The sequence below is a fragment of the Pseudorca crassidens genome, chromosome 12, assembly GCF_039906515.1.
Source record: "Pseudorca crassidens isolate mPseCra1 chromosome 12, mPseCra1.hap1, whole genome shotgun sequence".
Taxonomy (NCBI): Eukaryota; Metazoa; Chordata; class Mammalia; order Artiodactyla; family Delphinidae; genus Pseudorca; species Pseudorca crassidens.
The window spans coordinates 6,904,568-7,481,283 of record NC_090307.1 but is presented as its reverse complement, the minus strand read 5'-3'; the positions used below and the strand labels follow the sequence as shown (position 1 = coordinate 7,481,283).

Below are 576,716 nucleotides of genomic sequence, written 5' to 3'. Positions count from 1 at the left end.
GGAAGTGGTGTTGCTTCACCAGTACTCTTTGTCGTGGTGGGTGCTGATGGCAGGTCGTATCAGCTGCTGTGATGTTACCTGCCTCCCAGCAGTTCCTCTGCTCAGACAGGAACTGCCACCCACAGGAGGCTGGCTCATCTCCTACCCCAGCGAACATCAGCCCGTGACTTGCTGTCACAGGGGGCAGAAGAACAGCCCCCCACCTCGAGGGGGCCAGCACCACAGTACCAAATGGGCACTGGGCTTCCTTCCCCTTGGGGGAGATGAAGCCAGTCCCAGGCTGAATCCATTCTTGTTCCTTCCTCCAGCTCTGCACGCTTCCTTCCCTCCCCTCAGCGTGAGAATACGCCCTCAGCAAACCTTCTGTGACCCAACCTAAGAGGGTTGGAAACAGACTCCAGGACAGGGGTCTCAGCAGCTGGACCACAATGAGGACGTCCTCCTGTGGTCACTGGCTGGGGCTGGAGGTGGAGCAGGGTGTACTCACTGGCACAGTATCTCTGCATTTCAGAAAGATGGGAAGTGGTGAGCCAAGGACAGTGGAGTTGGCGGCTGCAGCTAAGAGCCGTTGATTCATCAAGAGACAAAATGACAAACCTAGTGACCAGCCGTAAATCAAAGTAGAAGTCACTAATCACCAGGACAAAGCAAATCAAAACCGTCATGAAATATCGCCTCACACCTGTTAGGATGGTCATTATGAAAAACAAAGCAAAACAAAAGATAAGTGTTGTCGAGGATGTGGAGAAATTGAAACCCTTGTACATTGTTGGTGGGAATGTAAATTGGTGCAGCCACTACGGAAAACAGTATGGAGGTTCTGCGAAAAATTAGAAATAGAACTGCCGTATGATCCAGCAATCCCACTTCTGGGTATTTATCCAAAAGGATTGAAATCAAGAGCTTGAAAAGATATCTGCAGTCCCACATTCACTGCAACATTATTCACAATAGCCATGATATGGGAACAACCAAAGTATTTATTGAGGGGTTAATCAATAAGCAAAATGGGGTTTATACATAGAATAGAATATTATTCAGCCAGAAAAAAAGAAGGAAATCCTGGGGCTTCCCTGGTGGCACAGTGGTTGAGAATCCGCATGCCAATGCAGGGGACACGGGTTCCAGCCCTGGTCCGGGAAGATCTCATACGTGGTGGAGCAACTATGCCCATGTGCCACAACTACTGAGCCTGCGCTCTAGAGCCTGCGAGCCACAACTACTGAAGCCCGTGTGCTGCAGCTACTGAAACCTGCTCACCTAGAGCCCATGCTCTGCAACAAGAGAAGCCACCGCAATGAGAAGCCCGCGCACTGCAACCAAGAGTAGCCCCCGCTCGCCACAACTGGAGAAAGCCCGTGCGCAGCAACAGAAACTCAGTGCAGCCAAAAATAAAATAAATAAACGTTTAAAAAAAAAAAGAAGGAAATCCTGCTACGTGAAACAACATGGATAAACCTGGAGGACATGTATGCTAAGTGAAGTAAACCAGACACAGAAGGATAAATACTGCCTGATTCTACTTAGATGAAGTGTCTAAAATAGTCGAACATATAGAAGCGGAGAGGAGAGTATAGGTGGCTGCCAGGGGCTGGGGTAGGGAGGAGTTGCTGTTCAGTGGGTTTAAAGTTTCAATTAAGCAAGGTACTTGAATTCTAAAGATTTGCTGTACAGCATCATGGCTGTAGTTAACAATACTGTGTTGTGCACTTAAAAAAATGTGCATCCCATTTTCCTCTTGGGGCCAGTGGCCGACCCAAGACATACTCTTTTCCCGCTGATAGCAGAAGGGCAAGAGTATAAATTCAACCACACAAACGTGTTTTAAACCTCCTCCTAAAAAATCACACTGGCCAAAACAATTGCACGTAGGGCCAAACGTCAAGGGGGGGAATACACTCCCTCCATGAGGGTATGGGGAAGGGAGTGTGCAATTTAAACAGCAACTTAATCTACCCCCTCGTCTATTGTCCCACTTATTTCAATATTGTATTTTTCATACATAATATTTCTGTTTGGCTCTCGCATTTTTTTCTTCTTTTATGTTGGTAACCTCCTTTCACAGCCATCTAATATGTATATTATGCAAATTAGAGTTCTTGGTTCATCTATTATAATCTTGTTGTCTGTTGGAATCTGTATTTCTGGTTTGTTATTTTCCTCAGGGATGGTTGGGTCCCTAGAATGTTATGTTATTTTGTTTTGTGGCTGAACCCCATTTATGTCAGCTCCAAGAGGCTTTGTCAGTAGGGGTGAAGGAACTTCCGGTTGGTGACCTCCAAGCAGAGAAAACAGAGCCAGTCATTCCTTAGACTGTAGTTGTCTAGCCCTGAGGGTTTGAAGGAGGGAAAGGGGAGAGAGAAGTGATTTATTAGTTCCCCCCTGCACTCACCGGGCTGTCCTGCTCCGATTTTACTCCTGATGATTTAAGTGATGAAGCAGAGGGTGTCCACCCAGATCACACCTGTGTACAGTCAGAGGTGAACCACTGCCTGGAGATTCTCTGCAACTTCTGCCTTGGAATGCTGCTGGCCTCCCTTTTCTACTTGCTTCTGCTCTGAGAGGCCTGTGTTGTGCCCATAACGACCTTAAGTTGGATCTTGGGTATTCAAGGACTTAAGGCAAATAACTCTTAAAAAATATGATTCAATTAAAAAGCATGTACTTTTTCTACGTCACTGATTTCTTATTTGTATGTAAAATGGCCCCTCTTCCAGTGGCATCCCATGAAATAGGAATGAATAGCACAGACTGAGATGTGGTTTAATGGGACGTGTTAAATACACACATTTGAGAACCATTTAGAGTCAAGTGTAGATTTGTGTGTTTAGGAGACGAACAGTGGACTTCATCTTTGTACCACAGGTCCACATCCTACTGCAGTCGGTGATGATTTATAGTGACTCCTATGAACATGATAAATCTGTTCAGTCTCAAAATGTAAGGAATCCGTCGGGTAGTGGAGGGAAACTTTTTAATGTTTCTTTTTCCAGCTCTTTCATTCTAATACCAAATGTCATTGTAAAACAAATGCAGTGCCATTCTAAAATATTTATTAGATTCTTACAGTGAAATACCGGTTGTGCTTCAGAAAGAAGTTTCATAAAATCTTTTAAACCCCACTAAAATGATCCTACCTTCTTGTGCTTTCTGACAATGTAAACCTTGTCTTCACCCTGAAGCATTAACTATATGTATAAAATTATTTGCAGAATTCACATTTGTGGCAGAAATACTGCATATTCAAATCAGAGGCCGTCCAGGCTCTGAGCCTTCAGCCCTTTGGGAGGACGGGCTGTCCCGGACTCCCCTCCTCTGAGGGCCTGGACTCAGTACCCAACTGAGGGAGGGGCTCAGCACACCCTGGCTGCTTCTACGAACAGGTGGGAAATTGAAGTTGTTTATCCTGAGGTTTCTCTTCGCCGGATGTGGGCGCACGGCTTTCCGTACCAGTTGGTTTATTCACCCATCCGTTCAGTACTGTTAACTGAGCATGAGACGCGCGCGGAAGAAGCACCGATGAACATGCAGACCAGGTACCTGTCCTCAGGCAGGTTATGGTCACAGCAACCCGACAGGGTGCTCCTCGTTTTCCTGGGCACGTGACAGCCCACTGACCACCAGCAAAGTTCCCTGCAGGTGGCAACGTTCTGACTGGCCTTCCACCCACTACGGTCAGTGCGCCCACCTTGTGAATCTGTACTGCAGCTTACTATTTCAGTTTTAGAATCACCTGCAGCTCTGTATGTGCTGTGGCTGTAAGAAGTGAGTTGTTTTCTTCTTTTTTTTAAGTTAGCCCACTATAGAAGTTCTTTGGTTCTCTGACTATATCTTGAACTGAGTTTCAACCCCTGAGCTTGTCATTTTCTCTCTTCATCTCTCCCGTGCATTCAGAAACCACTAGCCCACCCTGCAGTCTTCAAATCATCATCGCTACAAGTTACAGTTAAATGAAGGAGCCACTTGGTTTCCCAAAGCCTTTTCTTTGATAGAATTTTTATCTCAAGCTACCACAGGTGATTAAGTTATGACAATGCCATTTCAAGCCCTAGTTTACTAGGTATCCATTTCCCCTGCTAATAAGGAGATCACTTTGTTCAAGCTCAAACAGGGCAGCAGATCAAAACGAGACTGGCTTAGAGTGAGTGTTTCTTGGGACCACTACTGGTACTGTTATATGTCAGGGTCCTTTAAGGGAAATAACCTAGATATTCTGCAACGAGGGGACTTCATCCAGGGAATAACTTCTTAAAATGTTGGAAAGACCAGAATGGAGGTAGCAAGATAACTCAGAACTTGCTGGTTGAATCTGCTACTGACCACGGATCTCCGAGAGCACAAGTGCCAAGGGAGCAGGGCACATGGGTGCTGAAACTTACAGGGAAGGGTCGCCTGACCACGGCTGGGATTGGTGAGGGGAATCGTTTGAGGGTGAGGAAAGCTGGAAGGGGGGCGCCTTAGCCAGTGCTGGTGCCAGGGAGGAGGGGGACCACAGGGGACAAATAAGGCAACATCCAGAAACCCTGCCAGGTAAGAAGGAGGGGAAAGGGAAGGGAAGGAGGGTGGGGGAGGAAAGGATAAAGACTTCACTCACCCTCCAGCCTTCCCTTCTGCTTCTGCAGCCTAGGAATAATCACTAACGGGAAGTCCAGTGATGAGGTAGCCAGGGAAAGAGTGTGTGGACACCTAGCTCCAGCCTTACTGAGCGAGAAATGATGGGTAGGTGTGGGTGAAGTGGCAAGGAAATAATTGGTACAAAGGGATTTAGACTGACAAGCAAACAAACGAATTAAAAAAAAAAAGGTACGAACTTATCTCTCTGTTGCCACCATAGCTGGGAACATCCATTTTTGGTATTCTGACCCCCAAATGATTTCTTGGATGCATTTTTTGATAGAATTATAATAATATACAAAATACAGGGGAACAATAATTCAAAGATATACAACTACAACAGCTGCAAAGGGCCAGTTCCCAAATGATCATGTTTCCTGATATTTGAATGCCCATTGCCTTGGCCATAAGGACTGAAGGACTGGGCACTCTTCTACGTAACTTTTGTTATCTCTTGACCGTTATGCTTCAACTTGCCAGGAAGTGTGGAAGGATCCTCTACAGTAGACCTTCTATGGCTTTAAGAACCTGTTCAGTACTCTCTGGTCATATTCTGCTACTGGTATGATTAGAAGTTAGATAATGATGAGGAAAAGAAGTCTATAGAAGGAAATAGTGTGCACTTAGCCCACACAGTATAATGACATTGGAGACTGATGGGACCTAGCAAGTCAGGGTAGACAGTGCTAATGACCAAAGATGTATATGTGTGTGTGTGTGTGTGTGTATTTTTTTTCTTTTGGAAAACACTTAAAGATAACGAGGAGGTCCCTTCACGAAAGGGGTCCCCCTACATGGCTTTTGAAGTGAGAAAATCATCTAGCATTGAAGCAGCGTGGAGACTCCAATTCTGGAGACAGTAATCCCAAATCGGTCCACGGAAGAATCTACTTTGGAGATAATATAAACTGTACGTGTATATAGATCTTTCCAGATTGCAAATCGTTGCCACTCACATCATATGTGTCAAGCCTTAAGGCAGTCTTGCAGTGTACATGTTACCAGCTTCCTTTCACAGGACTGGAGCTCTTACAGAGATGACCTTCGTGCCCCACCTCTCAGAGCGAGAGGATTGGTCCGACTCAGGCCCCTGGTGCCCGTGTCTGTTCTGTTGACCCTTCCCCCCACCAAGCCTTCGCCCGCCGTCCTTGGCTGTAAACCCCTCGGGCCGGCTGCCCTCCAGACTTGCTGTGGCTGCTGAGATAGCTCCCAATGCGTCTCTCCACCTCCAGCTGTGACCCCCGTCCTCAGATTGTGGAGGAATGATCTGCTCACATTATTTCTATTTGCTTGAGTCCTGTTACCCCCAGAAAAAGGGCACCCAGTCTTTGGCAAGGCTCACGGTGGTGCGTGCCCTGTCCTTCTACACTGCTGACGGGGTCCAGGCGGTTAGCTGTGCGCTTTCTTACCTCCTTGTGTGGCACACCTGCGCCCTCTACTCTGTCTTTCCCATCTGCCTGGAACGTTGAGCTCATTTCATCAGTCTGTCCTGGGGTTCTTCCTCTTTGTCAAGGGAGGTTGTTGTATCTCAGCATCACAGCACATCTCAGAATACCTTACTTTTTGCTCCTGGGATTGAATCCCGTTCCAACTTTTACTGACTTTAGAAAGACACCAGGAAATAACGGTGACCATGAGAATGAACGTTTACTGAGTGTGGATCCTGTGCCAGGCGCTGTTCTGTCATATGTGTATCAATTCGTTGAATTCTCCCAAGGGCCTCACGAGGTAGATAATATTACTCCTTGCATTTTCTGAGTTGACTCATTTCATCCTCAGAATTGTCCTATTTCCCTGAAAGCCATTATTAGCCACGTTTTGCAGAAGAGAAATCCCGGGCACAGAGAGGTCAACTACCTTGCCCAAAGTGACACAGCTACTGAGTTGTGGAGCCCGGTTTGGAACTCCTCCCAAAGAATCTTGACCTGCAGGGGTTTCGTCGTTGGGTCCCCAGCACCTACTCAGTCAATGTTTGCTGATTTGAATTCAATGTAAATTAGAGGGAGTATTTGTGATAACTGTGGAAATTGTTTCCTGATTTAAGATTGGAGAGGTAAGAAATGTCTGTGAAGAAAAACATGCTTTCAGACTCCCTAGAATCTGTTTTAGCACATTAACGAGCTCAACTTTCAAATCCTGGGGATAGAAAGACGGGTTATAGGAGATCAGGTCTGATTTTTTTCACAAATGGAGGAACAGCAGCTCATACTGTATTCTTTGAAGTGCTGTCTCTCATTTATGATCGAATTAGAATGCTTTTTCATTAAGGCCCCCTCTGAACTCAGTGCCCCCTACGAAAGACCAGATTTTGAGACAATTCTTGATTTCAAGGTCAGAGAGAGGAATTTTAGGGCATATAGCCCCTCTATAAAATTTCATACACACTGGAATGGTTATTCCACCTATGAACCTTAATGATTTTGATTACAAAATAGCTATACTGAATGCTAAGAAAAATACAGCCTAGTCACTAATGGAACTGGTATTTCATTGCTTCAGTTTTGACTAATTTTCCAGTCATGACTCTGTTCCTGGAGGGCCACAGCAAGATAATGCACTGGGGAAGCTAATTATTTGGGGATGTAGTTTGGTTAAAAATGACAACCCCATTCTTTTTTTTTTCTAGAAAATTTATGTGATAGAATGATAAAGATACAGTCCTAGAATTGGATGAAAAATGAGTTGTCAAGAAAGATTTGATTTTCAAATACACAGAGGTGGAAATGGAGACTAAATCAAAGATGGATTTTCTTAGCGGCATGACAGAGAGTGGTCGCTCAGTGATTGCTTTGGGGGGAAGGTGCACAGGTGGAGACTTGGAAAGGGCGTGAGGTCAGGGTACATGCGGGGGAGGAAGCAGCTGTACTTTTAGAGGCAGGAAGACCGAGTTAGTGCATTACCGTAAAGCCCAAAGGAAGCCTTTCAGCAAGGAGGGAGTGGTAAAGAGTTTGATGTGTCAGAAAATGTCAAGGAGAATGGAAGTTGAAAAAAAGATCATTTGATTTGGGGAGAAGCCGGTCGTTCCCTTAGTTCCCGGGGCATTGCGGTGGTAAGGTTTGTTTCCTGCCCTCTCCAGGTAAGTGCTGATGGTCATTGATGATATAACCTGAATTTTCCAAGATACCTTTATTTCTGTTTGTTTATTTATTTATTTATTATTGGTTCTCTTCCATGTGCTTTATTTTTTAACATCTTTATTGGGGTATAATTGCTTTACAGTGTTGTGTTAGTTTCTGCTGTATAACAAAGTGAATCAGCTATACGTATACATACATCCCCATATCCCCTCCCTCTTGCATCTCCCTCCCACCCTCCCTATCCCACCCCTCTAGGTGGTCACAAAGCATCGAGCTGATCTCCCTGTGCTATGTGGCTGCTTCCCACTAGCTGTCTATTTTACATTTGGTAGTGTATATATGTCCATGCCACTCTCTCACTTCGTCCCAGCTTACCCTTCCCCCTCCCCGTGTCCTCAAGTCCATTCTCTATGTCTGCGTCTTTATTCCTGTCCTGCCCCTAGGTTCTTCAGAACCTTTTTTTAGATTCCATATATATGTGTTAGCATGTGGTATTTGTTTTTCTCTTTCTGACTTAGCAAGATACCTTTAAAAAGAGAAAACATGTGATTCATCAAGGGCCTGCAATGAATCATGAAGTGGATAAGCGTGGTATAATCAGTGTAGTATCCTTTTTTTTTAAAATTAATTAATTAATTTATTTTATCTTTGGCTGCGTTTGGGTCTTCGCTGCTGCACACGGGCTTTCTCTAGTTGCGGCGAGCGGGGGCTACTCTTCATTGCGGTGCATGGGCTTCTCATTGCGGTGGCTTCTCTTGTTGTGGAGCATGGGCTCCAGAGGCGCAGGCTTCAGTAGTTGTGGCATGTGGGCTCAGTAACTGTGGCGTGCGGGCTCTAGAGCGCAGGCTCAGTAGTTGTGGCACACGGGCTTAGTTGCTCCGCAGCACGTGGGATCTTCCCGGACCAGGGCTCGAACCTGTGTCCCCTGCGTTGGCAGGCGGCTTCTTAACCACTGCGCCACCAGGGAAGCCCAGTGTGGTATCCTTGTGCTTTTATGTTAGAGATTCAATGCTTTTCTCATCTAAAGAAGAGGTGAAAATGAACCAAACCAGGAAAGTCACTTTTACATATGTGTAAATAACCCCATTAAAAGAGAAGGATGAGAGACAAATATGGTGGCCCTAGTTAAATTTTGGAGATAGAGAAAAGTCACCAACTATCTTTATCCATTGGTTATACTTGCAGATAGAAGAGGGCCAGGCATATAATGGAGAATTTTGCTGTGAAAACACACACACTCAGAAAAACCCATCAGACTGTCTTGTTCCCAAAGTTACAAGTAGCTTGTATTTTATTTTTCTTATTTTTTATTTATTTGAATTTTTTAATTGAAGTATAGTTGATTTACAATGTTGTATTAATTTCTGCTGTACAGCAAAGTGATTCAGTTATACAAATATATGTACATTTTTTTTAATATTCTGTTCCATTATGGTTTATCATAGGATACTGAATAGAGTTCTCTGTGCTATACAGTAGGGCCTTGTTATTTATAGTAGCTTGAATTTTTTAAAAAAACTTTTAATGAATCAGTGTGTCCAGTATGCATCACGTTAAGAACCATATTTTTCCTCCTTTAAAGTAATAATGAAAGAAGCAACTCCTGTGTTCCTGTGGAGTTTTCACAGCTAATGAGCAGCTGGACGCCTTGCTGGAATTTAATCAACTCCTTTTCGTGGAGGTTGTTTGTGCCGCTCTTCATCGTGGCTGACACAGGCCTTGAGATGTGAATCGTTCACCCTGTGTCCGTGTTGCTAGAAATCCCTTATCCTGTGGCCTTACCTGTATCCTCTAATTTCCAGTTATATCCAGTTGATTTGACTCTTATTGTCTGTACCAGAATTAAAGCTAGAAACACTCCCCATTTTTACTTGTTAAAGTGATTGTTATTAATAATGATGAATAATTTAATTCTACAAGTCAGAATCACCTTCATGAGTGCCACATGCAGCAATAAAAAGTGACGAGATATTTTCTCAAATAGACAAACTTGATCATCCTATGGAAGATTTTTTTTTAAGAAATAATTGGAATACATCTGAATAGCAAATAATTGTCCTATTAGGAAGCACAGCTGGCTAGAGACAAAAAAGAAAACAATATAAGGGATTCATGTGAAAATTAACAGTGGATATTGAATTTCCTGAATTTTATTTCCAAGCTGCCTGACATGCTGTTTTCTTTTGGTCTCCTCATTTCCCACCTGGGGTTAGTCTTTTCACTGTGGAGGCCCGTTTTCTCTTAATCTTGCAGTTAATCAGTTCTGTGGCAGTTTGGATTTTGTGATTATTACGGAGTAGCACAAAATTCAAAAGTAGGCCAAGAATGAGTCTTTCTAATTAAAAAAATTGTTTACCATAGTCTCTTCTTGCCCCAAGAACTGTATGTTCTCCCGACCCACTCCGGCCGTACCAGGATCCAGTGGAAGCCACTGGCCTGGTGCCCTTTGCTGTGGCATCCTGAGTTCTGAAAGTCGACGAGTGAGCTGTTCGCTGTAAACCCTTACCTGTCTGGTCCTGCTTTGCTAAGTGATAGCGAGTCAATACCTTTTGATGTGGTCTGGTATGAATTGTACCAGGTCACACACATGTACCCATTTTAGGGAGTGACACCTTATCTTAAAATAATGATTCTAGAGGGATCTCAGATCTCTTGGCCACGGGAGTAATGGAATCTTATCCCATACTTCAGGTCACAGCACTTCACATTATTTGCAGTGGCTCCCATACTTGGAAACCATTTGTGGACATATGGGGAATTTGTGTTAGATGGTTTGCTTACCTTTTATCATTTTGCGACCCCTAACTGGATTATAATAGCCTTTGGGCTCATATTACTGGCAAAACAGTAAATGTTTTCCCCAGGAAGATGACCATTCTAATGATAAACATTCCAGCGTTTGAATTATAAATCGGTGCTCTGCCTGGCTCGGTAGATAGATAATGCCAGCCGGCTTCTCTTGAGCCTGTGACATTTGATTGTCTTTTGCTTTCCTTTGAAGGAGTTCTCTCTCAGCTGTCTGTCTTATAAAGTGAAAGTGGGTAGCGGCAGTTCAATCTTGCATTACGATGTGTTGTTTTTCTCAGTCAGCAAGTTATCCAGAAACTCGTGAATCACTTAAGGACACACATGGCGTTCAACACAGGGTGTCATTGTCTGATAGGATCTTTAAGATATTAAAACTCAAGGGTGATTTACTGAGGCAGAATTGTCCACTGTGTTAATGTTTCGTTTTTCAGAGCCTTAAATATCTTCTTGGCTAACAAGTGAAGTGGTTTCTGTCCTTTGCACCTGAATTTTCCTCCGTGGCCCTAGAGCTTGCTTTGAGGGAGGAAGAGCCCTGTGTAGATAGAGGAAGATGAATTGCAAGGCGAGTGTGGACGTTCTTATGGGCAATTTCATCACTATGCTTGTTTACTTGTCTCTGTACAGTTGCTCTTACTAAGGATGGAATGAAAGTGCATTCCTGTGTCAGATAACCATGCTGGAGCTTCATGTTTAAGGCAGGAAGCAAAGGATATATGTCCCTGAAATCAGCCCAATGTGATTATTTGCTACGTTTTCATGAATACTAACAGGAGAAGGTCGGCTAACATAAAAAATGTAATGTACTGGTTCCCTCAGGGGCTGGGCACTGGTACAGTCTGCATTATTGATTTTTGATCTTCCATTTATCCTTTTCTAAGTATGAATAAAATATACTTTGAGATGTAGTTTCAAATTAAGGAAAATTAATGATCCCCTTTGAAATTCAGACCCTCTTATGTTATTAGTCTTTAAGAAAGTTAAGAAATCTTTCAAAATTTAATTAGGAGTCCACAGTTTTTTCCTCTGTTTTTCACTCTTAAAGTGTTGTTTGGATCTTTCAAGGGGAAAAACACCCTGATGTCGCTCAGCTGTTGAGTTTCCAGTAGATGCTCTATAGATCAAGGCTGCTGGGTGGCGGTAGAGCTAGACAGGTGAATTTCATTTCTCTAATTTTATACGGAGGGTTGACCTTGCTGTGTGGGCCGTCCAAGGCCAAAACTCAGATAAGAAAGGATCTAATGTATGCTGGGTGAATATTTCAGAAATTTGAGGTTGTTTAATCATTTTGCAAAATAGTAGCAACACGAATGGCTCTTTAACCACTATTTCCGTGAACAGTTGCATATTGAAACGTGCAAAAAAATGAAGTCTTTTGTATGTGTACGAGATCAGAACTGAGCAGATTGCTAGGCAGACATATGCTTACATTTGCATCTTCAGGTATTTAAAAAACTCTACTGATTTTGTCAGGGAGACTTGCCCTTCCCTGAGATGGTGGAGAATTATGGCTGGCGATCCAGCCTCTTGCGAAGAATGTTATGACTGTGCCATGTAATTGATCAGGGAGAAGGGCATCCAGCCAGAGTGGAGTATAACCGTCAAGCCAGGTATTCTAATACTTTTACTTAGTTGCCTGTACGGTAGATGAGGATGATTATCTCGGCTCTGCATTAGAGTCACGGGATATGTCAGCTAGGGAAGAACCTGCAGAAAAGAACGATGTGATCTCATCAGCTAACGCTAAACCAGTCTGGAGTCTTCACTGGGGATCGTGAAATTGGAGGATAGAGCATTTGTGGTGTCCAAGGGCCAGGTGTAAAAATCTTGCCTCTCACATTTATGACAGGGTGACCAAAGATGTCACTTAATCTCCAATTTTTTCATTAGTAGAGATACTGTTTTGTGCCTCACCTAGGTCTAAACGTGACACCAAAGTTTGGTGATTGTGAGGATGAAACGACAAGCATGTGAGATACTGGAGAGCACTGTATGAAGGTGGTTACTTTAATTAATTAGTCAGTAATACCACTGACATGGAGATGGGAGTGGTGTTTCTCTCTCCTGGTTCGTTTGTGCATGTTGGCACCGATGGATGGGATAAAACTTGCTATGGATAAGGTCTTCACGCTTTCTCACCTGGATTTTGAAGACTCTGAATTACAGACACGTTGTTTAGAAACAATGCACATTTCCTTTGGGTCTAATAAGTTCCCTGAAATGAGTATACTTAAGTCACTGGAGGGAAGGGATTCTCAGTCCTGAATATTCTAGAAAGAAGATCAGTAAAACTCAGTGATTAAGAAAGTTTAGAAAAACCTTTCCTCTTGGTCAAATTGGATCTCTCACTGATTCTAAAATATAACACATACATGCCGTTGCTGTTTCCAGAATTTAGAAACAATGTTTTTTTAGAACCCTGTCAAAAATAGTCATTACTCATGGTCACTGTCTATCCTCTCCTCTCTCATTATAAGTCTTCTCTTTATTTTAGACCCCAATTAAGTGCCCCTTGTTATAAAAGAAATCTTCCTTGATTACCTCAGCTACACAGTAAACAGGATCCTCAGAAGGCCTTTGATGGATGTGGAATTTACGGGCTTGTATTGTTACTGTTATAGGTACCATGTGCGTATGACTTAGCTCCTGGGATGGATTGTAAGTTCCTTGTAGAAAGGTATATTCATTATACTTCAACTGTTAGAAAATGTTACAGGGGATTTATGATGTCAAGGACGCTTAGACAAGTAAGAAGCGCTGCTCTGGTAGGAACTATTTGAGAGTTTAAAAAGTTAATTGATCAGAAAAAGAAAAGAGTTCAAAAAACCATTTATTTGATGGAAAAAAGTTTTGAAAATCAATTTAAAGTCTGGTGAATTTGAGATGAAGGAGGCCAAGTATTGACTGGAAACCATTGATGTATGACCAAGGGTTTTTAGAGGAAGAAGAAATTTGTTTCATATTTAGAAAAAGAAAAATTGAGGGTGAAATTAGACCCATTAAAAGGTATCTGGTGGGCCTATTTTAGTTGCCTTGCCATCTGTGTTCAATGCAACATAACTTCTGTATTTTTCACATAGAAGAACAACTATAGAATCTGTCTCTTGCAAACCACATAGCGATCTTGAGGGCTGCATCAAGTGACTGGCATGAAAGGAATGCAGGATGGTTGCATTATTTTATTTCACATTTAAATGGGTAGTTTCCTTCTTATTTTCTTACCTCTTTTGACCAGAGTCTAAATACTGCAGACTTTAAAAAGAATAGATACTGTTAGGATTATTCGCACCTATTTTGAATACCCTTAACGGGGCTAACTCTCGTTTAGACTGACTCTGTCCTTTTATTCTTCTAAAGTTTTCAGACAATACTAAGATAATTTCCTTTTTCATGCTATAGAGATGCGTTACATAAAAATGAAATTTCTGGCATTGTCTTGTCCCTTCTCTATTCTTCAATATTGTTTTCCTGTTTTAGGCTGTCTTATGACTCTCTTTTTCTGTGGAATTTTCCACTCTACTGGATTTTTAGAAAGAGTATGTTTCTTAGGAGCCCAGTCAGAAATGGTCACTGCTCCTGGCCCCTTGGCTTCAGGCCACAGAAGGTGTGCAGGTTCACTTCACGGGCCGTGAAACAATATTCACTCACACTGGCTCTTGTAGGCGCACCTTCTCAAGAATTATTAACAAAATTGATTATAGGAAAGAGTTCTTTAGAGTCTTCATCTCCTGCATTGTCCACATCTCACCTTCATTCATAATTGAAGTGCACAGATCCAGAAAGCAGGCTTTCAAACATCTGAATGTCATTCTTAAAGCTGCTAAGAACAGAGGCTGTTTCTAGTGTCTCTACTTTATGTGTAAGTTTGGATGTACAGTTAGCTCTGTTGTACAATTTTCTTCCCATCTTTGCAGAAAAATTAAGTACTTATAGCTAAAGTTTCTCTGAGAATAACTGTAATATTTACAGGGTTTTGGGTATAAAACAGACCAGTAAAAAGGCAGAGAAGGAGGAAAATGGTAAGCGAGAAGTTTATATTCCAGTGGTAATTAAAGTGTTGGTCGTACTTGGGATGTGTCATTAGTTGCTGAATTATGTCAGTCAAATTATTTTCTATACATTAATTCATATTTCACAGTAAAATCGAAATATTCTATGAAGAGAGAAGACAGTAGTGACCACGTTTATTCTGGTTCACCTTTGTATACTTAGCATCCAGCCCAGCACCAGGCACATAGTAGGTGATTAATAAATACTTCTTAATTAAATGAATGGAAAAAAATGGAATGAAGATATCATTCTACAAATAATTTTAAAAATAATTTAAAGAATAAGGTTGGTTAACTGAATTCTTGAAGAGGAGGCTAATTCAAATGCTTAGTCATTTCTGCTGTTGCCTAAAGCAGCAAAAAGCACAAAACAGCATCTAAACTAGCACCCAGGGAAAAAGTCTAAGTAGACTTACAGAAGAGGTGATGCTGCCCTGTGTCCAGGAGCTGTATGTTCCTCACGCCTTGCTTTGACTCTGTGGTGATGCTGCCGTGTGTCCAGGAGCTGTGTATTCCTCACGCCTTGCTTTGACTCTGTGGTGATGCTGCCGTGTGTCCAGGAGCTGTGTATTCCTCGCGCCTTGTTTTGACTCTGTGCTCCATGTGCCATTTTATTTTCCTGGCAGCAGTTTAACTAAAGACACAGAGACAAACTCACTGTCCAAAGAGCCCTTCTCTGAGCTTGATGGAAGCATGTTAATTAGCCAGATGACGGAAGCGTCTAGGAATTTAGATGCTTTCCAGCTCCTGCACAGTCTAGACCTAAAGGTGAAGATACAGATGTTTTGCCCAGTTGTGCTCACAGTGATTATGGCAGCTTCATTCAGAACTGCAGAGTGGATCCCTTACCTTCATTTCATCATGCTTTAACGTAACACATACCATTTTCCTGGTCTGTAAAACATAGTTTCCTCTGTTGGTCCTTCTTCTAGATCAATGCTGTCCAGTCGATCTTTGTGTGCTACTGGAATGTTCTGTGTCTCTGCTGTCCAATATGGCGGCCACACGCCCCGTGTGGCTTTTGAGCCCTAGTGCAACTGAGGAACTGGATTTTAAATTAATTTAACTTAGAATTTGAACTTAAATAGCCTCATTGGCTAGTGTCTATCATGTTGGACAGTATAGTTCTAGATTATAGCCCCCATTGGCTAGTGTCTATCATGTTGGACAGTATAGTTCTAGATTATAGCCCCCATTGGCTAGTGTCTATCATGTTGGACAGTATAGTTCTAGATTATAGCCCTCATTGGCTAGTGTCTATCATGTTGGACAGTATAGTTCTAGATTATAGCCCCCATTGGCTAGTGTCTATCATGTTGGACAGTATAGTTCTAGATTATAGCCCTCATTGGCTAGTGTCTATCATGTTGGACAGTATAGTTCTAGATTATAGCCCCCATTGGCTAGTGTCTATCATGTTGGACAGTGTAGTTCTAGATTATAGCCCCCAGTGTTCAGTAGTGGAAAGAGCACAGGTTTGGGGTCAGATAGAGTCAGAATTTGAACCCAGTCTTACTCTTTTGCTCTTTACAGGTAACGTGAGCTTTGCCAAATCAATGGAGTTAATAATAGTACTTTAGGGGAGTATGAGAATTAACCAGTATATTGATATCATTTATATATATATTTATATATATTCTCTCATTCTCTCTAGATAGATAGATATTTGTTCTAGAAGAGTGATTGATGTATAATATTAGGCCAACAATGATCATTAAAGTTCTTTCAGTTTCTGGATCTTTTGTAGATAAATATAATTACAATTTTTAAAGGAATTTACTTTGTGCTGTACATTGTATATTCTGTAAGGGTAAATAAAGTGACCAGGGTAATACGTAATGAAGCCTGGATTTGAGCCCAAGGCTGAATCCCTGCATGTTTGTCAATCTGATGCATATATTTATTTCCTTACCCCAACTTTGCCTTTTAGCCCCTTGAGTCTGGAAAGACCCTTCTGTTCAGTCTCCCTCAGTCGAGAACCTTGACCTTGATAGGCACTCAGCAGGTGTGTGTTTGTCATGTGATTGGCTGTGTCGTGCAGAAGGTTTTCATAAGTAATGGGAGACAGCGTGTGAGGGGCAGCAAAGTTACTCCCCAGAAATTCAGTGTAAAGTGTCTCATTCTTGCTTCCAAAGCTCATGTTTTTAGGGGAAGGTGCTGGAAGATTGGCATCCAGACCTCCAAATCTTCTGCAATGGTTCACAGCACCTTGGCCAGACATCAGTGTGTGGACCTTATCCAGGAAAGGGCTCAAGGCCTAGTTCAGGGTATCAAGTTGCAAAAAAAACATTTCTGAATTCCAGTATCACTGCCTGCTGTCTTTGGCTACAAAAGTTTATTGTCATTTTGTAAAAAAACACATAGATTTTTGGCTATTTTCCTTGTTGTCTTTAATGTGATAACAGGGACCCTGAATCAGGGACTGAGGCCAAAAGATGGACACTTGCGGCAGATGGAAGCATGGGTCCCCCTCACTCAGAAGGAGCAAATGATGCTTTTCTGCTTCATAGGACATTGGAGGCTTGGACGTAGTTTTATGCTAGGCTCGGGCAGAGGTAGGCAGAGAACCCACATGGACCCCGGTTCTGTCTGGGCTGCCCGAGGGGAGTGGATGTTGACTCTGCCTCTACTTGGGTTCCCTGTTAAGTGGAGATACCAGTATCTACACAGCACACAGAGTGTGAGGACATCTGTCCTAAGACAGATGGGACTAGTCCTTTTAGACGGTAGATAATTGCCACCTGCCTCTGGCCCTCTGCTCCAGTCTTAACTCCATCATCAGGAGAGGAATAGGCTCGGCTGTAAGGACTCATTATAGAGGCCCTTTTGGGCCCTTGACTGATGTTTCGGTCCCTGTAGAAACCTCCTCAAGCATCTAGCTGAGTAAGAACATTCTCTTCGATAAGAACAATTTCAAAAGGGGGCAGATGAAACCATATTTGGCCTCCCTTCTTTTTTAATCTTATTTCTCAATGACATGAAGCTTCTCTGGATGCTGGATGCCCTCTTGCTGTGGAGAATAAAAAGGGAGACAAGGCATTACTGTCAAAAACTGGACATGGCCTCAACTGGAAGTGGTCCTACTCTCAGGAAGAATGGCTTAAGATCAATTACGCTGAAAACCTAGTCATTATTTTTGGCAGACCTTCTCCAAATATAATTGGCTCCTAGCAAAAATCCTATTCAACTCATTTAGTTACATGGGATTAAATTTTTATCCAGTTTATCTTGGCTGTATACCAAGAAGTTACCTTCATGAAAATTAGATGTCCTTTGGGTGCAATATTGAAAAACTTTTAAATGATTTAAATGAGTAATTTGCAACGCCTGCTTTAAAAATTCTCCGGGATAAAATGCTTATTTATAGGCTGTGTAGTGTAGAACTTTGAGACCTTTGCTTTGAGCGGGCCAGTGCACTGTTTGCTGAGAACACTTGACCATTTGTGCCAACCTCCCTTTGCTCATCTCCGTGTATAAATCTCAGAGCTTTCTATCCAAGCATAAATCCTTAACTTTTATTAGGGGATTAAACCCTAATCTTTTCCTTTGTTTATGCACAAAATAAATCATTCTGTCCTTAATTGGCAGCATAGGTTTATTTACAAATTCTTCCCAAAGAGCTGTAACTCATGCTATAGGAGCTCAGCCTAGATGTCAGCCTAGAACATCTCTTCAGGGTGACTTGAAGCAGATGCAATGATCTATTCTTGCTGTTCTCAGTTTTAGTCTTGGATCAAGTCAGACCACCAGAGAACCACTTATTTAGACCATCAGACTTTGGCCTTTAAAAAAACTACATTCTCATTTACAGTTTTCCCCTGGATTTAGCACATGCTCACGTGAAGGGATGTCGTCAGAGACATGTATCAGGGCGTCTATTGTGGGCCGACGTGGTGGATGTGCTCTCCACCGACGCAGTCTGACCTTCCTGGGAGCACGCAGCACCGATGTCTCCTAGGTCTCAGTACAGGAGAATAATGCAACTTCTCCTGAACATTTTATTTCCTCTGGATCATTGTTAGTTTTTGGTTTTTTTTTTTTTTGCGGTACGCGGGGCTCTCACTGTTGTGGCCTCTCCCATTGCGGAGCACAGGCTCCGGACGCACAGGCTCAGTGGCCATGGCTCACGGGCGCATCCGCTCCGCGGCATGTGGGATCCTCCCGGACCGGGGCACGAACCCGTGTCCCCTGCATCGGCAGGCGGACTCTCAGCCACTGCGCCACCAGGGAAGCCCTCATTGTTAGTTTTTAAAGTCATTATTTCCCAAACCGTATTCTGCAGAACGCTTTTTATTGCAAAGCCAGTAAGGAAAAGCGTTCTATGCTTCCCACCATATCGGTCTCAGTATGTTAGCACGCTGCTGTCCGTGTGTAGCCTTCAGTTGAGAAGAAACCAGCATTAGCTCTGTTTTAATCCTGCATTTGCCAGTTTTTCTTACACTGGAAAGAGAGAGAGAGAGAGAGTCACATTTTCAATTAGATCCGGCAGAAGAGCGTTCAGCAGATACCAGTTTGAGGAATGCTGTTGCAATTTCATGGTTGATTTCTTTACCTTGTTTTGGCTGTCAAGAGGCTCAGAGGGAAATTTACGTGTCTTAACCTAAATTCCCCCATCTCTGGACTGGACAAGGTGTCCGTAGACGTCTTGGTAAAGCTTCAAGTACTGCTTGGTCCCGCTCACCTTGTGAGCCGTTGCTGAGCTCTTCCGGCTTCTGCCGGGCTCCCTGACCCCTTTAGCACTGGGAAATTTGTAGGCTCTCTTTCTCCACAGCATGACATCAGGCTCTGCCTTATTTTTCTCATTTATTTTAGCTGCTCAGCTCGTTCTATCGGCGTTTAGCTGACTTACACTTTACTTTCAATTCACTTCTTCCAAAGACCCATAGTGAAGGCATGTCCGTAGCCTAATCAATCAGCCTCACATTTTCTCTTGTTTCTATAGCTCTAACGACCAGTCTTCTCGGATTTATACAGGGAACCCTAAACATCTGGTCATCAGCACAGACTATGATATTCTAGCATGCATCTTTTTATGACCTTTATTCCAGTCATCTTATTTTCTATTCCTCATTTCTCTTTGCTTCAAACTCCCAACTTATTTATTTATGATCCTGTTTTCTTGTACCTAGCTCTGAAAGCTGTCTCAAATCTTTTATGCAATGTGACGATGGTATAAATGACTGATTATTTTTAGTAATTAAAAATAAATAGATTACTCTCTAATATCTGAGGAATATAGACAGAAGTGGGGATGATTGTCATTGATGGGATATGAGTAGGGGTGTTGGTGAGTCATCTTGGAGAATGGGAGAGGTTGGGCAAAGCTGGGTAAACACACACCTCTTTGAGGTGCTTGATGTGACGGAATAAAAAAGTTCTTCTTGGCCTGAAGGACCTCAGTGGAAATCTCAGCTGTGCCCCTGACTGGCTGGGCCATCTGGGTCCGAGTCATGGGAGAGACCTCCGCCATGCTGCCTTTGGTCTCTTGTGTAAATTATCAGCGCCTCCTAAAACATGTGGATTTGGAATCCTGATCTGCAGAACTGTGCAGCCCATGAAGCTCCCTTCCCAGCACCTGCCTGCCTGTGCCCCTGTGGCTGTCCTTCCCCTGGTCCCAGCTGTGCTCACAGCACTGATTCCAGCTACACTGCGACATTTTGGGCGGAATTCTGTGTGTGCTTACTTCACTGATCAGTCCTTCCGATTAAAATCAAATGACCTCTGTCATCTTTCCTGCTTCCTGGATATTCCAGAATGATACAATAAAACCATGCACTGAGAACAAATGTTTAATTATTGAACAGGGCCCTGCCTCTGAACAAACAGATTCTTTTAATCTGTTTAATCAAACATTAAAAGAAACACCGGCACAATTCCAGCCCTGATGCCGCATCCTTTCTTTTATGCCTTGATTTGTCAACATTCATTTGTCTCTTTCAAAGCTGAAATAGAGAATTTCATAAAAGTTTTATTTGTCTTGAGTCAGAATGAACACACCTCGTGGAACTGATTGAGGTCAGCTCCTGCTGCATCCCGGATTCATCCTCATATCACTACCCATTTAAATTTCTGAAACATCGCTTTCATTACAGCAAAAAACCCTTCCATGATTCCTGTGACCTACAGGTGAAAATCTAAACACCTTGTGTTTTGGGGCTTCTAGGCCTCCACAGTTCAGATCCCATTTCCACTTTAAGCCGTGTTTTGTATTACTACTCCATTTCACAAACCATTTGCTTCAGTCAACTTTTTAAGTTTCTGTTTTAGGATTTTGCTTTGAGTGTGTTCTAATATCGTTCCCAATATACTACGTCATCACCACCATCAACATTATCACCACCATCATCATCATCACCAAGGTCACCAGAGTGACAGCAGTAGTGGTAGTGGTATTAGAAGTAGTGAAAATAATGGTAACCACACTGAAGTGTTTGAATCATGTGCCTTTTTTATTTTCCAAATCTTTGTCTTTTGTCTTCTTTTCACACCTATCCTAACATCATTTCAAGGCCCACTCAGATCCCTCCTCTCTGTTAAGCCTTCAGAACCACTGTGGCTAGAAATAGGCTCTCTCACCGTCCAACTTTTGCAACTCCTGCGACTAGCTACTGTTTTTTGTGTTCCGGAAGTTCTCCTAGGAGTGACTTACATACGTTACTTACCTGTGAATAACACCTGCTTCAAATCCTCTATGGGATGTAGTGGATTATATGTAGAAAATGAAATACTGGTGTACTCAGACACACATGCATACGTGCCACACACACACACGTCAATAAATAGGAACAATAAACTAGAGCAGCAGAAACACTTGTAAGCAAATGGCAAGTGATGATTCTTCACCTGCTGAACTGAAGCCACTGGGTGTTATGCTCCCTCCTCCTCTCTCCCTTCTCTTCCAGGCAGGTCTCCAAGGCGATGCACTGTCCTGACCAGGGGAGGGGGACTGTGAACTGAGTTGTACTAATACAGTTCTAATTGAAAATTGTCCCAGTTTAGCATTTAATTTATTGTGTCATCTTAACTTACAATTTGTGTTGATGAATTGAGTGAGTTTAAAACGTTTTTTGATTAGATACGTAATCTTATGCTTCCTTGATATGTTCTGATACAGTCCAGCAAGCGTGACGCTGGTAACAGTAAGGTCAGTGGTGATGAAAAGGGATGCACACATGAAGACTTTAATCTACACAGACAATTTGATAATTTACATTCAAATTGCAATACAATGAAGAGAAATTCAGTGTCTTCTAATTGTAAATAATTGCATGGCTTGTACAAGATCTTTTTTCCAAGGGCAGCTGGGGCTGTCTGGGAGTGGTGTGGAAGACTACTTGGCATGGGGCGAGGTGCGGACCTCCGGGGGGCCTGGCTGCCTCAGCAGGATGCCCTCCCCCTCAGGCTGCAGCCACACCTGGGCAGCATCAATTTAGGAGAAATATGGATCTCGGGATATAACCTACTTTTGGTTTATGGAAAATATCCAAATGGAATTGTTAAAGTAAGTGTTACCTAATTATAACAACATGTTGATTTTCCTTGACCATCTTTGGGTTTGCCTTCTTTTTATCTTTAAAAATTTTATACTTAGGGAAGCTTGATTGGCTGTTTACGTGCCTTGTGTGGTGCGTGTGTGCCACACTCACTGAGCTAGAGAGTATCTGCATGTGCCCACAGGCCATCGATGAAGTGAGAGCAGCGTAGAAACTGACCAGTCAAGGCTTTGCAAGGATCCCTTTTGCTCTAGTCAGAGAGGATGGGTGGATCAGTGTCCGTGATGCCCTGGCGTTTTTCTGAACTTTACTCCGCCATCTGTGGCCTGCTCTGTCCTCCTGAAAACCCTTCAGGAGCAGTAGTTTCTGCGTGTGATGTTCTGCACCCTGGATTCGTGCTGTGCCGTTTACTTTCTTTCAAGGGAGGACAGATCAGTGGGGTCGAGACATAGGTCCGGTCTAGCCCCGGAAAGTGGAGGAAAGAGCTGGAAGAGAATGCGCGTACCGTCTCTGCTCTGTATTATTTTCTAACTGTGTAATTATTACTCTTTTTCATTTAAGTCATTCATTAAGTCCATTTTATGGAGGTTGCTTTGAAGGTGCTGAGTATTTGGGGCTTTGAAACCCTGAGAGCTCTTCTTTAGTAGGTGGACAATTTTTTTCTTTTTCCTTTTCTTTTTTTTGGCTTCCTGGTTAGCCTCAGCGTAATCGAGGAGAAGCCGATTCCAGAATTCTTGAAATGACTACGAGGAGAATAGACACAAGATCGGTGGGATATCTCCATCTTTTTAAGATTCCATAGTGACTCTTTTATTATTTTTCTCCTTTGTGAGTCCGTATTGCACATACACACACCCCACACAAGGCATATAAACAGCCGGTCACCCTTCCCTAAATAATAATTTTTTTTTTAAAAAGAAGGCAAAACCAAAGATAGCCAAGGAAAATAAATGTGGTGTTATAATTAGTTTTCTTTAGATTCCTGAATAGACTCACTTTTTAAAAGGGAAACTTAACTTTCAGACTTGTAGTATGAAATCTAGTGTGTGGGATGTTGATAATAATTACAAGAAGAAATTAGGAATAAGAAAACGAAGGAGATAATGTAAATTGTTGCATAGAACACACACACACACACATATGCCGCATACACACTTATGCACATATGCCCATCACCTATAGAGATTACTTGTGAATCTTACTTTGGGGCTATTTCTTGTTAAATTATCTGGGACACACATGCTTTCTAAGGACAGCAGGCTTGAATTTTTTATTTCTCTTTACAAGCATTGTTAAGAATATATTTATTTTGCACTGCTTAAAGAATCATATTTATAAACCACCAGCATTTTTTGAATTGTACTTGACAGGTTACACCACTTGCTTCATGATCCAAATATAGTCTGTTTAGTGGGTGGCAGTGTCTTACACAGTCACTATTTAGTCCTGGGCCGGAGGGAAGAATGGCTGGTGGGAAGTGGCGTCTCTACCAGTAAAGAAAAAGCTGGGACACAACCGCTGATTTCCTACTTGCCAGTAGAATCATGAATTTTTTAAAGGATTGAGACTCAAAATCCAAGTTATCTTTTACCAGTTTACATTCGTGAATACAGGATGTCATAGCTAGATACAGGTAAATATAGATCTTTAGAATATCTTCATCTAAAATGATTATTAGCCAGTAACACACCTATCATTCAAGTTCGTGTTAGAGAAATCTGGGTGGTGGCTTAAGAAAGGATTCCAGTCACTCATGACAAATTTGCTTTCGTCATGCTGCCTTTTTATTCAATTTTGAAAATACATGGTAAGGCAGAGATTTCCTACTTGAATGTTAAGTGGAACAAGGAAATAATGGCCTTTAAGTGGTTGAGGAACAGGAGGGATTCAGGAGGGTTAAACTCAAGATGCTAGAGGGAGCCCACAGGCTTGGAGAAAAAAGCCAGGCTGTGCTTATGCTGCTTATAATTAGATCATATAGTTCGATAACTGTGAAAAGTAATGTTCAGTTTTGTGGTAAAGTAGAGAAAATAAATAAAATTTACTCAGTGTGTTCCTCCTAGATGGAAGGCCAGTGCTCTATATTCCTCTTTTTATCGCCAGAGATAAACACAGTGCATGGCACGATAATTACCTCCGTTCTCAAAGGGCTCATGTGCTCTGGGTACTCCGGTGAACAGGCACCTGGGAAGCATTGGCTAATTGAATTCTCACAACCACCTGGTGTGACAGGGCATGTGTTTACCCTGGTTTTTTAAATGAAAGAGAAAGAAAGGTATTCAAAAATACATTTGAAATCATCATCTCCCCAATAGAAAGAAACTTTATTAAACATTTTGCTGTGTTAGATCTCTTGACATTTGGGAAGAAAATTTCACAAGGATTTGGGAAACCCCCAAATTGGTACCTGTATCTTCCCACAAAGTATAAGCACAGGGGTCTTCAGAGAAGGTGGAGCTCATGGGAGGCGTGGTCTGGGGGTGGGCTTGGCTCAGCCCATAAATGCCCCCCACCCCCAAGTTCACATACCCGCACGGACCCCGGGCAGGGAAGGCATCAGAAATGTGACAAGTCGGGGTCCTTGCTGGGGGCTTGTGGACAGCCGAGATTATGCATATTAAACTTAAGCATACCCTCGTATTCCTAAAAGGCCCTTTCTATACTTGCTTTTATGTATTTGAATAAGGGACAGACTTGTATATTGCTTTTCCCCTTAACATTATCATAAGCATTTACCATGTCATTAGAAGAATTAAAATTCCTCATGACTTGACTAGATATTTGATTATGTTAAGGAATTATTATTAACTTTTTAAATGTAATAATGATGTTGCGATGATGTTTTAAAAGTCCTTACCTTGGAAGAACCCATACTGAAGATTTTATGGAAGAAATGATATGAGTGTGAGGGCTTTGTTTTGAAGTATGTGTTTGAGAGGGGTGAAGTAGATGGGACTAGAAATGAAGTGGGTTTGGTAATGTGTGGATCTTTGTTGCAGCCAGGTGATGGGAACTTCGGAATTCATTATACCATTTTCTGTGCTTTGCATGTTTAAACATTTCCGTGATAAAAAGTTAAAATTCTTTACAGATTTAGTTTCTAGTGTTCTTATGATATTCACAATATGGATACTTTTTTTTCCTCGCCCTGCACCCCTGCCACTTTCCCCCCTTGGTGTCCATACGTTTGTTCTCTATATCTGTGTCTCTTTCTGCCTTGCCAACCAGTTCATCTGTACCATTTTTCTAGGTTCCACATATATGCGTTAATATACGATATTTGTTTTTCTCTTTCTGACGTACTTCACTCTGTATAACAGTCTTTAGATTCATCCATGTCTCTACAAATGACTCAATTTCGTTCCTTTTTATGGCTGAGTAATATTCCATTGTATATATGTACCACTCTTCTTTATCCATTCATCTGTTGATGGGAATTTAGGTTGCTTCCATGACCTGGCTATTGTAAATAGTGCTGCAGTGAACATTGGGGTGCATGTGTCTTTCTGAATTATGGTTTTCTCTGGGTATATGCCCAGTAGTGGGATTGCTGGGCCATATGGTAATTCTATTTTTAGTTTTTTAAGGAACCTCCATACTGTTCTCCATAGTGGCTGTATCAATTTACATTCCCAACAACAGTGCAAGAGGGTTCCCGTTTCTCCACACCCTCTCCAGCATTTACTGTTTGTAGATTTTCTGATGATGCCTATTCTAACTGGTGTGAGGTGATACCTCATTGTAGTTTTGATTTGCATTTCTCTGATAATTAGTGATGTTGAGCAGCTTTTCATGTGCTTCTTGGCCATCTGTATGTCTTCTTTGGAGAAATGTCTATTTAGGTCTTCTGTCCATTTTTGGATTTGGTTGTTTCTTTTTTTAATATTGAGCTGCATGAGCTGTTTATATATTTTGGAAATTAATCCTTTGTCTGTTGATTTGTTTGCAAATGTTTTCTCCCATTCTGAGGGTTGTCTTTTCGTCTTGTTTGTAGTTTCCTTTGCTGTGCAAAAGCTTTTAAGTTTCACTAGGTCCCATTTGTTTATTTTTGTTTTTATTTCCATTACTCTAGGTGGTGGATCAAAAAAGATCCTGCTGTGATTTATGTCAAAGAGTGCTCTTCCTATGTTTTCCTCTAAGAGTTTTATAGTGCCTGGTCTTACATTTAGGTCTCTAATCCATTTTGGGTTTATTTTTGTGTATGATGTTAAGGATTATTCTAATTTCATTCTTTTCCATGTAGCTGTCCAGTTTTCCCAGCACCACTTATTGAAGAGACTGTCTTTTCTCCATTGTTTCTCCTTGCCTCCTTTGTCATAGATTAGTTGACCATAGGTACGTTGGTCTCTGGGCTTTCTATCTTGTTCCATTGATCTATATTTCTGTTTTTGTGTCAGTACCATATTGTCTTGATTACTGAAGTTTTGTAGTATAGTCTAAAGTCAGGGAGTCTTATTCCTCCAGGTCTGTTTTTCTCCCTCAAGACTGCTTTGGCTACTCGGGGTCTTTTGTGTCTCCATAGAAATTTTAAGATTTTTTGTTCTAGTTCTGTAAAAAATGCCATTGGTAATTTGATAGATATTGCACTGAATCTATAGATTGCTTTGGGTAGCATAGTCATTTTCACAATGTTGATTCTTCCAATCAAAGAACATGGTATATCTCTCCATCTGTTTGTATCATCTTTAATTTATTTCATCACTGTCTTATAGTTTTCTGCATACAGGTCTTTTGTCTCCCTAGGTAGGTTTAGTCCTAGGTATTTTATTCTTTTTGTTGCAATGGTACATGAGAGTGTTTCCTTAATTTCTCTTCCAGATTTTTCATCATTAGTGTATAGGAATGCAGGAGATTTCTGTGCATTAATTTTGTATCCTGCAACTTTACCAAATTCATTGATTAGCTCTAGTAATTTTCTGGTGATATCGCTAGGATTCTCTATATATAGTATCATGTCATCTGCAAACAATGACCGTTTTACTTCTTCTTTTCCAATTTGTATTCCTTTTATTTCTTTTTCTTCTCTGATTGCCGTGGCTGAGACTTCCAAAACTAAGTTGAATAATAGTGGAGAGAGTGGACATCCTTGTCTTGTTTCTGATCTTAGAGGAAATACTATCAGTTTTTCACTATTGAGAATGATGTTTGCTGTGGGTTTGTCATCTATGGCCTTTATTTTGTTGAGGTAGGTTCCCTCTATGCCCACTTTCTGGAGAGCTTTTATCATAAATTGGTGTTGAATTTCGTCAAAAGCTTTTTCTGCATCTATTGAGATGATCATATAGTTTTTCTTCTTCAATTTGTTAATGTGGTATATCACATTGATTGATTTGCGTATATTGAAGAATCCTTGCATCTCTGGGATAAATCCCACTTGATCGTGGTGTATGAGCCTTTTAATGTGTTGTTGGATTCTTTTTGCTAGTATTTTGTTGAGGATTTTTGCATCTATATTCATCAGTGATATTGGCCTGCAATTTTCTTTTTTTGTAGCATCTTTGTCTGGTTTTGGTATCAGGGTGATGGTGACCTCATAGAATGATTTTGAAATTGTTCCTTCCTCTGCAATTTTTGTGATGAGTTTGCAAAGGATGGGTGTTAGCTCTTCTCTAAATGTTTGATAGAATTCACCTTGAAGCCTTCTGGTCCTGGGCTTTTGTTTGTTGGAAGATTTTTAATCACAGTTTCAATTTCATTACTTGTGATTGGTCTGTTCATATTTTCTATTTCTTCCTGGTTCAGTCTCCGAAGGTTGTGCTTTTCTAAGAACTTGTCCATTCCTTCCAGGTTGTCCATTTTATTGGCATAGAGTTGCTTATAGTAGTCTCTTAGGATGCTTTGTATTTCTGCGGTGTCTGTTGTAACTTCTCGTTTTTAATTTCTAATTTTATTGATTTGAGTCCTCTCCCTCTTTTTCTTGATGAATCTGGCTAGTGGTTTATCAATTTTGTTTACCTTCTCAAAGAACCAGCTTTTAGTTTTATTGATCTTTGCTATTGTTTTCTTTGTTTCTATTTCATTTGTATCTGCTCTGATCTTTCTGATTTTTTTCCTTCTGCTAACTTTGGGTTTTGTTTGTCTCCTCTAGTTCCTTTAGGTGTAAGGTTAGATGATTTATTTGAGATTTTTCTTCTTTCTTGAGGTAGGCTTGTATTGCTATAAACTTCCCTCTTAGAACTGCTTTTGCTGCATCCCATAGGATTTGGGTTGTCATGTTTTCATTGTCATTTGTCTCTAGGTATTTTTTTATTTCCTCTTTGATTTCTTCAGTGATCTCCTGGTTATTTAATAACGTATTGTTTAACCTCCATATATTTCTGTTTTTTATGTTTCTTTCCCTGTAATTGATCTCTAATCTCATAGCATTGTGGTCAGAAAAGATGCTGGATATTATTTCAACTTTCTTAAATTTACTGAGGCTTGATTTGTGACCCAAGATGTGGTCTATCCTGGAGAATGTTCCGTGCGCACTTGAGGAGAAAGGGTAATCTGCTGTTTTTGGATGGAATGTACTGTAAATATCAATTAAATCTATCTGGTCTATTGTGTCATTTAAAGCTTGTGTTTCCTTATCAATTTTCTGTTTGGATAATCTGTCCATTAGTGTAAGTGAGGTGTTAGAGTCCCCCACTATTATTGTATTATGTCGATTTCCTCTTTTAGAGCTGTAAGCAGTTGCCTTATGTATTGAGGTGCTCCTATGTTGGGTACATATATATTTATAATTGTTATATCTTCTTCATGGATTGAATCCTTGATCATTATGTAGTGTCCTTCCTTGTCTCATAACATTCTTTACTTTAAATTCTATTTTATCTGATATGAGTATTGCTATTCCAGCTTTCTTTTGATTTCTATTTGCATGGAATATCTTTTTCCATCCCCTCACTTTCACTCTGTATGTGTCCCTAGGTCTGAAGTGGGTCTCTTGTAGACAGCATATATGTGGGTCTTGTTTTTGTATCCGTTCAGCAAGCCTCTGTCTTTTGGTTGGAGCATTTAATCCATTCACATTTAAGGTAATCATCGATATGTATGTTCCTATTACCATTTTCTTAATTTTGGGGGATATGTTTTTGTAGGTCCTTTTCTTCTCTTGTGTTTCCCACTTAGAGAAGTTCCTTTAGCATTTGTTGTAGAGCTGGTTTGGTGGTGCTGAATTCTCTTAGCTTTTGTTTGTCTCTAAAGCTTTTGATTTCTCCATCAAATCTGAATGAGATCCTTGCTGGGTAGAGTAATCCTGGTTGTAAGTTCTTCCCTTTCATCACTTTAAGTATGTCATGCTGCTCCCTTCTGGCTTATATAGTTTCTGCTGAGAAATCAGCTGTTAACCTTATGGGAGTTCCCTTGTGTGCTATTTGTCCTTTTCCCCTTGTTGCTTTCAATAATTTTTCTTTGTCTTTAGTTTTTGCCACTTTGATTACTATGTGTCTTGGCGTGTTTCTCCTTGGGTTTATCCTGTATGGGACTCTCTGCGCTTCCTGGACTTGAGTGGCTATTTCCTTTTCCATGTTAGGGAAGTTTTTGACTACAGTCTCTTCAAATATTTCCTCGTGTCCTTTCTCTCTCTCTTCTCCTTCTGAGACCCCTATAATGAGAATGTTTTTACATTTATTGTTGTCCCAGAGGTCTCTTAGGCTGTCTTAATTTCTTTTCATTCTTTTTTCTTTATTCTGTGCCACAGCAATGAATTCCATGATTCTGTCTTCCAGGTCACTTATCCGTTCTTCTGCCTCAGTTATTCTGCTATTGATTCCTTCTAGTGTATTTTCATTTCAGTTATTGTATTGTTCATCTCTGTTTGTTCTTTAATTCTTCTAGGTCTTGGTTAAACATTTCTTGCATCTTCTCGATCTTTGCCTCCATTCTTTTTCCTAGGTCCTGATTCATCTTGACTATCATTATTCTGAATTCTTTTTCTGGAAGGTTGCCTATCTCCACTTCATTTAGTTGTTTATATGGGGTTCTGTCTTGTTCCTTTTTCTGGCATATAGCCCTCTGCGTTTTCATCTTATCTATCTTTCTGTGAATGTGGGTTTTGTTCCACAGGCTGCAGGATAGTAGTTCTTCTTTCCTCTGCTCTCTGCTCTCTGGTCTGGATACTTTTCAATTCCTTAATCATTCACTGTTTTGGGACATTTTCTAATTTTTCATGATCATATATGAAATAGAATCAATATTTTTTCTCCAACATTTCTTTGTGCATGAAATGTCATCCACATTTGAAACGTTTTCCTTGGGAGAGATTTGGAAGTGTAATGTTACTGCACCAATGAGTGCGATCATTTAAATGTGATGTGCCATTTGTTTTCCAGGAAGATTGAATGTATTTGCCGTTCTTATGGGAATGACAGAGTCACCGCATACTATCAGCATTGCACACGATCTTTTAAAAATGTGTCTTAAACTGATATATCATTTCATTTAAAATATTAGGAGAATATATATTTCTTGAAAGACAAGACGTTTATGATGATGGTAGAAAATTTGGAAAGTACAAAACAGTCACAACTCTAAAAGAAAATCTCTGTTGAGATGCGGATGTTCCAAAACAATCTTTTTTCAAAGTATTTTGAACTATTCTCTGCTGTTCAGTTATCATGATAGCTTGAGGCTTTATACAACTTTATGTTGTAACACTGTTTTTCAGTACAGATGTGAAAAGTTTCATGTCTGTTATTTACTGCACTGTCAACTAAAGTTAGTTAGAGAGGAGTTCCAGAAGAAAAGATAAATTTGAAAAAGCCTGTGGTCACTGAGATGGAAAGTACCATAAGGAAATCTCTCCCCATTGCAGCAGTTAGAAAGGAAGTGTGGCGTCAGGTATCTAAGTCGGCTGACAAATGCATGTCCTCACTTTCTCTTCATTAAAACCAAGTGAAGATCTTACCTGAAATTTACAGATAGGGAAACCAAGGCCTGGGTGTACAAGATTCTTCGGAAAATGGCCTTAACTTCCTAGTTTCCCTCCAGGGCTAGACCCTTCCTCTTCCCACCTTGGGATCTGGCTGCCCTGGGAGTGTACCTGGTCCCTTTGTATCTTGCACTTTCCTAAGTGATTACTGTGAAACCTGTTGAATCCTCTTCTTGACATACTCTTGTCTTCCATTTTACAAACTTATAAAGATATTAAATGCTTTTTAAAAAAAATTCAAAAGAGCCCCAAAGTGTATAGAAACAGAATTTATACACAGTTTTTTTAAAATTCAATTTTACCTTAGTATTGTACTGTACACAAATTTTCTACATGATTAAATTGTTTTAAAATTTTTAATTGAAGTGTCATTGATTTACAATATTCTGTTAGTTTCAGGTATACAGCAAAGTGACTTGGTTGTGTCTGTATATATATTCTTTTTTTTGATTCTTTTTCATTATAGGTTTTTACAAGATATTGAATATAGCTCCCTGTGCTATACAGTAAATCCTTGTTGTTTATCTATTTTATATATGGTAGCGTATATCTGTTAATCCTGTACTCCCAATTTATCCCTCCCCTCACCCCTTCCCCTTTGGTAACCATAAGTTTGTTTTCTGTCTGTGAGTCTGTTTCTGTTTTGTAAATAAGTTCATTTGTACTATTTTTTAGATTCCGCATGTAAGTGATATCTTATAATATTTGTCTTTCTCTTTCTGACTTACTTTGGTCAGAGTGATAATCTTAGGTCCATCCATGTTCCTGCAGATGACATTATTTCATTCTTTTTTATAGCTGAGTAGTATTCCATTGTGTATACATATGTATATATACAGATATACACACACCACATCTTCTTTATCCATTCACCTGTTGGTGGACACTTAGGTGGCTTCCATGTCTTGGCTATTGTGAATAGTGCCATTAAAATTGTTTTAAATAGCACTGTTGTGGTGGCAAGCGGTACAGCCACATCCCAGGAACGTGTCACCATGGATGTAATGTCCCGCTATGTTGTCCATCTAGGCTGACCCCCTGCTGCCTGGAGCGAGTGGCTAAAAAGGCCAGACTCTCCTCCTTGGTGGCCTCCTAAGTCTTACCCAGAGTCCATTTTTTCCAATCACTTTGGGACTTGGATACAATGGTACAAAATGGGTTGGGGTCTGGCTTCCCAAATAATTAAGTTGGAAGTTACAATCTGGAACCAGCAGTTTTCCCACTCCTGGTGGGAAAACTTTTTGACCAATGAGAAAAAAAAGACCTTGGAGACAGATGGGCGGACCCATTGCCTCTCCTCCCTCCCATGGGCTGTTCTAAGGCCTGAGCGGCCTGTCCGAGATGTCCCTGTGGCCAGTGGGTGCACCCACCAAAGTTCCCACCTCATGGAGCTCTGGCTGGGGTGGTCATAGGACACTTGACTCTGCTTCTCACCCTGCCTTCCCTCGCTCTCTCCCTCCTGCCCTGGGACAGCATCACCTACTTCAAGCATCAGCCTGTAGTCGTGGCCTCATGACTGGCTTTCTCAATAACCTGAGCTCAAGGAGAGAGTTATCTGGGTGAAGAGGGAGGTAACGTGTTCCAGGGGGAGACACAGAGTGTACCAAAGCTTGGAGAGTGGGGGAGCAGGGTAGATTAAAAATAAATGGCAAATATGGTGGAGAAAGAAAGGGGGGTGGTGCCTGGTGTAAACCCGCTGGAGAACAGCATCGGCAAAGGTGGTGGAGACCACAGGAAGCAGTGTGTCTTGATTCTAAGAGAAAAGCATCCACGTAGGGCTTTAGGGAGGGTGGAGGTGGGACGGGGATGGAGTAGTGAAATCAGGTTTCATTTTGAAAAGACCACTTCAGCTGTAGTGGGCGGGGTAGTCAGATGTGGGAAGAAGGGTTGCAGTGTGGACGTTGGTTGATCAGTGGAGAAGCGAGTGCGTGTTACAGGAGGATGGTGACCTTGGCTCAGACTACAGTGGTGATAACGGGGATGGAGAAAAATGGGCATGTTTGAGAGATGCTTAGGAGGCCAGAAGGACAAGGTTGATGACAGCTGGCATGTGTAACCTGGGGCGGTAGGTGATGCCTACAGGTCTAGATGAGCTAGTTTGGGGCGCTGGTGGCATCCATGGACATGGGAAACACTGGTAGAAGGGGAGGTTGGGAGGATCTAACGTCCAGTTTGGGAAATACCGTGTCCTGTGAACAGAGTGATATTCAAGCCTGACCTCAGAGGACAGGTCTGGCCTGGGGACAGACATTTGTGAGACATCTGGCCTCACTGCTCCCCGAAGCCTTTGCTCAGTACCTCTGTGTAAGGGGAGCACCCCTGTCTCAAGTCTGAAGCTGAGCTACGTGCTGGTGAGTACACGACAGACCCGAATCCTGTCTGGGATGCGTTTGTACAGGGGCCTTCTGGACTGGGATTCACTCTTCTCTGATTATTACTGGGATCTTTTATTTTTCAAATAATTCAAGACATGCTGCAGTTTTCCCACTGAAACCCCAAGCACCGGGACTGGGTGTCTCTGTCCTCAGTCACACTGATTTATGAAAGAATCCAATCACAAGGCTTAATCTCCTATACTTTTTGCACTGCTGTCTTTGAGAGGCTGCAGTCACAAACATTTAGAAAAATGGGCAGCACATAATTCTGACGTCTCAGGAAAGAGTACCCGTACTGTGGTTAAGAGGGTGGAGTGTGGGAGGGGGAACGGGGAATGGATGGGGTCAAACATTTTCCTGTAGGTCACAGACGCCATGTTTCTGAGCTAGATTTAGTTATACCACCTTCTAAGAAGATGGCAGTTCAGAGAACAAACTGGGTATAGCTCAGTGATTATGTTTAGAATGGAAGCATTGTTTTTTCTGTAGTTAGGAGAAATTCTCTGAGGCCCTTGCAGGTTGTTTGTGGAAACCTTGTTTTGCAAAGGGATTCGGAGTTTGTCTATACAGTGTGTTGACTGGAAGTGGGACATGGCCTATTGTAACAGGTGTATTACTGTGAGGTTGTCATAAAGCTTCATTCTCAGTAACTTCTGTTTTTTGTATTCTGCGTGGTGATGCCATCAGTATCATTTAATATCCAGAAAGTAACTTAGCTGAAGTAGACATCCACAACTGTACATTATTAGTGCATTCTTTCAGTTTGAAGAATCTTGAATCAGCAGAATATGCGTGATTATCACTGACTTGGAAATCATTTTCAGCCTCCTTACCCGGTAGCATTTGGTCTCTTGCTTTAAGTGCTTTTAGGAGCAAAGGGTCATGTGGACAGTGACAGGTCTGTCACATCACTCCCTTGGTGGAGTGTTTTATTCCCTTTCTAACTGGCTTTTGGCCCCCAGTTCCCCCATACATCTGTCATTAACCTTTTGCCATTTCTCACTTTAAATCCTCAGATGGCATCCTATTAGGGTACATTCTAAACGAATGATTCTTTACCTGGCGTGGAGAGGGCGTGTCTGAATAAAGGTGTGGGGTGGTTTGAGAAATTTCACTGAACTGGATAAATTTATATTTGACACATGTAAAACCTTACATGATTTCACAATGCAAATTAAAAAAATAATAAATACTAAATAAAATCAGAAGAAGTAACCCTTGGCAGAATTTTCATGGCAAATGGAGATAAGCTGCCTATAGAATGAGAAAGCACTTGATATAAACAGTGCTGTCACAAAGAGCGCGGCATGTTTGTTAATTATGCATAATGTTCACACGCATATGCGATACAATAAATGTCTCCTGATGTAGGTAGACAGAGGCTGTTGGCTTGGGAGCTGCCCACCCAGTGTTTATGCTTCTATTTTTTCTTGCTAACAAAACTCCAGTTTTGTTAAGATGGCAAAGTGTTTAGCTTTGGTGGACAAATCATGGTTGGTCTCAGTATCATAGCAATTCTGGGTCCTGGAGAAGGTGAATGTTCTAGGGGACCATGTGACCCAGTTCTGGGAAGTGGTGTCTGAAAGGAGGTCTGATGGACTTCTCTGGGAAGAACTTCCTTCTTGTTAAAAGAGAACTATAGTGAGAAAATCCCTTATTTATTTATTTTTTTGGCTGCTCCTTTACTTCTTGTGTTGGAAATGACGCCTGGCGCTATGGCAGTCATCTTGTGACAATGAAGATTGAATCCTGAGGACAAAGCCAAGACCTTGAAACCCAGCTGAAGAAGCCTGGACTTGATAGCCTCCTTGAACCATTGAATCAACTCTGTGACTCCTATCAAATGACTTCTTTTTTAGCAAATCATATATCCTTATGCACATAGCCACTATTAATCAAGTTTTTGATTATTTCTGTTAAAATTTAATTTTTGTACTCTAATTTGGTACACAAAAAGCATCTTTGAACCCTGTATCTTACTCTGTCTTCCTCAGGAGTTAGATTTCATTTTGACTTTACCAGCTAAGTATCAAAAGAACATCAATGTCTAATAATTTTTGTTTAATTGTGGATGTCACCAATTCAGTCTAGTGATATCACAGTCTAGTGATAGACTGTGGATACAGGTGTATACTGAAAATATGCAAAAAGTTCTTTTTTCATGACTCAGGAAAGAGTATGTACTCGGAAGACTTTCACCAATTACTGTTAACAGCTAGCTCTGTTTCTTTCTCTGCAAGAGTGAGCAGTCACTACTTTTTTCTTGTCTTTTAGCTAGCTGATGACAGAAATATAAAATTGAAAAATTTACAAAACTTATTTCAAAAAGAACAGGATTGCATTTTGGGGTAGAATATTTCATGTCTAAAAATTCTAAGCAATAATAACATGTGTCCCTCTTGATACTTGAAAAATATTCAAGTCAAATACTTAAGCAAACTATACCAAAAAGGTAGAGTCTGAGAACTTACACTTCTAATTACAAATATTTTTTTTTCTCAATGTCATATCTTTGAGGAAACCTGATGAAAAAGTTCATTATAAGGGCTTCCAAATTTTACTTGGAATGGAAACTGAGAAAAAAATTCCGGAACGTGAACTTGTCCAGATGCACAGTTATATTAGTCAGGGTTCTCCAGAAACAGAACCAATAGAATGTATGTGTGTGTGTGTGTGTGTCTGTGTGTGTATGTAGGTGTATATGCAAATATTTTTTTTAAATATAAAAAATTAAAATATTTTAAAAACGTTTAAAGGAATTAGCTCACGGGGTTGTAGAAGCTGACAAGTCCTATATCTGCAGGGAAGGCCAGCAGGCTAGAGACCCAAGGAAGTGTTGATGCTGCAGTTTGAGTCACAAGGCTGTCTTCTGCTGGCAGAATTCCTTCCTCTTAGTTTTCCTTAGTCAGTCTTTGTCTATTAAGACCTTCAACTGATTGGATGAGGCCCACCCACATTATGGCGGCATTCCGCTTTACTCAAAGTCTGCTGATTTGTTGTTGTTTTTTTTAACGTCTTTATTGGAGTATAATTGCTTTACAATGGTGCGTTAGTTTCTGCTGTATCACAAAGTGAATCAGCTATACATATACATATATCCCTATATCCCCTCCCTCTTGCATCTCCCTCCCACCCTCCCTATCCCACCCCTCTAGGCGGTCACAAAGCACAGAGCTGATCTCCCTGTGCTATGTGGCTGCTTCCCAAAGTCTGCTGATTTAAATGTTAATGTCATCTAAACAATGCCTCCACAGAAACCCCTTAGATAGTGTTTCACAAATATCTGGGCACCGAAACCCAGTGAAATTGACACATAAAATTAACTATCACCATAGTCAAGCACCAAATTAATAATTTAGCATATCAAACTATTAAATATCTCAAGAATGATGTCATTCCTTTTATGTTATTCATTGTGATGAATTTTACAGCAAAGCAGTTTCCCCAAACTTCTGGTTTATGCATATGAGGCTAAAAAAAAGACTGAAAAAAATCCCAATTTGTCTCAAGCACTGAACATCACAATAAAGCTGATGATATGATAGTTTCACAGCTGAATGCAATTCTTTGAGGTAATGAATTAATTTAGGAAAAAAAATGATTGGAGCATTAACTGATGAAATGCCAGCTATACTGGCTTTGTAATAGGGATTTTCAGTAGAAAGTCAAAGGAAAGACCAAGGTTTTTTTTCTGGAACGTGTTAGATTGTTCACCATGGAATGTTAGCTTTGAAAACCCTGTCTAGTGATCCAAAGGAAGAGTTCATTCTTGCCATCAACGTGGTTAATTACAAACATATTGAATAGTAGATTGTTCAAGATGCAGTTGTGAAGATTCTAAGTGATAAACAGAATTTGCTTATTTTCCATAACGACATCATTTGAAAATCTATCAGGATTTTAAACATTCAGAGTATGAGTATCTTCCCATTAGACTTGAAATTTAAAAAGGTGAAACTATTTTCTCCCTGTGTACAGGAATTTTTTCTGAAGATGCTTTTACTATTCCAAGAAGGGAAAAAATAAAACCAAGGGTTGACTCATTTCTTAGAGTTGACGTGATGAATGTATTTTGCCCCAGTGTATTAACAATCAAAAGATAAGTTTGTAAGAAGAATATTCTGAGTTATTTAGCCCTTCTTTATAAGTAAGATAAAAGTTCATCCAAAGACACTTAGAACCTCTGTACTCTGCCAGGGTTTTAGAAGAAAATCATCAATGCAATTGATAACTTCTTTCTGGCTACTTTAATGGCTTGGTGAGAATCTGGTTTTATTTTTCTTAGATAGGCAAAAACAACAGGCACTATTAAAAAATAAAAAAACTGTCACTTTGCCACATTCTACTGTGGTTAATGCAATAATTTGCTCCTCAGTGAGACAAAACACCCAGCCCCCAGACTTGCTTGTGGTTGATAAGATGGTGTCTGCACAGTTGAGCCCTGTTCCAGGAGTCATCAATACAGACTCTCCAGAAGCACAGACTCCTCATAAGCCCCTGTCTATGGATTGGACAATGGGGGAATCAGGTGATAGACACCGTTCCAAAATCTTTCCTTTTTGTCCATCCATCCAATGCACTGGCTTCTTTTGTTAACATCCAGTGTTAAAGGGAAAAAAATATTTAATTTGGTGAACCATGAACGTTGGCTCAGGAGACCTGGCATACGCTGCTTATAAATTATTGAAATTAGCTCGTAGAAAACATGCTGCAATCATGCTTGCCCAGATTTACAACCTGAAGTTGCTCTGGTTTTGGAACACGAAGGAAAGATACCAAGTGCTTCCAACTTCTCAAAATGACAATTTTCAAAAGAGTTTAGCATATTCGGCGAATACAATTGGACTTGGAATATGCTGAACCTGAAACTGAGGGGAAAAACCTACAGCATCTAGAGGTAAGCTCCAGCCACAGATAAAAACATTGTGGTGCCAATGCCTTCTCCTTTAATGAAGGTCTCCAAGGGCACTGGTTTTGACAGTGATTGAAAGGAAGAGAAGCACAGCTCATCTGGGGGAGAACGAATCCAGAGAACAAGTCTACAGCTGCCCATGCCGTGGCTGAGAAGGAAGCCTGTGCAAAACCCTGGTCAGAGATGGTCATTTCTGTCAAATGTCCCCAAAATTTAATTTTTAAACATTAATGTTTGATTAATTTGGCATAGTTAACTTCTAGAAAATCTCTTTTAGGATTTGATTATGAGATAAACTGGTGTTCTCCTGCTGGCTTTGGGTATTATCTCATTTTTCTTTTTATCTGTATGTAATCAGGAAGCTGATTTATTTGTATTGTGGGCTATGGAAATAAAGCAGTATAAACAGGTCAGTACTGAATGTGAGATATGTTTTCTGTCTTTCTTTCATGATTCATAGAATAGAAAACTTGTAGCCAGGAAGCAGATTGTATGATTAAATTATATGTGTGTTTGTGATTCTAAAGCTGTTATTTCTTTGTTTCTTTTTTAGTTGCAATATTTAATTTATTTTTGAAATTTCAATTAACATTAAAGGAGGGCAGGAGGTATTTCTGTTTATCTAAGGGTCATGGGTTAAAATTTGGTAATCCTGAATCTAAGCTCTTTAGTCTTGCAGGCAAGCCTCTTACAAATACAACCACCTTTTTCTTCCACCATTCCCCCTGTCTGCACACACTTTCTCCCTGTTAATCACACCAAAATGTGAGCTCATCATATTTTGTCCCATATCTTTGTCCTTGCACACTCTGTTACTTCTCTCTTGATATGCCCCCACCCTCGCATTTGTAATCAGAGAATTCCTATTTATCCTTAGACAAAATTCAAATGACGTCTCCTCTGAGATGGCTTCCATGATTACACACATTTAACATTTCCTTCATCTGTGCCAATACAAATTTTTACACATCACTATTAGAGTACTTGCATTATTGTAAAGGTTTTGAAAAATACATGAAATTTGCAAAAATGCATCTTATAAAATTTGAAGTCTTATAGATGAAGGTAAATGCTCTTTAACCATTACCTCAATTCCTCCTTCTCACATTCCTTAGATGGAAACCCTATTCTCAGTGTGGGGAATGTATTATTAGGCCATTTCTATTGATATATGCATGTATATGTCACTATGTAAAATAGACAGTATTATCTTGTGTGTGAGTTACAAAGATGGCATAACAATACATGTGTTGAGGGACCTTCAAGATGGCAGAGGAGTAAGACATGGAGATCACCTTCCTCCCCACAAATACATCAGAAATACATCTACATGTGGAACAACTCCTACAGAACACCTACTGAACGCTGTCAGAAGACCTCAGACTTCCCAAAAGGCAAGAAACTCCCCACGTACCTGGCCATGTGGCTGACAGGGTCTTGGTGCTCTGGCTGGGTGTCAGGCCTGAGCCTCTGAGAGGGAGAGTCGAGATCAGGACATTGGTCAACCAGAGACCTCCCAGCTCCACATAATATCAAATGGCAAAAGCTCTCCCAGAGATCTCCATCTCAACACTAAGACCCAACTCCACTCAACAAACTGCAAGCTACAGTTCTGGACACCCTATGCCAAACAACTAGCAAGACAGGAACACAACCCCACACATTAGCAGAGAGGCTACCTAAAATCATAATAAGGTCACAGACACACCAAAACACATCACCGGATGCAGTCCTACCCACCAGAAAGACAAGATCCAGCCTCATCCACCAGAACACAGGCACCAGTCCCCTCCACCAGGAAGCCCACACAACCCACTGAACCAACCTTACCCACTGCGGGCAGACACCAAAAATGACGGGAACTACGAACCTGCAGCCTGAGAAAAGAGACCCCAAACACAGTAAGTTAAGCAAAACGAGAAGACAGAGAAATACACAGCAGATGAAGGAGCAAGGTAAACAACCACCAGACCAAACAAATGAAGAGGAAATAGGCAGTCTACCTGAAAAAGAATTCAGAGTAATGATAGTAAAGATGATCTGAAATCTTGGGGATAGAATGGAGAAAATACAAGAAACGTTTAACAAGGACCTAGAAGAACTAAAGAGTAAACAAACAATGATGAACAACACAGTAACTGAAATTTAAAAATCTCTAGAAGGAATCAATAGCAGAATAACTGAGGCAGAAGAATGGACAAGTGACCTGGAAGATAAAATAGTGGAAATAACTACCGCAGAGCAGAATAAAGAAAAAAGAATGAAAAGAATTGAGGACAGTATCAGAGACTTCTGGGACAACATTAAATGCACCAACATTCAAATTACAGGGGTCCCAGTGGAAGAAAAGAAATAAAAGGGACTGAGAAAATATTTGAAGAGATTATAGTTGAAAACTTCCCTAATATGGGAAAGGAAATAGTCAATCAAGTCCAGGAAGTGCAGAGAGTCCCATACAGGATAAATCCAAGGAGAAACATGCCAAGACACATATTAATCAAACTATCAAAACTTAAAAACAAAGAAAAAATATTATAAGCAACAAGTAACATACAAGGGAATCCCCAAAAGGTTAACAGTTGATCTTTCACCAGAAACTCTGCAAGCCAGAAGGGAGTGGCACGACATATTTAAAGTGATGAAAGGGAAAAACCTACAACCAAGATTACTCTACCCAGCAAGGATCTCATTCAGATTCGACGGAGAAATTGCAACCTTTACACACAAGCAAAAGCTAAGAGCATTCAGCACCACCAAACCAGCTTTACAACAAATGCTAAAGGAACTTCTCTAGGCAGGAAACACAAGAGAAGGAAAAGACCTACAGTAAAAAACCCAAAACAATTAAGGAAATGATAAGAGGAACATACATATCAATAGCTACCTTAAATGTAATGGATTAATGGTCCAACCAAAAGACATAGACTGGCTGAATGGATACAAAAACAAGACCCGTACATATGCTGTCTGTAAGAGACCACTTCAGACCCTGGGACACATACAAACTGAAAGTGAGGGAATGGAAAAATATATTCCATGCAAATGGAAATCAAAAGAAAGCTGGAGTAGCAATTCTCATATCAGACAAAATAGACTTTAAAATAAAGACTATTACAAGAGACAAAGAAGGACACTACATAATGATCAAGGGATCAATCCAAGAAGAAGATATAACAATTGTAAATACTTATGCACCCAACATAGGAGCACCTCAATACATAAGGCAAATGTTAACAGCCATAAAACGGGAAACCGACACTGACACAATCATAGTAGGGGACTTTAACACCCCACTTTCACCAACGGGCAGATCATCCAAAATGAAAATAAATAAGGAAACACAAGCTTTAAATGATACATTAAACAAGATGAACTTCATTGATATTTATAGGACATTGCATCCAAAAACAACAGAATACACTTTCAAGTGCTCATGGAACATTCTCCAGGATAGATCATATCCTGGGTCACAAATTAAGCCTTGGTAAATTTAAGAAAATTGAAATCATATCAAGTATCTTTTCTGACCACAATGCTATGAGACTAGATATCAATTACAGGAAAAAATCTGTAAAAAATACAAACACAAGGAGGCTAAACAATAGCCTACTTAATAACCAAGAGATCACTGAAGAAATCAAAGAGGAAATCAAAAATACCTAGAAACAAATGACAATGAAAACACGATGACCCAAAACCTATGGGATGCAGCAAAAGCAGTTCTAAGAGGGAAGTTTATAGCAATACAATCCTACCTCAAGAAACAAGAAACATCTCAAATAAACAACCTAACCTTACACCTAAAGCAGTTAGAGACAGAAGAACAAAAACCCCCAAAGTTAGCAGAAAAAAAGAAATCATAAAGATCAGGTCAGAAATAAATGCAAAAGAAATGAAGGAAATGATAGCAAAGATCAATAAAACTAAAAGCTGGTTCTTTGAGAAGATAAACAAAATTGATAAACCATTAGCCAGACTCATCAAGAAAAAAAGAGAGAAAACGCAAATCAATAGAATTAGAAATGAAGAAGGAGAAGTAACAGCTGACACTGCAGAAATACAAAGGATCATGAGAGATTACTACAAGCAACTATATGCCAATAAAATGGACAAACTGGAAGAAATGGACAAATTCTTAGAAAAGCACAACCTTCTGAGACTGAACCAGGAAGAAATAGAAAATATGAACAGACCAATCACCAGCACTGAAATTGAAACTGTGATTCAAAGTCTTCCAACAAAGAAAAGCCCAGGACCAGAAGGCTTCACAGGCAAATTCTATCAAACATTTAGAGAAGAGCTAACACCCATCCTTCTCAAACTCTTCCAAAATATATCAGAGGGAGGAACACTCCCAAACTCATTCTACGAGGCCACCATCACTCTGATAGCAAAACCAGACAAAGATGTCACAAGAAAAGAAAACTACAGGCCAATATCACTGATGAGAATAGATGCAAAAATCCTCAGCAAAATATTAGCAAACAGAATCCAACAGCACATTAAAAGGATCATACACCATGATCAAGTGGGGTTTATCCCAGGAACGCAAGGATTCTTCAATACACGCAAATCAATCAATGTGATACACCATCTTAACACATTGAAGGAGAAAAACCATATGATCATCTCAATAGATGCACAAAAAGCTTTTCACAAAACTCAACATGCATTTATGATTAAAAACTCTCCAGAAAGTGGGCATAGAGGGAACCTACCTCAACATAATAAAGGCCATATATGACAAACCCACAGCCAACATTGCTCTCAATGGTGAAAAACTGAAACCATTTCCACTAAGATCAGGAACAAGACAAGTTTGCCCACTCTCACCACTATTATTCAACATAGTTTTGGAAGTTTTAGCCACAGCAATCAGAGAAGAAAAAGAAATAAAAGGAATCCAAATTGGAAAAGAAGAAGTAAAACTGTTCCTGTTTGCAGTTGACATGATACTGTGCATAGAGAATCCTAAAGATGCTTCAAGAAAACTACTAGAGCTAATCAATGAGTTTTGTAAAGTAGCAGGATACAAAAGTAATGCACAGAAATCTCTTGCATTCCTATACACTAATGATGAAAAATCTGCAAGAGAAATTAAGGAAACACTCCCATTTACCATGGCAACGAAAAGCATAAAACACCTAGGAATTAACCTACCTAAGGAGACAAAAGACCTGTATGCAGAAAACTATAAGACACTGGTGAAAGAAATTAAAGATGATACAAACAGATGGAGAAATATACCATGTTCTTGGATTGGAAGAATCAATATTGTGAAAATGACTATACTACCCAAAGCAATCTACATGTTCAGCAGAATCCCTATCAAATTACCAATGGCATTTTTCACAGAAGTAGAGGAAAAATTTTACAATTTGTATGGAAACACAAAAGATCCCGAATAGCAAAAGCAATCTTGAGATTGAAAAATGGAGCTGGAGGAATTAGGCTCCCTGACTTCAGACTATACTACAAAGCAACAGTAATCAAGACAGTATGGTAGTGGCACAAAAAAAGAAATATAGATAAATGAAACGGGATAGAAAGCCCAGAGATAAACTCACACACTTATGGTCACCTTATCTTTGATAAAGGAGGCAAGAAGATACAGTGGAGAAAAGACAGCCTCTTCAATAATTGGTGCTGGGAAAACTGGACAGCTACATGGAAAAGAATGAAATTAGAACACTCCATAACAGCATACACAAAAATAAGCTCACAATGGATTAAAGACCTAAATGTAAGGCCAGATACTCTAAACCTCTTAGAGGAAAACATAGGCAGAACACTCTATGACATAAATCACAACAAGATCCTTTTTGACCCACCTCCTAGACAAATGGAAATAAAACCAAAAATAAAAAAATGGGACCTAATGAAACTTAAAAGCTTTTGCACAGCAAAGGGAACCATAAACAAGACGTAAAGACAGCCGTCAGAATTGGAGAAAATATTTGCATATGAAGCATCTGACAAAGGATTAATCTCCAAAATATACAAGCAGCTCATGCAGCTCAATATCAAAAAAACAAACAACCCAATCCAAAAATGGGCAGAAGACCTAAATAGACATTTCTCCAAAGAAGATACACAAATTGCCAACAAACACATGGAAAGCTGCTCAACATCACTAATCATTAGAGAAATGCAAATCAAAACTACAATGAGGTATCATCTCACACCAGTCAGAATGGGCATCATCAAAAATTCTACAAACAATAAATGCTGGAGAGGGTGTGGAGAAAAGGGAACACTCTTGCACTGTTGGTGGGAATGTAAATTGATACAGCCACTATGGAGAACAGTATGGAAGTTCCTCAAAAAACTAAAGATTGAACTACCATATGTCCCAGCAATCCCACTACTGGGCATATACCCTGAGAAAACCGTAATTCAAAAAGACTCATGTACCACAATGTTCATTGCAGCTGTATTTACAATAGCGAGGACATGGAAGCAACCCCTAAGTGTCCATCGACAGATGAATGGATAAAGATGTGGCACGTATATACAATGGAATATTACTCAGCCATAAAAAGAAATGAAATTGAGTTATTTGTAGTGAGATGGATGGGCCTAGAGGTTGTCATACAGAGTGAAGTAACTCAGAAAGAGAAAAACATATACTGTATGCTAACAGACACATATGGAAACTAAAAAAAAAAAAAAAAAAAAAAAGGTTCTGAAGAATCTAGGCACATGACAGAAATAAAGATGCAGATGTAGAGAATGGACTTGAGGACAAGGGGAGGGGGAAGGGTAAGCTGTGATGAAGTGAGAGAGTGGCATGGACATATATACACTACCAAATGTAAAATAGATAGCTAGTGGGAAGCAGCCGCATAGCACAGGGAGATCAGCTTGGTGCTTTGTGACCACCTAGAGGGGTGGGATAGGGAGGTTGAGAGGGAGACGCAAGAGGGAAGGGATATGGGGATATATGTATATGTATAGCTGATTCACTTTGTTACAAAGCAGAAACTAACACACCACTGTAAAGGAATTATGCTCCCATAAAGATGTTAAAAAAGAGAAAGAAATTTGGACAAAGATAAACTCCAATGGAAATATATGATCTCAGCCCTCAGCCATGTTGTACTTCATTATTACTGAATGGTTATGTGCCTTTTAACTCATCCATAAAAGCGGAGACCACGAAATTGAAAATCAGAATAAGTGGAACATGGGGCCAACAAGGCTCCTTTGAACTTATGATGCTCCCCAGTCATGGGTGGCAGCTGAATCTTCAGAGACACTAGGAGTTGTGCCTCACCAGTTTCACTGTACTTTGCAAGTATCCCGGCTACCATTTGCATCAAGCCAGAAGAATCTGACCTCCATCCATAGCCTGGCTGTTATCAGACTAAGTTCAAACCTTATTATTTGACTAACTACTTATTCTTTGGTTTCTCCTTCCCTCTTAGATGTTTGCTGAAGAACAAAGATAAATAAATAAATAATTGCAGCTTGTCTTAAAAAAAAAACAATGCATGTGTTGTTCTGCAAACTGGTGATTTCTTTGCATATTTGTCTTAACTACTAACTTGCAGGAGAGTTCCACCCATCCCATCAGATGGTGACAACTTTTGGTCCAAAGATGATCTCTGTGTGTGTGTGTGTGTGTGTTTGTGTGTTCATACATGTGTGTTTCATTTTATCCCTTGCACCTGTTTGTCCACTCCTCCCAACAGTGCTTAGATGATGACCATTGCATAGTTAATAGTTTAATATATGTCTTTACTTATTAAGTATTATGTACCCATGTTGCTCCTTCATTTCTACAGAAAGACATAAAGCAAACTAAAATTTAAGACTGAGTAATGACAAGTAACATATTTAACGTGTGTAATTCCTAGGCAAATGACATATATGCACTGGAATTTCAGTCGGCAGTCCTCTTCATAAGTTAGAGTAGAAAGAAGTTTCCACAGTGATACTTCCATCACAATTACTACAAAATACCAATTATATTCATTTTCCTTCAGGATAGTTTCCTAATTAATATTATATGAACTGTCTGGAGGCTCCTCAAAAAATTAAAAATAGATGTATCATATGCTCCATCAATTCCACTTCTGGGTGTATACCCAAAGGAAAAGAAAACAGGGTATTGAGGAGATAGATGCATCTGAATGTTCATAGCAATACTATTCACAATAGCCAAGATATGGAAATAACCTAAGTGCCAATCAGTAGATGAATGGATAAAAAAGATGTGAGATACATATATCTCACTGGAATTTTATTCATATATACATATACATACACACTGGAACATTATTCACTGGCAACATTGGCCTTCAGCACATTATGCTAAGTGAGATAAGTCAGACGGAGAAAGACAAATACCGTATGATATCACTTACATGTGGAATCTAAAAAAGCCAAACTCAAAAAAAAAAAAAAAAACCCAAAGAAACCCAGAGTGAAATGGCGGTTACCAGGAGATGGCCAGTGGGAGGAAAAGAATAGATGTTTAAGGGTGTAAATTTTCAAAGGGTGGTATTTAAGCCTTGGAGACCTAATGCATAGCATAGTGAATATAGACAACAATATTGCATTATAATCGTCAAACTTTCTAAGAGACTAGAAGTTAATTATTCCAGCCACCAAACACAAATGATGATTATGTATTGTGATAGAGGTGCTAATTATCACTACAGTGGCAATCACATTACATAAATAAATATGTCAAATTACATATTGTATGTGTTAAATTTACACAATTTTATATGTCAAATATATTTCAGTAAAAAATTAAAAAAGATTATATGGACTCATCACAAGTGATGAACAAGTCCATTTCATATGAGTGTTTTCCTTAAGATAAGGAGCATATGGGAAATTATCTTTCCTTTTGGGAATTGTTGGACTATTGAAGGAGGTTAATGGAAGAGAAGTTTATTGAGGCCAAACCCAAAACTTGGTGACATGTATTTTTTTTATCTGAGTTTTACAAAGCACATTGCTAGTTATCCTCTAAAAATTAGCTCAAATTGTCTTGGGGCAGATAGTAGCAGACAACTGAGCATAAATATTAACCACTCTAGTATTATATAAATGACAATCTCTTCTCTCAAGTGGCGGAAATGCCTCTGGCAAAGAGAAAAAAATGCCTGGGTGGCAGATTTTCTTCCTGTATGTGTGTCTTCAATAGATTAAAAGGAAAAGGAAAAACAAACTCTGAATGACTAGTCCTGTTCTTCATGTTATTTAAAGAATTTCTTGGATACCCAAGTCTCAAGGACCTTCAGCTGTTTCTAATATAGATGCAAATAGAGTTGATGAAAATCTAATCTTCCTTACTAGGGCTACATCTTGGGCCAGTGGGAAATCAAACAGCTTCTCACATATTGCCAGGGGTGAGGGCTTCCTACTGGAAAAGCATATGATTTGAAATCAAGAGACCTTATTTCAAATGCCAGTTCTGCCACTTGCCAGCTGAATGAATTTTGGCAATTTACTTACACTTCCTGCGCCTCGGTGTTCTCACCTGTAATATTGGGATGATCATGTCTATGCAGAACACAGAGCACGATGTTAATGTCAGGTTAGGTGAAGTGTCACTTGGCCATGTTTCCGTGTTCACATCTCGGTCATTCCTGGCCGTGTTTCTGTTGTTCTCCTTACACCTTTCCCAAACCTGTTCTAGGGGAGAGTCTCCGACTGTCTCCTGCTCTTGCTGAGGGTTGTCCTGGATATTTTCCAGTTGCTCCTTGCAGTGTCCTGTCAGAGTCTGACCTTCATTGGCTGCATCAAGTGATGCTATTGTCCTCTGGCTTCTGGTCCTTCTTGGCCAGTGGGTGGCGTCGGCAGAGCTGGGAGCATGAGAGTGAGGTCAGAGGACTCCTCCATGCCAGCAACAGGAGGGGCAGCGCCTGGGCTCCTGGCCACAGCTCTCCCTCAAGAGCCTGGTGATACAGTATTTTAATGTATGTCTGTTGCCTAATAAGTATTATGTATCCATGTTGCTCCTTCATGACTATAGGAAGACAGTAGAATCAAACCAAAATTTAAGATTGTGTGATGACCAACAAGATATTCAACTTGTGTAATTCCTAGGCAAATTTATACATGTACATGACTTTCAGTAGGTAATCTTCCCCATAGGTTAGAGTGGAAAGAAGTTTCCACGGTGGTGCTTCCATCAAAATTACTACAAAATACCAATTATGTTCATTTCCCTTCAGAATAGTTTCCAACTTGACTGTATAGACTGATCAAAAAGGGTTGGACAAGTCCATTTCATATGAGAGTTTTCCTTAGGTAAAGAACCTAAGGGATCCCTCCCTCACAGCCTTACCTCTTCCTGGTAACAGATGCCCCATTCTTGCTTGCCGGGTCCCCCTACTATATAAACACTCCCTTTCTGGAACTCTCCTGTGAAGGTGTCTTGTCTTTCCGACAGACCCTGATCTATTGAGAGCAAGTGTGTGGGGCCCCTGTACCTCTCTTGTCAGACTCCCCAGGCATCACAACTACGGAAAATCTGTGCTGATAACTGTTCCAAATTCTCAGATTTAGTACAGAGTCTAACAGCCTAGAACTGCAGAGGAATCTGTTTTCTGAGATTCCAGTGCAGTTGGATAGATTTATTTCTAGAAAATTTGTCTAGAAATCTAATGAGAACTCTCTGTAACATTTCATGAGCAAGAAGTCAGTTACTTTTTATTTTTTGTTGAAGTACAGTTGATGTATAATGTTATATTAGTTTCAGGTGTGCTACATAGTGATTCAATATTTTTATAAATTATACTCCATTTGAAGGTTATTATAAAGGTTGGTATAGTCCCTGTGCTGTACATTATATCCTTGTATCTTTTTTATTTTATACCTAGTAGTTTGTTCCTAAGGATTCAGTTATTAAAAGCAAAAACAGGGGCTTCCCTGGTGGCGCAGTGGTTGAGAGTCCGCCTGCCGATGCAGGGGACGCGGGTTCGTGCCCCGGTCCGGGAAGATCCCACATGCCGCGGAGTGGCTGGGCCCGTGAGCCATGGCCGCTGAGCCTGTGCGCCCGGTGCCTGTGCTCCACAACGGGAGAGGCCACAATGGTGAGAGTGTACCGCAAAAAAGAAAAAAAAAAAAGCAGAAACAACCCAAAACCAAAACTGGTAGAAAAATGGAATGCTCTGATAATTTTTGTATGTACAGTTTTTAGTGTTGATGGCAATGACTTCAACATCTTTTAGTATATTCTAGTCCTTTTTTCCCTAAATATTTTCTCTTAATTATCTTCTATTACTTCTATTAAGCTTTTTCTGTATACTTTCTCAAATATATGATAGTGTCTGTAAGAAAATGCGAAATCTCTTGCAAGTTTAGTAACTAGTTTTCAGAATTTTTAAAAATACGTATTTTGAAGTAATGGCATAATGAAAAGATAAGGTTTCAAGTGAGACAAATTTGAGTTAGAATTTTTAAATCTACCTTTTACTAGGTTTGTGACTTGGGGACAATTAGTTGTTCATTTATAGCTTTGCTTATCTCAAGATATATTTTAAGAATTAAATAAAAGTGTGTCAGTAAAACCCTTGGCATGGGGCCTGGCATGCAGGAAGCATTCATTTACATGTCTTCATGTCTGCAGTGACCCGTCTACTAGATGTCTATCTGAGACAGTGAATACCTTCATTGATGGAACTTTAACAAATATTGTTTTTTATCCCTAAGTTGGAATGCATTCAAACTTCACTGTTCCATTAATTGCCCTTGAAAGATGCCCAGAAGTTAAGGCTTTGTTGTCTCTGTTGCTCTGAAAAGGAAATAGGATGGAAATAATGATCTCGTTGGAACCAGAGCTAAGAAGAACCTCTGTCCCTACATTACTTGCAACGCGGCGTTCACAGTGCTGTTTATGAAGACAGAGGACAAGCAAGATCAAGGCCATGGCTAAAGTCAGCAGTCACACTCCCAGAGCTCCAACCATGGAGGGAATTTTATGTGATAGAAAGAACACCTTCAGTATAGCACTCCTCTACTCCCTGTGCCAGGGAGAGCCTCTTCCTGGATGAGTATTCGAGAAGCACAGATTTGAATGACAGAGAAACCTTAAAACAGCACCATGAATTTAAAGTGACAGATGCTTTCAACACAGTCCCCAGGTGAACGATGCCCATGTCCCTTGCTCTTCAGCTGAACCAGGGAGAGGAGTGTTTCTAACCCCGCCTGGAGCCTAGCCTAGTCAGGTGCCAAAGGCCTCAGCTACATCGATGACTGTGAGTCTTCCAGATACCATCTTAAACTACCAGGCACAATTCTATTTATTTACAAATGAACAGTGTGGTTCACATTGTTAAAGGACTTCCCCATATTAGTCTGACTGCTCTGGGATTAGATCCAGGTCATGGCTGAATCTGCTGGATCTACCCTGGCTTCTAACTCCTAGGTGTTACATTCAGACCCTGTCCAAACTCATGGAGCAATTCCTAGAGCATTTATAACATTTTCATCCAAGAAGTCCTCTTCCAGCCTTCGCTAGTTCATTGCTTCACTAGATTTCAAAAATCCTAAATTTCAAATAGTGATCTGGAGGACGTGACGCTTCTCAAATCTGCCCCTGAATCCTGAACTTTGTAGTTCTTCCTGGCAGGTAAGATAAAGTGGACAACAACATAAATTTCAAGCTGTGATATTCCCCGTTGTGTTCCTTCTCCAATTTAAAATGATGTGATGGGGCTTCCCCGGTGGCGCAGTGGTTGAGAGTCCGCCTGCCGATGCAGGGGACACGGGTTCGTGCCCCGGTCCAGGAAGATCCCACATGCCGCGGAGCGGCTGGGCCCGTGAGCCATGGCCGCTGAGCCTGCGCGTCGGGAGCCTGTGCTCCGCAACGGGAGAGGCCACAACAGTGAGAGGCCCGCGTACCGCAAAACAAAAAATAAAAATAATAAATAAATAAAATGATTTGATGTGTGAGAGAAAGGAGAGGTAGCATTTCATTTATGCCTTTCTCAGATTACAGAGTAGATACAGAAAGAACATCCTCAGAAGAATATCTATGAGAATGAAGCTGACTTATTTTTTGAAATCGTACAGAAAGATTGAATGTTCCAGGCAAACAGGGAGCCAGAAAAAGACAGTGAGGTTTTGAAAAAATAAATCAATGGGCTGGAAAAAGATATAAACAAAAACAGTGAAATATTCACTCAGCTTCTTCACCTTTACATGGAGTGAGAATGTTGAACCAGCTCCTCTGTCTAATGGTTTATAATTTTACACTTCTCAGCTCCCCAGCAACGATATAGACTGTAAAACCGTCCAGTGGAGAGGTGGGTAGGAGAACCACCACAAGGAAGATGGAGAACTTTAGGTTTACCCACCATGAATTCAATAGTAACTGTCAAAAGCTATACACAGGTGATCCCTTTCATGAAGTGAGAATTGGGGATTGCTCTGGATGAAAGTTTTTGCGTGTCTCTGTGGCCTCAGGGTTCTGTGCCCCTGGATCAAAGGACATTCTGACTTTACCTAATGCCACAGCAGTGCCTTTAGAGAAGGCGAAATCTATTTACAATAAGCCCTCTGCAAATAGCACAACCTGCATTTTCTACCTGAGGGCTGTCACACAGGTGTGACTGGGTCGCATATTCCGTACCACAGCAGAAAAGCCCAGCACCTGGGCAGCATGCACCTCAGTGTACCTGAACCTTAATAAGACGTGAGCCACCGCAGCCAGACGTGCAAGGTCAAGGACGGCACGGCCCCTCCAGGCGAGGCTCCCAGCAGCCGCGGAGGGCAGGGCAGCTGTGACTAAGCGGACGGCAACTGCGGTGAGGGTGGTCATCCCTGCTCTAACAGTTGGTTTGACATAAGGGATTGTTCTTGGGAAGGGTCACCTTCTGTTTCAACTTAAAAATCGCAACTGGCATCACTAAGTTTGATGTAAGGCTATTTTCAGCTTCTGCCACTATACCACACAACAATCAGAGGCAGTCACACAGTACAGAAGCATTGAATCAAGATAGGGCTGGGTTTCAGAAGGGCCATCTCCCAAGTATATGCATGTTTTTTTAAAAGAGAAGCCGTAAAATGGAATTCTAGTTGTTCACAATGATCTCTGTCAAGGGTGACGCTCACGGCAGAGCCTCTGATCGCTGTCTCTTCAGTAATAACAATAAAGGTGCCTGGCTGTGACCTCCTGCCAGAGCTGCATTTCCCATTCCTCCTGACGCTGTGTCTCTGGAAGGGAGACGTGGGTCTTCTCAGGTTTTGGCATTAAGTTAGGTGCAGAGGCTGCTGCGGGAGCCCAGACGTAGGACAGCAGTGGGGGCCTTGGGACAGCACAGGGGGTGTAGCCGAAGCGAACTTTTCATTTTCCAAGCACGAAGCTCCAATCAGATGACTGTTGTGCGTGTCCATGAAAATCATAATTTATAATTCTGGCCACCTCTGAGCTGAATCCTGTAGAAGATGTTTATTCATTCCCCCTCCCCCTTCACCACCCTTCAGACATTGCCATGGCTACCAAGGAAGGTACTGGGAAAAAAGAAGGTTGGGAAAACCAGAGTGAGAAAACTCACATGTTGAGGTTGCCTTCATGAAGCCCCAGGAACCCTTGGAGAGAATAAATTCAGCTCATTTGTGATTTGGAGACATGTCAGTAGCAAACTGAAGTTTTAAATTTTTCAGTGGAATATTTGGGGTCATGTGAACAGTGACTACTGTGGGACAAATAAAATTAAAGCCCCCTTTTGCTTTATGTTCTGTTTGATGTTATGTCATCCTTCAGAGATCTGCTCCAGTATACAGAAGCAGGTTGTAGGTAGGACTGTGCTATCTGAGCTTTTTATCCTCTACTTTCTACAAAAAGGACTTATGCTACATCATTGATCTTCAGTGATTCCTAATTTCTTACTGCTTTTCTTAGAATACAAACCATAGTTTCATCTAATGGGGTCTTCTGCTCTTTCCTTTTTGCATTCTCTTCCTTGGAGATTGTACTCACTCTTATTGTAACTATGGTACCAGAATCCATGCCTGGGCTCACTCCCTCCCCCTCCAGGCCTGCGTTCCATCAGAGCCCTTCCGTGGACCCGTCACATCCACCTGCGCTTAATCCATCACTCTTAACATCTCTCGGCCTGTGTTCACAGCGCTCCCTTAGTCTACAGTGTCGCGTCCTGGCTCCTGCTTTCTTAGAAACTCAGCCTATCTTTAGGCACAATGGTGTTATAGAACCCTATCCCCAGGTTCAGGTGACATTCAAAACGTGTATTAGTCAGTGTGGCATGGGCGTCTGTCACGAGGCAGAGCTAACATGAGCCTGGGTGCTGCGGGCAGCACTGTTGGGCGGCAGCTCTGAGCATCACACTCTCTGACATTTATGTTTACAGATCTGTCAACACCATCACACACGTCGCGCTGAAAGTTCTCTGATGTCTCGGCCCTGTTCACACTTTGAATCCCAGTCATGTTCAGAGTGCACGGGTGCCTAAAATGCTCATTGAATTTGAGTGAATGAATCATCTTTCTTTAAAAAAATTTTTTGTTTGTTTTTAAAGAACAACTCTATTGAGGTAAAGTGGACACACATTAAACTGTAGATAGTTAAAGTAAAGCATTTAAGTTTTGACATATATGTATATGCCCATGAAATCCTTGCCAACATCAGGGTAATGGACATACCTGTGATCTCTCAAAGTTTATCATTCCCTTTTGTAATCTCTATTGAATCATCTTTCTTGATTTCAGTGCTTCGTTTCCACGAACCTAGCCTTATTTCACGTTTGCTATTTGGGTATCATACTCCTCTGTTGACTTGTGTTGGCCCTTTCCATATGGACTGTTGTCAACTTTGTCTCTCCCTCTATTTCAGGAGCTTAATGTTACAAATTTCAAGCTGTTATTCTAAATTAAAATAATCATCTGACCAATTAACTACTGCTCTGAAATCTATGTTACACTGAAATTTTAGAAATGAATATCCTTTTATATCTCTATGTTAAATAAGAAAAGCCAAGGGTGGAACTTTGAGATATTTTAGAAACACTTCTCCCATTTAAAAAATTTCTGCATCAGCCCATTGACCAAGATATTTTATGATAGGATGTCTACCCAACTATGTGTATATGTAATCACATTGTTTTCTAGTCTGTATTTATCAATACATCTCCAAAGACATCTTGTCTTTTAAAAAAAGTGTCCTGTTGGAATCAAGATACAGTATATCTATAATACTGTATGTTCAAATCTTGCACCTATAGGTTTAGTTATCATAAAGATATTAAAAGAGGAGTCTGGGATAATGGGCCCTGGAAGACACATCTTTCCTCCTTGGGGGACCAGGAACCATCTCTCGTTTACATCTAGAGCGTATCACTGTGGGCCCTTTAGATATAAGACCACTGGCTCCAAATGTCACTGTGGTAGACATTTGAAAATGTCAACTGCCCAAGTAGAAAACATGTACCAAAACATGTAAGGCTTAAGGATTAATAAGAGGTAAACACAAGGAGTCCGTGAGCCACAGCCAGAAAAGCAGGGGTGGGAGGGAGAGCAGGTCTTTTTGAGGCAGAAAATGTATTTATAAGTAGATCATGCGAGCAGCCATCTCCTTGCCATTTCACTGCCGTCAGGATGTGCGCCGTGCGTAGCCGTGACCTAACCTTTCTTTGATGTACAAGCTATTATGATCCATTATCCATTTGGGCTGCAACTGAACATCTGCACATTCTCTTTGAAATGGCTTCTCCATTAGAATCACGAAGTCCTTTCAATTCCTCGACATCTTTTCACCCAGATAGTGAAAATGATGCCTGTGTAGCAAGCTCAGCTCCGGGTTCCCCAGAGTCCCCCTGCACCAATCTTCTGGCCCATTCTTGCCTTCCAGGGCACCACACTGTTTTTCCTCACCTTTCACGGGAGTTATGGGATGTGGAAGCTAACCCTGTGTAGTAAGTTCTAACGTGTGGCACAGAGTTTTCAGTTAGGTCTGCTGTGTTTGATTTTATTCTCGATGCTAAAAAAGAACTTTAAACATGACCCTTAAAAAGTGCCTTCAGGATTTCCCTGGTGGCGCAGTGATTAAGAATCCACCTGCCAGTGCAGGGGACACTGGTTCGAGCCCTGGTCCGGGAAGATCCCACATGCCGCAGAGCAGCTAAGCTCGTGAGCCACAACTACTGAGCCCGCGAGCCACAACTACTGAAGCCCCTGCACCTACAGCCCGTGCTCCACAACAAGAGACACCACCGCAATGAGAAGCCCGCGCATCACAGAGAAGAGTAGCCCCCGCTCGCCGCAACTAGAGAAAAGCCCGCACACAGCAACAAAGACCCAACACAGCCAAGAAAAAAAAAAAAAGAGAAAAACAGAAGTGCCTTCACTTTTGGAAAAGACGTCTAGAAGCAGAGGACGTGAAGGCGCCCATGGCTTCCCCTTGAGCAATGGCAGAGGCCTGAACTATGAAAATTCTGACGTCTAGAAGCAGAGGACGTGAAGGCGCCCATGGCTTCCCCTTGAGCAATGGCAGAGACCTGAACTATGAAAATTCTGACGTCTAGAAGCAGAGGACATGAAGGCGTCCATGGCTTCCCCTTGAGCAATGGCAGAGGCCTGAACTATGAAAATTCTGACATCTAGAAGCAGAGGACGTGAAGGCGTCCATGGCTTCCCCTTGAGCAATGGCAGAGGCCTGAACTATGAAAATCCTGACAGCTCTTCCTGGTTTCCGTGGTGAGAAGTGGGCTTCTTGTGGATGGACCGCTCACGGGATGCTTCTGTTCCTGAAGGTTTTGAATTAGTTGTTTGGTGCACGTCTCCCTCCTCCCCATGTGTGACTGTATTGAACCAGGGCATCAACCTTACTTGAGGACCAGTGGGCTGATTCTTTAAGATGAGCGATGATTCTCCTTCCCATCTCTAAATTCTGTGTGTAGAAGAAACGTGCCAGGCATCGTTATTCTATCTCGAGTGTATGTTTGCAGGCACCTCCGACCACCTGCAATATTTCCTTGTAAAATAATACGTATCCTGTGGCCTGACTTGCAGTACAAAACTGTAGACTTAATGCCACCCGACTGCGGAAGCCTTGCGTGTAATGAACAGGGCACTTAGAGTTGATGTACCTTGCACCTTCATTTCAAAGCAGTGCTTTCATACCATAAAACACACTTACTATGCAAAACTCATTTTTACATCCTGATTTTTCATTGCTATGTGGGATGGCCTCTGAACATTGAACAATTCCTAGCTTTCTTTTTTCTCAGCTGCTTATAATTATTTCACTTTCTCTCCCCAAAGTCAATGCTAATATCTTTTGAACAAGCGGTCTCTCTGTGATATCACCTTTGTATGAGTACATGAAAAAACTCTCAACCGTATCCCGCACTAATTTCTTTTCCTTTATTCTTATCCGGTGTTAAACGCAAAGTAATGAGAAGGCATTCATAATAATGACAGGATTGAAATGAGTAGAGCCAATCGTGCTACGATTATGTTGTTATCACACAAGTGCGTTTCTTCTGTTTTCCCATGGAGACATATATAACGATTTGTAGAGGCAAGGAAGATAAAACTTCTATGGAATTTTCGGGTGTCTGTTATAATCTCTGGATCCCAAAGACTGGGATTACTCACCATGTGATGTTCTACTCAGTTAATGAGAAAAATATAGAGAGTCTGCACCTCCTGGGAGTGCTTGGGCGGTTGGTTTAGATGCGTAGCAGAGTTCAGCTTCAATAGAAGCTATTGGCTGGTGATTAAAGGAGATTTAACTGCAAAACCTTATCTTAATGTACGGTTCTTAACAACTAATGACCTGTCCTGTAACCGAGGATAAACTTCTGTGTATCAGGTGAAATACCTTATAATTTCAATCAGGGTCTTAATAGCCAAACACCTGGTGAATTGTGTTGAGACGATGAGGAAACTCTGCTGAGTTACTCATTGTCCCAATAACTTTTCTCATTTTTCCTATAATTGTACAACTTCTGGGTCTTAGCAGCCAAGAATAAGAATGATATTTTCTGTACTCTTATTGCAAAGAAGTGTAGCCATGTTCTGGCCAGGCGGGATTTGAGTGGAGGGTATGAGGCCATCCCCCTTTTTTCTTCTTACCGGCAGGATCGCAGGTGTGAGTGAGTCCTCTTAGACCCCGAGGATGAAGCAACCCTCTTGGGATGGCAGAACAACCAGGCCGAGGAAGCTGCCCATGTTACCAGACCCCAGGAGCCGCCCTACAAGCCCTGGACAACTTTTACCCAGACTACTGGATGAGTGAGAAAAAGGTCAATTATATTTAAGCTACCATTATCATTCTCTGTTGTAGCAGCCAACTGTAGCCTTAACCAACACAGAAAGTTGTAAGAAATCCAGGCCAAAAAATAAAATAGCAGAAGCATCATGAAGTGGTCAGTTAGACCACAGGGGTTGATGTTCAGGGAAGAAAAAACATTTGGTGAAAGGAAAACGAGGTGTGTTTTTCAGCTGTTTCCACAATGTCAAAGGCAGAAGCTGGTGGAAAGCAGGTGCTCGAACGATGTTTGCTGAAGCTTCTGTTAAGGGAAACCCTGGGCAGGGGTGGGGCAGGAAGATCTTAATAACCAACAGAGTGGAAATAAAGAGGGATCAAAAGGGCCTCTTGCTCCAAAAGTTCCTGTAGGAATACTGTTCTTAGTATTTTAAGAAAAAATAACAAGCTTTCTTGGGATGTTCTCATTGTTATTCAGACAACTTAACTCCAAAATTTGGACATTATAACAGTAACAGCAGCAGCAGAGGCAACTGGAAATAACATAAGTTAGCCAAACAAATGAAGAAGGGTAGAGACTGAATTTGTTTCCCTGGAGAAATTGAGTAAAAAGATTTCCTCATGGAATAGAAAGTGCAGCAGGATTGTTAATCTTGATCATCTGCTCAAGGGAAACTAGTCTTTAGAGACTAATATTTCAAACTAAGGGAAAACAGGCTGCTAGAAACAAAGGCACAGGAAATCCCTCAACATGATATTCAGTTGTGAGCAATTTATGTAAAATATCTTAAGATGGGTATGGTGTTTGAGATACGGTGGGTACATTTTAATTGGAGATGGAGCAGTTAATGTATCGTAGAGTCTATTGATTATAATTATCTACTAAGATATCAAAGAAATAATTTAGTGTAACAAATAGTTATTGAACACTCTGCTAAGATTTATGGAAGATGCAAATGAGGCCACATATCGTCTCTGCTCTTAGGTGACTTTCTTTCTAAAGAAAAAGCCTAGCTGTACTTGCAAATGCAGTTCCTAAAAGAAACAGAAATTGAACTAAACAGGAAAGCTAGTTATTGTTATTTCTGTGTGAATTTAGGACCTCTTCCAAATGGAGAAATATTCAATTATATTGAGTACTGTTTGGGTAAGTATGAACTATAGGAATCACTGATGCCTTGCTAATACCTGAAACACATGTGTTACGACTTTCTCCATTGCCTGACTTAGAAAATTAACTCAAACTTCCCAAGGCGGAAAGGATATGTACATATTGATTGCTGAACATGAAATATCTACATTATTTTCACAGCTTGCCGTTTTCAAGCAAACCAAGGATCTTCTTTACTTTTCTTTTTTCTTTTCTCTTTTCTTTCTTTTTCTTTTGACCGTAAAACCTCCAGGGATAACTCTGTCTGTTTTGCTTTGTGTCATGTGTACAACCCCAATCCAAGGAAGGTGGAATACTTTAGTCTGACTCATTCCTGGGCAGGGTTGGCCCCAACCAAACCTAATAGACTGAGAAGTATTTTTTTCATGTGAGAGAAAGGAGATTCGCCAAAGGATGTCATTCTAGGTACACACACGTGTCTTCTTAAGTTCACCAAGTTTAGATGACTACTCAGGAGAAAGAGATGGAAAAAACTGGTGGGTTTTTTTTGTTTTGTTTTGTTTTGTTTTTTAACTAAGTAGAAGATGGGATGAACAGAAAACAAGGTAATATTTTAATTTCTTCTTAGGGATCGAAGGTCATAACACTAAAGAGATAGGACAGGACAAAGTGAACTGAGTATCTGATTATAGAGATGATTTTAAGGAATAGGGTTTAAAAATTTATTTATAGTAGGTATATGGCTTAGGACAGCAATTCCTAAGTATGTTTCCTGTGTGTATATAGTGAAAGGTTTCCATGAGCTAATATATATGGCAGACATTGTGTGTTATATCCTTCTCTTCAAACTTTTCAATACACGTTAGTGTACAAAAGACTGAAGTGACCTAGGATAAATAAAACACCATTTATTCTATTTGACTAAAGATTTATAAAACTTACAAAATATAAAAATTCCAAACAGTGGTTTAGGAATGAAGAACCACCATCCCTATGAAGAGAGCTTGAAATGGAAATTTTTGCAGGAATGAGAAAATGTTAAAACTACTATGTAAAACCAGGCATCACGAAGTACGGAAGGTATAATTTAGAGAAATTATGAACTATCAGGAAATGGCAATGAGGAATCAAAAGGCACACTGTCTTCACTATCTTTGGAAACTGTCAGATGTTTCTACACCAACAAATAGAATATGAATAATAATCAAACATGGAGCTGTAAATATGATCTTAAGCATACTATTAAACAGGATTTGTTACTTATTGAAAAAGATATAACCACTCTTAGGCATGTTGGAGCTAAATAAGTACTAATTACTCCAAATGAGACTTATGTCCTATATAGATCAATAAACTCTTGTAAACATTGTATATCTGGATTTCAGTAAGGCGTATGTTATGGACTGAATTGTCTCTCCCCCCAAAACGATATGTTGAAGTCTTAACTCCTAGAACATCAGAATGTGACCTTTTTTGAAAATAGAATCTTTATAGAGGTTATCAAGTTAAAATGAGGTCATTAGGGAGGGCCTGCATCCAGTATGATTGGTGTCCTTATACACAGGGGAAATTTAGACACAGAGACAGGCGTGAACACAGAGAAGATGAAATAAAGGCACACAGGGAGAAGACGGCCATGTGACTGGAGTGATGTGTCTACAAGCTAAGGAACGCCAAGGACTGTCAACAAGCACCAGACACTAGAAGAGGCAAAGAAGGTTCTTCCGTAGAGCTGCCAGAGGGAGCATGCCCTTCCCGATACCTTCATTTTGGACTTCTAATCTCCAGAACCGTGAGAGAATACGTTTTGGTGTTTTAAGCTACTCTCTTGTTGGTGTTTTGTTATGGTAGCTCTAGGAAACTGACACAGCATACAGCAAGGTCATGACATCAGAGGCTTTGACCCCCTTGTTACATGGCAATCTTACTTTATTTGCAGCCCTCCCATCCCAACTACCTACAGACGATAATTAGCACTCGCAGCACCCGGAAACTTGTTTCAGTGTTTGTGTTCATGACAGTCTCAGAGTCCTCTGTACTTAATCAGCCCCCAGTCAGTACCTCTTGGTTCCTGGGGTCATACTTTAACACAAGCGTGCCTCCTGAGTGCCCTTGGCTTGTCCGACTGATAGAAGAACAAGTGCATATCACCCATATCACCTTCACAAATGAGCTCATGCCAATTTGTTAGGTAATTCATTAAGAATCTTCAACAAACACTCAACGGGCTGAGAGATCATCCAAAACAGATGATGTGAAATCGAATAGGGAAGAATATGAAAAACTACAACTGGATTCCAAAGGAAAGTTCCAGGAGCCCCACCTCAAATGTAATTTCATTTCCTTGGGTTTCTGCTGGGAAATCCAACTTGCCTTTGAGGTCACCCAGCTTTCGCCTTTGTCCCCTGTAGGGCTGTCGCTGATGCATAGGAGGGCTGTGCTCCGCACACAAGTCTGCTGGAACGATTATCCTCCTGTCCACGTGTGTCTGTCTTTTCACCAGGCTGTGCACATGCCTTATCTTTCCAAAGCACCACACCTGGGATCCAAGTGGGCACATTCTACACATTTTTGAAATGTTGAACTAAAGTCATTTTAGTGAAGACAGAGAAATTTTGGCAGCATAAATAGTTTTGCTAGGTATATTTCAAGAAGTTTGAAAAACTCTATTCAAAGAATAGTGGAACACTTAATGGACAAGGAATGAGGATAATTATTATAATGGGATAGCAAGAAAAGCAGTCAGTATCTTAGATGAACCATACTGATTCCTCAAGGACCAATGTTTGACAGCAGCCTGTAAGTTTTTAGATCTTTTTTTAAAATTGAAGTATAGTTGATTTGCAGTGTTGTTAGTTTCAGGTGTACAGCAAAGTGATTCAGTTATGCTCCAGTATTTAAATAGCATTCTGCTGATTCTTTCCATTCTTGTTCAATTCTGCTTTGGTGAGTGCTACTGAATATTGTTATGTACAGGAAGCATCTTTTATTAACAACAAATGTTAGTATACTACTTCTACTTCCCAGAAAGAGTTCTCTTTTTGTTATCAGATAGCCTTCTATGTTTTAGACTATTATTTACGGAACACCTGCTAAATGCAAATCGCTAGAGATACAAATGTATGATTCATCCATTTGAGGATATTTCCATTTAGAATGGGAATTATCACATATATTAGTTTAAAGTACAAGGTAGTATATAAAATATATGTCATGGTTGGTACAGATGGTAAATACTATGATGTCCTAATGAGGAGCAATTGTTGTATATGGTCTCAGCTGGGGAATGTTTTCAGCTGGATCCTGAAAAAAGAACAGTTTTTGTATAAGTGGAGAAAAAGTGCCAGATTATCAGCAATTCATTATTATTATTACCTGATAAAGTCTGTCATTAACTTTGTAAAGTAGTTTTAATACGAAATAGCACAGAAAAATAAAGAGATTTAGAGAATTACATATTATCTGGGTACCCATCATCCAAATAAGACCTAAAATATTACAGATACAATGGAAGTTCCCTGTGTTACCTTCCTCAACTTCATTCCTCTTCCTGCCCCTCCCTCCAGCAACTACTATTATTTTTTATTTTTTTTACATCTTTATTGGAGTATAATTGCTTTACAATGGTGTGTTAGTTTCTGCTTTATAACAAAGTGAGTCAGTTGTACATATACATATATCCCCATATCTCCTCCCTCTTGCGTCTCCCTCCCACCCTCCCTATCCCACCCCTCCAGGCGGTCAGTCACAAAGCACAGAGCTGATCTCCCTGTGCTATGCGGCTGCTTCCCACTAGCTATCTACCTTACGTTTGGTAGTGTATATATGTCCATGCCTCTCTCTCGCTTTGTCCCAGCTTACCCTTCCCCCTCCGCATATCCTCAAGTCCATTCTCTAGTAGGTCTGTGTCTTTATTCCTGTCTCACCCCTAGGTTCTTCATGACATTTTTTTTTCTTAAATTCCGTATATACGTGTTAGCATACGGTATTTGTCTTTCTCTTTCTGACTTACTTCACTCTGTATGACAGACTCTAGGTCTGTCCACCTCATTACAAATAGCTCAGTTTTGTTTCTTTTTATGGCTGAGTAATATTCCATTGTATATACGTGCCACATCTTCTTTATCCATTCATCCGATGATGGACATTTAGGTTGTTTCCATCTCCGGGCTATTGTAAATAGAGCTGCAATGAACATTTTGGTACATGACTCTTTTTGAATTATGGTTTTCTCAGGGTATATGCCCAGTAGTGGGATTGCTGGGTCGTATGGTAGTTCTATTTGTAGTTTTTTAAGGAACCTCCATACTGTTCTCCATAGTGGCTGTATCAATTTACATTCCCACCAACAGTGCAAGAGTGTTCCCTTTTCTCCACACCCTCTCCGGCATTTATTGTTTCTAGATTTTTTGATGATGGCCATTCTGACCAGTGTGAGATGATGTCTCATTGTAGTTTTGATTTGCATTTCTCTAATGATTAATGATGTTGAGCATTCTTTCATGTGTTTGTTGGCAATCTGTATATCTTCTTTGGAGAAATGTCTATTTAGGTCTTCTGCCCATTTTTGGATTGGGTTGTTTGCTTTTTTGTTATTGAGCTGCGTGAGCTGCTTATAAATTTTGGAGATTAATCCTTTGTCAGTTGCTTCATTTGCAAATATTTTCTCCCATTCTGAGGGTTGTCTTTTGGTCTTGTTTATGGTTTCCTTTGCTGTGCAAAAGCTTTGAAGTTTCATTAGGTCCCATTTGTTTATTTTTGTTTTTATTTCCATTTCTCTAGGAGGTGGGTCAAAAAGGATCTTGCTGTGATTTATGTCATAGAGTGTTCTGCCTATGTTTCCCTCTAAGAGTTTGATAGTTTCTGGCATTACATTTTTAATTCACAGAAAATTTTTATATTTAAGCAACAGTTCCAGGGAAAGCTCCAGAGATTCCAAGACTTACTGAAAAGTTACAGTAATCAAGATAGTGTAATCAGCATAAAAGTAGACCTACAAATCAATAGAACAGAGTAGAGAATACAGAGATATACCCAGAAATATAGTTAATTAATTTTTGACAAACTTGCCAAGGTAACTCAAGTAGGAAATTATAATCACTTCTACAAATGATGTTATAACAGCTAATTATGTATGGGACAAATAAACATCAGCCCGTACCTCACACAATAGACAAGTTTTAACTTGAAACAGATATAGATCTAAGCATAAATGCTAAAACTATAAAACATATTCTAGAAAACAGAAGATAAAATCTTTCCAAACTCAGATTAGGTAAAAATTTCTTAGAAAGCACACTTAAAGTACTTAACATAAAAGAAAAGAAATGATAAGTAAGTGTGGTGGACAACATAATGCTCCCTTCCCCCAAACTGGTCCATATCTTAACCTCCAGAACCTGTAAATATGTTAGACTGAATACCAAAAAGGACTTTGCAGATGTAATTATGTTAAGAATTTGGAGATGGGAGAAGGTTACCTTGGATTATCAGGGTGGGCTCAATCTAACCATGGGAATCCATCAAAGCAGAGAGAGACATGACTAAGGAAGAACTGCCAGAGATAGGCACTGTTCCTGGTTTGAACATGCAGGTAGGAGAACATGAGCCTAGGAATGTGGGCCGATTCTGGAATCTGGGCAACGTGAGAAAAGGCATCCTTTGCTAGAGCCTCCAAAAACAAATGAAAGAGCTGGGTTGATTCAACAGAAATACATTGTTTATAGAGAGAATAATTTTTCATCCTCCCCCAGAATGAATGTTTTGAAAATAAGCTGTGATGTGGAAATCGTAATGATTCATTATAGAGGTTGGTAATCACAGATGATATGACACCCACAACTAACAAAGGCTGTCACAACCAGCCCTGCCTTGGAACTTGATAAATTTCTTTCTACATGGCTTTTCAGCTATTCTAATGGCCCAGCCCAATTCATCAATCCTAGAGTTCATATTTGAATGGATGGTAGTTGTAATGGTTTAAGGCACGTACAAAATACTAATGAGAGGTTTCTTCATTTACCTCTCCAGAACAAAGAACACATAGTGTCTTAATTTACAAAACAATCAGCTACTTCAAGCTTTCTGCACTTGTATTGAATGTCCAACCTCATAGCATCTTTCCTCACTCTGAAGAGATGGCTTGGCTTTGAGAAAAGCCTGGAAATACCAGTTTTCTGCCACTCAGTCTATGGATTGAATTGTGTGTCCATGCTTCCTCCATGCCTTGTGCTCCAGTGCAGACGTGGGTTTCTTCTCCTGTCTCAGTCGACTGGTTCTTCCGTGCTTATCATTGTGTCACCCTGTCCCTGTAGAGAACTTGTTTGCAATGATTACCCCTTTATCTCTTTTTCTCATTATCCCTCTTCAACTTGCTCTTCCCAAACAGTATTTAAACCTGCTCAGATTTTTTTCATTCCTTAACTTACCTCCCAGGATTGTCTGCACTAGCTTTTCACAAACCAAGCTGTACGTCAGCACCATCTGGGAAGACTCTTCAAAATGCATTTATGCTCTGTTATGAGAAACGCAGATTCCGTAGGTATTCTGTATTAGTAACTTGCCTTTTATTTTATTTCCTTAACTAGTTACTTTATTTTTAGCGAGCAAGTAAATTCCGTGCAAATATCAAAGTCTCATTTTTCATTTATGCTGTACATTGTGCCACACTCTGCTGTTGGACGAAACGGTCAAAGAAATGAAAAATTACATGTTTTATGACATAAAATACTGTTAGTAGAGACCTTATGAGTTCAAATCACATTACGTCTGTTTGAAAATCCTTTACTGGCTAAGGGAATAGTCATAATATATAGAATATATATATAATATACTTAAAATACCAGCTTTCACTATCTCTGCTTTTTTTTTTCATAAATTTATTTATTTATTTATTTTTGGCTGCACTGGATCCTCGTTGCTGCGCGTGGGCTTTCTGTTTTTAGTTGCAGCGAGCGGGGGCTACTCTTCGTTGCGGTGCGCAGGCTTCTCATTGCAGTGGCTTCTCTTGTTGCAGAGCACCGGCTCTAGGCGCACGGGCTTCAGTAGTTGTGGCGCATGGGCTTGGTGGTTGTGGCTCACGGGCTCTAGAGTACAGGCTCAGTAGTTGTGGCACACGGGCTTAGTTGCTCCGTGGCATGTGGGATTTTCCCAGACCAGGGCTCAAACCTGTGTCCCCTGCATTGGCAGGCAGATTCTTAACCACTGTGCCACCAGGGAAGCCCCACTATCTCTGCTTTTCAATTCCCATTCATTCCTTGGCTCACCTGCTCAATACTACTTGTGTCTCTCTTTAGGAATTAAGCAGCTTTCCTGAGACAATAAACAGGGGATTTTTTTAGCCATTTATCACATTATTCGGCACACTAAAAACATATTAACATATGAAAACTTGGAAATATTAACATGTAGAAAAGATGGATATTTGGAAGACTTTGAAGTAGCCAAAAGAATAGAGCCACACAGAAATGCTTACTAAACTTTCTGTCACTTAACTACTCTAGAAAAAGAACTTTAAAAGGCTATTGGAGACTTTAATGGCATACTCAAACAGCTGTAGATTTGGAAATTTTAGCTATTTATACATTAAAATCACACTGTGACAAAACCCTCTGCAAGCCAGACCTATAGCTGCAAGTCCCAGATTGTGATTTGCAACAATGAAAGACAGAGCTGGTTCTTAATAGAGCAAAGCTGTCTTTCTGTAGAGCTTCCATTACAGGTCCAAATGTTGGGCTAATATCTTTTCAAGCTGGGATTCTCTTATTTTCGAGGACTTTATTCCGAGGTGAATCACGTGGTGTTTCTAAAAGAAGTGGCTTCAGTGGCTGAACGAGCAGAAGGCCTGTCTGCTTTAGCTTTCTTGTCTACACTGTTGGAGTGAGTGGGTAATTGTTGCCGGGTACTACACTTCTCATACTGTCTTTGACAGCTGGCTTCTAGGTAGGTAAATACATCTAAATTCTTAGATATATCTAGCCAGCATTTGAGTTTGTTACTCTCTTTAATGCTAACATAAAGACTTCACAAATGAGCAGACTAACATTTCCCTTCTTATTGTTGACCAGATGTCTGGTGGGCTTCCCTGAAGTCTTGACTGGCCCAGTTCACTGCCACTGTTTATGTTGAATGTTCCTCACGCAGACATGATTCCGTTGGTGCTTATATTTCTTCATTTGTACATTGAACAGATGTTGGTTGAGTTCTGGGGATTCAGCAGTGAACCAAATATGTCTTCATATACTTTACATTTGATTTGGTGGCTGCTCTGGTTATCCTCAAAAACTTTTAGCCTTTGTACACACGACATGATTTAACCAATTCAGAAACTCTCTACATTTTTAGGGTTACTGTTGCATGACTTGGTATTGAACTCCATATTTATTTTCAGTCTTATTTGTAATCGAAACTCCTCTGAGAGCATCTTTTGGGTCTTATATTCATAGTTAACAATCCTTTTATTTATTGCTAATAATAACAAACGTATAGTGCTCACTATCTACCAGAAATTGTTCTTTATATTATATATATATTGATGCTTTGTATAAATTAGCTCATTTAATCTTCACAACCATCATATGAGACAGATAGCATTGTTATTCCTCTTTTACAGACAAGGAAATTGGTGCACAGACAGGTCTATGAACTTGCCCAAAGTTAGCTAGTAAGTGGCAGAACAGGTGTTCAAACCTAAACCATCTGGCTCTGGAGACTGTGCTTGTAACTGCTACCAGGAATGTTCATTTTGTAAGTGCCTTTTAATACTGTTTGTGCATATAATTTTACTAGTTTAATATAGAACATATAAAAAGACATATAGGAGTATTAGTATTGCAAAACCAACGTTAACCGGATATAAAAACACTTTTCTCAGACAATCACTATTAATTTATGATGTCTGTCACCCACAGAGTCTTCTACCTTTCTGCCTAAATGCACTTACCTCGGGCATCGTTGGGCACCTACGTTTACATCTCTAGCCACCCAAGGTTTTCACAGCTCTTGTATAATTTTCTTTTGAAGATAAAAGAAGTGATGGATGGAGAGATAAGAAGCGCTGTGGACAGAATTGTGTCTCCCCCCCACCCAAGTTCATATACTGAAGCCTTAATCTTCAATGTGGTGGTATTTGTAGATCGGGCCTTTGGGAGGTAATTAGGGTTAGTTGAGGCCATGAGGGTGGGACCCCTACGATGGGATTAGTGGCCTTATAAGAAGAAGAAAAGAGAGAGCCCACTCTCTCTGCCATGTTAGGACACAGAGAAAAAGTGACCGCCTGCTGGCCAGGAAGAGAACTCTCACCAGGAGCGGAATGTGCTGGAGCCTTGATCTTGGACTTTCCAGCCTCAGAACTGTGGGAAATAAATGTGTGCTGTTTAAGCCACTTGGTCTATCACATTTTTTTAAAGCTATCTGAGCAGACAAATACAAGAAGGAAGAAAAAAAAGGAGTGACAGATGGAGTTCTTATGGGAATTGTAATCTGACTTTAACCAGGTCTCAAACCTATTTGTTTCTTTGTTTTGGTTACAAAATGCCTAATAACTGTGACTAAAGGTTGAAAGTTTTATATACACCTAGTTATATATACTCAGTTACATAAACATATGCTTAGCTATATAAATATGTACTTTAAATACTTAGTTATATATGTATATGTATATACAAGTGAATACACTTTTGTTGAACTTTCCAGTTTCATGAGTTGTTAAATACTTTAAAATTTATTAATGTAGAATACTTGAAGCATTAAAAATTTTTTGTCAGCATCATTCTTTGTGTTTAACGATTATTTCCTGGCATGTATCGCCATCCAATGACATTCTGTTATTTCTTAACATGTGTATTATTTGCTTGTATTTGTTGATTTGTTGAATTGCATGAACAGATATGATGCAACCTGGCTGTGAGATCCATAGCTCCCTTAAGAACTCAGTGTAATATGTAATTACACTTTTTATTTAAAAGCTCTTCTAGACCCAACAACTAGAATTAGAGGAGTATATTTGCTTTGAGGTTGGTATTCATATAACCACAATATTTAGATTTTTCCCATATTGATCTAGCACTGAGTAGCAGACCTGAAAGATGTTTACTAAAAACACAGTGAATACCAAATAAATAACCAACGCAAATATGGAAATCTGAAGAAATCACAGCCACCTTGTGGTCAAAAGACTGTCAGCTTCTAGAAGTGTCAACTTCTAGGATGACACATTGTTTCAGAGAGCTGTATAAGAGAGCAAAAAAAGAAAAGTTTCTGGAACTGAGCCACATCTTGGGTAAATGCTGGATTTGTGGATGTAACCTGTGAGCCACTTAAAATTTTAATTTTTAAAATTTCTTTATGCCAACTATAATGTCTAGGAGAATAGATCAAGTTACATGACCAAAAGAACATTTGTATACTTGTTGTACTCTACATTTTTCTATACCAAAAACATCCCTATCATTTAAAGATATCTTTCTAATATTACTGAATTATTTAGGGCAAGATATGTGGACTAGAATCAGTATTACTTTTTTTTTTTTTTTTTTTGCGGTACGCTGGCCTCTCACTGCTGCGGCCTCTCCCACTGCGGAGCACAGGCTCCGGACGTGCAGGCTTAGTGGCCATGGCTCACGGGCCCAGCCGCTCCGCGGCATGTGGGATCTTCCCGGACCGGGGCACGAACCCATGTCCCCTGCATCGGCAGGCGGACTCTCAACCACTGCGCCACCAGGGAAGCCCCCAGTATTACTCTTAGTGGGACTCTCAAGTTATATTTCTATCAGCTTTGAAAGATTCGGCCAGGACCTGTTAGCAAAGCATAAAATATTGTGTATGTGTTTGCTTATATGTTTGTATATCTGCATAACTGTGTTTAGGAATGGAGAGTTTGCATAGAGAAGTATATGACAAGAAAGTAGCTTTAAAAATACAAAGCGATTGTTAACAGGATATAGATTGATATTATTAAAAATGTCCCCTCTCAGCTTTCAACGTAATATCATAATGATATATACAGACATATTAAGGAAACACTTGAAAAGATAAAGTTAATAAATGTTTTTTAAAAAATTTTAAGCTAAATTCTAAATGGCTTTAATGATGACTAACTAAAATGGAATTGGGAGTTTCATAGCAGGGGGAATTAAAACCATTTTTGTTTTCTACTAGACTTGAGGCCATTTAGCTGTTATCCTCTGTTTTTACCGACTAGCTTCCTGAGGGTGGTCCTGTGTTGCTCTTTGCTCACAGAGGTGGTTTTGTTTATTTCACATTTTTTATCTTTTATATACAGTTCTCCACATAATCACGAAAATCTGCCTGTAAGCCTCAAAGCACTTAGACGTGCTTTGAATTAAGGATCCAAAACAGAGTAATAATCTACCCTCAGAAGTTCATAATATACACTCAGCACTGGGAGGGTCCTATTTGGACAGCAGGCTGGTTTTGTTTTCCAAGTGTTTTGAACTCAAAGGGAAAAAAATGTTAACTTCTTAAATAAAACAGCAGTCATCAACTGCTGTTCTCATTTGAACATAGTTTGTCTTAATTTAACAGACTTTATGATGATGGGTTTAGAATATTTTTTATTTAATGATTTTTAAAGGCAGAATATTCAGGTCACAGATGCTGTATCTTTAGAATAAGGCAAAATGAAGTAGTATCAAGCTCTGTCTTAGTAAAGCGTATTATTTTGATCATTCAGAGAAGACAGGACAATAAAATATTGTGTAAAACTGTTGAGACCTTTACTTTAAAAGCTGTATCTGCTGATGCTTTTTTCCAAGGATGACGTGGAAAGACAGCAACACCTCCTTCATGGTGGTTCTCTCTTACTCACCGACTTTAGCTGCCTCTGGTCCTGTGGGTGCCCTCCGGGGAGACTTCATGGTGGTGGCAAAGCAGCCTGTCCCACTCCTGAGTCTTTAAGCCTTTCTTTCGTAGAGTAACTTACTGCCCTAGATTTCAGTCTCATGGCAATGGCAATACTTCCTGTCGGTACCTGGTGTCAGGGAACTGTGTGAAGCTGCCTATCGTGATAACTTGCTGGACCCTGTGATGGCGTCATGGTAGCTGATGCTTGTACACCTGGTGGTCTCTCACTCCTTGAACAGGTCCAGTCCTGCTGAGCTATGTCATCATGGCATGCTTCAAGGAGGAGGTGGCACAGCTGTGGAGTCATAAGTAAACAGGCTTCTTATCACTTACTTTTCAATGGCTTCTGTACAAGGAGCCCCGCTACAGCTTCACCTACCACCCATATGATGACCATTTACAGATCTTGCTCTGGTGCTCCAGACAAACTTCTCCAAGTGGCATTTCTGTGAGGATAACCAGTTGTGCCTTATTCTCAAAACATTCAAAACTGAAATCGGCTCTACCATGACCCCCACTAAACCTGCTGGGTCTTCCAAATCCCATGTTTACCTTTTCCCCCAGTCTACAAAGAGCTGTCTGGGAGTCACCCCAGACTTTTTCTCTCTGGCCTTCTCCTTCCGTTTCTCATTGACCTTTATCATGTCTGTGGCGTTCTTCCGGCCCCCTATCATTTGGCATGGAACCACTATGGTAGTTTTGAGTTTGATCTCTCTGCTTTCAAGTTCATAGTCCTACAATCTGTCCCTGTTCTTTTTAAAGAAAAGAGAATGAGATATAATTTATACTCACATTACTCTTGCCAGAGTTATTTTTCTAAAAAGAAAATCAGAATATGTGGTTCTCCAGTGTGAGTTAATGAAATACCTCCCACTGACTGTAGTTTCTTTATCTATAAAATAGATAAGGAAACTTATCTAGCAGTAGAAGCTGTCCTACCAATTCATTGTGGGCATTATATTAGATGATGGATAGAATGCCTGTCCTGTAATAAAAGTTTATTGTTATTAATGTAGCAAAGCCCCCAACCCCTTGCCCTCAGGTCTTTGCCACACTGATCTGCAGAGACAGCACTGGTTCCCCTACTGCTCCCTGCAGGCTGGGTTTCAGTATTTTTCCTCTTCGAAGCTTCTCATGGCAAAACCCTCCCTCACTCCTGAATATGAACTCCTTGGAGGTCAAAAGGCTGTCTTGTTAATTTCTGAAATAATATGTGTGAAGCACTTAGCACTGAGCCTGATTCTAGGAAGAAACGTCTTTCATTGGTTAAATGCTGTGTCTGCACCTACATCTGCATGTACACCTACACCTATGTGTATCTATACTATACCTGCATCTGTTTATACCTACACCTGTATCTATCTCTATCCATATCTAAATCCCTATCTATATCCAGTCATCTACACCATTAGGAGAATGATCCTGTTAAAATAATATAACATGGAGACCAGGCTTAGCAATCTCCCAAGCAGACAGAACCATTGAAGCCACATAAACAAAACTGAATCTAGCTTATTTCACGAACATAAGCGAAACTTAGCTTGTTTCTTGTAAATACCTCCGGCAATGGTAAAAGAAACTTAAGTCCTCTTCCTGAAAACGGTATAAGATAATCACTTTTAACCAGTTCCCTGCTGTGTGGAAATCCTCTTTTAATAACCAATCAGTGTTAAGGTTAAACAATCCTTATTTTCACTTTATAAGCCATCCTGGAATGTTAGCCTCTGAGCTTCATGTCAGTTGTGCATGTCAAAGCTCCCCGTTCTAGAACTATCCTTATCTGCACAATAAACTCTTACTTATTATTAATATTTTTAATAGACCTTTATTGGAGTTTAATTGCTTCACAATACCGTGTTAGTTTCTGTTGCACAACAAAGCGAATCAGCCATATGCATACACATGCCCCCATATCCCCTCCCCCTTGAGTCTCCCTCCCACCCTCCCTATCCCACCCCTCTAGGTCATCGCAAGGCACTGAGCCCATCTCCCTGTGCTATGCGGTTGCTTCCCACCAGCCAGCTGTTTTACATTCGGTTGTGTATATATGTTGATGCTACTCTTGCTTCGCCCCAGCTTCGCCCTCCCACCCCATGTCCTCAAGTCCATTTTCTACGTCTACTTCTTTATTCCTGCCCTGCAACTAGGTTCATCAGTACCTTTTTTTTTTTTAGATTCCATATATATGTGTTAGCATATGGTATTTGTTTTTCTCTTTCTGACTTACTTCATTCTGTATGACAGCCTCTAGGTCCATCCACCTCACTACAAATAACTCAATTTCGTTTCTTTTTATGGCTGAGTAATATTCCATTGTATATATGTGCCACATCTTCTCTATCCATTCATCTGTCGATGGACACTTAGGTGGCTTCCATGTCCTGGCTATTGTAAATAGAGCTGCCATGAGCATTGTGGTACATGACTCTGTTTGAATTCTGGTTTTCTCAGGGTATATGCCCAGGATCTGGTGGGTTTAATTTTGCTATTTCTGGGTTTTTGACACTCGTTTAAAATGTACATTTCACTATGACACTTCTCTGATTTAAAACACTCTAGTATCTCTTCAGAGTCTAGAAGATAGAATCCAGAAGGCTTGGAGTGTCTGGAGTGTCCTGGAGTGTCTGAGAAGCTCCCTGGATGTACATCTGTGATCTGGACATGTGTCATTGACAATATCTGTTTACCTGTTCTGGAAGAAATCCAGGTATCAGCTTTGAGAAGTAGCTTCTAAGCACTTAATCTTCATTGTCTCATTTCATCCTCATCGCTACTGGTTGGGATGATTATGACTATAATTCCTAGCTTGTTATTGGGGAGACACAGGCACAGAAGTTTAAAACTTGCCTGTGGTCATAGGGCGTTCCATCTCCACTAGAGCTGAAATTTTGAAGACAGAGACAGTGTCCTGTTCAAGTTTAATAATTAAGAAGTGTAGCTCTAATGTTTGCTGGGGAAATGAAAAGTTTACCCATAACATGTTATCTGATAGCGGCTTCACCCTCACAACTTTCTGTAAAGTCAGTGAGCATTGCTACTGTGACAACTTCACACCTGACTTTCTATAAAGTCAGTGAGCATTGCTACTGTGACAACTTCACACCTGATTTTACCAGAATGTGTCATGCCTCCAAAGAACCTTCTGCCCTTCCTCGTTTGGTCTGCTGTGGTGCTGATTTGTGAATCTAAACATGGCATAAGCACCCAGATAGTGTCAGGTTTCAGCTCTGAATTTCCAACCATAGGGGCTGGCTGTAAGGCGTGACACTGTTCTGAGACCCTGTATTACCATCTACCAGGCAGATCTAAGTTCCTCCTGCAGTAGCTACACACAGTTTTGGGTGAGATTCAATGAGAACTAGTAAAGGACAACCAAGCTAGTCCTGGGATTTGGACATCAGCAAGGGTAGGAAGAAACATTCAGTGACACCCAACTCTCCACTCACTGAATGATTAACTTGTCCAATGGCCAAATCACCAAATTTACGAAATGTACTGACTTGCCAAAAGGTTATTTTTAATAGGTTTGACAAGATTGTTACCAACTTAAAAACAAGGTTGTAACAACTTTAGTAAGAATTTTTGATTTATTTACTAAATATTGAATATATGTCTATATGTTCTTGGCAAATCAGTAAATTGGTGAATTCAGCAAATTAGTCCTACTGCTGAGAAAACTCCTGTAACACCAGTGTGTTTATGAATTTAAGCTCCAGGAGGACATGGAACATGGGTATCTCGTTTAATGTTGTTTTCTTAATGCTCAGCAGTGCACCTAGGATGTAATTAATTGAATAAATCATTGCTGAATAAATAAATGTGTCTCTATATGAGATTGTGGTTGACTCTTGTACAGAAACACATTAAAATGAGCATAGCCTATGCCAATGTTCAGGCGTGTGAACATTTTGGTTAGTATTATCATTTTGTTATATTATTTGTAAGGTTGCATTAAACATACTTGAATTGGTGAGCTATGGCTCCTTGTAAAAATACAAGAAAATATAAACATGGGTTTCTAAGCTTAAGTAAGTCTAGTGATGACAACTCATCTATTATTTTAATAGATGTTTCTATTCAGCAATAGCATTTACCCAGAAAACCAGTTGTAATGATTCTGAAATTAAAGAAAAATCATAAACGTCATTATATATATTTAATGCATTCTCTCAGGCAGCATAATGGTTTAATCAGTAGATGGTTGGAAGTTAGGAAGACAAAACAAATTTTGTTAATGTGTTACATAATTTGTCTCATTTTCATGTGAAAGACTGAATTGTCGCCCAGACTTAGAATCACCATATTCAAACAATATGATTGTGATTGACTACGCAATTAGATTTATTACTGAGACAAACTGTGATCTTCTGGTAAAGTGCTTTATTTGGGATTATACAGGGTTATTTCAGCCTAAAGGAAGGAGTTGAGCAAGGGAATGCCAAGTTGACTTATTTTATGTAAGATCTAACTGAACTAGTCATGAAACATGAGAATATCATTTCCTATTTTTCAACCTCTGGTAAAGTCAGATATACTATATCAAATTGCCTGGTTTAGGCAATAAGATAATTCATTATGACAACTAAGAATAGATGCTTGGCTGTCTTAACTATTCTTAGATTCAGGTCTTAAGACTTAAATCAAACCCGGTCTCTGATTATTCAACCTGTATGATGTGTCAGGAACAATTATGCATTTCATTGAAGATCGAGATAAGCCAAAATCCAGGAAAGACAGTATGTTCAGACTATGAGTGAGGGATACAATGATGAAAAATAGAAGCTCCAGGATGAGAAACACCGGGAGAAAGCACATGTATATTCATTGCCATATATTCATCTGCTCTGGTTTTCTTCATCAATTTTAAAATGCGGATCCAGTTTTGAAATATTCATTGAAAAAAACCTTTTTTCTAGACACAAGTAACAGTGTCTAAAAAATCCATTGAACTTATGCCAACTATAGGAGGTTAACCATTGTGTTTTTAGCACATCTTTACCACTCATGCACTGAGAATGTATGTGTATACTTATAGATTTAATTATATAAACATATTAATAATCGTTAGATAATATATTATACATTATGTGTAATTTACTTTTCTAATATATATGTTTGTATATGTTTAAAACCCCATAAAACAAATTCAACCCACAGTCACCAGGGGCCCAGTTTGCTCCTTACCGTCTGGGAACTTCATGAACTACAAACCCTCTTGCCAGCCACCGAGTTCTCTACCTTTTAGTCCTTCCTCTGAGTCTGTACTTCCTGATTCCAGCTCTAGATCATTCCAACCCACTTCCTTCCACGCTCCTATTTTTCTCCACTTTAGAAAATCACAAATTTGTGGCCTCCAATCACCAACGGGGTGTCACGTTTCTAGCCCATCCTTCAGTGTTTCTCTAAGACAGCTGCTTTTCTTATTTATGTAACTACTGTTTCAAGACTGCATCATCCTCTCAGGCTGCTACTTCCCCCTGAAACACCACATTCCCAGAAAATACTGCCATTCATACTCTTCCTCTTTCTAATACGAAACAAATCATACCAATAGCAACAATAATAATAATAATGAGAATCATCAACATCTGTGAGATTACTTAGCATGCGCTAAAGTACAATTTTACTGAATTACATGTATTCTTTAGTTTAATTTTCACCATCAACCTATGAGGTAGGTACTATTATTATTTCTTTTTACAAAAAAGGAAGTTGAAGAACAGAAAGGGCTTCTTCCTCATGGAGTCTATTATTACTGTCACTATAAATATACCATCATCTCCGGCCACTGTTGCCTTAGTTTTTTCCCTTGGTTGTGGCAGTGGTTACATGGGTATATGCATATGTCCAAACTCGTCACCTTGTATACATTAACTATGTGCAGTTTTTCGTATACCAACTATACCTCCATAAAGGACTTCTGTTTTATTGCCTGATGCCCTTCCCTGTTTATAGCTAATTCCTCCCTCTGTGTTCTGTATCCCAGCTCCTCTGTCATTTTCGAAGGCATGGTCCCTCTCTTCTTTTCTCCTTCCCATCTCTAGACACCCCATTTCTATGTATATTTATCTCTCTCTCTCTCTCTCTCTCTCTCTGGCCACCCTGTGCAGCATGTGGGATCTTAGCCACCAACCAGGGATTGAACCTGCGCTCCCTGCATTGGAAGCGTGGAGTCTTAACCACTGGACCACCAGGGAAATCCCTGTATATTTATTTTTAGAACGAAGCTTTTGCCAATTGTGTTTCCTGGGTTGAATTTCTAACTAAATCACTTTCTCATCTGGATTTTTTTTTCTTTCACGTTTCCATTGGACTACTCATCCCAAGTTTGCCTGTCATCTTCCAATGGCTATATCTAATGGATGCCTTTTTTTCTTATCTTTCAGAGCATTTGATGCTGCTGGAATCTCTTTTTTGAATCACTTCCTCCAGTGGCTCATAGGTCAACACCGTTTCCAGCTGCATTTCCCTTATTTCTGTCAGTATCTTCTCTTTGGTTCATGGACCCCCTTCTTCAGATCACTCTTCACGTGATGTTCCCTGGAATTACTGTGCTGGTTCTCCCTTCTTTAACACGATGTGTATCCCTGAAAGACCTCACCTACAGATGATGTGAAAGTCAGTATTTAACCATGGGTTTATTTTCTTATTTCAAATGTATCGCACTGCTAGACAGCTCCATGAAGATACCCTGCGCGTGCCTTTAACTAGAACTCCTCATCTGCCCGTATTCTCTGCCAGATCTGTCCCTGCCCTTGTGGTAAATGATGCTGCTGTCCTCCTAGTCACCATGTCGGCGACAGATATTAACAGGTGCCTTAGCTCCAATAAGATCAGTTCTGAAGCTCTGTCAACTCTCTACTTTCTGTCCACCCCCGTTGCGTTTACCCAGTTCAGGATATCTGGTCCTTATGTGATGATCTTTGACCATCTCGGTAAACCTATTTCCTACCACGTAGTTCCATGCACACTGTGTCCCAGCTAAGCTCACTAATGTCCAGTTTTCTGAGCATCTTTCCATATAACTATGCATTTAACTGTCATATGTTTCCCCTCTACTGTTCCTGATTACATCTGTTCATCTTATGAGATAGTTCATGTTTCCTCCTGTAAGCAGCTTTCCCTCATTCCTATGTTGAGTTCAATGCTCATCTCCTGTGTTACACATCTTCTGAGATACCCCTAAAATAGAAGTTATCACGCTGACTACAATTCAGTGCAGCTTTTGGTTTACTTGCTTCTTGTTCCCCCTGAGCTCTGAGACACAGCAGGGCTCTCTGTTGTTTATTTCTTTGCCTCCAGCTCATCCTGCAATGTCATGTCAGAGTAAATGTTCCATAAATGCTGTTTGACCAGTTGAACGAATTTCAAGTGACCACTTAACCAAAGAGAAAATAACAGATTAAACTCATTTTCACTACAACTATAGAGTGTGAAGTAGCAGTGCTTAGAATAAATTTTCTCAGCTATGAACCAGTGTTTGTATAAATATCTTGTAGATGTGCATTCTGTGTCATGATGAGACGGATTTTTTTCACCCTTATTTAGTTCTGAGTTGGAATTTGCATACACCTAGTGTGGTGAAATGATACAGAAATTGGAGTTGAAAAAGAATGAGAAGCTTTCACATTCCCTAGTAACCTTTCTATAGCTTCAGGAGATTTTTGCTGTCTGCCTATAAGCCAGGTAATCATAGTCACTGAATCAAAGTTGGAAGATGCTTTGGGAATCACCTATTCCAACACCATTATTTTTATATATGAGGAAACTGAGCCCCACTGGACTAGTTTCCTAGGGCTGCCATAACAAATGACCACAAACTTGATGGCTTACAACAACAGAAACTTATTCTCTCAGTTCTAGAGTTTCCAAGATCAAGATCAAGATGTTGGCAGGGCCAAGCTCCCTCTTAAGATTCTAGCAGAGAATGCTTCTGCGTCTCTTCCGGGTTCTCATAGCTCCAGCCTTTCCTTGGATTATGGCATCATCACTCCAATCTGTCTGCATCTTCCATGGCCTTTGTCCCCATGTTTTTTCCCCCTCTGTCTCTAATAAGGATACATGTTATTGGCTTTAAGACTGACTCTAAGTCCAGGATGATCTCACTATGAGATCCTTAATTGCATCTGTAAAGACCCTTTTTCCAAATAAGGGCGCATTTTGAGGTTCCTGATAGACATACTTTTGGGGTCCACCATTCAACCCGCTACGAGTAATGGCAGAACCGCAGCCAGATCTCATTCCCTGTCCCTGAATTGAGCACGGCTGCAGTCATCCTGCACACTCAGCAAAGGGGAGAAATGAAATTGATCTCGTATGGGCCAGATCTCATCCATGATTCATTTTCTCCATTCCATTATATGTGTTCTGAAACACACAAGATTGGAAAAAAAGACGTGCGTAATGAAAATCGTTGAGGTTCTGTTCTGAGTGGTGCCCCTAATTCTTTTCTACACTATTTGGCTGAATTATCTTTGTAGATATATTGCCCTCCAGGAAAGAATCAATAGGTGCTCTATCCTATTTCAGTTTCTTCGCATATTAGTTGTATGTTTTCCTTCTACATATAAAAAATAAGGTTGGGTTTTCTAAATTTTTTTTTCATCAGAATCAGTTTTTCTACTCCATAGACACAACTCAGTTGGCATTCACAGGCATGTGCAAGCATTCAGAAGTAGCGCTAGTACCACTTAATGCTGAAAGCATGGTAAAGATGCCAGCATGTGTGAAGAGTGGCTGTTACGTGTAAGTAAGGACTTTTCCCATATGTTCCTCCCAGCCATCCAGGTGAGGAACTGAAATTCAGAGGGTTAATTGAGCAAATCAGTGTCTGGTCGAAGATTTGGATGCTGTACTGTGTGTGGCCAAAGCATATATTCTTTTCTAAATGTCTGTCAGTCTCTCTTGATTTGGTGTAGTAACAACGACACAAGCAGAACTAACAGAACAACAGATATGTATTTGGTGGCAGCCAAAATCCATCAGAGCTGTCAAAGTCATCATATCATCTTTGATACTGGAGCTGCACCTGTGGGTACGTGGTGCGGGGAGATCAGAGGCTTAGAGTCACAGGAAAGGATGCAGCCAAGTTCTACACCAGTCTCTCTAGTAACCAGTCTTAGCTAAGCGTTCACCAGCACTCATGAGAGGAGGAATGCGGAGTTAACCACACAGCGCGTGGATTTATATTGGGTTCTTTTCTATGCATTTGCCTACTTGACTGAATAGCTAGTAAATAGAATATAACCTTTCTGTAGGTTTCAGTTCTTCTAAATAACCATAGTTTTGGATTTATAAATACCTAAGCCATAAGAATTTGCTATTAAAAGGGGAAGGCAATCAAAATCTCTGTTACTAGCCTGGAGCACTGAATGCCTGATGAGATGCAAGGTTTCAGAGGCAACTGTTCTACCAAGGATCTCACTTGTACTCTATTCTATTTCATTGTTAAAACAGTTAAGAGCAGTGTTTTGTTTGTCTCATTCATCAAAATTACATAAGCCTTTAAATATACAGTTTATAAATGCCTATGACCAAATTCAGCTATACATCTTAGGCCTATAGTAATTATTTGATGCATTTATTGTCATTCTATTGCTATAAAAGATATATGGAAAAATAGCAGGTACTGTAATTATGTTGAATTATTATGAGGATTATGTCCTAATACTGCCTAACTTTGTCTGTATCCAAATTATGTGATGAAACGGTTGAGTGCTTTTAGGCGATTGTAAACTATTTGAGAACTATCAAGTTTTCTTGAAGAGCTTTGATCCCATTAGATAGGACTTCAGTGATCATATGTTGAATTAATGTTATAGTGAGTGGGAAGATGTGTTTTCTTACGTTAATGACATGTTGATATTGTCTCTTCCAAAGAGGAATTGTAATGAACAATTGCACATATCGGCTGGTACTTGCCAGAATGTGTGTTAAACCGATTTGCCCAGGTCTGACGTCTCCTATCTCCATATCTGGCCCTCCTACTCTTGCCTGCTGTCTAAGTGTCACATGTGGCTTTGAAGTCAGCCCCTAGTCACTAGCTCAGTATTTCAGGTCAGAAGAGCTCAGCTCTAAGTTCTTTTTTTATTTAGTCAACATATATTAGTTAAGATGCTCGGGATACCAAACAAGTACAGTTCCTCTTCTCATGGAATGTCTAACCAGGTGAGCAAGGCCAGACATCGAATATGTAATAAGGATGCCAAGTGTTATAAAAGTGGACATGCAGGACGCCATGGAGGTAGATTACAACAGGAGCTCGTCTTACCTGAAGCTTCGGGGAAGCCATCCCAAGGGAAATGGCATTCCAGAAATCTGAGGGGTATGGAAACAGCAGAGTGAAGAGAAGGGCCAGAGTGCTTTAGCTGCAGCAGTGCATGTTAGAGGAACTTTCTGGAAGAACAGAGGAAGACAAGCATGATTGAAGGGCAGAGACAAGGGAGGCACGGGGTAGAGGGTTTATAACTCAGAACAAGGTTTTTGACTTGGCCATGGGAAGTCATTGAATGCTTTTAAGAGGAGAGCACAGTCAGTGAGGCAGCACTGCCCCCTTGCCTGCCCTAAGTTCACGTGCAGCTCTCTGTGTTGGAGAGTTCCCAGGCTCCCTGGTGCACCCTCTCAATGGGCTCTCCTCCCTGGGAACTTCTTTGGTAGCACAGTGTGTGTTCAGCTGGTATATGAGTCAGCAAAGCATTGGGCGTTTCATGCCATGACCATCAATTCTCAGCAAAGGAGAGAGAGCGGAGTTTTTCATCCTTCAGAGGGAAGATACTGAGGAATCACTCTCCGATACTTTAAAAAGCCCTAAAGGGACTGAGCTCCAGTTACTCCTCTGAGTAACCTACTTACTAGATTTCTCCATTCTCTACTGCTTCACTTGTATTTCCAGAGTCACATCCTAAATAAACTGCATGCAGGAAAGTCCTTATCTCAGTGTTTTCTATTTAGGGAACTCAAATGAGGGTTAGTACTGAAGTTACAATGAAAAGCAGACTCTAAGAATAGGGTTCTGGAAACTGGACCTTTCACGGGTGATGTTTACCATTTCTGACAGTAGTAAATGGAATAGTGATAATCCCCGGAATGTTGTATCATCATAATTACCCCGTCACCCCTGCGCATTGGTTGAGGTAAGGCTGAAGCGGAACCAGTAACTTATGCAGTGACCTCTGTATCTGAGTCCAGTACGGGGCAATGGTAATTACGTGGATTGTAGAGTTGTCTTCTATTTGTTAACATCCCTTGAAGCCTAAAGAAAGAAAATAACAGGCTCAGATCAACAGCTGTCCTTTACGGAGCATTCTGAAAAGTGGAATACTACAGCCACAGGACAGGTTGTATTACAGATCTGATGGGAGATGAAAATCTGAAGGAAACGCAACGCACAGCCTGGTAGTTCTCTCATGTAAAAGTCAGGGTCCTAATAATAAAGTAATAGGACGCTGAGACATGGGATGGGGACTTTTGGGTGGAGTCATGATAACCCTGAACCCCCAAATTCTCACTTGAACAGTTCACCTGTAGTGGAATGAACCCTAAGCCTAACCCTAACCCAGTCATGTTGACAGTTTCCGAGCTGTCGCATCCTCATCTCTCTTATTTCTACCTGGCAGCTGCCGTCAGTGACACGAAAGCTCACCACAGCCATGGATAGACTTGGAAATGGTTGATATTTAATGTCCACTGGAGTAACTATCAACAAATGCTGGCTCTCCCATCCCTCACTGGGACGTTCTCTGCTTCAGATGTGCTCTGTGATTCTGAGATGTGCTCCGTTGGGTTGCTCAGAAGCGCCCACCGGTTGCCCTTTGTAGTCGTCTACTCAGGGCTCATTGCCATTTGCTGTCTCCTTTCCCCACTCCTTCACCTGTGCTTCTGGTGGTCACCTCCCAGACAGCTTACCTAGACCCAAGTCCTTGTTTCAGGGTCTAGTTGAGGAATCTATCCTAACACAGAATTTTAAAAGTTCATTCTGGTTGCAATATGGGATGTGGCTGGAGCGGGTCGACGGAACCAGAGAGAATGTGGAGAGACCAATAAGGAAAGTATTAGTCATCCAGGAGAAAGATGCAGTGGTTTAGGCAAGCATTGTGGCTGGGCATGGGCAAATTCTAGAGATGGAATCTACAGTACAAAATTGATTGCATATTGAGTGGGGAAATATTTAGATTAATTTCCTGCCTGTAATAGTTGCCCCTTTTGCTACCTTGGGACCCATGTCTGCTACCACAATGGCTCTTAGCACTGGCTTTTCCAACATTTGCGGGGGAAGGACATTTTGCGTCTGAGCACAGGTCCACTTCTGGGATTTTGCTCTTTATTTCCATACATATCCTCAAGTTAACTACCACGTATACTTGAATCTCCACATACCATCACCCATCAGATTTCAATTATGTTTCACGCGCCTTTTAACTACCTTCCAGTTGCTTCCTGGTTGGCCCATCCTCCTGTTTAACTCTAGTGGTTCTTTCTTGCTTCTCAGTCTGACTCTTCATCATCAGGCATCCCTGATCTAAATGAATCCTTGCTCGGGATAAGGAACAGATAATCATCAGTTATGTTCCTACCAGTCTAAACAAATATCCCCATCCAGTTGCCTCAACTCACGCAACTCTTCAGAACCGCTTACACGTTACCGGTATCATGTAAGGATACATCCTTTTTCTTAAAAATGGATGCTTTTGATGGGTATTGAGTGTTATTTTTTCTATGCGTGAGAGAGATCTCAAGGGCAATTCTGTCTACCTCTTCCCTTAAATTCCACCTCTTTGCTGGAGTGGGCAAGCCTCCTGTTTGGCTGAGAACGCAGATCTCTCTATTCAACTTTCACAACGTCATGGCAACTCCATCTCCTTACATCTGGTGCATAAAGGGTACAGTTCTGGCTCTTTACCACATCTCAGAATATCTGTACTTAAAAGCCCCTGTTAGTGAATCAGTAGGGATTGACAACAAGCCAGGACCTGGCAAAATCCTACCTAAGATCTTTCATATTTGTAAAGATCTGTGTTTTTAAGTCAACAAGCCATGGAAAATGTTAAGTCCCAAAAATGGTATAACTAGTAATTAAAGCAGAAATGTTGCATGTATCTGAAGAAGCATCATTACACTATTTCTGAGGCAGAGAAACCTAGCTGTTTATAAAAGCCCATACCTTCTTCTCTCTGGCCACACGGCTAGACTACACTTTGTAGCTTCCCATGAGGCTAGGAATGGCGTGTGACTGAGTTCACAACTGCAGCGAAATTGTAAGTATATACGATGTCCCTTTACCTAAAATTCTGGCGAGGTCTCCTCTTAGTGCTGTCGCTTTCTGGTGGGCTAGAAGGGAGACCACCACCAAGGTCACCTTGGAGAAGATTCACTGAAACCCTTTGTCTTCCTGGTCAATGAATCACAGTGCTGAGATGGCCTGTCCCCACCTGTGTCTGGTCTGTTCCCTGAGCAAGCAACAAACTTTCCATTAGAACTGTTGCAGCTGATAGCTTACCTGGTTGATACAGTACCACAGTAAGAGTTTAATTCAGGCTGGATATTCTAAAGTACACTTTATGGAAGATGTGGATTTTAACTGGATCTTGAAAGACAGGGTAGGCTATGAATTGGCTGACGTAGGGGTGGATATTCAAGATATATGATAATACAAAACGAAAATCAAGGAGAACGTTTTGTGCAAATAGGTTTGGAAGGGCTACAAACAAATCAGTTTGGGCAAAGTAAAAAGATTTTAAGAGTAGTTCAAAGCATGGATAATAGGATTGAGCCAGGTTTTGGGAGACCTTTAATAGCTGGATAAATATTTTGATTTCATAAGGTTGGCTATATATATATATATATATATATATAGACATATATACATATATATATATGAAAATGTAAAAAAATATATATGAAAAAAACGAGGGCTTCCCTGGTGGCGCAGTGGTTGAGAGTTCGCCTGCTGATGCAGGGGACACGGGTTCGTGCCCTGGTCCGGGAAGATCCCACGTGCCGCGGAGCGGCTGGGCCCGTGAGCCATGGCCGCTGAGCCTGCGCGTCCGGAGCCTGTGCTCCGCAACGGGAGAGGCCACAACAGTGAGAGGCCCGCGTACCGCAAAAAAAAAAAAGAATGTTAAGAAAGTAGATATGGCTGTTCTAGCTATGAAGAGAACTCTTGTCTTCCCATAGTCAAATTTAAATTCTGAGGATTTTCTTCTGTTTTGTAAATAAAAATTAAAAGGCAGAAACAATTAGTTTGAACTGCCTCTCTGCGTACCAAGAAACTGCCTAATTATTTTTATGAAATGGTAGACATGTATTCTTTAGAACTGAGGTTGCTTGACCAGCATTTGTAATGGTCTTTTTACTCACTGTGCTCTCAGTCTGTTGAGAAAGACAGATATTCAAGAGCAATTACATAATTACAGTTGGGTCTAAGCGCTTACAAGGAGGGTTATAGACATGACTGTGTAGCGTGGATCCTAATGTCACAGAGGGGGGACAAGCTGGCATTCAGGACGCTTTCCGGAGCAGTGGCAGTTATGGTCAGTATGGGACATGGGTCCTCCCAAGGATCATCAATTAATTTATAAGATCGAATAGGGCTGGGGGTGGAGAGTATCAAAGGGGCAGTTGGTACACTATGTAGGAAACACGAAAGCACAGATAACTCAGGAGGAAATGAGCAATAACTACTTGGCTTATTGAACGTTCTTTAGTGAGGAGGAGAATGTAATGTAAAGGGGAGTGAAGGTAGGACCAGAAACCATAAAACTTAAGTTTCAGGTACACCGATTTAAATCCATTAGAGCTTCCCTACTTGGGAAACTGCTCAGACAGTGGTTAGAGAAATGGGATAGCTAGCACCAGTATCCTCAGTGATATACTTAGAGTCGTTTAAAATGTTTATTGTCAGGCTGCCTTTAAATTTACCAGGAAAAAAAAAAACCCACCTAAAACTCTTGTACCAGACTAATGCATTTTACCTTAATTTCCTTTTAAATCTCCTTCTCTGTGTTTAGCTTAAGACTCCAGTTCCTCAGTTTAATTCTCACATCACTCATAGTTGCTTCTCCTTAAAATAGGTGGTTTTTTTAGCCTGATCATCTGGGAACAACTTAAACAAAATCCTTCATACATAAGCTCAGCTTTCTGATTTCCAGAGACTTTCAAATTGATTCATGTTGACTAGTTACGTATCACCCTGGTCAATAAGAACAAGTAAAGACACTAGAAAAGCAAACATCAAACTCTCGTTCTGAGGCCAAGGAAGGAGAGTCTGTATTCCCGCAGCCCTCCACTCCCCTCCAGCAATCCAGAAGCTCAGTTATATGCCTTGTGATTTATGCTTACGCTTTCCTTTAGTGTAATTCATTGATTCCCTGGGTCTAGGCTATGCTTTAAGGAATAAAGAGTGAGAAAGCCTTAGGATGTATGATTTGCCATACTTATTAAATCACTTAATCATTAACAGTTTTTTGAGTGCCTACTTTGTGTCAGGGGGTGAGGATGGTCTTTGGTTAACCCCAGTGTGAATATAACCATCGTCCCTTTACTCGTAAAGTTGCGTTAGAGTGAGGAAACAGACGCTAAAGTCATTATAATGAACTGGGGTGCGTGTTCTAATGGGGGCATGCAGGGTGGTAAGCAGGCCTCCACGAGGCATCTGTGCTAATCAATGGGCCGGAAACATTCTCCCTGAGAAACTGATGCTTAAGTTGAGATGTTGAGGAGCAGTGGAATTAGCCAGAAGAAGGTTTTAGGGAAAAAAATGTTCTTGGCAGAAAGAAGATCATTGGCAAAGAACACGGACAGCTTAGTGAGATAGAGGAAGCGAAAGAATTTCAGTACATTTTGGGAATAAAATATGTGCTAGGATATCCAGAGTTGAATCTGGAGAGGAATCTGGAGGCGTAGGCCATGCAGTAAACCCAGGAGCTTATGTTGGATTTTGTCTTAAGAGCACGGAAAATCCATTGAAGGGTTTCAGGTAGGAAGAGGCACGATGTTATAGGGTGGAGGTAGTTAGACTGGGAGGCCTGGCAGTTATCGCACTAGTACCTGTGAGAGAGGATGGGCGTCTGCACGAGTGTGGCAATGGCTGTAAAGGAGCAAAGGTGCTACACCTGTAACCACGGCACGTGCTGGCTTACTGGTGGCAGCACTACAGCTCTGTTCTATAGACTCCTAATCTCTGATGCTGTGACTGATTCTTGGTGTGCTGTTGTTCATCCATCAGTCTTCAGCGTTTTAAAGATGTGTGTGTCACTGTGATACTGGTCTATTGGCATACAAGTCTAGGCCATGAAGTGAAGAGGTTTTACGTCAGGTGAATCGCTAAGAGTACTCACTGCCCTAGGCACTATTATCAACAACACCCGAAAATCACTTTCGGGTCTTTTAAGGATGTAAGAATACGCCTATAGAAGTTGAAGTGAACTAGCAGGTGAGAATGACAATATTTCAGATTTTTATGTAGCTTGTCACATTTTCCCCTGGGGCAGACCGCACTGAAGGCAATTTTAGAAAAATAGAATAGAACATAATATTCCTCAGATGTGAATTTATTAGCATCTCTCCGGGGGTCAAGAGACACCCACAAAGCAGCTCTTTTATGTTGTGGCCTAAGTTTTCCACTAGTTTTTGGTATAGAAATATACATATCTTTTATTTTTCCAGAAGGAACTTACTGACCAGGGTATTCAGAAGGCCCAATTCTTTGTGGTATTAAAAATATTTATTCAGGGCTTCCCTGGTGGCGCAGTGGTAGAGAGTCCGCCTGCCGATGCAGGGGACACAGGTTCGTGCCCGGGTCTGGGAAGACCCCACATGCCGCGGAGCGGCTGGGCCCGTGAGCCATGGCCGCTGAGCCTGCGCGTCTGGAGCCTGTGCTCCGCAACGGGAGAGGCCACGACAGTGAGAGGCCCGCGTACCGCAAAAAATAAATAAATAAATAAAATTAAAAAACATACCCACCGCCTCCCCCCTAAAAAAAGAAAAGAAAAAAAAAGGTAGGAGCTTTTCTCTTACTTAAGTAAAATTCCAGCTTTCAATATTGTGACTTCACAGTATCCAACAATATTACTGCATAAACGCCTGCACATGCATTATTAAACATGCAGACCCTATCTCACTCATGCCTCCAACATGGAGTCTTTCACAAAAGACTAACTGCTGTTAAATTTATGGCCTCCTCTAAATAGTTTACTTGGTGTCCACGTCCATATGATACTTGGAAAAGGTCTAATTTCTTCTGTTTACTGGGTGTGCCAGATGTTTTATGACAAATAGACCCAGTTTTTGGAATTACCCGCTAAGTGTGATATTTAGCAACTAGACAGTGACCCCAATTTGTAACATACGATGCTTGTAGTGGACAAGTTATGTTAATAATTGCAATGCTTTTTCGAGTTGTTGGTTTTCAGTTTTGATTTTCTCAGTACTCTTTCTACACATCCACTGGAATTTTCAGTCATCTGGTTTTGTCAATCGTTTGTATGAATTACATATTTTAATCATTGGCTCTAAAAACACTGACGAAACAGCTGCACAGATAGTTCAGTATTCACTTGTAGGCAAGGATAAGTTTCTGAGGAAATACTTGAGGTTATTTGCCTATGCTTACATTTACAAATGTTAACACGGAAATGCCACATCACCCTGATATTCCTCTGTTGTGCAAGGATTCCTACCGACCTCTCTGAGAAGTGTGAAGGCCATCAGGCAGGATTCCATTGTTTCCCCTCCCTTATCATCCATGCTGCCACCCCGCCCCCTTCTGCTGTTCTTGATTTCTTGGCCATCGAAATTCAACATACCTCGAGGGCATCTGGCCATCTGCTGGGAGCAGCTGGTCCCCTGGCTGCACCTCTTCCCTCTGTCCTAGCAGAAATGAGACAGCTGGCTCTCTGAGGAAGGGCCTGCCTGGGTGACAGCGGAGGAACTGGGTGGCTCGGGCATCTTCCCTTGTCCTCTCCATGCTGGAATGTCACTGAGTTCAAGCTCGTACTGCTCAGTGCATGACAGGCTAATAAATCGAGAGGCAAGCTGTTGGGTTAAGGAACAGAGACTTTATTCGGACCGTCGGCAGACCGAGAAGATGGTGAACTTATGCCCCAAAGACCCATCTTGCCTGAGTTAGAATTCAGCCTTCTTTTATACTAAAAGGGGAGGGAGGGAGTAAAGTCAAACATTTCCTGGCTCCCATCAGCCTCTGGAGGGCACGTGTCAATTTCTTCCTCCCTGCAGTTATTCACAGGTGGCCCTGGGCAGGATGTTTCCGGTGAGCTAAACAAAGGTATTTTAGCTTAATGCTCATTGCCTGGGAGGCAGGGTTCCCAGAGATGGGCCATTATGTATAATTTAAGCTTCTAGGCAACATCCCTTTAGTGATTAACTTGTAATAGAAGACAAAAGATTCTTCCCTATTACAAGAGGATGTCTCATTTGCACACTCAGGGGGTGGGGGTCAGGAGATCTGACTCTAAATTTACGTTTCTTAGTCTATGGTTTTACTCTGTGGAAACTCAAATTTGGACTAATTCGGCATTGCTAATATTAGGAGAAATTTTTTTCTTCTGGAAGCGTACCAGCTCAGTGGAAAGAACAGGGGTTCTGCACCCCGAGAGGCCAGCTCCTTGTTAGGTACACAGACACCAAGGGCAAGGGCTTAACATCCAGGTTTCAGTTTCCTGAGAGCTGGGAAGGTTGAATGGCCTGTTCGTTATCTGTCCACCTCACCAGAGAAGACTCCTCATCTGGATCATGTCCTGAGCCCCTGAGGTACACATTCGAGACATATTTACACCAAGTGAAAACACTGACTTACATTCGGTACTAAACAGAGTTATGACAATGGCGAGAGAGGCTCTACCTCTGTTATCGCTTTAGGGTTAAACTGATTTGTCTGTATACTGCCTAATCGTTTTAAAATCTCCAAAGGAGAAAAATGCAGCAACTGTGAAAGCAAACAAAACAAAGAACTTTTCATATGCTGCACTCAGATAGTCATTTATTCAAGCAGATGTACTGAGGTAGGTAAATGGAACTGAGAGGCAGTTTGGCGTAGTTAGAAGTGCATGTACGTTGGAACCAGATACACCCAGTATTGAGAACCAGTTCTGATTCACGGTAGCTGACGAAGTGAGTATTCCACTTGACATCTCTGAGCACTGGTTCTCATCTGTAAAATGGAGACAATAATAGATTAGATTCGATCTTTGTAAGGCACCCAGCACAGCATTTGACCCGTGGAAGGGAATAAAAATATAGTAACCGTTAGTTTAATAGCATTGTTCTGTTAGGATGACTGAACTTTCTTATATTGTCAAATATTCATTACACAAATTTTGATTATAGAAAACTGTTTATGTGTCGAGTGAGAGCAAAAGCTAAAATAGATTCAACTGCATTCATTGCTTATCAGAACAGATGAGTTTTGGGAGGAGATGGGAAGGAACTTTGCCATGTTGGATGTGAGTAGTTTAAGAGGTAATTTGTAGGCTGGATGCTTAAATGTCTTTTCCCCCCTTTAAAAAAAGACTTTCAAGAGTTCTCATGGACTACAGTGAACTAGATTGCCTGTTCCTGAATTCCTTAAACGATGTGTTATATAATTTTTTTAAATGCCGTCTTGACCCAGCTTTGAGACCCTGGATAGAGGCTGGTTAGTGCCCCTTCTTTTTTTTTCTTTTCCTTGAACTTCTTGAAACGATAATATTTTTAATATATTGGGTTAAAGTATATCATTAACATTAATTTTACCTGTTTTTAAAATTTCAATTGGAGTACAGTTCATTTACAATGTTGTGTTAGTTTCTGCTGTACAGCAAAGTGGATCAGTTATACATACACCTACATCCACTCTTTTTTAGATTCTTTTCCTGTATAGGTCATTACAGGGTATTAAGTAGAGTTCCCTGTGCTATACAGTAGGTCCTAATTAGTTATCTATTTCAGTGCCCCTTCTTGACAGCCGATTAAGTCCATCCCAGGAAGGTCTCTTATGGGGCTGTCACACCCCAGGCTCGATGGCCCTGCCCAGATCACCCCAGGGCCAGGCGCCAGACAAGCAGGGACAGCCTCTTGGTTCAGAGCCCGCTGACTGTGTTCATGCCAGCCAATTCTCAGCCTGCTCACTCCACCTCTCCTGTCCCTCCCAGTGGAGACCGCTGTAAAGACTTGTTCCCATAGCTCCCCCTTACCCCCTGCCCCCAGCCTCGTGTCTTACCCCAGCGATCCCCTGTGTGGCTCCTTCTGGAGTGACATGGACTCCCTCTCACAGGAATATAAATTATCTTTTTTCCCCAGTTTTATTGAGGTATACTTGGCAAGTAAAAACTCCATAGATTTAAAGTGTACAATGTGATGTTTATATATATATATATATATATAAACATGTTTATATACAGTGAAATGATCACCACAATCTTGCTAATTAACATATCTATCACCTCCCATGGTTACTATTTTTTTTTTTTTTGGTGTGATGAGAATGCTTGAGATCTACTCTCTTAGCAAAGTTGAAGTATGTGGTCCATTATTATTAACTATAGTCACCATACTGTACATTACGTCTTCAGAAACTATTCATCTTTCTTATATATATATATTTTTTTTAATTGAAGTATAGTTAATCTACAATGTTGTATTAGTTTCAGGTGTATAGCAAAGTTGTTTTTTGTTTTTGTTTTTTTTTTGCCGTACGTGGGCCTCTCCCGTTGCGGAGCACAGGCTCCGGACGCGCAGGCTCAGCGGCCATGGCTCACGGGCCCAGCCACTCTGCGGCATGTGGGATCTTCCTGGACCGGGACCTGAACCCGCGTCCCCTGCATCGGCAGGTGGACTCTCAACCACTGCGCCACCAGGGAAGCCCTACATTTTTTAATTGAAATATAGTTAATCTACAATGTTGTGTTAGTTTCAGGTGTATAGCAAAGTATTTTTTTTCAGATTCAGATTTTCATTGTAGGTTATTACAAGGTATTGAATATAGTTCCCTGTGCTATACAGTAAGTCCCTGTTGTTTATCTATTTTGTACATGGTAGTGCGTATCTGTTAATCCCAAACTTCTAATTTATCCCTCCCCCTTCCCTTTTCCTCTGTGGTAACCGTGAGTTTGTTTTCTGTGTCTGTGAGTCTGTTTCGTAAGTTCATTTGTGTCGTATTTTAGATTCCACATAAAAGTGATATCATATGATATTTGTCTTTCTCTGTCTGACTTACTTAATATGATAATCTCTAGGTCCAGAAACTGTTCATCTTATAACTGAAAGTTTGTGCCCTTTGACCAACATCTCCTCACTTCCCCCCATCCCCCATCCCCCAGTCACCACCATTCCACCCTCTGTTACTGTGAGTTTGACTTTTTAAAACTCCACATATGAGTGAGAGCATGCAGTGTTTGTCTTTCTGTGTCTGGCTTATTTCACTGAGCATAATGTCCTCCAGGTTCATCCATGTGGTCATATAGGGCAGGATTTCCTTCTTTTTTAAGACAGAATAATCCATCACATACATACGACATTTTCGTAATCCATTCATGTCAATGGACACCTCGGTTGCTTCCACATCTTGGCTGCTGTGAATGGTGCTGCAATGCAGTGGGAGAGCCGATAGCGCTGGGAAACAGGGATTTTATTTCCTTTGGATTTACACCCAGAAGCGGCGTGCCGGATCATGTCCTTGTCTGGTTTTGGTATCAGGGTAATGCTGGCCTTGTACAATGAGTTTGGAAGTCAGATATTTGGAAGAGTTTAAGGAGGATTGGCTTTAATTCTTTAAGTGTTCGGTAGCATTCACCCTTGAAACCATCAGGTCCCGGGCATTTGCAAGGGCTCCTGGGGTCTTGGGTGGCACAGGCTGCTGGGACCCTCCTGTTCTCTCTTCCCCGCAGGGGAACTTGTGGCTGAAGGGATTCCCTTTGATGCTAGGTCAGGCTCATGGTGCTGGTAGCACTGGTGTCTGACAGGTGGATGACCATGAAGTGGCCGCGAGTCTGGGTCTGATGGGTGGGTGCACGCACCTCTACCGCAACATTGCTAATCGTTGTGAGGCACAGGCACTCTGGGGGGTAGCCACGGCTCTAGGGTCTGGGTGTACAGAGGTTAGGGGAGCATGGAGGCCACCCGCGGTCCTGGAGCGATGCAGCAGCGACTCCTTCTTGGGGTGGTGCAGCAGCATGTCCCCTTGTGGGGGGTCTGCAGCAGCCATGGCTGTTGGTTGCCTCTGGCAACCAGAGGTGCCTCAGGCACTGTGGTCCATGCCAACGAACACTAGGGGCATCTGCCGTGAAAGCCGCTGGGAGCTGTGGCTGTCATACAGGCTGTGGAGGTCCTAGGCAGCAAAGGCTGTCCCGCCCTCTCTCTGCAAACAGGACCCTGAGGACCACAGTAGTAGCTGCCGCATGGTTGATACTGATGCCCGAGCTTCTTCTTGTCCTCAGCCATCTCCAGTCATCTCAGCCAAGCCCACCTTCCCTGCAATTTTTTCTGTGCAGCTAGTCTCCAATTTTTGTCCCACCATGTTGGTACAAGTTCTTAATTAGACTCTTGAACCCTTCCAGGGCTGTTTTCCTCTGTGGATCGCTGTCTCATTGCTGTTTTTCTGTTGGGGGTTGAAGGCTGGTGTCTCCTATTTGGCCATCTTGCTGACATCACCCCTCAGTAACCTCTGCAATGGCCATTGTCTGCTGAGCTGCTGGCCTTACTCTATCTGAGTAATAAAAACTTATTAAAAGGGCTTCCCTGGTGGCGCAGTGGTTAAGAATCTGTCTGCCAATGCAGCGGACACGGGTTCGAGCCCTGGCCCGGGAGGATCTCACGTGCCACAGAGTGGCTGAGCCCATGTGCTGCAACTGCTGAGCCTGCGCTCTAGAGCCTGTGCTCTGCAATGGGGGAAGCCATGACAATGAGAAGCCCGTGTACCACAACGAAGAGTAGCCCCTGCTTGCCTCAACTGGAGAAATCCCACGCGTGGCAACGAAGACCCAACACAACCAAAAATAAAAACAAATAGATAAATTTTTAAAAACCCCAAAACTTATTAAAATACCCTGGTCTTATAGAAGCCATGCTAAAGGCAGTCTTTTCATAGCATTTTGATACAAAAATATTTTTTGCTGTGTACATAGATGTGGACAGTTGAACACATATAGGAGCATATATATGCACAACGTATGCACATTCTGGCCCCTTGAGTGGGGATAGACCAAGCTCTAGCATTGAGTTTTACTCTTTATTTCATAGTGCTGTTGTTAGAGACCAAAATTTACTTTGAAGCAAAAATGACAATTGGAAAAAAAAAAGGATCCTGGAGGCTCCCTCGTTTCCCCCCTCTGCCATTCTCTCTTTATAATAACTGTTATATCACATCAAGCGTTGTTCCAACACCCCTGAGAAATCTGTGCTCACCTGAAATGCCATGTGTATGTGAAGGGACCTAAATTACTATTTCCAGGGGGAGGAAGTACAACCTTGAGTCTTCTCTTCTGGCCAAGTTTAAAATTTCAATTTTAATATGACAGTAAAATGAGTTGATATATCTGCTTTGGATGAACAGAGAACCAATTCTGGGGATGAAAATCCTCCACATTTGGGGCCACTGACACAGTGACTTTCTGTTTCCATGGCTAAGAAAGATTCCCCAGAACCAGAGCTAGCTAGCTTTCTGACATTTCCATTTTTCCTTTAAAGATTTGGAATAGAAATATTTCATAACCTGACTATTAGTACTCCTTATCATGGTAGTAGGTTTTAAATTTGATATTTTCTCTGATATCAGCAACTAGTTTCTTCCTCAAGGTTGTTTCTTAAAGTTAAGGTCTAATGATATGTTTATGTTACTCTATGTACAAATTCATTTTTGTGTTTAAAAATGTCCAAAAAGTTTGGATAATTGAAAGCTTTTTGGAATTTTAATGCAATTCTTATCAGAAAAGTTGCATTTATTTTCCTGGGAATGATGGTTTATCATCATATTAAATGTCTTAAGGTTCTCTGGTTTTCTTTGCAGCTAGTGGGAACAGGTGGCTGTATTGATAGTTCATTTACAAGGGGACATTTTTAGCATGGCAGTGCCCAAGGCACCAGGGCAGTAGAGGTAACCAGGAATGATAATGATTAGTAGTGAGACACCTAGGGTCATATTGCTTAGGTTTTAATACTGGGTCTAGATCTAACTAGCTATGTGACCTTAGGCAAGGTGCTAAACTATACTTCAATCCACTCAATAGATGTTGAAAACACAATGTATGTTTGCTACACTTGTTATTTTTCTATAATCACGCAGTGTCATAGAAAACTTGGTATTTTCTCACTAGGGGAAATTATGCTAATCTAGTATTACTTCACATACTATTTAATGATTTCAGTTATGAAGTTATGAAATTTGAAGCCTACTGAAAATTTCTCTCACTTATTTTCTTTGCAGTATTTGTCCTTATTGCATAAGGTAGAGAGACCCTTATTTTTAAAGGAAAATGTCAGAACAAGATTACATCGAAGTAAATGTATGCAACATACTAAAAGTGAAATATACTAATATCCTATTTAAAATAAAAGCCAGCATATAATATAAAAAGAAGAACCATAGGTCAGATTCACTGGCCAGGCCTCACTCTCAGCACAGTTTACACCTGATCTCATTTGATCACCACACCAACTAACCAAACCAGACACCGGTAATTGGTCCATTTTACAGAGGTGGAAACCGAAGCACAGAGAGGTAGGTAAATTTCCCAGGCCACACACAGAGTAGCTGATTGTACCAGGTTTTAAATAGGTAAATTTCCCAGGCCACACACAGAGTAGCTGATTGTACCAGGTTTTAAACCCAGGTTAAATCCATCTCTGACCCACTTGAGAACTAAACATCAAATATAAGTCAATTCAGCAAATGTTTATTGATGATGTTTTTTGTTTTTTTTTTTTATGTTTCAAAATCTTTTTATTTTTTATTAAAATCTTTATTGGAGCATAATTGCTTTACAATGGTATGTTAGTTTCAGCTTCACAACAAAATGAATCAGTTATATATATACATATGTTCCCATATCTCTTCCCGCTTGCGTCACCCTCCCTCCCACCCTCCCTATCCCACCCCTCCAGGCGGTCACACAGCACCGAGCTGATCTCCCTGTGCTATGCGGCTGCTTCCCACTAGCTATCTACCTTACGTTTGGTAGTGTATACATGTCCATGCCTCTTTATTGCTTTGTCACCGTTTACCCTTCCCCCTCCCCATAGCCTCAAGTCCATTCTCTAGTAAGTCTGTGTCTTTATTCCTGTTTCACCCCTAGGTTTTTCATGACATTTTTTTTTTCTTAAATTCCATATATATGTGTTAGCATACGGTATTTGTCTCTCTCTTTCTGACTTACTTCACTCTGTATGACAGACTCTAGGTCTATCCACCTCATTACAAATAGCTCAATTTCGTCTCTTTTTATGGCTGAGTAATACTCCATTGTATATATGTGCCACATCTTCTTTATCCATTCATCCGATGATGGACACTTAGGTTGTTTCCATCTCTGGGCTATTGTAAATAGAGCTGCAATGAACATTTTGGTACATGACTCTTTTTGAATTATGGTTTTCTCAGGGTATATGCCCAGTAGTGGGATTGCTGGGTCATATGGTAGTTCTATTTGTAGCTTTTTAAGGAACCTCCATACTGTTCTCCACAGTGGCTGTATCAATTTACATTCCCACCAACAGTGTAAGAGGGTTCCCTTTTCTCCACACCCTCTCCAGCATTTATTGTTTCTAGATTTTTTGATGATGGCCATTCTGATTGGTGTGAGATGATATCTCATTGTAGTTTTGATTTGCATTTCTCTAATGATTAGTGATGTTGAGCATTCTTTCATGTGTTTGTTGGCAATCTGTATATCTTCTTTGGAGAGATGTCTATTTAGGTCTTCTGCCCATTTTTGGATTGGGTTGTTTGTTCTTTTGTTATTAAGCTGCATGAGCTGCTTATAAATTTTGGAGATTAATCCTTTGTCAGTTGCTTCATTTGCAAATATTTTCTCCCATTCTGAGGGTTGTCTTTTGGTCTTCTTTATGGTTTCCTTTGCTGCGCAAAAGCTTTTAAGTTTCATTAGGTCCCATTTGTTTACTTTTGTTTTTATTTCCATTTCTCTAGGAGGTGGGTCAAAAAGGACCTTGCTGTGATTTATGTCATAGAGTGTTCTGCCTATGTTTTCCTCTAAGAGTTTGATAGTTTCTGGCCTTACATTTAGGTCTTTAATCCATTTTGAGCTTATTTTTGTGTATGGTGTTAGGGAGTGATCTAATCTCATAATTTTACATGTAGCTGTCCAGTTTTCCCAGCACCACTTATTGAATAGGCTGTCCTTTCTCCACTGTACATTTCTGCCTCCTTTGTCAAAGATAAGGTGACCATATGTGCGTGGGTTTATCTCTGGGCTTTCTATCCTGTTCCATTGATCTATATTTCTGTTTTTGTGCCAGTACCATACTGTCTTGATTACTGTAGCTTTGTAGTATAGTCTGAAGTCAGGAAGCCTGATTCCTCCAGCTCCATTTTTCGTTCTCAAAATTGCTTTGGCTATTCGGGGTCTTTTGTGTTTCCATACAAATTGTGAGATTTTTTGTTCTAGTTCTGTGAAAAATGCCAGTGGTAGTTTGATAGGGATTGCATTGAATCTGTAGATTGCTTTGGGTAGTAGAGTCATTTTCACAATGTTGATTCTTCCAATCCAAGAACATGGTATATCTCTCCATCTATTTGTATCATTTTTAATTTCTTTCATCAGTGTCTTATAATTTTCTGCATACAGGTCTTTTGTCTCCTTAGGTAGGTTTATTCCTAGGTATTTTATTCTTTTTGTTGCAATGGTAAACGGGAGTGTTTTCTTGATTTCACTTTCAGATTTTTCATCCTTAGTGTATAGGAATGCCAGAGATTTCTGTGCATTAATTTTGTATCCTGCTACTTTACCAAATTCATTGATTAGCTCTAGTAGTTTTCTGGTAGCATCTTTAGGATTCTCTATGTATAGGATCATGTCATCTGCAAACAGTGACAGCTTTACTTCTTCTTTTCCGATTTGGATTCCTTTTATTTCCTTTTCTTCTCTGATTGCTGTGGCTAAAACTTCCAAAACTATGTTGAATAAGAGTGGTGAGAGTGGGCAACCTTGTCTTGTTCCTGATCTTAGTGGAAATGCTTTCAGTTTTTCACCATTGATGATGATGTTTTCCTCAAGGTTCTAGACAATTCCATTATGCTCTCAGATAAGGGGGGGGGTAATGAAAGAGAATTTAATATATGGATTTACCTTTAAGTTTCTTAAAGACTGTAGGATCTGACATATATAATATCATTTTGCATTAAATTAATGAGATAATACATGCATTTCCTGTATAACTTTGCAAGACATGATCTCCTCTGATGGACTGATGGTCAGTACATGATAATAATATTCGTGTATCTCATCATCGAGGCAGTCATTACCCACCAATATCACTTAACTTGGAATGGTAAATTCAGATCGACTAAGCTGTTACTTAAATGGATTACCTGTTTAGATTTTGAGTTAAATTGTAAAGAGAGACATCAATGGACATTTTGACGGCTAGGGAAGAACGTTGGTGTTTTCGGTTGGTTGGGACCAGTGTATTTATACTCTGGGAGACGCTAAGCATTTGAGAGCATAAGAGAGTGAGAGGCACCCAAGCAGGTATTTATCAATACTTTGGCTGGCAAAATTCCTTTACTTTTTTCAAAGCGTTTTCTAGGGCACTTCTTCTGATTTAGATATTACAGAGTGAGAGTACAGGGTAGTTAAAATGGAGAGACAACTTAAAAATGTTGAAATTCTTAAATAACTCCTGCTTAATTCTTACTATAAATTTGTTATTGGTGGATTTTGTACCCTTTGCAGTTAATGTTGGTTGAAATTAATTGTTGAAATTGTGCAACCACCTAAGCCAGAGGCTGCGATGTTTTCTAGGAGAAGCAAAAAGCAGCTATTATCCAAATATTAGGTTTGCCAAATAGTAGCAGATTTTTCTCATTTTCTCTTCCCTATATCCTAGTGAGGATTAATAGTGATAAATATATAATTTAAGCTCTTTTAGCAGAAAACAAGTTTGGCATTGAAGAGTGCTAACATAAAAACTTTTCAGTAAATAAATCATTATTTTTATTATACTCCAGATTTCCTGATGAGAGCACCATTACTGGAAAATATTCAGTGTGTTAAAAGGAGTGAAAATTATTGTTTTGAGCATTTCATTAGATTCTCAATTTCCTGATGGTATCACTGTTCTTGAGAGAATACCATCCGTAAGAAGAACAGTGTGATTTCAAAGATTTATCAAAACCTTTGTTCCAGAGAGAGTCAAATGATTTTCTTGTCAAGTAAATACTTCATGACATAGTTAAAAATAACTGTAGGAAAATACTGACTAATACAGGGATTGGGATGCAAATGACACCCAAAGCCATCACTGACAGGGCTTGGCTTTCCGGGTGTTATTTCATCGGATTTTTCATTTCCATCTATGAGATGCCATTCCCCGTGCGGTTTCCGTATTACAGCCGTTCTCTGCAGCTGTGACAGAACACCGTGTCGGACTCATCTGATAATCTCCAAGTCCCTGTGGACCACGCTGGTGCACAAACAGGAAAGACATATATTTTTGTGTCAGAGGAGGTAATGAACATCTTTCTTTCCACCTGCAATTTTCACTGCAGTTCTGTGTTTGCCTGTTGATCCCAAACAATTCTTCCCACATGACATTCTGTCTCACCAGGCCCTTTCTTCTTCCCCTACCTTGCAACACAGGATGACTATGGAAATTTGAAAAGAACATGAAATAGAACTCTGACTTGGTGACATAGAAAAATAAAGATGAAGGTAAATGATGAGCCCAGTTGTGATATATTATTTAGAAATCTTGCCTTGCTTCCATGAGGCTGTTCTCCTGAGGACCAACAAGAAGTGACAACAGGAGATGCGGTGATGGGCACATGGAAGAGAATCATGTTAAAGATGCTTTTTTTCTCATTTGCCTTTGTGTACTTGCCCAGGGGTCAAGAAAGGAAAAAAAACCCTTCACCAGCATGACTTACAGTCATGACACTGCTCCAGATAATTGGACCTTGTTGATAGTCGGTCATTAATTATTTGTCTATTTGTCAAGAATCATCTGCTACGTGCTTGTTGTTTCTTTGCCTTCTTTGTATGAATGGTGTTCTATTTTATCTCATTAATAATGCTCATATGTGCTTTAACACAGGGGACTTAGAAACAAGGATGCATGTTTATACATCAGGCAGGTCTGGCTTTTACTGCTAAGGTAGCAAATAATGCACAGGGGGCTTCCCTGGTGGCGCAGTGGTTGAGAGTCCGCCTGCCAATGCAGGGGACACGGGTTCGTGCCCCGGTCCGGGAAGATCCCACATGCCGCGGAGCGGCTAGGCCCGTGAGCCATGGCCGCTGAGCCTGCACGTCCGGAGCCTGTGCTCCGCAGCGGGAGAAGCCACAACAGTGAGAGGCCCGCGTATCGCAAAAAAAAAAAAAAAAATGCACAGGGATTTTTTTAAAGCAAGAAACCATCTTTGCTTATATGGTGTCAAAAAGGTAAGAATACATTCATTTTGCCTGTAGAAACCCTAGGTAATTCTGCAGTATAATTAGAACCTTTTCACGAAGATTCTATTGTGTTTATACAGCCATATCATTTACGTAGAACCTGTAAAAATGGATTTTTTTTTTTTTTTTTTTTTTTTTTTTTTGCGGTATGCGGGCCTCTCACTGCTGTGGCCTCTCCCCTTGCGGAGCACAGGCTCCGGATGCGCAGGCTCAGCGGCCATGGCTCACGGGCCCAGCCGCTCTGCAGCATGTGGGATCCTCCCGGACCAGGACATGAACCCGTGTCCCCTGCATCGGCAGGCGGACTCCCAACCACTACGCCACCAGGGAAGCCCTGGATGTTTTTAATTAAACAATGGAAACAGGTTATCCCTAGGTTAACGGTCTCCAACTTCATTACCACTCTACTAGTTTTGCATTACCCTCGTTCTCCTTTATAAAAAAAATTAGTCAATGACTCATTTTCTCAAGAATTTGCTCTGGGAAATTGAGGATTCCTCCTACCTAGGTTTTGGTAGCTAAAGTTTCAAGTGCCCTATTCCATAAATGCCCACATCCGGGATCTGAAGGGATGAGTGGCCTCGTTTGTTTTGAATTTACATGTGGGATGTTAGGTCTGTAAATGAGGCTGGAGACTATTTCAAACGGGGGAACAGACTCTGCTTTGCGGAGCGGTGTGAGTGACAGTCATCAGAGCGACCCCTTACCAGGTGCTGGCGGGCAGGATTATCTTTAACACCAAATAATAAAATTAGGTGATAAAGGTGGAAATATTAAAGACAGCACTTGGGGAATGATGGAAGAGCAATCCAGATGAGCTAAGACCCTCGCTAAAGGTTAACCTGACCAATTGATGAAGAAAAATTAGGACAAGGATAACCACGAGACAGGGCAAGGGTGCCATTATGCACAAATGGAGTGTTTAGGGGAAGACATAAATTGGGAGGAAGGAAGGTCCTTCCTAAGGGCTGTGTTGAGAGGTATCCTTCAGAATATTTTAATATCACTTATAGTGATAACTATAACCCGTGATGCATCCAATCAGAGACTAAGAAGTAACTTACAATGGCTGCTAGTGATTTTATTTACTCAACAAGGTTGAGATTCTGCGTAATATGGAGACGGAAAAGGAAAACACGAAGTGTGCTGGCATTCTGCCTTTCGTTTTTTTGGTAGAAAACAGTAAGCATAAGAGACAAAAGCTACTGTCCATCTCTCTCCCAATTGTGTTCACATCCTACACTAAAAGCTGGGAATGCTCATGTAGGAAGTTATGAAATAGGGGGCGTATCTCCTGGTTGAGGAGACCTGTGGGTACTGCTCCCTGGGAGGACTGAAAGAGGGCATGTCTTTTGAGGGTAAGCTTCTGCTTGGCCAAAGGGTTATTGGTCATCATAACCCATACATCTAAGACAGAAAGCCTTAGCCAGCTTGTTACAGAGACTGACTCAGGTGCCTTTACTCTCAAAGCGTAGAGAAACAGCTGGGAACCCTACAGCTTGGTCCCTGACCTAAGTTGGTTTCATTCCCAGGCTCCTAGTTTCCTTCCTTGGAAGCCTAAAATCAGCCTGATAATCAGTATGACAAAAAGACTCAGACGCATCCTATAAGCTAGAGGTTCTAAGATCTTGAGCGCTTAATTGTTGCAACCAGCCTATTCACGTTTTAAGTTTTGCTTGTAAAACAATTATGTACTATAAACTGATGCTAGTGATTTTGAAACTATGGATTGATATGCTTGTAGGAAAATATGAATATAAGTGAATAGATCTATGTATGTTTTAGAAGCTGCAAAGTTTAATTTTATTTACTTCTCTAGATTTTGAGGCATAATCCTTGCGGTAATATTTGTTTGTTTCTTCAAGAAATACTACATTAGGACTTTTCTTTCTAATTTGTTTTACCCGCTGTGGTGATGGCACTAATGGTGCGAGGGCTTTTACAATTGGAATTCATTCATTCGTTCCTTTAATGTCCATTTATGGAGCGTCTGCCAATGCCACTGTTTTCGGGACTGAGGGTTAAAGATGAAGGCAACAGGGACTTCCCTGGTGGCGCAGTGGTTAAGAATCTACTTGCCAAATGCAGGGGACAAGGGTTCGATCCCTCCTTTGGAAAGATCCCACATGCTGCGGAGCAACTAAGCCCGTGCGCCACAACTACTGAGCCTGCACTCTAGAGCCCGTGAGCCACGAATACTGAACCCAAGAGCCACAGCTACTGAAGCTGGTGCACCTAGAGCCTGTGCTCCGCAACAAGAGAAGCCACTGCAACGAGAAGCCCGCGCACCACAACGAAGAGTAGCCCCGTTCGCCGCAGGTTAGCGCAGCAACGAAGAAACAACGCAGCCAAAAAAAAAAGAAAAAAAGGGTGAATACAACAGACCAAGCCCTTATGGAGCTTGCATTCTAGTGAGAGAGAGAAACAGTCAGAAAGCAAATAGATATGTGATGTAAAGTCAGGTAATAATCAGAGCTAGGAGGAAAATGCAGAGTCTAGAGAGTGTTGAGGAGAGGCGTTATGTTTGATCCCATCTTCAGGACAGGCTTCTCTGGTGTTGAAACACGGAACTGGCGGGAGGGAAGGAATGTTTTGCGAAGATCCGGGAATGAATCTTCTCAGAAGATTAGCTTCACGAGGCTTCACCTGAAAGCTCACAACCGTACCCTACCTCTATGTTCTTTCCCTACTTTCTCATGAGTCTGTATTTTGTGCTTCTATGAATCAGTTTGGGGACCTCTACTGTTAGCTTATATTATGTTGATAATAAATTCCTTGGATTGCCACGTGAAGATTTCTCTCTGGTTTTGATGGTGGGTTATGTTCACTCTTGTTGTAACGTCTGTGATTTCATTTTCTGGGAGGATGGCTTGCCATGAAAGGTAGGAACGGGCACTGTGGTGGGCAGATGTGTAAGGTGGAAAAGGCGTGTGCTCACATCACAGAGCTTTTAATTTATTTCCAAATCGGAATTAATCACAAAGCCAGATATGGATTAATGATTGGTTTTGCAGAAGCGGCAATGGGTTAAAAGCGCTGAGAAACAATGTTATAGTCCCCCTCGGACAGATCATCATTCTCTTAGTTTTATTTCATGAAAAAATCCTAGACCAGTGAGCACCCCCTTGAATGAATTATACTGTTGGAGACATTAGTATTTTCTTGCAACTGTGTAAATTCTTTAAGTTCCTCTGTAGCAGCCAACCCAGCCCGGCGCAGTGCTGAATTACTTGGAGAAAAATTGATATATTTTCATGGTATGCATAAAGTAATCTGTATTTTCAGGAAAAGAGACTCATAGTGGCCTACCTTATTTGGGAGTTTGCTCTAGAAGCCTTTTGTTGGAATTTGTTAAAAGCTTGGGGAAAATAGCCCAACTCTTACTTAGTTGGAAGATAGATCCAAAAAATGGAGTATGTTGTATTTTGTGGATAATCCATGCGTACAAGGTGCCCAAGGTGTGAACGACCCATGAGGAAGCCTTGTGATACGAGATCTTTTCATCTTTAACCAAGTATTGCTCGGCTCTTATGACTCTTGTGGTGATGTACAAATTTCAAAAGTCAGATTGATGTCAAAGTTGAGGAACTTTTCATAGTCCTGTTATCGGACAATTTAAAAGGTACATCTGTTAGCCTCTGCAGTTCTGTCCCATTGCATGTGATCACTAAAATTAAAAATGAACTTCTCATGGAAATAGAATCCCAGCACAGAAGTTGAACTTAGTACCTTTGAAATTTAAGGCAGTCACTTCATCAAACAGATTACTTTCTCCGGTTACGGCCGATGGGAATTCACAGGTGTTAAATCAGCTTCGGAAGGACCCTCCTATTGTTTCTTAACGGAAAACTAGAACATATGGAGACTTGCACATGGAAAATACGCATAAATTAAGTAAGTGTAAGACTTACTGAGCGTCGTCTGAGCATTCGTCTTTAGTGTTCTGGGCATGCAGGATCTGTTGCCTACTGAGCTGTGTGATGTGGTTTGCTGTTTCATTTCAAAATAATAATGCAACAGTTTCAACATTTTAGCTTTAATCTTCTCTGTAACTAGAGGAACTGTTCAAATGCTTTTGATGTGATTGTAGAGTGATTCTGTCTTTTGAGAATGACAATCAGTGCCTTTGTGATTTCACGGTGTAAACTGTTTGAAGGGTGGAAATGAGGCAGCGAGGAGCCTGTGATGGTACCGAATCATTTGGGTGTGTTTCTGAACAGTTAGGGACAGAGAGGAAGTACAAAGCCAGACTAGAAAGAGTTCTTTTTACCCCAGGAATTTTTAGACTTTCTGGGTGCATATGGATTTTAGAAAAAAAATTTATTTGGATTTGATTTGGCCTTTGACCTTGATATAGAGTGAAGTATAGTTTTCCTGTCTTCCTGTAGCAGATTTGGGGCATTACATGTTCATGTTCACACACTGTTTACAGATACCAAATGTGATGAGGTATTTGTAGACCACTGGCTCAGTAAAAGTCCTGGTAAGCCTTTCTAATCTATTGTTACTCCATAGAGGCAAACTGCCTGACCTGAAATCATAGCATAGATTTATGTTGTCAGTAGGGTTAAGAGAGTAAAATGGGCTTGTTTGGGTCCTATTGTTTCAAAAACTTATTTCAGCATCTGCCTATATTTGCACATGCAAAGAATAGCTGCAAATCTCATTGCCTTTTGAGCATTAAAAAGTGGCAGTCATTCAAGAATACCATCCTTGGGGCTTCCCTGGTGGCGCAGTGGTTGAGAGTCCGCCTGCCGATGCAGGGGATAGGGTTCGTGCCCCGGTCCGGGAGGATCCCACGTGCCGTGGAGCGGCTGGGCCCGTGAGCCATGGCCACTGGGCCTGCGCGTCCGGAGCCTGTGCTCCGCAGCGGGAGAGGCCACAGCAGTGAGAGGCCCGCATAACGCAAAAAATATATATATATACCTCTCCTGGAAGAAGACCAGAGAGGAGGCTGTCATAGAAGTACCCCGAAGAATGACAGTGGCCTGATGTAGAATGTTGGTGATGTACTTGGGGTGAGGTGCTTGGATTCCGTGTATACGCAGAGGTAGAGATGGCAGGATTTGCTGATGGTGCGGATGTGAGGTAGGGGCGCGCGCGCGTTTCTGTGGTTAAAAACAAAGATGAATAAAAAGGAAACTCAAAGACGAGTGAGATAATAATGGCTTTTCAAATAGAATAGCTAATTTAGTTTGTGTTTTAAAAAATCGAATAAACATCTTTGAACAGTGGACATTTAAAACTATTATTATTAAAATGTGTCCCAAAGTTCCAAGATTATTTAAAAATACGAAATAAAAGACAAAATAAAAATATACCTCTCCTGAAAATTTTAGCGACTTATTACAAAATTAAATCACTTGTTTATTTTATAGTAATTGGTTCTCCTGCTAATTGGCCCTCTTGTGTCCTTTAGCGGTGGTGGTGTCATCATTCTGACCCATCACCACTTTGCATCCAACTGCTTTATGGAAAGATACTGCTCGTGGTCTGCCTTAGGGGAAACAAATCAATCAGCCGCAGCCCTCAAACAGATAGGAAACATTTGTACGTGCTAGGGAGGCTACCACCTCTGCTTCTCATTTGTAACAGCCCGAGGTTTCTCCAGGAAAAAAACAGTGTCTGTAGCGAGTAAGCCATGGGTTGAATTCAAATTTAAGACTTCCTGTCTTTCTAAATTCTTGTTCAGTTTATTGTGTCTTGCCTCCTGCTGTATAAGATACAGATGAAGAGATCATGGTTTTCCTGGGGGTTTGAAACTCAGATTAAACCGACATCAGAAGGGAATTCTCAAATGAATTTTCAGTAAGTGTGTTGACAGTCTAAGAAATTTCAGCTCTAGCAAACACAACGTTCTTTTTCAATTAATGTCAAAACATCAGGGAGCTTGCAGTTTGTTATACTAACATGGTATCTATATTCTGTGGTTTTCAGCCTGGCCCTGTAGGAGGTGAGGATTAATTGTAGCCAGTTTCTTTGACTACCCATTGAATCATTTCAGAAATAGTTTTTACCTTTTTAATTGCCCTGAGGTTATTCTGATAAGAAACCTTCTCTCCTTGGTTTGCAATATGCTGTGACTCCATCCGAAGTTGACTCAGTAAGAAGTTTAGAAAATCTTTCCTGAGGTATAGAAGGTTTTCATTCATTTGCTGGGAGTTTGATGACAAAATATACATATGTGTTCTTTGCAGGAAAAACAGTTGGAAATTGTTTACTTCTGATATGTCTGATGTGCTTCTTAGTATAGCCTAGTTTACATCATTTGTAGAGGCTATAGGCCTATCAATGGTGAACTGTTGGTGGGAAAAGACTCAGAAGTAGTTGCTCCTTCTGTGTTTTCAATAGTTACGTGCTATCAGCTTTATGGGCTCTCGATATTCAAGGATCATTTTACATTTTATTTTGTACAGGTTAATTTGAATTTGCATAAGCTAATTAGGTTGTATGTCATCTTTCTGCACTTGTTAGAGTACGTTTGATGATTCAGTTAAGAATGGCCTTAGGGCTTCCCTGGTGGTGCAGTGGTTGAGAATCCTCCTGCCGATGGGGGGGATACGGGTTCGTGCCCCCGTCCGGGAAGATCCCACATGCCGCGGAGCGGCTGGGCCCGTGAGCCATGGCCGCTGAGCCTGCGCGTCCGGAGCCTGTGCTCCGCAACGGGAGAGGCCACAACAGTAAGAGGCCCACGTACCGCAAAAAAAAAAAAAAAAGAATGGCCTTAGCTGATGCCTTCTGAATCCTCCATCACATTCACGTCAAGTCCATGTTTCCTACCGGCTGCTCCAAGCCAGTGACTAAGTATGGCAGAAAGACTGAGACAGGTGGGAGGCAGGGCTTATCCTGAGGTTGCCTTTGACTTGAGGAGTGCCCGTCAACTTGGCCGAACATTCTTGAGTCGCTCTGCGGTCCAGCAGTGCTTCTCTTCAATGCTCCTTCCTCTCTGTCTCCTTCTGCAGGTAGCAGACTTGCCCCGTGATCTGAATCACCTTCTTGCTTTCTCCTGCCTCCTCCTTCAATGTATTTCTTGAATATCTCATCTCATCGTGGTGTCTGCTTCTTGGCAGACTCAAAGTAATGCAGATGGTACCAAGAATGGTCCAAAAGCCTGGCAGAAGATGGAGGTTTGGGGTTGGCTCACTCACCGCACAGTGGGTGAAGAACACGTTATCCTGAGCGGCGGATGGGGCCTGGGTTATTCCTGGGACTCGGTGGCAGGCACCCTGCCGTGGTGCCTCGCAGGTGCCATGAGTCAGGCATTTGCAAGGCAGGGGTGGAGGGGGAGACTAAGTGCTTCAAGGACAGCAGAGACCACAGGTTCAGGATGTCTTGGGTGGACACGCCCTGCAGAGGCATAATAAAGACTCACAGGCTGTTGAGTAGCAGGTAAAGACTTGTTACTTCCTGAGAGCCTCCAAGGTGACTTACAACAAAGCTGTTCCTCCTGCAGTGGAAGAAGAGATGACTAAAGAATTTATAGTTAGAATCCCAGAGCTTCAGACATGTTTGAATGCTCAGCCAGCATTAAGTCTGTAACACTAGGGTGAGGTGCATAATTGGGAAAATGTGGGACCTTGAAATACGGGGTGGGGCTATCTGGATGGACGCCTCTGAAGGTCTGGCTCTATAGATACCGTGAACCTCAGAGCTTTCAGGGGGCTCATCCTTCCCTGTTAAGACCTGTGGGGAGATGCTGCAGATGCCTCTCCCCGTAAGGAAATCAGTGTCTACCTCAGGAGCTGTCCTTACCGCCTCTCACGAGTGCCTGCGTGAGCCATGCTTCTGACTCCCGTAACCTTCATGCTTTAGCATGTGCTCTACGTGCATAAGTTAAATACACCTTCTTCTGGTCACCTGCCTTGGCTTCCAGCCTCCCTCATCTTCCCCCTCTCTACCCCTTAGGAGGAGTCCTTTTCTCATACCAACCGAGCAGTCCAGCACCACAGTCGCCACCACCTTCTCTACGGGGCTCTCACGCCCAGGGCCACTATCCACCTGCCCTAATCCCTCCACGGCCAGGTACCAGACCACTAGGGAGAGCCCCTCAGCCCCAGAGCCCCCTGAAATGATTCAAAGCAGCATGTCCTTACCCTGCTCTGCCTGTTCCTTCCTGGAGGAACCACAATAAAAGCTCTTGCCCACAATCCCTCCCTCTCCTCCGCCGCATGAGCGACCCTAGAGCTTCCCCGTGTGCACTTCCCCGTCACCCCCAATGTGAGGGCGTGTCCCCTCCTCTTGGCAATATGAGTAATAATCTGTCTTTTCAATGGCAATCGTTTCCTGATCTGTTAGCCTTACTATACCTCAAATTTTCTACTAATAGGAAATTTGTATTTTAAATCAGTGTCTGGCCAGTGGCTAAGGTGAATCACAGCATGACCAGCTGGAGAGGTACAGAGTCTGAAAAGGGAGACAGGAGACTCTGCACCACAGGAGCTGTGAGAACGAGCTCAGCTGGTGGTATTGCAGAAGCCGGGGGAGCAGCCTGGGCTTGGGTCCTGAGGCCGTTTGATCCAGGGGCTCGAATGCAACGTTGAACGAGCAAAACTTCATCGACTTAAGGGCACATCCTCAAGCCTTGGCATTTAACACCCTGGCAAGGAAGCCAGGCCATGGGATGAAATTATTGCTGGAATAGCTCTTAGAATGCTGGAAAAAAGTGACGGCCAGTCCCCAAGGAAGGGGAAATGCCTGAGTTCCTCCGGCAGACAGCAGAGGAAGGGCTAAGGAGGCTGAGGGGGCGTGGACAGCAGTCACGGATGTTTTAGGTAAGGAGACCCCCAAGAGGGCCGGGGGGCACAGCATTCAGGAAGGCACTGATGACTCACTGGCAGTAGGGGTCCAGCAGCACCAAGGTCAGTGGTGGTCCTCCTCTGCAGACCCGTAGAAGTGGGTCAGTACCACCCACAGGGATGCTGGTGCTCGGGAGCCGTGGAAGCCGGGCGGTGAGTCTGTTGTGATGAGATTTCCTTGTGAATGGGGCTCTCTTACTACATGTGCACCAGATGGAGTGTTTCTGGAACTCTAGAAGCAGAAGAGTCCCTGCTTACAACCTGGAAATGCCATAGCTTGATCACCACCCCCGATGCCTCTTGCGTGGACATCCCAGACTTTGTTTTGTTTCTTTTTTTTAAAATTTAATTAATTAATTAACGTATACATTCTGTTAAAAATATTCTTTTCCATTATGTTTTATCATAGGATATTGAATATAGCTCCCTGTATTTACAGTAGGACCTTGCTGTTTATCCATTCTCTGTATAATAGTTTGCATCTGCTAATCCCAACCTCCCCATCTATCCCTCCCCCAAACCCCTCCCCCTTGGCAACCACAAGTCTCTTCTCTATGTCTGTGAGTCTGTTTCTGTTTCGTAGATAGGCTCATTTGGGACATCCCAGACTTTGAATGTGTCCTTGACCAAAAATGGTTCAGATGCAGGACACATAAAGGAAGCGGAACCTGTAAATATTTCAATAAATCTAGCTATGTTTTTGCTGAAACTGCCTGATAGCTATGGAGAAAAAGGAGTCTATTGCAGGACGATGGCCCATTATATCCATGTGCCTCCAGGAAGGGCTTATTATCCCTGTGCTGGCCCTTGTAATACCCCTGTTCTTTCCATCACAGAGACAAATGGGCACGGGTGCCACTCTGTACAAGATTTAAGGGCCGTTAGTGAGGTTTTACTTCCCTGCTTCTCTCGGTGTCTTCACTTCTAACAGCATCCTGTCCTCAGTCCTGTAGACTGCTGCTTACTCCTCCACAGCCATAGACCTACACTCAGCATTCTTTAGTATATCCTTCCTTTCAGACTCACTGTATCTACTATTTGCATCCACTTGGGAAAATCAATAATACATATGGACAGTTGTGCCCAAGCGTTTACAGGAGCATCCTCTTACTTCTTGCAAATGCTCAACTATACCTGAATCATTAGCGACGTCCAGTTCCCTGAGGACTACACGTCTATACAATATACGGCTGATCTGCTTGCTCTCCAGATTGAGAGTCTTGCAGAATTGATGTCTTCCACTTGCTGACACTATTAGTGTACAGGGACACAAAGTCTCTAAGGACAGACTCCAATTTTACCAGAACCAAGTGTATTTTCTTGGCCATGACATCAAACAAAACCTAGGAGTCCCTTTCCCCTTAAAGACTGGAACCTACCCATGCCTTTCCCGGCCAGTTAACAGGAGACGACTTAGAGGATTACCTTGGTCCCATAGGGTATTGTAGACATTGGATTCCTGACTTTTCTGGACCAGCTGCTCCTTCCTAGAAGCTAATGAAAGCTGACACCCCTGAGCCCTTGCCTTACAGAGACTCACTAAAGAATGATTTTTACAGCTTAAAGGACTCTCCAGTGATCATAAATCTTTCTTTCTATTTGTACATTGAGACAAGTTTTGCGGATTCTACCTTAACAAGACACCGGATATCTGAGACCCATGGCTATTATAGCTTCACGTTGATTTCATGACAAAAGCCTGCCCTTCTTGTTTGCACACAGTGGCAGCAGCTCAAGGTCAACAGAGGGTCCTGCTGACTTAGTCTTAGGATCTCCACTTAACCCCTGGCCCCTCGCACCATTCAGAGCTGCCTTTTGATAGAAAACACAGGGCCTTTTCCGCTTTCTAGACTGACTTCCTTTGTAATCCTTTATCTCTTACCTGCATGTATTTCTACCATTGCTGAAGCACCCTAAAACCTGCCACTCTTCTCACAGAAGGAGCAAGAAACTCATGATTGCCACGAATTTCTTCGGGAGTTTCCTTTGGTTTTGTCTGACCTCCTTGAACCCCCTTTCGACAACCCTGATTGTGAATTACTTGTGGGTGAGTCCTGTTTGAGAACAGAACAAGGAAGCTATCAACCTGGATATGCAGTCAGAACCCCCTAAGACTTGTTCAAATCCAACCCTCTCCGTGACATGAAATCCGTACAAGTTGCCAAAACTGTAGCCCTTACTAAGGCCTGCCAGTTAGCTAGAGAAAAGAGAGCAAATGTCTATACAGAAATGCTTCTGGAGTGGTTCAAGATTTCAGTTTGCTTTGGAAGAAAAAGCACTTCTTAACTGTAGCTGGTCTACTCCAATTAGACAAGGCATCATACAAAAGCAGTTTCAGGAAGCAAAGGTTCACCTTTTAACAGACTCATATACTGAACAAGCTGTGTGAACGCATCCAGGCTGCCCACCATGTCCAAGATTCAAAGCCAAGATGCACTCCTGACTATTGGCTCAGGCCTTCAGCCAGTTCCAGAATCCGGCACCCGATTCTGAAATAGCACATTCGTAAAGATCAGCTTGTTTGCTCCACCCAGATGACATCTGGTGGTGCCGAGATATTTGGTCTGCATGGAGATTCTGAAATAGAGTGTCTCAAAAAGGAGCTATAACTGTCCAGAGAAAAGAAAATTTAAAAATATCCTAACTAAGTATTAACAGGGAAATCTCAGTGAGATGACACGTCTTTGGTGCAGGTTCCAGCTGTCAAACCCCAAATTGTTTTGAAAACTGTGCAGGTGGGCCAAGGCCATGAGCCCAAACTTTTAGACCGTTTAAAACAAATCTATTAATATCAAATCCATCTGCAAGTGGATTTCATTCAGTTGCTCCCAACGTGATTACGAATACATTCTTAATCACAGAATGTTGTCTATTTTCTGGTTACCTGGAATCGTTTCCTTTCCACAAAGTAACTTTTCTGACAGTATCAAAGCAACTTCGGGATTCTGTGTTTCCCACTGGAGTAATACTCATCTACAGCCATGTAACCAGAACAGTAATTAAGAGACTCTAAGGCTTTGCCCCTCGCCTGGAAGCCTCATTGGTCCTACTACCACCAGTCCTTAGGGAAATCAGGAGCAACAAACGACCCATTGAAAGGGAAACTTGCAAAACTCTCTGTTGCTCTGGTCAAAGCTTTTACTCTTCGCTCCTTTGGCTATTAGGCCCATTGTCACAGGAACTTAGTATCCCCATGTGGTTGGATGCCTGTGCATATGGGGATATCACCTCCATCCTTGACTGTGCTCGTTCACAGGCCACTGCAGCCAAATGTTGTAGAACCTTAAGGACAGGCTTATTTCCATGAAGCCCACATGGCTTTACCCAAAGAGACATCATGTGCAGCACTGCATGGTGTTCAGCTGGAAGACCTCTTCTACTAAAAATGCGACCCATGAAGTTTGCTCTTAAACTCTTAATGAAAAACACTGCAGTGAAACTCCTAGGAACTGCCCTTGAATTCATGTCTCTGTCAGAAAGGCAGCATACACCCACCTCCCAGACATCCATGCCAACGTAAGCTCAAATGCTGAGAATCTCTTGGGCTTCTCCAGAAGCAAATGGCATTGTAAAGCAGATGTCTTTCTCGAGAACTTCAGATCAAAACCCATTAATGCTGGGAGCAGTTGATGGCCATCTCCTTCTCATCTCTTTTCCCCTTCTTTTCTATTCGTAACTCTCATTTTCCTTCTCTGTTGGTTTAAGGATTTTGACTGTAAAAGTGAGATTCTTTAACTTTATACCCCTATTTGTGCCATTTTGGGTAAATCAGTATCCCAGTTCAAAAAGGATCTTGGTTAAAAGGCAATGTCCAAGGCTTACTGGTAACCTTATGTTAATGTCCCTCTCTGGGAGATTGGGATTGACATATATACACTAATATGGATAACTAATGAAAACTTGCTGTATAAAAAAGTAAATAAAATGAAATTTAAAAATTCAAAATAAGATCATAAAAAAAAGAAATTTAAGATCTTGTAGCAATGGGGCTGAGATAAGCTAAAGGAGTGTGAGATCAGATCTGTGACATCAATTTAAGTTGGAATTGGATGTACATTCACAAAGCTCTACAAAAAAATGAATTCTAAGACTTGCAAAAGCGCCTGCTAGGAGGAAGAAATGGACCCACCCCATCTTCCCACCTGAACCACACACAGCTTGCCCTCAGGCACCAGCAGGAGGTACCTGATGAGTACCTTGTGGTGAAAATGTAATTAACTTTGTTTATTTCTTTCTCAAGTCATCACAACCAATGAGATTGTTTCCCATCCAGGCTCCCAGCTGAATGAAATCAATGGATTATAAGCTTAAATCAGTATTTTGGTTTAAACTTTCTGGTTCTCAGCCCATAAGATATCTCAGGGCTTGGACCTCATCCCGGGGATGGAGAGGTTTTTTTTCTTTTAAATTAATTGATTGGATGTAGGTTGAAGGACCGTGTGAACAGATCTCTTCATGTAAAATAATGAAAGCGATACTGACCCTGCCTCTGAGGTTGTTGAAGAATGTTAACAGGAGGTGATTACAAAAGCCCAAAGGCACAGGGGCCTCATACGAATTCTAAGAGGCCTCTTTTACCCACAAAACAGCAGGAAAATATTTTAATCTTCCTGAGTGCAAAACAGAGATCTGATTTTATCTCCTCAAGGCAAAAATAATCTCATATGGCCATAAATATGCAAAATGACTTTCCTTTTGCTCCAGCTAATTGCTGTGGAATAGATGAGCTATTTCTTACATGGATGGAAAGGTAGAATGAATTGTATAAAAAAGCGCTAGTTAAAAAAAAAAAAAGTCCCTCTCTATCCTCATTGCTCTGTTTTCTGCAGCTTTAATGCTTTTGTGCAACCACTCACTCAGCAAATAATTGGAATTCAACTGCAAAGAAAAAGTCATAAGAAGCCCTGTTGGCCGTCAGCAGCAAAGAGGTCAAGACTGCTGTTGACCAGTGGTGTAGATCAGGAATCCCGGGAGAAAAACTAAACAACACAGATACAGAGAATAAACTAGCGGTTGGGAGAGTGTGGGAGGTGGGTGAAATAGGTGAAACAGATCAAGAGGTACAAACTATCAGTTATATAATAAATGAGCCACAGGGATGTAACGGACAGCACAAGGAATATAGTCAATTATATTATAGCTTTGTATGGTGGGTAAAGTATAAAAATATTGAATCACTATATTGTACACCTGAAACATAATTTCATAAGTCAACTATACTTCATTAAAAAAAACCCAAAAGCCAAAAAACAAGGTATGGTCAAATGTTGGGACTCGGAATCCTCCTGGACCCAGAAGGGAAGCTGTGAGAAACCTTGAAGGTCTGAAAGCTTCCACTTTGACCCTTGTATGACTTTAGTCCCCACAACAACTCCTTCTCTCTTTTTTGTCAGTCCTCACATGAACTTAGTGCCCAGGCATGTTGATAAACCTAAATTGCTCCATCAAAATCTCTCAAACTACAAAGATAATTACTTTCTCTTTTGGGTCCCATCTTCGATGAACCATTCCTGAAACAAACTGAAATTCTGTGGTCCCCTCTTTCTAAAGTTTTATCTCTCTTTCTTCCTTCTTCAAAGCAGCACATGCACACGCACACACACACCCCTCCCAGAACCTCAGGGTCTGCCTGGAAGGCTCTCTTGGTTGCCTCCGCTCTGCCTTGCTGAATTAACTCCTACTCATTCTTCAGTTCTCAGGATGGAAAAGGTCACATCCTTAGAAAAGCCACCTCCCTGATCCGCCATCATGTGCTCTTTTCCTTATGACACATATGCTAATTTCCCCTTGCCTTTCAGTGTGATTATTTGATTATTATCTTTCTTCTCTAACAAACTATAAGATTCCCAAGGGCGAGGACTGGATTGGATTTGCAACCATTTTCTCTCCTGCCGCTAACCACGGTTCTTGGTGTGTTGTAGCCTCTTGGTAAAGGGTTTCTTGAAAGATTAAGAGAATGAAATGGACAAAGTAATAGGAATTAATTCGTTCATAAAAGTAGGCAGGGATGATTTCACCGATGGGACCAGAAGATTTCAAATATCTAAACTCCACGTTTCTGCATTCTCTCTAGGAGAAGCAGAAGTGTCCTCACACTGGGTGATGGAACTTACTGGGTATTTCAGGTCGCCCTCATATGGAAGCATTTTCCTTTTAGGTTTGTGAAGGCATATAATCAGGTAACCCTCGGATCTTGATGCTCTGAGGTCTCAGACTATTTCGTTAGTGAAGGAGAAGGCAGAGGAGGAAGCAGCTTTCATAATGAGAAATATTTACAGCAGGACAAATTTTATTTCCTTACTGTAGTATTGTGGAGGTAGTTCAACTTTGTTTCGTTATACATCTAGAGTTATTATAAGCTCTAGTTTGGCTGAAAGATCTGATTTTTGCCTAATTAGGCAGGGCCTCCATTAGTGTGTGATGTGTTTTTCATGCCCTTTTAGAGGGAAGATTGTGAACTGTCGAAACATGGCTCTAAATGGAAAGATAATGTCAAAACTTCTTATAAAACACTGTAGGATATTTCAATTCTCTTAGCAAGAAAGAGCACAAATTTAATTATGGATCAAAATGCCTTCTGCATCAAGTGGAGAGAGGCGGGTATTGGAAATCCTGTGGTGCTCCTTATTTTTCAATATGACAAAAACTAGAAACGTAAATATCCAAGGAATCCAATTTGTATTTGTTCCCATGGTTTCTAATACGTAGGAATGCTTCACACAGTTCTATCTGAAAACGAAAAGGTTAATGAATTTCCTGACAGTATGCTAATATATTTAAGCCTATTCTTATGGCCTCAGGTAACCCTCACAGACACACACGTTTGTAACCCATGGGGTGCTGGTAATTTACTGCCAATACCACACTTACTAGCAGTGAGGTAACACACTGTTACATGTCACTTGATTATGTCATGCCTGGCGTTTCAACCGTCTGGAAATAGATCCTTCCATAATAGCATCACATGCTAAGCCCAGAGGTGGGAAAACCAATATCAGGACAGAGAATCTGGCCTTCACTTGTTGTCAGTGAATGTCCAAATCTGTCGAATAAAACCTAATCACAGCATTGCTACCGTCCACTAGTTTCCTGTGGATAACCTTTAATGAATGGAAGCTAGTTCTGCTGCTTTTAACACTTGCTTAGGTTACCAAGAAAAATGGCATGAGTCCATTCTCACATTAATCAGTGTGAACTAATCTATCATGTGACCAAGTCATGGGGTCATGATGGATGACTGAAACCCTATCAGCTTCAGGAATGTGGCTCATGGTACATTCTACCTCCTTCATTGGAGGGTAATCATTTCTATAGACAGCTCATGAGGAATTTTTTGAGTTTAGTGAGTGAAAATGTTCCCAAAGCAAGATTGTTGGCTTTACTTATGTTTTGTTTTTCTTTTTCTCAAGACCCAGAATGCTTGAGACTATGTATCTGAAAAATATTGTATTATGGAAATATTCTTATACCTAATTTTTCAACTCTGAAAGAAATTTCACTTAGTAGCTTGACCCAATAACTATGTTTGTCGTAAGCAGAATGGTTTGTCAAAGATGTCTACAACCTAATGTCCAGAACATATGAATATGTTATGTTACATGGCAAAAGGGACTTTACAGGTACAATAAAGTTTATGGACCTTAAAATAGGGAAATTTTCTTGGACTGTTTGGGTGGGCCCAATCTAATCCCACGACCTCCTAAAAGCACAGTGTTTTCTCTTCCTGGAATCAAACGACAGATGTGGCAGAAGGAGAGGGTGGTAAGGTGTGGAGGGGAAATTTGAAGTACGGGAAGTACTGGACCCCACCGTTGCTGCTTTAAAAATGAGGGAGCAGCATGTCAAGGGATGTAGGAGAGACTCCTGGTAGACAGCCAGCCATGAAACGAGGAACTTAGCGCTAGAGCTTCTAGAAACTAAATTCTGCCAACACCCTGCATCAGCTCGAATCAACTCTTAAAATCTTTAAGATCTTCCCCAGAGCCTCAGAGAGAACACAACCCTGACCACACCTTGACTTTGGCCTTGAGAGACTCCAGCAGAGGACCGCGCTGGACCAGGAATTATTGCTGATGAAACTTGGAGATAAAACCAGATGCTGTTTTACGCCACTGAATTTGTGGCAATTAGGGTGGCAATAGAAAGCCAGTGCACGTTACAAGATAAACTGAGGTGTATTCAAGATTTTAAGAGTTTATTTGAGCACAAATAGATTGGAATAAGGCCGTGCAAAAGCGGACAGGAGCCAGGGGAAAGACTTCTATAGAGAAAGTGCAGAAACAAAGTAATGAAGTTGTTGACCGGCTGGAGCTTAAAGCTTAGCTGGCTGGCTGTGATTAGGTGTCCTTCGCATTTTGATTTTGCGACCTTGAGCCATTTACAGGCTTAGATTTTTGTTTCCTTACACAGGCCACCCCGACATTAGAGCCACCTGAGCCCAAGGGCCTCCTTGATTAATTAAAAACACAGTATTCTTGCCATTTTAAGATTTAATGGATTAGGTGTCTGATTCAATGTATCGATGTATAAAATATTTTATGGAAAACATCCATCCACATATCTTGTTGTTTCCAGGGTTCATTTTCCACAAAATGTTGTAATCTCTCAGTGGAAAAAAAAAACAAACCAAAAAACAGAATCTTAGAAACTAAACGCTTTGAACTCCGTTGAAAATCGTGAAGAAATATATTCCGAGACAGTTTTAAACTTGGCAAGACGTGTCCTTCCATCTTTGCCTTTACTCTCTTGCCTAACCAGGCAGAAAAACCCTCCCTGGAAAATTGGGAGCCATAGGTAACCCTGTCATGCTTCCATTCATTTAACACCTGCTGCTGCACCGGTCCTGTGCTCTTATTATCTCTGCGACAGGTTTTGCCCTTGAATATTTTGTTCAGTGGAAGTATAACAAGAGGCAGGCTGTTGACAAAAAAGATTACTGTTTTTCTGAATCGGTCCTTTTTATTTAAAACAGAGCTCCAGGGAAGAGAGGGATTCTTTGGCCAGATTTCCTTGCAATCCCACGGGGCGAACAGAGCTATCTTTAAGATTAGGTGCACGTGACCCATGAGTGCCCCTACTTCTTATTGTACTTTGAATTCGCAGTGCTCAGTAAAAGTTTGTAGAATGAAAGAATCATGACAGTCATTATATTGTAAGTTTGGGGGGCTATGTCACTGACTGCTGAAGTCCAATTTTTATGCAAAAATTTCCCCATAAACTTGCGGCAGCCCGCAAGTTCATATAATAGCTAGTGTCATTCGGAGTACCTTATCTGTACATCACAGGAGGGCTGCGGTCCTGTATTTCCTACCCTTAGAAACCCGCTTCTGCTCCGGCTCTGCAAACAATACACAGACCTCTGAAGTGCAGGATTTATTCTACAGCCGAGGGACCAGTGAATCTTTGAGCAGCCGTTTCCCAGGTTGTGGAGAGGTACAGTGATTTGCCACCGCGGGGAGACTTGCACTGCGATTGTGCTCTCAGGACATCTAACTCATAAGCTGTGCCCCGAGACAACCAGGGCGATAGATCTGTAAAACCAAAGAATCCTGCCAGCTCAAGAGCTAGCAAGGATGCACAATGCATTTCTTTGCACAGGAATAATTTAATTCTGGAACGTACACATCATGTTAGGGTTTCCTGATATTAAGGAAATAGATATTTCTTTTGGAAAAATTTGAAGCCAGAGTTCTAATATTCTGGGAAGAATAAACTGCGAAATTGGGCTTTTTGATTTTACCAGAGTAGCTTTCTTCAAGGAGTAAAGGACGGACTCCCTTGGACGGTTAGATAAGAATTATCTTCTGTCTTCTATATTCTTTATTTATGGTTCTTTCTCATTCTAACCCAGAAAGCTTAAGAATATGTATCTTAAAAGAATTACATTATGAAAATATTTAACCTAATTTTTTAAATTTGAAAGAAATATCATTTATCAATCTATTATGGACCTACTGTAAAAACTTTTTGTTATGGGCTGAACTGTGTCTCCCTCAAAAATTACATGTGGAAGTTCTAACCTCCCAATACCTCAAAAAGTGACCTTATGTGGAAAAAGGGTCATTGCAAATATAATTAGTTAAGATGAGGTCACCGTGGAGTGGAGTGGGCCCTTAATTCAGTATGACTGGTGTCGTCATAAGACGGGGAGTTTTAGACACAGGCACACATGCAGGGAGACAGTGCCTTGTGAACATGAAGACAGCCTGGAATGGCTCCTGTCCTCACATCCCTCAGAAGGAACCAACCCTGCAATACCTTGATGTGGACTTCTAGCCTCCAAAACTTTGACATTTCTGTTGTTTAAGCCACCGTTTGTGGTGCTTTGTTGTGGCGGCCCTAGGAAACCAATACACAATTTTTTAAAATCTCTTTTCAAGTTGCTGCCGTAACTATATGTGTGTTAGGCAGGATGGCCTTTAAATTATCAGGTGCTCTGTCTTCTATATCATCTGCGACTGAAAATCCAGGAGGCCTAGGGAACCCCTGGATATTATGGGGTTTGAAGTAGATATCTGCCAAAGTCCAAATGAGAATTTTATCTTCTATTATTACCATTATTTATGTGGATTAAAAAGCAACATTAATTTTATTTGATATTTCAAAGCATATTGAGGACAGTGCAAGATTTTTATATTGGTCAATTATGGGTCAAAAAAAAGAAAAAGAGAACCGCTTCTTAGGGTTAATTTTTCATGTTTTTAAAAGGACTAGATCGATAGAAAAACAACGCCACTGTTTTAGGTTGCATTTATAGGAAATCAAATTACATATAGGTAGAGACCTATATGTTTATAAGATTGAACAGTATTTGTGAAGTTTTTTGTTTTTAATTTATTTGTTTAGAGGCTTTTCAGAGCGACATGTTTTTTCTTAATACCTGCACCTTGTTTATTTTTCCACATTGATTTTTAAATGCTTCTAACATTTTACATTTTCTGCCTTGTATTCTAAGCCCAGTAATTTCCCGTTTTTCCTCTTCTCTCTCTGTCAAATTGGCTGTTATTTTCAAGTCACTGACCCACACACTTACACACGACCCTTTTACATTTCCTCCATGCCTAAATGTATTTTTCTCTTACCATAAACCCGAGACACATCTTTTGAAGCACATAGAACGTCTTTTATGTCAGGAAGCCAGTTCCATGCCCCCATCTTTGACATTATAGAATGCTAATAAGGATCCCTCCGTGTGTGCGCTTGTGCGTGGCTGGGTGTGTGTGGACCAGTGTTGCGCTTTAAGAGCATATTCTTTTAGTGACATCTGATTTCAGTACTTTGCCTTTTATGAGAAGTGACTGAACACAGTCCTTTTAAGCTGTATTGGTTCCTGACTTCTTTCAAATCTCAAGTTGTGTCAAAATCATTACAGAGATGGGCTTCCCTGGTGGCACAGTGGTTGAGGGTCCACCTGCCGATGCTAGGGGACGCGGGTTCGTGCCCCGGTCCAGGAAGATCCCACATGTCCCACACGCCGCGGAGTGGCTGGGCCCGTGAGCCGTGGCCGCTGAGCCTGCCCGGAGCCTGTGCTCTGCAACGGGAGGGGCCACACCAGTGAGAGGCCCGCGAAGCCCAAAAAAAAAAAAAAAAATCGTTTCGGAGAAACTGCATTACTTTTCGAAAAAAAGAATCCATGTCTGTATACTTGTTTTTCCACCATTTTCTGAGTTTGCAAAGTTATGAATTTATATTTATCTTTTTTTTGTCAAGCTGAAGACTGGTGTTGGAGAGCTGTGGAGACATGCCCTCAAGTCCAGCCTCCAGGTTACGAGGTACCTGGACGATAATTCTTCCGCGCTGCGTGCAATCTCCTCGTACACAGCTCCCTGCAGGGTTTTATGGAAGGCTCTAGAGGTCAAGGCTGCTGAGCAGGGAAGCAGAGAGCTCTCTTTGCCTTGCCATGCTGTGGTAAATTAATACTTTGGGAGTTATATAAAGGAAGTTTTGTGGACATCCCACTGATAGGAGAATTAATTCATTACTTGCAGGTTATTAATACATGCTCAGCAAATAGGTTTTTAAGATTGTTAAGAAGAGGAAAGTATAGTGGCTAATTAAACTTCCCATTTACTTTGTAGATTTCAGTTTGTAATTTTCAAAAAAAGTGTGTGATGTGGCCAAAAAGGTCTCTTTTTTTAAAAAAAAAAAGATTTAAAAATTGAGAATTTTATAGAATAAAATCACTCTATGAGCCTCATTGTTTTAGTGCCAGAGAAGAGACGGAAGAGCAGATTTCAATTTTCATGGTGCTGTCGCAAACTGAAGATGTCTAAAAAAGAATTGACCCAATTCCTCAGGTTTTGTGAATGTCTCTTTTAAAATTCTGAGATCTCATTGTACATGGGAAAGAAAAGATATTATTCATATGCAAAATAAAGAGAAGAAATAGTTGATATAAATTTAGTCAGTCTGATTAGAGACCCACTTTATCTTTTAGCTGCATTTAGGATTTGAGCCTTTAGTTCCCCTCGCTGTCATTTATTCCCCTGAGACTCCAGCAAGACTGTAGGTCCATGGCTGGTCTTTAGGACATCTTTGAATAAATTAGAACAGGCTCCCCCTCTGGGTGGATGCGGGTACAGCGCTTGAGGCCTTTGTGAGAAGAAAGCATCCCTAGAGCAGCATCCTTCAGCTGAATGGCTTTGCCGCCAGTTTCTTAGCCCCCGGTGGAGTCCACTTGTGCATGGGGGCCTTTGGGTTATGCCTGGCCGGCCAGTCATACCATGAGTTTGCATGTTGGCTATACTACTGTTAGGCCCATTCTCCTATGTTGTCGCTAACCTGCTTATTCTTAAGAAAAACGTGTGACAGATCTACAGCTTGGGAATCAGAGCTCCCGTTCGAATCCTCTCTCAGGAGAAAGAGCTCAAGTGGAAACAGACCTATTTACAAATCAACAGAGGAGGTCCATGTCAGACCTCAAGGATCGTCAAGCACACTAGGGAAACCAAGAACATGAAAGAGAAAACTGAAGATAAATGAGCAACAGAGCTGATACCGGGGAGATGGAAATAATATAGAGAATGAAAGACGGCTCAAATAAAACAAACCGACTTAAACATTTCTTTCACTGACATATCCAGGGAGATGTAAGAAGGTACCACAACGAATGTAAAAAGGACAGAATGGTATGGAACATGAATAATTCAAGAACTTCAGTTCAAAGAAATTAAAAAAATTAAATTTGAGTAATTTCCCAGAATGTAGGGCAACAAGATAAAAAATGAAGCTATCAGACCATTGTGCAGTGCAGATGTGGAATGGAATTTATTGAGGGGAATTTTACCATGTGAGAAGTAGCAGAGGGCGTGCATCCCCCTACCTCTCATTGTCCACACCTAGGCCAGGTGTAGGTGGTCTGCATTATGGTGATCAGGAATCTGGCGAGAGGGGCTGTCCCCTAACACCCCATGCATTTATGGGTGCAGCAAGGGGACATCTGGGTGACTTCGTAACGGGGGGATCTCCCTGGTCATGTAAGGGGTCTCGCTAGGAACGAGGGTCCTCAGGAGACCACTGGCTGTTGTCATCCTGTTTCTCTGTGGAACTAACTCTGACGTCCTGAGCCTGTTCTCTGCAAAGCTATCAGGGCAGAGGAAGTAGGCCTCCAGGGTCATTTAGGTGTCTCTCCTCAGAGACATTGATGATCAGGAAGTGCAGAACATCTGACTACAAGAATTCCAAAATGATAGGGAAGAGAACATGGATAAGAGCACATTCACAAAGGCATTAGAAATAACAATGATTTCTTAGTGCCGGAGATGGATTCAAATCTTCATACTGAGAGTCTAAAGAAGGAAGAAAGTGAATGTAAGCCCCGACTAAGCATGTCCTCAAGGATTTTAGAATAACAAGGATGAAGAGAAGTTTCTGAAATCTTACGAAGAAAAAACAAACAAAACAAATCAGATTACCTAGAGAAATTAGAATCAGACTGATAGCACACTTTTACCTCCAAAATGCAGTGCTAGAAGATAATAGAGGAATACCTTCAGAATTCTGAGGAGAAATGCTTTGGAACCCAGATTCCAAATGGAGATAAATTATCAATCAAGTGTGAGGCCAGAGAAAACATAATTTCAGACGTTTGAGTATTCAATACATTTATTCCCCCCATGCTTTTGCTTAGAATGTTAATTAAGTACTCCAGCAAAATGAGATATAAATCAAGATGTGGGCCTGGGATCTAGGAAAGAATGGATTCATCCCAGATGAGTTAGTGAGGTAGTTTCCAGAATGATCGCACATAGCAGTAACTGGGTTCCAGATTGGAGCAAGAAGATGGGGCCTCCAGGGAGAAAGGACAGAGAACTCCACTCAAGAAATGATATGATTGAGGGTCAGAAAAATTAGAGCCACACAAAACTCCAGGAAAAAATAAAGGGCAAACCAAAAGCTGTGGTCCAAGTACAAAGCAAACTAAAACGTGTCACAGTAATAACTCCCTGATGGTGGCTAGCAAAAGAATAATTCATCTGACATTTTCACTAGGAACTTTGTCTTTCAAGTGTCCCAGGGTCATGACATTGGAATGTAGAGAAGGAAGTGGCGTCCTCACATACTAAGTGACCTGAAGAGTGAATAGTCACACAGTCATAATAATGTAATTCTGTTTATTGGCCTTTCAACTTTTAGAATCCACCTATAAAGAAGGCACAGAGAGCTTGATCATGGTTAAAGAACAAGATATCCATGTCTTCAGCTCTGAAAGTCTGAAAGTCCAGCTCTGCAGCGAGCAGATGTGAGAAGTTGTATGGATGGTGGAAAGTACGGTGAGGGTGCTAATAGTCTCACCTTACAGAGTGAAAGTTGACCGATATTGTCAAAAATTGATGAACGAGAAATATTTAAATATATTATTCAAAACTACTCAGGTAATTAATAGAAAATTTTATATAATTATAACTTTACAACTGTATAAAAAAGAGAGCTGAGTCAATATAATGAGCAGTATACTTACTTTTATAATGGGATATCAAAAATATTGTTAAGATTGGGAAACGATGGTGTAAATATATTCCTTCATTTTTTTGTACTATTAGAAGATTTGAAACAGAAAGAGTTAAGAGTTTGTCTCTGATGAGTGTTGGGATGGTGAGCTTTGGGAAAAGATGGGGGAAAGGAATACTACTTTTCATCATGAATCCTTCACTACCACTTATTATTATGAACATATATTTCTTGATAGAACATGAAAAATCACTTGAAAATACTTGGAGTATAAATAATTCTATAAACGTGAAAACAATTTGGTTTTTTTTAGAAATGTGTCTTACTGAGTTTATATTTTTTAATATTATTTAGCATATTATTATATCAATACACAACTCCTCAATTACTCTGAAATATTCAACCATATTGATGAAATAAAAGTTCCTCTTAACTCTCATCCAATCCTGTTCATCACACTGGTAATATTCTGTCATCAGTCCTTTGAGACCATTTTATACACACTTATATTACACATATATGTATGTAGGGGAGCTCCTATGATTTTGTTTTATTTTAACATAAATAGACCTCTAAATATTGATATGCAACTTCCTTTTAACCTTGCTGTATGTCTCAGAGAGATTTTCATATGTATGTTTTCTATTTCTGTTTTGTATATAAGTTCGTTTGCATCTTTTTTTTTTTTTTAGATTCCACATATAAGAGATATCATATATTAGTCATTCTCTTTCTGGCTTACTTCACTTAGTATGATGATACTAAGATAATACCACCTCTGGAACTTGAGGGCTCTGAGGTGTGAACATATAAATAGCTTTTATTACATAGACCAGCAGGGAATTTGTGCTAATAGAGAAAAGTTCTATTTCATTTAAGGAAAGGGGTTAGAGAGAAATGTTATTGGAGAAATTTAGGATTTTTGGAAATATCTGAGATTCAGAAACTTACAGGGTAGTTATGAATACACATATTATTAGAAAATTTCAATTCAGGTTTTTAAAGATAGTGACATGGAAATGCTGTGTTTGAATAAAAAAGCAATTTGACCTCTCTCTGTTTTTTTTTTTTTTTTGATCTCTCTCTTTTGATATTTATTGTGTTGACTTTTTGTAATTGTCAGGGGGTACAACAGACATCTCTGACCATTTCAGTCCTAACTTTGCCCTCTTCTCTAAGCCTTTTCCCATCCAGGAATATAACAATTGAGGTATATTGGGTTGAAGTGTGGGATGAGATATAGGTGTCTTGATATATACATTTACAAGGTAATGAGTTGTTTTTTTTTAAGGGCTAAGGGTTTACAATAAAAAAAAAAAGATTGTGTGAAGATATCCGCTCTCCCAATGTGAACAGCTCTGTGAATATAGTCACATCAAAACAGCTCTGGCAAAATTTCAAGCATTCCTGTTGGAATATAAGGTAGGGTCAGTGGACAGGAATGAGTTACATCAGCTGGCTTACTATCTTTATTCACACTTTTTCTACAGTGGGGTTGGATGCTGGTGGAAAAAGAACAAAGAAAGAAAGAAAAGACAGATGACTTTGTCAATATGATAACTGGACTTCCTGGGAAATATAATAGATCAATGATATTTACTAGAATATCCTTACCTGTGGAATGTTCTTAACAGAATGTCTCTATTTAAAGACTGCTTAAAGTAAATAAGTTCCTAGGAATAATATCATGTAAGCTGGGGTATAAAATGGATACGTTGCATAAACTAAACAACCCCACTGTGAGGAAACAACTTCTAAGTACCTTGCTTACTTTGGGACATAGGACACTTGTTTGTGGCAGGAAGACCTTGGGAACTACCCTTAAAGCCCCAGATGTTTTACTTAATCCTCTTGATTATCTGTATCTTTGAAATTATTAAGTAATACCTGTTAACGAATAAGGTCTTTGGTTCACTTGAGTCTGAAATGACAATATTATCCTGTGTTTGCTCAGGCACTTGTGTGAGTCTGTGGTTTCAGAAGAGGCGTTTTTGAAGAGTTGAGTCTAAAAGCTGAGCAAAGGTTATTACCAGGAGGGCACAGGTGGATAAAAGGAGCATGGGGCTTCCCTGGTGGCGCAGTGGTTGAGAGCCCGCCTGCCAATGCAGGGGACACGGGTCCGGAAGATCCCACATGCCGCGGAGCGGCTGGGCCCGTGAGCCATGGCCGCTGAGCCTGCGCGTCCGGAGCCTGTGCTCCGCAACGGGAGAGGCCACGGCAGTGAGAGGCCCACGTACCGCAAAAAACAAAACAAAACAAAACAAAAAACTGTGGAAGTCAATGAAGGAATCCACCAGGAAGGAGTAGAATAACATGGGCAAAGCACTCCTAGTTTACTGTCTGATTTGTATGGTCTGTGTATCGCTGGATTCTTCAGGACTCAATTAAGTTTAACTTATTTTGATCCTCCTGTTTAAAGCATACATAGAATGAACTTCCTGGGTTCCTTTGAAGATCAGCATATCAGTAGTAAAATGTGATGACGTCTAGTTTCCATAAGAGAATACGTGTCATGTGCGATGATGGTATAATTTCCTTTATTCTCATTGTTCTAATGAATAGGAAGTCCTGCTGCATGCAGTGAAGGTGATGAGAAAGCCTCGCAGGAGGTACCGTTTTAGGCGGTTTATCTACGCCGAAGATTTTATGGCAGGAACCAAATCACATCTATATATTATTATACCTTATCATTGTGTACTCAATAATTGTTTGTTATACAGAGGCAGCTGTGCCTATGTGAAATCCTTTATTTTCTTTTTAGAAAGGGGGATATATATGCTAAACATGAGCTAAACCCTTTTAGTGTTATTATTAATAATATCAAGGAACATAAATATCTTAGCTTCCAGAAAATTGTTATTGCATATGAGTAGCTAAAAACTATTGTACAATATAGTGCCATTTCATCATTTTATGAGATTCCTTTATTGTGAAGTTGAGGTGACTGCTAGCTTTATTCAAGTCAGTGCAGTATTGGATTTTCATTACAGATTTTCATTTTCATGGGTAATCATGTTTTTTCACAATGCAACACTGTTCATTTATTACTTAATTTTCATTTTTGAGCTTTTGTTGTCATACATATTCTAAAGTGAATAAGTTTAAAGCAAGCCTCTTGTGACTAAAAATTTCTTATACTTCAACCTTTTGAAAGCTTACATAAACATTACATGTCATCGCGTTATGATATTGGTGCGTGGGGCACTTTTGCTTTCCTTTCCTTTCTATATTTTTTGTTAGACATGATGAGAATTTGACACACAAACTAAAATTCATAGCATGGAGAGAAATGAGTAACAGAATGAACTAAACAAGGACAGACTGCTGGAATTAAGGTATTACACATGGCAGAGCATTTTAATTATAGTGTACTTTTCTTAAAATTTTTCCTGGGCTTCCCTGGTGGTGCAGTGGTTGGGAGTCTGCCTGCCGATGCAGGGGACATGGGTTCGTGCCCCGGTCCGGGAAGATTCCACATGCCGCGGAGCGGGTGGGCCCATGAGCCATGGCCGCTGAGCCTGCGCGTCCGGAGCCTGTGGGAGACGCCACAACAGTGAGAGGCCCGCATAAGGCAAAAAAAAAAAAAAAAAAATTCCTACCTTAGCAATTGCTTTTTTATTTTTGTGTCTCTGATGACCTTGATGTTTCCTTGGCTGGTATTTATTGTTTTATGTTGTATCCTTGCTTTACCTGGAGATGTTTATGGTGTAGTTCTCAATGGTTTCCCCATTATTGAGAACTTTTTCACTGGGAATAAAATTTCATTTCATTTAAAAACCAGTCGGTTTAATGCAGTCTTATAATGACTCATCACTCAACAGCAGCGTTTTGGAGAAAATGTTAATTATATCATGAAACTTCAATTATCATAATGGTGGTAACACTTGAATTTTCATTTTTAATCCCTTCAGTGAGTTAACTCTTTCTGTTATGACTCTGTGGGGTAAGGTGGTTGGCCTGCGAATTACAAAACAGGCCTGGTTTTAACAGAAATTAGCCCCATGATTTTAGATTCATCTTGGAAACTGTCTCACCTAGGTTTGTTCAACTGTCTGTGGAAGGAATTTAACTTCCCTCGAGCTCAAGATTTCTGACACTAATTTTCATGTTTGCTTTGTTTTCTTTTTTGTCTCCTCTGTCCCCTATTTCCCACTCTTTTCCTTTACCATTTTCCATGGTCCAGTCCAAGAGCTCACCCTGAAGGCAGCACTTTCTCTGCAGACATTAAGAATTAACAACCATGGTACAGTTTGATATCACTCTCTCAATTGTTCCTTTGGGGATTTACAAAGACAGCCCTCTTTGCGTGAGCTGTAAAAAGAAGTGCTAAACTAGTAACCCTAAAAATATATGCTAAAAGCCTAGAGTGAAAATATTGTTTAGAATTTTAAATATCAAAAATGCTCTGGATTTATTGTGCCTTTGAGGCTGAGTGAGATTTGTGCAGCCTGATTTTATATGTGACGGTGCTATTTTTGTCAGTTGACACAACATGATAACATCTTTTGATGGAGGTCCATGAAAATGTGGGTTGGAAGCCTTTAGGGGGTCACTGAAAGAATTACAGTCCCTTAAATGTCAACAAAAATGAAAGGACACTGTCGTTTTCTATTGGTATTTATATATCTACCTGCACTTGGGGGAGAGTTTCTTTGCTAAGCCCTCTCACCCTTCCTCAAGAAATTTCTGCAAAAATAAGCAAATACTTTCTCAGTATGAGGAGCATGTTTGTAGATCTCTTTGTACAATGTGAATGTAAATACTGGAAATGAGAGCAAATGCCAGAAATATAAAAGCATTTAAAATATAGGTGGGGAAAAACTAGCTATTAATATAAAGAAAGAAATACAAAGAAGAAAATCTGTACTGATGGGTCAGTGCTGGCAGGAGACAGCTGCCTGTCTATTAACTTTATATTGAAAGAAAAAAAATTGAAATATGAAAAACTTTTTGGAAAACTACATTCCATTTGTAGTTGGAGAACAGAATTTCTAACCTCTTTTGCTTGTGAGGATCCAGAGAGATTCAGTGTCATGTAAAGAATTTGGTCTGCATATCTTGATTCAGTGAAAATTTCGTCACATGCTGGCTGCAATGATAGGCAAGATACTAACTCAAAGACAAACCTTAGTTTATTAGCTGTGAAACTGTATAATTCGGGGATTAAGAGAAGCATTGGAATGGAGTCATAAATCTAAAAGTATCCAAGAACTACGTAAATACAGTAATACATCAGTATTTTATAGACAAATCATGTTTGCAACTCCAACCTTATATGTTTCTGTACCAATTTACCTCTATTTATGCACTGCTTTGTATCATAAATAAATTCTTGGTGGTTTAGAAGAAAATGGCAAAATGTGAATTTGAATAAAATTAGAATTTAGAAAAAAATGAATTAAAATAGGAAGTAGATTTCAGGGGAAAAGTGAATCCCAATTTGCTGGCCACATGTGCTTAATAATGGTTATAGCTGAGGCATCAATTTGGTTCAGAGTTTCATTGCAGACGTAACAAAAAAGGGAGATACTCATTTATATAGATCTTACTATTTAATAAGGTACACATTGCTTATTTGCATATGTGATATGAGTGGCTTTTTCTGACATCTCCAAAATAAAAAATTCACTTGGGGCTTTATAGAGAGGCACTAAGCAACTTAGAGATAATGGCCTCAAAAAACACAAAAACCAAAACCGCTAATGAGGAGGGGGCTATTCTTTCATTGCTACTCCATAAAAACTAAGTGTATAATAATGTATTGCCATTCAGGTACAACAAGGTAATACAGTCTAAATAGGCATTATTCTGATAATTTTGGTGGATACTAAGCTAAAATATGGATTATTAAAAGTTTTGTACACTACGTTGGAGCAATATTTCATGAAGAAACAAATTCATTTCTTAAATATTAATTGAGCATCTACTATGTGCAAAATATGGTAGTCCTGGTTGTGGCGTGTCCATTTACAGAGATCATTTAATGTTGGTCTCTGTTAGGGGCCTTTTTCATATCTTCTCTCTACTCAAATCTCTATCAGCACCACTGTCATCCTCATTCTAAGATGTTGACCTTGTTTCTTCCTCCCCAGAGAAAATAGAAGCAGTCAAGAGGCATTTCCCCATTTATCATCTCCAATCTCCTGACCTCCATGCATCTACACCCTATACTCTGACATTCCTCCTCCAGTGTATGAGCTATCGCTGAGCCATCCAAAGCCATATATACTCAAGGACATTATTTCAACAACTGTCCTTCAGTCTTCTTGTCAGCATGCTAGTTTGATGTCATGTCCCATCAAAAATATCTTTTCCTCGACACTGCATCTCAGTTCCTATCCAATTTCTCTGCTTTATTTATAACAAGAATCCTTGAAAGATTTTTAAAAATATTCATTTTCTCCCATTTTTGTTTATTAAACATACTCTGATCAAATGTTGTCCCCATCAGTCTACTAAGACTGCTTTTGTAGAGGTTACCAGCGTCCTCTATTTTGCTAAATTTCTTGGTCAATTCTCAGTCCTTACATTCCTGACCTGTCATTCGCCCTGAGTGGCCACCTCCTCCTCCTTGCAAGACATCTTTCGTTTGGCTACAGGGACCCGGTTTTCCTGGAACACCTTTGTGGTCTCTTCTCAGCACCGGTGACTGTTTCCTTATCTCTCCAACCTCCCTAAATGCTGGAGTGTCTTCTCTCTTTCCTATCTGTAATCAATAATCAATCTCTTGATGATCTCATTTAGCCTCATGGTTTAAACATCATTTAGACCAGTAATTGTCAATCCTCACTCCATGTTCATTACTGCCTATTAGTCCTCGTTACATCTTAACCCAGGAGGCTTTTGTAAAGACTGCCAGGGACTACAGATATTTTGATATACCTGGTTTGTGATGAATGGCCCCTTTGTGACCCTCTCCAGTTGATTCCAGTGTGCAGCCAGACTTAAGAAGAGGCACACATATTAGGTAAAGACTAAACTCAGTTCTGAACAGAAAGAAGAAAAGACCTGTTCCTTTCCCTGCACACCCCATCAGCCACTTATCAGTCCTAAATATCTCTTAAATAAGTTTCTCCACTTCCATTCTTGTCATTTATGCTTTATTGGGCCAACTGAATGAGATTCATAAATATAACTAAGAGATTGAATAGAACGATGAAAAAGCGATCAGCATTTTCTCGTTTTCTTCACCATCCCTTGCTTTAAATTTCTTGCCCTTAGAAAGACATGTTATTATTTCATAACTGTTTTCCTAATGCTTGTATTCTAGAATAATCATAAATTAAAAGACAGAATTTTAGAACAATGTAGATTGTAACACAGCATGTAATATGGTTCAATATTTAGCTCTGTGTGTGTAGGGTATCTGTAGGTGGGAGGTCTATAGATGGTTTATTTTCTTTGTGCTGGTTCTATTTTTATTAAATAGGGTTTAGAATCATCAAATATAATAAATGACAATTTAGAGATACATCTTATTTTAAGAACAAAACCTCACAACATATTACCATGTATGTATTCTACATACTTATAAATACCTGACATATTTTTATTTTACATATTTTTTCATATATTATTTTATACATTTTGACGTATTTGTTCAAATACTTTACGTACTTTTGGTTCTTAGTGACAGTAGTGTTTGCCTAACTACTCTGTATATTAGAAAATGACACAAAGAAAGAAATATGAAGATTCCGTGGATTAAAACTCTAATTCGGTAACACAAATTAAAAGATACAAAATTGTCTATGTAAAGTGGTAATTTCCTTTGCTTTTTTTATACAGTCAGACTTCCTCTGGTATTCGCATCCAGCAACCCTATACTAGTTTTTACTAGCTATCATCACTTTTTAAAGAAAAGGCATTTTTTTCTACACAGATTAAAATGAAAATGCTTATGTAATTAAACCGGAAGATCCTAACTTTTAAAAATGCAGATAGGCTGCACTTTTCATTCTCAATTTTGACCTTGTGTTAATAACACATTTCTCCTGCTAGGCTAAACATCTTTGCAGCTTATTGTAGGATAATTTAAGGGTTAATTGCTCCTGGAATCAAGACTAGGCAAGTTATTTTATTGTAATGAAATCAAAGCACATCTTGTTAGCAGCTCTGTCCACAGTGCAATCACCGTTAGCAGAATCATGCAGTTTGGTGGTACTTGGCTTGAAAAAAAGAAAAATAAGAATGACTGAATCTTGCTCTTTATTTTCAAATAATGCTACTACCCCCCTTTAAAAAAATCTCACGTGTTTCTCCAGAATGTCCTAGTTGCTAGTGCTTTGCTATGATGCAGAATGCTGGAGTTGGAGTCTGGTGTAGGGCACTTTTTGCTCTCTGCATCCCCAAACCATGCCAGGACCTTGTTTCCAGATTATTCACACAGAGCTTGTCACGGTACTTTTAAGACAGCTTCCAAAGAGCAGGACATTGCATTAGTTGGACAGTAAGCATAGAACAGAGAAACCCATCCAATGCAGGGGATAGATACAGAATAAATATCGCGTTGTCTATAAGTGAATACTGTTTTTGATTATAGAATTTACTCATTTTCTTACAACTTACCAAAATTTAGCTCTGTGGTTTGCCTTCGTATATGCACTCAAGATTGTGCTTACCATGTGCCTCCTTTAGCAATTTAGACTTCTCGATCTTCAGGGTGGCTTTGCCTGCTGTTTGGGATTTCTGACTCTAGATGGCGATGTAGTGCACATAATCCATAGCTCTGTTCAGGCTGGTTTTGAGCCCGTGCTCTCAAAGACTCTGATCAACGATGTACTGGATTTCAGAGGTATTTTCAACTCTGTGTGTTATATAAAACAGAGATTATTTATCCATACTGCTTAACTTACCTATTCATGGCATGCCGCTTCATGCACTAAGTCATGTAATGCTGGTGTCTTTTAGTGGTTGAAAATTAAGGAATTGTTTGTGTGTGGACAAAATAGAATATGACATAGACCCCAAGAAAGACCGCTTCTATTGTTTTTGTTGCAACAACTTAAAGATTTTGGGGTTTAATTTTCCACTAATGCCTGCTTTCTGGTGGACGCTGAAGATAAGGTGATGCTCATGAAAGAGGGAGATGTCTGGTAATTAAAATATTATACCCTGTGATTCACCCTCAATATGCACAATAAGACTCCGTTTTGTGGGCAGTTCCACTTGAAAGCAGTGACACAAAGTTACCTTAATTATCCCTAAAATTTCCTATTTCATATATTTCCCTTTCCCTAATTTTAAGGTAGGAAGGGGAGTCATGTTTCCTCCCGGAGTTATACACCGCCCGAACTTTAAAATGATAACGCCTGTCCCCGAGCAGAAAGTGTTTCCTAGCTGCGCGTCTGAACCTCTTTTCCACCAGCTCATGACCCTGAGCGGTTCCTTCTCTGACATCTTTCTCTTCCTTCTTTCTTCCCTTCTTCCCCTTTCCTTCCTTATCTTCCTTCTCCCTCTCTTCCTTCCGTCCTCACTTTCTCTCTCCCCTCCTTCCTTCCCTCCCTCCCCTCTTCTTTCCTTCTTTTGACCTAAAACAATACAACAGCCAGTTACCAGCAAAAGGCGTTTATTCGGGAACACCGAAGATTTGCACTTACGAACCTGCCATCCATAGCGAACCACAGGCAAGCCTGGAGAAGGAAAGAGAGGACCTTCTTTTATAGAGGAGAATGGGGGGGGGGGTTGGGACGGGCTGTTATAAATAAAGAGCCCATTGGAGGAAACTGAGAGTTCCAAGTGTAGTGGCTTTTCATTGGCTGACTTGTGGTGGTCTCTCATTGGCTGGGCTGTTGCTAAGCTGAGCCAGGGGAAATTCTTCCTTCCTCCGGCTTGGTAGTAAAGTAGTAACCTTCTTCCTGTTGGAGATGCAAAGGCACATCTCCTGCTGGGTCAGCAGTTGATGGCAAGTGGTAGGGCTGAGAGTGCCCCCTTGTGGCCCCCTGACTCCATTTTAAATGAGGTTTCTGATCATTTTCACATTTCTTTCCTTCCTTCCTTCCTTTTTTTTTTTTCTTCACTGGAGTGTATTGAAATCAGTACAGCCTTGGAGATTTGTTGTGAGTTGAATTTTCCTGAAACCTCATGCATGTTGAGTAGCCTTGGAAAAGCGACTTAACTTCTTTGAATATTATTTTTCTCATCTGTAACATAAGACTAACTAATAACGCTTTTCTCATACAGCTGAGAAGGGGGACAAATGAGTGAATGTGGTACGTCAGTGGGCACATAGTATCACACCCAAGAGCGCCTAATTCTGTCTTTACAGTAGGAGCCGAATGAATGGCAGCTATTACTATGTGAACATGCTTTACATATTTTAGTGTAATTTTTTTCATAGAACGTGATTATGCTATTTAAAAAATATATTACTTACAATTCCTCAGGAATTTAGGGTCACTTCAGTCGGAGATTTCACCTTCCTGATGAAGGTCATCTTGGGTCAGAAGCTCCCCTGCGCACATGGGCACAGTCCTAGAGCCAGGCTGGACTAAGCATCCCGAGACCCGCTTTGGGCTCTGCCATTAACTAGCCCTGGGCCCTGTATTGAATCTTTTCTTTGGTGGGAGAGGGCCATTCATTCTTCTGCGGGATTTAAAGGAGATTATATTATCTATCTTCCCTGGGCTGCTCTCAGTTTGGGCCATGTCCAGATGGGAAGCCAATAGACAGGAATGGGGGTGTGATCAATTTATTGTTTCTTCTCTATTCTCTTTCATGTATTTCTCTTCTTACCATCTAGCTCCCTGTGCTCTGGGATCTAAAGGAGGGAGGAACGTTTGATGGTGGAAATGAGAGGAAGGGATGGGGAAGGCTGTTAATTACTTTCATTGCAAGTTTGAGGCTTCCTTAGACATCTGTCTTCCTGATGCTGAGACCTTGCACCAGAAATGTCCTGGATCCTACAAAATGTATCTTCTCTGGCTTGCTTTTGAGTTTTCCCTTGACCCCTGGGGTCTTGCCTCTCCCTCAGCTGGTCCTCTTAGCCACTCCCAGACCAGCATCATCTGGTCCAGGGGAAAAGTGGACATTGGCCTACTGCTGAAGATCTGTTGGCATGTGGGATGGGCTTAACTGCACATTGATCCTTCTTAATAAGCCCTTTCTCTAGTCTCTAACTTCTTTCATAGGCAGGGAGTTTGTGGTCTTAGAAGAACAGTATAACTGGCTTCTGCCCCCTTACCTGCAAGTCTCACCTCAATGGTCTGGCTCTTCTTTTTGGGATGTGAAATGTTAGCATTTGTTGTTCTGATCTAAGTCTTTGGGCCCCCAGTGAAAATGAAACAATAAACTCCCATTTTATGTCCTATTCCATCCAGATAGGTCAGTCACACCAGCTTTGTCATTTGTGTAGTTTTGGGCACTGTTTCATAAAAAGTGAAAAATATATATTAAAAAAAAAGCCCTAAAGGTCCTATGTAGCTTCTCTTCTCACTCCATGTATTAAATGTCCCTATTTGTAATTCATTATTTCTGTTTAAGTTTTAAATTATAAGTATTAGTTGACTTTCTAATGGATTGCATTTGATTGTTTGATTGGTGATTGATTCTAAAGGATTTATTTTGTATCCATCCTTAACACTTACAGCTTTTGAGGTAAGGAGATGAGCAAAAACCTCCATCTGAGAGCGACATTTGAAGAGCCAAGTGTCCTTAGCTGACACATGAAGCTGACCATTCAGCTCTGCTGTTTTCTGGCGAGCCAGCAAACCGTGCTGATAACATGCCCTTTGCTTCATCGTTTGTGACATAATTCCTGAACTTCTGAACACTAGAATAAATTCAGCAATGATGGCTAGAGTGGCCAAGATGACTGAGAACTAATTGAGAACTATTGAGAAAGGAAGTGTTTGCTCCACAGCCCAGAGCCACAGAGAGCTATGAGATCCTAAGAGAGAGAACAAAATAACCTCTAAATTAATAAATAGGAAGTCTTTCTCAAAGGCCATGTCTCATATACCCTTTTGACCATTTTCTCTTATAAATATCAATATAGTCATTAAGATTTAATTTAAAAGGTTTTGAAATGTAGTTCTCAGGAGTAGACAGTGACCTTAAAATTGGACTATACAAATAAATCACAGCCCACTGGCAAAGGATGATGCAAAATAAATTAGTGAACTTTAAAAGGCTAATAAATTATATTGTACTTCATTGTGATATATTTTAATCACAATGAAATTGATATATTACAGTTAAGTTTTTCAAGCGTGTTGAATAGGAAATTATGTTTTCTCTTCAACTCCTTCATATACTGAACATAGAAGGTCTGGATATGAAATTCACCCAGTGTCAGAGAATACAGGAAACTCTCCTGATGTGAAGAAACACCTTTGAAGGTTCAGGAATATTTTATAAAGTATAAAATCCAAGAAGGATGACCACTGCTTTTACCTCACTCTGGATGTTCTCAGCTGGGCTTTTGTTGAAGCTTATGGAGTTGATTTAAAGAGAAAATGCTGCTTCTGATTCTGCAATAACCCTCTGCTTTGACTCTAGAATATCAGTCTATTCTGGAAGCTAGAATGACAACTGGGAGTGTACTTTGAAAAATGGGAGGAGTTAATGAGGTCTTTTGTTAGATGATTATGTTCTCTACTTTCCCATATAATTTGCTATAAGGTAATTCAACCTGTATTCTCCCATCTGTTAATGAGGATGAATAGCTACACAGCCTGTTTTCCGGACTTTAATTGCTTGCTAGACATTGCAGATCTTTTCTAAGAGTGCTTATGATGCTTGAGAGAATGTTTCCATTCTTGGAGGGATTCTGCTAATCGGACTTTTGGAATAAGCTCTGATGGTAAAACTGTTGAGAAGACCATTATGAGGATGCTATCAAAGTCTTGGAAGTGAATTATAGGCAGCGGGAGAGTCCTAAGGGTGGGGAAGGAGGGAGGGGGAGCCGGCGAGAGCTCTGACCAGATCTTTCCTGTTCTTAACTATAATGAAGTAGAGTTGTTTCTTTTTAAAATTGCTCTCATTAAAAGCAAGGAGTAAACTACTAAATCTTCATCTCATGACAATTTTGTGATCTCTGTATGGAACGTAGCATTCATTTCCTCCATCTGGCTTAATGGTTTGTAGGATATTTCCTTGATAAACTGTCTACTTGCCTCCCCTTTTATAATTTTCCTTATGGTAATCAGAAACCTCCTGCCCAAGAAAAGTGTACCTCGAAAGTCTGCCTGTCTATCTATCTGTCTGTCTATCCATCCATCCATCCATCCATCCATCCATCCATCCATCCATCTATCCATCCATAATAAATGAGGTATTCCCTACAAGTTGCTATTAGCTACCAGGAATGTGCCTAGCGCTGATTATGAAGCATGCTGGGAGACACAAAGAAATAATGTAAGAGGAAGAAGTGGTTAATGTAGAGAAATGTGGAAAAGAGGAGGAATAGAGATCAGCTGGACCAAAAAAGGAATATGAAAAATCTGAGCTCTGAGATAAGACCAAACAGGAATGTGAACAATCGCACCAATGTCTTTCCCTGGAGCCCATGACTCTGAACAGTGGAAGGATATTCTGAAAATTGATGATGGAGTGGATTTGAGGTTGGTTCCAGGAGCCCTGCAGATACCGTAGGATAGTTGAACAATGATCAGGAAAGGGCAATCTTATACTCAATGGTAGTTAGCAATAAGGCTGAAAGTTCTCTGTATATTCTCTTTGCAATTAAAAAATAAAACAAGGAGGGGATATGGGGATATATGTATACGTATAGCTGATTCACTTTGTTATACAGCAGAAACTAACACACCATTGTAAAGCAATTATACTCCAATAAAGATGTTAAAAAAAATAAAAAATAAATAAAACAAGTAGAAAGGTCCAGTTTGAGTTTTTGGCAGTGGGTAAAGCTAGGAAGTTCCTGCCTTCCTTCTTGAAGAAGGGGTGCAGTCAAGGGCAGGATTAGTCATGGGGCCACAGTGAGGGGGAAGGGTGCGTGGTGTGCGAGGGAAAGTGCTCATACTTCATCGTGCTTAATGTCCCACTAGCTAGCTATTTTACGCATGGTGGTGTATATATGTCCATCTTAATCTCCCAATTCGTCCCACTCTCCCCTTCGCCCGCTGTGTCCACATGTCTGTTCTCTACGTCTACGTCTCTATTCGTGCCCTGCAAGTAGGTTCATCTGTACCATTTTTCTAGATTCCACATACATGCGTTAATATATGATATTTGCGTCTCTCTTTCTGACTTACTTCACTCTGTATGACAGACTCTAGGTCCATCCACCTCACTACAAATAACGCAATTTCGTTTCTTTTGATGGCTGAGTGATATTCCATTGTATATATGTGCCACATCTTCTTTCTGCAGGCCATTTGACTGGTGTATTAGCGTGTGTGTGTACACAAGTGCGTGTCTGTGGAATTGGCTTACACAAGGATGACGCATGGTTAAGTGGTCCTTTGGGCTCTGTCTCAGCGTCTGGAGCTTGAAGTTCAGGGCAGACAGTGGGAAAGGGAGGAGAATGAGGATGCTGCGATCCCACGAGGGCACACTGACACTCATTACCGTTCCTGCTGCCTCTGCCTCTGACCTTGCTGACGGGGGTATCCAGCAGCTGCCAGGGCCCTTCTTTTTTTTTTTTTTTTTTTCAGTACACGGGCCTCTCACTGTTGTGGCCTCTCCCGTTGCGGAGCACAGGCTCCGGACGCACAGGCTCAGCGACCATGGCTCACGGGCCCAGCCGCTCCGCGGCATGTGGGATCTTCCCGGACCGGGGCATGAACCCGTGTCCCCTGCATCGGCAGGCGGACTCTCAACCACTGCGCCACCAGGCAAGCCCCCAGGGCCCTTCTTGATGGTGCTGAGACACACACCTGGCCCCGGGGCTCCTGTATACTGATGGGGTGATTCAGCAGATCAGCGACAGTGTCCATGTGCTTCAAAGTGGCTGCTACCTCTCTTCCAACCTCCAGAAGCTCCCCGAATCTCCCCTGTGGCCCATCCTAACCAGACACACACAAGAAAGGGAGTTCTGGGGACTGTCCTTCCACCTGGGCACTTTGGCACACTGCAAGGGAACCATGCTAGTAAAATCTGTGATGGCTGTGGTGGTGGTGGTGGCGGTAGTGACATTGACATCAGCTGACATGTATTGAATGAATGATTTCCGTTTATTAGACGCTGGGCTAAGCTCTTCTTACGATTATTTCACCAGATCGTAACCACAATCCTATGAAGTAGGTTTTTTTATCTCCCTCTCAGATAAAGAACCGGAAGCACAGAGACTCCGTAATTGCAACAGCTAACACGATTGGAACCCAGGTGGTTCTTAAACAACTGTTTTCAAAATATCACCTCCACAGCATAAGTTTATTTGTACAAATGGTTACATTTCTCAGTGGTTAAAATGTCACCTCTGTGTTGAAGGAAGCATGTGTGTGTGTGTGTTTAAACTTCAACTGGGAAGAGTGTCCATATAGCCACTTGTCTTCACAAACAAGATTAGTAAATTCGGAACACTGAACTTTGACAACTAGTTAGATAATTTATCCCAAGATAACCAGTGCACCTCTGATACAAAAGGGTTTCATGGTCGTTTCCCATCTCACTACAGATGTTGTAATGACCCTAATATGCTTTAAATGTGCCGTTTATGTAAAAGTTGCCACATCCAGGACATCCTGTGACACATTGTGCATTTTGCTGCATTTGCTTCCTTATGAATAACGCAGTGAAGAAATTCACTTGCTCATTGATTCACTCTGGAATTCTCTCTTTGTTTCAGCTGGAGCAGCTGCTCCAGCAATGGTTGTTTACACAATTTTTCCATAAAACATTGTTTTCTATCTAAGAACTAATTTAGCATTGAGACCATATCTTTCCCGATATTTCTTTCTATTGGCTTACAGAAAGTAGCTTTTCAGTGTGTTTCATTGTTGAAAGAGAATCTATAATGTACCAAAATACTATAAGCTTCATACATTAGCAACATCTGTATTTTCAGGCAACTGTGTAACAGTTTCCCCACTCTACATATTTTTTTCTAACATTGTTTTTTCAATTTTTCAGCTATGTTTTCCATGTCTTCTAACGGTATTTGCAGACAAAGGAATGCATTTTGCTTTGCTATTATGGTGTCCTTCATGTATGTATTATTTCAGCCATTTTTAATACATCTGAAAGAACAAGTGTTTTCCAAATTTATGGGTTTTTGTTTTCTATTTTTGAGCGAGAAACCTCAAAAAAGCCTCAGCATTTGAAATTCTGTAAGGTACTCTATTATCATTTGCTGAAAAATTGAGGTGTTTTCATGTTCTTGATACTTAATTTTAAAATGCATTACTGATTATTAGCTAATATTTCACAATATACATTTAAAGAGAAGCATATTGCAAGTGATAAGCAGTTTTCTTATACAATTTTTTGATCTTTTATCAGAACTAATTACTACACCATCATTGCTTTTATTTTTTAATTTTTTCAAAGCACTTTATTTATTTATTTATTTATTTAGGCCACTCCGTGCAGCATGTGGGATCTTAGTTCCCTGACCAGGGATCAAACCCACGCCCCCTGCAGTGAAAATGCAGAATCTTAGCCACTGGACCTCCAGGGAAGCCCCACCATCGTTGTTTTTAAACTCATAAAAACAAAGAGCTTGGACTAGGACAATATGATGGTCACATTGAATATTTTTTGCTGTTTGATTGTGCTTGCATTATTAATATTATCTTCAATTTTGATTTCTTTGCAGACATCTTTTAGAACCAGCCTCCCATTTTGTGGTTTTTAATTAAAAGCTAGGAAATATAATCTATAACTCCACAAATTTGAACCAGTGCAAATGGTTATATATTCATGACAGACTTTGTCTGGGCGAACATCCGTTTTCAATCCACATGGTAAACATTAGTAGAATTGATTTTTTCCCCATAATTTTTAGATAAAAATAGCTATAATTGGAAGTTCTAACATCCTGTTTTGGAGGAAGTTTTGGGTACTAGGAGAGGACTGGAGATTAGAATACTATCTAGACCTAGGAGAAGGGGCCCAGGAGGCTGCTAAGCCCACCTCACTCCTCAACCTTTAGACTTCACAGAGGTTATCAGTGATGATCAGAGGACATATTGGTAACTTGAGGCAAAAGCTTCGTGAGGGTCAACAGGATGTAACTTTGCCCAGCCTCCCTGGGCATTTAGTTCTCTGAATTCTCATGGAACAATAGAGTAAGTAAGTTTCAATGGAATCACTGTGTGAAAACATGCAGCTTTTGTATATTTTCATCAAGGTATATGGCTTCTATACATTTGACTTAATTCAGTAGTATTCCTTAATTTTTTCTATATTTCTATAAAAGGGATACTATAGTACCAATGTCAAATAATTTAAGGGACAACTAGTAATGATTATAGTCTCAAAATTCCCCTCCTTTTATGTATTGTGTTTGTTATTGACACGAAATTGTGGTGAGTTACTAACACATACTGAAAAGGAGTCTGTGGAAGAAAAATAGAGAATTAATATTGTTTGGGGACATATTTGCTATGAAAACAGTCACTCCTGAATATTTCTGTTAGTTCTGTCTATAGCCTTATTTCGTAGTGACATCCTGTACAATATATACTTTGCTACCCAATTACGACATGTAAAAAGTGAGCTGAAAAAAGACCTTAAGATTTTGACTCAGGATAGCGAATGTTACCGCACTGGTATCAGTGAAGTTGTATAGAAAGGAATTCAGGATTAAAGATGGTGATTCCCTCAACTTACGGAATTACTGTTTGCCAGGGTCTGTCCTAAGTCCTTGAGATTCAACCACAAAGAAAGCTTATACATTGTACAATGAAAGCTGGGAAGGAGAAGGCAGTGTAATCTTATGCATCAAAAATATCTACACTGCACAGAAAATTGCAGAGATCAGTGAACATTTCAGGTGGCTAAATAGAGACATTAAAGCAAGTGTTATTCTAGGAAAGTGATTGAACTATGTAGCCAGATGGACAAACTGATAACATGAATGACAGGTGCAGAAGAGATGCAGGCAAGCTCTCAGTGTCTGCTCTCTGGGCATCGGCCGGATCACTTCTTGGGCTAAATGTAGAGAATCAGGGAACATCCTGATGGATCTTTCTGAGAATTTTATTTCTTGCAAGGTAGAACATTGTTTCTCAAAATGTGAATATGCAACACCCACACTAAAAATCTTACAGTAGATATTTTATAATTCAGACTCTTGGGCATTCCAAGGATTCAATAAATTCTGCTGTGGGACCAAAGTTTCTGATTCTTAAAACCAGGCATCCTCGATGATACTTGGTGATACTTACATACACACAGAGTTTGAGAACTGCAAAGACATGGGAAACAATTGACTGAACTGATTCTCTGAACGCAGTCTAACAGGAGTTGGTGAGGGAACTTAAGGAAATGTGACTATTTTAGCCAAGGGTGTATTATCGTCAAGGAAGGAGAAATTGAAAATAACCAGACTGCTTTGCTCTCCTCTATGATAGCAGATTTCAAAAGCTTAAGTGAAATGTCAGCTTCATTTCAAAGCACAAGTCTCTGGAAAAGAAATCGCTTGAGAGAGTTGAGTTCCTCTTGGAATTCAATCCAATGTGCAATTATTTAACTTCCCTGTGATGAACAGGGTGCAGTATCTAAAGATGCCAATCTGGTTGTTTGTGTAGGAGCTTCTTAGTTCCCATTTCTGAAAGGATGTGGACAAGACAGAGAAGAATTGATGGGGCTCCCTACTCAAGAGCGAATAGCAAGTGTTGGCACAGAGCTGTAGGGTGTAAGGAAGGCTGTGTCCTGAAATGAGCAGACGCCAAAATGCTAGCAACACAGGTCTATTCATTTATTTATTTAATCTCATTAGTTTTTCATTTTACAAAGATCAGAAGAGGAAGGTTTTGCTATTAGAGTTTATTGTGAAATGATAAGTGTTGACCTTTTAAACCGCTACTCTATTTCTATCTTCTAAGTTATTTTCACACACACAAAAAAAGTGTGAAAAAAGTATAGATAAAAACCAAAAGAGGACTGTTTTTCCCCAAATGGACATATATCGGAACTTGGCATTGTCACTAGTTCTTGCACTTTAGGAAATTTCTTGCTTCTTCGAGCATCATTCTTCTATCCTTCTTATCTTAAAAATGGGGAAAAAGTATCTGACTCATAGATTTATTATGGATAATAAAAAAATAATAATATAAAACTCTTGTGCAGATACACAAAATGTTATTTTTCAAAATAGTCAAGTGTTGGGCTCAAATTTCTTCCTACCCTCCCAAAGGCATTTGCAAATGAAATTGGAAATTGCTGAATCAGGTGGGTCATTTTTGATGCATGTGGAAAACGGGAGAAATGTCAAGACAATGTCATTCTGATTTTTAAACTGGAGACAATGTCATTTAGAAAAGTAGAGATTCGTGTGCTTAACCTTGATCTCTGGCAGGATTTTTATTCATACGATTCAAAGAATGGAATGTTTGCGTGTAGACCTAAGACACACCAGGCGCAGACAGCAGTTTGCTATGAGCAAATCACATCAGATTCACTGAGTTTCTTTCGTTGATGAGGCGCCATCCATCAGGGAACCTTGTTGGCAGAAGTGTATGAATAATTGCAAAGCATCTGTTTCGTTGTGTTTAAAAATTAAATGGCTATAGCTATGATTGTTGGATTAGGAACTGACTGAGTGTTGATAGTGTTTTTCATGTGTTAAAAGATAAACTGAGGCATATGAAACATTTTAACAATTCATTTGAGCAAAAGTCCATTCGAGTTGGGCAGCATCCAATCTAGCAGGTAGAAAGGAACTCCAAAGAGCTGCACAAAATGAGAGTTTTACAGGCAGAGTGGAGTGGGAACAAGGAAGTTATACTTTGCAAAAAGAGCAGGTTGGTTATTGCAAAGTTACTTTCCTTTAGGGGACGGCAGGGGCGTCTCAGGCAGGTTACGTAACTACTGCTGATCAGCTGATTCCTGACTGACTGGTTTAAGATCCCATTTCTCGGAGAGCCGAAACTGTAATCAAGTTTGTCCTGGTTTGGCTACATGTAGCTTAGCGTAAGTGACTCCATTTTGGGCCTGCTGTCTTGTATTTAACACATTCTATTCATTTTCCTCAGAAACTCGGTGATCACCCCTTACAGCCTGTTACCGTGAAGAATTAGGTTGATGGATATAAGCTGGCTTGGGTGGTTTTCCTTTGCTGCTGTGGACGCGTTTTCCTAACAGTCCGTTCCTTTTAATGGAAGGACCCATAGGGTGGCTTTGGGAAGTGGGCCTGGGTGTGGGTAGAACACAGAGGGAGCCAGGCTGCAGATCCCCCCCAAATGCCAACATAAAGTCTCCGAATCTCCAGGGACAACACTTGCATTTATTCCCGCGTAAAGCTGCCTTCGACGTTTTTGTTACACATGCGATTTCTTTCTTTTCTTTTTTTTTTTTCCAGCATCTGATACAAAGCCCAGAGTTTCCTCAAGCTTTGCTCTTTCACTTGGGCTTGAGCTCCCAGTGGCTGCCTAGACAAACCACTTTTTTTGGAGAGTGGTTCTCAAGTTTTATTCAAGAAGTTAAAGCTTTTTTCCACCCGGCAGAACCCAGGAATGGGGAGAAGCAGCAGCCATGTGACCAGCTCTCAGGAATTGACCTTGTTAGTGGTTAAGCAGCCCTGGGCCCGAGGAACGGGGAGAGGCAGCACCCACTGGCCAGCTGTCGGCAATTAAGGTTGTCAGTGGTTACCCTGCCCGTGGGCGGGAGGTGCACACCTGCTTCTTATACAGGTTGCTTCTCGGCTTCAGTTTGCTCAGAGCTCTTCTGGGAAGGACCACGCTTTCCTCTGCTCTCTTGGGTGAGTGTTTCCCCTGGCTTTTATGTTTTCCATCCGTCTGTTTTTCAGCATCTCGGAGTGTAGGTTTTCCACGTCATGCTTTCCAACCTTGTTATGATTTTCTGCTTCCCTTTTTGTTTTCTTTTTGCTCTTTATGTGGCCCTTGAGAGATACACAAGGTTAGTAGACCTACTGGTTGTTTTCTTTGGTTCACAATGTTTATATAGTTGTTTTTTGAGGGGAAAAACCAAACCAAAGCAAGAGAAACTTTTCATTAGTCATGCTCACACAGTTTTGCAAAGTGCTGACATGGTGGTTTAGACCTCTGGAGAAATATTTAGTTACTGGAACCTTGTAAAATAAGCGTCCTTACCGCAGGTTTAGAGATGAGGAAACTAAAACTTAAAATAGTTCAGTTACTTGGCCTCAACTAGCAAGTGGACGAGCTGGGAGCTGGCCCAAGTCTCATGACTCCAAAGGCAAAAATTTATAATAAATGTAAAAGCATTACAGTATATTGGGTGAATTGAAAATATATTTTCTAAATGCACTAAAAATCCAAGCTGGTGTAATGAGAATATGCGTTTGTTATCATTGGTTTTCCATCCAGAGTTTTGTGTTTTTACATAATTGTGTCAAAAGTTCAGAAATAGCAGAGGTGAAACCACTGAATCACTGAGGTAAGTAATTAGTAAAAATTTATTGTGCACACACACAAAGTTGGTGAACCGGGAGCCCTGAAACCAAACATGGACTGAGCCTCAGAGGCGTGTTATAAAGGAGGCTATACAGTAAGGAGGCAGCGACTGTGTATTCCTCACAGTGGTTATAATATTAGCGTTTTTTTGATGGTAAGGAATTGGTTAGCGTCTATCAACTTGGGGGAAAAATTTAAGTTTCGCTTATGATTTTCAGAGGCATTAACAAGAGGTGTAGGAGGTTAAGTCTCACTTGTCTTGCAAAATAAGCTAAATAAAGCGTTGCTTGTATGAGTAAAGTGGTTTTGTCTGCTCAGGAAGTTTCCAAGTCTGGTCTCCATTTGTGTTTGATTTTAACAATTGTAATTATTATAGTGGTTTCCCATTTAAAAAACTACTTATGTTTCACTTTCACCAAAAAAATCAATTTTAAAAATACTGCCGTTCCATACATCTTTATGCATTTGCTCTCAATATTTCCTGAGGACAGGCTCACCAAAATGGAAATTTCAATTCAGAAATTAAGTGGTCTAAACACTTTCATGTTTCCTATTACATATACTGACAAGTATATTTTCAAATGTTTTGTTCCAGTTAACCTCAGTCTTACAGCAAACTCTGTTGCTTTGTAGCCGTCTCGTTATTATTTACCTTTACAAAGAATACTGCCTGAGCTGGCTTTTACTATCAGTGTATCTTAAGGTATAGAGTGTGGGAGATGAGGCTTAGCAACTACTAACATTAAAAAGGCAAAAAACCTTTGTTAATTTCAAGCGTTATGTGAGGAAAGGTGCATTAAAACTAGCAGAAATGTAATATATTAGGCTTCTAATAAAAATAAGACTTAAGTCTGGTAGGCTGAATCCTTTTTTTTTTTTCTTTTTAATATACGGTACGCGGGCCTCTCACTGTTGTGGCCTCTCCCGTTGTGGAGCACAGGCTCCGGACGCGCAGGCTCAGCGGCCATGGCTCACGGGCCCAGCTGCTCCGCGTCACGTGGGATCTTCCCAGACCAGGCACGAACCCGCGTCCCCTGCATCGGCAGGCGGACTCTCAACCACTGCGGCACCAGGGAAGCCCTGAATCCTTAATTTTTTAAACTGTACCCAGAGCATCAAGGCCAGGGCATGGTTTATAGTAGTTACTCATAATGTGAAGAGAAAATCAAGTACTTTCAGTTCTCAACGGCACGGTTTTAAATATGTGATTTTTTCTCTAGGTGAATGAAATGGACGGGAAAAGGCTTAAAACTTTGGCATGTTAAGAGCAGTTTAAAAAAAAAAAACTTGTTGGAAGAGAGGAAAATAAGAGAACATGATACTCTTAAAAAATAAGATGCACTGTTGAGTCCCAAGTGATAGAATTAGAAACCACACAGATTGAAATTTAAGTGATTTGAGGTCAGTGTGAGGAAGAACTTTCTAACAAATCAGGCCAAGTATAAAATGTGCGGTGAGAGCTAACGAATTTTTGCCCACTTTCTGGGAAAGTCTGGAGTTTCTGATGAGGGGTTGAATTTGGTAAGCTTAATAACGTGTAGAACTGTGCTGCTCTGTAATAGTTCCCACTGCAGGTTCTGGGACTCTAATCCGTAGAATTGATCAGAGGCCGGAGGAGGCATTCAGGCGAGGCTTTTCGGGCCTCTTGCCGCAGCACGAGGGGGCGGCAACGAGTACCAGGTGCCCTTGCTGCTCCCTGAGTGGGGCGGGCTGATGCCTTAAATGGGATGCGGGTGGGAGCGGATTGTTGGGTCGGGCTGGAGGGGGTCTTAGGTGGTCCGCCCACCCCCTTGGCGATGCTGTGTGTCGGCATCATGCGCAGGACCCTGCTTTTGCTCCCAGCACCTCAGAAATGGCTTTTTGGCCTTTTTGTGTCTTGCTATTCATAATTTGCCCCAATTGCGCGTGCTGGCGGTCATTTCTAGTCCCTTAGAGTTTCTGTGTATCTGTTGCTCGTGGAGACGTTTGTCCAGGTGCAAGCCCTGCAGTCAGGGTCCCAGGTCCCAGCCTGTTTCAATATCTCTTAAAAGCATGTTCGGTATAACCCAAAAGCTAGTCCAGATTGGAATCTCATGTCTGTAAGCAACATAAATGAGAACCGGTTGAATAAAGGTGATAAAAACAAGAATATTGTCTTTTAAAGTTATATTTTCAATAATTTATCAGTGGATTTGTCTCTGAATTAAAATGGAAGGACTTAACTTTAATTGTGTTATTTTAAAAAAGTAAGCTAAGAGATTGGCATTTGTTTTGAATTTTCTATAACCAGAAAAATGAAAAATGGTGTTTGGGGAAGAGATTTATTGTATTTCTTGTTAATTTGTCCTAAAGACATATTTTCATATAGTTGGTTAATTGTCTCAATAAATGTAATTTGATTTAAAGTTAAACACACATTACTTGTTTGAGACATCCTAATGACTTTTTATTCAGTCATGATTTCAAGACAGTGTTCTAAAAATCTATTGTTTCCACAAAAAATCATTTGTCATAATATAGCAAGTCTATTTTAGGTTGCTTAAAAGTGGTAGTTACTATTAAGACCACTCACATCATTTATTTTGGTGGTAGATTTTCTATTCACATGGAAAATGAATTAAACTAGAAAACCAGTAAAAGGTGCATATAGTTAAAAATCCTAGGTAGGAAAGGAGAAAGTGGGATTGATGTTTCTTTAGTAGGCAGGCCAGAGGCAGGGGAGCTAAGTATTATTAACACCTGTTCTAAAGTGTATTGTCCTTTGAATAGCTGACTGATAAATGCCTCTCAGGGGCTTGGAGTGTGTCATGTGCTAGGCAGATGTGGTTATGAAGGCACAGGTGGGAAGTTCAAGGTACTTACCAGGAAGAGAGCAAATTCCATTCTAGTGGCCCTAGAAATCACATAAATCAAAGTGATGGGTTTATTTTTGTCATGAATTCCTTTCTAGTAAGCGAGTGGTTCCATTTCCCCATAATCCTTTAGGCATGTAAACTGGAAAGTCATAAACAAGTGGAATAGAGCACACAAGGAAGCAACCTACCTAATTACATAGTTATCTCAAACTTGGGGGTCTCCAGTAGATTCCTAAGGCAGTGGCTAACCAAGAACAGCGTAGGTGGGAACAGATTTTTTATGGCAATAACAATAGTTTCCTCAAATCTTTTCCCTAGAGGTATGGCGAATCCCTCTTCGCATAACCTAAGGTTGCCAACAACAGGATGGTAACTTCTTAGGATTGTCAGCTCTGTCCTTAGTACAATCATAATTTTCATTTCTCCATGAACCAATGTTTTTAAAGACTTTACCTTGTCAGGTGATTTTTATTGTTGAAAGCCTCCAAATTCTTAATCTTGAACCAGCTGGGGTAATGCAAGAGCCTTTCTTCCAAAAGAGGAGAGGAAACAAGGTGAACGACACAGTGCCCCCCACCCCCACCAAAACCCAATTCTGTCCTCACAGACCAGTGAGATTCTCTGGAATTTTAAAGGGGATGGATTCGTTATAAAATGGAGGTAGCCCCCAGCCAGTTTTAAAATGGGGACTTTAAAAGGGGAAAAAAAAAAGAACGGGAACAAAACAAGGGCCTCTTCAATGACTCCCAAAGGCTTTATTTTTTAGTTTCAAATATGTTCTCTGGGTTCATAGCAGAGTATTTCTTATAAGTGAAATGTATATCTATATGTAAGTCTGAGATGGGGATGCTGTGAGGTATTAGTTATTGGCCAAAGAAATAAAGAGACTGAAGTCCAATAAGTCTCTTTATTAAAGTAACTAACAGCATCAGGGACAAATTTTTGGAGGTTGGAGAGTCACATAATCAGTTGATTGTGTAATCTTCTAGATTTTCAAAACAGCTTAGAATGACCATGGAACTCTCTGGACTAGCTGAGTAGATTTTACTAGCTACACCTGTTTCTCCCCTTCATAAAATCCTTCTGTAGCTTTCGATCTCATACCAAATGACATCCACATGTTTGACTTCGTGGTTCTCAGGATTTAGCCTGCATCAGAGTCACCTGGAGGGCTTTAAAATAGTTAATCCTTAAACAACATGGGTTTGAGCTGCGTGGGTCCACTTATATACAGATATTTTTCAGTAGTAAATACTATAGAATACTACACAATCCCTAGTTCGTTGACTCCTTGGATGGGGAACTGCAGAGACTGAGGAACATCGGGTAGAGAGGAACCCTGTATATGGAGGGCATATTACACGCAGCTTTTCAACTGTTCGGAGGGTCAGCCTCCCTGACCCCCACCCCCACGACCCTTGTTCAAGGGTCGGCTGTGTGGATGCTGAAACTGAGGATGGAGCCCGAGAACTTGCGTATCTACAGTTCCCAGGTGATGCCGCTGCTGCTGGCTGAGGGACCACGCTTGGAGAACCACGAGCGCAGAATGTTCTCCCTGATCGGATCCAGGCTCGCCTAATCTTGGACCATCTTCTCACACTCAGGCGGGTTTGTCCAACTACTCGCGCTTCCCAAATACGAGTGCTCCTTTGTGCCCCTCTGCTCCGCCTCCTGCCTTTAAGGGTCTTTTAGATGAAGTCTTGTCTGAAGTCTGATCCCCCAAGATCTCCTTTACGTCTCCTTTGCTGTTCCAGCCCTTTAACACAGTTCGTTAGTTGATAGATTTTGAGGCTCCTAATCTTACTTGGTTCATTTTTGTTTCCTTAGTTTCTGCCACTGAGTTTTGGGTTCTCTGGGAAGAACTGTAATCACTTGTCAGATTCATAAGTTTCACCTTAGTTTTATCTGCTCTGATGCAATGGTTATGAGCAGGTATCTCAGAACCAGATGGTCTGGGTTCAAATGTCAGTTCTTTGAGAACCTTTCTGTCTCTAACTATGGCAAGTACCTTAGTCTCTAGGAGCCAGAGTTCTCACATCTGTGTGAGGATGATACTAATGACCTCCTTTCCTTGTAGTTTTGTGAGTGTTAACACATGTGAAGAATTTAGAGCAATACGTGGCAATTCTGTGAGCAATACATGAATGTATGATACTGTTATCATTAGAAGGTGCTGCCCACAAGGCCAGTGACTTACGATTAAATAATTTACCGTAAGTGATTGAAGAGGCTTGGGGATGGCCTCAGTAACTTGGATTGAAAGATGAGAACATTTGCAGTTGGAAGATTATGTCAGCAAGAACTGTATCGACATGGTAATGCTTTTCATGTTGAATATGCAGTGTTTACATTTTAAAAAATAGCCTTTACTCTTAAAGCAGTCTTATGCTCATAGAAAAATTGAGCAGAATTCTCATTTTCCCCCTCGGGACACAATTTCCCCTATTAACATCTTGTATTTTGGTATAATTATATAATATTTTATAATATATTGAACTAATATTAATACATAATTATCTAAAGTCTATAGTTTACATTAGGGCTCACTCTGTACAGTTTTGTGTTGGGAAATTCATGTCATGTATCCACTGTTACAGTGTCATACAGAATAGTCTCACCACCCTAAAAATGACCTGTGCTCTACCTCATCACCTCCCTCTGAAACCGTGGCGGCCACTAATCCTTATAATTTCTCTTTAAGTTCGCCTTTTCCAGAATTTCAGTTAGAATCATACAGTATGTAGTCTTCACAGATGGGCTTCTTTCACTCAGCAGTGTATACTGAAGGTTCCTCCATCTTTTCATGGCTTGATACAGTTCATTTTTTATCACTGAATAATAATCTGTTATTTGGGTGTATCATAGTTTATTGACTCACCTATTGAAGGACATCTTGGTTACTACCAGTTTTTGACAGTTATGAATAAAGCTGCTATCAACATTCATGTACAGGTTTTTGTGTGAACAAAAGTTAACTTACTTGGGTAAATACGTAGGAGTATGATTGCTGGATCGGATGATAAGCCTCTGTTTGGCTTTGTAAGAACCTGACAAACTGTCTTCCAATGCGGCTGGGCCATTCTGCATGCCCACCAGCAGTGAACGAGAGTTCCTGTTGCTCCACATCTCCTCCAGAATTTGGTACTGTTATGTTATGGATTTTAGCCATAATGATAGATACTTGTGTTTACATTTTTTTAAAACGTCCTACCAATAAAGTTTCCTCTTGATTCATTATTGGTCATGTGCTTGTATGGTAGGTTGATGTTGACTGGAAGGTCCAGTGCTGAACTTTTCCTGGGTTTCCAACCAGAAGTTAAACTTGAGAGAAATTTGCATAAAGCGAGCTGTGCAGCATCACTGACATGAGTCACGCGAGGAACTCGCTAATTAATATTGGAAATAGGGCAGCACAGGCATAAACCGATCTTCGCCCTAATCTTTTAGATGGTACAGGGTTTCATAATACCAGTCCTCATAACAGCACAGAGAAGAAGGAGAACTGGGAACCAGGCGCCTTGGGTTAACGTAGCTGACGTTCCACTGGTTAATCCGGTGGCCCTCAAGCAAGTCGCTTAACCTGTAGATCCCACAGAGAGTTGTCCTACAGGGTTTGTAAGATTCCTTGAAGCACCACAATTCTGATTCTAAAATCAACCTTGGCATGACTGTTCCGGCACAGACCAAGGGAGAGAGGCCGCCCAGCCCTCCTTTGAGGCACACGTGAGTTCGTCAAGCAGCAAACCCTCTTGAGTGGATGTCAGTCTCTGAAGCGGCTGAGACGTGTGACAGGGTGGCCTAAGGTAAATTGTTGGGGGGGAGATGCTGAAAACTTCAAAAAGGGGATCTTGTGTGTTGACAACCCCAGCAAGGGGATCGTAGGAAGTGGGCATCTCTGACTGGGTCGGGGGATTGGTGGTTTGCAGCAGCTGCCGCAGCAAGGATTATGCAAACGGAGTGAAACAGACCCGTTTTAAGCGCTCTGGGGTACAGCGATGCTGTCTTGCTGAGAGCTTTTATTTTTTCGTTTATAGGCGAGGTTAGAGGGATTGTATGACAAGCAAATTAAAAACTGAATGGGGTGAAGAGGGACACGGGAAAGAGCTTGGGAGTGACAGAAAAGCCATTGTCACACAGCGTGATTCTGCATCACGGTTCCTGGGGCTCAGTGCGGTTTCTAGGGGCCAATGAAATCACCTCTCTCCCTCTGAGACTGAATGGGTGGCGTGATATTGCTGGGAACAAAAAGGGACATTTAACTTTAAGGAAATGAAAGGTATCGCTCACATTTTTCTCCCGTGCTTGCATCTTTGTCTCCAGTTACGTTTCCCACAGAACTAATTGGGCTTTCTGAAAAGCCACTGGGGTGCGGGAAGCCAAATGGTTGTAAGTGAAGCCGGATGATTTCTACCCACCCCCCAGGGTCAGAGTTGTCCTTAACAATAATCGTTGGTGTTAATAACTGTCCTTTATGGTAGCAGAGGAGCAGGGTACTGCTCATCCATTAGGCTGTTTTAATCTTTCTGAAATGACCCCCCTGAGCATTTCTCAATTTCTTTACTGCATTATCATCCCTGACTACCTGTGCCGGAGGCCGAACAGGTGAGGCCTCATCACAAAGGAAGGGAAGCTGCAATGGGATGGGCAAGCTTCGCACTCACATCAAAGCGCAGGGGCAGGCGGCGCCTCAGGAGGTCCTGCTGTTCTAGGTGTGTCTGTTAGTGACTAGATCCAATAAGAAACCGGCCCCCAAGTGATTAATGGCTCAGACACAATAGAAACTAAAATACCGGAGGGTTGTCTAGGCCAGCAGGGCAGCCCCTTCACACAGACGTCCTGGCGCTGGTGGGAGGGTCTTCAGCACCTTCAACAAATGGCTTCTAAGCCCCCCTGGGTGGGGGAGGAGCTGTTCTAGCAGAGGGAGAAGCACAGGGCAGTGCAGGGGTGGGCGTTTCAGGGGCCAGACCAGGAAGTGCCTCGGGTCACTTTCATCTGCAGGAGCCAGTCACGTGGTCCTACGTGGTGGCAGAATCTAGCTTCTGAGAAGCTGCTGCCCAGTGCGATTCTCTGAACAACAGAAGAGACACGTTGGCAAGACATTGACCATAAGAGTGTCTGAATCAAGGTAATTGTGGCTCGTGCTGTGCTAGGGATCGGGCATCCTAGAAGATCTTTGTTCCAGAAAGAAGATGCCTGTGGAAAGAGGAACGATGCTTAGGAGAAGTGTCTTTACCTGGTGTTAGGGAAGGTGCTCGAGGGGTGATCCATCCCCTTCCTTGGTTAACGGTAAGAAATGCAGGCAGGCTGACTCTGGTCTCCCCTCAGCTGATTCTTAACATGCAAGACTGCGTTTCTCAGTGAAATTCTGACCCACCTCCCTGTGGAATCAGGGAGCCTGGGAGTTGGGGAGGGGTCTGTGTCTTCTCACTTACCCTTGTCGTGGGCATGTCCTCGGCACTGATGTCTCTCTCTTTTTTTTTCCTTTTTTTTTTTTTGCTGGTTCTACAGATAGAAAGGAATGGCCCATTGTGGTCAAACCCAGCTCCAAGGTGGTTTCCTATACTTGACATATTTCCTTTTAGCCAAGTTTTGACTGAGAAATTTGTAAAAATGAAACCTTCTTATAGCAGCATGTTTTCTACCCATTGCTGGTCATCCTTGGCTGATGGAAGCCTCTGGTAGAGCCTGAGTTTTCCTAACTCACTCCCAAATGATACGGTTCAATCCTCCAAAATCCTTCTTTACCTTCTCCTTCAAAGCTCCCATTCCCTTAGCAATTGGAGGAAAGCATTTTTACTAAAATAGCTAACAGGCAGGTGTGAGGGATGAGATATACTTCAGTGTGTGATCCTGCTTATCTTACAAGTTACCAGATTAGCCCGAAGGATTGCATCTCTAGACATCTAACCAAGCGTTTATCACTGGACCCTCTTCCTGGCCGGGGCCTCCTCGGTGTGCCTACTTGGTCACTTCTGCATTCGCTTCTGTGAGCTGGTGCAGCCGTCGGGAGCTGACGGGGAAGGAGGGGTGGTGTAGTGAAGTAGTCTCAGTACAAAGCATCTGTGTCATTGTCATGAGGCCCGGGCCCCCTTTCTGCGTCCTGCGCTGCATCCATGGAAAACAGTCAAGGCATTGAGTGCTGGGTTTCCTGCTTTCTCTGAAACCTGTGAGCAGGTGTTGCAGGTTTGCTCCAGTTTCCCCCGTTGTGGGGGGGACTTGCATTTTCCCTTGCTTTCCAGGAAGCAATTGCAACCGCCTATTACTTTTCTAGACAGTTTTCCTTCCAAGAACTACTCACTCTGCCCTTCCTCTCCATCACCTCCACATTGTCTTGTGGGGTGTGATAATCTTGATCTAACACAAGTGGATTATTATCTTGGCGATTTAAAAAATGTGAGAGTTTTTATAACCAGGAAAATTTTAGTAACTTAAGATTTCACCTTCGAAAATGACTTTTTTTTTTTCTTTTGCGGTACGCGGGCCTCTCACTGTTGTGGCCTCTCCCGTTGCGGAGCACAGGCTCTGGACGCACAGGCTTAGCGGCCTGGCTCACGGGCCCAGCCGCTCCGCGGCATGTGGGATCTTCCCGGACCGGGGCACGAACCCATTTCCCCTGCATCGGCAGGCGGACTCTCAACCACTGCGCCACCAGGGAAACCCTAAAATGACTTTTTATGAGGTTACCAAGGACTGTGATCGGACCTATTTCGAATGTGGAACGTGTTCATTTGCCTTCAGAGAAAATACAGCTGATTTTTCTAATGACAGTAAAATGCCAACTTTTTTAAAAACAAATTTCATTGGTGCCATGTTGTGCTCTTGAGTGACGTGTGATACTTGCATGAATTCCAAGATGGGTATCTCTTATTTGGTGTGTGCACTGCCACACACATCAGGGTATCTTGGGCCTGGACTCAGAAGGACTTCATTTTTTTTCAGCTGTTACTAGTGTAAATTTGGGAAAGTTTATTTAACCTCTCTGTTCTTGAGTTTGCTAATCCATAATTCTGGGATAATAGTATCTACAGAGTTGTTACGAAAAGTGAGATAATGCACATAAAATATTTGCAACAGTTTCCGGAACATAATATCCATGTTTAAAATATTAATTTTGCTGTTTTATTTTTACTTCTAACATTTGCTCTCATTTCCATAAGCGAATATTTCACAATTTACCGTCAGTATATTTTAAGAACGTCTGTACTCCGCTTAACATTCTGCAAGGAGTGCTTTGAACTCTGGGGAGGGCATAGTGATCCCTGAAACTTGTAAAACGACTGATTGTTCTCAGTACATCTTGAAGAGCTGTTCGTATTGGAATACTCAGTAGTTCACTACATTACTTAAAAATTGGAGAAGAACCTACAGATACAGAAGGGAGATAGGGTCAGGTGTATAAGATGTGGGAAATGAGACTCGGCAAGGGAAGATGAAAAGCATTGCAGAGGGGGGCGGACAAGAGGGACGACGATTACAAAACAGTGTCCAGTCAAACATCAAGCACATTGTAGGTGTTTTGCATTATGCTGGTCTCCAAGGCGGATGCAGAATAGAAGCCATATTTTTTCTTAAAGATAGTCTTCTCAGGTAGATTTTATGTAATGCACACAAAATCACGAACAGGACACATTAATAACCCATTTCGGGGACTGTTTTTCATTCCCTATTGTTAATAAAATAAATGTAAACATAAAATGGAAACTGCTAACTAGGGTCATTAATAATTCCTTAATTGTTAACTGCAAATGTCCTCTTCTACACTTTCTTTCTTATTTAAACCTGCTGCAATTGACCCCGTTCCCTGCTCCTTCCATCTTCAAATTCTTCACCCGGGGCTACTGGACACCATCTCTTGCTGGTTCTCTTCTTGGCTCTTAGAATGTTCCTTTTCCAACTTGCTCTTTGAATTAACATGGGAGTAGGGCTTCTCTGGTGGCGCAGTGGTTAAGAATCCGCCGGTCAATGCAGGGGACACGGGTTCGAGCCCTGGTCCAGAAAGATCCCACATGCCACGGAGCAACTAAGCCCCGTGCGCCACAACTACTGAGCCTGCACTCTAGAGCCCACGAGCCACAACTCCTGAGCCTGCGTGCCACAACTATGGAAGCCCGTGTGCCTAGAGCCCGTGCTCTGTAACAAGAGCAGCCACTGCAATGAAGAGTAGCCCCGGGTCACCGCAAATAGAGAAAAGCCTGCGTGCAGCAACAAATACCCAATGCAGCCAAAAATAAAATAAATTTATTAAAAAAGCAAATAGGTATCTAGTGAATAAACACCTATTTAAAAAAAAAACATGGGAGTACATGCTGACCGAATACACTGTAACATCGCACATTAGATTCACATGGGGACTGGGCTTCCCACGTAAACTCACTAAACTCACTACCTCTCTCCCATCATCAGTCTTGGTGATGCCGCCGCCGTCCATCCGATCATGCTCACTTCATCTCCTTCAGGCCTCCTCGCTGCTGTCGAGTCGGTGATTAGGTTATATTTATTTTACTTCCCTCCTCGCTGCTGTCACGTCGGTGATTAGGTTTATATTTTACTTCCTAAATGTTGCTCAGATTTTACTTACCTTACTGTGTGTGTCAGGATGTGATCAGAAGTAGAACCGCTAGGACGCATATACGTATGTATTGTCTCATCCTGCCTCCCCCGCCCCGTTACGTATATTAATAAGGGATTTGTCATGGGGACCTGAACTTGCGTAGCTCTGGGAGCTGGTGGAGCCTCTCTGGAAGGCTGTCGTCTACGCTCCCGGTGTTGGCGATGATGCGGCCCGTTTGCTGTCTGAGCTGCCACTGCCGTGCTCCTGACCCCATTTCTTGCTCGGTCCCTTTTTTGCTTGGTCTCTTTGCTTCTGCCTTTGCTTAGAGCCTCCAGTGATCCCTTGATGATGTAAGTCAGTCAGATCATTTCATTTCTGTGTAAATTCTCCAGTGGTTCCCGTTTCACTTACAGTAAAACCCCCAGTGCAGCCAAATGATCCCCGGAGCTCTCGACGTGATGTCAGATGGGATCAGTCTTCTGAAGACGTGGAAACTGGTGGTGAATTGGGGAATATGTGGAATAGTTGGGTCGCCATGTTAGAGTGGTTTTCCGGAGAATGGTTGTCTCTGTAGATTCCAGTACAGAGCTTGAGCGCTCACGCAGCCACTTCCATCCTTTGACTCTTTCTTAATGAAATAGTTTTACCATTTTAAAATCATTTCATTTTCAAAACATAATGTTGGGGCCAATTTTCTTTTACTCTTTGATCACATATCCGTGGATAAAGTAGTGAATGTGTGAAAGCTAATATTCATGTGTATGTTTTCTAAATGAATTACTTGTGTAGCTGGCAAGTTATATTAGAAAAGAATTCACTTGGCTGGTGTCTACCCGTGCTTGTCAGACAGGAGGAACCGCATGCCGTTCATTCTAAAATTATTAGAAGGCTAAGGATGAACTGTAGTCACATTTCCCCTAACTGCTCATTTTAGGATTATTCATATGCATTTTTTTCTTTAAACACACATCCTAATTCCAAAATAACTGGTCACAATTACCTTTCTTTTCTTCATTGGCCTGTTCATAATGAGGTCTTCAATGGGAAGTAGCCGTATCCCTAAATGTTGTCACTGTTTGCATATTATAGTTGTTGCATAAATAGTATCTTCTCTGTTCTACATTTCTCCAGCTTCTCCTTTATTTACTAATACTTAGGCAAACCTTTAGAAACAGAAGATTAAAAACCACAGAATTAAGACAAAGTACAAGGTATTGGTGTTTCTTTTCTCTAAGAAATCATAATCATTTAAAATTTTAACATTTTATTAAAGATTTTGATAATGGGTATTATAGAAGTATATCCTCTCTAAGTGACCTATGCAAGGGAGAACAAATTATTAAAGAAAAAACAGCAATATATTAATGACATTTAAAAAGTAGAATCGACAAATACTTCTAAACTTGTTTTTAAAATCTTATTTTTCCAGTTTTATTGAGAAATAGTTGACATCATTTTGTAAGTTTAAGATGTACACGTTTTGATAGCAAAATAATTAGCACGGGAGCGTTAGCCCGTTCCTCTTTCTCATTATATAATGACCATTCTTATGGTAAGAGTTGATCATATGATTTTTATCTTTCATTCTATTGATGTGGTATATCATTTTATTGACTTGTATATGTTGAACCATCCTTGCACCCCACAGACAAATCCCACTTGACTGTGGTGCAAGATTCTTTTAATGTACGAGTTGAGTTCAGTTTGCTAATATTTTGAGAATTTTTACATCTATATTCAGCAGGGAGATTGGTCTGCAGTTTTCTTGTAGTGTTACGATCTGGCTTTGGTATTCAGGATGATGCTGGCCATATAAAATGAGTTTGGGTGTGTTCCCTCCTCTACAAATTGTGGGAGAATCTGAGAAGGATTGGCACTGATGCTCTTTGCAATGTTTGGTAGAATTCACTAATGAAGCCATCTGGTCCTGGGCTTTTCCTTCTTGGGAGGTTTTTCATTACGATTCAACCTTGTTATTGGATGCTGCATAGTTTCTATTTATGACTTGGTCTCGGTAGCCTATATGTTACTAGGAATTCCTATACGTATTTTTTTTGAATTCTGTATCTTTTCTGGCATATCACCTAGCAGGAAACCCTTAATTTTTTTTGGTTATGTGTATATTGTCTTTTCCTTCTGTGATACTCCTTTGTGTATTCACTGTATTCAGCTGTCTACTCTCCTGGAAGTATAACCTGATTCGCCTTTAATTGGCTGCTACAACAGATAAACGTACAGAATTTCTCAAACACATCTCTGTTTGGATGTATGCAAAATTCTCTCTCCATATGTCAATTATACATATACACATATATACACTGGTAATTTATTTGTAAAACTAAGTAGTTCTAGACAGTTTTCCAGAATGGCTGAACTAGTCTACCTCCCAGTAATGGTGCCCAAGTGTTCCTGCTGCCCAGAATGATACACACCTATACATTGTATTTTGTAGTTTTGTAATTTTTATTAAGCTTATAGACAGTTTACAATGCTCTACCCCGGAAAACTGTCATTTAAATCGTATGAGAAAATAGAATACACGTTGACCCTGAAATTCTGACCTCCCATTTATCCACTTTGCCCCAAAACAGAAACAGAAAATCGTAGGAATGCAACCAAGCACAAAAGGAGTGGGACAAAGAAGACGCCATGGGTTATAAGAAAGCCTGCTTGGCAAAGAAAATGGTGCATCTAGACTTAAAATCTTGATGCAAAACAAGTAATTGCTGAGGCTGTGTGGTTTTGAAGTTTAAAGGATTTTCTAAAACAGCCAAAGCATAGTAGGAAAAAATCTGGAATTAAAAATTCCAGCATGTTTCCTTTTGATTAGTTGAATATTATGGGTACAGAAATTCTCAACATTAATAGAAAAATAGAAGTTAAAACATGTTTTAATATAAGAGAACATTGGAAAAATGGAAATCTGATTTTTCTCCGTATTTCAGTAAGTAAAGAGAAATGAACAAGAGACATGGTATTTTGAGAAAAAGGGAAGAAAGGAAACAAGATTAACATGACATCCAGTAGGTGCAAAAATTGAAAACGATATGTCAGAAGTCGCAGCTATCAAAATAATTATGGTTTTTAAATGCCTCATTAGAACACCAAGATACTCAGGTTTTATAAGTGAAACAACAAAATCAAATATTCCAAATATGCTACTAAAATACCTCAAAACATCAAACCCAACTGCCCAAAGATCCCTGAACAAAGGACAGAAGAAGGGGGAGGGGAAGGTCCAGGAGAAGAATTACCGAGTTACTGAGTCATGGTGGAGAAAGGCATCTTCAAGTCCCCCCCACCTCCTCCCCCTGCCCTCCCCATAAGGGGGTCTCAGCAGAGGCACCTGAGAGAGGTCTTGGCCAAGGGCCACCGCTGAATGGAGGTGCCCAGGCACAGAGTGCAGGTCTTCCTAAGAACGTGGCTGGCCTGGAGGGTGGCGGGCTGAGTCCTGGACTGAAACTCCTTCCAGAGACTGCAGTCTGTTGTCTGTGCACCAAGTCTGGTGTGGAGGACAGCCAGGTGAAGCCTGTGTCATTGCCTAGGGCCGGGCCTGAAGGATCACTCATAGGATTTGAGTCTGAAACCAGACTCCTCAATGAAACTACTGGGAAACTTTAACAACAAATCTAAGAGCCAAAAATAAGTTACTTTGTAAGCTGGGAAAAAGAACTTTCATACCTTGAAAAAACTTAAGTGTCAAGATGTCACAATGAACATGGCATTTAAAAAAAATTTTTAGAGTATTTCTAATGTCAGAAATAGTGAAAGGATGATTATTGAAAAAATGATACTGTACCGTCATAATTAGCAGATGACATTTTTCTCTCTAGAAAATCTGAGCCCTATTAGAAAATTGCCGACAAATAATATTTTGGAAAAGTTGCAAAGTCAACTAGCAATATACAAATAATAGCAATCAGCTAATACATGTAATAAAGGAAAACAAAAACCCATGTCAACATAGAACCAAAGGCTCTAATACCTAGGAATAAACTTTAAAAAAGTCAACAAGCAAAGGAACCATCGAAAGCATCACGATTACCTTTACAAAGTCTATACAATTTCATCAAAGAAGTTCCTGAATGGAAAGAATCAGTACTGTGAGGATGTCGAATATCATGAAGCCGAAGCCAATCAGTGGATTTCCAAATGAGTTTCTTGAAAAATAAAATTGAGCAAGTTGAATTCAAGTTTCTCTGCAAGGAGAAGTGAAGCCAAGAAAATGTTTAAGGGGTTAAAAATCTTTGATATCAAATTATAGTATAAAGTTATAATAGTCTATTGATACAAACAATTTCATGAAAGAATTAGAAACATCTACGTATAAAATCTTGCAACTGGGCTTCCCTGGTGGCGCAGTGGTTGAGAGTCTGCCTGCCGATGCAGGGGACACGGGTTCATGCCCTGGCCCGGGAAGATCCCACATACCGCGGAGCGGAGCGGCTGGGCCCGTGAGCCATGGCCACTGAGCCTGCGCATCTGGAGCCTGTGCTCTGCAGCGGGAGAGGCCACAACAGTGAGAGGCCCACGTACCGCCAAAAAAAAAAAAAAATCTTACAACTAATCATACTGCAAATAGTCAGTTTTCCATAGAATGCTATCAATTTAGAAAAAGTTGAATCCCCATCTGACATTTTGCAAGAAACTCCAGATAGTTAAAAGACAAATATAATATTCTGACATTATACACACTTTTATTAATCTTATGGAAGACAATAACAGACAATAAATACAAAAGAGAAAATTTTAAGAATTTTGAAAATAGGAATATTGAATATTTTAGCATTAATTTAGCAATAAATTAATAAATTTAGCAATAAATATATATATTTAGCAATAAATATATATTTAGCAATAAATATATATATTTACTATCATTAAAAACAATAAAATGTGCAAAAATATCCCTAAAAACTTCACAGAAGAGGTGGCCAATAATTATATTGCAGAAGCAGTCAACCGTATTAACTGTATTAATAACTTGGCAGTATCAATTAAAATTCTGTCATGCATCTGGCCACAGCTTAAAGAATGATGGATGGGGGACCATAGGTGTTTGCGTACGCTGGTGACGGGGGTAGGAATAACTTCAGTGGGAGCAGCTTGGCAATGTCTATCCAGCTTACAGACACATTTTTTGAGCAAACAATGTTACTAATGTTGGAATCTGTCCTACATATTTACCTGTGTGTACAAGGGAGTCGTAAACATCATGGCCAGTGCAGATCCTCCTTTCCGGGTGGAGGCCCTCATTGCCCCCAGCTGCTGGCGGTGTGGGTTGAGGGCTCACAGCCGAGTCTCCCTCTGGGCGTCATCCTTGGCTGGAAGGTGGCATCCTGGGGTGGCCCGCATTCAGTGACTGGTCTGTGCAGGAGTCCAAAGGCCCAGCCGTGGCCTCAGTTGGGGACAACTTTGAGGGCCACGGCAGCTCCAGGGTTCCTCTGGGATCAGCTGAGGTCCCGTCGTAACTGTATCAGTTTCTTCTCCCTCTGCCCACTTCTGCTGCAATAACTTCCTTTAGGTGCTGCTTCTGAGGACACAGCCTGTGTTTGTTTCTAGATGTTGCCATAACAAAGCACCACCAACCAGGTGGCTTAAAGCAATAACAATTTATTCTCACATTCCTGGAGGCTAGAGGTTCAAAGGTCAAGTCGGCAGGGTCATGCTCTCTCTGAAGGCTGCAGGGGAGAATCTATTCCGTGACTTTCTCTGAGGCTCTGGTGTTGCCGTCAGCCCTTGGTGGTTCTGAGTTTGCAGATGTATCGCTCCAACCTCTGCATTATCACGTGATTCTGCTCTGTGAGGTTTCACATTGTCTTTTCTCTGTCCATGTCCGCCTTCCTGTGTCTCTGCCATTTCTAAGGGCACCAGTGTTGTAGGGTTAGGACGTACCGTAATGACCTCATCTTAACTTGTTTGTATCTTCCAAGACCGTATTTCCAGATAAGGTCCCATTCACAAGTACAGGTGGCTAGGACTCCAGCACATCTTCTGGGGGACACGATTCAACCCATAACACTTCTCAGTAAGTCTCCGATGACAAATCAGGGCTATGAACTGTTACCTTTCCTCTGTGCTACACGGATAGAGGATTAGACTGTTCCTTCTTTCTTGATAACTTTCTGTAAATTCCTAAAGGGAAAAAAAGATGTTAGGAAAAAGTATAAGTTTAAACATGTAACAATGTCCTCATTTTTTCCTGAATCAATTTAAAATTTCTTCTCACTTAGACTTTGGAGGGTGGTTATTTGGAGAAATATTGCATTGGTACACAGATAAATGGTCACTAATGCAATAATTTAAAAACTCACTCATTTGAGTTTCCAGTCTTCCAAAATATTTAGGCAACGAATTTGTGGATGTGTTGACTCCACTTCGGGTACTGTGCTGCATTTGGAGAGTTCCAGAAAGAGTTACACGAATGAGCTATAGTATTATAACTGCCGGCTGTAATTTTGAGCTAGACTGAGTAACATAAATGCATTATTACCTTGTGATTTTTTTCTTGCCTGATTGGTTAATGTCTGTCTATATGCCCTCACAAAAAATAGAATTGCAGTATGACATGATGACTTAGGATAGCTTTTTTGAGGTATTTGGACAGTTAGTTTCATCATGTAAACAGCCTGAGAACTTGACTGCCTGAGGTGCTTACAGAGTCTGGACAGATCTCAGTTTTCTGAGGTTTTCCTAAAAATTGAAGTAAGAAACAGAAGCAGTGCTGTAACAATGAAAAGGGCTGGGAAAGGGAAATCTACAAATTTATTTTTTTGAATATTTACACTAGTATTTGATAATTAAAAAAAGTTGTATGCAATGGCCATTGTTCACTCCTACCCTCCCTACCCCTCCCGCCAGCCATACCCTTGGGTCTGTGATTCTTTGAGAGGGGCTTAGGGTTAGAGCATCAGAGATGCAGAGAACTGTTTTAAAATCTCTTATAAACCTCACTAAGCCTGCACAAAAGTGGCATGACGTCTGAAGAAAGGCAAGCATTTATCTTGTGAAGTTATTAACACCCTCTTTTGCAAGGAGAGGGTCGTTAATTTTTTTTTCCTTCATGAAAGTTTTTTTTTTTTTTTTTTTTTTTTTGCGGAGATGGTGAAAACCACTTACAGTAAATTGTCCTCCCTCTGTGTTCAACACCTGATTTCACATGTTGCCCTGCACGGGATGTCATCTCTCAGGACGCCCTGGAAGAGTTGCTGGGCTCAGCGAAAACAAAACCCACTTGCTCTGACACAAAACATCTGGCAGAGTTGTTTACTTGTCCTGTGGCTTCTTAAATGAATGCGAAGTATCAGCTGTTCTAGTAAAAGTTCCCTAATCATCAGTGCCCAGGATAATTTGATAACGAATTTAGCATTTTCTGAGTATCAAAGTTGTAAAAAAATCTTTTATCTAACATTTTATCACTGTAAAGGCAATTGATGTAATTTTGACGTAATATCAACCAGAGTGGTTTTATAAGTAAACTATTTTATGTGTCTTATTGGAAATGACAAACCTGAAAGTGAATTATACTATCTATGCCAATTTCTTAAAAAAATCTGTACCTGCAACTTTAATAATGACCATGTGAATCTACTTGGTATTTTATGTTGGTAAACAGGTATCTAATAGTCTGTCTTCGCTAGTAATTTTTATTTTCTTACTGATTTTTACTGTCCTTGTTTCTGCCGTGAATCAATAGAAGCCTAAAACATAGTCTCTAAACAGAAATGATTCCCTTTCCTACAACACTGCTCTGGTCTAACTTGAAATCAAGTTCAGAATTTCTACATTCAGTTTATGAGTCTACATATACTACCAACTCAAATATGTTTGAAACCAGAAACAAATCTCTCGGCTATTCTTCCTTCTTAAATCCTATCAACTTGGGCTTCCCTCATGGCGCAGTGGTTGAGAGTCCGCCTGCCGATGCAGCGGACACGGGTTCGTGCCCCGGTCCGGGAAGATCCCACATGCCGCGGAGCAGCTGGGCCCGTGAGCCATGGCCGCTGAGCCTGCGCGTCCGGAGCCTGTGCTCCGCAACGGGAAAGGCCACAACAGTGAGAGGCCCACAAAAAAAATCCTATCAACTTAAAATTTTTTTGACAGATTTTTAACTACCTTGTTCTGTTATTCCAATATACTAAAAAAAAAACCTTCTTCACCTCTGGTTTTCACTGCTAAGCCGTATAGATGTCATTCTAAACTATGCCCTAAACCTAAAGCAGACCCTAAATATTGCTCCATGACCTGCCATTGTCTCTGTGTCCAAAGCTACTTCCTTCTCCATAGCCTTCTTATATTTATGCAACAAGCCTTTCACAAACACCTGGTCCAGGCTGGATATTGCTCTGATGGGGCTCATAGTCTAGTAGGAGAGACAGGAATCAAAAATTGCACAACAAATTGTTTCACTGCATTGCTAATAAGCCCTGTTAAAGCAAAAACATGAGGGGCAAGCGAGCAAGATTGCTTGCCTTGGTGACAGCAGTGTTTCATGGACACTGAGATGTTGGACAGAGTTAATGGGGCACAGGTGTGGCGGTCAGTTCAGGAATGAAGACCCACTTCCGAGAAGCCCTTGAGGCAGAAAATCAAAGACCAGCCATCTGACCTCAGGGAGGACAGTGGTGCCCTGAGAGACTGGTGAGGGTCGGGACCAGTTCATGCAAGGTGTGGGGGGGTGACAGGGACGAGCTGAGAGTGAGAGCACCTTCTCTGAGAAGCAGGAAGTTCTTGAAGGTTTTAAGCAGAGAAGGTTAAAATATTCTGACTGCTAGTGGAGAAAACTGGAGGAGTGTGAATGCAGGAGCCCAGGGTACGGGGGGGCTAGTGCAGGATATTGGGGAGATGGTGGTAGCTGGGATCGCTGTGGTGGCTTTGAAGATGCAATGAAGTGGGGAGACTGGAGAAATGCTGAGAAAGTCGAGTTGACAGCACCTGGAGAGAGTTAACTGGGTGTGAAGGGGGGACAGGCAGGTCTCTGCACGGGCAGCCCCGGGCTTCGCAGGTGCCGTTTCCCAGGTGGCGGGCACAGGATGAAGGGCAGCCTGTCGTGTTGTCTGTGTGGTGGTGTAGACTAGAAGGAATAGGCTACCGAGGCTTACCTGACGTAGAAAAGCCTGGTTAGGGTCTGTCAGTCACCTGAGGACACGACATCCCAGCACAGGTGTGTGACTTCAGTAATTGTAAGACCCAAGGAGGCCACTTGTAGCTGCATCATTGTTATATCAGTGACCATAACAGCTGGACACGTTTTCATTTACGAGTGTGACCTTTCTAATTGAGAAACCCCTGGGGACTCTGCATCACCTTCCTCCTACCCCTTAGAAGTTTCCTCCAACTTCTATCTACCAGCCCTGCTTGAGGAGCTGAGGGCAAACTCCCGTGGAGCTGGAGAAAAGCTGCTCTCATGGAAACATTGTGATTCTGGTTTTATTCTCTTACTCTACACTTTCTATCAAACACACTGCAGAGAGATGTGCAATTGTGATTTTTCTTCTGGGACAGTTGCCTATGAGCCGTTCAAGACAGGATGAAAACTAGGTAGTTGGATGTAGTGACTCAGACTTAAACGTTTTATCTGGGCTGGAGAGAGATGTTTAACAATCCTCCAAAGACATGGAAATAATTTTATTATATAGTAATGAATGCATCTCCGACATTGTTCTGCATGCTTTTACAAGTAGCAGTTAATCGTCAAAATCACCCCAAAAGTTTAGTGCTGTTATTATGTCCATTTTACAGGTGGGGAAACTGAGGCACAGGGAGATGACTTTTTCAGAGGCACATAGCTAGGAAGTGGTGGAGCTGGGATTCTGAATGCAGGCTAACTATAAAATTCGAGCTCTTAATCACTGTGCTCTGCTGTCTAAGGAAAGAGTCGAGTCTAAAACCAAGCTGGGGTCTAGGAGTCCTCCTTCTAGGTGCCCGGAGTCACTCCAACAGTTACATCACAGTAGTGGTGATCAACCAGCAGCCACTTAATTTAAACCTTCCTTCCTTGCTTCAGACATCCTACTTCTCTATTTTCTTAGGTCCTTTGATCTCCGTCCAATTGTCAGAAATCGGATGCCATTGGACAGGACTCACGGCGCGGCTGCCGCCGTCGTGGCAGAGTCTGTGCTCTTTCTCTTCCCCCTCCTGGTCAAGCTCCTTAAAAAACAAAAGGGTTATACCAGGGGAGAGAAACACCCCCCAGATGAGCAGCAGCAGCTATTGATTCAGAACTTGCTGTAGCAAGAGGGTCCCCCCTCCTTGTGTTTGACGGAGACCTGAGGGCAGGCAGGGGTGTGGGGAAGCTTAACGGAGAAAAAACAAAAGGTGAGGCTTCAGGTGTGTCTTGATGGGAGGCGGTGGGCACTGGGAAGCTGGCGGTGGGCTAACCAGGACCAGGGCCTCCTATGTGATTGGCTAGGGCAGCAGATCTGGTTTCTCTGGTTGGTCCAAGTTGGAAGTGAAGGTGAACCTAGGAGAGCTGTCAGGTGCTGACGGAGTCGACCGTATGGAGCCTATCGCTGCAGAAGCTGGGGTTTGGCTTCCAGGGCTGGTTGCTGCAGGTCGTGGGTCAGCGTTCTCTCTTGTTTATGGTCTGGCTGATGTCCTGTAATATATTCAGTCTCTCATACCCGCTGTTCATCATTGTCTCACGTTCCTGAAACATACTTTCCTTAAATTCTGTGCTACCACGACCCTGCTGGATTTAGCGCCCTTTGCACGTTTTTATTTGCACAGGGGGTGCGCTGTCCTTGCTATTAATTAAATCTTGCTGTTGGCCAAATGGCCCCCCATCATGTGGAACCTCTTCTTTACCCTCATCTCAACTTCTGTGTGTTGAATTCTATGTCTGAGCCAGACTCAACTACAGCAAGTTTCAGCTGACCTGGAAAGTCTCTCCCATCATTTCCATCTGGTGGCTAATTCCTGTTTACTTGTAAACCTCAGCGTAGATGTCACTTCCTCCAGCAAGCTTTCTGGGAACCCTCAAAAAGTCTGAGCTCCCAGAGTCCCTACCCTTAGGACACTGGTTTTAAAACACTGATCACATTGTATTGTGTTGTCTATTAACTCATTTTCTCCCCCAAACTCTGAACAATTCTGAGGAACAGTTACCATTGTAGAGCCCTGGAGAGCAGAGAGCCAATAAATGTTTGCTGAAGTAATGAATTGGTTGTATACCGAGTGTGAGAAACTATATCAAAGCTTGCGAGGTTCACAGAATCCTTCGTGAGGCCCAGAGTGTGGGGCAGGTGCACTTCATGGAAAGGTGTTTCCTGTAAGCTCCTATAAACGGTCGGCAATGAGATGGGAAACCAGACGTGTAAATCTTTGGAACACAAAGCAGACGACTTTGCACTCCTCTTCCTGAAATGTGGAAACAAGAGGGTGGATGAGTGATGCGCCCCGGGGCCGTGTTGAGGAATCTGGTTGAGCCCCTCAGACCCATGTATTGTAGTTAGCTGTGTGAGAGGAGGGAGGGAATTACAGATTCTGTGATAACAGGAGTAGGGAAAGCCTTGAGTGTGTTTCCTTTCTGGCTCCTCTCTGCTCTGGTTGAGTGTGCACTTTTCTGCTTCCCCTCTACGGCCAGATTGTCAAGGAGTGAGTATAGGATTGTTCTTACCCTGGCAGGAAGCTTGGAGCGCACTTCCTGTCTGCACAGTTGGTCCCTGCAGTGTCCTTCCTGTGCATCTCTCAGTCATTGAAGACCTTGTGAATTGCGGATTTTTCCTTGCTTTCCAGTGTGAGTCTTGTCCTAATCTATGACAGTTGTAGCGTTACCTTGATTTTCCAGGACCTGTATGTTTCTAAGCTCGTAATTGTAGGAGTGGATAGATAGACAGCTTTACTTCAAACTCAATTCTATGTAGAAGCTTCTGGAACCTTATTACAATTTCAGGGGCATTTATAAACGTCTTAAAACTTAAGGGAAGAAGAAAGATTCACTTACACCTTTATTCACTTTATAAACCTGAAGTGTCAGAAGAAATTTTTCTCTATGCTTCTAGGTTCTTCTGGCTGGTCTAAGAACTGAATTGACATCAGAAAGAATAACAAAATTAAAGTTTAAAAAACATGTATACCTGGGAGAGACCCAGGAAAACTGAGTAACTCACCAATATGGCCGAAATTCTGACCTTAAATATCTAAAGACAAAAGAGGATATTGGGGTTAGAGGTTTGGGGCTTCAAAGGAGAGGAAGGCAGTTCACATGGAGGTGGGAAAGCAGATGTGTTGATAAGTGTTCCGTGGGCCAGGCAGAGACCGTGGGACGGAGTGGACTCGGATCCCTAGGCCCTGCTAAGCTTCACCGCCACACCCAGCCGTACTCTTGGCTAGTAGCTCTGGCGATGGCTCTACTCCAGGAATTGGCCCTTTAAGTTCTTAGGCAGCTGGGGGAAGGTCAAAGATGTTTCCTAAGATTATTTTGGCTTGATTATTTTCAGCTTGAAATAATCCACAAGCCAAAAGGGGGTGGAAAATATTGTTCCCCTACATAATCAATTTACCATCAAATTTTCTTTAAAAAAAATTAGAGATGTAGAGCTGTAAAAAGGCAAAAACAGAACCAAAAACACCACTCAGTTCTGAGGGCTGACTTTTGCCTGTCACTAACTCCAGGACTTGTTTTGATTCCAAGTCCCTGGCTTGGTGTTGCCCATCTGTCTCTCCATGGTCACCTCAGCCTGGACCACCCTTCCCGGGGTGTCCCCACCTCCACCCCTCCCTGCACTGCACACGCCCTGAGCAGCATGGCTTCTCACCCCCAGGCAAACACCATGTCAGAATGTAGTCTCTGGAAGGAGAAATGTAAAAAACACTGGGTGAGGACTGACTGAATAATACTTTTCGAGACTATGTTAATTACCTCCTATCTTCATCTCATTTATCTTTTCCAGTTTTTCTATTATAAGGTATTGATACATATATTTTGTTTTAACACTAAATGTTTTGCAGAAATTCCTTGGAGGTTATGATGACTGAATTACTGTAATTTATACTTGATTGGCTGCCTGTCAGAAAGCAAAACATGGAGGGTTTTTTTATAATAACATTCCTAAATTATCCATTACACTTAACAGGTGATAGGACACTTATTTCTGATGATAGGACACAAATATATTGTAAAACTGAACACCGGTAATCTTGAATTAAAAAATAAAAAAACTATGCACAGTGAAGACATACCTCTTTTCATTTTCTGTATTCCCATTATTGGTTTGCGACAGCTAGGACATAAAGTTAAGTAGAATTATTTTAATGATATCAAGAAAAAAATTGAAATGGTTGAGCAAAAGATGACTGCTGTAACAGAAAGATATTTTTAAGCAAGGGAAGATAATAAGGGCATTTTTTTAACATCTTTATTGGAGTATAATTGCTTTACAACGGTGTGTTAGTTTCTGCTTTATAACAAAGTGAATCAGCTATACATATATCCCCATATCTCCTTGCTCTTGTGTCTCCCTCCCACCCTCCCTATCCCACGCCTCTAGGTGGTCGCAAAGCACCGAGCTCATCTCCCTGTGCTATGCGGCTGCTCCCCACTAGCTAGCTATTTTACGTTTGGTAGTGCATATATGTCCATGTCCATGCTTATGTCCATGCTTACTTCGTCCCAGCTTACCCTTCCCCCTTCCCGTGACCTCAAGTCTATTCTCTACGTCTGCGTCTTTATTCTTGCCCTGCCCCTAGGTTCTTCATAACCATTTCTTTTTTTTAGATTCCTTATTATGAGTTAGCATATGGTATTTATTTTTCTCTTTCTGACTTACTTCACTCTGTATGACAGACTCTAGGTCCATCCACCTCACTACAAATGACTCAATTTCGTTTCTTTTTATGGCTGAATAATATTCCATTGTATATATGTGCCACATCTTCTTGATCCATTCCTCTGTAGATGGACACTTAGGTTGCTTCCATGTCCTGGCTATTGTAAATAGAGCTGCAGTGAACATTGTGGTACATGACTCTTTTTGAATTATGGTTTTCTCAGGGTATATGAAAAAGGGCATGTTTTTAACCTAAGCAACATAATTAAAACTTCTTCCCTAAAGGCTGGCTTTGCCTCTTGATGTTTTTCTTAATCGACATGGTCTTTTCCTATATTGAATAATACACATTTACATATTTTAATATAAGCGTGGCAACTTTAATGTGAGAATGAGTTAATTACAAACGTACAGGTACTTGGAACCATACTTACTTGTTCGCGTAAACCAAAAAGGTGTGAGTTTGTGACTGGCCAACATCTTTTGATAATGAGGAAGAATGAAGAATTTACTTCAGAAAAACTATTTTGCCATGTGCGCAATGTGGGTGATAAGTACTTTAACCCTGATGTTGACTGAAATTCAAATAGAGAGAATACCGATCATCCTATACTTAAGCTATGATTTTTTAAAATAAACATTTGGCACACCTTTCTATTGAGGTAAAATGCTAGTTCATCCTTTAGAAAGTTGAGATATGGATATCTCTACTTCCCTACTTGGGAATGAATCATTTTGCACCTAGCCAAAAGCTAGGAGCGCGGAGCAACACCTATTTATTAAATCCCCGAACCAGCTGAGTCCATGGTCCAACACTGCTGGAAACCAATACGGCACATCCTGAGATGCTGAACGGTCCATCGTCAGTGTACAAGCAGCGAGAGGAAAGAAGGAAAATGGAGGGGCGGAGCTCTGACATACTGGCTTTCCGGTTTTTTTGGGGTTTGTTTTGAATTGACCACTCCATTTATTTTTAATTTTTATTTTTTAAAATGGTTTGATTTACAGAAATGTTGAATAGGTAGTGCAGAGAGTTCCCATATACCCCACACCCAGTCTTTCGCTATTAACATCTTTAGTATTTGTATTTGTATTTGTTACAATAGATGTATCAGTATTGAAGTCCATACTTGATTCAGATTTCTTACCTTTACCTCATGTCTTTTCTTTTCCATGGAAAAGACATTGACAGTTTTGAGGAGTATTAGTCGGGTATCCTGAAGGATGCCCCCTATTGGGATTTGTATAATTCTCTTATGATTAGATGCGGGTGTGGGTTTTTGGGAGGAAGACTACAGAGGAGAAGGACCATTTTCAACACTGTGTATCAAGGTACATGCTATCAGCATGGTTATCACCAATGCTTACCTTGACCACCTGGCTGAGATGGTGTTGGCCATGTTCTTGGCCGAAAAGTTACCTTCTCCCTCCCCCTCCAGCTCCCATCCCTCCTGTCCCCTTTGGAAGGAAGCTGATACTTAAGAAGGGGATTTATGCTCCCACCTCCTTGAGGTGCAGTAGCTTAGCAAATTATTTGGAATTCTTCTGCAAGGGACATGGATTTCTGCTCCCCCAATTTATTCAAACATTTATTTATATAAGTGTTATGGACTCATGGATATTTTATACTTTGTGTTATCAACAATTTTTTTTTTCTTTAGATTATTCCAGCTTTGACCACTGGGAACTCTTTCAGTTGGTTCCTGAGTTCCTTTGATAGAACCCCCATCAATGTAGGGTTTGATTTATTTTTGAGCTCTTTCTTTCTGGTGCTACAAGATACTCCATGTTCATCTTGTTTGTTTGCTGCTGCAGCTGGGCATCAGCCATGTCTCCATAGAGACCAGGAGGATGGTTTAGGAGCCAAGGTCTGCTCCTTACTGCTACACCATCATGTCTGTTAGGGCCTCTCGGCTGATAGAACACAAATATATATATGTATGTACTAACCCATGTGTGCATGCACGTCCAAGAAAGATATTTTCTGCCCCAGGCCTGTAGCCATTTCTCCGTGGATGCCCTGGTTCCTTTGATTGGAGAATGACATCAGAAATCAAGTACCGGGTACAAGGCATGCTGTCGCTCCTGGGGTGGGGGTGCTGACCCAGCGAGGAGCTATATGTGAAACCAAGCGGGGCCCTGTGAGGCTCCCGGGCACGGAGCCTCTTTTTGGTCCCCCATTTCTTGTAGGCAAGACTCCAGCCTCCATGACCTTCCCTGAGTTCCAAAGAGCAGATTCAAATAGTTGCTAATCAAGGGAGAAGCAGCCCCTTTATCTGAGGCAAGATTAAAGGAACCAGAGAAGCTCATCAAGATTAGGAGACCAGGGCTTCCCTGGTGGTGCAGTGGTTGAGAGTCCGCCTGCCGATGCAGGGGACACAGGTTCGTGCCCCGGTCCGGGAGGATCCCACATGCCGCGGAGGGGCTGGGCCCGTGAGCCATGGCCGCTGAGCCTGCGCGTCCGGAGCCTGTGCTCCACAACGGGAGAGGCCACAACAGTGAGAGGCTCGCTGAGACCCTGCACCCTAATCTTGTCAGCAACCTCTCCCTTGGGGAGTATTGTTATAAAATGCCTTATCAAATCCTCCTGGGTTGGGACGCAGTTTTTTGAGGCAGAAGCCTATGTCCTCCTTTGCCTGGCAAAGTAATAAAGCTATCTTTTTTTAAAAAAAAATATTTATTTTTATTTTTGGGTGCCCACGGGCTTCCTCTAGTTGTGGCGAGTGGGGGCCACTCTTCGTTGTGGTGCGTGGGCTTCTCCTGGCGGTGGCTTCTCTTGTTGCAGAGCACGGGCTCTAGGTGCACGGGCTTCAGTAGTTGTGGCACGTGGGCTCAGTAGTTGTGGTACGTGGGCTCAGTAGTTGTGGCTCGCGGGCTCTGGAGCACAGGCTCAGTAGTTGTGGTGCATGGGCTTAGTTGCTCCATGGCTCCTGGACCAGGGCTCAAACCCGTGTCCCATGCGTTGGCAGGCGTATTCTTAATCACTGTGCCACCAGGGAAGTCCCTCTACCAACACTTTAAAGATACCTTGCTGTTGTATTTTGTTCTCTACTATTATTGTGGAAGGAAGTTGTTGCCAGTCTCATTTCTTGTATGTTCTTTTCTCCATTAATGCTTTTAAGGTCTCTATTTTGTGCTCCAAAGTTTCATGACAGAGTGTCTGGGCGTGTGTTTCTTTTCATTTATTCTTCCGTGTTATATGCTATGCCTAATATACCTATGGATTCAGGTCTATCTGTAGTTCTGGAAAATTCTCAAGCACTGTTTTTCAATTCCCTTTCCTCTAGTCTCTTTTCTCCCTCTGAAACTCACTGGATATGAGTTATATCTTCTCATTATATCCTCTTTGTTCTTCAACTTCTCTTCCAAATTTATCTCTGTCAGTTTGTGGTTTATTCCAAGATATTTTCTTTCAGAAATATTAATTCTCTTTTTTTTCAGTCCAATTTTTATTTCTTAAAGTTCTTTTCAGTTCTTTTCCAGTTCTGCCTGGATAATTTTGGGAATCCTCTGCTGCTTGTTTTATTCCATCTTTTATTTCCTCATCCATCTACGTGGATGATGCATTTCCTCCTTTTATTGTCTGCAGTGTTTGGGAGTCAGTCTGTTTATTGCTTTTGTTGAGGGTGATTTTACTACTAAGTCATATTTGATTTAATTAGTCCTTAGAAATCTGTGGGACAAAATTGTGTTGTTTTTTTTTTCCCCTCCAGAAAAAAGATCTTGTGGGCCTCTGTGTGATTCCTGGTTGTCTGTTGGCCTGGCAGTGTTTTAACTAGTGTTTGGTAAATGATCTTGCGTGAGTATTGGCTTCCTAGAGAAGGCATCCGGACTGCTATGGGCCTGAATCCTAATGTTGTAACCCTGGTGCTGAAACTGATACATGCCCAGCGACAACCTTCGCTTTAGCATTTACTTAACCACTGTGTCATCTGTTAGTTTGCTGTTGTCTCTTTCCTTTCCTTTAGGAGGGGGATACATTTTCTTTAGATACGGGATATGCTATAAGTGTATATTTTTGCAGTTTATCAGAGATCTGTCTTACAGTGGGAATGCCTTCAGAATATTAAGGAAGTAATACTTCCAGAAGCAAGAGTTACAGCCTCTTGAAAGTTTAGAGGATGTGTCAGTATACATTGTGCAACTTCAACTTCTGCTGTCTGATGTGGGGTGCTAGTCACAATTTCTCTCATTCATTCCATAAGCACTGTAGTGATTCTTAATCTTCTCTAGTCACTAATCATTCAGAGAATCGGATAAAAGCAAACCCATCTCTACACAAACGTGTATATGCATATATGATTTATATTTTGCATGTAATTTCAGAGGTTGCAGACACTTGAAGCCTGTCCATGGGCCTTTTATGAATCCGGATTGAGGGTCTGGATGGGACAGCTCATTTTTTAAACTTGACCAAAAATGATGAATTGATGAGAAGGCGTAGGGTCAATGTGCAGGAAGAAATAATAAGTCTGTTACCCCCAGGTTCCTTCAGTGCCTGTTTAACATACAAGGCAAAACAGTTCAACAACAATTTTGATTCTGCATCTACTAAATCATAAGGTTAAATGGGCTTTTCTATTTATGACAATTTTGGAAAGAGCAATTTTATTTCTTATGTGGTTGGAAATGTAGGTCATTTATATGCTAAGCCCAGTTTTAAAAGTGGGATTCAAAGTTGTAATCTTGACACTTAGGTGACAGATTTGAGGGGTAAATCTGGGAGGGAGAAGACAACTCAGCTTGCTTGATTTCCTAGTGGGATAGCCTTGCCTTTAGCCTTAACCATAATTCTGCCATCACGAGACTGAGGAGCATTTCCTCTCCAAGGGCTGTCATAATGCAGACAGCATGAGGCAGGTCGATGCAAGACAACAGGTAGGGAAGGATAAATTGGGGGATTGGGATTGACATATACACACTACTATGTATAAAATAGATAACTAATAAGGACCTACTGTAGAGCACAGGGAACTCTACTCAGTACTCTGTAATGACCTACATGAGAAGAGTCAAAAAGAAAGTGGATATATGTATAACTGATTCACTTTGCTGTACACCTGAAACTAACACAATATTGTAAATAAACTATATTCCCATAAAAGAAGACACACACAGAACAGGTAGCAGAAATGACTTAGCAACACTCAGTTATATGTGGCCACATGTAAGTATCAAAAGTTTAATCAGGAGAAGCAGAGTGGATGCAGAAGACAGATGAGAGGATCCAGAGGGCCCCTTAGGTGACCAGCACCATAATCATCAGTCATCCAAAGGATGGCCAGGAATGGGTATCAGTTCTCATTCGTAGAATCGCAAGTCAGCGCTGTGTTGTAAGGAACACACAGTTACTAATAATCTGCTATAGCTAGGGAGTGATTTACTGTTTACGTAAATCAGACTGAATTCAAGACTATCTCTAGAATAGCCTTACCCCCTAACTTACTTGCATTCCAATGTACCTTTTTAAGTTGGCATGTATTTCAAGACCTAAAACACATTTAATAATGGTAAAGGCCTTTTCACCTAATTAAGAGCAAAGAGCGTGGGCCTCTGGCATTGGAATGTTGGAGTTCAATTCCTGACCCCCCTCCTTAATAGCTGCTTGATTCACCAAGATTATTAACATTCCATGGCTTCACATTTCTCTTCAGAATAGTGGTAATTATAGGACTAATCTAAAGGTTTCTATAAAAAAAACAAAGATGGTGATTATGTAAAGCATTGAACATAGTATCTGGCTTGTAAAAGACATTCAGTAAATGTATTATATTATCACTATCAGTAGTGATTTTACTAAACCATATTGAGTAACTCTTAGAAGCGTGCTATAAATGTTGATACGAGTTACGGATTATTTCCATGGTTTACTTAGCCTCCATCATGGGAATCTTCATCAGAACCTGGACACACTTACAGAAGTCTCACACCCAAGGCCATCATCCATATGTGATGTGACAGAAGAGAAAGGAGATAATCCCCCTCTTAGAGGATAAAGCAGATTGAACCCTGTAGGTGGTCAAATATAAGGGCAGTTCTGGCATCCAGTTCAGGAAGGGCCAAAGAGTGAAGCTGAGCTCAGCTTGCGGCCGTGAATTGCACACATGTGCCAAGAGCCTGGAGAAGGTAGTAACACTGCAGCAGTGTAGCAGATGAATTCGTAGTGTGCGAGCAACTTGTTATTCCAGTAATCAGTGAGAAAATGACTTAGTCAATGATGCTAATTATGTGAAACGTACAATTATAAATATGAGCATGAAGAATTCTCCGGAATCTTCGTGCGACACTCAGAGTTCATTCATCTTAACCTGAGTTGTCTCACAAAGAACAGGCTGCATCCTATTTTCATTATCCCTGGTGACCAAAAAATAGGCAGAGTTAGGCCCAGTCAGCATCTATATCCCACTCTATGTGCCTATGGGGAAGGGCCAATTATATTGTTAATAAGTCATCGCAGTTTTTTTTGGCTGCCCTGCACGCCTTGCTTGTGGAATCTTGGTTCCTGGACCAGGGATGGAACCCGAGCCCCCCTGCGGTGGAAGCTCGGAGTCTTAATCACTGGACCCCCAGGGAAGTCCTGGTTATCTCTAACCAGGTTATCTCACATCAAAGAACAGACATAAAATTGACATGAGCGACCCTTTGTAGAAAACAAGCAAAATCCCTTAATACTTAAGAGAACAGAACTATTTCTCCATTAAATAGAACTTGAAAGTGATAGCCAGAGAAGTTTCAGGAGCATGAGGGTGGAGAGTTTTGGAAAGGCTGTCTTGAGACTTGTACTCACAACCGAGTGATTCATGTGATTTTTTTTTTTTTTTTTTTTGCGGTACGCGGGCCTCTCACTGCCGTGGCCTCTCCCGTTGCGGAGCACAGGCTCCGGACGCGCAGGCTCAGCGGCCATGGCTCACGGGCCCAGCCGCTCCGTGGCATGTGGGATTCTCCCGGACCAGGGCACGAACCCGTGTCCCCTGCATTGGCAGGTGGACTCTCAACCACTGCGCCACCAGGGAAGCCCTGATCCACATGATTTTAAGGAAAGTTTGGCGACTCCTCTGCCTCATGAAAAAAGAGCGAGAAACATTCTCCGCGCAGCGTGAAGGTCCTCTGTCTTATATATTTCCAATTCCAGGCAGCGTGCATCTGCTCTAAAGAGCAAGCCTGCAAATGCCTAACTTTAATCAGAGGGGTGTGGGCTGTGTGGGGCTTTCAGATCAGTTGCCCACACTGAACGTCACGTAGATTCCCGTTGGAATATCAACGCCTGGACCTTTGCTCCAGGTGCAAAGAGAAGGTTGCAAAACACTGAAGATGAGCATCAATTCCGGGTTAGTTTAACATTCTTTTTATGTATTCAGAAAAGTGACAATTTCAATTGAACTTAATTCTGTAAAAAAACTAGGAATTGAAATTCCTAGTTGAGCTAACCTTTCTCTAGAGTCAGGTATTTTTCTTTTTTTAACAATATCTTGTGACACTGATGGCCCAAGGCTATCTGAGGAATTGCCAAAAAAAATAAGTCTGTTAAGAGAAATAATTTAAATTTTCTTGAACCTTAAAAAGCTGCTTTTTAATAAGGATTTTTGTTTTTGAACGTACTCTAGCACTTATTACCTTTAACCACAAGATATTTGATCATTTTACTTTATCCTTTGTAAAATTAGACACAATATCGCTGATGTATATTAAGGCTTGAAACTTTTGGTTCTCCATAGCACTTAATTTTGAATCCTAACCCTGTGGATTTTTTTTTTTTTTTTTAACGTATTACCTCCCGTAAGCCTTTACATCTCTTGATTCCCAGAGCGTTAAATGGAGTTCCAACTGGAAAGGAATTGAAACAATATTTTTCCTATTGTGAAAGGAATTGTGCTGGGTGAGCTTAACAGGCAAAGACTTAATTCGGGACTATGGCAATAAGGAAGAGAGACTGAACTCAAATTTGCTGAAACAATCGGGAGGATTTTTAAGCGGGAAGAGTTGGGGAGGAAGTCGTGGGTTGGGCATGTGTTGGTTACAGTAATTAAGCCATCTGTTTGCTAATTGGCCCTTATCAAAGCTAGGTTCCTCCCCTCCCACAGGAACAGGAGAAGAGTAAATTTTTTTTTTTAAACATTTTTATTGGAGTATAATTGCTTTACAATGGTGTGTTAGTTTCTGCTTTGCAACAAAGTGAGTCAGTTATACAGATACATATGTCCCCATATCTCTTCCCTCTTGCGTCTCCCTCCCTCCCACCCTCCCTATCCCACCCCTCTAGGTGGTCACAAACCACCGCGCTGATCTCCCTGTGCTATGCGGCTGCTTCCCACTAGCTATCTATTTTACGTTTGGTAGTGTGTATGTCCATGCCACTCTCTCGCTTTGTCCCAGCTTACCTTCCCCCCCCATATCCTGATGTCCATTCTCTAGTAGGTCTGTGTCTTTATTCCCGTCCTACCCCTAGGCTCTTCATGACATTGTTTTTTTTCTTAGATTCCATATATATGTGTTAGCGAAGAGTAAATTTGAAAAGAGTGGCTCCCAGGTACCCGAGAGAGAGATTCCTGTGTGGTGAAACCTGAAAAAGGCTTTTGAAGAATTTACATCTCAAAGGGGCAGAGAAGGAATTTACAATTGCAATGTACATTTCTTAGCTAAATGCTCTAAGAAAATAGCGGTCAGGGTCATACAGACAGGAAGAACTCTACAGTTGAGTCAAGCTGAATGAAACTTACAGGCCACATTGATCACTGTTGTCCCCAGGAGAGAAAAGAAACTGCTTCTGGTTAACATGTCCTTGCTGTGTGCTAAAGCTTCCATCAGACCAAGTGATTAAGCAGATGCTGTGGGTTTGAAAGATAACAGAAGAAGCCTCCAAATATTTGTCTTTGTTATTAAATTCAAATGGTGCATGCCTGCAATATTGAATCAAATTAAATATATAAACATGATATATTCCACTTTTAATTTATTGACCTATTATGAATGGTGTTGGAAGTTTGATTTTTGTGTGTAGAATATAATAATTAATTTATAGTAGTCTAGTTTAGGATTTGCCTTTGCAATGAAATAGAATCCCCAGTTTAAAGATGATATAATTTAACCTAAGTCCATTTTGATTCAGATTTGTTTTATTGTCATTTGTGCTTACTACATACTCTGTACAATAGGAATGATATTTCTAAATAATATAACAGAGTGTCCTGTGTTATGGAAAACCATATTTAAGTTTACTGTGGCTTTTAAAAATAACTTTCATATGTGCTCTCTTCTGCCGGTCAAACAACGGATGGATAGTTTAGAGCTTCTGGGGTGAGGTTTACACTCTTCTGGTGACTGGTTGAACCGAGCTTTAGGACTTCAGATTTTCTTACCAGGTCTGTTTGGTTACAACATTTTCAAGGTCATTTTAAAACTTAGATTTTTCATTATTATTTCATGTGTATTTAGTTTAATTTTAAATATTCCGTTTTATAAAGAATTAGATGAATGCATAATAGAAAATTAGCAAACAGATATTTCCTTTTATTTTTCCATTCAGGAGGAGAAAAAATGTAGAATTAGAATTTCTCTCTATTTGGGGAAAGGTAGGCGGTTTAGCCCCTGCCGCCCCCGAAAATGCATGTGTCTTAATCCCAGAAACTTGTGAATGTGACATGATAAGACAGAAGGGACTTTGCAGCCGAAATTGAGGTTTGGACATTGAGATAGGGAAATTACTGCAGACCACCCAAGCAGGATCAGTCTAATAACAGAAATCTTTAAGAAACAGAACCTGGCCCAGCAGATGTGGGGGGGGTGGGGCAGGGAGTTGAGGCAGGGGGAGTCAGGCAGTGACAGCAGAGGAGGGTGTGGGCTCTGCTGGAGGGACCCCATAGGGAGCACTGAGAGCGAAGTGCAGGAACCTTGGCCCTACATCTGGGGACAGAATGCAGCCTGAATGAAGCTGCCAGCCCCTCGTTCCCCAAAGCCACCAAAAATAAGTTCAGTCTGGCCGACACCTAAATTGCAGTCTCATGAGATCTGCAGCTGAGGAACCTGCCCATCCACATTGTGCCCAGTGGATTTTTTAATTAAGGAATGCACATTGGTGTTTTTGGGGGGACATAATGCTATTGCACACTTACTAGACTACAGTGTAGTGTAAACATAATTTTTATATGCACCGGGAAAGCCATCATTTTGTGTGACTATTGCAGAGGTCTGGACCAGAACCCGCAGTATCTGCAAGGTCTGCCTGTATCTAGTTTGGGCCGTTGAAATTCTAGGGCGGTCATCTGCTGGCTAACACAAGAGGAAGGACAGGTTTTTTAAAACAATGTTTTTCAACTTAAGATAATTATAGTATCACATGTTTTGTAAGAAATACAGAGCGATCCTTTGTACCACTTACCCAGTGTTTCCAACGGTAACATTTGCAAAACTCTAGTACAATAACACGACTAGGATCCTGACACTGATTTATTCAAAAGAAAGACTATTTCCATCACAGGCTGTCTCCTGTTGCCCTTTTATAGTCGCTCTCAACTCCTGCCCGCAGCCTGTCCTTAATCTCTGACAACTACCAGACCATTCTTCTTTCTATAGCTTTGTCATTTAAAGAACGTTGTGTAAATGGAATAACACAGTATGTAACTTTTTAGGCTTCGATTGTTTCTCTTAGCATAGTTCCCCAGAGATCCACCCAGGTTGTTGTGGGTATTAACAGTTGATTGTTTATTCTGAGTAATAGTCCATGGTGCAGATGTACTATAGTTAAACTATTTACCTGATGAAGGACATTTAGATTGTTTCCACTTTTGGCTACTGAGAATAAAGCTGCTGTAAACATTCATGTATATGTTTTTGTGCCAACTTATATCTTCATGTTTCTGGGTTAAGTGCCTGGGAGTGCAGTTGCTAGGCTGTATTGTCGTTGCATGTGTAGTTTTTAAATAAATTGCCAAGTTGTTTTTCAGAGGAGCTGTACCATTTTATGTTACTACTACCAGAGTCCTAGTGATCGTTTCTGTGCACCCTCACCAGCATTTGGTGTTGTCACTGTTTTTATTTTAGCCATTCTGATAGACGTGTAGCAACGTCTCACCGTGGTATTAATTTGCATTTCCTTAATATGGTTTTACGGTTCCATTTTCCTTTTGGTAAATCTTAAAAAAAATTTGTTTTAAACTGTCTTCTTCAATTTTCTATCTTACTATTCATTAATGCTAAAAAGCCATTTCATAAAATATCACATTCCTCTTTTAATTTCTTGGTGTAACTGTAAGAGACGGAAAAATGGAAGTCTTGATGTCTCCGTTTTAGCCTGGGTACCAAGGCAGACAATAGGTGCTGAAGCCGAATCTGACCTCTGTACCCAGACACTGAATTAAATCTCAGAGACAGTGTTTTGGGTGAAGTAGAAAAGAATAGCTTTATTGCTTTGCCAGGCAAAGGGGGCCACAGCGGGCTCATGCCCGCCAAAGTGTGTCCCCCAACCTGCAGTGGGCAGTGAGGAGTTTGGTAATGGTTCAAAGAGGCTGTGATCAGCTCGTGGACATGGTTCCTACTGGTCCGTAGTGAGGTCATGGGGAGCCAGCATTATTAGCCTTCTGGTTCCAGCCAGTCTGGGGTCTAAGTGCTTGTGGGCAGCAGCCTTACCTTCTCCCACCTGCTGGGGCTTTCAGTATCTACAGAACAGCTCAATGATATTGTTCTGTGTATCCCTTGAGGGGGAATCCCGACCCTGCCCCAAGGCTGCACTATTGTTTCTTTAGGCTGTTCCTCCCTTGTCTTCCTGTGCAATTAGCAACTGTTTAAATCTGCTCCTTGGAACTCAGGGAAGGTCTTGGAAGCTAAAGGAGGCCTCTTTCCTGTAATCAAGAATGGAGGCCACAGAAAGGCTTTTGTGCCCCAGGCTTCTGCTCCGTTTCAGTGCCAGGCACCCTCATATTAAAGAAGAGGTGACTGACCACTTATGTCGGACATGCAAATGTAAAAATGATCAGAGGTCTGTGTTCTTAGCAAATCTTGACTATCTGAAAATGTGAAGTTAAACATTGAGGAGGATGGCTTTTTGGTGGGTGCTGGTTGGCTTTGACACCCCTGTCCCACACACACTGCCGTGTCCTCCCTGCTGGGGGGGTGCTGGGGTGCCTTCTGTCAGCCAAAGCCTTGTGAGAGATGCTGAGGTTTGTATCCAGAGCTACTAAGCAAAGGGGCTGGAATATCACTGGCATCTAAGGCTGAGTAGAACTGGGTCTGTGAGCAGTTCTGCCCTGTCCTCACAGGGGGTAAAGGTGGCTGTGTCAGGGCTAGGGATCTGCTCTGAGTGCTGCCATGTCGAAATCAGATAAGGAGACAGTTTTGGAGGAGAAAGAAAGGGTGGCTTTATTCTTAGCCAGGCAACAGCGGGCTCGCACCTCAAGACCTGTGCCCCCCTCCCTGGGGAATAGGGAGAGGTCTTACAGTCAGAGCTCGTGGTCAGGGGTGTGCGATAAGGATCAAGGCAGTAACAGTCTTGTTCTTTCTTCTGCAGAGTTTCAAAAGCGAGGGGTTGCTGACGAGGTGAGGGGGTGCGCAGGGTCTCAGGTGCTTGGTCTCCTAATCTTGAAGAGCTTCTCTGGTCCCTTTAATCTTGTCTTAGGTGGTTTCTTCTCCCTTAATTGGCAACTGTTCGAATCTGCCCTTTGGAACTCAGGGTCGGTCATGGAGGCTGCCGTCTTGCCTACAAGAAATGGGGACAAAAAGACCTTTGTGCCTGGGAGCCCCGTAGGGCCCCTCTGGGTTTCATGAGCAGCACAGATGCTTGTTTTCGGGGCCAGACCTACACCATGCAGGGGGAACATTCTGGGTGCTACCTTAGAGAGACCTTCCCCAAAAAGGGTCAAGACACCCTCAGCCACAGGAGGTTAGAGGTGTTCCCTAAAAAGGAAAAGTGAGGGCCAGATGGAGGGTGATATTGCCTGGGTCACAGTGAGACCGGGCAGAGCGGCTCGGTGGGGGAGGACACCTGATGCATGTCACAGCATGAAAGCGTGAATCCCCTGGAGATCCCACTATGCCTAGAGGCACGCGCCCTGGATGGCATCTCCCCTTACTGCTGTCTGCCCATTGCCACAGAAAGCCTAGTGAGAACTGCAGGAAGAGGGTGGGGAGAAAGAGGAGAGGTAGACCAGTGGCTGAACCTGAGAATCCCCTCGGGAAATTTTAAGAATCCCTATGCTGAAGACACAGTTAAATCAGAGTCTGTTCCTAGCAGGATCCAGGCATTAATCTTTTGAAAGTACTCCAGGTTAATGCGAGACATGTTTAAAAGCTAAAGCTACGGTCTCGTGCTTTGGTGACCTTGTTAAAATGCAGATTCTGATGCAGTATGTGTGGGGTAGGGCCTGAGATTCTGCACTTGTAACGAGTTCCCAGGGGATGCTGCGGCTGCTGTTCCTGGACCACGAGGGAGAAGTGTATGGCTTATTCTCCCATCCACGCTGCCCTCTCTGAGACTGAAGGAGTACTGAGTACTAGACCGGGTATCTCACAGACTGGGAGTGGAAACAACTTAGCCCCAAGAATGGGTTTGTATGGGAAATGGAGGTCAACTCTACACTTAACTTTCTGTTTTCCCCCACTAGACTTTCATACCAACATTGTAGTAGTCGCAGTTTTTAAAGTTATAAGAGTTTCAAAATCAATACTGTCGACAGATTTCTATAAAATCGTTGATAGAGTCACTCGCATTTATAGAATAAACTCTCCTTGTTATAATTGAGGTGGAGAGATCATGCCCACTGGAGCACATCTGAGTGACAGTCCCAGTTCTACCACTTAGTAGCCTTGTGACCTTGGGCAACTACTCAGCCTCTCATGGCCTCAGCTTACTTCCGTGTCAAATGTGGATAATAGTGACGTAAGGCGGTTGTGAAGATAAATACAAATTATGCACTGAACAGAGTCTGGATCCAAATAAGCACCCAACTAGTGTTATAACTTTAACCTTGTTAAAATTGTTCGATGATACTATTTGCATTAGTCTGTTATATCTCTACATCTATCTAATGTTCTGAAACTATTATTACTAATATGATTACTGAAAACGGTTGCAATGTACTTTGTGTTTTTCTTTTTGGTTTAAACAACAACTTTATTTTCCCACAGTTCTGGAGGCTAGAAGTCCAAGATTAAGGTATTGCCAGGGTTAACTCCTGCTGAGGCTTCATGCCTTGGCTTGTAGATGTCTATCTTCTCCTTGTATCTTCACATCATCTTCCCTCTGTGTACCTGTGTCTACAACATACTTTGAAGAGCTTTTCTTCCCATCTTTAGACTCTCTCACTAGGGACTATTAGTCCAGTTAATACCTTTAAGCATTCTAATCACTCAATGTTAGTCCTTTTTTTTCCTTAATGCAGTTCATGGGACTTTATATAAGTAAATAAATGTTTTTCACTTTTTAAAGAAACAACTTTTCATCTTGATGGTTTATTCTATTAAAAAAAATCTATTTCTACATTTGGCTATACTTAGTCCCTTTGCTGCTTTTTGCTTCTTTTCTATTTGTTACCTTAAGTGCTAGTGTATTTTATTTTCAGTCTTTAGTTAATTATGGAGATCTTTACAGCTGGACATTTCTGAGTACAACTCTTGCAGTATCAATGTTAGGAAAAAAGTTTCTAAATATCAAAGTAATTAGTATATTTGGTCACCTTTAAACTACATTCATCATTTTGTTTTGGATTCCATCAGAGAAAGTGTACTGGAAGGTATGTATCTTGTTAATTTGTTCTCCTGGCAAAATACAGGGTTAAATTTTAAACGTTCTGTAGACTCCGAAGTAGGTGCGTCCTCACTCACACATTATTAACGTCTGCTTAGCCGTTCAGGTTTGTTCACTGTACTAGTCAGTTCCCTTTCTGTCCTCATTTATTCCAGACTTCTGAAGACATGGCTTGGAATTTCCTGCTGGCTTTGTGTCCTTTTCGAGTGTTCCTTGTTTACACGAGTTGTTGCTTCATCTGTGCAACTGCTGCTTTGCTATGTGTCTCCCGGCTGCTCTCCTTCCTTCAGTCCCGCTCGGTGCCTGTTTGCCCCTCACTACATGATGGCTCTTTATCATGTTTAGTGCTTCTGACCTCAAGTCCATCTCCTCGGACTGCAACTCTGTCACTCCTGTGTTCTTTTGTTTTTTTCCTGATACGTTTGCCCACCCACTATTGTCAGCCTTCTTGTTTGACACTTTGTTCTAAATGTATTTCTTGTAAAGAGCTGTTGGTCCCTTGCTTTGTTTTAAAGCAACGTTACCGTCTGTCTTTGGGTGGAGCTGCTGCTTCCGCTCACATGTATAAAACTCCACACACTTTTTTATTCTTTGTTTACCACTTAGATGTCTTTGGATGCCTCCACCCTTTTGTTGTGGTTGGTTAGATCACACTGCCTGTTGATACATTTTGCTGCATTTTTCTATCCCTTTTAGGTTGACTAGCCGTACTTCCTAGGTTGCCCCCAAACAGTCCCTTTGGTGCCCATCATCTAGGTAATGGTTAATAGAGCCTCTTCAGTCCCAGAAATGTTCCTGCTTGGAGGATGTACTGTATGCTCTCTGGACTTAGTGGTTACTTTCCCTTTCCCCATGTTTATAATCATATATGTATTTGTTCACTATGATGTGGAAGGAAAATAACTCTTTATATGGTAATTCTTCACACTCTTCCATCTCAGCCTAGAAAGAAGCGATCTTAGAGTTTCCCTTCATTCCTTTCCTACCCTGTGAGCAAAACTCCCTCCCTCCCCTTCTCCCTGGCCACAGATCTGAGGATTGATCTTTTAGTTCATTTAATTTCAAAATATTATGAGAATGTATTTGCAATGTCTTTTTTCTAATGTCAGGAATCCTTATTTAGCTTTTATATTAACTCAGGCAGAATACCATCATCTCTGATGCCACCCACTGTAGTTTCTCACTACTTTCTCTCTCGGTGATTTCAGGCTTTCTGAGTTGTTGATATTTGGATAGAGGCTTTCTCAGTTATTTTCTCGATGGGGGTTTTGTGGGTGGCAGGGTCACACAGTCTTTGCTGTCTTCACATGGCCTTCACCCTGTGACAACGTGTTACCATCCTGGGCGTGGCTTTGCTGGCGTGGTACTCCCTGCGTCTGTGCATCTGCCTTCTTCCAGCAGAATCTTCCTTGTTAGGATTCTATTCAGGGTCTTCTGCTGGTCAGTCCTTCTCTGACAGCTGAGGACCTTGGGCAGGTATTTTCTCTTTCCTGCCCGCTGAGGTCCGGTGGCTGGAACACAGAGCAGAGTCTCATGAAAATGGATCCGCTGGCAGCGCACCAGTTGGCAGGTTTCTGGCCCCCCGTTTGGGCCCCAGGAGGCTAGGACTCTTTCCGCTCAGGGTTGCTAGGATGCACAGTCCACTGTTCACTTCCTCCTTAACTTGGTGATGGCGGGGAACTAATACTAACGGGCTTTTCTTCGTCTATTTTTAGGCATAAGTGAGTGCCTGTTGTGAGTTCCACTCAGACAACTATTACCTCATTGGAGACAGATTCCTGGGCACTTTTCCTGTAGGATGCCATTTAGAAGGAAAAAAGGATTTTCTCTGCTTTGTTCACTGCATTATCCCCAATTTTGCTAAGAGGGATGTCTGGCATAAGTTAGTGAACAAATGATGCACTTTAGAGACGACGTCCAGTGGTCAGCTGGCGTGAATTTGGAGCAGCACTTTCTCACGGCAACTTTCCAGGCATCACATACTCATTTATTGCAATAAGGCAATTTTTATTTCTTTAAAAAGGTGTGTAAGTCTTATCTGACTTACCAAGAATAATAAACACTACCCATTTGTCATCTGTTTTTCCAATGAAAGAGGATAGATAAAATATAAAGCATGTGGTGAATAGTAAGAAGTGTTAAGCTTAGAAAAGGGAATTGTACTAACAGCCTCCCAAAACAGTGATCCTTCCAAGGATACAAAGATGGACCTCTGGAGACTCTGTTCCCAGTGAGAAAAGTGTCGTTGCCAAAGATGAATTTATGGCTGTGAAGTTGGCTTGTCCCTGTGAGGGCGTTTGTGAGCTGGCTTCCAGGAGATCAGCAGCTGCGGCCCTGGAAGACCACAGGACAGGTGTTCAGTCATCATCACGTGAGGCTGGAAGGAGGCCTAGATGTGGACAGACAGGCAGCATCCACGTGCAGTGATACTGGACACAGCATAATAAGGCCTTGGAGCAATGCTGGTTCTCAAAGCCATTCTCCTTCCTCTTAGTGCCTAATTTAGAAAAATGAAATAGGGGAAGGCAGCGTTCTACCCTCTTGCCCCAGGCTTAGTGTTTAGACGAATGCTGGGCTTTTGTGCTCTGAACGCACATTCTAAAAGTAGGCGCATAAAGTATAGTCCACAGATAAAGATGGAGGAAGGGGAGAGACCCTTCCGCCGATCTGTGCCGAGAGACGCACATGCTGAATTTTAAGAAATGAGGTCTTGGAAGTGAAGCACTCGACTGCTGTGGTGGTGCCCTTCCTTTTTCCCTGTGGTTTCATCTTCTCCTTGGTCTTATTGTCAGTGAGTCTGGACATGTTCCAGGTGTCCCCCAAGGGGGAAAAGAGCATCCTCGCGCATGCGGGAGAACTGGTGCTGGACGATGGCCATCTTGACACCATGGCATCACGGGAGGTTGGATTTGCACCTGGGGTCACACAAGTCCATCGGGCAGTGTAGCCATTCCTGTTTCATCCCTTGCTTACAACTGGAATTTTGTTCTTGAGCTTGCAGTAAAGTCACAAGACGTATTAAACCCTGATCTCGGCTGTGGCTTGTATGGGGAGAGGGCAGTGCATTCCCCTGATTTTCCTCTCAGCTCTCTGGTTGCTCTCAATCTTTTTTTTTTTGCCGGGTCCTTCTCACCTCTCTGACTTTACGCATTGGTGGTGCCCCAGATGGAGTCTGTGGACCTCTTCTCATTGATCTCCACTCCCTCTCTCCCTCGGTAATCTCACAAAATCTCATAGCTTAGAGTCTGCATTTGGAGTGAATGGTAACACCAGTCTTTAGATCAAATCCAAAATACTGGCATCAAGCGTATTCCTTCCTTTCTCACATCATATATTTGATCTGGTGTAAGCCCGATTGGTTCCACCTTCGAACTAAATTGACTGTCCATTCACCATCTTTACCGTTATCACCTTAGTCTGTCCTTCGTTTGCTTTGGTAAGTCCAGTGGTTCCTCTTCTTTGCCTCTCTTCCCATCTTTGTATCCTCAGCACAGAAGCCAGAACGATCTTCTGAAGGTAAAAGCAGATAAAGTCACCCCTCTGAAGACTCTCCAGTGGCTCTGCATTTCAGGGAGGTGCAAGCCCAGCGGCCCCATGGCTGACAAAGCCCTGTGAAATCTGGACCTGATGGACCCTGGCCCCCTCTTTATCTATGCATCCCCACTCATTTTGCTCCAACTCTGTGGGCCTGTTGGCTGTGCCTTGAATTCAACACACACGCTTCTCACTCAGAGCCTTTGCACGTGCACCTTCCATCCAGAGACCAAGAAATACGCCACGTTCCCTAACTTCCTAAGGTTTCGCTCAGATCGCGTCTGTTGGGTTTCCTTCACTATTTGAAGATGCAGCTCCTTCAATCTCAGCACTTCCCATTATACTTCCTTGCTTTAACTTTTTTCTCTTGATTACTCATCGCTAGATGACACGATGGCTTTTTTACTCGGTTACTTCATTTATAGCTAACAGCACCCCGTGGCCGCGCCCCTCCCATCTCAATAGAATCTGAGCTCTGTAAAGTAATGGGTGTTTTTCTGTTCGCTGTAGCCCCAGGCCTTGGAAAGGTGTATGCAACATAGTAGGAACTGAATCAGTATTTGCCAGATGAATGACCGAATGAATCAATCTCCTCTGAGACCTGGTGTCAACCACAGTAGCCCTGTGGTGGGAAATACATTTTAGAATGGAGAATTAATAGAAATACGGTTAATAGTCTAAGTCAAATGACAAGAAAATGAGCAGTGAAAATGGGTGTCATGTGACAAACGCCTGCAAACTGTAGAAAGAAAATCGGAGTAATCTTCAAACCCAGCCTTGCAGTTTTACCCGTGCAGGGGCCGCTCCTCAGATAGCGGCATTCGGTCATGCATAGTAACGGGATCTTTTGTGTACGTTGGATCTCTGGTCACTCAGTATATATACTTTCATATTTGTCTGTGTCTGAGTATACTTACACACAACAGAATGTATGAGAGTGTGTGTGTGTGTGTGTGTGTGTGTTGAAGGTCAAAGTTTTAATAGTGATTATGTGTTGTACTTGATGGTAGAGTTCTAATTCTGGGTAGATTTAATTTTTTAAAAATAAATGTGTTTTCAAGTTTTTCTGCGACTTGAATTAAGTTACTTTTATAACAGGAAAAGATGCTGTCATGATTGTAGCTTAGTTTAAATGCATCAGCATATATAGTGTAAAATTATGTGTTTGTTACTTAGGTTCTAATCAGGAAATGAGAGTTTAGGGTGGTTCTAACCAGGCAGCACATGGTTCAGAAGTGGCCATTCTCAGCAGTTTTATTCCAGGTATCTCCCTCAACTAGGCCACTTGGCGAATTAGTTTATTAAATATCCAAAATGAGCTTTTGTTCAGAATGATGACCTACTACTTAGCAAGATGAATTTCTGAAGTGGGCTCTTTTCGGTGACAGTAGTTCTAAATACACGGACCGGCTGAAGATACTTCAGACAGTCTCACCTATGCACGGATGGGGACTAAAGCTTTGGTCTTCAGTGTGTAGGGACGATGTTCTGGGCTAAATCCTTCAATGGCCCCGTATTCAGCTTTTGATTGCCTGATCCTAGCCTTGAGGTGAGGGAATCTTGCCTCTGGATTTTGGTGATTGCCCTAAATGAAAAATTAATAAACAGGTGACTAAATCAATTAAAAGGATAGAAGCCTGAAACTTCATCCAGTTTACAGGTAGGCTGTAAAGACCACCTTTTGTGCGTGATCGCTAATAAACATTTCGTTGTAAAATGACGGTCTTGCCGAATTGTGTCTCTGAGTAGCATCCTTCGTGACTTGGTACGTTGTGGGGCAGGGGGTAGCTAGCATCCTTCGTGACTTGGTACGTTGTGGGGCAGGGGGTAGCTAGCATCCTTCGTGACTTGGTACGTTGTGGGGCAGGGGGTAGCTAGCATCCTTCGTGACTTGGTACGTTGTGGGGCAGGGGGTAGCTAGCATCCTTCGTGACTTGGTACGTTGTGGGGCAGGGGGTAGCTAGCATCTGTAACGGAAAGTGGCGTCCGGCTGCTTGCAGCTCAAAAGCCCGTAAAGAGGTGAGTTGGTGGAAAGGAAAGTTAGCTTTATTTTGGATGCCAGCAACTGGGTTGGGGGCAGGGAGAGCAGACTCCTGTCCAAAGGCCGACTCCCCCACTGACAGTCAGGGGGCAAGAGCTTTTATAGGTGGAGGGAAGGGGCTGCATGCAGAAACAGCACAGTCAGCTCTGCCAGCCATCTTGAAATTGGCGGTGCAGTGTTCTGACCAGCATCCTCTTGACTGTTTTAAGTACAGTTACTCTTCAGTTCCAGGGTCGGTTTGTTCGCATTTTCTCTTTTTTTTTTTTTGGCGGTACGCGGGCCTCTCACTGTCGTGGCCTCTCCTGTTGCGGAACACAGGCTCCGGATGCGCAGGCTCAGCGGCCATGGCTCACGGGCCCAGCCGCTCCGCGGCATGTGGGATTCCCCCGGACCGGGGCACGAACCCGTGTCCCCTGCATCGGCAGGCGGACTCTCAACCACTGCGCCACCAGGGAAGCCCCATGTTCGCATTTTCTTGAGGCCATTCTTGGAACTGTGGCAGCTTATGTCATGGCTACAGCCTGGTCATCATGCAGTTAACGTCTTCCACCTGGTGAGGGTTTCAGCATCTATAGGACAGCTCACAGGATATGGCTCAGAATATTACCTAGAGCCCTTGAAGAGGAACTAAAGGTCCTTGACTTTGCTTAATGACTAAACTAGTATTATTTGGTCTTGTTGGACTGTTTTCCTTTGTTTCTGCATTTTCTCACTTCTCTGATTAAACTTTGGCTAAAGTTTTTCCACAGACAGAAGGCAGGCTGAGGACATGGGGGACAAGGACCGTAGGGTTCTGCTCTGTTTCACATGCACCTCAGACTTCTTCAGGTACCAACATCTACCCAGAGGAACATGATTCCAGTTATGGCTTAAATCCGATAGTACTAATCTGTGTTTAGAAGGGGAGAGATCTAAAGTTTGCCTGCCGGTCATCCCCTCACCATAGTTTTTTAAAAATAAAAAATTAACTTTCTGCAGAGAATCATTCAGATGACTTTCATTTAAATATCTGTCATGAAGGTGAAGGAGGAAGCCTTTGAGTCGACTGTCTTTGCCTGTACTGGTTATTTCAGCACATTGATTCTCTTGCATGCTTTGGAGATCAAAGCATGTGAAAGATGTAGAAAGAATGCTTGTGGTTAAAGACATTAAAAACGATGTGATGTCTCAGATTCAGTTTTCCATTTGCTGTTTCGCAGGGAGCATTGCTATTTGCCCTTAATTTCGACTAAAAACGTGAGGCAAAGTGTAATCCACAATTACCATTTATCTGTTTTTCCAAAGGCAGATACGTTCGTGGTTCCATTTGAGGTTTCTCGCTTCCCTTTGATTTGTATCCCTCTTTGACACATCATGAAACTGGAAACACGGGCTGTGTGAGCAGCATCTTTTATAAGTCAGGCTCTAGGTCAGTCCTTCAATAGCAGTAAAATGGAAATCTATATGTGCTCCAACTTCAGAAGAATTGAATATGAGCTCCAATGATTCCTTTTGCATTCAGCAAATACATCACTTACTCTTTGGTCTACTTAATATATCGATCCTTACTTTTTTATGTAAATGATGTTTCTATGACCTCATCCTTCTTTTATTACCTCTTTCTTGAGTGATTTGATGTGATTGGTACTTGATTAAAATTATGTTTCCATCCACATTTGCATCATATCATTCATAGATACAGTTGACGTGGTGGAGGGAAATCCTTTTCCTTTGATAACTTATGAAATGAATGCTCTACATTTTGAAGGATAATGCACTGCCTCTAGTTACAATTAAAAATGGAGAAAACTATTCTAATTTTATAACTAGGGAAATTTGTCACTGTACTTTCCAGATGTAAGCTGTGATCTCATCTTCACAGCATCCTTTAGATAGATAGAGAACATTTAAAATGTAATGAGGTATGTGCCAACCTCTGTGACAGAAGAAATGACCACTTTATAATTTGTACTTCTCATTTCAGTTTGCTCTTGTCATGTTTATCTGATTCAGGTGTTTCAATCCATCCTAAGCCTCAGATGACATAACATACACAAAGGCTGCCACTGATATTCAGCTTCTGCTGGGTCTGATGTTGCCACCGTGAAGGGTATCCAGACCATCATTCTCTACCCTGCTAAAATTCTATCTTACCATTAAGTTCTTACACATTTTGCATTATTTACTTTTTATACTCTGATCTTATAAATAATTCATAGACCTCAGTTTTCTCATCTCTGAAATGGGAGGTGTTTTTATTAGAAAATACTTAGTTTTGGGGGACTTCCCTGGTGGTCCAGTAGTAAAGAATTCACCTTGCAATGGAGGGGACGTGGGTTACATCCCTGGTCGGGGAACTAAGATCCCACATGCTGCGGGGGAACTAAGATCCCACATGCTGCGGGGCAACTAAGCCTGTGAGCCACAACTACTGAGCTCGCATGCCTCAACTAGAGCCCACGTGCCACGGACTACAGAGCCCACGCACTCTGGAACCTCTGCTCCACAAGTAGAGAAGAGAAAACCTGCGCGCCGCGATGAAAGATCCTGCGTGCTGCAACTAAAACCCAATGCGGCCAAAAGTAAATTAAAACAAATAAAATAAATCATAAATCTTAAAAAAAATGTTTTCATTCAAGAACTGGCATCCATGCATTCAATGGTTATCGAAAGTTTATTGAACAGGGACTGAGGATTCACAAAGATGACAAAAAATTTTACAATTATCATAGTTGGGAAGATAGACATATATGAAATAATAGAAGACAATTTGCAGTATCATACAGTGTCTTTGAATTGAGTGGGATGAATTGTCCACTGTAGAACTTCACTTATCTTCAAACTGGGGTGACCAGAGGAGATTTTAGAAAAGAAGAGAGCTTCATTTGGACCATCAAGAAACTACAGGTATTAGGCAGATGACGGAGACTTGAAGATCTTTTTTTTAATTAATTAATTAACTAATTTATGTCTATGTTGGGTCTTCGTTGCTGTGCATGGGCTTTCTCCAGCAGGGGCAAGCGGGGGCCACTCTTTGTGATGGTGCGTGGGCTTCTCACTGTGATGACTTATCTTGCTGCGGAGCATGGGCTCTAGGCGCACGGGCTTCAGTAGTTGTGGCACACAGGCTCAGTAGTTGTGGCTCACGGGCTTCAGAGCTCAGGCTCAGTAGCCGCGGTGCACAGGCTTAGCGGTATGTGGGATCCTCCCAGAACAGGGCTTGAACCCGTGTCATCTGCATTGGCAGGTGGATTCCTAACCACTGCGCCACCAGGGAAGCCCTGTCTTGGTATTTTGAAGTGCTTGATTTATCTTGTACCACTGAGTCTCCCGTAGTCTGTGCTGGTGATGGATGAGATGGGGGCCGAAGATTTCTCAGTCCAGGGTGTCTATTGCCTGTAGGTGGGAGAACCCCTCAGGCCCTCGGGGAAAGTATTTCCCTGGCCAGCTACTTTTTGCTGTAGGATCCTTTCTACCTGTCAGATGTGGAGTGGGCTTCCCAGGTAGGCATTTGTGATGGCAGGAGCCCCCTTGCTTCTGCTCCTGGCCTCCCAGTGTCTCTTGGCATCTAAGGGGAGGGTCAGGCCCCGTGGTAAATGGGGACGGAAGGCATATCCTTGGGTGCTTGTTGATCCTTTTTGCCAACAGGGTTTGCCTGTTGTTGAAAAGACTCCTGTTCAATCCACAGAAGAAAACACCTGGTTGCTTTCTTGGTTAGGATTTGGGTTGGTGACCTGGGTCGGTCTCTCCTATTGGGTGGGGCATCATAAGTTACCCTCTTGCTACATTGTTCTCTAGTCCTAAGTTCCTAACTAGTTTCCCTTTTTCGTCCCACCTTTTTGAGTTCTCCTTTGGTTGTCTTGTGCACTGTTTCAGAGTTTATATTTGTACTTAGAGGAAGAGGGAGAGAAAAGTTGACATCGCCCTTGAACAGGTCAAAAGCCCTCAGTGCTCAAATGTGGGTCTCTGCAAACGCATCCCTTAAGAAGCACAAGGCTTCACCAGTGTGCTAAGAGAGACAAATCTAGCAAGGCAGCAGGCGTTTCTCCACCTCTTCTTTTTGGGATCATTCATGTTCTTTCCTGCTCCTTTGTCTTCCCTTCTTTTTTCTCTGATTTAGCAACTAATAGGAAAGTTTTGCACAGCCAAAACTTTTGAAAGAGAATTTTGATCATTTCTTTTACCTATTGCCTTTGCTATTCAGGTTATTTTGCTTCTCATGTAGCTGTCATTTCAGAATGTTATGTAACATTTTCTGAGCTACTGTCCAGAATGTGGAAATAGAAATAGATTAGTTACAGTCCTAAAAATGTCAGCATTGTTGTTCAGAACCTACAATGCATATAGCTCTAATAATTTTCCGTGTATTTAGATTTATTTTCAAACATACTAATTGTTATCCTTTGAAATAGCAGTAAACCTAATGGTATGAAAAACGATAAAATAAGGTAAGAATTGTAGTTTAAAAACTTATTTCCACTATCTGTAATAGAAATCGAAAGTAAAAACTGATTTATAATTTTATTCTACTCCAATTCTAAAATATTTAGATTAATTCTTCAAACTCATTTTCAGTGTTCAGTTAACTTTGCAGACTCATAGCAGGACTAGGGATTTGTTATTAGCTAAAATGTCAAATACGCTCACCGTTTGCGCAATGTGATTGCTGATGGTTCCCTGAAGGCCCTGGGAATTCAAAGTGTGGGGATGTGGATTCACAGTTATGTATGTGCTGCCTATTTCTTTTTTTTTTTTTTGCGGTACGCGGGCCTCTCACTGCTGTGGCCTCTCCCGTTGCGGAGCACAGGCTCCGGACGCGCAGGCTCAGCGGCCATGGCTCACGGGCCCAGGCGCTCCGTGGCATGTGGGATCTTCCCGGACCGGGGCACGAACCCGCGTCCCCTGCATCGGCAGGCGGACTCCCAACCACTGTGCCACCAGGGAAGCCCCCTATTTCTTTTGAGTAATATGGATTGGCATATTTTTCTGATTCTCTTCCGTGTCCTTTATAGAGCATCACAGTAAGTGCTGTGTGTTAAGTGGTTGTACACACTGCTCCGGTGATGGTTTAAATGGACTTTGGTTTCTATTAGAGGGACTCTTCCATTTTATCTTGTGTAAAGTATAAGGTAGTTTATTTTAGTTTTTATACTTTTGTGAAAAATAGTCTCAGAATGTTCTTAATTTGGACTGATTATCTTATTTGTGCATTAACTATATTAAATATAGTTTTAAGAATAGACTGAAAGGGAAGGAGGATAGAAGCCTGGTTCAGACCAAACAACACAGGACCCATAGGTCTTCTGTAATAGACACTATTTAAGTTTCGACATGTTCACAGTTAAGATTAGTAGTATACTTTGGATCATGCTTTCTTCTGGATTGAAGCAAATGCCTTGCTATCTACTTAGTTGGTAAAATAATACAGCTCTGCACTGTAGGTGGACCTTCTAATGCTTGACCGGACATCCAAAGGCATGTCTGTTTTTCCTGAAGAATCATAATTTCTTTAATGTTGGTGCAAGATTTACGGGAGACTTTCTAACTACTTAATGCTTGTTCTGGAGCAAAGAGCTTTCCTAGCGAATGCTTCCAGTCGGGAATCAGAAATATTTGCCCCGCTGCTCAGGCTGGGGAAAGGATTAAAAGAGCTTTCGAGCACTAGGCCGAATTACGTTAAAACCTCAATTAATAATTAAGAATCTCATGTTTCAAAAGACTTGCCAAAGAAAATATCCACCTTAAAGTGTCTCCTAGGATCAAATTCTTTCACCCTTTTGGGCTGGATTGTCAATCTATAATGCCTCTCACATTTCTTTAGTGGCTTGTGGGACCAGAGTGTGTATAATTATAACTGACGAAATATCTCCCCTAGTTCCTTTTCTTGTCGTCTTCCTCTACCCAATCTCATCATCATTATAGTTATTATCATCATCAAATTACCATTTATTGATAAAATGCTGTCAGGTACTGTGTTAGTACTTTAGGTACCTATTGATACAAAATATTACTATAAATCATTAGCATGTATTATAAGAGTTTATCTGGAGATCTTTTCAGGAGTATATTGAAACATTAACTTTAAAAATTCTTGATTGAACATGAAGGGGAAAGGGATAAATTAGGAGTTTGGGATTACTATATATGCACTACAGTATATAAAATAGATGACCCACAAGGACTTACTGTAGCACAGGGAACTATACTCAATATTTTGTAATAACCTATAAGGGAAAATAAGCTGAAAAAAACGTATGTATAACTGAATCACTTTGCTCTGCACCTGAAACTAATACAACATTGTAAATCAACAATACTTCAATTGAAAAAATAAAAAAAAGAAAAAGTGGAGTTTTATGATACTAGATACCTAATAAGTTTTTTCTAGGTATGTAATTCTCACTAATTGACTCAATATCGCAATTTGGAGATTTAAAAATATAAACAGTAAATAATTAACAATAAGTTCACATTTTTTGTGTGTCGTTTCTATGGTCAGACTCTCTTAGTGAATTACATGCATCATCTCAACCTTAAAAATCTATGAAGTAAGCAGTAGTATTCTTGTACAAAGGCAGAAATAGAACTTAGGTAATTTTCCTGTGGTTACATAGCTAGTATGTGCTGAAGCTGGAATTGAAATCCATGTCTGTTTACAGCAAAGAATCGGGAAACTCGGTAGACATAGACTCTAGTTTACTTTAGTTAATTTTAAATACTTGATACAGAATTCTTTGAATTCTCATTCATTCTTGTAAGTGAAGAAAACCACAGTTTTTTTTTTCCTTCTTGATTTGACTATTCTTAAACGTGAGAGAGGATTTTGCTTATTTAGCAGGTTAGTTTTCATGACCATGTATTTCATATTCAGTGGCAGAATTTTACATAGTAGTCCACAACTACTGATCAGGTCTCTGGATATCATGTAGGATGAAGAGCACAGCCAACCTTAAGTCATGTGACAGGTGAATTTAAAAATCCATCCATGATCACCATCGATTTTTGGTACCTCACCCCTGCTTTGGCAGTAGGTGTCCTGGCTTACAGCAAGCATCGTAAGCGTCAAGAGCCCCCTCTGACATTTCTGACCACGCCAGTCCAAAACTTCATCTCCATGTCACTTCTGTGACATCGATTTAGATAGGAAAATATAGGCAAGATCTTAGTGTGTTATCAATCCAGTGTTTGTGTCCTTTTCCATCTTTTCTTTCAAGAGATTCCAACAACCAGCACATCGTTTCTTTCTTACCATATCACTAACTCGAATTTTACTTTTGAGTTTTAATACACCATTCTTTCTCATTGTGCTTAGCTTTTCGGAGTCAGCTGGATACTTTATGTCTAGTTCCGATAGAGAAGAAACTGCCTTGGAATGATACATCCCTGAAGGGAAAATCAAGCCCTCTTTTGCCAGATGTGCTATTCCATCCCTTCCTTCCCCCCAAACACCTGGAAACCACTGATCTTTTTACTGCTTCTGTAGTTTCCCTCTGTAGAGATATAGATACAGTTGCAATCACACAGTATGTATCTTCTTAATGGCTGGAGAGCTCAAAACATTCTGAACAATAATCTAGTTCACGGATATACCACAGTTTATCCATTTACCTGTTGAAGGCCATCTTGGTTGATTAGTTTTGGGTGATTCTGAATAGGGCTACTATAAACATTTTCATGCAGGTTTTTGTGCGGACATGAGTTTTAAGATCAGTTGGGCAAGTAATTCTATAAGAAATTGTCAAACTCTCTTCCAGAGTGGCTGTATGAGAATGTGAGAATACCTGTTTTTCCACATCTTTTCCAGCAGTCAGTATTGTCAGTTTTTTGGGTTTTATCCAAATAGCTATGTAGTGGTATCTCATTGTTTTAACTTAATATTCCATACTGACAGATGATATGGAGTGTATTTTAATACACTATAATCTTCTTCAGTGAAGTGTCTATTCAGATCTTCTGCCTGTGTACGGCCCCGGGCGTCCCCGGGAGTCCCGACCAGCAGGACAAATCCTTGTGAGTCTGAGGAGGAACCTGTGGGGGTTGAAAAAAGGGGGAAGGGCAGGAGACGCGAAAGAATGGAGGCAAGACAGAATTCTGATCAAGCCTCAAACTTTTATTGCTGCGGTAGCTGTATTTATACACTGCAGAGAAAGGGGGGCGGGATTCAGAATGAGGGAAGTACTTGGCTAATCATCATTGGTGCTGCGTGCGCGGGCTTTCATTTTAGGCGCGAACTTCTATCTCATAAATCAGGAAGAGAAGCAGGGTGTCGGCCATCTTCTAATGGCGAAAACTTCTTGGCTCCCAACATTTCCTCCCTTTTTATTTCTTTTAAGGAGGTGGGCATTAACCGAGTGAGGGAGTAGTGACCTGAATCCTCCCGTGGACAAGGTATGTGTGTCCACACTCATCGGCTCTTGGTATCTTTTGGGGAGGAGAGGCAGAGCCAAAGATAATCTTAGCTACTAAAAGCCAAAAACAATGTTTAGATACCAACCTCTATCATAATTCAGGTATACTCACAGGGAATAACAGAGATTACCTTGTATATACATATATACACGTTTTCCCTTGTGCATGCTTTGCTGCCACACTCAACTCGGTACCCATACCCTCCATCAAAGAGGGGGGTAGGCATGTCTCTGTTTCATGCCGCTCCAGTGGAGGGGCAGCCAGAATCATCCTTTGGTTCTGCTTCTGTAATGGCGAGGCGATGGTAATGTATCAGGTTAAATTTTGAGGCAAGTGGGGAGTGCTTTCAGCCTGTCCAACAACCAGCAAAGATGACAGGATCAGGGTCACAACGGATAACTCATGTCGTCTCTGCCGCTCTTTCAATATTAGGAGGGTCTCCATCTTTTTCTGAAAAAGAAAAAGAAATACAATCTCAGGGAAAAGGGCCCTGGATAAAATTTATTACTTTATAGAACTTATAGGTTTAATAAGGTGCTCAGGCAACCAGCGTGCTCCACCTTCTTTGGTATTATATACACATGCGGATCCCCTCCCCCAGATGAGGAGTGGATCGGGTCCATGCCATTTAAAGGTCAAAGGGTCTTTCCACATAACTTGTGCATATTGATTTTTAGTTTCTTGATGCCAAAGGCGATCGGCGGCAGATCTACCATTATTATCTAATTGTAAAAAATTAATTACAAACAGGGCATGACTAAGAATATTTTTTGGGGAATTTTTTGTAGCAGTTAAATCATTATTTTTAAGCTTGGAAATGGTATTTTTAAGGGTTTGATGGGCTCTTTCTACTATGCCTTGACCCTGGGGGTTATATGGAATTCCCGTAAGATGTTTTATTTGAAGCCGGGTGCAAAAATCTTGGAAAGCCTGGGAGGTATACCCAGGCCCATTATCTGTTTTAATTATTTGAGGCTTGCCTAAAACTGTAAAACATTGGAGCACATGTGAAATAATGTTTTTTGTGGCTTCTCCTCCCTGAAGGGAGGCATATATAAAGCCGCTAAAGGTATCAATGGACACATGAATAAATTTTAATTTTCCAAATTCAGCAAGATGGGTAACATCCATCTGCCAGATTTCATTAGGTAATAGACCTCTTGGGTTTACCCCAAGATGTGGAAGAGGTAAAAATGTAACGCACCCTGGACAATTTTTTACAATTTGTCTTGATTGTTCTCGAGTAAGCTTAAACATTAAGCGAAGAGTATGTGCATTAACATGATGTAGCTGATGAAATTGAGTAGCTTGAGAAACAGAATCAGAGGTTACGGTGCACATCAGGCGGGCATTTTTATCAGCTAAATCATTGCCCTGAGAGAGGGGTCCAGGAAGATCTGTATGAGCCCTAAGATGATCAATAAAAAAAGGCGCTTGTCTTCGAAGTATAAGACTTTGAAGTTGTTGAAAAAGGGGAACAGCATTGGAAGAGGGTTTAATATATGGAACAGTTTCTAAAAGGGGGACGGACAAAGCTATATATGAGCTGTCCGTATATAAATTAAAGGGGATATTCTGTAACATCTCAAAAACCTGAAGAATGGCAAAAAGCTCAACAAGTTGTGCTGATAAAAAGGGGGACTGTACCCTATAGGGCTGATTATTTATAACAAATACAGCAACACCGGATGATGATCCATCAGTGAATACTAGGGCAGCATCTCCCAGAGGAACAGCAGAAGTGATTTTGGGAAATATAACCAGATGTTTTCTAGCAAACTGAAGGAGCTTATCAGGTGGATAATGATTATCAATATTACCCTGAAAGGAGGATAAGGAAACAAGCCACTTATCATCAGTTTGTAATAACCAACTAAGCTCTTCTTTGGTATAGGGGAGAATCAAATGATCAGGATCTCTGCCAAAAAATTGACGGCTTTTTTCTCTGCCCAAAGTAAGAACCTGTGCTACTAAGGAAGGGTAGGTCTTAAGCACTTTATTAGGAGATACGGACAAATGTATCCACAAGAGGGGATGATCTTGCCATAGGACTCCAGTGGGTGTATGTGCAGTGGCACAAATAATCAAACTAAAGGGACGACCATAATCTAAAAAGGTAATCTGTTGACATCTAATGGCCTTTTCTACTAATTGAAGAGAATTTTTAGCCTCCTTAGTCAGCCTACGGGGTGACAAGGGATCTGATGGCCCTTGTAAAATTTCGAATAAGGGTTTTAACTCTCCCGTAGTAAGTTTAAGATACGGTCGTAGCCAATTAATATCTCCCAAAAATTTTTGAAAATCATTGAGGGTTTGCAAATGTGATACTTGTATGTGTATCTTTTGAGTGGTAATTATTTTTTTGTTTAATTCGAAACCAAGATAATAGTATGGATCTTTTAATTGTACCTTATTTGAAGCAATTTGAAGGCCAGAGGAAGCAAGATTATCTTTTAAATCTTGATAACACTTAAGGAGTTCATCAGTTGATTTTCCAGCCAAAAGAATATCATCCATATAATGAATGATATAGATACCAGGCCAACGAGCCCTAAGAGGGTCTACAGCTTGTGCAACAAATTTTTGACATAAGGTGGGGCTATTGGCCATACCCTGCGGGAGGACCTTCCATTGAAAACGTGGCATTGGGCCTTTAAAATTAATTACTGGGAGACTAAATGCAAAACGCTCTCTATCCTGAGGATGGAGAGGGATAGTAAAAAAGCAATCTTTAAGATCAATAATGATTTTAAAATAGCCAGCTGGAATGGCAATAGGAGAAGGCAAGCCAGGCTGTAAAGCTCCCATAGTAAACATTGTTTTATTAATTTCCCTAAGATCTTGGAGAAGTCGCCATGAGCCAGATCTCTTTTTTATCACAAATATAGGGGTATTCCATGGCGAAGTAGTGGCTTCTAAATGTCCAGCGGCCAATTGTTCCTGCATTAACTTTGTGGCAGCTGTAAGTTTTTCTTCTGTTAGAGGCCATTGGTCCACCCAAACGGGATCATTAGTTTTCCATCGTATTTTGTCCGCATGGGGCACAGGAAGGTCAATGGCCGCTAAGAAAAAGGCGAACTGCCTAGGCCCTGGCGATTTATGTTAGATGCCAGGGAAATAGGTCGTGTAATACCCTGATTATTTTTTCCTAAGCCTAAGCCTGGTAGAAACCCTTGGTTTAGCATTTGTTGGGTCACCACCTCATTGGGGCTGGCCATGATTAACTTTAATTGTGACAGGATGTCACGTCCCCAAAGATTCAACGGGATATGTGGCAAAATATAAGGTTGTACCTGTCCAGTATTACCTTCAGTATCTATCCATATAAGAACTTTAGAGCTCCGTTTAGGATTGGTAGAATGTCCTATGCCTTGTAAATGAGTTATAGACACTGTACAAGGCCAAGAGGAGGGCCAATATTTTTCCGAAATAACTGTTGCATCGGCTCCTGTATCGACTAAACCCTCAAATTTCTTTCCATCTAACCACAGGGTTAGGAGTGGCCTTTCAGGAGTAATTTGTTGGACCCAATAAACATCTGAGGAGCCAAAAGCAGCATCTGCTCTAGGACAATTAGTATGGCTCTTATTTAAAGAATTTAGGGGCAACAATACTAACTGTGCTATCCTTTGACCTTTAGGGATTGATATAGGGCCTTGTAAAGCAGATGCCAAAAGGGTAATTTGACCTGAATAATCATTATCAATAACACCAGGTATAATTTGGAGGCCAGCCAAAGCGGAACTACCTCTTCCTAAAATTAAACCAAAAGTATTTGGGGGCAGGGGGCCATAAACTTCTGTGGGAATTGGTTGTACTCCTTGTTCTGGGACTAATATTGAGTCGGTGGAGGCACAGAGGTCCAATCCTGCGCTTCCGGGTGTGGCTCGACAGAGGGAGCCAACATCTGGGTGCAGGGAACTTGTCCAGATTTTTGAGGAACAAACCGAATTGCCCCTTGGTTTGGTTCCAAGGAAGGGGCCAGGGGCTGGCCCCGTGAAAAGTTTCCCTGTTTTTTGGGGAGCAATTGGCCATTTATATCCGTTTTTGAAAAACATTCTGAAGACCAATGTTTGCCTCTTTTACAACGAGGGCAAACGGTGGTGGGAGGAGCCCGGGATTGATATCGGGGTTGTTGTGGGTTAGCCTTTAATGACTGTCCTTGTCTATGTAATGAACAATCCCGGGCAAAATGTCCAGGTTGTTTGCAATTATAGCAAGTTTTTTGTTGTTTATCTAGGACGGATGTATCTTTAATAAAATCTTTTAGAGCAGCTCCAATCGCAAGACCAACAGAATGGGAGGGACCAATTCCGGAGCACAACTTAATGTAATCAGCCAGGCTACCACCACGATGAGCCCGAAGGGCAGCTTGGCAGGCCGGATTGGCATTTTCATAAGCTAAATGTTTAACAAAGGCATTATCAGTTTCACTATCACCCACTACACGCTCGGCGGCGTCCGTGAGGCGGCTAATAAACTCACAATAAGGCTCTTCTGGTCCCTGGCGAATTTTTGCCAAGGAAGTTGTGGGCGAACCCTTAGGCGGAAGACGGCGCCAGGCCTTAAGGCCAGCATTTTGTATTTGAGCCAACAAACCAGGGGGAAAAGCAGCCTGAGACTCATTGGATTCATAGGGGGGACGGCCAAGTAATTTATCTCGGGTCCATGATCGGGAAGTTCTGTTTTCAGCATTTCTTTGGGCAGTTTCTCTACAATTTTCCACAAATTAAGTGCGCCATAAAACAAAATCTCCCCCAGAAAGGGTGGCCCGAGCCAGGGTAAGCCAATCATTTGGGGTCAGCCAGCGATCGCTTAATCCCTCCAAGATTGCCAATGTATAAGGGGCTGTGGGCCCATAATTATTGACAGCAGATTTTAAATCTTTTATATGTTTTAAATTGAGGCGGCGATATTTATGTTCAAAAGGGCCGCCCCCAGAAGAATTATGAATATCTGGTCCCTCATCAGGTTCAGGAGATTCTTCTCCCTCTTCCTCTTCCCCTTCCTCACTATCTTCAGCTTGAATTTCACCTTGAGTGGGTAAATTTTGACTGCGAGTAACAGGGAAGGCTAACTTAATGGATCCTGGTTTTTGTCGAAGCGGGGGTTTATTGGGACCGTTCGAGACATTAAAAGAAGTAAGCTCCACCTCAAGGGCCTTAAGCTCCTTTAGGAGATCCAAGCGTTCCCGTTTTTGTTGTAAAACATCTCTCAAAGAGGAAATTTCCTGGGTTAAGGCCATCTTAGCCTGTCGAAGGGGATCAATCAGGGGGGCAATGGGAGCAGGGGCGCTAAAGGCAGGCATCTGATGAGGAGTATTATAAGATGGTGGAGGCTTCAAAAGGGGGAATCCCCAGGGATCATCATTGCGATGATAACGAGCAGCCTGCTCATCGAGAGTTTCCTGATCTTGGGGGGAAAGCTGGTCATCATTGGGATCACCCTTAATAGCAGTAAGGGAAGGATAAATCTTTGGGATAACTTTATCATCTGTGGGATAATGATGACCGGTTTCTGGAATTTTTGGGAACTCTTCATTTGAACCCATATCAATGGTAACGGATGGACAAGCTGAATGGAGACGAGAGGCTGCTTTAAGAATTGTTTCCCCGGTCTCTACAACCTTTTGGACATCGGGGTCAAAAAAATGACCCATGAGAATCTCCCTAATTAAATTCCAATACGAAAATGCAGTCACAGGCACTTTAGAAGGCCCAAAGGTTTGATAATAATCATTTAAACAATTTCCTACACGATTCCAGCATTTTTTATCTATTGTCCCTTCCTGTGGGAACCATGGGCAAACATCAGACAAGAACATAAAAAATTCACGCAAATCTTTTTTTCTAGCCTTAATCTTCCGCATCTTGAGGGAATCCTCGATCCCCTGAAGAAAGAGTTCATGGGAACTCAATTCCTGTCCCATATTTATAGCTCCGCTTACCTTATCCTCAGGTCACGACTGCCGAAGGGCGGCCAGTCCTCCGGGGACCTAATCAAGCTGCACTTTCGAGTAAGTCTCGCGGCGGCTCAGTGGGTGCCTGGCCAGGCGTTCGTAAGCGTGCTACCTCCGTCAGGATCCGTTCCTCAGGCCCCACGTTGGGCGCCAATTGTGTACGGCCCCGGGCGTCCCCGGGAGTCCCGACCAGCAGGACAAATCCTTGTGAGTCTGAGGAGGAACCTGTGGGGGTTGAAAAAAGGGGGAAGGGCAGGAGACGCGAAAGAATGGAGGCAAGACAGAATCCTGATCAAGCCTCAAACTTTTATTGCTGCGGTAGCTGTATTTATACACTGCAGAGAAAGGGGGGCGGGATTCAGAATGAGGGAAGTACTTGGCTAATCATCATTGGTGCTGCGTGCGCGGGCTTTCATTTTAGGCGCGAACTTCTATCTCATAAATCAGGAAGAGAAGCAGGGTGTCGGCCATCTTCTAATGGCGAAAACTTCTTGGCTCCCAACATCTGCCCATTTTGAAAACGGAATGTTATCTTGTAGAGTTCTATCACTAAAAAGTTTTAATTTTGACATTTCAGATTTACCCAAAATTATAAACTTTACCAATTATTAATATATAAATTTCATCAGATGTACAAAGTGCTAACATCTTTTTAATTTATTTTTGGCTGCGTTGGTCTTTGTTGCTGTGCACAGGTTTTCTCCAGTTGTGGTGAGCGAGGGTTACTCTTAGTTGTGGTGTGTGGGCTGCTTATTGTGGTGGCTTCTCTCATAGCGGAGCACGGGATCTAGGCATGCGGGCTTCAGTAGTTTCAGCGCGTGGGCCCAGTAGTTGTGGCTCACAGGCTCTAGAGCACAGGCTCAGTAGTTGTGACGCAGGGGCTTAGTTGGCTCTGCGGCATCTTCCTGGACCAGGGATCGAACCCGTGTCCCCTGCATTGGCAGGCGGATTCTTAACCACTGCACCACCAGGGAAATCCCTAAAATGCCAACATCTTAAAAAACCCATAACTTGATAAATGTTACTAAGGTCTAGGACTTGTTTAAATTTTGCCAGTTATGTTCTCTTTCTGGTCCAGGATCAAAAATATCATGAATTACATCTAGTTTTCATGTCTCCTTGGTATCCTTTAGTCTATAACAGTACCTCAGTCTTTATGCTTTAGGTCCTTCAGAGTTTTGAAGAGTACTGGCCCAGTTATTTGGTAGTATACGCCGCACCTTTGGTTTCTGACTTTTCTTTATGACTATATTCATGTTGCACATTCTTGGCAAGAATACCACAGAGTGATAACGTGTCCCTCTCAGTGCATCATCTCAGGAGACCTATAGATTGATGTTTGTTGTTGTTCAGTTCATGGTGATATTAACTTTAATCTCCTGGGCAAGGTGTTGTCTGCTGAGTTTCTCGGCTGCAAGTTGATCGTTTCTTTTTGTAATCGATAAATAGCTTCTCAAGACGTTCTTGGAGACCATGTAAACGCCCTGGTTTTCATCAGAATTTAGCATTCTTGTTTTACTGTGTTACTTAGCTGTTGCCAAATGGTGATTCCTCTGTTTTTATTTTTCTTTATACATTTGTTAGTTGGAATTACACTACAGAAGAGAACTGTTTTCTCCCTGTTTGTTTATTGTTCTATCAGTATACTCTTCTGGTTTCTTCTGTTCTGTGGGGTATAATCCATTACTACCATTTTGTTCTGATCGGTTCAGACCTGGCCATTAGCAGCCCTTTCATGTCGGCTCCTCTGCCCTTTGGACATGCCCTAAATTTGCTGTGTTTTGAAACATCTCACCAATCAATTAGATAATATATTCCAATAAAAAGGAAACACAAGAGTTAACTTCTTATACAATTCAAATTTTATGTATTCATGCAATTATGTGTGGGTGTGCATGTATACATTTGTTGTTTAGAGAGACCTTGACATTGAAAAATGTATTTTAAAAGTCACTGACTATTGATTTTTTTTTTAAATCACACAGCCTCTACAGTGTAATATTTTCCTCCAGAAACAAAAGCAGTATTCACCAGGTAGTTTCGCCTAAAAGTTTCTGTTCAAGCTGATGGTCAGTTGATTCATTTATTCAACAAATACAACTGAGAACACAAGTCTGGGTCAACTAAGAAGATGATCCTAGAATAGCTCACCTTTTTCTCACATCCTTTCTCAGGTCGATGCCTGGGCACTGTTGGGAAGAGGTCACCCCTGTAAAATGTTGCATCTGAGGCAACTCATAGCATTTGGCCATCACCTTTACTTATGAGAGGGGATATAAAAATAAGGATACCCTGAAGACATGCAAGGCGGGTTTACCCGAATGCAGACGCATGACTGACAGCACCTCATGCTACATGAGTGGGAGTAGCCATCCCCTTCCGTAGAAGAAAAATGGACTCCATTTCTACTTTAGAACTTTCTGCCATATAGTGCGTTCTTTGTGTCTTTAGCCAAAACCTTTAGAGGCTCATAGACATTGTGACCACAGATGAGTTCTGTCTTCTGCTCTTATCTCAATCACAGAATCTGACAGCCCAAACCTACAAAAGTAAATCTCATAAGAGAATTTTATTTGGGGCATTATTTGATTTTGGAAAGAAAAACCTTGCACTTCCTAGAAATGTGTATACAAGGGTAAGATCTAGAATAAAAGACTGGGAGGGACTAAGAAATAAGCACCAGTTTTATTCTTTATTTTTTAAAATGAGAAAAAAATTTTTTATTGAGGTATAGTTGATTTACAATGTTAATTTCTGCTCTACAGCAAAGTGATTCAGTTATACATACATTCTTTTTCATATTCTTTTCCATTATGGTTTATCACAGGATACTGTATATAGTTCCTTGTGCTCTGCAGTAGGACCTTATTGTTTATCCATTCCACGTATACTACTTTGCATCTGCTAATCCCAAACTCCCAATCCTTCCCTCCCCGCTCCCCACCCACCCCGGGCAACCACAAGTCTCTTCTCTGTCTGTGAGTCTGTTTCGTAGGTATGTTCATTTGTGTCGTATTTTAGATTCCACATGTAAGTAATATCATATGGTATTTGTCTTTCTGACTTCCTTCACTTAGTATGGTAATCTCTAGGTCCATCCGTGTTGCTGCAGATGACATTGTTTCATTCTTTTTTTGTGGCCGAGTAATATTCCATTGTGTGTGTGTGTGTGTGTATTTTCTTTATCCTTTCATCTGTTGATGGACCTTTAGGCTGTTTCTAAATCTTGGTTATTGTAAACAGTGCTTCTGTGAGCCTAGGGGAAGCACCGGTTTTGAGTTGGCACCTTCAGAGGGAGCAAACCCGTGGATTGGAAATTTCTGCTTCTGAAATGGCAAGCTTAGGGGATGAGAACCAATGAGAATCAAGCTCCAGTTCCACATGGTAGGTTCAAGAGAAAAAAAACTCATGAAAAGTGCAGCCATTGTGATGGGTACATATTGACTGCTTAGGGCATGCTTGACATTTGCCTTCGTGACACGAGGAACTGAGGTCAGAGCTGAGCAATGGCCAAGTCCAGGCCCTGGCCGGAAGCACTCATCCCCACTGGATTAATTTAGGATCTGTTACAGCCACGTGCAGAAAAAACAATGATTGGACCCTGAGTTTCTCTGATCTTGATGAATGAATGGGACAGGTGGTGTATGCAGCTCTTTGTTTACCTAGTACACTACCATTAGGGGCACTTTTTTAAAAAAAAGCCTAAATATTAACGAGGTTTACATCATTTGCTGTTTAGTTGAGGGTGGTTGGTTTACATTTTAATTATGGTAAAAAATTACCAGCTTTGGTCCAATTGAAAAAACTATGTTCAGTGAAACTCTGTGCCCCTGCAGTGTCAATTCATGAAACTCAGAGCTGAGGAAGGGAATGGCCCATAGATGTTCACAGGCAACGTATTCTTTTGAACTTCATGTGGTTTTTTTTTTTTTTTTTTGTAGTCTTCCTGGTTGAGACCTCAATTCCTTGCCTTGATATTAAATGTTATTCCAGATAGTTGTGTTTTTTTTTTTTTTTTTTTTTGCGGTACCCGGGCCTCTCACTGCTGTGGCCTCTCCTGTTGCCAGAGCACAGGCTCCGGACGCGCAGGCTCAGCGGCCATGGCTCACAGGCCCAGCCGCTCTGCGGCATGTGGGATCTTCCCGGACCGGGGCACGAACCCGTGTCCCCTGCATCGGCAGGCGGACTCTCAACCACTGCGCCACCAGGGAAGCCCACTCCAGATAGTTTTAAACCTTCCGCTATATTAAAAACTTAGAGTTCAGATAACAGTATCACTTAAACACAGTATGATATATCCTGTACCTCTTCTACTCTTTCTTAATATCACAGCAAAGCTTATTTTTTTTGCCTGTGATTTTGTATTTGTCACCATAGGATTTTCCAGCAATCTTTAGCAAATACTATTCCAAGTAAAAATGTATACTCTCTGTGGTATTTACTTTGGATGGTAGCCCAGGATGTGAATATTTGTTAATTGGTATATTTCATATTTTAAAACCTTCACATGCCATAGGTAGAACATACCATGTTGTGGTTAAATCATGGTAGATGAAGCCCCTGAGTTCTCCAGCTGCTGAGCTCTTTCTATGCGATGTCATGTGTAATACGAGGAATATTCATCCAACATGTCTGCTGCGGGCAAGGCCCTGTGTGCTAAGTGTTGAGGGGAAGCCAGATCGGAAGAAACATGCCCACTGTCCTCATGAGGCTTCAAATGTGGCAGGAGAAATGAACACTAGTGTCCCCCAAATCAACAGCATTTGTGAGCTGTGTAAAGTGCTGTAACAGTATAGAGGCTGAGTGAAGCCTTCCCCCAGGAAGGAACAGTCTTGACCTAAGAATTGAACAAGGTTAAGTACACGAGAGCTTGTAGGTGGGCGGGTACCATTTTGAAGACCCTGGGACAGGAGGTGGGGTGGCTGGATGTGAGGAATGGACAGAGGTACGTGTGGCTGGAGGGAAGTTAGAGGGATGTGATTTGTGACTTATGTTCACATCTTAGAAAGAGCACTGCAGTTACTGAGTGGGAAACAGGACAGAGTGGGAGCAGGAAGGGGGAGCCCGCGGGAGAGTTCAGACGAGAGAAGCTGGGTGGCAGTGGTGGCGCTGTAGGAAAGGGGACCCTGGTCGTCCGTAGGCAAAGCCCGAGCTCCTAAGCAACACACTCCTGAAACCCTAACTTCTCTTCCAAACACTGCGCACTCTGGGTGCTTAACTAAGGGGGCACTTGCGACTTCCTTTCCTCCCTTGAACAGCTATCGAGTGAAAGTGGAGCGTTGCATATTTTTCAGGCTGTTGCCTGAATTCTTCTCCCTGGGAATTCTCCACCCTGACTGCACCTTGCAATCAACCTGAGAGCTTTTCCGTTTACCTAATCCCGGGCTCCACTCGCATGGATCCTAACTCTGGGATCCATGGGTTTGTGTTACAGCACAGATGTTTGTATCTTAAAAAGTACCCCATCAGGTTCTGTTCTGCAGTCACAGTGAAGAATCCCTGTTCTGGCCCCTCCAATTTCTTTTAGGGAGCTTGACACATGGGTAAGCACTTCAACTAGGTCTTAGGATGAACATGGGATGTTCCCAGAGGTCAGACTTTTAAATTAAAGAAATTGGTGTCCTCCAAACTACATAGATTTGTATATTAAAATATAGAGATTACCATACACTTTGATGTAGTACATGACTGAAGTCTAAACATACCCTGGGTTTGATATCTCAGTTTGGTGGTCACAAAAATATTCTCGTAGAGCACCGTGACACGCCGTAAGGAAATGAGGAGTCTGTGCTTGACAAGAGTTGTTTGGTTTGTTTCCGTCTTCCTAAATCAGATTCCTCAGGAGAGCTGCTCTTGAAGCAGAATCAACAGACATATTCACAGCCCATTTCTTTCAGTGGAATAATTACACATCACTGCAAGTGCTGTAGCCATCTTCCCTTCATTCTGGCACTCTAAATTACTGGTTCGAAATGCCCTTTCCTCGGTGAGGTGGAAACGAACATGATATCTGCCTTCCTTTTCTGCTGAAGAGCTAATAATGAGAAAATATTATGCTGTCTTTGGCAAGCAGAGACCCCAGGAGATATCTAAAGAGTTGTTTTGACTAGCATCTCATTACAATTGGAAACCTTTATCATTTTAACTCGCTGAAAAAAAAATTTTTTTTTCTGGTCTTTAGAAGTTCAGAAATATTTTTGATTATCGGGTCCAAGACTAATCCCTTGGAGTTTAACAGCCACCAGGTTCTAAATTGACTAAATTATATTTTATATTAAGATCCAGTGGGGAGAGATCATTGATATCATTCATTACTATATAACAATGATTCTTTCGGAGACCATAGATATTTCAGGACTCTAGTTTCCTTTTTTTATCACCTAATTTCTTAAGATGATTTTACCAAGGTTTATTAGAATTTATAGAGTATCGTATCCCAAATCTTTTCTGTGATATCAGAATTAAGTGATAATTACCTTTACTATTTGAAACCCATAGGGTCACGTCTACGCCTCTGCAGTATTACGAATTGGAGATATTTAACTCAGTAATACCTGTTGCGTTTATTCTCTGGGGTATCCTGTCCGTATCTTCCCTTCACTCACCTATTTCCTGCTCTGCTGTGATGCCCAGTTAGTGTGTCACCTCAGCTAAGTGTTAGTCCCCAGCTATTCAGACAGTGATCTAGGTTTTGCTGTGAAGGTGTGTTACAGATGTGATTAAGGTACTAATCAGTTGACTTTAAATCAGGGAGATTATTCTAGACAATCTGAGGGGGCCGGATTCAATGAGTAGAAAGGATTAGGAGTAGCCCTGAGGATTCCCTGAGGAAGAGGAAATTCTGCCTTCGGATAGAAGCTTCAATTCGTGCCCCAGAGTTCCTTCCTGCTTTTCCTGATGGTCTACCCTATGGGTTTTTTTTTTTTTTTTTTTTTTTTTTTTTTGCGGTACGCGGGCCTCTCACTGCTGCGGCCTCTCCCGCTGCGGAGCACAGGCTCCGGACGCGCAGGCTCAGCGGCCATGGCTCACGGGCCCAGCCGCTCCGCGGCATGTGGGATCTTCCCGGACCGGGGCACGAACCCGTGTCCCCTGCATCGGCAGGCGGACTCTCAACCACTGTGCCACCAAGGAAGCCCCTACCCTATGGGTTTTGACCTTGCCTTGCCAGCTCCCTGCAGGCTTCTTAGCCAGTTCCTCGCAGTTATCTGCCTTAAAGAAAACCTCCTTCCGACTCTGTGTGTCTGGCAGAAGCCTGCCCTGCTACACACCCCTTCTGATCCGCGAGGCCCTTACTCTGCTCCTCCTATCCTAGCAGGCTCCAGAGCAATGCTTTTCACGCTTGAATTTCCATAAGAATTGCCTGAACGTCTTGTAACCTAGAGATTCTGTTAGTAAGTCTGGGGTGGGGCCTGAGTGTCTGCATTTCCAACAGCCTCCTAGTTGGGAGATTTGGTAATCTTTCTTGTTAAAATGCCAAATAGTAACTATTTTAGGCTCTGTGGGCCATAGGATTTCTACTTATCTCTGCTACTGCAGTGCAAAAACAGTTATAGACCATATGTAAACAAATGGACACGGCTTGTTCTAATAAAGCTTTATTTACAAAAAAGGTGACAGGCCAGGAGCACTGAAGACTGCCAATACCTGTCTGAGATTCTGCCAGTGCTGTCGGTTCAGGGGCTACGCTTTTCTGTAGCAACATTTTAGAGCAGAGGTTCAGAGCTGTACTGTATAAATTTTTGTGAAGTCTGTGTGTTCTGATGGGGTGCTGGAGCCTTCTCCTACCCCCTCAGGAAAGCCAAATCTTAAATGCTTGGGAATTTAGTGAGCCAGTTGTTAAACAGTTACTACGTTGAAACTGACCCTTGGGGAAGTATTTGTGCCATGGAAATCGGCAAATGCTAAAAGCCAGGACTTTCAATTTTTTTCATCCGGGAGCCATGGGGCTGTTTAGCAGCAAACCACTGGTGTTAACTCCTTCAGGGTTATTTACAAGTTGAAATTCATCCAGGTTGAAAGAATTATATTTATATAAAATGGCAAATGAAATATTTCAGCTGACATTCATTAAATATTAAAATTTGACTTTTGGGTCAAGTCTTTCGTTAACCATCAGGAATGAGGGTTCATCTAGTTCGTTTTCCTGGCCATGGAAAAATAAAAGCTGATTCAAAAATATCTGTGGGTTTTGGCCCTCGTTTTTCCCTTTAGCGTGTGAAAAAGTACCAGCAGCGTTTCAGACACAAAGGGTTGGCCGACTAAGGAAGTAAAGGCCGCCTCATTCGTTTCCCTCATGTGTCGTCTCTGTTCAGTAAGAGGCAGCACAATACTGAAAATCACTTACTGTTGAGAACAAAAGGATTTATTTTCAATTCAGTTGACATTATCTGTTTTCTTCCTGGAACTTGAAAGCAATTATCTTTTTAGTAGATATTAGTGTCATCCCCGGTAGAAGTATGAGTTAAATTTGTAAGTATTTAGTATTAAAAGTATCCTGAAAAAGTTCCCACTCACCTTTTCATTTTATAAACAGTTCCCTGGAGCCTGAGAGATGAAATAAGTGATGGAAATGTCATAACCAGTTAACAGCAGAGCTGGGCGTGCCCTCAGTCTGCCCACCTTCCTGGACAGTGTATGTTCTATTGTCCACTACCCTTGTTCCATGGTTCCTAGCTCCTCCTATGCACCAGGCTGGCTGCTAGGCTCTGGGCATACAACATTGAGGAAAAGCTCTCCCTGTTTTCAAGAAGCTTACAGTCTCCTCTAAGTAAAACAGTAATTCCAGTGCGTTAGATGTTTTAAGGCAGGTGGGAAATACGTTCTGCAGGGGCATAGAGAACAGAACAAAGATCTCTACAAAGATGAGAAAAACTTCCAACAGTAGGAACAATGATTCTGTTAAAATGAATGTTGAAGAAATAAATGAATGGGATAAAATAATTAGCCCTACATCTCGCAATCAGGTCTTTGCCTTACTCTCACTGTCTTTCTAGTAAAGGAAAGGGTTCTGTAGAGATGCTTGTTGAGGGTTGAGAAAGGAACTCCTTGAGGTCCATGTATCCCCCAATAAAAACCATACACTTCCAGGGAAGCAAGGACAGAGTCCGAGGGAGGTATATTTATCCAATAATCTATTAAGTTGAAATCCAGCACCTCAGGGTGTGAAGAAGACAGAGGCTGGATGGTGGTTTCTGTGGCTTTCAAGGACTCACCTCTTGGCTGTTAACTGACAAAGCTCCTTTCATTGAGCTCCTCAGCTTACCTTCAGAGGTGAGCTGTGGTGGGTTGCCCTGGGCCCTGGAAGACAGCTGTGCACATCTCCTCCCAACTTCCTGTTCCTGAGGTCAGGTGGGCAGCATGTGATCAGCCCTGATGGGAGTGTTTGACCTCGGAAATCAGCAGACCTCATTGATGAGGGACTAGGGTTTGAGAGTGTGTTTACCAGCATCTTGTCATACATTTGTCAGTTTCTACAAACTTGTGGCAACAGGAAGGAAGAAGTGACTGGACTGAAGGTGAAGTAAGGACCGAGTGGTAGAGAGATGGAGGGATAATGGGTTGGGGCTGGTTGGTGGTCATGTTGGCTATGGTGTCTAAGTGGCTGATGTGTAGCAGACCTTCCGAGTGTGGGAACATGGAACCAGAAAAGGACAAGAGCAGTTGTCCATGCCCTGGTCAGGGGGCAAGGTCACCTGCATCTCACGACCAGCCTCTTTGGAAACTGGTGCTCTTCGGAGTGTGTGCAGACGTCTGTGTGTGGAGAGAAACCCGTTCAACACACCGATTATCCCTGAAGGCACTACTGTTACCTGGATGTCTTTACGAGTTTGGACACGTTCTCTGGCCTTCTCCTTACTCAACTTGAAGGCAAGCTTTAGCAATTCAGAGAAACTCTAAAACGTGCCCTAGAGTTGCCTCCATGTTGGACTCAGCTTTCTCCCAAAATATGTAGTGATGTTTAATTTAAACTTATTAATGTGTTTTTTTAATGAGAGATGACATCTTAAAAATGAGAACAAATTGAGCTTCACGTCTTGGCTCTAGTGTTTACTGTTGGTTTTCTACTGGATTCCTTCCCCATTTACCTGATGCTTTGCAGGTGTTCCCTTCCCCATCTTTTACTCTCCCCTCCCCCTCCCCCCATCCTCTGGAAATGATTCTTTTGGTTAGTTTGTTACAAGGAACATTTTGCCTCCAGGTGAAATCAATAATGTTGACCACAGAGATCTCTGGCCAGAGAGATTCTGTGCATTCATATTTGGTCATGTCTCTCTTCCTAACTTAATTCTTGTTTTCTATTTTGCTTAAGGGATTTACAACAGTGTCACCTAGGAGATATTAGGGTCTAACTAGACAAGCTTCTCTTTTCTTTGCTTTCATGTCATCAGGCACTACAGGCAGTAGATGTTGAGTGGTAATGGGGTGCCGCGTTCTGACAGTCCTTCCGTCTTTGAACCTCTCCTTAGGGCAGCAAGGCTCCAGATACAAACTCAATGGCCCCCAGGCTGAACTCTGTATTTCCTCAGTGTACTTCAGAAATGATATTAAAATTGATTGTGGATAGATTTGATTTTCAGTAATATAGTGTCATACAGATGACTAAAAGGGGACTTGGGGGGCTTGTGTTTTGGTCACTTCATTAAACCTCTCATACTCACTTCTTTATTTTAGCTTAAGTCAGGAGTGCCCAGAGCTAATTTACTTAGTCGTAGATGAGACCATGGCCGTGCATTCTCAATCCTGAATAATTATTTCCCTTACTAGCTATTGACCTTGTAACTCAGGTAATTTGAAATGCAGCCCTTTGAAAACCAATTTCCGAATATAGATCTTTCCCTGAGTGTGATTTTGGGGACTACTTTCATTAAACTGTTCAGAGATCTAATAATTAAAGTATTCCCCCAAACACAGCATCTGACACTTAAAACTGCAAGCTAAAATACAGGAAGGAACTTATAAAACCTAGAAAAGTATTTGCACAGATGCCATTTTGAATATTTAAATTCCCCAAGGTAAGTATACATAGATATATGTGAAAGAAGATAGAACAGTATATACCATGCTAGAAAGTAAGACAATAAGTTATTTAGATTATTAAATTTTTCATCACAATTAGGAAAATTTTCCATACTTAAAATCTTTCTAACACAGATGAAAAGTTTTAAACCATATTATCACTAGCACATTACAAAATTTGGGGAAGTTTTACTCAATGATTTTAACTATTAAGTCTGTTTGTATTTTACATCTTGTACATAGGAAATATATTTACGGTAAACACAGACCAGGCTCTGTATTAATCTCTTACCATTTTATTTCAAATGGACAACTAGGTGTGAAGACTATGATGTTGTTTTCTTTGATGTGCCATTTTAGAGAAGAAAGGCAAAGATACTGATGCCCAGGGAAGCAGAGTAAATTGGTCTGATAATATAAGTGAAATGAACAAGCTGTGCAGTATGAATATTTTAATCGCTTCTCGATCGGGAAGTACCATGTCTACAAAATGAGCAATTATGTTCTACCCCTTGGGAGTCGACTCTAATTACAAAGCAGTAGGAAATTACTAAATGTTAATATTGTAAATATCAAACATTGGGCCCTTGAATTTTCCTGTGATTTTTAAAAATATTACAAATACTTTTGGCCTAAACTATATAGGGTCAGGAGTTGAGGAGTATTCGTTGTTTAGTTTTAAGTACTGTATTTATATTGTAAAATATTATTCACTGATTCTAAGAACAGATGTTTTAAAAATGGGCAGTGGACAGCACATAAACATGTAGAAAGCCAGCAATTTGGGGCTCTCCATATTCTGTACCAGAGTATTTCTACCCTAGAGTCAGATGTCGCCAAAGGCATTTGGGGAGCCATGTTTACTGAGAACTTAAGGACATTGGACTTCGGTCCTGGGCTTCAGACCCGAGACCAGGGAGGCTCAGATACAGAATTGGGGTCTTTCCATTAGGATGTATTTAGGTCCTGTGATAACTCAGAGGGCTCCTTTGTTCATAGGATCATAGGGGAAAAGGGGAATTTCTTGGAATGCAAACTTGTGTGTGTACATAGAACATAACTTTATGTAGAGTTTGGGGATGTGTGGTAGGCTGAGTTCTAAGGTGACCCTGAAATTCTTGGTCATTGTTGTACACACATCTTTGCCCAGTTATTCAATCAAATACTAACCTAGGTATTGTCGTGAAGAAATGTTGCACTTGTAATTAAAGTACTATATCAGTTGACCTAAAGATAGGAAGATGACAAAGATGGGTTGACCTAAGCTCATGAGCCCTTAAAAAGGAGAGGGCTTTCTCTGGCTGGGCACAGAATGGAAGTCAAAAGTTCAAAGAACAAGAAGGGTCTGACTCTCTGTTGTGGGCTTGTAGATGGAGGGGGCCAAGGGTGGAGAATGGGGCACCTCTGGGAGCAAAAATCGGCCTCCACTGACAGCTAGCAAGGAAGCAGGAACCTAAATCCTATAACTGCAAGGAATTGAGCTCTGCATGTTAAAACAAAACAAAACAAAACAAAAAATTGCAACAGAGTTTCCCTTCCAGAGCCTCCCAATGGAAATTCAGCCTAGCCAATAGCTTACATGGACATTTCTTATAAAATCAGGAAGAATCTCAACAGGCTCATGATGATGTCATGAAGCTTATAATATTCCTCAAATTTCATAGTATATTTCAATCTAGAAAGTAAGTGGGTTGCAATCCCTTTCTCAGTCAAAGAATCCTATCATTCCTTAGATTCCAGGCTGAGGGTCCTACACACCCTGTATAATTTTGGTTGCTAAGAATGTGGTCACAGACCCAAGTATGAATAGATGTGTAATTGGATACAGAGAAAAAAAATTTATGAAAAATTCTGATAAGGATTTGAAGATCTTTTGGTAACAATCTGCTTATTGGACAAAGCATTTTGATAAAAGCTCAGTTTATTACAAATTTCACATGATTCCTCACATCTTCCATCTCTCCATTTCTGGAAAATCTATGACTCAGATCTTAACCAACAGTTGTTGACTGAAGGAAAATATCCTTTACAATAGTGCTTATTCTTCATATATAATATAATCATGTGAGATTTTAAGCAAATTGCCTAGAATATTACCAATATTTCATTTATCTTAAAAATTCTTTAATTAATTTATTTTTTATACAGCAGGTTCTTATTATCCATTTTATAATATTAGTGTATATATGTCAATCCCAATCTCCCAATTCATCACACCACACCACACACCCCTCTGCCGCTTTCCCCCTTGGTGTCCATACGTTTGTTCTCTACATCTGTGTCTCAATTTCTGCCCTGCAAACCGATTCATCAGCTTTGGAATAAAGCTAGGAGAGACTTCCTGGCATATTTCAACTGTGAGGTCTTCTGTCGTGTCTCAAGTACTCCACATGCCCAGCCAATCAGAAGCACAGTGGGAGTCGAGGCCAATTTCCTGTCCGTGGTGGAAATTGCCACCAGTGTCATTTCAGCTTTCTGTTGCAGAAATAAAGAATACTCATTCATGTTCCGTGCACAGTATTCAGCCTTGTTTCTGCCCTAATGTCCTCATTTTTTTTTGACACTTTCGTTTATTTCTGTGCTTTACATAATGCACAGTGCTTCTATGTCTATTATGCACCAGTTTAAGAGTGTACCAAGTTCTCTATTCCCATTTGAGAGATAAGAAAATAGAACACGTTCAGGGACCTAGCCAAAAATCAAGGGGTACTGTCTGAGTCCGAATCCAGGTCCCTTTCTAGTATAAAATGATGACCTAATATCATAATTAAAATATTTTATAGTGTAGGAGAAATACCACCTCATAAATGTGAAGAATGTTATCTTGAAAGTGATTTTCTCATGTGAGCTTTTTCAAGGGAGTGCTTCTTGGGCAATAAAAGGCCGCAGATCCAGTGCTTACCAAGATGAGAAAATTCTGTTTTGCTCAATAAGCATTCAGTATATTACCAGGTTATATTCTCTAAATTCATGGATGCTGAACTGCATCTTGTGTTACTCTGTTACCCACAGAAATCAGTTTTCTCATAGTAGAACTAATGGTTGTACCCCAAGTTGCATTGCGGAATGCTCCATTTAGGTACAAGAACGCCTGCAGCAAATCCTAATGTTAGAGTGAACGATGCTATTCTGACCTGGAAGTTTATAGGTCAACCAAACACAGACTGAGCTTGAAATCTATCTTCTATTTAACCCTTTTAAAAATAAAGTGCTTTAAAAGTAATGACAGTGGTATTTAAATCATTTACTTTCACAAAATCACACTATTAAAATTATAAACAGAATTCATGAATTAATAAGAGATACTTGATTTTTGGAAGTGTTTTTTTTCCCCTAGCTTTCAATATCCTATCTTATCTTCCCTCCCTATTTCAAAAGTACTTACTTTTGTATATGTGCGTTTGTGTATACGTGCTTAGCCATTTCTGTGGCCGTGATTTTGAAGCTTACTCAGACTTTGGGTGAACTGGTGGGAAAATGGAGGAAGAACTTAGAACAAGAAGAATTAATTCAGCTCTGTAATAAATCCCTAAGGGAAACAGCTGGTGTTCTTTCTATATGGAGTATTATGTAACTATTTTTAACATCTTTATTGGAGTATAATTGCTTTACAATGGTGTGTTAGTTTCGGCTATATAACAAAGTGAATCAGTTATACATATACATATGTTCCCATATCTCTTCCCTCTTGCTTCTCCCTCCCTCCCACCCTCCCTATGCCACCCCTCTAGGTGGTCACAGAGCACCGAGCTGATCTCTCTGTGCTATGCGGCTGCTTCCCACTAGCTATTTTACGTTTGGTAGTGTATATATGTCCATGCCACTCTCTCACTTTGTCACAGCTTACCCTAAGAAAAAATAAAACTGGTATATGCTGATATGAGATTTTCATGTGACGTTGAACTAGACACAGATTACAGAACAATGCATATAGAATATACTTGTTTCTACTTTTTAAGGCTAATACATTTAATACACTGTAATTATATATGTACTTGTAGTATATATACAAATATATTGGAAAGTTCTGTGAGCTTAAAAATATTTGGGGGGGAAGTATGGTTGGTGACTAGTTTAATAGTCCATTATAATGTTTACCACATGTACTTACTTTCATAAACAAGAGAACACCTAAGGTCAAGTGAGTTAGGGCAACTATGGGGGAGTGAGAATCAGCCTTCACGAGAGTTCCTCTTAATTATAAGTTCCATGGAACAGATTTGGCTTCTTCAATGCTGTACTATCAGTGCCTAGTTGAGTGTCTAGAACATGCTTAGATGCACGGGGCTGTGTAGGTAGGGAATGGTGGCTGACAGTTCTAGGCAGTCAGTCTATATATGGTCTGGGTAGAGGCATGGCTCATTGAGAATACAGTTGGAGCCAATAATGTGTTTGAGGAGATATGCTTTATCCAATCAAGAGGATGCTGGCAAAGGCTGGAGGGGTCCTTAGTGCAGCACAGGCTCCAGCACCTGTAGGCAGGTGAGAGCTGGTGAGAGAATGGGAAGCGAGGTCCAGTGCAAAGGAACAGGCAGATGAACTGGAGGTGGGGAGAGACTGTGGTGCCCAGGAATGGTCCTGGGGCTGCCCCACCTTGTTCTCGGAGCTGGACAGCTTATCTGTATTGCCCAGCTAGTATGTAGCCCCATCTTTCCTGCTCAAGAATTAATTGGAAATGGGCAGAAACTGAGCCTGAATTGGAGACTGTTCGTTAACTTGGTGGTACTAGGAAAAGAGGAGACACTAAGGGAATGGTTTGAGATGCTTCTCTCGTCCTGGCAGAGCTGTCATTGGTGAAAGGCAGCACGACACCACCTTGTCAGGGTAACTGCATGGCTCAGAAACTAGTTATCAGTCACCCAGAGTTGGTAAGGTTTTTAATTATGTTACTGATGGCTTCTGACCTCCAAACTTTTCAGATAACACATACTGCTGAACTATTTTCAGAGAATCCTCCTGACGGCATTGATGATTACTCTTGGTTTTCCCTTTTCCTCTCCATCAAGGATTGTGACTAATGGGCTCATGAGAACAGTAGGGTCCAGATGTTTTTGACCACACACTTCATTAGTAAAAGTTACAAGTATTTACATAAGTTTTTTTGTTGCATATACATATCATTTATTTTGTATACAGGTTTTTACACATTATATAACTATTCTATATTAATAAAGTAATAGTGGAAACTATATTAAAAGCGGACATTTTTAAATGATAAGATTTGAAGAAGACATCAGAAGTTTTCAAGTTACTCCCTCAGTCCTGAACATGATCTTGGCTATCCCATCACGTAATTTCCCTGGTGGCCACTGTACGCACTGCTGGAGGACGCGAAGCTGGCAGTAAGGCCCTAAGAGCAGCAAACTTTATCACCATAAAACAGACAAAGAAAATGTAAAGACAAAACCAGGAAGTGAAACACAAATCCTACAATTAAAATGCGACTGATGCTTGATGAGAAGGAGGAAAGGCCCCCAATATTAATTTCCAGATCATCCTTTTTACCCAGAGTAATACAGTGGCATTCATTTTAATACGTTCCTGATATATTCTTTTTTTATCCCTATATTAATATGATCTGGATAATAGAATTTTCTTAGCCACAATATCCCACAGGGGACCTGGCAACCATGCAACTTTATGTTCAAAATTTCTGTTATTACTCTGCAAGTAGCTTGTTTCAAACTCCATTTATTCAGTCACATCACTTTTAGACTCTTCTTGGGAGATGATGTATTACGAAATTCTGAACTTATCTCACCAGGGCCTCTCCTAATCAGGCATAGCCACCTCAGAAACATGAACAGGGGGAAAACCAAAAGCATCTTTTGCTAATCATACCAAATATGTTGAGATTTCAGTAGGTTACTTTATTCCAAAAGTTCCCTGTGCGATACAGTAGGTTCTCGTTAGTTATCTATTTTATGCATAGTATCAATAGTGTATATGTGTCAGTCCCAGTCTCCCAATTCATCCCACCTCCCCTTTCCCCCCTTGGTATCCATACCAAAGACTCTGTTCTTGATGTACTCATATCATCATTCCTTTAGACAATCAGAAATTATGCTGTAACTATACTGACAGAGAATGTTATGGCCACATGAGATTGTGTAGGTTTAACAACTATTTTTTTCAAACAAACTTTCATACAAGGCGTTTATTGTAGAGTTACTGGAAGGACTGGAGGAAGAAGATTCTGCTGATGGGAGTCGAGCAGGATATTGGAAGGTAGGAGGCATGTCCTCTCCTGCATTTTTGGGGGACGTTGCTGGCAGCAGTCCTGGGTTCCTGCTCAGGCATCACAGTTGCAAACAGCAGAGACCTTCTCAGTAACTACTTTCTGATGAAAGATTGATGAGGAAGAATTCTGCCAGAAAGATGATATTGGGGATGTGTTGATTAGAGCTTGTCTAAACAGTTAGTCAAATTTCTCTTTTTCGAAATAAGAGAATTCAATGATCGTTTTCAACAAACTTATCAGTCACCTACTTTGGGTAAGACGCTTCGCTGTAAGTTGTGGAAATATACTCATGAATCTCATTTCTCCAACATGTTACTGCTTAATAGATGGGATAAGACCAGGACAAAGCAGCATAAAGAACAATTTTGTCACTAGCCTTCCTCCTTGATCCAGTAGCTATGTCTCTGATCCAGAGCCAGCAGGACCTCATTCCAGGTGGAAGTATCAGGCAGTGTGTTTCCTAGGTTGAATAGCGTTTGCTCCCAAGGGGAGTCTCTGAATATAGACAGATTAACAATCACACTCTTCTCTCAGATTTTAGATTATGTAAATTTAGACCCAATCCTTGGCCCTATTATTATTTAATCCAAGAAAGTAGAAATTTCAGGATATTTCTGGAAATGTCCTAATATTTGGCTTTACTCTCATGAATACAGTCTTTTTTTGTGCCTTTGTAAATCTGGGCATCACAGTCTTTTAGCATGATCAAATCTCCCGTTCCTAAAAATAAACAATATGGTTCAAAGATATATGTGTCTATTTCTTTTTTTGTGTTGTCAGTGAAGGTGTTCCCCACTTTTGTTCTCCAATTACTGCATATGAAAGTAAACTAGAAGAAGGGTCCTAAAAGAAGTGTGAATAGTATTGTGCAGACCAAAAGAAGAAGGAACAGCATCCGTAGAATGAGTAGAGTTTGTTTTTGTTTTTGAGTGGACTCTTAAGTATAGAGAAAGGGAATGATAAAACGTTAGATTAGATATATACTAGAAATAGCCCTGAATTCCAGGGTGGATGTTTAGTTTTAATTGACTAGGCAGAAATAAAAATATTAACGCTACTAACATTACAGGCGGGCAATGCTATTAAAATTACACTTTGGGAAGAGTAACCTTACAATAGTGTGTAAGATGCACAGAAGCAGTAAGAGACATGTTTGTAATACGTTAGGTACTACTGCAGTGGTCGAGTTGGATAAATACGTTGAGACACAGCCAATGTTGATGGGACAAAGTTGGCTAAATGGAGTGAAGGAAGAGTATTGGAAAGATTTCTATTGGGTCTTTTGCCTCGAGTATTTAGGAGTAGCATTAGCTCCCAAAGAAAATAGAGCTAGAGTAGTGGTGTGTGTGTGTGTGTGTGTGTGTGTGTGTGTGTGTGTGTGTGTGTTGGTTTGGGTGGAGGAAGTATGGGTTCCACCTTGAGATACTGGGTTTAAGGTATCTTCAGATGATCAGATGGTGCTATTCAGTGACTAACTGGATATGTGTGTCTGGAACTCCAGAGAGTCTGAGTTGAATATTCAGAACTAGGAGTCATTCACGTAGAAGTGAGATTTAAATTTTCATTAAATGAATTTCAGGGTAAGGGATATAAAAGGAGTGAAGAATAGGTCCAGGTTTAGGGCATTGGGGATTCAAACAAACAGTACAAAGATGATTCAATGGAGAAGAAATAGAAATATCAATTGGAATAGGGAGAAACAGGAAGAGGCATAAGGTGCATCGGAGTACAACAGGGAGGAAAGTCGTAGACCCTTGAGTGCCTACTAGTTGTTGGGTACGCTTTTTTTTTGACATCTTTATTGGAGTATAATTGCTTTACAATGGTGTATTAGTTTCTGCTGTATAACAAAGTGAATCAGCTATACATATACATATGTTCCCATATCTCTTCCCTCTTGCGTCTCCCTCCCTCCCACCCTCTCTATCCCACCCCTCTAGGTGGTCACAAACCACCGAGCTGATCTCCCTGTGCTATGCGGCTGTTTCCCACTAGCTATCTATTTTACTTTTGGTAGTGTATATATGTCTATGCCACTCTCTCTTTGTCACAGCTTAGCCGTCCGCCTCCCCGTATCCTCAAGTCCATTCCCTAGTAGGTCTGTGTCTTTATTCCCGTCTTGCTCCTAGGTTCTTCATGCCCATTTTTTCCCCCTTAGATACCATATATATGTGTTAACATAAGGTATTTATTTCTCTTTCTGACTTACTTCACTCTGTATGACAGACTCTAGGTCCGTCCACCTCACTACAAATAACTCAATTTCGTTTCTTTTTATGGCTGAGTAATATTCCATTGTATATATGTGCCACATCTTCTTTATCCATTCATCCAATGATGGACACTTAGGTTGCTTCCATGTCCTGGCTATTGTAAATAGAGCTGCAGTGAACATTTTGGTACATGTCTCTGTTTGAATTATGGTTTTCTCAGGGTATATGCCCAGTAGTGGGATTGCTGGGTCATATGGTAGTTCTATTTGTAGTTTTTTAAGGAAACTCCATACTGTCCTCCACAGTGACTGTATCAATTTACATTCCCACCAACAGTGCAAGAGTGTTCCCTTTTCTCCACACCCTCTCCAGCATTCATTGTTTGTAGGTTTTTTGATGATGGCCATTCTGACTGGTGTGAGGTGATACTTCATTGTAGTTTTGATTTGCATTTCTCTGATGATTAGTGATGTTGAGCATCCTTTCATGTGTTTGTTGGCAATCCGTATATCTTCTTTGGAGAAATGTCTGTTTAGGTCTTCTGGCCATTTTTGGATTGGGTTGTTTTTTTGATATTGAGCTGCATGAGCTGCTTGTAAATTTTGGAGATTAATCCTTTGGGAGAAAATATTTGCAAATGAAGCAACTGACATTCTGAGGGTTGTCTTTTGGTCTTGTTTATGGTTTCCTTTGCTGTGCAAAAGCTTTGAAGTTTCATTAGGTCCCATTTGTTTTTATTTCCATTTCTCTAGGAGGTGAGTCAAAAAGGATCTGGCTGTGATTTATGTCATAGAGTGTTCTGCCTATATTTTCCTCTAAGAGTTTGATAGTGTCTGGACTTACATTTAGGTCTTGAATCCATTTTGAGTTTATTTTTGTGTATGGTGTTAGGGAGTGTTCTAATTTCATACTTTTACATGTAGCTGTCCAGTTTTCCTAGCACCACTTATTGAAGAGACTGTTTTTTCTCCACTGCATATTCTTGCCACCTTTATCAAAGATAAGGTGACCATATGTGCATGGGTTTATCTCTGGGCTTTCTGTCCTGTTCCATTGATCTATCTTTCTGTTTTTGTGTCAGTACCATACTGTCTTGATTACTGTAGCTTTGTAGTGTAGTCTGAAGTCAGGGAGCCTGATTCCTCCAGCTCTGTTTTTCTTTCTCAAGATTGCTTTGGCTCTTTGGGGTCGTTTGTGTTTCCATACAAATTGTGAGATTTTTTGTTCTAGTTCTGTGAAAAATGTGAGTGGTAGTTTGATAGGGATTGCACTGAATCTGTAGATTGCTTTGGGTAGTAGAGTCATTTTCACAGTGTTGATTCTTCCAATCCAAGAACATGGTATATCTCTCCATCTATTTGTATCATCTTTAATTTCTTTCATTAGTGTCTTATAATTTTCTGCATACAGGTCTTTTGTCTCCTTAGGTAGGTTTATTCCTAGATATTTTATTCTTTTTGTTGCAATGGTAGATGGGAGTGTTTCCATAATTTCTCTTTCAGATATTTCATCAGTAGTGTATAGGAATGCAAGAGATTTCTGTGCATTAATTTTGTGTCCTGCTACTTTACCAAATTCATTGATTAGCTCTAGTAGTTTTCTGGTAGCATCTTTAGGATTCTCTATGTATAGTATCATCTGCAAATAGTGACAGCTTTACTTCTTCTTTTCTGAATTGGATTCCTTTTATTTCTTTTTCTTCTCTGATTGCTGTGGCTAAAACTTCCAAAACTATGTTGAATAAGAGTGGTGAGAGTGGGCAACCTTGTCTTGTTCCTGATCTTAGTGGAAATGCTTTCAGTTTTTCACCATTGAGGATGATGTTGGCTGTGGGTTTGTCATATATGGCCTTTATTATGTTGAGGACAGTTCCCTCTATGCCTACTTTCTGGAGGGTTTTTATCATAAATGGGTGAATTTTGTCGAAAGCTTTCTCTGCATCTATTGAGATGACCATATGGTTTTTCTCCTTCCATTTGTTAATATGGTGTATCACATTGATTGATTTGTGTATATTGAAGAATCCTTGCATTCTGGGTATAAATCCCACTTGATCATGGGATATGATCCTTTTGTTGGGTACTCTTTTGTATATAATTCCTTACTCAATTTAACCATTCAGAATCCTTCTAAATAATGCATTTTAATTCTCATTGTACAGAGGAAGGAACTGAGAAGGAGATGTTTGGTGTTTAGCTAGAAAATGTGAAGCTGGATTTTAATTCCAAGCTGAACTGACACTATTAAGTGAACTTTCACTATTGAACAGTGCTGTGTCTCAGCCTCGAATAAAGACACTTTCTTGCCATGGTGTGCTAGTAATTCCCTGTAGTCTCTTTGCTTCAAGCCCATGCTTTTGTGCTCAACTTGGTAATGATGAGGCTGCGAATCTGCAAATGGTATTTCCCAGTTTCGCTTGAAAAGCAGCATGCTCTTAGGTTCTGCTAATAGAAAGTACTAGAGAAGATTGTACAAAGGAGGAGAAAGAGAAGAGGGATTTCCTGGTTTTCCAGTTGCTGTCAGTGTTACTCTAGCAACAACAGTTAGTCTATCTCCAGCCTCTGGCATTCTGAACACCGGCCATATAGTGTCCTGTAGCAGAAGCATGGATACCAGCTATGTGGGCTTTTACAGAATCTAAGCACCTACGAATCTCCTGCAGTAGATCTCCTCTATTTGAAATACCTAGTGAGGTTGCGTTTTCCTGGTTGGATCTGTATACTTGAAAGCAAGAAGAATATAATACAAAAAATGATTTAGTCAAAAATGAAACACTGCCATTGCTCAAAAGAGATTAGGAATGAATAAATGGTGGTGAATTTACATGTCTGGTTATTATTTACATTTGGAAAAACTAAATGGACCAGCTGCTGCTCACTCTTTCAAGTATTTTGCCATATTTTCTCAGAGTCAAATGATAGGAGAGAAGGATGAAAATATAAATATTTTTAAGTAAAAAAGGGGAAAGTTTTCTCTAAAACAAAATGGAGATTTACAGGGTAAAAAAATCGAAAGTTTGGGTCAGGTACTATGGAAATGCATTAAGATACCAGTAAAGCCTGGATTAGTGAATTTCCAGTTTATCAGTGAGAGTTCACCTAAGGTATGATTGCGTAAACTTACAGTGGTCCCAAACATCAATTTATTACTACTTCTTGGAAATAAAGTAAAATTTTACTAGGGGTTATTTAGCATTGGATAATAGAGTGATGATAATGGAAGACACTGATTAAAAAATTTGCAAGCAGAGAAATAGAAATGAGACCATGATCAAAAGGGGGATTATCAGAGTTACAGATGGAGACATGACTTCGTTTTGAGTGATGATAAAGTTCAGATTGTAACTGGGATGAGTGGAAGTAGAACTAATGGATTTTGAGAAGGTAAAAGGCATTGTGAAAAGAGATTGTTAGAGGTAAACATGGAGAATGACTTCAGAGATAGGAAGAGACCGTAAAGCAGCTTCTGAAGTCACCACGTTGGTGGAAGGCAGAGTATTACAAGAAGAAAAGGGAGAAAATAATGTAAATAAGTTGCATAAATTCTACAAGTGAGTTAAATTGGGGTGTGTTGGGAATCACCACCATCTTTGAAGTCTTTGGTGGTGGAACAATCTTCCAAGTTCCTCCAGAGACACTGTATTGCCCTTGGTTTACTATCTTGGTAAAGAGAGGAATCTCAGTGGGCTTTCATCTGGTTCTTCCTTCCATACCCTTTACTCCATGAACCAGGGAATCAGGATGGGGATTCTGCTAATTGCTGAATATGTTCTTTTTCTTTGTAAATTGAGGAACTCAGGAAGTAACTCCAAAAGTAGTCTTCAGCCCTCATGGGTCAAAACTCCACTTATTATCTGGTATTCACAAACTTCCATTTTGATCACACCACAGTGATATTTGGGGTCTCTCTAGATTAACCTCAACTCAGAACCAGTTTCTTGCAAGCCCCTCCAAAATTGAGCAAGTTTTCTTCCCTGGTGCATCAGTTACCCTAAGATGTGGTGGCAAGTCTCTTTGAGGGAAGGTTGGAGGAAGATTAAGGATCTATCTGTGTCCATGTTGTTAGTATCTTAGCCAAAGGGATGATACATGTCCTTAAACAGCTTGGATCTGTGAACTTAGAGGTTAACAGGCTGGGATTATCTGCTATGGTAACTCAAGTCAGGTTTCTCCTCATCAGATGTAAAATTTTGTCATGTGGATCAAATACTATCCTGGCAAGGTGCATATTGTGTCCTCACAGAAGATACATTGAAATCCTAACTTCCAGTACCTACGAATGTGACCTTATCTGGAGATAGTGTGGTTGCAATTATAGTTGAGTTGAAATGAGGTCATTCTGGACCTCATTTGGGGTCTTTAATCCATTATGACTGGTGTCTTTGTAAGTACTGAAAAAATAAAGGTAGTAGATGGGTATTTGAGAATACTGCATGTTTTCTAGTGGACTTGAAAGTAGTTCCTTACTAAATGATGTGAGAATGGTTTCTGAAGGTACACTAAATATGTAACCCGTGTTAATTAGATGCCAGACTTATTTGATACTCATTTTGACTTCAAAAGGTGATTGGCTAATATTTTAGACCTTGTCTTATTTATGCAGGCATGGAACTTACAGACAATATAGAAACCTAGATGTTGTCATCATTTTTTGCTTTTGAAAGAGTTCAGTGTGTGAAGTCATCCCAGGAACTCAAAAGCATCAAGCAATTTGTCTATATATGATTGTTATAGGTAGATACAATATCTATTAATCTGTCACATTTGTAGAATGATTGGCATTTGCCACATCTGCAGTCTGCAAATCACCCACTATCGCACATAGTTTCTGGAAAGAAAGGCAGAATGTCTCCCTGCCAGATGTACTTTATTACTGTCTCCTGTCCCAAATCCTTGTCCCGTGATAGCTGGGTGAGCTTCCCTTGGGAAATGCAGAAAGCTGAAAGCCCAGACCAAGAGCCAGCCATGATATAAATGATGTTTCTCCCTTCTTTTGGACCCTAATGTGCCCAGTTTCTCGAGCATCCTGGTAGGACCTCATAGAAGGTCCAGAATGGAGAGAATTATGGAAGGTGTAAAGAAGTGATACCATATTGTAGCAGTCTTCTTTATCCCTTCACAGCAATGATTTGATCCTCTGCTCCCCATCTGCGGGCCTGGGAAAGCTGTGTAGCTCTACACATGTGGTTGCGGTGCCTGCCTGAGCTAGTCCTCTCCGTGGACTTTGGGACAAAGGAGATGTGGCCGCAGCATTGCCCCTTGCCCCCTAAACCCTGCAGCCAAACTACTGGATTTCACTGTACCATTTATACCCTGTCACAGTCCTTTCAGGCTGCTGTAACAGAACACCATGCACGGGGTGTCTGATAAAGCAGAGGCTGGAGCACATCACACACTCAGCCTGTGTCTACCTTGGGCCTTTGTCAGATGTTAAAGAAGCTCAGAGTGGGAGGCTGAAGAGATCTGCAAATCAGAGCAGGTTTCCTGCAGCCCCCGGGGTGGAGAGGCAAACTTGTCTATTGGGAATTCTGAAGAATCCTTTTCCTAAAACGGGTTGAGGCAAAGGTACACTGAGTGTTAACCTGCACACCAAGCTCAGCCCACCCTAGTCTGTGAAAGGACTCAGGTGTTTGGTCCTCTGGGCTCTCTACATAGGAGAGGGAAGGTATCATCTTTTACTAAAAAAAAAAAATAAAAAAATTGTCCCACTGTCTTAGCTTGGGCTGCTCCAATAAAAATGCAGTAGCCTGGGTGATTTGTAAGCAGCAGAATGAATTTCTCAGAATTGTGGAGGCTGGAAGCCTTAGAACGAGGTACTGGCAGATTTGGCGTCTGGTGAGGGCCCTCGTCCTGGTTCAGAGATGGCTGTCTTGTCACTCTAACCTCATGTGGCCAAAAGGACAAAGGAGCTCTCTAGGGTCTCTTCTAAAGGCACTAACCCCTCATGACCCACCAGGGGACCCATCAGGGCTCCCCTCTCATGACCTAATTGCCTCCCAACCCCCTCCCCCAAATACCATCATACTGGGGATTCCATTTCAGCTTATGAATTTCATGGGGAAACAAATATTCAACCTATAGCAAATCCTCAATAAAACTAATTTCTCTGCAACATGAATTATGTATTCCACAAAAAGTTATTTATTAAGCATCCATTACATGTTTGCCTCAAGGACTTTACATTTAGTAGGGAAATAATCAGTAAACAAAGGAATATGTAAATACAAATAAAATCAGACATTTGAGAAGTGGTGTGAATGAAGCAAACACGTGAGCAGCCTATTGCATAGTTCCAATTAAATGCCCCATGGTAACCTTTAATTTAATGTGCATGAATATCTGTTTGTTTTATTTCAACAAAGCCTATTTCTCTTCCTGTTAACGCTGCCGTTATACACCCATGAAATCTAGAAAACGTTCTCATCCATATCTCTTAACTCCCCATATCAAATTAGTCACTAAGTCCTTTTTCCTTAAGTATGTCACAAATTGGCTCATTTTCATGTTTCTATGTTTACTGCCTCATTCCTACATTCATATTTTAACTGTTTTCCCCTCCTCCAAAACCCCATTTTCTTTAACTTCATCTTTCCCCTTCTGGTTAGTGACGTATCTGTAATATGAAATGATCCCTGGTTTAAGATCCTCCTGTGCTTACTGAAGGGATTCAAAGTGTGTCATGTGGACCTGCGGATGGATTCTACAGATATGCATATGCACGGAGGCATATTTCACAAATAGTGTGTAAAATGTGGAATTACACAACGCTCAACTTCTTAATTGCAGGCCTTCTCAGTATGTTTAATGAGACCATGTGCATTGCATGTACCAGACAGACATAGTATGCAGTACCAGGCAGACGTAGTATGCAGCACTTGCATAATTTATTTGATTATTAAATCTTTAAGCTTGTACTGGGACTGTGTTTCAATACACATTTTAGAAAATATCAGTCCATTGTACACAGATTAAACTTTCAAGCCTAGTTTATAAGCTGTTTAGGATTTCACCATTGCCTGTATCTTTAATCTTCTGCCATTTTCTTTGTAATCCACACTGCAGTAATTCTGGACTAGATCTTTACAGAAACATTCAGTGCTGTTCCACATCCCTACTCTTCTATTCATGGCAGACCTTCTGTGGAGGACGTTCATATCTTCAAGGCCAGGTGTGGGTTGTGAATGTGTGAGCATGCATGGGTAGGTATGAGCTGAGAAAAGCAGGATGGTGAGAAGTTTCAAAGCCAAGACTCTGGAACCAGACTTCCTCGTCTGAGTCCTGGTTCCACCAAATCAAGTTCTTGACCTTGGACAGGTTACTTAACCACTCAGGGCACTAGTTATCTCTTGTCTACAGTGAGCATAATACTGGAGCTTCCCTCATTGCACTGATGATTACAAATACTTATTGTTTAGCAAATGGTCTGGTACCTGGGAAAATGTCTCAATGGAAAAAAAAATTGACTATGTCTGTCTTCAAACTGGTTAAAAGGGGAAACGAAATATGAAGAAGAAACTCCTTGACAACTTAGGTATTTTTGTTCAGTTCACCTGGTGACCTCTGTAGGACTGTTTTCAGAACAGAAAAGGCAGTCACCTCTGAATCAATTTTCTCCAAATGACCGAAGTCAGTAGGCGTACAAATTCAAATTTATCGGATCGCACCACTTATTAACTACATCAGTAGGAATAGTACCTGATAGGTAGAGGGAATAAAAAGACTATGTACTAGAAATCCTCAGTTATTAGAGAAGCAGTTTTCACAAGAAACTTGGAGGACAAAATCAGGATAACTAGTTAGGAGTGGCTGGCAGAGGAACGTCTATAGTTACCTCTGGAATAGCCTCAGGTTTGGGCGTGTGCCCCTGCTGTCAACTTCAGAGCTGTGAGTGTTCCTAGTTCGGGTGATTTTCTGGACCTTGCCTTCTCTCCTGTGAATGCCGTCATACCACTTTTAGCTAGTTGCATTCTAAGATGCACTAGCATCCTAAAAAGATGACTTATGTCCACCTTTTTATCAAGCTACCTATAGGAATTTTGACGAATTTAACAATAATTTTCAGTTCTTATTCATGCAAGTATAATCTAAAGCCTCTTGTAAGTTTATGTTTACAAAACTTGGAGGATTTTAGACTATAACTTAATGCTATTTTATCTTGTAAGGGTCACCTTTTATTTTGTATGACACTGTAATCTAGAACATACGGTAGCCTCTAGTCACATGTGGCTATATATATTTAAACTTAATTCATTATGAAATACAATTCAAAAGCCAGTTCTTTTCATAGTAACCACATTTCACGTGCTCAGTCACCACATGTGACTAATGGCTACCATCTTGGACAGCACAGGTTATAGAACATTTCCATCATAGCAGAAAGTTCTGTTAATCAGTGATGAATCACTAGAGCCTATAGACCTGAAGTCAGGGACCGTATCTTATACGTCTTTTAAATGTACCCATGTCCTACCGCAAGAACAATTATGATACATGTTAAGCTATTTGTTGGTTGAATGATGTCTTGCAATTTTCCTCTTTCTCCCTGGTGTCTACCCAGTCCTGCGCAATCATTCTTCCAAAGAATTCTTGCCGTGCCCTTTTCCTAGATAAACCCTTGATCTCCCACGTAGACACCACTGCCCTGTAAAACACCCCCTCCCCTGACTTCTCTTTCCAGTCTTCATTAATACTGTCAAGAATAATGAATGATTATGATGTTTCCTTACTCTTTTATGGTTGTAGTCATTCTCCTTTGAAGCTTATACTCTCTGGCTTTACCACTTTCTATGCTAATTCTCCCCTCTTGCCTCCCCTGTGAATTGAATTTACTTTTCATACTGAGTTTTCATTTAATTTTTTACTGAGCTATCATTGAGCCCCAAAACCTTGTAAGTTTAAGGTGTACAACATGCTGGTTGGATACATTTCTGTGTTGCATAATGATTACCACTGTACTCTGTGCTTTCTTGCTGTTCTCACCAGCAAAACAGACTTTTGCATTACTATCTGTAGTGGCCAGCTTTTTGTTTTTGGTATCCTGATAATATAACATCTTCTTAGTCTTTGGATCATTCTAACATGATTTTTAATGTGCCCACCTCTCCTCTAGTCATGATCTATATCACCTGAGCTAGGCCAGTCAACTGCTTTTTCCCTGGAAATGGAGTCTTGGACACAGTTACGTAAAATGTTGAAAAAGATGGGAGCTTATTCAATCCCGTATTTCCATGATGAAAGTGAAGTTGAGTTCTTGATAACCAACATTCAGAATTGCCTTTGTCTGTGGGCTTTGAGACTGATTTTTCAGGCTTTGAAAAAAATGGGTTGATTTCCCATATTTCCTTTCAATTTCTTTGCTGCTTTTTGTTTGAAATATGTACTTTTGGTTTTTCTTGCAGCTAACCTTAACTGAAATGGAAATTGGTACCATGGTGGGATTTTGAAAGTGACAGACTGTAAAACATGAATTAGGCTGAGTTGAGGTTATGTGGAGGGTTAGGAAGTTGGAAATTCTTATTATATAGGAGCAACATAGCTGGTTAAATTGTTCTGTACAGTATCTTGGGGCTCGAATCATATGGTTTTTTAGGTTGAGGAATGGTGGCTTGAGGAGGTTTTTCCCCATTCGTTCCCCATTCATTCATCTTAGTTCTTTGAACAGACCATGACTTCCATTTGAGATCTGTGCCTCCCTCAGTCTCAGTTCTTCAGGTTTGCGTGAGGTCGCATTCTTTTCTAGGAGTAGAAAGTATGCTTTAGCTCTGGTCAGTTAGTGCCCCCAAACCTCTAGATGGTGTTTGTTTGAAGGTTGGGTTACAATTAGAGCTAAAGTTGGTGCTTTGATTTGAGGTGTTTTCCTGCCACATTTGCATATAATGTGATACGTAGTTGGAGATGCTACAGACACTTGGCTGCCATGTGGAAACTGATGTAAAGTCAACATGCAAAGAATAGCAAAGCTGAACTCCGTGATAGATACAATCTTTATAATATCATTTAAACTCTTAAATCCATGAAACCAGCCTTATAATTTTTTCAGATACGGAAGCCAATAAATTCTCTAGGTTCCTTAGATTTTTCTGTCACTTAAGATCAAAATATCATAAAAGATACACTCCCCCCATTCACTAAAGATTTTGGAACGATTTAATAATCTCTCCCTTTACTCCAGCCATTAGCATAATTATGGGGGATTTTGAGAGATTGGCTAGACCGTCGTATCCTTTAGAAGTATTCTAATCTTGGATATGGTAAATATTAAGAGTCCATTATAAGAGCACAGTCTTACCACCGATTCAGGTCTGCATATGGTATTTTATTAATTTTATTGGGGTGTAGTTGCTTTACAGTAGTGCGCTAGTTTATACAGTACAGCAAAGTGAATCAGCTATTCATATACATACATCCCCTCTTTTTTGGATTGCCTTCTCATTTAGGTCACCCCAGAGCATTGAATAGACCTCCCTGTGCTATACAGTAGGTTCTCATTAGTTATCTATTTTATACGCAGTATCAATAGTGTATATATGCCAATCCCAATCTCCCAGTTCATCCCACCCACCCCGCTTTCCCCCTTGGTATCCATATTGTATTTGATCTCAGATCTCTGCTGCTTAGGAGCTTTCATTATCTCCAAGTCGTGTCCTTCTCTTTTCTTTGGTGCACCCATCACATCCAGTGAGACTATTTCTTCAGTGATAGGAACTATGTTTTTTATGAATTATCTTGGAAACCACTTCTCACTGAGTAGTCTCGTTAAACAAGAACTTTGGAGAAATGAAATAATTCATTCCCTATTTAGATAGTTCCGTCCCTGGGTGGAACTGAATTACGTTTGGCTAAAGCACATACCCTTACACATTAGAGCCTTTCCTCAGACTGGCCCTCAGTGAGCTCTTAGTAACATCCACCTCCTGTTTGCATGGATAAAATCCCAAATTTCACCTTGCTCTTCAAAACACTAGCTCAATCCCTGTTCCCTTCAGCCTCAGCAGATGATCTTTCTTCTACTTGAGTGAGAATATAGGGGCTTTCAGTAACAATCTTGCTTCTTTTCCACCCCAACATTCATTTCTTGCAGCCCGTATCTTACCTCCGCTATGTCAAGATTGAAGTGGGAGCCATGTCTCTATTTAAGTCTTCGAGCCCAGCTCCAACCTTGTCCAGAATATCATTCTATTATTCACCCCCTCTCTCATATATATAGCATTCTATTGTTCATCCCCTCCCTCATATATATTTAACTTCTTCCTCTCCACTCAGTACTTCTCCTCGGGCTGTACACAAACTCATTCTTTCTTTGCCTAAAAAGAAAAGCCACTGTCAGCCATGAGAGACGAGACTGAAGAAGGGGACTGGGAGTCAGGTCATTCGACGCCTTGTATGCGATACTTAGTAGCTTGTGCTTTTTCAGGGGATGTAGAGAGACCGAAGGAGTTCAAGCAGGGGCAGGACATGGTCCTACTGGGATTTTAGATAGATGGCTCTGTTGGCTACGTGGAGATGGGTGGTCAAGGTGTACATAGGATCCAAGAGTGTAAATAGTGTTCCTAAAATGTGTTCTGCAAAAGACTAGAATGCTGGACTTCCCTGGTGGCGCAGTGGTTGAGAGTCTGCCTGCCAATGCAGGGGACCCGGGTTCGAGCCCTGGTCTGGGAAGATCCCACATGCTGCAGAGCAGCTAAGCCTGTGTACCACAACTACTGAGCCCACGTGCCACAACTCCTGAAGTCTGCGTGCCTAGAGCCCATGCTCCGCAACAAGAGAAGCCACCGCGATGAGAAGCCCGGACACCGCAATGAAGAGTAGCCCCCGCTCACCACAACTAGAGAAAGCCCGTGTGTAGCAATGAAGACCCAACACAACCAAAAATGAAAACAAAAAGACTAGATGCTGTTAAACGTTATGAGGTTTTCCTCAAAATACTGGCTTATGAACAAGTAAATATGACAAACATCTCTTTCAAAGCTTCTAAGTTTTAATCCAAACTCTAATCAACTCAGTCTCTTTAGCCAGAATAGTCTTTATTTTCACACGATTGTAATCAGGTAGCCCACTTAGCCTCCTTTTTGTCCACCAGGTGGTACAATATTGTTTGTATCCTGGTTTAATACGTGGCTTGTGAGAAGATGGTCCTGCACAGGTAACTGCTGCTGCTTCCTGCCCCATGAGACCTAGCAACACTGTCCAGTCAAGTGCAAAATACTTACGGAAATGCTGTAAGATTCTAGAGGTTTCTTGCTTAGGTAGTTATTTAACTAAAGGTATGTTTTGACTGCCTCCTCTTGACGCCATTGGTGAGGAAGGTGTTCCTGCCCTGGGGTTATGTGGTTGGTGGAACACATGACCCCCGACTTTGGACAGATGAAATCAACAGCAATTTCATGAGTCCCCTATATTCACAGCCTGGGAGAGGAGGATCCTGCATGCCATGCAGGATGTACCGGGATTATATTTGGGAGTGGAAAGGATAATCCGGCTGTAGGAAGCAGTCTTCGTAGTATTAAGAGGGCGAGGTTCCCCCTGCTTCCCCCTGGAGCATTTTATTGGCTTGTTTGAATGATTCTGATTCTTGTTTCTGTGGGCTGGCAGGGAATTGAAACTCACTACTCAGGGATAAGCAGGCATGTGCTGGGTCTGTTGGATAAGTTGAGTGGTTTGGCTGGGGGACTTCTTCTACAGGAGCAGAATGGGGAGGTGAGCTTGTGGTTACACCATTTGAGCCTTTTCGATTTTACCAGATGACAAGGTAGCCCGTTCTATTCAGCCTTGATTTTAAGCATGAATACGTATATTGCTTATCCGCCCCCTTGGAAAGCGGAGCATAGAACCTTAACAAAACAAAGTACAGTTTTCATAACCACTTCTCTAGGGATGGTTCTTCTTGTATTCAGAGCAGCCTGTGGAAGAAGCGTGTGGCAGCAGTATATTAATTTATCAGGAGCTGTAAAACCTTCTTGACAATAATATCTAAACTTTACAGAATTTGTAATTTTGTTAGTTGTTTCTTCAGATATTTATGTGGGAGGGAGATTTTGAATTTCCTGCAATAATATCTGATATGGGATCTTTTATGTTTCAATTTCAATATATTTTCCTGAAGAAGCAATATTTTTGAGAGGCACAGTTTTCTTATAAAATGCAGAGGCATGCAAGATAATGTCCTTTGAGATGCTCTTCGTGACTATGGGATTTTTAGGTTTCTAAGTTCTAATTGTCTGTTTCAGTTTCTCCGAATATTAGATTGGCAAACTGATTGCATCATCTGAGCATCTGGTTTAAAATGCGTATGTAGAGAAGTGTACAGCGTCACCTGTGACTGGTTGAATTGTGTACCCCCCCCGCCAAATATGTATAAGCCCTTACCCCCAGTACTTGTGAATGTGACCTGACCTTTGTTGTAATTCAGATGCAAGTTAACATTAGGTCATAGTGGAGTAGGATGGGTCCTTAATCCACTAGGACTGCTTTCTGTAAGATAGCAGAGACACAGAGACAGGCACAGAGGGAGAGCACCACGTGGTGATGGGGGCAGAAGTTGGAGTGAAGCATGTACAGACCAAGGAACACTAAGGATGGCTGGCAACACCTGAAGCCAGGAGATAGGTCTGGAATAGATTCTCCCTTAGAGTCTTCAGAGAGTGTTACCCTACTAACACCTTGAATTTGAAATTCTAGCTGCCAAAACAGTAAATTCCTGTTGTTTTAAAACCACGTCGTTCATGGTACTAGTTATATCAGCCTAGTAAATGAATACACTCCTTTAAGAACCAACTAAATATCTTCATATACTAGTGTCCATGTAGATATCCATGGGCTTTTAGAACTTCAAGAGTCTTAGAAGTTGACCAACTTATTTTCACATAAAGAGACCCAGGGTTCTTAAAGACCCTCTCAGGATGTATGGGTATTCAGAGTTAGGGTCCTCTTACAAGAACTCCGGTTTCCTGATGGTTTGCCCGATGCTCCTGCATCTCGCATTCACACTGGGGAGTGAATACTTACATTATCTGTCTGCTCTCTTGGAAAGCAAAGCACAGAGCCTTAAGGAAAACACGCCTGTAAGGCAGGCGTTCTGAAATTTAGGGAAATGCTCCAGGGAGTCTGTCCCTAGTGGGAATCCTCAGGGGGTCTTCTCTGCATCTAAGAATAGGAGAATTGTGATTAGGGCTGTCAGCACAACTGTACTGAAATTAAATACTGCCTGATAAGGCCTGAGTCGTTGGGTTGAACAAGTGATTTACTCATGATGAGAGAGAAGCAGAAACTTCGTTTTCCATGAGTTTGACATTGACACAGTAAACTTGGCCTTAATTGGTTCAGAGCAAATACCCTGTTTGACGTGAATGCAGGCTCATGGTTTCATTGCCGATCTGCTCTTACTGCCTGTTCTACGCTGTATGACTTTTGTGGTACATTTTCCACCTGTCACTTAAAGACAGAGATTGTGGAAACTCACTTTGCATGAGGATGGTAACATCACAAGATAGTCTTGGATGATGATGGCTAAATGCCAGATTGAGGAAGAGAAAAACATACCAAATCCTAATGGCATATTTGATCATAAATGTTCCATGAAATACACAATTGAGAAAAATGAGCAATGATGAGAGAGTCGGGACTCAGGTTAAGTGTGTGTGTGTGTCTGTGTCTGTGTCTGTGTCCGTGTGGGTGCACGCACTTTTCTCTATGAAGCAGGTAAAGAGGTAGTAGAGAGTCGTTTATCTTCAGAAGGGAAAACATGTTTCAGTCATGGTCAAGGGGAATATGAAGTGTACCCTGGAGACAATGACGGTAGCAATTTTTCCTACAAATATTGAAAGTTCTACTTTTTCAGGAACATAATCAGGTCATTTTTCTTTTTTAACTTTCATATTTATCCAGCTAACACATACGTAAATGTAAAAGCAAGAGACTTCTGTGCCTGTACGTTTTAGTAGTTACATCTACTTGTTTGATAGCTATTACATTCTCATGGAAGAAAATTTTGGAAGAAAGACGTGGGAAAAAGGCCCCTTTCCTTACCTGTCCCCCAGCCAGGTAGTCTGCTCACCCTGAAGATGCCAGCGTTATAAGGTACCCGTTTCTTTTCAGATATGGATCATGTATATGATTTATACACATGTAGAATTGTAGCATGCTATGCATATAGCTCTGCATTTTGCTTTTTTCATGTATATATTTCTGGGTGCCAGTATATCTTGGCACTGTTCCCTACACTATAATTAGAGCTAGCTGATCCTTTCTAATGAAGATATGATTTCCCATTGCATGGAGGAACTATAATTTATTTACTGTCCCATTAGTTGTTTTCAAGTTGTTTATGATCATTTGATAAATCTGTGATACACTACTGGTAAATAATAGAATACATTAGAATTAATGAATGCTATAGGGATAAAAGGTAGAGTATATAAGGTGGGTTGGAAGTTGTGGAAAGCTTCGAATATTAACTATTGTCAGGTTGTCAGGATCCTTGAGGTGGAGGTATTTTAGGGCAAGCTTGAACTGACGGGGGAATGTAGGACAAACAGCATGTAGGAGAAGCTTCAGGAAGAAGGACCACCCGGAACAAAGGTCCCTAGATAAGAAAATGTCTGGAATGTTCCAGAAACAGCTGGCCTGGCGTGATCAAGGGAACAAGGGCAGAGTAGCAGGAGATGAGGGAATTCTGCTTTTAATGTTGCAGTAACTTCCTTAGAGAACTCTCCATTTTCTCTGATTTCTTTGAAAATCTTCCTTTTTCTTGGTATTAACAATTCCAATAATATATCAGTGGGCATTTCTTATTTCACTTAATATACATTGTACTTTCTATATCTTTGGATTTATGTCTTTCATTCTGGGTTATTTCCATCCATTGTTTCTCCTTATAATTCTTCCTTCATTCTCTTGTTTAGAAATCCAATTATATACATTATAGAGCTTTTTCTGCTCCTGAGTCCCTTAACCTCAATCATATTTTTTTCTTGTTATTTCTCTGAACGCTGGATAATCCTTACAATTCTATGGTACATTCAGTAATTATCTTTTCAACTGTGTCTTTAACTGGTGTTCACCCTGTCAATTACATTTTTGGTTTCGCATGCACACTCTGTATCCGTTTTTGGTTATTCCTCAAATCTCTCTGGCCTTTTATTGATATTTTTTTGTTGCTTACTTAATTTTGTACTTTTACCACTTACGCTTTTCAACACATTATTCATTGTAGTGTTTTACTCCAATGAGTAATTCTAAAGTCGAAAGTTTTTAGCAGTCTAAATCTGATCTTGTTTTTGATATACTTATGCCAATACTTGATATTTATGTTTTGTATCATCTGTTCTTTGATAATTCCTTTACATTCATACTTACATGAATTTCATCTGTGGGATCCTGGGATACCTTAATTGAGGATGATTATATCCAGAGAAGACTGGTGTTTTATTCAATATGTATCAGCTGATGTTACCAAGCTGCAATCAATGCAGTTTAATTTCTCCACCTGTAGATTTTCTGCCTTCAGGAAGGTGTTCTTTAAATTTGAATCCCAGACCCAAACGTTATCAGGCCTGTGGTTACAAATTATTAAGGGACCCTACAGTTAGTGTTGTTGTTAGCGTTCCATCATCATTATTATTATTGTTATCATCAGCATTGTCACCAATAATATTTCTTTTTTTTTTTTTTTTTTTTGCGGTACGCGGGCGTCTCACTGCTGTGGCCTCTCCCGCTGCGGGGCACAGGCCCCGGACACACAGGCTCAGCGGCCATGGCTCACGGGCCCAGCCGGACCGGGGCACGAACCCGTGTCCCCTGCATCGGCAGGCGGACTCTCAACCACTGCGCCACCAGGGAAGCCCAGTAATATTTCTTGATAGCACAGGCAGGAGTGTATTCAGTTGTGGGTCATCTTATATGGAGACAAATTACACCCTAGTCACCTTTTACTAAGTGTTTTTCTTGAATTTCTTAACATTATGGCTGGTGTTTTGTGTCAGCTTCCCTCTTTTACTGTAACAATACCTGATCTCCTCTCCTCTCCCTGTCTCTCAAGTTTCCATCACTGGCATTTCCATTAAGGATGAACAGATTTCTTTCAAGTTTATATAGTTGTATTTTATTTTCCTACCTCTTCAGAGTTATTCCCAACGTTTTGAGCTCAGTGTGTCTAAGTACTTAATTTTGCAACCTTCTGATATTTGGTCCACGGCTACAGAAATTTAAAAAAATACTTAGTCTGCCATAATTCTGGAAACACTCAAATGATTTTTATGCATCTACTGAAATGTTTAAATCTCAACGTGATGATTTTTAATTTGCAAAACATCAGCTTTGGCTCTTTAAAAATGTTAAGAATTAATTTTTTTAGAGCAGCTTCCCAGAAGAATTGAGAACAGATTCCCCCTACACTAACCTCTCCCCTCCCCTGCAACCCACATGCACGGCCTGCCCTCTCATGAACATCCCCACAGAGTGGTCAGTTTATTACAGTTGATGGACCGAAATTCACATGTCATCGCCAGTCAGAGTGCAGAGTTTATGTTGCGGTTCACGCTTTGTGTTGTGCATTCTGTGGGAATAGACGAATGTATGACAGCATCATACAGGGTATTTTCACACTCCCCACATCTTCTGGACTCTGCCTATTCATCTTGCCACCCTCCCCAACCCCAGCGACCCTTGGTCGTTTTGCCATCTTCATAATACTGCCTTTTCCAGAAGGTCACATAGTCGGAATCATACAGTATTTAGCCTTTTCAGATTGGCCTCTTTCACTTAGTGATAAGCATTTAAGTTTCCTCCATGTTTTTCCAAACTCTGTACCATTTGAATTTGCACCAGTAATGATGAGAGTACTTGTGGCTGTACCTCCTCACCAGCATTTGGTTTTGTCGGTGTTCCAGATTTTGGCCATTCTAATACGTGTGTGGTGGTATCTCATTTTAATTTCCAATTCCCAGAGGAAATAAGGTATAGCACATCTTTTTATGATTATTTTTCACCTGTATATATTCTCTGAAGTGTCTATTCAGGTAGTTGGCCCATTTTTTGAAAGGGTTGGTGGTTTTCTTATTGTTGAATTTTAAGAGTTCTTTGTATAATTTGAGCAATAGTTCTTTATCAGATGTATCTTTTGCAAATGTTTTCTCTCAGTCTGCGGTGTGTCTTCTCATTCTCTTGACATTGTCTTTTGCAGACAGATGTTTTTAACTTTAATGATGTCCAGCTTATCAATTATTTATTTCATGGATCATGGTTTTGGTGTTGTATCTAAAAAGTCAGTGCAATACCCAAGGTCATACAGATTTTTTCTTATGTTACCTTCTAGAAGCTTTATGATTTTTGTGTTTTACATTTAGGTTGTGATTCATACTGAGTTTATCTTGGTGAAATGTGTAAGTTCTGTGTCTAGATTCATTTTTTTTTTTTTTTTGCATGTGGATGTCCAGTTGTTTCCGTACCACTCGTTGACAGGATTATCTTTGCTCCATTATATTGCCTTTGCTCCTTTGTCAAAGATCAGTTGACTGTATTTATGTGCGTCTGTTTCTGGGATCTCTATTCCGTTCCATTGATCTATTCTTTCACCAGTATCACACTGTCTTGATTACTGTGGCTTAGAGTTAAGTCTTGAAGTCTGGTAGTGTCAGTACTTCGTCTGTGTTCTCCTTAAATATTGTGTTGGCTGTTCTGGGCTTTTTGCCTCCACATAAACGTTAGAGTCAGTTTGTCAGTATCCACAAAATACTCCGCTGGAGTTCGATCGGGATTACATTGAACCTGTTGAACAAGTCTGAAAAAAGTGACACATTGACAATTTTGAGTCTTCCTAACCATGAACATGGAATCTCTCTCCGTTTATTTAGTTCTTCTTCGATTTCCTTAATCAGAGTTTTGTAGTTTTCCTCGTACAGATCTTTCACATATTTGTCAGATTTATACCTAAGTATTTTTTTTTTGAGAGGCTAATATAAACGTGTTGTGCTTTCAATTCAAATTCCACTTGTTCATTGCTGGTATATAGGAAAGCAACTGACTTTTGTATAATAACCTTGTATCTTACAAGCTTGTTTTAAAAGCTTATGAGTTCCATGAGTTTTGTTGTTGTTGTTTAAGGATTTTCTCTATAGACAATAATGTTACCTGTGAACAGAGGCAGTTTTACGTCTGTCTTCACAAACTATATACCTTTTTTTTTCCCGGTCTTACTGAACTAGCTAGAATTTCCAGTATGGTGTTGAAAAGGAGTGGTGAGAGGGGATGCCCTTGCTTTTGCCCCGATCTTAGTGAGAACGCTTTGGCTTGCTCATCAATTACCATGTTAGCTGTAGGGTTTTTGTAGATACTCTTTATCAAGTTGAAGAAATTTCCCTTTATTCCGAGGTTTACTGAGAATTTTTCTTCACCGTGAAAAGATATTAGGCATGGACGCCTTTTTACCAATAAATTCTAATTTATTTTCATTATGGAAGAAAATGGTCTGAGTCAAAAATTTTGGGGGGGAATTTAAAATAGAGTTCCTTTTTGATTTAATAGTTATGATATACCTCTTTGAGGCTTTAATGAAACTTTGTGGTCAAATACAATCAATTTTTATATTTCATATGTGCTGGAAACTAATTTATATTTTTCTGTTTCTGGTTGCAGGAATTCCTTTACCTATATCTTTATATATCCGTTAAAATATGCTTTATATTTGCATTACATCTCTAGAATATTTGCTGTTTCGTTGTCCATTTTATCTGTCTGGTTTTAAGAGCTACTAAAATATGTTCTGAAATTAGTAATTCACTTTTTAATTTTTTTATTATTTTTAAAATTTATTTTTGGCTGCGTTGGGTCTTCATCGCTGTGCGCGGGCTTTCTTTAGTTGCGGCGAGTGAGGGCTACTCTTCACTGTGGTGCACGGGCTTCTCATTGCGGGGGCTTCTCTTATTGCAGAGCACGGGCTCTACGCTCGCATGCTTCAGTAGTTGTGACATGGGGGCTTAGTAGTTGTGGCTCGTGGTCTCTAGAGCGCAGGCTCAGTAGTTGTGGTGCACAGACTTAGTTGCTCCACGGCATGTGAGATCTTTCCAGACCAGGGCTTGAACCTGTGTCCCCTGCATTGGCAGGCAGGTTCTTAACCACTGCGCCACCAGGGAAGTCCTCACTTTTTTTTATTATACTCTGTTCCTTTTTCATACCCTAACAGTCTTCCCAGTCTCTAAATCCTCTCAAACTTTTTTGAGTGCCATCTTATAATGGGTACTAGTTGCATCATTATGCATATAAATTTTCCTACCATTATTCTTTAATATCAGTGCCCTACATTTAGCATGATGCTAAATTTCTAGACCCTGTTGTATCATGCTGGCCATGTGACTAAGTGTTAGCCAATGAGTTATAAGTAGAAGCCTTGTGTAAATTGTTTGGAATAGCTTCTAAAAAGAGAAGATTTACTGTTCTTCCCCATCTTCATCCAATTGTCTGGAATAAGCATGGAATGACTGGAGCTCCAGCAGTTATCTTGTGTTAAAATACCACACTGTAAAAAAGATGAAGCAGAGATTGAAGGGTTCGGGGTCTTTGCGGGTACAGCAGCCCTGGTATATAAGATAGCTATCTTGAAAACATAGGAATTTATTTCTATTTTCAAGTTTCTGGTTTTATAAAGCCTTTTGATAAAAGACACAGCCCAGTAACCTCAACACCAACACTTTTATTTTAATCCTGTTGACTAAACTAAGCATTTAAAGGAGAAGACTTTTTCTGTGTCTGTAAAACTATTCATACTCTTTTTCTTGATTTTTGGTTTGGCTAAAGATGGAGTTCTAGGTTAAAGTTTCTCTGATAACTTGAAAAAATTGCTCCTTTTTCTTGTAGTGTGTAGTAATGCTGTTTAGAAATTTGGAATATTGATCATCTTTTGTTTTTCTCTGGAGTTATTTTAGATTCTCTCTTTATCCTTGATGTTCTGAAAATTGTTGATGATGAACTTGCCAAAGAAAAACTGCACCAGATGAGTTAAACAGGCAAACACAACTTAAGTTGAGAGCAAGTTGAGAGATTGAACTCAATTCTGCTGAAATAAGAATTGGGAGAATCTTTCAATGCTGGGGCAAGCTAGTGAGGAAGTAGTGAAGGACATTCCAGGGTTGTAAAATTGGCAAGAGGCTGGGAGATTTTTATGGCAATGAAGCAAAGAAAGGATTTACAATTAGACGTTTTCTACAGTAGGTGCTCTAAAGAAAGGGAAGTCAGGGAGCTGTAGCCAGGAAGAAACCCGTCAAAGTTTAGTCAAACTGAAGGGAACGTTAGATCGTCTTGGTCACACATTTCTATTGGCCTTTCTTTTGTTCATTAGTTTGTACACTTGGTGTCACTTGTTAATATGGAGACTTCTGTACTTAAGCTCGGGAAATTTTTGTTGTATGACTTTTTTATACCTATCTCTTCTATCTTCCCTTTCTTTTTTCCCTTGGGAACTTTTATTAATTAGATGTTGAACTTCCTAGTTTGATTGTCTATATATGTTGTCTTCCATATATCCATCTCTGACCTTTGTTCAACTCTGAGAAGTGTTTTTAATATGATCTTCCAAACCTTTCATTGACTTTTTAATTTTAATATTATTTTGATTTCTAAGCAGTATTATCCTCTACTTGTTTTTTAAAAGCATTGATCTTGTTTTCTGCCTGTGATGTAATGGTACATGCCTCTGAGAAATCTAATTGGGGATATTTCATAATTAAGAATTTATATCTTTTTCAGAGGTGATTTTTGTTTATATTTGTCATTTCCAATGAGGTCCGTGGTCCTTGTTTGTTTTAAGAGAGAGGTACAAAAGAGCTCATTGGGAATTAGGAGCATATGGTCATGGAGGGCTGGATGCATCTCCTGCTGTATTTTAGGGTAATCAGATAAAAACCAACCATCACTCAGGAAGATAACAAAATGTCTAAAGCATTTCTTTTCTCTAATAGCTTTCAGACTCTCCAAAGAAGAGTCCTTCACTGAACTTTTTAACTTGGACTTAGAAACCTGGGTTCTCTTGCTTCTTGTTGAGATGGAAGTATGATACTGGAAGTTATTAAAAATCCACGTATAGGACTTTCAATTTATCATGTTTTCAGTCCCAAATTTCACCCCCATTCTCTGTCATTTTCAAGCCAAATGCTCCGTCAGTACAACCTCTATTTGCTTCCGCTGTGCAAGTATTTTTACCCATCTTAATCCTTCCTTACCACTCTGCATCAGCTGTTCATTAAAATTTCTTCTCGATTTATGACCTTTACACTGTGTCTTATCATTGCTTTTATTCTTTGCAATTTATTTCTTAGGTTGTAAGAAAATGAGTGGACAATCATGAGATCATTCTTTGTTAATTAGAACTCAGCCCCTTCCCCATGTGTTTCAGTGCTGAGAAGGAAAAAAAATAGCTTCTGGTACTTTGAATCCATCAGAAGAAATAGTAGACTTTGGTTCCAAATGCTGAAGCCCACATAATAGAAGCACTTCTAACGTTGCTCTCATAGTTTATGGGCCTTTGGCAGCTGGTTGTGTTTAGGTCTGCAGGGGCAGGAGAAGATGATCTGGGACCTATAGCATTGACTTAGAAGATTCACAGAGGGCTGCGCTGATAGAGCAGCTTCCTCTCTGTGTTGTGCTTTGAGGAACAGCTGCCAGTCATGTCACAACAAGCAGCAGTGCCTGTGCTATTTATAAGATACCAGATCTTGTTTACTTTTGTTTGGAAAGATTGTCTAAACAGATTGTAATTCAGGATTTCAAGCTGAAATTAAAATTAAGCAATCTGTACCCCAATTATATGCCTTTTAAAAAAGAAATTGGAATATCCAAAACTGGAATATCCAAAAATATCCAAAATTGGATATTTTGTATCCAGTATCCAAAATTGGAATATCCAAAAATGGAATATCCAAAAATGGACTTCATATGGTTTGTGGTGAAAAATAAAGATTATTTGAGAAAACTAGGTTTTATATTTGTTCCTTTCTATTATCCTGTTTAAGGACAGCCACAGTTTTGATTTCCAATTATGTTTAATTCTCTGCATTCAACATTAAACCTGGCTTTTCTTATCTCTAATGTATGCTGATGCTTTAACTCACTTAAATTCATGATTTGTTTCCAATCACAAAACTTCCCTATGGCTTATCAAGGGCAGGGTTATTTTAGCAAAAGTGTAGCATAGGTGCATAAACAGCGCTCACATATAAGCATATCATGCACAATAGATTAATATAATTTTCCTTTTTCAAGTGATTAATATTTACCCTGGCAGCTGTAGCATTTTAGTTTTCCATTAGCTGACAGATGTGAATAAGGGTCGCATGTTGCCTCCACCAAGCTGCTATATCTTAATTTGTGTTCATAGCTTAGGGACTATGAAATACGGTCCCGGAATATTTAGAACTCTCAGGAATTTCTTATGGCTTCAACTGATTTTTTTCCCACACATATCTTAAATTGAATATTTTATTTTTTCAGGGCAAAAAGTTAACTGGCTTGAAACTCACAGGTGCAGAACAACAAACAAAATTCCAGCTTAAATCTGGGCATAGAAGTGTGAGTCATTGGCTTGTTATACAGAGCATCACGAGAAGCTATAAAGGAAATGATGATTTGTAGCTTTGAGTATGGGGGATAAATAGTGAAAAGAAAACATGCTTATATTTGAAAGATAATTATGAATGTACACTCTCTCAGGGTTTATTTTGAGAGATCAGACAAGTTATCGATAGCATTTTCACTGTCAGTGGCTAGTATCACATACTCAAGCTTTGGAGTAAAGCACTAATGATTTTGCTGTCTTATTTTTATACATAAGTTTACTTTTATGTAAGTTTGGTATTAAAATGATGTCTTGTGAGACTGCGGGTGCCTAGATTTTTTCAGATGCTTATTTGAATGAATACTCTTTTGTATGTAATATCTATCAATACAATGGTAGAAAACAAAAGTACAAATTGGAAACTATATGGTGTCTTACAAATAAGGTACATGTAGTCTCAAAGTTACATGGGGGTGTAGTCACAAACACATGTAAAAATATATTTCAGTATTAGGTATTATGTTGTATTTACTAATTAATACTTAATGTGTATTAACTGTATACACATACATGTATTTCTGTGTGTGTATACAATTTGGACATTTACACAGTGGGAATTTAATAATAATATAATACATTAAAAAGCCTTAATCATATTTGTCTATGCATTTATTTATTGAATAATTATTTGCTCAGACTATTAGATGCTTAAGATCTAGTGCTCTGTGTAATATAAACAGTCAAATGAGGTATAAGCCCTGCTTAATAACATTCAGAATGTGGGAAATAAAAATAAATCATACGAATAGTTGAATAATGATATCAAAGTAAATTACACTTCATACATAAAAAAGCATTAGTGTCAGTACATGTTGCCAACCATTGATTTGAAAAATAAGTTTTTTTTTTTAAATGAAAAACTCCTAAGCAAATGTAAGTTTGTTAGACTTAATTCAGTGTAGAGGGAATATGATGTTGGCAGAATCTTAGTCGTGTCTCATAGGAGGAATTCAAGGGAGGATATTAATACAGTTTTTGAACCTGAATGGAGTGATTTTAAGGCAGGGGGAAGGATTGGATTGCGGAGAATTTTGGAATAGCTTTCGATTAGTGGGCAGAGGGAGGCAAGGTTTTTGACGCAAATGTGGATGAGCAAAGAGTTCATGTCGACTGGTCAGCTATTTTGTTTCACTCATAGTATTATTTTCCAGGAGCAAGTATTTCTTGGAGTAAATAGCTAAATTATTTCTACTCATTCTCAATACTGTTTTACTTAGAGACGAAAAGCTCGTATGATTCCAGTATTATTTAACAAAGGAGCAGGGAGATTTGTTGGTTTCTGTTTTTAGCCCTCCAATTTTGCATTCTTCAGCCTCAGCTGGAGGACAGAATATTATTGTTAGGGAACGTGATCAATCCAGATATTCATCACTGTCTACTGTGTCATGGTTGCATGCAGAGTTTTTGATTGTAGTTGTTCCAGTCTTTACAAGGGTCAGATTGTGTTTTTCTCTAAATGGAACATTATTTGTCAGATCATTTGATGGTACAGTGGCTGCTGGGCAGCATTTAAGACTCCAGAGAGCATACAGTTGAGCACGGCTACATGAATATTAAAGGAATGACTCGATGACTATTTTAAGTCTGTAGCGATGTAGCTGTAATTGCCCAAATTAAACCAAGGGGACAGATCCCATAACAGAATCAGGAGCTCTCAGAACTAGAGCCGGTAAAAAAGAAGATAGTACAATACAAAAGGTCAGTAATTTTGTAGTTCCAAGTGCCTAAGACAATGCAGTGTACAGTAAGTCCTCTGCGTACAAACCTTTAAGTTGCGAACTTTCAAAGATGCGAACGTGAGTTCACATGTCCAGTCACGTAAGTTAGTTCACACGTTGGCATACATTGTTACGTGCCTGCATCCTCTACAAGTGGCTATGCTTTTGTGTACTTTACTGTCCAGTACTGTATAGAGTACAGTAGTACAGTGTCTTTATTTCAATCCCAGGGTGTCCAGAAGCAAGTGTAAAAGCACCAGTGATGTAGCTGGTACTACTGTACTTTTCAGGGTACTGTACTGTAAGATTAAAAATGTTTTGTTTTGTGTATGTGTGTGTGTGTGTGTTTTATGTATTATTTGTGTGAAAAGTATTACAGACCTATTACAGTACAGTACTATATAGCCAATTGTGTTAGTTGGGTACCTAGGCTGACTTTGTTTAACTTACAAACAAATTGGACTTCTGAATGCTCTCTCAGAATGGAGCTTGTTTGTATGTAGGGGACTTACTGTATTAGACCAGCAAAGTTGAGTGAGCGTAATTGGGTAAAGGTGAGAACTTTGAGGTTAAAGTGTGACAGGCAGAGGGTCCAGTTTTCTGGATCTTACTCTTGGGTCTTATATGGAAGATGTGTATTTAATTCATACACGCTTTGTCCTGATCCTAAGGTCTAGCTTGAAATCTATCTTCTCTTCCAAGATGTTCTGTTTCTGGTGGTTTTCTAAAAGTTCTCAGCTGAATTCAGGCCCCCCCCATCTGGACTTTTTTCAGGAATTCAAGGATGGCTTCTATTGTTTTAATTAAGAGATGTGTATCTAAAAGTCTGAGAGATTAATGTTATACTAGGATTAACAGCTCCTTCTGATTTGGTCCTTTTCATCAAGGCTTATGATGGGTATACAGAATGACGTAAGGTTTTTAATTTTTATTTTTCAGTTGAAATATATTTGCCATGTAACATTTTATAAATTAAAGTATACAACCATGCTGATTTGATACATTTATGTATTGAAATACTATTACTATTGTAGTGATAGTGCCACCTCTATCGTGTCACATCATTACCATTTCTTTTTTGTGGTAGGGGTAATTAAGATCTATTTTCTTAGCAGGTTTGATTATAATATTGTACATTTTTGTCTGTATCCACTATATTATACATCATCTCCACCTCTTAGCTGTAAAGTTGTACCTTTAAACATCATCTCTCCTGTTACCCCCTCCCTACCCACACCCCAGCCCTTGGAAACCCCAATTTTACTCTGTTTCTGAGTTTGGGTTTCTTAGATTCCACTAATAAGCGATCATGCAATGTTTGCCTTTCTGTGTCTGACTAGTCTCACTTAGCTGAAGTTTTGGAAGGCAAACTCGTTGGTAAACGAGTTGTTAATCTTAGTAAGTTTAGCTATTTTACTTGGCTCACATTATTTTTTCTGGGAGCAAGTATGTCCTGGAACAAAATAACCTAGATGTTTCTCCTTGCCCTGTATTGTTTAACATGTGTAAAGAAAGGATCCCTGCTCTGAATTTTATTTTAGTTTTCAAGAAGAACTGCTGCATAGTAAAATACATTCTTCAGGATTTGAGAGGAAGAGGAGTCTAACAGCATCTCAGTGGATCATCTTAGTCACAGCGATTTCACATGCACTGAAATTGGGTACTGGAGTTTGCAAATCACCTGACGTAGAATCATGTTTACTTTATGTTAATGAATTAAGCCTACGATTTTTAGATCCACCATATATTGGATGGTATGTGCTCATCCACCCTTCACATGGGGCTTCAGGTTAGGCATGTTTAATTGATTTACAATTAGAGCTTGTTGTAGATCAGTGATCTTAAAACTGAGTTACCCTTATCACCGAGTGTACATGACACAGTGACCTGGGAATTAGTGGTTGGGAGAATGAATTTCAAGAGCCTAAAACTTCATACATACTTGTTCTCTAAACTGATATTTCTGAGCTGAGTGCCTTAGTCAAGTCTTAGTTTTAGTTTTCCACCTCTCATTTTGCCGTTGCTTTTCGCCCAGCCTACAAAAGAAAACCATCCTCCTAGCATATCCTGAATCTCCCTCTGGTGCCTTATTCTAACAATGCCAAAGCCATTGTAATGGAAACCACTGTTCTCAATATTGAGAATGAGATTAATGACTGGGCACTAAGTACTTTTATGAGTGAAACTTAAGAAATTCTTTATTTTCAATAATTTTACAAGCACCTAACAGCTATCTAGTACAAGATCAAAATAGAAAAAAAATTATAATGAGTTGTAATGTAATTTTTGACATTTAACTCAGGGAATAAAAATATTGTATATTTTTCTTATAATAAAGCCCTTTATGTCTTAATTTCTATAAAAAAGATACCTTAATGCTTACATCTATTTACATAGGAATTAGTAAAATTGATGCTTAAGTGTGCCAGGCTTTAGTTATAAATTGTGTTCACTAAGGGAGTCTTAAATGCTTTGCAAAAACATATCCCACAAATTTTAAAAAGCCTCAGCCGTCTATTGAGACATAGAATTTTAATAAGATTTTAACGTTTGTTTAATAGTTTTCATATTTAGTTTTGATGAATTATATAAAATTGTAATTATATACAATATTGTATAATTACTTAGTATTGTAATAATTACATAAAATTACAATTTTTTTCACTCAAGACATTGTATTTGTAGGTGGTTAGGGAAAGAGTGCAATAAGAGATGCAAAATCCAAAATTTTGTTAGCGATATTATCTGCTAAAAATAGGCATAGGAGATACATACGTATGGATATCAGGATAAAACTCTCAGGAGTAAGTAGCGGGGAATTAAGAGTTCAAGGAGAAAAAGAAATGATGGACAATTTCAGATTATTAAAGATTTTGTCCAGAAAATTTTTTATATGTGAGTATTTAAATCTCCATTGGATACATACAGAAAGGATTTATAATTTTTACTTAAAAAGTTTAACAGTTGAAATAAAATTGAAATTCTGTTCATTTCAGCTATTTAAATTTAGTGAAGGATTTTTAGAAACAACCAAATTGTATAATGGAGAATATTATAATAGAATTTTTTTTGGTAACGTGTAAACAAAGAAGTTTGTAGACAACCAATACAGATAATTCAGGGCAATTTCTGGCTTTGGCCTTATGGATTCATATTCATCAAATGTGCATAAATACTCAGTAGAAATAAACTGCATGAATAATCTTATTGTGTAAATAAGCCACTGATTACTCGTTTGCACAGCCATTAAATCATTAGTTTATTATGCTTATTCTGTTTATAAAGTACTGTTTTGACAAGGTAAATGCTTTACAAATTATAAACAGTATTTGATAACTTACTGAGTACCTGAATTTGGGGGAAAAAAAAAGCTTTATTTATGGATTTTGATTATTTAATGGCAAGGAAAAGTATATAGCAAAGATAAAGAGAAAAGTTGCACCTCTGTTTATGATTCTTTGAAGAAGTGAGTGAGTCTTCACTCCCCCAAATAAGTGTTAAACGAGGTAACATTGTGAAAACAACTATTTCCATACTCAAAATCAACCAGCAGCAAACTGTATATTGAGAAGTGTGTTAATGAAAAAGTGAGTCTGGGATCATGCCTAGGGCTCCAACCCATGCCCACCACATGTCGTTCACGTGGCAGTTTTACCACAAGTCGGCTGTGAAAGCCATCAGTCTTGCTGGTGCGCTGGTGGGAAGATATATACATTTCTGTGCCTTAACTGTTTCCACAATTCGAAGGTATTGATGCTTACTCAAGTTACGGAATATTTTTGTTGTTGTTGTTGGCATCATCTCCCCCTCTGCTTACTCCTTTTCCTACAAGGTAGCCTGCAGTGTTAGAGCCTAGAAACAAACGGGATGGTTTGCTTAAGCAAAAAGGGCCATACTTAGGAGAGGGATAGAATATTCTGGCAAATTTTGAGAAGCGTTCCGAGAATCCACCTGAGAAAGAAAGTCCTCTGTCTCCAGGGGGTCAAAGAAATGAGGGAGAACAATATGTGATCATGTGTATTGAATTACCTAAAACAGTCTGCTATGGAATAGATCTTCAATGAGTGTTAGTGTTGTTTTTCTCCCTTTTCCCAGTTTGACATGTGAGCAATACCATCATCCCTTTAATGCAAAAGTAATATCTAAGAAATGTTTAATTTTACAAATTATAAACCTGCTTCTTGGTCCTTATTCAAACCTCTATACATTTCAAGTCTACTATTAATAGAAATACCTTCAATAGAAACAGAAAGAAGTTACGCAGAATCTCTGCTCTGGAGAAACTGGACTTTAAATTCTCAGTCTCTCTTTACATTCTTAATGTCTTTCCTGAATTCTGAAAATCTCAGATATCCCCGTATCCACATATAAATATAAATTTATCATTAATCCAAATATATTGCATAGGATACATATCCTGCAGATAAATTCAGCTATTTTTAAATTTTTTGCCCCAATTTCACCTCTATTATTGTCAAGTGATGAGTGTTTTCATTTTCTTTTTTTTTTTTTTTTTTTTTGCGGTACGCGGGCCTCTCACTGTTGTGGCCTCTACTGTTGCGTAGCACAGGCTCCGGACACGCAGGCTCAGCGGCCATGGCTCACAGGCCCAGCCACTCCGCGGCATGTGGGATCTTCCCGGACCGGGGCACGAACCTGCGTCCCCTGCATCGGCAGGCGGACTCTCAACCACTGTGCCACCATGGAAGCCCTCTTTTTTTTTTTTTTTTTTTTTAAGAGAGAAAGCTTTAATGATTTATGCAAGGTTATTTATCTTTTTTAGTGTATTTCTACTTCAGGTGGACGTATAAGAAGTTTTAAAGCAGGCAACCTTGAGGCATATGGCTAATGAAAAAAAATACGCAGAGGTCGTTGCTTAAAAATTACTAGCTTCAGGATATTTGATAGCCCAGTCCCACAAGTTGTAGACCATGCAGTTCAACCTGGCTTTTGCTATAGCATTCTTCTCTTCAGGCTTTTTCAACAGAGAATAAGTTATAATAAGGAAGCATCAACAGAGAGCCAGACATCAAAAAAAAGTGCAAAAGCCGAACTCGCACAGGGCGGTGTTATTTTAGTTTCAATAAAGTTAGCTCTTAATATTTAACTAAAAAATTATCTCACATGATTTCTAACAACCTCAGTTTCTGGAAACCTTGTGCCCTTCGGAAACCAGGAGAAAGTTTTGGTGGTATGATATTTTGCATTTTAGAAATGTAAAACAACCAGTCGTTACAGATGTTTGGAAGGAATAAAACTGTTAGAAAAATACTATGTTCAGAATCCTTCAGGCTTTCATGTAAGACTATTTGAAAAGGTAAAATTGCCTCTGGCTGCATTCCCTAGGAAGAATGTAGGATAGCTGAAAATGGCTTTATAGTCATGACTTAATCGCCAGTAACTCTTCTAAATAACTCTGTGTGAGATTATTCTCACGCTGCACATAATACCTACTCCCGGAGAGAGAGTGCTGTCTTGGCCCAATAGCTCGTCAGTGGGAGAAGCACAGTAGGGTTCTTGGAGTGGTTACATGGAACAGAAGCTTTCAGACCAGGAATGAATGGGAGGATACTTGTAATCATAATACTCTGTGGTTGGAATTAATTTACAGTTGAGTGGTTTGAAGTCATTTCTGGAAACTAAAGCTAGAGCATCTGTATCTCCTGTTTTGATAGCAAAACCACCAATGACTGTGTCACAGTTGTGTTAACATCAAATAATTTATTAGGCTTTTGTAAAATAAGTAGTTCCTTTATGTAACTTAAGCATTCTCAAATTGTTTTGGGTTCAAATGTAGAATAACACAGTAATTACTTATTCATTCTACACTTTTTAATTTAGTTTATTTTTTCTACCCTTTTCCTACAATAGTTCTAATGTCACACACTTTGTATAGCTTATTCAATAAACTCAGATTCCTAGCAGTAGTTTATAAGAAGTCTGTGTAGATTCAGACAAAGGTTCATGAGGAATACAGATGGATTAAATATATTGAATAAATGTTACTGTACTTCCAGTTCAACAAAATGAAAATGTGACTCTGATTTCTGATTGATATACTGTAGTCTTGCTTGCGCTAGCTGGAAAATGGACATAGTGGTATGTGTTTCAAAGAAAAATTTTGAAAGTATATAGGAAAAAGTCATGGATTGAATAGTATGTAGTCCAGAGTATCATTCATTAACATTACTGTAGGGTAAATGGGTTTGTCAGCAACGTTATTACAAGTAATAAACTAGTTCCCATTTTAACTTATTAGAAAGATATTCACATTTTGGCATTTTAGTCCACATGTGATATACTCTGGCCTTGTTCATCTTATTTATATTGTCATTAACAGCTCAATGAAATACAGCCTTTTAACATCATGCTTTGAAATTCATACATATTTGTATGTTTTGTATTCATACATTTGAGCAGATGTTAATGTTCATTAAATTGAAACAGATACCTTGTTTGAAACCTATGAATATGTGTAGACTGTCTGGATTTATTCTTTGGGGTTTAATATAAATTTGAGAACATAATCAAATTTCATTCTTGTAAATATTTATATTTGAATTATAATGAAATATGGAAGGTTGCTTATATTGTTTATACTGAGATGTGAGCTTATAAAAAACAAAGTGCAAACTCTTTTTTTTTTTTTTTTTTTTTTTTGCGGTACACGGGCCTCTCACCGTTGTGGCCTCTCCCGCCGCGGAGCACAGGCTCCGGACGCGAGGCCCAGTGGCCACGGCTCACGGGCCCAGCCGCTCCACGGCATGCGGGGATCCTCCCGGACCGGGGCACGAACCCGTGTGCCCTGCATCGGCAGGCGGACTCTCAACCACTGCGCCAAACTCTTGATCTAAGGGTATCATGTTATGGCAGTATGTGGAGGTTTTCATAATTTCTTCCTAGGTCTTTCTCCTCCGAAATGAAACTGGCACATATTTTGGTCCAGGTTCTGTGATATTGCTGTTGATCGAGGGCGAGAATGATACGCGCTCAAGGAGGAACCCCTGCTTTTATTAGATAATTAGAGAATTGATTGCCCTTCCCAGAGAATGTGTTTATACCTTCTTCCAACGGCGCATGTGTTAGAATGCAGAAATAGCTTCCCCCCCGTCCCCAATATGATCTTAATAATAATGTAGAAACAGGAAGTTAGGTCATGTTTAATATATATTATAATTCCCACGGGAAGCCAGAAACTTAATAGAGGTATATTATTAATCAGACTCTGTAACTGTTACGCAGTGGGGTTCACAGCTCACTCTTACAAGAAATCAAATGTACTGAAGGTTTTCTTGTGTTTTTCTCTCCCTTCCCCTAAATAAATCAGTGTAGGCAATAAAGCCTTTTGTGGCATAATTAACTGTAGTGTGATGTCATTCACAAAAACAATTTAGAAGTGAATGAAATAATTTTTTCTGTATAGAGAGTCTTACAGAAATCAGTTTCATTGCTTTAGGGTTGCATATTTAAATTTAATGAATTTATTTTAGTGTTTTCTGGAATCGTCAGTAGGATTTTTTTATTTCTGGTGAGTTTACATATCTGGAGGAGAAAATATGATTAATGGACCCAATAGGCTTACAAAGTGAAAAGAAAATTACTTCTGGAAACTTTATAATTGTGGAGCAAATCAGGTACATCTTGTTAGCTGTGGGTTTGACAGCCATAACAGTGTGTTATCATAGTAACAGAAACTCTAAACATAATCTAGGCACACACTCTAGTATTACTGGTGAGGAATCTGAAGCTCAGATGGTCAGGCAGTTTTCAGGTTAAATGCATGCTTTACTTTACTATTTCAATAATATATTATAGCAAAAGGCAGGGACGTCTTCTCTATTTGGTATGATGACTATGTGATAAAATTGAGAGTTGCCATTGTACTCATATTCTTTCTTTAGAGTTCAGTAAGGTAGATTTTACATGTGCCTTGAACCAAACTCCTTCTGGGACAGAGGCAGAATCACATTTTAGCGTCATCCTTAACAGCTATTATAATATACTTTAACGTTTTCATATGGCAGGTAGGAAATTAAACAAAGTCCTTTTCATGATGGCACTCTGATAATTTAAATAACAGACACCATCTAAATTATTATCCGGAAGACTTTGGCATTTCAAATCTGTTATCATTTTATAAATTTATTTACTTTTTTATTTTTGGCTGCCTTGGGTCTTCGTTGCTCCACATGGGCTTTCTCTAGTTGCGGCGAGCGGGGGCTACTCGTCATTGCAGTGCGCGGGCTTCTCACTAAGGTTGTAGAGCACGGGCTCTAGGCTCATGGGCTCAGTAGTTGTGGTTCGCGGGCGCTAGAGCGCAGGCTCAGTAGTTGTGGCACACAGGCTTAGTTGCTCTGCGGCATGTGGGATCTTCCCGGACCAGGGCTTGAACCCATGTCGTCTGTGTTGGCAGGCAGATTCTTAACCAGTGTGCCACCAGGTTCGTCTCCTGTTCTCATTTTAAATTCTCTGAGGAATGGGGAAAGATGGGAATTTGTTTATTTGTAAATATTACAGGGAAAAGTTGTGCAGCACTTCATTTAGTTCTGTGTTAGCTATGAATTTTTTTTAAAAAGAAAAATATGTAGAACCTCTGAAATTTTCCTGGAGTTATAAATCAACACCGAATGACCTATTAAATAATATTTCATTAAATTAGATTAATCTTTTTGTAGCATGCCTTGTCTACTTGTTTATATTTAACTTTCAAGTGTATTCAGTCAGCAAACAAAGGATTTGTAAGAAGACAGATCACCTTGGAATTAATGCGACTTGTACTTTCTGGACTGTAAGTCAAAGAAGAGAAGGACATACATACTCATACACCAAATGCATGTAGTTTAGTGTTTAAGCTGGAAATCCTTCAATAGTCTCAGTTTTCTGTGCACATTTGTTGAATTTGCTTAGTTTCAAGCAAATGCATTTTCTTGTTACCACTAGGTGTCATTGTGTCGGTTTTTAGTATATGCCAGTGACTTTGACACATGTGTTTGAAGACATTATCAGTGATTTATCAATAGTTCAGACCAGAAGACAAATATAGGGAAGAAAGGAGCTCTGATAGGAGGGAGCATATTAGGCCCTGAAAAAAAGGACACAACAGTATTAGTATATTAATACAGAAGATGGTAAAACAAGAGTTTTGGCATTTTACATCTGTTCCTTTAGTAAGATATCAATGCCCTATTCCATATGACGGTATTATAAGACGAAATCATTATGTAGACAAGCTAATTGTCTTAAACTTTTTGGTTAAAAAAATAAAACCTCACCATATGAATTTTGGTTAAACAGTGTCATTGGGCTTGTTTATATTTTTAGCGTTTGTTAAATACTTCCTATTAGAAGATGTGCACATTAGATACTGTGTTGAAATTCATATATTAAAACTGAGAGAAAGTTATATTCTTTTCCTTCCGTGCAGTTGACCATTCCTTTGGAGGAATAATAGTTACAGAAGAAATTTATGTATTATATACCAAAAATATAGTAGTATGTTTTAATATAAAAATATAGTATATAAAACATAGGTGTTGGAAAATTGGAATGATTGTCACAGACAGTCTTGCTTTGGCAAGGGTACAGCTGTGAAGATGCATTCATTCTGGAGGTAAGGAGGTAATGGCTGATTCAATGGGTTTTTTGGGGTTTTTCAATGGTTCTTTTGAAGTAAGACAAAATGCATGGAAAATCGCATCCTATTTTCTTCAAATCCACCATGCTACCATGGTAAAGGGTGGGAATGCACAAGCTACTGGGGCAGGGTCTTTGGGATTCAAGCCTCAGGACCTGCCAGCCTTCTCCTAGTGACTAAGGAGCTTGTGCCAGTGCACAGGCTGGGTTGGGGGTGGATAAGAGCCGGTTTTCTAGGCAGAGAAGAACATTGATTCCTAGGTTCTCAGAATTTAAGTTTCCTCACCTGTGAAAAGTTGGAAAATGATTTTGACCTCGCTGTGTTATGAGGATAAAAATGGTATCAGTGAGGATTTGGGTAGAATAAAAGGTGGTCCATTCATGTTGGAGAATTGCAGCAGAGTTTAATTAGGGGACCATTTAAACAGCTGCAGGCAGAGTGTATGGAAACCAACAGATAGTGCTGTATCCCGGCGCTAGTCCAGAGCGGCCAGGCCGTACCACCTGGAGACAGCCTCCTGTAGGAGCCCTGACTTTGAATGAAGGAGGCATCTAATCTGAGACAATCAGACAAGAAGTCAGAAGAATGAAGATACTGACCTTCATCTCCTTCCTCTTTTCCTTTTTGGGGACCACCCACTGGTGGAACCCAACTGGCAGTAGATCCCAGAAAGCTCTTTGGCTTGCAGGGACAGCTCGGAGTCTGGAGAAGTCGGAACAGAGCTGATGATCAAATAATGTGTCCCCCACACTGGTGCCACGTGTATCCTTGTAACGTATAAATGGGATCATGCAAGCACTGTGCTACACATCTTTAGCTCACAGGATAAAACTCATAATTCTTAATTTAGAACAAGATCAGTCATTGCCCGACTCTTGCCTCCCTAAAGTTCCCTATCTCCAGCTGTGGAGCGATCCTTGACTCCTTCAGCTGCCGTGTCCTGTCACGCTTTTCCACCAGCCTTGCTTTATCTGTGCTGTATCCTCTTCCTAGAATGCCTTTTTCTCTGTTGTGTCATTTAGCTCATTCTTCCTTGTTCAAAATTCAGTTCCCAAGAAAAAATTCGCGTACTTAAAGTCGGATTTAGATACTAAGTTTTGGTGAGCCAGGAACCATTCTGGAATGCAGTCACAGGTGAATTGTCCGTTCTCACTAGACCTTAATTTTTCTAAGGAAAGGTAGAGTATTTCACTTCACTCTGTATCCTTAGCAACTTGCATACAGTTTTTCACAAATGGATACAGTGTTTGTTAAATGAATGTGCAAAATGCCTAATTCAGTGCCCTGTGGTAGCAGGTGCACCACATATATTAACTCTTTTCTCTTTCTGATAAAAGAAGATGCTTATGTGATACAAGCTGGCATCCAGTGGGGTAGGATAGGGGGATGGATAAAGTCCTCAAGAATCCTTCCAAACTGAGACATCTGCTAAAAGTAAGACAGTAGGTTGGAATTTGATTTCCATTCTTTCTTTCCAGCCAACCTTAGACTCACAAATTTGGAGATGTAATTGGAAATGATTTCAGAACATCTGTCTCAAGATGTGAAGATGGCATGGAACTCCCAAAGCTTACAGGCCTCCACAGACAGATAGTAATAACGGTTTATGAAGAAATTTGAGAAAGCCATCAATGAGAGCTCTACAGTATTTCATTAATTTACACTATCAAGAGAATTGCATTACTCACCCTTAATAATAAAGGAATTATAGAAACTGTACACTCATAACCCTGAATCTCATCGGTACAGTAATTTTGAATCTTACATATACTTCCATCAAAAGATACTCTTCATGGAAAAGATATATAAATATATCTATGCACACACACTTTAAAAAAATTGCAATTGGAAATCAAATAATCTGCAATTGCTCTTCAAAGCCCGAAGGAATATAGAAACAGAATCAGCTAACTTATTGGTATAATTAAAAGAAGCTAACATGGGTCATTTAAGCCCCAGCTATGCTGTTATCAATTTGTACAGTCCATTATATGTGTTGAGATATATCAGGTTTTTACCGAAATTTTGCATCCATATCTAACTAGCATAATTTATTCTGCTACATAAAAGGCACAGGACTGGCATATAAAAAAATATGGCTTTGTAAACTTCCAAAAGATTATTGAAACTGCATGAATTTTGATACGCTAGAAATTGTCCATAGTATACGTGGTAGGCTGAATAATGCACTCCTCCCCCCAAGATGTCTGTGTCCTAATCGTTGAAATCTATGAATGTGTTGCTTCACATGGAAAAAGAGATTTTGCAAAGGTGATTAAGGTTGAGATGAGAAGATTATCTTGGGTTATCTGGATCAGACCAACGTAATCACAGGATCCTTAGAGGAGGGAGGGAGGATGAGATGCAGAAGATGTAAGGAGGAAAGCAGAACCCAGAGAGGAGGGAAGTGATTACTCAGCTGGCTTTCAGTATGCAGGAAGCGGCCGTGAGCCAACAGGGTATAATAGGCAGCCTCTAGAAGCTGGGAAAGGCATGGAAGCAGGATTTTCCCGAGAGCCTCCGTTAAGAACCAGCTTAGAAGATACTTTGATTTTAACCTAGTGAAACTGATTTCAGATTTATGACCTCCAGACTTCAAGAGAATGAACTCATGTTGTTTTAGGCTGCTAAATTTGCAGTGATTTGTTAAAGTAGAAATAGGAAAGAAATAGAATTCAAAGGGAGACTAGATTACACAATTAGAAAATACAGTGCTTACGTCCATCATAGCATTTATCACTTTGTTTTCATGCCTGTCTCCTCCAATGAGATTATAATAGTCTTGAGGACTATTATCTGTGTCCAAGGTTCTTGTCACCTAGTAGGACTCAAGACACCCTTGAAGAACTCATGGCTGGACCTTGCTAACTGGGCTAAGTGTTGCTGCTCTGTGTTCTGAATTTCCCAGAGACATGCAAGCAATAGACAGGTGATAGGGCTCCTAACTCGCTATATCATAACTTGGTGTTTACAAGGGACTAGGAAAACATTTAATATAAATAAATTTTCATCAGGAATATGAGCAGATTCAGTTTTGCTCTTCTATGTTTTATACTTTTCTTAAAAACAAGTATTTGGAATTTGGCAACGTTGTTAAATATTTTGAAAGTACAGATTTTTGAAACGTGAGAACTGAATTTGATTATTATCTATAATTGTTATACTCTTGGCATCCTGTATTTGGAAGGGATGTCAGGCATCAGCTCTGCTATCTGTTACGTGTAATAGTCTCTTTAACATTAACTTTGGCAGGTAATGTGATTCAGCCACCAACATGGTTGAAAATCCAGACATCTGGGCTTTTCTAAGGTAAATACGCGTTCCTGGTCCTTATGCTGCAGCTGTTTAGAATTATGGGGAATGATATGACTGTAATATCTTTTTTCATTTCCCAGATTCCAGATTTTAGTCAGTGACAAAACGATTCCTAAATAGGGAAAGTTTAAAAAGTAATGTGGCATGATCTCACTCTAATGACAGTTTTCCTCTAAGTTACATGTCTTGTGGTTTAATATTTCAGAGATAGTTTTAAGTGGGGGAAGAAAACAGGTAAACTTTGTGATAATAATAATTGATTAATGATAATTACAAGGATCCTGTTGTCATTTGAGATTTTCTTCTAACTGTACAGTGTTTCTAGTTGCAAAATTCTAAGGCATGATGGCATCATCAGGTGTTGCTTTTATTGTTGCTGTTTTAAAGTGAAAACTTTCTGTCCTCGAGGTGTGAGGAACTCAGAAGGTGACATTTCGCTAGTGACTCCTCCAAGAAATTGACAAAGATGGATGCAGTGCCTTTACTGATGGCCCTTGAGAAACATGGTACTTTCAAAATGACATTAGCACTGTGAAAAAAAAGCTGTTTGCTTTTGTTTACAGAGAAGAATGTTACATGCCTTAATTGCATAATGCATATTTTATCTTAGTTTATAAATTCTCACTTGTCTCCTATTTAAACATAGTTAATTATGCTATTTGCTAAGACCTGATAACTTCAGCATTACGCTTAATATTATGCAACACGTCACCTGGGAGAACCTCAATAAAACTTACACATATTTCACTGATGAAATCTTGCCCCCTCCATTGTGGATGGAGTTCGTATAGAAGGCTCTGACTTTAAATAATATGCAAAGAAAGACATGCGACTCAAATCTGGATTCAAGTCATGATTCCAAGTGTCAAGCTAAGAAATGGTAAATTTTGAATATAATTCAATGACTATCGCTAATATTTTGACACCTAAAGTGAAATAGTTGTGTCATGGGAAACAGTTATAATCTGGGGCCTTTCTGTTTCCCAGAGAGGAGTGTTAACTGCATGTCTGTCCCCTGTGCTTGCTTGGGGCAGCGCCTGATCTGTCCCCATATTGTCACCCCACTTTATCTTTCCCAATGTTTATTCTGAAAACAGGACTGCTTGAGGGCTCTCTAGTTTCCTCAGAGCTGCTTTCTGGGCCAAGCTCTCTGGGAAAGAGGCAAAATCAATTTCTTTCTTCGTCTCCTCCCAGATAAGGGGATAAAACCAGGGCTGATTTCAAAGGTCCATCCTAACTATGAATTCCAATGATGTCCTGAGCTCACAGTTAGGAACCCCTGATGTACTTAATAGTCTAAATCTGACCCCTGGTAAAGCAGGGATAATCAGCGATGGATTCACACAGCTGTCTTCCCATCAAAGCCTGAGTTAATCATCCTGGTGGTTCAAAGAATATGAAGAAATTTTCATCACAAGAAGCTAGTTATTTTAAGATAGAATGTGGTATGATCTATGTATTTTCCCAAATCAAAATTATTTGGGAAATATGTATGTATTATTTGGGATATATGTACCATATGTATTATTTGGGATATATGTACCATATCCCTAGGTATGCATATCAGATTTATATTGATTTGCCTTTTTCCTGAGCTAAAAGATTCTGTGGGAACATACCCCTGATTTTTTTCTATTGTTAGAGGACCATTTTTTTCCCCTGGAGTCTTCGAGCTTAATATCTATTTGCATATAATAATAAAATTCTTTTAAAATAAATAATAGAAGAAAAAATTCCAAATGTGTGTAAAATTATTTTTCTGCACCAAATGGCAAAACAAATTATGTAAAAGATGTAATTAGATAAAAAGTAACGTTTGATATATAGCTTTTCATCCTGACTCACTCAATCACTTTGGAAGGTTTCTCTGCCCTGCTAGTTGGATTCAGGTATCTCCTCTGTTGTATTGGCTTTGCTCTGTTGTAGGCAGAAATCAGTTCTCATGTGGTTGCTACTTGACTTTCACTCTAGAAAATTTTCTTATGTTAGGTTTTGATACCATTTGACTGGGAACTTTTGCGACTGGATAATGCAAGTTGTATTAAATAGGATATGAGTCCTGATGGCTGGTAGATGGAAGGTTTGGTGTTCTGCAGCATGAAAGAATTAAGTCTAACGACTGCATCGTTACTTCAGAACAAATTCTCTTCAAGTGAAATAGTGGAAAAGGAGGCATTTTCTTCTTGCATGAATTAGAAGTGGCTTCCAAGACTGTGTACGTAGTCTATGTCTTGCTTCATTTTCTCCTAAGGAAACTGAAGCCATTTAAATTGGTGGTAAACATCTGTATTCTTAACCTTGTTCTTGAAGAAATTAAAGCCTTAGACAGCTGTATGTCAGAATGTAGAGTTTACCTTTTGTGTATGTGGTGGTTAGATTACTTGTATACATGTTACTGTTCATAAATCTTTCTTTTTTTTTTACTCAACTCTGAAAGAAAACCAAGGACAGTTGATCACTACTACTGCCAACAAGCTTTTACATTTCAGTCTTATCACAGGAGATATGGAGGAAAACCAAACCAAAATGAAACACAATATCCTCCCCTCTGTACCAACGCGTTAATGTCATCTGGATGAGATGCATTTGTTGGATCAGTAAGACATTTTCCCACATTTCCCCGCTGGCCACAAAGCCTCCAATTTCCACTTTGGCTCTTAATGGATTCAGATTCTAGGAGAGTGCACTGTATTATAAGGAAGTCATCTCATTACTTCTGGTATTCCTCTCTAACTCTACTCCTGCTGATTTCTATTGGATTGGCCAAAAAGTTCGTTTGGGTTTTCCATAAGATGGTATGGGAAAATCTGAGCGAACTTTTTGGCCAACCCAGTATTTCTATAGAACAAATTTAGGATTATGTTCAGATGTTCCTTTGTCTCACCATCAAAATAGCACCTACCACGTCCATGGTTTAGAGTATTTGCTGTTGAGTCTCTAGCGTATCAGCAAGTTGTTTTTTAGGTTTTTGGTAGAAATGATTTTCAAGACATTCATAACTTAAGGAAATCTTTAGGTGCCTGGATATGCACTATCTGTCCTGCTGTTTTGCCCATATCCCTGGTGGAATAAGTCCCTATAACCAAGCATTTAGTTGAAATTGACTTTATTCTGAGTCCACAACTTTCAGCTACTACTTCACTCACCTCCTAGGACTCTTAGCAGACCTGACTTTTGGGGTGAGCCTTTCTCTTAGAAAATGTCTAAAACATCAATGCTCCATCTTGGAAACGGGAGGCCGAGAACACTGATGTTAGAGCTACATCCAGACAGCGTGTTCTCACGTCCTTGTGGATGTCCCATGGATGTTTCCACTTACCTGTGGGATTATAAGAAACTCTGAGGGCTGTGCTCATCTTTGCATTCACCTGTGCCTGGCCTGCTTCTTTGCTAACACTAGATGCAATATTAATAAGTTCTTTAAATAGCCGTGTGTGTGGTATTTTTTCCATCTTCAACACTTTCACGTTATAGGATGAAATGACACCTTACCACTTTGAAACAGAAATTTTGAAATGTGAACTGGAAAACTGTATTATACTTTCATGCTTTATTTCACACTTTCCAGGTAACATGGTGACTTTAAGATGAAGTTCACCTCACCGCACACCCACCTCCGACAGTGTTTATTAAGAGTATACAGTACTGACAATTGATTCTAGGTCGTAGAAGAAGGGTTTATATGGCTTTACTGCCGTCTGATATGTTGTATGTGACCTTGGGAGGGTTGTTCACAGTACTTTGCTTTTCCAGCCTAAATCTTGGTTTCTAGACTTTCTTGGGACTGGGGTTAAAGACTGACCGGTAAGGTTAATGATGGTGATGACCTGTGAACTTTCACCTTTGCTCTGTCAGTACTTGATGTCCACATGGCTTTGGGGCAGTATGACTAGCAGTTTGCATTTATTGCTCGTCTCCCCTTGTCATTTTGATTTTATGATATGTCCACAATCTACAGTTGTCACGCCTCATTGGCCTCACTGGGCTGCCCCTGGGCTTTCTCCTTGAGCACTCTTCCAGATTTCTTAATACTGTAAATCATCTCTGACCCTCCAGTGAACCATTATCAATATGTTTATTTATGGCAGGGACAAAATTACTTAAACCAAATGCTCTTTTTTATTTTTTTGTATTACCATATTTGACACAGCTTTGATAGATTATTATTTTTTGAAGTTTGTAGAATTTACCTTTAGGAGGTCACATAATGTTTTTAATTCACTTTTTTGTCTCTGTACAGTAAAACTTGCTTTTTCTAAGGTACAGTTCTATGGGTATCGATAAACACATACAATAGGACACTTGATTTTTTATTTTAATGGAAAAAAGATGACATTTTAGATATTGGCCAGAAATTGCTTCTTCCACTTCATGCATCTCAGATATATTTTTTTCTAAAAAGTAGCTTAATTCAGCTATAATTAACAAAAATTGTATATACGTAAGGTATACAATTTGATGTTTTGATAAATGTATACATAGTGAAACGATCACCACAGCCAAGCTGATTAACACATCCATCACTACACAGTTACCATTTTCTTTTTATTTTGTGGTGAGGACACTTCAGATCTGCCCTCTGTAAATTTCAAGCGTACAGTGAAGTATTAACAACAGTCACCATGCTGTACCTCCAATATCCATCCAGCATAACTGAAACTTTCTGCTGTTTAACCAACATCTCCCTATTGCGCTCAACCCCCAGCCTGGAAAACACCATTCTACTCTGCTTCAATGACTTTGACTATTGTAAATGCCACATGTGAGATGACGCAGTATTTGTCTTTCTGTCTCTGGCTTATTTCATTGAGCGTAATGTCCTCTAAGCTTATGCACACTGTTGCAAATATCAGGATTTCTTTCTTTTTCATGACTAAGTAATATTCCACTGTGTGTGTGTGTGTTCATGTACACCACATATTTTTTACTCATTTATCTGTTGATGGAAACTTAAGTCACTTCCATATCTTGGCTATTGTGAATGATACTGCAGTGAACATGGGAGTGCAAATCTCTTTGAAGTACTGATTGCATTCCCTTTGGATATAAACCCGGAAATGGGAAGTTGGATCATAAAGTAATTCTATTTTTAATTTTTTGAGAAACCTCCACCATGCTTTCTGTAGTAGCTGTACCAGTTTTCATTCCCACCAACAGTGCACAAGTCTTCCCTTTTTTCCACATCCTTTCTAATACTTGCTACCTTTGGTCTCTTTGATAATAGCCATCTTAAGTGTGAGGGGATATTTCATTTTGGTTTTGATTTGCATTTCCCTGATTAATAATGAGTGTTTTTTCATATACCTGTTGATCATTTTGTATTTTGAGAAATATCTTTTCAAGCCCTTTACCCATTTTTAAAAATTGTGTTATTTTTGCTATTAACTTGTATGAGTTCCTTATAGGTTTTGGATATTAATTCTGCATCACATATATGGTTTGCAAATATTTTCTCCCATTCCTTTTGTTGCCTTTTTGTTGATAGTTTCCTTTGCTGTGAAGAAACTTTTTAGTTTTATATATTCCCACTTGTCTATTTTTTGCTTTTGTTGCCTGTGCTTTTGCTGTCATATCCCAAAACAAAAATGTCATTGCCAAGACCGTTGTCAAAAAGCTTTTTTTTCTATGCTTCCTTCTAGTAGTTTTAACTGCAGAATCTTCAATTTATTTTCTATTTGATGAAATAGTTGTTGAAAAACACAGGCAAAAAATTCCTACTTTATTTGGAATCAACAAAGTCATAGTAAAAAATAACTATTAGCTAATCCTACGAGATAAATATATTTTGGATATGTTATGATACTCTTTTTAAATTTGTTACCTTGAAATTTTTATTAATTAGGCCAAAACCTTTCACAGTAAACGGTATCAATGTGAGCACATGGATTGTTTATACTTTACTACGTTTCTTTCTCTAATGAAGTGACATCCTTTGACTCAAAGTACTTGACTATTTCACTTTGGGGCTCTTATAATAAATTATTAGAATTTTAAGACTTTCAAGGGATGTGTTTTTATCTGATAAAGAAATAATGGTTATTCACAAAGTAGAATAATGGCACAGAGTAGACTTTTCCACACAACTGCAGTGGGTGATTATTTTGAATAAGAACTTCTAGAAACATCTTAATTACTTCAACTTTTCTGAGTTAAGATACTTATTCTCATAGCAATGGAAAAGGTTAGTTGAAAAATCATTTTAGTAAAGAAAAACATCATTCTCCATTTCTACTCATTCTTCATGTTCTTCAGAAATTTGGAGGAACTCTCTAACAATATTATTCAGAAGTTACTGTTGAGTAAACTACTAGCAACCTTGGGGGTTCTCAGCATCATGAATTCAAGCTGTATCTTTGAGAGGCATTGTATCAGAGTATGTGGGGTATTAAAAATTTACAGTAAGTGGTTCTCTATGAAATGTGATTTCATGGAAGTTTAAGTTTTCATTTTTTAAAATCAGTCTCTTCCCATGACATGTCACATGCCTGAATATTTTACCAGTATTAAGTTGTAATGTATTTTTGCTACCTTAATTAAGAATCTACAGTTGTGCATTTATAAGGAAAGAGAAAACATGTGGTATGAAAACTACTAAGAAACAAAACCTTCATCATTTATGTTAAACATGGATGATGAATCGATTGTAAACATAGTTGAACCTCATAAGCTATGGCAGGTATATATACTGAATATGTAAGTAGTATGTGAAATGTAAACTTAACTCATATTATGAATTCTGTTTACAAGGAAGTTAATTACTTATAAGGCATGTTAGATAGGACAAAATAAATCTATATGCGGAATGTAGATCGGAGGTGGAAGGACCCAGAGGTAGCTAATATTCAAGATAAACAGATGTACGTGATGCATGCGAAGCCCTCAGCCTTCATGAAATGTTAAATTGACCACCCACTAAGCATTAAGAGAAGCATTAAGACTCTCCTGGCTCCACCTGTCTTCTGCACAAGAAACTTATCAAAAGCTCCTCTTCAAGCTACAGCTGTGACCTGGCATAATGGTTACTATACTTTCCAAAAGAGCAAGGGTGTGTTGGTTCCAGGACTTTCCATCTGCTAAGCCCTCTTACTCAAACCCCAGCTCTGGTCTTCATAACCACAGCAGCAGCAGAGAAGGCAGATGTGGTAGAAAGAGCAGAACATTTGCCTGCAGGAACATTACATGACCCAGGAATTCAGTGGTGTGGTTCTGCTACCCGGCTTGCATTCTCTACTGTGTTAACTTGGCCCATACTTTTCCTCCTGTTTTCACTGTGTATGATTTAAGCATCTTAATGTGATGGGTGAGCCCTTCTGTTTTGTGACTTGTGGAATAGCTTGCCAGTTAGCATACTTGGAGGCTAACATAGCATGTTGGTAATTTCCAATACAACATCAATCGTTGCTTTCAATCAAGAGGTGGAAAATTCCTGTAAAAAAAAATGAAACACACATGGTTTTAAACCACTGCCGTCCAAGTATGCGTTAGCTTTAAATAGTTTTCAAGGTAGCTAGTCGGTAGATGACGAGGACTATGGAGAGAGCATAATTGTGGTGATATTGGAAGACTGGAAAAAATGCGTTGAACGAGTGGATGATAACTAAGTTTCAGGGAAGTTCTGTTCAGATGTAAGTAGATATATACATGGGGGTCAGGTTGGATTATGCTGAAGATCATCAGAGTGACGTGAAATGATGACGTGAAGATACCGTGGTGTCAAGGTTACATAGCACTTTATATCTCTACTATATCTATGCATATACTTAACATTCTGAGTGAGGAGGTAAATTATGAGAAGAGATTCAGATTAGTGCTGCAAAATTAATTATGCTTTCATTTGTTAAGAAATTTTTATAGTATTGGGAACTTTGCATTATGTTGTTCATATATTACTATAGTCTGTTTTGCTAGGGGCTTCTCTTCCTTGACTCATTTATTATTATTTTAACTCCAGGGATGTATATTTCTCTGTACTTGATCTTGTGCTACCTCTATTCCCTATGAATGTCATCCATTATTATGACTTAGGTGATGACTCTTTAACCTCTACCCCAGTCCCGTTCTCGCCCTTGAGGTCTAGAGCCGTACATTCCACTGCTCTGTGCCTGTCTTTGTCTCCATGCCTCACAAGAATCTAGATCCAGGATGCTCCAACTCAATATATTATTTGATTATTCCTCAACCCCCAATTTTTTCTTCTTCCTTATTCTCCAAAGTTACTTCCCTCTTAGCTTACTCTTGTGTGTAGAAGGTTCAGAAGTTGAGCACCAGTGATGCATCCTAGATTTCTCCTTATCCAGCATACCGAACTAAACATCACAGTCTGCAAACTTTGTAAACATTTCTCAAAATTTCCTGCCTGTGCTACATGCCCATTTGCCTTAAATTGGTGTTTTAGTATCAATCCAGATGTTTCAAGAGTTTTCTAATTGATGCCGTTCTGTTTCATAGTCCTACTGTCCCAAAACTATAATTGACAGCATTGCTTGTGTGATTTTTCTAAAGTAAAAATCTGATCTTATATTCTGTATCCCACTGAACGCTCAAAGGATTTCCCTTAAAACGAGTCCAAATTTCTCCTTTTTTCAAGATGTCATTTATTTAATTTTTTTAAATTTATTTTTTATTGAAATATAGTTGAATTACAATGCGTTAATTACTGCTGTATAGCAAAGTGACTCAGTTATACATATATATACATTCTTTTTTATATTCTTTTCCATTATGGGTTATCACAGGATATTGAATATAATTCCCTGGGCTATACAGTAGGACCTTACTGTTTATACATTCTATATATACTAGTTTTCATCTGCTAATCCCAACCTCCCTCTCCATCCCTCCCCCAACCCCCTCCCCCTTGGCAACCACCAGTCTGGTCTCTATGTCCCTGATTCTGTTTTTGTTTCATAGATAGGTTCATTTGTGTCATATTTTAGAGTCCGCATATAAGTGATATCATATGGTATTTGTCTTTCTCTTTCTGACTTACTTCACCTAGTATGATCTGTAGTAGCATCTATGTTGCTGCAAATGGAGAGTCCAAGTTTCTTAGTATGAGTTACAAGGCCCTCCGTTACCTGGTTCCTGCCTTTTGCTGTAAATTTATCTTTTATTCTTTCTACCTCTTGCACTGCAAGTTCCAGAAATACTGGAAGACCTGTAGTTCCTTGAACACCATACCTATCATTTATTTATTGATGCTCTTCTTTCTGTTAGAATCCCTTTCTCTCTCCTCTCTTGCCCATCTGCCTGGAAAATTCTCTCGGCTTTCACTAAGTCCTCTCTAAAGCTTTCACTGTGTGCTCTGACAATTAATCATCTCCTGTTCATGTTGCCTATGTACCTTTATCTTTGAACTTCTCACCTCGTATGTGTTCATTTGCTTTGCATTTATGGTGTTATAATTATCTGTTCACTTAGTGGATTGTGAGGTCCTGAATGTAATAATGTACTGAGAACCAAGCATAATTTAGAATCTCAGCAAATTTGGTAAGTGTTTGAGCTAATGGTCTCTGGTGTTCTGGTGTGATACGTAAAAGGTAAACAAATGGGGTTTTAAGCCAGTTAGAGACTTTGTGAAAGTGAAGTTTCGCAGATGTACTAAACTGCTAACAAAGGGGCACAATGGAAGTACTATGTGCCCTACATGTGTGCCTGGAAATTCTTGTGTTTAGTAAATACATTCCAGTGAGGAAGCCTTCACGAGGAAATAAAAGGCATCAGCAAATGTGACTAACTGAAGAGACACATGTTCCTACTCTGGTGGGAACGATGCACATTTTCTGTGAAAAATATTTCTTGGAATGTTTTTAAAGCTAATTTTTAAGCTACTTAAAAAATTTTAGTGAAAAAACACACAAAATTTACCATCTTACTCATTTTTCATTATACAGTTCAGTAGTGCTAAGTATATTCGCATTATTGTGAAACAGATCTCCAGAACGTTTTCATTTTGTGAAACTTAATATTTACCCGTTAAAGAACCACTCACCTTTTCCACTCCCACCCAGTCCCTGCCAACCACCATTCTAGTTTGTGTTTCTATAAATTTCACTATTCTAGATACACCACATAAATGGGATCATATAGTATTTGTCCTTTTGTGAGTGGCTTATTCTATATAGCATAACGTCCTGAAGGTTCATCCAATTGGTAGCATTTGACTGGATTTCCTTTTTTTCTTTCTTTCTTTCTTTTTTTTTTTTTTTTTGCGGTACGCGGGCCTCTCACTGCCGTGGCCTCTCCCGCTGTGGAGCACAGGCTCCGGACGCGCAGGCTCAGCGGCCATGGCTCACGGGCCCAGCCGCTCCACGGCATGTGGGATCTTCCCGGATCGGGACATGAACCCATGTCCCCTGCATCGGCAGGTGGACTCAACCACTGCGGCACCAGGGAAGCCCCTTTTTTTCTTGTTTTAGGCTGAATTTTCTTCTATTATATGCGTAATATCACACTTTGTCTATTTATTCATTTGGACATTTGAGTTGTTTCTACCTCTTGCCTGTTGTGAATAGTGCTACTGTGAACATGGGTGTGCAAATACTTCTTTGAGACCCTGCTTTCAGTTCTTTTAAATTACCTAGAAGTGGCATTACCGGATCATACGGTAGCTTTAAAATTTTTTAAGGAAGCTCCACACTGTTTTCTCTGGTGGTTGCACTATTTTATAATTCCATCAACAGTACATAAAGTTTCCAGTTGCTTCACATCCTTGCTGTCATTTATTTTCTGGGGTTTTTCTTTTTCTTTTTTTTTTTGATTGTAGCGATTTTAATGTGTGTGAGGTGATATTTCACTATGGTTTTAATTTGCATTTAATTTCTCTAACTATCAATATTGAACATCTTTTCATATCCTTGTTGGTTATTGGTATGTTATCTAAGGAGAAATGTCTATTTAGGTCATTTGACCATTTTAAAAACAGATTATTTGATTTTCCTGTTGAGTTGTAGGAGTTCCTTACATATTCTGGGTATTAACTCCATATCAGATATATGATGTACACAGTCTTCTCCTGTTCCATAGGTTGCCTTTTCAATTAAAAATAATTTTGATACTATTAAAAACAAATCTTAAGTTTCCTGAAGATGTGTGCACCGCGGGTGTTTTAGCAGACTGGTACTTGGCTGGGAACCATGACTGTTCAGACGTGCTGTACCTGCTTTGTTGTCCTGCATCAGGTGCTGTGACTATAGTCGGCTACTCTCACCTTCCCTGAAGCTCTCTAAAGTTCATCTCACTGCAATACTTAAAGTGGATGACAGTACAACTTAGGTTTTGCTATTAAAAAAATACATATAGAAATAAGAAAGGAAGAAGGGGCCTTATATTGACATCCATGGCATTCATGAGCTGTGTGGGAGGCGGGAGTGTGGAGAAAAGAAACTCCAGTTCCTCAAATAGAACATTTGTTAAATGCTATCAACGTCGTTTGTATTTGAAATTGAAATTATTTTCACTCTGATTTCTGAAAAATCATCTGATTTCCTTAGCTGTGCTGACTTCCCTGTCTCCTCCTGCCTGGTTTTCGTCTTCCTGGGTCTTGTGTCTCCATCCCAGGTGAACTCCACCCTGGTTTGCCTTCCTCTCGGCATTTCCTCTTGACTCTGCTGAGCCAGGGTTTATGTCCAGCCTCCTGTCTGACTCTCGGTCCACTTTCCGATTTCACTCAGTGTAAGTGAATGAGTTACCAGATTTAGAATTTATCGTTGCCACTGCCCCCATGCATTTTTCACTGTGTATGATTTGGTCTGGTTTTGTTTTGGTGAAGAAAGAGTGTCTGGGAGTACAAGCACCTCCCTCCTGTCATCTTCTCACTTTATAAGGATTCCCACCTATGGCCGTCAGGGTTCAGACAGGAAAATACAAGCCACCGTATATACTCCGAGGATAAAGGGTTTCATGAAGGAATAGAGGCTTACACAAAGGTAGCAAGAACTGGAAGAGTAAAGGTCAGGGAAGATGACGTTGAAGTTCAGGAAGGTCCTTGTAGAGACCTCAGCCAGAAACTCCCCAGCAGGTGGTTCTCAAGTGCTTCCTGAGAAATGGTGGCATTTCTGAAGCATCTCTGGGAAGCTACCACCAACTGTGTCAGTCTGCAACAGGATGGCATGTGATTCTCAAGAGCCCTCCAGGAGCCCACTGGGATGCCTCATTTCTGTCTGCACATCTGGCTGCAACTCCCTCTAGAGAAAATGGCCCCAGAGCCATGCTTTCCAAACCTCGTACACATGCTTCTCATGGGCAAACTCAAGTCCCATATAGAGAAATTAATTCTGGAAGATGTGTTTGCAATTCCTGGGATGAAAAAAGACCTTATGTAGTACATATATACAATGGAATATTACATAACCATAGAAAGGAATGAAATTGGGTCATTTGTAGAGACGTGGATGGACCTAGAGACTCATACAGAGTGAAGTAAGTCAGAAAGAGAAAAACAAGTATCGTATATTAACACATATATGTGGAATCTAGAAAAATGGTACAGATGAACCGGTTTGCAAGGCAGAAATAGAGACACAGATGTAGAGAACAAACGTATGGACACCAAGGTTGGGGGTGGGATGGATTGGGGATTGGGATTGACATATATATATATATACTAACATGTATAAAATAGATAACTAATGAGAACCTGCTGTATAGCCCAGGGAACTCCACTTCGCTGTACAGTAGAAACTAACACAACACTGTAAAACAACTATACCCCAATTAAAAAAAAAAAAAAAAGACCTTAGACGAGTCTGGTAGCAATGCTGAGTTGTCCCAAACTGAGTGAAGAAAATGCTGAAATGTGCCAAGAGTGCTGACAGCGTATTTAGGTAGCTTTAAGTTTTTTGCATCAATTTTACCTTAAAATATTCCCCTTCGACCCTTCGTTGGAACTTAGTGGCATTTATCATGTGCTTGCTAGTGATTTGGTCCACATTGTGTGTATTCTGTCTTCCCAACAAGATCACAGGCTCCTTTATATCGGGACCATGTTTTGCCTCTCCATCACTCACCCAGCAGAGAACTTGCCCTAGTAGGCTCTCAGTAACTGCTGCTTGATTGATAAACCCTGTATTTCTTTAGTGTTTAGACTTGCCCAGTGAATGTGTGTGTTAGGACCTACCGGAACGTCAGACTGAGAAAAATGGGCATCATAAAACAGTTCAAAATAGCAATGTAGCTGAATTTACAGTGAATGCCTTGAAAAACGTGCCATAAATTTATACTCAACGTACAGCAGGTATGGTGTGTTCCTTTGTGAAATGTAAAGAGTAAGAGTTGGTCTTCTTAAAATGCTCTTGCATTTCTGCATTTCCAGGAATACACAGACAGCAGAACCTACAAGATGTGTTGAAACAAAGACAGTGAGATTGGATGTTAAAAGCTCCACCTTTTACCACGACATTAATAAAAGCAAACTGAACAACCACCACCAAAGGAAAACGAAGTGATGGAGGTTCAGGGCTCCAGATACTTGGTGAATTAGCAAGGGTCTATAGTATAGAAAAATACTTGATGGCTTAAGTAAGGTAACTGTCTAGAAGTGGTGGCCTGAAGAGAGGGCAGGCAGAGGTATTCCTGCCACCTGAAGTTATTCAAGGACCCAGAGTTGCCACATCTTGCTGCTCTGCCATCCCTAGTGTGCAAGGTTGAGGTTGGTTTTCTGCCGTTTGCGGGTTCGGATCTAAAGGGATTGGAAAGCAGGGTGAGACATTTCCTATTAAGCTGGTGACGTAGAAGGTGCACACCATGTCCAATCATGTTCTGCTGGCGAGTACTTAGATTTTTTTATTGATGCAGTCATTGTGTATAAAAAAGCATAGAGATTATGTGAGTTTTTAGGAAAATGTTGCCTTTTTTTGATAATTCCTTGAATATATTAAGCATTTTAGAATTTGGTGTCTACTTTGGTGTTCATTAGCTAAAGATACTAGACTTCACAGCTAGTGTGTTGTGGTCTGAAGTTCTAAATGTTTTTGTTTTTGTTTTACCTATGGAAGGAAGCCCATAAAAATACCTTTCACCATACGCTGCTGCTTATTCTTCCCTGAAAATGAATACTTAGGATAATTTTATAGCCTATTCTTTTGTGTTCCTTTCATCTTTAAAATAGTTTTGGTGTTTATGAATTTTAAAGTTAAAACATTTATAGAGATAATAGATTCACTCTCATTAGTGCTTAATACTGGTCAGAAATACTGATTTAGTTTATTGGTAATTGTATTGTTTATGTGCAAAGGGGAATAACAATAAATATTTAGTAGTTTAGTTGATATATCTATAAACATGCCCTTAACCCTGGTGTCTGAAATAGTTAAAATAATTAGACATGGATTTTTCCTATTAATGAAATCTAAATTTGTAACTAGTAATTATATGTGTAAAGTATGTAAGTTGAATTTCTTGTGTCTTAAAAAATATTTGAGGTAAATCATCTTACTATATAAGAATAAAAAAACAGTATTTTTAAGAGATAACTGAAAAAGTAGAGAATGCTGAGTGGAGTCTGAAGAGGTTGGCGATGGGTCTGGAGGAACTTTAGGATAAATGCCATGTGACACATAATTTAAGGAACTAACATGGGAAGAGAGGAAAGACTTGGTCTTCCTGTATATAATAGTCCTTAATGGTATTTATTTTTTGTTGCACGAGGTTAAACTTGGCTAATGGAAAAAGCTGAAGAAAGATACCCTTTGGCTTATAATAAGAAAGTTTATCATCTCCCATATCACTACGTTATGGGACAGGAGAGCAGAAACTGAAGAAGCTGAGGCCAGGCGCTCTCTAGAGAGGATAAAGGCTTGGGATAATAACATCAGATGGCCCTGGTATTCTTTCTAACCATCAGATACTGGGATATTTAAGCATAACTGGACTTCTTCAGAGAGTTTTTCTGTTGTCTTGGGTGAGGCTACTTGGCCAAGAAGCAAGTTGAAATAGTTTGTGAATAATAGGAAGTGAATTTGGGTGAAGATGTGCCGCCCCAGCTGAAGGTTTCATCTTACTGTTGTTTTTGACAAAGGCAGGCAGAAGAAAGACTCACTGGCAACAGCCGGGATTCGAGAAAGTTTCTGCAGCATCTCGAAGAAAAATCAAAGGGAACCCTTATGGAGCCAATAGTTGATCAGTGTCTAAACTGTAAGGAACTCTTTAGTACGTGAAGCTCTGCATGCATTTGACAAAACCTGCCCAGAAACAGACTCTTGTCTGCCAGGAAGACTAAGGGCATCCTTAGTCAGTTTTGTATCGTCATGAACAGAGAGAGTTTCAATCTCCCTGGGAGCCTCAGTTTAGTCTATGGGAAGGCACACATTTATTTATTTTTATTTATTTCTTTTGAAGATGAGTAGTAAGAATAACTTTATTTTTTTTTAACTTTTTTAGGCATTTTATTTTAAATGTAGCAGTGTGTACATGTTAATCCCAAACTCCCAATCTATCCCTCCTCTCCACCCTTCCCCTCTGGTAACTATAAATTCATTCTGTAAGTCTGTGAGTCTGCTTCTGTTTTGTAACTAAGTTCATTTGTATCCATTTTTTTTAGATTCTGCATATGAGAGATACCATATTTGTCTTTCTCTGTCTGACTTTACTTAGTATGATAGTCTCCAGGTCCTGAATGTTGCTGCAAATGGCATTATTCCATTCTTTTTCATGGCTGTGTAATATTCCATCATATTTATATGGACCACATCTTCTTTAGCCATTCATCTCGTGATGGATATTTAGGTTGCTTCCATGTCTTGGCTATTGTAAACAGCACCGCAGTGAACGTTGGGGTGCATGTAGCTTTTCGAACTGTGGTTTTCTCCAGATACATGCCCAAGAGTGGGATTGCTGGATCATACGGTAGCTCTATTTTTAGTTTTTTTTAAAGGAACCTCCATACTGGCTATACCAATTTACATCCCCACCAACAGTGCAGGAGGGTTCCCTTCTCTCCACACCCTCTCCAGCATTTATTGTTTGCGGATACTTTGATGATGGCCATACTGACGGGTGTGAGATGATATAAGCACACATTAGAATACAGTTCTTTTACTTAGAATACATAATTGTATTCAGAAGTTGAGTTTCTTTAAGAAAATTTTATTTCAAACTGTCTAATTGACAGAATTTAGATGTTTGGAAATGAATTAAGCCTTATCTAAAACATGCTTCATTGAGCTCTTGTCTTCACTTATACAATGAAGATGAATAAATTTTGAAAGAAGAGTCAATTTGCACTAGAGTTTATCGCATTTAACTTACGATCTCATGAGTTATAGGGCCATTTTTTTTTTTTACTATGGCCCAGAAATAAATTAGCAGAATTAAATATTTTAGTTATGTCTGATTTGGTACAACATTAGATGAGACATTTACTTGTTAAATTAAATTTTTTTCACAGATCAAACCTGTATTTTTCCTCCACTTAGGCCTATCGATACTCTTTTTTCAAGACCTATGTCAAGTTTTCTTTTCCATTCAATAACAAAAGATTAAGTGCCAACAATAAACTAAGTTTTGCTAATTGTTAAAGAAAAAAATATATATTCTGCCCTTGTAGCAGTTACTGGCCATGTCTTGTCCACATCCCTATGGGCCTTACCATTTTTGTGTTAACATGCAATGCACCTATTTTCTTTGGCCAGAGGATTTTCTTTTTCTTTCTTTTTTTGTACCTGCTTATTCTGTTTCTGAAAACAGTAGGCAGAGCCACTAGATATATTGTCACCTCCCAGGAACAATTCTCAGACAGTAACCAAGGACAGTTGGTGTATAAATACGTCAGCACCCTTTCCTTAAGGGGGCTAATTCGGAGTTCTTACTTCTTCTACATGGTCTCCCTGAGTTCCCAGAAGGATGAGCCTCTAGTTATCTGCAACGGTACCCAGAGTGATGACTTGCCCTTCATTGGCTTCCTTCTGTTCCTTTTCTCACTCTCACTCCCCTACTGATGTTTTCTGACATCTGTCTCCAAACCATGTCTGCTTGAATCCTCATCTCAGGATCTTTCTCAGGGGGAGCACAAAATAAGACTGATCTGAAGTGAAAAGGAGGGAAGGTCACTTATTGGGAGACAGTTCTCCAGATTCTCCACGGTTCTCACATCGTAGCGAGTCTGTGAGTAGAAACACTGACTGCTTTGTTCTGGACTGTGATTTCAACTCTATTTGTGGAGGGGACCTTGGGGAAGATAGGGCTAGTGACTGCACTAGAGCAGAGGGAAGATGTGTTTCATGTCTCGTAGAATTAAGATACCTTCCTTGAGGCGAAGGTCAGGCATGCTTATGGCCCATTAGAAAAGATTCAGGCCCCTGAACTTAGGGTTCCTTTCCTGTGATGAGCCTCTTGTGTGTGCAGGCATCACCTGGTTCTCTTGACTTTGCCTGAGGAAACTGGGGCTTGCAGTATTGTCTCTCTGGCTCCTATTGCTGTGAATAGTAAAGTTATTTCTGACACAGGCATCTTGTGTCTTCTGCCAGCTCTGAAACTGCGGCAGGTTACCTTGTTAGCTTATAAGTAAGTACAATCTCAGACCCTTCAGACTTGATATACCAATACAAGGAAAAGCCTTACGATGTGGGAAGTGCTTTTTTAGGAATCAAAAATGCTTTACAGCTCTGAGTGAGAGAGAAAGAAATTTTGATAGGCATGGAAGAAGTAAAAATTAATAAGACTTCATGTTAAGATATTTGAAGTAGGCTTTGAAAGGTCGCCAGGATGGCCAAGTTTAAGACTGGTATTCCTAACTGGAAACCACACGAGGAGTTATAAATGCACAAGACATTTATGGAACATGGTAGGAACAAGAAATTAAATGTGAAAAATCGTTCAAGTCCAGATTATGACGTGTGGGTCGATGTGTCTTACAAAAAAGATGGGACTCCAGGAATCTTTTCCTGATCCGACCAGTTTAATGAGGTGTCATGTCTTCCTTGAACCTCAAGAACATCTTATTTTCTTAACAGTCTTGTATATTCTATGGGGTACCAAAGACTTACATAGTCTTTCTATCATTAGGATTGCAATGTCATAACATGGTAGGTATGGATAAATTTTACGAGTGTAGTTGGTTGGCCATGTAATTAAGTGAAATTGTCATCCAACGTGAATCAAAAAAATTTTAGTCTACAGGTAAAAAAGAGCCTAAATTATAATTTCATTTGAAAGGATTTTACATTAATTGCTAAGCCAGGTTTCATTATTTGTAATTAATTATTTTTAAAACCATGATTACCCCCAAATTTTTGAAGTATCCTTTTTTTGTACGGCTGTCATTTAATATTCTGTGAAAAACAGCACAGCAAAAGAGTTAAATAAGGCCTTAATTCCTAAGGATCTTGGGGTATAAATTTTAAGTAGTTCTTGAGTGAAAGCTTGCACTGTTCTTTGTGTTCCTCCTAAAAATGCAAAGTTATTTTTAAGGGATTATCTTGGGAAGCACATTTTGACATGAGCTTTATGAGACAAGACAGAAAGTGGTTAGGAAGCTTTTTTTTTTCTAATAAGACTTTGCAGAACTGTCTTTACATTTATCATCAACATTAAATAATTTGCTTTAAGCCATTTAGTCATCCAGTCTACAGGAAACACAGAGTACCACCTATGTATAGAGCACTTAGGCGATAGTGGAAAAAATACACACAAACATCACATAGAAGAGTGGTCGCTAGATCTCTTGCTTATGGGCCGAATCCAGCTCATTGCCTGTTTTGTAAATAAAATTTTATTGCAACACATGCATGCTCATTCATTTATGTGCCCTCTGTGCCATTTTAACAGTACCATGACAGAGTTGAGTAATTGTGACAAAGACCATATCGCCCATAAAAACTATTTATCTGCCCTTTACAGAAAAAGTGCCCTGACTTCTAATAGAGAATGTATTTCAGTGTAGCAAAAATGTAAATGCCTAATAGAGATCGCATCCGTGTGAGATGATCAGACCAGGGAAAAGTACTTTTTATGTTTTGGGTATTTAAAAAAAAAAAGTTTTAAAATACCTGATAGGCTTACAAAGGTAATAATAACAATAAAAAAAAACCCCAGCAAGTAATGGAAAGCTAAACTTTTACTGTCCTGAAAAACATTGAAGTCATTTCTTGTTAGTCTGTCCACTTGCTGTCTCCTATTAAGTCAGTGGCAGCAATCCAAACGGGCACTTTTGTGTTGCATTGTCTGGAACACCTGGCGAATTCCCAGGAGGGTGATGATAAAGCAATCATCTATGCTTGGTCCACCCTCCAGGAGCAGCAGGTAATAGGGATCTTCTGCTTTCACTTGAAAATTCATAACTGCACATTGGATTGTTATGGAATCTAAAATAAACCCTTTTCTGTAGTACCATTTTTTACTTATAATTTACATTTCAGTCACTTTCACCTGGCCTTTTCCCAGTAATAAAAAAAAGTCTACAACTCAATAATTCCCATCAAGAGACTAAAAAAACCCTATGGGCTTATGTGTTCTCTGCTGCATTTCAAATCGAAGACCGGATCTGAGCAATACAGTGCTGTCAGTTGGAGGATTCCGTCTCAATAGGTGTAGCTCTTACAGCGAGACATACCGGTTCTGGGTTCTTTGTAAACCCGTGCAGACCGGCAGCCACGAATTCACTGTGACTTCATTGGAGACCAGAGTCCCACCTGCTTCCCAAGTTGTTTTTCCTCTGGTTATCCTGCAGCCCGTGCAATTGTCACACTGTTCATTCACTGGGTCCAGCCAGTAAGTCCCTCACTGAATGCGAACATGGTAACTGGCAATGAGAACAAATTAAACCCAAATAAACCATGAATGTTTTATTGAAATCAATTAGATTAACTAGTAGAGTCCTGAGGTGAAGAGTAAATTTGATGATGAGTGAGATGATGAAGCAATTGGATTATGATGAGGGGGGAAGATCCAGCCTGCGTCTGGTGTCACTTTGTGCAGCCCTGAAAGCAGAATGCCTTCCTAGAGCGTCAGAGACTTGGGCGGGGGTGTAGAGGCATTGGCAAGAAAGGGAGCAAGTACGTGGGAAGGAAGCAGTCCTGTTTCACTGTTTTTGTCCAGAGTTTATTTATAACTAATGCTGGGAGTGTCTTCAGCAGCCCACCCACTTGGAATCAGGCTGGCAAGAACAGATGCACTAACAATGGGTCTTTGGGGACCAAAATGATCACGTCATTCTCCCATTCTCTGAAGTTTCAAGCACCTGCATCTATGCATTACGGGTTTGGGGTTGCTTCTGGTATTAGCTCTTCCTGCTGGTGTACCAACACGTACGTTGGGATATTCAATTTAGAAAAAAGGACGACTCTTTTATATTCAATTTATGTAAGAACCATTCACTGTGCAGTAGTAACTCTCAAAGGTTTATGGTACCTAATACTAGTGTGAATGTGAGACCTCCGAGCAGTCACCTCTATTTTCATCTGGACGTTGAATCTAACAACACTCGATTGTATTGCTGTGTGAACGAGTTTGCTGTTGGCTATGATGAGCCACATTACTGAGTTCAAGCTAAATAATTCTCACACCGAGTGAGGCACATCTTCAATCAGAAAAATTTGATAATCCCATTGAAACATTAGTTCAGTTATTTTTTTAATAGAGAATCAACTTGTAATGCTCTGTGCAAATGCTGTGTACCGCTATTACCACAAGTAGGCTTTGTTGCTTTGCCTCTGAAAATTTTCATTTATTTTCGTTCCTCGTATGAAGGTAATATTTCTGACATTTTCTTGTTATTTGCTCATTTAGAAAAATTCAAACTTGTGTCTATTTCTCCCCCTTGGGACATTTTCTGTTTGAAATATACAATTCCTTTCAATTCAAGTTCTTCTATTTGAAGATGCTTGGTTCTCCTGCATTCTTGTAACCTTGGCTCCAAGGTAGCCTTGTGGTAGATGAAAGGAGACTCTTTTCCTATATGCAGCTATATGTCGTCTATTCACCATTTTCTTTTGTATTATGTAAGTTATCTTTAGTTTGGAGAATGCAATGAAAAGTTTTACAACTCCAGGCAAAAGTGACAACAATGGTTAGTACTGAAAAACGAAGGGGGAAAATGGTGGGGATATATTTCAGATTTATTTACTGTATGATATAGCCAGATTTATTTAGCATCTGTAGTTTTGACAATTAAATGGTCTTGGGAATATGTTGAGACTAAATGATCATTTGTCTGAGGCTTTGAATCTTGCCTAACATTGATTAAGTGAATCTAGGAGTAACCTTAGTGCTATGAAAAAGTGAAAATTGTTATTGGAAAATTAAATGTTAGAACATTCAGAAATTTTACTACACGGATGTCAAGAAGTAAGTAGCTTCATGGAATGTATTAACATAGGGAACAACTCTGTTGTCACAGATTTTAAATTAGGTCGGACATTTCTCCCTCCCTTTCTTACCCTTCTTTCTTGCTCTGACACATCAGGAAAATTATTTGCGTGAATGGAAAAAAAAAAAAAGTGTTGGATCACTCTTTACCTTTAACACTTCTTAAGTCTGTGTGATAAAGCACCCTCACCGAAAATGGGTACTCCTGATGTTGTCGTTTATGGGTGCTGTGATGAGTTCTCTTCAGTTACAGTTCTAGCAATGACCATGGGTTAAGGTCACATCCCTGTAAGCAGGGTGTAGAGTCTCCCTGATCACAGTCCTTGAGTCAATACCTGAAAAACACCTTGATCCTCAGGCAGGGAAAAAAGATTCTGAAGGAGATGGGAGAAGGAGTTCCTGCTATTCTCCAAGGCAGTCTTCTTTGAGTTGAGACAGTGATGAGGGTAGCCGTGGAGATACGCAGTGATGGCTCTGCTGGAGTCGAGGTGGATGCTTGAAGGATGAACATGGGATGGGGTCCAAATCCTTTGGGAGTAAGCCATGTTTGGTTTTATGTTACACTTGACCTTTATTGCCATAGTTCAGTCTCGTGTAATGTTTCAGATTAGTTTCATCTAAGATAGGGCGTATCAAGGAAAGGTTTCTGGGTCGTCATTTTGAGTACATGGTGTTGGCAGCCATGGAAAGTAATCTCTCAGGGGGACGGTACAATTCAAAAGAAGAGTCACGGTTTTGAGGTAGGGCTTCATTCCTCACATAGGTTTATTTTTTTGACGCCAATCTTTGTAAATCTCATTCTGTTTTATTGCAGAAGTTTTGTGTTTTCTTTTAAACTCTTAACTTCTGATGTTGGGAAAGGAAGTATGCCCCCAAAGAACCATGCTGCTATTCAATATAGCTTTAAGAATAATAGTGTATCAGGATTTGGGAATACAAAATCCAAACCCTGTGGCTCTTGCCCTGAGGTGACATGGTAGATTGAAAATGGCCAAGAATTATTTGCAACTTGTCTCAGAGAGAAGTGGAGTCTATTTCGCAACCCCTTGATTTTGGGCCTGCGTAATGACTCGCTTTGACCAATAGAAGGTAGTGAAAATCACGTGGGACTTTTGAGCCTTGAGGTCTTGAGTTTCCGTGTTGTGTGTGTGTGTGTGTGTCTCTCTCTCAGGTGACAGTTGCCTTTTGGCTACACGTGGCCAAGACCACTACCAGCCTCTACTGCCAGCAGTGTACGTGTAGCCACCTTAGTTATTGCAGCCCCGGTGGAGCTGCTAGACAAGCAAAGCATAGACACAGTGGACTTTTATTCAGCCTTAAAGAAGGCAGTGCTGACATTGGCAACCCACATGGATGAATCTGGAAGACGTTATCCTAAGTGAAATAAGCCAAACACAGAGTGACAGATACTGCATGATCTCACTTGTATGTGGAACCTAAAATAGTCAAATTCATAGAAGCAGAGAGTAGAATGGTGGTTGCCAGGGGCTGGAGGGTGGAGGAAATGGGGAGATATTGGTCAAGGCACGAAGATTCAGTTATGCAAGATGAATAAGTTCCGAAGATCTATACCACGTGGTGACTGTAGTTAATAGTACTATGTTGTATACTTGACATTGGCCAAGAGGGTAGATCTTCAGTGCTCTGACCACACGTGCACGCCCTTGCATGAATGCAGAGCCGTCTCAGGAGGGGCCAGCAGCAGAACTGCTCAGCCGAGCCCAGCCTAAAACGTGGCACGTTATTTGTAAGCAAATAAAATGCTTTTTTCCCCCCAGTGACTAAGTTTGGGGACAGTTTCTTATGATCAATATAGAACTGATACAGAAGATTACTTTTCCAAAATGGAAGGCAGACTTGAAAAACAAACACATGAATCATAGTATTATGTGCATTATAATAGGAATGCATGCGTGAATGTCCATATGCCAAGTTTGATTGGCATCCTTCTCTTCTCAGGAGCCTCTCAGAGCCTGGATACCTGCCCTTAACTCCAGTCCACTGAGTCTATCTTACGTTGCATGATTTCTGCTTTCAGTCTGTTCCTGGACCCCCATTTACCCTCAGCTATTTTTGTGGGCTTCATTTTTTGTGTTCTCCCCCTACATGTTGACATTCTTCAAAACTGTGCACTCACCTGTTCTGTTTTCATTCTGGAAATTTCTAGATTTGTCTGTGAGCTTAATCTGTTACGTTTATGCTGAAAATCACAATTCTCTGTAGTCTATTACTTATCCAAATATGGACCTTTTAACGTGATTGCCTCAAAGTCATGATAAATTCAAGATACCTATAAAATACTAGTTAATACTTAGTGCTTGCTCTGAGTCCGTACAGTTGAATTAGAGAATCTTAATCCATTGATTCTCATAGCAACCCTTTGAGGCAGGTGCCAGGATTACCTCCATTTAGAAATGGGCTTCAAGGAGTCACGGAACATTCTCGAATGTTGCATCGCATTGTGTGATCCATGGGTTGGTGGAGCATTCTTTTGAGCCTCTGCATCATCATTTGTGTGCTCTCCCAAGTCAGGAGACGGGGTCGGTGGGGGGGACTAAACCAGGTTCACTTAATCAGTCAACAAGTACTTCTAGAGTCTCCCTTGTATTTTTTGCCACCTCTACTTTTCCACTGCCATTGTCCAATTTCAGGTCCTCATCTCCTGTTTTCTGGACTCTCTTTTTGGTCATCTTACTGGCTTCCCTGTCTCTGGTCACAACCCTACTGGTATAGCCTTCCTACTACAAGCAAAGTAATCTTATAGCAACACATGTCCAGTCACACACATTTCCTGTGGCTCTTCATCGTCTGTTGGATAAAATTTGAAGCGTCTTTTTTTGGCGTCGGCGTCTGTGCCAAGGCTTTTGCTGGTTTTTTACTGCTTTAGAAGAGGAGCCGTATATTTTTGACTTGTTAACTACCTAGCTGTCCAGATCGTCGTCTCTCCCTGCTCTGACAGTGTGGGATTAAGCTGAGTTCTGAACATGTTCTGTCGGGGCTCTGTGCGTTTCCACATACTCAGAATCCCCTCTCTCTACACTACCGCCCCACCACACACACCTCCCACTCCCACCGTCTCTCCACAGAGCTTCTACTTCTCTGTCAAATCTCAGGGCGAACGTGTCCTCTTTCCTGAAGTTTTCCCTAGGTCCTCAAGCAGATGTGGACGTTTCTTCTGTTAACCACTAAGTATTTATGTACTATCACTTAAGACCACATCTGGTGGTATTAACACTTTTAAGTTGGCTTATTTATTCTCTCTACTTCTGGGAGACAGGGACATGGTTTTATCACATCTGTGTCTTGAGCATAAATTACAGCACCCAACACAGAGTAGGCACTTGTTAAGCGTACACAGAATGAAGGAGGAATGAAAATCCAATTTCGTGGCAATAGGAGCTCCTAGATCCTTTCCGTCCTAGCTCATTGCCTACTCAGATACTAATTGTCATTCCAACAATTTCTGTGACTCCATGGGAAGTGTGCACGTGTGTGTGCACATCCAAATGCATAGGTGGTGCAGCAGGGTCTGTAATTCACCAAGGAAATATCAGTAGCTGTAATGTTACAAGCAATTGTAAGTGTAGCCGTTTTATGTAGGGCAAAAGGCAATTTGCAAGCTTTCGATGATACATTTCTAATAAAAGGCACTGTGATCATTTCTACAAGATGATGAGACTTTTTCTCTAGGCCTTTTTACTTTGACCTCAGGGTTCACTGCATCTGATAAAAGGCAATAAAAGGGCAGACTTTGAAATAATCCCGACTAAGGAATTTTAGGAGATGAATAGCAGACCATGTCCTGAACAGGAGGTTAATTGCTGAAACGCAAAGCATCCTGTGGGAAAATGCTGCTTGGAGGTGTGATCTTTTAACTGTGGGGTGCTAAAATCCGGCTTGTCATCAGATAGTCTAATTACATGCTCTGTACAAGAACTTCTTTATCAAGAAGAATTTGAAATCCTCTAATTAGCTAGGATTGTAAAAGCAAACAGAAAATTGGGATGTCAAAGGTCAATACAAATAAAAGCGAGACCAAACAAAGCCTGGATGAAGAGGAAGTAAGAATCCGAGGATCAGAGCATTCACAACGAGCTAATTAGCAAAGTCCAGTCGTTAAAATAACGAAGGCAGCAATTATAAATAATTACAGTGAATAGAGCTTCATGGTTGTGACGGGTTAAAAAAGCATGACTTTGTATTTCCACAAGTAACTTCAACAACCCTTGAAATTCTTACGTCAAAAAGAAATTATAAAGCTGAATCATGGCATCTTTATCCGTCAGCACGACTTTTGTATTAAGGTGGTTTGATTTTTAAAATATTCTTCATGTTTATTTGTGGGTTTTGCAATATGGCATAGTCGATTTTTTTATGGTGTCAAATCCCATATATTCAAAACCATTATCGCCCTTGATCAGTCCTCTAGGTTGCCTGGGAAGCTTTCTGCTCCATCCTTTCCCAACATGTGCATCTGCTTAGCCTCTATCATGAATATGAATTCTCTTCCTTCTTTAGAAGTTTGTTTAAGAAGGAAAACAGAAAATTTCCAAATTTATGTAATGACTTCCTAAGTAGACTCGTTATATTCAAATTTATGCTTGTTCTCTCCCAACCAGAGTCTTTACGAAAATTGTTACATAAAATCCTTGAGAGGTTCTTGCAACTATCTTTAGCCGAAGTACCAGTGATCTTTGCGCGCTGCCCTGTTGCCAGTCTGGTCCAGTCGCCAACCTCCATTGCCTGCAGGCTGGCCCTCCAGCTTCATTTCGTGCTCTGTAATATCAGCGCTCCACTTAGCAGCCAGAGCGCTTCTCTGGTCAAAGCCCTCGGTGGTCTCCTGTCTCTCTGTGACCTGTGAATTCGTCTCCTAACTCTCTTCTGAATATAGCCACGGTGTCCTTTGTACTTCCCCCCAAAACGCTCACCTCCTCTGGCTTCGGGATTTTCGCACTGACCATTCCCCTGCCTTCAAACAGCCCTTCACAAGTATCCTCTTGACTTGTTTCTTTACTTTCTTCTTTTTTCTGCTTAAATATCTCCGTATGAGTGAGGACTTCACTCACCCACTCGATATAAAACAACAACAAGAAGAAACACAGTTTCCCATCTCTAACCTGGCTCTTCCTGTATCTTCGTGTGCTTTATTTTTCTCTTGTGCATTCATTCCCTCCTAATAAACTACGTATACATTGATATTAATTTTATTCCCTTTCCACATGGCAGGAGGATTTTATTCCTGGTAAATAATAGGTGTGCAGTAAATACTTGTTGAAATCTTCTGAGTGAATGAAAACGCTGTGAAATTGTTCCTCTTTTCTCCTCTGGCTTGGTTAAACTTCAATTTTCACTCTCCAAGAGCTAGTTTTTCTGGGTTTTCTCAGCACTGGGAGAATGCAGAGCTCCCTTGCAGCTACAATAAGCATGACCTCCACTCTTCTGCCTACTGTCCTGGTGAGATGTGAGGTCCATGTGGGCAGAGGCCATAGCTGCACACCCCACACTATCACCAGTGCTTTTCAGGAAGCTGGGCACATTTTTGGTCCCTAATATTTCTTAGTAAATGACAAAAATTTGTTAAAATATTGTGGAATAATCCATGATGTATGTTACGTAGAGTAAGAGTTACAGAATGGTATGCATTATATGATAAAACTCTTATACAATAAAATTGGAAACCAGAAAGCATCCTATATCTTCACATTTGTTTAATGTGCTTTTATAGAGGAAGCAAAGATGTATTACTTACTGGTTACTAGTTTGCAGTGTGTAACACAAGAAAGTGAATTGGAGAAGGCAGTGGGGGGGCCGTTAATTATATTGTAGACTCTTCAGAGTTTTTGAATCATATAACAAGCAACTATTCATTCTGTAAATTAAACGGCTGGAAAAAAATCTCTAGATGTAACACTAATACAGAGCTTGAAATAACGTAAAAGCTTATTTTTCTCACTGCTTTCTAGAAAGTATGTCAAAGACATAGTAAAATTACAATATCCATAATGTAGACAATTAGTAAGAAATGCCAAAGGCAAATCAGCATTTGCATCTACAGAAAATCAGTAAAAATAAAATGCAAAATAATATTTTGTTGAATTTGGATATTAAATATATTTTTTCCCTACTGGTATAAGGAAGAAATTTGCTTAGTGACATAGTTTACTCCGCCCTCCTATGCCTTGATGTCCTGGCAAACTTCCACTGCTTTCAAAGCTGAGTTCCAGTGATTTTTGGAGAGGGGTGTGTGGTTCCATTAGAGATAGTTATGCCCTCTTGTGCATATTCCCGTTTAATCTCTATCTTACACCATTGTAGCATGTCCTATATACAGGCGTACCTCCGTTATAACAGTAGCATATTATGTTTGTGTTCATGACTATTAATACTAGACTTTAACCCCTTAAGGTCAAGCGTATCATCATTCTATTTCTGTATGCCCAAAGTCTAATCCAGTGCCTGGAAGCAGTAAACGTTTAACGTCTGCCGAATTACTGTATGCAGTATGTGGTCTGTGTTGCTATGAAGGTGAATAACTGAATAACAGGTGCACATTTAGTTCTCACTGAAGTAACGAAAGGAGACATTAAACCTTCTACATAACCTAGATACAGCGGAAAATTAGGACTAAGAAGCGAATTTAGAAGCTGTTATTCTGCATGTGCTGGAACGAGCCCTCCTTGTAGTGATGGAGAAAAAGCCTGTTCTAGGTCTTTGGTGCTGTGGCTTTCCTTTTCCACATTTTCCCCACTCCAACCAATTCAGTGCCAAAATTTGCTCTCAAAAAGGCATAAAAAGTTATCAGTGGGGATTTGACGATGTGTCATCTCATCCATGAATTTTCTTTGTAAGATTCTCAGGAGTAGAAACATTTTTTTACACTTAAAAAGACAAGGAAGTGATTTTTCCTGATTGTGATGTTTTAAATCCCCTGTGGCATAATTACAAAATAGAATTACGGGTAGCATGTGCTGGTGTTCATACGCCATAAGAAGAAAAACACCGCCACGAAAGCACATCTCCAAACCGTGTAGAAAATGCACGAGTCATTCATTCAACTTGAATGATCCCACACACTCTTTTGGTCTCAGATATAACAATAAATAGATCAAGTGCCCGTTCTCATGAAGCTTAACTTTTAGAGTGGGGTAGTAAAAATAAATAGCAGTGTGACACATGGGATAAGTCTACTCAAAGAAAAATAAATCAGGGGATATAGAGAGTGATCAGATGGGAGGTGGGAGAAGATGTTGAGTGTAATAGCACAGACTGTGTTCAGATTTCGAGGTGTCATTTTGGTGGGACGAGGAGGGGGATTATTTAGAAAAGCTGAAGGAGTACCCTCCTTTGGTTCAAGAGGCTACAGCGTTGAGGCGTAGATAGATCCTTTATGCCACTAATACCAGAAATGGGATTGTAGTACAGGCATGCCTGTTTTTTATTGCATTTTACTTTATTGCACTTAGAAGATTCTAACTTTTTACAAATTGAAGGTTTATGACAATCTTGCATCGAGTAAGTCAATTGGTGTCAATTTTCCAACAGCGTTTGTTCACTTTGTATCTCAGTGTAACATTTCGGTAATTCTCACAACGTTTCAAACTTTTCATTGTTTTTGTTTTGGTGATCTGTGATCAGTGATCTTTGTTGCTACTAGGACTTGCTGAAGCCTCAGATGATGGTTAGCGTTTTTCTAACAATAAAGTGTTTTTAAGGAAGTTATGCACCTTATTTCTGTAGACATAATGCTATTGCCTACTTCACAGACTACAATATAGTGTAAACATAACGTTTATACGCACTGGGAAACCAAAACGTTTGTGTGGCTCACTTTACTGTGGTGGTCGTGAACTGAACCTGCGAATGCCTCAGGTACGCCTGTGTACTTCTAGGTGTTAATGTGTTACACCAACGTGCCCTGATAGCAGAACCCAATTTTTAGATTTGATTATTAGGAAAAATAAGAAATCTATTATTTTAGGTCACAGGGAACCAAAGTTCCTTTTAGTTCTGTATTTGCCGCATTTATTTTGGTGGTCTGTCGTTAGGGCTCTACAAGTTTAGGATTGTGTCTTCTTGGAGAATTGACCCCTTTTTCCTTGTGTAATTTTGGTCACATGTTGAAGCTCTAACCTCCAGTACCCCAGAATGTTACTATATTGGGGGATAGGGCCTTTAAAGAGACGATTAATGCATAAGGGTCTATTAGGTGGATCCTAATCCAATCTGACTGCTGTCCTTGTAAGGAGAGGAAATTTGGACCCAAAGAGAGGCATGAGTGATGCAAACACACAGAGGAAAGACCATGTGAGGACACAGTGGGAAGGTGGCCCCAATAGAGAAAGCCTCAGGAGAAACTAAACCTGCCAACATCTTTTTCTCAGTCTTCCAGCCTCCAGAATTTCTGGTGTTTAAGCCGCCCTGTCTGTGCTATTTTGTTATGCTTAATATGCTGTGGACTGAATTGTGTCTTCCAAAATGTGTATGTTGAAACTCAAACCCTCAGTGTGGCTGTAGTTGGAAATAGGGCTATAAGGAGATGACGAAGGTTAGATGAAGTTGTAAGGGTGGACTCCTGAGCCAATAGGGTTGGTGCCCTTATAAGAGACAGCGGCAAGCAAGCTTTCTCTCTACCCTCACCACACGAGGACACAGCAAGAAGGTGTCTACCTGCAAGCCGGGAAGAGACCTCTTACCAGGAACTAAATCTGCCAGCACCTTGATCTTGGACTCCCCAGCCTCCAGAACGATGAGAAAGTTTCTGTGGTTTAAACCACCCTATGTCATGTTATGGCAACCCTAGAAGACATACACATTTCTAGCAAACTAATACAAGAATGCCCCCCTCTTTCTCACTGCTTATATTTCTTGCCCTGAAGACTACTTTGTCTTACACTAATATAGATACTCCACCTTTCTTTTTATTAGTGTTAGGATGGTATATCTTTCTCCATTTCTTAACTGCTAACCTATTGGAGTCTTTTTATAAAGTGGGTTTCTTGTAGACAACGTTTTGTTGCATAACTTTTGGGATGCTTTTGAACCTATATTTTAATTGGCACACTTAGACCATGCACATTTGAAGTGATTATTGAAATACTTGGTTTAATATCTACCATATTTGTAAATCTTTCTATTATTTGTCTCCCACTTGCCTTAAACCCCATTTTCTACCTTATCTGGTTTTAACTGCGCATTAGTGTAAGTCCCTTTTATCTCCTCTCTTACTGTACCAGTTATGCCGATTTGAAAAGAACAGTGATTCTCTTAGTGTTTAAAATATACATTTTAAACTGATGTGAATCCAACTTCAGTTGTGCCGCTTCATGTGTAGTACAAGAATCTTAGAGTGCTCTCAATTTCTCCCTCCCATTTCTTGTGACATTGCTGATTCTTGGCCGTGGCAAGAGCAAGGATGAGCCTTTCAAAGGCATTCTTCATTTCTGTTATAGTGCTTTGACTTGGAGCATTTCCTTTTGAGTCTTCCATACAATTTCCATCTTTCTGGAGATACTGTCTGCCTGCTTTTGCTACTTTTTCCGTTAGTCTTTTGCATATTCATAGTATATTTATCCCTGAAAGATAATTCCAACACGTGTCATATCTGGTTTTGATGATTTGCTTTGTCTCTTCAGACTGTTTTTTCTTTTGGCATGGCTTGTAATTTTTTTGTTGAAAGGTGTACATTTTGCATTGGGTGAGATGAACTTAAATAGTTCTTCAGTGTGAGGATTTATGTTAATCTGTCTAGAAGTTGGCCCGTTTAATGTTTCGGTGGCTGTAGATGGCAGAGCCTTCAAATTCTGGTGGTGTCCTTGTTTTTGTTTCTTCTCTTGACTCTTTAGCTGGAATTCACTTTTACTGTGCTGAAGCCTTGTCGGTATGGTCATAAGGTGTACAAGAGGAGGGGTGCTGTGAATTCTTCCAGTCTTCAGGCTTTTAGTAGCTCTGTGTCTTTAGATCTGTGGTCCTGAGAGAGATTTCTACAATGGTATAGCTGTTTTCCACCTTGCCTCCTACTCCCTTTCCTGGTTGCAGCATTCCTAATCTATTTTCTTGAAGCCCTAAACCCTGTTGACTCTATTTCCCCCTCTTAGGTTAGACAGGAAGGCTAGAGGGGGCTGGAGTGGGAGCCTTATCCAGCTTCCCCCAACTAGATAAGGGTCTGGGAAAGTCCTTTCCACTGGAAAGTAGGTCTTTGCTGTGGACAAGGTGCTGGGTTTATTTAATAATGATTACTCTTCTCCTCTTTCCATAAGAACCAGGAGGGAATTTTTTTTGAATCTTCATCATGAGAACCAGGAGATAAAGCCCATAAAAGTGTGGGAGCACCCCCCCCGAAGACTGTGGGCCCCTGGAATTTTTCACTTTCATGCTGGTACACGAATTAGTCAAAAGTACCATTTAAGCATTCCTAGTGGTTTTTAGTTCTGGTGGCTTCAAGTCCAGGTACATGGATATCAGCTGTGTTTCTCTGGATGTTCCTTTCTCTGTAGATTTAGGGAAGCAGATTTCCCTGTAACCTGCTTGAATGGGTCCAAAAAAGTCACTGATTATCACTTGTCCAGTGTTTTCTTGTTGTAAGGACAGGAGTGATGATTTCCAAGCACATTAACTTTTGGAACTGAAGCCATACGTCCAAACACAATCTTTAACCTGACTAAAGATTAATATAATACAATTTCTTATCCATAAGTTTATAAAAATTAGGAGGAAAATTTTCACTGTAGTATTGATAGGTTGATCAGGTAAAGCAACAATTGAGCACACATCTGAGGGACATCAAGGAGGAAACCATATGGACGTTTCAGGGGGATACTCCATTGAGGGATCCCAAGGTGGTCATATGCTTGGTGTGTCTGATGAACCGTAAGGTAGGCAGGGTGTTTGCAGGGAGTGAGAGAAGCGTGAGGGAGATGAGGGATGTATCCTAGAGGTTTCTGAATGGTAATGAGAATGAGATAGGGAGCTATTTAAAGATTTTGTAGAGAGCAGTGACATGATTTGTCTAAGAGTTTAGAAGAGATACCAATACTACCTGAAGAATAAACTCCAGGGAGATTATTTGGGAGACTGGTCCAGGTGGAATGAGGTAGTAGTTGAGTTAAGCATAGGTAAGATCCTATGTGTTTTAATTAACTTGCTGTATCTCCATTGAGTTCTTGGGCCCCTCGCTCCCCTACATGTGGCTTGAATGGTACACAGAAGCAATAGCCTGCCTGCTTCTGCTCAGGTGGCTATGGAAATCTGTTATCTTCCTAGGTTTGTCCATAGGCAGGTGCCTTTGGTTGTGTATCAAGTCAGCAACTCCAAGAAATGCAATAGCCTTTCTCCTAGAATTGTCTAATCACAGGACAATGCGATGGACTCATTTAAAGCAAGTATGAACAGAAAAGCCAAGTAAAATTAAGTAATGTTACAAGTCAAAAAAAAAAAAAAGAATAGATAACATTCTGGATATATCACAGCTGTAAAGTAGAATTTTTAAAATGGATTAGATGAAGTTGTGGGAGAAATGAGTCAAGAATGATTCCAAGCTGTTCGGTTCTGTGAGCTCACACTTACCCTCTGGCCTCTATTCAGCTGTTACATGTGCTCCGTCATCCACAAAGAGAATATGCTGGAAAGAGGATGGGCTCTCAAGACAATTTGCAAGGGAGTCCTTCACCCGAATCAGAGGTAATATAGCATATTGGTCCAAGGGTTCTGGAGGCAGACAGCCTGGATTCAAATCCCAGCTCCGACAGTTACTCACTGTGTCATCTTGGGCAAGTTTCTTAACCTCTTAGAGCCTGTTTCTTCTTCTGAAAAATGGGGATGCAAATAATACCTACCTCGTAGGGTTGTAGCAGAGATGACATGCCTTAGTGCAGTGCTGGGTCCTTAGGAAGTGAAACCATTAAAATTTGTAATATGATTAGAGGTCTTAAAATATATTGTTTATTACATACTTTCCAGGCACTTTACAGATATCATCTCATTTACTCTTCAAACTAATTATGAGCCATTAGTTGTCACTATTACTGTTTTATACATGAGGAGGCCTGGGCCCGAGGTAGCCTGAAGGACTACCTGCCCTCACTACATCAGGCCCAGTGGAGTAAAGGATTTTGGCATTATTACCCATTTTCAGTTCTCGACATCCCACCCACACCCGTGAATATAGTGCATTTATTAATAGTGACTTACATTAGCACATGTAGTGTTCCTGCTTTTCTACTGACTGATACAGTAATTAATGCCAGAACAAACCAGGAAACTGACTCTCAAAGTTGAATGCTGGGATTGGGTTGTTCACGTACTTGAAGAGCTCATGGATGACCTTCTAACTGGAATAAAAGAGCCAGGGTATTACCCAGCATAGTGACATCTCTATTTCTCGAATTCTCACTGTCCTGGCCTGAGGTTGGTGCATTGATGCAGCTGGAGAGCCAGGTGTCCAGAGAACCAGTGACAGTGACGCTTGGACGCTATGGTGACCATGTTGATGGAAAAGATTGGAGAGTGACCTGACTTCTAGTGTGTCATAGAGCACAGAGCACGCACAGACAGGGGAAGAGAGAAAATGAGAGCTGTGAGGGTCTAAGGAAGCAGGTCAATTGTTGGAAAGGATGATGGCTGCTGAGAAGTCCTTCATCTCCTGTAATTGCAGGACATACACCCCAGCGTCAAACCAGAGACCTGAGAGTGAGAGTGGCAGAGTCAGAGTCAAGTAGATAGTCACACCCCACACAGGTGGGGAGAAGTGGGATGCTGGCAGAGGTCAAGAACACAAGCTGAGGACTCTGTTCCCCTAACCCCCCTGCATCTCCCCTGGTGGCAGAGGCAGGTCCCCCACGTCCTGCCTGGGGAACCGTCTTTTACATCAGATCTCCTGTAATGGCTGTACCTGGGGCAGATTCCTCACAAGGGGTGGCAGGTGTCTGTGCTACCTGTTCCACTACCGTTCATAGCCTCCAGGTCTATAACTAGGATTAATTCCCAGTGTAGGGATCATGGACAGTTAGTACAAGTCTTGATCCAAGAATAGAACACCTGTACAACCAGAAAAGATATTGCCGTTACGTATTGTCATGATGACTCTGTAGTATCTTGTGTAAAGATACTTAGAAACCAACAGAAACCTTCCTTTGTTCTCTGACCCCTGGAATAGGAGCTATTCTGATAGGAATGGGCAAGGAGCCCTTGGGCGTGTTTCCGTGTTCCATCAAGGCAATAAGCCAGAAGCAATACCATGCTTCCGAGGCAAAGGAAGAGATTGGTGTTATTGTCAAAGGCTGCTGAGATGCAGGGTTTCACTTCCTACCACGTTCCCACCACAGTCCCAGTTTTAAATTTCTTGTTTGGACACAGCAAAAGCCAGATGGATGAGGGAGAATGACAGGAAATTATTGCAGACTTAATCATGGTCTTATCAATTGTAGCCGGATTTCTGGACGTGCTGTCTGTATGCTAGCAAATCAATAGAGCCTCTGGCACCTGGTATTCAGCTCTTGATCTAGCAGATTCTTTTTTGCCATTGTTTTCAGTAAAGAAAGCAGAAGCAGGGACAAGGCTGTATCTTAAAAGCTGCAGAGGTGAGTCCACCCTTTTACTCGCTGCCATCATGAAGTCCAGAGATATCTTGATGATTTTGAAATCCCTCTGGACATTACAGTTTTTTATATAATAAGATTAAGCTACTTGGGCCTAGTGAGCAGGAAGTAGCAAGTACTGTGGTTGCCTTAAAAAGACATGCATGCCGATAGGCGCAAGGTACATCCTGAGATGTTGCTTTATTAGTGAAGTTTCTAGGGGTCCACTGGTCTTGGACACATCAGTTATACCTCTGTACGGCAAGAGGCAAATTCTGCACGTCCACACCCAGCATAACCCAATTACCAGATAACCCAGGAGGCTGATTAGGAAAAGACCACACAGCCTGAAGTGTAGGCACAAAGCTATTGGAGTGTAGGTACCATGGCCCAGACGGCATAGTGTACCGATGCTACTGGGTGTGACTGTGAGAGAGAAACAGTATGGTACACGTGGCAAATCCCAGTCTTCTCAGTAGAAGCATATTAGGTACAGGTCCCTAGGGTTTTGAAGTAAGGCCACACCGTCCTGTTTGAAAAGCTCTCTTGACTTGCTACCGAGCACCGGTAGAGGCTGAGCGGCTCTGACCATGGGAAACCAAGTAACTATGCTGCGAATGTCAATTCAGGTCCTCTGAGAAGCAGAGGTCAAGACAGAATTAGAAACACAGATAGGGCTTCCCTGGTGGCGCAGTGGTTGGGAGTCCGCCTGCCGATGCAGGGGACGCGGGTTCGTTCCCCGGTCTGGGAGGATCCTGCGTGCCGCGGAGCGGCTGGGCCCGTGAGCCGTGGCCGCTGAGCCTGCGCGTCCGGAGCCTGTGCTCCGCAGCGGGAGAGGCCACGGCAGTGAGAGGCCCGCGTACCTTAAAAAAAAAAAAAAGCTTTAAAAAAAAATAAAAAAAAAGAAACACAGACGACTTACTGGGGGAAGGACTCATAAGGGCAGAGGGAAGAGGGAGCCGGGAGTAAGCAGAGAGAACGTTTAGACCACGGGAACAGTGATAGCTCTGGAAGGAGGCACAGACGGCAGCAGGAATAGCCCCAGCGTGCGGGGCAGTTTTGAGAAAGTGTTGTCCAGGCTGAAGGAGGCCCAGGGCAAAGATTTCATTAGAGGAGGTCAGCATGGGACCAAAATGGCTCAGCTGTAGAACTCCTGCTGTGCTCAGTAGTGGCTGGGAGCAGCCCACGGAGAGCGTGGCTTTGGTGTGGACGCGGTAGCGGATCCCAGGGCGTGTGTGTGGACAGCCGTGAGCTGACAGCACACCTCATGTTAGCACCTGTCTCGGAGACCTGAGGGGCAATGCCTTCACCCAAACTTCTCCTCTCAGGACTGGCGGTTATGCGACATATCAAGACATTCACGTCCCATTATAAATGGGAAATGCTGTATATGAGACTGGCTCCCGGCAGGTCTGGAAGGTGCACGTAAGCAACGCGAAGGGCAGGTGGCTCAGACGTTCATGGTACTTGTTCACCCTATTTTACTGCTTTTCTCTTTGTCTACAGAGATGAACCTTTAAGGGGGTTGCTATAACCTGATAACGGTCAGTTAAAGTATTTACAGGGTAAGTTGGTACCAGTTAAAATTGGACTGCTATAGAATTCGAGTCTCACTCAGATTGACCCAGTACCGCATTGATGAAGAGAATTGCCATGAGTAGAACTTTGGGTAGTACGTTGGTCCACCTTGGGTGGAATGAGAAACGGCCTGAGGTGAGAATATACATCCATCCTTGAGCAATGATTGGCTGTCTGGACGAAGACTTAGGAAAAAAAAAAAAAAAAAGACTGAAAAGTTCACGACAGACCTCTAAGAGGAAGGTATATATTTTGAAATGGAAATAGAGTATGCAACTATTTGCATCCCACAGAAATGTCTACCAGAGGGTAGACAGTAAGCGTTCACATATTAGGTAGACAAGATGACCCATTGTACATACCAGTCAACTTCCTTCCCTGGCCATTCGTCAACTTCCCTCCCTGGCCATTCAGGTGTTTTTCAATGGGCCCTTGAACATCGCCTTTTATCAAAGCTGGTCTGGCGGCCGCTACTGACGGGTACCCTGCCTGGCAAAGAAGCTTATCGCAAGTCTCGCGGTGAGCAGACCAGTCTGTACACGGCAGTTTCATTACTGTGATCCCCTCTGTGGTAGGCAGCCTCCAAAACGGCTCCTAAGCGTCCTTTCCTCTGCGAACTCATGCCCTGTATAATCTCTGCTACAGAGTGGGCTGGACATGGTAAATTCCTCCTAACTATTGGATTTGCGTGGTGGGTTTGCACAGAACAAATCATGGGATTAGGCTACGAAAAGACTGGATTTTATTGCTTCTCTCCCTCTCTCTCCCTTCCCCCCTTCCCCATCTCCCTCCCACTTTCCCTTCCTGTAATCAGAACTCACAGATGCGGGGGGGGGGGGGGGGAAAGAGTGGAAGTGGAAGTGGCCCTTGTAACTATTAAATCGGGAGGACCTTTCCCTCCTTGTAGTAGCAACTCTGGCCTCAGCAGCTTGAAGGTCCTATTGCTCAAGGGACACGTGCTGTTACCCAAGAACAGAGCCGTGGTTCTGCTGAACTGGAAGGTGGAACAGCTTCCCAGCCATTTTGGGCCCCTCACATGCTGAGCAGATAAGCAGAGAAGGAAGTCATTCTACTGCCTGGGCTAATTGATCTTGATTATCAGAGGACACTGGGTTGCTGGTATGCAGGCGAGGAAAGAGAAGTCGGCCTGTATCTTAGACGGGACTCACTGTGGTACATCTTAGTTACTCCCTGGGCGAGGGTTTAGGTCAGGCAGTAGATTTATCCATTTAACTGGAGCACTTTGCTTTATAATTTACATTTGCAAAAAGTGTCAATAATTCAAGAACAATGTAGGCCCTCCCTACTGTATTAGAAGGGAGTCCAGCATTTTTCACCTAGGAACGTGTTGTTTTCTTCTGTTTTTTTAAGCACAGTCCTGTTTCCATTTGAACCACCGACATTAGAGCTCTGAGAAGCCAGCCGTCTTTGAGGTTGGGAGAATCTATCAAAAGTGACAAAAACTTCTTGTTGCCACTTTGCTGTGGTTTCCTGGAAACCTGGAAATACTGAAAAGATTGTTCACAACTTGTTCTAGTAAAATAACGCCTAGGGCTTTGTCTCTCACTGGTACGTAGCCATCCCAAAGCAGCGTTTGTTTTCAAAGGCAAGGGAAGATGACCTTTCCGTGTTTCCCACCAGCCCACCATGCTTCAGTCTAGGAGCACAGGTGGAGCCGGGGTCGGGAGCAAGCCTGCCATTGCAGGGATCCAGTGGAAACAGGTTCAACGTTTGCTTTATCGGATCTCCCCAAACCACTGTGCTCTGTCACCCATTCTCATTCGTTACAGGGCAGGCAAGCTTGTCTTCTCAGTGATTTTATCATGTCAACCCCATTTCTTCTCAGCCATTGGTCCGTGATTGGTGCCACCAGATCTATTCTGAAAGGTTTCGCTGGCTTTGAATCTCAGAAATAAGGCATTCATAATTTCCCTTCCCAGGAGATCTGAGATTCCTCGTTCAAACGGACCTGCTCACTCCTCTGTGATCTTTCGCATCCAGTGCCCAAACCTTCTCCTTTAAAAAAGGCAAAGTCTTCTTAAGTCACAGGTCACACTCCTCCTTCAGATACTGTGCTTTGTCTTCCAAATATTGATTTTTAAGGGTAAAAGTATTGGCATTTTCAAACCACGTATTTTTGATGATATAATGCAGTTTTGTTCTCTGAGCACAGCTCTTTGCAGTGTTTGTGAAAGCCAGAGAATCTCGCAGATCACACAGTGCAATCCATGAAGCAGTGGATATAGAGCTGTAAAGCCTTAAAATAATACCATTACTTTTAGTTGAAATAGATTACAACTCACTACGTTAATATCGATCAGGCACATTTAATGTATCATCAGCATTTGCGGAATGATACACTAGTATAGTAAATGGCATTGATCAAAGGCGTTAATTAGGTGTTGAAGAATTTAAGCAGGTGATTTTGTCAAAACCAAGCAGTGACTTCACTGGTGTTACAAGCTCTTGATTGTAGTGGCAGTGTTCTCTTGAGGGATTCCTTAGTAGAAGGATAACTTGCTGATATCTACACACATCAAGCCAGTGATATCATTATTTTATATGGCTGAGTCTTTACAAGGGTCAATGAATAAATCTACACTAGGCCAAAGTATATTTTCAATATTTATTTATAACTGGGCTTGAGCTCGTGAGGGTAGGGTGATACTCCAGCTTTTGGTTTGCTTACCTGCTTTGAAAAGTTGAAGGTGAAAGCAGAGAGCATAGAAAGCTCTAGGTTCATTCCATTTAACCATCTTCCTGTGAAATACCTTTGTGTTGGTATTAGCTAATGGTAAATACTTAGTTATAATTGCCAAAGTGTCTTGGTTTACAATCTGCTTGGTTGCTGTTACAGAAAATCTGTCACATGTTCTCTGACCCTGATAAAAAGGAGCATTCTGGGCTTCCCTGGTGGCGCAGGGGTTGGGAGTCCGCCTGCCGATGCAGGGGACACGGGTTCGTGCCCCGGTCCGGGAAGACCCCACGTGCCGCGGAACGGCTGGGCCCGAGAGCCATGGCTGCCGAGCCTGCGCGTCCGGAGCCTGTGCTCCGCAACGGGAGAGGCCACAACAGTGAGAGGCCCGCGTACAAAAAACAAACAAAAAAAGGAGCATTCTTTAGAGAACAACTGAAAAAAATGCCCAAGATGTCTGAATCAGAGGACTAGACTAAGTCTGGATGATGTTAGCTAGTAGATACTGATCTCCAACATGTAATGTAGAGAATGAGCTGGGAGGATGCTGTCAGATGAGTAATTTAACTTCTAGCCAGATGACTACCAGACTGAATCTCTAATTTACTGTTAATATAATCTAAACAAAACTCTAAAATGTAAGAAAAAATCTGAAATTTAGCATGTTTATGAATAACAATATCTTTAACCACTCATAAGCACAATCTTTATTTAAATAGGTTGTTAATTCTTTATCTTGTTATCTGGAGGCATTGATATATAGCAGCTTAAAATTGTATGTCCCTGAGAATAAAATAGCCTTGAAATAAAGCATTCACGAGACATGTTTTGGGTGAATTCACTAACTTAAAAAACACAGTTACAGAGATACACTCAACTAAATAAAAGTATGAATAATCAAGTGTAATTATGTTAAAGACCTTTGAAATTTACAATATTAGATTTCTTAAGTTAGGTCTTTATTTTCATTTTTTTTATTATTATTTTTTTGCGGTACACGGGCCTCTCACTGTTGTGGCCTCTCCCGTTGCGGAGCACAGGCTCCGGATGCGCAGGCTCAGCGGTCCCATGATACCTATGGGCCCTAAACTTCTTACATAGAATAGTATTCTTACGTGAATATGAGTTTATCTTTACTTTTTCCTTTAGACATAACTTTCAAAATTATATAGTTGCACCTAAAGTGTAAAGGTTATGCTTATTCCAGGGTTCTTACATTCAGAAAGCTCATGAAGTTTTAAGAGCACTAGATATTGGCAGGACCACGTTACCATAGCAACCCATATCCATGACCAGTCTTTGAGAATATTTAACTTAAAAGGCTTAACGATTAGGCCAGTGCAGTGAGATGCAAAAATAAAGCCAAAAATATTTATACAGAATTTGGGAAGTTAGGGAGTGGTTGCAAATACATGTATTGTTCTTTTTTTGAACTCAAAATTGTTTGATGTTAAATTAAATTAAAATCGTTTTAACACATGCTTAAAAAGCATTTGCCTTGCGTTAAGTCATGCATTAGGAATTGGGGGAAAGAAACTAAAATAGGATACTTAAAAATTCCCAATCCGGTTAGAGTACCAGCTACATATATACCAGCTACTGTGATCTGAGAGCATGTGATGTCTGTCAACTTTTTTGTGCCCTGGAATCACATGTGTTTGGGGGCTAGAGAAGAGGTTTCACAGAGAAGGGGACAGGCATTTCTAAAACAGTACAAACACAGGCACATATTTGGAATGAACAAGCACCAGGTTTATTGGATAGGGATGGAGTAGGTGGAAACAGGAGACAATATTAAAACCTTGGAATAATGTTGGATGGAAGAATTCGTTAAATGCTACGCTGAAAAGTTGTAAGCTTCTGGCATTGAGCATTTGAAAGTGGAAACGTAATACTGCAAAAACTTGGAAAGCACTCAGTTGTTTAACAGGACAATTGGTTACAGGTAGGAAGATTTACTGAAGATAAAAGTTTAAAGTTGGTCAAGTGTACTCAGGGATGGAACAAAGGGAATGAAAAGGAGAGTTTTCAGAATTGAATTGTGGAAGAATAAAAGGCAGAAAACCAGAGATGATGCTGCCAAAGTCATTTATCTTGTTTGGTCGTCAGGTCTCCTCTACTGGAAAAAACAGAACGCTGTTTTGAGACAAGAGGAAGTTAATGAGTTTGATACGGAACAGTTTGGAATTACTATTTCTATGAAATGCTGCATTTTTGGTCAGCATGAGAACTGGCCTTCTGAATCCTGGGAGGAAGAGAAAACTTAGTGATGCCCTTAGGGGAGTCTCTGTGTCATGGTGATATGGGAATGGGGGGAGTGAGAAGATACAGGGGAGGCTGGAACCATGTGGCCACCAACATTCCAGGGCAGGGCAGGGGGAAGCGCCTCTCACAGGACCCTGTGTCAGTGATGCTTTCAGTCTGGAACAGTAGCTCCCTCAGGTCACAGACAGATTTTTTTCAGACGTCTTTAATCTTATCTGTTTGACAGTGATTGAGGATAAGATTTACAGTATGAACTGTACTAATAAATAATGCCACACAGTGGCTGTTTAACTATAAAATGAATTCATCAATTAAGATTAAGGATCTTTAGAAGTTATTGAATACCGAGGTAAAAATCATTTGTTTATATTTATCTTCCAAGTAAGTGATAGTGTTGTTAAATTTCTAAGTGAAATATGCTAACGTGAAACCCTTAGGTGATATTCTTGCCAGATGAATGTTTTGGATTTTCTAGATGTTTAGATACATGAACATTGTAGATCTACAAATTCGACTTTCATCTACACTCACAATATGGTGTGTATGATTTTCATTCACTGAGTAACTACTTTTTACTCTGAGAAGCAAATTTTGCACTCAGTTGGATATTGGTGTTACATATACTCAATCTGTTCAGTGTGTAATGCTAGAGACCGATATTTATAGAATCTATTTCGTTCATGATCCTGAGTTTGTTTAATGTCTTCTACCAGTCTTTGTTTCTAGAAGGATAACCCCATCTTGGCTTGCCATTTTACACTGTATGCTATACAACTACGTAGGGTACCAGTCACTCATATGCATGTATACTGAGGACATCTGACATGTTTTATCTTACTCTTATGAGCAATAAGTCGCTTTATTTTTACAAAATATTGTAGTGGTTGATCTGGAGGCTGGAAATCCAAGATCAGGTTGCCAGTGTGGTCGGATTCTGGTGAAGGCTTTTTTCCCAGCTTGTAGAAGGTGTGTACTTGTGCTCTCATCTTATGAGGACACCAGTCCTATTGGATTAGGGCCCTTCACCCTTATGACTTCATTTAACTTAAATTGCCTTTTTAAAAGCCCCATCTCCAAATACAGTCACATTAGGGATTAAGGGTTCAACATGAATTTTGGGAGACACGGTTCTGTCCACAGCAATGGGGAAGTGATTTTCCTCATATAGTGGAGTTTGTAGAAAGATGAGTGTGCTTTTGTTAAAGTACCCAATATCACAGCTATAACTTACCATTGAAGAGTAAAACAGATCTGATAAGAATCATACATTTTAGTGCTCATAAACATTATTTCTAAATATGTACATATTTGAAACAAACTCTTGGAAAATTTCCTCCAATTTTGTATCAGTTGAAAGTAGCAGCATTTTTTTTTCTTTAAAAAAATACATTTTTAAGTAACTACAAGATGTAGGTTTAAGTGCAACTAAATAGGATTGGGGACTGGTGCGTGTAAAGATTGATTTCACAGGTGATTCCATTCAGAAGTCATCCACAGTCTTTTCATGAAGTTTTTATAGTGTTGCTACTGCCCATTACAAATATAAGAAGCACTGAAGGTAAAAGGCAAGTACATGTGATCTATCCTGGATTTTTCACCAATACGTTCTTTTTTTACTGCATAGAGAGGGAGAAAGCGCTTTACTACCTTACATGCGAGAGTGCCAATAATTCTTGTGCCCTCGAAATGACATATGTTAGACTACTGTTTCCAAATTGGGTGGCGTGGATAAGGCAAAACCGTACTTGTTAAAGCTAGTCTCATAATCTGTTGTTCATCAACTAAAATTGAACAAACCCTGAAATGTAATGTACGTCCTTACCTATGCCTGCCAGTAGGATGTCAGGAGTATGTGTGACTCCGGCATGAAGCTACCTTCACACTACTTTAACCCACATAGAAAATGGCAGGTTGTCATTGATAATATCTTAAGTGCTAAGTGCTTCTTTTTCTTCAAGTTGATTCAGGAGAGTGAAGTACTCCGTAAATCAGGGAACTGATGTCGACTGTCAATCTTTCCTTCTGAGTAGCATTCCGTTGGCCACTATTTACATCCATCAAAAATGGTCCTGATGCTAAAAGTGGAGATCACATTTTGCATTCTGCAAAGAACAATGCAAACATAAATTTAAGATGTAGAGTCATAATTTTTAAAGTGGTCAACATTAGCTGTCATGGAGAAGAAAGTTGCTCATCAAAACGGTAGAATGTACATATGATTGACACATCTGTCTCCATCAGCATTTATTAGAGACTAGAAGAAAACTTCAGATAGTTGTAGATGATAACTTTAATTTATGTGAACAAAAGTTAAAGTACAGGAAAAGAACAAAACAAAATCTATCGATATTATCTAACTCCCCATCCTTTCCAGTATTTGATAAAAATATTTCACCACTTGGATAAGTAATAAATTGCTTCAAAGTGGCTAAATGACACTTTTGGGGGTCTTGGGTTGTGACTTAGCCAACTCACAATTAATCAGAGGCTAGTATTTTCCAGAAAGAATGGCCTTAAATCGTTACTGTTTGCTTATTCTTCTGCCTGCATCAGGGTCCATTCTTTTTTTCCTTTTTTACCAGTCGCTCAGTAGGAGAGGAGATACCAGCACCTAGTGGAGAATTTTGTGTATGACAACACTTAGCAGTTTGCTGTAACTGTAAGCTAGCCTCTCATTGGTAGCTTGGTGGGGAAGACATTTTATACTGACAAAAATGAGAATCTTAAGTTACAGATTTAAATAAAATAATCATTTTTCCTATTACCTTATAGACCTGTTGTGTAAACAGTAGCCAATAGTCACATGGGGCTATTTAAATTTATATTAAATAAAATAATTTCATTCCTCAATTTCACTAACCACATTTACATTAAAAGGGCTAAATAGCCCTTGAATAGCTGAATAGCCATACAGATTTAAAAACTGATCTATATGCACAAGGGCCTTGTGAATTTCTCTGGTGTAAATCTATGCAGGAAGCTTTATGCGCACAGGTGACAAAAACCGACAAGGAAACAAAACATGGAGAATTGTGCAGATTCACCATTTGTTAAAAACTTTGGTTGTATGATTTCACCTTTCGGACGAATCTAGAGTGGCTGACCCTTAGGGTCCGATAACTAGGATGGGGGGTTATGAAGAGGTGACAAACCACCCAAAGTCTGTGCAATAGGAGAACTCTAGCTGCACCGCTACTGTAAAGAATTCTGGAGAATTAAGAAGAACACTGTGATACGCTTGTCTGGGAAGAAATGGAGTAGGACCTCCCACAAAGTTCATCCCAACTCCAAAAGTTAAGACTGGACGATGACACCAGACACACTTCCTTCCCTCACCCCCGAGGCTACGTACACCAGGCTCTGCAGCCCCATCGCTGACAGATGCACTCAGTTGCTCTCAAGCAGGTGGAACTCTGCTCTTTGCCCTGTTCACACCGTGATTCCTGATAGAGATGAAAATCTGCTTTTTGTTGTGATGGGCATTGCAGCACTGTGGTCGTGTGCCAGCACTGCAGAGCTGTGACCACGCTCTGTCACAGTGGGCAGAGAACATCGCTGTTACATGAAGTCGGGTTGCAGAGAGCATGCTTCTCAGGGTGGGGACCAGGTCATGAACTAGAGCTTTCTTTTTTGTTGTTTTTAAATTTTTATTGGAGCATAGTTGATTTACAGTGTTGTGTTAGTTTCAGGTAAACAGCAAAGTGAATACAGATATCCACTCTCTTTAGATTCTTTTCCCATATAGGCCATAACAGAGTATTGAGTAGAGTTCCCTGTGCTATACAGTAGGGTCCTTATTAGTTCTACAATGGAATATTACTCAGCCATTAAAAAGAATGAGATAATGCCATTTGCAGCAGCATGATGGACCTAGAAATGATCATACTGAGTGAAGTAAGTCAGAGAAAGACAAATATCATATATCATTTATATGTGGAATCTGAACTAGAGCTTTCTTTCGCCCACGATCCTGCCTTCTCTCCAGGTGCAAGCCTGCTTGCCGAGATGCAGGTGAGGGTTGAGTTCCCTCCAAGGGAAGTGCCTGGCCTGGAGCCATCTTCCCCTACCATCCACTGGCCGTTTGCCTGCATCTCTACTTCAGTACCAGACTTCATACCTTTTCCTCAGTTCTTTCTCAAGATTCCCCAGGATCAACATGAAACCCAGATACTCCCGGCCCTTGCACACCAGGAAAGGCTGTTAGTATCCGCGTTCCAAACACAAACAGCGTTTCCTCAAGTCTCTGCCTCCTACCCTTAAACCACAGGAGGCTCAGCAGAATAAAAATCCTTGTGCTGCAGCTGTTTACCTGTGTCCAAGTACCTTTTCCTGCTAAGGTAGCGAGCAATTTTTTTTTTTTAATCATAACTTTCACAATGAAGGGGGGAGGACTTGATTCAGTCCTCCCCAGTCCTCTTTTAAGCCCTGTGATTTTTTTTCCCCCTGGATTTCCCATTTTGGAAACACTATTTATGTGTAAATAGCACCCTTTCTATCTCAATCTTTTGTAATTAGCCATCTTTTGTTGACTGTTCCAGTAGACAACTAATCAATCTGAAAATAAATGATTAAATTACATTTTGATTTCCAGCTTTGAAACAAGCATTGCCAATCCTTTTGAATTAGAGAATTTTCTTGTACATTGGGAACTAAATATAATTGAACCTGCCCACTGGACTTAACATCTTAGGAAATGAACTAAACAGAAACCTAAAGGATAGACTATACAAATCTCAGACTTAGAAAAATGTCATTAATAGAATATCAGAATGTTACACAGAAACATTCTGAGCAGTTCTAAATGTTTTAGATGTCTCTTAGAAACCTACATGAATGATTTCTTTTTACCTTCTTTTACCTAAGCGTACATGGATGCTGAAAAATTGAATGTTATATGTTTTTATTTTTGCCGTATCAAAATTAGCCACATAGTTATCCCAGGATAAAATGCTCCTCAGTAATTTTCAGATACCATAACCACCTGAATTACGCACTTGCTTTTGGAAACTTGTCTTTCTTGTCCTTCGGGGCAGTGTTATCAGATCATTAGAAACAGACATGTTCTGTTTAAATGATTGTTTCTCCAAAAAGAAATGCAAAGTTGACAGAATTCTCCCAATTCTTTGTTTCCCTAATTTCTCACATCTAGGGAAGTTAGAAGAATTTAAGAGATTATGAAAAATACTTTACAAAATCATACAGATCTTTAGCATTATGATATCTCATTGGGAATTTCTGATGTAACATTTTCAGTCTAGATATTGTCATCCATTCCCTTGTGCCCAACTGGTGAGATTTGGGGGCCCAGGAAGTTTGCATCGTTCTAAAAAATACTGCGAAACTTTCTGCTGGGTATCTTTACAGGGCCAAACTCCTTCTATATGATGTAGATAAGTAGGTTTTGTTCGGTTTACGTAAGTGTCGTCTGTCTGGTTTCCTGTCCCTCCTGATAACAGTCAATATTGATATGTCTGTGTTTATACTCCTGTGTTGCTATAGGATGGGCATAGTACAATAAAAAATGAAAGCGTGAGAATCCATTGTATGTGCAATAGCTCACTTAACATTTTCTCTGTATTTCACCACTTAGGTTTTTTGTCTAATTTGGGGAGGTGGAGGGGGGAACAGGCTTAAAAATTGGTCCCTCCCATTGGCCTTATTAGTAAATGCCGTTCAGTTTTCTCTCATCAACAGCATCATTAGAACAGATTTTAAAGGAAGCGTTCCCTTAATAAAAATGCTTTAGGAAGGAAACCTGAGACTAATTCCGTGGAAGCTCATGGCCCTCCTTCTTCGTCTACCTGGTCTTTGCATAAACAGTGGTTCCTACTCCCAGGAGTTCTGCCATCATTTGAGGTCAGAGGCAAGGTCTTATTCGAGTTTATGAAGTCTGTGCTTTCCTGTGATGTTGCAAGATACTTTCTGCATGGTGGATACTCAATAAGTGTTCATTAAATGGAACATTAAAGGGAATCAGAACAATTTTTTTTTCATAACCTCTCAAAAGGCCCCTATTAGACTTTTCTCCTTTGAGAAGCTTTCCATGAATTCTCCAGGCCACGTGGCCCTCTCCTTCTCCTACAGTCTAACTGTCAACATTGTACTGATGCATCTCTGGTACTTCAGTGTGATCTCACAGTTTCACAAGTATCAGATTTTAGGCTTACCTAGGGCATAGTCGCTAGTATAGTGTTAACCTCCCCTCCTGCGAGAGTCTTTGTAACTCTCTAGCACAGTGGTCTATTTAGTGACAAGTCAATAGAACTTATTGATTATTAGCCTGGAATTCAGATTTTTGCTGCATCAAAATAACAGTCAAAATTATCACATTGAACAGGTGAAAAATATGCCTAATATTTTAGAGAAAAAATAAAATCGAAGTGGATTCAAGTTGGTTTTTGCTCATTATCCTGGCCATCTACTTTTCAGCCTTTGGGGGAAAATCATTAACGGTTTCAACAAAGTAAGGAGTATTATTTTGTCTGTTTCAAGAATAAACAAACCAGAACTAAATTTTTTAATGAAGGGGAAAAAAAATTTTGGTTGGACACAGAAAGGTCTCTGATTCTACAAAGTACTAGAAAAATATGTCAGAAGGCTTCAGCTACAGCAGGCAACAATTTCTGAGTGTCATTTGTTTGATATATTTGACAGACTGTCTCCAGAGAATTCTTCAGTCAGCCAGTACAGAAGGTTGTTAAGAGTATGGCCGACATCCTGCTTGCTCTAACATTATTTTCTACAGACTGAAAGTAGACATTATTATATATTTCACTACTTAAGGAAATAATTTATTTGTAATGACTTATTGTCATCTCTGCCTTAATCGTTTTTAAAGAAGATCAAAATTAAATTACTGCAAAACTGGTTTTAGGGACCCAGCCAAATGGCAATATTTCTGTTCGTTCTAATTGTGCAGAGGGATACAAAGAGGTTTTTTTTTTTAAATTAATTAATTTATTTATTTTTGGCTGTGTTGGGTCTTCGTTTCTGTGTGAGGGCTTTCTCTAGTTGCGGCGAGCAGGGGCCACTCTTCATCGCGGTGCGCGGGCCTCTCACTGTCCCGGCCTCTCTTGTTGCGGAGCACAAGCTCCAGACGCGCAGGCTCAGTAGTTGTGGCTCACGGGCCTAGTCGCTCCGCGGCATGTGGGATCCTCCCAGACCAGGGCTCGAACCTGTGTCCCCTGCATTGGCAGGCAGATTCTCAACCACTGCGCCACCAGGGAAGCCCACAAAGAGTTTTTAAGAGGACCAAACAAGTACAGTGTTGTTTGAAGCCAAATTTATTATTAAGTTTCTTTCATAAAGGGTGATAGTTGAAGGAAACCCAACCAATCTAATTCAAATAAAGGGCAGTTAATGAAGGAGAGAGGCAAAACATAGCTGGGCATTCATTCTAAGATCCAGAATTGGGAACAAAGTGGCATCAGGGACTTATGGCTACTTCCTGTAACAATTCTTCTTTTAATTCAGACTCGTTTGGTTGCAAAGAGCAGAAATCTCTTGAAGTAAGTATAAAAAGAAAAAAGTTAAAAATTAAATTTGTTCTTTTTTATACACTTCTTGGGTTATTTCATCCAGTCTCATGACTTAAATACCTCTGCTAATGACTTCTTAATTACTTACTTTATTGGTGAGTCTTTCTCTGATCACTTGTCATAAAACTGCAGTCAAATCCAATTGCTAACCTTTTCTTTTCCCCTTGTCCCCCTTTACTTACCATGTTGTACTTATACACATATATATATAGATACACATATACGTAAAATTGATTTTCTTGTCCATTATCTGCTTCCCCTCCTTTCCCCATGCAAATATAAGTCCTGAGAGCACAGATTTTATTTGTCCATTGTTTTATGTCTTAGCATAAAGAGTAGTGCATAACATAAAGTAGGAGTTCGACATTTATTTCTAATGAATCAATTGAAAGCATAAAAAGTTCTATCATAATAGTTGTTAAAATAATTCAGTGAAGCCTTCAGACTCAGTGCCATGGCAGCTATGGAAGAAAAGTGAAATCTAAGCCTAAAAATGCCTCAAGCTTACAAAATGGAAACCAGAGGATAACCAATCACGGCCAACTAGGCTTTAAGCTACAGCCAATCAGTAATGTCCTTACTTTGCTTCCTGTTTTGTTTTCTCTCTAAAAGTCCCTCCAAGTTCCTGTGGGTGGAGCGTTGCTAACTACTTCCTGTTTGGTGCTACCCGATTTAAACTGAATTTTGCTCAAGCTCTTATCGTTTAACAACAGAAAAGTGCAGAAAATAATCTTGAGTTGCACTAGAATTGAAAAGTTATGAAAAAATTTGCCCTTACTTTCTCCCTCGGGCCACGTGTCATCCGGCTCTGCTACTCTCTGCTCAGAATGTGTACCATGCTCCTGTCTACACAGCCACTTTCTGCACGTCATCACCGGCCGCTCAAGGAAGTTCCAGCCCGGAACCTAAATGAACCTTTAGATTAAACTCCCCACCTCGACTCCAGCCCTCACTCCTCACCATCTACTGTGGACTCCTGGGTCTTTCAGTCAAGCTAATCTAGAAACAAACCCGGTAAATCACCCTTCGAGAGCGGACTGGTTTCTTACGAGGGGTCCAAACCTTAGCTCATCTCTTGTATTCAGAGCCTCGTGACATACATCTGACAGCCCGGGTTCTCCCTTGTCTGAAGCCTTTGAGGGAACAGTGGTTAGAGAAGGCTACTTGGACCTCTTGCTTTTCTCAGCGTTTCAAACATACTGGTATTATCTGCCTTCGGCAGGGGAACGAATCCCGTCTTTCACTCCTTCGTTTAAAAACTTTGCTTAAGCATCGACTATGCGTAGCTGCTGCTCTACAGTCTGGCAGCCCAGCAAAAAGCAAAATGACATTTCTGCCTCCGTGAAATCTTTTCAGGGAATATTCCATCGTACCCTATTCTCCTCGCACCTCTCAAAATATTTCCTACGCATGGATTTTTTTTTTTTTTTGAAGACATTTTCACACCAATTACTTGCCTTAATTTATTTTGTACTTTCTCATCAAGGGGGATACAGTGGCAGTCGTCTGGCCATATTTCTGGGAGATTGCAAGTCTTCCTACCTTAATTAGTGTGTGGGAGCAAAACTTCAGCCAGGCAAATGAACGGGTTGCTCCCAGATATCAAGAGGTACAATAAATTCCAGTTGATACCTTACTACTTACTGTCTAAACAGACTTGTCCATGATATGCAGATCTGGCATAAAAAATATGCTCAGCCCTCAGACTTGAATGACTACATCTCATAGTTTTACAAAGGACACACCCGTTGTTTTTCTAATTCAAATCACTGTCTGAATCTCCTGTTGACTGTTTATTTGTTCTATTTTAGTGCTGCCTATGGCCCCAGGTATCTAACGATAGCTCATTATTCAGTGATCTCTTTTATTCTGCCTTTTAAAATTCCCTACCCATCCCTTGCTGCTATTAATTAATACCAGGGGACTGTTAACTTGTTGCTAGAGAAAAAGTATGATCCTGAGTACCCACACTCTTTGCTGATAGCTTTCTCAATAAAACCTTAGTTATTGTGAATATAAATTTTAGATGTGTGGGATGCATGTGTGTATAAGGTGTGCACAGCCATAAAAGGGGATACTCAAATGAGACTGATGACCAGAAGTGGACAAAGAAATTAAAGGGTAGAGCTGACTTCCTAGGAAATTTCTCCAGGTTAAAAATTTCTAGAGCTTTACTGTATCTTGTACTTATTTGCTTTTTATACTTATTTCAGTTAAAATATTTCAAATATATTTTAAAAGATACATTGAGGCATATTAAAATTTCTAAGAGTTTGAGCAAAAATGGTTTTGAATTGGGCAATGCCGAACTGGAAGTGGTTAGGGTCTCTGTGGACAAGAGCTCAGGGTCAGACTTTCATACAGAAAAGGGGGAAGCAAAGTAAAGACATTACTGACTGGCGGTGGCTTAAAGTGTAGTTGGCTGTTTGTGATTGGTTGTCCTTAGGTTTTGGTTTTGTAACCTTGAGGCATTTACAGGCTTAGATTTTGGTTTGCTTCTGTAGGCTGCTGTGGCGTTAGCGCCATCTCAGCCTAATGGCCTCCTTGATTAATTAACACATAGAAGACTACTATGTGCCAATAAAATCAGATGCAACAAATTTATTGTTTTCTATTATCAGACTTTAAGATACATTTAAAAGTCCCCTGTGAAAGTAAATGATACTTTTGCATTTTGTTTTCAATTTTTGCATTATAATCTACTTATTCTGATATTATTAAACCTTGTTTTCTTGCTAAGTATTTGTATGACACATTATTTCCATCCTTTTAGACTCTTTGAGCCATTACCTTTTACATATGTATCTGATTTAAGAGTATTTAGATGACTTTATAATTTTATCCAATCTGAGATTTTCTTTTAAAAGATCAGGTTAAATATGTATTTTGGGGATAAGGGGTATATTTAAACTTAAATCTATCGTCTTAATTTGTGTTTCCTATTAGCCATTCTCTTTTTATTCCTATTTAATACTGTGGTATAATTCACATACAGTTAAAATTTACCCTTTCAGGTGTAGAGTTCTATGGGTTTTGTCATAAAGACCTATAATACCAACATTTTTGACATAAACCACCATATTTGACAGAAAGACCTGTAATACCAACACAACAAAAATGTAGAGCCGTTCCTTCATCTTAAACTCCCTGTCTCCCTTTTGCAGTCATTTCCTACTCGTGCCCTACCCCTTGCAGTGACTGTTTCTTTCTCCCTAGAGATTTTTCTGTCCTCCAGGGTCATATAAATAGGATACAGTATGTAGCGTTTTGGCTTTTACAATTAGCATAATTAATCTGAGATTTATTCATTTTGTTGTATAAATCACCAGCTCATTCCTTTTTATTGCTGACCAGCACTCCACTGCAGTGGTGGTTGTTGGTATGTTTATCCTTTCACCAGTTAAAAGGTATCTGGTTTGTTTCCAAGTTTTGCTAATGATGCATAGAGATACTATTAAACATTCAAGGGCGTGTCTTTGTGGGAACATACATCTTCAGCTGACCTGAGTAAATACCTGGGACTGGGATTGCTGAGTTTCAGGATAGTGAATGATTAAATTTGCCAAACTGTTTTCCCAAGTGACTGCGTCATTTTGCATTTGCACCAGCGACGAATGAGAGTTCCAGTTGCTCTGCTTTCTGGCCAGAGTCCATTATTGTTAGTTTGTATATATGTATTTTAAATTTTAGCTGTTATGAAAGATACGTAGAAACAAAAGGCATGGTAATTTTAACTTGCATTTTCCTAATGCCTAGTGATGTTGAACCATTTCACATGCTTACTTGTCACCCATATTTCTGTTTTAGTGAAGTGACTTGTCATTTTCTGAGCATTCTTTTTTTTTTACATTATTATTTTAAAGTAATTGTAAATTCATAGGAAGTTGAAGATGATACAGAGATGTTCTGTTTATGCTTTGCCCGGTTTTCTCCATTGGTTAAGTAATTATAGTACCATATTAAAATCAAGAAATTGACATTAGTAAAACATGTGTATATAGTTTTATGTCATTTTATCACATGTGTAGATTTGTGTTAACCACCACTGTAAAGTTATTTCTTTTATTGGCTTCTCTATTGTTTTTCTGCTCACAAGTTCATTGATTTCTGATCTTATCTTTATTCCTTGCACATCCTTTGGGTTTGCTTTTCTTTTCCTAGTGTCTTGTGGCAGGAAATTAGATTGATTTGTTATATTTCTTCTTTTCTACCTTAAGCATTTAGTGCTATGCATTTTCCTCTCTGAATTGCTTTAGCTGCATTCCACACATTTTAAGATGTTATATTTTTATCTACTCACTGTAATTTTTTTTTTTATTTCCAAAGGAATGAGACTTATTCAAAGAATTGATGTGTTCTTTAACCAATGGATTATTTAGAAGTGTGTTTCTAAGTGTTGGAGATCTGTTTTTGCTGTCTTTCTTGTTAATGATTTCTAGGTTGATGCCGTTGTGGTCAGACAACCTATGATTTCAGTCATTTAAAATCTTAGGTTTATTTTGTGATTCATGGTATAATTTATATTGGTGAATATTCTATGGGTGCTTGAAAAAATTGTATTCTGGTGTTGTTGAGTTTTCTGTAAATGTCAATTGGTTGATGGTCTTGTTGAGTTCTTCTGTATCCTTGATGATTTTCTAACTGTTCTGTTGTTGAAGTAGGGGAGTTGATGTCTCCAATTTTGCTTGTGAATTTATTTTTTAGTCAGTTTTTGCTTTGTATGTTTTACACTGCTACAGTTTGAATACATATTTAGGGCTGCTGTGTATTCTTTGTAGGTTGACCTTTTGATCATTTTGTACTGCTCTGTATGTCCCTTAATATTCAGTTTCTTAATATTTTACTGAAGGTTTTAGATCTATGTTCATAAGAGATACAGCCTGAAAACTGTCTGTTGATGTCTGTGTCTGGTTTTAGTGACAGGGTAATAGTGTTTTCATGAAATGGTCCTTCATCTTCTATTATGTTGAAGAGTTTGAGTAGAATTGGCATTATTTCTTCTTTAATTGTTTGATTTCATTCAACAGAGATGTCATCTAGGCCTGGAATGCTTTCTGTGGAAAGTTTAATTACAAATTCAATTTCTCTTGTAGTCATAGACTGTGCAGTTTATGTACTTCTCCTTGAGAGAGGTTTGGTAATTTCTGTCATTCAATGAATTTCTCAATTTTTATCAAAATTGTCTAATTTATAGGCATAAACTGCATTATAGTTCTTTTTTTATGTTTATAGGGTCTAGAATGATGCTAGTGATGTCCTATACTCCTGATGTTGTTAATTTGTGTCTCCCCCCATCCCCCTTCATCTGTCTAGCTAGAGAGTTATCTGTTTTATTACTCAGTTTAAACAACTTCCTTTTGGTTTCATTGATGATATCCATTGGTTTTTCTGGTTGCAATTACATTGTATTTCTATCTTATTTTTACAGTTACCTTTCATTTGGTTGGCTGTGAACTTAATTTTCTTTTTCTCATATCTTGACGTCAAAGCTTAGATTATTGTCTTGAGAACTCTTCTTTGATAACATAAGCATTTAATACTATAAGATTTCCTCTAAGCACTGCTTTATGTGCATCCTACACATTTTGATGTGTTGTGTTTTTATTTCCAAATATTGTCTAATTTTCCTTTTGAATGGTATGTTATTTAGAAGTGTGTGTTTAAATTCAAAATTTGTCCCTAAGATTAAGTGATCAATGACACTATGTAAGCCCTGGGAAGAATTTCGGTTGAGCCTGATTTCACCAGGGTTGTTGGGGATGATAGAATTGCCCTTTGACTTTCTGGTTGCAGGCAAAGATGAAATCTGTATAATCACTAATACATCTTGCTGTACTTTGATTATTTCCCTGTGTCGAGGTGTAGGTCAATACAGAAACTTAAGAAACCACCTATTTTTTAAGGTAGACTGTGATGATTAATGGATTTGTTCAGCTGTTTTGTCCTGGATACTTGGGGTAATAGTTGAGGTTAAAATTGTAAATTGGCTTTAGTGAAGATGGAGAAACTTTACCATATTTTTGCAGTAGTTTAGGTAAAAAATGATGATAGCCTGGACTAAAAAATTTATAACAGTTAATTTCTCTTATAAAATATTTTGAAAGTGAAATTGAAAGGATCTGTTCATGGATTTGACATGCACATGAAGGGCTTTCATGTGTGGTCTAAAGGATTCTGGCTTTATGCCAAAAGATATTTTTCTCTTAGGTGGAGGTATCATTATGAGAATTAGGCAACTAAGATGAGTGTGGATGAAGACAGGTGAAATCATCATTCTGGTTTTGAATGTGGTTAGTTTCAGTTGATCTTGTGACACTGAAAATCATGAGACCAAAGTCTCAGAGAAAGTTCAGTATCAGAAGGTAATTATACTTTTCCAATGGAGTTGGGAGTAAATGTGGTTGATCAATGATTTAATCTACTCAGGCACAAAAAAAGATATCATGTAGTCAAGTTTCACCTTAGAGAAAAAAAATTGTAATTTTTTGTGAATCATTGAGAGTGGATTATATTTCCTGGAGTCAATGGGAGGAGAAAAAGCCTGAGAAATTCCAACATCTAACAGCCAAGTAGAGGATGATGAACCTGAATGTGGTCAGAATGCTGGGCAGAGCGAGGACAATAGAACACCAAAGTCAAGGGAAGGGAGTGTTTGAACAAAGGGATGGGGATAAAGACAAGAACAAGTAGTTCTGAATGTCATTGAGCATGAAGATATGATGAAGTCTAAAACATGACTATTAGATTATATGACTTACATGTCATAATACCTCCCAATATCCAGCATTTTCTGTGGATATAGATTTTGGGCTTTGGGTTTTACTGATGCTTTGGGGATTTTTAAAAATAATGCTATACATTTTAATAACTGCTACGCTAGATTTTTGTAACTTTGGTATTTTTGTTAGATATTGGAGGTGGAGAGTTTAAGGGATTATTTAAAAATAAAGATAAAAGGGGTACTCAGATAATTTGGAGAATATTTATCATGCTTACCAGCAGGTGCTGCAGAAGATGCCAGGAATCCACTAGAAGAAAGTAAAGAACTTTGAAATTATTTTTATCGTGATGAAAATAAGCAGAAATTTAAAAGCATTGGAAATAATACTGCAGTTATGCAGAATAAATATCATCTTTCAATACTGATGACTGAGGTCCTTTATAACTACTTCAATTGAAATATCATCACGTGCTTACATGAAATCTTCATATATTCCCTTGGATTAAAATTCAGGAGCCCGTGGTCTAAGAGGGTTAAATCTACTGTGATGGCCCTTATTCCAGGCTAACTCTCGGAGTTTTTGCATGACTAGAAAGAGGATGCGTCTCAGTGGTTCTCTATTAAGAGAGACTGAGAGGACAGTCTCAGTGGTTCTCTATTAAGATTATCCATTTACTATTAGTGATTCATCAATCACGTATTCCCCGTGAATATGCCATAAATTGACTTTATAAGAAAGAAGAGGGATTTTACTTAACGTTGGATTTGCCTCTTATATTTCATTAACTGAAAACTATGTGAACTTTTAGATTACACCTTACTACTAATCAACTTGGTCTTATACCACTGAAACCATAACCCCTAAGACCAATGTAAGACTAGAGTTTTATAAGAACCTATATAGCCAATAGTTAGGACTCTGTGAGGACACGCACGCTGAATTCTTCAGGTGTCTAGTGCACAGGGCACCACATCTAAGTGTGAGTCATTCATACTGTACACACTAGAGATGTATATACTCATTACCACAATTTTTCTGGAATATGGCGTTAGAGTGTCATGAGAAGAACAATACATTACGAAAATTTTCCTGTAGATGGAAGTAAAGTGTCTGGAGGTAGGGATGCTTTTTAGCAATTTTTATAAATGTGCTGTATGAGCAACTGGCAACCCTGAGGACACCGAGATGACTTAGCAACCTTTGATGGTAAAATGCTTGCCTGTCTACCCCAATCATCAGACTTACTTTCCCAAGAAAGCATTACGTAGCCTACCTAGCAATCAGATTCCACCCGAAAGTCCCACTCTTCCTATGCTGACCCTGAAAAACACTCCAGCGCTGATAATAAGGACTCTAGAAAAAAAACCAAAACCTGTATTGTCACACCCTTAAGCTTACATCACCGTACGCTTCTAAGTTGCTAACCATCAGAAGAAAGATTATAGCATATATTTGGAGTGAAAAAATGATAAATTTAGGGCAGTTTAAATGGCAGTCTTCCAGTCCTGCAAAAACTATAAAACTGACTGACCTAAACCAAATGAGTCATTGGAGTGGCTGAGGAAGGAACAGTAGCACAGAAAGTCCCCTTACCGGTCTCTGTTTGCCTTTTGGGTGCATTCTAGTGGTCAGATACCTAATCCGTATTAGCCGTTCAGCTTCGTAAGAAGTGTGGCTTGGAATACAGTCTACAGACTCCACAGCACCTATTTGACCTTCTCTTGTAATACTGTATTATTTTGGTTGACAGTGGTCTAGCTTTGATGTAATTAAAGGTGGTGAGGATGATAGCTTAAAGACAAGACACTGAAATAAAAATGAAATCCTGAAAATATTTCAGATACTTGAGTTCAGAGCAGATAATTGACAACTTAAGACATATTTGGAAACCAGAGAGCCTCTGTGGCAGCTGTAATAAGTAGTCTTACCTCTTGAGCTAAAAATCAGTTCAGGATCACGTTATGATGGTGGCCTCGACACAAAATCGGCTCCGTTTGAAACTTTGCCCGACTTGGGGTTCTCAAAGGGACGGTGGGACCCTAAGACTTAGGATAGGAATATTTGAGTAAATCCCGAAATATTTCTCCCCAAATAGCTTTAAACGCTTGAGCAGAAGTAGCTCCTACCCCTGCCATGGAGACTGTGCCGTGATCCCACCGTCCAGCAAGATGCTGCTTACTTTCCTGCAGAACCATTCTCACCTCTCCTCTTTGCCTCTAGGTCGTAGTATAGTCCTAGCAGAGAAATTCAAGCCTTCTCCAGAATGCAAGTCAGATTTGGCCAACGTTTACTGGCAGAAAGTGGGACAATACTCAGGGCAGTAGATCTCGGGGAATTAGGCTGAGAGGGGAAGGATAAATATTAAATGGAAGGCTGAACAGATGTGTTAGTTTACTGCTGATGATATAACAACCACAAATACTTTGCTTCAGAATAACAAATATGTATGTATTATCTGAGTATTCTGTAGGTCAGAAGCCTAAAATGGCTCAGCAGGGCTGTGTTCATTCTGGAGGTTTTAGGGAAAAATCTATTTACTTGCCTTTCCAGCTTCTGGAGGTTGACCACTTCCCTGGCCTTGCAGTTTCTTCCTAGTGTCATACCAGCCTCTCCTGTTCTGAATCTGACCCTCCTGCCTCCCTCTTAAAAGGACCTTGTGATAACATTGCATCCACCTGGGTAATCTCCCCTTCACAAATGTCTAAAATTAATCTAACAAGTCTCTTTTCCATGTAAGGTACCACGTTCACAAGTTTCAAGGGTTAGGACTTGGACATCTTTGGAGAGCCATTATTGTGTTTACCACAAAAGGGACACTGACCCATGATTTAGGATTCAGTGTTTTGCAAGGACACTGGGAACTCATCCAAATGGTGTTCCGGGAGAGCCCCTGACATCCAGACATAGCTCTGCGTAAGCAAACGAAGTAAAGATGCCAGAATTTCCTTCACGTAGAATTAAAGAAAGGATACGGGGACTCAAGCTGTTGTATAAGCAGCCCTGGACGGGTTATCCGCAGCCAAGGCAACCATCACATGACTACGCTCTGCAGAAACAGTGCGTTTGCCTCACAGCTGAGGAACTCAGAGACGTGGGAACATAATGTCCACCGCGAGACATCACCCCATCCCTCGAGGTTGCTCACTGGAAACCCAAGCCCTAGAAACGTCTCAGGTAGAGGGTGGTCAGGACCTTGCCCCCTTGGCGTGCTCAGCAAGGGCAGGCAGGCACACTCAGGTCCAATGGCAGGTTGCTTCTCTCAATGCGCTGGTAGCCCCATCACAGCCGCTGTGTCGGATGTGCTGTTATTTTAACAGAACGTATCAACACAGCTTCTGGCTCTCTGTATGTGGCCTTTTATCTGGCAACTGCTTTCTTCTTTCTACCCACCACTGGGGAAGAGTAAGAACAGTTTGCCTCTAAATAGTGAGAACAGCAGCACACATTCCTTGTCTTGCCCCAGAGCTGTGTTACTTCGCCTGCTGTCTTTCATAGTACAGTACATAGGGACCACAGTCAAGGTGACATTCTAAAGAACATCACGCTGGTCTACTCTGTGGATGACATTATTGCTAATTAGACCCGGTGATCAGGAAGATACAAGTATTCCAAGCCTTCTATCAAAGCACATGTTCCAGGAAGTAGGAGTGAACTCCATGGACATTCAGGGGAATGCCATATCAGTAAAACGTATAGTAAAAATTACAGGGTCTCGGTCATGCTGGGACGTTCCCCTCTAAGGTAAAGAGGAAGTGGTTGCACCTTGCAACTCCTGCTGAGAAGACAGAGGTAAGCAGTTAGTTAATAGCTTTGCATTTTGGGGGCCACGCATGTCTCACTTAAGAATACTTCTGTGAGAGGGATTTTCCCGCTGTTGGCACTCGCTGTCTCCCTTTTTCTGTTCCCAGTCCTTCTTTTTTCTCTCCTTCCACTCACGTTCCACGTCTGCAGCTCTTTCTCTTCCATTTTTCCTGAGCCTCAGTCTATTTTCTATTTCACTCAGTTGCTAGAGGCCTATATTCATTTTTCTGAGCTGAAACTGGTGTTGAGAGGCGCACTTTCCTGCAAACGGTCTTTCAACTCTGCTTTATCAAATATGAAGTTCATCTTTCCCACACATCCTATGCACAGAAGAGTGACTATCGGAATGACACCGTTAATCTGGTAACGGGGTTAACTGTTTTGTTAACTGGTTAAATGTTAATAGTTATCGAAGTAGAACTCTAAGGGAGGATAGGCGTGCTTTTTTTAAAAATTGGCACTGGCTCCTCTATTTGACTTTTTAAGATGTTTGGTTTCTTTTTTACTCAGACCTAAACCTTAGGAAGGGAAAGTTTTTGGTCTTAATGCTTACAACTGATGAATATTAGCTAAGTGTTATGTTGGTGTGTTTAAGAAATTAATATAGAAAGAAAATATTAAAAGTATCCCCAAAGATGAAAATATGAACCTTTTAAGCTATAAAATAGGACAGGCTGGACCACGGAGGGAAGGAACAGCCAAAGTCAAGTGTTACACAGCTAATTGGGCGTATCGTTTGATACTTTTGATGCTTTTCCACTTAAGCGCTGACACTTAAAAAAATATAAACGTGACTGCTTGCTTTCCTTTGCTTGTTTTCGGTAACGTGAGTTTCAGTCTCGTGTTTGAAGTTTAGGGTTGTCCTCTTGCTGTACTTCAGTGCAGTTCTCTCTGCTGATTTATCTGCTTACAGCCTGGTGGGGCTTGTACCGTCTGCCAGTTAGCGCGTGTGCAATGCATTACCTGTAATGATGCCGGAAGAAAGTCTCTCTCTGCTTTAAGAAAAAAGCACTCCTGGGATCCTTCTATTAGATTAACAGATGCCTTCACGTTTTACGTAGGGCCTAGAGCCAGAGAGAGGGAGAATGAGTACTGTAGCCGGTTCAAGCTGTGGTTCAGGGTATTCTGAGAAAAGGTGGTATGATCTGGGAGGTCCGGTAGTGCTGGAGATACCTGTGGCATTCCTCAGTGTGTGAGTCACCGCACACTCCTCTAGAGTTCTAAAGTAAAAGCCATACCCACCCCCACCCCGCCTTGGGACAGAATAACCCTCTGTTTGGAGAAAAACAAAAATCTTAGTGCGCCGCTGGCCACTGGTGGAGGGGCAGCTCCTGGCCGCATTCCCAGAAAAGAAGAGTCAAGTGTGTTCTGTGTGGACATCCGTCTGATAAAAAGTGTAAGAGATTAATCCAATAAAGATGTTAAAAACAATTGTAGGGAATTTGAGAACCTCTTCAGACAATAGCAAGAAATCCAGACTGGTTAAAGAGAAATAACTCATGGTGACGAATAATGCCAGATGATTGAAAGGTTGGGTCATATGGTAGAAGTTCCTTCAGGATCGCGGCTGTTGTTGGAAGATCATTTCACGTGTCACTGGAGAGCCCTTAGGCATTTTCAGCATCAGAGGTGGAGGATGAGAATCTGAGCCTGTCGCACAAATTCAGTCTACTATCGACACAAATACTGATCCTTCAGATCTTTCAGAGAGATGATTTTCATAAATCCTGTATGGATTTTAGAAAAAAAAAAATTGGGCTGCTACCAAAAACCCAAACGAACTTGTTGGCCAACCCAATAACATCGCTATTGAAAACTTGCTTCAAAATAGGAAAGTAGACCTTCCTCTCTAATTCAGCTATTTAATTGTTTTGCTCTTTAAGTAAGCACAGATTTTGTTTCATGTAACAGAATATATGGCTTCTAAGAAAATAAATATGTAATTTAGAAAAGAGAAATGGCATTTAATTCATAAACTAACTCTGAATACATCATCAGAGAAGCAGAATTCTGGCTGATGAGTATTTTCCATCTCCATTGCCTTACTTAGTTCTGTATTCCTTTATTTTTGTCACGAGTCCTGTTTCTAGGGAGATACTTAAGGCTATTGTTTGAAACACAGATTGAACTTGATACACACGTTCTCTGTCTTTGAGGCCGATTTTTTTTTTTTTACTGTCTCCAAAAATAAGACAGGAGTTGAAATAAATGTCTCTGTTTTATTACTCTGAATAGGTTAAAACTCTTTTACTCAATACATATGATATAGAGAACATTACAGAATTGAGGCTCTTTCTAGCCTGGATAGGACACACAACCACCCGGATAAGGGATGAATGTTTATTCTCTACAGTGCACAGAACTGATATTCATACGTAATGAGCAATTTGTCTAAGTGAATCTCAGTGGTAGAGTCAAGCTGAAACCCTGCTGACTGTGGAGTCTGATAAATGAAGCTTCCCGTCTTCCTATTCTTGTCACCTATGGGAATGTTAGAGAAAAGAAATGGTATGAGTACAAACAGGCCTTTGTTGGCAGAGGAAAAGAATTAAGATCATTGAAATTTCATTTTCAAAGGAATTATTTTTCTCATTTAAAAAAGTTCCGATTTCTCCTCAACAAATTAAAACGGCACGTACCTTTCTTTGTGTTTTATATTCAACGTTTAAAATGAAATTAAAAGGTCATAAAATTAGCCAGAAAGGATGTTTGATACGTGGAGCTTGGTGAGCACATAAAATTCTGGCTTTGAAAACAGGTAAGGACTCAAATCCCAGCCCTGTTCATTCTTAGCTACAATTTTTTACTTCTAACCTTTACTTTTTCCTGTCATGAGTATCAGCTGGAAATAGAGGTAGGCTAATTCACCCTTTATACTATTTCAAGAACAGAAGGAAAAATCTGGAACAGACAAAAGCCTAAGGATTTTTAACATATTAAACTTCAAAGTTTCACAACTCCTAAGGATTTTCTTGAAAATAGAAACGAAAGCCAAGGTTTGCTTCAATAATTATTCATAACATTTGGATTTCATGGTAAATGTACTGGTACATGTGTGTTTTCCTTTATATTAAATTTGCTAAAAAACCTATGTATGTTTTAGCCCATTTATTATAGATGGTAGTTAAATAATTCATACTGAGTTGAGAAACACTGTTTTGTAGAAAATACATACCTGTTTTCCTCTCGGGAGCAGTTATAATGTATATCAGAGCAAGTCCTCTCTCTATGCAATACGGTCAAATAGCTTTATACCGCACTTTAAATAAAAACCCAAGTCGTGGCAGTGACTTACACAGAGGAGGGTGATTCCAGTCAATATGCCCAGAACATTCCCCATCAGTGCCTGTTATTTCAGTGTGCTTGTTTACAGCACCCCTTTCACCTTCCGAAGTGTCCTGCTCCGAGGGGTGTCATGGTCGCCCTATTTGTGAGGCGTTCCAGAATCCGGCCCCTGGAACCTCTCAGGTCTCAGCTTCGCCTGCTCCACCCTTGCTTACTGTCCAGAAGCACAGGCTTTCTGGTGATCCCTCGTGCAGACCAGACCCAGACCCCAGGGCCTTTGCACTTGACTCTGCCCAGCATGGGTCTCCCCCGCGTCGTAACTGTATGGTTCACTCCTTAGCTTCTTTCAAGCTTTGACTCAGTGAAGCCTTTGCTGTCCATCTTACAGTCACATTCTCCCCGGGAGAGAGAACTCACATGAGGGTTTAAAAGAGAAAATGTAATAGAAAAGCTATTAGCTAAGCATGAAGAATTTTTCACCAGGTAGCTGGTAGCGGGGTAGTGAGAACACGAAGGTATCACAGAGGCCGCCGCTGCAGGAAGCAGCCTGCCATCCCTGGGGCTGGAGAAAGGGGGAAACGACTGGGATGATGACAGTTTAGAAGCCTGGAGGATGAGCCCTGCCAAGCTTGGTCCTGGCCGTCAAGGAGAGGTGCAGCTCCGCTGACTGCTGTCTCTGGGCTTGGAGGAGACGATCCACAGGCTCGGGCACCTTCACCTCCGACGAGCCACCAGCCAGTTGGTGCACGTACTTCTCTGGGGTCGGTTCTGAAAGTGGTGGGAAAACATAAAAACGGGCTTCGGCTGCTTGAGACAATGCTGGAGTACAGGGAGGCTGCACGGACCCTGGTGGAACCCGGAAGCCAGCAGGAAGTGAAGAGGAAGTAGAAGGCCCCTTCTTCCTCCTCCTCGGCTTGTCTCTAGCATCCCCTACAGGCAAGGCCTTGCAAGGAGCCGGCCAGCTGGGCAGCGGTGTGCTCTATAAAGTCCTAGGCCAGCGGCGCCCAGTACCACGCAGAAGAGGGGGTGGGTTTTGAAAGTGAGAGGCAAATGTTTAATGCTTGACCCCCCCCACCCCTTCTAGAATTTCACCACCTTCCAACATTTCCTGTTCTCTGTCCTGCTTTATTTTCCTCCTTAGTGTTGCTCATTTAAGTACTATGTATTTTTCTTATTTCCAGTGCTTATTGGTTATCTGCCTCGTTAAAATAAAAGCTTCACAGTGACAGGGATGTGTGAACTTCGTTTAATGCTTTATCCAACCGAAGAAAGAATCCTGGCATAAAGGTGGTCCTCAGATATTCAGAGTATTAATATGAATAACAGACATCACTGTTACAGTAATGATTATGTACAAGGTTCTATTCCATGTAATGAATGCATATTTAGCCTGAAAATAGGATTTTGTACTAATTTATTGTCACCCTTATAGGGAAGGAGATTGATGTGTAAAAATGTTAACTTGCCCTCGCTCACATAACTAATAAGCTGGAGAGCCAGGGTTGGCATCAAGGCAGCCGGCTCTGAAGCCTGCAGTCTTACCCTCCGTGTGAAATTGAAAATACAAATAAAAATACTAAATGCACCCTTTCAGTTATCCACACTTCGCAAAGTCTAACTATAATATCTCAGAGCATTACCTTATGTCAAGTATCTGGGCAGACTTAATGATCAAGAAGAAGTATTGTTACTGGATTTGTCTTTAAGATTGGAACCTTAAAATGAAGGGTAAATATAATTGGCACTAGTATGCCCTTTGAAAGATGTCACTAACATTAATAAAAGCAAATATCTCAGGGATTAAATAGGCTCACCAGAGTCAAAATTTCTTTGGAACTAAGCTCTTGTTTAGTTCAGTAAAACAAGAGTTCAACTCACAAGATGAGAGCCTTTGCGACTGTCGCGTCAAATTGTTTGCGTAATTAGCGTGGTCTGCTTAGTATGGTGCACAGAAAACTTCTTCTGACCCAAACCTCTGTTTTTCTTGTGATTAATATTTAATTAAGCATTAATAAATACCAGAAAAGTGCCTGAAAGGAATACAATAGCCTTCATCTTTGCAGTTACAGAGGGAGATAATCTTTCTTGATATATAGCATACACACCCTCCTGTACTATTTATCTTGGAATTTTCCCCTCAGATTTTTAAACTGTCTTAGAACAAATAATTCACTTACAAGGACAGTACATTTTATTAACAAAATGGGGGCAAGAACTCAGTTTCAACTGACCTGAAATGCTTTTAAAACTCTGTTAAAATGTTTCTTCCTCTTTAATGGGAGGACTTGGGTCGTCGCTATGGCTGTGTCTACACAGGAGATAAATCAGGGCCACCTTGGGGATGATCCTGTGGGACAGAGAGAAGAGACTTAGAGCAATCCCGCTGTGGCTTCTGGCGTCTCCTCTGGGACACACAACTGCTATTTCTCCAGCATCTTCATTTACATTTACCTACATGGAATTTTCCCAGGCTGTGCACGCCTGTGTGATTTGCATCAAGTTTAAGAATTAGAGATTCACAGATGCTTGTTTTAGTAATAAAAGGCCTGATTTACTGAGCAAGGGGCACTCGGTGTCGTGTGCAGGGGTTTCATTTAAACTTCCAAACAAATCTATGAGAAACGTGTTCTGATCTTTGTTTAAGGAAAATGTATAGTTGGTGGAGGGTGTGAAGCAGGTGTGAAGAGGGTGTGGCTGCTTCGGTGGCCTTGCTCTTAACCTCTAGGTTTAAGTCATAAGCCCGAGGGCGTAAGGCTGGACAGTGGCAGAGTGAAGTGGAACGAGGTCCCTTGTTTATAATTCAGTGTTATTAATGACATCGTACTCATGCTGTTTGTAGAGATTCAATATTCCTAATGGAAATAGGGATTGACATATACACACTACTCTGTATAAAACAGATAACTCATAAAGACCTACTGTAGAGCACAGGGAACTCTTCTCAATACTCTGTAATGACCTACATAGGAAAAGAATCTAAAAAAAGAGTGGATATATGTATAATTGATTCACTGCTGTACAACGGAAACTAACACAACGCTTTAAATCAACTATACTCCGATAAAACATTAAAAAGGAAAAGCTTTGCTTTGTAGATCATGATGATTCTGTATCTAGGTCAAGGATAAGCAACCTGTAGGGCAGAGGCGGCGGCAGGTAGCATCATTTTCGTGGCCTTGGCTGTGCAGCATCTAAGGGCGGCCAGCCCTGCGCCCTCCTGCCTCCCCTGCCTGTGCTCCCAAAGGTGAGGTGACCCTCACCACCCCTTTTCAAGAATTCACACACTGTGGCTTTAAACAATAAGACTTCTGATGACTAATGTCATGGTAGCGGCATACCTACGTGGGTGGGACATCTAGAAGATAAATGTTCCATGGAAGAATCCCTTATTTACCTTGCACCTTCTAAGCAGCGAAATCTATGCTGAAATAATAGGTATGTAGGGATGGATAGACCGGGAGGGAGGGGATGGGGAGGAAGAAAGGGGGAGGAGAGGAAGGTATTTAAAAACTCAAATCATAAGCATAAGATGATGTTTACAATAGAGTTGAACTCTGTGAAATGAAAACTCATTTTAAAAGCTAGTTTATAGTTAACATAGCCTTGAACGTCCGCAGTCATTGACTTTTTGTGTCCACTTCTGGTTCCTCCTCTCCAAGAAGCTGGGCTCACACTTCAGTGAGTTGAGCCTCTGCTTTAGTTGTAGTTGGAAGCCTTCTACCTTCAGAATTGTCCCAGGTCTGTGGATGCCCTTTCGGTCCTGTGCTGCCATTGCTGGGATGGAAGGGTTTTTCACTTGAGTCCAGTTCTTTTTTTTTTTTTTTTTTTTTGTGGTACGTGGGCCTCTCACTGTTGTGGCCTCTCCCGTTGCGGAGCACAGGCTCCAGATGCACAGGCTCAGTGGCCATGGCTCAGGGGCCCAGCCGCTCCGCGGCATGTGGGATCTTCCCGGACCAGGGCACGAACCTGCGTCCCCTGCATCGGCAGGTGGACTCTCAACCACTGCGCCACCAGGGAAGCCCTTGAGTCCAGTTCTTAGTGTTTGAATCTGAAGTGGCTCAAAGCTCACTTTACCTTGGACTTTGCTTCTCTCTGAAACACGGAATAACAGGCTGGTGGCTTGGTTTACTTCTTAAATGTGGGAACGATGTGCCCCTTGACTGACTTCTAACTCTCCATCCCAGTTTTTCTGTCGTGTGTGCGAGTGTATGTGTGTGTTCTCTACCTACTTGAGAGCTCTCTTGACGGACAGAAGATGAGTCTTGGTCCCTTCCTCCCTCGTTAGGATGATTCATAGGCATTGAACCTGCGCAGAAGAGGCTCCCCATTGCGCAAGTCGGGACTTGCTCTGTAAAATTTTGTTGCAATCTTTTGAGATCAGTGTTCTGGGAGTGGCTCTGGGCTGACTCATTGAGACAAGATTAAACGCTGTAACTTATCTTAATATTTTCGTATTTTAGTAAAACCCTTGTGTTTTCAAAATTCCTAAATAGTGCATTTAAAACAACAATTTCTTTCCCTAGATAAATCTTAATACATTTAATTAAGACTTGGAGGTTATAAGCAGGTTATAATTAAACAGGTTATAAGAAAATGTGAAGACATAAAAATTGTTATTACGTTTCATTGTTTCCCTTGTATGTAGAATAATTCTTGATGTGTGTACATATATGACATGTACATATGTATATATTATCTGTACATATGTATTAGAAATATATATACATGTGAGAAATAATTGTAAATGTTTGAATTTTTTTTTTTTTTTTTTTTTTTTGCAGATGGGAATTTTTTGCTCAGGAACTGGGCCTTCTAAACCAGATTCGGTTGATGACAACATGGGGACAAGTGTCAGCTTTCAGCCTCAGTTTCCCCTGCTGAACCGCCACAACGTGGTAAGTTAGACAATGTCTGTGATTTATTTTGTGTCTAGTACACTTTTTCTTTGCGAAAGGAATTCATGGAGGACTGTGGAAGTTATAACGGCTTACTTAATTTTAATTACAGTGAATTTCCTTTGACGTATTTCTTTGGAATCTTGCTCTGTTGGGTTTGAAAGAAGAAGAGTTATTGGTCATGGTTTTTGGTCTTCCTGTGTGGCTGTTTTATTAGCTGCCTTCCACTGGCTGTTTCAAGTTGAGCGGTGAATCTCGTGACTAGTACATGGCATCCTGGTGTGATCTTCTTGAAATTGGGAGGGTTTAACCTCCCCATAAAATATCGGGTACATTTCCGACCAGGATGTATGTTTAAGTCTTAAGAATGGAAATAGTCTCATGGATTTTTGTGCCTAACTTTTCATAGAAAGGAAGATGGTTCTCAAGGAGAATCCTCTCCGACTATGTTTACAGACCCCATCAGCATTGTCTGATAGAAAACAGAATCTATAAAGTAAGAATTTTGTGATAATGTCCATTCAGATTTCTAGCATGGTTAAGCAGTCTACTTGGTATGTAATCTCCTCCCATGGGAGGCTGCATCTATAGGCCTTTTGTACAAATTACAGGACAGATTTCTGTTCCTTGTTTCAAATGCGAAGCTAAAGAGTATATTTATGCATAATTGATACTCTCACTGTAGCAGAACATTTTTGTTAATATTTTAGAATCTGATGAGCTTCAACCTTCAAATTAATATTGGAGTGAATTTCAATCTATTCTTTCAAATTCTGTTTTGTACATTATATATTTACTGAGACCGACACTGCATCTCCACTGTGTTTAAGACAGGAGCTGCAAAAAAAATTGGGGGGAAGAAAGCATGTTCAATTTTATTGAAAATATTTCCTTACGGATTTGGCATTTGGGGTGGATAAAATGTTGTATTTTCAAACAGCATGATATGTCTTATTTTCATAATATTTGGAATAATTTATACATGCAAAAACATATTTGGACAGCTCAGTAGGAGAAAAACAATCTGTCAAGACTGATAATATTGTGTAAACCTTGTAAACACTTCAGCAAGTCTTCCAACTGTTTCGGAAATAATTGTGCCCGTGTAAGTTTAGGAACAAGGGAATCGGTAAAAATAGCTGTCATGATGAAATACAGCCTGTTCTTCAATAGATGATTGGCTATTTTATGTTGCCATGGCTGATTCTCCACCTTCTCTCCAGTGCTATTTGGATAGATAATTTCTCCAATGAACCAGGAAGTATAAATCAGAAATATACTGAGCACATTGTGCAAGGTGTTCCAGAGAAAGAATAATTCCTCTGTTAACATTTTGTAGCCTCATGCTAATGAGGAGAGTCTTCAGCTAGCAAGAGAGCAATTTAGGCCACAAAGTAGAGGTAACTTAGTAACTCGGAGAAGAAATGAACACTGAAATCTTTGCTGGAATGTTTGGGGCTTTTTCAGTGTCTGCTAATAAGGCTTCCTGCTTAGTTATCCATTTACTTGGCCCTCGCTAGCTTAAGGCTTGATTTTAAACCCCCAAAATCTCCCTTAGTTGAAGGAGTGATGGGGTGAGGCAGAGGAACATTAAAGGAAACAGTACAAATGAGGTCTGTTAGCAAATGATCAAAAGCAAAATGTGAAGAAATGTTAGCGGGAAGAGGAAGGTTATCCTTTTCTAACTCAGGCTAATGATTTATTTTTTCCTTTAGATTCAACTAAGGATCTTACCTCAAAGCCCTTGAGTGAGAGGCTTTTATTCTTGTTTTGGTTTTAAATTTTATCCTCAGAATGAAATTTCTAAAATATATAAACAATGTGGAAAGAACAATGAGTTAGACATTGAAGGGCTGAGTATATTTTGGGGGGGGCTGTGCCCTTAACTAGCTGTTGTACTTCGCCAGGATGAATGCCATCATCCCTAGAATGAGAATACGGCCAGTAGGTTTCCTTAGCCTATAACACGATGTTACATTTCTTTGGAATTATACCACCCTAGTAACTGTGTTAAAGCATCTTTTCTGTTTGGAGGGTTCATTTACTTATGCTTGCCTGGTTTAGCAACATGATTTGGGATCACTGTATATTCCATTTCAGTAAATATTTCTTTCTTTTTTTTTTTTTTTTTATCAAGTGGGTAGTGACTCTGCAGCAATCCTTGCTAGTCTTATGAACCATGTAAGGGATGCACCTGTCATTGGTCACACTTCATGTGAAATGCAAATGTTGCTGTTTTTCCACAAACTTTTATGTTCTAATCATGACCTTGAAGAGAATTAATGTGATATCATTTTTACATGCTAGATTTTCACCTTGAAAGAACAGACACAAAAAGGATTTATATTATGCTTCTCCAAGCTGCTTTGAATATTTCCTCCATAAATCATCTTAGGAGATCTGTTAATAATTATGTTGCAGAGGATTTCATATGACATAATTGAACTTTGGCGTATGAGATGCTAATATTGGTAACTTATGAGATGTGTAGATACAGGAATGGCTACAATAGTCTAATAGGTTAAAAGGAATGTTGATAAAATAGTAAGCCATTAAATTACATTTGTTTCTACTTGGAAATTGTTTTTTGTATACTGGTTATTGTCATTTTAGAATACTGACACATTTTATAGAAATGATTTTTCACATTTTGGTACTTGTAGTTGTGAGGGTACATGGAGATTTTCCAAAGGGTAGATGGAGAGTTTGAAAGGGAGGGTCCATGAGCAAGGATAATTTCAAGGGAATACATTTGAAGATCCACTTCATAGGTGATGTCATACACACCTACACAACACCCCAATACAATTTCATATGTATAGTAAGCCTTTTATTCTCTCTATATACCCAAAGACAGTTGTTTTGTCCTGTTATTATTCTCTAAGATGTAATTAGGGGCAGTTCATATTAAGATAGACAGAAAAGGTATAGGGCAGCCAGTGTGTGTGTTAATTTATCATTATTTTATTATTAACATATGATTTGACATACTTAACACAGATTATGGAGAACATTTGGTAAAGCATCTAGCTGTAGCTTGGAATTTGGGTCATTTTCATGGCAGCGTAAGACATTAGATAAGAAAAGTCATCTTCGAGAGCCTTGCCCAGCTTATTATGTGATTAAGAGCAACTTTGACCAAATTATTGTAAAAGCTAGTATTTTGTGACTTACTTTTTCTCTATCACTATTATCCTGAATGAAAGGCACACACTAGGCAGAACTGTCATATTGATACTGCTTCGGTTTGCTACTTGAGTGCAGAAATCATCTTAAGAATGACCATCATCCAGTCCTTTTCTTGGAGGCCTGACGTATACGTCCCCTGGACCAGGGTAAGTGGCAGGATGACCACCGGAGTTTATGGAGCTAGAGGAATCTATTAAAGTATGTCCAAAGTGGGGGGGGCAGTGTAAGGAGTGTGGGTGCCTGGTGATAGAGCAAGGCAAGAGATATGGCCAGCATTAGGAGCTGAGGTGTAAAGTCTGAGAGATTGACAAGAGTAACGAAAAGCCCCTGACAGCAGGAGCTGGGAAACCTTTCCACAGTGGACGAGAAGAGTCGCGCTCTGAGCAAGTATCCCACTCAGCTTCCCACAGCCTGGCTATCTCAGGTGCCCAGGGACCTGTGTTGTCCTTGACCTCCATCCATTTAATGGGTCCTAAAAGGGATGGGCACCTATCCCCAAGGAGTGTTCTTCCAAAAATTTAAAAGCCAGAGATTTGTTAGGTTGTTTATTTATGTACAAGTGACTTGCTAACAAGGGTGATGCGCCTTGGCGACACCGGATGGTTCATATTGTTGTGCCTTCAAGTTCAGTAGTGTTTTCCTCTACACACACAATTTGCCATCAACCTCATCCAGTTGTTTTTCATCTCACATATTATAGTTTTCATCTCTAGAAGTCCTCTCTGGGTATTTCTATAGTTTTTATGTCTCTACTTAATTTGTCAACTGTTTAAAATACAGTTACTGCTTTAATGTCCGTCCTTATTAATTCTGACCCCTGTGTCATTCTCTGCTGTGATTGAGTGATTACCCACTATGGGTCATATTTTCTTTATTCTTTGGAATCCAGTCAAATAGGACCAGACATGTGAGCACTGTGAACTTTGTATTGTTGGATGTTGGAAACAGGTGTGTTCTTGGACACGGTTAAATTACTTGGAAGCAGTTAGCTTTGTTGGGGGTCTGATTTTTAAGAAGGGTTAGGAGGGAGATGTGCTTAGTCTAGGGCTATTTATTTGAGGTAAAATGCTATGGCCAAAGCAACTGGTGAAGCAGAATTCAATTCTCATTACACTTTTTGGGACGTTTGAGATGATGTAAAGTATTGGGATTTGAGAAAAATGTTAGGCATAACTATTATATAAAAAAGTGAAGAATAAATTGACTTACATTTCTTCAAAATAAATAATGCTAAATTATTACAAATAGCAGTTATAAATTAATACAGAATCAAGTGTTCAGTACTTAAAATACTATTTGCATGGTGAGTAATCTGATGTTTCTGTGCACTGATTATCTCACTGATGCCAGTGGAACTGCTTCTCTTTACCTCATTGTTAAGTCTAGGTTGTGAGCATTTTCTCTTTACTGTCATTGGAAAATACATAACATATTGCCTTTGCATTTATGACTGTGGGATTATGACAGTTAAGGAATCTGATTATCACAATGATTTAGTTACTTGCTCCAGGTTCTTTCACAGATTGACGTATTTGGCCTATTGTGCTTTTCCCCTCTTTATCATTCTATCATTTCTTTTCTGTCCTTTTGGCTATAAATAGCATTTAGTAGCAGTACCTTTATTAAATAGTATTCTTTAGCTTTGGATAATAACTTGTTTTTCATATATTCTTTAGAAACTCTTTGAAAGTTTTATTTGCATAGCTTATACCCACATCCACATTAAATCAAGACTCTTTTCTTCATGTGTTCATTTGCCAAGAATGTCAGTCATATTTTTCATGTGTTTTCAGTGTCTGTAACAAATTTAATTTTTCTTTAATTTTCACTGCCATGTGAGTATTTCATTACTGCAACTCAAAACTAAAAAGGTTTTAAAAGCCCATGCTATGCGTTTGTTTAAAAACAGTTTAAAAAAACAAAATTACTGTATGATGCTATAAAAAATTGAATAGGATTTTAATGAACATTTCCTTTCATCCTGATATATTCAATTGCATTTCATAGTAGAAAGACCTTGTAATGCTATCATGGAAAAACTTAATCTAGAAAAATTGTAAAAAGTGATGGGTAATCTAAAATATTAAAGATACAGATGAACTGGCAAGAAGGTAAGAGAAATTCCTCAGGGCCAGCAGTGAAGATGAGGTCGAAAGCTGGTGAGCGGTCTCTGTGACTCCATTGCCAGTCTCAGTATCAAGGAGGCTTCCTTTAATTACTGTGTGGGCGACACTCAAGACTTTGAACTTGTGCAAAACATAAAGGTTTTACTGAAGTTCTTTCAGATAGCTAGTCCTATTGAAGGGTTACAACTTCAGTGAAAAAAATGGCATTAAAAATAATTCTGGTCGGGCTTCCCTGGTGGCGCAGTGGTTGAGAGTCCGCCTGCCGATGCGGGGGAGGCGGGTTCGTGCCCCGGTCCGGGAAGATCCCACATGCCGCGGAGTGGCTGGGCCCGTGAACCATGGCCGCTGAGCCTGTGCGTCCGGAGCCTGTGCTCCGCAACGGGAGAGGCCACGACAGTGAGAGGCCCGCGTACTGCAAAATAATAATAATAATAAAAAATAATTCTGGTCGCTGTCAGAGACAATATGATATCCTGTTTGTCTTCACCTGACTGCTGAACAGCATAGAATCACACCTAAGAATTGCTAACAACAACACACCTAAGAATTGGTAACAACAGGCTTGCTTTCAGTATAATGTTGAAATATACACCTTCTCTGTGTTTAGGGAAGCATCAAGCTAACATATTAATATGTGTGGTGCTAGGCTTAAAATAACCCTGGGACACCCAGTGGCAGAAGAAAAGCAATTCCGCAGAGATACACTAAGTCGCTTTCACAGTCTAATTCAAATCACCTGAGAAGAAAGCTTCCATGGGCAAGTGTCAGCAAAGCGACCACAGCAGAGACAGAGCACCCCGCGAGCTTCCGGTCATTGAATTAGCACCTGTGGACTCCAGTTAGTGTGTTTAAGCGGTCAAAGAAGTAGAAACGGAACGGATCACGTAAGAAATACACCAGATCAAAAAAAGACAAAGGCATATTAGAGCAATGGGGCCTCCTCGTTATCTGTTTGAAAAGGCTGGGTTTCAGACTCTCCTGTGTTGCAGGCAAACAGAGGATGAGGGAGGAGGCACTCACGCATCAAGGCTGGGCTGAGAACTGGCTCATCTCTCACGCTGCGGGAGAATCTGGTCACGTGGCAACGTGCTGCAGCGGGGAGAGGAAGCTGAGAGAAGTAGCTGAGTCATGGGATCAGGAAGCGGGGAAGGGGGTGTTGTCAGGCAGCTTATGTGCCTCATCTTCCCAAGGGAATTTCCTTTACTTCCTGGGTTATGAATCTTGCCCTGATGATACAAGGCACAAGGCAGTTTAATGGTGGCATGAACTCAACTCTAGTTCCGCTTTGTAGACTTCGGTTCTGGTCTTTTCTGATGTCAGGCTCTTCAGCTTTTCCCTCAATTCTTCCTGTGAATCCAACATATACTTTCCATTATTCAAGTCAGCCACGTTTGGTTTATGTGGCTCGTGTACAAAGAATTCTAAAACGTACAGAATAGAACATTAAACAGCTACTCTCTCTAATGTACAGTGTACTTGGGCCCTATACGTAGTCCGTAGGCGAAACCTTTGAATTTATATATTCACAGAGCTTCCAGCATTAACAACATCCAGTTAACCAAATACTGCATTCTTTTTTTTGAATTTTTTTTTAAACCCTGGTTACTGGTACAGTCTTATGTCTTACTCTACTTTTCTTCATTTGTAACTTAATTTAACCTTCTCTTCTAATTGAAATGTGTATATGTAAGTATATTTTTAAAATGCAACTTCATCTTAAGTTCCATTTGACTTTCAGTTACATTAACTGAATTATAGCTGTTTGTATTTCAAGTTGATTGGAAAATCATTTTTCTAGAAAAACCGATCTGTGAAGTCTTAGAAGTGGGTATTCAAATTATTCCCTGTAATGAAATAGGTGTCTACTTCATTACCCAAAGCATAAAACCTTATAATTAAAACCAAAAACTCGAAAATGTTAAGTCCCTTGAGACTTTTACATCATATATTTTTGAAACACACACAGATATCACCTAGATGTTTATATACATTTATTTATCAAATATATATAAATTCTACGTATGTACTATTAACATAAGCACCATGTTTCACTAGGGAGTTAGGTACTTTTGACTTATATATAATTTCTTTGTTAATTATCAGATCTCAAGTGACGCTTCACTAGAACACATTTGTAAAGTGATATTTTAATGATTTGCAAATGATTTGTACCAAAAAGAATAGCGTTAGACATTTATTGAGTCCTATAATTTATGATTTACAGGTTTTTCTGGGGAATCTGCTATGGTGTTGATGAACTAAATTTCAAAGCTTAGGTAAATGCTATAAAAACAAGGGTTTAGACATTTAGTAAGTCAGGATCACATTTTTGTTTCCCTAGATAAATACAGTTCTATTCAGTTGTGGAAGGTAAGTCTTATTAAGAAAAACAAAACTGGTGGTTTATATCTCTGTCAATTCTACTTTACTTAGAGAAAAATAACTTGAATTCTGAGCTCAAGAGGTTGTAAGTAAAGGCACCAATGGAAATAGCTTTAAAATTAATTTAGCAATAATTTTTCTCTTCTCAAGTTACCATAGTGAGCTAAATTATAGAACTATCATAGATCTCTATAAAGGAAGTTTTTAATTAAAACCTGAGAGTCATTTAAGCACACACAAAAGATTACGAATATAAATCCTTTTGTTATTTTCAATATAGATTGTTATTTAACTGGATAGCCTTGGAGTTTTAGTATATGAAACCACTTTAAATGCAAATTCTAATGATGACTACATGCAATTATTTGTATATTTTTGTTACTACTCAGTACATAAATACATGGACATGTAGAAATAAATGTTAGAAAGTCATACTTTAAAAAAAATACGTTCTCATTTTCTATTATCTAAAAAATATGTCCCATCAACTTAGCTGTTATAACCCATGTTTTGAGAGGGGGAGGAAAATGTGACCATACTGAATTTGTACCAGTTTGAAATACCTTTGGAAAAAATCAAATCCAATACTTCTGTGAACATACTTTGAATAGAAACAATTCAAAGGCCATTTGGCTGAGCAAAATTGACAAAGCAATGACCTTGATAGATGAACTTGTACTACCAACAATGACTCTGACATTCACTTGAATAAAAAGCCCTTCCAGAAGTTCTCTGGGGAAAGTAAAAGACATTTTGGATGGATGGATTCATCCATAATTTTTATTTTTATTTTCATTCAGAATTTCATTAGAGTTTAAATATTAACATCTTTTAGATCTTAAGGAACATTTATATCTTTCAAATTCGGATTATATTTAACATGAATCTTAGATACTTCCAATTTCTGACTCAGTGTATTAACAAGTCGTATAACATTCACATTTAGTATATTGTTTTTAAGTCATTAATATAATTGACATAATTGACTTTCTATGCCTCTTTTTCCTCTTCTGAGAAGTATAATGAATGAATGCTGGGAAGTTGAGAAACTTGTAAAAGTTCAGTGATGTCTTAAATTCACTGTACCGAAAGTTACAATTGACAGAGAACAAGATATTGCTGCAGTTAGTATCATGAACCTGGAATACAATTCAGCTTCTATTAATAATGAAGAAAATCTGGGCTTCCCTGGTGGCGCAGTGGTTGGGAGTCCGCCTGCCGATGCAGGAGACACGGGTTCGTGCCCCGGTCTGGGAAGATCCCACATGCGGCGGAGCGGCTGGGCCCGTTAGCCATGGCCGCTGAGCCTGCGCGTCCGGAGCCTGTGCTCCGCAACGGGAGAGGCCACAACAGTGAGAGGCCCACATACAGCAAAAAAAAAAAAAAAAAAATAATGAAGAAAATCTTTCTTGGACCAAATACCACTTAGGAGAGTGATTTATATGTCTGCTGTTTAAAGAATACTTCAGTGTGTACAGTATATATCAAAATAGATGAGAATAGGATTTCCTTATTCCTCAGTATTTCTCTGAGATGATACAAAACAAACATTCTAAAGTTTTCTTGGTCAGAAATTTCTCATGGGAGTTTGAATCGGGTCCCTTAAATAGGGACATTGGACTAGTGAAATCCAGGAGGGGTACTCGGTCACTGATAGGGAAATCCTAGTGTTGTTTCTAGGAATAAAAGACAAATCATGGTTTTTGATGATGTGTCACTAAAGGCTATGTAATAGGAGTTCCCTTCACCAGATACAGTCTTCAGTGCGTCCTCTATAGCAAGGAATAAAGGTACCACACAGTATTCCATCTATTCAAGACGTGCTTCTATATGGTTCTTTAGAGCTCCTCTACCTATGTTTCTGAAGATTACCAACTATTCTCCACTTCGCCAGATTTTCTCATAACAACAGGTGATGCCAGAAGAGGTGAGTTAGGATTAGAGTAAGGCAGATTAGAGTAAAACACCATCTCTTGTGGTACTGAAGTTCTAGGTAGAAAACAAGACCTAGAAGTAGACGGTCATTTCTTACCATAATCTAGAGGAAAGTTAAAAAGTAGAAAAAGGAAGTAAAAACTTCATTTTGTAAATAGTTTTAAGTAATAGTTACTGGGTTTTCTGGGACAAGCTTATTTAAGCAGTGAGAGAGGAAATGCCTTATGCTAATAATATCGAATACCCTGGCAAATAACAAGACGTAGTCATTATTTTCCTCCCATACACCCCTCAACGGAAATAATAATTAATCCATGTTAGATTTATTTTTCAGTGCTGAGAAATAGGTGAAAATAAAGAATTTCTTTCTGAATGTTTACTAATAAATACATGAAAATGGTTGTACTTAAATCTGAAAACTATAAGAAATGATGCTTCATTTTTATAATTAGAGTATGTGTCCTATATTTGTGCTTACACGGATATTTTCCTAACTACCTATTTGTTAGGATTTTGAAAATGTATGGATTTGGCATTTAGAAAGCAAGACACTTGTATTTTGTTATATAGGAATTATTCCGGCATAAGAGTGCTAGTATATGCAGTGGCACCAATTTAAGGCATTTTATTTTCACTTTCATTGCTCCTATGCTTTTTTTCTTTGTTTTCCACTTCTAGTAAGTTTTTCAGGTTTAAAACTTAGAGATGTATACAAACTTTACGATGACATATTTTGCCCAATTATCTCTAGCGTTTCAGGTTACAGTTTCAAGATAAACAGATGCACATGCGGAGTAAGCCCTACTTTGGAATAACCCTTTTATGAGCTTCTCTTTTATGGCACAGACAACTAATTAATTCTTCTACCCAGACTGATTCCCTTAAGCTAATAAAGATGACCTTGTGGCCTTATGCATATTTCTTCACTTAAATTTGACTCACTTCATCTCAAAAATAGTATTCTTACTTTTCCTTAACAAATAATGTTTTTCGCGTTTGCATATTTACAACTTTAAGGATTTCGGAGGCAAGCTGGATTAACCTCGGAGGGACCAAGGGGTAGAACAGTGCCACTGAAGGTTCTGCACAGGTGTACGAAAAGCAATAGCAACAAAACAGTCACAGAGCATCTTGAGAGCAACTGATTTAAAGATGCTATTATTTCTACTTAGGGAAGTATTCCAAAGTATCTTAGTAAACACAGTTCACTTGAATCATACTCACACCTCCCTTGGATTCTTTCCTCCTGGTCACACATATCTGATACCTACTGTGTTGGATGTACACTCAAGGGAAAGGAAGATAAAACATGAATACTAGGGGTTGAGAATTACAGTGATCCATCCTAGTGTAAGTGGAACCAATAACTTGCTTCTAGCCAAAATAATAGAGCCAAAGTAACGGAATGCCACTCCCATGGCAAAGGTGAAGGCCCTTGACAGATGTAATTAAGGTCCCAAATTGATAGATGTTGGGATGATTAAGAAAGGAGATTATCCTGGGTGAGCCTGACTTAATCAGCTACAAACCTTGAAAGATGGGCTGAGTTTTCCAGAATTGAAAGGCTCCAAGCAGCAGGAGTTTCCTTATTGGCCCAAGGAACTATTATGCATGTCTGTGTGTCAAGGAGCTGTGAATGGACTGTAGGAACTGCAAGGTGCCTATAGTACAACTTCCAGCTGACAGTCAGCAAGGATCTGCAGCCCTTAGTCCCATAGCTGCAAAGCGATGAAGCCTGCCAGTGACCTGAGTAAAGGGGGAGTGGACCCCTCCTCAGCTGAGCCTCCAGATGAGAAGGCAGCCCAATCAACGCTGTGGTTGTGACCTTGAGAGGATCCAGCTAAGTGTTGCCTGAACCCCTAACCCACAGAGGGTAACTTATTAGGCAGCATAAGTAAGCCAGTAGATTTATGTTTCAGAATAGAGGAGGATTGACTTCCAGGATATTGCTCTTATCCAAGAGGCAATTCAATTTGATGCTGAGTGGTTGATGTTAGTCATTGTTTGTTAACCTTGCCTCTCTTTGTAATGAACCTGTTTTCATAATTTTGAGTAGTTTATTCTGCAAAATCGCTTTCAAATACGCTTCTTAATGATTCTTTAAAATTTAGGTACTCTTATTGGTGAAATAGTTGTGTTACATGTTAATGCATTACTCAGCTATAATAGCATTTGGTCAAACTGTATCATATTCTGGCTTCTAGAGAAGTGTGTTAATGATTGAGTCTGTTTCTCTGCTCCATCTTCCTATATCCTGCCTTGAAGAAATAGCTCCAATATTGTGGAAAAGTGCTAGAGAAGGACATTTCAATTCTACTTGGAGGCTCTAGCCCATATATTGCTTAGTGAGCCTGGGGGTCATTTAACACACTGGACTCAATTTCCCCACCTGTCTGTTTGCCCTTCTCACTGAGCATATTGTTCCCAGTCATTTACAGGAAAGTACTTGAAAAGCACAACAGTCTAAATAAATACTAAAGGATTACAAGCCTGATAACATTGTTTAATGATGTATGTGATACCACGTGTGATGTAAATAGTAAGAGACTAAGTGTAATGATGTCATCCTTGGGACCAGTGCGGCAGGGCCCTTGATCCTTTGAAGATGATAAAGCAGGAAGTTTAGCGCATCGGAATCCATCTGCTGCCTCTTCTTGTCAGATGCAACTTGTTTTGTGCTCTTTCACTGACACGTTGTTTTGCACGTTTATATCTCGTGCCATCTGGACGGTCTGGTTCTCCCAATATCCTCACACGTTTCAGTTGAATGTCTCACGTCCTGTGTGCCCCATTCCTCATTGTGGGATTCTGCTTCCCTGCCACCGTTTTTCAGGGGAAGGTCTATTGGGCACAGACTGACTCCATGCAGCCGCCGTTTGCTTTTCCAGCCTCAGCCAACGTCTTTTTGGCAACAGCCAGGCCCCTCGCTGCAGCCACAATGTGCTCTTTTTGAACAGATCTTTCTGTTTTCTTGTGAACTGTTATGCGTCATCTATTTAACAAATTCAAAGCTCTGTCAGATCCCTCATGTTGTACTAACATGGGCTGGATGTTCACTTGTTCTTTCACTGATTAATTCATTTATCAACATAAGAAAACACATCAAGTGCATACCACCAACTTGGCATTGTACTAAGTGTGAAAACACAAAAATATACGCCCTTGTCTTCAAGGATTTTACAGTATCCCGGGGGTGGGGCAAGGATGTCAACTACATCTCAGTTCTGATATGCCCTGTTAACTCACTGCCCCATTAGCACCGAATTCTGTCTCCCTGACAGCAGTTTTCTAGGGAAAGTCTACCAGGGAAACCTTATTCTCTTTGTTTGGCCTGGGGGACCTCCCACTTCCTGCAAACTAACTTCCTCTAGCCACACTGCAGCAAGTTTAGTGCAATGTGTAAGAGGTATGAAGGAGGCATACGTGGGCTTCCATGGGACACTCGGAGGGGATGTCTGCCTCTGAATGAGTGGTTTTCATAAAGATCTATCTGTGGATTGTTTGGACTAAGATTTAAAGTGTAAGGTCCAGGACAGAGAGAGAGAAGCTCTCACTTTGAAATGTGAGTTAAAAATGCATAGATGCTATATATACACTACCAACCGTAAGGTAGATAGCTAGTGGGAAGCAGCCGCATAGCACAGGGAGATCAGCTCGGTGCTTTGTGACCGCCTGGAGAGGTGGGATAAGGAGGGTGGGAGGCAGGGAGACGCAAGAGGGAGGGGATATGGGAACACTGTATATGTATAACTGATTCACTTTGTTATAAAGCAGAAACTAACTCACCCTTGTAAAGCAATTATACTCTAATAAAGATGTAAAAAAAAAAAATGCACAGATGCAGCCATTACTTTTAAAACACATGTGCAAACAAGCAGAGAGGACCTGCATTATGCTGAACTTGAGGTGGTCATGGCAGATCTCCTGTAAGGCTCTCCCTATTGCTTGCCTATTTTTAGTTTGTATATTGACATTTTTTTCCCAGATATCTGGGCTTCTAATTATGTAATTATGTTCTGACCCCTTGTCACCTGAAGCTCTGACTGTTATCTGCTGATTGTATGTTCTCAAGTAACTAAACGTTCTATCCGTCTCCCAGCTCTGATGTCTGTGAAATACTGGAGACTGACATTATCCTGGTACTTTCCTCCTCTGGATGGATCACATTTACTTGCGTTTTCTCAAGATCCCTTTCAAGTTCTCAAAAATAGTTCACGGATAGAGACAAATGGAGACTTTATGGGTTATGTCAAAGAGGAGTTAGACAGAGGTGAGTGGAGGAAGAGAGGAAAGCACAGCTCGTAAGATGAAAATCCTATCTTTTTCTTCCCGTAAATTGCCGTTTCAGCTGCCCCAGCGCTGAAAGCCTGTTCCTGTGGCCCTTTCTCTGCAGTGGGTCCGACTGCGTAACTGCTCACTCTGTCCTCCAGGATTTTTCTCTAAAAGTTAAATGATCCTTCATAGGTGTTTGCAGAGTAGCACGCTCTCTTCCAAATCCTGTGTGCTACCTTGAAAACCTGGCTTTCCAGAATGCTTCTTTCACTGCAATCTCAGACTAAGAAATTATCTCGAAGACAATGAATTCTGGTAAATAAGCCAAATTCAGAGGTAGTTTTCAGCTTTGAATATTTACTTACGTTCAGTTTTTCTCCAAAGTCTGGCACGTGAACTTACTAGTCTTGAAAAGGTAATGGGACTGAATTTGTTGAAATAAGTCCTAAAAGAAGGCATAGCTATTTCAACATCCTTGGAACATGGGCTTTGGGCTGCTTTTGTAGTGACTGAAATATATTGTGATGGGGAAGCAGAGTAAGCACTACAGAGAATACAATTTGCATTATTTAATAGTATATTTACTTAAATTTTATAGGTATTAATGCACAAATTTAATGATCAAATAATTTAAAACTATTGCCTTTGTGACTTCTAATAGTTCTGGTTATTATATAGCATATGATATCAACTCTGCAATAATAAGGGTCTGGGCTCAAATTCTGGGTCCAGGATTGACTGGTATGTGCCTTTACCAAAAATACTTCCTCTCCATTCTTCACTTTCCTCAAAATTAAAATTGGAATTCACTGGTGATTTCACAGGACATCCTAGGTAGATTCCTAAATTCTGTCAGATTCTTCAACAGTCAGGAAGGAAATGATACCAAATTCACTGGGCAATTGATCGCATTAAATAAAGGGGCACAGGTATAGAGCTCAGAGAATTGTCTAGAACACGGTAGATGGTTCAAAACTTTTGTAAACACATCGCTCCCCCAGTTTCTTCTCCCTCTTTACTCTGTACCCATTCTAGCGTCTCATCTGTGAAGAAAGAAGAAAGGTAAAAGTAGATGAGAAATAGGTGCATTATGTTTTGAACTGGTTTTGCAGGCAGCGTATAAGCACTTCATATGTAATTACTGTTGCTTTCTGACGGGATTGCTGAGCAATTTCTATTGCACAGAATTACTTCTTTGTTTCGTTAGATATTTTAAAAATTTTCCACCTCATATTTCATAAATCGTATCAAGATGCACAGGAAAGGTTTTGTGGACTTCCCTGTTGATCCTGAGGGTGTGAGAGGATTAAATATAAAACAAAATTGCTATTTTACCCTTTTCACACAAGAGCCATCCGTTCAACAGAGGGAGAGGCAGACACCTCTCCCAGAGCACCTTGGCGTGCAGGGAAATATTGGTATTCGAATTACAGTCTAATCAGGAGGAGCGGACAAAGTGATGTGTTTCAGCTTTGTCTTTTTTGTAGCCAATTACCCCAGACTCCTAGTGTTCATGTTTTCCATGCACTTTCTTTAATTAGCGCTTTAATAGCTCAGCTTCAGAGAGTTGGTTGAGGAGAGAACTTTCCCAAAGCTGCCAAATGGTCACAAGCAGGAGGTGATTCAATTTAGTCTCAGCACTAGGTGTCTGCGTGTGTTCTTCGTATCACTGTGTGCTTTTCAAGATGTGTTCCCAATAACACATGACCAGAGGGATGTGACGCTGTCAGTAAATGCATTTGAAAAAGCTGCCTGGCATCATTAACCACCGTCTATGTACTATTGATTTAGATCAATTTTCATAATAAGGTTATTGACTCTCCATTAAGCACTGATTTATGTTGGATGGGGAAGAAAAAGTATTTGTGCAGAGATTGTTTTTGTAGCCCTGAACCGAGAGGAGGAAAAAAAACACACACTGCTTCAACTTTTTATTAGCCGTTCATGTTTTAATTATGGGTGGTGCTCAGTGGAATATTATTGGCTTACAGGTTTAATCCCTTTGATTATGTTCACTGATTCAATTTTATACAAACTGTGTTGTTGACAGCCAATAATTAAAACAAGAAAAAAACCTCATCTTAACGTATGTCATAGGATTTGATGCAGTCACTTCCATAATACAGTGTTAAAGAAACAGTCTCTATGGAAATTTGGTGATTCGTTTTTCTGAAACTGGGTAGTTTTTTTCATATTTATCATCTGTGAAGTTATGATGCATATCACAATAAATGTGAGAAGAAACCGCTTTGTTTTGGAGGACACAATGTTGCATCTTATCAGTGGCATCTTATATATGGTATATAGGTTTCTGCTTAATGTTTCTTACGTAAAACACAACTTGCATTAAAAACCACATTTTTTTTTGATTTAAGTTATTATGCCTAATTTTCTTGTGTGAGTCAAAATTGTTCCCATCCTGGTACATACAAATCCAGCACATATTTAATAAAAATTGCTAAGTGCAAGCATTAGCAATATACTAAAATCCTGTCATGCAAAGTTCAAATAGTCAAGTGGAGATTTTTAAAAAGATTAATTTAAAATTCAGGGCCTGCCTTAAAACAAATCAAGTAGTGGGCCAGAATGAGAGAAGCGAGCAAGGTGTGTGATTGAAGGATATTCTCAAGTGCTGTGACCTCACCCATAGCAGGTGTAGTGATGGGAGGTATGTATCCTCTTGTTTCTATGAGCAATAAAAATTAGAAATGAGATTAACATGAAGGGAGGGATTAAGTATTGGGTTGACAGTTTTTTTGTATAAAGGACGTACCTTTTTTTCCTGATTATGAAATTAGTTACATGTTCACTCAAAAAGAAAAAAAAAATTTAAAGAAAAACACGAGTATTATGTGTCAATATTTAGATTGTAGCCCAGAAGATATTGCTATAGAGATATACACACAGAAAGGATCATACTATAACGCTGTTAGAAAACCTTTTTTCACTTTAACAATACATTTAAATAGTATACAAATTAATGTACATAAGAGTGTGTAATTAGTCACCATGGAATGTAATAGTTGGTGAGTGTTCTGTTGTGTGAGTATAAATTAATAATAAAACAACGGCTAAATTTCACTTCATATCCAATACGTGCCAGGGCCTGTGCTCAATGCCTTATGTACCCATCTCCCACAAAAACCCTGTGAAGTGGGTACATTATCTCTCTTATCTCAATAATACTGTGAGGGGAGAACTGAGACTGAGAGTGGAGTAAGTGATCTGACCAATGTTCTCCAGTTAGTAGGAGAAAAGCCAGGACTTGTGTTCAGGCTGACTGACCTGAGTTCTCAGACTCCTAAATCTCTACAGCCTTGCCTAGCATGTATGTCCTCTCCTCCTAGATTAGCCCGCTAATAAGGGACAATTAAGTTGCTCTCAATAGTTTTGCTGTATAAAGAGTAGTGTTGACTATCCTTTTATACATTTTTTGGTGCAGTTAAATTTCCTTAGGGTAAATTTCTTATTTTCTTATATATTCTGATATTTCCCTCCAGATTGGTTGCAGTAACTTACATGCTCTTACTGGTATTTAGAATGTGCTTGTTTCCCTACATCTTCACACTTACTAGGTATTAACATATAGCACTTCTAAGCATGGTTGAATGGTTTTAGGAGAGTAACCTGGCCAGAAACAAGAGAGGAGGTCTGAACCCTGATTGGTGTACTGTTTTCTAGGATTTTCCTGAAGGGTACTTACAGAAATAGTTTGGAATGGAAATAAATGATGACTTGTTTTCTCAGCTGTGCAAATACTGATAAATTCACAATGCAACATAATGCAGAGATTTCTGGCAACAATTGGGTGAGTGCACGTAGCTTATTCATCAGATGTTTCAGAAATAATAGGTAAACAGGAATTTTAAAATATTTGCAAATCCTTCAATATTACAATGTCCTTTTGAAGTCTCCAAGAGATTCCATACAGTAGCTGGCATTACTTTCATTTACATTCTGATTTGGACACAATATTTCAGGCTTAGCGGAAAGCAGAAATTCATACATCCTCTTCGATCTGATTCTTGAAATGGTACCATTTATCTTCGGCCTATCTTTGTCTCTCTCTCTCTCTCTAACACAATTTGTATTAATGTTATTTTTTACTCTGGGAGAGGCATTGTAGAATTTGTGCCAGAACTGTTGCCTTTACATACTTCAGAGTTCCTGAAAACAAGGATATTCTCGTCCATAACCATTATATACTCATCAAATCAGGAAAACACCATGGATACCATACGATTAGCCGACCTGCAGACCTTGTACAGATTTCATCAGTTGTCCCGATAGCGTCCTTCAAAGTTCCAGATCGTTCCTTGCATTATGTTTGCACATCCCTTTTGTCTTCTTTAATCAGAAACAGTTCCTCAGTCATTTTAAATAGTACAGGTAATGACCATCTATTTGTAGAAAATCTTTCAATTTAATTGCACTTTTGGCAAGACTATGTAGAAGGGATATTGTGTTCTTTTCGGTGCCTCCTTTCATGAGGTATGAGGTCGCTTTGTTCCATTACTGGTGATGTCACTGTTGGGAAAGGTGGTGGATGTCAGGTTTGTCTATTGAAAATTGAATATTTTTTTCTTCGTAAATAGTAAGTAAGTTGTGAGGTGATTGAACATAACCTTTTACTCAAATTCCCTCTGCAGTTTTTATCATTCATTGGTGATTCTTGCTTTAATTATTAGCATGATTGCCAAACTGATTATCTTCTTATTCTTTCCGTATAAGGAAGAGGCTTCCACCCCTTGACCGCAAATGGAAGCCCCTCACCTATTAACTAAGTAATTCATTAATTATGTGTATAATCACAAGTCCTTATTTTAACCAACGTGGTATCATCCTTTACTCTTATTTTTTTAATGCTCTCTCTCGGACTTGGCCAGTGGTAACACATTCAGTTTGGCTCCTGTACCCTTTGGACGTGTGTCCATTACTTCTGCAGTACTTTACTGTTTGGCTTGTATTTCCCCATCCTCACTGAAACTGGTCATTTCCCCAAGGTTCTTTTTGTGGAGAATTGAATTTAGAAACCAAGATCTGGGCTCTGGGGTGGATAATTTCTACTTGGGTGTAATTGCTTGTAAACCATTTAAAAGGCTGACAAATCTAGGAAATAGATATGCCTATTCATACACAGAAACATGCACTGAACTGTGTATTTATATGTTTAGCCACACAGAGTATATTTATTACTAGATAAATACTGAAAACTATGAATTCATACCAATGTCTCTAATTCCAGTTGAATGCAATAAAGTTCATTATGGAATTCCCCGTATCCCTATTTTTAACTTTGTTTTTCTGACATTGAGGAACCCTGTTCCTAATGTCAACAATATATTTACTTATTTGCTTCATCTCAGAATAACAGGGAAGTAGTTTTAGAGTTGATAGTCTACGCCCCTAAAACAAAGGTATAGGCAGTATTTTTTAAAAATATATTTATCTTTGCAACTAGTAATAAAATCATTATTTCATGGAACATAGAATGTGTAACAGAGAGGAAAACTCAGATCCTTTAGGGAAGAAATAATTTCTTACATACTTTTTATCCCCCCAAATCAGACTGTTACATAGTCAGTAGAATTAGTAGAATAAATAAAGATGCTACTTTTCCAACTTAAATCTAAATTTTGTATTAGAAGGCTAATCTCTGTCTTCAATATGGAAGCCCCATAAGATAAAGAACAAAACATGCCATTTGCACCAACATGGAGGGACCCTAGAGATTGTCATACTGAGTGAAGTAAGTCAGACCAGAGAAACGTGAATATCATATGATATGGCTTATCTGTGGAATCTGAAAAATGGTACAAATGAACTTATTTACAAAACAGAAATAGTCACAGGTGTAGAAACAAAGTTATGGTTACCAGGGGGGAAAGTGGGGGTGAGGTGGGGGAGGGATAAATTGAGAGATTGGGGTTGACATATACACACTACTGGATATAAAATAGACAACTAATAAGGACCTACTGTATAGCACAGGGAACTCTTCTCAATATTCTGTAGTGACTTACATGGGAAAAGAATCTAAAAAAGAGTGGATATATGTACATGTATAACTGAATCGCTTTGCCGTACAGCAGACACTAACACAACATTGTACATCAACTCTACTCCAATTAAAAATTTAAAAAGATGTGTAGAGAATCAAATTTGAGAGATGTAGAAGGCAGGGGATGAGAGAGAGCCTTTTCAGAGGGGGCTGTGCATATTGCTCATGTAGATGGCTCAGGCTGAGTTGTCAGTCTGTTATCAGACTTTTACCCCTCTGGGACCAATTGTGCCTTACATACAAGATTCAGAAGATGTTAATTTCAAGTTTTACTTTGTGTACACTATCCTGACAGAAGTACCAAAGTGCACTCATATTAATAGAGCCATTTGTGTATGTGTGCGTGGAGATGTGACTGAAGACACTGCTACATGTGTATCCTTTTTTCTATGTACTTGAAAATAATTTTTATGTTTCTTTAATACCCATCCCATCAACAGCCACTTTGAGACTTGTTCTTCAGTAGGAAGACTAGGTGAACTCTTTGTGGCTAGACAAATCAGCTCTTCTAATTTCAGTGAATTTTGTTTGTTTCAGTAAGATTCCAAAAGCACAAACATAACCGTTACTTATGCTTTCATCTGTGTTGGTCTTTATTTCATTAAATTTCCAATTCCTGTGCCAAAGAGAACCACATACATAGGGTTAGGGAATGGTCAAATAGAAACTTTAGAGTTATAATTTTTCAGTCTTTTAGTCACTCACCTGCAGCCACACGTATCCCATACCATATTATATAAAACCCATTTTTGCCTCAAAGAATGGTTGGAACTGTACTTGTTACCCACATGTAATTTTGAAACATGGGTTCTCTATCTCAGTTGTATTAACACAACAGCTGCTGAGATCCATAGGCAGATTAATATGATCTGTAATCACTGTTGAATAGCTTATTGTCTTATTTGTATGTGTTGACATCCAAATTAAACAGATCAATGCTCTGCATGATTTTGGAGAAAAGTATATTGAAAGTGGTTGATCAATACTTACTATACAAGTTTAACAAGGTTTGTTATTTTAACAATCAAGTATCAAAGTAGAAACATAAGGCCGTATTTTTTTTCATGGCTTATTTAAGAGTGCTTTTACTTTTTATTAGTCATCCTCAACTTATTGTTCATTATCAAGACCCGATTATGCAGAAAGCTAGCAAAACTTGTCTTGAATTCCTAATTGAAAGGATGGTCATAAATCAGGTGATTAGAGTGGCTCCTGAGAAACCACAGGAAGCCACATGGTGTCTAAAAAGATAGTTAACATGATGAAAAGGGTGTTGAGTTAATGAGATGATTCAGGTTCCTTAGTTTAAAGGTACTGGTGTGTGGAGAAAGAGAAACCTTACCACCATCCTTCAGCCCTGTAAGAGGACAGCATACGTGAAACCTTGTGGTTAGGGAGACCCATACAGATTACAAAACCATTTTTGTTATTATGTTGCATACAGACATCTCAGCAACCTGTGTGTACAGTTACATATGCAAGTACTTAATGTGGCAATTTCACTTTGAGTTTTATATAATTATGGAATAGCACACATATATCGACACACAGATTTATTACAGAAATGCTCATTGAAGAATTTAATATCATAGTGGCATTATAAAAAGAGAATGCCCAGCAAATAAATGCTGTATTTGCACATAGTGGAGATGTGGGCAAGAGTTGAGATTTTAAAGAGAGGCTAGCTTTTAAAAATTATGCGGTAGATTTCTTTGATGAGAAGACAGATGATCTCCTGGCTTATGGAGTGAGGAATGCAATTTATCACAGGGCACTGTGTTTCAATATACGTAAAATCACTCCCGCAGCACCATTCTGGCACCATGAAATTTCAATCCCCAGACAGACTTCTCTCCGGGAGAGTGATCTTATTCTCTCTGTGTACTTTCTTGGTAGAATCAAACTCACAGCCATGCTGAACAAGTTGGCTCTGGGTGCTCTTTCAAATCTGATTTCTCTGGACTACCCACCCTCGTGTTTCACGCGTTCTGTTCTCTGTTCAGACATTCCCATCCTCATATCCAGCTGATGATGTCATTTCTCTGAGAAACCTGGAGGTATCAGAGAGGTAACTACCTGCCCTCAATCCATCCACTCACTGTTCCATGGCTCTGCTCATAGACCCTGTTTCTCCAGGTAAAACGTCCTTGCTTCTCTATAGGGCTGATTCCTACACTTGTGCACTAGGTCCCGTGCCTTTGAATCTATTGATGAAGATCGGTCTAGCAATTTCCCCTCCTTCTAATGCTCCGCGCTCATTTCACTTGACCTATCGGCAGCATTTGGCATAATTGATCAATCCATTCTCCTTTGAAATGCTTGCTGCGTTTGGTTTTCAGAAAACTAAGCTCTCTGATTTCTCCCTAATGCCCTAACCATCCCCATTAAATACATTTTACTGGTGTTTCCTCAACTCCCTTGCTTGTCTGCACTGACTCCGTCGAGAATCCCATTCAGCTTTTTGCCTTTAACTATTACCTATATGTTAATGACTTCCAAACTGATCCCTTTAGAGCAAACCTCTCCCTGAACTCCAGACTCACTCTATACTTGACATCTTTCCTGTGGCGGCTAGAGGTCGCTCATATTGAACACATCCAAAAGTGGAATCTTGATGTCCCTTCAACCAAATTCACTTTTTCAGAGCTTCTTCATCTCAGCAGGTAATATCATCTCTTTTGGTTTTTTGTTTTAAGTTTTCAGGCAAGAAAACTTCGGTTTCCTCCTTGACTCTCCATTTTATTTCACATCCCACATCTCATCAACAGCCAATTCTGTTGGATTCAAAATAAATCCAGAGTCTGACCACCTTTCACTTTCCCTACCATCCCCCTGTAAGCCTCCATCACCTCTAATCTGGGTTACTGCAGTGACCTCCTAACTGGTTTCTCTGCTTTCCTCAATGCAGCAGCCAGAAACACAATTTTATACAATATATATTTACAGTATACAATGTGATGTTTGTTATACACTGTGAGATGATTACCACAATCAAGCTAATTAGCATATCCATCACCTCACATAGTTACTTATCTGTGTGTGAGATAAGAACATTTATGATCTACTCTCCTAGTAAATTTCAGATGAACAATATAATTATTAACTTGGGTCGCCGTGCCCTACATTAGATCTCCAGAACGTATTCATCTTGTGTAAATAAAACTATGTGTCCTTTCACCAACATCTCCCTATTTTCTTCACCCACAGCCCCTGGGAACCACTATTCTACCCTGCTCCTACTTTTTTAGATTCTATAATAAGTTTAGATTCCACATATTATATATATATAATTAGTCTTTCTGTGTTCGGCTTATTTAATTTAGCACGATGTTCTCTAGGTTCACGCACATTGTTGCAGATAGCAGGATTTCCATCTTTCATATGGCTAAATAATAATCCCACACACACAGGGACATATCACATTTTCTTTATCCCTTTATCAACAGACACTTAGGTTCTTTGCATATCTTGGCTATTGTGAACAATGTTCGAATGACCGTGGCAGTACAGATAACTCCTTCAGATCCTGATTTCATTCCCCTTGGATACATACCCTGAAAAGGAATTACCAAATTATATGGTAGTTCTATTTTTTAATTTTTTAAGAAACCTCCATAATTTTTTCCATAATGGCTCTACCAACTGAGGTTTCTACCAACATTGTACAAGGCTTCCCTTTTTTCCATGCCCTTGCCAACACATGTTCTCTTGCAGTTTTGGTAATAACTATTATGAAAGGTATAAGGTGATATCTCATTGTGGTTTTGAACTGCGTTGCTCTGATGATTAGTGATGGGTGAGTATTTTATCATATACCAGTAGACCATTTGTATGTTTTTTCATAAATGTCTGTTCAGGTCCTTTGCCCATTTTTTAATTGAGTTATTTTCTTGCTGTTGAGTTGTTTGAGTTCCTTATATATTTTGGATATTAACCCCGTATCAGATGTATGGTTTGCAAATATTTTCTCCCATTTCGTAGGTTGTCTTTCTACTCTGTTGATCATCTCCTTTGCTGTTTAGAAGTTTTTTAGTTTCCTGCAGTCCCATTTGTCTGCTTCTGCTTTTGCTGCCTGTCTTTGCGGTCATAACCAAGAAATCACTCAGATCAATGTCAAGAATCCTTTTCCTTATTTTTTTTTGTTGTAGTTTTACAGTTTCAGGTTTTACATGAAGTCTTCAATCCATTTTGAGTTTGCTTTTGTGTTTGCTGTGAGATAAAGATCAAATTTTATTCTTTTACATGTGGATGTCCAGTTTCCCAGCACCATTTGTTGAAGGAATTTGTTGAAGGAATTATTCCCCATTGTATCTTCTCAGAACAATTGTCATAGATCAATTGATTGTAAATACATGGAGTTACCTCAGGGCTCCCAATTTCGTCCCATTGATCTGTAGGTCTGTTTTTATTCCAGTTCCATTCTGTTTCGATTTCTACAGCTTTGTAGTATACTTTGAAATTAGGGGGTAGATACCTCCAGCTTTATTCTTTCTGCTCATGATTGCTATGGCTACTTGGAATCTTCTGCAGTTTAAAAGGAATGCTTCATTTCCTTTGTATATATGCCCAGGAAAGGGACTGCTGGATCATACAGTAGTTCTGTTTTTAGTTTTTGAGGAACCACCATACTGTTTTCCGTAATGGCTTTACTAATTTCCATTCTCACCAACAGTATACAAGGGTTCCCTTTTCTCTGCATCCTCACCAACACTTGTTAATTCTTGTCCTTTCCACAGTAGCCATCCTAACAGGTGTGAAATAATATCTCATTGTGGTTTTGATTTGCATTTCTCTGATGATTAGTGATGTTGAGTGTCTTTTTATATATCTGTTGGTCATCTGTACATCATCTTTGGAAACAAGTCTACTTAGATCCTTTGCTCACTTTTAAGTTGTGTTAATTAATTTTTTTTGCTATCCAGTTTTATGAGTTTCTTGTATATTTTGGATATTAACCCCTTATCAGATATGTGGTTTGTAAATGTTTTCATTTCATAGGTTGCCTTTTCATTTTGTTGATGGTTTCCTTTGCTAAAGAGGTTTGTTCAATGATTTATTGCTCTTTTTTCTATTCTAAAGGTCACCTTGTTGAAAATCAAGTCACCTGGAGGTGGCTTTCACATATGGTCTGAAGTAGTGGGACCCAATTTACTGTTTGATTTACAAAGTAGGTCCCACCTTCCTCCCTGCTCTTCCGTGCCCATTTGTCATCCATCAAGGGGGCATATGCATGTGTATATATCCTTCAGCCTTCTCAGTTACCTTCCCTTGGTCAGTGTGCAGATGCCTGTACCAATGAGTAGCTCTCTGTTTTAATTGTTGTAACACTATGGCTCTTAACTTCTCTTCCCTCTTTTCCTTCTGCTGCTACTGCTTTTCTTTTTCTTTTGTTCTTTCATTGTAAGTTTGATATTGATTTGCTGACTTCAACAAAAATCCTTGTTGTGGTTTTGGTTAACATTTCATTTAGTATATTCATAAAACTAGTGAGAATTGATGTCTTTATGGTATTGAGTTTTCCTGATCAAGTACATGTAAAAAACTGTTCTATTTATTTCTTAAAGTTCTTCAGTAAAGCTTTATAACTTTCTATTTAGGTCTTACATAACTTTTTGTTAGATTTATTCCTAGGTGTTTTGTAGTTTTTTGTTTTGGTAGTTAAAACTGGTGACTTTAAATGGTGGCTTGAAAAATAAAAATGGTTTATTTGCTTTGTGGAAGAGTGAACTAGTTTGCAACAAGATGGTATTTCTATGGAGAAAATCTGGAGGAGGTAGAAAATAAATTTAAACCATATATTTAAAGGATTCAGAGAGCTGTTACCTGTGATGGTATCATTTGCTGATCTGACACAGGCTAGGGCCTCAGAATCTGGGTTTGAACAAAGCAGAGGGCTTCTATTTTAAGATGGAAATCATTAGAGCTTTTGACCAAACTCAGAGACATGAGAGTTCTAAAACACAAGGCTAGGTACCTGCTCCATATACTTACTAGATTCAGAATCTCCCCATGCAAGGCTAAAAAGTTCAGTCAACTTCTGCAAAATGAATTAAAATTTCCTGCGGTAATACGCTGTTTAGGAGTCAAAGACCTACTATAGGGAGGGTCTGAGAACAATGTGAAGAATCAAAGTCCTTCCCCGTTTTTCCAGCGTTATTGAGGTACATGAGAATTAGCAGCTATGAATTTTAAAATAACAATGATTACTATGTTGAAGTAAATAGAAGACAACTTCTCCGGAAACAAAATAGAAGTACAGTAAGAAATAATAAAAGCACAAAAAGTCAGCATAATTTGAAAGCAGTAAATGCCTAAACTTCAAGGTAACTCTTTTATTTATACACAAAAATGAACCCATCAAATTACAGCTAAGCAATCTCTCCTACATCTTTCCCACTACGCCCTGAGAGAAACTGGGGGAAGGGAGAAAGAGCTAGCAGTGGGTCTAAGCCTTGTCTAAAATCATCATCAGAGAGCAAGTACACCCTGAGTCTGAAAATCCTAGAATAAGTGCCCTCTAGATAAGTGCATGTTCTACAGGGAAGGCAGTTAAAAGGACCTGCCGTTTGAAGTGGCAGTCATTGAAATGTAGACTTTCTAGGGGAGAAAAAGAAGCACAAAGGAAAAAATGAGGCATCCCTTGACAATTGGGTGGTGAAGGGGAAGAGACTCAAAAAGGGGAATTTAAGGCTGTAAAACAAAAATGAAACAAAATGTACTTCACTATACTGCCAGAATAAGGGAATAAAAGTTTAGAATGTAAGAGTTGAAGGAAACTTTCTATCCATAAGCACTTGCAGAAGAATCTTAGGCAGGATGAGTGCACCCAAGCAACGACTGGGAATATACCTGCAAAAGGACAGATGATGGACATTTAATAAACATCAAAACTAAAACAGAAGTGGGGGTCAATGCTGGGAGACTGATGTGCGATTGCTGTATTTGTGGCAAAATAGTAATAATTCACCTGGGAAATGTAAGAGAAAGAATGGGAACCTAGATCACTGTTATTTAGTCAATAGGTGGGAATTAAGGGATATCCTTAAAAAAATCGACACGCCTCTTAAGAGGACAGGGACTAAACATTTAAAATGCTGTGAGTCCCAATGTAACAACTTGGATAAAAATAGAGCTTTTCTAAATATCCCATATCTTTAAAAAACTACATCATCTCTAGGATAATTATCCTATCTTAGTTCTGTTGTTCTGTTCTTGTTTCATTTATATTTGATCCCACTTCTCTGCTGTATTTTCAACTGCTCCAAGTCCATTGTCTCTAATCTCTAGCCAGGTGACTAGTTGTTTTGAGCATATAACTGTGTTTAAAATGTTCCTATATTTTTTAAAAAATGGGGAGATCTTTATTGTTTGCTAATGCCTCACTTTTCCTGAGTAGTTCCAAGATCGTATTTACTAGAAAGTATCGGAATCTAGGAGATGGGTTAAGAGGTCCTTGTGTGCCCTTGACATTATAGCATTTCAAGAGAAAGTACTGTAATAGGTGGGACCCTAAAATCCAGAATTAGACCATCTCAATTTCAATCCTGACATTAGTACTGCAGGATGGTTGCTATTAGGCAGTTATAACTCTCTCTTTGGGCTTCTATTGTCTCATCTTAAAAAATGATACCTATATTATCACTATCACAGAAAGAACACCTGTATTATCACTATTATTGTTTTCATTATGACATTTATCCCACTATATAGTTAGAGTTACCTTTTTACATGTACCTTTAGATTAAATCTTTTGAAGAGATTTTCTGCATGATGTTCAACTTTGTATTTTCATAAATGAACAAAGGTTTTGGCACATAGAAGCTTAGGTATTTTTGAAATTATTTTATGATTTGCATTGACCATTCATGGGTGAAATTGTGTACTTGTATCCATGTATTATGGGAGATTATATATGTCTATTGGTATGTGTTTCTTCTCAGAGTATCACTTTACCATAATAACGAAGTTTATGTGTGTAGGTGGATGGAGCTTATGATGATACACACGGTTTTGAACCAGCTTGGTATACCATTAAAAAATTATAACGTCATGGGATTTCCCTGGTGTCACAGTGGTTAAGAATCCACCTGCCAGTACAGGGGATATGGGTTTGAGCCCTGGTCCGGGAGGATCCCACATGCCACGGAGCAACTAGGCTCATGCTCCACAACTACTGAGCCTGTGCTCTGGAGCCCGCGAGCCACAACTGCTGAGCCCAAGTGCCACAACTACTGAGGCCGATGTGCCTAGAGCCAGTGCTCTGCAACAAAGATAAGCCACTGTAATGAGAGGCCCGCGCACCGCAACAAAGAGTAGTCCCCACTCACCGCAACTAGAGAAAGCCTGCATGCAGCAACGAGGACCCAATGAAGCCAAAAATAAATAAGTTAAATAAATTTAAAAATATATAATGTCATAATTAGTTAAAATATACAGCATCTTAATTATTGATACTTCTTAATTTGTGTCATACGAAATACCCCTGATCTATAGTTTTAGTAGATGTGTTATTACTGAAAGTCTTTGTTTCCAGATTTTGTGTCAAGATTTTTCACCCTTAATATGTTTCAGAGTAATACTGAGACTGAATATATGAATGTCATACTCCTGGTTTTATTTTTAAGAGATCGTTTGTGTTTTAAAACTACATTCATAACTAAATGCATTTTTCTTTATTTTACCCAGATTTTCATAGAGCACATTGCTTCTATGTGATTGGTGTGTTTTTTAAATCGACCTCCTCTGCACACAGTAATTTTCTAATCACTTTGTGCTTATTTGAACTTCTGTGACACAATTAACATCTATATAATTTTTCCTTCAAATTCAGTTGTTTCTAATTTCTAAAATAAATCTTAGAAATGCTCAGACTTTTTAAGAATCAGATTTCCTACAAAAATGTGACAGATCTTGGATTTCATAAAAGGAAATACTGTGATTAGAGAGATTGAGTAAAACTTATTTGACCTAAGTTTCAACATATACTAAGTTAATATTCCTGGATGAGAAAATAGGGAAAAAAACCTTGAATCATAGGATTTAGAATGTAAACAGCCCATGTGTATTTAATGAAAACCATTACTTTAAACATAATAGGAGAAAATAGAATTATAATAAATTGAGAGATGGTACAAATGAAAAAGGTTAAGATTTGTGAAGTGATAAACTTTTTTGAAAATGCAATCAGAAAATATAATTGAGATATTTTAAAGGAAAATATACCATAAAAAATAACATACATTTTGAAAGACAGAATTGATTTGATCATTACAATATCAATAAAAATTTTTAGTTTTTATCAAAATAGCATTTAAGAAACAGAAATAATAGGATAAGATGGAGAAAATAGAGCTGACTTATTTATCTCACATGTGTGAGAAATAGCAAATAATGTTTCATTCTTGCTGTTTATAATTAGAATAATTTATTGTATATTCAAATATGTTGTTTAAGGACTTAAGATTAGCCATCAGAGAGATTTGAAGGTATATATTTCAAATCACTAGAGAAAAGTAAGAATAAAGATAAAAACCACAAAACAAGAGAAAACAAGATAAAATGTATGGAAAGAAAATATTAACAAGCTTCCTTTACTGTTTTTCTTTGCAGTTTAAGATTCCCTGATCCAGGCATCACTCTAAGTGTTTCAAAAGTCTGAGAACCAGAGACACAAACTAAACAGTTAGCCTTCTAGCTGTGGATGCATCCAATTCTACAATGTATTAAAAATGTTAGTCTAGGAATATTATAGTGTTAACACAGCTGGGCAAAACACTGAGCTTTTGCCAAATGTGTAAAATTTTAATTTTTTTTGGTTAAAATATATTTTAATTGAAACGCACATACTGTAAATGCACCAATAGTAGCTAACACTCAGCTCAGGAACGATAACATTTCTAGCACCACGGAGAGTGCCCCTGAGCCCAATGTCAGTTGGATGGCCATTAGGCCTACTGTCACCATCATCAGTTCTGTTGTTCTATTTTTGAATTTTACATAAATGGGATGACACAGCCTGTCCTCTTTTGGGTATGGCTCTTCTTCCCTCAGTATTCGGTATGTGAGATCGATGCATACTGTTGTGTGTACCATTCAGTCTCTTACTCTCATTTAATTTTAGTACTGCAATTGCATGAATATGTGACAAATACCTAGTATATTTGAGTTTTTCCAGCTTTGGCCAACAATTACTAGTACCTCTCTCCCTCCCCCTTCCCTCCCCATGTATATCACACACACACTTCTGTTGAGTTTATGTTATACGTAAGCGTAGAATGGCTGGGACACAGTGCGTGTAAACATCTGTAGCCAAGCAGGTTTTCAAAACGATTGATGTAGGTCAAAACATGAAACTAGTGATATTTGACTATGTTTGGCCTACAAACATGTTATTTTATGAGAATCCTACTCCACATTTCATCCATACCTGCTATTTTCGGTTTTTAATTTCACCCATTCTGATAGTAGGTAATGGTACATCACTGTGGGTTTACTTAACTTTTCCCCCCAAACTAAAAAGATTGAGAACATTTTCAGATGTCATTGGCCATGTAGAGTTCCTCTTCCCAATTTTTATTGTATTTTCCTGTTTTGTTTGGCAAGAATGTTGATCAGCAACAAGCTATTCCATCAGAGCAGGAAGTGGAAGTGTGTAGTGTCTGGATTTTGAATCATCACCCTAACTGGCCCTTAAGGGTTTTTTTCTTGCTACAGAATTTGTATTGTTGTCTTATCTATACCTTCCCAATTAAACCACTCGTCCATATAATGGCCATCCATGGAATATCAATACCAGTAAATCAGTGAATGTATAACTAGTTGATACATTATTCTTTTTCCCATCATTGCTTTTCTGTCCCTTAAAAACAACAAGAAAAAAGCAAATACATTTATTTTTAGTGATTTCAAAGAACAGCTCTAACAACACTAATGGATGTAATGAGAAAAGGAGATATTAAAAAAATATAAAATTAAGTAGCTTAACAATTTGTCACTATACACCATGCTGCTTACAACAAGGAGACATTTGAAAATGAGCATAAGGCTGATATTTGAATCGTCTTGAGACACTAATCAAGTATTTCTATGAAATCAAACCACATGATCAGGCCTTTTAGGATATATTACCTGTTTTGAAATGTTAACACTCTGGGAAATACTGTGGAATTTTTGATGGGAAGTTTGTATTTATGAGAAAATGTCATACATCATTATTTGAGAGACAGTATATCCAGTTTAAAGCTTTTCTGAGGAGGATTAGCTGTCATACTACCAAAAGAAACTTGTTATACTATGGCTTCTTCCATGTGGAGACTTATAGTTTGATATTCCAAAATAACAGTAATGTTACTGTAACGTTTAGAATATTTGTCAAAAATAACAAACTTTTAGTTTTGTTTTTTGACAAATATATGTGATAAAATGATAAGATTGAATTTCAGCATTTTCCAACTGGGATTTATTTACACTTATAAAAAGTCAATTTAATATAACTTATACCTCTTATTACTAGCATTTATCTCTACTAGAATTGTATTTACCTATAAAATAGATACTTTATTATTTTGCTGAAGCTGACATCAGTTTGGAATTGATACCGTCACTTACCTAATTTTCAGCTATGATATTTTTTATTGAGTGATAGTTTATTTACAATATTAGTTTCAGGTGTACAATAGAGATTCAAAATTTTTATAGATTGTACTCCATTTATAGTGATTATGAAATATTGGCCGTATTCCCTTTGCTGTACTGTATATCCCTGTACCTTATTTGCTTTATACATAGTAGCTGGTACCTCTTAATCTCCTACCTCTTCCTTGACCCTCCCCCTTCCCTCTTCCAGCGGGTAACTGCTAGTTCTCTATATTTGAAAGCCTGTTTCTATTTTTATTTTCATGACTTTTTTAAAAAGATTCCTTGTGTGAGTGATAACATACAGTATTTATCTTTTTAAAAAACTTTATTGAAGTATAGTTGGTTTACAATGTGTTAATTTCTGCTGTACAGCAAAGTGACTCAGTTATACATATATCAGTGTTTGCCTTTCGCTCTGACTTACTTCATTAAGCATAATACCCTCCAAGTTCATCCATGTTCTTGTAAATAGCAGAATTTCATTCCCTTTTAAGGCTGAGTATCATTCCAGTGTGTGTGTGTGTGTGTATCACATCTTCTTTATCCATTCATCTGTGATGGACACTTAGGTTGCTTCCATATCTTGACTGTTGTTAATAATGCTGCTATGAACATTGGGGTGCGTGTATCTTTTATAATTAGTGTTCTAATTTTCTTTGGCTATATACCCAGGAGTGGAATTGCTGGATCATATGGTATTTCTATTTTTTTTTTTTTTTTTTTGAGGAATCCCCCCACTGCCTACTGTTTTCCATAGTGGCTGCACCAGTTTACATTCCCACCGACAGTGTGCGAGGGTTCCCTTTTCTCCACATCTTCACCAACATTTGTTATTTGTGTTCTTCTTGATCATAGCCATTCTGACAGGTGCGGGGGGTGGGGGGTGGGTGATATCTCATTGTGGTTTTGATTTGCATTTCCCTGATGGTTAGAGACTGTCTTTTCTCCATTGTATATTCCTGCTTCCTTCGTCAGAGATTAATTGACCATAAGTGTGTGGATTTATTTCTGGGCTCTGTATGCTTTGTAGCATAGTCTGAAGTTAGGAAGCATGATACCTTCAGCTGTGTTCTTCTTTCTCAAGATTGTTTTGGCTATTGGGGTATTTTGTGTTTCCGAAAAAAATTGAAAATTAATTTGTTCTAGCTCTGTGAAAAATGCCACTGGTATTTTGATAGGGATTGCAGTGAGTCTGTAGATTGCCTTGGGTAGTGTGATCATTTTAATAATATTAATTCTACCAATCCCTGAATATGGTATATCTTTCCATCTGTTTCTGTCATCTTCAGTTGACAGAACTATAAGACACTTTCATCAGAGTCTTATAGTTAGGTCAGCAGGCTGAGTGGCCAGGTAAGATTTATCATAGAAAAATGAGCTAATATTCATAAAACATTCTGGACAGTGCCTAGAACATTGTACTTGAGATAAAAATATCTGTAAAATAAAAATAATATAAGAAAATAAATCAAGATGCTAAAAATGTTGAAAAAACAAATAGTGACAAGATTCAAAAGTACAAAATGAGGGTTAGAATTAAATTTATGGAAGTGGGAAAAAATAGAAACACTGGTCTAACTGAAAAATCAGGGATAGAATAAAAGTCATTCAGAAAACAGAATTAAAAAGTATCAAACTGGAAAATAGAATTGAAGAACCCACCTAAAATTCACAACCCCTGGGAAGGCTGTTCACACTGTATTGATTTGTATATTTATCATAACATTCAAGATAACAAAATACCTTGTGACAACAAACCCCCCAATTGACACAATTTTCTGAGAAGAAAAATAAGGTTGTCTTGAGAAATGGATGCCCTTTTAAAATTTGCGTGAAGGTAGGTTGGAAGTGCCCTGATCAGGGATCTTGAAACCAGGTAATTAATAAGCCCATGAATACTACATGTTGTACTCCTAGGCAAAGAGCAGACTTAACTAATTATAAAAATACTGCCAGGGTGTTTTGTGTTTTTTGATAATGACCCCAAATCATAGAACTTAATATGACGATCTAGTTGGAAAGATATAATTAGAAAAGTGTAAGATATGGGTGAGGAGTATATGTTGAATAATAAACAGAAAAAATAAGGTTAAGGAAAATAAACAACCAAACATGAATATTAAAATAATAGAGGCTATGGCAAAGCATTTTCGTTCAGTCAAATAACATTATTTTGAAAGTGAGATTTATAAACAAAATTTAAAATTCAAGGCCTTCTGTTTTCAGAGGAAGCATTAAATTAGTGAAAATATTTTTCACCTCACTTAGCATTGTTTTTCTCTTTCATAAAAACCTGACTTAATGTTTAATTTTTAAATATAACTGTTTCACTGTCAAAGAAAAAACCAATGTGGTCCAGCTAAAATAAACAGAAAACAGGAAGCAAGAGTCTTTTCAGGGAAATTGCACTTGTGCCAGATGGCTCATGTGTTAATAATAATATTAAAAGGATCCGTGCTTACTCCAAAAATCACCATTTCAACCAGCTCCCTCACATATGACTAGTACATGGACAGCTTTAGGGAGGGTATTTATGGGAAGAACAAATGTTAAGATGACAGCATTAATATATGCAATACGTATTATGCAGATATTTACAGTCCCACACTAACGAATTTTATGCAGTTTAAAAATGTTATCCCCAATTACAAAGCCATTCTCCCCATACCCAGATGCAGTGTGCCACAGATCAGCAAAATGTCAATCAAAAGACCAAAATTAAGTTTTATTCATCGAACCTATTTAACTTCACTCTCTGAAGTATACTTTAATTTCTCTTTATTTCATGTTTCTCTGCTATTAATGAGGATATTACTATACTGGGTTGCTTAGTGGTACAGCGAATTTAAAATGGTACAATAATGCTTGTCCAATATAAGGAGTTTCATTAATTAATAAAAGAAACGGGGAATCATATCAGCAGTTTATGATTAAGAGAGTGGTAGGGAATCTTGCAAGGGGGTGAATTATGTGACATGAGATAGATGCTAGTGTTGAGACGGATGCCCAAGAAAGCACATTTGGCCCAACTCAGGTATAGTTTGTAGTTCCCATGATTTTCTCATAAAGTCAAGCACCTTCCCCTCATCTGACAAGACTGCTGGTACCCTAGGGTAAGTGTTTTCAAGATGTCACTAATGTCACAGACCTGCTCTTAATGCTCTAAGTGAGAAATCAGGATAAATAGAAATTTGATGTATTTATTCCCTAAGCACTTACTGCCTGACAAATAGTTTTCAGGCTCATTGTTGCCACTGGAGAGAGAAAAACACAGTGTCCTGTCCTCAAGGGATCTACGTAGACATGAAAACCGAATGTCCTTTTTTATTTTTTTGCTTTTTATTCCCTAAATAGGTTAAGTCCTTTAAGTTAGGAAACAGTCACTTAATACACACAGAAGAGTCAACCTTGCTTTTAACAGTGTTTACTGCCAAAGTGAGAATCTATTGAGATCCTCCTGAGGCTGAATTTCATTTGAAGATAAGATATCAAAAGGCCTGTTCTGGAGTGGGAGAGGCTGAGTTTCACACTGCAATTGCTTCAATAATATCCCATTACTTTTCTCTTTCAAAATGTTTCCTTGAAAACACAGTCATTAATCTTATCACTTTAAAAAATCTGTAGGATGAATTGAGCATCACTCACTACCCCATCTCTTTCTCCCATTGTCCCCTCAAACATGTCACTGAGAGGTGCACACACTAACATTTCCAAATGCCATTGTGTATGTTTCAGTCACTGATGAAACTTGACTATTTTTAAGTAAAATATTTTATTGAAGTACACATTAACAAGACAAGTGTACTGTTATGTAGTGAGTTGGCCAAAAAGTTCGCTCGGTTTTAAGTAAAAATGAGACACGTTTTTCATTTTCGCAAAGAACTTTATTGAACAACCTATTCACTAACCGGATGAACTTTTTGGCCAACCCAATACGGTGGAGGTTCCTTTTGTTTTGTCTCATATGTCCCTTTGAAATTCCCCTGTCATTTTATTGTTTGAGTGTTTCCTTACTGTCTGATACTACAAGATGCTTCAGGCTGATTTTGCATATTCCCTGCCCCAGTCCTAGAATCAGAGGACCATTTCCTCAAAGACCTCCAGTTCCATTTACTGGGGAGAATTGGATTAGCAATCAAGATGTGAGCACTGAGTTTACTTGTTACCAAGGAGATAAAATTGTGTCTTGGGCCTTTTGAAGAAAAGAGCTAGGTAATGTATACATGTCTACCAACCCATATACATACAAACATCTATAGTTGTTCCCCTATTTATCCATCTGTATGTATATTGAGCTAACTTCAGTTTATACAAATGTCTTTGACTCTAAGGCTGTTCCTTGGGGTTCATTCAAGCTTTTTTTTCTTTCTCTGTAACTTCCCTCTACCTCTACAAAGATATTTTTTGTAGAGTCTTTGGGATTTTCTACATCGACAGTCGTGTCATTGGCAAATAAAATGTTTTATTTTTTTTCTTTTCTTTTGTATTATTTTCTTGCTTTATTGCATTAGTTAGGACTTCTAGTAAGATTTTGAATGGGAGCGGTGAGAGGCTTTGTCTTGTTCCATATTTCAGGAGGAAAGCATTACCTTTTACTGTTAATTGTGCATTCTAAGTAATAAATACTATTTATTAAGTTAAGGAATTTCCCTTCAGTTTCTAATTGGCTGGGAGTTGTATAACAGATAACTATTGAATTTTGTCAATGTCTTTCTTCATCTACTGATAAGCTTTCAAATGTTTAATCTATTAATATGTTGAATTACATTGATTTAGTTTTGAAAATTGAAACATACATTCATAGGATGAACCCTATTTTGTTGTGATGTGTTATTTTTTAATTTATTGCTGGATTGTATTTCATAATATTTTGTTAAGGATTTTTGTATCCATACTTACCAGAGATTGATCTGGAGTTACGTTTTCTTTTGAAGTCTTTGAATGGTTTTGTGTTAGGGTAATACTGGTCTCATAATATAATTGAATAGCATGGTTTTGAACTGCCCAGGTCCACTTATACATGGATTTTTTTCAATAAATATGTACTACGGTACTATACAATCCAGAGTTGGTTGAATCTGCAGATGCGGAATTGTGGATATGGAGGGCCGACTGCGAAGTTAAACGTGGATTTTCGACTGCTTGGGGGTTGGTGCCTCTAACCCTCACATTGTTCAAGGGTCAACGGTATTCCTTCTTGTATATTTTAGAAGCGATTGTATAGAATTGGTATTACTGCTTCTTTAAGTGTTTGGTAGGATTCACCAGTGAAACCATTTGAGTTTAGAATTTTCTTTGTTGGAAGGTTTGTAAATGAAATATATATAAAAAATTTATAAGTTGTATGTTATCAATTATAAATATAACGTTACATATTAAGCATATAATGTTATATATAAATATTAAAAATATATACATATAAAAGTATACATTTTGCCTAAAAAAGTCTTTTTTTTCTTCATTTTTGAAGCATCTTGTTGCCCCTGGAGATGAATCCCCTGTTCGTTGAGAGAGAAGGGCCCGAAAGGGTTTAATGATGGCTATTCCTCCTGTTTCCCTTCCAGGATCACTGGTGAACTTTCTCTAGCTCTCCCTGTGGAAGCCTGGAGGGCTTCTGGAGGAAAAGCCTGTGAAAATATGGGGCCTTTCACATACCTGTCCTTTCCATGAGCTTCTCACTCTCACCCTACCCCACACTGGGCTGCCAGCAATTCATCCAAATTACTATTTATGTTTTCCTGCTGGCTTATGGCGTCTGTTAACTTCTGCTCCAAGTGAGCAAATCTCTGGTGCTATCTCTCTCTGGATGTAGAAGGATTAATTAATTAATTAATAATTAAATTATTAATTTCATTAATAAATATAAGGCTAGTTAAACTATGCTTCATATTTGGGTGAGTTGTGGTACTTTGTGTTTCTTGAATAATTGGTCCTTTTCATCCAAATCATCAAATTTACATATGTAGAAATGTTCATATTTGTTCCTAGGTTATCCTCTGGTTGTCTGTGGGGTCTGTAGTGATAACCCTTGTTTCATTCTTGATGTTAGTAATTTGTATCTTCTTTCTTTTTTCTTTGTCAATCTTGCTAGAGATTTGTCTATTTTATCAATATGTTTAAAGAACTAGCTTTTGTTTTCATTGATTTTTCTTTATTGTTTTCCTATATTCAATTTTTTTCTTTAATTTTTTATTATTTTATTCTACTTGCTTTAGGTTGAATTGTTCTTCTTTCTCTAATTTCCTAAGGTAAAAGCGAAGGTTATTAATTTTAGATTTTCTTTCCTAACATGTGTCATAAATTTCCCTAAAAGAACTGCTTTAGCTGCATTCCACAAATTTTGAGATGTCACATTTTTATTTTCATTTACTTCAAAGAAATTTTTTGTAATTTCTCTTGAGACTCCTTCTTTGACCCCTGCATTATTTAGAAGTGTGTTGTTTACTTCTGAATATTGGAAGATTATCAGATACATTTCTGTTGTTGTTATCTAGTTTAATTCAGATATGGTGTAAGAGAGTACATTGTATGATTTATGTTTAAAAATTTCTTTAAGATATGTGTCATGGAACAGAAAATGATCTATTTGGCTAATGTTCTCTGAACTTGAGAAGAACGTTTATTGTGTTTTATTAAATGGCATCTTCTGTTAGGTCAGTTAGGTCAAGGTAGTTAAGAGTGCTGTTCAGGTCATTCATAAACCTCACTAATTTACTCCTTCCATGTTCTGTCAGTTATCAGAGGAAGGTGGTAAAGTCTCCAAATAAAATTTTAGATGTGTCTCATTTCTCCTCTTTAATCCGTCAACTCTCTGCTTTGTATATCTTGAGCCTCTGTTTTAGAGGGACTACTCATGCAAGATGGTTATGTTTCTTGGAGAACTGGCTTATTTTTATTACGTAATATCCCTCATTATCCCTAACAACTTCCCTTGTTCTGAAATCTACCTGGTCTGAAATTAATATAGCTACTCCAATTTTCTTTTAGTTAGTTTTGCATGGTTTCTTTTTCTACATCCATTTACTTCTAACCACCTAAATGCTTACACATTTAATGTGGGTTTCTTGTACACTGAATATAGATGGGTCTTGCTTTTGTTTCCAACTGGATTATTTTTAACTGGCTTAGATATTTACATATAAAAATTATTGATAAAGTTGGCTTAAAATCTAACATCTTGCTAGCTAGGTTCTATTCATCGTATCTGTTTTCCTCTCTTTCTGCCCTCTCATTTTAAGTGAGTTTTTATGATTCCATTTAATCTCTTCTATTGATTTATTATCTATGCCTTTTTTGGGAAACTTTTAAAATGATTGTTATAGTGTTGCAATATGCATTTTTAATTAATCTCAGAATCCCTTTATACAATTTTATACAACTTCACATGCAGTGAAATAACTTTACAGCAGTATACTCCAATCCCTCCCTTCCAATTCTTCTGCCATGTTATCATATTTCAGTTTATGTTTGTTTAAGTTTTGAATGTGCTGAAGGTGCTTGTCTATGTCCATATTATGGGGTAAGTGCTTCTCTTTGTTCTCAGTTCTATCATGGGATTAAGAAAATCATTTAGTTTTTCCTGCTTTTTTCCTTGTTGTGTGGGTGAAGGGGATATAACTGCAGTGTTCCGTATCTTCAAGCTGAAACTGGAATTTTGATTTTATTTTATATGTTGAAACTAAGGCATCATGCCATTCTCCACGTGGGTTTTGTAACCACAGATCCTTGTGTTTCTCAGATCTTTATCTTTTTGTCTTTTCTGAAATTCAGACTGGCTATTCTTTGTTTCTTTGTGGATGTCCCTAAGATAATATAGGTTCACTATGCTTCAGAATAGAGCACACATTGTCCTCCATATTTCTTAAAATCTTTTAGTTAATGGTCTGTTCAGCTACCCAAACTAAAGTATTCCTAGCCTATTTGGTATAGCTGTTACTCCATATGTAATCATTCATCAGGTCCCCCTCCATACTTACTTACCTTTTGACCCATGACCCATATTCTTATTGCTCTAGTTAAGGGCTTTTTTCTCTCTTACTTGGGTATATTTTAAACACTTCTGTCTTCTAAAAATGTTTAGTATTTATTTCTTCTTAAACATAAGTGTTTTCATGCCACCTGCCTGGCATCTCTGAGCTTTTGCTTGTGCTACTTTCCATGTCTAAAACACGCTATCACTTTTAAAATTAGGAATTTCCTTCTAATAAGTCCCTAACTGGGTCCAAACTATCCTGCAACTTTCTTCTAATAAACTTGCCTCCAGGAACTCTTTGAAAAACTCTTTGTCTAGGGTAAGGGCTGCTCTGGAGCTATCAGAGAACCAGGTCCATAGTTCCCTCACAAGGAGGTTGCACTGCCCCCAAAATATCTCTGTTTAGGTTCTTTTCTCTACAGTAAGTTCTTTCAGGTCAAATAGTTTCTTTTTGTTTTTTATGTTTGTCTTTGTATCTCCAGCATTTGAGTCAATTTTTTTTTTTTAACATGAAGTTGGAGCGAATAGAAAGAGAGACAGTTGTAACTTTGAGTTGATACCTTATTGTTCCAAGGAATACAAAGGGATTTCTTCCTAGAGTTCATATAAGTTTGGTCACTGGACTTAGTGGTTTTGGTTTGGGGCTTTTTCAGTTTCAACTTGTTTAATGCTTATATATTCCAACATAGAGAGAATGGTCTATCTGGGCAAAGGAAGTTAATTTTTTCTTGCTTCCACTTTTCTAAAACACGTTGGGATGCTGCAGTGCTAACCACCTAAGACAAGTGGAAGTCAGAGACTGTACACGCTTCCACATGGCTCCCTTCTGACCCATGAAGCTCTGCTTCAGCTCTCCACACTAATTATGCTGAGTTGGGTGGTGGTTGATACATCCTGACAACTACCTCCTGGGAGCCATGGGGTCAGAGATTATGCACTGGCAGTTACGCAGCACATTTAGCGGGATTTCCAGGACCAGAGGGATTGTTGTATTATTTATTCTTCAGAGATTTTCACATTTATTTAATTTTACCCTTGGCATAACACTATCATTAAAGAAATTTGAACGAACTGTGTAGACTCCAATATCAGAAGCAATTTGGGATTGTTAAATAATTTCCTGATAAGGCATGGTATTTTCCAAATGGGGTCAGTCAGAGTCAGTTGAAGCAGTAGAAGAAATATCACCTGGGAATCAGGTCCTGGGTAGGCAGCAGCCATGAAAGCTTCACAGTCAGTGTGCCTCAGTTGTGACATAGCATTTTCCATCCCGTGAAGCTTTCTGGGGCATACAATGCCAATACCATGATTTGTCTTGAGAAATTTGTCTTGGATCGTACAACAGCACAATTTCGTAAATCATTTCTCCCAGTTGGTAGGATAGATATCATTGCTGATCTCTAAAAGTAAGAATATATTACTTTGCCCTCTTGCCGCTGTGTTGTTTCTTTAATGTTCATAACTCAATCTAAGAAAAATTAAAAATGGTACCATAGGTCTAACGTGGCTGCCCTTCCTGTGCATAAGAAACTACTGATATCTGTCAGGTGACAGGAGAAGTACAATCAAAAAGGACACGTATTGGGCTTCCCTGGTGGCGCAGTGGTTGAGAGTCTGCCTGCCGATGCAGGGGACATGAGTTCGTGCCCCGGTCCGGGAAGATCCCACAGGCCGCAGAGCGGCTGGGCCCGTGAGCCATAGCCTCTGAGCCTGCACGTCCAGAGCCTGTGCTCCACAATAGGAGAGGCCACAACAGTGAGAGGCCTGCGTACTGCAAAAAAAAAAAAAAAAGAAAAGAAAAGGACACGTGTTTAAAGAGTACTTTGAAGGTGTTACCAACATCCTCTTTTAAAATCAGTTCTATACATGGTAATTCTCCACTTTTTTTGGGAAAAAAATCATACTTGAAGGGTTCATTTGCTAGATGATACTCTGCTATCTAATACTTGAAGAAAAAAGAATATGAAACTCATTTCTGAGTCAGGCAACTGAGTCACTATTTTAAAATCTCCAGTGCAGTTCATTTCATACCTGGACTGAGATCTTGTGATAGATTCGTTAGGTTCCAGGTTACCATGGCAACAAGTCATTATTTCCAAAAGTAATTTGACATATCTCAAGATTTTGGCCCTTCTGTATTCCTCTATGGTGCTACAAAGATAAAAGTGTTAGTTAACTTTAGAACTATTTCTACTGGAGGCAGCAAGGGAAAACTACAATATTTTCGTTCAAAACTGCTAGCCCTAGAGGAAGCTTAATTGAGATTTTTAGGAAAAGTAGTCTATTGGGGCATAAATCATACTGATGCCACATTTATTTTTCAATCTTGCAAGTTTTGTGGAAAAATTCATATAGGATTAGTTGCATTTTTTCAATTAAAATAAACAAAATGTAAACCATAAACCCATTTAAAGTTTCATTTCTCATATTTTATTTATAATGACAAATCGTATTACAGGCTTTTTACTATGTGACAAGTCAGTCATGGAGTTTTACCTACCTTGCATCATCTAACAATCTACCTTTTAGTTTAAAGGCTTAGAAGTAAAGATAGGAATAAATACTATATAAGGAATTGTTTTGATAATACACTGTTAAGTTCATGTGGAAATTATATTCTAGTTAGCAAGGCACCAAGATGTCCACCATTTTCTTAAGCTTCAGGAATTGAAGTCATCAGTTAAAACACAATCTGGTACCGAAAGAAATTAACTCGCTAACTGATCATGTGTAAGCCATCGTTCTGGATACTTTTTTCTATTATAATGTTAATTGAATTTCACGTACCACTCTGTGCTGATAGGGGTGTCATATCTATTCTATAACTACATATGTTTAGACTCAGGAAAATTAAATAATTTTTGATAATAAATGAGAGAGCTAGAAATATAATTTAGTTCCTAATGATTCAAGTATTTGTGTTCCTACCATGATGACGTGTAGGCCTTAGTTTAGTTTGATTAATTATGTTCTCACCTCCCATGATTCTATGAGAATGGAACCCTAGACAGGGTTATTTTTCTAATTAGAGGAAGAAACAGGGAAAGGTTAAAGAAAAACAGGGACAATTTTGAATAGAGTGCTCTAGTGGTGCTTGGTGTACTGGTCACCAGTTGCTAAAGCTGGCTGGACTCTTAAGAATCAGGATTTATTCGGGGCAAAGGAGATAAGGGAAGAGGAGTTCTGACATGCAGGAGCGTTATTTCTAAAATAAAACAATTTTGGCCTTTTAATAATTTATCAAGAATAAGCACGATTGTTGCATAATATTATTACATGTACCTTTGAAAAGTATGTGTAACCTAAGTAATTTTTAAATTTTCAACATAGGAATTCTTTTGATATTAACCCAACAAGTCAATACATCATCAAACAGAATCTTCTTTATAATGGAGGTCAAATTTTTTTCATGCTAGACTGTAAGCTTCATGAGGTCAGTGTTAAGTTAGCATCCTTTTTTGTATTTTTATATTAGCCAGGCATATAACAGGCTCAAAGACCATATATTGAAGGAATTGGCAAGTTTATTTGATGCTTTTCTAGGTGATTAGATCTATTTCAGGAGCAACAGAAAAGGAACCATAATACTTGTGTGTATTTGTATGACACAAATTATAGTCCTGGACCTTTCTCCCCCTCTATACTGCAAGATTTTTTTTCTTTTTAATTTTTGAAATTTATTATTTTTTTATACAGCAGGTTCTTATTAGTCATCAATTTTATACACATCCGTTTACACATGTCAGTCCCAATCCCCCAATTCAGCACACCACCATCCCCACACCCCCGTGGCTTTTCCCCCTTGGTGTCAGTAAGTTTGTTCTCTACATCTGCGTCTCAATTTCTGCCCCACAAACCAGTTCAGCTGTACCATTTTTCTAGGTTCCACATATATGCATTAATATACAATATTTGTTTTTCTCTTTCTGACTTACTTCACTCTTTATGACAGGCTCTAGATCCATCCACATCTCAACAAATGACCCATTTCCATTCCTTTTTATGGCTGAGTAATATTCCATTGTATATATGTACCACATCTTCTTTATCCATTCATCTGTCGATGGGCATTTAGGTTGCTTCCATGACCTGTCTGTTGTAAATAGTGCTGCAGTGAACATTGGGGTGCTGTGTCTTTTTGAATTATGGTTTTCTTTGGGTATATGCCCAGTAGTGGGACTGCTGGATCATATGGTAATTCTATTTTTAGTTTTTTAAGGAACCTCCATAGTCTTCTCCATAGTGGCTGTATCAATTTATACTCCCACCAACAGTGCAAGAGGGTTCCCTTTTCTCCACACCCTCTCTAGCATTTGTTGTTTGTAGATTTGCTGATGATGCCCATTCTTTCTGGTGTGAGGTGATACCTCATTGTAGTTTCGATCTGCATTTCTCTAATAATTAGTGATGTTGAGTAGATTTTCATGTGCTTTTGACCATCTGTATGTCTTCTTTGGAGAAATGTCTCTTTAGGTCTTCTGCCCATTTTTGGATTGGGTTGTTTGTTTCTTTAATATTGAGCTGCATGAGCTGTTTATATATTTTGGAGATTAATCCTTTGTCCATTGATTTGTTTGCAAATATTTTCTCCCATTCTGAGGGTTGTCTTTTCGTCTTGTTTATGGTTTCCTTTGCTGTGCAAAAGCTTTGAAGTTTCATTAGGTCCCATTTGTTTATTTTTGTTTTTATTTTCATTACTATAGAAGGTGGATCAAAAAAGATCTGGCTGTGACTTATGTCAAAGAGTGTTCTTCCTATGTTTTCCTCTAAGAGTTTTATAGTGTCTGGTCTTACATTTAGGTCTTGAATCCATTTTGAGGTTATTTTTGTGTATGGTGTTAGAGAATGTTCTAATTTCATTCTTTTACGTGTAGCTGTCCAGTTTTCCAAGCACCACTTATTAAAGAGACTGTCTTTTCTTCATTGTATATCCTTGCCTCCTTTGTCATAGATTAGTTGACCATAGGTGTGTGGATTTATCTCTGGGCTTTCTATTTTGTTGCATTGATCTATGTTTCGTTTTTGTGCCAGTACCATATTGTCTTGATTACTGTAGCTTTGTAGTATGGTCTGAAGTCAGGGAGCCTGATTCCTCCAGCTCCATTTTTTTCCCTCAAGACTGCTTTGGCTATTCGGGGTCTTTTGTGCTGCATGCAAATTTTAAGATTTTTTGTTCTAGTTCCGTAAAAAATGCCATTGGTAATTTGGTAGGGATTGCATTGAATCTGTAGATGGTTTGGGTATTATAGTCATTTTCACAGTATTGATTCCTCCAATCCAAGAGCATGGTGTATCTCTCCATCCGTTGGTATCATTAATTTCTTTCATCAGTGTCTTATAGCTTTCTGCATACAGGTCTTTTGTCTCCCTAGGTAGGTTTATTCCTAGGTATTTTATTCGTTTTGTTGCAATGGTAAATGGGAGTGTTTCCTTAATTTCTCTTTCAGATTTTTCATCATAAGTGTATAGGCCTGCAAGAGATTTCCGTGCATTAATTTTGTATCCTGCAACTTTATCAAATTCATTGATTAGCTCTAGTAGTTTTCTGGTGGCATCTTTAGTATTCTCTATGTGTAGCATCATGTCATCTGCAAGCAGTGACAGTTTTACTTCTTCTTTTCCAATTTGTATTCCTTTTATTTCTTTTTATTCTCTGATTGCCGTGGCTAGGACGTCCAAAACTCTGTTGAATAATAGTGGTGAGAGTGGACATCCTTGTCTTGTTCCTGATCTTAGAGGAAATGCTTTCAGTTTTTCACCACTGAGAATGATGTTTGCTGTGGGTTTGTCGTATATGGCCTTTATTATGTTGAGGTAGCTTCCCTCTATGCCCACTTTCTGGAGAGTATTTTATCATAAATGGGTGTTGAATTCTGTCAGAAGCTTTTTCTGCATCTATTGAGATGATCATATGGTTTTGTCCTTCAACTTGTTAATATGGTGTATCACATGGATTGATTTGTGTATAGTGAAGGATCCTTGCATTCCTGGGATAAACCCCACTTGATCATGGTGTATGAGCCTTTTTATGTATTGTTGGATTAGGTTTGCTAGTATTTTGTTGAGGATTCTTACATCTATATTCATCAGTGATACTGGTCTGTAATTTTCTTTTTTTGTAGTATCTTTGTCTGGTTTTGGTATCTGGGTGATGGTGGCCTCATAGAATGAGTTTGGGAGTGTTCCTTCCTCTGCAATATTTTTGAAGAGTTTGAGAAGGATGGGTGATAGGTCTTTTCTAAATGTTTGATAGAATTCACTTGTGAAGCCATCTGGTCCTGGGCTTTTGTTTGTTGGAAGATTTTTAATCACAGTTTCAGTTTCATTACTTGTCATTGGTCTGTTCCTATTTTCTGTTTCTTCCTCCTTCAGTCTTAGAAGGTTATACCTTTCTAAGAATTTGTCCATTTCTTCCACGTGGTCCATTTTATTGGCATAGAGTTGCTTGTAGTAGTCTCCTAGGATGCTTTGTATTTCTGCAGTGTCTGTTGTAACTTCTCGTTTTTCATTTCTAATTTTATTGATTTGAGTCCTCTCCCTCTTTTTCTTGATGAGTCTGGCTAACGGTTTATCAATTTTGTTTATCTTCTCAAATAACCAGATTTTAGTTTTATTTACTATTGTTTTCTTTGTTTCTGTTTTCATTTATTTATGCTCTGATATTTATGATTACTTTCCTTCTGCTAACTTTGGGTCTTGTTTGTTCTTCTTGCTCTAGTTCCTTTAGGTGTAAGGTTAGATTGTTTATTTGAGATTTTTCTTGTTTCTTGAGGTAGGCTTGTATAGCTGTAAACTTCCCTGTTAGAACTGCTTTTGCTGCATCCCATAGGTTTTGGATCATTGTGTCTTCATTGTCATTTTTCTCTAGGTATTTTTTGATTTCCTCTTTGATTTCTTCAGTAATCTCTTGGTTATTTACTAATGTATTGTTTAACCTCCATGTGTTTGTGTTTTTTACATTTTTTCCCCTGTAATTCATTTCTAATCTCATAGCGTTGTGGTCAGAAAAGATGCTTGATATGATTTCAGTTTTCTTAAATTTACTGAGGCTTGATTTGTGACCCAAGATGTGATCTGTCCTAGAGAATGTTCCGTGCGCACTTGAGAAGAAAGTGTAATCTGCTGTTTTGGATGGAATGTCCTATAAATATCAGTTAAATCTATCTGGTCTGCTGTGTCATTTAAAGCTTCTGTTTCCTTATTTATTTTCATTTTGGATGATCTGTCCATTAGTGTAAGTGAGGTGTTAATGTCCCCCACTATTACTGTGTTACTGTTGATTTCCTCTTTTATAGCTGTTAGCAGTTGCCTTATGTATTGTGGTGCTCCTATGTTGGGTTCATATATATTTATAATTGTTATATCTTCTTCTTGGATTGATCCCTTGATCATTATGTAGTGTCCTTCCTTGTCTCTTGTAACATTCTTTATTTTAAAGTCTATTATATCTGATATGGGTATTGCTACCCCAGCTTTCTTTTGATTTCCATTTTCATGAAATATCTTTTTCCATCTCCTCACTTTCAGTCTGTATGTGTCCCTAGGTCTGAAGTGGGTCTCTTGTATACAGCGTATATATGGGTCTTGTTTTTGTATCCATTCAGCAAGCCTGTGTCTTTTGGTTGGTACATTTAATCTATTCACATTTAAGGTAATTATTGATATGTATGTTCCTATGACCATTTTCTTAATTGTTTTGGGTTTGTTTTTGTAGGTCCTTTTCTTTTTTTCCCCCTTAGAGAGGTTCCTTTAGCGTTTGTTGTATAGCTGGTTTGGTGATGCTGAATTCTCTTAAGTTTTGCTTGTCTGTGAAGCTTTTGATTTCTCCATCGAATCTGAATGAGATCCTTGCCGGGTAGAGTAATCTTGGTTGTAGGTTCTTCCCTTTCATCACTTTAAGTATATCATGCCACTCCCTTCTGGCTTGTAGAGTTTATGCTGAGAAATCAGCTGTTAACCCTATGGGAGTTCCCTTGCATGTTATTTGTCGTTTTTCCCTTGCTGCTTTTGATAATTTTTCTTTGTCTTTAACTTTTGCCAGTTTGATTAATATGTGTCTCAGTGTGCTTCTCCTTGGGTTCATCCTGTATGGGACTTTCTGCGTTTCTTGGACTTGGGTGGCTATTTCCTTTCCCATGTTAGGGAAGTTTTTGACTATAATCTCTTCAAATATTTTCTCAGGTCCTTTCTCTCTCCTCCTTCTGGGACACCTATAATGTGAATGTTGCTGTGTTTAATGTTGTCCCAGAGGTCTCTTAGGCTGTCTTCATTTCTTTTCATTCTTTTTGCTTTATTCTGTTCCACAGCAGTGAATTCCACCATTCTGTCTTCCCAGTCACTTATCCGTTCTTCTGCCTCAGTTATTCTGCTGTTGATTCCTTCTAGTGTAGTTTTCATTTCACTTATTGTATTGTTCATCTCTGTTTGTTTGTTCTTTAATTTTCTAGGTCTTTGTTAAACATTTCTTGCATCTTCTTGATCTTTGCCTCCATTCTTTTTCCGAGGTCCTGGATCATCTTCACTATCATTATCCTGAATTCTTTTTCTGGAAGTTTTCCTATCTCCACTTCATTTAGTTGTTTTTCTGGGGTTTTATCTTGTTCCTTCATCTGGTACATAGCCCTCTGTCTTTTCATCTTTTCTATATTTCTGTGAATGTGTCTATACTGCAAGCTTTTTGAGGGAAGGAGTCATGTTCATTCCGTGTTGTATCCTAAAAGGTAGGCAAATCACAACAAGATTCTAAATACTTAGGGAATTAATTGATTAAGTCGCTTGCTTTTGTTTTACATGGTTTGGAAAAGAAAGGAAATATTTTAAATATAAGAAACTTTTGTCATCTATCAAAATTTTTTATTTAATTTGCCCTTTTACTATTTAACAGAGTGGCAAAAAACACAAAAGAAGACAACAAACAACAACATGAATCAAAGAATGACCAGTTAGGTTGGAAAACATACCAGATTACAGTTAAATATGAAGATTTCTGTGTTTGCCTTTAGATTAAGGGAAAATGCAAAATATGTACTTCATTCAATTAAAAAAAAAAATACATGCACAAAGACATAGGAGGTCTAACAAATGAAGAGTCAAGCCCTGAATGAGTAGAAGTTATTTTTCTTTGCGTTTTCTTTTAAATCTACAGCATGTTTGAAATTAATTATTTTGACTTTATTATTCTTTAAACTATATTCTATCATCTGTAACCTATCTATACATATATACAACTCCGATATTCTCTATCAGAGCATGGCTCTTCCCAGAACATGCAATTTAATATTTTCTGAAGTATGGGTGAAATACAGGTGGTGTTTCTACAGTTAAAATATTTTTTCATATCCTTAGGAAAAATGTAGATTTTTACCCATTCTTACAGTTGAAATTCTTGTGTAATGATCAGAACCATCTTCAGTGGCCACTGAGATTTGCAGTCTCATCATGGTCCAGTCTATAATTCCCTTAAATATTGTTGGTATTGCAGTGCTTACACTTATCCATGCATAATATAGATTTAATTTTCTCTTTCACTGCAGATATTTATTGCTAAGGAAAAATTGCCTAGAGAAACAACTGCTCATGAAACAGTCTCTGTCAAGGAGACATAAGTAGCAAAATAGCAATTTAATGGAAAAAAGAAGTAGAAATTTACCTGTGAACCTAAAATAAAAGTGGGCCATTAACATAGCAAGCATTAGTGTGCTTTCTGGCTAGTTAATACTTATTTAACATGCATTATTAGGTAGAAACGATGGAAGGAATGATTGTTGGTGAAGAATAAAAATATTTATCAAGAATAGTTTTCTTTTGTTGGCTGTGATATCTCATGAATAAACAGCAAAAATCCGTTGAATTTAGTCCATCCTCTATATAAAACTCAAATAGAGTCCTTATAAGGAGAGAAGTCAGTGGGAACAGTTAGGGGAATATGATATTATGGGAATGTGGGTAGTTTTTGCTAATTTTAGGAGTAACCTACTATTTACTAAAGTTAATTTTCATATTCTTTAAAAAATACAGAGTAACTGAATGGAACATTTTAAAAAATTGACCAAATGTTTTTCTAGTATGAATATTTTAATAATTTTGAAAAGTGCCATGCTATATTAAATACCCTTCATTAAAATGACGCAACTTTTAAAAGGGCTTTGTTTTTCCATCTGTGCATGCTGGAAGCACCCTTTGAATACTGAATAACAGATGCTATATGCAATCTTAGTCGATAGAATCAATTCTTTATTTCTATTGCTGTGAAGAAATATTTCTGTGTCCAAGAGCTCTACAAATTAAGATTTTCCATATGTGAGACCAACTGAGCACATACTTTCATGCCATAATCAATTTTCTGCTAAGGTGTCAACAAAATTTATATTATAACAATTAGCTTAATATCCAAGTAATAGTACAGGCAAGGTTGAGCTTTGCATCATACAGCATCCTAAACTGAAGCTTTTTAGGTGTGCCAGGAACTGATCTGTGTGAAACAGCAATAAGTTGATACACCCAAGTGGATATTTCCATTAGCAGAGCCATCATTTCAAACAGTCTTTTACGCCATTTATGCTTGATATAAACTTTATTTTAAATCGAATAACAGCTTCCTACAGTCTCTCAAAGGGACTTCTTGAACAGAATTTTAAAATTAGTCTTGACTCAAGCATATCATTAAAAGTATTCATCCTTGTACCACAGAGAAGGGCGTAGGGGTTGTGCAGCCAAGGAAGCTGTTTGTCTTTCCAGCAAGAGGCCCCAGAATGCTGTGCTTCTAGAACAGTGGTTTTTCAGTCTTCTCTCTCTGGTCATGTTTGTCAGTTCTTTCTGCAGATGCACGGTACATGAAAGCTTCTCCTGTGCAGGGCTGCGGAAGACATGATTATCTCAGAGAAACCCTGATGATGATTTGTCCTCTCCTCTGGAAGGAAGTTCATATATTCTAAGAAAGGATTTCACTGCTCAAAGATACTTGCTTCACACTTGTGAACTGGCTGGCAGTGTTGTGTAGATCTGAAATGACAAGAAATGTGATCTCCAATTTCTAGATACAAAATGAGGGATATGTAGAGAAACCACTAGTGTTTTATTTACTCTAAGTGATAATGGTGATAATATGAGCTAATGTTCATTGAAACTTACTCTTCATCCTTTCAACAAGAAATGTGGGAGACAGTAATACTAGACATATGGTTGACCTCAGGCAGACTAAACAGTACTTTCAGAACTGGAACGTATGACTATGGAACAGATTAATGTTCTCCTCTACCAGGCTGTACATAGATCCTCCACTGTGGCAGATGCAAACAGCAACTGTAACCAGTTTTTAACTCCTCCTCATTGGCCAGATTCTATTACAGATAATTGGAAATTTAAAGAGTAATATCTTCATAGTAACTGTGAATGAGTGTGTGACACAGTTCCGGAGCTTACTGGGAAAGCCTTTGCTTTCCTGATGGAAGCATCCTCTATTTATTTCTTCTTGACTGATGCAGCAGCGGGAGAATTACAAAGACCTGGACCCTGACTTAGACGCTGGTATTCTTCAGTCTGTACCAGCGTCAAGAACAGCCTAGCTCCAGGCTTCTTTTTATGTGAGAAATATAAACCTCTGTGTGTTCTACTCATTCTGAGTTAGCCTTTCATTTATTTGTACTTGCTTCCGCTGCTAGCCTATTTTTGACTATATTCCCCTCCCCCTCACACCGGAGCCTGACAAGCACCATTTCACTCTTTCATCCTATGAATTGTCTATTATAGATTCCTCGTGGAAGTGGAATCATGCGGTGTTTGTCTTTCTATGACTGGCTTACCTCACTAAGCATCATGTCCTCAAGGTTCATCCGTATTGTCACATATTGCAGAATTTCCTTCTTTCTTAAGGCTGAATAATACTCCATTGGATGTATATACCACATTTTCTTTATCCATCCATTTAGGATGGCAGTGGGCATTTAGGTTGTTTTCACATCTTAGGTATTATGAATAGTGCTGCAAGAAACATAGGAGCGCTAATACCTCTCTTTGAGATTCTGATTTCAGTTCTCTTTGATAAATACTCAGAAGTGGGATTTCTGGATCATTAGGTAATTCTCTTTTTAACTTTTCAGGACCCTCTGTACTGTTTTCCACAGTGGCTGTACCATTTTCCATTCTCACAGTGTGCAGGATTCCAGTTTCTTCACATCCTCCCCAATATTTGTTGTCTTTTCAATTTTTATAATAGCCATCCTGACAGATGTAAGCTGATACCTCATTGTGGTTTTGATTTACAGTTCCCTGATGATGAGTAACATTAAACATTTTTGCATATACCTGTTGTCCATTTGTATGTCATCTTTGGAGAAATGTCTAGCGAAGACTTTTGCCCATTTCTTAATTGGGTTACTAGTTTTTTCAGTTAAATGTAGATGATATGTTTTGAAAGTGTTTCCTCCTCTTCAGTTGTTTGGAAGAGTTTTGGAAGGCTTAGTATTAATTATTTTTTGAAAGTTTGGTAGAATTCACTAATGAAGTCATTTGGTCCTGAGCTTTTCTTTACTGGGAGGTTTTCGGTTACTGATTTAATCTCTATGCTAGTTTTAAGTCTTTTGAGACTATTTTTTCATGATTTAGTCTTGAATAGGCTGTATATCACTAGGTTATCCATTTCTTCTAGGTTATCCAGTATATTGACCTGTAACTTTGCCTTATGATCTTTTTTTATTTCCGTGGCACTGGTTGCAATGTCTCTTCTTTCATTTCTGATTTTATTTGAATCACCTTTTTTACCTTAGTGAACCTAAAGATTTGTCGATTTTATCTTTTAAAATAAAAACCTGTTTCATTGATTTTTTTCTATTGTGTTTCTATTCTATGTTTCATTCATTTCTGTTCTATTCTGTACTTCCTTCCTTGTACTTTTGGGCTTAGTTTGTTCTTTTTCTAGGTCCTTGAGGTATGAATTTTAGCATTTTGTTTGGAATCTTTTTTAATGTAGGTATTAGTATGAACTTCTGTCTTTCTATATCCCGTAACTTTTGTATGCTGTGTTTTTGTTTTGAGTTATTTTCTCATTTCCTTTTTGATTTCTTTTTTGACCCAATCGTTGTTCAAGAGTGTGTAGTTTAATTTCCACATATTGGTGAACTTTCTAGTTTTCCTTCTGATACTGATTTCTAGTTTTATTCCTTTGTGGTTATAAAGGATACGTGGTGTGATTTTAATCTTAAGTTTGTTGGGACTTGTTTTGTAACCTAAGATATGCTGTATCTTGGAGAATGATCTGTGTGTGCTTGAGAAGAATATGCATTCTGGTGTTGTTGGGTGGAAACTTTTGTATACATCTGTTAAGTCCATTTGGCCTGGAGTGTTGTTAAAGTCTGCTGTTTCTTTCTTTTCTTCCTTCCTTCCTTCCTTCCTTCCTTCCTTCCTTCCTTCCTTCCTTCCTTCCTTCCTTCCTTCCTTCCTTCCTTCCTTCCTTCCTCCCTCCCCTCCCCTCCCCTCCCCTCCCCTCCCCTCCCCTCCCCTCCCCTCCCCTCCCCTCCCCTCCCCTCCCCTCCCCTCCCCTCCCCTCCCCTCCCCTCCCCTCCCCTCCCCTCCCCTCCCCTCCCCTCCCCTCCCCTCCCCTTTCCTTTCCTTCTGCGCTGGGTCTTCGTTGCTGTGTGTGGGCTTTCTCTAGTTGCAGTGAGCAGGCGCTACTCTTCATTGCGGTGTGCAGGCTTCTCATTGCAGTGTCTTCTCTTGTTGTGGAGCGCAGGCTTTAAGCACGTGGGCTTCAGTAGTTGCAGCATGCAGGCTCAGTAGTTGTGGCTCACAGGCTGTAGAGTGCAGGCTCAGTAGTTGTGGTGCACGGGCTTAGTTGCTCCGTGGCACGTGGGATCTTCCCTGACCAGTGCTTGAACCTGTGCCCCCTGCATTGGCAGGCTGATTCTTAACCACTGTGCCACCAGGGAAGCCCTGTTTCTTTATTTTCAATCTGGATTTTCTATCCATTATTGAAAATGATCTATACTGAAGTTTCCTACTATTATTTATTGCTGTCTATTTCTCCCTTTAGTTCTGTCAGTGTTTGCTCTGTAGATGTAGTTATTCTGTAATTGGATGCATATATGTTTATAGTTGTTAAATTTTCCTGTTATCATTGTATAATATTCTTTGTCTCATGACAATTTTTTTTTTTTTTTTTTTTTTGCCCAAGATTAGGGTGCCAGCATGGTCAGGTTCTGGTGAAAGCCCTTTTCTGAGTGGCAGACTGCTGACTTAGTGTGTTCTCACATGTGAAAGGGGCTACGGAGCTCTGTGAGGTCTCTTTTAAAGAGTACCAAAACCATCATGAGTACTCCACCCTCAAGACCTACTCACCTCCCAAAGTTCCCACCTCTAACACTGTCACATTGGGTGTTAGGATCCTAACATGTGACTCTTGGGAGCACACAAACATTCAGAGCATAGCAATAATCATATATATTATTTTGACATTGCTGTCATGACAATTTTTGACTTACAGTCTATTTTGTCTGATAAAGGTAGAGACACCCCTACTCTCTTTTGGTGGCCACTGAAACCAAATATCTTCGTTTCATTCCTTCACTTTCAGACTACATGTGTCCTGGTGTGAGTTAAATCTGGTGTGAGTTTCTTGTACTCAGCATTTAGTTGAGTCTTGTTTTATTATCCATTCAGCTACTCTGTCTTTCGACTAGGGAGTTTAATCCATTTACATTTAAAGTAATTATTGATGGGGAAGAACTCACTATTGCCATTTTGCATTTTTCTGTTAACCTTTTAGTTCTCTTTTTGTCTCTTTGCTCTCATCCTTTGTGTTCTGTTAATTTTTTTGCATCAATATGTGTGATCCTCTTTCTTTTGTGGTTACCTTGGCACATAATAAATTATAAGTCTATTTTTCTGTAATTTCAGCTGATAAGTTCAGCTGCGTACAAAATCTCTACGGTTTAACTTGTTCTCTCCTACTTTGTTATTGTTGTCATAATCTATTCATATTGCTTATCTTTTTATATATTTTGGTTATAGTTATTTTTAATACTTTTTTCTTTTAACTTTTATACTAGAATTATAAGTGATTTACCCACCACCATTACAGTAATACAGTATTCTGTGTTTATCTGTTTACTTTTAACTTTCATACTCTCCTATGCTCTCATGTTGCTGTTTAACATCGTGTGTTTTCAACTTGAAGAACTTCTGTTAGCGGTTCTTGTTAGGCAGTTCTAGGGGCGACCAGCTCACTTGCTTTTGTTTGTCTGAAAATCTTTCTCCATTCTTGAAGGACACTTTTGACAGGTATACTTAGTTGATGTTTTCTTTTGTTTATTTTTTTATACAGCACTTTGAATATATTATCCCTCTTCCGTCTGTCCTGCAAGATTTCTGCTGAGAAATCCACTCATGGTCTTACAGGGATTCTCTTGTATATGACAAGTTGTTCTTCTTTTGCTTCTTTCAAAATTCTCTTTGTCTTTGTCTTTTCACAATTTGATTATAATGTGCCTTAGCATAGATTTCTTATATAGTGTATCTTGGGCTTCTTGGATCTGGGTCTCCATTTCCTCCCCCATATTTGAGAAATGTTCTGCCATTATTTCTTTGAATAAGCTTTCTGTTGGTTTCTCTTCTCCTTCTGGGACCTCTGTAATGTGCATATTGTTCCTTTTGATGGTATTCATAAGTCCCTTAAATTTTCTTCATTCTTTTTCATCTTTTTTCCTCCTCTGACTGAATTATTTCCAATTACTTGTCTTTGAGTTCACTAATTCTTTCTTGTGCTTGATCGAGTCTGATATTGAACCCCTATAGTGAATGTATCAGTTCAGTATTATCTACTTTAGGTCTGTGATTTCTTTCCGATAATTTTTTTGTTTTTAATACTTTCTGTCTCTTTGAAATGATCACATTGTGCATTGCTGTCTTTAACTTTAGTAAGCATGCATCTATATAATAGTTATTTCTAATTCTCTGTCAGGTAAATCAAATATATGTATTTCATTAGAATCAGTTTGTAAAGGTATATCTTGTTCCTTTGTTTGGAACATCTTTGTTATTCTTCATTTTTCCTGACTCACTGTTGAAGTGTCTGCACCTTAGACAAAGCAGGCACCTCTCTGTCTTTATAGATGGACTTTGCTCAGGAGAAGACCTTCATCATTCTGTCTGGCCAGAGCTTCTGAAGGCCTCTGTCAAATCTTTCCCTCCCAGAGAAGTAGGAAACTATGGTCTTTTCCCACTTACTCTGCACTGAGCTGGGGGAGAAATATGTTGTCTAATGTCTAAACTGCCATCTCTGTCCTCCCCCAGGTGGTTAGACTGTGTTGGACTCACCAGAGCTCCAAGACTAGCAAATCAGATACCAGTTTGTGGTATTAGATGCATGGATCAATCTTTTCCTCCACAAGGAGAAGCTGGGAGCTGGAATTTTTTATTCACTTCTTCTGTGTTATACATGGGGGAGGGTATATTATATCTACTGGCTACTGCCTCTGTTCTCCACTGGGTGGCCAGGCTGTGTCAGACCTCAGATCTACAGGATTGATGAGACACATGCTCATTCTTTGGTGAAGTTAGGCCTCTGGATGCACAGATCAAGCCCTTCCCTCTCTTGGGTGAAGCTGAGAGCTACAGAATCTCTTCTTGATCTTATGGCAATGCAGTGGGGGCAGCGACTCCAGTTAGAGTGTGTCCTGAATCTTCCTACCAACTTCATTGAGTCTGGTTTTTGTGTTCTTCTTGGATGCAGGAGATTTTCAATTAATTTCTGGGTTTCCCTCAGAGGAGGTTTGTGAATTTTTGCTGAATTTGTGTGATTTGGGGGCTAAGAATGGTCCAGGATTTCCTACTCTGCTATCTTGCTTATGCCACTCTTATGCGAAAATATTTTCTAATTCAGCTTCAGAATCTGTCAGATGAAAACCTGATGACCGTAGTAAATGGGATTTGCTTACTGCAACACATTTTTTTAGTAGGGCAAGTGCTCTAACTCTGATCTCCTGACAGCTGATCTTATGCTTCCCCTTCATGCCATAACTTCACTACAGGATTTTTCTAACCCAGTGGATTACTATTTCTGTGACTTCAGTGATTTTGATCTCTAACGTATTTTTCTATTTCTTAAGTATTTCTCATATGTGATTTGATATTTCCTTCCTTTACAAGGTCATTATATACCTCATGGGTTCAAATCTGTGACTTCAAATATCATTTATAAATATACTTAGGTATCTAGGAAATGTTTACCCACGAAAATATTTTTCATCTATATAAATGTGTTTCACCAGATGATAGTGCAAATTTATTAAAAAAAAAAAAAAAATTTAAATGACCAGACACTGACAGCTTGAAATCTAGCAAGGCTTAGCATCATTGCTGCTAATTGCTGCCATTGCAAATTAATGGAAGCCTTTTAAGTCTCTTTGACAGTGGTTATGCAACTTTCTACAGATAGGGAACTTTAGGCAGAATGTAAAAGATGCAGTCATTAATATGCAGCTACATATGCTTCAGAGCTCTGGGTTTTGTCTTTGCTTACCTCATTATATATCTTGTTGCTAAAATAGATCAATGAGTCTCCCATCTAAGAAACAAGGGGATGGTCCACTTTAAAGAAGTCTTCTCCTTTTCTATTAAGAATTGAAAATGTGAAAGTTGAACTGTAATCTCTTAGAAAATATTATTTTGACAAAACATATGGTTTAATTATTATTATAAATTCCAGGGCTAAAGTTACTTTACTTTTTTATTCCTGATCCAGTTGCAGGAGTACTTAAAATTCTGAGTTTATATGAAATAATTGGTCTATTTATTATTTTATTGACATGATCAATGTTTCTAATGTTCTCCGAAAGAGACCAGGTTCATGATATATTGACAGAATTTGTTTTGAACAACAACAAAAAATTAATACAATGGAATTTCTAAGGAACTTGCATTTAGGTAGCCATTTTAAAATGTGCATATATACACGTGTGTATGTTATACACATTTATGTGCATGTCTATCCACACATAATACATTTACACACAAATTAACCAAGACACCTAGAACTAAGCAAACGGGTAATAGGAAATTGGCATTTTCCCTGTTCCTTATTTAGCTGAGACCCATATTCCAAGTAGTTGCACATCTAAATTGAGATATTAGACCAGCTATGGGGGACTTGCAGAGAGAGAGGCTCTCATCTGTTTCCATTAAGGGTAGGACATTTTTTCATAAAAACTCCCCCACAACTACAAGAAAGAGAATAATCCATGAATCATTTGTAGGACTAGTAAGGTAGCAATGACCTAATGGACAGTGATGCTGGAAAGAAAGAAATCCCCCCAAAGGAGTAATTCCTGACCTTCTCCGTTGTTCCGCACACCAAAATCTAATCTGCCTAAGCATCCTACTGGGTTTTCAAAACATCGAGACCCGTATCGCTTCTGATTAACATCCTCTGCTTTCACTTTGGTCAGAACCAATATGACCCTTTGCCTTGATGATTGCAGTAGCTTCTGTTCCTTCTCAGAATCTTGTCACTCACAGCCCATTCCGAGCTATTTCAGCATAGCAGCCAGAGTAATTGTTTTAAAAATAAGTCAGTCCTGCCACTTGCCAGCTTGCAATCTTGCACTGGCTCTCCATTCTCGCAGATGACATTTGAAATTAATACAATGATTATGCATTATCTGGCTTCATGTCATCTCTTACTACTACAACTGTGGTATGTTTCTATTCAACTTCTACTCCAGTCCCACTGGCGTCATTCATGTTACTAATCTTTAATTTTCTAAAAGAAATCCACCTCCTAGGCATACGCCTTATGGCTTTTCACCATTTGTATCCTTTTCCTGGAATGCTTTTCCCCAAGGTTGACATAAGTCTCACTCCCTCTCCTCCTCCCAGCTTTGGGAAAATGTTCCTGTGTTCATTATGTCTCCTACCTTAACATTCTTAATACCGCTTATTCTGCTCTATTTTTATACTAAACATCACATTTGACATATTACGTAATATTCTTACTTGTTATGCTCATTGTTTATTACACTTACCACCTCACTCGTGTAACGTAAGTTCCATGAGAGTAGGGGATTTTTATTATGTTCACCAATATGTCCCCATTCTTGTGCAGCTGTGCAAATCAGAGAGGAATTAGAGTAAAAACAATACTTATGTGATTGATAGAGTACATGGTAACTGCAAGAGACACTCAAAAGGATGAGCAGAAAGTATTAATACAAAACTGCAGGTCAGTTAAAGTCGGATAGTGTTTATGGCTTTATCAACAAGGAGATTTGGGGAAATATTAATGAGGACTGTGTCAGTGGAGATTAGGGCCAGGGGAGGGAGAGAGGGACAGACAGACAGGAGGAGGGGGAATGAGAATAAAAGTGTAAAAAAAAAAAGTGAGAGAGCTAAAGATAAGAATAAAAGATGAGATCTTGGAGATCCTGGGTGGTCAGACAAGGAGCAAGAGTGGAAGACACATTGAGGACCAGCTCTTTGTAACGAGTAGGAGGGAAGAGCATACGGATTCGAATGCTAGAAAGTCACAAGGGAATCTGAGATGTTGTTTCTGTGCAAATAGTGTAAGGCAGGGTAATGTTTTTAGTATGCGGTAAATTACTGGGATTGGATTTTTTAGAAGAACAGGAGGAGTGTAAGTAGACAATGAGAGAAAAATATAGTTGCAATATATGGAATATATACTCTGTGCCCGACCTTCAACTAGGAATGTACATAGATTATGTCAAATAGCTCCCGTAACAACCTGATGAGTAGGTATTATTCCATTTCCGTATGAAACTTACGACAAGCAGTTTACCCTGTGCCATACAGTTGAGCCGTTTTACCAGGATTTATACCCAGTAGCCATGTTATAGAGTCCATATTTTCAATCACTAAACTAAGAGCGTCCATAATGGAAGAAATAAATGGTTAGGGAAACAGAGAGGAAATGATAGGGATATGAAGACACAGTTGAAACTGAAGTTCCTACTTCTTATTGGCTCCATTCAATAAAGTTGTATGATATATATATTTTTAACAGTACTCAGAATGCTGGTGTGTAGGCTAATATTCGAATTGGTTCATTGTTGCAGTTGAGTTTCTTTGTGGGTGTGTGTGTGAGAGAGAGAGAGAGAGAGAGAGAACTCTTTGTTGAAAAATAAGTTACAATGAAAGGAATAGTGGTGGTCTGTTGGGGAATAAAAACTCAAGCAGAATCTCAGTCTCCCTCCACCCCAGCCTCTAGGTCTTGACCCCTGCCTTCTTGCTGAACACTTTGGAAGACAAGGTTTTGGTGGGTGTGCCAGACATTCTTGGGTCCCTAGGGACTTCTGTCTTTCTGGCCAGTATGCAGGCACCATCTTGGTAGGAAAGAATAATTGGCAAGTTTGGGTTTACATCTTCTTGAGTCCTGTAACCATATGTTTATAAAATAAAAAATACATATATGATTGAAACTCTTACCTGAATTTCTAATAATTATTAGTGGCATAATTTATTTATCCTACTTAGGTAGAGAATTTTAAGAAATCAAAAATCTACTGATGGAGTGTGATATTCAGTACATTTTTAAACTTCTGTTCAATAGAGCTGGTACCTATTTTAAACAATCTTATAAAGGGGGGCAGAACCCAAATATGAACTTAAGAGGTCTCACAAGCACCTTTTTAGGAGCCAGTATCAAAGTCTACCTCAAATTTTTGGAAGCCTAAATTGTATTCTCACTGTGATCGTGGGACATCTTACTTGGGCAGAGGAAAGAACTATAATGTCTCTGATGGGCAAAGTAAAAATGAGCTTTGAATTATCTAAGCTCTTAAATGAGCACTTATGTGATGACTCAGAATGGTGCATCAGAGAATATAGACAATATTATTTTGGCCTGAATGGATACTGAAGTATAGTCTAGCCAAGAGTAAGTCTTCACTATTAGAGGATCCTTTAGCGTGGCCTTGTATGTTCACCAGCATGGGTTTGATTCATAATGAGTAGACTCCCAAGTAACTGAGGAATTGAGGAGTTGTATATTTTCATCATCATCGTAAAACCAAATGTTAGGGCAAGAAAAATGTGATTTTAGAATCATTGCACATACTTTATGAACCAAATGCCAGAGCTCATTTTCTGACAAGTCCAAACGTGCTTTTAATAACAATAGGGCAAAATATTTAAAATTGGAACTCTCACAGATTTTCTGGCGTGTATAGTGATCTTAGGAATAATTGGAGCTAGACTTTCTTCCTGACCAGAATCGGTTATGTGTTAGAGATGAGTGATTGCCTTGATTTATAGGACTGAAAAATATGTATCTAATTCATCAGTGAGTAGAACTAATTATACAGAAATATTTTTTAAAATTTCAACTACTTATAGAAACTTCCTGAGAATACAAAGACTGTAAATGATGGAACGCTAGGGTTGAAACCTGGAGGGAGTTGTTCCTACCTTTTGTCAAAGGCCAAGTTCTCATGCGTCCCTCCTTTTCTAGTGTCTGCCAGTATGACAGGCCGTGTCTAGTCGAAGCTCTACAAGGGAACCTATGCTCTGCCCACATACCTGTGATCCCTGTAGATAAATGGCCTCAGAATAGATATCCTTTCAATTTTACATAGCCTTACACATGGGAGTGAATAGTACAATTTAAATAAAAACTAAAACAACAACGACAGAAAGCAGCCATGAGGAGCAAAATTATAATCAATTGAAAAATCAAGAGATTGGGAAATATACTTGTAAATACATGACAAAGCTTTAAAATTATTAATAGTAACAGTAATCATGCTGCAAAGTGCTCTTACAAATTGAGAAAAATACAAATGAATCAATGAGAAATTGGGTAAGTACTTGAGCAGGAAATTCATTAAGGTTGAAGTCTGACTATAAAAAAATATATAAAAGGTAAAAACTTTACCAGTAGCTCTCAGTGTAAATTTATATAAAATTAGATATCAAAAATACTTATAGGTAACATTATTGATTGGAATATATACAGAAATATTTTTTACATTGGTAGGTTAAAGATTATTACAGCTTTGTTTAAATGCAATATGGGAGTATTTATTTAAATTAAAAGCAATAATCAGTCATTCTAGTTCTGTGAATCTGTTCCATATGCAGACCCCTTGAAGACCATTATACAAAGATACAGTGTAATGAAAAACCAAAAACTAAAGTTAGGGACCCCTAATAATGGATGGGGACATAAATTGTGGAATACAGAGGTTTCCCCACTATCGGAGAGCAGAGTGCTCTCTTGAGACCTTTCCTTAGTCGAAATGGCACAAAAGCAAAGAAGCAGTCACCGTAGGCTGCATCTTGCTAACAGATACACAAAGTAAATGGAGGTAAAGCACAGATGCTCACAGACACAGTACAAAGCTCTTGCGGCTCAATGCTGAGTATCGTTCCCAGGGAAGGAGCTTGGCGGGGCCCCGCTCACTGCTCAGGCGCGAGCTGCCTCTGTAACGGCTCGCTGCAAGACCAACGAACGCTGAATGCGATTTCTGCTTTTTTCCTAACAGTGAAAATCCTTTGTGGATTTCTTTCGGTTAGCAAAACAGGTACTAATGTGGGTCTTGCATGAAAACTAAGTGGCATAAAACGAACTTTTGAAAAGTAAGCGATACCTGTTTATATACAATGGAATATTATGAAGAAAATAAAGTGAATGAATTAGAACTGTCATCTTGTTTTGGAGGGAGTTCTCTTGTGTAACTATTAATTGAGAAAAGCACGAGTCCCAGCTGTGAACATGGTATTTCTAATTTTATAAAACATGGCGAAGTGTGTGTCTTTGTGAATAAACATACAATTCTATAAGCTAGCAGAAAGTTTTGCTGACATTGGTTACCTGCGGGAGTGATAAGGTGCAGTGGAGGGAAGATAAAGGTTGCAGATGAGCGAAATAAAGGTGTTTGTGATTACAAAAAAAAACATAAAATATCCTATTTAGAGAAAAGTATATGTTAAGAGGCATTTGAATAGCTTTACTTCTTTTAAGTGTTAATCCCGTTTGCTGTATTTACATTCATGAGCTGGAATCTGTCCCTGCTTATTTCTCCCGCTATATTCTGAATTTCTGTCCCTGATCATCTCAACCAAACATACTTATTCAAGGCTATAAAGCATAAAAAAAGGTAAAATTTGTTTATATGTTTAATTTGTAGATGTGCATCTCTGCCATCAGCATAAATACCCATGTTTTTCTTTCCCATAGCAGTTATGTCCCTGTGTTCAGAGCACAGTCAATTGCGTTGCAGGAGATCTTTGCTTCTTACTGGCTTTTGAATGGTGTTAAGAAGTAAAATTATGCAGTGAAGCGGAATCCAAGAGTCTACAAGTTGCTTGTTTTTTACTAAGCATTTTTTGGGTCATTTTCAACTTTTAATGTGAAAATGTTTTTAAAAATCTCGTTTTGAAGAAAGGAGGAATGGGAATAATGAGAAAAGGAGTGGATGTATGAAAAGAGAGACCAACCGGCATGGGAGGCTGGCTGAGTCTGGGTTGTCAGGGAGTTCTTCCTGAGGAAGTGATCCTGGAGTCGAGACATTGATAAGGCAAGAGTGCTTTGAGCTGAAGAAGTGATGGATGCTAACATCATAAGGCAGGACCAACTTTACAAGTGGATATAATAAGAGAAAGAAAACCAGCGCATCTTGCCTGGTGTGCAGCTCCAGAAGAATGGGAGTCGTGAAGTTGGAGGGGTGGGCTTGGGACGAATCATGGAGGGTATTGTATACGCTATGTGACAAGTTTAGACTTTATGAACATTGACTGAGATGCCATTGAAAGATTCTAAGGAAAACCTGAGGTTTGAGCTGACTCACATTTTACAAGATGACTTTGTGATTTGTTTGAGTAGCAACGGGTAGATGAGTTAGGAGGTAACGTCTGTTGTCCAAATGGCTTGAAATGATGTGATGCTTACACATGAAGAGGCCGGAAGATTGCTGTGATATCTCTCTGGAGGTTTTGTGTCCTTTGGGTTCTGACGATGGAATCGGGTTAGGACAAGATGTCGAGGGAGCAAACACTGCGAGAAATTCCAGATTTTTTCACTTAAGCAATAGGACGGATGAGATTGTCCTTTACCAATTTGTGGAAGTGTTTCTAGAACGTGTAACCTTAACAGGTGTGTGTTTATGAACCTTCCTTAGAGTATAGACATTTTTGTGAAAGGAAGACCCTGAGGTGAAATGTGAAATCAATTTGGGAAAGATAAATTGGTGTTTTCAGCGCTAACTGCATACAAAAAAAGTAATGATGCTTTGTGTATTTTGGACTACCAGTGAAATACTTCTTCATGTATAATAAAATATAATTTAAAAAATAATATGGTTGTGATACAGTAAAGCTATAAAATAGTAACACCAGTGAAAAAAATAATACCTCTCACTAAAGGCTAGATATAATTGCTTGGCTAAACAGGCAAAAACCTGCTGGCAGTGCCCTGAGGCAATTCAGGAGATGAAACAAAAATTCTTCGCTGAGAAAAATCTTATAAGAGGAAGGTTATAGGCCGGACACCCTGGCCAGATCTGAAAGGTCATTTTCTTGACAAATTCAGCAAATATTTATGGAGGTCAGTGAGATACAAGCAGAAAACCATAAGGCTCCAGACTCAGAACAAAGACTTGCTCATCTGACACCTGAGCGGAGAAGGGCAGACTCTCCTCCCTCACCATGTACCCTCTGCTCATCTCTTCAGTGATTGCATTCTTTTCCTGTTAGCCAGACGTCTGCTGTTATATACCATATAAACAGGCCTGATGTCCACTTTTGCAAAGGAATCTCTGGTTGACTGGTACAGAATCGCAAATCATTACTCTCTCAATTATGATTTGATGGCAGTAAAGTCTTCCCTTTATTAGATCATTTTTTTCTAGGTCGTCTAACTTATCTTATTAGACCTTCAAATGGGAGGGGAATCTTGCTCCTGCAGTGAATGTAATAAACTGACAAAGTATTGACAATGCACAGAGGTCTGCAGGAATAGTATCTTCCTTACCTGGTGTCATTCCCGAAATCTCTAACCAGACTCACAGTCATGGAAACACTGCAGAGCATCAGTGAACATTCATTGCATCCCTCCTTCTCGCCTGACCTTGGGTAAACCAACATGATGAGACATTCTGATAAGGTTATTGATGAGTTGGAGACAGATGGGTAAGGCAAGTCCTTCAGCGTGTGATTTATGCTGTGAGTACACAGAGAAGGAACCCCCAGCCCAGCTTTCACTGATGGTGTTGCCTAAACTTGAGGCTGAATGATGACTAAGAGTTAACTTGATGAACAGAGAAGGGAGTGCCTTCTTGGTAGAAGAATGAAAACGCAGGCAAAGCCATCCAGGCATAAGAGAACATGAAAGTGTCAGGAGTAAGCAAAAAAAATCTTGACTCTTTCAACATTTTAGGTATTAATGCATCTCCATTCCCAGGGGGGCATAGTCTTGATTTTTTTAAAAAAATGCTTCAGTGTATATATGTGTGTGTGTGTGTATGTATATTTTTGTTTCGTTTATATCTAATTGCTTACTATCAAACTAAGCTAAATTTCAGAGTTTTAGATTTACACACAAAAGTGTGTAACTCATTTTTTTCCTGATACTTTAGTGAGAGGAATACTATTTTTGAGGTGACATGATAAATATGGAAAACAAATTAATAGTAAGGAATATGATTCAATACATTAAAATTAGTTAAATCATTTTGGAAAAAATTCTTTAAAAACTAAAAGTAAAATGAATGCTATATGTGTTAACATCTTAATCACTAAAAAAATAAAGGAAGTACATATTGAGTGAAATTATGATGAAGAAACTCTATAACACTGCAGCAGTTATGACTTTTGGCAAATTCCTACAGCTATAAATCACCAGGAGCACACCTGTAGTTGAAAAATTTCATTTACTATGTTTTGCAACATGGGAACACATATCTTGGAGTCCCTGGGATGTCTTAATAAGGAGAGTATTGGGAAGGACCTATTAGAAGATTCAGGATTATTGGCTGATTTGGGGACAGGAGGGTTTAAAGAAGTGGGGCTTTGCTCTGAATTGGAATTGAGGTAATACTATAATTGTGTGTCTTCATATACCTTATCTACAAGGAGAGAAAACTAAACCTTGACTAAAATGTAATTGGCAGAAAAGTAGTAATCATGCATATTAGTCAGATCAAATGATGTTTGATCATTTTTGTGACTCGGACAAAGTTTTTCCTGTGTTCATATACTTTTGTGGATTGGTCTTGTTTTTATTTGATCCGTCTTGGTCACTAAATGGCGCTCTGATACTAAAGTTTTGTGAAACTGCTCATTTTCAACAAGGAATACCAAGGCCTAGTCAATAGTACCAGGCAAGATTCTGAATATCTGATCACTTTCGAGTCGTGATCCTAATAGCAGGTGGTAAACTGGAGAAGATGGGTAAATATTACTGAACATTTCTAAGCTCCTCTTGGTTTGGAAGAATGCATAGACAAGTTCAAATGCTTATGTTAAAGTAAGTTAGTTTTTGTAAAGTATGAGGCAGGCAGAAGGTTTATATTCTTAATAGTTTTACAAGTCAACATAGTAGCTACATTGTTCAACAATAAAAAGAGAGGCTCAGTCAAGTCATAACAATCCTTTACTAAGGGTTATAGGGATTTCTACGTGTGACTGATAAACTGTGTTATAAAATGTAATGATCTCAAGAAGTACTTTCCTTTTGATTCAGCAGTCCAGTTTCTAGGAATTTATCCAAAATAAGTAACCCACAAATACTCAAAAACATTCATACAAAATTAGTTGTCATAACATGGTAACCTCTGATTATGAAAAGTTTCAAATGTACAAGATTAGAAAACTATAATAAACTCTCATGTACCCACAGTTCATCAAATATCAGTACTTTGCTAACTTTTATCTGTGCATATGCATCTTTGTTATTCCGTGGTATTTTGAAACACATCCCAGACAACACATCACTGAAGCAGTAGACTTTTCAGCATGCATCTCTAAGTTGTAAGGTCTTTAAAAAACAAAAAACACAACAAACACCATGTCATTACCATACCCCGACATTCTAGAAGTATTCATACTGTCTTTATAAATATTTAATAATCAGTTCATATGGAATTCATCCTATTTTTCAAAGTGCTGCCTATTCTCATAAGAATCTAAAGTCATCACCATTGTGGTTGTTACATCTTATAAGTCTCTTTCTTCCTATAACAGCACTCCTTCTTTTTTTTTTTTTTTTTAATGCCAATGATTTGTTGGAAAAACCAGGTTCTTTATTCCTGTAAGACTGTCCTTCATCCTGGATTTGGCCAATAGTTTCTGTGGGATGTCACTTAAATTGTTCCTTTTCTCTTGCATTTCCTGTAAATTTGAAAAGATTTAGATGCTTGGTTAGATTTGAGACTAAACTTTTAGAATACTTCACAGGTGGTTCTGTAACATTTCTATTGCTTCTCTGTTGCATGAAGTACGAAATGTCTGATTGTATCACCTTTAATGATGCTAACATTGGGAATGCCCTGGCAGTCCAGTGGTTAGGACTCCATGCTTCCACTACAGGGGGCACGGGTTTGGTCCCTTGTTAGGGAACTAAGATCCTGCAAGCCCCCCCCCCCCAAAAAAATGATGCTAACATTGATTAGTGTTCCAAGGTCGCAGGACCAGGACCATCATTTCCTCAACACTATGTTACCTAATGATTTAGCATTCTTTGATAATTGTTGTCTAGATCCATATGTCATTTAAGTATAATATTTATTTAATAATTTAAATGTAAAACAATCTGAATTTAACCATAGAATATTGAATAAATTAATTGGTGTCCCATAGACTAGCACTATATAACTATTAAGAAAAAGTGTATATGTATATATAAAATACACGGAAATATTCAACATTTTTGTAATTTTTTAAAAAGTCATAAAATCTTTGAATATAATCTATTTTCTTAGAAAATATTAAAAATCAACATGCTTGCTAATACCTGATCTCCCAACCTTGAGTTCTTTGGTGTTACCAGTCCTCTAGATAATTTATTTATGCTGAATTACTTGCACTTGAGGAAAAGCTCTTAATATTCAATGTTGGTCAAATGTCAAATGCTACAGTAGCTAGATATCTATTCACTAAGTGATGTTGGAAAGGAAGTGTCATTTACACAGTGAAATTAAATGAGTGCCGAGTAAACAGTGTCACATATTGTTATGATACTGGAGTCTCACAGAGTATTGATTTTGCAGTTCACTCTCACCTACTAGAAGTTAATTATTTTAACTTAGGGTTTAGAGAATGCAGAATAATACTACATGAATCCCTCTAGTAGGAGGTAGAAAAAACAAGTGTCTGAGTAATAATTGTAGTAATTGCTCTCTATGAGAAACTGCTGAATATTGCATGAAACATAATTGTGATTGTGTAACTATTAATATAATTCCATTTGATGAGGGTATATGTCTCACTTAAATTTCTTAATGATTCAAGAAATAAAAACTAGTTTTTGAGAAATAGGTCTCCTTTAGAATAAGAATGTATAACAAATAATTTAATTACAATATTTGATATAAAATTCATATCTAGGAATATTGAATAAAGAAAACTCCCGCTGTGTTAAGTGTAGCAGGACAAATATGCAGCTGTTACCATGGATTAAGGAAAGCTCAAACCATTGTTACCAATCTACGTCTATACCCAATTAACGTTATATTAAACCTGATATTTTTAGGGACATAGAGCAGAGGAATTGATACCATGAAATAATGAACAAAACAACTGCCTTTTTGGGTTAAAGTTGAAGCAAATCTTATCACTTTTTGTGAGAATAAATGGGAACTTTGGGGTTCCTGCTGTCTCTTCTTTATTTAAAAGCGTAATAATATGCCTTCTAGGGCTTGGAGTCGCACAGGAAGGGTCACCATGCAGGATCTCATCCTTGGATAGGTCCATTCAATCTGAAGAGAATCACCTTGGCCTTGGCCCGAAAGAAAATGTTTCTTACAGAGACAGACTAAGTCAGTGTTCTGACTGTGGCTGTCAGGCTACCAAAGTCATTGTTTTTAGCCATCGAATTTTTCAAATAACTCAGCCTGCCGTGATTCCATGCTACCCAGAAAACTGATTTTTATTACTGTTCCAGGTTTTTTCAGGGTCAGAGACTACCCTTGCTCAGGGGGCATACTTGTATAAACCGGTTAATAGTCCTGTATCTACAAAGCAATAAGCTGATGGGTGTGCTGATTTTTTCCCAATAGTCTTTGTGAGTCGGGATACTGTGTCTATGTCCAGGAGATCACCCTTAGCCTGACCCTGACCCTTGGATAGCTTAACCATCAGGTGTCTGAGTCTACAGAGCAGACATCTAGTGTGTTGATGTGGTAATCCAGCTCTGGTAGGGTAGCCAGTTTCCTAGATCAGAGCTTTCCAGCTCACGGGGATGGGTGGGTTTCAACTTGTGTTGAGACGTTGATCCCTCAGCTCTTAGAAGCAACCAGGGCAGCCTGAGCTTTGGATGGTGAGCTGCCTTCTCTATCCTCCTGGGTGTTGTACATATTCTCTCTTTCTATTTAAGCCAAGGCATGTAGAAGTTGTTTGACAAAAACTTTTCAAAAATATATACTTACAAGTCATCACACTACGATAGTCAAGTAATGTGGCACTATTCATTCTTCATATTATTTCAAAAGTGCAAATATGTATGGACAATATTAGTAACCAGCACTAAGGTAACTTCACCTAACTTAAGAAATGAAACATCAGAATTACAGTTGACGCCCTACTTCTACCCCTTTGCCATCTCGATCTCCTCCGAAATATATCCTTACAACTAAACACTCTCCTGTATTTTTCATTCCTTTGTGTGATTTTAAACTGTTGTAACGTATAGATGCCTTTATAACCATTTAATATTGTTCTGTATGTTTTAAAACTTTATACAAATGTCATTAAATCATTCAGAAATCAGCTTTTATTTTGCTCACTGCTATGGTTTTGATATTTATTCATGTTGATGGTTAAAGATTTAGTTAACTTATTTCACTTGTATAACATTGCATGGCATGCATATAAAATTTAGTCATTGTTCTATGGTTACTTCACCGGTTACTAATGTTTTATTTTAAACCATGCTCCAGCAAATACTTGTGTATATATTTATATATTTTTCCATATATCTATGGTTGGGTCTTAGGGCATGTTCACCTCCAAACTTACTAGGTGTAGTCTAATGACTTTTTAGAGTGACTCTTGCAGTCAATTCTTCCTCTAGTAGTGTTTGAATGTCCCCACTTCCTTCTGTCTTGTCAGTACTATTATAGTCAGGTGTTTAGATATTTGCTAATCAAGTGAGTGGAAAATGTAGTTTTGTTTTAATTTGTTTATCTTGACTGCTAATGAGGTAGAATACATACTCATATTGCTAATGGGCATTAAGATTTCCTCTTCTGGAATTACCTATTTTTCTTTTTTCTCTTTTCCATTTCAAATTTTTGGGGGGATAAATTGATCTCTTATGAATTTATGGACATTATAAAAAATAGTGTTTTGGACATGAATTCTTTGTCATTCAAATGTAGTATGAATATCTTCTTGAAAGCTGAAACTTCTCTATGTTAATAGTTCTTTTTGTGTCAAATGGAAGATGTGATTTTATACTTTGTGTGTGTGTGTGTGTGTGTGTGTGTGTGTGTGTGTGGGAGTGTTTTGTCTTCCTACATTGATATTTCTCTAAAAGATTAAGCATTTTGCTTCTCCCGTTATGTGCGGGGTCAGAGGTAACCCTTAACAGACTGAGTCTGTAGTTAGGAAGTGGTTCTTGGACACTTAGCCCTTAGCTTCTTTCTCTCAATATATCAGTCATTCTGAGAGCTTTCCAGTGTTCATAAATAAATTTATTCCTCCTTAAACTAATGTAAATTACGTATTGTGTAACTAAGAATGCTCACCAATAAATATAGCTTGCTAATAAAACTCTCTTTGAGGGAATGCCATAGACCTTGTTCTTTGAGTCTTGTCTTTTCCCGACCCTTTGCTCTCTCATATACATTCTGCAATCTGCTTGCCAAGTTCCTACAAAAATCTCTATTGGAATATTTATTAAATTTTCATTGAACAAATGATATTAAGGGGGAAAATTGGACTTCTTTTTGGTATTGAGTCTTCCATTGGTGAAACTTGATTTATTTAGACCTTGGTTAATATTTTTGAATAATAACTTATACTTTTTTCCCAGATTTTGAGTGTTTAATTTATTTTTATGTGATCTTAATCACATGAAAGATAATGTGATTATTTTAAAGCTTTGCTTTTCGAAGAGAATTTATCTTTATCCTCAGTGAGTATTACATTTTATTCAATACATGTTAGAGCTCTATTGGCATAACATACAGTTTTTCATCTTTGACCTTTTATTTTGGTGAATAATAATAGAGATTTTAGTATTAATAAAATTGTATCTCTAGCATGGGTCATGAGTTCATGATATTGTGTCATTTTCAAAACTTGTTGGATTTGGTTGTTATTTCTTTCGGGTATGCTGTATCTATGTTCATTAGTGAAATTGATTCTTATTTTTTTCCTATTAATCTAATTTTTCATTTTGACACTGGAGTTACATTTGCCTCAACAAGAGCAAGAAGAATTCCATCTTCTTCCTGGGTATAGTTTTGGAAAGACGGGTGTCACCTTTTCCTGCAAAACCATCTGGGTCTGTCTGTCTCTTTCATTCTCTCTCGCTCTCTCTTGCAAGAAAGCTATACTTTTCAACCATTAATTCAATTGTAATTATAGAAATATTCAGATTACTTTTTACTTGATTGAGTGTGGACATATATTTGATACATTTTGGCATATTTCTGTAGGAAATTACTCTGATCATCTAACTTTTCAAATGCGCTGGCCAAAAGATGTTTTTTATTAAAAGTCTGTAAAAATTTGTCTAATATCTACTATAACTGTAGTTATTCTTTATGTCTCATAACTTTTTTAAAAGTCTTGTCTGAGGTTTGTCTAGTTTATTATTTTTTCCCAAATAAACAAAGATACAGCATTTTTAATACTCTCTATTCTTTTGTGTAATTTCTGCTCACGTTCACATTTACCAATTTTTTTCTTCCAATTTCGTAATGTTATCAAACTTCTTATGTTAAATATTTAGGCAATAATTTTCAGCACTTCTTTCAAATAAATCATTCTAAAAATAGATAAGGCTCAGAGATTCCCCAAAAGTGCCACTTGAACTACATCTGAAGTTTTGATAGTACTTATATAAGTTTGAAATATATTATAATACCATTAAGACTTCTTTGATGGAAAAGGTATTTAGAAACGTGTTTATTGGTGTGACCAAGTATTTATGTGTCTTAACTCCCAAATCTTTACATTTTGATTGATCTTACTTGTTAGTTAGTTCTCTTTCAGTAAACATTTTATTGAAGTATAACATGGAAAATTGCTCAAATCACAAGGGTGTGGCTTATTAACATTTTATTTTATTGTATTCTATTTTATTGGGGTATAGTTGTTTTACAATGTTGTTAGTTTCTACTGTACAGTAGAGTTCCCTGTGCTCTACAGCATGTTCTCACTAGTTATCTATTTTATACATAGTAGTGTGTATATGTCAATCTCAATCTCCCAGTTCATCCCACCCGCCACTTCCCCCCCTTGGTGTCCATATGTTTTTTCTCTACATCTGTGTCTCTATTTCTGCCTTGTAAACTGGTTCTTAAAGTGAACCTATCTATGTATCTAGCACTCAGATCAAGGGGAAAAAAAAAACATGATTAGATCATGGTCTCAGAAAATGTTCTCCTGTTGCTCCTTGTCATGTCATAGTCACTATCTTGACTACAGCCTGCTTTTGAGTTTGGTATACGTAGATAACATAGTATATGTTTTATCCTATTTTCCTGTCTTTTAATATTGTTTCTTGAATGTGTAGATCAGTTATTTTAAAGTTTGCTTCCAGTGTCTGCGTGAATTATTGACATGCTTCTAATATCTTTTGTTTTCCTTTTTGATTTTGGTCATATGGTCTTGTTCCTAGCAAAGTCTAATAAGTTTTGACTGAGTGCAGGTCAGTTTGAATTAAAACTATGGGAGGTCCTGATGACATTATGTTTGACCAGAGGCAATCCACCATTTCTCTGCTTGTTGGTATGGAGCTGATTATCTAAACTACCTCATGGGACTAAGCAAGTTTGAAGTTAATTTCCTCCCTCCCTCCCCGACCTCTGCTTTGACTCCTCTGGTGTAACGCTATATTTTGGACTTTAAACTGAGTTACTGGTAGGCTTTTCTCTTTTGATCATTTCTCTGCTTTGATCAGCATAGCTCCGTTGCATCAAGAATTTCTGCTTAGCATTTTATGGTCTTGCTCTCTGTAACTTCAGACTTTGACAGATATCTTCAGGGAAAACTCGTTGTATTTCAGGACCAGTTTTCTATCACACCCAACTCAAAGGGAATTTATTCCCACGTGACTCCTATCTCATCTCTCCTGCTCTGGGGAAACAGCCAGAAAGGACTTAATGGCTGTCCTATTCACCTGTCCTGGCCCTTTCCCTAAAACACGTTGAGATACTTGAAATCTTGTACTTTGCCCACATTTGACAAATATATTCCAGGGAAAAGTGAATTCACTTCTCTGTGGTTCTCTGCTCTCCAGAATCTTGGATCTTCTAGACTGTTCTTCTACTCTGTGATGCCTACAATAGATTTTCCCCATATTTTTCAGTTCCCCTTGGTGAAGAAATTATTCAGCCATAAGCTACTCCATTTTCTCCAAATCAGAAGTGATAAGAAAATGTGTTCCATATTGTCCTGAAATTTTGAGGTTTTTATGAAAATTTCCCTATAGATATTAGATGATTGGTTTTTTTTTCTCTGTGTTTACAGTGAGAGTATATTTTCTAGCTCTTAGGTAGAGGGTTCTATAAATATAATCATAGGACTCCTCTCTCTTTAGTATACCGTTTTTTCAGAAAGGTGAAATTGTTATCCTCTGTGTTTGAACAGTTTTATCACAGACTATGCCATATTAGTTGAGAGTTGTTATATCTTCCTTGTGAGACGAAAAATTTTATTGGATAGTGATCTTGTCTTCTTCCTGTAAATGATTTTTCACTTCATGCCTACATTACCTGACTTTGGTAAAGTGAAACCAGTTACTTTTTGGGTGTAATGCTTTTTCCATACTTTCACTCTCAGAATTTATGATGCCTTATGATTTAGGTATATCTCTTATTAACAGTACGCACTGAGATTGTGTTTTTGCTGTTTTTCTTTACAAGTGAGCAAACGCATTGGAGGAAAGACTGGTACATGGTAAAGGGGCACCACTCAGCATAGTCAGGATAGACTTCTTGGTGGAAGCAGCATTTGGACTCCAAGAATGAAAGGGAGGGAAGAATGTTCTAGGCTGAGGGAGGAGCCTATGCAGAGGACCAAGGAAGGAAACACTGGTGCCTGTTAGGAACTGAGATCAGCTCAGCTCTGATCCTGAGATCAGATCCTTCTGATCTCTGATCCTTCCTACATCCTAGCAGGGTGACCTTGACCAAGTCCCTTTCCCTCTATGGGCCTCAGTTTCTTCTCTGTAAAATGGGAGCAACAATGTCCAATTCACGTTAATGGAAAACTGATAAAATCTAATATGGTTTCCAGTTAACAATATTAATTTTAATTTCCAGATTTTGACCATTCCCATTCATGTGGCCCTTAAAACCCAAAGTCCGTGATTACTGAAAGTAACTGCCACCCCGTACCCTGTTCCCAGCCCGTGTTCACCCCCTGCCCCGGGAGCGCCAGCCTCAGTTCACACTTATTACCATTGCTTGTACTTTCATCTTTCTTCTCTGCTCCTTTGTATCTTCCCTGATTTTCATTTGAGTTCAGCTCATTGCACCTGATCAAGCTATTTTACTTGTAGGAGGATTTTTTTTGGGGGGGTGGAGCGGGGTGGGGAACCAGTTCCTCCATATTAATTGAAATTGAAGTCTCACTTTGTTTTTAAATGAAAGCTATATCACATTGTAATTACCACATTACATAAGATTTTCAGAAGGTTTCATAAGCTGTTTTTGACTACAGCAATGGAAATAACATAATTTTTCTTCTTTTATGCTATCCTGAGCCAGAAAAAAAATGTATGCTTTACTTTCTAAGATATGTTTCTAGGAGAGTAATATTCCAATAGTGAATTAATATACTGTATTAAAAAATTAACATATAATGAATTTCAGATAAAATATCTAAATTGAAAAAATACATTTATTATAGAATTCTTGCCTGAGTGATGGAGTATTAGGCAGAATATAATAGTATTAATGCAACTTTCTGTTTTTATAAAAGTTATACCATTTTATTTAGATAATTTTATGTAATTTAAAAAAAAACCAACCTCTTTTTTCCCCTACTGTTTGACCTGGATTTATAAAGAAAAAATAAGAGAATTGTTATATAACAATATCATGAAAATGTTGATCTGTTTTGGTTAGATCTGTAATGATTTAACAAAATATTTTATAGAAAAATGCAAAGCATTTTCAGAGAATGAGCTTTCTCTATGATGAAAACCAGTATTGTTGGGTGTGCTAAACCAAGATTGGAATCACCAGTTGATTGAATATACATGACTTTTTAAAAAGGATTTTATGGAATTCTTGAAATGAGTAGCTTGCTAAATAGCAAAAAGTTTGAGAAAAATTAAAAATTTTGTGTATCTTAAGACAATCACGTATTTTACATCAGATGACTCTTCTCTCATTTGTCATTTTTTACCAAATGCATCAGTGATTCTTCTGGAAACAGGATTCCATTCTTTGACTCCCAACTTAACAGAAAAAAATGAAAAGTTAAATACATCGTGCTAAATATATATCCTTGTATGATGCCTTAGTCTGTTGGTTATTATCTCAATAAGTCAACTTTTTTTTTGATATTTGTGTCATTAAGTTTTCAGACTTTTTCCCCAAATTGTAGGTGGTATGTGGATATATATCAATATATTTGTCTATAAATTATGTGTAGATAGATTAGATACATATTGATAGAAAAATGTAGATAGATATATTTTAGCTAAAGCTGCATAATCTTACTAACTTTTAGCTGAGTAATACATTAGCTGGAAGATATCTAGAAAGACTGCCCAAATAGGAAAAATTAATCTGTATAGCCTGAAATGATAGCTGAAAAGCTCATTTTTAGTTCATTGAGGTTTCCATTTTAGTTGATAAGCCTATTTAGATCCACTTGGTTAGCTGTAACAGAAAAGTAATATTCATATACATCAGGCATGGTCTTTAAATAAGATAAGATACAAAAATCTATAAATAGCTTGGAAAGTAATATTAATGCTGAGTCTAGCGCTATGAATAAGAAACATTAAGCATCAGCTCAACCTTTACAAATGCTTTGCTACAGTGCTTCTCATATATACCTGTAATAATAACACAGAAGAGTTTCCAATTAAGTTATTTTGGTTTTATTAAGAAATGAATTGATTCTGAATTCATTAACTTAATAAACATTAAAATAAGAATGAGGTCTCCGCTAAATTGCACAGTCAGTAATAATAACTGACAGACATTTTGCATTTAAACAACTAAGTGATGCTTTTTAAGTGGTGAGAGAAGTGGGCTCAGTGGAGCAATTACTTGGATACTAACCTTTTTTTAATAACAAAGTGGTATGAGAAAATAGGCAATAATTAAGTGTTCGAATACACTTCAAAAGTTTTTAACTACAATTTTAAAATTGCAGCTATCCTGCAGCATAGTATCTAATTTAACACAGCTGCTAAAGATAAATGATTTTTCATGATCAAATTATATGAGGATGAATCATTTTATACTCTATAACTGGTGAGCTGGGTAATTCAATAAGTCCATTTGCTATGGTTGACTTCTTTTCACGAGTAGAGTTTCTATAATGAGGAAGGCAGTTTTGTCAAAACAGCTGCGAAACAGCAATAGCATTAAAAAATTAATCAGGAAGTTAATTAAACATTCTCTGGATGTAAAACATGTTACATACTGGAAAATGTAAGTAGTTTGGCAATCTTTGTAATATTTTCATCAAAGCATTGTAGGAAACAATACAAATATGACACCTTTTTTTTTTTTGCCAGTATAAGCTGCTTTATAAGGAGACCATCCTATTGAAAAGTTTTTATTTGCAGCAGATGACAGTTTTTTATTGCTTCTTATTAAAAGTATCCAAAGGCTAAAATCATATTTTCATCGTTACTGTGAATTAAATTATTAAGAATATGTTGTACAAGCCACCTAGTCTCCATTTCCTATTTTACTATTTCCCTTTGACATACCCTAATAAGTTTTCCCAAAAGTATACCCAAGAAATACACTCATCATAGAGACTGGCTATTTTTAGCTACTTGCAAATGTTATTATATATGTATGTATATATTTAGGCTTGTGAGATAATTAACAGATATTGATTTATATTTGCACGTCACCCACATAGATGGCATATTTGTCTTCTTTCTTAAGTAAAATGTCTAGCTGCGGTGAGTATCCTGCATTTTATTGCCTTAATTTTTTTTTCACATCTTTATTGGAGTATAATTGCTTTACAGTGTTGTGTTAGTTTCTGCTGTACAACAAAGTGAATCAGCTATATGTATACATATATCCCCATATTCCCTCCCTCTTGAGCCTCCCTCCCACCCTCCCTATCCCACTCCTCTAGGTGGTCACAAATCATCGAGCTGATCTCCCTGTTCTATGCGGCTACTTCCCATGAGCCATCCATTTTACATTTGGTAGCGTATACATGTCAGTGCTACTCTCTCACTTCGTCCCAGCCTCCCCTTCCCTGCCCACCCCTGTGTCCTCAAATTCATCTCTACATCTGAGTCTTTATTCCTGACCTGCCACTAGGTTCATCAGTACCGTTTTTTTAGATTATGCATTAGCAGACGATACTTGTTTTTCTTTCTGACTTACTTCACTCTGTATGACAGACTCTAGGTCCATCCACCTCATTACAAATAACTCAGTTTCATTCCCTTCTATGGCTGAGTAATATTCCATTGTATATATGCGCCACATCTTCTTTATCCATTCATCTGTCGATGGACGTTTAGGTTGTTTCCATGTCCTGGCTATTGTAAATAGTGCTGCAGTGAACATTGTGGTACATGACTCTTTTTGAATTATGGTTTCCTCAGGGTATATGCCCAGTGATGGGATTGCTGGGTCATATGATAGTTCTATTTTTAGTTTTTTAAGGAACCTCCATACTGTTCTCCATAGTGGCTGTATCAATTTACATTCCCAGCAACAGTGCAAGAGGGTTCCCTTTTCTCCACACCCTCTCCAGCATTTATTGTTTGTAGATTTTTTGATGATGGCCGTTCTGACCGGTATGAGGTGATACCTCGCTGTGGTTTTGATTTGCATTTCTCTAATGATTAGTGATGTTGAGCAGCTTTTCATGTGTTTGTTGGATTGCCTTAATTCTTACAGGATGCCCCTCAGGGTTAGCCTTCATATTTAGGTGATCTGCATGCTTTGTAAATATCTTTAAGTTATTCCTATTAATTTTGAGGATTTTTGTTCTAAAGGTAGTAAAGCATAATACATTCTAAATTTGGAGATGGGACAATGATTATCAGCCTTTTGGTTAAATAAATTTTATTCATTGGAGCCTTTTGTTTTCTTTCTTTTTGGGCCCACTTCATGCTAGCATGTGTGAAAATTCTAGTCCATAAAGTTAACTGGAAATACTCTAGGCCAAATTACCCTGTTTAGTAGATTAACGTATATTCAGCCAAGTTTCCCCCTTGCCTTATCTACATGGGAGGGTTGTTATATCCTCCATCCAAGTTGGGTTTGGGTTTGGGTTTGGGTTTGGTCATGAGACTTGCTTTGGTCAACAGGATGTTAAGAGACATGATACAAGGGGCGGTTTGAAATACACTTGCATGTTTGTGATTCTGCTGTGCAATGAAAAGAGCTTCTCTCAAGTGTCCTGGGCCCTAGAATAAATTCGTAGGAGTAGGACTGAGTGCACTTGGAGGGAGAGGCCAAGTCTAGCTGGACGTCCAGTTTGAAGCAGGATTGCCCGGCATAGCCTAGCCCAGCTCAGCTAATCTCTAGCTGACCCGCGGATGCGCGAGCTGGAATAAGCAGTCGTTTGGTTCCATACCTCTGAGTATTGCGGGGGGTTGTTACGATGTGGTTTCATGGAAACAGTTGGCTGGTACATCCTGGCTCTGGCCCCATCTGGTTACAGAACAAATTCAGCAGCTTGGTCTCTTCCCACATGTGCTCTTAGTATTTCAGAGAATCTCATGAGGCGGTTGTAAAAGTGTTGATGCCTTTCTGACAGGTGTCAATCTCTGTCACCCTTTGTAACATTGAGGCTGCTCTTCTCCCCAGGGAATTAGATCTCAGTGATTCTCTGCGCTCTGGGTTTCACCCTCTGAGTCATCTTGATTAAAAAAACATGAAAAACACAAAAAACTAATAAACGTTGAAGGTGCCTCATTCATGTTTGAATTCCTAGAACTCAGCACCACACATTTTACGCATATAAGCTCAGGATGGATTAATCGCTTCAGCACAGAGTGCAGTAAATCAGGTGCAGGAACGGGCCCACCAGCCAGTGCTGCGTCTGGAGTGAGAGAAAACTTCCTCTGTAAAACCTCGTCTTGGGCCTTGAAACCAGGGCTTGGGTCCAAGTACAGTTTCAAGAGTGTGTGGCTTAGGGTGAGGCTATTAACTTTGATGTACCTCCATTTTTTCCCCTTTTTAAAAGGGGGTTGATAATAGTTCCCGTTTCATGTGGGTTGTTTTTTTGTTTTTTGTTTTTTTTGCGTGGGGTGGGGGCAGGAGCCAGGGGAATTAATATATGAAAACCGCTTAGACTCATTCTTAGTACAGAGTAAGTACTGCATCGGCGTTGGCGATCATCGCAGGCACTGCCGTTTCCAAGTAGAGAGGGACACACTGCCAACACAGCGTTTAGCCGCTGCAAACAGATAGTCTCATAAAGGTTACTTCCCTATTGCTGATGCCTCTTATTCTAACTGTATCTCTACTAGTCAGAGGCAAAGACCTAATTCATTAAAGAAAAATTACAATAAATCTAAGTTGTGTTATTTTTTTTTAACCTTTAATCCAAGGCTGAAGAGTTTCTAGGGACTGTAGAATCTCTCAGAGCAAAAATCTTTAAACTGATGATAAAAAAAAAAACCCTTCTGGGGAATTTATTTCTAGGTCTGTGTGTACTGCTTCCTAACATCTGCGAAGAATGTGTCTGAGGTCTTTCAATTTTCCCTTTCACCTCTGTTCTCCAACAACCCTATTTGTCCTACTTCATAAAAGCACAGCTTTTTTGTTCCCCTTCTGAATCCTATAATAGTGCACTTTTCTGGAGGGTAAAATCCTTCAGGAACCAGTGAAAGACAATATAAGAATGCTTTGCTCTTAAGGCACGTCTTGAAAGCAGAACAGAGTTTCTTGAAAGCAAAACGAAAACTTTTTATAGAGGATAGCACTCATCTCATTAGGCAAAAAATACTGGAAACTCTCAAGTCCCCCTGTTTCAAAATTATCTATCTCTGTCATCTATATAGTATGTATGTATCTGTCATCTATTTATTTACCATCTGTTGTCTGTACATACCTAAGAGTTAGATATAAACTGAATGGTAGGCTGAATAATGGTCCCCAAAGATGGCAGAGTAAGACGTGTCTCCCAGGAAATCTGTTGCAGAGGCACTGGTGTCATAAGAAAAGATTTTGAGACAAGTTTGTACTGGGAATTAGAAAATCTAGGACTTTCAGGGAACTCAAATTGGAGCGCAATCCCAAAACATTTAGAGGAGATCAACCAGCATTGTAGTACCTGAAAGTACATTTCAGTGATGGGGGAGTCGTAGCAAGGATGTAAAAAAATGGGTCTACACAGGGCATACGTTCCTGGGAAAACCATTTAGTGTAAGAAATAGTAAATGAATAGTATTGCTCAAGGCTTCCTCCCACCAACCTCTTTTTTCCCTCTGTCTTCTCCCAGTCATTTCCACCTCAGCAGAAGTAACCCCTCCTGGACTTTTAATCCCTTCAATGATTTCACTTCCATTTTAACTTCATATAAATGCACTAATGTGCTAATTTTACCTTTTTGTCTTATTTTCTCAATAATAAGTTTTTGACATCTATCCATGATTTTGCATACGTTTCTTCTCAAGTATAATGCCCTAACTGTAAAATGTATATGAGTGATCTTTTTATATCACAGGAATATATTAATATTGCTAATACTTTTATAGAAAGAGTAATTGCAAATATCAGGGAGGCAGAGGGAAAAACAAAGAATACTGAAGCCAGAACAGGACACCTAGTTACCTTTCTGACTTTGCACCATCATAGGTACATGATTATGGACCATTATATTATGAAGCCTCAGTAATTAATATTCTTTTTTTTCTTTGGCAATGGCTCACGGGCCTAGCCGCTCCGCGGCATGTGGGATGTGGAATCTTCCTGGACCAGGGCACGAACCCACGTCCCCTGCATTGGCAGGCGGACTCTCAACCACTGCGCCACCAGGGAAGCCCTAATATTCTTCTCAGTTTGCTTTTTTGTATCCTAATTCAGCTTGCAAGATGAAGTCTAAATCTCATTGAGCTATACATATTTTATCGTTCTTTATTTCTGTGGCGCTAGGGACTTCAAACCTGAATGAATCTTGTTCAATTTGTATTCTCATCATATATCCTAAGTGACTTGTAAATTAGCAAAGCAAAAGCAAACTTAGAGGCTTACCTTACGATAAATTATACTCATAATAACAACTGGTTAGATCAAAAGTTTTTGACTGTCACTTTAAAGCAAAGAAAAAAAATTCTAGTAAGTGCTGAAGCATCGCTTATGAACTCCACAAGCAAAGATAGCCGCTTGCTTCATTTTGTCTTAGATTTGCTTTGATCTTTCTGTCTTCTTTTCCTTTCTAACGTGTGTTCCTTTATTCTTTATTCATTGAGCATTTAGTGCACACTTCCCAGATGTCAAGCCCACTACCAACAGGTGGGGATGCCAGTGAGGCAAGATGTCATGGAGATCACAGTGGAATGAAAGAGACAGATAAATAAGCAAAGAACCCGCAGGGGCTGTGATAAAACTCTAAATTAACGATGGAGCCATTGTTGACTCTGCTTTTAACCTGTTTACTTTTCAGGATCTTAAAAGTGATAAACCATTGAAATCTTTTCAGAACAATTAAAGCACACGAAAGTGTATTAAGCACCTACTGTGTGCCAGAGACCCTCCCAGACATTGATTATGATAGCTGATAGGTTGTAAGGAGATATTAACTCCCATCTCTGTTGAAAGGTTATATTGGTCTTATCCATTGATTTTTAGCTTGGCCGTGTGACTGCCATTATTCAATGAAATGTTGGCAGAAATGACATTGTCCCACTTTCAAGACTCAGCGGGCGCCTACATTTCCATTCAAGCCTTTGGAAGCTTCTGACGTCTGCCATGAGGAATGTGCTATCCAGGTAGCCGTTTCCCCTCTAGCCAGGTCCGCAGAATGAGATGGACGGAACAGAGCTGCTCCAGCCTCCTGCAGATTCACAACCTGTAAGGGGAGGTGCCCAGTCTAACTCAAATCAGCGTGAGAACAGATACTACTCAGACTCTGCATGTGACTGTTCATCGGGAAAGCTCACACAGAGATGTACATGGCCCCTGTATTCAGAGTGAACATTCTGATTTTTCATATAATGTGGGAGAAATTTGCCCTGGAGTCATATAGGAGTTGACGCATGAGCTGAATCTAAAGGAAAAGTAGCCCGTCAGGGAAGAACAGCTTGGGGTGAATTAAATTGAGTGGGATTACAAAAGTGTTCCTAACAGAGGGACCAGCCTCTGCAAAGAATTATGAAAAACAGTCTATTTCCAGGGAGCTTCAAGCTGTTCAGTGATGCTGGCCTAAGACAAGGATGAGCGAGAGATAAGGCTGAGAGACAGTGAACAAAGAGTTGAAAGATCTTCTAGCTGTCCCATCACTGCGATTCAGCATCATCAACATCTGTTTCTCCCCTCACATTTCTTTTCACAGAACGTTTTAAAGAAAATCACATACAAAGTCTCAGTTCACCTAGATAAATTATGGCTTTAATCATGGAAATTATGAGAATGTCTAATGATACTTCCGGAACTGAACTTCTGGGACCATGAACACAATTGTGGGAAGGTTTATGCCACGCCCCCTGCCAAAACTAACATGTGTTTTTGAAAAAGTATACTGGTGCATAATTCATTTGACTTGATCAAGCTTTTGATATACTCAAATAATTGTTCAGTTTATCTAAACATACAATTTTGACTCCTGATTCCATTTTCTGTGATTGCTTCGTAGTTTAATATATGTGCTCACATAAAATGCTCCCGTAAGTGTAAATGAAGTCATAGAACCCTGGTGTTGCCTCATTGTACTCTGCATAGAAGGGCAAATGCAGTTCTGTAATTTTCGTTCTCAGCACTAAAATTACAAAACTTACTCTAAGCCCAATAATGTGAACCCCCCAAATGTTTATGTAAATGTATGTAAGGGCAATTTTCTAGATGGGGTATCTAAAATTTTCCTCCAGTGAGATTTTAAAAAATGCTTCTTTTCCTGTTACTTTTGCTTCTATTTAATCTCTGACTGGCACCTACTCTAGTATGCTTGTGTCAACATGTTTTGAGTAACAAAATGCAATATAAATGTTAAAAATTCCGGCTATTTGTAGCCAATATGTACCTCTCCTTTTAAGTTTTTCTAGGTAAGAATTCCATATGTTTATACACTTTGAGCTGTTCAGAAATGTGTCAATGACAATGAAAATACATGCATAGGAGGAAGCTTCCTTCAGCAATGACTTTGCTGCCAACTGTGCATGTGAAAAAAATGGAAAAGCTATTTCGCTATTTATGGTGGTAAGATCTTCATCCCACTGTACTAGGTGATATATATTTTTAATTATGAGACTGCTGAAATGAGACTGCAATTTTAGGTAATTAGGCATAACTCGAGGTTGTTGTGGGTGGTTGTTATAATTCAAGAAATAGAGGCCAGAAGGCTTTCCCTCGATGGGAACATTCAAACCTTGTTTACAGGCTGTAGGATAGTAGAAAGCGAATGAGGGACATGAATGCACTTGCTTGTATACACATATAATTTTAAAAAACTTTTTGTTTCAAACTAATGTTAGACTTTAAGAAAAGTTGCAGAAACCATATGGGAAGTTGCCTCGCATACTTCATCTTATTCCCTAATGACACTATTTTATGTAACCATAGTACAAGTATCAAGAAAAGAACCTCGACATTGGTACTTTTTCATTAACTATAGTATAGACCTCGTTCTGATTTCACCATTGTTTTTCAGTTATGTTCTTTACATCTAAGGACTACAGGAGTATCACTGAAGATGCGCTATTGTGTATAATTTCTTCCGCTTAGTCTTCTCCAACCTGTGACCATTCCTCTGTCTGTCTTGTCTATCATGACCTTGACACTTGAAGATCATCCATTTTGTAGACTGTCTTTCAGTTTGGGCTTGTCTGGTGTCTTCTCAGGATTAGAGTAAGTTTAGGCAATTGTTGCAAGAATGCCATAGATACGCTGTTGTTCCTCAGTGCATCATATCATGAGATAAATGATGGGCATACTTCTTACTGTTGGTGATTTACAGTTGAAACCCAGTATCAACTGGGTTTCCTCACCATAAAGTTACTATATTTCCCCTTCATAGGTGATACGTATCTTGGAGAAGATTCTTTGATACTATTAAAATACTTTTTCTCTATAAACGTGACAGTTTTAGCATCCATCGATGCCCATTGTCTGGAACAGGTATTATTACTGTGGAATTTTGACCCTTTGGTGAATCTCCATTTCCTACTTCCTATTAATTGGAATTCTATTGTAAGGAAGAGCTATCTCCTCTTGTTTATTTCTCAGGACTCATGGATACTTATTTATCAAATTGTTTCAACTCTGGCCATTAGGACCTCCTTCAGGCTGGCTCCTGGGTTCTTTTAAGAAGCCCATTCCGTGTCCCACCTCCTTTTTCTTTAGTGTTTTAGTAGCACAAAATGATGTTCCAGGCTCATCTTGGATTTTCCCTGCTCTAGCCCTGGAATCAGCCACTTCTCCAAAGAGCCCTGGTTCCTTTTAATGGGAACAATGTTTAGAGACGAACATGTGTGTGGGAGATATACTATTGTTACCTAGAGCATCCTTGATTCTGGCCCTCTCAGCAGACAGAGCTAGGAAATGTGTATATGTGTATGTCTGTTAACTCACAAATAGACATACCTATAGTTCTGAATGTATATATATTTTAAAATGAGGTGTTTATGTATAATTTTTATATACCTATTATACATATTAATTTCATTTACATTTAGTACTTTCATGGCGATTTTATAGTATCTAAAAATTGTAAGGTTTTTGAGGGAACGTGTTGTTTCCCCTTTTTTTAATCATCTGACACATCTAGGATGGTACTTAGGATACTTCAGAGGAATTTGAGTGTTTTATTCGGCTCAGCATACTTTCAAAAGATACTATATCCTACCCCCAATAAATTATACGTCTGAGGGCCTGCCAATTATAATGCATATATGAGTCAGGATTCTTCAGAGAAACAGGAGGTATAATATAATATAAATTTATATATAAAGAGAGAGAGGAGGAGAGAGGGAGATGGAGAGAGAGAGAGAGAGAAGAGATTTTAAGGAATTGGTTCACACTGTTTTGGAGTCTGGAAAGTCCAAAATCTGCAGGGTGAGCAGGTTGGAGACCCAAGGAAGAGTTGACGCTCCAGCTTGAGTCTGAAGGTGATCTGCTGGCAGAATCCCCTCTTTTTCAGGGACCTCAGTCTTTTCTCTCTCAAGACCTTCAACTGATTGGATGAGGCCCACCCATATTATGGGGGAGGGGGTCATCTCCTTTACTCAGAGTCTACTGAACTAGATGCTAATCTCATCTAAAAATACCTTTACAGCAACATTCAGACGTGTTTGACCGAATACCTGAGTACTGTGGTCTAGTCAAGTCAGTATATCAAATCGAGCATCATAACCTCCATCACCCACTTTTCCCCACTCTTTCACTAGAGGGGTCAGGTGACCTGTTGTATCTGAGTGTAACGTTTCATTTCTTTGGTGAAGCGAATGGCTCAGGTAATAGGCATGTTGGTCAAATATAGTCAATGAGAACTCTTCCCTGGGATGAATATTTGGGGGATGGGAGGAAGAGTCCAGCTTACACACTTGCTGTGGAAATGTCAGGCTGGAAGGGGTGGTTCTCACCCCACCTCACAGACAGATGTGCAGAAGTCTGTGTGAAAGTTCTGTTTACGTGATTGAATAATCTCTGAAGACATGAGTATCTCTGGACTCCTCAGACATGTATGCCAGTAAATTTAAACACTTTTCTCATGTTTATTTGAACTAGGTGTCTGTGACTTGAAATATTGATATAGAAATTAATATCAGGGCGTACAGTATATTGCAAGTGATAGGCAACAAAATATGGACTTTGCTGCTGTAAGCTAAAACACCTTCACTCCCAGCAAGGATGCCTTCAGTCCGTGTCATGGGCAGTAAAGCCGCTAATGAAGCCATCCCCTGCTGTGTTTCAGAACTCAGATCCTAAGGGGACGGGAGGCTGCAGCTTTAGGAGCAGATATGGAAAAATAGCACAGTGTTGTTCATGTGAACTAAATATTGAGTCATCCCTTACACTATGCAAGGAAGCAAAAAGCTTCCGTTTAAGCTTGACTCTTGGAGAGAACAGAGTCCTAGGATACCATTTTCTTGAGAGACGATAAATCTCCCTAGACCAGTAGTCTGTGAGCTTCAGATCACTCTGCAGCTTGTGAAATTACAAGAGTCAAATTCAGCAAGTAAAAGGAAGTATAAAACAAGAGATGAAATCGTGTCAACAGAGAGGAAGCCCCAGCCTGTCCTGTGTTCCCCACCTGACTGGATCACGAACAGTCGCGTTTTAAAGCATCCTCCCCTGGGACGGGCCGGGGTGCAGAGAGCAGTTCAGTATTACCTTCCTACCTCAGCAGGTGTTCTTCACGTGACTCTCGAGAAGTGGGGAACAGGGTTGAGTATGGATGTTGAAGCACAGACCACTCTGCCTATTGCTAAGAGACAACGTGTTAATATCAGGAACCAGAAGCATGGGCTGAACATTACTGGACGAGAAACATAGTATTACTTCATAACCATAGCTTCCCTGAGATGTCCTATGAGATATTGTCCAATACTTATATATTTTCATTTCTTTCTTCATTTCTTTACCTTCTCCACTCTATCTTTACACATTTCTATTTGGCTTTATACCTTTTTAACTTGTGAATTCAACTTCATCTCCCTCTTCATTTGATTTTTAAATGAAATTGACCTTTAATTGCGGTGTTCCAATTGTAATACTCTCCAAAAGTTCTATATTATTTTAATTGAAGTGCAGTTGATTTACAGTGTTGTTAGTTTCAGCTGTACAGCAAAGTGATTCAGTTTTGTGAGTATATATATATAATATATATATATATTTCGGATTATTTTCCGTTATGGTTTATTATAAGATACTGAATATAATTCCCTATGCTGTATAATAGATCCTTGTTGCTTATCTATTTTATGTATAGTAGTAAATCCAATGGGATTAACAGATCCACAAGATCTATTGATAATTTATTTTGATCCTTTTTCATCGTTTCTCCTGAAAATTTTTGGGAACTTACTTTCCTATGAATCTTTGCTCCATATTCAATCCTGTATCTTCTTCCATAGTGTGTGCATATAATATTATATACATTATATGTCTAATTTCCTTTTTTAAAACCACCACACTGCAGGAAATTAGGCAACTTGAGTTACTAGTTTGGTGTTTGTGCCTGTCGTGCAGATTATCATATTGTATAGTATACTTTGTTCAAAATAGATAGAATTGGGCTTCCCTGGTGGCGCAGTGGTTGAGAGTCCGCCTGCCGATGCAGGGGACGCAGGTTCGTGCCCCGGTCCGGGAGCTGCATGAGTTGCTTGTATGTTTTGGAGATTAATCCTTTGTCAGTTGCTTCATTTGAAAATATTTTCTCCCATTCTGAGGGTTGTCTTTTTGTCTTGTTTATGGTTTCCTTTGCTGTACAAAAGCTTTTAAGTTACATTAGGTCCCATTTGTTTATTTTTATTTCCATTTCTCTAGGAGGTGGGTCAAAAATGATATTGCTGTGATTTATGTCATAGAGTGTCCTGCCTATGTTTTCCTCTAAGAGTTTGATAGTGCCTGGCCTTATACTTAGGTCTTTAATCCATTTGGAGTTTACTTTTGTGTATGGCGTTATGGAGAGTTCTAATTTCATTCTTCTACATGTAGCTGTCCAGTTTTCCCAGGACCACTTATTGAAGAGGCTGTCTTTCCTCCATTGTATATTCTTGCCTCTTTTTATCAAAAATAGGGTGACTACATGTGTGTGGGTTTTCTATCCCGGGCTGTCTATCCTGTTCCATTGATCTATATTTCTGTTTTGGTGCCAGTACTGTACTGTCTTGATTACTGTATTTTTGTAGTATAGTCTTAAGTCCTGATTTCTCCAGCTCCCTTTTGCTTTCTCAAGATTGCTTTGGATATTTGGCGTCTTTTGTGTTTCCATACAAATTGTGAAAGTTTTTATTCTAGTTCTGTGAAAATTGCCAGTGGTAGTTTGGTAGGGATTGCACTGAATCTGTAGATTGCTTTGGGTAGTATAGTCATTTTCACAATGTTGATTCTTCCAATCCAGGAACATGGTATATCTCTCCATCTGTTGGTATCATGTTTAATTTCTTTTGTCAGCGTCTTATAGTTTTCTGCATACAGGTCTTTTGTCTCCTTAGGTAAATTTATTGCTAGGTATTTTATTCTTTTTGTTGCATTGGTAAATGGGAGTGTTTCCTTAATTTCTCCTTCAGATTTTTCATCATGAGTGTATAGGAATGCACGAGATTTCTGTGCATTAATTTAGTGTTCAGCTACTGTACCAAATTCATTGATTAGCTCTAGCAGTTTTCTGGTAGCATCTTTAGGATTCTCTACGTATAGTATCATGTCATCTGCAAACAGTGACAGCTTTACTTCTTCTTTTCCGATTTGGATTCCTTTTATTTTTCTTCTCTGATTGGTGTGGCTAATATTTCCAAAGCTATGTTGAATAATAGGTGTGAGAGTGGGCAACCTTGTCTTGTTCTTGATCTTAGAGGAAATGGTTTCAGTTTTTCACCATTGAGAATGATGTTGGCTGTTGGTTTGTCATATATGGCCTTTATTATGTTGAGGTAAGTTCCCTCTAGGCCTACTTTCTGGAGGGTTTGTATCATAAATACGAGTTGAATTTTGTTGAAAGCCTTTTCTGCATCTATTGAGATGATCATATGGTTTTTCTCCTTCAATGTTAATATGATTTATCACATTGGTTTGATTTGCTTATATTGAAGAATCCTTGCATTCCTGGGATAAACCCCACTAGATCATGGTGTGTGATCCTTTTAATGTGCTGTTGGATTCTGTTTGCTAGCATTTTGTTGAGGGTTTTTGCATCTGTGTTCATCAGTGATATTAGCCTGTAGTTTGTTTTCTTTGTGACATCTTTGTCTGGTTTTGTATCAGGGTGATGGTGACCTTGTAGAAGCAGTTTGGGAGTGTTCCTCCCTCTGCTATATTTTGGAAGAGTTTGAGAAGGATAAGTGTTAGCTCCACTCTAAATATTTGATAGAATTCGGCTGTGAAGCCATCTGATCCTGGGCTTTGTTTGTTGGAAGATTTTTAATTACAGTCTCAATTTCAGTGCTTGTGATTGGTCTGTTTATATTTTCTGTTTCTTCCTGGTTCAGTCTCGGAAGCTTGTGCTTTTCTAAGAACGTTTCCATTTCTTCCAGGTTGTCCATTTTATTGGCCTAGAGTTGCTTGTAGTAATCTCTCATGATCCTTTCTATTTCTGCAGTATCAGTTGTTATTTCTCCTTTTTCATTTCTAATTCTATTGATTTGAGTCTTTTCCCTTTATTTCTTGATGAGTCTGGCTAATGGTTTATCAATTTTGTTTATCTTCTCAAAGAACCAGCTTTTAGTTTGATTGATCTTTGGATCTGATCGGATCTTTATGATTTCTTTCCTTCTGCTAACTTTGGGGTTTTTTTGTTCTTCTTTCTCTAATTGCTTTAGGTGTAAGGTTAGGTTTTTTATTTGAGATGTTTCTTGTTTCCTGAAGTAGGATTGTATTGCTATAAACTTCCCTCTTAGAACTGCTTTTGCTGAATCCCACAGGTTTCGTGTTTTCATTGTCATTTGTTTGATTTCCTCTTTAATTTCTTCAGTGATCTCTTGGTTATTTAGTAGTGTATTGTTTAGCCTCCATGTGTCTGTTTTTTTTCAGAATTTTTCCTGTAATTCATATCTAGTCTCATAGTATTGTGGTCAGAAAAGATACTTGATAAGATTTAAATTTTCTTAAATTTACCATGGCTTGATTTGTGACCCAAGATATGATCTGTCCTGGAGAATGTTCCATGAGCATTTGAGAAGAAAGTGTATTCTGTTGTTTTTGGATGGAATGTCCTATAAATATCAATTAAATCAGTCTTGTTTAATGTATCATTTAAAGCTTGTGTTTCCTTATTTATTTTCATTTTGGATGATCTGTCCATTGGTGGAAGTGGGGCGTTAAAGTTCCCTACTATGATTGTGTTACCGTCGATTTCCCCTTTTATGGCTGTTAGCATTTGCCTTATGTATTGAGGTGCTCCTATGTTGGGGGCGTAAATATTTACCATTGTTATATCTTCTTCTTGGATTGATCCCTTGATCATTATGTAGTGTCCTTGTTTGTCTCTTGTAATATTCTTTGTTTTAAAGTCTATTTTGTCTGATATGAGAATTGCTACTCCAGCTTTCTTTTGATTTCCATTTGCATGGACTATCTTTTTCCATCCCCTCACTTTTAGTCTGTATGTGTCCCTAGGTCTGAAGTGGGTCTCTTGTAGACAGCATACATACAGTTCTTGTTTTTGAATCCATGCAGCCAGTCGATGTCTTGGTGGGAGCTTTTAATACATTTACATTTAAGGTAATTATCGATATGTATGTTCCCTTTTACCATTTTCTTAATTGTTTTGGGTTTGTTATTGTAAGTCTTTTCCTTCTCTTGTGTTTCCTGCCTAGAGAAGTTCCCTTAGCATTTGTTGAAAAGCTGATTCAGTGGTGCTGAATGCTCTTAGCTTTTGCTTACCTGTAAAGGTTTTAATTTCTGCATCGAATCTGAATGAGATCCTTGGTGGATAGAGTAATCTTGGTTGTAGGTTTATCCCTTTCATCACTTTCAATATGTCCTGCCACTCCCTTCTGGCTTGCAGAGTTTCTGCTGAAAGATCAGCTGTTAACCTTATGGGGATTCCCTTGTATGTTATTTGTTGTTTTTCCCTTGCTGCTTTTAATATTTTCTTTGTATTTAATTTCTGATAGTTTGATTAATGTGTGTCTTGGCGTGTTTCTCCTTGGATCTATCCTGTATGGGACTCTCTGTGCTTCCTGGACTCGATTGACTATTTCCTTTCACATATTAGGGAACTTTCAACTATAATCTCTTCAGATATTTTCTCAGTCCCTTTCTTTTTTCTTCTTCTTCTGGGACCCCTATAATTCGAATGTTGCTTCGTTTAATATTGTCCCAGAGGTTTCTGAGGCTGTCCTCAATGCTTTTCATTCTTTTTTCTTTATTCTGCTCTGCGGTAGCTATTTCCACTATTTTATCTTCCAGGTCACGTATCCATTCTTCTGCCTCGGTTATTCTGCCATTGATTCCTTCTAGAGAATTTTCAGTTTCATTTATTGTGTTGTTCTTCATTGTTTGTTTCCTCTTTAGTTCTTCTAGGTCCTTGTTAAATGTTTCTTGTATTTTCTCCATTCTATTTCCAAGATTTTGGATCATCTTTACTATCATTACTCTGAATTCTTTTTCAGGTAAACTGCATATTTCCTCTTCATTTGTTTGGTCTGTTGGGTTTTTAGGTTGCTCCTTCACCTGCTGTGTGTTCCTCTGTCTTCATTTTGTTTAACTTACTGTGTTTGGGGTCTCCTTTCTGCAGGCTGCAGGTTCATAGCTCCTGTTGTTTTTGGTGTCTGCCCCCAGTGGCTTAGGTTGGTTCAGCGGGTTTTGTAGGCTTCCTGGCGGAGGGGAGGAGTGCCTGTGTTCTGGTGGATGAGGCTGGATCTTGTCTTTCTGGTGGGCAGGACAGTGTCCAGTGGTGTTTTGGGGGGTGTCTGTGACCTTATGATTTTAGGCAGCCTCTCTGCTAATGGATGGGATTGTGTTCCTATCTTGCTAGTTGTTTGGCATAGGGTGCCCAGCACTGTAGCTTGCTGGTCGTTGAGTGGACCTGGGTCTTGGCGTTGAGATGGAGATCTCTGGGAGAGCTTTTTTCATTTGATATTATGTGGGCCTGGGACGTCTCTGGTGTACCATTGTCCTGAACTCGACTCTCCCACCTCAGAGGTTCAGGCTTGACACCTGGCAGGAGCACCAAGACCCTGTCAGCCACATGGCTCAGAAGAAAAGGCAGGAAAAAAATAGAAGAAAGAAAAAAATTAAGTTATTAAAAAAATTAAAAACATTATTAAAAATTAAAAGAAATTAAAAAGTAATAAAAAAGGGAAAAAGCGGACAGACACAACCCTAGGACAAATGGTAAAAGCAAAGCTATACAGACAAAATCACACAAAGAAGCATACACATACACACTCACAAAAAGAAAAAGGAAAAAAAAATATCTATATATATAAAAAAAGGAAGAGAGCCACCAAATCAGTAAACAAGTCTACCATTGATAATAAACTCTAAATACTAAACTAAGATAAACATAAAACCAGCAACAAATTAGTTGCAGAAAGCAAACCCCAAGTCTACAGTTGCTCCCAAGGTCCACTGCCTCAATTTTGGCGTGATTCGTTGTCTGTTCAGGTATTCCACAGATGCAGGTACATCAGGTTGATTGTGGAGCTTTAATCCGCTGCTCCTGAGGCTGCTGGGAGAGATTTCCCTGTCTCTTCTTTGTTCGCACAGCTCCCGGGGCTCAGCTTTGGATTTGGCCCCGCCTCTGTGTGTAGGTTGCCTGAGGGCGTCTGTTCTTCGCTCAGATGGGATGGAGTTAAAGGAGCAGCTGATTCGGGGGCTCTGGCTCACTCAGGCCGGGGGGGAGGGAGGGGTACGGATGCAGAGCGAGCCTGCGGCTCCAGAGGTCGTCGTGATGTTGCACCACCCTGAGGTGCGCCGTGCGTTCTCCCGGGGAAGTTGTCCCTGGATCCCAGGACCCTGGCAGTGGCGGGCTGCACAGGCTCCCGGGAGGGGAGGTGTGGAGAGTGACCTGTGCTCGCACACAGGCTTCTTGGTGGCGGCAGCAGCAGCCTTAGCGTCTCATGCCCGTCTCTGGGGTCCGCGCTTTTAGCCGCGGCTCGCGCCCGTCTCTGGAGCTCCTTTAAGCAGCTCTCTTAATCCCCTCTCCTCGCGCACCAGGAAACAAAGAGGCAAGAAAAAGTCTCTTGCCTCTTCGGCAGGTCCAGACTTTTCCCCGGACTCCCCCCGGCTAGCCGTGGCGCACTAGCCCCTTCAGGCTGTGTTCACGCCGCCAACCCCAGTCCTCTCCCTGCGCTCCTACCGAAGCCCGAGCCTCAGCCCCCAGCCCCGCCCGCCCCGGCGGGTGAGCAGACGAGCCTCTCAGGCTGGTGAGTGCCGGTCGGCACCGATCCTCTGTGCGGGAATCTCCCCGCTTTGCCCTCCGCCCCCCTGTGGCTGCGCTCTCCTCCGCGGCGTCGAAGCTTTCCCCCTCCGCCACCCAAGCTTTCCCCCTCCGCCACCCACAGTCTCCGCCCGCGAAGGGTCTTCCTAGTGTGTGGAAACGGCTCCGTCCCACTGGTGCAGGTCCCGTCCCTATTCTTTTGTCTCTATTGTTTCTTTTTTCTTTTTCCCTACCCAGGTACGTGTGGAGTTTCTTCCTTTTTGGGAAGTCTGAGGTCTTCTGCCAACATTCATGTTCCACATGTAGATGTATTTCTGATATATTTGGGGGGAAGGAAGGTAATCACGTCTTACTCTTCCGCCATCTTGAAGGTCTCTGAGAAAATATTTTTATTTTTAATTTATTTATTTTGCTGTACGCGGGCCTCTCACTGTTGTGGCCTCTCCTGTTGCGGAGCACAGGCTCCGGACGCGCAGGCTCAGCGGCCATGGCTCACGGGCCCAGCCGCTCCGTGGCATGTGGGATCTTCCCAGACCAGGGCACGAACCCATGTCCCCTGCATCGGCAGGCGGACTCTCAACCACTGCGCCACCAGGGAAGCCCGAGAATACGTTTTTAAATGGAACTTTAAATATTAGAATTATACTGTGACTCAACTGTTGATTTCTTTTAATGAGGCAAATAATGTCCCACAGTGTTACTAATTCATGTTTATTCATGTTATCTGTCACATTATCTCCAGTAGTTTTTTTTTAGTTGCATGTCCCTTTGGTTCCTATATATGTAACCATGGAGTTTTCTTTAAAGAAACAGTCCACGTACTGCATCACAGTTCCCAAGATGCTCTGATAGCACAAAAAATGCCATCTTTTTCCACGTATTTGTCTCAGTACAAATATTCATTTACATTACCATCCTTATCTTGATGGTTTGATACTGGTGTTTAAAGAACAACTGTGTATTGATGAAGACAATCTCCAGAATTGTACAGTTACGTACAGTTATTCAGCTATATATTATGTCTTAGATGACATACCTGCTCTAAGGCTTCTGAACTGCTTGACCAAAACCACATTTCTTAAAAATCACTGAAGATCGGCTTTCTTCTCTCTCAGCAATGGAGACAGCAACGTGAATCCAGTCGAGTTGTTGAATCCAGTTGAGTTGTTGTGAAGACTATTTTGTCTCAAATATTTAATGAGTGTATTAGTTTCTTTGGGGCTGCTGTAATAAAGTTCCACACACTAAGTGGCTTCAATTTCAACAACAGAAATTTATGGTCTCACAGTTCTGGAGGCTGGAAGTCCAAGATCAAGATGCTGAGCAGAGCTGGCTCCTTCCCGGGGCTGTGCGGAGATTCTGTTCCATGCTTTTCCAGCCCTGGTGATTTGCTGGTGACTTAGGGTGTTCCGTGGCTTGTGTCAGCACCACTCCCATCCCTTTCTTTATGCTGACATGACATTCTGTGTGTGTGTGTGTGTGTGTGTGTGTGTCTGAATGCCCCTTTTATAAGGACACTGGTCATACTGGGTTAGGCTCCTTGTCTCAACCTCGACTTTCTTACCTCTGACACATACACACTACCCAATGTAAAATAGATAGCTAGTGGGAAGCAGCCGCATAGCACAGGGAGATCAGCTCGGTGCTTTGTGACCACCTAGAGGGGTGGGATAGGGAGGGTGGGAGGGAGACGCAAGAGGGAAGGGATATGGGGATATATGTATACATATAGCTGATTCACTTTGTTATACAGCAGAAACTAACACATTGTAAAGCAATTATACTCCAATAAAGATGTTAAAAAGAAAAAAAACTGGGATTTCCAAATAAAGTCATATTCTGAGGTACTGAGGGACTCCAACATATGCTTTATGGGAACACAGTTCAACCCGTAACAGTAAGTGCTTACAGATTGCTAAAGAGCAAATAATTTGAAAAGTGCGTCTTCAAGGGTAAGAAGCAATGTGCCAAGAGGAGGCAGATGAAGGGGTGAGAGTCTAGTTTGGGCCCAGGGAGTAACCTTCTCAGAGGCAGAGAGGTTTGAATTAGTATGAAGCCGGGTACAGAAAGCATCCAGCACATCATTTGCCTCATAATAGACTTGCTCAATAAAAATATATTATTTTTTTTCTTAATTTCCCAACCCTTTCCTTCCCTTTTATTTTTTCTGTTCATTACACATATTTCATTCTTAGAATATGAACTCAATTCAGAAAATGAGTTAATTTCCCTCTAGTTTTCCTAAGCCTCTCTCTCTTACTGTTCCTCTAGGATGTCCTTCGTGCCTAAATTGATACACTTTTGAAGCAGAGTCTAGAATGCCAGTCTGCATTCACCCTTTGTTTCAAAGAATTTAGTTTCAAAAAACCAGGACAAAGTGCCTTTATATTGTAGAGAGGGACAGAGTTCAGTCATGAAGTGATGTCTGATCTTCAGATGCTGTCTCATTATCTGCTCCGCAGTTCTGACTCAATGCTAAAACTGAAACGTAAACTGTCCTTTGGTTTTTTTTTTTTATTTTAAATTCTTGCTCCCTGGTGTGCCCTTAGCAGTTCCTTTGTTCGTTTTAACCACATAATAGTAGCAAAAGCAACTTAAGATTTCATCTTACTACTGTTACTTTGAATTATTTCAGTATGCTCTGAACTATGTTTTAAAATTTTTGATTTTTGAATTTGACAAAAAATTATAGAATTCTAAGTCTTGACATCATTAAATTCATTCTTTTATTAAGAGGAATATAAAAATTGGTTGCTTTCTAACTTGGAAATATTTCATTATTTGTACCACAACATGTATAGCATTTCAATCTAGTAAGCCACCCAAACCTGTCACACACAAGCAATGCTATTGTCTAAAGCTATAATTCAGCTTCATTTAACTATCATTATAAATTCCATTTGTTCTTAATCATCTGCAGAAAAATAAGTTTTAGGAAAGCTTTGGAGGAAGAAAAGATCTCATGGAAAATTAGAAAAATCTTCTAAACACTGTTCATTATTTCTGAAGTTATTTGGGTAAATCTAATTTATCTCTTCAAGCTTTAGAGAAGAATTTTGAAATAAAATGTACTAAAATAATTTGCACCTAGGAAAATTTAAAAACTTTAAAACCTGGGGAATTTCAGGTAACTTAGAGTGAAAGTGAAAAGCTATAAAAATATAACCATATTAATTTTCTCTAATGATATTAAAGTAAAAATTTCTATCCCCATACCTTCTCACTAGTGTGCTGTGTAAAAATTATGCTGAAAGATCATTGGGAATTCCATCTTTGCTACCTTCCAGATATGGGTGTAAGGTAAAATGTTGAAAATTAGGTCTTTCTGGTTGAGAAGAGAGGTTCATTCAAACGGTAACCTTATGCCTGTTAGTGTTTGTCTTTTAACATATAAAGGTAAGTTATATAACATTCAAAAAATGCAGCATTCACTTGTGATGCTCCTAAAGGGATCAAATAGTAGTAATAGACACGTGACTGTGGGAACTGGAGAATATAAAGTTAAACCTATGGGCCGTTTTGCTGATCAAAATATCACCACTGCCCAATGAAACTTTGTTTCTTTGATTCTTGTGTGGAATGACTAAAAGGACATTTAGCTAAAACCTGATGGTAGCCACACTGAATGGAAGGACTGTTCTGGTGGTTACCTGTCTGTCCTCAAGTGGTTCCAGTTTTCAGCTGCTCTTTTGAAAATGGGTGAAGGCCTGGAGTGTGAGTCCACTGAGAATGGCCCACGTGTGACTCTTACCTTCAGAAAACAGAACAGCTGCACTAGAATGAAGTGACTTAGACCATATGATGACCCAAAATGAGCTGCCCCAAACTATGATAGGCCTCTGACCCCTAACATGTGGACGTTTTAATACAAGGAGTCCTTCATGCTTGGAAACTTCCTTCAGCTCTCCCTTTGGAAGACAAAAGGCCATAGAATCAATTCTAACCTACTAATTTTTACAGCTGCCATATATAAACTTTAATGATGAGAAAATCTCTGAGTCATTCAAAATAAGAACATCAACTAGCATGAGGAAGGACAAGTGAGTAGAACTGCTCCAGTAGCAGATTAACTAACACCAGGTAAAAAGATGAGGGGGTGGTTAGAAAAGACCTAGTGGCTCAATACTGAGTCCTGGAAAAAAGGGGAGGTGCCGTGGCTCACATGATGGCTTCACAAAGAGTTCTGTCAAATCCTTCGTATTTATTCCAACTTAGATGGGTTAAATGTCGTGATGCTGAAGGAGATTAAGAAAAGGGGTCTAGGAGGAAGAGGCTGAATTTACACCATCTGCTAAGGTAGGTCAGTGTGAAGCATGACACGTGGGGATACTTAATTCACTGTTAATAGACCAATACAATTGTATGGGTATACCTGCTGCATTTATAGGGTAAGCTTTTTGCATAAGTAAATTCACCATTAAAGCTAGAAACAGGTGCCTTGATTTTTCGAGAAATTCCTTACAAAAGTGCAAATAAACAAAGCCATTCTCTCCTCTTTAAGCCATAATTTGCTCTGAGATAGCCAACATACTTCTGTGCCGATCATTAAATCTCATCGCGTAAAGTACTCTCTACTCTTTAAACTGACTTGTATGAACATAGTAATAAATACAGGATGTGCTTAATGTTTAAAAATCATGCTGTGTGTGAATCTGTCCAGCTGTCCATCTAGCTACAGTTAGCTGCTCAGATTTAGAGTTTTACCAGTTTCAGGTAATGTACGTAAAAATAAATTCTAAGTAATATATTACTCATACTTACTAGGCTATCAAATATTCGTTTTAATTTTTGTCTCATAGTATCTACTTTTAATAATAGTTTCAAACAAGGAGATAAAAGGTAATAAAATGCAGAGCGTCATTATTGCTGTATCGTTCTACATTTAAAATGATAATCATTTGTTTAACCGACTTTAATCTTTTGAATTTACCTGATAGTTTTCTATTAGAAAAAAATTCTCATGATGCATGCTTCATTTCTAAACTCCAGATACAGGGAGGTAGGGACAAAATCTAATAATTGTATCTTTATTTTAGTAGGCGTGTGCTTTGTTAAAGTAATATCACATTTTAATTATTACTTTAATTACATGAGTCCATGGTCCTCTGCAAAGTTTATATAGTCAAGGTTTTTCTACCCATTAAGGGGAAAATGCCCAAATTATTAATGCTTACTTTTAGTAGTTGCTTTTATGTAGCTATCACGAAAAAGGTTTGTCATCTATATGAGCATTCTAAAAACACCTGTGAAAGTTACAGAAAAATAGCTATTTATTATTAAGTACATGATTTACTGTTTTGTTTATAAATGATCACATACTCAGTAAAGAACTGTTAGAATGTCAACTTGATTATAGATGAAGTGTTTGGAGAACTTTGTGTTAAAACAAAGTCAGCCGCTAGTCACCAACATCGCTGGAAACTAGACACCCTACCCTGGAAGTAGAATGAGTGCTTCATATGGGCAGCCAGCCCCTTGTAAAGAAGGAAAGCAGCAAGGACTAAAGTGAACGTGCTCCATTACTTCACTCACACTCATCAGACTCATCAACCCAAAGGCCATCTCTCGGACTTCCCTCATGGCGCAGTGGTTAAGAATACGCCTGCCAATGCAGGGGACATGGGTTCAAGCCCTGGTCCAGGAAGATCCCACGTGCCATGGAGCAACTAAGCCCGTGTGCCACAACTACTGAGCCTGCGACCCACAACTACTGAGCCCGTGTGCCACAACTACTGAAGCCCACGTGCCTAGAGCCTGTGCTCCACAACAAGAGAAGCCACCACAATGAGACGACCATGCACCACGACGAAGAGCAGTCCCCACTCGCCACAACTAGAGAAAGCCCGCGCACAGCAACCAAGACCCAACACAGCCAAAAATTAATTAATAAATCGAAGGCCATTTCTTGATTTAATTGAAGTATTGTTGATTTACAATGCTGTTAATTTCTGCTGTACAGCAAAGTGATTCATTTATAGATTTTTCTTCTTTTTTTATATTCTTTTCCATTATGGTTTATCTCAGGATATTGAATATAGTTCCTTGGGTTGTACAGTAGGACCTTGATGTTATCCATTCTATTTGTAATAGTTTGCATCTAACAACTATTACATATATTAATTCTCTATGTAGTAGTTTGCTAAGCCCAAACTCCCACTGCATCCCTCCCCCCGACCCTTGGAAACCGCAAATCAGTTCTCTGTGTCAGTGAATCTGTTTTTGTTTTTTTAGATAAGTTCATTTGTGTCATACTTTATATTCCACATATAAACTATATCATATGGTATTTGTCTTTCTCTGTCTGACTTACTTCACTTAGTATGATAATCTCTAGGTCCATCTATATTGCTGCAAATGGCATTATTTTGTTCTTTTTTATGGCTGAGTAGTATTCCATGGTATATATGCACAACATTTTTCTTTATCCTTTCATCATTCAGTGGACATTTAGGTTGTTTCCATGTCTTGGCTATTGTGGATAATGTTGCTGTGAACATAGGGATACATGTATCTTTTTGAATTATAGTTTTGTTTGGATATATGTCTAAGAATGGAATTGGAGGATCATATGGTAGCTCTGTTTTTAGTGTTTTGAGGAACCTTCATACTGTGTTCCATAGTGGCTGTACCATTTTACATTCCCACCAACAGTGCAGGAGGGTTCCCTTTTCTCCACACCCTCTCCAGCATTTATTGTTTGTAGATTTTTTGATGATGGGCATTGTGACCAGTGTGAGGTGATGCCTCATTGCAGTTTTGATTTTCATTTCTCTAATAATTAGCGGTGTCGAGCATCTTTTCATGCCCAAAAGGCCATTTCTCATGTCCTATGAGAGAGTAATTGAGAGGCTGGAAGTGCTCCTCTAGTGGAAGATTCTTTTATATGAGAGAGCACAGCACATCAGGAACGGGAAATACATTCTTCTCCTCTAGTTTAAGGTTTAAAATAATTAATGCACACACATTTAATGTGCCCACCATTGTTTCTTCAAGAAACATGCATTTTATTAATGAAAATAATACACTTGGAATAATTTAATAGAATTAAAGTCTCCTTTTTCCCTTTGAGTCCATCTCATAGGATCTTTCTTTTAGAATTTTGGGCTTGTGAAAATTGTGATATCTTACAGTAACGTACGGAATTTCTTTTTTGGCAGGATAGTTTTGCAGTGCAACTGTATTTTAGGCACATGCTTTCTTGTTTTTTTCTTTTCTGTAAAAGCTTAAGGTTTTAAAAATATGTCATTTAGTGTATTTGAGGGGAGTTCTTAGTGCATCATTTTAGAAAATTTTAAAGTGCCTTGTGAAGAATTCCTGATTATGATAGTAAAAGCTAATGATGTCTGATTTCACCTTTTCTGGGTTCCTGATAAACTGTTCAAAGTAAATAACAAACTGAAATAATGTAAAATTTCAGCAGGCCTGGAAACTTACATGTTTCGGGTTAGTGCTGTATAATAGTAGTTCATAAGATGCATTTGAAGCAATTTATAAGGTGCTAAATGTATAGTTACTAAGCTAATTATTTACTCAGCGTGAAAGTAAGTGTGGACCTAAAGTAGCTATATAAAAAAGTTAAGGTGAAATCTTTAACTATATGAACCTCTTTCCTGAAATGCTCTTGCAGACTAAAGATATTCACACACCCTGAAATTATAATAGTTAAAAATAAGGTATTTTTTTCTAAAATATATTATGTTTATGGTTAACATGTATTTATGATTCTTCATAGTACGCTAAAATGCTGGGTGTGTTATTTTTATATACATCTTTGAAAGAGTTCATATACACAATTTTACCAGTTAAAAAAAAAATAAATGTGACCTGATTAAGTTAAGCCCACGGTGATCTAAAACATCTGCCATTAGTGTACAAGTAAGAGGCCTTGCTTACTGTTTTTAATCAAAGATTCTTTACCACTATCATCAAGAGACATAAAGATACTGAATATCATCTTGCCGCTCTTTTCTTTATGGCGTGCATTAAAAACCAGTGAGACAGCAACTAATTATAAAATAATTTGAAACATTCCTCTGAATTGTCCTAGAAATATCACAACACTCATTCTCCTTGGTTTGTTTTTTAATTTGCAAGCTATTCATAAATTCTATGCAGGGGTCCTGTGCAGCCTTATTTTTGCAAGTTAGCCATTAATGATTAGTTCTCATCCTGCTTACTTTGCCTTCTCCGTGATGGTTAATGATTGCAGTCTGTCTCATCACATCGTAGCTTGGCATTTTACTGCCTTATGTTGCCAGTTTTGAAAAGTGTTAAGTTCTCACATTTATTTTACTTCTTTTTTTAAAAAAATAATTCAAGAAATATGGTTAGAAATATATTAAATATTTATACGCAATATTAACTATTAATTCCTATTAAGCAAAAGCAATTTAATGTTTTCTCTCTCCTCTTGCCTGAAATGTTGGTTTTCCTCTGGAAAGCTCCCCCCCCACCCCCCGCCGCTGTATACCGTCTCAGTTGGGCATGCCATTCATGGTGATGGCTCTAGCTAAGTGGATTACTGTCCATCCTGAGCTCTATGCCAAGCCTGTCAGGAGAACTTCAGAACCGTATGTGTTTATTTACTTTATTTTTACAGCTTATATTTCACTGGTTATTTTGAGAATCAGAACACAGACATTTCAGTATTTAAAACTACCCTACACGCATCCTCCCTTTTTTCTAGCAGGGGCCTCACACTCAGCATACCCACAAAAACTCATCATTTCCCAGTCTCCTCAAGCTCGTACCTTCTGTGTTCTTCTTGGTCTGTGTCTCTAGTATCTACACCCCCAAAATTCAGAAATCTCAGAATTGTCTTCTCTCTCTCAAATCACTTCCAATTGGTCATTAACCCATATTAATTCTACCTTGTAAACATCTCTGTGTTGCCATAACCGCGATTGTGTTTCAGAACCTCTTCTCACTTGGATGGCAGAAATAGCCTCCTGTGGGGACAGCTTCTCTGTATCTGCATGGTGGCCTCTTGGTGGATGAAAGACCATTTGCTTCTTAATAGAAGATAGAAACTTAGATGCTAGAGGAGGCTGTCTTTATCTAAAGACATTTCTGGAGATTGTGCTTCTGTGGCAATAGTTGAGGTGTCCGCCCAGCTACAGTGGCTGGTACCACACTAAAGGGCTCATTCTTTGTGTCCCCTGGGTCTCATTTTCTACCAGCGGCAGATCTGAAAGAAGGGAAAAGGCTCCCACAAAGAAGCAGTATTTCCTGCTTGTTTCGGAATGAGATGATTTTTAAGGAAAATAAAGCTTTGAAGAAATCTCAACATTTTGCATAATTTTGTTGTTTCGTTTTCTTCCGATGTTTTGTATTCTTGGAGAGTGTCCTGTTGTGGGGAGAGAGATTGCCATAGACCACTGGTTTCAGTGACACCTGATGGTTAGGTAGACTTTGCCACATGGAAGGAATAAAAAGGGACCTAAGAAGAGGAGTCCGCTGGGGAGTAGCGCTTGAAGAAAGTGTTTGTGAAACAGTACTACTTACCTATTCTCTCTCCCGGGCTCCATATCCTTTGAAGCTTTGTGTTGTCTGCAAAAAGCGAAGTCTAGCACCATTATTTACTGACTACCAATACCTGTTGACCCACACAGAAGCCATCAGTGCAAGAGGAAAGAATGTTGGGACATCAAGAGATGGCGTAGTAGAAAAGGCAAATAATCCTTTCAATTACTCCCAGCCAGGCAAGGCAGCCATATATAGACTGGATTAAATCAATGCTGGTAGGGGTTGGATGGTCACTCCAAGACATCTCTAAGCTGATTTAGGTACCAGCCCTTGTGACACGGATTAGGATTATGGGTGATAAAGTTGTATTTCCCTCCGGAAGACCTTTGAAGAGACACCAGCTAAGGACCCGAAGTACTGTATCTCATGTGCTATATGAAAGAACCGCCATTGCTTATTTGCGGTACATTGGACTCAACAGTGTGTGGGGTTAGGGAGAGTAGTAGTGGCAGAAAGGGAGAGCACAGCTGATGACTGATGCGTGGCCCTTAGACAGATGGTGGGCATTTGTGAAAGGAAGGAAAAGGGGAAGGAGGGAAAAGGACAAAGGACACACACTCCTTTCAGAACTCTACCAAGACCTCTGAGGAGGGGGTTATTCACCATTTCACCCCTTAGCCCTTACCTGATGTATGACTGAGAGTGGTTCTGAGAATCGTACCTGGTCTCCAAAACATAAAGCCCACGGATTTTGGTAAATCATACATTCTATGAACTTGAGAGAATACCTCATAGAGCTTACTTACAGGAGTGATTTCTTCAGATCAGATGCCACCCTGTGGGTGAAACTTTATCATGTAAAATTGAATTTTCTGAGACATGTGGCATGTGAGGGAACAACAGGGATAATAAGGAACATTTAAACCAATGGTTTTAAATTGTCTTCTTTGTACTTAATAACAGGATTGTTCACCTCTTCTTTCGGGCAAGATCTACTTATATTTTGGTTCTGCTCTCATTTTGGCTGCAACCAGTTTCCTTTTCTAGCCACATTAACTTAGAAGTTGACTGACAGTGGTCATCAGTATTTCTCTTGCTGGAGTCTTCCTTCCTTCCTCCCTCCCCCTTCCCTCCTTTCTTCCCCCCTTCCCTCCCTCCCCCCTCCCCCTTCCCTCCCTCCCTCCCTTGCCCCTTCCTTCCTTCCTTCCTTCCTTCCTTCCTTCCTTCCTTCCTTCCTTCCTTCCTTCCTTCCTTCCTTCCTCCCTCCCTCCCTCCCTCCCTCCCTCCCTCCCTCCCTCCCTCCCTCCCTCCCTCTCATGATTGGGTATTGACTAAGCAATTCAGGAGTGCATTGTAGGGAGGCATGTAAGGATTGAGAGTGTGTACATATTTTCTGATTATGATATTTGTATCATCTCTGTCCAGAGAGCAGCAAGATAGAATACTGGGGAACAAATGGTTCCCAAATCTAAGCGGATCCAACTCTACCCTCTTAGCTGATATTGAAGGGACCAGTGACTTAATTTGGGAGGTTAATTGTTTAGAGGAATCTCTACTTATGGAGGTATCTTTCTCCTTGTAGGGATGAGTTCCACTGTTGAAAATTAATTTTCATACAACTCACTCGTCATTTGGGTATATTTTCTGTTGTCCTCTGTGTAGTGGAAGAGCAAACCTGACGGCCATCTTGTCTCCCTTAACTGCCTCTCTCATCACATGACTGAAACCCTCGACTGCCAAACTTGAGAACACACTGTATTTTCCCATCCCCCTCCCCCTCTCCCCCAACTCTCCTGCAGAGTGTTCAGTGGAATCTGGTTGCAAGTTCTTTGTTTCTATCTTATGGACTTTTCCATCGGCTACCAAGTAACAGACGTAGCATGGTTGCAGGCTTGTGTTAGGTGTATAGATTATGGTAAGGATTTATAGCTATAGTACTCTGCATTCTGACCTTGTTTATTTTTTTTACAATAATCACACGTTTAACTTCCACCATCCATCATAGCTTACCTACTTTTATATTCTATCTGAAATCTTCTCTGGAATAATAAGCAGAATAAATCAAAATAAATGAAAGAACCTTTTTTTCCATAAAAAAGATTCATTATTTTTCTGCCTTTGAATTAAATTGACTAAATTGACCAGTTTTGTGAATGATAAAAAGGGCTGTTACATTATTCCCAAACCAAAGTCCAACTAGTAGTAACTAAAGGCATAGTCATGAAATATCATCAAATCCTGTGTTCAGAGCTTGTGCTTAAATGTAACCAGTGTTAACATTATGGTCTTTAAATTAGAATTTCAGTTTTAGATACTTTAGAGCATGGAATGACTAGTTTAAACATACCAATATGATTTCTACTTTTGAATAACCTTGAAACCTGGAATTATTCCTGAAATTTAGTGGTAAATATTCTGAGTTCCATTGTTCTCTAAAGAGATTTCTTTAAAACAAAAACCAAACCAAAAACAAACCCAAAACTGAAATCAACTGTACACCAATAAAAATTATGAAAAGAACCCTGTACTTTAAAAACCTGCAAAATATGGTTTCTATGCAAAAGAAGCTAATGATCAGCTGGAATTTAATTTGTTTCTTCTTTTGGTAAAAATAAGTTGGTCCTTTTATGTCGGTTATGTGCCTTGATTCTGAGGTAAAAACGCTTCTTTGAGTATTTTGCTGTAGTTATGGCTGTTGTTTTTATACGTTGTAGCTGAATAGTCTGAAAATAATTAGTTCTGTCAGAAGAGATCCCTTCTTGGGCTTCCCTGGTGGCGCAGTGGTTGAGAGTCCGCCTGCCGATGCAGGGGACGCGGGTTTGTGCCCCGGCCCGGGAAGATCCCACATGCCGCGGAGCGGCTGAGCCCGTGAGCCATGGCCGCTGAGCCTGCGCGTCCGGAGCCTGTGCTCCGCAACGGGAGAGGCCACGACAGTGAGAGGCCCGCGTACCGCAAAACAAATAAAAAAAGAGATCCCTTTTTATATTCTTTTATCCCACATCTGATGTATGAGAAAATAGGGGTTAAAGGAGAGAACCAGCTCTGGCTGTCTCACATGATTTTGCTTCATGTCTTCTCAAAGGCTGTAATCTGTGTTCGCCTCTAGGTAATCAACCCCCAAAGACTGTGTGTTACGCCTGTGATAACAGTAGGACAGAATAACTCACTTCACTTCTCTTTTTGCTTTAACTTACTTTGGGATTATCCTACACCCTCCACACATATGGATAATAGATTTCATTGGGCATATGTAATTTACTGAGCTTTGTTATTACTATGAAACCCAATTATTGGAGAGAAAGAAAGATTGCTCCCATAAATACTCTCGTGTTAATCTTGTTTCAGCCTAGCATTACAGGTACGGTGCCAGGCATAAGGCATGCTTGCTAGGGGCGAGGTAGGAGGGAATTCTGTCAGGTGTAAGAGAGATGCTTACACAGCCCAGCAAACTCGAGAAGCAGACGGTGCCGTTTTTAATCTTGTGTTCTGTATGTTTATTTGTCTCGTTAATGATAGAGTGATGAATAATAGATAATGAGAAGTTCAAAGTAACGCGGAGAGTTGCACATTTATTAAATAAGAACAGGTGGGGGGACTTCCCTGGTGGTCCAGTGGGTAAGATTCCGTGCTCTCAATGCAGGGGACGCAGGTTTGATCCCTGATCAGGGAACTAGGTCCCACATGCCTGCCGCAACTAAAAAAAGATACTGCGTGCCGCAACTAAGATCCGGCACAGACAAAATTAAAAAAAAAAAAAAAAAGAATAGGTGGGGTGATTGGAAAACTGCATTTTAAATGTCGGGCTTCTGAATGCGCTCGTTTGAAGAGCTGTGCAGCTGAGAAGAGTTGAAATGTTTAGTTAGATTGATAGGCAGAGATTGAAATAAATTTTATACTTAGAAGTGTCTTGATCAGCAATTATAACTATGCTATATAAGTTCTTTATCCATCTATTTTGTCACCAGCCTATGTGGCTGTATAGCACATTGTACCTTCCTTGAAATATTCCAATGACTTGCTTTTTATACTCTTAATTACAGCAAATTAACGATTTTTTTTTTTTTTTTTTTTTTTTTTTTTTTTTGGTACGCGGGCCCCTTTCACTGTTGAGGCCTCCCGATGCGGAGCACAGGCTCCGGACGCGCAGGCTCATAGGCCATAGCTCACGGGCCCAGCTGCTCCGTGGCATGTGGGATCCTCCCGGACCGGGGCACGAACCCACGTCCCCTGCCTCGGCAGGCGGACTCTCAACCACTGTGCCACCAGGGAAGCCCTAACGATGTATTTTTAGGTATAGCTGCTATCTAATGATGTCTATTAACTGCAACAATCCAAAAGTAAAAACTTCTGTAGGATTTAGAATATGTAGATGTTTGAAGGTACCGAAGGGTCTTTGAATCTTGTACCTGTTTCTTCCTCCTCCTTATAAAGGAAAACTTCAATCTCAGCAGAGCCCATTGCACTGAGGTTGCCCCTCTGAAATTTCCTACAATAGCTCATTGTTGCTGTTGAGATAAAATGTTCCGAGTATATGAAGGTATACACTGCATTATACATTTTTTTTACTCTATTCTCCTCCATTATACTGAAGCAGATAGTTTGTGCTTCTAATTATCTTATATTTGTAGATGTTTCATGTGTTTGTACAACTTCTGTGATTTTTCCCACTTCTGAGTATCACTAAGCCCAGGTCATCCCATCTCCTTTCCCAAACTTCAGCATAACATAACTATCCTCTTTGATATTTTAAATTTTTATTTGATATTGGAGTATAGTTGGTTAACAGTATTGTGTTACTTTCAGGTGTACAGCAAAGTGATTCAGTTATACATACACATGTGTCTAGTTTTTTCAACTTCTTTTCCCATTTAGGTTATTACAGAGTATTGAGTCGAGTTCCCTGTGCTATACAGTAGGTCCTTGTTGGTTATCTATTTTAAATATAGCAGTGTGTACGGGTCAGTCCCAAACTCCTAATCTGTTCTCTTTGAAATCGTAAATTTTGAGATAAGTCTGCTGCTAGTCTCACAGATAAATTATCTCGCAAAATAATGAACACTTAAACTATTAGGAATTATGTACTTGGTTGAGAATATTAGAGTCCATTACAGTGCAATTATTATTTTCACTTATTAAGGGAAACTACTCAATAAATATGATATGTGGTATAAATCTGAAACCTTTTTTTTATGCTGTAATGCTAAGTTAGGCAGGGTATTTTATTTTTGAAGATACATTTTAGTCTGAGTTGTGAATTCTGAATCAGACTGAGGTGAAACATTTGGCTCATAAAATGTCTCAAACCTCAAACCACTTTATATATCTGGAAACCATCTTAGTCACACGTTTATATAAAACATATAGAAACATAAGCAGTGCCTCTGTTTTGAAGGTCGCAGGTGCAATCGGTATAAAATTCTTGGATTTCTTCTGTGCACTTGTACAATGGTAGTTGGTAGTATATGGTTCATCAAATTCTTGTTTATTTTATAAATTTGAAATTTGACAGGCCTATAACAATTTCCCATAAATGATGGCAAGTCTAAAGGTGGTCTGTACACAGTTCTTTTGAATTTCTGCCCAGACATGTTTAGTGTGTCTCCACAAGGTCTCTCTGTGGTTCCAGTTCCGGGATCTCAATTGTGTGCTGGGCAGAAAGAACGACAAGTGCAGAAGTGAAGCCAGCAGGGAATGCTACTTTGCACGGGCTCCTCCAGGAGCCTACAAGGGCTTTCTTGTGCATCTGATTTATGGCAGATTGCGTTCATAGGGCTTCTCTCGCGGCAACACAAGTACTTTCCATCTCGCTCTCTCCATGTATATCTAACAATATATAATCTATATCTATTTCTATATCATCTATGTATCTGTATCTATGTCTATATCCATATTGTATTGGTGCCCTGAAGGATGTCTGTTGATAAGAAAACAGGAGTGTCAAGTGTGGAATTTTACGGGTAACTGGCCAGTCTTACTAATTGAGGCTGGAATGCATGAAGACTGTCAGTACCATTTATACTCCAAGAGATCAGGCCCCATGTCTTTGCTACTGTATCTCAAACACCTAGGGGAATGCTCAGGCTTATCGTAGGTACTAAGTACATATTTCTGAAGAAAGAGTGAAGGAATGGGTGCTTGTTTGAAAGTATAATGCCCTCAGCTTCTAACAAGGCAGACTTCTTTTTTCCTTCATTCTTCCTCTATTTATTTTCTTTCCGACATTCTGTTGTACAGTGTGGAGATGGTAGATACACAGATGGGTTTCCGCTTTCACTGCAAGTGTGTGTGTGGGACACGCATCAGTTGCATTCAGTGTGCCTAGACAAGTGGATTTTGAGATGAACGTTTTTGGATCAAAATCTGATCTGACTCCCTTGGCTCTCAGTAATTTGAATTGCTGCAGTCATGGAAAGGTGTTGAATGTTGATGAGTTACCTGTAGTCACCTGCTAGAGTCATTAGCTATCAGTACAGAAAATGACCATAGAGTTCACTCCGCTGCCTTACAGATGAGAAAATACTCGAAGTTAACAATCATATGTTTTGTTTTACTTGGAATGGTTTCTGCTTATTGCTTTTGAAGTAGCTTAATTATTCAGATATAAAGAGTGCTAGTTGTCATGGCACTACGTGCTCACCTGGCTCAGAAGGGACCTGCCAACATTTATAGAATCACGATGTGTAGAGCTGCGAAAGTCACTGTGGGTCTCTCAACTGCTGGTCTAACCTTCTTCCCTCTGTAGTGTAGTAATCCTATGAAGTGAGCATTTCTTAAAATGCTTATGAATGAAATTCACATTGGGAGTTTCTTTAAAATTCCAAGTCCCTGGGAGACACTTCCCTGAGGATCTGATTCAGTGTGTGGATGGGGCCCATGCAATGGCATTTTTAACAAGAACCCTGAATGATTCTGATGCAGGGGGTAGACAGATAGCAAACTGAAAAACACTAAAATAAATGAAATTAGGCTTACGTTTTACAGCTCCTCGAAGAGCTCATGAAAATTCTTAGCAAGTAGAAACCTAGAAAAAAAACATGACCGTCTGAAGCTAAAGACAAGTGTTTTTCTGATTAAAAAATCAAGAGCACAATGTTTAAATATGAATAATCGTGCTAATGTTCCCCACAGCAGTACATATGCCTAATGTGCTTCATTCAAGCATACATTTTATAAACTCCATGCCACTTGCATCGTTAAGCTGTGTAGTCTAAATGCAGTAGGACTGGCATTTTCACTGCGGACTATCAGCTGTGGCTGCTGCCCAAAGGAGAGCTCTGTTCCAAGAGTTCAACTCTTGCTGTTTTATTTCATGGGGCGTTTAATTGGCTGCTCAAGATTATACTGCATTAATCAGCTTTTAAATATTTGCCTTAAATCAGAAGCTATTCTGAATTTTTATTTTGATGCGAAGAAAAATAGAAGAGATAGCTGAAAAATAGAGAAGAGTTGATTTGTTCAAAAGTAATAAAAATATGTTGCCAAGCATAATGCCATTTGCTTTAGAGATATTTTCTTTAATTTTCAGGCTAACCCTATGGGAGCTATTATCTCCATTTGATAAATTGAGACTCAGGGAGATAACATAATAAATCTGTGTCTCACTGAAAGTAAGAATTGAAAACCAAGATTACCTTTTCCAAATTGTGTGTTCTTCACACATTGTGGTCTCGGTGTATCTCTGTCCCTCTCCATCTAACTGATTTCTCTATCTATCCATCCTGTCCCCCTGCCCCAACTGCCTTCCTAATTCTCTACTTTCCTACAACTCACCTATCCAAGCATCATCCTTGAATTGAACATAGAATTGTTAGCAGGTGTTTTAAAATTTTTACCAATAAGTTCTATCCGAACTAGAAGTTCTATCCTATGAACAGTCATAAACTTTTAAAGTGGGATTGTTACTTTCACAAACTATCAAAATCTCTACCATTCTATGTGAGGAAACTCAGGCCCGGGAAAACTAAGCAACTTTCTTACACTGGCCTATTAACTTATTGGCAGAGCCTGAATATAATTAAGTCTCTCGACTCATAGTACATTTTTCCTCTGGAACTTTAGGTTAAAGACTACTGGTAAAATATTAAATGAGCTGAAGTATAGCACTAGATAACTAGAAGAAGAAGAATCTATTCACAGAGTCAGTTTGTTTCATAAGATATTCATTGGAAAGAATAACTTCCACAAATCACATGCACTTGCAAATTCCAGAATTAATATGGTGCTTTCTAGAGATGGATGTTACTATTGTAGAACAGCCTGCATTTCTGAATGTCACTGGCCCGATTATAAGGTATGTACGTCTACAAGATGTTCTGCTAAGATGGAGTTTCCTCTAGTGTTAGATTTGGATAAACCGAATTATGTCTGGCAGTTGTGAAGAGGCATAACAATAGATTAACCATTTCTAGGGTGTATTATGCACCAGTCTAAAATTTTCACGTATCAGTACTAAATAGTATGGAATAGAAATAATATTTATCAGGGACCTACTATTGTCAGTTAACATGAAAGATGCTTTACGTGTGATATTAATGTCAGCCCTGGCAACCATTCTCTAAATAAGTATATATTTTAGTAATGATCACAATATTTTGTTACTTATTTGATATTAGTGTCTTCACTTTACCAATTTCTAAACTAAGATTGAGAAGAGGTAACTTCCTGAAGAGCACACAGAGAGGATTACATGAAATATGTTACCTGAATGAGAAAACGATATCATTCTAGCATGCGTCACAATATAGTGGAATACTGCGGGAAACACATTTATCACAGAACAACATGCCAAAGAAAGTAAATTCCGTGGTTTAAATTGCAGTGAATAATTAACTTAGACTAGTTTTACAGTTATTAAAATAGTTACATTAACCATTTTAAAAATGGTGGTTCTGTGGTCGTTTCTTCTCCAAAAGAGTTCTTAACCTCTATCATAATATTCAACTGTATACAAAATTCAAATATTTGTGAAACCTGTAAAAATATTTCATTGTTCTATATTTAGTGTCTTAAGGAACCTCCATACTGTTCTCCATAGTGGCTGTATCAGTTTACATTCCCACCAACAGTGCAAGAGGGTTCCCTTTTCTCCACACCCTCTCCAGCATTTATTGTTTGTAGATTTTTTGATGATGGCCATTCTGACTGGTGTGAGGTGATACCTCATTGTGGTTTTGATTTGCATTTCTCTAACGATTAGTGATGTTGAGCATCCTCTCATGTGTTTGTTGGCAATCTGTATATCTTCTTTGGAGAAATGTCTATTTGGGTCTTCTGCCCTTTTTTGTTTCTTTTTTTTTTTTTTTTGCGGTACGCAGGCCTCTCACTGTTGTGGCCTCTCCCGTTGCGGAGCACAGGCTCCGGACGCGCAGGCTCGGCGGCCCTGACTCACGGGCCCAGCCGCTACACGGCATGTGGGATCTTCCCGGACTGGGGCACGAACCTGTGTCCCCTGCATTGGCAGGCGGACTCTCAACCACTGCGCCACCAGGGAAGCCCATTTCTGCCCATTTTTGGATTGGGTTGTTTGTTTTTTTGATATTGAGCTGCATGAGCTGCTTGTGTATTTTGGAGATTAATCCTTTGTCAGTTGCTATGTTTGACCCAGCAATCCCACTACTGGGCATACACCCTGAGAAAACCATAATTCAAAAGAGTCATGTACCACAGGGTTCATTGCAGCTCTATTTACAATAGCCAGGACATGGAAGCAACCTAAGTGTCCATCGACAGATGAATGGATAAAGAAGATGTGGCACGTATATACAATGGAATATTACTCAGCCATAAAAAGAAACGAAATTGAGTTATTTGTAGTGAGGTGGATGGACCTAGAGTCTGTCACACAGAGTGAAGTAAGTCAGAAAGAGAAAAACTAATACCGTATGCTAATACATATACATGGAATCTAAAAAAAAAAATGGTTCTCATGAACCTAGGGGCAGGATAGGAATAAAGACACAGACCGCAGATGTAGAGAATGGACTTGAGGACACAGGAAGGGGGAAGGGGAAGCTGGGACTATGTGAGAGAGTACCATTGACATATTTACACTACCAAATGTAAAATAGCTAGTGGGAAGCAGCTGCATAGCACAGGGAGATCAGCTCTGTGCTTTGTGACCATCTTGTGGGATGGGATAGGGAGGGTGGGAGGGAGATGCAAGAGGGAGGGGAGATGGAGATATATGTATACATATAGCTGGTTCACTTTGTTATGCAGCAGAAATTGACACAACATTGTAAAGCAGTTATACTCCAATAAAGATGTGAAAAAAAATTCTTCATTGTGTTTAGTGATGTAATAACTGCTGTGAATTTTTAAGAGGATCTTGAAGCCAGAATTTAAATCAAGAAGTTTGGGAAATTGGTGGAATTGTCCTTCCTAAACTTTTGAAATCTTTCATGAAAATGATTTTATATTGCTATATTTAAAATACTAGCCGTGTTAGGGTTCTCCAGAGAAACAACCTGTAATAAATATGTGTATGTATGTGTGTGTATGTATATATAGGTATGTTTTGCACGTGGTCTTTTCTGTGTGGAGGGGGGAGATTTGCGTAAGGATAGTAAGGAAACTTTCTCTTTTATTCTTGCAATGTGAAATCTTTTCTTAATTAAAATGAGTGCTGTCACTCACCCACTTTGGAGAGATAAGGCAAGAGCTGAGGGATGTAGGCAAGTTAACTTACCTCTGGCAAAGGTCTCCACCGGGAAACAAACACAGTAGAGGAGACGGGTGAGCCCTAGACGCCATAGTCGCACGTGGACGAGGTTTACACGGAAACCTGAAAGTTCCTGAGACAAAGATAACTCTTCTCATCTTGGAGATTCCATCACTGCCCTGGTCACTTTATCCCGCATTTAATCCTTCTGACTGTGTGGGAGTTGAAAATTCAATTTAGAAGCAGAAATTTAATTTAGCTTTATAAAGAGAAATTCACACCTCTACCTGAAACTCTTAGCAGTAATAAGATAAATGTTTTATAAATGCAGGGTCCTAATTCATGATTTCAACAACTAGGATTAAAGTAGGAGGATAATAATAGTTAATGTATTTTTTTTTCATTTACTGCACTCACTCCTTTATTCAGAAAACATGATACATTATGTGCTGTGTGTCAAGAACTCTGGTGCCCTAACCACACCTTGTCTATCTACCAGATGCTGCAGCTTCTGTTACCTCATTTTTGAACCCCTTCCAGGGATAAATTCCACCAGTACTATTAATAGGCTTATAGCACTATTAAATACTAAAGGTAATATATTGATTTGTGATCATGAGGTATAACAGTTTAATGCAGTTAATGGAACAGATGATTCTTGTCTGATGATTGAACTCATTGGGCATTATTTGACATTTGACTTCACACTTTTACCTGGATATAAAATATCTAGTTTTTTTAAATGATAGAAATGATTTAGTCTGTGGACTCCTGTTCTACGAAAATAAGTGATATGCTGTGGAATTAAAAGCCATATTCAAATACCTGAACAAATCTGGCCCCACTCACTTCATTGCTCTCTTCACTGCGTTTTAGTCTACTTTTTCTTCCTAAAGCTCTTCTGATTGATATCAACATTTCCTGCTATTTTGGGGGGCAGAGTGGAGATGGATTGCAAATTAGTAGTTTGATTGACCCAATATAAAAGCACAGTAACCATCTCACAGTAAAGTTTTATTATTGGCCTTTTCTGCCTTAGTTTTTTGTTTTAAAATTATAACTGGGTGTTATATTTTTCTCTTCCATTTTTGAGAAAGTCTCCTTAACAATTCAACCAATATTTGTTAAACCCCTCCATTCATGATGTGCTCTAAGTCCGTGTTTGCCAAATACTGGTCTCTAGATTGGTGCTATCCTGGGTTTGCAGTATTATGGGGTATTGGAGTAAAAATACAGATTTCAGTCACCACACACCTGCTACATGTTTGGGATGGGGGCATGATATGGTATTGCTGAGTTCGATTTCATAAGATAATAACTGCAATTGATAAACGTAAGAGTCACGAGGGTTTCTAGTGGGAAGCAAACATCTCCCTGCATCCACCCTATGTGCTTTTTGCATTATTCACCAGAGACCATAACTTATTGTCATTCGTATTTTTACCTCTCCTAGCGATTAACTCCAAAGTTATTAATAGTATATCTATATCACTGTTGTTAAATTGATAACTTAAAATATTACCCATTGATTTTCCATCACAAAATATCTGTGACATGTTATTTGATACGAGAATGACTTGACTTCCTGGTAACTGAACCCCTCATCTCTTTTGAACATCCTTCTCCAAATTTTTACATATGGTTAGAATGGTCTTTCTTCCAATATAATATCCAGGAAACTACTACAACCAGAGACTTTAGCCTGAGAATGAAGCCAGTTCTGTGGAAAGCAGAGTAGAAGTATAGAAAGAAAGTAGTTTGTTGTGATGTACTTTGCCCAAATGCCATGTCTCACCAAACTTGAAGCTCCACCTGCAGACTTTATTTTACGAGCCATTAAGTTATATTTATTCTTCAATTTGAATTGGCTTTTTGTAAATTGTCAAGTAGTTATGAATTGATTCACTTGGATGACTCAGTATTAAAGATAATTATTTGAAATCTGTTGATGAATTATATTAGATACAAATAAAATATTTTTGAGGAAGCTTTGTTAAATACAATTACATTTGAAAAATAAACATATTACAATATCTAGGAAACAGCATTAAAAGAAGGGGATCAAAACCTGCGAATATTAAAGTATTTTTAAAAGCTAAAATAATGCAATATGACTGATGTCCTTACCAGAAGAAAAGAGAGAAATAGAGACACAGGGACAGAGAGATTTCTTAGAGAATTCACCAGAACCATAATCCAAAGTAGAAAACTTCATTAAATTGGACATCTTCAAAATCGTCTGCTTTCCAAAAGACACTGTTAAGTAATGAATAAGCAAGAAGATGAGCAAAAAAATAAGAAATATATTCATAAATTATATACCCTATTAAAGACTTGTATCTATAATATATAAAGATCTGTACAAATTTATAAGAAAATAGAGACCCCAATGCAAATGTGAACAAAAGATCTGTACAAAAACTTCAACAAAGAAGATATACAAGCGACAAATAAGCACATAAGAAGATACCTTATATCATTCGTCATTGGGGAAATGGAAATGGAAAACATAATGTGATACAACCAGGCACCTATTAAAATGGCTAAAATTAAAAAGACTGATCATACCAAGTATTGGTAAGGATTTGGAGGAACTAGAGTTCTTGTACACTGCTGGTGGGAATGTGAAATGATAAAATACTTTGTAGAAGAGTGTCATAAGAAATCAAATGTATGCTTTCTATATGATCCAGCCAATTCATTCCTACATATTTACTCAAGAGTAATCATGGGATATTTCTATATGAAGTATTGTGTACAGATGTTCATAGGAGCTTTATAGGAATTAGACAAGCTGGAAACACCCCAATGTCTCTTGGGTAAATTAACCAACAAACTGTTATAGCTACATAACAGAATATGACTCGGACATGAATCATTGATAAATGTTACAAGATGGATCAGTCTCAAAATAATTATGATGAGTGAAGAAGTTAGCTAAAAATATTTAATTTATTCCATTTATATAAAATTCGACAAAAGGGAGACTAATCCACAGTGACAGAAAGCAGTTCAGTGACAGTGGAGGGACAGCGTGTGAATGTGACAAGGGACGGGCAAGAGGGATTATAAAGAGTGTCGAAGGGAACTTGAGGGAGTGATTTATATCTTCATTATCTTCATTGTGCTGACGGATTTATGTTTGTGTACCTATACCAACATTTATATTACACACTTTAAATATATGTAGTTTATTGTGCATTAATTATACACCAATAAATCAGTTAAATAAATCATGAAATAATTTTGCAATTTTCCTGCTTCTGTCTTGAAAAAATAATCTGGAAATGTACCTCCAAAATAATAGAGAAATATTTAGCAAGGTATATTAAAGTTACTAGTTTTACATTTTACAGGAAAACGTTGATTAATAACTTATTTTTTGAGTCAGTCCTTAGCAGCTCATATGATGTTTTTGTTCTTTTTCTTTCTTTCATTTTTTTTTTCAGGAAGTCTGAAACCTCAATATCTAAGGATAATTTTGTTTTTATTGCAGTACAGTTAAATTACAATATTGTGTTAGTTTCAGGTGTACAGCACAGTGATTCAGCTTTATATATATAATATATTCTTCTTCGGATTCTCTTCCATTATAGGTTAATAAAAATTAAGTATAGTTCCCTGTGCTTACAGTAGTTCATTATTGGTTATTTATTTTATTTATAGTAGTGTGTATGTTAATCCCAACCTCCTAATTTATCCCTCCTCCCACCCCCACCCCCTTCCTGTTTGGTAACCATAAGTTTGTTTTCTATGTCTGTGAGTCTCTTTCTGTTTTGGAAATAAGTTCATTTGTATCTTGTTTTTTCTTTTTAGATTCCCCATATAAGTGATAACATATGATATTTATCTTTGTCTAACTTACTTAGTATGATAATCTCTATGTCCATCCATGTTGTTGCAAATGGCATTATTTCATTTTTTATGGCTAACATTCCATTTTTGTGTGTGTGTGTGTGTGTGTGTGTATGTATACATCAGGTCTTCTTTATCCATTTGTCAATGGACATTTAGGTTGCTTCCATGTCTTGGCTATTGAGATATAATTGACATACAGTGCTGTGTAAGTTTAAGGTGTACAGCATAATGATTTGACTTACATACATCATGAAATGATTATCATAGTAAGTTTAGTGAACATCCATCATCAGTTTTAATTTTTAAATGTGGCATTTGACACATCAAAACGTTTGGCAGTCCACACTCATATTAAGTGTGACTTAATGAAGCATGATTGTATATACTTTCGCACTGTAAACAGTATTTGGATAAGTGGTGAATAATCTATTTGAATTTTAATTCTGCCCTTGATATTACTCAAATGCATTGGGTCTTGTTGAAATTTTGAAAAGAAAGGGTAAAGTTTTATTAGGGGAATTGGCCATCCACATGGCCTCAGTACAGGAAGTCAACATGGATGTAATATTTTTCCCTGCATGTCATTCTTAGGATAGTTATTAATCCTACAGAACTAATGTTGAGAAACAAGGCCACACATGGACATGAATGTGAGTGTCACCCTCACAACCCAATTCTTACTTTTTCCTTTTATGCTCTTAGTTCTATTGCCTAAGACCAACAGAAAGTATAAATTCTGCCCTCAGCCACTCTTACTGCCTTAGTTCTTATGTCCCCTTGAAAGGTAACATTTATTCCTTTGTTCTCTGTAGCTTATGTTAATTTTTTAGTTCCACATCAAGATGCCTTATATGCATGAACTTGAATTTTTCTCCTCACTTATTCAAACACTAAGAGCAAGTTGTCATCATAAAGACATCACTTTGCCTTTTTTTCCTGAGTTGTTTTTGTTTGCCTGTTGAAATTTATGCATCTTTTTCTAAGTCTCTGGTTTTGTTGTTGGCCCATCCCATTCAATACCACCACCTTACAATGCCTCTTTATTTTCACAGTATGATATACATGACAAACGTTGTAAATTCGCCTAATTTGATTTGGGAAAAGAAATTGGGTCGTTTATCTTAGTGAATTTAAAATACGGTTTCAGTTAAATGTGTTTATTAGTTTTTTGGTAAACATTAAAAATTGAGACAAGCCCTGATAGCCTAGCTTTAAAAAAATTTTTTCCCCATGACTCTGCTACTGCATAATTAGGGTGCTTCTCTACAGTCAGCAGTGCTCCTGTATTATCAGTATAGATTTATACTGATTATTAAGGCATCATGATATCTAACCATCACAGAGACTGGTGAATTATAAGACTAATTAGATGCACCGTTTTTCTTTTATAAGATTTGCATTGTTTCAAAACCTTTCTAAAGTGCTAACTGCTTAAAATCCATCATGGTTGAGTTTATTATCTTTCATAGTTTAATGTATATTGATTTGAGTGGGGAGGATTTCAGAGATGTAGTATGAAGCAAGAAATCCCAATCTTCCAAAAGATCATCGGTACCTAGGGAAGCTGTTGGGAATTGAATCTCTCACCAAAATTGTATTATAGTCTTCAGACATTTCTACGAATTTTATAGGTAATAAACACAGAGAGCAATGAAGGGCAAGAATGAAAGGCACAAAAGGTCCGAAGATACAGGTCTCAGGGTGGGCCTTTGTCATCAGACATCATGTTGTTGGGTGCAGGAATAAGGCCAGGGAGACATTACAGCCTTCGTGAGGCTTCTCCCTTTAACCAAGATCAATGCCGCAGAAGATGTCTAAGGTGTAAGAAGTCGGACCCAATGCTGCTGGCAAATGCGGAAATGAGATTCTAGGTTCCGAGGGGGAGGTCTAGGTAGTGTGCCACCATGCACTACAGTTATCACACCAGAATGGTCTCTCTTGCCCCAAAGGCTAACCTGGAATCTTTTGTCTGGGTCTTCTTTGAACATGTAGTTGGGGGACTTGGAACTGTGTCCAGTGTAACTCTTGAACTGTTGACTAGCTTAGGAGCAGTGGAAAAAAAATAGAACCTTATATATTTCTTCTACAAGTTAATATGTAATAGCTAATTATCTCAAATTAAATGTGGAAAGAAAAAGACCAATCACAAACCATTACCTCAAGCCTTTTATTTAAACATTGCAACATAAGAACAGTTTAGATGACGGTTTTATGGGGAGGGAAGTGTATTCAAGTTTTTATAAGGCAGGATTGAGGAAGGTGGTCATGGTTTAGGTTTATTCCAAGAATCACTCACTGTTCAAATTCTTAAACTATGGGGAAATAGAAGTTGTGTTATTCATAGGGTAAGATGCAGAGACAGCAAGATGTGGGCCCTAGTTAAACAGCTGTTGGTCTGTCAATTGGGATTTAGTGAAAGTGGTGGAAAGGGACAGTAGAAACTGAGGTATTGCAGGGGTCAGTGTCACGTTTTAAGGTCTTGAGTTCTTTCTTTTGGACAGCATTAGTTTAAGGGATAATATTCTTAGGCCAGTTGTCAAAGTCCAGGTTGTCACCTCTATCTGAGATTTCCATTAGTGACAACCATGACCTTTGGAAATTATTGAATTTTGAGTGAATTCAGCAGCCCTTCATATGACTTTCCTATTTCTTTGGCCGTCGTAATCATTTGTCCAGTGGTGTCTAATGAAGTAACATTCAAAACTGTAAGTAGGATGTAATGTAGGACCCTGAAGCCCTGGAACACTAGAAATAGAATCATTAATTGGTCCTGAGAGGTTGCCCATTGGTCCCACTGTTTTACTTGGTTCTAATCATAAAAAGACATTCCATCCTCCATCTGGATTCCCTGATTCAGGTGATCCAGAGAGTGGTAGGAGAGCCAGGTTTTCAAGGTTTTTTGTAATGTAGGACCCTGAAGCCCTGGAACACTAGAAATAGAATCATTAATTGGTCCTGAGAGGTTGCCCATTGGTCCCACTGTTTTACTTGGTTCTAATCATAAAAAGACATTCCATCCTCCATCTGGATTCCCTGATTCAGGTGATCCAGAGAGTGGTAGGAGAGCCAGGTTTTCAAGGTTTTTTTCTGTGTCCTGTCAGTGAGGTATTTTCAAAAGAGCGAAGCGTACTCCTTAGAAATGAAAGCATCAGAATTAAAAAGAAAAAAAAAGGGTTTAATCCTTATTAGTTAATAATCTGGAATTTTAACCCGAAAGAAGGAACTACAAGAAGGAGAACAAAGAGAATGAGATAAAGAAGCCACGGTAGTCAGAGGTGTTCTGGAGCTGTAGGTCAGGAATTTTGGATAGCACGTGTTGCTTCGTCAAGGTTCTTTGGAAAGCGGTCTCTTTTCTGATTTGTCTTTTTCTAAAGAATCCTGAAAGATTCTGTTACGTGTCTCCCATTAGTATGGAGGTACAAAAAAAGAATGTATGTATAATGACTTTTAACTGAGACATGACTGCAAGGTTCAGTTCCTTGGAGTTTTCATGATGGCAGTGATCATGATTAAGAGTGCCTGATAAAGTCTCTTTAAATGAAATCCAAGAACACCCTTGTGTTGTCATTTTCAGCAAACCCGTTATCTGGGCAGAAGCTGATTATAACTGTTGATTACAGACCTGGGTATATTGCACCAAATCTCTACAGTAATTGCTCAGCTAATTATGCAAGATCTAATTTGGGGGTTATATTTGTCCTTTCAATTTCCATTGATGATTGAGGGTGATAAGGACAATTGAATTTCTGGGTGATGAACAGTATCTTGTAAAATTCTGTACTTACAGTGTCTATAAAATCAATACCTCTCTAACTGGGTAAGTAAGTTGGTTTGTCCCAAGTTGGAAATACATAGTGTGGGGGAAAAAAAAAAAGATAGTGGTTAGGCAGTTGTTTAACAAGGAAAACTTACTAACCATCCAGAAAATAGACAACAATGAGGAGGTCTTTATATCCATTTGAGCGTGACCACTCTATAAAATTCACCTACAGATGTTCGAAAGTACATTAAAGCCTGTATCCCTGTTTATGTTCCACCTTTACAATTTGGATAGGGTTATTAGTTTGGCAGGTAGAATGTGTGCTAGAAACACCCTTAGTAATTTTCAGTAAAACTGTTGATGTGGATTTAAGCTTGCAGCCAGTTTTTCTCTGAACATTCTTGCCATTGAGCTACACCAGCCAGCATGAGCAAAATGGAAGAGAGTGGAATCCTCTCTTAAGGAGTATTGCACACAATTGATTTATAGGATTGTTGTTGATGATAACTCCCTGTAAACCAGTGAGACTGCCGATAGATCTCCATGGCCTTTTGATTTATATTGTGAAGCACCCTGTAATGGCCACTGATTTTTCTCTGCTTGAGATGTGCATTAAAATCTAGAAACAAATATTAATACATTCAGTTATTTACCAGCCTTTGTGGTTCAGCATGAGTGTTCTTTAACTTGAGAGAGAGGCAATCACTAAAGTTATTTGTACAAATACATTTTATTCGTATGTGGTGAAACTATGAAAACTGAACTTCTCTTGATTTGTCAGGTCACTTTTTCCCATTGCAAGTTCTCACGATAGTTATCAGTTCGTTAAAAATGAGAGAATGCCAAAAAACTATTTTTATTATTCTTCCATTTTTAAGGTAAAGGGGCTCATCATTATATTATCTGATGGAAACGCAGAGGAAGATTTAGGTACAAATAACAAATTTATAGTTTTGGTCTTTTGGATTTGAATTCTGAATTTGGAAAAAGTAAAATCAAGAACTGACAGAGGAGTACAGATATGAGCATAACTATATATAACATTTTTTATTGAAATATAGTTGATTCACAATATTGTGTTAGTTTCAGGTGTACAGCAAAGGGAATCAGTTATACATACTTACATATTTTTTCAGATTCTTTTCCATTATAGGTTATTATAAGATATTGAATATAGTTCCCTGTGCTAGGTCCTTGTTGTTTATCTATTTTATATATAGTAGTTTGTATCTGTTTACCCAAAACTCCTAATTTATCCCTGCTCCCCCTTCCCCTTTGGTAACCATAAGTTTGTTTTCTATGTCTGTGAGTCTGTTTCTGTTTTGTAAATAAGTTCATTTGTATCATTATTTTAGATTTCATATATAAGTGACATCATATGATATTTGTCTTTCTCTCACTTCACTTAGTATGATCATCTCTAGGTCCATCCATGTTCCTGCAAATGGCATTATTTCATTCTTTTTTATGGCTGAGTAATATTCCTTTGTATACATATGTATCACATCATCTTTATCCATTCATCTGTTGATGAATATTAAGGTTGCTTCTGCATCTTGGTTATTGGGAATAGTGCTGCTATGAACATTGGGGGTGCATGTATCTTTTTGAATTCGAGTTTTCATCTTTTCTGGATATATGCGCAGGAGTGGGATTGCTGGATCATATGACAACTCTATTTTTACTTTTTTAAGGAACCTCCATATTGTTCTCCATAGTGGCTGCACCAATTTACATTCCCACCAAGAGTGTAGGAGGGTTCTCTTTTTCTCCACACCCTCTCTAGCATTCCTTATTTGTAAACTTTTTGATGATGACCATTCTGACCTGGGTGAGGTAATACGTCATTATAGTTTTGATTTGCATTTGTCTAATAATTAGTGATGTTGAACATCTTTACATGTGCCTATTGGCCATCTTTATGTCTCCTCTGGAGAAATGTCTGTTTAGGTCTTCTGCCCATTTTGATCGTAGTGTTAGTTTTTTTTGATATTGAGCTGTATGAGCTGTTTGTATATTTTGGAAATTAAGCTCTTGTTGGTCACATCATTTGCAAATATTTTCTCCCACTCCATAGGTTGACTTTTGGTTTTGTTTATGGTTTCTTTTGCCGAGCAGAAGCTTATAAGTTTGATTAGGTCCCGTTCATTTATTTTTGCTTTTATTTCTTTTGCCTTGGGAGACTGACCTAAGAAAACATTGCTACTATTTATGTCAGAGAATGTTTTGCCTATGTTCTCTTCTAGGGGTTTTATGGTGTCTTGTCTTACGTTTAAATCTTCAAGCCATTTTGAGTTTATTTTTGTGTTTGGTGAGAGGGTGTGTTCTAACTTCATTGATTCACATGTAGCTGTCCAGCTTTCCCAACACCACTTGCTGAAGAGACTGTCTTTTCTCTACTGTATATTCTTGCCTCCTTTGTTGAAGATGAATTAACCATAGATGTGCGTGGGTTTATTTCTGAGCTCTCTGTTCTGTTCTGTTGATCCATATGTCTGTTTTTGTGCCAATATCATGTGTTGTTGTTTTTTTAAATAATTTTTTAACTATTTATTTATTTTTGGCTGCATTAGGGTCTTCCTTGCTGCTCACGGACTTTCTCTAGTCACAGTGAGCGGGGGTTACTCTTCATTGTGGTGCGCAGGCTTCTTATTGCAGGGCTTCTCTTGTTGCAGAGCACAGGCTCTAGGCACGTGGGCTTCAGTAGTTGTGGCTTGCAGGCTCTAGAGTACAGGCTCAGTAGTTGTGGCGCACGGGCTTAGTTGCTCTGCATCATGTGGGATCTTCCCGGACCAGGGCTCAAACCCATGTCCCCTGCACTGGCAGGCAGATTCTTAACCACTGTGCCACCAGGGAAGTCCCCATGCTGTTTTGATTACTGTAGCGTTGTAGTACTGTCTGAAATCCAGGAAGGTTATGAGCATAATATATGTTTTTTAATGTAAGAAATAATTATTGGAAAACCCCAGCAATATGGAACAATGATTATTCAGAACATAGCCTTTTCAAAAAATAAGAACTTTTTTTGCTATCTGGGGAGACAATAGTTTGGTCTTTCATAGGAAAATTTTAATTTACTTTCCTATGTATTATTGAGTAATATTTTGAAATAAAATATGCATAAGTTTTTCTCCTTATGAATATAATAAATCACTAACATTGAACCAATATTTTGGCCCAACATTTTAATAATTTATTTCATTTTTATTTTTTATTCATATGTCTATAAATTTAATATACCATTATATGTATATGTTGGAATATACACAAATATCATGTGAATAGATTATAAAATCAAGCTTTTAATTTTAGCCTTAAAATACAGTGCTTAACTTCATGAGCATATCAAATATATCAAGGTATATTTTATGTAAAGTTTTCCATTATATTAAACTCTAACATATATGTTTCATAGTATGTATATCATATACACATACATACATGATATAGATGCGTATATATATATATATACACACATTTTATTATTTATTTGTTTCTATGTATGTATGCTGTATGTGTAGATATAGAATCCAAAAGCATTTCACATTTTACATTTATTTTGTAAGAATAAAGGTCACTTAAGGCTAACATTAGTGGTTAACATTTGTATGTTTTTCCTACTTTGCTTATGTCCACATTAAGGATCAGGAAATATAATTTTACTGAATATAAGTCCTCTATCAGAATTTATGATATTAAACCCTTTATGAAAACAACCTCCATTTAAATTACATTTAAAGGGAATTTTATACGTGTGTTCAGTAAAGGATTGAGGTTTGTTTGTGGCCCGTGACTCCTAAGAAGTAACCTCTAAGCTGTGGCAATGTCCTTCCTGATAAAAGTAACTTTGATTGGGGCCCTGGTCCAAGACAGATAATCAAGGCTAACAGTGTGATTTATGGTGGAGGCTTTGGGACGCATGATACGGGCTCAGCCTCTGGAGGGGCTGGTGGCTATGGGCCATGTGTTCAGACATTCAGAGCAGCCCATGTGACCAAACTGCAATAAAAACGCTGGACACTGGGCTTGGATAGGTTTCCTTAGTGGGCAGTACTCAATGTGTTTATCACACATGATTTCTGGGAGAAATAGGGATTGTCCACGTGATTTTTCCTGGGAGAGGACAACTGGAAACTTGGGCCTCGTTGCTTCTAGACCATGCCTTATGGGCCTCTTCCTGTGGTTAATTCTAATTTGTATCCCTTTGTTGTAATAATCCATAACCCAGAAAATAGTGACTTATGTGAGTTCTGTTCTTCTAGTGAATTACTGAACCTGAGAATGGTCTTGTGGTCCCCCAAACTTATAGTGTTATAAGAAGTGAGAGTGGTTTTGAGGACCTATGAATTTTGAAATATTTAAAATCTAAAACATTTGTGAAAAAAGTGGTAACTTATCTGAGTCTTTAGACCAATGCAGGTCATTTAGAAAGATCAAAGCATGAGAGGTGTAACCCTGTTACTGTATAAATTAGAATTTTGCATTGATATTAATGTTATATTATAAACTATAGAAGAAGATATATAGCACATGATCTCTAAGCTTTTATTATTTTCTCATTCTCATTAGTCCAAGGAATCATGCACTTTTTCAGGAATATTACATGGACCCTCATGATTTTCTAATATGATTTATAAACCTATAAATACATAAACTAAATTTTAAAGACTTTAAAATTCATCTTTATAAGTTCTTCCCTTGTTATTTGAACTAGAGATCTTATAAGTAGTAAACAGGGTTATGACTAGATTGCATTTCTCAGTTGTTCTTTTTCTGTTTTTTCTTTTTTCTTAGCTCATACTTTTTTAAGCAAAAGAAGTTCAGTTTATTGGTTTTCACTTCTTTTTTTGAAACGCTGTTTATCTGAAATAGATATTCCTAGAATGCAAACATAATGACAGAACTTTGATCAATAAGTCTCCAAAATTTCCCGAGTGGGGGAAAGAATGGGAGATGGAGAAAAATGAAAAGTAACAGAAGTAAGTGGGAGCTGACTTGAGACAAGTATTAAATTATCGTTGGGAAAACCTAATTCTGTTCCCTCTGCAAGGAGTAGAGAAAGATTAGATGCAGAAAACTGATGTTGACACAAACACATATACACACACACAAACAAATACGTACTCCCACACACACGGATGCAAGCCTTATTATAGATGGTTGAAATCAGGTGATTTCTGTGTTACATGAACTTCTGTTTTCAGACAGGAAAGACAGTCTCCTCAGGAAGACTGTTCCCTTGTATGCCTCTGAATAAACAGTCTTTTTTATATCAAAAGTTCTTTAAAATCATGATTGTAATCTTAAATTGTCCTTGGGGAATATCATGGACCAAATGTTTGCGTCTTCCCAAAATTCTTAGCTTGAAGTTGTAACCTACCCGCCACCCCCCTGTGACTGTATCTGGACATGGAACCTCCAAAGAAGTAATAAGATTGAATGAGGACCTAAGGGTGGGACCCTGATTTTGTAGAATTAATGTCCGTGTAAGAAGGTTATCGGCCTAATAAGTAATCAGGATTCCACAATATCTTCTTTACCTAAACCATGTTGTAAGATGATTAAATATCCTTCTCCACTACAACTGAGTAAACTGCAAAGGCTGTATACTCACAACCATCAGGAACTTAGACCCTTTTCAGGAAAGCGCGTAATCATTTCTGTGACTTACTCCTGAGTTCTGAGCATCTCCTTTGTCACATTTTTCTAAGCGTTAAGTCAGTGTCTTCATGAAGCTTCATTGACACTAGAAAGTTATCTTTAATCCTACAGCATTAAGTTAAGCAAATGAGTATATTATTACATTTTCCAGCTTGGATTCAATAGCACTTCATGGATACAGAGACACTGCCCCGTTTAAGCTGAATTTCCATTCATCCATTTTCTTGTTACAATTTGTCTTTTCTTTAACCGTTTGCACATTTTCCCAAGACTTTTCTACAATCAGCAGCTGTGGGTGCTTTGGCGGTGGAAGAGGAGGAAATGCACTTGGACATCATGTGCTCCTCCTACTGCCCCAAGTACTCAGTGATGCCTTGACCTTGCTTTCCTTGGGTCTTTCCAGTTTGAAGAAGCAGGATCTCACAGGATTACAAATTCTCTCTGGTGTCTCTTACCTTCCCCGCTTCCTGTGCTGACTTTGTGGTGAAGGCATATTTTGCAACTCCCAGAAGATACACTTCCTCCCTGTGAAACATTCTGGAAGATACAAAAACAACAACAACAAAAAAAAAAACCCTGAGAAACAAAATTCAAACGTACCTAGACTGATTTACTTATTCACTGGAAATAGTTTGCAGGTGTTCCTACCCTAGCACCTAGTACAGAACTCCTCAGGGGATCTTCCTGAATTGGGGTATCCCAGGTACCTCTAACCCCTGTACTTTAGGTACTCAGCCCTGATCCTTGATACCAAATGAGGAGCAAATGGAAATTCAAGGTATCTTGGAGAAGAAACTCATCACCCCATAGTTACCCACGTGCCTCAAGACAAACAAACGCAAGATATTATTCTGGTATAAACTTTTGTATTTGATAGAAAAGGGGCAGTTGTTTGCTGGTTTGTTTAATCCAAGGAAGTTTTTGCTTTAAAACTTTGCATAGAGTTTTTCTTCTATTTCCATTGCTTTCAAAATAGATGGAAATTTCCTTCCACAAAGCTGTCCTTAGTTTTTGAGGTTATCATTAGAAGTTTTCCATAAAGTGTGTGTGTGTTTAAATGAAACAACAGCTGTTCTTCTGTAAAAATTTAATCCCAAATAGTGAAGATTAAAAAGCTTACATTAGGGAATATTTTCTAGCAGGCTATTTACTATATCGTAACAAAATTTTCTGTCAGTGGCTTACTGGGCTTACAGAAAAAGGTTTCATACTGATGGATAAGAGATTCTTAGCAAAGTTTTGGTGATCGAAAATACTACTAGAAGTGTAGCAGATATTAACTGGAACTTTATGTAGTTCAGGGGAGCTGACTAGAAAAGGCCAGTTTAAAGGAAAATAAATATTCTCTTATTTGGAAAAGCTTCTTATACCAAGAACTAACTGCTACAATGAGTTACCTTGCTAGCTAAAGCATTGATACATTTCTTAAGTCTTTACGATTGTTGTTGGTTTAGTGAACAGGAGCACACCCTCAAAATTTTTCCCATTCTTGTCCATGCAAAAACAGTTTTTTTGTTTTCTTGAAAGTACTGCCAGCTATCACTCTGAGGGACTATTAACATTCGCCGGCAATATTTTCAACTATACTTAATCTCGTCAGAGGTTTCTAGTCTTTACCAAATTGCTTAGTGAAAGACATAATCACTTTCTCCCGTTGCGGAGCACAGGCTCTGGACGCGCAGGCTCAGCGGCCATGGCTTACGGGCACAGCCGCTCCACGGCATGTGGGATCTTCCCGGACCAGGGCACGAACCCGCGTCCCCTGCATCGGCAGGCGGACTCTCAACCACTGTGCCACCAGGGAAGCCCTCACTTTGTTTTTTTAACTTGCATATTTCTGATTATTAGTACAGTTGATAAATTTCCATATGTTATTGATCTTTAGAATTTCTCATCTGTGATTTACTTGTTCATATCTTTTATACATTTTTCCTAATAAGCTGTCTTTGTCTGGTTTATTTTTATATAGTTAAATATTAATTCATCTATGTTTATATATCTATAGAACTATCTTTTCACTAGGTGGTTCTTGTCTTATCATGCATTTTTTCTTATTTTTCAATGTTGATATCTCAGTTTCCTAAGTCTTCTTTTTTATGCTTTGTATCTGGTTTTAAAAGTTGACACTTGATAAAGAGGGTGTATCTTATTACCTACTGGGGCATGTTATTTATTGTACATCTGCACACTAACAGTTATCTTTCTTTTGATGCACAGTTGTTTTTTTTCTTGGAATTATTAGTTTCATTTTCCCCCTTCTTTTTGTATTCCTGTTTCCAAGATATTGTCGCAATTTCATTTATCTAACTCCTAGATTTAACTATTTATTTAGTAATCGTATTTTCAGTTTCCAAGAACTTTCTTTTTAATTTATTATGCAGTTTTTTTCCTTAATATCTAAGATCTCCTCCTTTCCACAGCCTCTTGATATAATACATTAAGTCCCTCTGAGATACTTACTAGAGAATTTTTTGTTTGTCTTAGTTTGTTATTAAACTTTTTTCCTTTGAATCAGGTGTTTGTTTTGAGTTTTTAATCTTCTTTGGGGGAGAAAGGGGTAAGTTTCTTCCAAGTCACAGGCTTTCCTCAAACGGCCCCAGAGCCTTCTTGTCCAGACATATTTAAGAACAAGGTAATGTAAGGTTCCCTGTGAGTTAAGTATACGGGTCAGGCTTACTGATTTACGTGCTTTCCTTTTGGGTGAAAATTTGGAGAAATTTCTATTTTCTGGAGTTCACTTATATAGAAAAGATCTGCATATTTCTCCCTAAGTACTATTTCTTGAGAGAATCATTTTTCAATTCTTGCCCGGGGAGGCAGATACCCAGTTGCTAAGGCTTTTGTGAAGTAGTGGGGTATACTGTTTCTTACACACATTTTTAAAATGTCTCCCCCGAGTATATTAACTTGGTACCCAGCATATATTGATTCCACAGCCTCTCAGAGCTACAGTTCTATCTGAATTTGGGGGGATATACCTCCTCCAACTGGGCTCACCAGTTATTCTCCTCCATTTGTTATTCAAATTCTGGATATGTTTATCTCCTTCTCTAGATTTAGAGCTTGTTGGGGGAAAAAACAAAAAAGAAACAAAAACTTAAAAGTGCTTAAAAGAGCACGTAGGAGTGCTCCATAAATGTAGGATGAATGACCTAGTCATTTCTGTACTTTACTGAGGTCTCCCTGCATGGAGAATAGAGTTCAACCTCCTTTCATGCCTCAAGTGATACAAGACCCAACTCCAGGACAGTGTAGTTATAGAGCATGAGACACTGAGGTCAGAATTCTAGATCAATTCCCTGTTCCTCCATGATAGCTGTCTCACCTATGACCAAGTTTTCACACCCATCTTATAGGGTGTCATAAAAATTTAATAAGGTAGTTGTTGCCGGATGTTTTTAAATTGCTTTTTCAAAGTAATGTCAAAAATGACATCATTTTGGCATTCAGGCAGTTTAGTTATTGATAAAACCTAACTTCTGTGCAGTGAAACAAGACACCAGATTGTGCAAAACATAATTTAAAAATACCAACTTAAGGGCTTCCCTGGTGGTGCAGTGGTTGAGAGTCCTCCTGCTGATGCAGGGGATGCGGGTTCGTGCCCCAGTCTGGGAGGATCCCACATGCCGCGGAGCAGCTAGGCCCGTGAGCCACGGCCGCTGAGCCTGCGCGTCCAGAGCCTGTGCTCCGCAACGGGAGAGGCCGCAGCAGTGAGAGGCCTGTGTACCGCAAAAAACAAAAACAAAAACAAACAAAAAAAACAACTCAAGAACTGTGTGAAAATAAAAATTTCCCATGAATTAACATTTATATTTAAAATTAGTCTGATTCCATGGTATTATGGAAGATAAAAATAAATAGAATCAAAGGATTCTTAAGTAAATAGAAGGATAGAAATACTCAATTTTCCTCTATCAAAGTTAAAATCGGAGGAGGAAATCTTTTAATTGAAGCTCCAGTAAAATCATTGTTAGATGCTTACAGTGAGGATATAAGACAGAGATAGAGACATATAGAGAGGGGACGGACACACACACACACACACACACACACTCTCTCTCTCTCTCTCTCTCTCTCTCTCTCTCTCTCTCTCTCTCTCTCTCTCTCGAGCAGATCTCTGTATTATGCTGTTCCTTTCAAAAATCTGTGCTGCAGCATTATTCACTTTTTAGAAAGAATTACCATATACATTTTCTAATTTCTGTTTATAATGTTTCTCAAATTCTTAGATAAGTAAGTTCAAGATAACTGTTTTAGTAAATTAAGATAAGTCACTCTTAACAGTTGGATCTTGTAGTATTTATTTTGCAGCCAAATTGACAGGATTTCTGTGTTTCCAAGTATAAAGGTAGGGGTTTTTCCCCCTGATCAAGGTAGGGGGCCATTTGAAAATAATGAATAACACCTAGAAAAGCAAAAGTTAACTTTTTTGTACTGATAGTAAATGTTATTTTTTTTTTAAATTTGGTAGTAAATTAAGAATTGGCCACAGATGGGGTGACAACAACAATATTAGTAACATGTAAACCTAGTCACCAGATTCTGATTATTTGTGAACGTGATTATTCTGAAAGTACTAGGCAGGAGTAACTATAAAAACAATCAAAAGTTCAATGCAAATTACAATGTGAATGTAAAATTTAAATGCTCTATAGCTCTACTGAATTTTGAATATGAATAATGTCCATTTTCTTTTTTGTCATAAACATTTTAGTCCTTGTTGCAAATCTTCAAAGCCCATATCTTATGTATAAAGTTTTTCTCAAATGTCGGCAGGCTAAGCAGTATCTGTGTCCGTCTCCTAGTGCCAAGTCACAGTGTTGTAAATAATATTCTTTGCACTGTCTCTTTACTGTCATTCTTTATAGAAACACTTAGTGATATAGTGGAGCCATTAAACATTTGAGAATCTTTTTATATGTATGAAATAAGTGTTTAAAAATATCTCCCCCATTGAAAAGATCCAAATGAGAGCAGTAGGCTATTGAAAAAATCTCCTTTTCTGTTGCATTACTTATGACGATCCTTTAAACAAAATGAAGGAAAACATATAGGGATAAATTAGAGAAACAGTCGAGTCTGGTATTTGCTTTGTGTACGACATTCGGTCCAGGTGCTTTTGTTTGAGATTAACTTTGGATCGGCTCAGGAAAGGTAAACACAGGAGAAATGCTGTCTACTCTTCCGTACACTCGCTTGAGGGCAAACTAGCCTTTCACAGGAAGTGTGTGTATTGTTGTTCGCTATTGTTTTTCCTGCCTCTGGCTTTATACCTAGTGCATGGTTATTATGTTATAGAGTAAAAACACAAAGTAACATACTAAGGGCATATATTTCTAACATTGTCCACTCATTTTAGGATAATATATTTTAAAGCGTGTTGAGAATTACAGTATTATTCAAAGGAATCAATATTAAATATTAAAAGTATATATATATATAATTTAAAAGAACAGAAAATATACGTGTGAATATATGTGCCAGGAATATATATTAAATACTAAAATTATATATAAATGCATTTAAAAGAATAGAAAATATATGTGTGAATACATAAATATATAAAGTATATATATTATAAGATATATAAAATAATAGGATATATGTGTGTATGAAAAAAATATAGAGAGAATGTTCTTAGTAAAATTTTTATTCATGGATACATACTAAAAATAAGATTTTTGCCTCCCTTTGCCATTCTCTTAAATCTTTTCTTCCAAAGTGAATCTTAACTATGTACTATTAGACAAGAAAACCATGTCCTCCTCCGCTTTCTCCTCGTCATTTAAGAACTTCAGTGGGAAAGATTTGTTGCAAAGGCAGTCATTACTATTGAAAAGTCTTGGACACATAAAAGTTGCTGGCATAGATGACATAGTATCTTTTCCCTCTATGGAATTATTATTCTTTGTTTTAAAGTATGTTTGGTATGAACTAATAATAGACAGTTTGTTGAAACCCCTTTCATTCCTTGCCATATTTATTCCAAACTGCCATTTCAGTGATCTTTTTACTGATACTTGTAATTCCGTGTGTTGAAGTACCAACCAAGAGAAGTCATAAAATACGGCTGTTTTTGTTTTACATATGTATTTACTTATAAATATTCTAGTTAGTAAACTATTGTATGAGGCACACACAGAGATGTGACTAATAATCTGAATCTCAAGTTTACATAGCCATTAACAAAAGTGTTCTCATGCAGTGTTTTTTCTAATATAAATAATTCTCATGTAGATGTCTAGATATCCATCTAGACATTTCCATTTTATCCTTTTGATATAATATCAGTTATTTGGATTTATTATAAAATGCTTTCTCCTTTTGATGCAAGACTCACTGTATTTTAAAAACATATAAATATGTATATATATATTTTTACTTTCTAGGTAAATGTGGTCTTTCCTAGTCCAAATCTGTCGTATCTTCCTACATTGTGTTTTTTCCACACTACCTTCAAGAACCTGATGCTATACCCATAAAACAGATCATCGTTCTGAAATGAACTTTATTTTTTATCAGTAATAGGAACACATTCACTTCCATCTACAGATGTTTATGAGCATTTCTATTTGATGTTATTTTAAACAAAAAATGTTGCTTTCCTCATGGGTCGTGACAAAGGCTATACTACAGTCAAGGAACTTTTATGGACTTGATTTGGTGATACTGAAAGTAGCAAAAATGGTATGAAGAAACACTTTGACCATTTCCTTCACTTTTTACTTCAGTCTGAGGCAGTTTCTCCCGTGTAGGCACTGGTTACAACAGAGACCCTCTGTTAATTCCTTGAAGTAGAAATAATTTGGTGTGTTAGCAGATGGGATTGCTGTAGCTTCTTCAGTCATATTTCTTTATATCAGAGAGTAATTCCATTAAAGAAAATCTAGGATAGATTGAGCCAACAGATTTCTAGAGAGTTCAAGAGAGATAAAGCAATACCAGTCTGCTTTCTCCTAATTTCTTTGAAATCCAAATATATATGCATGTGGGTGTTCTTTCCAATTATAGATGGAATATATTTTTATTATAAAATAATATTATATGTATATTATATATATATATATATATATATATAAACAAGCCACAAAATAAAAATGAAAGAAAGGCAAGGAAAAGGAGGAAACAAAAAATAGAAAAGGAAATAAAAATTCAAAAAAAGAAAAGAAGAATACAGATAACTGGACAGAGAGGGTGAGTGAAGGGAGCTGGGAGTCTGACAGGAAGGAAAAAGGAAGTGAAGAAGAAAAATGCAGGAAAGAAAAGAGAAAAAGTAGGAGGGAAGGAAGAAATAAGGTGCTGTCTATATATGTTGTGCGTTTTGTAAACCTGTGTGTCCGCTCCCAGAATTCCATCTGTTGTCACCCCAACGTTGATTGGGTTACTCACGGATATGACTGAATGTGTTGTTCCCACTAATCCCCAGATTCCTGCTCTTCAACCCCTATCATTTTTCCCCACTTTTTAAAAATAGTACTTGTCTTTGTATAGAAAGGTGGCAATTGTTAGTGGGGAGTGTGCAGAACTAGAAGCATATATAGGAGGTTGGAGAGTACTACTGTCTGTGTCTAAATGTAGCATCCATGGATTTAAAAGGACAAATGCCTCAATTATATGATGGATCCGGACCCTGGCATTAGAGCCAGGAAGATAAACAGAAGGAATATCATCTGTCACTGTGTTTCTGCCTTTTTTTTTTTTCTTCCTTAATTCTTTAGTCACCTTCTAGAGGTGAAGCCAGGGTAAGCCATTCCCTGAAGAATCAACTTACAGCGGGTTCCACTGTAGCTATCAGGCAGAAATGTCATTTTGAACAGTCTTAGAACTTTACTTGTGAGCATGCTTTATCATAATTCTGGCTTTCTCTTCTGGCTATAGAAATTTCTAGGTTTACCATAAATATGCAGTACCTATTTTTGCCTCCTTTAGCTGTCAGCTTCAACCTATCTCCTTCTTTTAAAAGTTTCGTAACTTAGATTTGTATATAGCACTGATTTGTTTTCAAGTCAATTTAAGAAATAAAATTTCATTTCATTCTCAAGCAACCCCTCAGATGTCAAAATTAATATCCCAATTTCAGAGACAAAGGAGCTGAAGCCAAAGAGATTAATTGCCTTTGCCTGGGTTACCTGGGCTAAAACTGGCAGAAATAAGATTGCAACTCAACCTTCCTGATGCCTTTGTTTGTGAAATGAAGTCTATTTCTGTTTTGTTTTGATTTTCACTTTGTAAGACAAGCATCTACAGGTGGAAAAGCAGGGTCTTTCTTACCTTCCCTTCCCCCTTGAAAATGCCTGGGGTCCTTCAGGGTTTATCAGCCCATCTAAATTAACGCCTTAAATGCCCTGATGGAAATGATGTTTTCTCCCTCTTTCCACACCCAACAGTTCGACTTATAACAGCAGCTTAGGTTGGAAGAGGACTCTGGCCACGAGGGGAACCAACGATTCCATTCATAAACTGTATTACCTGAGATCTCCTCTGAGTGCTCAGAGAAACCTAGGGTCCCAATCACTGAAATAAATGGCCAGTTGGTTTATTACTTCCCCATTTTTTTACTCACTTATGCATTCATTTATTCATTTAATTGTCTTCGTTGAGCTGCTGCTTCCTGCTAGATGACAGGTCAGCATTCCCAGCCCAGCTAATACACAGTGAGTTAGCACCCCAGATTTCAGGAAGATTTGCCATCAAAGGACAAGACTTTTTTTTTTCCTGAAATAAAATTAAGACGGAAAAAAATGTTTAAAACTACATAACTAGGGAAAAAAATTCATTATGTAGCCCTTAACAATACTTGGACTGTGGGAGACTCCATTTGTAAGAGATGGTTGAATTCTCCTTCCAATTTGTGAGACATTCCTACTCATCCCTGTGGTCAAGGCTTTCCGCTGACGAATGAATCTGACTTATACATGCCTGGCTAGGTAAGCTTTTTTTTATTAAATGATTCATTAAACTCAGTCAATCCAGAAAGAGGAGCTAGTTAGAGGAGCTACAGTATTTCATGCTTGCTCGTTATACTCTTCACATAATGAGCAGAGTTTCAAAACTTTTGACTGTACTGCCACTAGCAGTACAATACTTTGCTGAGATATGGTTGGTACAGTTTTCTGTTTCTGGAACATAGTTGCTGTAGATGGAAAAAACTGCTGGCTGCTGGCCAAAACGTCACATATGCTCCATTATCTCAAGTGAATACCTTCTGAGCCCCAAACATTATTCTGTGTTGACAACTTTACTATATTTCTTTCTCATGTAGTTGTTTGCAATCCATTCTGACAAAAAAAAGCTCAGCGCTTTAAAAAAACATGTATGTTTGCGTAAGAATGCTTGCTGAAAGAAGGAACTGCATCCACAGTTCTTATATGCGCCTGTGTTTTCATGTGTTTCTGCTTTACATTAATCCATATCCCTGCGAAATATAAGTTCAACTTGAGCATAGAAGTTATTTGGAATTACATATTTGTATTAGGTGTAATACATACATTTTGGAAATTTTGCGGATTTAAAAACATATTTAAAACACACTGAGGGTAAAATGCAGCCACAAACAAATCATGACGTTACAAAATGTCATTGAATTTGGCTCTTGGTAGGTTGGAATTTCATGTAAGGCTCTGCCACTGATTTAATCTAGGATTTTAGCAAAGTTAAGTACCATTATAACTCTGAGTTTTCCTATTGACAAATGAGGCAAATTGTCCACCAATATACCATAGGGTTATTCCCACAGCAGATGATTTATTTTGAGTAATGTATTATAATCTTTGTTACCTATTCAATAAAGTGATATCTCCAGATATGTTTTTCATATTACAATGGGTTCACTGTATTCTCTTAAAAAAAAAAAGCATATTATTTACATGCATTTCTAGCAGACCATTTCTACCATAGTCTATGCAGTTAAAAATTTCAGAGAATAGGAAATACCTTCTTTCTTTCAAAGTCTTCGTGTTAGTTGCACTATCGGGAGCTCCACCTTTTTACGACAGGAGATTTTGAGCTTTGTTTATTTGGTCTTGGATAGAAACTAAAAGATGACTTTATATGGAATTACTGAATTTCCCTGATTCACCTTCTGAATTGGGGTACTCTGTGCTGTTGTAGGAACTTGTGGCCAGTATTACTGGGTGATTTTTTTTTCTTTAACAATGTAGGATTTTTTCTTTTAAACATTTGCCCATAATATTTATGCTTTATGCATTCTATTTTTTGCTTTCCATTTATATAAATACATTTTTGAAAGATCTGAAGAAACAAGAGATGCAACCTTTGGTCAATTTTAGGTACATTCTCTCATGTAAGCAACCCAACAGAATTTCTGTTTGATTTTAATAATTTTGAAGTTTACTCATTTGCCGAGTATTTTCCAGTTGATCTCTTTGATCTCCACCCCTTCCTCTCAATCTCTCTTTCTCTTTTCTCCTTGCCCAGCCTTTTCTGGGTAGTATTTTATATCTTCGATTTCTAACGTTCAGGGGAGGAGTCTGAATTTCCTCCCCCCTTTTGTTAATGGTTAGATAAGGATGTCAACGTGATTTTCACTTGCCGTGTTGAAGGCCTTTTGCGATGCCTGTTGGCACTACAGGTAATTGATTGTCGGCAGGCAGCTGGTCTGATGCCCAAAGCATTAGATGACGGTCAGGTCACCTGACTCCTTATGTGTGATGCCAAACCCCCGCATTTAGGACCATAATTGTTCCTATTCTCTGCGCATTATTCATCTCATCTGTGAGGTAAAGCATTTGGAAATAATTGAATATATCCCTTCACCTCTAAGATTGCATAGTCTCTTCTAAGAAACACTATCAGCTTACTATAGCTATTACTTCTGTCAAGAGAAAATTCAGAGAGTTTTACTTGATACGAGTATTTTATTGAACAAGGAACAGAATGTTCACGACCAGGGAGACCTCAGAGGAAGGTGGTTAGAAGTTCAGCTGTCCGCAGCACAGCTCAGTTTATGAAGCGTGGCCCCCTGAGAGATGAGTTGCTTCTCCCAGCCAAGCCCTGTCTTGTGCTGATAGCAGATGGCCCTCTTGCTGGATGGGATGTTTTGCTTTCTGACAGTATCAGGGTAGAAAGTGTGTGGACAGTGTTGGAAGCATGAAGACAAGGTTCTTAAGAGTTTTCCCTTGTCTCAGCTCTAGTTCGCCATTCCCAGCAAAGTAACCGCAGAGAAATTGCACCATTTCAGGAGTGTGGCCATTCAGGGGGTTCATCCTGCTTCAGGGAGGTGACAACGAAAACAACAACAAAACATAGGCACATACAGGAGAGCAAGGCGATTGAGCGTCTCTCCAATTGTCTTACTGAAATCTGTGTCTTAGGGGATGGCTGCACAATATATTGGGGAACTTTATATGTTGTACTCTTAGATTAATTGTAACCCCGTGCCAGTGAAGCACTTAGCTTGCCATTGTTAAAGTAGGGAGTACACGTCGCAAGTTTCTAATATCTTGAACAAGTTAAATTGCCTAAGCTCACAAAAAAGAAGTGTCGCACATGTTGTTGGTCTGTCTATACTTCAGAGTAAGTGCACTCTTTCCCATCGTGGTTGATTACCAAAAACCAACATTCCTTTTCATTGCATCACTGACTTGTTTGTCGCTGATTAGTTAGGAAGCTCATGCTAACATGGAGAAAGCCTAAGTTTTATTTAAGGTCAGAGTTAGCATTCTGGGGACATCAGGACAGTTTAAAGTTTGGGTATTATGACTCTCAGTGTTTGGTTTACGAGTATATCCAAACTGTGGCCTCTGTTTTGGTCTTTCTTTCACATCTGCTATATAGGAGCTCTATGAAGGGGAAAAAAAAAAAAAAAAACTGCAGAAGAAAAGAATTTGTGACTTGCCAGGTGCAGGTGACTAGATAATTCCACAGATGGCATATGTTGAGACAGTTCTCAGAGCTACACGTTCTGAGACTAAACTGAACTTCACTGGCCATTTCCATCAGAGCTCTTGGGTGACCAGGTACATTGTCAATGAGCAGTAATGTTTTGAAAGGAAACCTTTCTCCTGAGTAGTAGATCTGGACAGTGGGCTTAAAATATTTAGAAAACCATGTTGTAAAAAGATGTGCTGTCATCCTGGCTTTGTTGTTCCACTGATAGAGCACAGGCAGAGTAGGTTTAGCATAATTCTTAAGAGCCTGAGAATTTTTTGGAATGGGAAATGAGGATTTGCTCCAGTGTCAAGTCACCAGCTGCAGTAGCCCCTAACAGGAGAGTCAGCTTGTCTTTTTTTTTTTTACATCTTTATTGCAGTATAATTTCTTTACAATGGTGTGTTAGTTTCTGCTTTATAACGAAGTGAATCAGTTATACATATACATATGTTCCCATATCTCTTCCCTCTTGCGTCTCCCTCCCTCCCACCCTCCCTATCCCACCCCTCCAGGCGGTCACAAAGCACCGAGCTGATCTCCCTGTGCTATGCGGCTGCTTCCCACTAGCTATCTACCTTACGTTTGGTAGTGTATAGATGTCCATGCCTCTCTCTCGCTTTGTCACAGCTCACGCTTCCCCCTCACCATATCCTCAAGTCCGTTCTCTAGTAGGTCTGTGTCTTTATTCCTGTTCAGCTTGTCTTTTGAAGCTTTGAATGCAGGCATTGACTTCTCCTCTCTGGCTATGTAAGCCCTAGATGGCATCTTCTTCCAGTATAGGGCCATTTCCTCTACATGGCAAACCTATTGTTCAGTTTAACCGCCTTAATTAATGATCTTAAATCAGACTTTTGTGGATAACTTGCTGCAGTTTCTGCATCAGCACTTCCTGCTTCATCTTACACCTTTATGTTACGGAGACAGCTTCTCTTAAACATTATGAACCAACCTCTGCCAGCTTCGAGCTTTCCTTATGCGGCTTCCTCACCTCTCTCAGCCTCCATGGAATTGAAGAGAGTTAGGGCCTTGTCCTGGATTGGGTTTGGGCTTAAGGACATACTGTGGTTCACTTGATCTTCTATCTAAACCGCTCAAATTTTCTCCATATTGGCAATAAGGCAGTTTTGCTTTCTTATCTTTTTTCTTTTTTTTGTGGTACGCGGGCCTCTCACTGCTGTGGCCTCTCCCGTTGCGGAGCCTGTGCTCCGGACGCGCAGGCTCAGCGGCCATGGCTCACGGGCCCAGCCGCTCCGTGGCATGTGGGATCTTCCCGGACCGGGGCACGAACCCATGTCCCCTGCATCGGCAGGCGGACTCTCAACCACTGCGCCACCAGGGAAGCCCAACTTTCTTATCATTTATGTGTTCACTGCATTAGCACTTTTTCCTGCAAGAACTTTTCCTTTGTATTCACAACTTTGCTAAATGTTTGGTGCCAGAGGCCCAGCTTTTGGCCTCTCTGGGCTTTTGACCTGCCTTCGCACTAAACTGAATCATTTGTTGCTTTTGGTTTAAAGTGAAAGAAGTACAACTCTTCCTTTCATTTGAATATATATCGGCCATTGTAGGGTTTCTAATTGTCCTAATTTAAATATGACTGTGTCTCAGGGAATAGGGAGGCCCGAGGGGAGGGAGAGAGATGGGGGGACACTGCCGGTCATGGAGCGGTCAGAACATACACGGTATCTATCAGTTAAGTTCTCTGTCTTATATGGGCACGGTACATGGCACCCCGAACAATGTCAATAGTAACATCAAAGATCACGGCTCACAGATCACCATAACAAATATGATAATGAAAAAGTTTGAAATATTTCAGGAATCACCAAAATTTGACAGGGAGACACTACGTAAGCAAATGCTATTGGAAAAATGGCTCCAGTAGATTTGCTCAACACTGCGCTGCCCCAAACCTTCAATTAAAAAAAAAAAAGGCAATATCTGAAGTGCAGTAAGGAGAAGCACAAAGAAATGAGGTATGCGTACATTTTATTTAAAAAAAGTCATTGGTACAGAAAATTAAAGAGAAGTGGGCACCAAAAATAGCACGAAAGATTATCATATAAAAAAAGCAGTGCTATAAAATAACTTTCTCAAAATTGTACTTAACTTTAGCTTCAAATAACCATAAAATCTAGTCGGAGTTACTTCAATTATCTTTCATATTGCTCATAAAGTACTGTTATTTTATAGAAGAATATTATTCATTATTCTTTATAGACGAATAAGAATTGTATGGAAGTATATAAATACTGAATTATCTTCCATGACTGATGGTGAAATTTATCAGTGGAATTCTCAGGAGTATTTGCCAATCAACTTCTTTTTCACTCAGAGAATAGGCTCTGTCTTTTAGAAAATGAATCACAGAAGGCTTTCACACACAGGCTTCTTAACACTTTAATAAACCTAATTTGAAATGGTTATAAGTAAGACATTCACAAAAATGATATGAACGTGCCATTGATTAAGAATAAACAGAAGATAAGAGATAAAACTTTATATTTACAATAAAAATTTTTATGTTATTGTCTGTCATGCCATTTCTATCAAAAGTGGCTGGCAGTTATACCAGAGAGAGAAAATGAATTTTATGTCTGAAAGACTGCTTATTAAGATTTTGAGCAAAGCGTTCTGTGCAGACAGAAGGAGCAACTGTCAAAATAGATAACTGAGGTTATTGTTGCTACAATGTGCCGCTCACAGATGCCAATCACTTATTACTGTTTCTAGAGGAATGTAGCTTTTTACAGCAAAAATAAAGATTGAACGTTCTATGCATTGAACGTCTAGCATCTTTGGATTAATAAAATTCACTGTTTGTAGTTTAAACAGATCATGATTAAAACACACTCATTTTTCTCATTCTCAAAACCAGTCTTTCCCTCTTACAGAATTTAAGCATCCGAAGGGGATTGGACACAGTGAGATAAGATCTGAGAGCTCCCTGAAAAAGAGCTTTATTTGCATTGTATCTTTGCTCTTCTTACAGTGTGATAACATTTTAAAAAAAGTGTTCTAGGCAGTCATCTGTCTACCTGCCTTTCTATTGATATTTTGCCTCTCCCAGAGACGGTACATATAGGTAGGGATATATTGTTGTGTGTGTAAGTCCTTAGGCTTTTGTTCATCGTGATAGCATTGTGTCGTGGGTTCCATTGAAGACTGCAGAATTTATATCCAAAAACATACTTGCAAATGTACATGACTTTCCACTGTAGAGGCTGACCTCAGTTTTCTTTATGTCCTTTTATTCAGTAGTAGTTTGGCTGGATTCTCATCTGTGTTGCCCTTAAGAGCCTCATAGTCTATTCGCCATAACTATATATCCCTGTAAGGCACTGGCCATTCCAAACTGACTGCCGTCCCAAATTTGCCATCCCTCTGTGGTAGTTACGTCTGCCTTCCCTCTGCCCCTCCAGGACCTATTAATTCTACGATGACAGGCCAGCTTTGTAACATCATTTACTACCATAAGCCCTAACCTAAAGAAGATGACAATCTATTGACTTAATCAACATTGGGAGATTAGGACTGACATATATACACTACCATGTGTAAAATAGAGCGCTAGTGGGAACTGGCTGTTACAGCACAGGGAGCTCAGCTGAGTGCTCTGTGATGACCTAGATGGGTGGGATGGGGGGGAGGGAGGGAGGTCTAAGAGGGAGGGGATATAGGTATACATAGAGCTGATTCACTTCATGGTACAGCAGAAACTAACACAGCATTGTAAAGCAATTATACTCCAATAAAAAGTAAAACAAAACAAAACAAAAACAATGCCTCTTACGAGCCTATTTCTTAGGCGAGCTCAGAAAGTCCAGAGGAACCAAGACAGTTCGGATTCTCTGTAGCTACCCCCACTTCAAGTGTCAGGACGACTCCTTCTCTGTCAGCCCTGACTGTGGCACGGGAGACTTGCTGAGCCTGAGAACGTGGCCTTCTCTGAAACCTGACCATTCATTCCCCTGAGTCCTGTGCCTGCTTCTGCTCTATCTCCAGCACCAGGTAATGGGAGTCTCTTGAGATGTGTCCATAGAACCCTCTTCCTGTACAGCTTGCTTTAAGGCGGTAGTAACCTGGCCTGAAACTCTCAGCTACTCCTGATGATGCATCAGTGACACTCAACGAGGACCACTTAGCTGCACAGTCCTTATCAGCGCTAAGTAGTTTATCCCTCTCAAATGCCAAAGAGATTGCCCCGGCCCATGCATCCCCTCTGCCCTGTCATGCCCCAGTCCCCGACAGCGTCGAAGACGCAGGCAGTGGGGGCCCCTGGGCTGCTGAGGCTGCTAGAAGGGCCTTCACCCAGCTGCTGTGGGGTTGGGTGCCTCACCTGGCCCAGATGCCACGCCTTCCCACTCTTCTTACTTAGTTCTGCAGATTTTGTTCAAATAAATGCCTCTCAGTTTGTTGTAAGCGAGCCTTGCCGTCTCCAGGGGTTTTGAATGATCGTCTTTCCTAGTTTTGACCAGTGAGATAGAATCCTTCTGGGGCAGAGCTTTATTTCCTCACGCCAAACCCTGACTCACCTTCCTCCCTGCTGTGTCAGCCCCCCCACCAAACTCCTCTGTGTTTCACTAACTGTACTTGAACCTGTAGCCTTCTTTGGGGGATGACTTTGAGCCACCAGAGACCCTCGACTGTATGGAGGGTCAGAAGTGCCTGGGATTGTGTGTCACCTCCCTGCTCCTGAGGCAGCCTCTCACTGATAGTCCATGATTTGGAGGATAAACCCCCTGCTCATTGGTCTCAGAGCAGAGCAAACTCCAAGACACGATTCACAGTCTAGATCTCTGCACAGCCTCGGGCAGGCAGGGCACCTCCTACTTGCCTATCCTGTTGCCTGTCCACCTGCTAGTGCCTCCTGGGAGCACTTCTTAATAAATCACTTGCATTTGAATTCTCAGCTCAGTATCTGACTCTGAGAGAACCTGGAATAAGAAAAATATTTTTTATCACATGCCTGTGACTCTGCAAGAGCAGCCGCCGACAGAAAGCAACGAGTCCATAAAAGAAAAGGGCTGTGACAGTAAAAGCGACAGAACCCAGTATTAAAGTCTTAGTACAGAATTTCACTTCAAGAGGAAATAAACAGGAGTCATTCAGCGATTCAACTGTGGATCAAGTTTTGGTCTACAGGAAGTCCATTTTGTTGTACAATAATGACGTAGCAGTTCGCCCTTGTACATGATTTAAAGAGAAGATGGAGATGGGGGAGCCCTACATATAACTGAATTCAGATCGTTCGGTTTATGTGTTCCTGGTTCTACAGGTGACACCAAAGGTCTGTATCATGAAACTTCCTTAGAAGTTGAGGAGAGTCATTTCTTAGGTATAGAGGTACTATCTCAATTCCATGAACAGGGTAGCAGATATTAGCTACAGTATTGTTAACTACAATCAAAAAAGTGGAAAAATTTCCTTTAACTTCCATAAATGCTTATTTATTTCCATTGTTAATATACCAATTTAGGAGATTTTTATCCATTAAAATTTGATCCACTTGTGTGTGTGTGTGTGAGTGACATGTGTGTGCATTTGTGTTCGTAGTTCTAATGAAGGGTTCTGTAAAAAAAAAAATATATATATATATATATATATACCATGGATTTTAAAACAAACTTTTGTTATAAAAAAGGCTTGAAGGAATGCTAAAATATTTTCAGGGTGTAAGTGGGGGATTAGGTTGGGAAGGACAATAGCCTGTGGATCTGATACAAGTAAACTGTATAACACAGATCCTTTTAGCCACTGTGTAGACGAGAGAAGCCAGTGAAAATAGGGCAACAGAAGAAATAGTCACAGATTTTAGGGCTTTTGTTTTCTGTTGATTTTTTTTTTTTTTTTGGTAATAAACCTCTCAAATTATCCTTTGTCAGCCAAAGCCTGGGGAGTATATATAGCACTTTATACCACAACACAGAGTAGAAAGAATAAGCCAGTCCCAAGTATTCATGAGCCGTTGCAACAACAACATTTTTCAGATTGGGTAAGAGAGAAGGAATGTGGGGTTGCTGTATTTTCAACAGTGTTCACAAGCAAGATGATAACTGAGTCTCTTGTTGATGAACAAACTGAGTTAAATTTTGAGTAATTGTATATGGAGCTGCAGATAAGTCTCTCCTGTTGCATCATCACTCAAGTAATATGGTGCATTCTTGCATAACTTTCCCCAGGTATTGGTTTTTCAAGAAGACACCCCAGGATTATGTAGATGTGAGTTTAATTAATGTCATTCATCATGAACTCCCTAGTTAGCATGAGAATTCGGCATATTTCTCCCGTTATTACAAAGTTGCCGATTTTGTGTCGGTTTGACCTAGTTTACAGTTGCTTAGTATTGGAGAATCACGCCACTTTTGCTTCCACGTTGCCCTTCTAGCTTTTGAGATGCTCATGCTGCCGTCTCCCAGGGAATTCTCCCTGATCCGGGGCCACGGCACCACGCATTGTCTATCTCAGCGATTAGTTGGCCTGACTTACTCAGAACCCTGTAGTTCACCCACAGATGAATCACTAGGGGAAGAAAATACTCTTCTTATCACTTGTAGTCACACCCTTTTTCATCCTGTTTTCTTAAAGTCCTTTCTTTTTTCCCTGATGTCTCATACCCTCTCCCTTCAAGGCAGGCAAAGGATTGTTCTAGCTTCCTGTAGAAACATCTTCTCTTCAACCAGTCCCCAGGATTGTCTCCTTGTGCATCTTCCGGAATATATCATCAAGCTACTCGTTCTTTACTGTAAGATTATAGAAGAAGGTGACAACTCGACATTAATTACCACACTGCCTGAGTGAGCTGGTGCATTACTGGAGAAGCAATAAATGATACCAAGTTTGACAATGGAAAAAGAGAAGGCTGTATATGCAACTGAAGTAAAGGCCTTTCCCAAGCTAACTCTAATTAGGGTTACATTAATTTTCTAATAAGGATAGTTTGTCATTAACCTACCACATCACTAGAACTGTGAATATTGTAGTATTTTATACCTAGTATGTATATATACATATGTATATGTAGATTTATGTTTCAAGTAACTATTCTGTGAACCATGTATGTTTCAATCAGAAAATGAATATCAGTAATTCTCCATCCTTTTTACGTCCTTGCAGTTGTACTGTGTAAGTACAATCTCATCACGTCTTGATAAAACAAGGTACGTAACTGGATGGGTCCAAAGAGCACTTGTAGTCAAGTTGCCGTCTGACTTCTGTACCTGCAATTAATTCGGCGGATTTGGACCTTGGTTTCTCTATTGCCATCTAAAAAACTTTTCATCAAGTCTCATTACCCTTGAGCAGACGACACCGCTGACCATTTCTTTAATTTTTTTTTTCTTTGTTGGATTTTGAAAAATCACTTTATCCTGGTTCTTCTATGTTACTGGCCATTTCTGGATCTTCCTCCGTCTCTCACTTATTATTCTGATTTTACTCTAAATTCCCCAGGATTCTCTATTCATGACTCTTTTTCAGATAGATTTTCTTTCAGTTGAAAACGGCTCTTCAACTGGCTTGTACAAAAAGATAATTTATTGGCTCAAATCACAGAGTAGTCTAGCGGTAGGCTGGGTTCCCCTTTAATACTCATAAATGTGTCACCAAGATACAGTTATGCCTTCTCTCCAGGATCAGCTCAATTCTCCTCCATGTGTAGGATTCATTTTTACAAAACTACGCTAGCAAAGAGGCAGACAGGAGCAGAGCCACACTGCCTGCTTGCAAATGCAAGTCTAAGGGAAAACTCACTGGTCACTTTCTGTGAAGCCCCAGTGTCAAGGTTTAGCAACATGATGGCTCTGGTGGTTCAAAGTCCTATCCAGAGGCCAATGACAGTGCGTGAGGTACGCCGACTACCATGGGTCAGTGGGCATTTTAAGCAGGACAGTTTTTTGTACAGAAATGTCTGGGCATTGGATGGCGTTTATACCTTACCCTTGGGAAATAATATTAGTAGCATCCCCTCCTCCAAACACCTCACGCACAACCAGTTGTCTACAGGGGATCAGTAAGAATACCACCCAAAGTGGAGAGCTACTGGTTTAGACCGTCTGGGACCCATCTCGGAATGGGGTGGCATCTACCTGGCCTGATGTCATGGACTCAGAGTGCAGGAGAATACATTTCTAATAGGAAATTTATGTTTACTATTTAATGAGAAAACCATGAATAAATGTTGTGAATGATGTTACTGTAGGCTTTTTCAATTTCGATACCCTCTTTCTAGTTAATGTCATCCCTGAGATTTGAATGATCAATGTCAGGCTGATGGGCTCTAATTCAGTCACTACAGCAACATTTGTCTGCTGAGATTCCAGTCATTACGTATAAATTAAACTCATCTGTTACTGCAATCTCTGTGGGATCAAGTCCTGAGTTTATCCTTTACTCTTCATTCCAAATGTGTTCTTCCATTTTAATTCACCTTCTATTAACAATTCCATAGCTTCAGCACATGCTGTACCTCCCATATCGTTAAACACCAAGTCCTATTGATTATGATTCCTTAAATATTGTCATATCCATTCTTGCCACTCACTCTTTATTGAAATATCTTGAATTATCAAAAATGTAAGTGTATTACTAGAAGAAGGATTTCTCTAACTCATTCTGGTAACTTTCCGTCCATCCACTGTAAAACTACCAAGGTATTCTTTCAAAAATCAGATATGATTATTTTTCTACATGCAGTGATTCCTGATCCTTTCTAGGAGAAGTTGACAAACTACAGCCTGCAGATTAAATCCATCTCACTGCCTGTTTTGGTAAATTAAGTTTTATTGGGACACAGTCTTCACATTCATTTACACATTGTCTGCGGCTCCTTTATAAGGGCAGAGTTGTGTGTTGACAGTTGTCCTAATAGAATAGAATTCCAGCCCATTAGCATGCCATATAATTCCTGTAACATTTTGCTTCAATTATCATATCCTTAGCTGTACATTAAAAACCATTCCACTCTACTCTGTCCTACCAGATTCTATAAGTTCACTGAATCCAGAATGCTATGCAACAAGCTTTTTCTGTAGCACGTGCTGTTTGCTCCGTTCAACCCAAAGCACACTCTTCTAATCTTGTCCAACTCTAATTTCACTTCATCCCTAAAAATTCATTCAAACATAACATCTTCCAGGAAGTTTTCCTTGATCCCAAGTGAATAGATCTGGTAATTTCATTCCTGCTTCACTTCTTCACCTAGACTTTATTCTATTATTGTAATTATATATTCTGTTTATAAAAATACAGTTTTGCATGCTGTAAAACTTAAAGATTGAGACTGTGCCTTACCAATATAATTACTTAACCCTCCAAAACATATTCTTTCATGTGGCAGGTTCATAATAAATATTGGGTGAGTAAATAACCGAATCATTTATAATTCCTAATTGGGGATATCAAATACACATCATCTCTTATGCAGTGATGACTTAACAAAGCCTAATTCTGCTTGCACACACCACATTTTACACTGAATATTACCTATGGAGTTCCCTATGGTACCTGGTCTTAAAAGGAATTCAGCTCTAATGATCGTGTTAGCCTCCACTTACTATGAAGAATTAAGTTTGGGTGGGAGAACGGAATCGTTCTTGAAGCTGAGGAATTACTGTCCTAGGTTGTTAATCATTCTCTTAGGAAGCTGACACGATTCTAGGTATGTTCAGTTGAGATGCAATTAGAGTACTATAGTCTTTTTAGCAATACAAATCCTAGCGTAATTTAATAAACTAGCAGCTAATGCTCAAGGTTTATAATTATAATGCTGATAATAATGCTCTCCAACATAGTAAAAATGGTTTTTGGAAGTAATGTAATTTCTACAATTGTTTACTTACAAAATGCGGATCCCATAGTCACTGATAACTCTTTGGTAGCCCCTGCTCTGCCTTCCAGGATGGCCCAGCTGCCTCCAGAGATGTATGCCACTCACTTCATTGAGCCTTTCTTGACAAGGACTTTGCAACTTCTCCGTCATCTTGGGTAAATTATAGTCAGTTTACTCACTCAGATCACAGGAAATCTTGTGCTTGTGGAAAGTCTCTCTTACATGGTTTTGACCTGGAAGGAATGAAGTCCTGGATTTCACATTGCCCTTAAGTGAGGGCGCTCGCTCTGCCTCTGTTCACTGTTGGCCCAATTAGGAGAAAGACTTTGACTTGAGCCCTAGTGCACGCCTATTGTTTTTCTCTGTAGTCTCCTCTCTGAAGCCTGGAGAGCTGCCCCAATTCCAGTTCTCTCTACGTGTGGTCGGATTTTATGTTTCATCGTCCTTTGGACGGGAGCCTTCCTCTGTTTCCAGTCCTTGTTTGGCATAATGACTGTTACGTACGGATATCTTTGAAACATGGCCCATATATTTGGGAGCTCAGCATTGAATTCTCCATATCTATGCCTTGTCCTGTCATTGGACTTTCATCCGCTAAATATTCCTTAAATCATTATTGAGGTGGTTAGGCCAGTTGACACAACGTCAGACATACTTATGTAGTTTCTCTGATTCCAATGTTGTAACCTGATCGGTTCTCCAAACTCAGTTTGATCAAGCTGGATCACTGCATCTTCTGATTTAGAACCAAGTCTTTTGGAGTGTCTCACAGCACCAATAAACCTAAGCCTAAGATTTGTCAAAAAGTATGTGCTGGGGCTCCAGGGGGAAATAGAAAAAGATGAGTAATACTTGGTTTTCATTCACAAAATATTTTTACCCTAGTAGAGAAGGGTGTCAAGGAAATGGTTATATGTATCGCAAAGTACAAATAATTGAGTGCTAAATACAACTATACATGAAATACAGTACAAGTTTATACAAAAGACTATTTCATACAAATGGGATATGGGGAATATTTATCACAGACATTTGACTTACAGAATAAACAATAATTTTGTGCATGTGTATATATATAATATATATTGAGAATTAATGGAAGAACATTGTGTTATGAGGAAAGATCTTGTAAAAACACGTACAAATATAAAACAGTGTAACAAATTTGGCATCAAGACATATATATGATAGAAAAGGACAGATTCGGGATGGATTAAATGGGGAAAATTAGGCTCAGTAAAATGGTGATTAATGCTGAGCCAGTATATGTAATAGATGCTTTGGGCTGAAGGAGGATGTATTTTTTTCAAGAGGGAATTTTTATTTCACAGCAGCAAAGTAGGCCAGTGATGCCTGTAAGTTTTCTGGTTTGTGAAGTTGGCATGACGGTCAGATTTTAAGTATTACAAACATTCCTCTTTGGTGATCCAAGAAAAAGGAATCCTAAAAAGAGTCTAGGAAAAAGAAAGTCGTCTAAGAAAATACATCAGCAATTTTTTTTTTTACTTTTAATTTAAAAATACCGTATAGCACATATATCAAGTATTAAGGATTTATACAGCATGTTGAAATTGAGAATAACTGAAAGTATACAGTTTTCTTTGTCAAGATTAGGCTTCCCGGTTACACTTTCTAGACTTTTCAAGTCTCCATTGCCTCGAAGCACCATCCTGTCGTGTGATTATATGAAAAACATTCCACCTGATGTGAAGTGCAAGGCCTGTCCTGACACTGTTACTTCCCTTGCACTTCCTCTCAAAGTAAGGAGACGTTTGCCTCCAGTTTAATGCATAGGACTACTCAGGCTGAATTATATTAACATGCAAAACCAGTTAGTCAGATAGCTGAGATGAGCAGACTTAATTTCCCCTAGCAATTTTTGTGTTTAGAAGGTAGGTGTTTAATTTGAAATGAAATCTGTAATTGCTTGTAACATCGTGCTGGTGGTGTTATTACTCCCATGAACCCAGTAGCTTTGGCTGTGTGGCCCTTTGGGGTACATCTTAACTTCGGCAAGATAACTTCACTGCTGCACAGCTGCTCAGCGCCACTAATATTCTAGATTTGAAATAATTGTGTCTTATAATATTAGTGTATATGTGCTGGAATACATCAAGGCTTTATTTTCCACTAGTTGTGCCACCCCTTAGAGAAGCCAAAGAAAATGCTTGGGGGTTGGCATTGTTCTGATGAAATGCTGATGGACTAGACTCTACTGAACAGAACATTGATCTCTTTCCTTGGGGCATTTTTAAAAATTCCCTTCTGACGGTGGTTCACTCATGATTTGTAAAAATCGACAAAGATTTACAATGTCTATTTACGGTATGAGAATGTTGCTACTTCAAAGTGAACAGGAGATTCTTGGATGGACCAAATCCTTTGAGGCCAGAATTAAAAGTAGCCCCTTTGGAAACATTCCCATCACTAATTGTTTGGTACGGTGTCTTTCATTTCCATCACTCAGCATATTTGTTGAGCACCTACCCTGTACCGGTCATTGTTCTGGAATCTAGGTTAACAGTGGAAAAAACCTGCAAAAATTCCTTTCCCCGTGCAGCCTAAGGAACTCAAACACTAAGAGCCTGGTTGCAATTTTAGAGAGAGATGCAGATTTTCCTCGTAGTTATCACTCACAATTTTCCAAACATTTAACATGCAGTATCCAAATAAAATCATATACATCTGACGAGATAATGCTGCTGGTGTTCCTAAAACAGAGACCAAAATGCTACCTAATCGTAAAGAGAAGACACATTTATTAGTGTTGGTGGCAGCTAGCGTATAAAATTGAATAAATCTATTTTAGTAGGTAGTGAATACAAAATTAAAACACAGTTTAGGAAATTATTTCAGTTATAAATGTATTTTAGAAGTATTCGACTACAAACTAGAATTTTTTTTTTTTTTTTTTGCGGTACGCAGGCTTCTCACTGTTGTGGCCTCTCCCGTTGCGGAGCACAGGCTCCCGACGCGCAGGCTCAGCGGCCATGGCTCACGGGCCCAGCCGCTCCGTGGCATGTGGGATCTTCCCGGACCGGGGCACGAACCCGCGTCCCCTGCATAGGCAGGCGGACTCTCAACCACTGCGCCACCAGGGAAGCCCAGCAATTTGTTTTTTAAAACTTTCTTAGTCAATATAAATATGGACATAGGATACAAATAATCAAGTGAATTCAAATGGGTTTTATTAGAATCCAAAAGTATATTTAGTAAAGTGAAAATTAAGTGGCACATTTAAACAGATGCTATCTGAAGAGAACTGAGGCTAAAAGTTCTGCTTCCAGTTAGGTAATAATATTGGCACTAGGTAGATAGTTTAATTCACACAATAACTAATGAGCATACTGCCTTGTAACATATATTTTTGCATTCTGTGGAAGCTGGATTAAGCAGTGCTGTGAATATTGGTCCCTATTGGAATAAGCAGTTTCTATTCTCGATCTTTCATGAGATGGCTGTCCTTTGGAAAGATGTAAAATATTTATGAAAATTATTTAACACATAAAGTAGAGATGGTACATAAGGCATTAAAGTTGGAAAGAAAAATAGGGCAAATGATTAAGCAAGTTAGTTCTGTTTTTTGCTTTACTTCGGCAAGTGTTGCTAAACAAATCACTTCATCTTTTTGCATCCCAGTGAGTTAGAAGGTTTGGATAAAAGGAAAAAAGAATAGGGGATTTTCAGGGATGGGTTTGAGGTATGGTTAGCTGCATTAAAGAGAATGACCAGAGTAAGTTCTACGCTAAGTTGGAATTAGAAGAAAGACCTAATAAGGGAAAGGATGAATATCAACAGTACTTTAAACAACCCTAAACCCGAAACAGGTGATCAGGGTCCACATTGAGTCAAGGTAGGAGAGAATGTGGAAAAGAAACAAATGGGGACGTGGGAGATAAAATATACAGAAGTGAATGATTAGGTGCTAGGCAACAAGTTCTAAAAACCAAATATCGTGGTGGAGCTGATCACACCTGTGTGTTATGATCAAAGAGGCACCCGTCCCAGTCTTGTATCAAGAATATTTTTGTCCCTAACAGCATCATGACATTTGAAATTCCACCGTTTCACGTTTGTTATTTTGGCTTCTAAAAGATTTAGTTCTCTAAAAAGAGTTCTTTAATCCGATTCCCAGCCTCAGTAGTTAACTCTTTCCTCGTCTGCCCTGCCTGATACAGCATTTAGCAATAGTTGTCCATGTGTGGCACCCGGAGTAGAACTCTTCAGCAGCGCTGCCCTTCTGGTTGACTTCAGTGAAGTTGCTTGTGCTGTATGTTTCTTCATTCAGTTTGCACTCTTCGCCCTCATAAAGAGGGCCACATTTCCTCTTGCTATGTTCACTGAAAACAACCACCCTTATCACACATCAACAAAAAATAAAGGGCCAGACTTGAAGAGGATAGTGTTCTGCCGGTGGGATCCCCTGCAGCACAGTGCACTCTGATTGTCCCCGCTCAGAATGGGTTATTTTCATTGTACCGTTTCTATCGAACAGTTTTACATTTCTGGAGAACGAAACGTCTGCCAATCAAAATGTAAGATAATGAGTTGGCAATCCCTAGTGTTTGTTCAAAGGCAGATCCAGGTTTTGTGAGGCCTGGAGCTGATCCAGTCTAGGCAGTGATCTTTTAAGGATGCATATGCCACGTTACTAAAACTAATAAATTAGGTCCAAGGCCCTGGAAGGAACCCACGCAATTGGAAGGCCCTGAAGCTGCATCTTCATTAACGTCACAGTAAATCTGCGTCTGTGCATCGTGTAATTGCACCTCACTTATTAGCAAGCATGGAAGGAATGATGAAATCAGCAACTGGCTGGCCTTGGAGCAGCAGAGAAAGTCGAGAATTGGCTGTGGCCGTCACCTCACGGATTGCTTTCACAGACTGAGGACGTTATCACTAAAATATCATCTAAAGAGCAGAAAAGGTCTAGGGAGCAACAAATCTCAACTCTTTACTTTTTAATATGACACTCCCCGCTGTCCCTGCATTGTGTCTCTTTTATTTTAAAGGTCCAGTCTTGTCATACAGTGCGGACAAGTCCTGCCTTTCAGTAGTTCAAAAATGGAGATGGCAAACATTTTGTGTCTATGTGTATTGTGACAGTAAATATTTTAAACAGACCCTTTATTCTAATACATCATTTATCCAACTGTTAATTATTAAATATCTGTTCTGGGCTTAATTGCATCCTCCCAAAAGATAGGTCGGATTCCAAATCCCCAGGACCTCAGAAGGGGAACTGATGGGGAAGTAGATTCAATGCAGATATAATTAGTTAAGATGAGGTCATACGAGACTAGGGTGAGTCCTTAATCTAACACGATTGGTGTCCGTATGAGAAGAGACACACAGACCCACAAGGGGAGAATGCCATGTGAGGACGGAGGCAGAGATTGGCCTGCTGTAGCTGTAAGTCGAGGAACTCCAAGGATTGTCCACAGAACACCAGGAGCTAGGGAGAGGCAAGGACAGCTTTTCCCTTACAGGTTTCAGAGGAACATGACCTATGGACAAGTTGATTTCAGACTTCGAGCCTGTAGAAATGTGAAAGAATAAATTTCCATTGTTATCAGCTCCCCAGTTTGTAGTACTTTGTTATGGCAGTTCTGGGAAACTAATACGACATCTACTGCTCATTATGAGAACTAGGGTGCTGGGCATTTAGCAAAGGGTAAGCTACATACTCTGTGTCCTTCTGCAGTTAATGTATTGAGGGAGGGCGTCCCTGGGGGCGCAGTGGTTAAGAATCTGCCTGCCTATGCAGGGACACAGGTTCGACCCCTGGTCCGGGAAGATCCCACATACTGTGGAGCAACTAAGCCCATGCACCACAACTACTGAGCCTGCGCTCTGGAGCCCGTGAGCCACAACTACTGAGCCCACATACCACAACTACTGGAGCCCTCGCACCTAGAGCCCGTGCTGTACAACGAAGCCACCGCAACTACAAAAGGCCTGCGTGCAGCAACGAAGACCCAACACAACCAAAAATAATAAATAAAATTTAAAAATATATATATTGAGGGAGACTGACTCTCACAAGTGTCTGTCTTTCCATCTAGTATCTCAGTGTAATAAATGCAGTAAAGGGGGGATCCTTCAGGTTTATTCCTCTCTAACATATGGAGAAAATATCTAACATGTAGGTATTTCTCTGATTATTAAAAAAAATAATGTTGTATGAAACCCTGTTGTCAACTAGGAAAACATACCAAATAGTGGTTGGAAGGTAGTACAGTAAAGTACTGGATTAAACCAGATACTTTTGGCTGCAAATGACAAACAGCACCTATTCATTTATATTTTTTAAAAAAAGGGAAATTTGTTGGAACACTTGAGTGGCTCCACGAAGGAGAACTGGTTCAAGAAGGTCATTTGTATCCATTGGGAAAGAATCGTGTAAGAATGTGTGACACACAGTAGAATTATCTGACTAGAGCAATAGAAGAGTATTTCACAGGATGGGCAGGAAATGCTTTTAACGATGTTCGTTAAAAGGCGTACACCGTTGGACTCTCCGCTTGCATTTGAATCATGGCCCTCCACTCACCACTAGATTTTAGGCAGTTTAGCCTTGTGAACCTCAGTGCATTATTTTCAAATCTGAGATAGAGGTAACTGTCTTGAATAGTTATTTGTGAAGATTAATTTCAGATAATACATGTAAAACACATTACTTCATCAGAGTAGAAACCAAATTGGTATTTTGTCATGGCGTTGGGACTAATGTTCCTCCCCACCCAACACCCACCCTGTGTACACACCGCACCCACATACCCACACAATCCTAGTCCCAGAAACTTGTGACTATGTTAAATTACCTGGAAAAAAAAAAAAGGGCATTAAGGTAGCAGGTGGGATTAAGGTTGCTAATGAGCTGACTTTAAAATAGACTATCCAGGTGGGCCCAGTATAATCCCAAGGGTCCTTAAGTGTGAAAGAGGAAAGTAAAAGAATCAGTGTCAGGTAATTTGATGTGAGAAACCCTCGACCCTCTGTTGCTGCTTTGAGGGGGGGAGGAAGATGGCCACAGACTAAGAAACGAGGGAAGCGGGGAAGGCAAGAACACAGATTCTCCCCTGGACCCTCCAGAAAGAAACACGTCCTGCGTGATACATTAATTTAACTTAGTGAGGCAGAGTTTGGCCTCTCTGCCACAAAGTTTATAGTGAGTTGTTACAGCAGCAATTGGAAGCTAATACAGTTACTATAATCTCATTGAGAAATACAAGACACTTACTAGGCTAAGGAAAGTAACGAGGATACAAGAATTAAGAAATATGTGATCCTTACTTCATGACACTTAAACAATGCTAAGGGAAAGGTGGGCACATCATCGATGTTTTCAATACACTGTGATTAAGCACTTGATAGAAATGAAAAGTTCCTCAACTGGTATTTGTACTTAGATTTAGGGCATAGGTCCTAGAAGGGTATAGGTACTGGGGAGTATGTTTCATGCATCTGGAATTGCCTGATTCATGACCTTGGGAAAGAAGTATGAAGAAAATGAAAGGACTTCAGGTTGAATAGAGTTTAAATGAAAGAGTAAGGAAATAATTAGAAATTAAGCTAGATAGGCAAGCAGTAGCCAGCAAGTATCCTGTACTGTGCACACCCTTTTACCCTATCCTATCCCTTCCGTCTTGTACAATCTTGTCCTGTACTGTATTATCTACTAGAGTATATTATTTTATACCATACTGTATCATACCATACTAGCAGCCATAGAATACTATAGAATACCAACATAAATTTCATCGTTCTTGACTCGGATTAAATTGGTTAGTTAGGTCCAATAACTAGCCATTTGTATTATCTTGGGTTAGTGGAATAACTTCTGAAAGCCTGTTTCCTTTAACTAAGAAAAGAGTTTAAAAACAAGTCTTTCTCTAATAGAGTTGTTTTGAAGATTCAATGAGATAATACAAAGTCTGGCACATAAGGGTGCATAAATGTTAGTATAATAATACTAAGAGTAACTATTATGTTACTGCAATTACTGTTATCATGACTGTTACGCATATCAGCTCAGGGAAGACACTGAAAGCCATGTTAAACAGTTTGAGCTGTATATGCAGAGCAATAGGGAACCAAGGAGCATGTTTCATCGAAAGGAAATGATCCAATTTGCATTCTACAGTAGCCACTGCAGAGGACATGCTGGCCGTGATTTCCCTTCCCAAGTCTACTGTAGCAAAAGGTGAGAGGTTGAGTCTTGAGAAAGGCTGAGCCTAGTGGATCTGGAAAAATGGAAACCAGACACTGCTGGGCTAGGAATGAAGCAGTGGACTATGAGAGGGGGGTGTGAATAAATGCTTGCATGTGGAACGGGGAGAGCCCCTTCTGCTCCGGGCGTCTGGAATTCTATCAGCCAAGCTGATTCTCTTCTGCCCTGTGGTTGAAATATTCCTCTCTGTGGGATATGCCCAGTTTTTTTAAAAAGCTGTAACTGATGGTATATATGCATCCTTCAAAGAACCTGCTGGGTCCCTGCCCGACCTTATTGTGGGGCTAGCATGTGCACAAATTCCTTATAACTAATTACTTCCTATTCTTCTTCTTTCTTTTCTCCTCAGAATTTTCCACCCTTTACAATATTGTTTATGTAGACATGAGTCCTGGATTATTTTTTTCACTACTGTGTTCCCAATGCCTAGAAGATTGCCTGACACACATACTTGCTAAGTAAAATTGAATAATCAACTTTTTACCTTCCCATGCTTTCTTTCCTTCACAGTCAAGGAAAGAGAGAAAACCAAACAAATTACAAAGAAAGGGAGCTCAGAATAAGCAGAGGCAATGTTAAAAACGAAAACTACTAAATGAGAGAAAAAAAGATACTGCATGCATATCACAAGAGCAGATACTATTTTAAAAAAAAATTCCGATAAGAAAAATGTCTTGAAAATGATAAACTTCAAAAGCAACATAAAAAATAATGAAAATTATTGAAAGACAGTGTTGAAAATATAGCTTAGACATTAGAAGTACTCATCAAGTAATGAGAAGTAATAAATGAAATAAATGAAACAGCTCTGCAAGCCCAAGTATCTAATTAATAGGAATTCAGAAGAAAAAAATATTTAGAGGGAAAAATAATAAAAGATGAAAAAAATCCAGAAGAGTATAATATATGCAGATTGAACGGAGCATTTGGCTTGCTCAGAAGAATAAATGAAAATACTCAGAAAACTCTAAGACCTGTATTCAGAAAACTCTTAAGTCTCAAGGAAATCAAAGATCACACAGATGGAGAGATATACTATGTTCTTGGATTGGAAGAATGAATATTGTGAAAATGACTGTACTACCCAAAGCAATCTACAGATTCAGTGCAATCCCTATCAAATTACCAATGGCATTTTTTTACAGAGCTAGACCAAAAACTCTTAAAATTGGTATGGAGACACAAAAGACCCCGAATAGCCAAAGCAGTCTTGAGGGAAAAAAACAGAGCTGGAGGAATCAGACTCCCTGACTTCAGACTATATTACAAAGATACAGTAATCAAGACAATATGGTACTGGCACAAAAACAGAAATATAGATCAATGGAACAGGATAGAAATCCCAGAGATAAACCCACGCACCTATGGTCAACTAATCTATGACAAAGGAGGCAAGGATATACAATGGAGAAAAGACAGCTACATGTAAAAGAATGAAATTAGAACATTCCCCAACACGATACATAAAAATAAACTTAAGATGATTTAGAGACCTAAAGGTAAGACCAGACACTATCAAACTCTTAGAGAAAAACATAGGAAGCACACTCTTTGTCATAAATCACAGCAAGATCTTTTTGACCCTTCTAGAGTAATGGAAATAAAAACAGAACAAATGGGACCTAATGAAACTTAAAAGCTTTTGTACAGCAAAGGAAACTATAAACAAGATGGAAAGATGACCCTGAGAATGGGCGAAAATATTTGCAAACAAATCAACGGACAAAGGGTTCATCTCCAAAACATATAAATAGTTCATGCAGCTCAATATTAAAAAAAAACAATGTGCACTTTGAAGTTTGAAAACCTGTATTTAACTGGAACATTTTTAATAATTGAGAAAGCAATATAGGACCATATAAACTAAGTCTTTTAAACATATGTACAGCCTATGGTAAAAAAAAAAAAAAAACCAAACAACCCAATCAAAAAATAGGCAGAAGACCTAAATAGACATTTCTCCAAAGAAGACATACAGATGGCCAAGACACACATGAATGTAAAGTGATACAGCCATTATGGAGAACGGTATGGAGGTAAATAACTAATAAGAACTTGCTGTATAAAAAAAATAAAATTCAAAATACAAAACAAAACACAAGCAGCAAACATTTTGTAATGTTGATATAATTATTTAGTTGTGAATACTCTGTCTCTCTTGGGTACATTCAAGTTCTGCCTCTGTGTTGGTGCTCTGATTTGACATTAGAATACATGCTCAGTTCTTTTATATCTTAGAGTTTTCTGAGTACAGGTATTTTACCTCCTTAGGTAGGTTTATTCCTAGGTATTTCATTCTTTTCGTTGCAATGGTGAATGGGATTGTTTCCTTAATCTCTCTTTCTGATTTTTCGTTGTTAGTATATAGGAATGCAAGGGATTTCTGTGCATTAGTTTTGTACCCTGCAACTTTACCAAATTCATTGATTAACTGTAGTGGTTTTCTGATGGCATCTTTAGGATTCTCTATGTATAGTATCATGTCATCTGCAAACAGTGACAGCTTTACTTCTTCTCTTCCAATTTGTATTCCTTTTTCCTTTCTGATTGCCATGGCTAGGACTTCCAAAACTATGTTGGATAATAGTGGTGAGAGTGGACATCCTTGTCTTGTTCCTGATCTTAGATGAAATGCTTTGTTTTTCACCATTGAGTATGATGTTTGCTGTGGGTTTGTCATATATGGCCTTTATTATGTTGAGGTAGGTTCCCTCTGTGCCCACTTGCTGGAGAGTTTTCTCATAAATGGGTGTTGAAGTTTGTCAAAAGCTTTTCCTGCATCTATTGGGTTGATGATGTGGTTTTTATTCTTCAATTTGTTAATGTGATATATCACATTGATTTGCACATATTGAAGAATCCTTGTATCCCTGGGATAAATCCCACTTGATCATGGTGTATGATCCTTTTAATGTGCTGTTGGATTCTGTTTGCTAGTATTTTGCTGAGGATTTTTGCACCTATATGCATCAGTGATACTGGTCTCTAATTTTCTTTTTTTTGTAGTATCTCTGTCTGGTTTTGGTATCAGGGTGATGGTGAACTCATAGAATGAATTTGTAAGTGTTCCTTCCTCTGCAATTTTTTATAAGAGTTTAAAAAGGATGGGTGTTAGCTCGTCTCTAAATGTTTGATAGAATTCACTTGTGAAGCCATCTGGTCCTGAACTTTTGTTTGTTGGAAGATTTTTAATCACAGTTTCAATTTCATTACTTGGGATTGGTCTGTTCATATTTTCTATTTCTTCCTGGTTCAGTCTTGGAAGGTTATACCTTTCTAAGAATTTGTTCATTTCTTCCAGGTTGTCCATTTTATTGGCATAGAGTTGCTTGTAGTAGTCTCTTATGGTACTTTGTTTTTCTGCAGTGTCTGTTGTAATCTCTTTTTCATTTCTAATTTTATTGATTTGAGTCCTCTCCCTCTTTTTCTTGATGAGTCTGGCTAAAGGTTTATCAATTTTGTTTATCTTCTCAAAGAACCAGGTTTTAGTTTTATTGATCTTTGCTATTGTTTGTTTCTATTTCATTTATTTCTGCTTTGATCTTTATGATTTCTTTCCTTCTACTAACTTTGGGTTTTTTTGTTCTTCTTTCTCTACCTTTTTTAGGTGTAAGGTTAGTGTATTTATTTGAGATTTTTCTTGTTTCTTGAGGTAGGCTTGCATTGCTTTAAACTTCCCTCTTAGAACTGCTTTGCTGCATCCCATAGGTTTTGGATGGTCGTGTTTTTGTTGTCATTTGTCTCTAGGTATTTTTTGATTTCCTCTTTGATTTCTTCAGCGATCTCTTGGTTACTTAGTAACGTATTGTTTAGCTTCCACGTGTTTGTGTGTTTTACATTTTTTTCCCTGTAATTGATTTCTAATCTCATAGCATTCTGGTCAGAAAAGATGCTTGATATCATTTCAATTTTCTTAAATTTACTGAGGCTTGATTTGTGACCCAAGATGTGATCTATATTGGAGAATGTTCCGTGTGCACTTGAGAAGAAAGTGTAATCTGTGGCTTTTGGACGGAATGTCCTAGAAATACCAATTAAATCTATCTGGTATATTGTGTCATTTAAAGCTTGTGTTTCCTTATCAATTTTCTGTCTGGATGATCTGTCCATTGGTGTAAGTGAGGTGTTAAAGTCCCCCACTATTACTGTCTTACTGTCGATTTCCTCTTTTATAGCTGTTAGCATTTGCCTTATGTATTGAGGTGCTCCTATGTTGGGTGCATATGTATTTATAATTGTTATAACTTCTTCTTGGATTGATCCCTTCATCATTGTGTAGTGTCCTTCCTTGTGTCTTGTAACATTCTTTATTTTAAAGTCTATTTTATCTGATATGAGTATTGCTACTCCAGCTTTCTTTTGATTTCCATTTGCATGGGCTATCTTTTTCCATCCCCTCACTTTCAGTCTGTATGTGTCCCTAGGTCTGAAGTGGCTCTCTTGTAGACGGCATATATATGGGTCTTGTTTTTGTATCCGTTCGGCAAGCCTGTGTCTTTTGGTTGGAGCATTTAATCCATTCATGTTTAAGGTGATTATCGATATTTATGTGCCTATTACTATTTTCTTAAGTGTTTTGGGTTTGTTTTTGTAGGTCCTTTTCTTCTCTTGCGTTTCCCACTTAGAGAAGTTCCTTTAGCATTTGTTGTAAAGCTGGTTTGGTGGTGCTGAATTCTCTTAGCTTTTGCTTGTCTGTAAAGCTTTTGATTTCTGCATCGAATCTGAATGAGATCCTTGCTGGTTAGAGTAACCTTTGTTGTAGGTTCTTCTCTTTCATCGCTTTCAATATATCGTGCCACTCCTTTCTGGATTGTAGAGTTTCTGCTGAGAAATCAGCTGTTAACCTTATGGGAGTTCCCTTGTAGGTTATTTGTGGTTTTTTCCCTTGTTGCTTTTAATAATTTTTCTTTGTCTTCTATTTTTGTCAGTTTGATTACTATGTGTCTCAGCATGTTTGTCCTTAGGTTTATCCTGTATGGGACTCTCTGCACTTCCTGGACTTGAGTGGCTATTTCCTTTCCCATGTTAGGGAAGATTTTGACTATAATTTCTTCAGATATTTTCTCTGGTCCTTTCTCTCTCTCTTCTCCTTCTGGGACCCCTATAATGCTAATGTTGGTGCATTTAATGTTGTCCCAGATGTCTCTTAGGCTGTCTTCATTTCTTTTCTTTCTCTTTTCCTTATTCCTTTCTGTGGCAGTGAATTCCACCATTCTTTCTGGTCACTTATCCATGCTGCCTCATTTATTCTGCTATTGATTCCTTCTAGTGTATTTTTCATTTCAGTTATTGTATTGTTCATCTCTGTTTGTTTGTTCTTTAATTCTTCTAGGTGTTTGTTCTTTAATTCTTCTAAGTCTTTGTTAAACATTTCTTGCATCTTCTCGATCTTTGCCTCCATTCTTTTTCCGAGGTCCTGGATCACCTTCACTATTATTATTCTGTGTTCTTTTTCTGGAAGGTTGTATATCTCCACTTCATTTACTTGTTTCTCTGGGGTTTTATCTTGTTCCTTCATCTGGTACATAGTCCTCTGCCTTTTCATTTTGTCTATCTTTATTTGAATGTGGCTCTCATTCCACAGGCTGCAGAATTGTAGTTCTTCTTGCTTCTGTTGTCTGCCCTTGGTGGATGAGGCTATCTAAGAGGCTTTTGCAAGCTTCCTGATGGGAGGGACTGGTGGTGGGTAGAGCTGGGTGGGCGGAGCTCAGTAGAAGTTTAACTTGCTTGTCTGCTGATGGGTGGGGTTGGGTTCCCTCCCTTTTGGTTGTTTGGCCTGAGGCGACCCAGCACTGGAGCCTACCTGGCTCTTTGGTGGGGCTAATGGTGGACTCCAGGATGGCTCATGCCAAGGAGTTCTTCCCAGAACTTCTGGTGCCAGTGTCCTTGTCCTCACGGTGAGCCACAGCCACCCTCTGCCTCTGCAGGAGACCTTCCAGCACTGGCACGTAGGTCTGATTCAGTCTCCTATGGGATCACTGCTCCTTCCCCTGGGTCTTGATGTGCACACTACTTTGTGTGTGGCCTCCTAGAGTGGAGTCTCTGTTTCTCCCAATCTTGTCAAAGTCCTGCAATCAGATCCTGCTAGCCTTCAAAGTTTGATTCTCTGGGAATTCCTCCTCCCGTTGCTGGACCCCCAGATTGGGAAGCCTGACGTGGGGCTCAGAACCTTCACTCCAGTGGGTGGACGTCTGTGGTATAAGTGTTTTCCAGTTTGTGAGTCATCCACCCAGTGGTTATGCGATTTGATTTTATTGTGATTGGTCCCCTCCTACCATCTCATTGTAGCTTCTCCTTTGTCTTTGGAAGTGGGGTATCTTTTTTGGCGAGTTCCAGTGGCTTCCTGTCAATGCTTGTTCAGCAGTTAGTTGTGATTCTGGTGCTCTCGCAAGAGGGAGTGAGCACATGTCCTTCTACTCTACCATCTTGAACCAGTCACCACTGCTTGTGCTCTTTTCCATCCATATCATTACAGTTTTGTAGGGAGTCTCATTACTCTGAAATATGAAAATAAAATAACATTTTAAGACTCCAAATTCATTTATTTATTTACATGTTTTGTTTCCTTGTTTACTTACATGAGATAACAAATTTTAAGTCATTTGTCAATTTAAAAATCCAAATCAAATATGAGTAAAAATGAATGCTCAGAAATTCCTATACCCTTTAATGTTATTTTATTTGTAGAATTCATGCATGCAACATAAATAATACTCTGTTGTTAGATATTATCTAGTGACTGATTCTCAGTAAAACTTTTGTAAAATCAGCACTAAACATTGTAATGAACTAAATTATTAAGGTATCTATCTAGCAGAATATTTTAAAAAATTAATCTGTTGAACCTGACCATGGGAATTCCAATCTATTTTCTTATTCCTGGTAATGACTCAGACTTGATATTTTATTTTATTGGATTGAATGAGGCTAAAAGTGGGAAGTGTTTCCCTTCTTGACCTTAAATCAATGAGTATGCTTCTTCAGTCCTGGGAGTTGATTAACAGTCTTGAAAAGAGATCCCACTTGTTTATTTAATTACAAAATAATTCATTTTGAAAGATGCATAACTTTATTGTATTGACTTCCAGTTTAAACAAACTACAATGCTTAATTAGAAGCATAGCCCTTACATCACCCAGTATGTAGTTTTACTGTATCTCTCCATTAGTCAGCCAATAAAATGGCACTTAATTTAAGAAGGGAATAATAGTCTACATTACATAAGATTGATGTGAAAATTAGCCCATCACAGTTATCTTATTTAAATTTTTGGTTTAATTCACAATCCTGGGTCTTACCGTCAGGGCAAATTGTTTGCCTCTGAGCTCATTAATGGGGATTCTATTAAGTTAAATGTCTTTGCAAAGGAAAATCTATAAGGAAACACCAAATCTACTGGACATGATAATGAAAGCAACTCTGGAAATAGTGTTTATACATGAAAGCTAGTGTGAAATAGTTCAGTGTTGGATCAATTAATGTGGAGAAAAGAATTTGGTTGGGATAACTGTTTTACTGAATGTTTCAGTGGTTATTAAGTATAATCATTCTGCTTTGTCATAAATCAAGTAAGATAATGTTGTTAGTCCACTTTGTGAATCAATGAGAATATTTGTTCTAGAAGACTTTGGTAACCAGGTTAATATACTCAATATAAACCATGCATGATTCAATGTTTCTATCCCTATCACTTCATGCATACTTTTCTTTTACTGTCTTACCCAAATCTGGCCCAGATGTGCTCAGTCATCTCTCTTCTGTGCCACATCTCACCATAGCCTTTTCTTCACTCCAATGGAAACTGAGTTCCGAGGATTTCTTTATCAGGCATAATGGTTTCATAAAAACTGGATTTAACTTCTTAAATGATGAAAAGAAATGGACAAATCATGTGAAATGACACAATTTCAGTATTGGAAACTAGGCAGTGCATGACTGAAATCCCTCAGAAAGGGGAAAATAAATGAGGTGAGGCTTCTTGTCTTTCAGGATTTCTTCAAGGATGCTCGTTCTGGATCATGGATCAGGGAGCAGACTCTAAAGCGAAAGCAGTTACCTTTCTTAGTTGAGATGACAGAGTACAGAACCTAGAAGCTCTGAAAGGGCTAGAAGTTTCAGAACAGAGTTTTGGAGAGGAAGACACTACTCAGGAAAAAAAAAAAAAAAAGCTTGTGAATTTGCCTAGGGAGCTCCTTGATTCTTTGCTAAATCTTGAGAACCATGTGGTAGAGTAGAAATCCAGGTAGTTGGGCAAAGAGTTAAGCAGAGAGGTCTGAGCTGAAGAGCTCTTGAGTTCATCCAGAGATGGGCATTGTTCAAGTTTCCACTAATCGGAGTGGAGAGTCTACAAAGATCCTGCAGAACATTCAGTGAAGACTGCAGAGGAGACGGTCTTCAGTAGTGAGGGCATATTTTATCTCGTTTAGAGCAAATAGATGGAATGCAGGAATCAAGTTTAAGAACATTTTGAAAGGTTCAAACCGAACCTCAAGTAACAACGAAATCCACACAGTCAACACTGTAAAATATACAATTCTCAGCATGTAATCAAAATTCCTAGATGCAAAACTCAAGAAAACGTGACACATAAACAGGGCAAAAATAATTCAGTGGAACGGACACAAAAATGATAGACATGATGGGTTAGTAGAGGACATTCCAAAGTTACTAAACTGTATAAAACTTTGCTAAAAAACTGTGAAGAGATAAGTGGGTTATAATAAAAATAATCAAAATGAAGTTGTAGAGATGAGAAATGTATCTAAAATTAAAAAATCTAAATGGGATTAATAAGAGTTTAGACATTACTGAAAAAATATTAAGTGAATATGAAGACATACCTATTGAGAACTTCCAGAATGAAGGCCACAGTCTCAAGGACCCATAGGGCCATATCAAGAAGTGAAACATATGTGTTTAGTTAAAATCATATGAGGAAAGGGAAAAAGGGCGGGCAGACACATATTTGGAGAAATAATAGCTAAGTATTTTCTAAATATGCTGAGAACTATAAACCAACAGATTAAAGAAGTCCAACAGACCCAATTAAGATAAACGCAACCATAACATCACATTACTGAATACCATTAAGAAAAGAAAAATATATATATATAAAGTAGGCAGGGAAAATAGGCACATTATGCACAAACTGAAGATCAGACAAATTACCAATAAATTCCAACCTTGAAATGACCAAGGTATTGAGATTATCACATACTTTGAAGCAACTACTGTAATTATGCTCAGTGAGGTGAAGGAACACAGTTCTATAAAGAATGAGGAGATAATATATATTAGTAGAGAAAAAGGAAATAGATGAAGAATAACTGAATAGAAAATTTAGAAAAAAAAATTCTTGAAAAACACTGAATAGTCTTAATAACAATAGAGATTAAAAAAGGAAAGAATGAATCAATAAAAAGCATTCAGTCAGAAGTGAAAGAATATAAATTTAAAAATATAGAAAAGCACCACTAAGACCTATGAAAAAAAATTTGAAGATATAACATAGAAGTAATTTGTGGAGAAATAATTAGAAAGGTAGAATATGGCAGAAAAATATTTGGCAGACTAATGACCAAAAACTTCTAAAATTTGGTGAAACGCTAAAATCTACAACATTAAGAAGCTCATTTAAGCACAGACACGATGTGTTTGTACAATTTCACATCTGGACGCATCACAAACTGCTGTAAACCAGAACTGTCACCACACTTCTTCCTTCCTTTCAGAACTGTGCAGTCTGTATTAACTAGAGATTTAACTGGCAAAAAGCAGTACATCAGGTCCTGGGAATACAAATATAAGGATGTATTTCAGATGAAGGATGAGGAGCCCAAAAGGTCTAAAAGCAACTATGAAGAGTCTAAATATGGTAGGTTTTATTGCAGCCCCTGGAACCTTATGCCATTGGACCTGCTATTCTTTCATGTCATAACATATTGAAGAATCAGGTGTAGACACCATTGCCTTTCGTTCCTTGGTTCACACGAGAGTGAACCCATCTTCATAGTTTATACCTTAACAAAATGACAAATTAAGATCAATACTCAGAGTAAAATACCTAGCTTTCAACTCCTAGTCATGTAAATCTTCCAAGAAAAAACAAATACTGTTATTTTCCTAGCTATTACCTTATGCCTGTAATACCTGTACTCGTGGATTAATTAAGCATTGGTTGAGAATATCTCACTATATTTCCAGATTTCTAAAACCGTGAAGTAGGCTAATCAGTTATATTCAACTACAACAATTAACTTGTAATTTGTCATTTATCTTGATAATCAGGAGTCTGGAATCAAGGCAGAATGTTAATTTCAAAATTCAATTTGAGACCAAGAACAACACTCTGTTTCAAAAATTCATTGGAAGAAATTGTACATATGGAACATGCTTCTGTTAGACTATCCTTTTAAGTGAAAGGGCATTTGATTGGGGTATATGTGTGTGTGTTTGTGCATATGTGTGTGTGTTTGTAAGTAACATACTCTGAGTACTTTTGTTTTGTTGGTTCTTTATTTTTAATTAAGGGAGTAAGTTAACCAAATTACATTTCTTGAAGAAGTGCAGCAGTAGGCGAGGCAACCAAGTTCCACCGGAGTTTGACTTTGTAACTTGCAGAACACTTGGTCTCAGAGCCCTAAAGTGTTTTGCTTCCTTGATATATTGCAAATGAACTTTGCTTTAAAGAAAAGTATTGGTCACTCTGGTCCCCTATTAGAATATTCAGTTCTTTATACTAGGCCTGCAAAATATTATAAATACACGAATAATATGTGAGCATAAAACCATAATGAAATATGTCAACCCATACGTTAATGATAGTTATCCCTTGTTTATGTCTTTCTTTGTTGTTTTTATTTCTTCATTTATGGTTGATTTTTACGACAGTTGTTATGTATTTTGATTGTTCCTTCTTGAATTGAATTTAGAACACTTTATATGGGTGTAATTGAAAAATGACCACATTTGTGTAAAAATACCTCCTTCTTTTAAAGAGGGAAGCTGACTGGCTTTGTCAACCTGGGGAACTAAATGAGATGCATTTTTATCATACAACATCTGATCAGCAAAATGTCAAAAAACTAGTATTTGTTAAACCTATGGTTAAACCCATGTTTCCTCTTACTTCCACTATATTTCCTTACACAACTATCTGCATATTAGGTAGGCTAATGTATAAAGGTTTAAATTCCAGTATTTTTTTCCATTTAGTGTAAGTTATGAAAATAGATAGGCCTTTAGCTTTTTCAAGTCTTGTCACATCTTCATCTCTATTATTCACCTGCATTTGGTGGTATTTAAACTCTCTTTAAATTATGTTTAATTTTATAGGTGATGATTTACTCTTGAGTTTATCTATTCCATCTCTGCTTATAATAGAGGATAGTGACTTAGCAAGAGCTGAATCCTCTATTATAAGCAGAGATGGACTAGATAAATTCAAGAGTAAATCATCATCTGTAAAAATTATTGTAAGTATTCATTCATAAAAGGGGGTATTTTCTATTTACTGCAACTTTCATATTTTGATAAGGAAACAAGTTAAAGCCTACTTATCAAAATGTGACTTTTACAGAAATTCTTTCTCTGAGAAAAATGAATTTTTCTCATTACAAAATGACATTGAATTGAGGGATCAGCCGTAACGATTGAAATGACAAGTTGATTGATGATGATCGAGGCAGAATAGAATCACACTTGCTCTTTTATGGCTGCGTGGCCACTTCTTTAGAAATATGCGCCAAATCTTGTTGTGTCAGAAAAATCAGCAAAGAAGATTTGAAGCAAAAGCAATGAGAGGCGAGAGGAATAAAGAACGTGCCATGTTTTCTCTGGCATCTTTGGGAGACTAACTACCTTGGCAAGTTTATCCATATTCAACCACTGTGACATAGAGCGAGGAGTGGGTTCTCTGTACCAGGTGCCATTCAAATTCAGGTTCTGGAAGACAGGACACCCAGGATCAGAACAGCTTATGAAATCTACTGTTCAGGAAGTGATATTCACATAGTCATGTATAACATGTAATAGGTGAGAATAGCTTGTCAATCCCTGGAACCTTGGGGGAAGTTACAGGAAAAAATAAAAGTGAAGAAAATCAAAGAATGTTCACTATCAGTTGCATTTTGCTAAAGTTCCACATGAGCTCCCCTTGCCAAATACATTTTAATAAAAATTATTCCTCCTAAGACTAAACATTTATTTGTTGAGTCTATCAGTAAATTATTTTCAGTTTTTCAAATGAACTATATCAAGTGGTCTTCACGAAGAAGGTAAAAATCATATTTATTATGATGCTAAGAATGTACAAAGCTTTCTGAAATAGGAGTTTTACTATGTTATCTTCTTTAATTACCTTAATAATTTTCTAAGAAATAAAATATTTTTTAGGTTAAACTGGAATTTTGTTAAAAATTTAAATATGTAGCTCTAAACCCTTTATTTAGTAATTCAGCTACTGATCCTAAGCTCCTCTCACAAACAGCTTTAATAATTGGTAGTTGCTTATTTATGACTACAGTCTTTTTTATTGAATCTCCAAATATAAAGACTATTATGAATTACAAATTTAGTTTACATGTGAAATAGTGTTTTCTAAACAAAAATTAATCTTGTCAATATAATTTCTGCCTCAAATGAACAGAGTAGTTAAACCAGAAGTACATACCAATTAAAAAACTTAAAATACAACCTATGTCTTAATACTAAATACATACACACACAAACACATCCAAAAAAAAAAAAAAATTGTAATCCCTCCACATAAAGATTAGCACTATTAACATGCTGTTTTAAATCCTGTAGTCAGAAAGATAAGTAGGTCATGATATACATTTATATTTTATTTTTAAATTAATAATTTATAGTATATGCTCTTTGAAGCCAGATATTTTCTAATATTTTGAATATTTCATAGGTTATTAAATGTTATGTTGTATTAAAATATCTGCATACTTTTACATTTTTGTGTCAGATTGGAAACATATATTTTAAACATATTTATGGTTTTAAACACTGATCTCATCAATATGTTTGCAAAATATCCGAGATAAATGATATCCTTATTAACAATTTGTATTCATTAAAAATTAGTTTTACAGAAAAGAGAGAGAAAGGAGTAGAAAGTAGAGGAACAGAAACAGGAGTAGTCTGGTAACTGATAAAACATGTCAGTAACTTTACAGTCTCTGAAAATAATAAACATTATTTTGTTTTTATCATACATTATATAAACAATCTCTAGAAAACTATAACAATAAAGATAGGGTAGTTTATAATAGTTACTTAGAATACTCTCAGGTATTTTTTCACTTGGGGAAAGTATAGAGATGTTAAATAACTTGAGACTTAATTAGAAGAATTTTGTAACTGTTATACCTTGGAAGAAAGGTGGAGATGAAAATTGAGATTTCATAGTATTTAATCTGTACGTACATACGAAGATGATGATACCATCATCCAGTTCTAGGTAGTGAGTACATGTTTTCGTTTACTTTTTCTGTGAGTTTGATAAAATGCAGTTATGAATCATTTTAAAAATAAGATAAAGTAACAAAACCAATAAATAACATGTTCTCAGATACATCTTTCTTTATTTCAAGTTTGTATCGTTTGCCCAGAAAAGATTATCAGCAAGTTAAAATGAAAGGATGAACTAACAGCCCTGCAGTCAGGTGACAGGGCGGTTTTGCAGACCAAGCAGGATGTCCTTTAAGTCTATTGAAACTTGGTCACAGCAGGCTCTTCATTAGCAAAGGGATTTTCCAGAAGACTGCTTTAGTAAGCTAGTAGCCTCTTTTTCCTTGTAGTTTAATTATTCCAAGGTTCACCACTGGAAGTATAAACCTATAGAGAAATTTTATGATGAAGCCTTACAAAATCATCTTCAAAGAGTTAGAAATCCACATTTACCCTAGACTTTAATTGAAATGTAACCTGTGGGCTAAAAAATAGTTTTTCATTTTTATGTATAATTATGGCCCAAGATATACAGTTACTTGACATTTTACTATTCATATTTTAACTCTTGCAACCTCCTGTATATGAAATTTATAACAGTCTTCTGAAACGCGTAGCATTGAATTGTAAGACATCTGTTTATATCAGGATGTGGAAATGGTAAAACCGTATCTGGAAAATAAAAGGGAGACCATAAATATAATTCTTCGATTTTACATTTATTTACCTTTCCAAAGTTTTTGTGTATTACCTTGTTTTTGTAGTCATTTTGATAAGATTACTTTTTCAGTTGATAATGGACAGGTACCTTCCTTGATGCAAAATCTGAGTTAAGCAGTAAGACAACAGATGCATTTGGAACAAGATGGGCAATTCATGGCAACCCATGTTTTCCAAATTTGTTGTTTTGGGGAAATGTTGGTTGAGAGCAATGTATGAAATAAATTATATATTTTGGAATATTACTTTTACATCCCATCCTCAAAAACTCTTCAAAATGATCTATCAAAAAAATGATCTGGGGGGCTTCCCTGGTGGCGCAGTGGTTGAGAGTCCGCCTGCCGATGCGGGGGACATGGGTTCGTGCCCCGGTCCGGGAAGATCCCACATGCCTTGGAGCGGCTGGGTCCGTGAGCCATGGCCGCTGAGCCTGCGCGTCCGGAGCCTGTGCTCCACAACGGGAGAGGCCACAACAGTGAGAGGCCCGCGTACCGCAAAAAAAAAAAAAAATCTGTTTCTTAAGGCAGGGGTCCCCAACCCCTGGGCCGTGGACCGATACCGGTCTGCAGCCTGTTAGGAAGCAGGCTGCACAGCAGGTGAGCGGCGGTGAGTGAGCGAAGCTTCATCTGCTGCTGCCCGTTGCTCGCATTACTGCCTGAACCACCTGTGCCCTCCTCCCGCGCCCTGCGGAAAAATTGTCTTCCACGAAACTGCTCCTTGGTGCCAAAAAGGTTGAGGACAGCTGTGTTAATGTGTGTTAAATTATGCTTTAAACCTACTTAGATGTGCTAAGTAGGCATTGAGAGGAAAATTTCTATTCCAATGGCATTTTATTTTATATATTCTTGATAATTTCAACATTTAAAGATATTATAAAAGTAAGGTATGCGGGGAAAGACAGCACTTTTTTTTTTCTTTAAATGTAGAGGAAATCAGAAAAGCCCAGTACATCTTTGGGCATGCAAGTTTTATTTGAGATCGGGGTCCGTCTTGCAGACCACTATCAACAGGGATTCAGGAAAGATATTGTTTGCTTTTCACAATATAAGTCATGTGATGACAGTACTTCAGTGTCATTTTAATAAAAGAGCATTTGATTTCTGACGAGAATTTGAATGCTGCCAGAGAAGCAGCTTTTAATTAAGAAAATACATAATAACATCTCTCAGGAGCATACTGGAAATAATCACCAGTGTTAGAATATTTTAATATTTTTCTTTTTTTTTTCTTCCAAACTTTCCCTGACATCTTAATTCCTATGTTGTGAGACAACTTCCTAATGAAACCTTTCGTGCTTTCTGGATCTGGTGGTGGTCAGTGGTGTTTACTTCCCCCGAATCATCAACACCTGTGACTCCATTAAAGTCTAAAGACCCTTTTATCTTCTGTAAAATTCTCAGTTTTAATTCATAGTGGAAGACACCCCAGAGAACTTTTTTTTAAAACACTGAGTCAAATTGGCCATTCATAGGAAGGGGCTTGTTGCTGTAATGATTTCATATTACATCATACCTCTTCTCCAGGGCGCATCCTGGTTGTTGCTGTAATGATTTACAGCAATGTTGCTGTAATGATTGTTGCTGTAATGATTTCATATTACATCATAATGATTTCATATTACATCATACCTCTTCTCCAGGGCGCATCCTGGTGTAAAATGAATGAAAACAGAGACAGCTGCGCAGCCGCAGGGGTAGCATGTGGCTGCGATTCTTGCATCTCAGTGGCTGATTGAGGCAATTTCAGTCACCAGTCACAGGGTGTGTGGTTCAAGTTGTGATGAGATACAATGTTGATATTACGCAGGGTGCTTGCTAGGGCTTTGGTAACAAAGTACTGCAGGCTGGGTGGCTGACACAGCAGAAATTTATTCTCTCACTGCTTTGGAGGTGGAGAAGTTGCACGTTGAGGTGTCGGCAGAACTGGCTCCTTCTGAGACCCGTCTCCTTTGTTTGTAAATGGCGATCTTCTCTCCGTGTCTTCGCGTGATCTTCCTTCTGTGCCTGCGTGTGTCCTAATTTCATCCTCTAAAGACACCACTTACATTGGATTAGAGCCCACCCTAACGACCTCATTTTAACTTTATTACCTCTTTAGAGATAATATCTCCAAATGCAGTCACACTGTGAGGTAGTGTCATGTGGATTTTGGGGGGTGCAATTCAGCCTGTAACTCTAAGACAGAAGAGTTCTTCTCCAGTTAGCTTCATTGCTCAAGACATAGTTGGAATGGCCTCTGCCATACTCCACACCACTCTTGTTGTCAATTAAGTGCTAAATAAAACAGAAAAAAAAACGGAAGCAGGAATCAGGACAGCGATAATATACCCGAAAGCTGTAGAGCACACGCAACCTGATTCAGAGAAGTAGGAGGATGACACAGGGCTGAAAGGCTGAAGTGGAACTCAGTACCGTGTGCATTCACAGTGACTGAGTGCAGTTCCTGCCGAGTATTTCAAAACACACAAAATGAATGTAAATTGAAAAGAAAGCAAGATGCAATGCTGTATTCTGAACATTTTCTTTGAAATAATGCAGACACCTTACACTAATGAATGCACTAAAATACCCATAAGAAGGAAGCAATTTATTATTATTGAACAAACTGATCATGTTTAACCGTCACAGTAAATATGTTTGTGATTTTTTTAAGTAGGTAAATGTAATATGTTCAACTGTAGTTATTAAAATGTTTGCGAAATTCAGAATGAGAGTTTTAATATAGGATTTTATTATTTTCAAGTGTGGTCGAGAAAGGTTACAGTGACCCCTGACTTCTGCTAAATCACACTTCTTTATAATCCCCATTTCTGAGTATAAGAGGAACCAGTAACTGCTTTTAGTCAATAGAATATTGGCAGAGATGACAGGAAAGTCACTCTTGTGATTTTGTCATGTTATATAAGACTCCATCTTAGTGAACTATAGCAAGAAATTCTCCTTCTAGCCTTGAAGAAGCAAACAGCTTATGGAGGGATCACATGGCAAAGAACAGCAAGTGGCCCCCAGGGGCTGAGGGTAGCTCCAGCCAACAGTCATTAAGTAAACGGGGTCTTCAGTCACACAGCCCCTAGGAAAGGAATCCTGCCAGTGTCCTGACTTTGGAAGTTTGGAAGTGGATCTTTCCCCAGTTGAGTATCATGATGAGAATGCAGCCCAGCTGACGCACTGATGGTTGCCTTCTGAGACCCTGAGCATGGAAGCAAGGCGAGCCTTGCTGGACTCCTCATCCAAGGAAACTGAGAGAATGTGTTTTGTTACAAGCTCCTAAATTTTGTGGTTATTTTTTACATAGAAATATAAAAAATACTCAATGCAAAAAAAATTATCAGGATATATATATATATATTTGTATATGTATTTGCCTTTGTAATAGAGGTTATTGTTGTTTCTTTGAAAATGGTTGAGTCTTCTGATCTCAAAATTAATAGCATTTCAAAAGCTATTATCTTTCACTACAAAACCCCAGTTAGCAAATTAAAATTATTAGTGTCTCCCTTCTGCCTATTTCGGTAGGTTTTTGTTGATATTATTTTCAAAGGATCAGACCTTGGTGTGTTATAAAAGCAGACTCCCCTAGTCCCCTAGTTCTCTCCTTGGCCTTTCACCCTCCCTCTCTCCTTCTTCTCCTCTTTTCTCTCACTCCTCTGCAGGCGCTCACCTGCTCCCTCCCTCCCTCCCTCCCTCCCTCCCCTCTGATTGCTCTGCCTTCCCTGCCTCATTATCTGCTCAAACTAGCTAAAGCCTTACACGGAATTAATAGAAAGAAATGGTTATTTGTTCTAAAATAGGTTATAACTAATGGTCTGACAACTCTATAAATGGTGAAGGATATAAATGCACAATTCCATCAGCCAAAAGTGTACACAACAATTGGTTATTAGCACATTTTGAAAATATTTTTTCCTCTGTAAATTACAGAAAAAATAATAACTCTGTCGATAATGGTCATTAGAAATGTAATTAATAATTGAGGTGAAATATCCCTAGGGTGGATATTAAGCATTGAGACAAATTTTCACCCAAAGCTGTGATATATAAATTTTCTTTTGCAAATAAAATAGCATTCTCTAGGCAGAACTAAATGGATAGCCCTGCGGTGTTAAGTCAGAGAATGATAGGCTGCCTGTCAGGGTTGGTGGGCAAGGTGACGAGACTGAGATGATTAATCTGGATAAGATAAACCAGTTTTATAGCCTTGAATGTAATGATTTATGAGGGAGTGGTGACTGTAAGAAAATGCAGAGATAGTTTGTTTAAAGCAGGATGAGAGGAAGGAAAACAAACCCAAACACTCTTGAAGAAAATAGGTGATACCATAATAACATACAAATATAGTAAGATTTATAAGGAGGACAAGTCATGAGATTTTTGAAGCAATAAATACTGGCTGGAGACAACACTTTCTTCAATTGGTAAGGTACATTTTCTTAAGATATTTAGCCATTCTACTTCTATCCATGTAGACAAAAAAAAATATGTGATAAGTCTACAATCTACTTCAATGCTATCTCACCTCTGAAATTTCTTCTGAGACATAAAGAAAACATTTTTCATGAAGAAATGATTATTTAAAATTCTTGACCAGTAACATTCTTTGAGAGTTGGCAAGTGACCTCTACATGCAACCCCCCACATGTAGTCATATACATTAAAGTATTTGTAGATAGTCAGAAGTCCACTCTTTAAAAAAAAAAAAAACTTCAGATTTACAGAAGAGCTGTAAAGAAGGTTCCTGCATATCCATCCCACAGCTTCCAATAGAGTTATTTTAAATAACCATCATACGCATACCAAAATGAAGAATTTAATACTGGTACAACATTATTAACTGAACCAGACTTTATTTTCCACCAGCTTTTTCACTAATGTTCTTCCAATCCAAGATCCAGTATAGGATACAACATTGCATTTTTTTTTATCCCATGTCCTTATTCTTCTCTAATATTTGTTCGTTTCTTCGTCTTTCCTTGTGTTTATTGACCTTGATACTTTTGAGGAGTATTCATCTAGTATTTTGAAGTATTTGTCCCTCAGTACGGGTTTGTCTGATGTTTTCTCATTGTTAGGGGTTTGGAACTTTTAGAAAAAATACCACAGGGGTGAGTACTCTTCTTATAACATTCTATCGGGAAGTACAAGATACCAACTTACTTGTTATAGTATGCTCATTACTTGGTTAGGGTGATGTCTACCAGGTTTCTCCACTGTAAAGTTACTATTGCACTTTTTCCATACCCTATTGGTTAAAAGTCAGTTGCTAAACCCAGGATACTCTTAGAGGAGAGGAATTAAGAGCTACCTCCTAGAGAGAGGAATATCTAGAAATTTGTGGACACATGTGCCACAGTAATTAATAATATTTAGGAGGAGAAATCTTGAGGGTATGCAAATATGCTCTTTTTCTTAAAAGTTTTCTACTAACTTAAAATTGTTCCCATTAATCCATGGAACTAGCCTGCAGCAATTACTACAGCGTTCCAAGGGTGATTTCCGATTCCCCTCATTCCTTTCAATTTATTACTTAGAAATCTTCTGTAGAGAAGATGTGCCCCGTATCTCCCATTTACAATATTTGTTAATTTATTATTTATATCTGTACGGATTCTTAGACATTTATTCTTAAGATTATAATCCTATACTATCATTATTTATTTTGTTGCTCAAAATATTTGGCCATTAGGCATTCTTTCACCTTTGATCCTGGGAAAGAATGATCTTAATTTAGTAAATTATAATAGAAAATGAAGTTGATATAGAGGGTGAAATAGACACATAGTCAATGGATACAGTAAACAGGTTCACCTTTCTAACCATGAATAATGATTGCACCAAGAAAATGAGTACATAGGCCCAAACTGAGGCACTGATTTTAACTTCTAAAGCATGAAAGTATATTTTTACTCAAGTAAGCTTTGTTTTTTTGCAAAAAATAGATGAATCATACATTGATTCTTCTTAGTTTTATTGATGAAACAACTTAAGATAGAACAAAATATCCATACGGAAGGGATAAAGTCCTTCACCCAATGTTACTTGAATAGCCATGGTTTAGACGTGGGCTTTTAGGTGACAACTGTGGCAACAACAGGGGATGATTAACGAAAATCAGTAAAAACAGGGGGTACCTACTGGGATGTATCTACTGAAATGTTTCATGTATGCAATGATAGTAGGTTTTAATTTTTTAATTATTCACTGCACCATGTTTTAGAAAACACTTTAAAAACAAATAATCCAGTGATTAATTTATTTTTTATTTTTTTAACATCTTTATTGGAGTATAATTGCTTTACAGTGGCGTGTTGTTTTCTGCTTTACAACAAAGTGAATCATAATTTATTTTTGATATTTTTCTTAGAATCTTTCACTAGTAAACTCTGTAATCCCTGTGCTTAACTAAATCAAAATGGCTGAGTTGGTCAGTGATATAACACATTGAATATTGACCCTCTTTTTAAAACAACAAGAGAACCTCACAGGCAATTTTTTTTATCAGGTTAACATTTAGATGAATTTTCAGTATTAAGTGACAGCAATTCATGGTCTGCTTTTCTTATCATACATTGTCTAGTTTTTCAGTTTTGGAGCACTACTCAGCTTTCAGTTTTTAATTTCATCTTTAAAACCTTGCTTACAGAAGATATGGATCTAATTACTTGGTTATACTGTGAGTTAAAAAATACTATTCCTAATACAAGAAAATGGATAGTTATATATTATATGTATATTTTTACATATATATAATATATATTATATATTTTTTATATATAAATAATATATATTTATATATATTATATATATTTATATATATATATAATATTTTGGTTCTTTTAATTGCATGTTGAAAAAATAACACCAAGTATAAGTTTTTAATTACATGCATATAGTTTCAGAAGGATAAATTACATATATTTAGTACTAAGTAAATAATAAAAACAATTACATCAAGTTACAGGTGTAAATGGCACATCAGAATCCGTAGGATTTAATACATTTAAAATATTTAAGGAAGTCTCGAGGAATATAGCTCACTTGGTTTTTACTTTGGTTCTAGGACCAGTGCTTGCAACCTTCTAAATTTTAATTGAGCAATATGTAGGAATAATTAATGGCAGATTATGAGGAAAACTAAACCAGAATCTGTTTTTTCTTTTTTTTTTTTTTTTATTGAAGGATACTTGACTTACAATATTATATTACTTTCAGGTATACAACATAGTGATTCAGTATTTCTATAGATTATACTCCATGTAAAGCTATTACAAAATAATGGCTATATTTCCCTGTGCTGTACAATACATCTTTGTTGCTTATTTATTTTATACATAGTACTTTGCATCTCTTAATCTGCTACCCGTCTTGCCCCTCCCTGCTTCCCCCTCCCCACTGGTAACCACTAGTTCGTTTTCTACATCTTTGAGGCTGTTTCTTTTTTGTTATATTCACTAGCTTGGTTTATTTTTTAGATTTCACATGTAAGTGATAGCATACAGTATTTGTCTTTCTCTGTCTGACTTGGGTCACTAAGCATAGTAACCTCTAGGTCTGTCTACATTGTTCTAATGGCAGAATTCCATTCTTTTTTATGGCTGAGTAATATTCCTGTGTGTGTGTGTGTGTGTCTGTGTCTGTGTCTGTGTGTGTAATCCATTTATCTGTGGATGACCACTTAGGTTGCTCTTAAGAGTTTTTATAAAAGGTGATGCTGGGGACAGTGGACAAGCTGGACACTTACTTTGGAGTATGATGTTGAAGACATCAACCATGCCTCATTTGCTCTTGTCTTTCCAGTACTTGCTAAGTGTGTAATGTAGCTGAGTGCTGTAAATCCCTCTCCTCCCATAGAGGCATACGCTGGAATGCTGGGGGCTGGGTGCAAGCTACTCTTCCCTCCCTCCCTCCCTCCCTCCCTCCTGAAGGATGAATCTCAGGATTGCTCACCTCCTCCCAATCTTGCAGTGCTTGAGGCCTTTGAGAGCTCCCACCGGCTTTCTTGGTCGTTAACTCCCTCCCCGACCCCCCAGCATTCTAACTGTGCCAGTTGCCTCAGTGCTCTGTGCGAAGCCGGATGGAAGTAAGTCTCTGGGCAGCAGCCCAAAAGGCTGGGATGTCAGGTGGATGCTTCGCTCACTCCTTCCCATGAGGGGGAAATGGGGGGCTGAGTGGATCTGAGTGCTGAGCTATGGAGGTTTGGGGGAGGGGCTGTAACAGATAAAGTTAAACTGCCCCTCTTACCCATTTCGAAGCCTTTGTTCTCAGTTTTGTGATCCTCCGGTATGCTGCGAATTCTTAACTAGACTCTGGAGTTCTCACAAAATATTTTGGTCCCAATATTGTTTCATCAGTGTTTTTCTGTGGAGGAAGATGGCATAGGACTTCCTATCCCACTGTTTTGCTGAGGTTACTCCTAGGATTTATTTTAAACATTTATGGCATGAGGGGACTTATGACAAAGGGAGGTTACTGACCAATAAAATGCTCTATGCAAATTTTAAAAGATTCCTTTACTTTCTTAAATGAGTTGAGGTTTTAGGATCTTCTTTTTTTGGCCACGCCGTGCAGCATGCAGGATCTTAGTTCCCCTACCAGGGATCCAACCCGTGCCCCTACATTGGGAGCTCGGGGTCTTAACCCCTGGACCACCAGGGCAGTCCCAGGATCATTTTCTAAGGTGACTGAAATGTGTATGTTTTATGACTTGAGAATACACAGTGCCCGAGCTGATCCAGGTGAAGAGTGAGGTGCCCTTGGCCACTGCCGGTCCCCACCGAGGAAGGTCCAGGACCTTCTGGGGATGCTAACACCTGTGAGAAGGAATCAGTCATGTAAATCCCAGTAGGGACCTTCCCTTCCCATTTTGGGGAGGGGGGCGCTTTGGACGTTAAAATCATGTGGCATGGATGAACGGACAAACAGGGCCTCTTGGAGGGTCCCGCCCAATCACTCGGGGAGCCCCAGGCCTCTGCTTCCCTCCCCGCCATGAGATCTGGGAGGCCTCGCTGCCGGGGTAGTTGCATTTGCTTGTGTGTGTGAGACTGTCTGTCCCCAAATCTCCCCAGTCCTCAACTCCTGTCCCCACCCAAGGCTAGGAAACAGCAAGATGGAGAAGTAGCGGCCTCCACACCGCATCCTGGATCCTGCATGGCCTCGTGTCTCAGGGTACAGGGCACCATGGGAAAACCTTCCCTCTTTGAGAGGAAGGATGTTCTGACAGGTCGCTGGCTCTTTTGATGGCTATTTTGGTGGCTGTAGCTCTAGCTGTGTATGTGTGTGTGTGCGTGTGTGTGCGTGTGTGTGTGTGCGTGCGCACATGCGCGCCTTCTGTGACTCTCCATGGTACGTACAATCCCACCCCGTCCCCAGGCCCTCTCTTCCCTCCGCAGTAACGGAAACACTCCCGGGACCCCTGAGGGGAGACTGAGGACACACACTGCTGTTACTCCAGAGGATGTTTTTCAGCAATAACAGGATGTGTGTGTTCGGATAGGACTAGATTATGCCACAGCAAATGAACAAGCAAAGCCTCAATCGTTGAAAGCATCAAACATTAATTTTTGTGGCTTCCCTGGTGGCACAGTGGTTGAGAGTCCGCCTGCCGATGCAGGGGACACGGGTTCGTGCCTCGGTCCGGGAAGATCCCACGTGCCGTGGAGCGGCTGGGCCCGTGAGCCATGGCCGCTGAGCCCGTGCGTCCGGAGCCTGTGCTCCGCGACGGGAGAGGCCACAACAGTGCAAGGCCCATGTACCACAAAAAAAACAAAACAAAAAAAACACATTAATTTTTGAACTCACATTCAGCACCAGGGCAGCTGCTCTTCAGGTGATCAAGGCTGACAGAGGAAACAGATTCTGGGGCACTGGGCTCACCTGGTTGAGGTATTAGGATAAGAGGAAAGACTGAAGAACCCACTGGAAAATAAATTCTTTGCCTTGAAATTCACACTCCTCATTTCTCACCACCCACTGGCCAGTTCTAATCACCTACTCCTGGTGAACCACAGGTGATTTTAATAATCCTGTATGTTCAAAGGACTTGAGAAGTGGGTATGGGGGGTCTGAGGTGTCTCTACCACAAAAGGAGAAAGCAAATTGAAAAGATTTTTGCCAAGAATTTTCTAATTGCCTTACCTGAATTACAATATATCAGTGGAACAAATAGAATGGTTAGGTTACCAAATTTCTTTATTCCTTATATGAATGACAAAAATATTACATATTTTTGTCATTATGTTTCTGTTTTTTTTAAAGTTGGCTAAAAGCGGTCAACAAAGTGGCGTTGTTTGAATTCAGAATTTCCAAATGTGAATATTTGCAAATTCAGAGAAATTGTAAGCATACTTGAGATTAAGACCAGTTACCTGAAAGAAAAAAATAAATGTTGTATATGCATGCCCAACGTGAGATCAACTAATGATTACACAAAAACAATAGTAATAATCAGATTGAGTCTTCCAAAGTGGTTATATCAGGAAAAAATGCTGTGTGCTGTGACCAAAATGTTTCCATGGTGCTATGCAAAGAAACAGGAATTCACATCATAAAGTAATTATTGAGTTGAGGAAATTTGTTTTCTCTTTTTTTGATAAATGAGGACAATTATTATATCTGATACACGGGTACATTTTTAAAAACTTATTTTTACATTCACTAAAATATAATTTATAGTATATTCAGTAAATAATTTAATAAATTTATGCAGAAAACAAATTTTAAGCATACTGTTTAATGAGTCATTCTAGGGACTCTGCTCACTATTGTAACTGTGAGATCCGGGCTAGCAAAAATCCCATTACCTTGTAATGCTACCAACTCAAAAGAAGAGATGGCTTTACCACCATAGGGGAAGGGGACACACAGAATAATAAGCCTAAAGGCTTACAGGCTCTTAAATTCTTCCACGTGGAGACGCCGCTTTACAGTTTCAACCGAATCTCACCAGCTAAGGCAAGCCACATGGCCGTCCCGCCTTAACATTGAGGGATAATATAATCTGTTTTTTTTCCTTTTTCTTCTTTTTTCCCCCCAGCTTTATTTAGATATAACTGGCATATAACATTGTGTAAGTTTAAGGTATACAAGGTAATGATTTGATATTTGTGCATGTTATGAAACTATGACCACAATAAGGCTGGTTAGTTAACACTTCCATCACTTCCTATGCAGCAGTTACATTTGTTTTTCTTTCTTTCTTTTCTTTTTTTTTTTTGGCAGTGAGAACTTTTAAGATTTACTCTGTTGGCGACTTTTGAATATCATTCAAATTCAAATATGTAATACAGTATTGTTACCTCGGTCACTGTGCTGTCCAGTACATACCAAGAATTTATTCCTCTGAAAATACTGCCTTGAGTGCCACAGAAAAAGAGAAGTGGAAAGTTCTCTGAATACTAATGATATCTCAGAGATACCCCAAAATAATGTTAAATATTTAATTATATTTCAAATCTTAAATAATTATGTTAAATGATGTCAACCATCAGTGTCTTGATATAATCTTAGATACACCATGAGAATAGTGAAGTTGTCACAAGTGGACAGAATGATTTTCAAAGTCTGTGTTTATGAAATCAAAAAAAAACTTGAAGTTTTTCTACTGGGAGATAGTTCTTTGGTCTTTATTGGAGTTGTTCATTCTAATTATTAATATTAGGAAGAAGGGAAAACCAAAAAAATAACAAACGTGGGTCTGGTATTTTGCAAAAGAGAAAACCACTGTTGACCTTTGGTATTTATTTCATTTAATAGGCTGGTCATGCAGAAAACCTCCACATAGTTTTATTTGCTTCTGTTTTATTTCATAACAAGCAAAACATCACATGATTGCTAATACATGTAAATTCCAAACATGTACAAGTTAGAAAACTAGACTTTTGTTAAATAATGTAAAACTGTAATAATCGGCATCTAAATAATCTACAGAAAAACCTTGGATATGTGATACCATTTATAAATAAGGCCAATTGCATTCATTTTCTTAAGAAATAACTTATAACTGCATAAATTACTTAGAAAACCTCTGTTATTGCTTAAGGGCTTGAATAGTAGGGTATTTGGACAGAACAAGTAATGAATTTGGGGGAAAAGAATTTGTACATTTTATTTTCTTATAAAGTGGAGTAAAATGTTTTTTCCCTCTGTCTATTAAATTAGATATATCCTCCTTCTAAAGGAAAAAACTCCCTTGACTCTTTCACCTTTATGTGATTTAAATCATTAATTCTAAGAAAACAGGTGAATTCTTATCCAAAATCCTTATGACAGTATTTGTATAAAGCTCAAAGCTACATTATTTACATGAGATTAAATATTTTTAAATTGAGAAGTTATTTCTACCAACAAGCTACCCACACTGTTTTGGTAGTTATTTCACTTATTTATGCTTGGGAATGTTAGTGTATCCTCTCAAGGAAGTTAAATATATTTTCTAAGTTAAAGGTACTATAAGTTTTCTACTATTTGGCATCTTTAAGCTCAGGGCCCAATTATATTCTGAGTCCCCTGTGATGGTGACTGCTAAGCCCTGGAGCTGCAAAGATGAGTAACTCACACAGGTCCTGCCATCACCGGACCTGTATATATTATCCAGAATGTGGCGAGATACAAATGAACTGACACATAATGTCCGTCTGCCATCATAAGCACTCTTAATTATCCAGAAAGATCTGGAGACATTTCACTCTGCATTTCTGAATCAAGATGCAATTAAGCTGACCTATATTTACTAATTTTGAGAAAACTAATCATAATTGGTGAAAAGGTATATTTGTTTTCACAATTCATAAAGACATGCATCTGTTACTTGTTTATGTCCTTTATAGACTTGATTAACAAGGAGACCCGTATATATGCTGTTAATATTCGTTAATTAACATGCATTCATATATAAATTGAGATGCATCCATAGATAATAGTAGAAAGCACTGTTTGCCAAGAAATAATAATGACTTTTATAACAGTAACTGCTAATCAGGTAGAAGAACAGTTACTAATGAAAATTGATTTGGCCTGACATATTTATATATATATGTTTTAATGTAAAAAAAAAAAACCCTAATAATTACATTAAAAATAAAATTTTGCCGGGCTTCCCTGGTGGCGCAGTGGTTGGGAGTCCGCCTGCCGATGCAGGGGACACGGGTTCGTGCCCTGGTCCGGGAAGATCCCACATGCCGTGGAGCGGCTGGGCCCGTGAGCCACGGCCGCTGAGCCATGGCTGCTGAGCCTGCGCGTCCGGAGCCTGTGCTCCGCAACGGGAGAGGCCACAACAGTGAGAGGCCCACGTACCGCAAAAAAAAATAAAATAAAAAATAAAACAAAATAAAATTTTGCTAATGGTAAAATCAAGTTAAGATAATAGAAGAATAGAATGAGTAGTTTACACATAAAAACATTGCCGACAGACTGATTTTTATACACTGTGTTTAGTTATCTGAAAATATTAGAGTCAAGCAGTCCAATATAGTGTTTATATGAAGTTGTTTATGAAGTGAGCTTGATGAATCTACTCCCTGAGTTCATTCTCAGTCCAAGGTTACACTAGTTGCATAGCCTTGAGTAAGTTGTTTGCCCTCTCACATCCTAAACTTTATCATCTGGATGACAGCAATAATAATAATGATGAGAAAAGGAGCTATATCTACTGAAGAGGGTGGTTCTAAGAATGGAAAGTGATGCAATATCTAAAATATTTAATATATTGTCCAACTCAAACATTTCCATAAATTTGAACTGTTGTTAATAGTAATGATAACGATAGCACAAAGAGACTAATCACATCCTGTGAAGATAAAGATGAATTTGCAGTACCTCAGTCAACCGGTAGGATTAAAATTACTAATATTCCAGAAGGATCTTACAGAACAAGATTTGTTAGTATTGATTATTAAGTAACCACATTCCAAGATCAAACATTGCCCGGTAGCTATTCTGCTTCACTTCAATTGATCAAAACAGTAGAGAGCATAAAATTAACATGTAATCAAAGCTTCCTGAGCAGTCGAAGACAAGCCCAGGGGACAGAGGTTCTTGGGAGCATTTTATTTTGTACATCAGCAACAGAACCAATGGCCTGCCTTCTCTCTATTTCTCTGTCTCTTTTCTGTGTGTGTCTCTCTTTTCTAAGTCTACAGCTGACCTATCTCAATAGTAAGTGTAAAATATGAACTATCTCTTTAAGGGTGGGTGGGTGGGTGTCCCCCTCTGGAACAATGTTTCATAATATCCAATGATACATCGGCTCAAACTTTTCTCTCTAAAATAGCTTACTCTTTATATTTATATTTCATTAATGTTAGTTATTCCTGTTAAGCCCTTAAAATGAATTCTTAAATATGCTTAATACCTTTATAATATAGCATTTGTGAATTAAAAGCAAGCTTCACAAGGGTAAGTTTTAGCCAAACTCCTATATGAATTGACATAAAGTAGCAAACTTAAGGAAGTTTTGCCGCAAATTATGTTAGTTCCATTTTGAAATGGATAGAATTTTTTAGTTTCCATTTAATGATGGTTTATGTAATTTACACAGTGAAGTAGACTTAAAATTTTATATAAAATCCCAAAGGATACAGTTATTTAAAATAATAGAGAAATCAGGACAATAAACCTATGGATATAGAAATAATCAGAGATAACATTTATACAGATAAATGCAGGCAATATGATCCCATGTAATAAAGGAAGACACAGTACTTGGCTCTAAGCTTCCAGCGGCCAGAGCAAAGAAAGAACATGATGCTTTCCAAGAGTTATTGCATCTGTAAGATCCAAAGACAATAGAATTAAGAGCTTTCAGAATGGATATCATGAAAGAAGATATTCTTGGTATTCTTTAATAACCAACAGTTTTTCTTTTGTTATTATTTTAAATTTGAACTTTAGCTAGAATTTAAGAGAAACTTACATTATTTTTAAAGTTAGTAGTAGTTACAGGAAAATACCCTACAGTAATAAGGATGGTGGTTCTTGTAAAATACAGTTTGAGGTAAAATAAGCTAAGTATAAACTGATAAAGAATTAATTAGGATCAATGGAAATAAAAAATGTTAAGTGTTTTTATAATTTAGCAAGGGGTTTAAGACAGACTTTTATGCATTAATGACAGGTATGGCAAGTAATATTAACAAATGTATACATTATAAATCCTTACAGTGTTTATCAGAAAAAGAATTCATTTAATTTCTGGAAAACTTCTGAATAATTTGCTTCCAATTATGGCTTTTTCTTTTCAAATAAAAAACAAATGCTTATAGAAGGTCATGTAACTGTTGTACCACAGGCTGTATATGTGTTTAAAAGACTTAGTTTATAGGGTCCTATATTGCTTTCTCAATTATTAAAAATGTTGCAGTTATATATAGTTTTTCAAACTTCCAAAGTGCACATTCTTTTATATTGACTAATTGTTTAGGGCATTACTACATATGTGTTTTTACCCTTTAATTGCACTGCGGACTTCATTAAGTCAAGAATCATATCCCATAGTCTTTCATGTTAATGTATTTGTAGGTACCCACCCCACTCTCATGATACTGTATTTTGCTGTCTAATTCATGGAACAATAACCAGCGAAATTTTTTGGAGACTTAAGCATTTTCCAAGGTAATTAATGGCCATATTCTGTATTTACTTCAGATCATACCATCAAAGATACATTTTGCTGACTTCTGCTGACATTAGGAAAATGGGAGTTGTTTTCTCTCCAAAGAAAGATGGGCTTTCTCCTTTCTGACATTTCAGGCTTCTTAAACGTGATGGTACAACTTCCAACGAAAGACGAAACTGGGCTTTGAAAACAGAGGTGCTGTGCTGGCTGAGGCATGGACTCAGGCCGTCTCTATTAAACTTCACATTTTATTTTCCTGAAGATTAGCTGGAGCCCAAGGAACAGTCTCCCCTGTCTGAATATTTGAACAGTTGGAGACACAAGTACCAGCCAACAACTTAATTATGAATTTTAAAAATTGGCGTTAATCTTTCCTCTTTCCTGTATATATTCTCTCCTAATGCCACAAGTCACAGTAAGTGGCTCATTAAACGTCAGGCAGTGCTATGGAATGCCTGCTACCGTTTATAGGCAATGCTCTCCAAAGTACAATTAGAGGGAGTATTATGACACAGAACAATGGAGACAATTATTTCTGAAGTTTATTAATGCTAATTAGCATATGGCATCTAAGACAGCTGCTGATATTTCATTGCTAAATACTGAGGGACTAATTAGTGTTTGATGTTAATTAGCTGCTTCTGCCTGTGCCTGGCCCTTAGAGGCATATGCCCTGTCACCATTGGGCTATTAAAAGTCTGGCCCTGCACTCTGCACGAATGTGATGTGTCATTTAGGAGTTCTCTTAGAGTATATGGCATTCTTCTCTAATATATATGCCCTGAGTAGATTCCACAGAAGCTTTAATAATTGGCTAGTTGTTCCACTCTTCATTGAAAACATACTAATAAATCGTAGATTTATTTTTTTTGTGGTATGCGGGCCTCTCACTGTTGTGGCCTCTCCCGTTGCGGAGCACAGGCTCCGGACGCGCAGGCTCAGCGGCCATGGCTTACGGGCCCAGCCGCTCCGCGGCACGTGGGATCTTCCCAGACCGGGGCACGAACCTATGTCCCCTGCATTGGCAGGCGGACTCTCAACCACTGCGCCACCAGGGAAGCCCATAAATCGTAGATTTTTAAGTGCTAAAGTGAAGACGATCCTTTAATTTAGCTTATATTTTTTCATGACCTCTGATAAGGGAATGACTTCAAATACTAGAGATCACTGGTATGAAAAGTATCTGGGTTTAGTTTACTTAAAATCAAGCTGACTTTGCTTGTGTTTGTCAATTTACACTTAATCATTTACTGATGATTAAAATTCATTATTAAATAAATATATCAATTATGTACACTTTCCCATGAACCAATTCAGTAAATTTTTTCATTTCTGATTCTTTTTCTCTTTTAACGAAAACAAAATGATTTTCTTTCTTTTTTTTATGGAAGTGCTGTAATTTATTTAACATGTATTTTTTTTAATTTTTAAATTTAATTTAATTTATTTTTTTATACAGCAGGTTCTTATTAGTCATCAATTTTATACACATCAGTGTATACATGTCAATCCCAATCTGCCAGTTCATCACACCACCACTCACAACCCCGCCGCTTTCCCCCCTTGGTGTCTGTATGTTTGTTCTCTACATCAGTTTCTCAATTTCTGCCCTGCAAACCGGTTCATCTGTACCATTTTTCTAGGTTCCACGTATATGTGTTAATATACGATATTTGTTTTTCTCTTTCTGACTTACTTCACTCTGTATGACAGTCTCTAGATCCATCCAAGTCTCAACAAATGACCCAATTTCGTTCCTTTTTATGGTTGAGTAATATTCCATTGTATATATGTACCACTTCTTCTTTATCCATTCGTCTGTCGATGGGCATTTACGTTGCTTCCATGACCTGGCTATTGTAAACAGTGCTGCAATGAACATTGGGGTGCATGTGTCTTTTTGAATTACAGGTTTTCTCCGGGTATATGCCCAGTAGTGGGATTGCTGGATCATATGGTAATTTTATTTTTAGTTTTTAAGGAACTTCCATACTGTTCTCCATAGTGGCTGTATCACTTTACATTCCCACCAACAGTGCAAGAGGGTTCCCTTTTCTCCACACCCTCTCCAGCATTTATTGTTTGTAGATTTTCTGATGACGCCCATTCTAACTAGTGTGAGGTGATACCTCATTGTAGTTTTGATTTGCATGTCTCTAATAATTAGTGATGTTGAGCATCTTTTCATGTGTTTTTTATCCATCTGTATGTCTTCTTTGGAGAAATGTCTATTTAGGTCTTCTGCCCATTTGTTCATTGGATTGTTTGTTTTTTTAATATTGAGCTGCATGAGCTGTTTATATATTTTGGAGATAAATCCTTTGTCCATTGATTCGTTTGCAAATATTTTCTCCTGTTCTGAGGGTTGTCTTTTCGTCTTGTTTATGGTTTCCTTTGCTGTGCAAAAGCTTTGAAGTTTCATTAGGTCCCATTTGTTTATTTTTGGTTTTATTTCCATTACTCTAGGAGGTGGATCAAAAAAGATCTTGCTGTGATTTATGTCAAAGAGTGTTGTTCCTATGTTTTCCTCTAACAGTTTTACAGTGTCCGGTCTTACATTTAGGTCTGTAATCCATTTTGAGTTTATTTTTGTGTATGGTGTTAGGGAGTGTATTAATTTCATTCTTTTATATGTAGCTGTTTAGTTTTCCCAGCACCACTTATTGAAGAGACTGTCTTTTCTCCAGTGTATATCCTTGCCTCCTTTGTCATAGGTTAGTTGACCATAGGTGCATGGGTTTAACTCTGGGATTTTTATCTTGTTCCAGTGATCTATGGTTCTGTTTTTGTGCCACTACCATATTGTCTTGATTTCTGTAGCTTTGTAGTATAGTGTGAAGTCAGGGAGTCTGATTCCTCCAGCTCCGTTTTTTTCCCCACAAGACTGCTTTGGCTATTTGGGGTCTTTTGTGTCTCCATACAAATGTTAAGATTTTTTTTTCTAGTTCTGTAAAAAATGCCATTGGTGATTTGATAGGGATTGCATTGAATCTGTAGATTGCTTTGGGTAGTAGACTCATTTTCACAATATTCTTCCAATCCAAGAACATGGTATATCTCTCCATCTGTTGGTATCATCTTTAATTTCTTTCATCAGTGTCTTATAGTTTTCTGCATACAGGTCTTTTTTTCCCCTAGGTAAAAATCCATTAATCCATTCCCGTTTTAGGTAATTATCAATATGTATATTTCTGTGACCATTTTCTTAATTGTTTTTGGTTTGCTTTTGTAGGTCCTTTTCTTTTCTTGTGTTCCCCACTTAGAGAAGTTCCTTTAGCATTTGTTGTAGATTTGGTTTGTTGGTGCTAATTCTCTTAGCTTTTGCTTGTCTGTAAAGCTTTTTATTTCTCCATCAAATCTGAATGAGATCATTGCCGGATAGAGTAATCTTGGTTGTAGTTTCTTCCCTTTCATCACTTCAAGTATATAATTCCACTCTCTTCTGGCTTGTAGAGTTTCTGCTGAGAAATCAGCTGTTAACCTTATGGGAGTTCCCTTGTATGTTATTTGTCATTTTTCCCTTGCTGCTTTCAGTAATTTTTCTTTGTCTTTAATTTTTGCCAATATTGTTGCATTTAATGTTGTCCCAGAGGTTTCTTAGGCTGTCTTCATTTCTTTTCATTCTTTTTTCTTTATTCTGTTCTGTGGCAGTGAATTCCACCATTCTGTCTTCCAGGTCACTTATCCGTTCTTCTGCCTCAGTTATTGTGCTATTGATTCCTTCTAGTGTAGTTTTCATTTTAGTTATTGTATTGTTCATCTCTGTTTTTTTCTCTTTAATTCTTCTAGGTTTTTGTTAAACATTTCTTGCATCTTCTCGATCTTTGCCTCCATTCTTTTTCTGAGGTCCTGGGTCATCTTCACTATCATTACTCTGAAATCTTTTTCTGGAAGGTTGCCTATCTCCACTTCATTTAGTTGTTTTTCTGGGGTTTTACCTTGTTCCTTCATCTGGTACATAGCTCTCTGCCTTTTCATCTTGTTTTTCTTTCTGTGAATGTGGTTTTTGTTCCATAGGCTGCAGGATTGTAGTTCTTCTTGTTTCTGCTGTCTGCCCTCCAATTTTCTGTCTTTAAAACCTGAGATTAGACTTTAGTCATCAAACTCGTGTTTTGAAAGTATCAAAGTTTAGGTTAAGCCAGTCCTCTGGAAAGAGTTTTCATGCTAGTCTTAAAAACTTTCAAAGACACTGCTTGCTTGTTTTCCTGGGGGCTTGTTGGGTGGGTGGGGGAGTGATTAGTATTAACAGTTTGCTCAGGAATTCCTGTGACTGTCAGCTTTACTTGTTGAATAACTTCTTTCAAGCAGACTTTCTCTGCAGTTAGTAATTGAAGTTAAGAATTCAGCTGAGAATATGAACTCTGTGACTAGTAACCACAGTGATATATCATGGTTTAAAATTTTAAAGATAATCTCAGATTTTAATTTCACACAGGGATAATTGTTTTTATGATATAAGTGTGCAATTTGAACAATGATAAAAAAGATTTAGTTAATAATTATTACCCAATAATTTTTACCCATTAGTTTATGGCTTTGAGATGTTTTGGTACTTAGCAGTTGGTATGAAGCTTTTATGGTCCATGGCGTTAAAAATAAAGGAATGAAACAATGCTGTCCACAGTGGAAATTATACAGTTATTTGTCAAAGTTACAAAACTACAATGTCTTCAATGGCTAATTGGCCAGAAGACATGGAAAAGAAGGAGAATGAAGGAAGAAAGTGAAGAAAAAACAACTTATAAATGTAGTCAACATTTAAAAATACTCGTTTTTCTAGGTTGATTTCTCATTAGGATGTTTGAGCTTTGGAAAACAAGGAATAGACCCACAAGATAAGCTGTCTTTTTATTTTCTTTTTCCTCTTCCAAGAACTTTTTGTCATCTTCTTCATAATTTTTACATTCCTTCCCAGAAAGTGCATACAAGTTTCCAGAAAGTTAGATTTTAGGAGGTGAAAAATGATAGACACAAAACTTAAAACATAATTGGCTGTTTGAGAACTCTGAAGAGTGAAATATGGAAGTGTATGAATATAATTGAGGTAGTATAGTGAAAACAATATGAAACTTGACTCTTCATATGTTTGTGGCACTGGGCCTCAAAGTCTCAGATTCCTTGTGTATAAAATGAGAAATATTCTGTTCACATAGCAGAATATTTACGAGAATGTTCTCTGCTTTGCTTCAATTGGCTCTTGTTTCAAGGGGCTCTGTGACTTACCTGTGTTGTAGCTTATCTGTCTGTAAAATTATAGTGAGAAATTTGTCTGCCTGTCTTATACCAGAGACTCTAGGGAAAAAAAAGGCTAAGGGCAAGTATTAAAATGCAAATACTTTACTTAGGATGTGCAATATCAATAATTTAGCCCAACTCTGGTAATGTCTCTCCCTATATTGAGAGTCTTTTATCTCTTTCAACATTTTATCAAGTCAGTGACTCCAAAGTTGTATTTCATAAAAGACACTAGTCAGTAGTTTCACATCTGAGTTCTAAGGTTGTTTGAGACTTAATACTCAAATTAGTTTTATTAGTCTTAAATTAACCATTACCGTGTTATCATTTAGGATGGGGGGTATCAACCAAAATAAATACTGCAAGAGTCTGCAAATAAGAGGAGTTTATTTAGGGTCTCAATCATTGCAATTTGGGAGACACAGATTCAAGTAACCCCAGAAGAATGTTTCCAGGAAGAGAAAGAGTCAGGGGCTTATAAAGAAATTTTGATTGACTGTGATGCGAGTCAGAAAGTATTCGTCCTTAAGGAATGCCCATTTGTTTTAGGGTAGAGGTTCAATAAGTAGATAGACTGTCCTGAGTTATTAGAGTGAGTCCAGTAAGTATCTTGAGTTTCTGGCAGGTATTCTGGATGACTTCATCAGTTCAAAGGTCAGATTCCATCCAGGCTGAGAAGTGCATAAGTCACACTTCTTAATGGCCTCCAAGCTCCATATTATCTTATTTTATTTTGGGGGAGAGGTTTAGAATTTGTATATTTTTTCCTTTTTTATTGAAGTATAGTTGATTTATAATATATTAGTTTCAGGTGTACAACATAATGGTTCAATTTTTTATATATTATACTCCATTTAAAGTTATCATAAAATATCGGCTATATTCCATGTGCTGTACGATATATCCTTGTAGCTTATCTATTTTATCCATAGTAATTTTTACTTCTTAATCCCCTTCCCCTATCTTGCCCCTCCTCATTTCCCTCTCCCCAAAGGCAACCTAGTTTGTTCTGTATCTGACTCCATTTTAGAGAGCTCTCTTACTCTAATTTTATTTTTCCTTCACAAGGGATAGCAAAAATCATCTTAAAATATGCAACCTGTGAAAGACCCCTAATAAACAAATTCCATGCTAATTCATATTCAGGTATAAACAGTGATAGAAAATAACTACCATTGATCCAATTGACTGATTTTTGAATAAGTATAAGTCATTTTACCAAGATGGCCTTAACTTTCTCATTCTTCACTAAACTTTAGAGCATTTGTTTTAGAAAACATTTAAATTCTCTGTTCCTTTGAGATGTAAATCTTTCCCCAGTCTTCTGTGATTTTTTTTTTTTTTTTTTTTTTTTTTTTTTTGCGGTACGCGGGACTCTCACTGCTGTGGCCTCTCCCCCTGCGGAGCACAGGCTCCGGACGCACAGGCTCAGCGGCCATGGCTCACGGGCCCAGCCGCTCTGCCGCACGCGGGATCCTCCCAGACTGGGGCACGAACCCGCGTCCCCTGCATCGGCAGGCGGACTCCCAACCACTGCGCCACCAGGGAAGTCCTCTTCTGTGATTTTTTAACCCAGGAATTTCTTTCTCAAACACCTGGAAGCCATCTCACAGTCTAGAAGGATGGTGCCCTATGTCCCCATCTTCCTGGACGGCAGGACGACAGCTCAGCAATCATCACAGTTATTACTAATGAGCAAACAGAGGGCCTAATCACCTGGACCAATCCCCGCCCTCCTCCTGCAATACTTTTCTACTCACTCAGCCCAGTGCTTAAATCTCTCCAGCCCTTTGTTTCAGCGGAGTCAAGTTTAATCACTCTACCCTGCTGCGGTAGTATTTTTTTTTTTTTTTTTTACTTAGGAAACACTTTATTGCACAAAATTTACATCTGTTGTATATGATGAAAAGCATGGCAAAAACAACCTTTTGTTAATCCATTTTTCTTTGCGATTTTTCTGTGAAAAATAAAGATTTCCTAATACATTCTTTTTATATAGTTGTTTAACAGTTGTGTTGGTAATAAGTGTCTTGGGACATAAGGTATAAAACCGAAAACAGATCAGAAAAGTGCAGGGGGAAGACCACTGCCAAAGAGTAACCTCCAGGAACTCGGCATTTTCCATGGCAAGGCAGACGCTGAGGGGTCATCACAACATGGTTTGATTATCTGAAGCCATTCATTAAGATATTCAACAAGACCTAACGCATCTGGGATATTGTCTCCTTCCGAAACGAATTTCAGCAGAATCACCATTGGGATTTCTTTAGAACAGCCTTCGTCATAGAGTGTTTTTGTGATACCTCCTCCAGGAATACGGACACAAAACTCAGAATCGTCTATTTCAGGAATGCATGGGCTTTTTTCCATTTCTTCCCAGTTAAGGCTCTGCTGCGGTAGTATTGAATACAATTTTCCTTGCCTGTTTAACTCTGTTTAGTGAAGCTTTTCCTTGATGCCCTCAAAAATTGATCTTATGTTAATAATCTGGAAATTTTGATGTATAACAGTATTGGAAACATATGTAGGGTATTTCGTCTTTGAAAAAATTTTTCTGATATTTCAAAGTGCATGTAAGGTCTATCCATTAAATATCTTTAACTTTGTGAAAACTAAAACAAAAAAATATTCCACATCAATTTGAGTATAAGAAGTTACTGTGCTCTGTCCAATAAGACTTCAATAATAATGGCTTTCTAAGACTTTGCTATCTCCAGTGATAGTTTTGATACTTAGTATTACAGACATATGCCTTGAAGAGGAATTACAAATTTAAATCCCAATTTTTATTTTGCTTTGCTTGTCTGTTTTTACTCTGTTAGAAAAAAAATAGGTGGAAAATATAGGTGATTTATTTTGCATTAGGTTGCTATTTCTTGTGTCACACAGTCACATTCAGTTAAACACCTCCTTCCTAAAATCTGTTCTAACCTTTGGACAGAACTATTATCCTTCAGAAGATTCCCAAAGGTTATAGCAATTAGAATATACTATGTCTTTGCAACAGAAATTCAAAAGGTCTCTTTTAATTATGATACTTTGTCATAGATCAATAGCCCCCATTAAAAGGATTCTTTTTCTCTTTCTCCTGACGCTGCTTTAACTATGCTTGCAGTGAGTTGCAAATCAGTTATTGCTAAAATACATCTAATTATTTTCTTCCACTAAAACATCTAATTTAGGGGAAAAATAAAGAACCTCATACAATTTTTTTAAGAGAGAATTTGGACTCTGTCTGAATATAAGTAGATTAATGATTTTAATGAGGTGACATGCCCAGGATTGGTGTGGATAGAAGCAGTGACAAGGGGTGACTTTCAGGATGTTATGGTTTGTAACCACAGGCAGAGAGGTAGTGACCTGTGTTTTTCAGCGAGCAAAACTTGTTGCTTTTTGCCCTCTGCTACTCCATTGTTGCTGAGGATTTTATCTTGTGTGCTTTCCCCACACAGAGCTACATCTTCATACAGGAAAGGCAGATGAAATCTGCACATGAATTTGGAGAGGAACTGTTTTATACCACTGTGAGGCCTTCTAAGGCTATTTAAATAACTCCTAAGAGGTGAATGGTTTTCATCCAGCATGGGTAGTCATCGGGTGTTAATTCTAAACTGGTCCAGGTTTTTAAACTGTTGAATAATATATAATTGTTCTTACTGCGACTCCTTAAGGCAAATCAGTTCTAGACAAAGTAGAAATGAAACAACGGAGGCAAACAAAGGTGGGTGTAAATAGATCCACTGACATATTTGAAAAAAAACCCGCAAAAGTCTAACACATATCTCTATACTATTCCTATATGAAATAGTACTATTCTAAGATGATTTAGACCCAAAATGAAATTAATTACTCATGCTATCTTTCTGAACGTTGAGCTTAATTTCAAGCACCAAATGATTAACCTAAGGTACATAATTAGGTTGATTATTTATACAAACTTTGGTGACTTTATAAAGTCCTCCAGTTATGAAAACTCTTAATTATTATAAGCAGCAGGTGCAGAAACGCCATACAAGTCTATGTTCCTCATTCATCTTCAGAGAAAATACCACATTTTCTTTATCCATTCACTCCTTGACAGCTGTTTCGATTGTTTTCATAGCTTGGCTCTTGTGAATAATACTGCAATGAATGTGGGCGTGCAGATATTTTCTTTGTGATACTGATTCCATTCCCTTTGGTTATACAGCCAGAAGTGGGATTGCTGGATCATATAGTAGTTCAGTGTTTTAATTTTTTGAGGACCCTCCATGCTGTTCTCCATAATGGCTGCACCAATTTACATCCCACCACCAGTGCACAAGGGCTCCCTTTTTCATGCCCTTGTCAACACTTGTCATCTCTTGTTTTTTTTTTTTTTTTTTGCGGCACGAGGGCCTCTCACTGTTGTGGCCTCTCCCGTTGCGGAGCACAGTCTCCGGACGCGCAGGCTCAGCGGCCATGGCTCACGGGCCCAGCTGCTCCGCGGCACCTGGGATCCTCCCGGACTGGGGCACGAACCCGTGTCCCCTGCATCGGCAGGCGGACTCGCAACCACTGCGCCACCAGGGAAGCCCCTGTATTTCACTTTATTCAGTCTATTTCTCTCTGTTGATCTATCTATCTGTCTACCTACCTACCAATCATCTGTCTCTAGAGCTATGTTGTTTCAGTTTATATCCTACTTGAGGATATTGAGGAAGGGGTCTCGTCTAAACATCCTGTGCATGTAGGCAATTACGTAGAGACCAGGAAGTTTAGACATATGTTTCTAAACCTTTTCACAGTGAAATTTCCTTTGAATATTTTAGTTATCGAACTATTTTCACTGTGGATGTCATTATGCATAATAAGACAACTAAATAAAAATTTGTGGAGATGGAATTTGTGGAATTGGTAAGTGAAAAGATCTCCAGATAGTCACTTTCAAGTAGGTAGTAATATTTGGCTACAGAAAACAGTTATCCCTGAGAACCATTTGGAAATTGAGATACAATTGAAAAAGAATCCATTTAAGGCATCAGTGAGTTGAGGAAGCAATAAATAAGGAGTTGAATGGATATAATTCTGAAGGGGAGAGGACTTCAGAGAAGTTTTCTTATGATCTACAGCTATTTTGCTCCCTGGATGTATTTACTATTTCTGAGCTCAGGCTGAGAATGTATTTTGCTTGGATAGGTGCCCACTCTTGGGGAATGCAGAAACTATAAGAAATCTTGGTGGTCTCCAAAGGGTAAACTAAAATCAAAACAAAAAAAAAAAGACAGTATGAAGGGAATCAAAACACATCCAATTTCCTCCTCAAGACTTCTGTGAAATTATGAAGTTGTACCTGATAAGAGGGACTAAAATATTAAGCCAGAATTCTCTAAGAAGCATAGCAGAGTTTTCTGCCATCTCACAGAGCTAAGAAAACAGAAATCAGAATTAAGATTGTTGAAAGGGACCAAGATGAGTAAATCTAGCTATTTATGAGAGCCCAACAAGTCTATTAGAAATAGGGCATCTCAGGCTTCCCGTAAGTACAGCTCTGTCCAACTAAGCTCAGTGCTTATTTTGATGAAGGTCTAGCAGAAGATGTGAAACTTTAGAGAAGTTTGATTTCATCTATAACCTCTGTGTTTTTTAGTATAACACATCAGGCATTCAGTTGAAATTAGGAAGAATACCAAGAAATAGGATCATGTGATCAAAAACTAAAAGAAAAAACCCAGGAAATAAAAATTGGCTCTAAGGTATTTGAACTAATGGAATAAGTAGAAAATGACTTTAAAGTAGCTATGATTAACTTGTTTAATGAAAAGGAGAAAAATAGAAAAAATTTTGAGAAAACTGGAAACTATTGAAAGATACGTAAGTTCTAAGAATAAAACTACAGTGCCTGAAATTGGGTTTAACTTCAAGAGTGTATGAGCAGGAACTATTCAAACTGAATAATGGAGAAGAAAAAATGGGAAGTACAGGAAAAATTCATAAGAGGCAAATGAGACAAAGTGAAAGGTCTAATAACCTTGGAGGTAAATATAAGGAGAAGTAAGAGTGAATAAATCAGGCATCATCAGTATTTGAAGAAATAATGGCCAAGATACTTTCAATACTGATGAAAAGTTTCAAACCAGACATTAAATAACTTTTGCACACCTCAGTGAAGATAAATACGCAACCATACCTAGAAACGTCTTCCTAAGACTGTTAGAAACAAAGACTAAATGTTTAAAGCAGCTAGAAAATAAGATCCGATGCTTTCAAAGCATCAACAATAGGAATGCAGGCTGAGGATACACGAAAAACAATGGAAGTCAGAATACAACTGAATAATGTCTTTAAGTGCTGAACAAAAAGAATTGCCAACTTAGAGCTCTACAACAGTGAAAATATCTTTCAAAGTAAAGGCTAAACGTAGATGTTTCTCTTCTAGTTCTGGGCAAAATGGAGTAGACACATTTCTCTTTATTCTTTTGACTAAGCACATTTAATTCTGGATGTCATGTGTAAAAAAAGACATGAATATATTCTGAAAGATAAAGAGAAGACAGACTAACTGACGACTTCAACATCTTAGACGAGGAATTCTTCGAGTTTTCTTTTTCTTATACACCAACACCTGGATGCTAGAGAAGCTGGCATCCTGATTATGCCAACAGGCACAGACAAGAAAAACAAAATCAGTGTAATACTGTTGAAAAATGGGGAAGTTCATATGATTGCCTCATATACAGAATAAATACATAAACTTATAATTGATGAAAGGATAAAAAAATCAAGTAGGAAAAATCTACGAAAATTGTGCAAAACATGTAAGCTGCTATCTACAAAAACATTTCAGAGAAAATTTGTAATGCCTCAATAAAGCAGTATACCACATTCATGTATTTAAGGAAATAATATTGCTAAGACTTTTCCTCTAGATTCACTTATAGATCCAGTATTATTTCAATATCGATCACAGAAGAGTTTCTGAAGAAATTGCAATCCGGTTCTAAAATTTATATGGAAATTTAAAGGAGAGAGGGAGAGAAAAAGAGCGAGAGGGATTGAAAACACCCATACATATGTATGTGCTTGTATATGTGTGTTTTCAAGAATACAGTATAACTGAAATAATCAGTGATCTCCCGAAAGATGGACCGTACATAGAGATTGTTCTAGAGAAAACATTATAAATAAGTAGTGTTCAGAAACATTAAAAGGTTTACCAATCTTCTGGGCTCTCATAACCAAAGCGGAAGCCAATTTTTCTTCCAAATTATACCAGAATGATTGGAAAGTTTTCTTAATTAAACCTATTAACCTACATCTGACATCTCTGAGTAAATAAGGCAGTGTGAGTTGCATAGCAGCAAAATCACACAGAACAACCTAGATTTTTCTACCCCATTTCATTCAGAGCAACCTGATTTTGTTTGTCTTATGTTATTATTTTGCCTCCAATATTTTAAATAGCTCCTGATTCAAACCAAACCATAAATCTGCTAACGTATGCATTTCCTCTTTTTTTTTTTTTGGATGACATGTTTATTAGTGTATAATATCCACACAGTACAATCCATCAGTTTTTTTGGTCTTACAGTTGTATGTGTTTTGATAAATATATACTATTACATAACCACTACCACAATCAAGATATAGGATATTTGTCTCCCTCAGTTCCCTCATGTCCCTTTGTACTCAGTCCCCTTCCCCCACTCACCACCTGACCCATTCTTGGCAAAACCTGATCTGCTTTCTGTCTCTCTAGTTTTCTCTTCCCAGATCGTCATATAATAAGGATCAAAGACTATGTAGACTTTTATATCTGATTGCTTTCACTTCAGCAATATTTTTGTATTTTTCAGTAGTTCACTTCCATTGATTACCGGGTAACATTTTACCTTATGGATATACTATGAAATTTTTCTCTATTCACTGATAGCACATGTGTTGCTTTCAGATTTGGGCTGTTATCACTAAGGGTACCGTAAATATTCATATATAGGTCTTGGTATAGACATATGTTGACATTTCTCTTAGGTAAATTCCTAAGTGTGTGATTGCTGGATCACATGACATGATATTTACCTGTAAAAGGAACTGCCGAGCGGTTTTCTAAACTGGCTGTACCATTTTTCATTCCACAGGACAATGTCATGAGAGTTTGAGTTGCTAGCATTTGGTATTCACAGATTTCATGAAAGTTAGCTGTTCCATGCATGTGTAGGGGTATCTCAGGTTTAATTTTTGTTCCTGAACGACTAATATTTATATAACATATTTTCATGTGTTTATTTGCTATTCATAGCCCTTCTTTGGCAAATGTATTTTCAAAAAAATTTTTTGGAGTTATTTGATTTCTTACTGAGTTGTGAGAGTTTAATCAGATGTATATTTTGCACATATTTCCTCCCAGCCTGGGGCTTTTCATTGTCATCACATTGTCTTTTGAAAGGCAGAAGTTTACATTTTAATGAATCAATTATCAATACTTTCTTTTGTATTGTGAGTTTTTGGTGTCTTATCCAAGGAATCTTTGCTTAACGCTTCACTTAATTAGAACAGCCCTCATTACGTTTGTTTGATGTTAGCTTTGTGTTGAAAGCAAATGAAATCTTGATATTGCCGCTTAAAAATATATATGCTGGTATATGTGTTTGTTTTTACAGGACTAGAGGAGCCATATATATGCAGCACTAACATGTCATTTATGCTGCCAGCTCTCCCTATTATTAGGACAAAATATAAAGCTTGAAAGCAGCATTTGGAATAGCATGAAATAAGGATGTCACATCATATTTAAATTACGTTATTATAAGTTTCAAAACGTAAATGAGTATACACGATATGAGTGAGGTCTTGTGCCTTTAAACATCAAAAATGGTTTGAATTTCAAATTTTTTTCCTTGAAACAGACCATCTTTTCAATAGAGTATATTTAAATATTACAACACAAAAATTGAACATAAAGAAGAGACTTATAACATTTAATTGTCACATCAGAAAATAATTCATTTTGAATCCAACTTTAAAAAAGTATGTTTTACCTCTGCATGTCTGGAACCTCACGATACATTGTTATCATTTCTGCTTTAAACCTCAGTAGCCTATGTGTGTATATTTACTCAGGATGTCCTGAAAAAAATTTGGACGTACCAGAAACGAGAAAGAAACAGAAAATTCTGACTCGTGTATGGACACAAGCACATCTGTGAACATGGGTCATATTTTTCTACTTTCTCCTTGTGTCTCATGCTTCTAAAATTTATTTGGGATGTTGTGTGTGAAACAGCGTTATAGACTAAGTAATATTTACCCGCAGAAAAAAACATGCCCTTTTCACTTTCAAGCCCTAGTCTGGGGTATGTGTGGATCTAACAGTGATTGAGCTGTTTCATGGCTTTAGTGTGTTCATCGCTACCTTCGAAGGCTCTTGGATCAGAGCTTTGCTTTTAGTGGCGCCCCAGGTGTCAGTCTGCTTTACATGCGCACTGTGAAGGCCCAGGCGCCTGGAGTGGGGGAGGAGGGTTTCTCTTGGTCCTTCTGCCCTGCCCCAAGCCTTGAGGGCTCTCTGGGTTGTCGACTTCGTTGAGGGACCATGGGAAAAACGGTGGGTTGTGCAGACACCGTCTTTTTTTTTTTTTTTTTTTTTTTTTTGTGCTGTACGCGGGCCTCTCACTGTTGTGGCCTCTCCCGTGGCGGAGCACAGGCTCCGGACGCGCAGGCTCAGCGGCCATGGCTCACGGGCCCAGCCGCTCCGCGGCATGTGGGATCTTCCCGGACCGGGGCACGAACCCATGTCCCCTGCATTGCCAGGCGGACTCTCAACCACTGTGCTACCAGGGAACCCCCACACACCGTCTTTGACTGCAGCCCCTCAGGATTCTGATCTCTCATGTCAACCTGTACCTAGATGTTACAAATTTATTAAAATTTAGACCCCTTTAGCCTTCCATATGTCTTTCAAGATTACCCCTTACCACCACTCTCACCATTCCAGCAGAAGAGAAAGCAGTTATGGTCTCTTCTCTTCTAGCGAAGCCTTCACTTTTTCTGCAGTTTAGTTTTATTGTGTTTCTTTTTGTCCTCAGCTCTATGATGGGTAGAAAAACTTGTGTGGCTTTGTAATTCATCCATCTTACTCTCCTTCTCAGGGTGGGTGTAGATGACCTTTTGTGATTTCTGGATCTTAACTGAAAGCTGAAGGATGTAATGCTTTCATTTTAAAATCAGTATCTGAAAGATACAGAGTTACCAGCATCTAGCAATTTTTTTTTCCTTTATCGTATCACATACTTTTAATTAGACTTACACTGCAGAATTGGAAGACATTTCTCATTTGTCGCTCTGCTGCCATTCTTAAAAATCTCTGCATTGAATGACACTTTTAGTCTCCGTTATTTTATGCAAGCGCCAATTACTCGTGGTCTGGTTCATCACCTGTGACTGCCAGGACTGTTTCTGAAAGGGTGAAATAATGGCCTATGTAGTATGAAAACACTGAGAGAGCGGTAGGTGTTGACTGTAGTTCCACGAGTCTCTTCATCTGAAACTAAAACTGTTGGTGTTTTCTTCTTTAAATTCCTGTTGTGTGCCCGCAAGCTATTGAAATTATAGAGGAAAAATCAAAGTGTGAGCATTTAAGTAGTTCACATGTAACCTGTTTTCTAGACAAAACACTTATTTTCTTCCAATACACAGCCAGTACACTGAAACTAATTACACAGAGTCCACATCTCCTACCTCCTTAGAAGAGGAGCTTTGCTTTTTCTGTTTTGTTTTCATAAAAATCTTAAATGCAGCTTCTTTGACAGCTTATCCACTGATACATTTCTGCATGATTGTTTAAAGAGTGGTTACTGCAATTAGTGTCTTCCTTGTGTACTTTGCAATTTGTGGGTAAGCCTGTTTGCTTCAGAGAGTCTGGTATTTTGGATTTTTAGCCAAATAAATGTCAACACATTTATATTTTTAAGTTTTTTTGGCTTTGGAAAAGTCAACTTATTCAAATAATACCTTCGTTAAAAGTATACTTTTCATAGTTATCCTTTCTTTACTTGACCTTGGTTGTTTTATGGTTATAATTTTGATTTCCATTCTTATAACAGTTACAACAATTAACTATGGAGTTTCTCGAATGTCAGCATATGAAGGACCTCAATTATGGGCATCAAAGTGGAATGAGTTATTTTTACCCAGGCAAAATCCGCCTCATGTTACATCTGCATGAATAAACTGCTTAAATACTGTATTAGCCAGAGTACTGAATGCTAATTTCTGTAACAATAGAAACAAAGTCTCAATGACATAGTGAAAAAGAGTCTTATTTATAACTCGCATCGCAGTCAATGTAGAGTGCAGGTTTCTGCTCTAAACGGCATCTCGAGGAAAAGCTTTGCTCCATTCTCGTGGGTTCTTTAGCTTATAACACAAAGGTTAGCCTGAGGTGAAAGAAAAAATGGCTTTTGAAGGAATTAGCTGCCTCATTAGAAGAGAGCCAAAGATTTCTCCTTTGTATTCTGTTGAACACATCTAGTTATATAATGGTCCTACTTGCAAAACGGGTTTGGGGGTTGAAGAGGAGGACCTGGATTTTTTTTTTTTTTTTTTTTTTTTTTTTTGCGGTACGCGGGCCTCTCACCGCTGTGGCCTCTCCCGTTGCGGAGTACAGGCTCCGGACGCTCAGGCTCAGCGGCCGTGGCTCACGGGCCCAGCCGCTCCGCGGCATGTGGGATCTTCCCGGACCGGGACACGAACCCGTGTCCCCTGCATCGGCAGGCGGACTCTCAACCACTGCGCCACCAGGGAAGCCCAGGACCTGGATATTGATGAGTTTCTATAATCACTGATACCAATCGGTAGCCAAGGTCAAAGTGAAGTGTGAGAAGTCCCAGGGTGTGGGAGCCATTCTGTGACGAACCTATGTTCCCTTTCATACGAATCCATGGGAAGATAGCACACATTTTGTTAAACATCTGTTATGACAAGCTTTATTTCATTTTCTCATTTAATCATCAGAAGAACTCCCAATTTGGTGGTGTTTTTGTAGTTTATAGTTTGGGACACTGAATGTTACAAATGAAAAAAAAGTAGCTTCTAAGTCATAAAGTGAATAAATACTAGACAGCATAGAAAAAACCCCTTTTTTGATTATTTGTTTGATATTTATGTATTCTTTGAAGAATTTATGTTGCCCCTAAATGGTGGATCTTTGTCAAAGAATTCCATATTGTTTTTCGTTTTTTTCTCTTTTTCATTATGGTTGTTAAAAAAATTTAGCAAGGGGTTTACATAAGAAACCCAGTACCCAAATTTAAAATAAAACATACCCCTTGACTTTTAGTACAGTCATAGGTTACAGAGACCTAGTGCCATGATTCATTCTGTTTTAACATTACTTGTGGGTGAGAGAAAAGTTGTGCAATGCTGGAAATACTTTAAAAATTGATAAAAACTTTGATTCAAATTGAAGGTTTTCCTTTGTTTTCTAAAATAGTAAACAGAGCACAAGAGAGAGCTCTTAAAATATTTACTAACACTATAAATTTGCTGCTAATACTAGGGAGTATATAACACTGCATAAATTTATTAGCAATATCATGTTTATTGTTGTTGACGATGATTCTATTTGTTTTAAAATTAGGTTGGGATTAACAATTCAGAGGTATTGTAAGTGAAAGATGGAAAACGTATACATTTCACATATAATTATAATTTAAAGTATAAGCATAGATGAGATAGCCCAGTGGAGAAAATTTACCACCTTCCTCTCTTTGCCATGAAATTAAAAAGAAATTATTTATTACTCTACATGTCAGTTTGCATCAGTAGGTGTGCCCTTGAGACAGTTATGTAGTATTTTCATTTTCTATATTACACATGTATCAGTGCCTGATATAGATTATTCCCTCACTTATAGGAGTGCCTGAGTCTTCGCTTTTGAATCCATGCATGTACGTTAGCGTGTATAACAATAGTTTACAATAAATACATTGTCCTAAATAGTCACCTTTAGAAGGGTAGAAAAAAGATGTAAAGGGGATTCTACTATGCAAATATCCACTGAAATGCTGTAGAAAATGTTAAAAATTGTGAAAGGTAAAAGAGTAAATTTAGTTGACGATATCAGAGAAGTATTTATGATGCTGATAAAATGTGAAAGATAAGAAGAAATTTATCAAGTAGAAATAAAGCAAAGGAGGGGAAGGTTTAGTGTATCTTCTAGGCAAAAGGAAAAATTAGAAGCAAAAGCATGTATTGTTTAACCAATAATATTAAAACTGGCTGAAATTTAAACCTTGTCTAGAAGAACATTATGAGATCAAAGTGGGAAGCCAAATTGTAGCAATGTTGTAGAGATCCTGAAATGAAATATTTATCTGTTACTTATTTATTGCATGCCTTACATTTTTCTAAGCACTGGGGATTTAACAGTTAACTCAACAGGCAAAATTCCTTTTCTGCAGGAGACATATGCTAGTGGTAAGGGGAAGTGAGGAAGAAAGATTGACAGAAAATCGGGGCTTCCCTGGTGGCGCAATGGTTGAGAGTCTGTCTGCCGATGCAGGGGACACGGGTTCGTGCCCCAGTCCGGGAAGATCCCATGTGCCGCGCAGCGGCTGGGCCCGTGAACCATGGCCGCTGAGCCTGCGCGTCCGGAGCCTGTGCTCCGCAACGGGAGAGGCCACAACAGTGAGAGGCCTGCGTACTGCAAAAAAAAAACCAAAAAAAGATCGACAGAAAATAACTAAAAGAGTACAACGTATGCTTCTCATGATAAAATGTTATGTTAATAATACATCAGGAAGTGAAAATGGGGATATTTAAGTCCAGATGTGTGAGAGGGTGGTAATTTAAAGGTGGGTTAGGGATTTAGAAAGGTCTTACGGCAAGTGTTATGTTTGAGCAGAGACTCAATGAGGGCGTGAGCCATGCATCCATCCAAGAGAAGGGCAGGGAGGTCCAAGTTGGAGCTATAGTGGAGTTATAATTTGAAAACCTTTAGCATCTGATGATAACAATTGATAATAGATGAGTTCACCAAGGGAATGAATGAGGGTATAGGAATGAAAGAAGATGAACATGGACTGACCTGGTTATCTAACTTCAAATCTTGCAGAGATGAGGGTGAAAAGCCAAAAGAAGCTGAGAAAGCACTCACACACACACACACACACACACACACGCACACAAAGAGATCGAAACATGGAAAATCTGGTTAACTTGAAACACAAACTAGGAAAATAGTTCTAGAAAAAAAATGATTATTTCAACTTTTGCTAGAGATATAAGGAAATAAAGTCCTAGGACTGACTCATCATTGTATTTCGGTCATTGGTGGCTTCGAGGAGACCAGCTCCAATGGCATGATGAGGGTTGAAACAGGGTTCAAAAGAGAAGAGGAGGAAAGCACAAGTTGCCAAGGAGACCAGGTAAATCCTGAGTAGCATTGCTGTCTCATTTATGAGTGGAGAGTGGAGAGTGATGGCTCTTGGGGATAGTGGACAGTTGTTAGACAAATGCCCTTTGTCTAAGAGTAAGATGACATGGGGTGTAGTATACAGATGGGACAATTATCATTATATAGGGACCAAGGCCATTATTTCACATGAAGAGAAGTGAAGACAGAGGTGCCTTTGGCTGTGCATGTGTCCTGGTGCTGTGGGGAACTCTATTCTGATAGCTTTTATTTTCTGTATGAACTAGAAGCTGGAGAATGCCAAGAACAGACTTGAATTCTTGGGTAGAGAGAAGATAGGAAATGCTCTTATATTAAAGGCGTGGGCTAGAGAAACGGAGTAGCATTGCTGGCAAGCACGAAGAGCCCAGTACAAGAAGTTAGAGCTCATGGATTTAATGTGAACTTGTACTTTTCCATGTACTTCTCTCGAGACACCGTCAGCGGTGCAGTTTTAGTGACAGAGCTGGGGGGAAAAAAAGTAATCTTAACTAGAGTGAATGCTTTGCAAGGCAAATAGGATGACAGAATTGGCAAGCAAGGGAGTAGAGACTGTGCACCACAGTGACTTAACTGGGGGCCTTTGAATCTGTATTGGGACAGTGTGGTCACGAGACTGGAGTAGACCTGTGAACAGACGGTAGAATGAATGGATTTCAGGTCCTACTTGAATGTAAATGTTGTTGAAGTGATGGTAGGAGCCAGTCACCTGGAAACATTAGAAGTGGTAGTCATAGGGTGGGGCATTAAATTGCGATTTGGGCAGAGATGTGGCTTTTAGATATGCCAGGGGTCTAGGGCATGCCAGTGGGGGTAATGGTGAAGCGGAGCTGACGACAAATCAACCATCTGAGAGACTGTGGTATTGGAGTGTTGACTGTTAGATGTTCAAAGTTAAGGAGTAGTGCTAGAGAAAGAGAAACAGAGCCAGAACATATAATAGAATCTTCAAGGAGAGTGTTGAGGGTTTGGATAGATACCTTTGGCAAGGAGTACCAGGTGATACAATCTCAGAGCAGAAAATGAAATCTTAGGTGGTTTGAAGGAAGAGGGAAAGAACATGATTTGAAGGTAGCGAAGTAGAGTGAGGAGTACACATCCCACGCCCCTCGTGAGTGACTCCTGGGCCTGAAAAGACATGCTGCTTCAGAGAGGGGCAGGGGTCCCAGTCCTTATAGGAGAGCCAAGGGTCAGAGGTAGAAGGCAAAGGGAATAGCAGAAGAATCCAAGCTACAAGGGATTTTTCTGATGAAGAATCATGAGTTCCAGAGAGCACAGGGGAAGTTTTCAGAAATTCGTCAGGTTGGGAAAGGGTCATAAGGGTCCAAGATGTAGGACCTTGAGAAATGTCTGACGGTCCTGGGCTTCTCGTGGTGACTGAAAAGAGGGAGAAATCCCCAAGTGGGATCCACGCCAATGGTCTCAATGCCTGTGCTGGAAAGTCTGGAGAGCTTGAGTGCTGGGGCTTGGGGCGGGATGATGAGTGGCGGCGCTAGAAGTTTTTAAGAAGTGAAACTATCACTTCATGCTTTACTTATATAACAGACTCTGATTACAAAAGATACGAATACAAAGCTGTTAGTGATTTGCCTTATTTCCTGTCCCCAGTGTTCTTCATAGAGTTACCTGCAAGGTTTCATTCATAGAACTTTAGGTTTCATTTGAGGAAACATGAAAATAAGTAGCAGTTCTAATTGCCTAGTATTTATACAATTTAGAGATTCTCTGGATGGTGGGACACAAGACACTGACGCTCTATGATACGTGAAAGGCAGAACTCTCCCCTACAACTCCGAGGAGAGGAGGTGCCAGGGCTCCCTGGGGGTGGTCCTGGCGACAAGATAACAGCAAGCCAGGGTTGCAGGGGGCATCTTATGTATGGCAAGCAGGATGGAGTTTCCTAGGTTTCTCGAGCTGCCTGTGGATTCCATCATTAGAATAATTTTAAAGACTCCTAGGGCACGGGGGCTCTTCCTAGCTGTTACTTGGCCCTGGAGTGACTAGGGCTGCTGTAGTGTGGACCTGGGTGGTGAAAGCCCAATAGGACGTGGTTGGATTGCAGAGGTAATCAGCTGCTCAGGAAAAGGAACTGGCCAGCCTTAAGCCAGGACCTTGAAATCTAGCTCAAATAGCATTAGAAATACTATATTACACCCAGTGAAGGCAATTGCTAATCAAGGGATTTAAGATACTTTCATCTTTAACCTCAAAAACTGACCTATCTTAAAACTGAGTTCTGATACTAAAATTAGGCGGCATGGTATATCTATTTTTGCTTTACGGTCAAACAGTTCCATTTCGGTAAGAAGTTACGAAACAGTTATGAGTTGGCAAGTTTTTCTCAAAGAACGTTTTCTCCCTTATAAGTGACGTGGCACATTACTGGTATTAAGTCAAAATGCCCTGTTTTCTTCTAAGATTTCAGACTAGAAACTAAAGCGTTCCAATATTAAAGTTAAATATTTTTAAAAAGATGGTTTCCTTCCAGAATCTCACGCATCACATTTCTGGAGCAGCAGCCCAGCATGACGGATTTACTGAGGGTATATTTCAACGCCAGTCACGTGTTATCAGCAACCATGATGAGTCACTCTTTCCACTGAGTGTCAAAAACTGACATGTCTTTAGCTCACCGTGAAAAGATCCTCTGTGCAATTGTTGTGAATTAAATACATCAAAAATCATGCTTACAAGCTAAAATGTTCAAGCAGTATTTCATTTCAAATACAATGTCTAACAGGTGTTCTTCAAAGTGACACTTGAGTACTGCTTTTTTACAAGGCTTCTTAGAATGTAGCATCTGGCAGTGCACTATTCCTAATTTCAATTTCTCAGCGGTGTGCTTGGAAAGTACCTGAGTGACTGTCTTCAGGTGAACATGGCCCTTGTGTCAAAATAAAAGTTCAGGCAATAGGAAATTGCAAAATTATGAAGCTCTTTATATAAATCTGCGGTCTGCCTGGTTTTTGCAATGCAAATAAAGAAAGCAATCTTGGTGTAATTCATCTGTGTCTGAAATCCCCTTGCATTGCTGCAAAGTGTTCCTTAATTGACTGGTAAATCACTCTATGATCAGTTTAGCAAATTGTTTTTCTCTCTTTCTCTGTGCTGAGTCTGGAGAGCTTTGGGCTGTTTTATGGTAACCGTTGCTGTTTTCTTCTTTTCAACTGAACCACCATCACCTCTGCATCTGATAAAAAAGTTCAAAACGGGAAACAATAAGTCTGTGTGTGAGAATTCAGATGCTCCTGGGATTAAGTAAATATAACATCCCTGCCACAGATGATTGAATTTGAGACTTTTTATTAGCAACTGAAAAATCGGAGCTTTCTAAAAGCCTGATTCCCTCCAGAGGACTTTGAAAATAAAATGTTTACAAATAACTAGGCCTGGGTTTACAGTATTTCCTCAGACCAGACCAGGGACTACACTGTTAACGACACAACCTTGAAGCCAGTCCATTGTACGAAAACTCTGTTACCAGTACACCCACAGAACAATATAAGAAGCTAATATATATACTTGAAGCTTTTCCAAATGCTAGTGTGTCATCTGGTAGTTACAGCTACAGCTGATGTTATGCTAAAGATCTGGTGTGATCATGAAGTCTGTCTCACCCTTCAGGGATTTACAATTGGGTAGAGAAACCCTCAAATCCTATTATTTACACAACTTCTATCTGTTCTATCTGAAAGAGCAATTCAAGTCTGTTGTCTGCGCTGTGCATCTTTTTTCTTTTCTCAACATTAGCTTTGTCACCGTGCACATAGCTGTTTCCAAATCACTGAGAATTCATTTTTTCAAAGCTCCATTTAATGCACTAGTCCTGTAATTTTGCCAAAGGAATCAGATCTGGCATTCATTATTGCTTGATATTTCCAGTCCGTCACATCTTTTATACACCACTTCCACAGATTCGTCCTGTTTATTAATTTTTCACTCACCATTTGAAGAACTGCTGTGCTGTGGGAGCTGTTGGTATGAATGGAGCATTATAAGTTTTATTGTATTTTATTATTGCATAACTGTTATGCCAATACACATATTGAAAGCAAACTATTGGTGTTTAACGTGTAACAAATTCCCAGCATAATGTTATTTGAAACCTTCATTTAATGCATGACTAAATCTTGTTTCATAGACACAGTAGATTTGAATGAAAACCAGCTCAATTTTACTCATGATAACAAAGATGCTCTAAGAAAAGAGAGACGTTCAACCTACTACTTGAACTCCTATCTGTCATTGAAATGGAAATTGATCTGTGCATAAAAACAAGAGGGGAAACGCATAGCAGAGCTAGAGAAATTGAATTGCTTTATAATTCATATTATTTTGAGATTTTTAAATAGATCATGTTAAAGTTTCTCTTTTCCCTGCCTGGCATAATTCAGTAAATGAGAGAGAGAATAATTATATGGTTCAGAGGCAAGGCTTAATTATCTAATATTTTTAATTGCTTTGTGATCACCTATCTCAGATCTCCTTGATCATTGCACTTTTGTGGTTGAAATGAATGTGGTGTAATTCAGTGATTCATGACTAAAATTTTAAAAATCTTTACATTTCATAGGGCTGATTGTTGAGAGAAGCAAACAGAATTTTAATCATGTTGATCTCAATAATACGAATGGAGAAGAGAAAGCCAAACCCGAAGTATATAGAAATGATTCCTCACTAAAGTGAACTTGGTTAATATCTACTCACCTTTCATAAAATATTATCTTAATTTGAATACACCATGAAAAATTGTGTGTTTTTGAAATTTGGAAACACCAGTTAATCACAAGGGCACTGTGGGTACAGTTTGAGAGGCGTTCACAACTCTGAAGATTGTTTGTTTGTTTGTTTGTTTAGCAGAGACGAAAAGACATTTCAATATATACCTGGATGTTTTTCTCATAGTTTATTTAATCAGGCACTTTTTGGGTAGGTGGAAATTTACCTAGAGGCATGACTAATGACGAAATATTCCCGATTTTCACCACTCGCGAAATGTATATAATTTCAATACGGTATCCTCTTTCTTTGCCAGGACTCTTGGTACAATATACTTTACCCTGGTTTGAGGTATAGAAACTTTTCAGAGGAAAAAATACTCTGCATATTAAAGCCTGAATCTGCAGAGCTCATAGGAGTACTTCAGAGTAGAAGGCATCCTTACATTTGTGGCTATTTCAGTCTTTGGAAATGTCTAGCCATCAGTAATTATGGGCATTTAAAGGCCAGTGAACAGCATCCTGTTTTCTTTCTTTCCCATCTGAGCTCTGGGCCCATTGGGATACAAGATATAAGTCAGACAAACTCAAAGTATTAGTTATTTAGAGATAAAGCTAGATTGCAGGGTATGGCTTGAATCTGATGAGACTGCACAGGTATTCTAGTAATTCTTCCCTTAGAGTAAACTCATTCACTCAGTCACAGGAGAGCTACACAGACTCTGCTGCCGCCTGCAGAGGCTTTGCCTGTCCTGGTGAATTTCCCTCCTGAGTTAGCTGAGAATTCATCCAAAGGGCACATGTACCGCGAGGTACCAGGAATGGTTTGGTCAGTCCTGTTCCCTTCTGCCAAATTCATCCACCAGAGGGGTGACAGCTCTTCCCTGAGAGAGGGGTGGTTGACAGATGGGGAATGAAACTCTAACTCACCTTCCTCCACTTGGAAATGTAAGCAAAAGGGAATAGACGTTCCTCCCTCAGAACGAGTTCTTCTTAGGCTGTATTTCTGGAGCATCTTGCCACCATTCCGGCGGTGGAGGTGGGTCATTTTCAAGCTCTTCTCCCAGCTTCAAAGCCACTCTTGTGATTTGGCTTTGTGATGCTAGGTGTGTGCATTGCCCATTGGGGGTAGGCTCTGTCCATAGGATTTGATTTGATGAGACAGCAAAGTAAAGGAGGAAAGGAAATGGCTTCCAGCTGTTGACTCCTGCTGACCTTTTCAGTGACCTTATCAGTGTCACCAAGCCATGCTTCTCTTCAACTGAGGCAGTGGACGTTCATGTAGAAGAAGCTGAACTCACATCATAATTTCTCCAACACTCCCAGAGCAACTTTACGGCCCTGAAGACACCCCAGCACCACCTGGAGGGGCGCTGCTTCTATCCCCCTGGCTTCCCCCACCTTCTCAGAGCCACCAGCATTAGCTGACCCTTCTCAGAGGTCAGGGTGTTACCTCCTTGGTGCCCCTCGTTGAGCTTCTAAATGTTAACACTTTCAGTGTTAGTCTTGGAATGGTAGGTATCCTCCACTCGGCTCCCACCCTGTTACCTTAATGTTCTCTCTTTGACTTATCAGTTCCATGGTTAACAGTGCCTTATGCATTACTGATAATTCTTTAAGTAAAATTTTATCTGTTAAAATAACTGATACGGTTTCTGTCTCCTGGCTAGATCCTGGCTGTTACCTTTGCCCCTATAATGATCCTTCTGGTATTGAGGACAGGTGTCTTGGCTTCCTTTTCTCTAGGATTCATGACTTGGTTTAGTATCATGATAATTTTGTGGTAAATGCATTCCTGTGTATTAATATACTTCCTTATACTGGTCGAGACACTAAAAATAGCAGACATATGCCAGCTTGGACTAACCATTACAAAAAAGTTGGAAGTGCTACATCCATTATGTCAGTACACTGCCACAGCTTGGGTTCCCTGGAAGGAGACTCTGAAACAGGTGATAGCGTGCAAGATCTGTGTTAGGGAGATTCCCTTGGGGTCAACACCTGTGCAGGGGAGGGGCGGTCAGGAAGAATGGGCAATGCAAGGAGACAGGATGTGATGTAGGTTCTAGGACACCTCAGCCAATCACAGGAGGACCTCTGGGAATAAAATGACACATTGGGATTGTTCTAAAATGGGCTAAAATGGCCTTTTTGTCTATTAGATTTAGGACATTCTAGAAAGGGTGTGACCTTGTGAGTTGTCTCTCTGCAGCTGAGGCAACCCAAGGGGAATGGCAACTGAAGTTAAATTGGTGATAATCGAAGGAGGGGGAACTAAACCAGGAGGTGAACGTATTTTAAGCAGGGAACTGTCATCTTTAGATTTTATATTTCTGAAAGATCACCCCTATGATGACTTGAAGGGGAGACTGGGTTGAACACTGGAGGCTGATGAAGGAAGGGAAAATAAGAGTCCCTGGGTGTTTAAGTTCAGATGTGATGAAAAGAAAGGGTGTGTTTAAAAGAGGCTGTTTAGCATTTAGTGACAGATGGAATTCACGGGAAGGGAAATTGGAAATGTAAAGGTGATTAAGTTTATAGCTTGTATTATACAATAAACTGATGGCATAACCAGAATGGAAATTAAAGGGGGACAGATGTAGCAAGACACGTTGGTTAAGCACTTTATAATTGTAGTGCCTGAAATAAATCCCATTGTAATTATTCCTTAGACATTTGCGTGCTGAGGTCTGGAAATCAAACGTAATTTCAGGCTGTATAGATGTGAGAGTTACCAACTTGTAGATACAACCTGAAGCCACAGCACTGGATGAGAACACTCCAAATATATGTGCAAAAGAACATTAAAGGTGGATTGTGATATATCCAGACATTAATTCTTGTTGATTTTCTTCCATTAGATTAATTCAAAAAATTTTTGAATTTGGATTTTTGTCATCTAGAATTTTTGCAATCTTTCCAATTTTGTAAAACCTAAATTTGGTGTGTGTCTTATTCATCTCTCATTGAAATATCTGATAAAATATCAAAAATGAACATGCAAAGGTCAGAAACCTCCAGATTGACATGCATTTATTATTAGTGATAAAATGTTCGCATTGTAGAGAATCACCTGTTACTAATCAAATTATTTTCCTCCATCCAATATATACATGTCCGTTTATCCCACAGTCTATTACAGAAGGCTTTGCTACAGAGTTATTGAAAAATAGCTAAGTAATGTAAACTCTATCCCCTTATTTAAGATTATTTGTTCCTGTTGAAAATCCACTGATCACAATTTATTTGAGGGCCCACAACCCATCACTATATTTATTCCAGAAAATTCATATACTCATTTTCCCGCAAAATGCATATACTATATACATTCAACTGTAGCTCTGAATATATATTATTACTGCTTCTTAGATAAGGCTTATTGTGTTAGATGGCGTATACACTTTAAAATTCTGGATCTGGAAAACGTACGTTGATTGAGTCCCAGTTTCATTACACATGTGCAAGCAATTAGGTGGTAAGGTATAACAATTGAAAGCAAGAGCTTTAAGGTCAGACTCTCTGGATTCTTATATTTGTTAGTTTTGAAACATTAGGGAAGTTGCTTCCAAACTGCGTGCCTTGATTTTGGTCATGTATCAAATGGGAACAGTAGTCTTTACCTTTGATACTTGCTCTGAGATTTGACTGAGTTACTAAATGTAAATTCTTAGTAAGATAACTTACACTGAGAAAGCACGGAGTAAATATTATCTATTACTACTAACTTTCATATATTTACAATATAAGACTTTGAATTTAGCAAAATCTATTTATCCATTCTAGTTTTGATGAACATTTGAATAATTACCAGTTTGGAGCCTTGACAGATCGTGCAGCTATATAGAGTATGCCCTGATTCTCCTGTACACAAATTTCCCTATAGTATATATCTATTGATATGAGCAAAATAGATTGGTTACGGGTTGTGACTATCTTTGATTTTTTTTAAATGTCTTTTCTGACATAGTTGTACTAGTTTGCACTCTGTCAGCAATATGTGAGAATTCTTATTATTTACATCCTCAAAAATACTTCCTTTTTATTCAGACTTAAAAGTTTTTCCATTTTGTGCGTGTGCAGAGAGATCTCCTGGGGGGACTTCACTCTTCTGATTTCTCAGAAAATTGAGCACCTGTTCATCATGTACCTTTCATTTGGATTTCTTCTTTTGTGAAGCACGAGTTTAAACATTTGCATGTATTTCTCTGAGGCTGTCATTTTGTTATTGATGAGTAGGAGTTCTTTAAATATTATGGATACAATTCTTTTTGGTTGTATGTGTGGCAAATCTCTCAGTCCGTGGCTTGTATTGCTACAAGTTGTCTTTTGATACTAGATTTGCTTATTTTAATACTTAGTATCTTCATAATTGTTTTCTTTTTACTGTTTTGGGTCTTGTTAAGAAGTATCTACCTATCCTAAGGTCAGTATTATCCTCTAAATCTTTATTGTTTTGTTTTCATATTTAGCTTTACATTATCCCAGGAATTGATGTTTCTATGTGGCTTAAAATAAATGTCCAATAAATTTTATCTAATAGCCAATTGTTCGAGGACCATTTATTGAAAAGAACAAAGAAAATAAACAGACTACAGCTTCATGCAATAACTTGGATGAAGCTTAACTGTGTACTCTCAAGTGAAGCAAATATAACATAAACTTATAAACTTGTTTGCTTAAAACTTTATATACATATTAAGTTTTAAAAATGTAAGTTTTAAAGTTTTTACATCTTGTTTTGTGGGGAGAAAAAAATGATGAGATATAAAATTGGCAGTTAAGATCTTTACTATTTTGAGATGTAAATACATTTTACAAATGAAAGGATTTTCCAATTTATAATTTTAAGGGAATTTTTCCTGGTCTATTAAAATATATTTTATTTTAGAATGCAGGGGAAAATACTTTTTATATTTGTTGTGTATCTTTACACTTTAAAGCACCCATGGTTTTAAAACTTTGCATACCTTTTCTTGGATTTTCTAGGTATATTATCCACAGATTATAACTTTTTTGTTCCTATTTGCCTACACTTTGACTTTTTTGCATTCTTACCTTTACACATTCACTGGCCAGTTGTCTTCTTTGAGTACCTATCTTGCAATTCTTATACATATCTTTGAATGTGAAGAGTTGAAGAATAAAAATTAATTTTATAAAGGCATTTTATGTATTTTGATTAACAAACGTTGATTAGAATTAATATATTTTTCAAGAAAGTAAAAAATTAGTCATCTTTTTCAATTTTTCATTCTTTCATATGCTAATACATATTCTATTTATCTACATTTAAATGTTCATGGGACATTTATAATATTTATTTTTATATTTTATATATGGTTGTATAAGTTCTTCTTTTCACTGTGGAAAATCTAAAATCCTTTATCAAATGCTAAAAAATATAAATACTAATAATTTTCTTTTAGATACAAATATCAATTATTATACGGTCTAATTTTCATGAAAGTTTTTTATATATATGCATATATATATAATTTACTGACTTCTCTAAAATTGAAGATGTTTTTACATACCTTCATGTAACATTAACACATTGAGAAGTAAATGAATAAGAATAAAATATTAATATTTAGACTAGATATATTTATAAATTAGAAAAATATAGTATTCATATTTTTTTGAAACTGCATCTTTATCTTATTTATACATTTGGGACCATAATTACTGCTTTTAGAACTACTGTGAATTATGAGCCTTGAAAAATGTCAAACTTTTCCTAACTCTGCCATCACACATACTACTTCTCTAATTGAAAAGTTACTCCAGAAATCTTTCCATAACTTAAACCTCTTGTTTGAGTTATGCTACCTTTTCAGAAAAGTCATTCTAACAAGCATACATAGGACTTTTTCTCCCCACCTTGTTATCTTTCTATTACGCATTTATAAAAAAGAGGCTTCCCATTAAATTTCCTAAAGTCTTACTTTATTACCCAAGGTCTTTGTTTATTATGTGCACCTTCACCATATCTTGTAGCTCAAGCTTTTCTTTTCTAGTTGTTACAAAGTAAGAAAACTGTCCCTATCTTAAAAAGTAATTATACTGGTGACTAACCTTTATCAAGCATGGCCTTATACCAGATCCTTAGGTCATTTAATCTCCACCTCTTGTGAGGTAATTACTGGGTAGCGAAGGGATAAGTGAAGGGGGCAGGATTTGACAGGGGATTGATTTCCAGGGTCAGCTGCTTCCAGAACCTAGTTTCTAACAATGTCTGCTAACTGTAAAATAAACACAACACACACTTGCAAAATTTCCCTACAAACTTTTAATTTTTACTTTTTAACTTAAAAGAGTAGATGTCAAGAGTCTTGCCCCCTGTTTTCTCTAGGAGAAAGTTTCAGGTCTAACATTGGTCTCTAATCTAGTTTGAGCTGAGTTTTTTGTGTATGGTGTAAGGACCCAATTTCACTTTTTTGCAAGTGGATAGTCAGTCTTCTCGGCACCACTTGTTGAAGAGACTATCCCTTTCCTATCATGTATTCTTGGCCCCCTTGTCAAAGATCTGCTGAACATACACAAGTGGTCTGTTTCTGGGCTCTTTATTTGGTTTCATTGCTCTATATACCTGTCTTTATACTGTACAACACTGTTTCAATTACTGTAGCTTTGTAATACATTTTGAAATCAGGAAACATGGTATTTCTAGCTTTGCTCTTTCTCCAGTTTGCTTCAGCTTTTTGGAGTCTTTTGTGGTTCCACATGAATTTGAGAAGTGTTTTTCCCTTATGTAAAAAATACCATTGGGAATATGTTAGGGATAGCATTGAATCTGTAGGTTTCTTTAGATAGTATGGACATTTTAACAATATTAATTCCAATCCATGAAAGCAGAATGTCTTTCAATATTCATCTCCTTTAATTTCTGTCATCAGTGTTTTGTAATTTTCAGCGTACAAGTCTTTCACCTCCTTGGTTAAGCTTATTCCTAAGTATTTTATTCTTTTTGATGCTATTAAGAATAGGATTGTTTTTTTAATTTCCTTTTGAGATGATTTGTTCTTAGTGTATAGAAACACTGTTTTTGTATGTTGAGTTTATATCTTGCAACTTTATTGAATTCATTATTAGTTTTAACAGGTTTGTGTGTGTGCGTGTGTGTGTGATCTTTAGGGTTTTGTACATATAGAATCATGTCATCTGCAAACAGAGATAATCTTACCGTTTCCTTTTTGAGTAGATTCATTTTACTCCTTTTTGGCTAATTGCTCTGAAACTGTAAAACTCCTAGAAGAAAACAGAGGGGAAAAGCTTCTTGACATGGGTCTTTGCAATGCTTTTATGGATATGACAGCAAAAGCAGAAGCAACAGAAGCAAAAATAGACAAGTGGAACTGCATTAAATGAAACACTTCACATCAAAATGAATAATCAATAAAATGAAAAGACAGCCTACCAAATGGGCTGAAATATTTGCAAACCATATATCTGATAAGGTGTTAATTTCTAATATATATAAGGAACTCTTAAAACTCAACAAAAATTCTGAAAGAAACCAATTAAATGAGCAGAGGGCTTGAACAGACATTTTTCCAAGGAAACATACAAACATGGCCAGCATGTAGATGAAAAGATGCTAAATATCATTAATTATCAGGAAAATGCAGATCAAAACTACAATGTCATATCACATCACACCTGTTACAATGGCTATTATTCAAAAAAAAAAACCCCAAGAGATAATAAGTATTGACAAGGTTGAGTAAAAAAATGAAACCCTTGTATACCTTTAGAGATAATGTAATATATTGTAGCAACCAGAGAAAACAGTATAGAGGTTCCTCAAAGTTAAAACTAGAACTACCCTATGATCTAGTAATACAGCTTCTGGACATATATATATATATCCAAAAGAATTGAAATCAGGATCTTGAAGAGATATCTGTATTCCCATGCTCACTGCAGCATTATTCACAATAGCCAAAATATGGAAACAACCCAATTGTCTGTCAACAAATGAATAAAGAGAATGTTGTATGTACATTCAATGGAATATTATTCAGACTTAAAATAAGGACATTGTGGGACTTCCCTCGTGGCGCAGTGGTTAAGAATCTGCCTGCCAATGCAGGGGACATGGGTTCGATCCCTCGTCCGGGGAGATCCTACATGCCGCGGAGCAACTAAGCCCATGCGCCACAAATACTGAGCCCGCACACCTAGAGCCTGTACTCCGCAACAGGAGAAGCTAGCGCAATGAGAAGCCCGCATGTGGCAACAAAGAGCAGTCCCCGCTCGGCACAGCTAGAGAAAGCCCACGGGCAGCAACGAAGACCCAACACAGCCAAAAATAAATAAATAAATTGGGAAAAAAAATAAGGAGATTGTGCCATTTGCAACAACAAACAACATTTGCATCCTGGAGGTCATTAGGCTAAGTGAAATAAGCCATTCATAGAAGGACAAATACTGCCTGATTCCACTTTTATAGGAAGTATCTAAAATAGTCAAACTCATAGAAACAGAAAATACCATAGTGTTTGCCAGGGAGTGAGGAGCGAGGGGAAACGGGGAGTTGTAGTTCCGTGAGTATAAAGTATCTGTAATGCTCGACGCACAAATTCTAGAGGTTTAGAGATAACAGGTGTGAGGGGATAGCTCATTATATCTTTGATTTGCATTTCCCTTACAATTAATGACGTTGAGCATCTTTTCATACACATGCTGGCTATTTGTATGTTTCCTTGCAAAAATGTCTGTTCAAGCCCTTTGCTCATTTTTAATTGGTTTATTTGGGACATATAACACAGTGTCTCTAGTTAACAGTACTGGATTGTACACTTTAAAATTTGTTAAGAGAGTAGATCCCATGTGAAGTGTTCTCACCACAAAAGAAAGAAACAAAACACAAAAGGACACAAGGAAACTCTGAGAGATGTTGAATATGTCTATTACCTTGATTTTGGTGATGGTGTCATGGTTGTTTGCCTATGTCCAAACTCAAGAATTTGTATACATCAAATATATGCAGTCCTTTGTTTTATCAATTGTACCTTGATAAAGCTATTATAAAAAGGGTATGAGGGCTTCATATACCCAAATGATTTAGTAATATTTCTTCTACTTGTTTAATATTTTGTGAGTGGCCAGATTAATGAATTCATTTTTAAATATTCTTGTTTCAAAGGAAATGTTATATTCCATTTGATATTCCCACTTTTATTTATACTTTTAACATGACAAACTACTGAACATAGTAAAAGTTTTTCTAAATAATTGTTACATTTAACTTTTGAATGTTGAAGTAAACATTTGTTTAAGCTGTCTTTTATAACTGTATGGTTTCCTCCTATTACATAAAGGTGTTTAAGAATTCTAAAACTTCACTTTATATTAAATTCTTAGAAGGTAATTTTATACTTGATATCTACATAGTTTAAATGTTCATTTATTGCTTAACCCATTGCTTTGTTTTTACCACAAAAGAAAGACGGAGACAGTTACATCTCTGCCCCCAAAGTCTTCATAGGTTTTCCATTTCACTCAGAATAGGGTTCAAGAATCTATGCTTATGTTGTACAACACAGTCCAAGTTGTGAGGTGTTGCGGATTTAGTAAAAACAAAGAATATAAATCATCTCAATCATTTTTGAATTAATTCCATATTGAAATGATTTTAATTTTGTTACATCATACTTAGAATGTATTATTAAAATTAATTTAATCTGTTTTAGTTTGTTTAATGTAGCTATTAGAAATTTTTAAATTATGCTTATGACTCACCTTACATTTCTGCTGGACCTTCCTGCTTTGCTCCATTGCCCCCCACTTATGTATAGGTATCTAGTCTCTTCTGTTACCTCTCCCCTCCTTGCTTACTCTGCTCTGGACACACTGGCCTCCTGGCTGCTCCTCAAATATTCCAGGTCTACTATTCAGGGCCACTGAATAGTGAACTCCCTTGTGTCTAGGTCTAAGAAGAATCCAAGTGTTCACTGGACAGAGAGTACTATAGGTAGTGCAGAATTAAATCCATAACCTAGGGTTGACGGTGGTGAGTAACTTAAAAGAATTTCAGCACCTCTTTGAGCATTAAAGTATTTTAACTTCTTTTTAAATCATGAAATATGTTCCTGAGATTTCATTATACCCAGCTTTACCAGGTATGATGCATTTTGTCCAAATATTGCTTGGAACATAATATATGTTAGATGTATGACCAGTAAAACATACGTGAACAATGTATCAATAGAAACGGGTTCAAGGTCATTAAATAATTATAAACCTTTAGCATTTTCAATAATTAGGTTGAAATGAAAGCAAACGAAATGTGGATAAGCAAGCATTCTGGGGCTCTTTTGCTTGGCTTCAAATGAATTCCTCTAAGCACACTTTTAAGGCCGTGATCAGAAAAAATGTTGATTATATTCCATACTGAAAAGATGAATTAAAACCTTTCATAAATATACACTAATTTAGGGAAAAAGAGCCTTCCAAACAGGATTTGAGATGCAAATAATCAATATTCTTTCAAATTTCTGTTTTTTAAAAATAAGATTAAAAGAGTATTTCTAGGCACTCAATGACTTCTTAAAATTATTTTAAATTATTAAATTTATTACTATATTATCCTCAATAAATTGAATTTTTCCTTTGATAAAAGTAAATACACATGTTATGCTCATTTGTAATAAGTGTAAGTAGAACAACAAGCCGTTTAAAAAGCCAGGTTCTTGGACTATTTGGACTTAGCTTTGAAGATAGTAGAAACATTATAGCAAGGGCAGGTTTATTTTAAGTTAAATTTCTAAAAGTTTTATAGGATGTGCCTAAATATTTCTACAAATTGGAAAAATCTTTGAAAATAAGAATGTCATTACACATTAAATACTATATGAAAAGTAAATACTATTTATGTTCTTTATGTTTGCACATAAACATAAATATTTGCTTATGACATTGTGCTTTTTAGAAAAATTCTGTTTAAAAGTTTTAATTCGTATAGACTATACTTACATTATAATTTTAATGTATGTTGTTAATATAAAAGAAACGCACACATTGTGGAAAGCATACTAACAAATTTAATAGAGAACTTAAAACTCATTATTTCACAACCCAGAGAAAATCAGACGGTCATTGTTAAAATGCCCATCATTTGTAGAAAGTGAAAGAGAGGTTGCATAGTGAATATATTTCATGTTTACATAATGTGAACACATTGCAAACATAGATTTGTGTAAACTTTATATGGTATTCCTTTTTATCCCCACTAATATAAATCAAAAACTCTATCCATATATAAAGACATTTCCCTCTTAGGATTTTCTTTTCTTTTTAATCTCTCTTTACAGGGGCAAAGAAAGTTACAGAAAACCTTCTGGTGAAAGTTAGAGAACTTGCTTTTTTTGCCAGACAGGTGGTAATGACTTCATACCTGCAAGATTAAATGTGGTACCTTTGCAATAAAAAACCAGAGAAAGAAACAGCATTTTAAAAAGTGCAAAGGGATTTACTTGACAGTTTATAAATTACAGTGCAGGTGTATGAAGAAAAAAATACATATATTTCCTTAAAAAATCTGAAACTAGAAAGAGGAAAGATGGGCATCTCAGATTTTTAAAAAATACGTTATAAGGAAAATGGCACATTAAGACAGTTTAGCTCTTAATTGTAATTGAGATGCTCTTGACTGTTGCCTATTTGATGATGGTGGTGGTGATAATAGTAATTATGATAAGAAGAAGGAGGAGTGTTAAGGGAGACTATTTTTCTAGGCATGGCTTTTTGAAAAGTGAAATGAGATTTTACTGTTTTATCCTGGTCACTAACTTTAATCATTTCTGAGTCAGTGCACAGTCAACTTGTCAGGTGTTCGAAGTAAGCTGCTGACATCCTGTACAAGGAAGCCTAAATATAAAATCACTACGTTATCACATTGCTAATGGGTACCACTGAATAATTCAACACCGATAATGATAAGGGGTAAAAAGCTGGCTTACATTTCTGAATTATGATTCAGGGTAGTAATTTACTTGTAATAACCAGGGTAAATGCCTTTTATTTTTCTCTGAAAGATTGTATTTTTTCAATCTTCTCCCTTTGCTTCATTTGTCATGTCAGGGAAGAAAGGAAGGAGTGGTGGGATAGCAGGGAGGGATTTAAGCGAGAGGCTTTATCAAGTGGTTGATGTTCTGTGTCATTTAGTTTCAGGAGAGGGCCATGGACTTAGGACTGAGAGGGTTTAAGGTCAACTTTCTATTATCAGTATAGGAGCTGGAAGGCTAAAGAAAATAGTGGGCAAAAAATGACAAAGTTCTTAGATGTCATCACTATTTTGTGCCTGTTTCTATGGTTTCCTGTAATGAAGATTCAGGGAGAGGACGAAGAAGAGGAGGTATCATAGTAAAATCTTGCTAGGCTGTCATTTCAAAGGTACTGTCCAGGAAGAAATGTATTCTGAAGGCAGTGGGTCGAGCTCCTTGAATGATTTGTCAGGTAAACTTCATCGTTGTAAATACAATTTTTATTTTCTGTGTAAGGGACATTAATATGTGTATATATATTTTTATGTAGGCAAAGTTTGAATGTGCTGTACACCTTAAATTTATACAGGGCTTATATGCCAATGATAAGAAAAAATAAAAAGAAATATAATCATAAACCGGCTCATCATGCATAGTGGCTTAGTACTATTAATATATAACCACAGAATTTCATGAATATTTATTTCTTGTAGGGAGCCTATACAGTTTTAACCTATACAGTATAAAGAGCACTTTGAATGAAATTACTTTTCATAGAATTTGGATTTGAATCAAAATATTGTTTAATTTATGTAAAATATTAATATAGAATTTTTCTTATAAGGTTTAGATGTTGCATTAATTTGCTACAGTCTTTGTGTTGAAGTACCCCAAACTGGTAGCTTAAACAACAGAAATTTAGTCTCCCACAGTTCTGGAGGCTGGAAATGCGAGATCAAGTTGTTGGCAGCGCTGGCTCCTCCTGAGACTGTTGAGAGAGGATGTGTTCCATGCTCTCTTCCAGCTTATGGCCGATTTCTGGCAATCTTTGGCATTGATTGACTTTTAGATGCATTTCTCTGATCTCTGCTTTCAAGTTCACATGATGTTCTCCCCGTGTGCTTGTCGATGTGCCCAAATTTCCTCTTTTTATAAGCACACAGTCACATTGGATTAGGGCCCTCCCTAAGGACTTGAGCTTGACTTGTTTACAAAATCCCTATTTCCAAATAAGGCCACATTCACAGATAGTGGGGGTTAGGACTTCAGCACATTTGGGGGAAACACAATCCAACTCATAACACATGTTGATGTAGCAAAGGTTCTCATTACATTTCTGGTCAAGGTGTTGTGAGTTTACACTTTGAGACTCCCTCTCTGAGCTAATCATTAAGTAATAACATGTTCATTGTAAAAATAGGAAAGTGATAAAAAGGAAAACGAAAATGAAACAGCCACAACCAAAACAGGGTAGCTCTCTCTCAAAAACAGGACCAACAGAGAAAGACAACATGAAATGGTGAGGGAGAGAGTGTGGAAGCTGACCATTCTTCAGGAGCAGCAGCTGAAGGAAGTAAAACCTCAAGGCCTGATTTCAACATCGAATTAGATAGAGCTGAAGAGATAATTAACGTTTTGATGATGGGCCTCATATTACCTAAATAAAACAGATTTAGTATATCAGATTAAGAGATTAAAATGAACTTTAAATTAAAAATATATTTATTACATATTATATAAGATAATGAAACACATACAATTAAATGTTTGTAATCCAAATTATATATGTGGTGGTCAGAAAGAAGAGGTACAGTATGAGTACTATGGTAATTTAGAGGAAACTAAGACCCAGGTCAGCACTACGTTAGTAGTTAATGGGTGGAACTTGTCTTAAGTTAAAGTAAGGCACAAAGAAGCGAAGAAAGAATTTTTACAAACTCACATTTCCTGTTTGTCTGAAATCATGCTTTTTCCTCTAACCACGTACCTACCTACATACATACGTATATACAATAGATTTGTGATCATGTACATAGAAAACCCGAGGGAATCCAACATTCAGCAAACACTTAATGAGTACTTATCATGGCTAAATATTTTCAGCAATAGAAAGTAAGAGCTGTATTAAACATTTGTTAGTCGTTGTCATCCTGTAACATTAAAATAATGAAATAAATGCACAATTAAACATTCTAAAGGAATTAAGAGAGTGCCGCTGTGCGGATGTGGGAATGAGAAAGTAGGTCTGGTTATACTGGATGATGCGAGCAGGCCACACTGAGTGGGTAACATTTGAGCTGAGAAAAATGCGGCGATTCGGCCTGGGTTTTAGAGTAGCCCTATTGGCTATATGGGTTGAGGAAAAGAGACACATCAAGAAAAAGAGGTCGAGTGTTTTACTTAAGACCAGCACACAATTATCAGTTTACTGATTTGAAAAGGAGTGTGGAAGGAACAGATTAGGGAGAGAAATCAAGAGAGTGAGCCTTTAAAAAAAAACAACTTAAGCATTAGAAAAAATATTTTCATGGAGCTTACAACCTCAGTAAGGATGGGATGCCCAAAAACCATGAAGTTAAAGACAGTTTGAGCATATATATGCTAAGCCATCATAAATGACGACCAAGATTTCTCCAAACTTGTTTAGGAAAAAAAGTTACTTCCTAAAAATGAACATAAGTTAATATTTATAATGTGCAGAAAGTAGCTAAAAAATTGGAGAAAACAAACCATATAATTAACTAATGAGCAAAGTCCATGAATGGTAAATCATTTTTAAAAATTTAAATACCGAATCAAGAATAGTAAAAAAGATGCTATTGCATTAGTAATTTAACAAATGCAAATCAGAATATGCGTTCACATGACAAATTGATCAACAAGGAAAAGAAAAATTTTACAGCATCCGTTGCCTCTGACCTTTGGGGAAATGGACCTTCTCACATATTTCTGAAGGAAGTGAGAATTACTGTGATCATATGGGAAAATTACATCACAGTCCTTTTAAAACTGAGTTCATCTTCTGATCAGCGTTTTTGATTCCCTTGTACAAAGTAACAGCCCCCGTATGTAAGTATACTTGTAGATGGAAGTTTATTTTAGCATTATTTGAAGTGGCTGACAACAAATTAAAGAAACAAACAGAAGCAAGTGAAAAAACTTAATTTGGCCAAAAAAGAGAAGAAAGAGGAGGAAGAGAGAGAAAAGAAAAGATTTTTAAACTTTCCTTTTGTTTTTCTTCTTTTTATCTTGAAGAAAAAGGGTATATAACACTTTGAAATATTATATGATTATAAAGAAACAAGTAAATGTATACATATTAAACTTGAGAAAGACTCATGCTTAAGTAATTTAACCAAAACACGGTAGATATATATGGCTTATATGCCTTTGTAGTATTTTTCTAATTATGGTATGAACTTATTTTTATATTTGCAAGAAATGTATGTGTAATTATTTGCCAACCATGCTATTAAAGGCAAACCAAGTGACCTAAAGAAGATAGTCTTCTCAGGTTATCACATAATTTATTTTTCTTTGGCTTCATCTATCTCAAAGAACTCAAAGAAGGAAGGTTTTAATCTTCACTGCACCTTAAGGTACATACATTCTTCATAGCTGTGGCAGGGCATTATATCTGAAGTAATAAAATTTCATAATTCCTAGTAACAAGGTTTGTTGATGTATCTATCTTTGTTATAAATTAGTCAAGTGTTCCACTGTAGTGCGCTGGAGAGCACACATGTGAACTTTAATGAGGGCTCAGAAGTTTGCCTGAATTCATTAATGGGTTCTGCAAGAAAGAGAGGTTACAGATCAATGTCAAGGTGCTTTCCTCAAGAGGTTTACTCGATTCAGAGAAATGAGAACCAACATCAGTTTTCGCTAAAGTCCATGAAATGCTCTGAGTCTAATATCCTGTGTAGTTGGAGCTCCTCTCCGGACCCAGTTCTCAGTACACTGCTGGAACCTTCCTCTCACTTCACACAATTTAAATTCCTCAGCATATTCTCTACAGCACCTTTCATAGACTTGCCAAATCTACCTCTCGGATCTCACTTGACCTGAATCTCAATTTGAAAATGTACTGAAGTTGTAACTCTCCCTCAAAAATAATCCACACGCTTACCATTCTACCTGAAAGCCTTATCACCCAGCTGCCTAGTTTTTCCCTATTTAGCAAAACCTAATCTGTTTTGTTATTGAAATGTTTTCTTTTGTTGAGCATTTCCAGACAAATCCAGAAAGAGAGATCAACCTTCCTTTGTGCAGTGACAACATTCAGTTCATAGCTTAATGCAGTAGAGTACTTAAAACACTCCATTGTACATTTCTCTTTTCACTTGTTTGTGAACTTCGGATTCCCAGAAACCATACCTCATATTGGTTTGGTAGAGTGCCATGTATATAATCAACAAATAGCCACTCAATTATTGACTAAGTATGCACTCACAGTGTTTGCTGAAATAATGATTTATCTTTATAAAAGCCTGGAAAAATTATACATGAAACAAGATTGACTTTTAATATATTCTCTGTGATCATTTAAGTTCGCATCTCAAGACTTGAAGATATGCCTAAGGATAAAAATTTCAACAAGTGGCATTACTGCATTTTGTGTTTAAGAAAAATTACGTCATATTCTGACCAACAGATTTGAAGCAAAAGACAAAATAAAAATTCTAAGACGCTATGTATCCTGACATATAATTATTTAAGCTAATTTTTACTTTTTATGTTCAAAAATATCTAGTTTTCTTGGAATACAGACCATACAATTATATTCTTTTGTTTTTCTTTTCCGAATCAAAGAATTTATATTGGGTATAAAGATTCCAGCTAGCACTAGTACACCATCATTATTAGTCAAACAAAGTATAAATAATAAGTACTGGTAATAGAAGCACTCTGACTGAACTGCCAAAATCCTTGTGCTTGAGTGGAAAATACAGGTTTGAAATTTGAGATGTGGCCATGCAAGGTATCAGATGTATAATTTAAAAAAATGGAATGATGGGAAAAAAAAGTAATTGGAGTTACAGAGAAAATCTATATCTAAATTTTCCTTACACAGTTTTAAGAATGTAAAAAGAAAAAACTACTTTTTTTTAACATAAAGCTTATATATATATATATATATATATATGCATTCACATGTACAGAAATGGATATTGAAGGTGATTGTGTCTGTTTATAAGGTTTGAGTCGCTGAATAAGAGGGATAATTGATGCTATCTCAATTTCTAAACTATCATAACACACTACAAACCATTTTTAAAGTTGAAGATGGCAAGAAAATGATGAAATCCGTATTCCCAGAGTATTGCATCATTGGCTGATGTGGGGACCAAAGGGAATAGAGGTGGACATTGGCAGAAACAGGCTTCTTTATCATCTCCACTCCCATCCTTGCCAAAAAAATGAACATTTCAGTGTTCCCCGCTTGCTCTGTTTTAGGCATTAGGAATGAGCACATGAATGAGCACAGTTTGCTTTCCTAATAACTTCTGACCTTTGGGAAACAGGAAAACTTCATGTCCTAAGTTGATCTTTTAAAGGGTTCCATGAGGGCAAAGGGAAAAGGAAGTAGTTATTCTCCCCACATATACACACCCACACACACCCCACACCACATACATACCCTCCATACGCAGACAGACATCACTAAATATTCATTGAAATGAGCTAATACATAAATGAGTGAATTTTTTTAAAAAAATAGGTTTATTTTTGGACCTTGACAAGTTATCCTAGAGCAATATTTGGAAGAATAACTACATAAGAATAGTGAGATTTAATGACAGAATTCTCCACAAATAAACCACAATTTTAATTTGCTTAATAGTAGGAAATACTTTTATGGATTTTGGAATATTGCTGGAGTTTCTGATATCCTTATAGTAAATAAAGTCTTTCGGTCCCCCAAATTTATATATATTATTAAAAATACGCTTAGGATTAATTTTAACTGATTTTATTAGAAACGTCTGATTTGGAGATACAGCTCCATTGCACAGCTGTTACCTGAGAACTCTTTCTGTTTTACTAGTAGTTTAGTAGCACTATTCCTTCGCTCCAAAATCCTTCTGTTTCAGAGTATTTTTTTAGTCTTCAAATAATCTTTTCAGGAAGGGTGTATGAGAATTAAAGTCTCTTTGATCTTGGATATATTTTTCTGTTTTCTTTAAATATAGAGTTTTGGGAAGAACTGTAGTGACTAGAGTAATACATCATGTAAAATCATATTGTGATTCTGGATTTATTGCATGAAAAAAATAAGCAACAGAATATAACCCTAAATCAGAACAATTAAAAGATTTACCATATCATGGTGCTTTGGTCACACTGGAAATTTTTTAAAAATCAGAATTAATAAGACATTAAAGATCTCCTAGGTCAAAGATTTCTTAAACTGAGTTCTATGATTACTGTACAATTTTAGAGGGTCTGAGATACCGCCTGAAATGTAATTGTGTGTAGAAGTGATTCTTCTTTTCCATGGAAGTATTTCCATGGAAATGTTTCTTCTTGGAAATATTTCATAACTTCCATTGTATCTTGGAGGGCTCTCTATCGCCCCCATAGTTTGAGTTTTTCTTATCATATAAATCATAATGAGATACATTCCTAATCTTATACACAACATCAACGAGATAATTGGTGAAGTTACTTGTCTAAAACTATAACCTGTTCATATTTATTGTCTATGATTAATTCATTTACTTATTTAAATAGAAATGGAAGAAACCCAGTTTACAATCTATAAAGAAAAGTTTTATAGAGAAGTATTAAAATATCATACTTTTATTTTGAAATATTATCTTCTCCAAATTTTATTCTGCGCATCTTTAAACTTCTACTTTACTTCACAGGGTCCAAACCTATGACCATTTTGATTATATTTTTCCAAGTATGTGACAACTTTTCAGTCTCCTGCTCAAAACGTGGCCCTTCAGAATGGGTTGTGTGCTACAGAAGTGTCTGTCACCTTACTCATTCTGTTTGTTTTATAGAATTAAAAGAAAAAAAGTATTTTGTTTTTGTAGCTCCTTTATATTGTTGGCTTATATTGAGCCTGTAAACAATTCAGAAATATACTTTCTGTATATTATTGTGTAAAGACTTTAGAAAGTAACTTTGCTAGTATCCTAGGCATTTTATCTGGCACATATTAATCTATTTTGAGCCTTTACCTACCTAATGCTGTTGTTATTTTCTTTTTTAATTTTTATATTCTCTTGAACAATGATTAATGTTGAAAGAGATTTTCATCTAAAATGACAATTTGCATGTCACAAAATCCTCTTCCAGATATTTCCTGTGTCATAGTTCAGCTAGAAATATTTAAGCTTAATGATTCTGTCTGTTCTGGGAACTGGTAGATTTTCTATCCTGAATTAAATAATACTGCTAATAATGAAAGTAACAGCTAGTGTTTGTTGACTGTAAACATGTGCCAGACAAGGAGATATTTGTATGGATTATCTCATTTAATTCCCATAATAACCCTGTGAGGCAAATGCAACTATTATCCCATTTCACAGATACCTTAAGGCAATACATGAGAAATCTTTATAGGATTATTGTTAAATAAGGAGGGTTTGGTGTTAAACAAGCTACTTTTATGAGAAGGATATCCATTCAGGAATTGGTGAGCTCTGTGGCTGTGTGTTATTTTGTTTCCCCATCACCCGATGTTGGTTCCTAGCAAGTCTATGAATGAATGAATATGAAAGCCCAATATCCCAGCAATTACAGGTTTTCCTGTAGGACACGTATTTTATGTTAGGATACATCCTCTGTAAACAGTCAAACAGCATCACTCTGCTAATGAGTAGAAAATAGATCAAATCATCCTGCAGACTCTGTTTTAATAAAATAGTATACTTTGAGGTAGATAAAATATCCATAACACATAATTCCCCATTTTAACTTTCTTTAATTGTACCGTTCAGTGACATTAAGTACACTCACATCATTGATCAACCATCATCACAGTCCATCTCCAGAACTTTTTGTCTTTCCAAACTGAGACTCTGTACTCATTAAACAGTAACTCCTCATTCTACCAAGATGGTGCTTTTTAAAAGAAGCCAATTTGGCAGAATATTAAAACTAAGGAGAATGAAATTACACTGTAAAAAATAAGACCTAATTCTAAAGCCCAACACATTTGTATATGGTTTGTGAGGAACTAACTGAAAATATTTTCCTTTTTATGCTATAATTTATAGATTAATTTTACTTTATTTCCATTCTCAAAAGTTTTTTTACTGTAATTGTATGTGTTCAGTTAATATTCTGATCAATGAGTGTTAGTACTAAAATCAAGAACGATTGTTAGGATACATGTGGGAAAATAGGTTCTATTGTACTTTTATAAGTAAATAGGTATCATAGAGTGTTAAATAAAGGACATAAAAATAATGCTGTGTCATTTATATCGTGGAGGATATGATAGCATGGAAGAAGTACTATCCTTGATGATGAAAACGTACCTGTGGATAGTTGAGCTGGTTTGGTGATAAAAGCAGCTCAACAAATCGGGAACAATACTGATTGTAGTGAGTTAAAGTCTTAAAATTACAGAGCAAAAGAAGGCCTAGAAATATATTGACTCAATTAAATAAAAAAACTTTATATCATTTGACATAACATTTTGTGTATTTTAATAGTACTTTGGATGTACCTTATAACTCTTTAGATAAATACTCCTGTTTTTAGAAATGTGGTTATGTACCTCTATTAGCTGGTCAAGGAAAGTCCTTGAACAAGCTGGGCATCACTCAATTTAAATAGTTAAAATAGCAATAAAACATCATTTGATACTGATTATGCAAGTTCCATATATAGAGAGTTGAGGATCTCTTTTAATGCTTGTTTCCACTTAACAAAAGTGGAAAAAGGAATGAATCAGTTTATTTTGACTTATGGAATGTCATGACCTATTTGGATAAACATTATTGAGATCATTGCCTTGAATTTCTGAAAACCTCTTACAGCCTAGGCACTTTTTTTTTCTCTTGAGTTCCCCGCCAAGCTCTTTTGCATTTCATTTAGGTAGTAAAAGCAGTGGAGCCGCATCATTTAGTAATTTATTTCACCCTCCATAAATTCTACTTTCTGCTTTCAAGGGTACAATAGCATTAGTTTTTTTCTTTTTTTGAGACTAAAATGTCTTAGGTTTGAGAACTAAGCAAGTTGTCTGTAAATGTATGTTCTAGTCCATTTGTTAAATCTGTAGTAATAAATGTCCACATTTGGTAATTCTCAGTAATAAAATGTGTAAGCACAGAAGACATTTAAATTAGTAGAAGGACTTTTTCACATGTTACAATATTGTTTATAAACTGTTGTCACTGCATGTGGTGTGCTATTAATGTGCCCCAGGTCTTAATGGGTTTCGTTTATGGTCGTCCTGCACTAAAAACTTGCAAGAGAGATAAGTGTGTTTTGTTTTATGGAGGTTCATATGGCCATTTTATTAGCTTCCCAGCCTTGGGGTCAGGTGTATTTTATAAGAGGAACAAGCATTCACAGTAACCTGCCATCTGCAACGCTGGTTTTAGCGTTTCTTCCTTTGGACACCTTAGCATTTCTGTTAATACCCGGCTCTGACGACCCTGTTGTATTAAATGTGCCTTGCAGAGGGCTAGCCCCTGAAGATGACCTGTTAATGAAATTTGCAAGGCATACTTTTTATAAATTGGTCTCGATTTTAGCGTTTGTCTGAATTCATATTACACAAGCAAACAATCTGTGATTTTATTGAAATGTTGTCTGGGCGGCGACAGAATAAAAGCCCAATTTTATAAGTCTGGGGGAAGTATATTGACTTTGTCATTTAATTACTCTTTTTATGAACAATAACCTTCTAATCCTGCTTTCCTTGGCATACTGCTTCCTGATTAATTTTGTTGTCATGGGAAACTAGAGATCTTGACTTTTTAATCACTTAACTATTTCAGAGGGAAATGGTTGTTTTTATCTATATACGTGTGTGTATCTATAAGCAATATGAAAATAGTCAATTTGAACTAATTGCTATTAGGGGAATTCCATAATTTAAACATTTCTTTTAGATGCATGGAAAATAATATATCATGCTTCTTCCCTTGCAGTTTTTTTGGAGGAAAGAGGTAATGCATGGGTATGTTAATTTTTAACTACAGAGAACTTTTAAATTGTTCTGCATAAACATATGAGGAAATGCTAGGCTCTGCTTCCCACCTTTGTTGAGGAAGATTAAAGGAAAAGATTCAGATTAATGTTCTTTAATCCCTTCACAGCTCTAGAAAACCCCTACATCCAGAAATCTCTGGAGCTACTTGGTATGTTATCATAGAAGAGACAGTTTATTTAGGAATACATCACTGGAAAAGGATAAATTTTTAAATATTAATTATTAATAAAAATGACCATGGACAAAAGAAACTGAGAAAAAGTGTATGAGTTGAAAAATGGTCATTTAAAGCTATTTTCTATAAGTTGACAAGGATAATGACCACAAATAACAATAATACTATTTATTGAATTCACCTCACATATGAAATAGCATTTTCTAATTTAATCCAGTATCTGAGTCCTGATGTGAATTTACCACGTTAGAGTCAGTGTCACTCTGGTTCAACATTCTTTTATCTGTTGGAGTCCAGGCAGGAAAAGAGAAATTACTCTAGATATTTCTAGTCAAGGGAAGTTCCATGTAGGAGTTGGTTATGGAAAGGCTAAAGGAGCAAAAGAGAAAAGAGAGATATTATCAAAGATCACAAAGCTTTTACTGCTAGGATGGAAACCTACAGCCCACAAGACCATTAAACTGCTGGACGTTCAGGTTTCCAGCATAGCTGCTGTTGGAAGAGTGTCACCAATGAACAGAAAGTGGGTGAGAATAGTTGTACCTTTTCCCCAAAATAGTATGCTGCAAATTAGGAATCTGCAAATTACTAGGATTTTAATTTTAGTAATTCCACTTATAATACTATGGGCAGTCCTGGACCTTTTGCCTCTATGGCCTTGATTTCCAACATTTATAAAATGAAATGGTTGGACTAGACCATTTTAAAGAATTGTTTCACATCTAAATTTGTACACCACCAGAGGAACTCTTATTTTAAAAGAGCCAATTATGGTTTGGGGAGAAAAAAAAGTGTCCAGGGCCTCCCAATTTCTGATTTTGGTAGGGCAATGACTTCCATTTATAGTACTACTCTTAAAAAAATTTCATTGAGGTATGATTGACACATAAAATTTTGTACATATTTAACATAAACAACTTGGTGGATTTAGAGATAGATATATATAACCATATAACTATCACCACAATCTGTCCATAAACATATCCGTCACCTCCAAAAGTTTCCTATTCTTTTCATTATGTTTCTCCTCCTCCTTAATATTATTATTCTTTTGCATTAGAGGACTTAAGCTGTATGCTCTTAATAAATTTTTAAATATACAATTTATTGTTGCTAACTATAGGCACTATGCTATATATTAAATCTCTAGTTGTTACTCATCTTGTATAATTAAAATTTTGTAGCTTATGACTAATACCTCCCCATTTTTCCCTCCCCCTAGACTCCAACAACCACTGTTCTACGGAACTATATATATAGCATTTTCTTTATCGGTTCAGTCGTCAGTAGATATCTAGGTTGCTTTCATGATTTGGCTATTGTGATTAATCCCGCAATGCATTTGGAAATACAGATATCTTGTCAAGATCGTGATTTCAAATTCTTTGGATGTATACTCAGAGTGGGTATTCAGGTCCTTCACCCATTTTTTTTTTTTTTTTTCGGTACGCGGGCCTCTCACTGTTGTGGCCTCTCCCGTTGCGGAGCACAGGCTCTGGATGCGCAGGCTCAGTGGCCATGGCTCACAGGCCCAGCCGCTCCGAGGCATGTGGGATCTTCCCGGACCGGGGCACGAACCCATGTCCCCTGCATCGACAGGCAGACTCTCAACCACTGCGCCACCAGGGAAGCCCCCTTCACCCATTTTTTAAATCTAATTATTTATTGTTGTTGAGTTGTATATATTTTTGAGTTGTATATATTTTATATATAAACTCTTTATTAGATGTATGGTTTGCAAGTGTTTTCTCTCATTCTGTAGCTAGCCTTTTAACATTGTTGATTATTTCCTTCACTGTACAGAAGCTTTTTAGTTTGATATGATTTGTCTATTTTGCATTTGTTGCCTATATTTTTGGTGTCATATCCAAAAGATCATTTTCAAGGCTAATGTCAGGAAACTTTTTGCCTTTGTTATCTTCTAGTTGTTTTATGGTGCCAGGTCTTAAGTCTTTAATCCATTTTGAGTTGATTTTTGTGTGTGGTGTAAGATGAGTCCAATTTCAGTTCTTTGCATATAGATGGACAGTTTCCCACACCATTATTGAAGACTATCCTTAGCATATTGCATATTCTTGGCAGCCTTATGAAAGAACAGTTGACCACACATGTTTGGGTTTATTTCTTCGCTCTCTCTTCTGCTCCACTGATTTACATGTGTTTTTATGTCAGTACCATACTGTTTTGATTACTGTAGCTTTGTAATATACTTTGAAATCAGAAAGTGTGAGGACTGCCACTTTTTCTTCTTGCTCAATATTGCTTTGGCTATATGGGGTCTTTTGTAGTTCCATAAAAATTTTAGGATATTTTGTTTCTGTAAAAAAAAAAAAAAAAAAGCATTGGTGTTGTAATAGTGATTGCATTGAATCTGTAAATCACTTTGGGTAATATGGACATATTAACAATAAGAATTTTCCCAATCCATGAACACAGGATGGATATCTTTCTATTTTTGTCTGCTTTAATTTCTTTTCTCCATGTTTTATAATTTTCAGTATATGTCTTTCACTTCCTTGGTTAAGTTTATCAGTAAGTATTTTATTATTTTTATGCTATTGTAATTGGGATCTTTTCCTTAATTTCCTTTTCAGATTTCTTTTTCCTTAGTGTATAGAATCATATCTAATATAATTTTTTGTCCTGAAACATTTCTGAATTTATTTATTACTTCTGAGAGGTTTTGTGTGTGTGTGTGTGTGTGTGTGTGTGTATCCGAAATCCTTAGAGTTTTCCACATAAAAGATCATGTCATGAGCAAACAGATCAATTTACTTTTCCCTTTTCAGTTTAGATGTTCTTTTATTTCTTTCTCTTACCTAATTGCTCAGGCTGATACTTCCAGTATTATGTTGCCTAGAAGTGATAAGAGTAGGCATCCTTGTCTTGTTCCAGATCATAAAGGAAAAGCTTTCAGTTTTTCATCACTGAGTATGAGGTTAGCTGTACGATTTTTATCTATGACCTTTATTGTGTTGAGGCAAATTCCTTCTGTTCCTTATTTGTGGAGAATTTTTATCAGGAAAGGGTATTAAATGTTGCAAATGCTTTTTCTGCATCTTTTGAGATGATCGTGTGATTTTTTTTTATCCTTTATTCTGTTAATATGGTGTATCACATTGATTGATTTACATATGATGAACTATTCTTGATTCCAGTTAGGATAATTCCACTTGGTCATGGTATATAATTCTTTTGATGTGCTGTTGAATTTGGCTTACTAGTATTTTGTTGAGTATGTTTTCATCTACGTTTATTAGTTACTGGCCTGTAGTTTTCTTTTCTTGTAGTGTTCTTGTCTGGCATTGATATTAAAATAACACTAGCCTCATAAAAAAGTTTTCAGGGGGTCTCTATTTTTCTTTTTTTGAACAAGTTTAGAAGGATAGGTATTAATTCTTCTTTAAATATTTGGTAGAATTCCATTGTGAAACTATTTGATCTGGAGCTTTTCATTGTCAGGAAGTTTTTGGTTACTGATTTAATCTCCTTATTTGACGTTGGTCCATTTAAACTTTCTGCTGGTATTTCTTCATGATTCAGTCTGGTAGGTGGTATGTTTCTAATAGTTTATCCATTTCTTCTAGGTTGATCACTTTGTTGGCATATAATCATTCATAATACTTCCTCATGATTTTTTTAAAGTTTCTGTGGCATTATTGTAATGTTTACTCTTCCATATCTGATTTTATTTCATTCTTTTCTCTTTTTTTGGAAAAAAATATTTATTCATTTATTTTAAAGTAATTTTTAATTGAACAAAAGATTCTTTAAATTCTATAGTGCTTTAAAAACTTCAGAAGTTTCACACACATGATATTATATAATCCCATAATAACCATTTTTTCCCTCTACCCTTAATATTACCCCCTCTCCCCTTCCTTTTCCCCACTGGTAACCACTAGTTTGTTCTCTATATCTGTGAGTCCACTTTTTTTGTTCTGTTTTATTCACTGGTTTGTTGTATTTTTTGGATTACACATATAAGAAATATCATACACTATTTGTCTTCCTTTGACTTATTTCACTTAACGTAATGCCCTCTAAGTCCATTCATGTTGCTGCAGATAGCAAAATTTCCTTCTTTTTTATGGCTGAGTAGCATTCCATTGTGTGTGTGTGTACACACACACACACACACACACACACACACACACACACACAATGTCTTCTTTATCCATTCATCTGTTGATTTACATTTAGGTTGCTTCCATACCTTGGCAATTGTAAATAATGCTGCTATGAACATTGAGGTGCAGATATCTTTTTGAATTAGTGTTTTTGTTTATTTGTTTGTTTGTTTTGGATACATACCCAAAAGTGGAATTGCTGGGTCATACGGTAGTTCAATTTTTAGCTTTTTTGAGAAAACTCCATACTGTTTTCCACAGTGGCTGCACCAATTTACATTTCTACCAACAGTGCACAAGGGTTCCCTTTGCTCCACATCCTCACCAGCATTTGTTATTTGTGTTCTTTTTGATGATAGCCATTCTGACAGGTGTGAGGTGATATTTCATTGTGGTTTTGATTTGCATTTTTCTGATAATTAGCAATGTTGAGCATCTTTTCATATACCTTGGGCTATCTGCATTTCCTCTTTCAAAAGTCTCTTCAGTTCTGTCAATTTTTTAATTGGGTTGTTTGTTTTTGATGTTGAGTTGTACGAGCTGTTTATATATGTTGGATATTAACCCCTTATTTGTCGTATAATTTGCAGATATCTTCTCCCATTCATTAGGTTGTCTTTTTGTGTTGTTGATGGTTTCCTTTGCTTTGCAAAAGCTTTTAAGTTTAATTAGGTTCCATTTGTTTATTTTTGCTTTTGTTTCCTCTGCTTTTCCTTTTATTTTTTCTATTTTGTCTCAGTTATTTTAGCTAAGGATTTCTTGATTTTGTTGATATTTTCAAAAATAAACTTCTAATTTCATTGACCTTTTTTATTGTTTCTATTCTCTATTTCATTTATTTCTCCTCTAATCTTTATGATTTTTTTCCTTCTCTTAACTTTGAACTTAGTTTATCCTTTTCTAGTTCTTTGAGGTATGAAATTTGGTTGTTTATTTGAAGTCTTTCTTCTTTTTAATGTAGGTTTTTATCATTAAAAACTTCCCTCTTCATGCAGCTTTTGCATCCTGTAAGATTTGGTGTGTTGTGTTTTAATTTTTGTTTGTCTTGAGACATGTTCGAATTTCCCTTTCAATTTCTTCTTTGGCCCAATATTTGCTCAAGGGTGTGTTTTTAAATTTCCAAGCATTTGTGAATATTCCAGTTTTCCTTTTGTTATTGATTTCTAGTTTCCCACTGTGGTTGGGAAACATACTTGGAATAATTCTAGTCTTCTGAAATTTGTTGAGTTGGTTTGTGACCTGACATTTGATCAATCACAGACAATGTTCTCTATATACTTGAGAAGAATGAATATTCTGCTGCTGTTGAATAGAATGTTCTGTATACATCTGTTATGGCCATTTGCTTTATAGTTTGTTCAAGTCTGCTGTTTCTTTATTGATTTTCTGTCTGGATGATCTATGATTGAATGTGGGATATTGAAGTCTTCTACTGTTACTGTATTGATGTCTATTTCTCCCTTCAGTTGTATCAGTGCTTGTTTTATATATTCAGGTGCTCTGATGTTGAGTGTATATATATTTATAACTGTTGTATCTTCCTGATTAATTGACCCTTTTATCATTATGTAATGTCCCTTTAGTCTTGTGACGATTTTTGACTAAAAGTTTATTTTGTCTGACATAAGTACTGCCACTTGCTTTTCCTTTTGTTTACCATTGCATGGAATATCATTTTAAATCCGTTCACTTTCAGTCCATGTATGTCCTTAAATCTAAAATAAGTCTCTTGTAGACAACATAGAGTTGGATCTTTGTTTTGCTCTTGTTTTTGTTTTTCATCCAATAACCACTCTATACATTATGGTTGGTGAATTTTGTCCAGTATATTTAAAGTAATTATTATAGGTGAGGGATTGCTTTGGTCATTCTGTTAAATTTTTTTCTGTCAGTTTTGTTTTTTGTTTTTCTTTGCTGTCTTCCTTTTTGATTTTCTTTGCTGTCTTAGTCCATTCAGGCTGTTGTAACAAAAATACCATAAACTGGATGGCTGATAACAAACATTTATTTTTCACATTTTTTGAGGCTGGGAAGTCCAAGGCTGGGATGTCCAAGTCACTGCCAGATTCAATGTCTAGTGAGGGCCCACATTCTGGTTTAGAGACAGCACCTTCTAGTTGTAACTGCCATGGCAGAAGGGTCTAGGGAGCTCTGTATGGTCTTTTATAAGGTCTCTAATCCCACTCATGAGGGCTCCATCCTCACGATCTAGGCACTTCCCAGAGATCTCCCTTCCTAATACTATCACACTGGGCATTAGGTTGCAACATAAGATTTGGGGGGACACAAACATTTGGTGCATAGCAGATTTGATCATGTTCTTTGTAGTGATATATTTGATCCTTTTGTCTTTCTCTCTTTTTAAGATCTGTTGTAGAATTTTTTCTTTGTGGCTGCCATGTGATTTTAATAAAACTTCTGTCTTTGGGAAATTTAATTATAATTCAGATATAACGTGTCAAAACTTTTTTAGTTTGCTGATTACTACCATTATAATCTATAAATTTTTTGGAATTTCTACAACCTTAATCATGACATCACAAAAATATATTTTATTTCTTTCCTACACTTATTTTTCTGTTTCTTTTTTAAGTTAAGAAAAATATTATACTTAAAAAATTATTGAGGAGACACGTATTTCTTTTTTACCTTTATTTCACAGACCAGGATATCCAATAAAATGCTAAATAGAAATAATAATAGTGTGAATTGTTTTTTCCTCTGTCTGGGGGAAAATGATCTAAATAATCCTTCATTATATATGATCACTGACTTAGTGATTCTTTTTCTTTTTTTTAGACCCCTGTTGATTAAAGAAGTTTCCTGCAATGACTACTAACAGCAGTACTTCTACTGAGGTAAGGTTATTTTTTTTTTCATTTTTTTGCGTTAACGTGGTGAATTATATCTGTTGATTCTCAAATGTTAAAATTTTTACTTTTACTATTGCTGCATCGCACTCCAGTTTCTCATGATGGGTTTGATTTTCTGTATTGCTGGCCTTGATTTGCTGATATTTTGGTCAAGATTTTCCCATCTGTATTTATGACAAGGGTGGATCTGCATTTTGTTGTTATTGTTGAAATGTCCTTGTCAGAACTTGATATTAAGTTTAAAACTGTGACACAGAATGAGTTGGAAAATGTTTTCCTCTTTTGCTATCCTCTTCAAATATTTGTATGGTATTGGTGTTGTTACTTTTAAAAATATTTAGTAGAATTTACTGATGAAGTTGTTTGGACTTGAACTTTTCAATGTAGGACAGGTTTCAATAATCAATTTAATTTCATTAACAGATACTAAATTATTTAGGATTCTGTTCTTTTGTCAAGTTATGTTATGGTTTTCAAGGCATTTATTCACATCATTTTTACTTTCAAACTTGATGATTCAAGGTTGGTTATAATTTTTGTTGGTGTCTGTAGTGATGCTCCGTTTTGGGGGGTTTTCTTTGTTTAAAGACTCTTATGCTTTTCCAACTGAGCTAGCTGAGTGCCCCTGGCTTTCTTTCTATTTTATATTTAAACAGTATTGCTTGGGTTTTTCACGTTAACTGATAATACAAAAACTATTCTTGGCTAGTGTTTTGTTCTCTATTTTATGATTTTAATTTTATTGATTTCTTTTGCTTTATTGTTTGGATGTTGCTTTCCTGTTCTTTTTTTGTGCTTTCTGAAATGAAATTTGAAATTATTGCTTTTGAAACTTTCTAATGATAAGTCTATAAATTCCCCTCTAAGCAGCTCTTTAGCTGCATGTAACGGGTTTTAATATATTTTCGTTAACATTCAGATTAAAATATTTTCTAATTTTACTGGTGATTCCTTTTTTATTATGTTCTGTTGGTTATTTGGAAATAACTTCCAATAATTTCCAAATTGTCGGAGATCCTTCCTCCTACCCCCTGCTTTTTAATTGATTTCCTGTTTTTTCACCAATGTCAGAGAGCATCCATTGAATGATACCAACCCTTTGTAATTTATTGAGGCTTGCTCTATAAACCAACATAAGGCCAGTTGTGGAAAAAATGTATATGTTTTTGAAAATCATATGTACTCCATTTTAAAAATGATTCTGCTAATCATAGGGATTATATGTAGGGCTACATTGTCCGTGTTATTGTTAGTTTTATGTTACTGTTTCATATATGTTTCATGTATTTTATGTTTCTTGCTATCTATTAATCATTTTTATTTATTTTCCAATATACTAATTTAATAGATATAAATACATTTACCATTGTTTAATAGTTTATAAAATATACTCTTGGCTTACTTAGCTTGGTCTTCTGGGGATGGAGAATATTTTTCTTTATGCATATTAAATTATGATTCTAGTAGCTTAATTTAGGGCTGCTCTAAGTTTTTCCATGCTATCTCACAAAATGCATTGCCTGAATCTTGCAGATTTTGTTCACAGCTATCAAATTAAATTCTTGATTTGGGATTTTTGTTGTCTTTAAGTAATGATTTCTTAAATTGTGTGAAGTTAGCTGCAAATAATAGAAACCCGCACTTACTGCCTGAATCTAAAAGGGCAGTGATGGTGAGAGGTAGGTAAAGGATCTGATGAATTTCTAGGCAGTGGCTCTCACATGGCTACTTCTCTGCTTATTTTTTTCGAGTCTGATTATTTTGTGAGCATCTCTCTGAAGGCTCATGTGCTTGCTGTACTTGGAAGGTGTGCAGTGGCCGCAGTGTATTGCAGTGAAAATGACCAAAACTGGCCCAAAGTCCTGATGACATTTCAGGTCCAGTGCTCACCAGCAACTAATCAGATTGGTGTCTGTAACCTTTAATTTAGTCTCTGGTTAGCTCCATGTGGCTCTCAGTCCATTCTTGAAATAATCAGCTCTGACGGGAGGCCCAGTTCACCTGGGGCGTGTAAGGTTATCGAAACTGTACAGTAGGGTGGGTGATATTTCAGAATCTTAGAACAAATTGTGAGGAGGGAGAAAATGAGCACGTTGTATTTGACTCTGTTAAATGTTATGTCATATTTGATTTAAGATTATTTTCACACTAATTTAAAGGTTTAGAGTATCTTTCCTTTGCCTGTCATCTCGTTTACATTATATATTTGAGCATTATGATACCTGCAAATTTGATACAGAAAATTATATTTGCTAAGTAATGAAATAGTACTTAACATAAAATAATGTATTTCCATAGTCAACAAAATGTTCCATTTTATTCATAAATGAGAAGATAAATTTGAGAAGTATCCTATAAATGAAAATGAATTCCTCTGATATTTTTAATATCTCCTGTATTTTCTTTCTCTGAGGGCACTCACTTTATTACCTTATGTCTTGCTATTAGTATCATCCAGTTAAGGGACTAGAAACATTTATTTGATATAAATTGTTATATATGTAATATATACCTATGAATATTAATGATTAAGAATGTCATATTCATTATTGACATTCTTCTTTGGAATGTGAGAAATGAATGGTTTTAGGGGCATCTCAAGTACATCATTTTTTATATAAATTAAAATACACCTTGAACGGTATATAACCTGTAATTTTTTAGGTCAGACATGTAACTGCTAATCTTTAAATTCAGTTCATGTATTCTGACTCTTTTATACTTCACTATAATGAGACTAGCATTTCAGAGAAGGCAAATAATAACATTACTATGAAAATGTTTGCTGATAGAGCCTATTGTGTTCAAGTAAATTAGCATAAGTAATTATTCTTCAAAAGAGTCAGTTTCATTTTCATTGTTCCCAGTTGTATATTCAACATAGCTCTCATTTTCTTCAGGCATTAGAAAATTTCAACAGCTGGGTAAATTTTAATAAACATAATTAACACTTGTTCACAAGTGGTTTTGACTAGGCTTATGATTATTTGTATAAGTATCTGGGTAGAGAAATGCATTCAGTGCAATCCCGGGTCCCAGGCAAAGTATAAAGTTGGCAAAGTTTGTCTTCAGTATTTTATCCACCTTATTTTATAGATAAGTATATCTTTTTCAGAATTTCTACTTCAAAAAGCCCAGTTATTATTTACTTTCCTTCTAGTTTCTCTCTCTGTAAGTTACAGTAGGATCAGACTAGGGTTAGATAGCATAGGATGCAAAATTAAGGCTGCCTAGCCTTAATTAGTGAACTATACTAAACCCAGCGTCCTCAACTGTGTAACCTCGGAAAAACATTCCAGTTCTCTAATTCCCATCTGTAAAATGGACATTATAATAGTACCAAATGCAAACGTTGCGATGAGAATGGAATGAGATAAAGCATATTAAGATTTTAACATAACACCTGGAGAAAAGTAATTATTGATTGAGTGTTAACTGCTGTATTGTTACAGCGACTAACAGTGCTCAGTCTCCAACAGTGTAACGCCTCACACATAAAATAAGTGGGTCCTTCTCTCAAATGGCAGTGCCTGTTGGATGGTATCATGTGAAAAGTAGGCTTTGCTTCTTGCAGTCTTTCAGTGAACCAGCCTTTTCCCGCATCTTCCTTCTTCCCTAATGATGATGTTGCTGTTAGTGATGAGGGTGATGATCTCTTTTTAGAGGTTTATTATAAATTACTCTTTGAAGTCTCTCTTGCTCCCATAATGCCATCTCATTAGTGCACAACTAATTCGGTAATGTTGTCAAACTAATTTAGGCTGGCTGCATGATAGTTCCATGTCCTTTCTTTCAGTATTCACCTTTTAAATGAAGTTTAATTATCTTTATATCAGTGAATAAGAAATAAGGTTGAGTATCACCTGAGAGGTGCCAGCTAGAAAGGTGTGTCACAAGAAGGAGGTTCTCCTAGTCACATCCTTTCGGCAAGTACCTGTCAGTCTGGTACTATATTCTCTGGTTCTACTTTTTCTAGAAACAAATGCAACTTTTCAGTCATTCTTCGTTATGCTTAAGTGATTATCCTAATAAAACGTGAAGATTTGCAGCAAATTTTAGGTAACCTGTTAAGAAAGCTCTCAAAAGAATAATTGGTATTTCATTCATTAGTTGTTACTTCATTTACTAAGTGTTATTTCATTTGAAAAAAAAAGAAAACTGAAACAATCAGAAACCAACCTGCACAGGTTTTTAACTACCAAATCTGTATGTAACCTAGTCACGTATTTACCCACATATTCTGCCTTCTCCCTATTACAATGGATGAATGTATTGTAATCCCATCTAAGGACTCTTCCAGTTGGAATCTAACCTGCTTCTGAGGAAGAGATGTGCTCATGTGATCTTGCATCCCTTTTGTGTAAATGTGTTTGTAATATGTGGTGCTCTTCAAGGCGTGGAGCTCAGGGCAGGGGTTCCCTTGCCCAAGTACCCAAGGGGGAGGGACTGTTCGCAAAATCAGATCGTTTTGACTTGATTGAATCAGTTTCATCAGCACAGAAAATAGCTTCTTAACTCATAGTAAAATCAACCCTTTCTTTTACGTTTCAATTCGGATACATTCTTTCTTGTCTTTTTCTTGTTGTTGTCGTTGTTTGTTATTTTAGTATAAATACCAAAAAGTATTTATATTTTGCTTTTTGAGAAAACTTTTACACATATTTAAAATCTACATACGGCTTTACAGAAATTCCCTGAATGATGTCTGCTATTTGCAAATTAAAAACTGGGGAAATAGTTATATTTCCTTAGATTGTGTCAAGTAGTTTCACTAACACGTTTTCTCTTCTGCAATGTAAGGTCACATCAAAATAACATGTGAGCCTAAGAATTGTACTTTCAGGTATACAGTCTGTGAGCACAGTGGCTAGCATGTAAAAGATATTTCAAAAATGTTATTTCTCTTTGACCAAGTTTCTACAGTTAACAATTTTTTATGACTAGATTAAATCCTAAAGCTTCTGCTATTTCAGGGCTCTTTCAAATATATTTTAGGATATTTGTTCACTTTCTATGGATTATTTACACAAGATAAAACAGAGGAAGTAGCAAATCAAATTCTACCTACAGTCTTGGTCCTGAAATACCATGTATACAAAATAATCTGTCAGCAATGTTTTATTTCTTAATAAAATAGAAGATTATGAAAGTACCTTCCAAAGAGCAGTGATGTAGCAGAAACCATGCCATTGGATCCCTTATTAAATAACAGCTAGAATATTTAACAGTTAGAAAAATGTTTGTCTTCAGGTGTGAGAACTGTTAGTAGAGATATATATCCCAAGTATGGCCGGATTAATATTTTCCCTGATACAGTAGAATTTAATCTGATAAAACACGCTCTGGAGAAGATTTTATATCTCTCACAGTGAGCCATTCTCACGTTTCTCAGGTAGAGGATCTATTCATTTCTCTGTCCAGATACAGAAAAATCTTACATCAAGGCAGTTCATCCGAATTCCCATTTGTACTATTAGAGTGGAATTAAAAGTCCTAAAACTAGAATAGAATTAGATGGCCAGATGCTTATGAGTTGCCCCTCCTCGGGTAGGTGTGTTTCAGCTCCCAACCAGTGTCTACGAATCAAAGTCATTTAAAGAAATATTTCAAAATGTAATGCCCCTACAGTAATCGTTAAAGAGTGTTAATTAAGCCTTTTATACTAGGAAGCAAAAGTCTAATCAGAGAGTTGTGCTCGTGCATTTGTTCTCTGTATACCAGTTATTATTTTAGACAATATATGATATTTCAGAGTAAAATAAAACAGTATATACTGTAATAGGCGAAGTTGTACTAATACTTTCATTTAAAGCTGATTAATTTTATAATACTCTAAAGGGTATTGTGAATAAAGCAGAACTAATAAAAACTTCTGAATTGTTAGTATGTGAAGTCCTTATTCAAACCATATTTAACACCTTCTCTGGCTGTCTGTTGATTAATGATATAAGAGGGAAAAATGTTCATAAGAAAATATCTTTTCTCTTTTGTTTTCCTTCCTCCCTTTCTCTCTTTCCTTCTCTCCTTTCCTTCCTTCCTTCCTTCTTTCTTTTTTCTCATTCAACTAGCTC

General features: G+C 39.0%; 1 long non-coding RNA gene across 1 annotated transcript; it reads left to right on the top strand.

Moving 5' to 3' along the window:
• The first annotated feature begins 151,809 nt into the window (after nucleotides 1–151,809).
• Nucleotides 151,810–570,632, top strand: LOC137204083 (uncharacterized). Its single transcript, XR_010933414.1, has 3 exons — nucleotides 151,810–151,894; nucleotides 330,339–330,452; nucleotides 570,572–570,632. It is a non-coding gene; the product is annotated as an uncharacterized lncRNA (long non-coding RNA).
• Nucleotides 570,633–576,716: the final 6,084 nt, after the last annotated feature.